This window comes from Diabrotica virgifera, chromosome 6 (genome assembly GCF_917563875.1).
Source record: "Diabrotica virgifera virgifera chromosome 6, PGI_DIABVI_V3a".
NCBI classification, from domain to species: Eukaryota; Metazoa; Arthropoda; class Insecta; order Coleoptera; family Chrysomelidae; genus Diabrotica; species Diabrotica virgifera.
In genome coordinates, this window is record NC_065448.1 from 202844816 (window position 1) to 203318187 (window position 473372).

At 33.5% G+C, this 473372-nt stretch overlaps 2 protein-coding genes and 1 long non-coding RNA gene across 3 annotated transcripts; 1 reads left to right on the plus strand and 2 right to left on the minus strand.

Moving 5' to 3' along the window:
* Window positions 1-870: 870 nt before the first annotated feature.
* LOC114332224 (uncharacterized) lies at window positions 871-1856 on the minus strand. The gene is made up of 2 exons (XR_003652762.2): window positions 1685-1856; window positions 871-1193 (listed from the first exon to the last, which is right to left on the minus strand). It is a non-coding gene; the product is annotated as an uncharacterized LOC114332224 (long non-coding RNA).
* Window positions 1857-15779: 13923 nt separating this feature from the next.
* Window positions 15780-48956, minus strand: LOC114332222 (uncharacterized). The gene is made up of 5 exons (XM_050653149.1): window positions 48798-48956; window positions 33825-34763; window positions 30690-30896; window positions 25169-25352; window positions 15780-15998 (listed from the first exon to the last, which is right to left on the minus strand). The coding sequence occupies exons 1-5, from the start codon at window positions 48954-48956 to the stop codon at window positions 15844-15846; spliced, it is 1644 nt and encodes a 547-aa protein (XP_050509106.1). The 3' UTR covers window positions 15780-15843.
* A 157931-nt stretch (window positions 48957-206887) lies between these two features.
* On the plus strand, window positions 206888-473039 carry LOC114332221 (frizzled-4-like). Its single transcript, XM_028281981.2, has 5 exons — window positions 206888-207527; window positions 243263-243531; window positions 407789-407955; window positions 462188-462551; window positions 466461-473039. Exons 1-5 carry the CDS (start codon window positions 206970-206972, stop codon window positions 466684-466686), a joined length of 1584 nt encoding a protein of 527 aa, XP_028137782.2. The 5' UTR covers window positions 206888-206969; the 3' UTR covers window positions 466687-473039.
* The last annotated feature ends 333 nt before the right edge of the window (window positions 473040-473372 follow it).

Consider the following 473372-nt stretch of genomic DNA (forward strand, 5'->3'; position numbering starts at 1 on the left):
TTGAATCGTAAGAACAATAAAGAATTGACTGAGTATAGCATATTGAATATAGAGTAAATAAGGTAAGTTACATTATAATATTTGGTATATTATGTATATTTTTTATTTGACTATGTTTTTTGTTTTATTTTGATTTAATACTATTTTTCTTTTAATATTTTCATTTTGTGAAAGTTTGGTTCCTTTAGGTAACCAATGGCGCCCAATATTTTATCTTTTTTATTTCTATTTTACATCCTTATTTCGATTTTTCTATCTTTTTAAATTTTTCTAAGCTAATAAGAGTATATCATAACACCTAAGAATCCACCCCTTTTCAAAGCTCTGAGACACTAGCGACCGCGGCCATGTTCTTCATTATGTAACATCCCCCTATATGACATATTAACATCTTGTCAAATTTCAAAAATTACACCCTCTTTTTGGGGCACCTTTCATAAAATGCCGCCCACCATGATTGGGGAATATTCAATGTTACAACATGAGACTACCAAATGGTTATAGTACGCTTGCTACGTACAAATAAAGTAAAACCCGAAAAATATGACTAATATAAATAAATAGGCAAAAGCCTGAATAAGAGAATATACAATAGTGAATTAAGCAAAGTTAAATATACAAATGAATGAAATAGATTGAAGTTACGATAAAATCTAAACAAACGTCTTGAATTGATCGAACAAACGAAGTAAAGCAAATAGACAACAAAATATCTGGGAAACAAGCAAATAATACAACCTAAATTTACATAATGACATGAAATCGACCTAAATTAACAATAAAATATAAAAACCTAATACCTTTTTGGCAAATACGTCGAGCTCAACGTAATTAACTTTTGTGTATGTAAAAAAACAAATAAATGCAAGCTAAATCTGAAAAAAATAATTATTAACATAATACATCAAACAAATGTCTGCAATATAAACCACAATAGTTACTCATAGTCACAAAACTGATTGTTCCCAAACAAACCCAACTGACTTCTGAAAAGGTTGCTGCCGCATACCGGAAAATGAGCACCGTGGTGGTGCAAAACTGTACCTCCTGTAGGTCCAGGTGTACAGGAAATCAGGAGCTGGAACCTCCCATAAGCTTGTTCCCAAATGACTTGACTGTAGCCGTGGCTGGAATCGTGTCCTTCCAGGTGGTCGAAGGGTCTACATGGTACGGTTTAATATTTTCCCAAATGGCTAAAAACAAACATTTCCCAGTCTTAGTTTCAATTTCCAATCGAACATGTGTGAGAAAAAAAAACAAAAGAAGAAGTAATGAGGAAAAGGTTTTTAGAATGAACAGCAATAAAAAACATCCGTTAGCAAGGCTTATCAAATGTAAAAAGGTATGAGTTTGACCTTGAGGCAGAATTTGGATACAGAATATGATATTTAGAATAAAATATTACAGAATAATTATATTGCCAGTGTGATATGAGCATAGCATTTGATTTTTTATTCACAATTTATCAGATATTGAGTGTGGATAGACTTCAAACTTTATTAACCAAAAATTAATACTATTAGAACTTTCTCCGAACAAATATTGAACACGGTGTAATGATTAAGAAACTAAATTCGATAATTAACAAATTTACTGGGAAAATTGAACTGGAAAGAATATTTTAAATAATAAAAAAATAATGTAAGATCCAACCTAACCTTTATATGCAAAAAAAAATATTTACCGGATCTTTCAGATTTTCATTACTGTTGTCCCTCTAGAAACACTGGATGGATTCTGGGAAAACCACGGGATACCATTTTCACTTCAGTGAAACTGTATTTTCCAAATAAACTGACTTAATAAATGAAACCTTCCGCCATTATGGAACCAAAAGTCATGCCGACCTACTTCCAGCGCACTTCACAGCCAAGTAAAGCACGAGCACGACCGCCTTGTCAAATTTTCAGAACACGTAGTAATATTAACCGGTACCAACCCACGAAACTAACAGGTAGTTTTTAGTGTGTTGAGGTATATCGTCATATTACAAATCAAACAGTGATACCACACATAATTAGATGTGGCATCGTTACGAGAAATTTTTAACTGTAAAAGATAACAATTAGAAATAGTTAATTACGCGAAAATTAGAGAAATTAATTAATAGATCAAGAGAAAATAATTATAAAAATATTTAAAGAATTCAAAAGTGATTCCGTAACGTCTTAGACCGTTACAACTACAGGAAGAAATAAAACGTAGATATAATCAAGAAAAAGTCGCCATAGAAAATATGGCCAAAATATGGAAGAATTGCCAAATTTCAAACTAAAAATGAGGTTGATCAATATTCCCACTACTACAATCGGAAAGAAGAAAGATGTACGCCACTGAAATGTCGTGTTGGAGAAGAATATTACGAATTTCGTGAACGAGCACAGGACAAATAATTCAATTTTAACTGAGCCAAAGGTCAGCAAAACGGTTCTCCAGCAAAATCCATCTTCAATTAAAATATTTTGGACAGGTTATGAGAGCAGACACAAAAAACATGAAAATGTAAGGAATTGTAGAAGGCCGAAGACCACGAGGAAGATCCCAACAAAATGGATCGCCCAAATTCCAGGGATATGAAAAAGACCTATGAATATCAGTGGAGGCTCGTGGCCTTAGATATATAGGTATACCATCTAATTAAAAGGCTTAAATCATCATAGGAGATTTTTTTGTTTTTTTTTTTGTTTGGTTTACTTGACATTCTCTCTTGTTTCGTGGTGTTTCGACAATACGTTTTGATCCTTTGAGAGAAGAGAAATCCCATTCATTTGAGGCAGAAGTTGGTGGTAATAAGAGAATTGATGAACAGTTTGTTGTAACGAATTGCAGTATTTACTATAAATTATACATATTTTGTAACTTATCCCACTTTCCGAAAATATTTTGATCAGCATAATTTTTAAGTAATAACTTGTAATAATAAATATCATGGTACATCACGGCAGCGCCGTCATAAGTTTGCCCCAGTTTGCCCTACCAATTTATTTTTGATATTAAAAAATTTTAATCTGTTATTTAAAACACTAAACATATATTCTGCCTTATTGTTTTACTCACGTCTGTAAAACCTAAAAACCTCTCATAAATATTACCACGTAAAGCGTATCGAACAACAATTGATAGTTCTGAATGACATGATAATCAGAAGTTTCATCTACTTCTAGCGAAAAGCAAATGGTTTTCTGAATCTCAGATTAAATAACGTTATTCAAAATGTAACTAATTGATTATATTAGTTCATTCTGTACTGTTTTAGACACGCCGCTAAATATCTTCGGATCAGAAAGTAAAATAGAAAATTCCAAATCGTATTTCTTAAACAATTTTATTAGTTCTCTATAATTACTTTGATTTAACGAATGATCCGAATCATCGTGTCCCCTGAATGATAATTCCCAGCAATTTAGAAAAATTACAATATCAAATAAACGATGTAAAACGGCGTGATTATTTTTTACACTTTCTGCATGAAACATCTACAGATTTAAATTTGCCGTACCTGCCGGTTAATGCCTACGGCCTACGGAGAGAAATGTATGTTTAGTTGCTCCTCGACTTGTATTTCGTTGAGTTTTACGTGTAAATTGTCAAGCTAGGGATGAGCTGGGGTCGGCTAGCCGAAAACAGTCAGATGAATGGCTCGGTCTGAGCCGCTCGGATCATAACGCTCGGATTGGTCGAATCCTTTTAAAAACCTGAATGAACATTGAATAAAATTTAGACTGTATCATCTGCCAGACTTTTTTTATTGCGCAGATACAAATGACGCCAACTCTGATTAAATTAAATATTAATAAAAATCTATAATATCTATAAATGTGTGGGTCGGCACTGCCGACTGAAGACAGATATTTTAAATATTTTCCATTTTCTGCTTCATTTTTTGTAAATTTTAAAACGTTGTGAATTATGACTTCCGTTTGATGATTTAAAACTTTTTGTTTTCGCATATTTTCTATATTATTATGGTAGGGGAGCAAAGTATGCTAAATTTGCAGTCACTCGAGCGTTATGGGGACCTATTGAGTTGTGATTATTAGGTCCTAAAACCAAAAAAAAGTTAAGTAAAATTTTCCATTTTAGTGAGGACTTTCCATTTTTTAATTTAATTTTCCATTTCCAACAATCGTTTTTTGTCTCGATGTCTCGAATAAAAGTTGCTTATGTTAACGTAAAGAATCCAAATCTGCAATAAAAATTTGGAGGTCCCATTTAAGATTTTAAAGTAACCCCCCATCCCACCTCCGTGGGGGGTCGTGTTTGGTACCATTCGATAGATTTTTCAAAAACATTTTGAAAGTGTATTTTGCAGTTCCTCAATCTGATGTTCATTTTGCGAAATATAGCGGTGTTCGTATTTAAAATTTTAAATTTACCCCCCACCCCTTTCCGTGGGGTGTTATGTTTAGTACCATTCGATAGATTTTTGAAAAATATTGAATACGTAATTTTTAGTTTTTCGATCTGACGTTGACGTTCATTTCGCAAAATATTCGCTTTTTTTGTGAAATTTTTGACTCGCAAATTTTCCTTACGCCCCGCTCAAATCGTCAGATTTTTGAAATATACACTTTTTGCATATACTTAACCTACCTATTTCACCGAATGATTGCCGGTATAAGCAATCCCCCACTTATTGGCCAACGGCTTCGGGCGGATGAGTTGGTGATTGGTAGGGCACTCTGTTGTCCTGAGACCGAGAAATTGGTCTCAAGGCGGAGGAACCAGGAAATGGTCAACGGCATCAGGATGTAGAAGGCCAGGAGAAACCACTACATTAAAGATCCTTGTGGATATCTCTATAGTACAGCTTCCCATGACAGATAAGGAAACTATACATACATTTAATGATCATGGACTTCGGAATCCAAGATCCGGCAGGGGAGGAAGATCTCAACCAGACCACGGGGCCTCTCAGGTCGTCAACACACGAAAACCCCGTGTCGTGGAAATCCACAAGATAGCTACGTGGAACGTAACAACTATGTTTGAAGGTGCGAAATTACAAAATATTCAGCTAGAAATGGCCAGACTAGACATTCCTATCCTAGGTACATGCGAGACGAAATGGCTAGGGTCGAACATATTTGAGAGTAATTGATACATTGTATACCACTAGGGAAAGGCAGAAGGACCCAGACGTAACGGAGTCGCAATCATTGTCAAAGAAGAAATTCGTAATTGTATCCGAAATTTCGTCCCCTTCAATGATCGTATCATGATGATTCAGCTGCAAAATAAACTACTGAATATTAATATAATACAAGTCTATGCACCAACAGCTGACAAACCAGATGAAGAAATTGAGCAATTCTACAGCCAAATTAAGCAAATTCTCCGGAGCACAAAAAAACATGAAGCTACAATCATTATGGGAGACTTCAACTCAAAAGTTGGTGCCGACATCACACAAGATATAACCGGAAAGTATGGACTTGGAGAAAGGAACGAAAGAGGGCAAAGACTAATACAGTTCTGCCAAGAAGAGAAATGCATTATAGCAAATACTTTGTTTCAGCAACCTAAAAGACGACTATATACCTGGAAATCTCCAGCTGATCAAGAAGGAAAGATAGTCAGAAATCAAATTGACTACATTATCATAAATAGAAGGTTTAGAAACAATATTACATCTGCAAAAACATACTCAAGTGCAGACGCAGCAACTAACCATAATCTGCTCTGTGCTGGATTCAAACTAAAACTAAAAAGAATAAAAGCCCCCACAACGCAGAAGAAACCTAATACTCGACTCCTAAGAAATGCGGTAATAGCAGATGAGTTCGGAAATTAGATAAATCATGAGACTAAAAAACAGTTAGAAAGATCTGAACAAGAAAATATCGGTCAAAATCTAGATATCATGAATTCCGCCATGGTCACCATAGCAAACGAAGTTTTGAAACCAGAAAAAGACCCAATAAAGAAAAAGGATGACCGATAAAATACTAGACCTTATTCAACAAAGAAGAAATTGGAAAAACAAAGACGAGATTCGGTATAGAGAGATATATCGACAAATAAGATACGAGGTTAAGCGAGCAAAAGAGGAAAAGAGCTCTTCCTGGATACGAGGCCACCACTTAACACCACAAAGTATACGAATACTGGTCCTAGTATTTTAAAAGCGGAAATAGAGAAAGCCATCAAACAGAGCAAAAATGGGAAATCTCCAGGCCCTGACCAAATACCATCAGACTGGCTCAAACTTCTGGATGACGACAATGTCTCACAACTAACAAACATTTATAACCATATATACGAGACTGGAATGATGCCACAGATATGGTTAGAGTCTACATTTATTCCACTCCCAAAAAAACCTAATACATCATGACGTAAAGACTTTAGACTAATTAGTCTCATGAGCCACTCGCTCAAGCTACTTCTTAAGATAATTCTTAATAGAATCAAGCAGAAATGTGAAGAGACAATGGGTAACAAACAATTCGGTTTCAGAGAAGGATTGGGAACAAGGGAAGCTTTGTTCTCAATGTTAACATTACTTCAACGATCATGGGAAGTACAGAAACCAATTTACGTCTGCTTTATGGATTTTGAGAAGGCGTTTGATAGAGTTCAACATGATAGGTTGTTTGAATATCTAGAAATGATTGGAATATATGATAAAGATCTGAGACTTTTACAAGATCTATATTGGAATGAAGAAGCTTCTATTCTGGTAGACGGCAAAGAAACAGACAAAATTTGCATTGAAAGAGGTGTCAGACAGGGTTGTGTGTTATCCCCAACTTTGTTTAACGTATTCTCAGGAATAATTTTTAATGAAGCCTTAGAAGGACAATGTGGAGTTCGAATCGGGGGAGAAACTATTAACAACATCAGATATGCAGACGACACCGCGATCATGGCTGAAAATATCGAAGATCTTCAATTCCTTATAGATCGAGTCACTAGAGAATGCTCCAATAACGGACTTAACATAAATTCAACAAAGACAAAGTTACTTGTGGTTAGTAAACAAGACGTCGCCGTATGCAACTAATTGTCAGTGATGAATCAATAACAAAAGTTAACTATAGTATTTTTACTACAAAAACGTTATTACGTAGGTCAAAATTTTTGACGTAAGAGAACTGTCAAAACATTAGAATGTGACTTTTCATTATTGCTATGTTGGATATTGAACTTAAATAATTGGTTTAGAAAATTTATATTATTGATAACAATAAATGTTTTTGGTTATTTAATTAATATAATTATAAAATTCTCAATGCAATCGCGATTACGTTTTTCTTATTAAAATACCATGTGGACGCTTATACAAGATCGGGCAGTTCCGTGTTGGTGTCGTATTTTAGCTGTGCTAGAGAAATTCAATTCTAGAGTTGATGTTATGGAATATCATTATGTATTTTCGTTAACATTAACAAATATTTTGGGATATGAATAATATATTTCCGCAATTGATGAAATCCGATTGACATCATTAATTAGAATAAAGAACTAGAGATATTATTTGTACAGTAAACAAAAACAAATAAAAATAGTCACATTCTAATGTTTTGACAGTTCTCTTACGTCAAAAATTTTGACCTACGTAATAACGTTTTTGTAGTAAAAATACTATATTTTAAATACCTAGAATGTTGGATAAACGAGACACTAAATCGGAATGAAGAAATTAAAACTCGTATAGAAATTGCAAGAGGAGCATTTATGAAACTTAGATCTATTCTGAGCAACTCTCAGCTGAACTTACAACTAAGAATCAAGTTCCTAAAATGTTATGTGTATCCTGTATTACTATATGGATGTGAAACCTGGATCATGAAGGTTAACATGATGAACAAATTAGAAGCCTTTGAGATGTGGTCGTATCGTAGAATGCTCAGAATATCTTGGGTTCAACGCATTTCAAACAGAGAATTCTTAAACAGAGTAGATCGGGGCTTCCCAAACTGTGCATCGCGACGCCTTGGGGCGTCGCGGCGTTGTCCCAGGGGCGTCGCTCGTCAGCGCGGACTTTTAATATAGAAAATATATTTATGTCTGGACAGTATGGAGGACTACGAGCTCTCATCAAAACAAATGCTCCAAGTGCAAATTTTGTCATACATAGAGAGACCTTAGCAGCAAAGAAAATTACACCTGAACTAAGTGTTGTGATGAATAGTATTATTAAAGTAGTGAACTACATTAAGACGTGACTCGTGAAATCAAGTCTTTTCGATAAACTTTGTGAAGAAATGGAGGCCGAGCACACCTCTTTAATTTATTATTGTAACTCTCGTTGGCTGTCCAAAGGCAACGTACTCGCACGTGTATATGAATTAAGAAATGAATTTTACAAGTATCTACATACAGAATCACGTAATGATGCCCAAAATTTTATTAATTCAGAGTTTATAATAAAATTAGCATACCTCTGTGACATATTTAACAAATTAACTGATCTTAATAAGTCTTTGAAGGGAATCAATACTCTATCCTGCAATTGGCAGATAAAACTACTGGATTTTAGAAGTTGCTCTTATGGAAGAGAAAATTAGAAGATCAAGAAATTGACTGTTTTGCTGCTTTACAAGTTATTAAGAAAAATCGATAGAAATCCTCGATCCCTCTTTAAAAAATATGTTTACACTTCTTCTTCTTCTTGTGCCACTCCTATCGGAGATTGGAAATCATCAAGGCTACCCTGACTTTGTTTACAGCTGACCTAAAAAGTTCATTAGTGTTGCAGCCAAACCACTCTCTCAAATTCCGCATCCACGACATTCTTCTACGGCCTGGATTCCGTTTTCCTTCTATTTTTCCTTGCATTATATTTTGAAGTAATGCGTATTTATGACCTCTCATCAGGTGACCCAAATACTCGAGTTTTCTTCGTTTTATCGTTAACAAAATTTCTGGGTCTCTTCCTATCCTTCGTATTACTTCAAGATTTGTGATTCTTTCAACCCAACTTATCTTTAGCATTCGACGGTAGCACCACATCTCCAAACTTTCAATATTTTTTTATGTTGTTCTGTTTGAGAGTCCAGGCCTCTACACCGTATAATAGCGTGTTAAATACGTAGCCTCTTAGCATTCTTAATCGTAGAGGGATACTTATATCTCTGTGGAAGAAGAATTTTCTCATATTTATGAAGGTGGCCCTGGCAATTTCGATACGTCTTTTTATGTCATTGCTTTAGTCTCCAGTTTCGTTTATTAAAGTTCCCAAGTATTTATAACTTGATACTTTTTTAATTTGAATGCCGTTTATACTAATATGTGCTGGTTGTGTCATGATTTTACTGAAGACCATATACTTGGTTTTTTTTGATATTAATGTTTATGCCATAATTGTTGCAAGCAATATTTATGTTTGTAAGTAATCGTTGTAATGTGTTTACACAACACATGTTATCATTAAGCGAACACTTTGAGAAATATTTTTCCGAAGATCTGGAACAATATGATCTAGGTCAGACAGAAACCCTTTCCAGTTATCCACACCATCGACACTTTCAAAAGAGGAAGAAGAACAACTCACAGAATTGTCCTGTGATTCCATCGTAAAGTTTCGACACGACAAGGACAAACTGTTTGAATTTTGGAGCTCAGTTTCTCATGAATATTATACCATCAGCACTGCTGCATTAAAGGTTTTATTACAATTTGCGACACCGTACTCGTGCGAAAGGGCTTATCTGCAGTTTCAGTAACAATTAAAGGTAAAACATAAACTTAGAAAAAGAAATGAGTGTGGCAATTTCCAAAGTGGAGCCCCGGTTTCATAAGCTGTGCTCAAAAAGCAAGCACACCCCTCACCTTAAATAGCCAGTTACCTAAATAAATTAATATCCCCTTTTATTTTTGTGCCAATGTTTTGATTTCGTTCTTAATTTCTAATAAAAATTGGAAATGTTCAAATAGTGTTTTTGTTATAACTATAACCTGTTACTAGGCTAGTACTAAAATTGGTAAGTGCTATTTTGGGGGTTGGGTTGAGGGGCGTCGCAAAAAATAGCAAAATCACAAGGGCGTCACAGTACGAAAAAGTTTGGGAAGCCCTGGAGTAGATCAAGGCGAAGGTGACTTAATGAAGATGATAAAAAAGAGAAAACTTGAATATCTGGGGCATATAATGAGGGGTAGCAGATACACGATGCTGCAGTTAATACTCAATGGAAAGATCGACGGAAAAAGAGGAATTGGTCGAAAGAAATATTCATGGCTCCGAAACCTTCGTCAATGGACTGGCTTATCAGCAGATCAATTGTTACATGCCGCACAAGATCGAGAACGATATCCGCAAATTGTTATGGAAGCTACCCACGTCTAAAAATTTGGGCACGGTACTTAAAGAAGAAGAACCTACCTTATAAACTTCACATTCATATAAATGCTACATGTAGCATTTCATACTCCGGATTTCTCATCACTTCGGCAAAGAACTCCAGTTTTTTTGGTTTTATGATATTCTGTACTTTTCTTTCTTTTAACAAATTGAAGAGTCTCAGATGCAGAATCCACCAATTTAATAAAATTTAAAATGGTAAATAGTGATTTAAATCTGAGACTTTTCGCGTTGAAAGTTCTTACATCCTTAATCTGCGACTTTTTCAATTAATAATACAGCAGACGACGAATACAGAAAACGAAAGGGAAACGATCACATTCCGCCTTCATTCGTCTAGGAAAAGGACAGCAGAGGAACTTTCAGTACTCAAACCGAGTAAAGGAAATAAAATAATAAATGATGGTTTTGCTTGTTTTCGATTCAGAGGGTTGCACACCCGCTAGACAGGCTGTTTCTACCATTTCAGGCGTCCTTAGTAGCTTTTGTTAGCGTGCACACCTCTGAATCGAAAAATAGCTCCACCATCATTTTAAAGGGAATCTGAAAAATAATTCAAATTTCCCATTAGACGCGATACAGCGACATCTCATAACAAATTGAAGAGTCTTAGATGCAGAATCCACCAATTTAATAAAAATTAAAATGGTAAATAGTGATTTAAACCTGAGACTTTTCGCGTTGAAAGTTGTTACTGGTACATCCTTAATCTGCGACTTTTCAATTAATTTCTTATTTTTCTTAGTTTTCTGTATTCGTCGTCTACTGTCTTATTAATTGAGATGTCGCTGTATCGCGTCTAATGGGAAATTTGAATTATTTTTCAGATTCCCTTTAAAATGATGGTGGAGCTATTTTTCGATTCAGAGGTGTGCACGCTAACAAAAGCTACTGAGGACGCCTGAAATGGTAGAAACAGCCTGTCTAGCGGGTGTGCAACCCTCTGAATCGAAAACAAGCAAAACCATCATTTATTATTTTCTTTCTTTGTTTAGCCGCTGCAGGACCGCTTGATTTGTTACTCTGTTCATACACGATGTCCTCAACATTCTGCGGTAAGCACACATTTCAAACGCCGTAATCCTCTTGTACATTGTTTCCGTGAGGGTCCATACGTCCATTCTATCCATGGAATGGAAGCACCGATCCTCACTTTTCAGTCTACCAAACCGAAGTGCGGTTTGGTTATGATTGATGACGTATTTCGTTCCAGCTAATTTCTAGACGAACACGAAAAACGCAGAACTAGCGATTTTTTTAAATAGTTGTTTACTGATTTCTGTTTACGATGTATTATGTATTTACTACATATTCTTAATTATATCTGGTATCGTCTGTGAGTGTACTTACTATAATATAAATTATAGTTCACTCTACTAATATAATGGTCTCCCGTTTTATACCGCTTACACGGCTTTGGGATTATAGCAGGGTAGTCTGCTATATGTCTGGGGCTACGGTATACAAAAAAATCAACATGGCCAGTGCTACGCTTCAACGCCTATTATTACCTCTGATACTCATTTTATTCAGGCTTAGTCGACCTGGGGCCAACAGACATTTCTAAAACTGTCTAGCTGTTCTCGCCGGCGCGGGGCTGGGATATGAACCGGGGACTACCTGCAGTCCTACATGACTACCTGCAGTCCTGCAGGACTGCCGCCTGCCTAAGACTTAAAATACTCCAGGTGAACATCGGGAGGGCCAAAATGGCACACCATATGATTTATACTAAAGCCCTCGAAATTGGAGCTGGTTTACTGGTTGTCCCCGAGCCAAATAAAACCATGACTAAGAACCAAGGCTGGATTGCCGACCTGAAAGTTGATGTGGCCATATACCCCGTAAACAAAAACGTGTGCATCAGCAAAATCATAAAAAAGGAGGGTCATGTAATGATCAAAATAGATAACTTGGCTATCATCGCCTGTTATATCTCCCCTAACATAACTAGGGAGCGCTACCAACAACATGTCGAAAGCATCATACAAACGTCTCAACAATACAGAGACTTTATTGTGGCTGGCGATATAAACGCCAAATCGATCATATGGGGGTCTCCTAAAAACGACAACAGAGGGAGATGTGGAAGGATTGGATACTTTCAGAAGACCTAGTAGTGCTCAATAATGGCAAACCGACATTTGTTAGAGGCGAAACACGAAGTCATATTGATGTTACCCTTGCAAGTAGAAATTATGCCAGGAAGTTGATGGGTTGGGATGTGTTGGAGGACAACCTCTACACGCATCATAGATACATCGTCTTCGAAACTGGAACTAAGGTCATGAAGATAGGAAGGAAAAGAATTACCTTCAACATAGAACGCTTTAAGACCGAAATAAGCAATCTACAAGAGGATGATACTACTGACTTTCAAAGTCTCCGACGGACCATTGACAACGCACATACTCTTAGTAGAACGCGTGAGAATATTACGTACACAGTCCCATACTGGTGAAACTACGAGATTCAGTCTAAAAGAGCCGAATGTTTTAGGTGTAGACGAACAGCACAGAGGTATAGGACCCAGCAAAATATCGACGATTACAAGCGTTCTAAGAAAGAACTGGGCAGAGAAATCAAAAGGGCTAAGCGTAATTGTTGGCAAAAGCTATGCACTGCGCTAGAAAATGATGTATGGGGAGAAGCATACAGAATCACAATAAAAACTTTGAGGTCAGAAACCCCGTACAGCCTCTGTTCACAAAAAAGGAATGAAATAGCGAACATACTATTTCCCACAAAGCCCCGTCAAACATTCGCCCAAGTCAACGTTACTGTTCAACCCGACGACTTCTCGGCGGAGGAAATAGCAGTAGCAGCAAATAATATAAAAGTAGGTAAAGCAGCTGGTCCAGATGGTGTACCTCCAGAAGCGATTAAGATCATCATAGAAAAATATCCTGAAATAATCAGGAGGATTTTCAACAATCTTCTCCATAGGCAAGAGTTCACCGACCAGATTAAACAGGCCAGATTATCGCTTATTTTGAAACCTGGGAAAGACCCCGATATAGCCAACTCATACAAGCCAATATGCCTGTTGGATTGCTTGGGAAAATTCTATGAATATCTAATAAAGAATCGTCTGGAAGAGGATCTGCAAAGAAACAGAAGTATCTCGGATAGACACTACGGATTTAGAAGATCCAGATCCACAATAGATGCGGTAAAGGCAATAACTGACACGGTCAAAGAGACGAGGAAAAGATGGGCCGTTCTCGTGATGTTCAATGTGAAAAATGCATTTAATTCTGCCAATTGGGGTCACATCGTCAAAGCTCTGGAAAAGTCAAGAGTGTCAGAATATTTAGTAAATATAATTAAGAACTACCTTAATGAAAGGTATGTCCAGGTGGCGAAGCCTAAAGACCTGCAAACCACAGCAGGAGTACCGCAAGGATCCGTACTGGGACCAACATTATGGAATGTTCTGTATAACGGGGTTCTGGAAATTACCTATGGAAGTAAAGTCATTGCGTATGCAGATGATCTAGCGCTACTGATTCAGACTGAAACGAACTGGGACTTAGAAGACATAGTGAATAAAAGTTGTAGGAAAGTATATGACTGGATGAGGGAACAAGATCTCGAATTGGCTACACATAAAACAGAAATTGTCATTTTAAAAGGCCCAAGAAAATGACCCAATCTAACTTTCATGGTAGGTAGTACAAGAATAGAGCCGACAAATTGTACTATATACTTGGGCATACACCTGGATACAGGTCTTAGATATACCAAACATCTTAGTAAAATAGTCCAGAAAGCAGAAGAAAGGACCACTGCATTATCAAAGATCATGCCAAACATCGGCGGACCGAGCAGTCATAAGAGAAGAATGTACCTTCAGGTAGTGCATTCTACTCTTCTGTATGGTACCCCCATATGGTACGAAGTTTTGAGAATGACAAAGTATAAAAACATGCTGGAAAAATCACAAAGAAAACCCCTCTTGAGACTAACAAGTGCGTACCGGACTACCTCGACAATTGCCCTTCAGGCCATATCAGGTACGCTCCCCATTCACCTCCTAGCCAAAGAAAGAATGCTATTATATGCAAATGATTACGGCCACTTACCCCACATAAAGTCTGAGGTAAGAAGACAGATGTACCAAGAATGGCAAGGTGAATGGGAGGCACAAATCGAAAAGGCTCAATGGACCAAAAGGCTCATTCCAGATGTGGTGGCCTGGTCTGCAGGTAAGTATACCTTCTTCTTCTTGTAGTGCCTATCCCTTTCGGATGTTGGCGACCATCATGACAATCTGTACTTTGCACACTGCTGCTCTGAAATAGTATGTAAGTATATAAGATTAAATTACTATTTTACACAGTTCCTCACCGGCCATGGTTCCTTTAGATCGTATACGTATGTTATCAAGAAGACAGTAGATGACCAATGTTCAGAATGCAACGTCAGAGACGACGCTCAACACTGCATATTTGTCTGAAGGCTCTTTGAAAGAGAGAGATGATTCTAGAAACAAGGTTAGGAGAAATCTCCATTGATAACGTTATGGAAAAATCTTTGCAAAGCAAAGATAACTTTAATTTGGTGGTCGATCTGATAACCGGAATTATGAAGAAAAAGGAGACGCTTGAGAGAGCGAGAGAGGATCAAGGTGGATAGACTTGTACTGGATCGATGGGACTAAACGACGGACGAAGTATATATGTGTATATGTGTTTGTGTGTACCATGTATGTTTGAATGTCTGTATGTGTAAATATGTGTATATTTTAAGCATGCCATCATATAGATAATTATTTGCCTGTTGCATACATTGTTTCCTTTTCTTTTTTCTTTTATCCTTTTGGAAAAGTTATCTGAGACGTATTAGGCATGACAGACTGTCCCGCTGCACTCGAAGTTACATCCGCCAAGGAATTTGTACCGTGTGCACCGGGGGAGAACGGGGTGGACTTTAGTTGGTAGGCAGTTAGCCAGAGGGTGCCCGTAGGCAGGACTTCTTAGGGGGAAATGCATGGGGGTAAACTCTTCCTCTCTGAATCCAACACACGCTTAGCCATCCTTAAGTGGACACGGCTAGGTACGGTATTTAGAATATTTACCACCTCAAAAAAAAAAAGAAAAAAGAAAAGGACTACCGCCTGAGCTACCCTTTCACTATATTATAATAATATATTATAGTATAGCTCCCCGTGCGTGACAAGCTTTATTTTTGTAATTTTGCTACTGCGGACCCAGACCCCACGTATCTTTATTATCCTATTGCACCTGATAACAAAGGTCGCATCTTTTCAAGTTCTTCCTCCTCTGAATTATTATTCTTCATCTGCTACATTAAGTATTTTTAAAACTTACGGTCGTTTTTTCGCATTTCTTAAACAGGGTTCTTTATACTTCATAAATATCGGTATATCGTAATTTCTTTAAAAATTATAAATAAACATATGTAAATGGTAAGAAATAAGTAAAGGATTATTCAATTTAATATTATGTTATGTTATAAATATATTGAATAGATATATAATATAAAAATATATATTTTCATTTTCGTAATGTAAATCATAACCTAAAAACCTCTTTTTGTAAAGACAGAATATTTTCGAAGACATTTTGGAGGATTTCTTGACAGTCTCTTCTGGAAGAAATTAAAGATTTATCAATAGATAATCCTAACTGAAATCGATCATCATAGGTTAAAATTGTAAATCCCAAACCTAAAAATTAAAAAGCGCACTACTTAATTCAGAACTAATCTTCCACGCAAACTGGAACAGAAGCAAATCTACGCATGCCGGAGCTGCATAATGTAAATACGATATGCAGCAAAATAAACAGTACTGGAATTCGTATGCCTCAAATTTGTATGTGTCATGCGCCGAAACTTATTAGTAGGGGAGACCAGGGCAAAACGAGGCTCGGGGCAGAACGAGAAATGCATCGTGGTGCATAACTTATAATCGTCATAATATTGGTAATAGCGCCATTCGAACGAACGTGGGTTGACTCACTTCAGTCATCAGAAAGAAACTTCTAGTCACGTAGTATGCTTCTTTGCAGACATAAAAACCGTTTTCTTTTGTTTTGTTAAAAATTTTGGTGATATTTATAGAAGTGCTATAAAGTGAGTAAGCAAGTTTTATCACGTTTTTCATTCAAATATGATATATGTATATGTTACTGAATTTTAATATTGCGTGCTGTGAACCGTTTTATATCTTTTACGTTAGAAATTACTAATTTTATTTGAAATGAAAATGAAATGATTTTATTTGAAAACTGGCACTAATAAAAAAATCAAAGAAAACTAAAAAAGAAAACGAGATGGACACTGACTCATCAAAAGATGATGAAGATTGTGGTTGCATCTGCTGTGGATACTTATATTTGCAGTCAACTGAAGGATGGGTAGTGTGTAGTGTCTGCCATGATGGGCTCATAATTCCTGCATAGATGTTGAGGAAGAAAACGAAGGTGCTCATATTTGTGAACTCTGCCAGCCTGACTAAATTACATTCCCAACTTGCCCCGTAGCATTTCCCATTTTGCCCCGTAACCGGGGCAAAATGGGAATTTCGGACTGATAAGTTAAGTTCGTTATAACCAAATAACTAAGCAATTTGGATTATAAATAAAGTAAGTTATATGAAGTTTAATAACAAGTGATCCTGTCTGACTATGTTATTTTTTAATACACAGTTTAGTTTTCTTTCTATGATTTTTTCTTTCTTAAGTATCCCGTTCTGCCCCGGTCTCCCCTACTAAGTGATTTCCGAAGCGTCGCTATAACGTATGTGAATGAGTGTTAATGTTAGGTGCTTCAGGAGGGTTCTAAGTTTTGCAAAAAGAAATTTATCGTGGAGTACTATTTTCGGTCATACAGAAAAGATCGCGAAAACGGTCCAAGCTTAAAATCAACAATGGTTTCAGCAGGACGGGGCAACCTGTCACACGGCCAGGGAGTCTCTTCGAATACTGCGTGATCATTGATCATTTTGGGAGATCGCCACTCACCAGATCTAACGCGACCTGATGCAGTGGCGTACTGAGCATGGTTCCGCGGGTTCCGCAAAACCAGGACCCAGGCCCCGCAGGGGCCCGCCCTAACGCGCTCTTAGCTGTTTTTTCTAATTTGATGGGGACATTTTGCACTACACAAGTACACAATAGGAAATGTAACTTCTTAATCAATTTTTATTTTTGTGCAGGTACTTATATGTAAATAAAAACGAAGAATACCTATTTGTCAAAAAATTTGAAAACAACATTTATTAATAGACACATTGAAAACTTTTGTATCTGTACTTGTTTTACTAGCTACCTGCTAAAACCAAAGCCCCATGTAAAGAATTACCGCCTGTAAATACCTTCTAACTCAAAAACTTATATTTATATCAGCACGTTTCATGGATTAGTTGTAAACTAGCAAGTTGTAAAAATTTTAAAATTGACTGTTATAAAAATAATCCCAAGACAATAAACTCACTACCGACGTTATACGGTAACCACTTTGGATTTGAATACCTTGAAAGTAAAATTATAATACCAATATTTATTTAAACTCTACTCTGATCATTGATATAATGTTCAATGTTTTAGACGTTTGCTTCTGACCAGAGATATTATTTATAGCATTCCACATTTTTTTGTGTGTGCACCAGCTTCATGGATTTTATTTTGAGATATAAGTCGTTTTTGTTTTTTTTTTTTTTTAACAAACTAATAAGCTTATTTCTATAGTTTTTGTAATCAACATTAAGAGCGTAGGCGCAAGAAGGCGCAAATATTTTAGGAATATCCCTACTTTTTCTTTCTTTACACAGCAAATTACGTGTAGTAAAATTCTCGCTGGTATGGAGACGTAATCATTGGCTGACAATGACATTGTCATGATTAACTTAGAGATGGCCTTTGAATGTTTTTGGATAACCGTTACTTGTATCCCTTGTATTACTGCTGAAATATTAATTCAGTTAATTAATATCATAATTTTTTCACTAACTAAGTATTCAGTGGTTCATCATCATCATCAACCCGTACGCGTCCACTGCTGGATATAGGTCTCCCTCAGCTCTTTCCATTTTTCTCTGTTTTGTGCGGCTTGCATCCAGTTGCCGACAATACGTTTCAGATCGTCAGCCCATCTGGTTGGTGGTCGTCCTCTGCTCCGTAGTGCTTCTTCTCGTGGCCTCCACTCGACAATACGTTTTGTCCATCGGTTGTCTGACAATTTGGCGACGTGTCCTGCCCAATTCCACTTAAGCGACGCGATTCTTTCGACGGCGTCCGCTGTTTTTGTTCTACGACGTATTTCTTCCTTTGGGATTCGGTCCCTCAGGGAGACACCCAACATCTGGCGCTCCATAGCCCTTTGAGTTATGCGAATCTTGTTCACTACCTTTTTTGTGAGTGTTAATGTTTCCGCTCCATAAGTGAGTACAGGCAATACACACTGGTCAAAGATTTTCCTTTTCAGGCATATGGGCAAGTCCGATTTAAATGCATAGCTCAGTTTACCAAACGCTGCCGAGGCTAATCCTATGCGACGTGGGAGTTCGCACGTCTGGTTATCTCTTCCCAATCGAATTTCATGTCCCAAGTACTTATAAGATGCAGTCTGCTCAATATTCATTCCATCAAGAACAATATTACGATTTAGCACCAGATTAGTCATTATTTGCGTCTTGTTGATGTTAATCTTTAGTCCTACCTCTAAGGAAGCGTGATATAACTTGTTCAACATTATTATTGCATCATCCATACGATCGGCTATAAGGACGATGTCATCTGCGAATCTCAAATGACTGAGCTTCTCTCCATTTATGTTGATACCATATTCGTTCAGATCTGCCTTCTTAAAACAGTGTTCCAAAAGGGTTGTGAACATCTTTGGTGAGATGGTGTCTCCTTGCCGTACTCCTCGCTGTATACAGAATTTATTTGTTTGTTGATCAGATAGTCTTACGCTAGCCGTTGCGTTGTGGTAGATATATTTTATCATGTTAGTATAGCGATAATCTATTCGGCATTCTGTCAATGCTTTTAACATTTTCTGCTGGTTTATGGTATCGAACGCTTTCTCGTAGTCCACGAATATCAGTGCCAATGGTTTGTTGTATTCGGCAGACTTCTCGATCAAGTTTTTTATTACCAGTAAGTGGTCGTTAGTGCTGTATCCGGATCTGAAGCCAGCTTGTTCTCTAGGCTGATAGAAGTCTAACTTAGCCTCCAGTCTCTTTTTGATAATTTTTGTGAAAAGTTTATATATGTGTGATGGCAGACTGATAGGACGGTAGTTTTTTAGATCTGTTATGTCACCTTTCTTGTGCAATAAAACAATGACTGCATTGTTCCATTGAGAAGGCGTTTTTCCTTGGTAAATGCATTCGGTGAAAAGTTTGGCCAAAACCTGGATAATTTTATTTCCACCTTGTTTGATTGCCTCGATCACTACTCCGTCATCGCCAGGGGATTTATTATTTTTCATTTCTGAAAGTGTCTTTTTAACTTCGTATGGTGTTACTTCTGGCATTAATTCTAATCCCTGGTTTGTGATTTTGGACAGGAGCTGATCTTGCCTTGCGTTGGTGCTCTCATACATTTCGCGATAAAACGATTCGACAACTTTAAGGATTTCGGTTCTATCCGTAGCAATGCTGTTGTCTTTATTTCTTATTCTGTACATATTTTTGTTGCCAATGTTATTCGTATTTCGCCGCAAAACTTTTAAACTTTTGTTTTCTTGAATTATTTGAGTTATTTCTCTTGTATTGTTTTCTCTTATGTCTTTTCGGATTGACCGGTGGATATCTTTATTTAATTTCTTCAGTGTTGTGTAGTTCGAGTCGTATTTTTCCGTCAGTTGTCTTCTTTTACTTATTAACTCTTTGGTATTTTGGCTTAATTTTTCTTTATGGGTCACGACCGTCGGGCAGCACTCGCTTTCGGTTTCTTTAAGTGCCTTCGTTATGAGATTATTTGCTAGTTCGATGTCTTCTATTTCGTTTTCTAAGTCTTGTATACGTCTGGTTAGTATATCTTCATAGAGATCGTTGTTTTCTGGGGGAATCCATTTCTTCTTTCGTGTTTTGAAGATCATCTTTGTTCTTTCCAAGTTGACATTTAATTGTGTCCTTGCTCGGATTAATCTGTGGTCGCTTCCTATCGAAAATTTGTTAAGTACTTCAATATCTTTAATTATTTCTTTTCTGTTCGTTACGATAAAATCTATCTCATTTTTGACACTGCCATCTGGGCTTATCCATGTCCATTTACGCTGAGGCTTTTTATCGAAAAAAGAGTTCATCACGGATAAATTTTCCTGGTGTAATTCAGTGGTTACAATAATTTATATACTATACTATAAAAACTAATAATCGGAAAAAGAGTAAAAGTGATTTTTTTAATAATATATTGTTACTATGAAACGCTTAGATAAATTTTGAACATCTTTGACAACAAAATACTTGGATCACAGAATATATCCTGGTGTATTCTCTGATTAGATCTTCCATAAATAATAAACAATAAATAACTTTTTATTAATTTCACGTCTTAAATCAATTATGTATCAAATACACTATCAATATTGTTTAATAAACAACTCAAAATAGTCCTAAAGCCGTATCAGTGTCAATAGTAACCTTGTTTGTGACTATTTTGTCACCACATTCTGTTTAACTGAGTGCGTTATATGACAAAGATAGCGAATGTTCGATTTGGAAAATATCACCACAGACATGGTGTCCATTTATTTAGAATCCTGAAAAAACTAATAAATGTTTATAAAAAATTTAAACGCAGAATGAAAGACTATATTATTACCGAGGACCGAAAGTCCCTTAGAATAAATAAAAATTTTCTTTTGAATGAGATATTTGAAATTAAAAATCACACTAAATTTTCTCTTTTCACCCCTGTAACTTTTTAAAATAAACATTATAGAAGTTTTCAGGGCTTTCGGCCCTCGGAAATAACGTAATCTTTCATTCTGCGTTTAAATTTTTTAAAAATACTTATTAGTTTTCTCAGGATTCGAAAAAAAAAATGAATGCCTTTAAAATGCATTGGAGCCCAAATTTGCGCCTATCCATTTAAGTGTTGGCAAAAGTTGCTTTATTATTTTTTGTTTTAAGAAAATCTCGTCGTTTGATTAGATATAAACCCCACAGTTATCCAAGGTTTTATTTTTGCTATTTTTTTATTTAAGCATTTTATCTCCCTAGAGATGTATGTAATAATTTAACTTATTTATTATAAATATATGCAATGTAAATATATGCAATTTGAGAATATATTTTGGAGATGTAATTTGCATTCTAATATTCATTTTTTAAAAGCTGTTTTAGTTTTTCAATATTAAGGTTTATAATTATGATTGGAGATTTAGATGTAGAAAATTTTTGATTTTCATTATTTATAAAAACGGCTGGAGTATAGTGATCAATTAGTCAGTATGAAAAACGATAGGATTAATATAAATTTAGTGTTTTAAATTAGCTTGAGTTTTTATAAATATATGATGATTTATATTTAATGTTTATTAATAGTTATTTATGATATAAGTGTTAAAAGTACACGTTTAAGGCACGCATGTGAAAATTTGCAGAATGAGCGATAGCGAGTTCTGCAATTCACATGAGTGCCTTAAAAATGTACTTTTTAACACGCATATCATACAATATTTTTTCTACAAACGTAATTACAGAACAATATCTACAAAAACTTTTACTTGAACTTGACTGACATTCCATTTTTATATTTTTTTGACATTACATCAAAATTGTCTATACGGTCAATACGAACTGCAGTGCCTTAAAAATATTTTTTGCACGATTGATCATTTTTGACTGTTTACCGTGACAGATTTTATAGTCCTGTCGCCAGGGGGGGTACAACGGCCTCCTTAATTCAGATGGACTTACCCAAGTTTATTTTATGTATTTTGAGCCGTAGAATACGAATTTTTTGGGTAACAGTCGATCCGGATGTCGATAAGATTGTTATAAACCAAGAACTTGAGGAATTGTATAACAGCGATTTTTCGCAAAACAAAACATTTCTTTGTATTCTTTGGGTGATTCTCAGCAAAAAATAGTCTTACAAGTTTTTTCGTAGGATGCATACTTTTCCAGATAAACGCGATTGAACTTTAAAAAAATCGAAAAAGTGCAATTTTTGAACCCGAATAACTTTTGATTTAAAAATAAAATAGCAATTATGCTTACAGCATTTGAAAATTCAATTTAAATTCTATCGGTTTTGATTATTTGCATTGCTTTAAATTAAGTTTTTATTTGTTAAACAAAGCCATAAACGCGTAGTGTTTCCCGTGCCCAATGCATGCGTTTTAATGTACTTAATCTACGTAGAAATTGTGTGTATGCGCGCCTACTCGTTAGATTTAAAATGAGAAATGCATTGAAAACATCAATCAATCACTATGTGTTTATAGCTTTATTTAACAATAAAAAAATTAATTTTTAGCAATTAAAGTAATCAAAACAGATAGAATTTAACTTGAACTTTCAAATGCGGTAAGCAGAATTGCTATTTTATTTTTCAATCAAAAGTTATTCGAGTTCAAAAATTGCAATTTTATATAATTCTTCTCTTCTACAGGCACCAGATATTCCCAATATCATTGCGACCTACAAATTATGAAAAAATCTTCATTAGAGTATTTCTTTTACCTAAACTAGCTTTACCTAAACTAGCTTGTGGACTAGAAATTCATCATCCGGTGCTTCCATCAGAAATTTTTCAAATTGCTCCCGTGTAAAAATGCTCGCTTTCTTAGGCATATAGCCAACATTTTTTCTCTTCAAATACGCGTTCAAAGTTGAAAACTTGGAAATATCAATGCCATCATAAAGAAAAACGGTGGATTTAATCATTGAATATTCTGCCCAGAGGCTTCCAGGAGCTTTCAACTGCATATGTTTTTGAACGAAATATGCCAATAGAGTCTTTTCTTCGATTCTTAAATTCTTGCCTTCGCACCATTTTTTAAAACTTTGGTAGGTATTTTGATAACGGATTTTGGATTTTCGGGAATAATTGCGGAACACCCTTCTTCCCAAGCCCGTTCAATTTCTTCAAATTCACTTTCGCTCATATTTTAATTTATAATAATCAAAATTGTACTTAAAATTATTAGTCCTGTCGCCAGGGGGGGTACAACGGCCTCGTTAATTCAGATGGACTTACTCAAGTTTTTTTATGTATTTTGACCCGTAGAACACGAATTTTTTGGGTAACAGTTGATCCGGATGTCGATAAGATTGTTATAGACCAAGAACTTGAGGAATCAAATAACAGCGATTTTTGGCAAAACAAAACAATATTTTGTATTTTTTGGGCCATTTTAAGTAAAAAATATTTCTACAAGTTTTTTCGTAGGATGCACAGTTTTCGAGATAAACGCGGTTGAACTTTAAAAAAATCGAAAAATTGCAATTTTTGAACCCGAATAACTTTTGATTAAAAAATAAAATAGCAAGTCTGCTTACCGCATTTGAAAGTTTAAGTCAAATTATATCGGTTTTGATTATTTGCGTTGGTAAAAATTTATTTTTTTATTGTTTAACAAAGCTATAAACACGTAGGGTTTCCCGTGCTTTTACATGCGTTTTAACGCATGTAACGTAGAAATAGTCTTGATTGCACTAGTACCTATTCTACCTACTCGTTCGATTTTAAATGAGAAATCATAGAAACATCACTCACGCACTAGTTGTTTGTAGCTTTGTTTAACAATAACACAATAAATTTTTAGCAATGCAAATAATCAAAACCGACATAATTTGACTTGAACTTTCAAAGGCGCTAAGCAGAATTGCTATTTTATTTTTTAATCAAAAGTTATTCGGGTTTAAAAATTGCAGTTTTTCGATTTTTTGAAAGTTCAACCGCGTTTATCTCGAAAACTGTGCATCCTACTAAAAAACTTGTAGAAATATTTTTTGCTTAAAATGACCCAAAAAATACAAAATATTGTTTTGTTTTGCCAAAAATCGCTGTTATTTGATTCCTCAAGTTCTTGGTCTATAACAATCTTATCGACATCCGGATCAACTGTTACCCAAAAAATTCGGGTTCTACGGGTCAAAATACATAAAAAAAACTTGGGTAAGTCCATCTGAATTAACGAGGCCGTTGTACCCCCCCTGGCGACAGGACTATATTGACAACTAAATAAAAACTCAATTCTCCATTGTTGTTATGCACCCTAGTTACTACCTAACAACCAAAGTATCTATCTTGATAAAATTAATGAAACTAGTCAATATGACGAAAATGTTTAATTTTATAATTTATAATGGTATCAATCGTGCAAAAAACGTTATAAGCATGTCGAACGTTAAGGGTAACCAATCTCAGACAATAATTGGAGTCGTCGCGCCGCTCCTCCTCCAAACAATTGTCTTCGATCGGTACAAAACCCTTACCGTTCTCCATACTTAATATACATTAAAGCACTAGTGCCTTAAAGTAGCATTTTTAACGCTCGTATGGAGTGCTAAAAATTGCATTTTTAACACGGTTGTAGAAAAAAACTTTTAATATACAATGTGTGTTTTTATAGGGCGGGGGCCCGCATCCCAACTGGAACAAAGGCCCGCGGATCTATCAGTACGCTACTGACCTAATGCTTACATATATGGGGATTGCTATAGGAGGCAGACCGATCCATCGTCTGACATTCCGAAATTGCGGACTAGAATTATAGATTTTTTTCGTGCCAGGGGGCATCTTTAACATCTGTTTTATACTAACTATATAAAGAATCATACACATTTCAATATTCATTTCAGTACTGTTTATTTTGCCGCATACTGTATATTCATATCAACATTCTGCATAATATTTGATATCAATAGCTTACCACCTGTTCCTCGTTGGGGTGTAAAAAAAACCACGTCTGATATTTCGTTTCCTTCCAAAATTGTTACTTTTGATATACCTGGCACATTACTTAAAGTCATCGTAAAGGTATCCATGTTAAGTAAATGATTTAATAAACTACTTGGTATAATAGAACAAACACTGGACAATAATAACGAATTCACCTATAAGAGAAAAACCAAAATTATAACTAGGTAGGTATAAGAAACTTTGAGTTAAATTATAAATATTATATTAGTTTATTCTGTCAGTGCTAATACATTCTTCTGGAGTGCTTTCTACGTAGAAGTTGGCAAAATAATGACAATTTTTATTTTTGACATCACTGTAATCGGTGTGGTTGGTTGTGAATAAACATCCAAGTCATACGTATACGAGTATGTCCTAGTTATAGTCTGTTCGCTAAACTCAGACGCAACTTTCTAGATATTTTATTCGGTAATTTTGCCAATTTTAGCAAAATTGGCAAAATATAATTTTTAAATAGTTAATAATCACTAAATATTTAGTAATTTTGCCAATTTTTGCAAAATTGGCAAAAAACAAAAAAAATATCGAATAAAATATCCAGCCAGTTGCGTCTGAGTTTAGCGAACCGACTATACTCCAATTTATATTTTTACTTACTTAGGATTAGTTTTTCCCATTTGAACTAATTCAAACCTTCATTTTTTGGAAATTTACTAATACTTTTATTTATTCTAGTCATATAAATATATCTTTTTCAATGTGGTCTCTCTTTTCCATTGCTGTTTTTATTTGTCCTTCTTCTTCAGGTGCCATCTCCGCTACGGAGGTTGGCAATCATCATAGCTACTTTAATTTTTGAGACAGTAGCTCTAAATAGTTGTTTTGAGCTGCATCCAAACCATTCTCTCAGGTTCTTCAGCCATGAAATTCGTCTTCTTCCGATGCTTCTTCTGCCTTTATTTGTCTGATGCTTTATTTGTCCGTTGCATTGTAATCTAGGACGTCCTCTTTTCTTCCTTCTATTTGGTTTTCAGTTCCAATATTAATGCTTTAACCTTAAGTTCTCAATATTTTTTACCACTTTACCAATAATTTGCTACAGGGTAGAATACATTTTACCCCAACCTATTGAGGTTTGCTACTGTTAGATATATTTTTAGCATACTTAATTATGCATAGATTTGGCTACATTCACATTACGACACACACATATCAATCTGATTACTTGCTATCTGACATCCAATTGGATCCCAGACAAGTAATTATTTACTTGGGAGTTTACGTTGCCATAAAGTGAATCTGCTTAAATTTTAATATCTTATAAAATTAGTGGTAAAATGGGAAATTTTCAGGCCCTGACCAAATACCATCAGACTGGTTCAAATTTCTAGATGACGACAATGTCTCAGAACTAACAAACATTTATAAAATAAAAATGTATATAATTTTTATTCAGTTGCAATACGAAGACAAAACAATCTTATTTTTCACTTAGAACAGGGAGCGCAGTCCAGCACTCTGGATCGACGATTTTCGACTCTTATTGGAGTCATCATCGGAGAGGCGTAGGCCTGCTGCTCTCTGCTCGAAGTGACCAAACCATGAAAGTTTATCCCCGCATTGCAACTGACGTGTATGGAGTGGGTGACTAGCGTCATCTGGCAACTGAAAAGTAAAGTTTTCAATCCTAATAGCAACATTAATAATATTGAAAAATATTAAAAATATTACTAAAAGATTTGGTGAATTGCAAAAGAATTGTAAAAGGAGCATTTATGAAACTTAGATCTATACTGAGCAATTCTCAGCTAAACTTATAACTGAGGATCAAGAATCAAGTTCCTAAAATCTTTTGTGAGTCCTGTATTGCTTGCTATGTGTATGTGAAACCTGGATTATGAAGGTTATTGTGATGAACAAATTAGAAGCCTTCGAGATGTGGTCATATCCATAGATAAATAATATAGTATTACCGGATCATACCGTGGTCATATCGTAGAATGCTCAATATCATGAGTTCAACGCATTTCAAAAATAGAAGTCTTAGATCAAGGTGAAGGCGACTTGATGAAGATAATAAAAAAGAGAAAACTTGAATATCTGGGGCATATAACGAGAGGCAGCAGATACTGGATACTCCAGTTAATACTCAACGAAGATCAACGGAAAAAGAGGAATTGATATGAAGAAACATTCATGGCTCCGAAACCTTCGTCAATCGACTGGCTTATCAGCAGCAGATGAATTATTACATGCCGCGCAAGATCGAGAACAATAATATCGGTAGATAAATTGTTATGAAAGCTACCCACGCCTAAAATTTGGGCACGGTATTCAAAGAAGAAGATAAAGTTAGTAGCAATCATGTAATCTAATATCAATTTAATAACATTTAAATGGTTTTTAGCTGTGTATTTAGTCTTAGTGGCTTTCAACATAATACCTTTGTACGTATTAAACCAGATTTGCTTTTACCTTGATCAAAATTTAATTTTTCACGTTTTTTTTATTTAAAGGGGTTATACTTATTTTAGGTAGCAGCACTGAAGATGGAATTCTTTTTCTTGTAGTTCCTTCTCCTATCGGAGGTTGGCTATCATCACAGCTATCTGACTGAAAAGATCTACTGGGCTGCAACTATACCACTCTCTTAGGCATGTTCGATGCCCATCTTGAACAAACGCTACTTGACTGGTACCACGTACCTAATTAAATGGTACATTTAGTAATACATTTAGCATTACTAATACATCAAAAATACCAAAATCACATCAAAGAGTGTCAATAAATATCGGAAAGAATTGTCACAGCAAAAATTAGAATGCAAAAGAAAGACCTGAACATCATCGGAGTATACGGCCCAGAAAATAACAAGCCTCAAACAACAAGGGAAATCTTGTGTGACGAATTACAACAAGTAGTAGATCAAGTTAGAGGGAAGATGATAATACTGGGAGATTTTAACGCTCGAATAGGTAGCCAAGTAATACCCGGAATTAAGCAAAAACACAATGAAAATGTTAAAAACGAAAATGGAGAACTGATGATAAACTTCTGCACGAATAACGAACTTAGAATAAACAACAAATTTTTTGACCACAAAGACCAACACAAATGTACATTCAATAACAAGGACAAAGATCTATGATAGATTATGTTGTAACCAACAGAGATATACATCCATCAAAAATAATCGACGTAAGATGTCTCAACTCAGCAGATGTAGGTAGCGACCATAGCTTAGTATTATGTAAAATAGGAATCATTATGAAATATTTCACACCTAAGAGGGCAGCCCCAACACAAACAAAAATCAAAGTCGAAGGACTGCATACGGAATCCACGGAATACTTCTACAGGAAAATAATATCAGAGAAGATTGCTGAGAATGGAATATTAGAAAACGATAACATCGATGAAAGCTGGCAAAAACTCAAAGATAACATAATCAACGCTGCAACAGAATCACTTGGAGAGAGAAAAGTAACGAATACTCACATATTAAAGAAGAAAACCCGTGGTTTAGAGAGGAAGTTAAAATAAGATGTGAAGAAAATAAGAAAGCCTTTTTACAATACGGAACGAAACAAACACAACAGGCATACAACCACTACAAACGAATCAGAAACGAAACGAATAATTTAGTAAGGCAAATAAAAAGGGAGCAATGGCAGAGTTTCTCAAAACAGTTGGACACGACTTCTACGGAACACAAAAAGAAGTATGGAGAATGATCAGAGGGCAAAGAAAGGAGATGAACGAATTAATAAAAGCGAAACACATTCAGAAGGAAACATGGGCAGACTAATTCCGATCTCTATTTGCTAAAGGCGACGATAATGAACCACCAACACCTGAAGTTACAACAAACGAAGAAATAAACATCAAGGAGGGAGAGCTAAAGGAAGCATTAAGAAAATTAAAAAATAGAAAATCTCCAGCAGAAGACAGAATATCGAACGAACTCCTAAAGTGCGGAGGACAAGATCTAACTAAACAACTATTAAAACTAATACAAAAAATAATAGAACAAAAGAGAATACCACAAGAATGGAGATCAAGCATCCTAATACCTCTCTTCAAAAAAGGAGACAAATCGGACCCGGAGAATTACAGAGGAATTAACTTATTAATCACAACATTAAAATTAACACCCAAAGTGATAACAAACAAATTGAATGAAATTATAACATTAGCAGAAGAACAACAAGGTTTTAGGTCGGGAAGGTCATGCACTGACGCTATATTTTTAATGAGGCAAGTTCAAGAGAAATCGTTGGAATACAACAAACCGGCATATTTATGTTTCGTGGACCTTAAGAAAGCTTTTGACATGGTCACATTAAAGGACGTTATCCATTTGTTATACTCGAGAGAGGTACCTCTAGGAATAATTAAAACGATCGAAAACATCTACCAGAACAACACAATAAAAGTAAAAGTGGAAGATGAACTAACTGACCCAACAAACCGGCATATTTATGTTTCGTGAACCTTAAGAAATCTTTTGACATGGTCACATTAAAGGACGTTATCCATTTGTTATACTCGAGAGAGGTACCTCTAAGAATAATTAAAACGATCGAAAACATCTACCAGAACAACACAATGAAAGTAAAAGTGGAAGAGGAACTAACTGACCCAAGTGAAGCCGGAAATGGGATAAGACAGGGAGATTCCTTGAGTCCTATATTGTTCAACCGGATCATGGACGAAATAATATAAAAAGTAAGAACTAAAAAAGGATACCAAATGGGAGAAAAACAACTTAAAATAATCTGCTATGCAGACGATGCAATACTGATCTCTCAGAAAATTTAACATGTTAATTTCCTCAAAAAAGACAAAATGCATGGTTTTAACAGCAGATCCAATAAGATTTAAATTGGAGCTGGAAGGTCAGATAACTGACCTTTTTCACATCTGAACAAGTGATGGAGTTTAAATACCTAGGCATCACACTATCTAGCTACGGAAGGCTCGAAACAGAAGTGGAAGATCAAGTGAATAGAGCAAACAGAGCCGCAGGTTGCCTGAATGACACAATATGGAGAAATAAAAATATCGGAAAAGAAATGAAAGGCAGAATTTACAAAACAGTCATCAAACAAACAGACAAAAAGATTGCTCGAAACAGTGGAGATGAAAACCCGTCGAAAAATCGATGGTAAGACTCTATGGGACAGTGGGCACTAAACGAGTTAGGTTTCTCAGCTAGGAAATTCTTCGTGTTCCTATGGATCTATTACCCGTAATTTTACTTTGCATTATGAGCCTTAATATCTCATATTTCGCACATCTGGTACTGGTAATGTGGCCTAAATATTCTAGCTTTTTTGTTTTGATGTTCTTTATCACCTCGCAATCCTTTTGTACGCTTCTTAACACTTCTTCATTTGTAATTTATTGGAATGGATGGAATAGATATTTCTAAAACGTTCTGTGATGTAGCCCGAAAGACTTTTTAAATCTACTAAATATTTTAATCTACTAATAAATAAAGTAACAGAACATGCAATTATTTTACTTACCTGATAATCCAATGACTTTTTTAGAATTTTCACTTCTCCTTTTACAGCATTTAATCTAACAAGCAACGAATCTGGTTTTGTCAATATCGGCAGGTTGAGAATAGCTACAGATACTTGGTTTGTAAGTGTTGGCATATTATAATTCGATAACCCAACTGGAGAAATTGGAATTACAGTACTTATATTAATTGGAATTATAGCACCCTTCTACAAGAAAAAGTTTGTTAATAAAATAATATTTTTATTAGATTCAAAATTCCAGAAGGAGGGTTAATGGCTAGAAATTAGGTCTTGGTAACAGGATTCATTTGGGACGGATGGAGAGTATCCACCGCCTTAAATCGAGCCCCTTGGCTAATGAATATTAATTCCTATTGAAGAGTCCCTGGCGCCCCAGATTGAAAGTTATGCAGAAGCAGAAGGCTAACAAAGTGCTCATGTTAAAAGAGAACTGATACGAAAGTTTAACAAAAATATATCGGACGGATTTCCAAGATGACTTACGCAAAACGACAAGGATGACAATGAATTACAATGTGAATTGCACACCAAACTTACTGGAATGCATTGGACGATGTTACAGTATTTCATTCCAATTCGAGCTACTGCAAGTCTTCCTGATTAGAGGTGAAATTTCGAAACACCTATTAATAAGAATGATAGAGATCAGTGAAAGGAAGAAGGAAAGGGAAAAGTCAAAGAATCCTCCCTTATCCTACACGACGAAGAAAATTGTGTAGCAAACTCATTAGCAGAATATAGCAGGTTTTGGTTGCCAATACTAAAAGAATAAGTCAACAACAAGAATATGGCAATTAGCGAAGTAATAGGAAGTCGAATAAAAAATAATCTACAATCTTAAACACAATACATATGGAACACACAATACACAAACAGAAATCTATGTTATATAATGTTGTTCTGAAACTTTGGGCTTCGAAACGTTAATAAAATCATTTTTTTGGTAAAATTGTGGCTTATTCCCATTAAAAATAGTTGATTATGTTATATAACTTAGACAATCACAATTTCGATACAAATTCACAGAGATACAACACAAACTAACACACAAACCAGACAAAATTTGATATTCCTAGGGTGAATACACCACCTTCAGATATTTTTTTCATCCATACGCATCCTATGGTCTACAATACCGAGGCCAAGTATGTCAATTTTGAAAAGACTTATCCTAATAATAACTTTGTATATAATATAAACATCCTGTGGGAATTTTTTAAACCGACAGAGATACTCTCTGAGTTTTCGTAGCTCCAATACCCAGAACGCAGCTTGCTGCTTGGGGATCGCCAGGGAAGCTCTGGAACCAGCGCTGGACGTGACAGTCCAGCGCTGGCTCTAAAGAGAGTCATTCCGAAGAACCTCATCGTAAACATCAAAAAGCTGGGTCTAAATGAACATATTTTTAAGACTATGCAGAAAGCTGTGCTACTCTCGACGTCCTAGAATAATCAGGCCTAGAAAATTAGGGTTTTATACTTTATTATTGGTTTGATTTATTTTTGTAATATTACTTGCTTGTTTCCCAAATATTTTATTATTTATTCGCTTTAATTCATTTGTTCGGTTAATTCGTCGTTTCAGTATTTATCTTAACTTCATTTCTATATATTTTATTCATTAATTTTGCTTAATTCATCATTGTATTTTCTCTTCGTCAGGCTTGTGCCTATTTATTTATATTAGTCATATTTTTCGGGTTTTAATTTAGTTGTACGTAGCGAGCGTACTATAACCATTTGGTAGTCTCATGTGTTACAGTACCCTTTGCACAAGTAGTATTTTTATTATTTTTTTATCTATATTTGGGTGTCATATGCAGCAGCTTAACTTTTTAACTTTTTAACTTTTAAACCTTTTTTATTAATTATTAGGTAGACTATGGATTTGCAATTTATTTAAATTTTTGCAATTGATTATTTCTGTTTTAACTTCGATTTATTTATTTATTTTATTTAACTTATTGACGATTTATGTAATTTTAGTAAATTGGATTGTTACTGTTTTGTTTTTTTTTTACTATTTATAAGCTTTGTCGATAAAATTGTAAAATTTTTCATGGCAATAAAGCATATTTCTATTCTATTATATGTGAGTTGTACCCTATATGTAAGTGAGAGGTATGTAATTTTGTAACAGGTAACCTTATTGTAGTTATCTCAAATATAACTTTTGTATAACTTATGTCATTTTAGAATCACATGATATGCACCTTGTGTAACTCAGAGATTGTCAAAAATCTAGTAGTTATTTTTAATAAATATTTACTTATTTTGTATATCATTTATTTTTATTATTCCTTTATGTTCATTAGTACTGATTTAATATGTATATTTAATATTTGACATTAGTGTAAGATACCTGGGAGAGTGATCGAAGATCATTTTCTTGGCGCCCATGATTTGTTAGTTTTATTTAATTGGTTCTTCTTTAGCACTTATTCATCTTTATACATTTTCAGTACATTATTTTTATCTTTTTCTCTTACAATTTACCTTTTCTAGTCATCATCATCATCTACTTTGAGCTACTGTTCTTCGACGGGCATGCAAACGAGCCGTATCCATCCTTGAGTGTCAAGTTGTTCCCTTGCATCTCTTGCTAGCCAACTCTATTCAGTTTGCCTCTGTCGCTTCATACTTCTACTTCTATGCTTTTTAATTCCCAATTCCCCTTTCCTCAACTTCATCATCTTATCATTAATCCCCCATACAAGTACTAATGAAAAGTAGTATTTTCTATCCATCCTCAGTATTTTAGTTACTTCGGCTTCTCAACGTTGAAGCTATTTATTTATGTCCCATTAGACACATTAGTTGTCTTCATTTTCCTTACTTCTGTTGGAGTTTAGTATCCTCTTTGCTTTCACTCCAACAGAAGTTCTTCTTCTTTTTGTTACAATTGGCATATGAACATTTCTGGGAGATACTCCAGCATGTCAAGTCACCTAGGGCTCGATAACATGGAAAGAGTCCCACCAGAGCTCAATCCTTTTGATACCTTAGGTATCTGAGATTAATGAACTTTCCCCTTAGAGGGAGAGAGAGACGTATGGCTAAATCTGGATATAAACATAATGTTTAAATATAATAATAATAATTACAAAATGCTCACCTTTTTAAAATAGTTGCTCAGACTTGCAGAAAAAGCAGTTAATAATATTTCCATAAAAGTAGTAGAAGGTATTTTTCTTTTGATCCTTTTAACACAATTTATGAGATTTGCCTTCTTTTCAACAACTCCAACAAATAATCTTTCCCCGGACAATTTTTCCCGGTGTAAAATATTCACGTCTTTTTCCTTAATTAAGTTCTGATAAAGTTGAATGGCTGGAGCTTTAATTATTGTTTCAATTTTTTCTGTTAAGGTATTTAAAGCACTTTTCTGCAGTGGTGGCTGAATCGACAAAGAAGTTGTAACTGGTTGGTCTAGAATAGTATTAACGAAGAAATTTATCAATGAGGCGCCATCACCAATTATATGGCTCAATCTTAAAACCATGTAGAGTTGATTATAGTAAACTCCCGATTTTGTTAGAATAAAAAAAATTTCCCAAGGAATTTTATTGTTTTTGGGCAAACCTATTTTACTTCTTGTTGTTAAATAGGTTTGTATATAGTCAACATCAATAATATCTTCTGCAAAATATTCGATATGTACACAACTATTCACAGAAAATTTTCCTTTCAAATAAAAACTGTATCCCAAGAAATTTTCTACCGTACTGGTTAATTTCGGATATTCCGTTGGATCAGATAACCATCTTGTTTGTAATCTATGTTTAAATTCTTCTATGAACAAGTCTGGTGCTCTCTTGCATTTGACAGTTACAATAACATCTATAACACTTTTGGAAAGATCTTCTGTTGTCCAAACTGCATCTTGACTGTTAAGCAATCCCAAATATTGGGATCCATATTTTATTTGTAGAAATACGCTCACAGCCGTCTTGTATAGAAATAACAAACAGGCTATAATTATAACAATTGGTAACAAAGTGTAGATGAGTAAATAATAATGTGCATATAAATTCAGTCTCTGCTTCGCTGCTTTCTGAAATAAAAATGAAATCAGTACAAATTATTGCATATGCAGATTATGTATTCTTTTTCTCATAGGCATCGTTCAGTGCGTCACAGTTTTTCGATTTCTTTCTAACGCATTAAATTGTATGTGACAGAAAAAAAGGCACGTTCGTGATTACAGACATTTATAACATTTATTCTAGTTGTCGATAGATGGCGCTATAATCGAAAAAAAATATTTACGAATTATATAATATATCTACGAATATAATCTGTACAATTTATAAGACTATACAAATCAAAGAAAATACCATTTTATAAATGCAATAAACACAATCGATTTGTTTTTATGCCAAATTGCAAATAAAATTTGACAACTGTCAGATTTAACTAAAATGTCATGTTAGAATAAATGTTACAAACGTGTATTTTCTATTCTCATACTATAATATATCAATTATGATGTCACTACCTGTATCATAATGAACTTCATTATTACATAATGAACTTCATTATATGATACAGGGCCCAGAGCACGCCAAATAGAATTCTATTTTGCTGACGTCACAAAATAGAATTTCATAATGGGAGAATCGACGGTTGCTAGGCAACGTGACGTCACTAAAATAGAATTTTATTTTGCGTGCTCCCACTGCAGATTTTCATTAAGATGCAGATTTTTAACCAATAGAATCGCGATATGGCATTCGCGATAAAGGTGGTACACGCGCAGTGACCAATGGCGAGTCAAATACATACGCTTTGACAGTTCTCAATATGTAAACAAACTGTCAAACTGACAAACTACTTAATTTGTTTGCGTTACAAAATTAATAAATTTGAATATATTTTTGTTGTGAATGATCATAGAAAAAATAGTGTATACAACTTGCATTTATTTATCATTATGAAGCTCGTACTCTATAAGAAACTCGCCGCATACGGCTCGTTTATCCCTCATACTCGCTTCATAATGACCATAATTAAATGCTCGTTGCATAATATACTATTATCACGGACTTACCTTTTTTTCTATCATTTGTGACGCACTGCCTATGAAAAGGACCATTCTATTAAGCTAGAATGACCATTTCATAAGGCAGCCATGAGACACACCCCATATTTTTTTGCTATTTTATTGCTAATTTATTACGCAAATTAAAAATTTATTGCTTCATCCCCTTCAGAGAAACAGGTGGCCATTCCAGCTTAATATTAAGCTAGAATAGCCAACATTCATATATCCGGAACGAAAGTAGATAGAGAGTTGCTTCCGGTGGCCTATTTTATTGCTAATTAATTGCTAATTTATTACGCAAAACAAAAATTTATTGCTTCATCCCCTTCAGAGAAACAGGTGGCCATTCCAGCTTAATATTAAGCTAGAATGGCCAACATTCATATATCCGGAACGAAAGTAGATAGCGAGTTGCTTCCGGTGGCCTATTTTATTGCTAATTTATTACGCAAAACAAAAATTTATTGCTTCAACCCATTCAGAGCAACAGGGGGCCATTCCAGCTTAATATTAAGCTAGAATAGCCAACATTCATATTTCCGGAACGAAAGTAGATATAGGGTAGCTTGCGGCGGCATATTTTATTGCTAATTAATTGCTGAAAGATTAAGTATTCAAGAATTTACAAACTCACCCCCTTCAACCCCTACCGTTATCATCATACCCCGGAATCCACAAAAAGTGAAAATAACCAGTTTAAAGACCTAAAACCAAGAACGTATTTTTTGCTTATTAGTTGCTACAGGTCTAAGCCAAAAATGAATGTTTTGCTTCCTCCCCTACCGATCCACAATGGCTACTGCGGTTTAATACTTAAGGCTACAATACTCAACACTCCTATTTCAGGAAAGAAAGCAGATAGAGGGTCGTTTCTGGCGGCATATTTTATTTCTAATTAATTGCTGAAAGATGGGATATACCAGAATTTACAAACTCACCCCCTCCAACCCCTACCGTTAACATCGTTCCCCGGATTTCACAAATTGTGAAAATCACCAGTTTAAAGACTTAAAACCAAGTGAATAATTTTTCTAATTAACTTTTGCAGGTCTACGCCAAAAACGAATTTTTTGCTTCGTCCCCTAACGAGAAACAATGGCTACTGCGGTTTAATACGTAAGCTACAATACCCTACACCTATTTCAAGGACGAAAGCAGATAGAGGGTCGTTTACAGTGGTATAATTTATTGCTAATTAATTTCTGAAAGACATGGTATACAATAATTTACAAACTTACCCCCTCCAACCCCCACCGTTGTCATAATTCCCCGGATTTCACAGAAAGTCAAAATTACTAGTTTAAAAACCTATGACCAAGTGGGTATTTTTTCCTAAGTAACTGCTGCAGGTCTACGCCAAAATCGATTGTATTGCTTCATCCCCTAACGAGCAACAATGGCTACTGCGGTTGAATACTTAAACTACCTTACTCACTTCTCCTGTTTCAGTAACGAAAGCAGATAGAGGGTGGCTTCCGGCGGCGTATTTTATTGTTAATTAATTGCTTATTTATTACGCAAATTACAAATTTATAGCTTCAACCACTTCAGAGAAACAGGTGGCTACTCCAGCTTAATATTAAGCTAGAAGAGCCAACATTCATATTTCTGAAACGAAAGTAGATAGAGAGTAGCTTCCTGCGGTATATTTTATTTCTAATTAATTGCTGAAAGATTGAGTATACCAGAATTTACAAACTCACCTCCTCCAACCCCTACCATTATCATCGCTCAACGGATTCCACAGAAAGTGAAAATTACCAGTTTAAAAACCTAAGACCAAGTGGGTATTTTTTTCCTAAGTAACTGCTGCAGGTCTACGCCAAAAACGATTATTTTGCTTCATCCCCTGAAGAGCAGCAATTGCTACTGCGGTTGAATACTTAACTACAACACTCAATTCTCCTGTTTCAGTAACGAAAGCAGATAGAGGGTCGCTTCCGGCGGCCTATTTTATTGTTAATTAATTGCTTATTTATTACGCAAATTACAAATTTATGGCTTCAACCCCTTCAGAGAAACAGGTGTCAGTAGCCATTGTTTCTCGTTAGGGGATGAAGCAAAAATTGGTTTTTGGCGTAGACCTGCAGCAGTTAATTATAAAAAAATACCCACTTGGTTTTAAGTTTTTAAACTGACTATTTTCACTCTTTGTGAAATCCGTGTAACGATGATAACGGTAGGGGTTGGAGGGGGTGAGCTTGTAAATTCTTGTATACTCAATATTTTAGCAATTAATTAGCAATAAAATATGCCGTCGGAAGCTACCCTATATCTACTTTCGTTCCGGAAATATGAATGTTGGCTATTCTAGCTTAATATTAAGCTGGAATGGCCACCTGTTTCTCTGAAGGGGTTAAAGCAATAAATTTTTGTTTTGCGTAATAAATTAGCAATAAAATAGGCCACCGGAAGCAACTCTCTATCTACTTTCGTTCCGGATATATGAATGTTGGCCATTCTTGCTTAATAATAAGCTGGAATGGCCACCTGTTTCTCTGAAGGTAATGAAGCAATAAATTTTTGTTTTGCGTAATAAATTAGCAATAAAATAGGCCACCGGAAGCAACTCTCTATCTACTTTCGTTCCGGATATATGAATGTTGGCCATTCTAGCTTAATATTAAGCTGGAATGGCCACCTGTTTTCCTGAAGGGGATGAATCAATAAATTTTTGTTTTGCGTAATAAATTAGCAATTAATTAGCAATAAAATAGGCCATCGGAAGCAACTCTCTATCTACTTTCGTTCCGGATATATGAATGTTGGCCATTCTAGCTTAATATTAAGCTGGAATGGCCACCTGTTTCTCTGAAGGGGATGAAGCAATAAATTTTTGTTTTACGTAATAAATTAGCAATTAATTAGCAATAAAATAGGCCACCGTAAGCAACTCTCTATCTACTTTCGTTCAGGATATATGAATGTTGGCCATTCTAGCTTAATATTAAGCTGGAATGGCCACATGTTTCTCTGAAGGGGATGAAGCAATAAATTTTTAATTTGCGTAATAAATTAGCAATAAAATAGCAAAAAAATATGGGGTGTGTCTCATGGCTCTCTTATGAAATGGTCATTCTAGCTTAATAGACATACCATAGCTATCATTAGTAGGAGCAAGCAACAACTAATGGAAGCGTTCAAGGAAATTGATCCAGAGCACGAAAAAGAGGAGTTAAAATAAGCGACACAAAAACCAAATAACATGACCGTCAAAAGAACATATGACAATAAAAACAATATCGCAATAGGACTTTTCATTCTCGGTCATTTGTTTCGAGTTTCTGTCATATGTTGTATAATCCGTGTATATTAATATTATACAAGGCTTATACGACATTTGACAGAAGCTCGAAACAAATGACAATCGTTGAAAAGCCCTATAGATAACTATGCAATCGAACACGTGGATGCCATCACATACAGTTGAGGCCAGGATTCTTTACCCGTGCGTCATCATTTAAAAATTTAAAACATACGAAATAAGTAGGAAATATACTAAACACAGCAGCAAGTAACAAAAAGTGGGTATTACTCCGATCGCGGGTTATATGGGTTATATGTAGTATAAAATTTGACGTTATCAAAGAAATATAATGTCAAATTTAAGTTTTGCTTTAAAATTTTGCTGCATAATTACAGCTGCATTTTAAGTAGCTTAATAAACTCTTTTAATACCATTGATTAATAAATAAATAAACAATTTATAAAAAAATTCAATAACATATTTTCTTTTTGTTATTAATATTCAATTTGCCGGAACATTAAACACAAGCATTCCTTAACTGTATTAATGAGGTTAGCTTTGTACGTTGTCAAAATTAATCGTAAAATAACATAAACTTACCATAAAATTTCAAACTTCAATATAAAATTAGTTGTGAAAACAACACTGTTTGTATAGGTAGGTTCTATAAAAAACTTCAAAATGCAAAAATTCGACAAAATAACAGCAAAAAATTTAACAAACTGACAGCCACAAAAGTAAACAAACCAAAACGTGAGAAATTGTACTTAAAATGTGAAAACATCCCCAATCGTCTTTTTTATACCTATCTCTTTTCAATGTACTGAGTCTAGATCGTTCATAAAAATAACATGTGTTTTTACTTAATAACAGGCTTTGTTATTAGTTTCATCCGTGGAAGAGAATGATGGTAGATAAAAAGTATGTGTTTTATCTCGTCAGGTATTAATGACGCACGGGTAAAGACTCATGGACTCAAGTGTATCTGGGTTAATAAAAGATTGATGACATCGAAATTATTCGACAAAAGAACAAAACTGGCTATCTACAGAACATTAATTAGACCCATAGTAACCTATGGTTGGGAGGTGTTATGAATTGGGATGACAAAAAAAGAGGAAGAGCAAATCAGAACATTCGAGAGAAAGATACTGAGAATAGTATACATCCCGATGTAAGAGAAAGACGCTACATGGAGGATCAGGAGAAACCACGAGATTAATGAATTTAATGAAGCGCGGGATATTGTAAGATTTGTTAACAGTCAGAGACATCATGGCTAGGATATGTCCAGAGAAAAGAAGTTACAAAATTAATAACGAAAATATTACAATGGAAGCCAATAGGATGACGAAAAAACGGAAGACTTAGAACGAGATGGATATGTTACGTGGAAGACGACCTGAAAACTATAAACGTAACACAATGGAGGAGAAGGGCACAGTAAAAAGTCTGAATTGAAGGACAGCCAGACAGGCAAACACCCATCCAGGGTTATTAGATATACCAAAAGAAACTTTTTAGCATATCCACAAACCCACAAACATCCTGATTACTATATTTAAAATAACTGAATATCTCAGTGATCTACATGTGCTTCTTCGTCCCCGTTTCCCTTTTATTTTTCCCTGAATAATTATATGTAGTAATTCATATTAAGGATTTCTTATCACGTGGGCAAAGTACTCCAATTGTATCCTTTTTACGGTATTCAGAACCTGTTTTTCTTTGTTTAGATATTCCCAACATTGGGCGGTACACCCACATCGTTTCAGTGAGAGTCCATGTTTTTCATTCCTTATAGTGGAATGCTAAAGATATTACAACGTAATAACCGCATTTTAATGTTATTCTTAGCGTTCTGTAGGTTAATACCCTTTCCGTCTTTGATAATGATGAGATTCTGGCTTGCTCTATTCTGAATTTGATTTCCTGAGATATTTGTATAATTGTACTCTCTTTACTATTTCTTCCATCTATTCTAATATTTTTTTTTTTTTTATTTAATGGCATAGACATTAGTGATACAGCCAGTTGCAATAAACAAAATACAATCCTAATCCTAATACAAAATTAAACAGAAACAATATAGTAACACAATAAATAATACAATACAATAATAATACAATAAAAACAATAATGGAACTCTGATAAAGTGATAAAATATTTATGACAAAAAAAGAAGATGCAAACCTGAACTTAAATCATAAAAAATCTCATGCCCGCGTACAAATCTTATAGGACCGTGCGTGTATCTGACAAGAAATCTATAATGATATTGTATATTTGTTGTGAGACTGTAGCCAGCAAAGACTGTATATTGAATGGTGCATGCATATCAAGTTTAATTAAATTTTTATAGAGAGAGTTTGAATGCTGTTGAAACTTAGTACATTCAAAAAAGATATGATCAAGATCACCCTGCTTTCCGCAATGTTTGCAATTATTGTCTTCAATCACATTTATTTTATATAAATGACTTGGATAGCAAGCATGCCCAAAACGTAATCGATTTATAGTTGTTATATATTTACGTGGAGCTTTAAAACTCTTAAACCATGTACTTTGTGGAATCACTGGTTGTAAAGTGGTGTATCTTGTGGGGTTTGTTAAGCAGTAAAGATTCCATTGATCTTTCCATATCGATAGTTGGTTTCTTTTAAAAATAGTAATAACATCTGATACACATAAAGAATATGACAATAAAGTGCCTGATGTTATACTGGATTTGGCTAAGTAGTCTACATACTCATTATCTTTGAGTCCAATATGTGCCTTAACCCAAATAAATTTTATATTGAAGCCAGAGTCTTCTAACTGCTTTAACATATCCTTTATTAAAAATATGTAAGGATTACTAAATGTTTTGGGCAAAAAAGTATTTTTGATATTCTGTAAAACTGATAGACAGTCTGAAAGAATTAACGTTTTTTTAGTATAAGAGTTTTTAATATATTTCAACGCTTCGAGTATGGCCAATGATTCCGCAGAGAAAATTGAAAACTCATTGGGAAGTTTGTACTTGAATTCAAAACCTCCTGAGGGTAAAAAATACGCACAGCCAGACCCTTCTCCTGATTTAGATGCATCTGTGTATATAACTGTTGCATCACTGTAGCAGTTCAAAATAGATTTCAGGATATTGTTGCTGATTATGTTGTTTTCGTTGTATGTGGGTATTATTACATCAGTTTTATGGAAGAGAGCAAAGTAGTCTAAGTTTTTGTCTACTGTGTTTAATTCCTTTGAAAAAATAGGATTGTTCTGTAATGCAGTACATAAAGGCGGAGATGGTTTTTTAATCCAATACTTGTGAGTAAGATCTGATTCGTTAAGATGACATATACTGGAAAATAATTCGAAATTTGTAGTGTGTGCTTTAAGTACCCATTTTTCGCTTAGTAAATTTCTTCTAATCTGTAAAGGAGGCTCAGAAGCTTCAACATGTATTGGTTGTATAGGAGTAGATCTCATAGCACCTAAACAGATTCTCAAGGCAGAGTTTTGGAAAAAGTCAATTTTTCTTAAAAGGTTTTTGGAAGCAGAACCGTAGAGGGTAGCACCATAATCTATAATGGATCGTATATAAGCTCTATAAAACAATAAAGATGTTTCAACATCGCAGCCCCACCACACTCTAGTTGTCATTCTAAGGAAATTAATACCTTTGCTACATCTATCCAGCATATATTGTATGTGTGGTTTCCAAGTTAGTTTTTTGTCCAGAATGAGTCCCAGATATTTGACATTATTTTTAAATGTAAAAGATTGATCACTAAGTAATACATCTTGGTTTATAGGAAGATTGTGTCTTGTAAAGACAGATACTGCTGATTTTTTAATTGATAAATTTAAGCCGTTCTCTAAGAACCATGGAAAGAGGGAACTACAAACTGTACTTAGGTTTTGCATACCGTTTTCATATTTCTTGCTTTCCATATAGACACAAAAATCGTCTGCATATTGTATGATTTTGAATGGGATGTTGTTTATTTGCATCTTATGTATGTCAGAGGTGTACAGATTAAATAAAATTGGTGATAATACTGAGCCTTGTGGTATACCGTAATAATTATGTCGAGGTCCTATTAGTTTATTATTATGATCTCTGATGTAAATTACCCTATCTGTATAGAAACCGATTATTGTGTTAACGAAAGCAATTGGCATATGAAAAAAATTTACCATTTTATGTTTTAAGGTTGATAAACAAACTGAGTCATATGCTCCTTCAATATCTAAGAATAGTGCTGCTAAGTAGTTATTTTTAGTTAAGTTATTCTGTACATCTACAACAAGTGTTGTTAAAGCGTCTAGAGTTCCAAAACCTCTTTTGTAACCAAACTGGTTTACTGGAAGTAAATTCTCTTTTTGTAACCACCAATCTAATCTAAATTTTATAAGCCTTTCTAAAGTTTTAAAAATACAAGACAGTAAGGATATTGGTCTATATGAACTTACGATGTTTGGGTCTTTTCCGGGTTTAAGGATAGGAACAACTAAGATGTCTTTGAAAGAATCGATAACTATATTTTTTTGGATGATATCATTGAAGACATTTAAAAGAAGTTTTTTAGCAACATCTGGTAGGTTGGTTAACATGGGGTATTTTATATGATCGATACCAGGAGAAGTATTTATGCGGTTTTTAAGGGCAAAATCTAATTCAGTTTCAGTAAATGGTTTTAACAGGAAGTGATTATTTGAATGATGACTTTGTGTAGATCGTGTAGGTGAATTTTGAGCAAAAGGAGGACATACTTTATTAAAAAAGTCGTCTAATAGATTATCATTGAAGGGTTTTATACTAATAGATGCTTTTCGATTCATTTTGTTGGCCTGTGACCATATCTCCTTAGAGGAGGTATTTTTGCTTAAATTAGAACACCATTTAATCCAACTAGCTTTGGCTTTTTGTTTCAACTGCTTTTTAGTATGAGCAGTAACTTTCTGACAATTTAGATAATTATCAAGGCTTGGTGAACGTTTATACAATGCTAATGCTTCTTTTCTGTCATTGATTATCAGATCGCATTCTGGGTCCCACCATGGTGGAGGCGATCGATTTTTAGATTTAAAAATTTTGTATTGAGGAATAGATCTAATTGCAGCATCATTAATGCAATCTAATAGAAAACTATAATTTTGATAAGTATTGAAAGAGCTATTGTAGTTGGAAAACATGTTTTCAATTAAGGATGTATACAGGGACCAATTGGCTTTCTTGATATTCCATTTGCTTTTTGGATAAATTATTTCTTGTGAGGTGTTGGTTATTGAAAAATTCATAGATATAGCAAAATGATTCGAGCCTAAGGTGTCAGATAAAACTGACCAAGTAAATTTACTGGCTATATTAGCTGTGCAGAGTGAAATGTCAATCATAGATTTTTGAGTACCATATCTAGGAAGATATGTAGGTTCTCCATTATTCAAAATTACAAGATCTAGGTCTTCGATACTGCTAACAATTTGGTTACCAACTGGATCATTACGCAGTGAGCCCCATAGTGAGTGATGAGCATTCATATCTCCGCCAATTAAAAAAGGTGATTTGATTTGTGAGAAGATATTTATCCAATCGTTTTTGGATGTACTAATATTTGGAGGTCTATATATAGATAAAAAACTTAATTCTATTGTGTTACATTTAACGATAGCACCGCAAACTAAAATTCCCTCATTAAAATTGTTTCTAATATTTATTTCACGAAATGGCATAGTTGTTTTAATTAAAATTGCAACACCTGCATACCCGTCATATCTCTCTTGGCGAATTACACTATAACATTTAAATGTATAATTTTGATTTGGTTTGAACCAGGTTTCACTTAATAATACAATATCAATATTTTCAGTTATTAAAAAATGAATTAAACTATTTTTATTCGAAACAACGGATCTACCTTTCCATTGCAAAATTTTTAATGATTTAAGTTCTGGGAACATGTTATTTATGAGTGATATCCTCTAAAATCGTTTTTATACCATGGTAAATACTATCTTGACTCATAGTTTTTATATCATCTACAGTTTGAATATTTGTAATCAAATTAAAAATATAATTGGAAATGAGAGTTTCCAATACTCGTTGATCTGATTTGTTTTGACAAATTGGGGGTTTTAAATTAGCAGGAAGGGGTTTGGAGGGCCCAAAATTAAAAGGGAACATGGGTGAATTGTTTTGTGTTTGGTTTGGTGATATTTTTCGTTTTTTAGCTATATTATAGTGGCTTGAGGAGGGTTGGGATTGGGATGTATTATTTGAAATGTTTTGATTTTTATGTGTGGTAGTAGAAGGGGATGCTTTTTTTGAAGATGTTGGGAGGGGAGGGAAACTGTCTTCGATATTGTCTAGTGTGGAATATCTATTCTGAATAAACAATTCCGAGAAGGACGATTCACAGTAATTTTTTGCCTCGATAAAGGAAATTTTTTGCTCAATCATCACGTTCTTTATCTTCTTTTGATGTTCGTATTTTGGACACTTCTTGGATATGGAAACATGATCTTTACTATCACAATGTATGCATTGAACATCATTATCTTGACATGTATGATCTTCATTTTTGATTTTTCCACATTTTATGCAATGTGCTTGTGGACTGCGACACTGCTTGGAAATATGTCCAAATCTTAAGCAATTGTAACACTGTGTTACTTTGCCAATGTAGGTTTCAACAGGAAAAAATACACTATTTATTGAAATGTAGCTAGGAAGAATATTTCCTTCGAAGGTGACTATCATTGTTCTTTTGGGTACATAGTTAGTTTTTCCATCGGTGTCAACTTTTCTGTAAGTTCTTTTAAAGGCTATTATGGGGGAGGGAGATTTACTATTATCTAACAAATACTTTTCATCGTATTGAGTATCAATATCTCTTATTAGGCCTCTTATTTCTAGTAAATGGTTAGGGACATATGCTACTAAGTTTTGGTCTTTTAATTTTATATTTTTAACTAAATTATTTGCATCTACGATTGACCTTAACAAAACTTTAATTCTGTTTTTTCCAATGGCTTTTATTTCAATAATATTAGGAATGTTCAATTTTTTATGCAAAATGTCCGCAACAGTAAGTGGATGTAAACGGCCAATATCCTGATTGTTTGATTTTTCTATATATACATAAACATTATCAAAATTGTACTTATCTGATGCAACGTTGAACAATTTTTTCTCTACAACTTTTTGCGGAGGTGGAATTTGTTGTGTCGGCACTTTAATAACATCTCTGGTTTTAGTTGTAATTTTCGCAGTAGAATCATCCAAATTTTCTATTAAACTTGATTCAATAATATCCATTTCACTATTCTCACTAGCACCTGAAAAGTTTTCACCTAATGGTGTCCCTGGGGAAAAAGCTTCCCCCATTGGGGGTCGCTTATAGCACTGTTTATCACACTCAATCAATATCAGGTTTTAAATCACACCAAGTGTCCTTTTTTCTACTAATTAACTCGCTAAATAGTTAATTTTATTAAGAGCAGATTTTAATGGGCACTGTCAGCTTGACGTTTTTGATTGATCTATTCTAATATCAGTTAAATTGTTAGCTATATTTTTTTTTTGTTTTTGATGATGACTATTCATTAGATTTTTTTTGTTTACTATAGTCTGATACCGCTTGGAGAATTATGTGTAAATCATATTTTTCCGTTGCTTGCAAAATTGTGTCATCAGTTAATCTTAAGTTATTGATAACTACTCCGTTGGCAGTTACACTTCCTGTTCTATCTTCCACAGTTTCTCTCATAATCTTTTCTGCATTTAAATGAAAGAAAAGAGAATTAAAACTCCTCTCATAATAGGATTTTCTTCGGGCGACTGACTTTCTCTTCTAATTAGCTTCAGCTGTCTGATTCCAGTATAAACCGGATATTTAAATGCCCAGTTCATTCTGATCTATGTTAATCAAAATCCCAATTAACTTCTCGTGTTTAACAATAGAAAAGGGAATACTTATAAATGGAGATCGACTGAATAACATAAGATACGCTGATAGCACTGTCTTTTTGCAGTCTGGAAGGTCTACAGACTCTCAAAGGTAGCAGAACTAAGTAGCTGATTTGGGGCTTGACTTAAACATAAAAAAAAACAAAATACATGGTTATAAGCAAAAATAGGATAACACCGGACCTAACAACTTTTGATTTTTGGGTGCGAATTTTAACAAGCAATGAGAAAAATATTAGTCCCATTATTAGAAGAGTGAAAAACATACCTAAATAGTCCATTCAGTCACGTTAAAATATTGCAAAATCTCCAAATTTTAAAGAATTGCTTGGACTGACATATACATAGCTAATTTGTCAAAGAAAAAAGTGATATTGTGCCGGTGCGGTGTGCGCTTTTGCCCTGGGGTTACTTTCACCCCTTTGCGAGGATGAACAAACATAACTTCGAGATAAGTCCGGAAATGTATAACCTGACTAATTCTAAGCAACTTTTGTTCTATAGACCCAGCAGAAGCAGAGCTGCAACTAATGAAAAGTAGGTTTTTATTCCTCATATTCCAAATCGAATATTTCAACGTGAAATAACCAAAAAATCGAACATTTTATAGAGAAAACTTACTACAACTTTTTTAAAGTGTTTAAAAAAGCTTTATTTTTGTTTTTGAAAACGCTATTGGTTAAAGGGCTTGAACGAATCACTAATCACGAACGTACGCAATGTTTGAACAGCCATATCTTAACTAATTTTTGTCTTACAGGAAAACAAAAAATCCAAAATATTCAAAGAAGCAAAACCTACATTTTTTTACTCTTTGGGATTTTGGGTATCACTAAACTAATAATTTGTAAATTATTTTTAAAAACATTAATTTTTTTTACTTTAAAACTAAATTTTTTCAAAAAGGAGCACTTTGAACTGATGAAACATACAGATCATATAAACAATACATATAAGTAAAATAACTCGTGAATCGGTCATGATTAATTTCACTTGGTATGCTAATTAGTGGGAGATTTTTACGATTTTTTTTTACCAAAAAAAAAGGGATCAACTTTATTTTGAGAGTAACTTATTTACTTTTAATGTTAGAAACTTGAAAAAAACAACAATAAAGCTTTTTTAAGCACTTTAAAAACGTTGTGATGAATTTTTCCCGAAAAGTGCTTCATTTTTTGGTTATTTCACGTTGAAATATTCGATTTGGAGTTTGACGAATAAAACCCTACTTTTCATTAACGACAACTGTGCTTGTGCTGGGTCAACAGACTTCATACACCATTTTTTTCACGTTTTAATAAGCTATATTTTTACTAAAAACATTTTTTTCGGCAAAATACTGACATTTTCAATTATTTGCGAAAAGCCGTCAAAAACATGGTTTTTTTTTTGTTGAAAATGAATATGTTCACTCGCGAATAACTCGAAAAGTATTGATTTAATAAAAAACTCTATAGAACAAAAGTTGCTTAGAATTAGTCAGTTTATCCAATTCCGGACTTACTGTGAACGTATATTTTTTTCACCGCTGAGAATGGGTGAAACTCACCCCCCAGGGGAAAAGCACACATTAGCACAATATCACTTTTTTCTTTGACATGTAAGCTATGAGTATGCCAAATTTCATAGGAATTCAAAGGAATAGAGTAAATAATCAAAATACCAAAAACTACTTAACAAAAGGATAAGTAAACTAGAGAATCCATTAAAAAGGAAAGAAAAATAATATACCTACCTAACTACCTTCAATACATGTTAAGAATGAAAAGAGTTATAATATGTAGATAGGCATTATAAAATATCATCACTTATTTCCCACATTTACGGATTTTGTACTTACCAAAGGTATGCAACAAATTATCAAATATAAAGAATTTATAATAACAAAACGACTACATTCTGCTACCAAATTGTTAGATTCACTTAATGCTGGAGTTTCATTCGTCGAATTTGTAACATTATACAAAGAAATACACAGTTCTTGGCATCTAAACGACATATTGCAGAGTGTAGTAGAATATTTTCTGTAAAATATTACCAAATCCTGTTATTAGTAATTGGATTTAAGAAAATCAACTCCCTGTCAAGTAGCTAATAATAGTAAAGCCAATATATTTTTTATTATTATCTATATTTCGAATTATATTTTACCTTGTGTCAAGGATGAAGATTACTAATGTCGAAATGGCTAATGAACTCTTAATTTTAGAATGAATTACTCAAACATCAAAATAAGTTGCAAGCAGTCCTAGATATAAAATTAATAAAATGAGTATTTCATCTCTGAAACTCATTGCACTAAACAATATTATACCAAGTTTAGAAGAAACAGCGTGTATTATATTACATGTAGATACAGTTGAGTCCGCGAGTCTTTACCCGTGCGTCATCATTTAAAGCATACGAAATAAGTCGGAAATCTATTTCACGCAACAACAACTGACAGAAAGTGGCTACTGTTCCGATTACGGGTTTTATTATAAAATTTGACGTTATCAAATATATAGAATGTCAAATGTAAGTTTTGCTTCAAAATTTTTGTGCAGAATTACAGCTACATTTGAAGTAGCTTAATAAATTATTTTATTATTATTGATTAATAAATAAATAAACAATTTATAAAAAAATTCAATAACATAAATTTTATTTTTGTTATTTTATTCACTTTGACGGAAATCTAAACACAGTCATTTCTTTACCGTGTGAATGACGTTAGCTTTGTATGTTTTAAATATTAATTGCCAAAATATAATTATTTACCTTAAAATTTCAAAGCCCAATATAAAATTAGTTGTGAAAACAACTGTTTGTGTAATATAAAGAAACTTCAAAACGCAAAAATTCGACCAAAACCGCAAAAAATTCAACTGACTGACAGCCACAAAATTAAACACAGCAGAAACGTCAAACAAATTGTGCTTAAAATATGAAAACATACCGAATCGTCTTTTTTGTACCTATCTCTTTTCAATGCACTGACTATAGATGGTTCATAAAAATAACATGTGTTTTTACTTATAGTATTTTTACTACAAAAGCGATATTACGTAGGTCAAAATTTTTGACGTAAGAGAACTGTCAAAACATTAGAATGTGACTTTTCATTATTGCCATGGCATGTTTATAATAAACATGGCAATAATGAAAAGTCACATTTTCATGTTTTGACAGTTCTCTTACGTCAAAAATTTTGACCTACGTAATATCGCTTTTGTAGTAAAAATACTATAATAACAAACGTCAGCACGTCATATCATGAGTTTCATGCGTGGAAGAGAATGATGCTAGATAAAAAGTATGTGTTTTATCTCGCCAGGTGTTAATGACGCACGGGTAAAGACTGGCGGACTCAACTGTATATGCTGTGACTACAGTGTGTACTGATCTGTCAGGATCAAACACCTATTTAGACAAATGGTCGAAAAATACGGCCAAAACGCGTTCTGGTCACCAGCATATCGCCAATGTCCAAAATATCGCTTTTCACCTATAGTCCTGTCGCCAGTGGGGGTACAACGGCCTCCTTAATTCAGATGGACTTACCTAAGTTTTTTTATGTATTTTGACCCATAGAACACGAATTTTTTGGGTAACAGTCGATCCGGATGTCGATAACATTGTTATAAACAAAGAACTTGAGGAATCACATAACAGCGATTTTTCGCAAAACAAAACATTTTTTTGTATTTCTTGGGTCATTCTAAGCAAAAAATGTTTTTACAAGTTTTTTCGTAGAATGCATAGTTTTCGACATAAACGCGGTTAAACTTTCAAAAAATCGAAAAATTGCAATTTTTGAACCCGAATATCTTTTGATTGAAAAATAAAATAGCAACTCTGCTTACCGCATTTGAACGTTCAAGTCAAATTCTATCGGTTTTGATTATTTTCATTGCTAAAAATAATTTTTTTATTATTAAACAAAGCTATAAACACATAGTGGTTAAATGATGTTTTCAATGCATTTCTCATTTGAAGTCGAAAGAGTAGGCGCGCATACGACAATTTCTACGTAGATTACGTACATTAAAACGCATGCATTGGGCACGGGAAACACTATGTGTTTATAGCTTTGTTTAACAATAAAAAAATTAACTTTCAGCAATGCAAATAATCAAAACAGATAGAAGTTGACTTGAACTTTCAAATGCAGTAAGCAGAATTGCTAGTTTATTTTTTAATCAAAAGTTATTCGGGTTTTAAAATTCCACTTTTTCGATTTCTTGAAAGTTCAACCGCGTTTATGTCGAAAACTATGCATCCTACGAAAAAACTTGTAAAAACATTTTTTGCTTAGAATGACCCAAAAAGTACAAAACAATGTTTTGATTTACGAAAATTCGTTGTTATGTGATTCCTTAAGTTCTTTGTTTATAACAATCTTATCGACATCCGGATCGACTGTTACCCAAAAAATTCGTGTTCTACGGGACAAAATACATAAAAAAACTTGGGTAAGTCAATCTGAATTAAGGAGGCCGTTGTACCCCCCCCCCCCCCCCCCCCCTGGCGACAGGACTAGAACACGTCTAGACCTGCTTGTATTGTCAGAATGCTACTGACTTTCCCAAGTCAGCGGCGAGGCAACGAAGCATTAAACCTAGGAATTTTGTGCAGTAAGATGAATCGTCATGCAACTTTTTGCATTCGATTCGAGAGAGTGTCAGGCAATTTTGTGAACTAAATTGATCTCCAGCAAAAATGTTTGTGCATGTGAAAATGCATTTTCAAGTGGATCTCGAAGAGATGGAAAATGAAAAATTTAGAACTTAGGAAATATTGACGGAAATGAGTTCAATTTTTATACTTGGGAATTTTGGAGGTCACTGAATACGAATTTCATGACGGAAATGGCCTCCGAGGTACCTGGTGCCCAGGGTGGAACTCGTCGCTTGGGATGATCGAATAATTCGGGGGACGATCGAATAATTCTCGAAATAAAGGATTATATCGAAAAACTGAAAAATACGTGTTCGATAGTTTTCAAGAATCTATCGAATGACACTAAACACGACCCCCTACTCCACCTCCTGGAGGTGGGTGGGGGTAACTTTAAAATCTTAAATGGAAACCCCCATTTGTTATTGTAGATTTGGATTGCCTACGTAAAAATAGGCAACTTTTATTCGAGACATTTTTTCGAATTGTGTATAGATGACGCTATAATCGGAAAAAACGATTTATTGTGATAGCATAGGTAAATTATAGAAACGGTCTAATATCTCGAGAAATATACTTTCAAATAAAAAACCAAAAAATACGTATTTAATATTTTTCAAGAACCTATCGAACAACATCAAACATGACCCTTCACTCCACCCCCTGGATGTGGGGTGAGAGGTATCAAATAGGAATCCTTATGTTTTATTGCGTATTTGGATTCCTTATGAAAAAATAAGTAACATTTTTTAGAATTGTTGATAGATGGCACTAATAAATAGTATTTTTCCGATTATAGCGCCATATATCCATAATTCGAAAAATTTGCTCCAATAAAAGTTACGTATTTTTACGTAAGAAATCCAAATCTGCAATAAAAAATGGAGGCTCATATTTAAGATTTTAAAGTTACCCCCCACCCCACCTCCAGGGGGTGGAGTGGAGATTCGTGTTTGATGATATTCGATAGGTTCCTGAAAAATATTAAACATTTATTTTTTGATTTTTTATTTGGAAAAGTGTATTTGTCGAGATATTAGTCCGTTTCTATAATTTACCTATAGTATCACGATAAATGTTTTTTCCGATTACAGCGGCATCTATCCACAAATCAAAAGCAATCCAAATCTGCAATAACAAATGAGGGTTTCTATTTAAGATTTTAAAGTTACCATATCCCACCTTCAGGGGGTCGAGTGGGGGGACGTGTTTAGTGTCATTCGATAGATTTTTGAAAAATATTGAACACGTATTTTTCAGTTTTTCGCTCCAATCTTCATTTAACGAAGTATTCGTTCGTCCCGCGAATTATTAGTTCTACCCTGGGCACCAAGTACCTCGGAGACGATTTCCGTCATAAAAGTCGTGTTCAGTGACCTCCAAAAGCCCCAATTATAAAAATTGAACTCATTTCCGTCAATATTTCCTGAGTTCTAAATTTTTCATTTTCCATTTCTTCGAGATGCACTTTGAAAATGCATTTTCTTATGCATTACAATTTTTGCCGGAGATCCATTTAGTTCACAAAATTTCCTGACACTTTCTAGAATCAAATGCATGACGATTCATCTTACTGCACAAAATTCCTAGGTTTTGGGCTTTTTAGTGCTTCGTTGCTTCGTCTATTAAAAGCATTCTGTCACTAATCTCCACATTGCCATAACGCGTCGAGCATAGAAACAAAACGTCCAACCAAAGGCCAATGACATATAGATTGTTTATGTAATATTTATTGTTTATGTAAGTACTTATAAAATTCAACTATTAAAAAAATCATCAGTACTAAAAGAGACGGAAAACATTGCGATATGCAACAAAAACATTTACATGAACCTATGCCTTAAGGGCATCGACATAATTACTTCTAGCTATGTTTACATGAAAAGTTGTGACTACTGTCTTGACTCTACCTACACGCGCATTTTTGTCCCGCTATATCGTTTGCAATACACTGTATCCTTATCATTCTCTTTGCCTTATCCCAGTGTTCCCAACCTTTTATGTCTGTCGACCCACCTTCTGATGCTTTTTCATATTCGCGACCCATCCCTCACTCATAATGATAGAAAAAAATAAGGAACACGGTCACTGTACGCTACACAGCTACTGTAAGGCCCGGCGCAAATTGAGCCTAAGCGAGACACAACCTGCACCGGGTAACTGCTTAGACAGTTTTGCGCATCCTACTACATATCAGTACAGTACATTCGTTGGTAGGTCTCGCTTGGGAACGTTTGTCATCGGCGTACAGTTTTCTTGGGCCGTGGGACGCGTGACACAGCCAGATGTTTATTTTTACTTGTTTTTGTTTGAAAGATGGACTTATCTGACATGAATACGGATGGTACCTAAGTACAATTTAGCATAAAAAATATTAGATTGTGTAAATGATTGTGATCCGAGCAGTAAATTGAGGAATATGAGTTATAACCGAGCAGTAGGGGAGATATTATTTTAAAGATGTAGGTATTATGTGCAGAAATAAAATACTCTGTGTAAGATATCTTTTTATGCACCCGTTTATGATCAAATTCGATGTTTTCGAAAGTCATACCGCTACGACTACTAGGGACGTGTAAGATATTTTTGAAACGTTATTAGTTCAATAATTATGTCATTAAAAGATCACTTTTGTTAGGTCAGTATAATTTAAGATTTGATAATTATCATATTGAAAGGTTCAATACAAGTGCCATGGAAAAAACTCTGTTTGTTGAAGGACTAAGAATATATAACAGTCTACCATCTAGCATAAAAGATTCACCAAATGTTAAAGTCTTCAAAAGTAGGTTAAAAAAATTGTATTTTAAGAATTAGTTGATTTTTCGATTTTAAGTTATAGTTATTTAAATATATGTAAATGTTTATTTGTAATGTAATAGCTAAAAAAAGCTAAATAAATCCTATTATTATTATCATTAGTTACAAGTACGGAAATACCGATTTTAAGTTGCCTACTTAATTCAGTACAAGGATCAGATACATCAGTATTTTCTAATCAGTATTTGTACTCAGTACCACTGAGAACCGGTATCAAAAGTAACCGTTACATGTCCGCACTGATTTTGTCCGTCTCTATTCGCCACGGTTTGGGATTGGGTTATGTTCAATATGCGGCACGCTAGAAAAATAAATGCACGGGTCACCCGTCCCACCGGCGCAGGTTGTGACTCGCTTAGGCTCAATATGCGCCGGGGCTTGGGCTTAGGCCCGGCGCAAATTGAACCTAAGCGAGACACAACCTGCGCCGGCGAGACGGGTGACCTGTGCATTTATTTTTCTAGCGTGCCGCATATTGAACACAAGCTAACCCGACCGTCGGCTGTCGCCGTAACGAATAGAGACGGGCAAAATAAGTGCAAACGTGTAACGGTTACTATTGATACCGGTTCTCAGTGGTAGGTACTGAGTACAAATACTGATTACAAAATACTGATGTATCTGATCCTTATACTGAATTTAGTAGGCAACTAAAAAACGGTAGTTCCGTACATGTAACTAGTAACGTTTTAAAAATATCTTACACGTCCCTAGTAGTCGTAGCGGTATGACTTTCGAAAACATCGAATTTGATCATAAGCGGGTGCATAAAAAGATATCTTACACTGAGTATTCTATTTCGACATACCTTTATAATAACAAGCATAAGTTAAACACTGCACTGATTGTGATTGCAAAAACGGTTCGCATGTTTTAAATAAGATTTTTGCTGATTATGTTTTTGCTAAAATATTAAATAACACAAAAAATACAATTCACAACCATTATTTAATTTTTAACGATAAACAAAAGTCTAATAAATATATGATGACAAGTTTAAAATTGATCGACTTTGTCGATAACAGTGTCATTAATAGATATTTTTTACCATTAATCATTTTCCAATGATTGTGTGGATTTAGAAATACATACTAAACAATTTTTTGATCTGTATAAAGGAGATTATAATTATGACACATTATGGTACTCCTTATTTTTCAAATAATATGCTCTTGTAAACGCATAAATTTGATTGATTGGCTAAAGCCACACTAGATACTTCACAAGAAATTAAAAATAATTAACATGTAAAAAATTCACTGTTTTAATCAGATATATTATATTCCCTACTATTGCAATAAAATATTAAAACGAATAAACCAAAACTTGTAGAGTAGTGCTGATTGATACAACAGAGCAATAAAATGTTATTCATTAAAGATAGTGTAAAATATATCGCCGCTTATTCATTTCAGATAGTTCCATCTCTCAAACAAAAACACGTAAAAATATACATCTGGCGGTGAGTCACCCGTTCCAAGGCCCAGAAAACTGTACGTTGACGACAGGCCTTCCCAAGCTCGACCTGCGAACGCATGAACTGATAGTAGGATGCGCAGAACGGTCTACGCAGTCTGCCGACGCAGGTTGTGTCTGGTTTAGGATCAATTTGCGCCGGGGCTAAGAGCCACGCCGCGACCCACCTAAAATCCTCCCGCGACCCACTAGTGGGTCGCGACCCACCGGTTGGGAAACGCTGCCTTATCCCTATGCGGGATCGGCTTCCCTAATTGCATTTCTCCACACAATTATATCTTGGGTCATATCAATGTGAATCCCCTTTACCAACATGTCCTACCTTATCGTCTCCCCCAGGTCTTCTTTGGTCTTCCTCTCCTACTCCTTCCAGGAATCTGCACTTCAGCTATTCTTCGTATTGGGTGATTAACGTCTCGACGTTGAACATGACCAAACCATCTTAACCTATGCTCTCTCATTTTGGCATCAATTTGTGCCGCACCTAGGCTTCCCCTAATATACTCATTTTTAATTTTATCCTTCTTTGTCACTCCACTCATCCATCTAAGCATTCTCATTTCCGCCACATGCATTCATCGTTCCTCTTTTTTTTTCACTGCCCAACATTCAGTTCTGTACATCATAACCGGTCTTATGGCTGTTTTATAAAATTTTCCCTTCAGCTTCATTGGAATTTCTCTGTCACACAACACACCACTCGCTTCTTTCCACTTCATCCATCCAGCCCTAATTCTACTGCATGCATCTCCATCTATTTCTCCATTACTCTGTAATACCGATCCTAAGTACTTAAAACTATTGTTTTTCACAATCAATTCACCATAAAAAGATACCATTTTATTTGTAGTAACTCCATCTTTAAATGAACATTCCAAATACTCTGTTTTTGTCCTACTAAGTTTTAAACCTTTTTCCTCCAGAGCTTGTCTCCACTGTTCCAGTTTTCGTTTTAAGTCTCTTTCACTATTTCCTATTAACACTACATCATCAGCATACATTAGGCACCATGGAATGCTACCCTGTAGTTTCGCTGTTATCTGGTCCAAAACTAATGAGAATAAATAAGGACTAAGCACCGAGCCTTGGTGCAATCCTACTTTCACCTGAAATTTATCAGTCTCTCCCACACCTGTCCTAACACTAGTCGTTACTCCCTCATACATATCTCGCACAATCTTTACCTATTCGCCAGGGACTCCTTTCTTAGTGAGTGCCCACCACTGATTATCGGATATTTCGGTTTCTTCACGTATCCGTCTATCAATTACTCTCCCCCATATTTTCATGGTGTGGCTAAGTAGTTTTATAGCCCTGTAGTTTGTACATTGTTGTATGTCTCCTTTGTTTTTGTAGACAGGTACTAATATACTGCTTCTCCATTCGTCTGGCATTTGTCCAACTTCCATAATTCTATTAAATAGACCTGCTAGCCAACTTATTCATGTCTCTCCCAATGCTCCCCATACTTTCCCAGGAATATCATCTGGCCCGACTGCTTTTCCTTTCTTTATTTTTGAAGCGCTTGATCCACTTCCTCATTTGTTATTCTGGTAACCATTGCTGTTACTGTCTCCGTTAACTCCACAGGCTGTCTGTCAAATTCTTCATTTAATAAACTGTCAAAATACTTTCTCCATCTCTTTTTGACATCCTTTTCGTGAATTAGTATTTTATTATTTTCATCTCGGATACATCTAACTTGATTAAAATCTCTTGCTTTATTTGCTATCTGTTTGGCTATTTTATATATCTTTGCTTCGCCTTCCCTGGTAACAAGTTGATCGTACAGGTTTGAATACGCTTCTGCTTTAGCTTTTGCTACTGCTACTTTCGCTTCCTTTTTGGTGACCATATGGTTTTAAAGATATATGTCCGATCTGGTTTCTTGCCATTTTTTATATAATTTTCCCTTCTCTTTTATTTTTCCGTGTACTTCATTTGACCACCACCAAGTCTCTTTATCCTCAAACTTCTTTCCTGACGTTTTCCCAAATATTTCAATAGCCGTTTCTCTAATAATATTGGCCATTTTTCTCCAAATTGTGTTAGGGCTTCCTTTCATGTTCCAACATATTTTTTCTACTATTCTTTCCCTGAATAGACCTTCTTTCTCATCTTTTAGCATCCACCACTTAATTTTTTGTGGTCCTCTCCGATATTTTTGTTTAGTTTCGCTTTTTACTTCGATGTCGAGAACAAGCAGCTTATGTTGTTGGCTGTCTCACTAACTATTACCTTGCAGTCCTTGCATTCACGTATGTCTTCTTTCCTTATCATAAAGTAGTCTATTTGGGATTGATGTTATCCACTTTTGTAGGTAATAAGTTGAGTTTCTCTCTTTTTAAAGAATGTGTTAACATGAATGTGTTAACTGTATGTAAAACCCTATTTCGATCCAGATCCTAAACCAGAAGTAGTCCGGGGGGACACAGACGTTGACGGAACTGAAGAAATATCAATAAAGTCGAGGTCGGCTAATTTCAACTCTTATTCTTCTTTTTCTTCTTTTATATAGGCGGTACTGGCTGTTTTTCTTCAATGGTGTCGACATCTTTTCCTTGGGCGTCCTATAATTATTTTGCCTAACGGTGACTTGTCCCTGGCAATTCTTACTATCCTTGATTCAGACATCCTGCTATGTTGATTTCACTCTTCTTTTCTGTTCTTTACCCAGGTATTTATATTGTCTACCTATGCGTCTGATTGCCTCACGTCTTACCCTGTTCTGTAGTACTTCTCAAGCAATCCTGCTTAAGATTTCCCTTTCGTTGGCCTCTAGATGTCTTTATGTTTTGTTTGTGTCTGGTCTTGTTTCGGCCGTGTAAGTGATTTATAATTTATATTTATTCGGCCTAATAACTGACTTATATATTCGGGCCTTTGTTTCCACTCTGAGGTGATTGTTTTTCCAAATTATGTCGTTTAGGCATCAGGCAGTTCCACTGGCTTTAATTATTTGGTCTTTTATCTCTTCTTCGATATTGTTGTCCTGCTGATAGATTAGTTCCCAGGTATTTGAAAGTCATTACTTGTTGTTTAATATGATTGTCAACTCCAATTTACATCTTATTGGTTCTTTGGCTATTACTAAGCTTTTTGTTTTTGGGTTGATATTTTCTTACTAATTTCTTTTGCGTTAATGTTGAATTCGTATTCGTGCAGTAATATTTGTAAGTCGTATTCGCACTCTGCTACTAACACGGTGTCATCAGCGTAACAGAGTATTTTTATCTGTCTGTCGCCCATTTTGTACCCTCTTTTTTCTTCATTTGTTTTATTATTGCATCCAGTGCTCAAATGTAAACTCATTACGATAATATAGCGACTCCAAAGTTTCCATCATTTATTTCCGAAAATGATTGAATCTGCGACCAGAGTCATTAATACTAAATACAACATCTAACACATTTTTCGGGGCGTCTACCTCTGTCAACATAAGGTACCTACATACTTGTAAAATTCACCAACAGTTCTTTCTATATCCACTTTTTAACGTTTAATTCGAAAGGACAATCATTTTCTTGGCTTACTTTTCCACTCCAAATAAAATTCCACAACTGGAATGTAAGGGAACTATTGTACTTACTTACTTGTTGGACTATTGTACTTAACTGTAAGGGCACTAATGTCGGCAGATATAGGAAGTGAAGTGATCATAAACTAGTGTTATGCAAAATTCGACTGAAAACATGTATACTCGTGTATCATAAAAATAAAATTGCAAAATACACCAAAAGATCAAAATTAAAAATGTGCAGAACGACCCAACAAGGTGTCCATACCAAAAGAAGAAAATAGAAGAAACATAAATATAATGGTGTGCGATGAGAAAGTCTGGGCAAAAATTAAAGGAAGCATCTTGAACTCAGCTAAAGAAGCTCTGGACAAAACAAAGATAAATAAAAGCAAGTCTCTCCCAAAGCGAAAAACTCTGTGGTTCTTTACAGAGATGAAGGAAAAAATGCAACGAAAAAACTTACCTTAAGTACGTGTCAGAGAAGACACAACAAATGTAAGAGGATGAAAAGAGAATAAGAAATTGAACACATGCGCTTGTAAGAAGAATTCAAAACGAGCAGTAAAGTACAGGGCAAAAGATCAGTAGGAAGACGATAGAACTAGTGGCTACGTGGCTGAAGGATCTGAGAAGATGGTTTGACTGCTCATCCACAGAAATTTTCCGTGCAGCAGTTTCCAAAGCTACAATTGTAATTTGGATCGCCAACCTTCGAAAGGAGAGGACGCAATAAAAAGAAGTGAGAATGCTTCTCAAAATAAGTGGAGCATGACTTTTATGGTTTACAAAAAGAAATGTGACAATAAAAGAAATCAAAGAGTGGAGGTGAAGGAATTAGTAGACCCAAACACACATCGAAACTGATGCATGGATTGACCATCATCATCGTAATTGACTCGACAGTCCTTTGTGGATCTTGGCCTGCTCGGAGAGAAGACTGGACTTCCGTCGATTCCTAGCAACTTCCCTCCAGCTTCTGACCCTTAGAATCGTAAAGTCTTCTTCCACATCATCAATCCATCTTCTATGCGGTCGTCCTCTACTTCTTCTGTCCTCTGGATTTGAGAATATCAATCTCTTTGTGGAGTGATTATGTGACACCCTAGCAACATGTTCAGCTAGTCTCTGCACCTTAATAAATTTCACAATATCTAGATATGTGTATAGTTGGTATTATCCAAAGTTATATATTCCCAATAGATAGTCCCAAAAATCTTGAGAAGTATTTCCCTTTTAAAAATACCAAAAAGTTTCTCGTCGTTTTGGATTGACTATCTAAAGTTAGATACAGAGGAACAACAATTAACATAGGAACCACAAACATCAGAAATTATCATAAATGAAGAAGTTCACCTAAGCAAGCAAGAACTACTCTTGAAAATTAAAGAACAGAAAAAGGACAGGTAAAGATGGAATACTAAATGTTGAAATATGGTGGATTATAAAATTATGTTAATTATATTATTATTTTGTCTTAAAATAGTAGCATTAGTTTTCATCCTTCTGTGTTATGGCTAATTAGTGTTTCAAAATCCGCAAGGCAAAAAATTTCCTGTTGTCGGCTGTATACCATTAATCACAAAAATTGAATTAAAATCAAATTGAAAAGTCTCAGATGCAGAATCCACCAATTTAATAAAATTAAAATGGTAAATAGTCATTTAAACCTGAGACTTTTCGCGTTGAAAGTTCTTACTGGTATATCCTTTTTCTGCGACTTTTTCAATTAATAAGACAGCAGACGACGAATATAGAAAACGAAAGGGAAACGATCACATTCCGCCTTCATTCGTCTAGGAAAAAGACAGCAGAGGAACTTTCAGTACTCAAACCGAGTAAAGGAAATAAAATAATAAATGATGGTTTTGCTTGTTTTTGATTCATAGGGTTGCACACCCGCTAGACAGGCTGTTTCTACCATTTCAGGCGTCATCAGTAGCTAGTAGTCAGCCAGCTAGTAGTGACCAGTAGCCATCAGTCTTAGAGGTGTGCACGCTTACAAAAGCTACTGATGACGCCTGAAATGGTAGAAACAGCCTGTCTAGCGGGTGTGCAACCCTCTGAATCGAAAACAAGCAAAACCATCATTTATTATTGAATTAAAATCCTTTATAAAAGGTATATTTATATTATAAAGACCAGTTCGGGCTACATCACAGAGTGTTTTCGAAATCAAAATTTCATCATCAATGTTGCTTACAGGTGTACAGGATTATTCACTATATTTTGACCCCTCCTGTAACTGCTGTATTTACAGAATTAGATTTTTAAATTATGATTTTTTGACATATATATCGTACTAGTGACGTCATCCACCTGGGCGTGATGACATAATCGAATATTTTGTTTAAATGAGAATAGGGGTCGTGTGCTAGCTCATTTGAAAGGTTATTGAATTCCCTATTCAGTAATATAAACATTAAGATAATTTGGCTTTCACCTTTCTCTTTGTGAAGACAGAGAAATCGACTCAACCACCCACTTGCTCGTGGAATAGTCATATGATGCTTTGAGGTATCTTTCTAAACATCCATCGCCAGGATTTAATATACAACACGTCAATGTAAGACTTTTAGTCAACATTTTAAGGGTTTTAACCCATGTATTTTTGGTGGCTTAGCATGTAGAGTGTAGAACTTGCTTAGAACACTGATTATGCTCTCTTTAGAGCGAAAACGTTTTGTTTTTTAATATAGCCCTTCATTGGAGTTTTCAAATAAATATAAGTACCTTTTACACAGAAGATTTTTTTTCTTCAATTTTTGTAATTAATGGTATACAGCCAGCTACAGGAAATTTTTTCCTTATGGATATTAAGATAAATATTTATACAGGGTGTCCAAAAAAAATTTTAATTAAATTAATTGACAAAAAAAGAAGAATGTATGTAATTTAGTTAATTCAAAATATCTTCTACTGCTGTCAGAAAATAGAAATAAATGTTTATTGAACAAATAAACATTAATTTACACTTAAATTCAATGTTCAAGCTGCCACCCATCTGCCTCTTGGCAGTTTGAATTTAAGCATAAATCAATGTTTTTTTTTCAAATTATTTTTTTTCTGTTTTCTAACATCAGTAGAAGACATTTTAAATTAAATAAATTACATACATTCTTCTTTTTGTCAATTAATTTAATTAAAAAAAAATTTTTGGACACCCTATATAATTAATTATCTTAATGTTTATATTACTGAATAGAAAATTCAATAACCTTTCAAATGAGGTAGCACACGACTCCTACTCTCATTTAAAAAAAATAGTCGATTACGTCATCACTCCCAGATGGATGACGTCACTAGTATGATAGTTATGTCAAAAAATCATAATTTAAAAATTGAATAATTACTTTTGTATTTTACAATTTTTTCTAATTCTGTAAATAAAGCAGTTTATAGGGGGTGAAAATATAGTGAATAATCCTGTACATGCTTGAGCCACCAAAATATATGGGTGAAAACCCTTTAAATTTAAACTTATTTTAAAGTAAAATTGTGGATTATTAATCAGAAAACTAGTCAGTTAAACCCTGTCATATTGAAATCTCTAACGAATTTTTAGATATGTTTAAATATGTTCTAAAAATTAAAGTTCAGATTTACACCTCGCCTTAAACAGATAGACTACGTTTTATGACCGGAAAAGCTTACCAAGCGTTGCCAAGACTACACTACAAGTTAGCGAAATATTCAGATTTGGTTGAGAAATTAAATATACAAACAAAATTGCATAGAAAAAGCGATTCCATGATTTATATTATGTGTCTTCGAATCTTTACCCGTGCGTCATCATTTAAAGTATACGAAATAAGTCGATGATAAGTCGGAAATTGAAAACTAAACGCAACAGCAAGTGACAGTAAGTGACTTGCTGTTGCGTTTAATAAATTTCAATTTCCGACTTATCATCGACTTATTTCGTATGCTTTAAATGGTGAGTGTTAGGACAATGAAATTTTTCAGTGAGGCTAGATAAGGAATCGGTAACGGCTATGCTAGAAACTATTTTAGAATCAAATCAATGCTCCAAACAACGATTGTCATGATCCAAATCTTCTTGTAGTTCAGTGGATCAGTTTCGGAGGTTGGCGACCATCATGCCAATCTGTACTTTGCACACTGCTGCTCTGAAAATATTTGTGGTAGTTGTGTTAAACCACGTAGGGGAAAGTCTCCTATGATGGAATACCTAATTTTAACTCAATTTTTTTTAAGTGTATTTAAAAATTTCTAAGCATTTTTGTGGTGCCAAGTGATTCGAACTTAAGCTATATTTTAAGTCTTGTACAATATAATATTGTTTTTGAACGTTTTTTGCGCGCTTTTAATTTTTTTTTAATTAGCAGGTATGCCATCATAGGTGACACACGTTTCCTATGATGGCACACCATTCATTTTAAAACAAAAGAACTTAATTTTTTATAAACTAAAAGGGAAGTTCCCTAGGTTGGCTGTATACCATATAGTTAAAAAACTCTAACAAGAAGTAAAACCACTTCTATGGTATATTTATTAAAACTTAAAAATCCCAATGGATTGAATAAAATATGTCCAATTCAGAACGTTTTCAGACCTATCGGTCCATCATCAGTGAATCTACAATAAAATAAGTAATCCCACCATTAGAATTGAAAGATGGTTGAAATTTTTTTAAAAAGCTAAAAATGTGGTTAGATTACTTACGTGCATACTTGCTAAATAGCCCCAGAACCAAACAATGGTTGAATTTAAAATTCGATTTACATTATTTAAAAATAATATTCAACAGGCTAAACGCCGATGTTACAGGATATTGCCTATGGGAACATGGTGAAACCCTACCAAAACCTCAATCAACCATCTTAGGCCAACTTTGACTATAAAGTGACACTAGTGTGTATGGAACTGTTTGAAGTGACATTGACAGTAGAGAAAAAGGTAGTCGATTTTACAGTTAATTAACCAATAGGTCATGACCCACAACAAATGATAAAAATTTTAATATCTGAAAATGTCTAACTTTTAAATCTATTGGTTATTGAAAAGAACTTGTGATATTCAAAATTAATTTAGAAAATAAGATTATTTATATTGACTGTATACCATAACATTAGATTGATCAAATAGATAGAAAGAAAGTTGAGCTGCTGTCAATAATGATAAAAAGATAAAAATAGATGAAGGTGAGAAAAAGAAAGAATCAGTATTAGTTGGAATGTTATTGTGGTTATTGTACAAAATGAATAAATTGGTAGGCAATTTAATCTAGTCTATATTGTATTGGTGGTTGTATATGTAAAAGGAAAATATTGTTATTTAAAAAATAAATGTAAATTTTTGTAAATAATGGATTTGAGTTAGGATACAGTCAAATAATTAAAAGTGTGTAATATGTGAATGAAAAAGAATTGTAATTATTATGAGATGTTTTATTTTTTAATTTTATTTCAAAAGTTTTGAGAGAATTCTTGTGACAAAGTGAGGGTATGTGAAGTTAGAGATAAAGAAAAGTAGGATTATAGCTGTTAAGTCCAGTTGATACACGAATGAAATTAAAATGAAAATAATATTGAAAGTGTACTGAATAAAATAAAACCAAAGTAAGAAAAAGAATATTGATATAATTTAATTGTAATGATAATGGATCTGAATGTGAGAACTGAAATTAAGTGATGTGATGTTAGTTGGAGAGGTAAAAATTTTTTTTTTGGAAAAGTCAAAGACAAAAAGTAGAGGGCTGTGGTGTAGGGTATAAAGACAAGAATTTTAAGGGAAAGAGAGGGATAAAGAAAAGATAAGGTGTGGAATTAAACTGAACGAAGTAATGAAATGAAAAAGAAGTAAAAAGATAGTAGGGTGAATTAATGAGGTGATGGTTAATAGGGTTCAGTAGTTAATAATGTTAGTCGGGTAAAGGAGTTTGAAACAGTGAAGGATAGAGGAAATTTTGAAAAAGAAGGGAGAGAAAGTTGAGAGAGAAAGAATAGGATAAAAAGAGGAAGTTGAAAAATATTAATTATGAGAATAATTGGCGGTGAATGGGGACAAAGTTGCGGTTAAGGGATGTTTGTCTATTGACACAGTTGGGACTCTTCTTCATGTCCTTGCCAATCTCCAAATCTTCGTATAAGTCTAAACGGAGTGTATTGTTTTGTTGAATATTGTGTATCAACTGGACACCTTCAGGAATCTTAAGTTCATGTTTATTGACTTTTAAATGGTGTGAAAAGGCAGAAGTGGTATCTCTCTTGCTGTGTTCAGCAGATCGGGTAGAAAGGGATCTGTAAGTTCTGCCGATGTAGGTGGCATCACAATCTGAACAAGAGAGTCTGTATACCCCACTCCGGTTCATATAATGGATAGGATCTTTGGTATTAGTTAAACTTTTGCTGAGAGTGTTATTAACTTTGAAAGATATTTTTATGTTGTCACAAGAATTGGAAATGATATGTTTGACTCTTTCAGATAATTTGGAGTTATTGAATGGTAAGGAGGCATAGATGGGAGTAGTTGTGGATGATGTAGAGAAAGCGGATTGTTGTAGTAATTTGAGTTCTATTTTTTGTTGAAGTTTAGTGATGATGTCTGGGTCATAACCATTGTTGACTGCAATCTGTTTGATAATATTCAACTCATTGTTGAATTCAGTTACGGATAAAGGGATAGAGTTTAATCTATGTATAAAACTGCGAAAAGCTGAGAGTTTATATGATAAAGGGTGATTAGAAGTAGAATGGATAACATGATCTGTCTGTGTTGGTTTACGGTAGATACCAAAGTTGAAGTGGTCATGTAGTCTGGTAATAGATAAATCCAGAAAGTTAATGGAGTTAGAAGATTCTAGTTCCATGCTAAAGGTGATATTAGGATGGATTTGATTAATTTTGTGAAGTAAGTTGTGAGCTGAATCAGAGTTACCAGAAATGAGGACTAAAATGTCATCAACATAACGTAATAAAAAATTATTACGTAATAAAAATTATTCCAATTTTCGATTCCACCCAAGAATCAAAAATCTCTCAAATGTCCAATTTTCTGATGACGAATTAAAACTCTTAAACCTCGGCCTCAAACACTCCATTCCTAGCAATTTATCTATCAAAGATCTTGAGAGTCTTTCCATAGAGACCGACATGGTTATTCAGAATCTTTCCATTTCACTCACACAAAAAACTTCAATCAGAAATTCTTGCATCCAAACTATCAACAAATTCAAAACGAAACTTCTTTCCAACAATAACTCTTCTCTTACCAACATCAGTTCCCCTTCTACTTCTACACAAACTTCTTCATTTCTTTCTTTTCCCAATTTCTCATATAATAAGTCTAAATCCCTTCTCTCCACACTCAAATCTATCAAAAATAAGATCCAAAACCACCACCTCATCTTCAGCAAAGCAGATAAGGGTAACTGCCTTGTTATTTTAGACCAACAATTATACATTGACAAAGTCACCTCTTTCCTAGACAACAATAACTTTACTTCTCTTCCCGTTGATCCCTCTAAATCTTTTGTTTCGAAGATGAAAACCAACTTAAAGCAATTTACTGAATTCTTTTCTGAATTTGAAGCACCATATACTAAAATTCCATCAAATCCACTCACCCCCAGGTTATACGGTTTACCAAAGATACACAAAGTTGACATTCCTATTCGTCCCGTTGTCAGCTTCATTAACACTCCAGTTTCTATTTTATCTAAATTCATTCTTAACACCATTAAAAATTTTATCAACTTTACCCCACAGTTTACTGTTTTGAATTCTCGCCAATTAGTTGAAAAACTTCAACTTGTCAATCTTAATCCAAATATTGTTATGCTTTCTTTTGATGTTAGCAATTTATTTACTTCAGTACCAAAAAATGAATCGATTTGTCTGGTTAATTCACTCCTCTTAAATAATTCTGTCACTTCCACCACCACTTCGTCTATTATAAACATTCTCAAAATTTGTCTATCTCAAGATTACTTTGTTTTTAATAACAACTTTTATCAACAACCTGACGGTTTAGCAATGGGTAGTTGCTTATCCCCTTTCTTAGCTGATGTTTTTATGGATCACTTAGAATCCAACTATATCATAAAAAATCCAGAGATCTTACACTGGTTCCGTTATGTTGATGACATTTTAGTCCTCATTTCTGGTAACTCTGATTCAGCTCACAACTTACTTCACAAAATTAATCAAATCCATCCTAATATCACCTTTAGCATGGAACTAGAATCTTCTAACTCCATTAACTTTCTGGATTTATCTATTACCAGACTACATGACCACTTCAACTTTGGTATCTACCGTAAACCAACACAGACAGATCATGTTATCCATTCTACTTCTAATCACCCTTTATCATATAAACTCTCAGCTTTTCGCAGTTTTATACATAGATTAAACTCTATCCCTTTATCCGTAACTGAATTCAACAATGAGTTGAATATTATCAAACAGATTGCAGTCAACAATGGTTATGACCCAGACATCATCACTAAACTTCAACAAAAAAGAGAACTCAAATTACTACAACAATCCGCTTTCTCTACATCATCCACAACTACTCCCATCTATGCCTCCTTACCATTCAATAACTCCAAATTATCTGAAAGAGTCAAACATATCATTTCCAATTCTTGTGACAACATAAAAATATCTTTCAAAGTTAATAACACTCTCAGCAAAAGTTTAACTAATACCAAAGATCCTATCCATTATATGAACCGGAGTGGGGTATACAGACTCTCTTGTTCAGATTGTGATGCCACCTACATCGGCAGAACTTACAGATCCCTTTCTACCCGATCTGCTGAACACAGCAAGAGAGATACCACTTCTGCCTTTTCACACCATTTAAAAGTCAATAAACATGAACTTAAGATTCCTGAAGGTGTCCAGTTGATACACAATATTCAACAAAACAATACACTCCGTTTAGACTTATACGAAGATTTGGAGATTGGCAAGGACATGAAGAAGGGTCCCAACTGTGTCAATAGACAAACATCCCTTAACCGCAACTTTGTCCCCATTCACCGCCAATTATTCTCATAATTCCTATTTTTCAACTTCCTCTTTTTATCCTATTCTTTCTCTCTCAACTTTCTCTCCCTTCTTTTTCAAAATTTCCTCTATCCTTCACTGTTTCAAACTCCTTTACCCGACTAACATTATTAACTACTGAACCCTATTAACCATCACCTCATTAATTCACCCTACTATCTTTTTACTTCTTTTTCATTTCATTACTTCGTTCAGTTTAATTCCACACCTTACCTTTTCTTTATCCCTCTCTTTCCCTTAAAATTCTTGTCTTTATACCCTACACCACAGCCCTCTACTTTTTGTCTTTGACTTTTCCAAAAAAAAAATTTTTACCTCTCCAACTAACATCACATTACTTAATTTCAGTTCTCACATTCAGATCCATTATCATTACAATTAAATTATATCAATATTCTTTTTCTTACTTTGGTTTTATTTTATTCAGTACACTTTCAATACTATTTTCATTTTAATTTCATTCGTGTATCAACTGGACTTAACAGATATAATCTTATTTTTCTTTATCTCTAACTTCACATACCCTCACTTTGTCACAAGAATTCTCTCAAAACTTTTGAAATAAAATTAAAAAATAAAACATCTCATAATAATTACAATTCTTTTTCATTCACATATTACACACTTTTAATTATTTGACTGTATCCTAACTCAAATCCATTATTTACAAAAATTTACATTTATTTTTTAAATAACAATATTTTCCTTTTACATATACAACCACCAATACAATATAGACTAGATTAAATTGCCTACCAATTTATTCATTTTGTACAATAACATTCCAACTAATACTGATTCTTTCTTTTTCTCACCTTCATCTATTTTTATCTTTTTATCATTATTGACAGCAGCTCAACTTTCTTTCTATCTATTTGATCAATCTAATGTTATGGTATACAGTCAATATAAATAATCTTATTTTCTAAATTAATTTTGAATATCACAAGTTCTTTTCAATAACCAATAGATTTAAAAGTTAGACATTTTCAGATATTAAAATTTTTATCATTTGTTGTGGGTCATGACCTATTGGTTAATTAACTGTAAAATCGACTACCTTTTTCTCTACTGTCAATGTCACTTCAAACAGTTCCATACACACTAGTGTCACTTTATAGTCAAAGTTGGCCTAAGATGGTTGATTGAGGTTTTGGTAGGGTTTCACCATGTTCCCATAGGCAATATCCTGTAACATCGGCGTTTAGCCTGTTGAATATTATTTTTAAATAATGTAAATCGAATTTTAAATTCAACCATTGTTTGGTTCTGGGGCTATTTAGCAAGTATGCACGTAAGTAATCTAACCACATTTTTAGCTTTTTAAAAAAAAATTCAACCATCTTTCAATTCTAATGGTGGGATTACTTATTTTATTGTAGATTCACTGATGATGGACCGATAGGTCTGAAAACGTTCTGAATTGGACATATTTTATTCAATCCATTGGGATTTTTAAGTTTTAATAAATATACCAATTTACATAGAAGTGGTTTTACTTCTTGTTAGAGTTTTTTAATTTTTTATGTTTTATTACGAAAAATAACAACAAAAATTAAAAAATAAATTCGTAATATTCTACTAACTTAACTAAAAGGTTATTGAGCAAATAATATTATTTATAAACACAATTCCCATAATATAAACTGTTTTACTCTTTTTCCACATCCGCACATTATGCATGACACCATGAATGGCATGTCTGACACCGAATCCATATTTCTTTTGATTTAGATAAGATAGGGAGTACAGTTCATTACAATACAAACAATCGACATCAGGGTTGTCGTCTTTAAGATCATTCCAGAATTCCGCTTGTTCTTCTTCTTCTTAATTGCTATTTTTTTCCACGAAAACTTTCTTCGTGACCCTTCTTGGCAGTTTTTTTCATTATTAAATTGCTTTTTCTTCTTACTTCTGTCTGAGCTCAAATCAGGTTTGGAGTAGAATTGAGCATACCATTCTTCCCAGGTTTTCGCTTTTTTTCATTTTCTGGTTTACAAGAGGTTTACAATTTTACAATACTGGTCCTTATTTTTTGTACAAATAAAGGTCCACGCACCTTAGCCTTTGGCATTTTAATTTCAGATTTCGAAGATATTTCATGATTAGTATTTTTTGAGTGAATAATGGATGCTTATAAACGCTTTTCTTCTGGACTTTCTATGATGGCATACCTATGCCATCATTGGATACCCTGAAGTGTGTCATCACATTCAAAAATCGGCATTTTATTAAAAGAAGAGAAAAAATCTTAAATCGAAAGATAACTTCAAAATATCGCACACAACAAACATAGTATGTCTAACAAATATATTCAAGGCGTTATTTAAGCTTTACTTCTATTTACTGTACTGGATTCTCAATTTTAATTTTGTGTAATATTATAAGAGGACCATAGCACCATAAACTTTATATGAAACTACAAACCGACTGTCTAGCATATACTAATACATTAGTTTTCAGAATAAGTGGACTGCGTTCCAAAATACACTCACTATGCCATCATAGGCGACTTTCCCCTACCTACGTCGATTTTTCAGCCAGGAAATCCTTCGCCTTTATGTTTTAGATTTTAGAGCTTTGGAATAATTTCAGTGATATACCTCTACTTATACGTCCATGACCTCTACCAAACAAATCAGCAATCCGAATTTTAAATGTACCTTCTAGCTCTGCTGGTTTAGATTGGTTTAGAGAAGTAGAGGTAGATTAGAGAGGTACAGGCTGATTGTTGTAGAGGTAGAGCGACTTGCCAGGTTAATATCCGATCATTTGGGAAAATTATTATTTTTAAATACCAATTACGATGTGCTTTATAGTGCAGCCGATATGTGAAACAATTGTGCATTTAATGATAGAAGCATATAATTTGGACCACATATACTACACATATAAAGGTTCAAATTCAGATATGAGGCCATCTCAGATTTTGCTTTTGCAAAAATGGCGGGCATTCAAAATGGCGACTATACATATGTGACTAATAGCACGATAACTATTGAACGAGACGTCAGATTTCAACCAAATTTGGTATATAGGTTTTTTTATGTATAAGATCAAGGTCTTGAACCGGAAGAATCGGTTTACTAGAAGTTGTGTTTTCCCTGGTTTTTATGTAAAAATATGTTGTTTGTTTTTTCAATTATTTCACCCTGTATGTACTCATTGTTCAACATGTTAATACCGCAATTGAAAAGAGCGTAAAAATATTTTTTAGGAAATATTTTAAACTTTTTAGTTATGTTAATTACCATTTAATAAATGCATAACGAATCTTCACATGTACCTATGTGCGGTAGATTCGTGCAAATATTATAAGAATTATTGTGGATTTAATGGTAGAAGCATATAATTTGGAAGACATATACTACACATATATAGGTTTAAATTTAGATATGAGGCCATCTCAGTTTTCTTTCCTTTTACAAAAATGGCGGGGATTCAAAATGGCGACTATACATATGCAACTAATCGCACGATAATTTTTGAAGGAGACGTCAGATTTCAACCAAATTTGGTATATAGATTCTTTTTTTGATGAATAAGATCGAGGTCTTGAACCGGAAGAATCGGTTTACCAGAAGTTGTGTTTTACTGTTCTTTTATGTAAAAATATGTTGTTTCTTTTTCAATTCTGTCGCCCTGTACATATAAATTTTTCAAAAAGGTAATACCGCCATTGAAAAGATTGTAAAAATATTTTTAGGAACTATTTTGAACTTTTTAGTTATGTCCATTACCATTTAATAAATGCATAACGTATGTTCACATCATGTACATATGGGCGGCAGATTCATTTCGAATGCCCGCCATTTTTGTAAAAGACAAAATCTGAGAGGGCTTCATATCCAAATGTAAATCTTTATCTTTGTATGTGTAGTATGTGTGGTCAAAATTATATGATTCTACCATTAAATGCACAATAATTCTTATATTATTATTTGCACGAATCTGTCGCACATAGGTACCTACATGTGAAGATACGTTATGCATTTATTAAATGGTAATTGATATAAGTACAGAGTTCAAAATACCTCCTAAAAAATATTTTTACGCTCTTTTCAATGACGGTATTCTCTTTTTAAAAAATTAATATATACAGGGTGAAAGAATTAAGAAAATAAACAACATATTTTTACCAAAAAATCAGGAAAAATACAACTTCTGGTAAACCGATTCTTCCGGTTTAAGAGCTCAATCTTATACATCAAAAAAGAACCTATATACCAAATTTGGTTGAAATCGGACTTTTCGTTCAAAAGTTATCGTGCTATTAGTCAAATATGTATAGTCGCAATTTTGAATGCCCGCCTTTTTTGTAAAAGGCAAAATCTGAGATGGTCTCATATCTAAATTTGAACCTTTGTATGTGTAGTATATGTGGTTCAGGTTCAGATTATATGCTTCTACCATTAAATGCACAATAATTCTTATAATATTTGCACGAATCTGCCGCACATAGGTACATGTGAAGATAAGTTATGCATTTATTACATGGTAATTAACATAACTAAAAAATTCAAAATATTATTCCTAAAAAATATTTTTACGCTATTTTCAATGCCGGTATTAACCTTTTAAAAAATTAATATACAGCGTGTCTACTTGAGTTGGAAACATATGGGAAACTTTTTTATTATTAATTTTACGAAAAAAAGTTATTCTTTATAAAAAGTTCTGCATGCCCCAAAACCTAAGATTCAATCATCAGATATCAAATTTTCTGAATATTATACGAGGTATGTCAAAAAATATGAACTTCGTTCAAGAGTAAAGTACCTTTATTTCTCTCAATATCGAAAATGCTTATTCTGAAAAGTTGTTTGGAAATAAAAACTAAGCTCAAATATGCAATTACATGCTTCTAATTGGAAAAAAATATTTTCCAAATTTTTCTCAAATTTATTGATACTAACTTCGTTTTGATTCATTACACATACGATAACTCTTTTATTATTACTTTTACGAAAAAAAGGTATTCTTTATAAAAAGCTCTGTAGGTCATAAGGCCGAAGATGCAACCAACAGATATCACATTTTATTAATTTTATACGAGTTATGTCAAAAAATATGAATTTCACTCAAGAGTAAAGTACCTTTATTTTTCACAATATTGAAAACAGTTATTAAAAAAGTTGTTTAGAACTAAAAACTATGTGTCAATATGCAATTACATCCTTCTAATTGAAATACTGTGAAATATAAAGGTGCTATAATATTGAGCGAATTTCATATTTTTTGACACACCTCGTATAAAATTAATAAAAGTTGATATATCATGGTTGTGTCTTAGATTTTAGACCATGCAAAGCTTTTTACGAAGAATAACTTTTTTTCGTAAAATGAATAATAAACGAGTTATCATATTTGTAATAATTAAAAACAATGTTGGGTATCCTTAAATTTGAGAAAAAAATTTTTGAAGTTATACTTCTTTACGATCGAGAGTGAAATTTTGTGCTAATGCCGGGAGCATGCGCACACAGACAGTTTGTATTTCGTTGCTAATATTTCAAGATATGTATGTATCATCGCTGTCAGCGCAAATAAGTCATATTATATCATATAAAAGGATATAGGTATTAGTGTTATTAGTAAATGTATTATTTATTATAATTTTTAAACAAATGAAATAGAGAATGTGGAAAAATCCCCTTACGAATAACTCGCACATCCACTATTTCTGGCTGGGAAAAATCTTTCGAATAGAATCAAAAATCCAAACACCAGTTCTTAGAAATGTGTTTCGCCCTCTTCAACCTCCGTGGGCTCATCGGTAAAGATGAGAGGTTGAATATCTTTAGACACATTCCATCAAAAAACAACATCCGAGACATAGACATAACAGGAGCGTAAATCTACGCCCAACCTGAAAATGACAGTCTCAAGTTTTAATTCCCTAATTACTTTAGAGTAAGTAAGATAATGTTTATGAAAAAACAAAAGATGTAGATCTTTGAAACACACTCAGTGATCAAAAGATCCACAGGTACTGGTTTAACGACCACTCGTACGAAATCAAACAAATGAAATAGAGAATGTGGAAAAATCCCCTTACGAATAACTCGCACATCCACTATTTCTGGCTGGATCTTTTGATCACTGAGTGTGTTTCAAAGATCTACATCTTTTGTTTTTTCATAAACATTATAATTTTTGTGTCTTTGGATTTGTCTTCCTAGGGAATAATATATTTTATAATATTAGTAAGTATATTTAAAGTATTTTTGTATACTTCACTTTTGGTCTATTAAATTTGTCAGTATGTATGAGAAATCTTGAACCTGTCAAAGTAAAAGGGATATAGCTCAGTGGTAGAGCGTGTGACCGGAGATTCATATTCTTTTTTTTATATTTTTGGTATCGTTTTAATAATTTGTTTTTAAAGTGGTAGGTAAAGAAAGTTAGTTTAATATTTAAATAAAATACAAATAACCTGTTAAGTATATTAATTTCGTTGAAATTATAATAATAGAAGTATAACTTCTTACGTGCGTACAAAGTACACACACATTTTTTTTTCAATAAGAAGCATGTAATTGCATATTTGATCTTAGTTTTTAATTCCAAACAACTTTTTATCATAAGAATTTTCGATATTGAGAGAAATAAAGGTACTTTACCCTTGACCGAAATTCATATTTTTTGACATACCTCGTATAATATTCAGAAAATTTGATATCTGATGATTGAATCTTAGGTTTTGGGGCATGCAGAACTTTTTATAAAGAATAACTTTTTTTCGTAAAATTAATAATAAAAAAGTTTCCCATATGTTTCCAACTCAAGTAGACACGCTGTATACAGGATGAAACAATTGAAAAAAAAACAACATATTTTTACATAAAAAATCAGGAAAAACACAACTTTTCGTAAACCGATTCTTCCGGTTTAGGAGCTCGATCTTATACATAAAAAAAGAACGCATATACCAAATTTGGTTGAAGTCGGACATTTCGTTTAAAAGTTATCGTGCTATTAGTCACATATGTATCGTCGCCATTTTGAATGTCCGCCATTTTTGTAAAAGGTAAAATCTGAGATGGACTCATATCTAAATTTAAACCTTTATGTGGAGTATATGTGGTCCAAATTATATGCTTCTATCATTAAATGCACAATTCTTATAATATTTGCACGAATCTGCCGCACTATTAGTAGTTTGTAGTTTTACTGCAATTTTTTTAATAGATTTCAATTTCTAGCATTTTTATGCTATGCTAGATATGCTATTTTAGGCTATTTTTATGCATACCTACCTAAATATCGTTCCAAATGGAAAAAACGCTCCGAGGTACCTACGCCGATTTTTATGTTTACATTACATGAAATTTGCATAAAATTGCATTAAATTTGGAATTATGTATTCATTCAAGATTAATCTATCTATAAATTCAACCATAAAGTAAATAATATTTTTCACTTTTCCGCCAGTGACTCAATCTAAAAAATGATGGCGACACGTTTGAAGTACGATTCACACTTTTATCACAAACCATACATACTCATAGACGTTTCACGTAAATTGTCAAGGTCAAGACAGCAAATTAGTTACCATTCCAATCCAGAGATGTCGCTGTCAGTCAATTTTCTTGTCATATTTAACAACTGACAGTTGACAATTAAATTCATTTGTTATTTACTTTTTATTTTACAGTTTGTGGTTTAATTATTTTATTATAGTGGTGTTATTTAATTAGATTTAATCACAATATTAATCAATTGTATTAACCATCCGTTTTTATGAGTAGAATTTTTAGTTTACATTGATCATCCCGTGTTGTGTTTCTCCACATTTAAAAAAACAATATAATAGATCCTGAAACAGTTTATTCCAATAGACAAGTGTGTCATCAACATTTCTGGCCTATATATTTTTGGAAGTTTGTAAAAGATTATAAGGTAATATTTATCTAAACAATCATCCTACAAGATTTTTTCAAAAATTTTCATTCAACTCAATATTACACATCAGTGCTTTCACGTGACACATGGCAGTAGTGTTAAGCATTTTGAAAACAAATTTGAATATTTGAAGTTTTCAGTAAAATATTGAATAAAACATTGAATTGTCTTTCTGTTGTTTTAATTTCCTGCGAAAGTTCATCAAAAATCCCGCAAAATTTATAAGTTGAAATTCCCACGTAACTAAAATTTGTCAATTTAGTTCCCATTCCAATCAAGAGATGGCGTTAATTCGATCCGACAGATTAACATGGTCGTGAAACGTCTATAAGTATATATGGTCTGTGACTTTTATGTAAGCAGATATCGACAGTCAAATGTTAAATGTTCGACTTGGTTCGACTACTTACATATAGAGGACGCTCCAATCAGTAAAATAGAAAATAAAATTTTAACATAAAATTGTACATATTATAAGTACAATACGATATTGGGCCAATAGGGTACTGTAACCAGTTTTGGGCACGGCACCAGTGATGAACATTCAATTAATCAAATCTTTTACCGTTGTAATTAATAGTAACTCGAGATATTGTATATTTATCGATCAACGCTTTTACTCTAATGGCCTCCAAAAACACGGGAAACTTTCAATAGAAATCTGTAATCTTTCTTCTGTGTGAAACTGCTTCCTACAGATGCCGCTAGTTGTATTAAAGTGAACATGGTTTACTTCTTGCCAGTTTTGGGGCCATCCTGGAATATTGGCCGAACCTGGGCCTAGATTCCGTGCACTGTAGATATCTACAGTCGCTTTCTGTCGATGGCAATTGTCATGAAAATATTTGAATTTTTAGTTTTAATTCAAATATTTTCTTGTTTTACTAAGTGTCACTTCAGCATCAATTAGAGTATAACCTAGCAAAACTAGAAAATAATTCAATTAAAGCTAAAAATTCAAATATTTTCATGACACGTGACATCGATAGAAGGCGACTGTAGATATCTACAGTGCACGGAATCCAGGCCCTGGCCAGCCAACAAGACAATAATTATTGTAAAAAAAGAAAAGAAAATAATCGTTTTCGTTTTGATTCAATTCGAGTCTCTTGCCATCCTCTGACACCGTGTTTCGGGGTCTCTACCCCTTATCAAAGAGGCTATGCAAGTAGACAGCGAAAACGATTATTTTCTTTTCTTTTTCATACCTTACTCGGTTTAGAGTACAAAATGACCACGTTTCGTTAAAGTATTCTGAGACGCATTGTACCGCTTGAGGCGCCGCTTGGTACTATCGTATCTCGGTTAACAGAATCCTGACTCGTGGTCGAAATTTATTTTTATTCATTTTAATAATTATTGTATTGTTTACTTTGATTGTAAAGTGAATCAGTTTCTTAACTTATACAAAATTAAACATTGGCGTTTTTTAAGTTTACTTAAGTGAATCAACAGTACCTAAAGGTATGTAGTTTAATGAAGTTTAATCCAATACTGGATCTACAATTAAACACGTATGTTCGTTAAATGTACGGGGTTCGGTCCCCGATCACACGTTTTTATTTGAAATTACTGGTAAATACATAGAAATAAAAAATGCTATAAACAGGAAGTCTATATGTTGAGGGGATTCAGTATTGGACATGTCCATTAAATGAGTGTCCAATAATCAATAATGGATAATAAAATGTCCATTACTGGTGTCAAGAAATAATTTGATTTCTTTATTTTACAGCTGGTCATTTATGTTGAATAGAAAGGGGCATAAGAATTATAGGTACCACTGCTCAAATGCCAGAAGCTTTATCAGCACCTAAAATAGTATGCCGGTTGAAACTGCAAGTGAAAGATTTGGTGTACCTCGTATTACCTACATTGCGCAATAAGCTGAAAGAAATAAGTCCTAAGGTATGCAACATGGGCCCTCCAACAGGTCTTACTGCAGATGACGAAGATCGCATTGTTAGGTGCATTATCGACATTGCAAGAGCTGGGTTTCCTGTAACGAAACAATGTTTAGTCGACACAGTCACCAAGTTAATAAAGGAATTAAATAGAAAAACTCTGTTTACCGAAGTTATCCCTGGTCAAAAGTGGGTTAAGTTGTTACTGAACAGACATCCCAATATGTATATCTTGGAAGAAGTCAGAGAAACTTACCGGCTCTCGTGGCCAAAATCGATATACGCAATTGATTTCAAGAAGTTTCAAATTATTTTGAAGACAATGACTACTGTGAAATTTTAGATGATGCACATCGCCTTTTTGAATGCTGATGAAACATTGTGCCCTAAAACTGGGAAAATTTTGGCACCTAAATGAGTTAAAAATATCTATAGTGTATCAAAAACGTCAGAAAAAGAGAATCTCACTGTTTTACTTGCTGTATCAGCATCTGGAAAAATTTGTCCTCCTATGCTAGTATGTATATCCATATAAGAGGGTACCTTCAGATATTGTTAACTTTCCCTAATCTTGGGGACTGTGCAAATCGGCTAATGGGTGGATGACGGGAGAGGATTTTTTGACGCAGAGAGGACGCAGAAGGCGTCCTAGAGAAGAAGAGTGGGAAACGAATGTAGCATTGGATAGCCGGAAGTGTTTACTCTTCCAGTACGAAAACACGTTTTTGTCGCTGTAGTAGTATTTTTTCTGTAGAGATTAGAAAAGAACGTGTTTTTTTCTCGTGCCGATAATAATGTGTGACGAAAAACATGAGCAACGGATCAATGTGAAATTTCTCGTTAAATTAAAAAAACTCCTACTGAGTGCTAAAATTTGTTGAAAGAGGCCTATGGTGAGAATTCTCTATCTCTGCGCGTGTTTTCGAATGGTATAAACGGTTTTATGAAGGCCGAGAGAGCGCCGAAGATGGCCAACGTCCAGGTCGACCTGTCTCTGTTTCAACTCTGCAAACAGTGACCAAAATAAATGAAATTGTGCGCGGAGATCGTCGTATGAGCATTCGGATGATTGCTGAGACTGTAAACGTCGATAAAGAAACTGTCAGAAAAATTTTACATGACGAATTGAACATGAAGAAAGTCTGTACGAAGTTGGTCCCAAAAAATTTGACCCCTGACCAAAAGCTCGTCCGTCAACAGATCGCTGTCTGTGAAGCGTTATTTAGCCGCTAGAGGCATTTCAGTGCTCGAACACCCCCGTACTCGCCTGATGTAGCACCCTGTGACTTTTTCCTGTTTCCGAAGATCAAGTCTGCCTTAAAAGGAATCCGGTTCCAGTCGATGGAAGAAGTGAAGCGAAAAACGGCGGAGCTCCTAAAAGCTCTAACAAAAGAAGACTTCCAGCATTAATTTGACCAATGGAAAAAACGAATGGAACGGTGTGTGGCGAAGGAAGGGGAATATATTGAAGGAGAGCATTCGATTGTAGAATAATTTTTAAAATAAAACTCTTTTTCATAAGCAGTCTCGTTATTTAATGCAGCCTCTATCGTATGGTAATGCAACCTCTGGATATTTCTGTTTTTACCCAATGGAAATCGCATGTCAGAAAATGATTGACCGAAAACGATAACCACCAGTTGTTAATGAGACACAGGGCCGCGCCGTCCATAAGGGCGGAGAGGGACGGTGCCCCCGGCGCCGGCAGGTACCGAAAAAAAAATTGACAATACCGAAATTACCAAAAATATTAGTAATATTTTATTATCTTGTAAAGTTGAAAATTTACCAATCGTCGGTAGATATAAAAATAGCAGTTATTATTACTTTTATCCCCTAAAACGTTATTTCTCTCATTAAACTGAACTATTACTCCATTCACTCACGGTAAAACATTGCAATACCTCTGATTTTACAGAACAGCTTGGATTAACATGAAATTTGGCATACACAGAAAATGCTATTGTGTCGACGTCTGCTTTTGCCCTAGGGGAGTACCACCCCTTCACGGGGTGAAAAGTATACTTTCAAAATTTGTCCGGAAGTAGATAAACTGACGAATTGTAAGTAACTATAAAGTTAAGTTGTTCTATTCTACATAGTTTTTATATTACTAAGTCAATATCTACTTTTCTAATTATTTACGAGTGAATAGGTTCATTTTTCAACAACAAAAAACACGTTTTTAGACGGTTTTTCTCAAATAACTCAAAAAGTAAGTATTTTATCGAAAATATATTCTTGGGAAAAATTTTGAAAAAAAGGCATTTCCTTCAAAATTTCAAATTATTATTACTTACCATTTTTTTTTCAAAAATAAGCACATTGAAATGGTAAAACTTCCAGGTCATATAAATATACATAAGTGAAGTAAATTGTAAAGCTGTAATGATTAATTTCATTTGGGGTGCTAATTAAGCGGATATTTTTACGATATTTTTTACGAGAAAATAAGGGACCAACTTTATTTTCAGCGTTACAATTTTTTGGTTATTTCACGTCGAAATTTTCGATTTGGAATTTGACGAATAAAAACCCACTTTTCTCGAGCTACAACTCTTCCTCTACTAGATCTACCGACTAAAAACCGACTTCATGCGTGCGCAATTTTTTTTTAAATTTTTTTATAAGCTATATTCTTGCTAAAAACATCAATAAAATACACACTTTTTGTGTTATTTGCAAAAACCGTCTAAAACGGTGGTTTTATGTTGAAAAATGAACATTCACTCGCAAATAACTCGAAATAATTACACTTCTATAAAACAGAACTTTTTATAATGAAACGTTTTCATTATTTATAGGACCCAATATAAAATTATAAACTATTTTGTTGTTTCAATTTCTATGTCAGAAAAGAATTTTGTAATCGACTTTTTTAGAGGAATATTTTCTCTAAGGTATTTAAAGTCATATAATTCAAAGAAAATATTTAAAATAGTACATATAATATTTATATAATATATATATATATATATATATATATATATATACATATACATATATATATATATATATATATATATATATATATATATATATATATATATTAAATTATTATAATATAATAATTAACTTATAAAATATGAATGTTAAGTATAGTAACTTTTAATTATTTATTAAAAAAATTTAAAAAATATACGTAACAGTCGGGTTTCGAACTCGGGACCTCTCGATCTGCAGTTTAACGCTCTACCATTAAGTCACCACCTATCGATTTATTAAGGTACTTTAAAATGGAATTTAAATGCCATTGCATTAGTCACTTTTTTAAAATAGTTTGAAATTAAAAAAATCGATTTATCCATATAATAGCAGTTAAATATTGCATTGTTGGCTAGTTCTGAGCTATTCTGAAAATTTCAGGTGCCTAGATAGCATAGAACTATTTTTAAAATGGATTACAAAATTTGCAGACATAGTGACATAGTTACAAAGACCAAGCCAAATATTTAAAAACGTTTTAAAATATTGACTTAGTGAAAGAAACTGTATATGGAACAAAAGTGGTTCCGGACTTAATTTTATCGTATATTTTTTCATCCCCGACGACGCAATATCAATTTTTTTCTTTGTTATAAATTAGCTATGCGTATGCCAAATTTCATGTCAATCCAAGCGGTTCTTTAAAATACGGAGCAAAAACTGTGAGAAATTGACTATAATAGGTTTGTTCTAGCAAACAGTCAAACTAGTCAGAAACCGTCAGAAAAACAGTTGGTCAGTGAGAGAACATAATACAGTCACCAGTGCTATCCCTTCTACTCGCGCTGGTCCGCTATTCGCTGATGGTTTCAAACCGTTTGAAACTTATGCCAGAACAAACCTATTAATAATTACATATTTATTTGTTCTCTGATATTAGGTTTGTTCTAGCAAACAGTCAAACTAGTCAAAAACCGTCAGCAAACAGTTGGTGAGTGAGAAAACATAATACAGTTACCAGTGCTATCCCCTCTACTCGCGCTGGTCCACTATTCGCTGATGATTTCAAACCGTTTGAAACTGATGCTAGAACAAACCTAATGGTAATCGTTGTTTTTTGTAAATATTTATAGTATTCCTACTAACTTATCAGTTTATTACTTTCCTGCTGCTGAAAATGTAAGAGCAGAAAATAAGGGTTACCCAGAGGACCATGCTAGGAATCACAAGGAGACAGAATACCAAATAATATCAGGCAAAGAACAAAAATCAAAGACATAGTAGAACATGTAGCAAAAAATAAATGGAGATGTGCAGGTCATGTGGCAAGAACACCGAACAATAGCTAGAGTAGAAGATTATTGGAATAGCGATCGCGGGCGGACAATCGGATATACGAAGCAGAAATCGACCACCAACGCGCTGGAGTGACGATGTAAAGAAAACTACCGGGAACTGGATAGCTGGTAGCTCAAGATAGGAAGACATGGAGAAACTTAGAGGAGCCTATGTTCAGCAGTAGACGATAACGGTTAGGTTATGATGAGGATGATAATACTTTCCTAACACATAAAAAATAGTTTGTAGGTATACCGTATAACGATTCACTAAGCTACAAAAAACTACTTACAAAGGGAGGAGGAAAGGGGTGCCTAAAATATCTTGCCCCGGGGCGCTTGAAAGCCTTGGCGCGGCCCTGATGAGACATCACGTTGCTCCACTCTTAAAAAATATTCTGGATGAATCTGTTTCTCCAGATCTTATTAAAAATTTCGCGTTTCTGGCCTCTTTCCTGTTAATCCCAATAACGTGGATTATTCAAAAGTAATTTGTAGAATGAGGGTTAATAAAGAGGAAAATCTTCCTGATTATTTCATTCATAGGAGATTCTGACCAATAGAAAGCTACAGAAATAAAAATTAAAGTGATAATTTTTGATAATATCCCGTCGTCAAGCATTACGTCAGATGCCTTTCGTTACCATAGATGTAAATACATAGAGTGACCCTACCCTCCGCGCTTCCTGACGACAAGATCTCTTGGACTGGTTTGCGGTATCTCTTTCTAGCACATTGTCTCAGGTTTACTATGCGTAAGAGGGAAACCTCACTAAGCCAAATAAAAAAGACGGTGTCGTCACTTCGCTCTAAATGACACTCTGTCTATGATAAATGATAATATAAGTCTATGTTCGTTACTATGCAAAAATGAATATTCAGTGACATTAATAACAATTAAAGTTTTACAACTTGTCACAGAGAACACCAAGAAACACGTTTAGCAAATATTCAGGTGAAGATATCAATAAAATATTAGTTAAAATTATTTAAAAAGACAGTTTTATTCATGAAATAATCTCAGCGAATTACCCTTGATCTATAAAATTGTTATCGACTTGTTGCCCTCGTGCCACTTTGACATAATTTCACTCCTCTTGTGGTCGTGAAATTAAAACTGTCAAAGTGTCACTCGGGAAACAAATCGATAATTTTAGGGCTCTCGTACAATTACTATTGAAAATAATCAAATTTCAGCTCTTCTTCTTCTTTAAGTGCCATCTCCGCGGCGGAGGTCGGCAATCATCATAGCTATTCGTATTTTAGAGATGGCTGCTCTGAAAAGTTCATTTGATGTACATCCGTACCACTCTCTCAGGTTGCGTAGCCACGATATTCTGCGTCGCCCTATGCTTCTCTTTCCTTGAATCTTTTCCTGCATAATCAATTGGAGCAAGCTATATCTCTCTCCACGTGAAATATGTCCGAGATATTCCAATTTTCTTGTTTTGATGGTATTTAGGATTTCCATTTCTTTATTCATCCTTCTCAGAACCTCTTTGTTTGTAACGTGTTCTGTCCACGATATTTTCAGAATTCTTCTGTACACCCACAGCTCGAATGATTCTAGTTTCTTCATTGATGCAGCATTCAAGGTCCAAGCTTCCATTCCATAAAACAGAGTCGAGAAAACGTAGCACCTAGCCAACCTAACTCTTAGCTCCAACTTCAAATCTCTTGTGCAGAGCACTTTCCTCATTTTGTTAAAATTTGCTCTAGCCTTTTCTATCCTGATTTTGATTTCCTGTAAGTAATCTCCTGTGGAGTTGATCATTGTTCCAAGGTATGCATATTGATCGACTCGTTCGATATTGGATCCGTTGATGACGAGATTTTCGTTATTTCTTTGAGTTTTCGATATTCTCATAAAGTTTGTCTTCTTGACATTCATTGTTAGCCCATATTCTTCTCCAAACTCTGCTATTCTGGTCACCAGCCTCTGAAGATCCCCAATATTTTCAGCTAAGATGACAGTGTCATCCGCATATCTAATGTTGTTAATGGGAACTCCATTTACCTTTATTCCAGCTGTTTCACCATCCAGAGCTTTTTCAAGATCTCTTCCGAGTAGGCATTAAAAAGAACCGGCGACAACACGCATCCCTGTCTCACTCCACGTCTGATTTCAATTTCCTCCGACAGCTGATCGTTAACACGTACTTTTGCTCGTTGCTTATAGTATAAATTCGATATAATCCTGAGGTCATTGTAGTCCAGCTTCCTTGATTCCAGAACATGCATTAATTGTTCATGTCGTACTTTGTCAAATGCTTTATAATAGTCAATAAAACACGCATATATATATCTTGATTGACGTCCAGGCACCTTTGTATAAGTATGTTAAGTGAAAAAAGAGCTTCACGAGTTCCCAGGCCTTTGCGAAACCCAAATTGCGTATCATTAATGTCTATGTCTAGTTTATGATATATTCGGTTATGGATGACTTTCAGTAGCAACTTTAGCACATGGGACATCAAACTAATGGTGCGGTAGTCGAAGCATTCTCGTGCGTTTTTCTTTTTAGGGAGGCAAATAAAGATCGACGTCAACCATTCTTTGGGTAATGTGCCTGAGCTATAAATTTTGTTCAAGAGTACCACTAAAATATCAATATGCTGCTCATCTATAATTTTTAAAAGGTCGATAGGAAGCATGTCAGGTCCTGGGCTTTTTCTGTTCTTCATTGTTTTTAACGCATGTATTATTTCTTCCGTTGTAATATATGGACCTATTTCTCCTGAAGTAAGTTCTATGTGTTCCAGGTACCCTCTTTCATCATCGAACAGTTCAGCGATGTATTCTGCCCAACGTTGTACTTTCTCATCGGTCTCTGTTATAGCGACCCCGTGTCTATCCAGAAGTGCACCAGTTAGATTTTGCTTTCTTAGTCCAGCCATTTCTTTGACTTTCTTATGTAGGTTAAATAGATCGTATGTTTTTTGGAGATCCTCGATCTCTTTGCATTTCTCTTCAAAGTGTTTTTCTTTTGCCTGCTTTATCATCTTCCTTATCTCGTGGTTAATCTCCCTGTATTTATTGTCATTTTTGTTCTTATATTGTCTCCGTTGTTCCATCATATTCAGTATCTCGTCATTCATCCATTCCTCTTTTCTCCTTGTGGAAGTCTTTAGTATATCTTTACAAGGTTCTAGTATGCAATGTTTTAGTTGCTCCCAGTGCTCGTCAATGTCATTGGTGTCTATGTTCAGATCTCTACAGTTCTTATGCAGTTCGTGTTGAAGACATTCTTTTACGTTGGGTTCTTTAAGCTTGCTTATGTCTATTGTAGCTGTTCTCTGATTTCTTTTAATATTTCAGTTAATGATGTAAAAAATAAATTTCAGCTAATGATGTAAAAATATGTTTAAACATTTTAGAAAGTGGGCAGTTATAGTGGGAAGAAGTATGAGAGACGTGGTGCAGTGTTTTACAAGGCTTGCAGACGCGGCAAGTGAATTAGGACTTGTGGTAAACGAGGAAAAACCAAATATATGTTGGTTTCTAAAAACTCCCGAAATATCTAACAGAGAATTCAAATTAACAATTATACATTTGAACAAGTCAAGGAATTCACATATCTTGAATCGCTAGTCAACACAACAAACACGACAAGCGACGAAATAAACAGACGCATAACAATAGCAAACAGAACTGTTCACGGTCTCCACAAACATTTAAAAAATAAAAATACAAAACGTGCAATAAAGCTCAATATATACAAGACCTTAATAAGGCCGGTTTTGATATATGGGGCTGAAACGTGGACCTTATCTTAAAGTGATGAAAGACTTCTTGGTATTTTTAGAGAAAAATTCTTAGAAAGATTTTTGGGGCAGTAAATGAAAATGGGATATGGCGTCAAATATACAACTTTGAACTGTATCAGTTATACACCGATCCAGATATTGTGAAATTCGTTAAAGTGCAGAGACTTAGATGGGCTGGACACATTGCTAGGATGTCAGATCACGAATACCTACACTAAGAAATTAACATTTTCAAAGCCAGAGGGCACAAGAAGTAGAGGACTATCACGAAGATGATGGATTGATAATATGGAAGAAGACCTAAAGATTCTAGGGGTCAGAAGATGGAGGGAAGTTGCCAGGAAGCGACAGGAGTGGCGACTTCTTTGTGAGCAGTCCAAGATCCACAACGGATTGTAGAGCCAGTTATGATGATTTTAGAAAGTAACATTAGTCCTGAAATAATGAATACTATGAGAGCACAAAAGTCTAAAGACCCATGGAATGGGCAAGAGCCAACATTGGATTTATACAATGTTTGGAAAAAGATACGGGACATGGTTTCAATTCCTGAGCCAAGTTAAAACGAGAATCTGCCACTAGAGAATTTAAATGAAAATAATAAAACACCGCAAGATGAAAACGATATTTCAGAAATTCTTCTAACCAACCATAAACATGAAATTCAGGAAGTTGCTGAAAGATCAAATACTGAGGGTTTTGACAACAACGCAGCGATAATTCAACAGACTCCAGATATGACTCAAGATATCATCAAAAGCTAGTGGTTCAGATGAAATAAGTATGTACTATCAATCACCTCATCAAGATGGGGATAATCAAAAGTTTAAAGAGATATTTGTTAAAACAAATAGTCCAAGTGGTGATTCCCCATTGAAAAAATATCTGTTTTGGCCTAAAGACGAAGTAAAATCACAGCGAAAATTTTATATCAGACTACCAGTTAAATAAGCAAAAAACCTGCGGAAAGAAAAATAACAACTATAAGAAAGCAGAAAGCAAGCTCGAGAAGAAAAACAAAGGCAAAAAACTGAAAAAGAAAAGATTTGTAATTAAAAAATTATCCTGTAATTAAAAAAGGTCAAAAAAATAGTTGGAAGTGCTTCAAATGTAATATAGCCTGGAAGGACCAACATTTCTTGGAAAAAAAAGGCAAAGTGGCCTAGTTGTGCGCATTGTGAAAATAAGGTACACAAAAGTTGTGTCCCTTCCAAGTACATTGAGAGTTTAGGAGTTACTTTAGACACCGAAGATGAAGATGAGTTTGTCTGTGAAAACTGTAAAATTACCTTGGATAGTAGTAGTGATATGAGACATGTGAGAGTTCAGAAGGAGAAGAGGACTAATTAATTAAACTTTTTATTTAGATTCAGTTAGTTATTTTTATATTAGACAAGTTTAAATAAAATTGCAGTTAATTTTTGGAGACAATTAATCAATTATTTTATTTCTTTAAGTTTTCTCCGTTTATGTTTATTCCTTTATCAGTCAGCTTTGCCCTTTTACATATATATTCCAAAAGTATAGTGAACGGTTTCGGTAATATCTAGCTGTTGCCTTTTGGTACATGTATTTAATTATAATATGTATGTATTTATATACCTATAGTAAATTCGCATTCTATCAAGGCTTCCAACATTTTTTGTTGATTGTGTCAAAGGCCTTTTAATAATCCTCGATAAAATTAAAATTTATTTTCTAATCGTTTCTTAATTATTTTTGTAAATAGTGTATAAATATAGGAAAGTAGACTTATGGACCTGTAGTTTTTGAAGTCGGTAGCATCACCTATTTTTATGAAGTAAGAAAATTTCTGCATTGTCACTAAGTTGGTGTTACTGCTTCCTGCAGACATCTAGTGAATAGTTTGGTAAGGACCTGGCATAATATTTTTCCAGCCACTTTCAAGGCATCTGCCACTATTTCATCGCCTCCGGAGGCTTATTGTTTTTCATTTATTGCACTAACCTTCGTACTTCATTGGGTGTTACGTCCGGTAAAATTTCAGATCCCTGATTGATTATCTTTGGCAATTATCCACTACGGATACATTGCTGTTCTTTGTACAGTTGTCTATAATAACTCTCTAGAGTTTTCATAATTTGATCTGGATCCTCAATGATTTTCCCCTGACAATTTTTGTGGATGTTTTTTTATTCCAATGGACATGTTCTGTATGATACTTTCAAGCTTTTGTTTTCTTCTATTACTCTAGTTCCATCGTATTGTATCGTCTCAGATCCTTTCTAACTTTATTTTTAATTTTTTTATTTAAGATTCTTCGTTCATTTTTGTTATGATCCTGATTTTCTCTAGGTGTTCTTCTTTGCTCTAGAAGATGTTTGGTGCTGTGGCTTAATTTTTTGTTTTTAGCACGAGGATTTCTTTTTAACTTCTTTCAATGTTTGAATAATATTATTGTTTATTTCATGGCGTATATGACGTACAATGCATATATTAGACCAGTAACACCAAAACACTAATGGAAACAACAGGAATGAAGATACTTCGTAAAATAGATGGAAAAAGAAGCTAACATACATAAGACATACATTATGAATCGCACAAAAGCAAGGTTGATACATTAATAGTCGAGTACCTATGAAAAAAGAAAAAGTGGAAAATGAAATCACTAGTAGAATATCATACTTTGAAACGTTTCAGAAAGAGGTGGTGCAAATTTTCCTAAAATTAGGAAGGAACAAAAAGTTCTGGTTAAGCTGAACACGTTGGCTATATATGGGTGTAACAAAAATACAGGTCATAAATTTAATCGCGTATTCTGGGACCAAAAATAGTTCGATTGAACCTAACTTACCTTAGTACAAATGTGCACGGAAAAAAAGTTACAGCCCTTTGAAGTTACAAAATGAAAATCGATTTTTTCCAATATATCGAAAACTATTAGAGATTTTTTTGAAATTATAATGAAATTTGGACACCCCATAAAAAATTTATGAGGGTTTGTTTCCTTTAAACCCCCCAAACTTTTGTTAACGTTTCAATTTAATTATTATTGTAGCACCATTAGTTAAACACAAGTTTTTAAAAACTTTCTTGTCTCTTAGTACTTTTTCCAAAAGTCAGTTTTTATCGAGATATTTGAATATTTGTCAAATCCACCACATATTTGTATATGGTAAAGTACGATTATGGAGACTTGGTAATAATATGAAAATTTATTTATGATTTACATTTTTAGGTATATTTTGAACCATATTAAAAAAGAAGCCACATCTCGATAAAAGATGCTTTATAAAAAATGGCCAGACTAGACATTCCTATCCTAGGTATATGCGAGACGAAATGGCTAGGGTCAAACATATTTGAGAGTAATGGATACATTGTATACCACTCGGGAAAGGCAGAAGGACCCAGACGTAACGGAGTCTCAATCATTGTCAAAGAAGAAATTCGTAACTGTATCCGAAATTTCGTCCCTTTTAATGATCGTATCATGATGATTCAGCTGCAAAATAAACTACTGAATATTAATATAATACAAGTCTATGCGCCAACAGCTGACAAACCAGATGAAGAAATTGAGCAATTCTACAGCCAAATTAAGCAAATTCTCCGGAGCACAAAAAAACATTAAGCTACAATTATTATGGGAGACTTCAACTCAAAAGTTGGTGCCGAAATCACACAAGATATAACCGGAAAGTATGGACTTGGAGAAAGGAACGAAAGAGGGCAAAGACTAATACAGTTCTGCCAAGAAGAGAAATGCATTATAGCAAATACTTTGTTTCAGCAACCTAAAAGACGACTATATACCTCGAAATCTCCAGCTGATCGAGAGGGAAAGATAGTCAGAAATCAAATTGACTACATTATCATTAATAGAAGGTTTAGAAACAGTATTACATCTGCAAAAACATACCCAAGTGCAGACGCAGCAACTAACCATAATCTGCTCTGTGCTGGATTCAAACTAAAACTAAAAAGAATAAAAGCCCCCACAACGCAGAAGAAACCTAATACTCGACTCCTAAGAAATGCCGTAATATCAGATGAGTTCGGAAATAAGATAAATCGTGAGATTAAAAAACAGTTAGAAAGATCTGGACAAGAAAATATCGGTCAAAATCTAGATATCATGAATTCCGCCATGGTCACCATAGCAAACGAAGTTTTGAAACCAGAAAAAGACCCAATAAAGAAAAAGGATTGGATGACCGATAAAATACTAGACCTTATTCAACAAAGAAGAAATTGGAAAAACAAAGACGAGATTCGGTATAGAGAGATATATCGACAAATAAGATATTAGGTTAAGCGAGCAAAAGAGGACTGGATGGAACAAAGATGTCGTGAAATGGAAGAACTACAAAGAAAACATGACGAGTTTAATATACATAAAAAGCTTAAAGAAATTACCTACACTCAGAGAAAAAGAACTCCTCACTTTATGAGAAACTCCAAAGGTAAAATAATTCTCGACTTGGATGAAAAAAAGGAAGAATGGACTAACTATATAAAAGAGCTCTTCCTGGATACGAGACCACCACTTAACACCACAAAGTATGCGAATACTGGTCCTAGTATTTTAAAAGCGGAAGTAGAGAAAGCCATCAAACAGAGCAAAAATGGGAAATCTCCAGGCCCTGACCAAATACCATCAGACTGGCTCAAACTTCTGGATGACGACAATGTCTCACAACTAACAAACATTTATAACCATATATACGAGACTGGCATGATGCCACAGATATGGTTAGAGTCTACATTTATTCCACTCCCAAAAAAGCCTAATACATCATCATGTAAAGACTTTAGACTAATTAGTCTCATGAGCCACTCTCTCAAGCTACTTCTTAAGATAATTCTTAATAGAATCAAGCAGAAATGTGAAGAGACAATGGGAAACAAACAATTCGGTTTCAGAGAAGGATTGGGAACAAGGGAAGCTTTGTTCTCAATGTTAACATTACTTCAACGATCATGGGAAGTACAGAAACCAATTTACGTCTGCTTTATAGATTTTGAGAAGGCGTTTGATAGAGTTCAACATAATAGGTTGTTTGAATATCTAGAAATGATTGGAATAGACGATAAAGATCTGAGACTTTTACAACATCTATATTGGTATCAAGAAGCTTCTATTCTGGTAGACGGCAAAGAAACAGACAAAATTTGCATTCAAAGAGGTGTCAGACAGGGGTGTGTGTTATCCCCAACTTTGTTTAACGTATACTCAGAAATAATTTTTAATGAAGCCTTGGAAGGACAATGTGGAGTTCGAATCGGGGGAGAAACTATTAACAACATCAGATATGCAGACGACACCGCGATCATGGCTGAAAATATCGAAGATCTTCAATTCCTTATAGATCGAGTCACTAGGGAATGCTCCAATAACGGACTTAACATAAATGCAACAAAGACAAAGTTACTTGTGGTTAGTAAACAAGACGTCGGCCCTATGCAACTAATTGTCAATGATGAATCAATAACAAAAGTTAACCATTTTAAATACCTAGGATGTTGGATAAACGAGACACTAAATCCGGATGAAGAAATTAAAACTCGTATACAAATTGCAAGAGGAGCATTTATGAAACTTAGATCTATTCTGAGCAACTCTCAGCTGAACTTACAACTAAGAATCAAGTTCTTAAAATGTTATGTGTATCCTGTATTACTATATGGATGTGAAACCTGGATCATGAAGGTTAACGTGATGAACAAATTAGAAGCCTTTGAGATGTGGTCGTATCGTAGAATGCTCAGAATATCTTGGGTTCAACGCATTTCAAACAGAGAAGTCTTAAACAGAGTAGGTCAAGGCGAAGGTGACTTAATGAAGATGATAAAAAAGAGAAAACTTGAATATCTAGGGCATATAATGAGAGGTAGCAGATACAGGATGCTGCAGTTAATACTCAATGGAAAGATCGACGGAAAAAGAGGAATTGGTCGAAAGAAATATTCATGGCTCCGAAACCTTCGTCAATGGACTGGCTTATCAGCAGATCAATTGTTACATGCCGCACAAGATCGAGAACGATATCGGCAAATTGTTATGGAAGCTACCCACGCCTAAAAATTTGGGCACGGTACTTAAAGAAGAAGAAGATCAAAAAAATACAAAGAGGCAAAAAAGTTTTAAAAACACTATGTTTAACTAATGGTACCACAGTAATAGTTTAATTGGAACGTATACAAACATTTGGGGGGTTTAAAGGAACAAAACCCTCATAAAATTTTTATGTAAACATATTAAAAAAGAAGCCGCAACTCGATAAAAACTGCCTTATCGAAAAAATACAAAGAGGCAAAAAAGTTTTAAAAAGATATAATTTAACTAATGGCACCAGAATAATAATTTATTTGAAACGGACACAAAAGTTTGGGGGGTTTATGGGAACAAAACCCCCATAAAATTTTTATGGGGTGCACAAATTTCACTATAATTTTTCTTTAAGATATTCTTGCCATAAGAATGCCACATGTCCATTTTCAACAAAAAATCTCTAATAGTTTTCGACATAGTCGAAAAAATCGATTTTCATTTTGTAACTTCAAAGGGCTGTAACTTTTTTTGTGTGCATATTTGTACTAAGGTAAGTTAGGTTCATTCGAACTATTTTTGGTCCCAGAATATGTGGTTTAATTTATTACCTGTATTTTTGTTACACCCTGTAATGCTACAACTAATTACGCATGTATACTTATTATATTTGCATAATTTGTTATTGCTTTAGCCCAAGCTTATATTTCTTTACAGCGGAATACTCTAATAATCCAGTTTGGTGTCACTCTGCCTAAACTCACAACGTTTGGTTGTATAAAACAGACTCTATTAGTCTCCAAAATATAGGTACCCTATAGGTAGAGGTAATAACATTTACTTCTTAAAACATTAGAAAAACTTGTGATTTCTGAAATTGAATAGAAGAAATAAGAAAGTGACTCGCGATATCCTATGGTTTACTAAACAAGATATTAAATGAAATGTAGTTGAAGCTTTATGGGTTTCCCGTCTTCAATTAAAACCAATTTCCTATTTATAACTTTCTTATTCTTCTGGTGCCGTACGCTATCCAGCGTGAAGGCAATCATGCTGGTTGGATTATACGTAAGATCCTTCTTCTGCTCTCCTTATCGATATCAGATATGTCAAACCTGGTTTGCTATCTGGTTCTCTCCCACCTTCAATTTTACCCATTAAAATTATATTTAAATGATATTTGTCGCCTCTTAAAAGATGGCCTAGATATGAGACCTCTCGCTGCTTAACGATATTTTGAAGCATGCTTGGGGTATTAGTTCTTCATAAGACTTGTTGCCATACTGTCACTATGTGAACAAGTCCAACCATAGCTCAGATGTTACCTGGGGCGTTTTAACGAAATATTTCTAACATCCATGCTTAAGTTAGCATTTTTAACCGATGATGTTTCCTTGACGGATCACTTGTAAATTGCTATGACCCACATATTTTTGTAAAAATATATCTTGGTGGTTAGCATGTAAATTTCACGTAAGCACTGATGATGATTGGTCAACCAATCGAAAACTAGCTCTGTGATGTACTCCTTTTTAGGGATTTTAAATATATACCTTTCATAAAGGATTTTATTGTTTTTTTTTTTAATTACTGAAATATTGTGATATTTCTAAAACTGTGATTTTATGGACATCGTGGACATTTGAATTTGCTCTTCTGAAAAATATCGAAAGTGGACATATCAGCTTTTGGCAAAGGGACACTCAAATATATCTAGGTATTACATAATATTTGCGGGAAGTGAATTATACAACAAAACAACTTAATATACAATGTAAATAAATAAAAACTTTATAAATAGAAAAGAAGTATTAAGCTATAATCTTACGTTAAATGTTAAATTAAATAATAAAAACAATAAATATAATAAAACAAATACTTTTTTTTCTCTGATTCTGGCCTTGGTTTAGAACTAGAATCTTTAGCCAAGTAATTGTATAACTTATCACTAACTCAGGTGTAATGTGTAGTGTGTGTGTTGAGTAAGTGTCTTGTTACTTTGCAAAGTCGACGTCATTGTCTTTGCAAATCAGTCCCGGCGCTAGGGTATGAGACGCCCGCCTGCAAAACTAGTTTAGGCGCCCTTAGGATTTTTTAAATTAGTATTTTGTATAACACCAGCACAAAAAAAGCTCATTTTGGCGCCCACCAAAAAGGGGCCCGCCTGCAGTGAATCTCTTGCAGGCCCGTTATCGCCGGCCCTGTTGCAAAGAGATGCTAATTATATCCGAACGTCTGCGGTCCCTCCGGTGAGTACCGATCAAAACAAATACTGATAGTAAAGAATAAAAACAAATATGAAGTGTTATCACCGCAAGCATAGCACTAGAGCTGCAAATTCAATAAATTTTTATGTTAGAACAACCAACAAGTCCAGTTCAATGAAAAGCTTGTTTCATAAAGGAATTGTACAGTTCAATAATATACCTTATCTCATTAAAAATAGCCATAATGCAACTATCTTTAAGAGATTATTAGTCCATTATATTAAAACTAAGACCTAGAAACCAATTGGCAATGTTTGTTGTACTTCCAGTGTTTTTATTTTTATTTTATTTTTTCTTTTTTTATTTATATATTGAATGTTTCTGATTAATTTAATTTGACAATGCTTATTTCTTTATTTGTTTAGTCTCATGTTTTTAATTTTTGTAAAAATTTTTGTAATACTTTATGATAATTATACAGCGCTCCTTGCCTTGACAATTCTTATGTAATTTGTACAGGTGTGGAGTGCAATGTTTCTGTTTTGTGTATTATCTATTATGATAAATAAATAAATATCTAACTGTCAAATAAATGTTATCAATTTATGCCAAAATATCACCTGCGTTCGATTACAGTTACAGTGTGTTCCGAACAAATGTGCTTCATAAAAACACTTTATAATCCATTTATACAAATTAAACGAAACATATTAGGTATTGTGTATTTCTTTAAGTTAACATTAATATAAATCTTCAAATATTATTTCTACCCGTATATAATAAAATATGTCTAGGGCTGTAATTCCAGTGTACTCGGCAAAATAATTCTAAAAAAGAACACACCTACCTAAATATTTCGTGTTGGTATCATGTGACGTCGCGGGCTATGACGCGGATGACGTGCAACGGTAAGTATATTAGACGGAGTATATTAACACTGAGATGAAGTCAAGAATTTATAAAGCCAGTGTATCAGTGTAATACCAATAATGACATATGCATCAGAAACAAGACCTAATACAGCCACAACACAAATACTACACCCATACCTCGCTTTACGGCCTAGATACGTTCCACGAAACTTGGCCGTAAAGCGAAAAGCCGTATAAGGAATCAAGTATTCTAATACAAACTCATACAAATTCAATGGGATCGGTTCCAAATTTTTTAAATATGTAGGTAACATAGTTAGCTCGGTTTTAGCTTAAAATTACCCGTGGCATTTGCATTAAGTAGCAATGTTAATCGTTCGGTTTTCGGTTTATGAAATGTACGTGCGATCAGACATTCGCTTTCAATAAAGCCCTGTTTCGTCTATGTTAAACACTTCTTCAGGTTTATAACCACCTCTTTCAATAATTCCCTTTAAAATGTTGGGATATTCCTTGCGGTCTCATCAGCGCTAGCTGTTTCCTCTTTCATTTTCATATGATGCAAATTAAACCATTTTTTTATCTTCAAACCATCCTCGGCTTGCTTGAAATGTGACATCTTCAGCAGATTCATCGGTATTTCCATCCCATTCCAAATTTTCGAAAATACTAAAAGGTTTTTCATGGATAGTCATTCTACTTAATGACATTCTCTGTTTGTTATTGTCCTCAATCCATATAATCAATAGTTTTTTCCATTTTTTCTATAATAGAGTGAAATATAATTTTCCATAAGATGTATCGACATCGAAAAAAAGTTTGTTGGCCGTTATACGAAACATTTGACGAGACTTTTAGGCCGTAAATCGAAAACGTGCCTTAATTGAAGAGTGCCGTTATAGCGAAATGCCGTATAAAGAGCGGCCGTATAGCGAGGTATGGTTTTACTTGAAACAGTGGAGATGAGAGTACTGAGAAGACGTACAGGAAATAAGCTGAGAGATCGAAAGAGGAGTGAAGACTCTAGAAGAAAATGTAACGTACAGTGTAGAAAAAAACAATAGAATAACCACTAACCACATAAGCAGAATGGGGGAGACCAGTGTGGTCAATATATCAAGAGATAAATTACCAATCGGAAGAAGTATCGGTCGACCGTGCAAAAGATGGAGTGACAATTTTCCATAGTGGTATCAATGAACAAGCAGAATTACTCATAAAAAGGAAATAAACGAAGATGAATGCAAGTAACACTTGATAGAGAGAAATAGAGAAAACAAACTACGCCTCTGAAGTAGCCATCGTTGCAGTTATAAAAAATAGCACAACGTTAACTTATTTATAAGATGCACACCCTAAGTATATCTTTCAACTGTTGTTTTTTTACTTAAATTAGATTGGCGTGACTTGATATAAATCTTCAAATAAATTTTCAAATTGGCTGGTTACGGAGCAATTAAACAGTGTTCTCATGGATCGAGTGCTGTAATTAACTTCTTGTTAAATCAAGTTTACTTGTTTAATATTTATTAATTTGATTAAAACTAGCGGTAATGGATAATTGTTAATTACAGATTTGAGATAGACTGGACTCATATTTTTAAAATGAACGTGATGGTAGTTTTAATGGATATTAGTATACTTTTAATTAGTTTCAATTTAGTGTTTTTTAAAACTAGTCAAGATATGCGTACCCATATACAATTATGAAAAAAAAGCGATTATTAAATGTGAATAATCAGATCATAACAAAACTAAATTAAATTATACGGAAACGGTATAAATCGGATTAATGAAATTATTTGACCGGTATTTGATCTCTCCTCTCTGATCCTAATGGAAGATAAAAGTTCTTCACGAGTAGTGCCTCTACTCTACTGGGAAGCAAAGCAGTAAAAATACTATGTTACGCAGACGAGGCAATATTGATAGCTCAAGATGAAGATAGTCTGCAAAGAGTAGTATGTACACAATTTTAACATAAGAGCAAAAAAATATGATAAGATCATCTAATGAGATATGTAATGAATAAGTACAGTGGAACCTCGTTAACTCGGATTAATCGGGACCGCGGCCGATCCGGGTTATTGAAAATCCGGGTTGGCCGGAGAAAATGGTAAAAATTAATAAAATACGGTATACTTACAGATAAACTGCGTTATAATTGAAATAACATGAAATATATATGCACAGTACACATCTAACTTACGTATCAATTACGCCTTTATCAATTCTACCTATTGCTTCTAGTTTCTTTTCCATTGTCACTACACCATTTTTACAAAAAAACACGCAAACACAAAATCTGAATAGATTTACGAAAGATTAAAGAACGGAAGCAAACAATACGACTGAACTACATACAATACGGTCTCAATCGCAACGATGTTATGTTATTTCATAACAGTGAAGACTAAGACCATTGTTTAAAAAATAATTTTTTAGTAGTCTTTTAGTCTTTTTTAAACAATGCTAAGACAGTTAAGTGACAGTGAAATAAATAAAGGATACTACAGGTGCCTATTGTTTCCGATAACACGACAATGAACGTCGTGTGCCATGAGTCATTTTTACTATCGTATATGTAGTTCAAATTACACAAATACCCATTATCTCTCAAATATTATATTACATACATTTTTATTGTTGAAATGTTTGTCTGATAAAAATAGGTTCGGGTTAGCCGGACTTCCGGGTTATCGGGGGCCGACTTATCGGGGTGCCACTGTAATGAAAATAAAATACCATACAATTACACTGTCCAGCTATGGAGATCTGGATAAAGAAGTGAGAGATCAAGTTCAAAAAGCAAATAGATTAGCAAGCAGAATGCCTTAATAACACTATAATATGGTGAAACCGACATGTTAACACTGAGATGAAGTCAAGAATTAGTCCAAGTAATGAAGCTTAAAATAGGACAAAACTTCGCAATTTTTACAGAATGGATCGATTTGCTTGAAAAATTGAGAATAAGTAGTGGATAGTCCAAGGATCAAAATCTATATCATGCTGAAAGACGCTTTTACCATGGTGGTGGTTTCCACCCCATCTCAGGGGTGGAAATTTTTTATTATATTTTAATCACAAAAATTGGTAAAAACGTTCATTCTTAGCAAAAAACGTTCTATACATTTTTTTAATAAAATTGATAGTTTTCGATTTATTCGCTATCAAAAGTGTTGGTTTTCTATCGAAAAAATCAATGTTTTTAATAAGTTTTCTGCTAATAACTCCAAAAGTTTTCGTTTTATCAAAAGAACTTTACCTAACAAAAATGTACCTTTTGAAAAAATAAACAAAAACGTGTTTTTAGATTTTCTTTAAGACCAAAGTAGTAATCGAGCTATACTTTATTATATGTTGGCTCTTCTTCGTCAAATGCTAAATATTGTAGTTTCAAAGTCAAAAGACGAGAAAACTATGCATTTTTCGAGGACAACTTGTTCAAACTAATTTAAAGTATTAAAAATATCTATCACCAGAAATAAAAAAGTCTCTAGCTCAAAAATTAAGTAACTTGTAATGTATGAAAAGTATGTCCGTCCCTATTTTTTTCAGCGAAAAAGTGATTGGAAGCAACCCCCTAATCACCACCCTGATCAAAATTAGTCAATGACCTTATTTGGCCTTTTTTATTTATGTATTATTAATAGGTTCTAGAAGTTTGACCGGCTTAGAATGAACAGTTTTAAAAAAAAATGGAGTTAAAAGCAAATAACGAATTTTTGAAGTTTGGAAAAAATTGCTTTTTCTTCAGAATAGCAAGATTAGCATCAGAGATACGAAAAAATGTTTAAATATGAAATTGTAGCCGATTTAATTTCCAAAAGCCTGGTTTGCAAAAATTTTTTCTACGGCAAAACTTGAGTGAGCTATCGACAATTAAAACTTGTAATGACATGCCAAAACCATCTTTACCAACCCTTTCAAAGTCACCTCTTTTTGCGACTGAGGATTTTAACAATAATTAATATTAATAGCCTTATAGACCTTATAAAAACCTACAAAATTATTTTTTACCAAACTTCTAGGATCAAAATTAAAAATGTTAGGGTTAAAAAATCAATATATTTTTTTGAAAAAAAAGGAGAAATCCAATTGGAAGCATAATAATGTAAGTTAGCGGTGTTTTTAGTCATTGGCCTTATTCATTCTTATTTATTTATGTATTATTAATAGATTCTAGATGTTTGACTGGCTTAGAATTATTAGTTTTTAAAAACAGGAGTTAAAAGCGAATAACGAATTTTTGTAGCTTGGAAAAAATGCCATTTTCTTCAGAATGGAAAGATTAGCATCAGAGAAACGAAAAAATGTTTCAATATAAAATTGTAGGTTATTCAATTCTCAAGAACTTGGTTTGAAAAAATTTTTTCTACGGCAAAAATTGAGTGAATCGTAAATGAGTATACCTATCAAAACATTGATTTTTTCGATATAAAACTAACATTTTCGATGGCAAATAAATCGAAAACTGTTAATTTTATCAAAAAAATGTATAGAACATTTTTTGCTTAGAATGAATGTTTTTATCAACTTTTGCGGTCAAAATATAATAAAAAATTTCCACCCCCCGTGATGGGGTGACAACCACCCCCATGGTAAAATCGCCTGTCGGCATCATATAGATTTTGATCCTTGGTCTATCTACTTCTTATTTTCAAATTTTCAAGCAAATCTATCCATTCTGTAAAAATTGCGATGTGAAAAGCTTCGGTTCCTGGCCTAAATTTATAAAGCCAGTGTAAGACCAATAATGACATATGCATTAGAAGCAAGACCCGACACAGCAACAACACAAAGACTACTAGAAACGGCAGAGATGAGAGTACTGAGAAGATCTACAGGACATACGCTGAGACATCGAAAGAGCAGTGAAGACTTTAGAAAAAAATGCAACATACAGTGTATAAACAAATGGATACAAAAGAGAAAAAAGAATGGAATAACCACATAAGCTGAATGGGGAAGGCCCGTATCGTCAAAATAGTAAGAGATAAATCACCAATCAGCAGAAGAAGTATCAGACAACCACGCAAAAGATGGAGTAACAACCTTCCATAGAGGTATGAATCCGCCAATGAACAAGCAGAATTGGTTATAAAGAGAAAGAAGAAGAAGAAGTCAAGTCAATGTTACGCTGAGTAAGCTAGAGAATGATTTGAATAATCCAAATGTGTCCGTAAAATTGGCAATGTATGGGAGTTTATCTAGGTAAAAGACCTGACATTTCCTAGTGTTGGGGATATATGTAGAACAAACCCAGTAGCTAGCGTAGAGCATGGACACCGCTCCTTGTAGCAGTTTGTCCTCTACTGGGAACGTAGTAGAGTGCTACTCGTTACCCTCAACCATACCATAAAATACCGTAGTATTTATTCCACGTTAATATATAATCTTTATCATGACAGCAATACATAGCAGAAACACATATATGTAGTTTTTCAAAAATAATACATCTACTCTTTTACGAGATAATAAAAACCTGTAGAGTCATAATCCTATCGGTTGTAAAAATCTAGACCCACGAGTAAACTTCAACATAAGATGAACAAAAGTCTGATAAAAAGATTACTGTTAAACTTTCTCTTCTTTTCTTAACCTTCTCTCGTCCATTTTTGAACAGAGGCCTCTTCCAATTTCTTCCATCGATCTCTATCCTGAGCAATATACTTCCAATTTGCTCCGGCTATTCTTTATGAATCATCTACCTATCTCATCTGTGGTCTTCTCAGGACCGTAACTACCATTGGGGCAAACGGGGCTGTGTCCCGGGGTCCCCGGCCAAGGGGGGCCCGCAGGTGCCCCTTTTTTGACCGTGCATAGAGTTTAACGAGGAAAATAAAAATATGTATTTTAAAAGCCAATCCCAACGAAATATTTTCAAATGACACAATTTTAAAAAGACCTTACAGGGGCACCCTAGAACTGAACATAAAGTTTTAATTTTTCACTGGAGAAATTAGTATTTTCGACTAAAATGCAATTGGAACAGAACCCTTAGAAGGGGCCCCTGCTGAGGCCTGAGATGAGCTGTGGCTCCCGAGACCTTAACATAAAAATTTAAATTAATGCTTAGAAATTAGTTATTTCGACGTAATAAAACCTAAAATGCTATTGGAGGAGGGGCCCGGGCTAAGCTGGGGCTCCCGAGACCTTTCGTAAAGATATAAATTGTTACTGAGTAGATTAGTTATTTTGGTGAAATAAAAACTAAAAGGCAACCGGAATAGCGGCCCCGGGTCCCAGCTACTTTGTCTTAACCAATTTACCCAGACCACTTCTTGGTACGTGAACGGAACCATATGGTACCACATATTGAAAAAAAAGGTAAGGGTAAAATGGAATGAGCACACTGGAATCAGCCCTACCAGTACCACAGCATAATAAATCTAACAGCAGTGACGGTATTCGCCTTCGAGAATGTCACTGCTGAAGGTATCGGATATCGTTTTCTAATATCCTCGTCAAATAGGATTCTGCTCTCATTTTCCATTCGGTTTTGAAGTTTCAAGGAATTTTCTTTTTATTGTTTCATTATATTATCTCATTTTGTTTTACTATCTGTTCATTTTGTTGTTTTTCTTTTAAATTTTTTAAAGCGAATAAAAAATAAGGTGATTTCAAAATTTTTTGTGTTGGTCAACTAAAATAGCAATAGGTAGGTTCAAGAAACTTCAGTCATTAAATATCAAACATTTTTCCGGACCCCGCCTTCCGCTGGGGGGTAAACCCCCAGACGCCCCGGAAGGGGGCCCCAGATCACCTTTGCCCCGGGGCCCCTAACATCGTAGTTACAGACCTGGGTCTTCCTCTTGATCGTTTACCTTTGTAAGGTAATCACTATTGTATTGTGGCGTTCTATCGTTGGTCTTTTGGTCTAGTAGAGTGGCCTGCCAAGCTCCATTTGAGTTTGGAAATTTTTGTTGTGATATCCTCGATTTTTGTTTTTGATCTTACCCAGTCGTTCCTCTTTGTATCTGACAGTTGTATACCTAACCTTGCTCTCTCCGTTGCCCTTTCTGTTGTGACTAGTTTATTCATATTTATCTTGGTTAGGGACCAGGTTTGAGATCCATATATCCTGATGGAAATGATGCACTGGTTGAACACTTTGCTGCTTCTCAAGTATTTGGATATTTTGCGGTTCGTAAGTATCCAATTAAGTTTTCCAAATCCTGCCCACGCCAGTCTTGCTCTTCTAGTGATTTCCGCGTTTTGGTTTTCTTTGTCAAGTATCAGAATTTGGCCTAGGTAGATATATTCATAGACCTGTTTTATCACACTGCCATTACCAGAGCACGGCAGTTCTCGCCAGTGGCGCACACCCACAACCCCCTACTACTCCAGGGAAATAAGGCAAAAATATACCATGTTCGGGACACTTGAGCAGCCAGGTTGCAAATGGATTTTTTGGGTACTATATACCTAATACATTATACATACAAAAATGCTCGTCACAGTTCGGACGAGAAATTTAGTTATTAACAAATAAGTGTCAAAAATGGCAGTTTTTTCGTTTAAATCGCTACGGGTAAAAATGGGGTAGTTAAATATCTTATTTATACTGTTCTTCTCGTAGTAGATGAGCCAAGATTTAAAATGGCAGTTTTTGAATTTCGGTTCGATCATTTGTTGCTTCAGAAATCGCAAAATAAGACTAAAATTTCGAAAATAAAAAAATTGCTATAACTTTTATGAAAATTACCTTAAGACTTTCATATTGCACGAAAAGTTGAGACAAACAGTTCATATAATGCATAAAAATTTTTAAGACGATTTGTCAATTAGTTTAAATTTTATTCAATTTGTTTATCCCAATGAGCTTTTTTCGCAATAATATTGTTCAGAAAATAGTAATGTAATAGCAATTCTGTGACAACCACATGAAAGAAGAAAAGTCATGATTTCAAAGTATTTAAAAAAAATTATTAAAAAGTCATTTTTATCATTCCGAAAACATTTTACTAAAGTAGGGTCATTTTTAGTTCATAAACAATTTGGATAACTTTGTTAATATTGACTGTATATTAAAACTACTTTGGGATTTGAAAAGCTGGTATTTTTATACGAATTTTCAAAAAAAAACACTTTTTGCCTAGGTTAATTACAGTCAAAGTTAGCCACTTTTTTTATTTAGCTGACAGCTACTTTGTTTATAAGAATTAAGCAACCCAACTAGCGCCATTTCGAAGGTGAAGGTATATAGTTTATGTGTAAAAGTTTGAGTAAACTTTAAACTTCAACAGAGTTGTTAATAAAGCTTTAAAAATAACGTTCTAACGAAATCGATTTGTGGTCGCTCGGTGGAAATGAATTATTAAAATCCGTGCACTCAAAAAATGAAACTGATTCTTCAAACATATTATGCTGCGATTACTATCTCCAGAGCTTGTTGATGGATTTTGATCATAATTTTTTTAAATTGTATGTACTCGTAGTCAGATAAAAAGAGGAACGACTGGGTAAGATCAAAAACAAAAGTGGAGGACATAACAACAAAAGTTGCCAAACTTAAATGGAGCTTTGCAGGCCACACTGTTAGACAAAAAGACCAACGTTGGAGTGCCACGATACAACATTGGAGACCTTACCAAAGTAAACGACCGAGAGGAAGACCACAGATGAGATGGGTTGATGATATTAAAAGAGTAGCCGGAACGAATTGGAAATATGTTGTTCAGGATAGAGACCGATGGAAGGAGTTGGGAGAGGCCTATGTCCAAACGTGGACGATAGAAGGCTAAGAAGAAGAAGAAGAAGTACTCGTAGTCTTGTAGAGTACGTTATGTACGTAAATCCCCACCTAACATTTCAAAATGTTAGGGGGAGTTCCCCTTATCACTCAGGGATATGAAAAATAGATTACGACCGATTCTAAGACCTACCGAATATACATATATAATTTCATAAAAATCGGTCAGGCGGTCTCGGAGGAGTATGACAACTAACACTGTGACAGGAGAATTTTATAGATGTAAATATATAGATGGGTATTAACAAATAGGGGTTGGTGATGGAAAAGTGTAAATTAAGGGTTGTATGTATTTTTTAATCCTACACCATATAAAATTAAGATAGACAATTTTGTCCAAAAAAATAAAAAAAAATGTCAGGGGGGCAACACTCCTTATAACTTATGGATATGAAAAATAGATTAAAACCTATTCTCAGGCCCATAGGATATACTTGTAAAATTTCATAAAAATCGGCCAAGCCGTTTCGGAGTAGTATGGTAACTAACACTGTTACAGGAGAATTTTATGTATATTGAAGTAACTGTGAATTAAATAATAAAAGTGGTTAACTTTGACCGTAATTAACATAGACGAAAAGTTTTTTTTCTGAAAATTTGTGTAAAAATACCAGCTTTTGAAATTCCAAGGTAAATTTACTCTACAGTCAATATTAACAAAGCTATTCAAAATTTTTTCAAGCCAAAAATGACTCTACTTTAGTAAAATGTTTTCGTAGTGACAAAAATTACTTTTTGATGATTTTCTTCAATAATTTGAAAACAAGTCTATTGTTCTTTCATGTGGTTTTCACAGAATTTCTATATAATTATTATTTTCTGAACAATAACATTACAAAAAAAGCTCTTTGGGATAAACAAATTGAATAAAATTTAAACTAATTGACGAATCGTCTTATAATTTTTTGTGCAGTATATGGACTCTTTGACTCAACTTTTTGTGAAATATAAAAGTCGTAAGGTCACTTTTGTGAAAGTTATAGCAAATTTTTTATTTTCGAAATTTTAGTTTTATTTTGCAATTTTCGAAGCAACAAATGATCGGACCAAAATTTAAAAACTGCCGTTTTAAACATTGGCTCATCTACTAAAAGAAAAATACTATAAATAAGATATTTACTTATCCTATTTTTACCTGTAGCGATTTAAACGAAAAAACTGCCATTTTTGACTCTTATTTGTTAATAACTAAAATTCTCGTCCGAACTGTGACGGACATTTTTGTATGTATAATGTATTAGGTATATAGTACCCAAAAAACCCATTTGCAACCTGGCTGCTCAAGTGTCCCGACAAAAACCTTATTTCCCTGGAGTATACACGCGACACTATATATACACGAAATTTTCGATTTTCTAAATCTGACAGAATTGACAATTGTACCAACTCCCATCTTAAAGTTCAGGAATAACTCACCCATTCATATATCAACCATCCATTTTGGTCCAAGGGTGTGGATTTTACGGCCCTTCCTATTTAGGGCCTGTTTTTCGTTCTCGTCCCCAAAACTCTCAAAAACTTCGAAAATTGAAGTCCGACCTTTGCGCCTTCTAATAGTACTGATCATTACCTTTACAACGCATGTCATATTTGAAAATCGGTTATACGATTCAAAAGTTACCGAGCTCAGAAATATGACTAAATTTCTATTTAATAAAGGGAAAATTTTTGTGGATATGTATGTATGTGACTGGAAAAGTTAAACCGATCTGAATTTTTTTCTGTGTTTGAAGGGGGGGTCAGGACCGATTCAGAATCGGTGTAGTTTGTGACTTTTGACCACCCATAAGCCAGCTATAGGACTTGGTAGATATAAAACGGCATATTTTTTAGGGGTATATATCTTCGGTTCAAGAAGAGATAGGAGAACCGCAAATACACCAAATCAATAGTGTTGAGTTAAGCTTTCAAATGGTGTTTAATCTGTCAGGATAAGACATACACACGGCTCAGTATCGCCGAAAAACTGAAAGACTAAACTTTGAAAATTTTGGTTTTTCGACAATTATTACTGAAAATTTCAACCTACAAATTGCGCCAATAACTAAGCGTTTGTAGAAGGACTCTAGACGAATCTGACGGTGTATACCTCATATCCGGGAAAATTCGAATTTTTAAGTTATAGGCTTCATAAGTATGATCAAATCTATTTCCTATTATATGGGAAAAACGGTTTTTCAAGCTCAATAATTCCTGTAAAAGCTTCAGTTATCATATCTGACCTTAGATGCATCAGATACTAATTGTCAATACGTTTCAAACTCATGTTAAGTGATCAAAATCGGTTAAGTCGTTTAGAAGTTATTAAGCTACAAAAGTATAATAAAATTAACGATTATTCCCGAAATGGTTTATGTAGTTGTAGTGGTTACGACGCTAAATTTGATCTGGCAACGGGCAATCCGAGTTCATTAACCGGCCATCCCAATAATTTTTTTCAATCTATTTCGAATAGAAAGAAAAAAGAATGTGTGTGTACTTTGTACGCACGGAAGAAGTTACACTTCTATTATATGATTTCAACGAAATAAAATACTTTAAGTAGTTTATTTTTATTTTATTTAAATATTAAACTAATTGTAATACTACCACTTTCCAAAAATTAAAAAAAAATTCGATCCGTAGTCGAATTCTTTACCAATACACTACAACGGTATTGTTTTTACGGTTTCTCGGACATTATACAATTCACGGTAACAAATAGACGAAGTACCTAAAGTATGAAATATAAAAATGTTTTAATAATACGTATTATCTTACTCCCGAGAAAGACAAATCCAAAAACACAAGAATAATTATAATAAATATATTTACTAAACACACTAATAGGTATATTCTTTCCACATCTTTTTTGGACTGATGCATTCATAACTTACAAGATTTAGCAACGAAGTCCATACTGTCTGTGTGCGCATGCGCGCAGAATAATAAAAATCCAAAAATCTAGTGTACATTCGATGGACACTAGATCATTTGGGAGATAATGCGACAAAGGCGACCATTTTTAAAGCTTAACGTGTAATCTAGAAAAATTGCATTCAACTTCATACATTTAATTTATAAAAAAAACTTTGAAAAACTCCTGATACAAGAATAAAAAACCGCTAAACGCCGTAAAAATGAGTGGCGCATTCAATATTCCAGCTACAAAAGATCTGATATGAATATTACGTGGCGCGAAAATGTATTTTCATTTTGATGCAAAATAAAATTTTAGTTTTATTTTAAAAGATTTTTCCATGATATTTGCTAAGTTTGAAGTAAACGCGCCACAAAAGAGTTTCAAAATTCAAACTGTATCAAAGTTACTCTTTTGTGGCGCGTTTTGATTCAAATTTAGCAAATATTATGGAAAAATATTTTAAAATAAAACTAAAATTTTATTTTGCATCAAAATGAAATCATTTTTACGGCGTTTAGCGGTTTTTTATTCTTGTTATAGTTAAACACCTAGGGTCATCTGTGTTTTTCATTGTTTTTGTTTTTGTCGTATTCGTTTTTAGGCCGAATCATTGAGAGTTGTCTGGGAGTTCCTCCATCATAATATGAAGTTTCTCGAATGGGCTCGAATGTGCCCACTATAATCACGTTGTAATTAACGTTAATAGCATAATATATGTTTCCCAATTTCTAGTTTTGAAGACATCTTCTAACACTAGACTCCTAAGGCTAGGTTACAAATCGTTGACGACAATATTACGTCTTCTTGTCTAACTTCTCTTTTAATGGGGATGGGATTTATATTTTCGTCTGATTGTACTATTAGACGAAGCAACGAAGCACTAAAAAGCCCAAAACCTACGAATTTTCTCCAGTAAGATGAATCGTCATTCAACTTTTTGCATTCAATTCGAGAGAGTGTCAGGCAATTTTATGAACTAAATTGATCTCCGGCAAAAAATTTTGTGCATGAGAAAATGCATTTTCAAAGTGCATCTCGAAGAGATTTACCACGTCCACTGCGACCTTAGACGGTATTGGACTTGAATATTATTGTATGTAAGGTGTAAAATGGTGACCAAAGTACAAGCTGTCAGAAATCTACCATGTGTCTCATATGATCTTTTATGGTAATGTTGTTGGTATCGGAACCAAAAGAATGAGAAGAAAGAAGAAAAAGTTCTAAAAGAAACAATAATTTTATACAATCTGTCGTTACAACCGTGGCTCTAACAGTTTTATGGTAGAATAAATCTGAAGATACATACATACATACATAATACATTTATTATCCACAATAACATAGTACATGCTTACAATAAATTACATACATTGAGTTAGTGGATAAAAGGCTACAACTGGTTCAGTCGTGGACCAGTTACCCAGTCCACTTCTGTTCTTCCACCGGTGCCTACCATATTAAAACACGTATTTAGTGAAACGAGAGCATAGCTAACAATAAATATAATAATTATTAAAACGATAATTAAAAAGATCTACTGACACTAAAGACGACCCCCTACTCCATCCCCTGGAGGTGCAGTGGGGGTAACTTTAAAATCTTAAACGGAAACGCCCATTTGTTATTACAGAAATGGATTGCTTACGTAAAAATAAGCAACTTTTATTCGAGAAATTTTTTCGAATTGTAGATAGATGGCGCTATAATCGAAAAAAACGATTTATCGTGATACCGTAGGTAAATTATAGAAACGGTCTAATATCTCGAGAAATGCACTTCCAAATAAAATACCAAAAAATACGTATTTAATATTTTTCAAGAACCTATGGAATAACATCAAACACGATTCTCTACTTCACCCCCTGAAGGTAGAGTGGGGGTTAACTTTAAAATCTTAAATGGGAATCCCCATGTTTCATTGCAGATTTGGATTCCTCATGAAAAAATAAGTCACTTATTTTTACGTAAGGAATCCAAATCTGCAATAAAAAATGAGGACTCCCATTTAAGATTTTAAAATTACACCTCACCCCACCCCACATCCAGGGAGTGGAGTTGAGGGTCGTGTTTTATGTTATTCGATAGGTTCTTAAAAAATATAAAAGACGTATTTTTTGGTTTTTTATTTGGAAGTGTATTTCTCTAGATATTAGACCGTTTCTATAATTAAACGCTTTTCTTTACTTCAATAGTTTGCATCAAATCTTTAGACGTTAATTTGACTGACTTTTCTTCAATGCAAATGAATGAAAATTTGCAAACATATGCATTCGCGGGAACAATACACGAATAGTCAATAAAAACATTTTTATGTTTATTAATTGTTTAAATAAAAAAACGATTTTAATGGAAAAAGCTTAAATTATCTTGTTTTTTACAATGTAGAAACTTGAATATGAACTCTACATAATTTTACTTTTTATTACATTATACTTCATAAATAAACAATAAAGTTTCAAATTTTAAATGCTCATATATTTGTTTATATATAAATCGGCGTTTATTCGTGTCAAATTTCAATACGATACGAAACACAACTTCAACCAAAACTCGAATTAAAAAAATTCGTGTTTTTATCGTAGTCTTAGAAAAACCACCGGTAGAGACGTTTTGTGCTACAATTAACATTAGAATTCGTTTTGTCCTATTCATTAATTAAACGCTTTTCTTTAGTTCAATCGTTTGGGTCAAATCTGTGGACGTTAATTTGACTGCTTTTTCTTCAATGCAAATGACTAAAAATTTGCAGACATATGCATTCGCGGGAACAATACACGAATAGTCAATAAACATCTTTTTGTTTATTAATTGTTTAAATAAAAAAACACGATTTTAACGGAAAATGCTTAAATTCTCTTGTTTTTTAAAATGAAGAAACTTGAAACTTTTACAGATTGTAGTTAATTATATGAACTATACATAATTTCACTTTTTACGTTAATTGTTTACGTGATACTTCATAAATAATAAAGTTTCAAATTTTTGCTGATTCCGACTACTTTTCATATTTGTACATTAATATGTTTTATACATATTTTAATAAACATGACGATATATTTTAATATTTGAAAAGTGTAAGACTAAAAAGTAAAAAATAAAACATTTGAAAAAAATATTTTTAAGAAACGCTTTTCTTTAGTTACGAGTGACTAAAACATATTATAAAAAAAATCAACTAAAAAGCAAAAAAATAAAAAATATTAACGTTAAAGAAAAGCGTGGTGCGAAAACCGTTTATTCGATGAAGACGCGCCACGCTTTTCTTTGACGACTGTGTTAGATTTTTTTATTTTTTTTTTATTTTTTACTTTTTAGTTGATTTTTTTATATGTTTAATTTTAGTCATTTGTAACTAAAAAAAAGCGTTTCTTAAAAAAAAATTTTTCAAATTTTTTTGTATACCTATGGTATCACTAAAAAATCGTTTTTTCCGATTATAGCGCCATCCGCCATCCATGTCTCGAATAAGACTTTTACGTAAGCAATAACAAATGGGGTTTCTATTTAAGATTTTAAAGTTACCCCCACCCCACCTCCAGGGGGTGGAGTGGGGTGGTCGTGTTTAGTGTCATTCGATAGATTTTTGAAAAATATTGAAGACGTATTTTTCAATTTTTCGATCCAATCTTCATTTCGCGAATTATTCGACCGTCCCGCGAATTATTCGATCGTCCTAGGCGATGAGTTCCACCCTGTGCACTAGGTACCTCGGAGACCATCGCTGTCATGAAATTCGTGTTCAGTGGCCTCCAAAACCCCAAAGTATAAAAATTGAACTCATTTCCGTCAATATTTCCCGAGTCCTAAATTTTTTATTTTCTATCTCTTCGAGATGCACATTAAAGATGCTTTTTCTCATGCACAAAAATTTTTGCCGGAGATCAATTTAGTTCACAAAATTTCCTGACACTCTCACGAATCGAATGCAAAAAGTTGCATGACGATTCATCTTACTGCACAAAATTCCTAGGTTTAATGCTTCGTTGCTTCGTCTATATAAATATATCATAGTTGCTTTTTCATATTATGTACTAGTTGTCTATATCTCGAATCTATTCTACAATAATTATTAATAGCTTGTTCTATGGCCCACATCTCAATGCTATTAAAATTTTAGTTTTAGATACATTTCAGATATTTCTGTTGCTATATGGTTAAGATCATGTAAGACCATTTGTTCTTATGTTGAAGGCTTCTATCCGCGTTGTTTTTTAAGATGCTTTTTCTCTTTTATTTCATGTTAATATTTATTTTCGCTCTAACTATACAATGATTAGTACCTGTTGTTACATTGTTTATTGTTGTGACGTCTTCAAATATTCATTTGTTATTTCAGAGGACATAGTCTATTTCATTTTTGGTAGTTCCGTTAGGTGCGATCCATGTTAACTTTCTATTAGGTTTTTTCTTGTAGAAGGTATTCATAATCAACATGTTTTCTTTTCTTTATATTTCTAGTTAGAAATGTACAGGTTTATGTACAAGATTATTGCTACAATGTATTGATCACTGATTCAGGTATATTACATTAAAACAATGATTGCTTTACATCAAACAAGTGTATCGAGTTATTAATCAAAGTCGAAAACATTGATTTAATGTTACCGTTTATTATTTTTACCTATTATGGCTCTAACAATGATCTCGCTTCATTAAAATGATGTACTTTTACATCAGTTCGGTTTACATTAACAGCATTATATTTTATCTTAAACATTAAATCAAGAAATGCGTTCATTGATTCAATAAACGAGGTGGTAATTTGAAGAACACTGTACATTAGTGCAACGTTTTATATTCATTAATTTAACCGCATAATCCTGATGTGTAGTTTCATATATATGTTATAGTCAAAGCCCGAATTTCAGGCACTCCTAGGTTTGACTAGGCAATCCTCAGGTCTGACTGACGGTCTCAGTCAAAGCCCGAAATAAATTACAGTTTCGGCCTTTGACTAGTCAAACCTAGGAGAGACTAAGTTGGTCAGGCAAAGGTCGAAGTTTAATTTTATGAAATCGGGGTTTGACTAGTCAGCTAGATCAGCTATTAAAATGTAATTATTTGTTAGATTGGGTTTAATAAAACCCGATAGAATTGGGTTTTAATTGTGGAACAAGTTAAAAATTTGGAACGTCAGACTACGAAAACGTTCCATGTATTTTGTCGGACAGAATTTCCAATTGATTTGTTATTATTTCCTTAAACTCTCATGCAAAAATCAGACTGGTGTTTATCACCAACTGGGCATTTTAATGAGTGGAACACGAAGAAGATGTCAAATGACAGAAATCGTGTTTGTTAGTAATAGCAGTCTGTTTTTTCATGAAAGTTTAATGAAAGGGTATAAAATCAATTGGATGTTCTGTCCGACAAAATACATGGGACGTTTTCGTAATCTGACGTTCCAAATTTTTAAACTGTTTGACAATTAAAACTTCCCCTGTTCCAGTATGAGCATAAATTTGTCATGGATTGCTTATCATTTATATGCGTCTAGCAACCGATAAACATAGAAAAGTGTTTATTTGATGTTTTCAGCAATAATAAGAAATTTGCCAAAAGCCTTTGCCTAAAAATTTCATATTGTTCGTTTTCATAATAATTAGTGTTCAAGTGTTTTTTTTTTTATTTATTAAACACCAATAAGATGCTTAAGAACATTACAATCTGATCAAATAATGTGATCAATGAGCAACTTATTTCTAACCTTAATTACTACTAAAAACTTAAGACTAAGGACAAACTCAATAGTACCCATTAGGCTCTGTTAATATATTGCACAAATGTTAACTTGTACCATCACTTGCACCGTGCACTATTTTTCACTTAATTAACTCGAAGGGTTTCTTCCTCTTGAGTCTTCTAGCTAGATCCGTGTTGTCGAGGAGCTGGATGGCCTCAACATTGACGTGTTGAAGAAGTCGTTGTTCGTGACTCTTGGCAAATTTTTCTACGGTCTTGTTAACGGTATCCATGTCTAGGTCCCTAGGGAGGTCACTGTTACTATAGTATTATCATGGAGCGTTGACAATGTTGCTTAGCACTTTGTTTTGGAATCGTTGAATGATGTTTAAATTAGTATCACTAGCGCAGCCCCATAGCTGGATACCATATGTCCATATAGGTTTTATAATCTGTTTATACAAAAGTATTTTATTGTAGATCGAGAGAGTGGATTGTCTTCCCAGTAGCAAATACACTTTTTTATACTTCATGTTAAGCTGTTCTCGTTTCTTTTTAACATGGGCCCTCCAGCGTAGCCTAGCGTCGAGTGTAATACCCAAATATTTTGCGGTATCGGCGTATGGTATCTGAGTATTATTTACGTTAACAGGAATGTATTGGTTTTTCTTGTTTGTAAAATTGATATGCACTGACTTTATTTCGTTTAATTTAATTCGCCAGCGTTTAGTCTACTTGTTAAGTCTTTTAACAGAGATTTGTAGTTTTCTTGCTGCTTCTCCATGGTCTTCACCTACGGCTAAGACGGCAGTGTCATCAGCAAAGGTAGCTATTGTGTTATGATTTACTTCAGGGATGTCACTAGTGTATAACAGGTATAGGACCGGTCCTATCACACTACCTTGTGGTACACCTGCATTGATTTCCTTTAGCTCCGAGTAGGCTTCTTCTTGCTTAACCCTAAAAACTCTCTCTGATATATAAGATTACAATAATTCTAAATATAGTTTCTGCAAAATCCTGCTTAATTTGTATTTAAGTCCTTGGACTTGGTCCAAGGATACAGTCCTTGTATTTATTCTATGGACTTGGTCGATAGTTGAATGACTTTCTCTAATAGTGTTCAAGTGTGTGTAAGTTTAATGGATACTACACCACAGAAAGCTGCCCAAGCTATAGTATTAATAGAAAATGGACCTAGTCCGCGAGCTCTTGCTGTACAACTGGATATGACACGCGCAGCGGTTCGAAGAGTGTTCGAACGTTATGGGGATAGACTGAATCCTCTCATAGATGACCTGGAACAGGTAGAAAGCGATTTACAACTCCTCGTGATAATCGCTTTATTGTGTCAACAATATTAAGAAATCGTCACCTTATTGCCGTTCACATTACATAGCATTTACAGTGCATAAAATTCACCAAAAGTACATAAAAATGTCAGAATCAGTAAATTAAGTTCATATTTTGTTACTCGGCGCTATTTGGGGTTGCTGAACATGAATACGCCATCATAAAGGACCCTCGGAGCATCTGGTGCCCAGGGTTACTGCTAGGGCACGTCCTCTGGAGTTTCGAGGGTTTTCGGCACTAAATTGATGCAATCGGATTACGCGGGAGGTTTTGAGATCGTTAAACACGAATACGTCATTAGAACCACCCCGGGGCACTTCGTATCCAGGGTCACTGCTGAGGCACGTCATTTTCTGGAGTTTCGAGGGTTTTCAGCACTAAATTGAGGTAAACAGAGTACTCGAGGGAATAAAAATAGCAAAACCCGCCCGAGTAAGCTGTTTGTATCAATCTAGTGCCGAAAACACTCGAAACTTCAGAAGATGACCTTGGGCACCAGGTGCTTGGGGTGATCCATTTTAATGGCGTATTCGCATGTTCAGCGACCCCAAAAACCCACGAGTAACAAAATCTGGTCGTTAATATACTGATTTTGACATGTTTATGCACTATTGGAAGCATTTTATGCACTCCATTTCCACTCCATGTATCCATTTCCACCCATTTTTCTATTGTAGACTTTTTCCTGACGTCATCCTGAACAAAATTCCTGTTATGTATTTTTGTTGTAAATGTCCTGGTCTAATTTCTAAATGATATCTTTTAATATTTAATTGAGTTAGCAACTATTATTCAGTGGTTAAAAAAAATGCCAAGAAATCGAAATTCTGCAAAGTAAATACGACGACTTCAACGCCCATAAGAAGGCAAGAGAAATTACAGGCAAATGTAAAAACAGAAGAATAAGTATATATATATATATATATATATATATATATATATATATATATATATATATATCCCGTTCACAGCGTAATACGCCTTTGGGTTCCCGTTCGCCAAGCCTGTCTATTCTGCCAGTCTTCTTCAGATAGATTTCTTGCTGACATTGCTTTTGAGATCCCTTGGATCCATGTTGTTGGTGGTCGTCCTCGTTTTCTTTTCTCTGGTGGTACCCATTCTAATATCTTTTTGAATAGTCTTTCTTCCCCCATACGTCTAACATGTCCGTACCATATTAGTTGTTGTTTTTCGATGTCTTCTATAATTGATCTTTGTACTTTCATTTGTCTCCTGATGTCCTCATTTTTCACATGTTCTAATCTAGACTTTCCCGCTGCTCTGCTCTCCTCCAAAAATCCATTTTAACTGCCAATAGGTTACCTTTAAGTTTTTGTGATAACTGCCACACTTCTGAGCCATAGACGATTACTGGTTTTAATATGGTATTATATATTCGTTTTTTCGTTTCCGGTCTTATATTTTTTTGCCATAATACTGAATTCAACGCACCTATAACTTGTTTTCCTTTGGTTATTCTGTCTTTTATGGCTTCATCACTTCTTCCTGTCTTTGTCAGTTTTACCCCCAAATATGTACATTGGTCACATTTCTTAATAGTTTCATCTTCTAAGTCGAGGTCATCTGGAGTATTTTCTCCTCCTACGCAAAGATATTGTGTTTTTTGGACATTTACTTCGAGGCCCCATTTTTTGTACTCTTCCATTAGTTTTCTAGCCATATACTCCAGGTCTTCTTTGTCTTGGGCAATAACTACCTGGTTATCTGCATAGTGCAACGTATATAACGTTTCATCCCCAATAGATAGCTCCATCACTTTACACTTCTTCTTCCAGTACCTGAGTGCTTCATCGATATATATGTTGAACAGTATGGGAGATAAACAACAACCTTGCTTCAGTCCTTTTGTTACCTGAAAACCATTAGACACCTCTTTTCCTATTTTAACTTTTGCTATTGTGTTCTTATAAAGCTCTTTAATAGCATCGATTAGTGTAACGCTGATACTGGTTTTCTCCAATACTTTCCACAACTTCGCAACAGGCACGGTGTCATATGCTTTTGTTAAATCGACTAAGAGTAAATGCACTTCTCGAGATCTCAGTGTTCTTTTCTCAAGTATTTGGGATAAGCAGAGAATACTATCTATTGTGGACCGTCCTGCTCTGAATCCGTTTTGTTCTGACTCAAAAGGGCGGTATTCTTAGCATATGCGTTCTTTTATAATTCTTCCATATAATCTGCTAAGCGTACTCGTAACAGTTATACCCCGATAGTTATTTCAATCTTCCTTATTTCCTTTCTTATGGATAGATGTAATCCATCCTTCTTTCCAACTTTGTGGCACTGGTTCTCCATGCAAGTGCCTATTGAAAACTTCTGTTAGAATCTCGAATAGTTTGTTGGTTCCATTTTTTATTAACTCTGCATATATCCCCTTTGGACCAGGAGCACGTCCATTTTTCAGCAGTGATACAGCTTTTTTAGTGTCTTCTACGTTGATTGTTAATGGCTCCCCTTGAATCAGGACTTCATGTTGTTTTATGTTTTTGTATTCCGGTCTTTCTTCTACTAACAGTGTTTTATAGTGTTTTTCCCATTTTTCAGGTTCTATGGAGTGTATGGCTATTTGTTCTGTTTTGTTGGATCTGATGTTTTTTATAAACCTCCAGGATTCTCTTGATTTGCGGCCGCCGATGTACGTACAGTAGGAAAAATGAAAGAGTACCCATGAACGAACATATAAAACACGCTGTATTTTCCTGTCACCGTGTCACACAAAAAATTGGTCAGCGCAAGTACATGTAATAATTATTGTTACATGTACTTGCACTGGACAATTTTCTTTGCGACACGGTGACAGGAAAATACAGCGTGTTTTATATGTTCGTTCATGGGTATTCTTTCATTTTTCCGACTGTATCTAATTTCTGACATTTTCTTTCCCAGCTTTGATTTTTTGACTCTATTATCGTTGATTTAAATTTATTTACCATTTCTCTATATTCTCTTTTATGTTCTTGATCTTTTGTTCCCAGCCATCTGTGATATAATTTTTGCTTTTGTTCTTTCATTTCCTGTAGTTCATCATTCCACCAATTATTTGTCTTTCTGGGTTTATTTTCTCTTATACCTAAGGCTTCCTTGGCGGCTTGATGTATTCCTTTTTTTATTATTCTATGTAGCTCTTCTGTTGTTTTATGTTTGAATTCCTGTGGTAGTTGTTGCTCTAATATTTTTTATACAATTCTCTAGTACTATCGTTGTCTAAACTTGTTAGATTGTACTGCAGTTGTTTAACTTCTACTGAGTAATTTTCGTTTATGTTTTGATTTTGTTGGTGTTTACAATTTCCGCTTAGAGGTAGTATCATTTTGGCTTTTACTAAGTAGTGGTCACTTCCACATTCGGCTCCTCGAAACACTCTTACGTCATGCACTTTTATTTTAGATTTTTGTTTCATTATTAGGTAATCAATTACTGATCTCAAGTTTCTTGTAGGCTGAGTCCATGTATATGTATGTATTGCCTTATGTTTGAAATACCCATTCATGATCCTTAGTGAATTGTGTCTACACATTTCTATTAAGTTATTGCCATTGTCGTTTGTAGTGTTTTCTCCATATGGTCCTATTATTTCATCGTTTATTCTTCTACCAGTTCTTGCATTTAGGTCACCTAGTATAATAGTTTACCTTGTTTGACCTATTTGAGGAATAGTTTCATCTAAGACTTCATAATATTTTCTTTTTTCTTCTACGCGTGCATCATCATTCGGGCCGTATGTGCCTATTATTGTCATTTTTGATCCTTTCAGGTTGAGGTTGACCTTTATGATTCTTTCATTTATTGCTTGCCAGTTCGATATGTTCTTTTTGTATTTCTTCAATATAAGTATTGATACTCCTCTTTTGGCATGTTCTTCCTTATTAACTCCCGTATGTATATGTATATATCTATCCAGATTTTGAGTTCCTTGTCCTTTTTTCTTTGTTTCAGAGAGTACAGCAAAGTCCATTTTGTGTTTCTGCATTTCTTCGATAACATCTTCGATTTTATTTCTAATTCCCTGTGTATTCCAAGTACCACAAATCAGTGTCCGTTTTCGTTGCCATTGTCGTCGTCCTTTAGTTCCATCCGTATTCCGAGGCTTGGTTTCGGTATTATTAGCGTAAAAATATTTTTCCAAGAATGAGTTGCTGGCCCATTGCTAAACCCCCTTGCTAGAAGGACCAGAATTTTCTGTCGGGGTTTATTCCCTTAGCCGATAAATAACTCGCCGCGCTGGCACGACGGTTTGGCAAGTGAGGGGGGATATAGGAAAGGAATTTGGGGTTTGGGTAGGATAATACTAGGGTTTGGGCCTGGTTTCACCTAAGTCGGGAGTGGAGGAAAAACCAGGAGCTCGCGTGGGCAGGGACGCTACCTCCCTGAAGTAAGTCTACCCTCAATCGGGACCATAGAGGGGTACCTACCCGCTACCGCTCAGAAGAATAAGTAAACTTGTTAATGACAATGGAGAGGTAATCGTGGACAAAGAGAGTATCAATAAAACCTGGAAAAATTCCATACGAAATTTATTTTTTGATGAGAGGGAGAACCAGTCCCCAATACCTACGGAAACAGGACCACCTGTACTAGTGGCAGAAATAAGAGCAGCCATAATATCACTAAAAGAAGGTAGAGATCCAGGACCAGACGGAGTACAATCTGAATTTCTTAAACTTCTTGATGATGAATCTTTACGAATACTATGTAAAATCTTCAATAATATCTATGACACAGGCAATATCCCAAAAGATTGGCTAGTTTCAGAATTTATTACCTTACCAAAGAAACAGGGAGCAAAAAAGTGCGGAGAATATAGGTCTAATCAGCCATAAATTAAAACTTTTTCTTAAAATTATACATCGTAGAATATACAAGCTATGCAAAGAGAGAATACAAGACACACAGTTTGGATTCATGAAAGGCGTAGGTACAAGAGATGCACTGTTTAGTCTACAGGTTTTATTTCAAAGATGCAGAGATATGACTTGTGATATTTACACCTGCTTTGTGGACTACCAAAAAGCATTTGATACAGTTCAATGCCGAAAAATGATGGATGTTCTAACAAAAGCCCAAATGGATGATAAAGACCGACGTATATAATACAAAATTTATACTGGAACCAATCAGCCACAATAAGAACGAATTTTGGAGGTGAACCAACGGAAGTTATCCAGATTCTACGAGGTGTTAGACAAGGTTGTATACTTTCACCTACATTATTTAACCTATATTCAGAGGAAATATTTAGTGAAGCCTTGGAAAATTGCGAACATGGAATACTTCTAAATAAAGAACACCTAAACAACATCCGCTATGCAGACGACACCGTTATTTTTGCAGACAGTTTGAACAGTTTACGGCAACTAATAAACAAAGTAAATGAAGTAAGTGAAAGATTTTGACTTCAAGTACATATATCAAAAACTAAATTTATGATCATCAGCAAAAATAAAATTAGAGACGCCCAACTACTTATCAATAATACTTCAGTGGACCGAGTAAAACAGTATAACTATATTGGAACAATAGTAAACGAACAATGGGATCACTCACAAGAAATAAAATGTAGAATAGAGAAGGCTAGGAGTGCATTCAATAACATGGACAAACTCTTTAAAAGCCACAACCTTAATCTGGAGATAAAAATAAAGCTCCTACGATGTTATATCTTCTCACTATTGTATTACGGAGTTGAATCCTGGACACTCATTGAAGCAATGGAGAAAAAACTTGAAGCCTTCGAGATGTGGCTATACAGGCGAATCCTAAGGATATCATGGACGGACAAGATAACCAACGAGACCGTATTACGAAGAGTGGGCAAAGAAAGAGAGGTGATGTATACCATTAAAAGGACAAAGTTAGAATATCTCGGACACACATAATGAGAAACGGCACTAAATACATATTACTGAAGGTAATCCTTCAAGGTAAATTATTTGGAAAGCGAGGAATTGGGAGAAGAACAATATCATGGTTAAAGAACCTGAGGAAATGGTTCTCCACAATAACAACTAATCTATTTAAAGCATCAGTTAATAAAATAATTATAGCCAGATGATCGCCAATATTCTAAACAAATAGGCACTAAAAGAAGAAGAATCAGTGGTATTTCTTACCATATTTGATTTTTCTTCAATCGTGTAAAACATTTTTTCACTTGGTATATATTTTTATCTATTGATTAATGTGAAGTTGAAGAAAATTATTGTTTTATTAATTATGTTCTTTTCAGATCAACGCTGTTGAAAGACCACGACACTGCATTCACTCTTCAATTTTATTCTTCAGCCTGTTAAAGTTAACGATGGTAAAAATTATTGTGTGGTCTCGCTAGTTTCGCTGTTCGTGCTGGTACCTCAGCGAGAAGATGCCTCCTCGGGCTACAATGGGAGTGTCTGGGCCCTGTAACATATAATTTGTATGTCAACAAAGAATAATAACAGCAGACTTAACGAGTTTTCATGTTATCTCCTTATTTATTTGTATACACACTGCTCCGGGTTCATGCACTGAGATAGGGACGGATTGAGGTTCTCCGAGAGCTCCTGTTAATCCTTAAAAAATCTTTCAAACTAAGAGCAAATATCGTAAACTAATACCTCAGATATCGTTTATACCAAAGACAGAGTTGTTGGCTGAAATTTACTTCTACGTATCAAATGACTGATAAATACACAAAATGGTTGTGTAGGTACCGACTAAAAATATTTATAAATAATATTTCCACCAATACAAAACTTTTGCACAAATACAAAATAATAATTTGTGCAAAATTTGTACAGATCTGATCTGCGTCTTGTAAACTAAATAGTTCCCCAAATATATTTTATAATAGAGACATTCAGCCAGATCCTTTGATCTTTGATCCTTAGAATAACCTGGTCGGACCTAAACACTATACTAAGGCCCGGTCTTTTCACCTCCGGATAACTAGTTATCTGGAGGTGCAAAGCCGGGCCTAAGACAACTAAACAGCAAATAGACTAAAAGTGCAAATATATATAATATAATGCGAATAAATAATAGGATATTTCAGGGAAATTTTTCGAAGAGAAGATATTATTCAGAAGCTGGTTATACATTAGCGCAGTCCGCCAGTGAAGGTGGAATATGAGCTATTACCTCCGATTTCAGTGAACATTCATAGATTTTCATAAAAATTGGTAAGTGGTTATACCTCAAGGAACAAAAGTGACATGGTGTTAACTTGTTCTTTTATCATGGGTGTGGATGCCACCCCTTCTCGGAGGTAAAAATTATTTTATTAAAAATAACCCCTGAAATCGATAGAGGGGCAAATTTGTTATATAAAGTTATTAAAATAAATTCTGTACTTTTTGAGTTATTAAAGCTCAAAGATTTTAATTTTTCGCGAAAAAAATGATTGTTTTAATGCGGTATTTCATAAATAACTCAAAAACTACAAAAAAGTTATTAAAAAATCTTTTTGAAAAACCTTTTATACAGGGTGTTCAGAAACTCTACCGACAAACGCAGACAGGAGATTCCTCAGATAATTTTAAGATAAATTAACCCAATTCACCTAGTCCAAAAATGCTTCCTAAGGGAGCTAGACCTCTTTAAAAATGGCGTCATGTAATTACTTTCTGTTAAATACCTCCAGAACGCTTCTATTTAGAAAAACGAAAATTGGTATGCATATTTACTTTCCAGAGATAAATCTATTGCATCTATTGCTAATTTATGGTACCGGTCATAGGCGTCCGTTTTGGGCAGGGCAACAGTTATTTTATCACATAACTTCTTTGTCTTTAAGTTTTAGGCATTTTTGACACTGGATTAATAAATTGTTAGGTATTCTAGTACCAAAAGGTACTCTTGCTTCAAGTCGCTAGGACACACCGTTTTCTAGAAAAATCAATTTGAAAGTTTTTCGTTTCTGGAATTTGAAAAAAAAATTTAAAAAAATTAAAAAAAAAAATTTTTACCAATTTACAGCAAGAGTAGCTTTAAGTACTCGAATACCTCATAATTTAATAATCTAGTGTCAAAAATGCTTGAAAATTAAAGACAAAAATGTTATGCTATAAAATAACTGTTGACCTACCCAAAACGGACGCCTATGACCGGTGCTAGAAATTCTCAATTAATGAAATCGATTTATCTCTGGAATATAAATAAATGTACCAGTTCTTGTCTTTCTAAATAGTTTTTTTTTGAAAATTTTTTTTGAAATCCAAACAACGAAAAATTTTCAAATCGATTTTTCTAGAAAACGGTGTATCCTATCAACTTAAATCAAGAGTACCTTTTAGTACTAGAATACCTCAAAATTATTTACAATTTAATTAGGAGTCAAAAATGCTTAAAAATTAAATACAAAAAAGTTATGCGATAAAATAACCGTTGCCCTACCCGAAACGGACGCCTATGATAGGTGCTAGAAATTTGCAATAGGTGGAGTAGATCTATATTTGGAAGATAAATACGCGTACCAATTTTTGTTTGTCTAAATAGAAGAGTTTTGGAGGTATTTGAGAAAAACTAATTACAAGAAGCCATCTTCAAAGAGCTCTAGCTCCCTTAGGAAGCATTTTCGGACTAGGTGAATTGGGTTAAATTTTCTTAAAATTATTTAAGGAATCTCCTGTCTTCGTTTGTCGGTAGAGTTTCTGGACACCCTGTATAGTATGAATTTAAAGTATACGTAATTGAATGTATTTTGTATACAGGGTGAGGCAGATAAAGGGCCTATTAGAAATATCTCGAGAACTCAAGGTAATAAAATTATGAAAATCGGAATACAGGGGTTTTGAGGTGTGAACTATTTAATGAAAATATTTTGGTCCCTTTGCTGCTTCCGGTTATACCGGAAGTTGGTTGTAACTTCGTTTTCTTAAATGGGACACCCTGTATATTTTTACATTTTTATTCTCCTTGATTTCTTCTTTCTTAAAGTATAAGTTTTTGTAATATCATACAGGGTAGGTTAAAAGATAATTACGTTTTTTATTAATTTCTTAGCAAAATTCATACCCTGTAGAATTGTAGTAGTTTGACATAATAAACTCTGTTTATATTCAAATGATTTTTAATATAGTCTACTATGTTAAGAATTATTGGTATAGTTAAATTTTTCCTTTTTTGTATACAGGGTTGGTCGAAACTCAGAATGAGTATTTTCTGAGTTTTCTTAAATGGAACACCCTGTATTTTAGTATTGTAATGAAATGTTATTTTAGGATACTTTTTAATTTCTTAAGCAATCCCTATACCTAACTGCTTCAATTTGTGAGTTATTGGTGATTCAAACCAAACATTAATTGCAACACAAAATACCTGAAATTTTATTAGGTTGGCCGTAAAAATATTCAATCACAAATAATTTTTCGGAAATAAATACATACTAATCGAGCCTGATACTTAAAATTGCCAATAATGGTTGAGCTATCAAAATATCTACGTAGTTAAGATTGTTAGTGCGATTAACAATTAAGCACAAATTAAAGCAGTTGGGTATAGGGAATGCTTAAGAAATTAAAAAGTACCATAAAATACCATTTCATTACAATACTAAAATATAGTGTGTTCCATTTAAGAAAACTCAGAAAATACATAACAATAGTAGACCATATTAAAAATCATTTTAACATATAAAGGGATTTTGATGTAAAACTGCTACAATTCTACAGGGTGTGAATTTTGCTACGAAATTAATAAAAAAACGTCATTATCTTTTAATCTACCCTTTATAAGATTACAAAACCTTATATTTTAAGAAATAAGAAATCGAGAAGAATCCAAAAACGTAAAAATATATAGGGTGTCCTATTTAAAAAAACAAAGTTACAATCAACTTCGGGTATAACCGGAAGTAGCAAAGAGACCAAAATATTTTCATTAAATAGTTCACACCTCAAAATCCCTATATTCCAATTTTCATAATTTTCTTTACTTTAGTTCTCGAGATATTTCTAATAGGCCCTTCATCTGCCTCACCCTATATATCTTTTTTTCACAACTACTCAAATCTAAATTATTATTCATGTTTAAACAACGGGAAACAATGTATTTTATCTACTCTATGTCATATTATGTATAAGTTTTTAGTTTGTGAAAACTGTCATTATAGATAGCAGTGCATGAAGTGTTATAAGTGTGCGTGAAGCAACAATGTATTTTAAAAGGGACTTACTTTTTCGCACTGTTTTTGACACACTTTCATATAATCAAATATCCTTAACTTTCGCGTTGTCATGGTGATGACATAATGAGCAATAAATTACGACAAAAGTTTTGACAGTTTTGTGGTTTGAAAGAAGTTAGAATTTTTAAATGGCAAAGTTCTAAACATTGTAGAATAGAAATGAATTCTAGTGACGAAGAGTTACAGTTTTTTTTATTTGTTTATGGTAGAGTAGATAAAATATTGTATGAAACTGTGCATGAAGTACTTTTTGCGAACTTACGCGATGTATCGCGTGCGTTCGCAAAAAGCATACTTCACGAACTGTTTCATAAATAACTATTATAACATATACTTAGTTACTTACGAAACACTTTTTAAAGTACTAAGATTTACCTATCAAATGAGCTCCAGAAGAAGTTAGTAGCATCAAAATTTATGTTCCAAAAGTTTTTCAAAATTTATGCTCCAAAATTTTTTCCAAAAAAATGTTTTTTTTAGAATAACTCCGTTAATTTGTATGATATCAGGTTCATCCAAAAACCATTTCAAAGGTAATTTTAAGAGCTATTTGTACAATTAACATTTTTATCCTTTAAAGCCCTTTCCAGTCATATGATCCCATTTGGGATCATGGCAATGTTGCATTTATTTATTTGACAGTTCTGTCATTGACTTATTTGACACTTCATTTGAGATTTATTTGACGCTGTATAGGGCTTTTCATCGATTGTCATTTGTTTCGAGATTCTGTCATATGTTGTATAATCTGTGTATAATATTAATATTTACGGATTATACGACATATGACAGAAGCTCGAAACAAATGACTGAATAAAAAGCCCTATTGATTTATTTGACGATGTATTAATTTATTTGACAGTTCTATCAGTAAGCGCTAGTCAGAAATAAATATGAATCTTAGAAACCCAAAAATAATTTGGGCTGGAAAGGGTTTTAAATTTCTTATTTTTTTCAATATAGAAGGATAATGGTAGGGGAAGGACGTCGAAGATGACACACCTAAGCAAAATACATTTTATTTAAGGGTAAAAAATATTTAAGCTAACTTTGAATGCTACGAGCCTGTAATTTGGACATTTCTATAACCAATTTCTAGGATTATTTTTAAATTCAATAAAAGGAAGTATTTTTTATGCGGCTTTAAAAAAAAACGCTTTTGCGCCATCTTACCTTCCACCGAGGGAAAGATGACGCACAGTGATGGTGAAGATGGCGCATGTAGGTATCTATATTAAAAGCGCAAGTGATATGAAAAGAAAATTTATTTTTTAATACTGAAAGTAAGAAAATGTAAACAAAGCTTTTTTAACATATTAACAAAAGTCACAAATGTAGTTTTCGGGACTTTTGGCTCCACTGCATTGTTTATGCACCCATTGTCCACAACTTGTGCATCTGAACCATGTTTCCGTCTTTTTGCCGAAGTCTCCACATAATATGCAGATATCAGTTTCACCTCCCTCGTTGATTATGTCATCCAACTCATCGTCATTGCAAAGACCTTCTTCATCAAAATCGCTTTCTTCAGTATCGCTATCCTCCAAGATTTTTTTGTTTATTTTTTGTTTGATTATTTTTTGTACTTTGGCTTTCCCTTTATTTTTATTTAGTTTTAATCCTGCATCATTAACCAATACTTGTCTGGTTACTTTTTTCTTTCCTTCTTCCGACTTCGCCAGTTTTTCTTTTTTTTTATTCTCTTTTTCTTCTAAGAATTCTTTTAAAGGGGTGCTTGTTAGAATTTCAGAATGTTGCTTTTGTCGTCCATATTTTCTTTTAATTTTTTTATTGGGCAAAGGAACTGGAGAAATAAGTGAAAGAGAAATATGTGGACGTTTGGTTATTTCATTTTGTTTTGTGGGGGTTGTGTGACGACTTTCAGGAGACTGTCGGCTGGTTGATGGACGTGGTAATTCTGGTTCTCTTATAGATGGTGTTGTTATTAGTGGAGGTGTTCCCTGAGGTGCAGGTTCAGGAGAAACATCTCTATCCAAGCTATCATTGTTTAAATTATCAGCAGGAAAAAAGTCATCTTCTGTGAACTTATCAGAGTTTAACGGAAAAATTCCGCACGTTCCGAAACCAGAAACGGCCTTATCAATATTTGTTACCTGATCATATGCTAACTTAAAAATCTCGGCGACATCATATGGAGTAATTTTATCTTCAAACTCTGAGTTGCTGATCTTAGATTTTAGAAAGGAATTGCAATGGCGACCATACGCATATTTTAATGCAGAAAAAATGACACATCAAGAGGTTGTAATTTGTGGGATGTGTGGGGTGGAATACTAACCATTATAATCCCATTCTCTTTGCAGTAATTATAAATATCCAGTGAAATATGGCTCGAGTGATTATCTAATACTAACAGCACGGGATTATCTGGACTAGACAGGACTTTTTTTTGGAAATGCTTCAGCCATAATAAAAACATAGACGTATTACTCCATCCATTATCCGTGCAGTTGTAAATCGCACCGCTTGGTCCATTTTTCTGAAGCTGTGGGCTCATCCTCTTCCTGGGAAATATAAATAATGGAGGTATGTAGTTACCGGAGGCACTGAACGCCATTATTACCGTGATATTCTTCCCTCGTTCCCACGAAGAAATGATTCCAAACTGCTTTACTCCTTTGGGTCCAAGTCTTTTACATGATTCTTTAGGAACCGTAGATATACCGGTTTCATCAACATTGTAAATGCGATCTGGCAGAAATTTATATTTTTCTTGCACTGTTTCCAAATTTTTAAAAAAGCGGTCTACTTCTATTTTATTGAAGGCTGTTATTCTATTAATGCTTGTAGCTTCTGGCTTTCTCAAGGAAATTTGAGGATTTCGTTTTATAAATCCTAGATACCAGTCTTTTCCAGCCATTTGTTTATTCTTATTAAAATTGTGTTTAATTTCATTGCGTTCTGCATAAGCAAATGCCATGGTTCTCAGCTCCATGCAAGTGATACCAAAAAATAAATTGGCCAGCTTGAGAACATGATCTAGTATCTCCTTTTCATGATGTGCCGAAAGCAATGGGGCTCTACCAAGAGACTCTGATTTGACTTCCTTTAATAAATTTTTAACCTTAAGTTTTCTCCTCAATGTAGCTTCTGGTATTGAAAATGCCCTTGCCACTTCCCGAATTTTACGACCATCTCTACAAATTGCATTCAATGCTGCATTAAGAGCTGCTGCAGAAAATGATCCACTCTGTGTTTTTCGTATATATTTTCCCATTTCTAAAAAAGAAAAAGATGCCTCAAAATGCAAAATAGACACTAAATAATAAATATTCTATACTCCATTGTTATTTAAGGTAATGAACTGAAAAGGCAAAGATGACGCACTATAACAGCAAAGATGACGCAGTCTGCGTCAACTTAGCCTGTTCAGCATAACCTACAAAAAATGGTTATCAAAATTATCCATCATCAAATATTTAACAGATAAATCCTCGCTAACTGAAAATAAATATCACCTACTCCCATGAATATGAAGAAAATCCAATGGAACCATTTTTAAACAACTTACCATTAATATTCGCAGTGTCAAAAATAACAAGAAATCAACGTGTATCGCGTTACTCTGCCTCACAGATACTAAACAGTACGAAAGCTGACCGATGAAGTTTTAAAGTAATAGGAGTTTCTAAAGGAGGGCGCCACGGGTATAAAAACTGAATTTAGTGAAGTACTTGATAAAATACAGAGGTGCGTCATCTTAGACGCTGCGTCATCTTCCCCGTCCTTCCCCTACCCTGTTACATGGTTGTCGCAGTAAAATTTGGGCACTAAACGTTTCTATCTTGGTTATTCCTTGTCCTACAAGAATAATAAACGAAGTAAAATCTTTCTTAAAAAAGCTAAATTTTAAATTAAATTAAAATTTACGAAAATTTTACAAATTTTGATTTTCTTAAACCATACTTTTTTTTAAATATGCATTGTAAACCAGTAAAAATTTTTGAGGCCATTAATAATGCTAAAATAAAGAAACTCTTATATAGGGATTATTTATAGAGGCGAGAACTTTATTTTTCTTTAATAATAAAAGGGAAAATCCCACTGGTTGGCCCTATACCATAGTCTAAAACAATGAATTAAAATTTTCCAACAGAATTAAAAATTTTAGAACGTTTTCGGTCTTATCAAACCATCATCACTAAAAAAATCTTAAAAATAATTGAAAATAGAAATAGAAATTTGAAACTAAAACTAAGGTCTAATAAACCTTAGATTACATATTTAAAATCATTAAATTTTAAATGCAATATTTATGAAAATTGCGTGAAAAAAATTTGGGAAATTTTTTATTTTTTTTTTGGAGCATGTTTTAATATCTCTTCGGTTACCACATGGAATTCAGGCACTTTTCTAGGATTAATATTTCCATTTACCTTCTTTTGAACTTATTTACGCTTACCTTCTTTTGGACACAATACTAATAGCAGAAACTATTACAGATCTACAAAGAATTTTAGATAAGGTTGTTGCAACTAGTGAAGAATTTGGTCTGTCACTAAACATAAAGAAAACGAAATTCATGAATATATCAAAGAAAAATATTAGAAACATAAATCTACACGTAAATAATAGATAGATAGATAGATAGATAGATACATTTATTTCCTTTTAAAATTTTACAATTTTATGGAAAGGGTGAGAACAAATATTTCGTTCCTTTTTTTTTCTTTTTTCCCTTTTTCATCCCAAGAAACACACAATATGTTTATTTTAGGGATAAACAAAAGAAAGAAATAAATAAAAAAAAAAAAAAAAAAAAAAACAACGAGTTATATAAGAATTAATTAAAGATACAAAGTATAATTTACGTATTTAACTATTCATTTATGATGAAAGACCTAAGTTTTAGAACATTCCAGATATAGCCAGCTATTATTTTAGCTGAATACACTGTAATGTTATTTAAGGTATGAGTTACAGTATCAATATCGGCTATATAATTAATGGATGATTGTTTCATACAAGAATATATTGGACAATCAAAAAGTATATGTTCAATTGTTTCAATTGCTATATATGTCAATAAGACGATAGAACGAGTTCAGAATTATAACTATTTAGGGACAAACATTAGTGAAACAAACGATTATACCAAAGAAATTCGAATTAGAATAGAAAAGGCTAGAAGTGCATTCACTAATATGAAACAAATATTATGTAGTAGAGACCTCAGCCTAAATCTTAGAAAGCGAGTACTAAAATGTTATGTATTTTCTGTTCTTTTGTATGGTGTGGAGACATGGACTCTCAATAAACAATGCCTCAATGCATTAGAAGCATTTGAGATGTGGACGTATCGAAGAATGCTGAGAATCTCCTGGACAGACAAAATAACCAATGAGGAAGTACTAAGGATAATACAGAACAGCAGGGAGATACTGGATTCCATCAAAATAAGAAAACTTCAATACTTGGGTCATATAACACGTAGTGACAGATATGAACTCCTAAAATTAATTATGCAGGGAAAGATTCAAGGAAGGCGCAGCATAGGTAGAAGAAAAATGTCCTGGCTGAGAAATCTCAGAGATTGGTTTGGATGCAGCTCAACTGAAATTTTTCGGGCTGTAGTGTCAAAAGTGAGAATAGCAATGATGATTGCCAACCTTCGTCACGGAGATGGCACGTAGAGAAGAAGAAGACTTATTTAGAAGTAACAAATTTAATTTCCATTTCGTCTTGGTAAATATCAGTCAGATCTTCAAGGTCATCTCCCTCGTTTGATTAGAATCTGTTTTTGTTGTTTTGTAATTGTTCTGCAAAACGTTTAGCTTTTTGTTCATTGCTTCTGGCCAGTTTCTTAGTAGCCTTCCATAAAAAATAGTCAGTACTTTTGTCATACGTCAATTCGCTAAGGTGAAGTCCAATTGATTCATTTGTAGTTTTTGGTTCTCTCTTCTGAGTTTTTATTGTTTAGTTCTGTTTGTGTGAACAAATTAATTTTTGTTTTTCTTGTTATTTCATTCTTATTTATGAATTTATTGTTCATTGCATGGTATAGGTTCATCGTTTTTTTTTAATTCTATTATTAATATCTGCCGCCTATCTTCCATTGTCTTCTAATTATACTCCTAAGAGTTGGGAGGTTCGTGCTTGTTCTATATTTACTTTTTCTATTTTTGTTTGTGTTTTCTACTTCTTCATTTTCTCCTATCATAAATATATATTTCTTTGTAGTTCTTTCTCATTTTGACCAATATGATGACCTCGTCGGCGAATGCTCCTCCTTCTTCTTCTTCTTCTTCTTCTTCTTCTTCTTCTTCTTCCTTCTTGTATGTAGGCTTTAAAGCCTGTTTCTTCTTCAAGATTAACCTCCTAAATTGTTTAAATTATCGCATCATCTTTTTCTTGGTCTGTCAATACCTCTTCGTCCATTTGGTGACTTATCTCGTGCTATTCGTACTATCTTATCCTCTGCCATTCTACTAATGTGTTCGTTCCACTCCTGTTTCCGTTTTGTCAGCCATCCATTTATATCTTCTACATCTTCTTATGCTATCGCTTCTCTCCCTATCCAACAGACTTTTCCCTGATATTCGTCGAAGTATTTTCATCTCTGTTGTTTCTAGTAGTTGTCTCGTTGTAGATGTGTCAGGTCTTGTCTCCGCCGTGTATGTTAATATAGGTATAATTGCTGCTTTATAGATTCTTGCTTTTGTGTCTTGTCTTAGATGTTTGTTCTTCCAGATTGTGTCATTAAGAGATCCCGCCGATTTACTTGCTTTTAAGCTTTGTTGTCGTACTTTCTCTTCATCTCCGTAACTGGTTATATCTATTCCCAGATATCTAAACATTGCTTTCTGATTTATTATTTTCCCATAAATTTCGATTCTACATGGTAGTGGGTATTTAGATATTGTCATACATTTGGTTTTTTCTGCTGATATTATCATATTGTATTTCTTAGCTGTTGTATTGAATATGTGTGTTAATCTTTGGAGATCGTCTTCTGTCTTGGCGATTAATACGGTGTCGTCTGCATAACATAAGATTTGGATTTCTTTGTTCCCCATTCTGTAACCATGACCTTTACGTACTGCATCTATTATTTCGTCCATTACGTTGGACTTAATCATCCTCCTTGTCCTAGACCCTCATTTGTAGTAAATCGTTTTGATGTTCTTTTTTGGCGGTTGACATAATTTATATTATTGCTGTTATAAATGTTCTTAACTACCCTTACCATTTTGTTATTAATACTTCTCTTCTCTAATATTTCCCATAATTTTTGGCTTGATACCATGTCAAAACCCTTTTCAAGATCATGGGTGTTTCTGTCTTTTCTGAATCCGCTTTGTGATTCATCAGGTGTGCTGTCAACTTTTACGGTTATTGTTTTGTTCAATATTTTTTCGTATATTTTCATAGCAGTTCCTACTTAAGAGTGTTATTCCTCTGTAGTTATTGCAATTTATTCTACGGTATAAATCGGTACTCTCTGAGCCTTCTGCCAGTCAATTTTATTGGTTTCTGTTCTATATTGTTTCCATATGACATTAAAAACATCTTTAGTAATAACTCTGTTGCATTTTAACCTATTTTTTTCATATCACCTGTTATCCTGTCATACCCTAGTAATTTCCCGTTTTTCATTTCTGCAATAATTTCTTGCAGCTCATGTATGGTTATAGGACCTGCATTAACATCTACTATTCTTTGGTTCAACAGGTTGTTTTCTTCTCGATAGAAGTGAATTTGATAGAAGTGAATGAAGCATCTCTTGGAAATATTCTATTCGCCTTTTCATTATTTCATTTTCTTCTGTGAGAATTTCGCCAGTTTTTTTCTTCATGTTTATGTCTTGAATTTTTTCTTTTCTCATTGATTTTAAAACTCCATAAAACAATTTCTGATTTTCTTTACCATTTGTTTCCATCATTCCTTCAAATTCAATATATTTGTCCATTTTGCTTTTACAACAAGTTAATTTGCCATTTACTAATCTTCTGCATTTTTTATGTTCTTCATAGTTTTCTGGTATTTTATTTGATAAGTATCGTTTCCAAGTAATTTTCTTTGAACCTCTTTGAAGTAGTTCCGTGGTTGTTCTACGTTTCGACTGTTTATCGTTTATGTATTTAGTATTTCCTAGCTTTTGGTTTATAGCCATCTGGTACTTCTCAGTATTTTCTTTATTTCTAAATTTATATGACCTAATAGTTTCATATCCCTGTTTCTTTCCTTGCCGTTTGTTAATGTTGTTATTATCTGACTTATCTTGTCTTATTTTCATTACTACTAAATAGTGGTCACTTCACTTCATATTTCTGGACCCCCTCTAACTTTTGTGTCTATTACGTTTCTTTTGTTATTTTTTTTTCTAACAACATGTAATCAACTATCGATTTTTCTTTTCTACTATTTTAACTTCTCTTGTGCACTTATGGATATTTTCGTTTTCAAAACTGGTATTAGTTATTACTAAATTGTGCATCATACAGAAGTCTAGCATTCTTATGCTATTAAAGTTTCGTGCTGTTTCTCCATATTTTCTTAATACCTTTTTATATTCCTGGTTATTTGCATCTATTCTGCTATTAAAGTCACCTACTAAATTGACCAATGCTAATTCTTCCTAGAACTTATACAATTATTATTACTTTTTAAATTCTTGCTTTGTCGTTCATCTCAACCGACAGTAGATATTTTCTCTGACCGGGCTTCCCAATTTCCTGCAGAAAAAACTTACACTTAAATATATTATTAGATATATTAAATTGTGGCAGGACCTCACAAAGTTTGACAGCAGACATGAGAAATGATGTTTGTTTGTTTTAATGAAATGATAATGATTGTTTGATCCAGTGTGATAAATATGTGCTGTTATAACTATTCCTATAAAGATAACTGGATTTTTTTGAATGTTTCTTTTGTAGATTCGTCCACATTCACACTTCATAGTTCACACTCATAATATTCTATCATTGCTGGATATGATACCATTACCGAACTCTCGCCAATACATCAGTTAAATCAATTTTGAGTGATGTTAAACCAACGCAGCGATCAACCTGTATTGGGTTTTATAACGCCCAGAGGACAATCCTAAAGGACCTACCAAGCTAGTGTACTAGATAAGCAAATTATTTTAATTGTTTTCACTTCACAATATGTATGTATATATTTGGTTCTTGTTTACATTTACAATTATTATTGTAAACCGTTTTATGCGCATATAAACAGGTAAACTGTATAGTTTTTGTAATTAATAAGGGGGTGCGGTAAAATAAAATAGGATTTCAATAGGATTTAAAGTAGGTAATGGTCAATATTAGTTTATAAATAAATCATTTATTTAAATTAATAAGGGAGAAATCATTATATACCTAATATAAATAATATTCATAAAACAGGTTTTCAATAATATTTATAAAAGTCTCTGATCCGATTCCTTTTTGATATATCTACATATATCTCCCAGCATCTATATGTAAGTATAGCACTTACATATAGTTCTGGTATTTTCATTTACAAGGACTCTCGTGAGTCGCACTGGTGAGTACCTCACCAAATGTCACTTCTGCTAGGTAAGGTATTCATTTTGTTGTAGCCTTAGTTGTTCTACTTACTTTAACTTAATGCCTTATCTAGTCTAGGTCTATTTAGTTAAAATACTAACCCTAGTATATAAAACATTAGCATTTCCCCGGTTCTGATCGATATTCACTTGTAGGAACCTTTTGCTCATTGCAGTAGTGGTGGTAGTTTATTTGTTCGTGACTTTTTGGTTCTCGTCTTACCTTGTCCCACCGCAAGTTGAAACATTGTTAACTATACGTAACCACTTAGTATTGAATATATTTATCAATATTATCATTTGCTTTTTATTCAGTTTCTACTAAACCCAGTGCATTGTATAGAAATCTTCTTCTTCTTCATGTGCCTTGTCCGTTGCGGATGTTGGCTATCATCATAGTAATTTTAATTTAGTTTGCGGCGTTTCTGAATAACTCGATCGATGTTAGTCCAAACCATTGGCGTAAATTTTGAAGCCATGAGTGTCTTCTTCTTCCGGGTCCATGTTTGCTCTCTATTTACCCTGTACTAGCAGTTGGAGTATACGATATTTTATCATGTCTCATAATATGACAGAGGTATTCAAGTTTCCGTTTCTTAATTGTGAAAGAGATTTCTTTTTGTTTTCCCATTCCTCGCAATACCTCTACGTGGGCAGAGGCTATTTTACTTCAAATCAGGCCCGAGTCACTACACAATTTTCGGGCCCCTAAATATAATTTAATAATAATAATAACTTTTTTAAATGTATTAATTATTTTTAAGACATATAGTTGTACAAGAAAATAAAATTTTTATTGACAATAAATAAAATTTATATTTAAATTTTTAAACATTGTTTAAGGGGATAGGCGCAAACTTTCGGCTTCAATGCTATTTAAATGCATTCGTTATTTTCGAAGCCTGAGAAAACTAATAAGTATTTTTAAAAAATTTAAACGCAGAATGAAAGATTACATTACTACCGAGGGCCGAAAGTCCGTTAAATCTTCGATAATGTTTATTTTAATAAGTTACAGGGGTGAAAAAAAAAGAGAAAATTAAGTGTGATTTTTAATTTTAAATACATATCTTATTCAAAAGAAACTTTTTATTTATTCTAAGGGACATTTATTGACCCTCGGTAATAATGTAATCGTTCATTGTGCGTCTAAATTTTTTTAAAATATTTATTAGTTTTTTGAGGATTCGAAAAAATGAATGCATTTAAAGAGCATTGAAGCCGAAAGTTTGCGCCTATCCACTTAATTATAACTCTTATGGTTATCATTTATCATTGCCTGTTCGTAAAATGAAAGAATTTTGAAAATTTGTTTTGTTATTGTAATAAACATGTTTTGTTTGGTGATCTTTCCGGACCCCATTCAAATAGGGGCCCGAGGCAGGTGCCTCACGGGCCTAGTGGTAAAATAGGCCCTGTACGTGGGCGGTGCGTGTCTTCCAGGATATTTTGAGGATACTTCGGTACACCCACATTTTGGATGCCTCCAGCTTCCTCATCTATGTTTCCGTTATTGTCCAGGCCTCTGCGCCATACAGCAAGACTGGAAATACATAGCATTTTAGCAGCCGTATTTTTGGTAGGAGAGATATGTCACAATGGGTGAATAGATTTCTCATGTTGTTAAATGTCGCTCTGGCCTTTTCAATTCTAGATCGTATTTCGTTTGTTTGATCGCATTTCGAGTTCCAAGGTATATAATAGGAATATAGGATAAATACTAATTTTTAAAGCCATTCAAGGATACTGTATAAATAATTATTTTTTTCTTGTTATTTGCCATTTCTAAATTCTCAAGCTAGTCTTGAGTGACGTTCATATTCAGTATCTTAGGCAACTCCGTATACGTACTTATATGTAGTAGGTACAATTATATTCCAAGTTGTCCTAACTAATTTTATTCGGATTAGTTTTGTGTTAAAAGGTCTCATTTTTCATTCCATAGATAGTTTTTACTAGATATTTGTCGTTTTGTATTTCAAAGCCAAGCCTCAGTGTGGAAAAGCCAGCCCGAATCCTCACTTTTGAGATTTTGTGTCTCTTTGGCCATCTAAATTTGTTCCTCTGAGTCAATCTCTATCATTATATTAAGTAACTTCACTCCTAATTCTCCTTTAATATTAAATTCTGTACTCTGTACTTCGTTTAAATCACAAAACCCCCACAATATTGTGGCAACTGATATGTTATTGAATTTTTGTTAACATAGTACGGTCCTGAGAGAGGCAGTCCAGTCATATTAACGCCCAAGATGTATGCAAATTGTCCTCTATATTTGTTTTATAAATCATGATTAAAATGTTTTACTAATTTCTATGTTGATGTGGTAGTTAGACGAAGCTAAAGTAAAAAATTATTCGGCCGGATCCCGCATTTTCGTTTTGTTTATTTTTTATGGATTTAATAACAAGGGATGCACTATGTCTAAGAAGCCGGTGTGCGGCTGTACCTTGGTTGGGAGGTACAAAGATTCTTCAACAGGATTTATGAGGCTGATAAGTCAGAATTATAATCGTAGGCAGTCTTATGTAAATACAAGTTCCATGAAATATTATGAAACCGTTGGGCTTATCTCATGTGTACAAGACTATATGAAATGTATCCGACAATCATGATTAAATTTTTTAACTTATTTTGTGTTCGGTACCTCACAATTAAATAACTGGTTAAACCCACTAATAAATAAATACTCGGTAAGTTATTAACAAACGACACAGGTGTACAGATAAACAAAGAAAGTTAGAACAAAACGTTTTATGAAAGAATAATGACGGTTCGAGCAATAATGTAATGGGTGTAATAGATTAAGGCCAATAAACCTTTGTTTTTTTCGTCTTTTATGAGGGGTGGTCAAAATGTTCGAAACAAACCTCGGTGCTAGAACGTGGACAGAACCGCCTTCCAGCCTCAGTTATGCAGGATTCCTCCAGCTTGGCTACGATGATATCCGAGACCGCACGCAGGGGTTGTTCGGTCACCATCGCCGCCGATGGCAGACATTGCCAGAGACCTACCTGCCAAAAAAACCCTCCTCAACCATGAATTACCGGCCTGACCGCCCTGATTGGGACGCAACGTCGATACGGCATTCACCCGATCTCTAATTCACACGCAATTCTCACGCATTCTCGAACTTTCTCACTACGACTGCTGAATCTTTATCTCCCTCTGTTCGTCCCTGTTCATGTTCAATTTCAACACCTCTCATTCTACCTTACCTTCTTCATCTTGCTTGCTCTCCCAAGTCTTCGACAAGGTATGGCATAAAGGTCTAATATCAAAACTTAAAAGACAACTGCCTCATCCAATCTGCATACTCCTACAATCATACCTCACCAGCAGATCGTATCAGATAAAACTAGGAGATTTATTCATTTAGTATTATTTCATGTGATTATAGTACAGAATAGTTTGTCAGTTGTACTCAGCAGTTAAACAATCTAGCCCTGCATTCAATTAATATAAACTTACATTTGTTAAGTACCCAGTACTATTATTAAATTCCGGTTTCACATTACTGCAGAAGCATAGTCTTGAGGTTTTCACGGTTTGTATTATTTTTATTTAGTTAAATAAAAATGGATTCAAAAAAATATATGAGGCACAAATCGAAAAAGAAAAGCCGAAAAAGAAGAAGTGACAAAAAAAAAACAATCTAATTCTCTTAGCCAATTTCTTAAGAAAGTTAAAGTGACGTTGTTTTGTCAGATGATGGGTCAAATAAAACTGTATCCGAACTTCGAAGTTTATTTACCGAGGACATTTTCGGATAGCGGGACAGCGAAATCGGTGCCTCGCTGCTCGGAACACACATTTTTTGGACGAAGTCCAAAATCAAGTCATTAATTCGGAGAAAAGCTATTGTAGCTACCCTAAAATCAGGAGGTTTAACCACATAAAGTAATACAGAGGATGTCCCATTACCCAGGGCATCCAAGGTAACGTTCAGTAGAAAGCCTCCTCATTTGTTATGTTGGTACCTACTGCGATGAGGAGGTGTGGTGGTATAGCTTGGGGATCAGATAGATACCGCTCCAGGTTATGGGCGGTCAGGTAGGTACCACGTACCACTCCAGGTTATGCAGTGTGACCGGTTTGATCTTCGGACATGAGGGTCCCGCTGTTCCATTAAAACAGACATTGTCCCCGAGGCTGGGGTTGTACGAGTATCTGTGTGTGTGTGTGTGTGTGTGTTTGGCGGGGGGGCGCCTGTGCTAGTTTTGCAGGCGGGCACCGTATACCCTAGCGCCGGCACTGAGGAGATCATACCAACAGTTTATAAAATGTATTTTGAAAGTCTTCCGACATCAAGAAAAACAAAAGATCTTGTACCTTGGCGGACCCCTGAACATGAAGAAGATGATTCTGAAAAAAATATATTACTTTTGTGTTTTACTGTTTTGTACCCACTTTTTGTTTTAACAAATAAAGCATAAAATAAAGAGAACTTTAACAAACTCATTATTTTACTAATCTAGGTTACACATGTATGTCTAAACAGTAAGAACCCTTATGTTGTATGTCCATAAAAATTTTCAAATACCTAATAATACAAAATATTTTAAAAAATATCTACATTAAGCTAATAATGATACCCGAACTTATTACCCAAACATTATGATATATCGGTATATCACCAGTACCAAACAAAAAGTAACGCGAAAACTTCAAAACGTTCTCGTCAACAATTAAGATATTTGGACATACTATATCTGCGCTCTTAACCATCGATATGGTTTAAACTGTGGAGAGTCAAAGTTAATAGCTCCAAGTCAACGCACATTACGTTTACACTAAGGAAAGGGATCAATCCAGCTGTAACCTTTAACACCACACCACTGCGAATAAGAAGTGACGTCAAATACTTGGGGATTTACCTAGACAGTCACCTCACATGGCAAAAGCATATTTGGAACAAACGACTGCAACTGGGACTCGTATATAGAAAGATGTACTGGTTCATGAATAAAAAATCACGCCTAAGTCTAGACAATAAACTGCTGATCTACAAATGTGTACTGAAACCCATCTGAACGTATGGCACCCAAATCTGGGGAACTGCCAGTGAAACAAATTTACTCAAGATACAGCGCTTTCAATCAAAAGTTCTAAGGCAACTGTGCCAAGCTCCTTAGTACATTTCCAATGATAATATACATAGGGATCTCTAAGTCCAAACCGTCAAAGAAGAAATTATTTCTCTGTGCTCCAAGTATCTCAATAGACTACAGGTTCACACAAACATATTGGTCACCAATCTCCTGACACCCCTACAGAACAGAAGACTAAAAAGAACAGACAAATTCAATTATTATTGTCCTCTTTTAAGTATTCACCACTGGGTGAATATTGACTGTGTCACTTTCTTAACACTCATATGTATTGTTTATTATTTTGTTTAAAATATATTGCAATAAAATGGATGTCAAAAAAAAATCTTGCTTGCTCCTGGGCACCCTGCCTACCTTCGTGTCACCTTTCTTCCTGTTATTTTCTCTCCAACGTTCTTTTCACTTATCTCTGAACTGCTCTCCACCGACCTTCGGAGCTAAGCATCTCCTCCACCAGCTCTGTGACTGATTGCACCCTTCTCCCTAGCTCTCTCTCAAGCAGGCTTCTCTTGGCTATCCATATATCTTATACCAACAGAGTGTGTATAGAGACAGTATCCGATATTTCACTGTACAAGCATTTGTCACTTTCTGTCTTTCCAAATCTGTAAAGGTATGCCCTGAAACAACCATGTCCTGTGTGTGAGCATCTGCGTCAGGAAGTAATCCAAACGCCGATGCCCGCAGTCTATCCATCTTCTCAGATTAGGAATCAGCGACTTCGTCCACTGCGCCACCCTCCTGGGTTCGTCGGCAAACGTTGGCAATCAACACGGCTATTCTGACTTTATTTACGGCAGATCTGAATAGTTCAGCAGATGACAATCCGAACCATTGTCGCAAGTTTTGGTGCCACGAGTGTCTCCTTCTCCCTGGACCCCTTCTGCTGTTTATTTTCTCTTTCATGATCAGCTGTAATACTCTATATTTATTGTGCCTCATAACGTGATCCAAGTATTCCAACCTTTTTTTCTTTATAGTTATTCCTACCTCTCTCTCTTTACATATCTGGCGTAGTACCTCCTCGTTGGTCACGTGCTTGATCCAGGATACTTAAGGCTGATTCTCACTATCATGCAAAGCAACCGCTCGGCATGGGCAAGGCATCGGCTCGGCAAGATACATTTTACATAAAATCTTATGAACTTCACGGGATTTAATTCACACTATGCGTGCCAGGCACCGGCAAGCGACGGGCTTTGCATGCGACGTTCTTTTCGAAACAATATTTGCCTAGCATGTGCCGTGAAGGTCACGACGCGACAGTGTGAATACCTTACCGGCAAGCAATCTGCAATCTTGGTTGTTTAAAAGCAGTTTTATAAAGACGATAGAGGAAAGAAGTATTTTGTTTTTGAAGAGGTCCCTCAGTATACGCCAATTTTTCTTCTTCTTTTGGCATCATAACTCTGGATGGGTCTTTGCCTGTCTGGCTATGTCCTTCCATTCGGATTTCTCTTGTATACTTTTTCTCCATTGTCTTATGTTCATGGTTTTCATGTCGTCTTCCACGTCATCCATCCCTCTCGTTCTGGCCTTTCTTTTTTTTTCGCCTTCCTATCGGCTTCCATTGTAATATTTTCTTTGTTGTTTATTGATTGTCTTTTCTCTGCACATGTCCCAGCCATGACAGTCTTTGACTTTTCACAAATTGTACAATATCGTAACCTTCATTCAATTCATTAATCTCGTTGTTTCTACTGATTCTCCATGTGCCGTCTTCCTCTTGCACCTGGCCATATACTTTTCTCAGTATTTTTCTCTCGAATGTACTGAGTTGGGCTTCATCCCTTTTCGTCATTGCTCAGGTTTCACAACCATACGGGTCTAATCAATGTTCTGTAGATAGTCATTTTGGTTCTTTTGTCTAATAATTTCGATGTCATCAATCTTTTAATAGCATAGTGTGTACGATTCCCCTCTGGAAATACGTGCATTAATTTCGATCCTTACGGAATTCTTCTGATTTCTGTGCCCAGATATGTGAAGGCATCCACACGTTCAAGAGTATAGTTGTCTATTGTGATATAATTTTCATTGTCAGGTGTTCTTTTGAAGGTCATGTAATTCGTTTTTGCTTCGTTTATTTAAAGCTCCCTTTTTCGTGCTTCAGGATCGATGTTTTTGAACGCTTCAGTTAGTCGTGTTAAAGTGTAGAACTACATCGTCTGCATAAGCAGTAATTTGTACTGTCTTGGTGTTTCATTGGTTTTTCTGATGAGTGACTCAAGAACTAGGTTCAATATTATGGTTCAATATGCATCAATAAGTTATTAAATTCATCCACTGTCATTCGGTTATATTTAAAAATTTTTGTCTGATCGTCTAAAAGTTCGGAGCGTAAGGTTGCAAATTCTCCTTCTTTTGTGCGTTTCTTTAACATTTTAAGCAACCAACAACGTCTTTTTCTATTTCTGCAATATTTGTTTCCATTTTCTGTTTCTTCGTCTAATATTAGAGCAATTTTTATTAACGTTCAATTTCAACATTGTTCACTACACAAAGCAACCAACCCGCGGCAAGCCTTTCGCAGTATGAATTGGCTCCGAAAACCTTCCCCGTGCCTTGCCGTTGCTGGTCCGGTTCCTTGAACGTCTAATGAGAATTAGGCTTTATACGTAATATACGTCGGTAAGACCACATTTCAAAGGCCTCTACTTTTTTCATCAATGTTGCGGTCATTGTCCACGCCTACATTCCATATAACAAATCCGGGAATACATAACATTTCAGAAGTCGGATTTTGAGAGGTAGGGTGAGGCTATTAGAGGTGAAAAGATCGCCCACTTCCGGTTAACCCTCACCCCGCGCACTCCAGAAGAACTTCCGTCACTACATCTATGAAATAAGATCAAAAACCTAAAAAGGTTGGAAATAAAGAAACAGAAATCTGTTATTTTATTTTTTAAATCAAAGTCAGAATCTGCATTCTTCATTTCTATTGAAGAGCTATGAATCGTCCAGCTATGGCCCTAGAAATCAATTCGAATCCTCCAGCTTTGAAAGTAGAAATGAAGCTGGAGACGATATGCTGAATTAGCAACAACATTAAATATGGCGACTGTTAATACATTCTTTCAAAATAGAGAAACTCAAGGTATTACATACAAAAGTGGACAAATCACTCCCAAATAGATTACTTCATGATAAGAAAAGAAGATATACATGAATGTAAGGACTGCAACGTAATAGTTAATGAGACAGTAAGTCAACAACTTCGAAGATCGAAGTAAAATAGCGAAACTAAACCAAAATATCGGAGTAGGCCACAAAAAAGCAAGTGTTGGATGTTAAAAGATGAGAAAGAAGGTCTATTCAAGACAAGAATAGTAAAAAATGTATTGGAAGATGAAATAAAGCCCTAATAAAATTTGAAGGAAGATCGTCAGTATCATTAGAGATACCGCTATTAAAATAGGTACTTGAAAAGACGTCAGGAAAGAAGTTTGAGAATAAAGAGATTTGGTGGCGGTCAAACGAAGTACAAGAAAAAAACAAAAGATAAGAAAAAAATATATAAAAATTGGCAAGAAATTAGATCGGACACAGGCCTTCAAAACTATACGGTCCCAAAAAGGAAACGAAAGTAGCAGGAGCAAAAGTGCTATAAAAATATATATGATCAACTTGATGCCAGAGAAGGCGAAAAAAAAATAAGCAAATAAGACAAAAGATTGCACGAAAAGGATATCAAAAAGAAATGAAGGAGAATTAACAGCTGATATTACCAAAATGTCAAATGAGTAATTGGTAAAAACTTCGACAAACAAAGAAAGGAAAAGCAGTTGGACTAGATGATATTCCTGGGGAAGTATGGAGCGCATTAGAAGAGACAGAAACAAGTTGGCTAACAGGTTTATTTAATAGAATTATGAAAGTTAGACAAATGCCAGATGAATGAAGAAGTAGTATATTAGTAACCGTTTACAAAAACAAGGGAGATACACGGCTATATACAAACTACAGGGCCATAAAATTACTTAGTCACACAATGAAAATATGGGAGAAAGTAATTGATAGACCGATACGTAAGGAAACCGAAATAACCAATAATCAGTTTAGTTTTATGCAGGGCCGATCAACAACAGATACAATTTTCATTATAAGGCAGTTGATGGAATAATAAAGAATCAAACGCTCACCATGGTATTCGTTGATCTTGGAAGGCAATGATAGATAGAGTTCCTCGACAGTTTCTTTCCAATAAGAAATCAGTCCCCGATGACCGAAAGATTGTGAGAGATATGTATGAGAGTATGAGGGAGTAACAACGAGTGTTAGGACAGGTGTGGGAACGACTGACAAATTTCATGTGAAAGTAGGATTGCACAAGGCTCTGTGCTTATTTATTCTCATTTGTTTTGGATCAGATAACAGCGAAACTAGAGGGTAACATTCTCTGGTGCTTAATGTATGCTGGTGATATAGTGTTAGTAGGAAATAGTGAAAGCGAAAATAAAGTAGAGACAAGCTCTTCAGGAAAAAGTTTTAAAACTTAGTAGGGCAAAAGAGAGTATTTGGAATGTTCATTAAAGATGAAGGCAACAGCAAAAACCTGTGCTGACTCTAGAACCATTAGTTTGTTAAGCCATTTATTAAAAAATTTTCTGAAGGCCGTATCTATAATAAATGCGAGGAATACCTAAGTGACACAGTTTGGTTTCCGTAACGGGTTTGGAACGAAAGAGGCATTGTTTTGGATGAACGTACTTGCTCAAAGATGTCGTGATATGTCTGTAAACATGTACTGTTGTTTTATTAACTTCCAAAAGACGTGATCGTGTTAAGCACTCTATATTGACCGAAGTTCTAAGAGACATTGGCTTGGACGGCAGAGACTTTCGCATAATTGCTAATTTGTATTGGAATCAAACAACATCAGTTTTAGTTAGTAGATGGTTTGGAATCAGAGGCTCTTAATATTAAAAGAGGAGTACGGCAGGGATGCCTTTTGTCGCCCCTGCTTTTCATCGTTTACTCCGAAAGAATTTTCAGAGATGCACTTTCTGAAAAACAGAGAAGGAATAATTGTGAACGATGAAGTCATCAATAATTGGCGATAAGGGGACGACATAGTACTCCTAGCTTCTACTCAAGAAGATCTGCAAACATTACTTTATAATGTCGTTGAGAGCTGTAAGGAAACAGGTCTGGATCTGAACAGACAGAAAACCAAAATATGTACTCGTAATAAACAAACAACAAAATATAAAACCGTCTATATTATGTAAATAATACCAAACTTGAGCAATTCGATCAAATTGTTTAACGTAGATATAAGGTAAGAGAGTCACGGTGAAATTAGATCCGGGATAGACCAGGCTAGATCCGTTTTTAGAAGGATGTCCTAGCTATTATTTAACGGTGACCTAAAATTGGCATTGAGGATCCGCTTACTGTGCTGCTACGTGTTCTCGGTCTTACTTTATGGTGTCGAGTCTTGGACTGTGAATAAAGTCGATTTAAATCGTCTCGAGGCTTTCGAAATGTGGTGCTCTAGAGTCGGTCAGAGAGAAATATGGGACGTAGGAGGATTTCCTGGTTGCGAAATTTAAGGGAGTGGTATGGGTGCAGTTCAATACAGTTGTTCAGAGCTGCAGCCAACTAAGTTAAGATTGCTGTGATAATAGCCAACCTCCGATAGGAGATGGTACTGCAAGAAGAAGAAGAGTCGCTCTCACAGAGTAATGGGGAAATAGATGAAGATGAATGCAGTAGAGTTAAAACTGGATGGATGAAGTGGAAGGGACCGAGTGGTATGTTGTGTATCAGAAAAATTCCAATGAAGGCGAAGGGAAAATTCTATAAAACAGCCATGATGTATGGAATAATGTTGGGCAGTTAAAAAGAGAGAGAACGAATGCATGTGGCGGAAATGAGAATGCTTAGATGGATGAGTGGTGACAAAAAATGTTAAAATTAAAAAGTGTATTAGGGAAGTCTAGGGGTGGCACCAATTGATGCTAAAATGAGAGAAAATATGTTAAGATGGTTTGGTCATGTTCAATGTCGAGATGTTAATCACCCAATACGATGAATTGCAGAACAGCACGTTCCTGGAAGGAGTAGAGGAAGACCAAAGAAAGTAAGTAGGGAAGCCGACCCCGCATATGGATAAGGGTAAAAAGTATGATAATAAAACTAAAGTTACTAAATGACATGTTAGCCAAAAAAATTAACGCACAGTACAGAAGGGAGCAATAGTAAGGCGCGTAAACAAAAAAAAAAAATAGTGAAATCTCTAAAGTCACTATATAACCAACGAACATACATTCATTCAGTCATTAAGCATTACAAACCCTAGGGATTATAGCTAACGCCATGCTTTCAAAATCCTATTCTTGGGTGAGGTATATTACTCTTCTGTCATTTATAGCTTGCTGTGTGTCTGTGCCGCTGTCGTTACTATTTTCCATTTCTTCCTGTCCTTACACTGAACTTTCCAGTCTTTAACATTCATTCCTTTCATATCTTCTTCTCAATCATCCAACCATCTTCTTCTTGGTCTTCCTCTACAACTTTGCCATAGTGGTGTCCAGTTAGTTATCCTTTTCAACATATCTGAGTGTGGGCGCCTCTGTATATGTCCTATCCATTCAAAGTGAAGGGACTTTATGTATCTGATTATATATTCTCTCTTTAATTCTTCTTCAATTTCGGCATTTGTTTTCATTCTTATTTCTCCCTCTCTTGTTACATTGTGGCACATTATCGTTCTCATTTTTTTTCTTGCAAATTTCAGAAGGCTATCTTCCTCTTTCCTTTTAATCGTCGTTGTTTCCATCCCATATGTAACAACAGGTCTTATTAAGGTCTTATTTAAGTTTATCTTTGTTCTCTTACTTAGAGTCTTGCTTCTCAGCAGATTTCTACTCATTCTGTGTTTTTTTTTGCCTTTCAGAATTCTTTCCTCTTTTCCGGTTTTCCCTATTGTTACTCCCAAGTAGCTAAAGGTGGATACAGTTTCAAATTTATGGTTCTGTGTTATTAGATATTTCTAAGTTGTATCCTTATTCCCTATCGTCATGTATTTTGTTTTGTGCTTTTCAACTGCTTTTATAAGTATCATGTTCGTCTTCGCTATGATGACTAGATCATCGGCATATGCTACTATTCTCCATTTCAAACATTAGAATCAGTATGGTTGTATATTGCAAGCGGGATTGCCATTCTGTGAATTATTATAAATAAATCCTCCTTTAGTATTTCACAGCAGTTAACAGCGATAATCATCTATAAGTACCTGCCTAATACTACCTTTCACAGCCGCTGCCGTTGAGAGCGGCAACGTTGTCAACAAATTTCTCATTTAATTTGCAGTGGCCCTATTCTCCGTACAATGAATTGCATGTCTGATATGCGGTAAAGTTGAAGTTGATCTGTTCTAATGCTTTGTTTGCAAAATTTGTCCTCCTTAAATAGTGTCGGGGAGATACAGTCACCTTGTTTCGCGCATTTTTTTACATTGATCTTCTTAGAAGTTGTTCCGTTGAAACTGATCTTTGTTGTGGTGTTCTTTAGGCTCAATGTTAGCATATTATATCTTAATTTTTCTGAGATTCCAAGGTTCTCTAGCTCCTCCATCATTTTCGTCCGATTAATGGTATCAAGATATCAGATATCAACGCAAAGAAAACAAAATGAATGGTGGTCGGAAAAATTAATATCGAAGACTTAGTACTAAAATTAGATAACAAAATCCTGGAAAGGGTGGAACACTTTAGATATCTGGCTAGCTGGATTGACTGCAGAGTAGAAAGTGATGGGGAAATTTCGACCAGAATAGAACTTGCACGAAAAAGCTTTATTAGCTGGCGATCTGTTTCTGTATTGTGCAGTATGGGCCATTCCACGAACATACGCCTGTTTTGGATTACTTCGACAACGAATATTTTACTGTGCAACATAAGAAGTACGAAAGTAAATGGCGCTAATATAATTATTCGAATAAACAACAATGTAATTTGCAATTTACTTTCGTTCTTCTTATTTTGCACAGTAAAATATTCGTTGTCGAAGTAATCCAAAACAGGCGTATGTTCGTGGAATAGGGATTAGAAGTCTGTCATTTACGACACGTCTAAGAGTATTGAAGTGCTAAGCAGTGGCGGCTGGTCAGAGGAGGCAAGGGAGGCTTAGCCACCCCATACATTTTTTACACGTGCTACACTGTTTTGTTTACTTTGCTATTTTGCTTCGCGTTAGAGATATCGGAAAAAGTTATTTGAACAAGTTATTCCAAATAATATTCCAACACCGCATACCAAATTTCATCACAAAATTCGCACTTTTAGTTTTTTCATTATATGTAGTCAAAATCCTAAAATCGCAGAGGAGGCTGCTGGCCGGAAAATCTCCCTTGCTAATTTTCCGCGCAGCCCAGCAGCGTTTAAGCATGGTAGTTTAAGTAGACCCGGTGTTTTAGAGTTGCATTATCGCTTGACGCACACGCTGCCCGGAGATTCTTCAAGGGCGGCTAATCGGCCAGCAGCCTCCTCTGCGATTTTAGGATCCTGACTATAAATAATGAAAAAACTAAAAGTGCGAATTTTGTGATGAAATTTGGAATGTAGGATTAGAATAATATTTGGAACAACTTGTTTAAATAACTTTTTCTGATATATGTAATGCAAAGCAAAATATCGGTAATTTACCATGTTTATGGATTCGCAGTAGGCCGCTTTTAGAATTAAAAAAATTCAGTTGAGTATCTTAAAAAATGTGAACCTTCAACCTGAATTGACTGCAAAACTTCAAATTAATCTGTATTTATTTTGATATGCATACCTACTTACAGAGATAGAAATGTTAACAAATAAATGACACAAACTTTGGTAATACACTTTTACAATTAGACTTACGATTTTTAAAATGATATGATATTATGAAATTGTGAATTATGATGATATTATAGAATGTAAATAAAAAATGGTCAAAAAAATGGGGACTTAAATTAGATTTTTTTGGTGGATTTTTTTGCTAGTGCAAATTTGTCTAGATATTTTACAATTAGGTATAGCCTCCCCTATTGTAAAAATCACGAGCCGCCACTGGTGCTAAGACTAGTCCGTTTTGTTCTATGGATGTGAAACTTGGACAACAAAAGTGAAGCATCTCAACAAATTAGAAGCGTTCAAGTTGTGGTGTCACCTTCGCATGCTTATAATCCCGTGGACAGCACACATATCCAACAAACGTGTGCTGGAAACCATGCACAAAGAGCTAGAATTGATCAACGTCATAAAAATGAGAAAGGATCAAATGTTCGGTTATATAATGAGAGGACCTAAATATCGCTTACTCCGGTTGATCATTAAGGGCAAAATCGAAGGAAAACGCTGGGTTGGAAAAAAACATCTGTCCTGGCTGCGTAACATTACACAATAGGTCGAACGGTCGAGGAATTGTTTCATATAGCTGCCGACCAAGGAACATTTCATCATCTTGTTAATAAGACGATAGCCAACGCTTGAAAACAAGCATGGCAAAGAAATAAAATGTATGGGCATAAGTACGGTGTGGGCGGAAATTGAGCCTTACATGAATTTTGTTTAAAAATTATTTAAAAATATGTAACTAATACAATTTTTCTCATAAAATTCTCAATTTTGCACAAATTACCTTTCAAGCATCTTACTCAATGATGTTTCATTCAAAAAAAATCTCAAAAATTTAATTCGAATGATATGACGTCTCAAAAAATGTAATTTTTTAAATCTTCGTAGTTTTATAGAATTACCACCACTTTAAGACGGTATTACTCAAGTTTGAACAGATCTGTTATAGTTTTATAAGTGCTTTTGAAAGCTTAGAATGTAATCTTTAAAATACACTAAATTATTTTACTTTAGAAATGAAATAAACTATTTCTTTTTAAGAAAATTAAGAAAGATAACAAAAATGTAAACTTACTTATTCTGTAAAACTTACCTAAAATACATTTAATAATAAGCTTCAACAATAATAAATGTTCAGCAAAAAAAAATTGTTTAGCTCTTATACAGTATGTCTGCGTAACTACGAACCTATTGATAACTTTTTTATTATCAGTTTTACGAGAAAAAGGTATTCTTCATAAAATACTCTGCATCGTATATAATCTAAGACGCAATCATCAAATATCAAATTTAATTAATGTTATACGAGGTATGTCAAAAAATATGAATTTCACTCAAGAGTAAAGTACCTTTACATTTCACAATATCGAAAATTGTTATTAAGAAAAGTTGTTGAAAATAAAGGCACTTAACTCTTGAGAAAATTCATATTTTTTACATACCTCCTATAAAATTAAAAAAATTTGATATCTGATGATTTTATCTTAGATTTTAGACCAGGGAGAGCATTTTATGAAGAATAACTTTTTTCGGAAAAGTGATAATAAAATAGTTATCATAATTGTAATAAAATGATGATGAGTATCCGTAATTTGAGAAAAAATTGCATTTTTTTTCGATTAGAATGGTGTAATTGTATATTTAGACATAGTTTCTAATTTCAAACAACTTTTCATAATAGCATTTTTTGATATTCGGGAATATAAAGGTAGGTACTTTACTCTTTAACGAAATTCATATTTTTGACATAACTCGTATAAAATTGATAAAATTTGATATCTGATGGTTGAGTTTTAGATTTTTGACTATCCAGAGCATTTTATGAAGAATAACTTTTTTTCGTAAAATTGATAATAAAAAAGTTTTCCATGTGGTTCCTAGCTACGCAGACATACTGTATAAGAGCTTCTGTATAAGAATTTTCAAATGGCAATGCCATATTCGGATTCAGTGATTCAGCATAATCAAAAACAAAATAGAAACATATTTGATCAAAGTAAAATGATGAATTTAACGATATTGTTAAAATTATTTATACAAAACAATTGTTATTGTTTAAACAATTAATAAACAATTAGCGGCCAAATCTGCGAGTAGAACTTTTTACTTTAACATGTCTGTAAACTAACAAAAAAAGTTTTAGAAAAATATAAGCTTGTTTGAATTTTTCCCAAACAATGCATGTTTTCGTTCTAATTGCACTCCCCTAATACAGTGATGAGCGCGCTAATAACCGGCAAAATAACGCAAAAGGTGGAAAACATATTAAATTGTTAGATAAAAAGAAATTAAACTAGTAGAGTTGGGAAATTTAGGGATAAAACGTACAAATTTACATTAAATTTATTGTTTCCTACCTTCAGACGTATCAGAGGAGTATGTCAACTAAAACTGTCACTGTCACAGTGACAGTTGCCAAACTCGTCCGATACGTCTAAAGGTGGGAAACAATATAGAATGTAAATTGATAGGTTTTTATCGCTAAATTTCTCACCTCTACTAGTTTCATTTGTTTTTATCTCACAACTTAATATATTTTTCATCTTTTGCGTTATTTTGTCAATTATTAGAGCTCTCATCACTGTATAATATTTATGTGAGTATAGTATTAAGCAAGTGAACAACACTACGCCCCTGGTAAATAAATATAAAGGCCTAAAATATCATCGTACAAAACCGCCTTTGAACTCCTACTTTTCGGTAGGTGATCAAATTATTTTCCCAATATTTACTCGACACAGAGGCTTCTAGCTTCTGTTATCCAACGCAATGCGACGCACTGTCTTCACTTAACCTGTTTTATTTTATTAAGGTACCGTAAGCGCTGTTACACCTTAGATAATTATTTCTTTTGAAAACTTTACCGAATCAAATAAGAAATTTAATCCTATGAGATGGTGGAATTGTGAAATTACTCAACAATGCACCTTTCGGAAAGTAAAATAAACATCGGGGCGCTTTGATTGTTCACTCTGGATTTTATTAAACATCTTCAAAGGAGCCGATTTTTATTAGAAAGCTCCCGAGCTTTGTTGTACTTAGATATACATCCCCGTGATTATAAATTTTTTAAATAAACGCTTTAAGTAATATCGGATGCAGAGAAAACCTTTATCATGCGTCGTGCATTACAAAACATAAAATAAAACAAGTAACACATTGAATACAAAATGCAAAAGCTAGTATGTACCTATGTGAAATTTGTCAGTATGCGAAAAATTACTGAAAAAATATATTCTTCTTCTTTCTAGCATAATCGAAATCTTCCCCAGACGATGAGGTCCAGCATTCTCGCCAGATCGTTTTGGTGGTCTACCAGTCTACCCTGTGGTCTTTTACCTACTGGGTTATTCGTTTTTTGCGCTTTTAATGAGTCTGCTATCCTCCATTATCTTTATATCTTTGTTCCAATATCCTCGTCTTTGTCTGACTCACCTTTCTATGTCCTGTATTCCACAGTTTTTTCTAATGTCTTCACTTCTTATTCTGTCACGTAGAGTTTTGCCTTTAGTGTTCTCATTGCAACTGTTCTGATCATTTTTGTAACGTTCTATTTGTATCTGGTCTTGTTTCTGCCACATATGTTATAATAGGTCTTATTGTTGTTTTATATATTTTGACTTCGATTCAGAATTTAGATATTTGTTCTTCGATACGATTTTTTTCAGGCATCCCAAGATTCTAGCTGCTTTCATTGTTTGTTCTCTGACCCCCTTGGAGAGATTTCCATAGCTTATTATATCCGCTCAAAGATAGTTGAATTGATTCGCCTGTTCCACAGTTTTGGAGTCAATTTCCAATTTGCATCTTATTGGTTCTTTGGAAATTACTAGGCACTTATCGGTGTTGATGAGCATATTTAGTTCTTTAGCTTTAGTATTAAATACCTACAGTAGCCTTTAGAGATAGTTTTCAGAATCGGCGATAAGGACAGCATCGTCAGCGTAGCAAACGACTTTAAAGAATGTGTTACCCATCTTAAACCCTGCTGTTTTGGGAAGGTTTTCTATTATTTTGTCATTTTTAAATTAAATATGAAAGGGCTCAGTGAATCGCCTTGACAGATTCCTGTGTTTATAACTATGTAGGTCCTCTGTTGTCAAATGTCATACACTTATTTTTGTTTTACATTGTTTGTTAATATCGTGTACTAGGTTAATTATCCTGTGGTTTAGCCCTTTTTTTAACACGTTCTTTATGCGCACTCTGTCAAAAGTCTTGATCATATCGACGAAACACATATATGCAGATTTATTAAATTCTATGGATTCTTCCGGTATCTGTCTGATAACAAATATTGCATCAATGGTAGATCTATTTTTCCGGAAACTTTTTGTTCTTTCTGTATGGTTATAGTTTTGACGATTTCTTCCAGTATAGTTTCTGTGAATGCTTTGAGAGTGCTGTTATATTCCCCTATAGTTTTCTGGATGTGTTTTCTCGCCCTTTTTGAAAATGGGTATTGTTAGGCTGCTTTTCCATTCGCTCGGTATTCTCTGTTCTTCTATAATATTTTTAAATAAGGTTAGGAATTCGTTCTGCAATTTTTTCCCTCCGTGTTTAAGCATCTCATTGGTGATATCGTCTGGTCCAGGACTTTTTTGTTCTTAAGGGACTATATGATGGTTTCTATCTTATCGTTTGTTATCTCAATGTCATTGTCCTCTTCATATCCATTTTGTATCTGTTCTGGTTCTTCACTTTCGTTATATAGATTTTTAAAGTATGTTTCCCATTGCTGTGTCATAATTTTATTTGTTTGTACGGTGTCCTTGACTCTAAGCTTATTTTTTCTTAACATTCACCATACTTTCTTCTTACTCCCGCCATGCAAGTCTCTTTCCATTTCTTTTGTAAATTTCTCCCAATGGTTTTTTTTTATTTCTTTTGTCCTTGCGTTTACCTCGTTTCGTTCTGTTCTGTAGTTGTTCCAATTTTCTGGTGTGTTATTTCGTATATATTGAATGTATGCATTCTTCTTTTGTTAGATGGAAAAAGATGGATAATTGAAATATATTACAAAACGAATGTCAACTTAAAATGGAATAAATGAAACACTACTTTCTCCATTTTTAAGAACCATTCCAAATTAGAACAATAAGGGACGTATTCTGTTTACGTGAATTAATAAAGTTGCTATATGATGCAACAGTGCAAAGAATGGGAGATATATGTCAGTGACCTTTTTGACGATGTTTCTCGAGAAAATGCTCCACATACTACCTGTGGCAACCAGTTAGACAGAGGTCCCAGTATACTGAAATCGGAAGTCAGAAAATCAATACAGCAAGACAAATACAATAAAGCACCGGCACCAGATCAAATCCCCGCTGAGCTACTTAAACTTTTGGGCGAGGAAAACATTACTTACTTAACCACTTTCTTTAATAGAATTTACAACGAAGCAAAAATGTCAGATGATTGGTTGGAGTCTCTGTTAATAACATTACCAATGAAAAGCAGGCCCACCAAATGCAGCAATTTTAGTATTCCTTCTGTGCGAAAGTAGAATAATGGGTAATAATCAATTTGGATTTAAAGATGGTGTAGGAACTAGAGAGGCACTATTTTGTGTGCGCGTTCTCTTAAAAAAAAGTTGTGAGTTCCAAAAGAACGTTTGTGTTTGTTTCATCGACTTCGATAAGGCATTCAACCGATTACAACACGTTACACTTTTCGATTGCCTGCGGGCAGCAGAACTTAACCATTACTATATAAGACTGATAAAATACTTATATTACAGCCAAGTATCCTTTATCCAAGTTGGATGGAAACACTTAACATAAAAATATTAGGACTAAGTGAGACCAGATGGCCCAATTCAGGTGACATATTAGTAGCCCAAACAAAGTACTCTGGTAATGACAATGACCCAAATCACTGAAACGGAGGTGCGATATTAGTTTATAAATCTACCCAGCAGAAATTTGTAACTGGCTTCTTACCCATCTCGGATTATTCTGGGCTGATTATATCGGAGAATAGGCCATTTATGGGAAAAGTTATTTACCAGCAATTTTATTGCTGGAATCGAATTATAAGATCCTATATATTAATAATATAGGTATGCAAAGTCCTCAGATAGTGTGCTACTTTTTTTATAAACAAAATGGCGCACGAAAATCGTGTTTTTTTCAATTATTGCTCTATAACTCCGAAGATTTTAACTTTGCAACAAAAACACTCAAATAAAAATTCACCATGATTAAATTCTGCATAGAGACGTGTTTTTCCCGATCTGCTCCGACGAAAATGTTCCTCGGAATATGCGGGTTTTCCCAACAAAATCTTTAATTTTCAAATAAAGTTTTAGATAAGTAATTATCTACCAATAATTAAATAATTTGGTGACTTAAAAGCCTTCTTGGTATAGATTATAGTTTCAGAAGCTGGTGAAAATTAAGCGAATATTTTAGCCACAATTCAATTGTTAATTAATAATTTATGGTCGCAATAATAACCAAAATAATTATGATACACTGATTAAACTTTGAAATCTTTTAAAGATGAGATGCATATTTAACATTTTGTCGACAAAATATAATTTTTTTATTTTTTTGCATAATCTTTAAATGTTTAAAAAAAAACAGTTATAAACAAATTAACGTTTCTCAGAAAGTTTTTATTATATTATAATTTTAAAAAATAGCTAAAAAGCGCATTTCAAATATCTTGAAAATGAATGCTTTAAAACTTTTTTGCAACCATTTACAAAAAAGTTATGAAACAGCAAAGTAAACATACGATTATTACGGTGTTTATAATTTTTTTAATTCTTTCAAAGCGTAGAAGTGAGTTTAAAGTACAAGCTAATTATTTACAAAAAAATATCGATTATAAGTTTAATGGTTATATTTTAATTAAAGATTATAAATATATTTTTTTGTAATTTACACGCGCGAAAGTAGAATAATACAGTACTGTAGCTAAAATTTTCACTCTTTCACTTTCACGTACACTTTTAATAAATAATGTATGCTGCGTGTCAGTCGCTTCGAGTGAACATTTTAGCTCCGACTCTGTATCAGGACTACTTTTGCGCTAAAAATTACAAAAAAAATATCTTTGATTAAAATATAACCATTGCACTAATTTTTGACATTCTTTGTGAGTAATTAGACTGTACCATAGACTCACTTTTAAGCTTTGAAACAATTAAAACAAATTATAAACAACGAAGAAATCGTATATTTACTTTGCTGTTTCATAACTTTTTTGCAAATGGTTGGAAAATTTTTTTAAAGCATTAATTTTCAAGACATATGAAATACGCATTTTAAGTATTTTTAAAATTAGAATATAATAAACAATTTCTGAGAAATGTTAATTTATTTATAACAATTTTTTTTAAACATTTAAAGATTATGCAAAAAAATGAAAAATTTATATTTTGTCGACAAAATATTAAATAGGCATCACACCTTTTTAATCGTTCTAAGTTTGATCAATGTCTCATGATTATTTTGGTTGTTATTGCGACTATAAATTGTTAATTAACAATTGAATTGTTGCTAAAATATTCGTTTCATTTTCACCGGCTTCTGAATTTATAATCTATACCAAGAAAGCTTTTATTTCACCAAGCTATATAATTATTGATAAATAATTACTGGCCCAAAGAAATTATTTGAAAATTCGAGATTTTGTTGGGAAAACCCACATTTTCCGAGGAAAATTTTCGTAGGAGCAAATCGGGAAAAACATGCCTCTGTGTAGAATTAAATTGGGGTGAATTTTCATTTGAGTGTTTTTGGTGTAAAGTTAAAATCTTCGGAGTTATAGAGCAATAATTGAAAAAAATACGATTTGTCGGCGCCATTTTGATTATAAAAAAGTAGCACACTATCTGCGGACTTTGCATACCTATATTAATAATATAATATATAGGATCTTATAATTCGATTCCAGCAATAAAATTGCTGGTAAATAACCTTTCTTTGTACTTTACTAATTAGACCAGAATAATATAACTATTCTTTTTTCAAAATTTAAAGAATATGCAAAAAAAAAGAAAAATTTATATTTTGTCGATAAAATATTAAATAAGCATCTCATCTTTATAATCTTTATAAGTTGGATCAATGTATCATGATTATTTTGGTTATTATTGCGATCATAAATTGTTAATTAACAACTGAATTGTTGCTAAAATATTTGTTTAATTTTCACCGGCTTCTGGAATTACAATCTATACCAAGAAAGCTTTGATGTCACTAAGTTATTTAATTATTGATTAATAATTACTTACCTAAAACTTTATTTGAAAATTAGAGTTTTTGTTAGGAAAACCCGCATTTTCCGAGGAAAATTTTCGTCGGAGCAAATCGTGAAAAACATATCTCTATGCAGAATTTAATTGCGGTGAATTTTTATTTGGGTGTTTTTGTTGTAAAGTTAAAAGCTTCGGAGTTATAGAGCAATAATTGAAAAAAATACGATTTGTCGGCGCCATTTTGTTTATAAAAAAAGTAGCACACTATCTGCGGACTTTGCATACTTATATTATTAATATATAGGATCTTATAATTCGATTCCAGCAATAAAATTGCTGGTAAATAACTTTTCCATGAATTTTGCTAATTAGCCCAGAGTAGATAGAGTTATGATGGTAGCACTCAAAAGAGCCCAGTCTATGTATTGTCAATATAATTCTAGTATGCTCCCGCAGCAGATAAGTCGGATGAAGAACTCGAACAGTTTTATAATGAATTACAACAAGCTTTAGAAGTAACCAAGTCTAGAGACCTTACAATATGCAGTAATGGGAGATCTAAATGCAAAAATCGGTAAAGGAAGTCAATGCGATTTTATGGGAAACTTTGGACTGGGCACTTTTTACGAGAGAGGAGATAAATTCTGCCAAGATAACGATTTTATTGTTGTGAATACTTTTTATGATCTGCCTAGCAGGAGACTCTATACATGAAAATCTCCAGCATACACATACAAACAACATAACGTCATCAGAAACCAAATTGACTATCTTCTCATCGGCAAACGATACCTAAATTCCATAAAATCAGTAAAATCATACTCTGGAGCTGATCTGAGATCAGATCACAATCCAGTCGTAGGAAGATTTAAAATCAATCTAAAGAAGCTTGTGGCTAAAACCAAAGTAGACAGTATACAAGTATCTCGTTTGAGGGATCCGTCAACAAAAGAGCAAGTCACATAAAAAATGAAAGAAGAGCTCACCAAAATAGAAATTATTCCTACGGAATGATGAGAACAGGAAATGGCACATGTTAAAAGATGCCCTTATACGCACATGTGAAACAACACTAGCACCTAAGCCAATTAAGAATAAAAATGAATGGATGACCGAGGAGATTCAGGATCCAGTGCCTATTTTACCACTAGGCCCGTGAGGCACCTGCCTCGGGCCCGCATTTTAATGGGTCTCGGAAAGATCACCAAAAAAATTTTTATTACAATAACAAAATAAATTTTCAAAATTCTTTCATTTTACGAACAGGAAATGATGAATGATAACGATAAAAGTTACAATAAAAGAACAATAATTATTCATAAATAAGGAACCGTTCTTATCAATTTTTTTAAAAGGACGTGAAAATTTTAAAATAAATACATAGCGATGGCTTAGTGTGAAAACCTCGTACCTATCTCATTTTTTTTCGAAAATGACATTTTGGTGGTTTTAGTTTGAAAACCTTGTATCTCACGATTTACAACTGTTAGAAAAAATCCAAATACACTAGACTATTTTCTACCGCCGAAAAAAGAAACCACGTATATCAATTGTTCTCTTGATTTAGTGTGAATACCACGTATATTTATATCCAAGATTTTGGTACTTAATTTGGAGTACTTGTTTGAGAGATTCGACTTGGAGAAATGTTTTTTGTGAACAGCAAAAGGTAGTCCTGCATACAGAAACATTTTATGAACCTTAAATCAAAAGATTTGTACTGTATCAACCCAGTATTTGGAGGTGTGCAATAAGCTATGAAAAATGAAAACCTCGTAAATAATAATAAACACAACCTCATTTAAGATGAAAAACACGTATATCAAGAAATACGAGGTTATCATGGTTACTTGGGCAAAGGCTCTATATACTGCAAGGATATTTAAGTGTTTTTCATAGTTAATATTTGTATTTCCAATTTAATAGCAACATTTAACACTTTTAGCCCTAGGCCAATATTAGGTATTTGTCTCAATGTGCTCGAATTAAAAATATGTAGCGGTAATTTTTGTTTTTAGGTTATATTATGCAGAAAATCAGTTTTTTGCCTCTCCTGTAAAATTGTAATTTAATGAGATACGAGGTTTTCACACTAAGCCATCGATAGGTAGTTTTTTACCTATTTGTGATACTTTAAATGCGCAACTATATTATATACGAAGAGATGTAATTCTGTAAACGATGTTTTTAACATTTATTGTTCACAGACAATAATGAAACAGCAGACTTGAAAACTATAACCGAATATGAGAGGATATCGATGTTGATGATTAAGTGGAAGAAGTAGCACATTTATAGTACTTTACAACACATTAAGGGTACGAACATGCTGAAGATACATGGATGAGCGCGGTGTAGGTCGCGATCGCGGTCGAGGTTTACATCGATGACGGGCAGAACATACCGAAGATATCTTCTTTTCAGTGTTATTTGCGGTTTCCGTATAATCAAACTTGTCGCAACCTGATTACAACCAGAAATGAATAAATACACCAGCCGTATCTCCGGCGAATGTCACGTGGTTTAAAAAGTATTAATAAACTTTAATTTACCACGCGATCAGCAGCTCGATCACGATGTAAACCAAACTATTTTGTAAAATGTATAAACATTTTCAATTTCTTTGCAACACGAAAATGCAGCAGCTGCATAATACTCTGGTTAAATCGGAGAGTGCAGCAAGAGTCTATACCAGTTTCGGAGGTTTTTTCCTCCTCATCAGTAGTCCCATATCCTCTTCTCTCCGATTTCTCCAGGCATCATTTTTTGGCCCTTTCCGAATTGCAAAGAACGAAATGTCACGGATGTACTAGAGCCATCTACCAAAAAACAAAGTAAGTCATCAATCGAAGTAGCACAGAAAACGACAATAAATATCGTTCCCATACCACCAGATTGATAACAGGTAAAATACTTTCTTTGGTTACAACCTCCCGAGATTTTCAAAAATTATAAATCATACAGGATGCCCAGGAAATTAAGATGAGAGAATTTTAAATAATTCACAACCCATCTGCTCAGCGTGGTAAAAGTTCCGACAAGAAAGATTCCTTAGTACTCAACAAAAGAATAAATGAATTAAAATGTATAAACATTTTCAATTTCTTTGCAACAGGAAAATGCAGCAGCTGCATAATACTCTGGTTAAATCGGAGAGTGCAGGAAGATTCTATACCGGTTTCGGAGGTTTTCTGCTCGTCATCAGTAGTCCCATATCCTCTTCTCTCCGATTTCCCCAGGCATCATACTTTGGCCCTTTCCGAATTGCAGAGAACGAAATGTCACGGATGTACTAGAGCCATCTACCGAAAAACAAAGTGTCATCAATCGAAGTAGCACAGAAAACGACAATGAATATCGTTCCCATATCACCAGATTGACAACAGGTGGAATACTTTCTTTGGTTACAACCTCCCGAGATTTGAAAAATTATAAATCATACAGGATGCCGAGGAAATTAAGATAAGAGAATTTTAAATAATTCACAACCCATCTGCTCAGAGTGGTAAAAGTTCCGACAAGAAAGATTCCTTAGTACGCAACAAGAGAGTAAATGAATTAAAATGTATAAACATTTTCAATTTCTTTGCAACACGAGAATGCAGAAGCTGCATAATAGTCTGGTTAAATCGGAGAGTGCACTAAGAGTCTATACCGGTTTCGGAGGTCTTTTCCCCCTCATCAGTAGTCCCATATCCTCTTCTCTCCGATTTCCCCAGGCATCACACTTTGGGACTTTCCGTATTGCAAAGAAAGAAATGTCACGGATGAACTAGGGCCATCTACCGAAAAACAAAGTAAGTTATCATTCGAAGTAGCACAGAAAACGACAATAAATATCGTTCCCATACCACCAGATTGACAACAGGTGGAATACTTTCTTTGGTTGCAACCTCCCGACATTTTCAAAAATTATAAATCATACAGGATGCCGAGGAAATTAAGATGAGAGAATTTTAAATAATTCACAACCCATCTGCTCAGCGTGGTAAAAGTTCCAACAAGAAAGATTCCTTAATACTCAACAAAAGAATAAATGAATTAAAATGTATAAACATTTTCAATTTCTTTGCAACAGGAAAATGCAGCAGCTGCATAACCTCCTCAGCCCATACGTCCAGCCAGCTGGACAATGTTTACTAATTTATTACACGGTGACTATTCGGGTTGGGCATCGCTGCGTCCTATATTGCAGCATATTGGACTTCCTATTCATCAGTCAAATTTACTCATTTGAAAAATTCGACAACAGCGCATACCTTAGTAGTTTGTTGTTACATGTGGTGAAACTTTTTAAGTTATGATGGTGGCTCCACAAAAATACAGTAAGTTGTAGTGTTTTTCTGTACTTTAAAGTATTGATTGTTTTTAATGTATGTTACTTGAGGTTTGGACGTATTTGTGGTAAATATATATTTGAAAATAATTACAAATGGACACGTCAGGGGTCCTGTAAACTTTTTGTCCAGCATTTTGGACATTGGGACTTAGTTAGCAAAATATGTTACCATACTCACGTTTTTAAAGTTTAGTTGCAGATAGCAAAAGGATATTAATAGAACGTGCATTGGAGGCTATTTTGGCAGACAACGATTTTTTCGTCAGTGAAGATAGCGATAATGAATCAAAGGAAATGGATTTACAGGAATTTAAGCTGTATGTTGGAAGGTCACTAGCTCTAGGTGGTAAGCCTATAAACTGGAGACATGCTAGTGCGTCTATTACAAGAGAACCGGAGACATCTGAAGATGAAGCCCATATGACCATAATCCCTGTAAAACGATCTACCGTTGCCCAGTTACCGCCTATAGATGTAAGAAAAACCAGTAATGTCCATTTTCCAATATGCTCTGTCAGCAATAGAAATTCTTACCGCGTTGAAAAAACCTCTTGGATGCACTAAGAAGACGAGATTCTTTTGTACATGATGCAAAATGTACCTGTGTATTTCTCCTGAACGAGAATGTTTTTTCAGTTTCATACTTAAATTATATGAAAGCTAAGTCCTGATGTCCATTATGCTGTCATATTATGTCTGTCAAATATTTTTTTATAGTTTATAGATTTTCGTTTATTGTTTTCACAAATGAGGAGAGAAAATAAAAAATATTGTTAAAATAATAAAAACTCTTTTCTTGGGACTGAAGAGGATAACACTCTGGTTAAATCGGAGAGTGCAGGAAGAATCTATATCAGTAGTCCCATATCCTCTTCTCTCCAATTTTTCGAGAAGAGGATATGGGACTACTGATGAGTTGCAAATGAATTGAAAATGTTTTTACATTTTAATTCATTTACTCTTTTGTTGAGTACTAAGGAATCTTTCTTGTTGGAACTTTTACCACGCCGAGCAGATGGGTTGTGAATTATTTAAAATTCTCTCATCTTAATTGCCTCGGCATCCTGTATGATTTATAATTTTTGAAAATCTCGGGAGGTTGTAACCAAAGAAAGTATTCCACCTGTTGTCAATCTGGTGGTATGGGAACGATATTTATTGTCGTTTTCTGTGCTACTTCGATTGATAACTTTGTTGTTCGGTAGATGGCTCTAGTACATCCGTGACATTTCGTTCTTTGCAATTCGGACATTTGTCCGAACACAATTTGTTATTCAGCTATCCATTCTGTAAAAGTACCTTCAACTTTTCTAATTGATCTTTAGGTTGCTTCACCTACCCAATTCGGTATTATCTGCATAATATAATATGTTTCTTTATTTAGAAGTAATATTATTTATTTCTCGGCATGTTTATTATTTGAATATACCACTAATCCCTTTTACAGTCAACATGTAGGTGTTATAAATTGCTCACACAATATTCGTTCCTTAAACAAACCTTATGTAACTTCTATGATTAATAAATTAAACGGTAAACCAGATATGCCTTTAAATTTCTTAAAGTTACCGTCTCCGAATCTTATTTTCTAATCAAACAAAATATAATCCACGGCTGCAGCAAACACAAGTGAAATTTCCCAACAATGGCTCGTACGTGAGCCAAAATAAACATCGGATCTCTTTGCTTTCTCGCATTTTATTCAATTAAACAAAATCAAAAAGACCGAACTTTACAGCAGAACCCTCCAAAGCCAATACCGCCCCTGTTAAGTAACGTTCACATTAGATTACAGTGTGGGAGATTATTGCTAATAAAATACAAGAATAAAAAACTAAACGCTAAACGCGGTAAAATGAGTGGCGCACACAGTATTTCAGCTACAAAAGAGCTGATATGAATATTACGTGGCGCAAAAATGTATGTTCATTTTGATGGAAAATAAAATTATAGTTTTATTTTGAAAGATTTTCCATAATATTTAAAGAGTATCTTTAATAAAGTTTGCAGTTTGAAGCTATATTCTGGCGTTTTAGCACTTTACCAAATATTAAAAGCTCTTTCAAAATAAGACTATGTATTGTATTATTTTGTATCAAAATAAAAATAAATTTTTGCGCCACGTAATATTCATATCAGCTCTTTTGTAGCAGGAATATTGTGTGCCCCACTCATTTTACCGCATTTAGCGGTTTTTTTTATTCTTGAATCAGGAGTTTTTTTAAAGTTTTTTAAAAATTAAATGTATGAACTTAAATGTAATGTTTATCGATTACACGGTAAGTATTATAAACCACTCATAGGCTATTGATTATGTTCAGAATAAGAGATTAATAATTTTATTATCTCATATGGTCAATGGACCTCTAAATTTGAAAAACCCGGGGAGTGCTACCATTTAAATGGGTGCATTTTTGAGAAAGGGGTGAATTAGTCCCTAGGCACAGGATGAATTAGGGTGAGTTCTATGCACTTTTAGTACAAACACGTCTACAGGAAAATTGTTCCAGGTTAAATTTACTATCAAAATATCACATTTTAAAGTCAAAAATATTTTTTTTGTAAAAATATACTCAAAAGAATAACAAGAAAAAACACAAAAGAAAGCAATTTTGTTTTTTGCCCCATAACTTTTTTCCACAGGGATATAGGTATAGGCATTGCTTCAGCGAAAAATAACTACCATCCTTCCTCGTTAAAATGAGGTTTAGAAGAGGTCTCTATGATTTATAGTTTCCGAAATAGGATTTTTCAAAGTTCGCCGTTTACAGCATTTTTGGGCCATTTTCCCCATAATTTCGCAAACATTGTTCTGTAACTTTTTTCTACGCATTTATAGGTATGTGCAATGGTACACTTATTAGAAAGAGAAGTCAATTACCTTTAAAATGGTCTATTGTATAAGGTTGTACGACTATTTTTAAGCAAGTTATGCTTTTTCAAGATTTTATACTTTTATGATTTTTAATATTTTTTGATTATTTTTAGAATTTTTCATTATGACTTTTTTTCTTGTACATTTAGGTATATACATTGTGAAATAAAAAAAGCATATTTTCTCTACTTTAAAATGGTGTATTACAAAAAATTCTATGACTATTTTTAAACAAGATATCCGTAATATATCCAAGGGTATTCGTAATTTGAGAAAAATGTTAAAATTTTAATTTTTTTAAATTAGAAGAATATAATGGCATATTATAACATAATTTTTAATTCCAAATACCTTTTCTTAATAACACTTTTCGATATTTTGAAATATAAAGCTACTTTACTCTTGAGCGATATTCATATTTTTTAACATAACTCGTACACTATTGACAAAATTTTATATCTGATGATTGCATCTTAGGTTTTAGACTATTTATAAAGAATATAAGCATTTTATGTTAATAATAAAAAAGGTTTCCATATGGTTGCAGCTTAGTGGGACATATTGCATGTGTATGTGACATTTTAAAAAAGCATATCTTGTTTAAAAAGGGTCCTAGAGTTTTTACCAATACACAGTTTTAACGTAAATAAAATAAGTTTTCTATTTTATTGCACAATGTATATACCTAAATATACAACATCTATTTCGAATAGAAAAAAATCTAGTGTTTATTCGATGGACACTAGATCATTTGGGAGATAATGCGACAAAGCCGACCATTTATAAAGCTTAACGTGTAATCGAGAAACATTGCATTCAACTTTATATAGTTAATTTATAAATAACTTAGAAAAACTCCTGATACAAGAATAAAAAACCTCTAAACGCCGTAAAAATGAGTGGCGCATACAATATTCCAGCTACAAAAGATCTGATATGAATATTACGTGGCGCGAAAATGTGTTTTAATTTTGATGCAAAACAAAATTCTAGTTTTATTTTAAAAGATTTTTTCATAATATTTGCTAAATTTGAAGTAAACGCGCCACAAAAGAGTTTCAAAATTCAAACTGTATCAAAGTTACTCTTTTGTGGCGCGTTTTACTTCAAATTGGGCAAATATTATGGAAAAATCTTTTAAAATAAAACTAGAATTTTGTTTTGCATCAAAATGAAAATACATTTTCGCGCCACGTAATATTCATATCAGATCTTTTGTAGCTGGAATATTGTATGCGCCACTCATTTTTACGGCGTTTAGCGGTTTTTATTCTTGTAAATATATACGCTAAGTTTTCGATTCTGTCAACCTGACTGAATTGAAAAATGAGCAAAAGCCCATCTTAAAGTTTAGAGAAAACCAAAAGTATGGATTTTAAGCCCCTAACTGGGGTCTGTTTTTCGGGCTCGTCCCCAAGACTCACACAAATTTCTAAAAATTAATTCTGATAGTATTTCTGATAGTATTGGTCAATACTTTTCTAACTCAGGTTTAGGTAATTTTGAAAATCGGCTATACCATTCAAAAGTTAGCGGGCTCAGAAATTTGACTCAATTTCTATTTAAAAGGGGGGAAATGTTTGTGGCTATGTGGGTGTGTGTTGAAAAATTGCACCGTTCTGAATTTTCTTGTTCTGAATGTTTCAAGAGGGCGTTAGGTCCGATTCAGAACCGATGTAGTTTGTAACATTTGACCAGCTATGGGACATAAGTAGTTAAACAATAATAGGACTGGATAGGTACAACATGGCATATTTTTTGGGTGAATATATCTCAAAAACTTCAAATACACCAAATCGGTAGCACTTGAGTTTAACTTTCAAACGATGCATAAGTGCTAAAAAATGGAACTTTGAAAATTTTGGGTTTTCGACAATTTCGACTCAAAAGGTCCATCTACGAATTGCGCCAATAAGTAAGCGTTATAGGAGGTCTCCAGACGCATCTAACGGTGTATACCTTAAATATGGGAAAATTCGAATTTAGAAGTTATAGGCCTCACAAATGTGATAAAATCAAGCTTCCTACGGTTTTTCAAGCTCATTCAATCCTATAATACCTTCAGATATCATATTTGACCTTAGGTACATCAAAAACTACCTGTCAATGCCTTTCAAACGCGTGTTTAGCGATCAAAATCTTACAAGTTATCGAACTCCAAAATTATAATCCACTTAACCATTATCGCCGAAATGGTCTAGGCTGTGATATGAACTTGGATTGCCGGATCACAAGTTAGTGTTGTATCCACTCGACCATTTCGGCGATAATGGTTTAGTGCTTTGTAACATTTAACGTGTAATCGAAAACCATTTGTTTAAGTTCATACATTTAATTTATTAAAAATATTCCTGATACAAGAATCAAAAATCGCTAAACTCGGTAAAAATGAGTGGCACATACAATATTCCAGCTACAAAAGATCTGATATGAATATTAGGTACGTGGCGCAAAAATGTATTTTCATTTTGATCGAAAATAAAATTATAGTTTTATTTTGAAAGATTTTTCCATAATAACTGCTAAAGAAGTAAAACGCGCAATAAAAGAGCCCCAAACTTCAAACTGTATCAAAGGTACTTTTTTGTGGCGCGTTTCAAAGTCACTTCTCTTTGAAACTGAGAGTTTTTAAAGGATTTAATATCCTTAAAGCCTTATAGCTCTTGTAGTCCTGTCGCCAGGGGGGGTACAACGGCCTCGTTAATTCAGATGGACTTACTCAAGTTTTTTTTATGTATTTTGACCCGTAGAACACGAATTTTTTGGGTAACAGTTGATCCGGATGTCGATAAGATTGTTATAGACCAAGAACTTGAGGAATCAAATAACAGCGATTTTTGGCAAAACAAAACAATATTTTGTATTTTTTGGGCCATTTTAAGTAAAAAATATTTCTACAAGTTTTTTCGTAGGATGCACAGTTTTCGAGATAAACGCGGTTGAACTTTAAAAAAATCGAAAAATTGCAATTTTTGAACCCGAATAACTTTTGATTAAAAAATAAAATAGCAAGTCTGCTTACCGCATTTGAAAGTTTAAGTCAAATTATATCGGTTTTGATTATTTGCATTGGTAAAAATTTATTTTTTTATTGTTTAACAAAGCTATAAACACGTAGGGTTTCCCGTGCTTTTACATGCGTTTTAACGCATGTAACGTAGAAATAGTCTTGATTGCACTAGTACCTATTCTACCTACTCGTTCGATTTTAAATGAGAAATCATAGAAACATCACTCACGCACTAGTGGTTTGTAGCTTTGTTTAACAATAACACAATAAATTTTTAGCAATGCAAATAATCAAAACCGACATAATTTGACTTGAACTTTCAAAGGCGCTAAGCAGAATTGCTATTTTATTTTTTAATCAAAAGTTATTCGGGTTTAAAAATTGCAGTTTTTCGATTTTTTGAAAGTTCAACCGCGTTTATCTCGAAAACTGTGCATCCTACTAAAAAACTTGTAGAAATATTTTTTGCTTAAAATGACCCAAAAAATACAAAATATTGTTTTGTTTTGCCAAAAATCGCTGTTATTTGATTCCTCAAGTTCTTGGTCTATAACAATCTTATCGACATCCGGATCAACTGTTACCCAAAAAATTCGTGTTCTACGGGTCAAAATACATAAAAAAACTTGGGTAAGTCCATCTGAATTAACGAGGCCGTTGTACCCCCCCCCTGGCGACAGGACTATTGTAAAAACCTACAAAATTCTTTTTTACAGAACCTTTTAAGGTAAAAAATTAGAAAGTTACGGTTAAAAACCAACACTTATAATTAAAGTCACCTTTCACCAAAGGGGTCACTTTCAAAGTCTCCCCTTTTTGAAACTGAGGGTTTTAAAAGGATTTAATATTAACAGCCTTATAGGTTATTGATTATGTATTTTAGAAAGAAACTACAACGTTAACGGAGTTTTATTGTTTTATCTAGTTAATAGACCTCTAAATATGAAAAACCCGCGGGATGCTACCATTTAAAGGGGTGCGTTTTTGAGAAAGGGGTGAATTAGTCCCTAGGCGCAGGGCGAATTAGGGTGAGTTCTATGCACTTTTGGTACAAATATGTCTACAGAAAAATTGTTTCAGGTTAAATTTACTATCGAAAAATGAAATTTTAAAGTCAAAAATATATTTTTTACAAAAATATATTCAAAGGAAAAACAAGAACAAAACCCGACTGGTAGCAATTTTGTTTTTTGCCCCCTAACTTTTTTCCACGGGGATAAAGGTATAGACATTGCTTTACAGAAAATAAAGCACCATCCTTTCTCTTTAAAATGGTGTTTAGTAGAAGTCTCTATGATGCACAATTTTCAAAATATGATTTTTCAAAGCTCGCCACTCACAGCGATTTTGGCCCATTTTGCTTGTTACTTCTCAAACATTGTTCTGTAACTATTTTCTACGTAGCTTTAGGTATATGAAATGTTACATTGAATAGAAAGAAAAGTCAATTACCTTTAAAATGGTCTATTGTAGAAGACTGGATGACTATTTTTAAACAAGATATGGTTGTTCAAATTTTATACTTTTAACGATATTTGATATATTTTATGATTATTTTTAAATTTCTCATTTTAACTTTTTTTATTGTATATTTAGGTATATACACTGTACAATAAAAAAGAAAGCTTATTTTCTTTACTTTAAAATGGTCTATTGTAAAAAAATCTAGGACTATTATTAAACAAGATATGCTTTTGTGACATATACAAAATGTGACATATACACATACAATAGGTCCAACTAAGTTGGAACTTTTTTATTAACTTTATAACAAAAAAATTTTCTTAATAAAATGTTCTGCATAGTTTATAAGCTAAGATGCAATCATCAGATATAAAAATTTATCAATAGTGTACGAGGTATGTTAAAAAATATGAATTTCGCTCAAGAGTAAAGTACCATTAGATATATTCCGCAATATTAAAAATTGTTATTAAAAAAAGTTATTTGGAATTAAAAAGTATGTTATAATATGCAATTATATTCTTCTAATTGAAAAAAATTTAAAATTTTTCTCAAATTACGGATACACTTGGATATCCTACGGATATCTTCTTTAAAAATAGTCCTAGAATTATTTGCAGTACACCATTTTAAAGTAAAGAAAATAAGCTTTTTTATTTCATAATATATATACCTAAATGTGCAAGAAAAAAGTCATAATGAATAATTTTAAAAATAATCATTAAAAATATCAAAAATCATTAAAGTATAGAACCTTGAAAAAACATAACTTGCTTAAAAAGAGCCGTATAACCTTATACGATAGACCATTTTAAAGGTAATTGACGTCTTTCTATTAAGCTTACCATTCGGTATACCTAGAAATGCGTAGAAAAAAGTTACAGCACAATGTTTTGCGAAATAATAGGGAAAATGGGCCAAAAATGCTGTGAGCGGCAAACTTTGAAAAATTCTATTTCGGAAACTGTACGTCACAGAGACTTCTACCAAACACCATTTTAAAGAGGAAGGATGAAAGTTTATTTTTTGTAAAGCAATATCTATACCTATATCCCTGTGGAAAAAAGTTATGGGTCAAAAAAAAATTGCTATCATTCGTGGTTTTTTCTTGCTTTTCTTTTGAGTGTATATACGTATAATATCATATAATGTATAATAAAAAAACAATACCTATTTTTTTAAATCTTGCTTAAGCTGCTCTACTATACAGTCTGGTAACTATTGTGCATACTGCAGCAACCTACCGGGTATATTTTAACATCGGGTTTAGTTTCAGTACAATACTATCTGATTTTTTCGCAAAATGTATGGCAGCGCATTGTGTGTGCGGTTAGTAAAACAATGCGAATACCTGCCGCTTTGCGGGCGAGTAGATTTCAATCTCTGTAATATATTGGGCTTTAGGTAGAAGTAGGTATACTATATAAGAGACATGCATGCAAATGCACATGGGTGGAGGAAAAAGTTGTAACAAAAGTTAGATATTAGCTTTTAAATCAAAACTATAATGGCATGGTAAGCTTATTTGCCTAAGATAGGGAATTCAGCTTTTCATTACTAGAATCAAGTTGTTTTCTGTCGACTAGAACAAAAGACAACTTTAATGACTGAATTCTTTATTTTTACTTGTTGCTTAATTAAGTTTTACAGTAGTGGTGACATCAGTTTATATGTATTCTTTAAGCCTCATGTAGGTAGGTATGTGTAATCTACAATATCAGCACTGAAACCTTAGATAATAGACCTGGCTAAAAGTCCTAAATCAGCCTTTATACTTAATAACTTTATACCCTTAATATGCTCATTCTTAATTTTGTCCTTTTTTGTCACTCCACTCAGTCATCTTATTCATTCTCATTTCCGCCACATGCATTCGTTGTTTCTCTTTCTTTTTAAATGACTAACGTTCAGTTTCATCACCGTAGCTGTTCTTCTATCTAATCAGCCCTAAACATCCATCCTTGGATATAGGCCTCCTCTTCCTTATTCCATGTCTCTCTATCAGGCAATTTGCATCCATTTTGACCCAGTGTGTTTCTTCAGGTCATCTGACCATCGCATCTGTGGCCTTCCCCTTTTTCGTTTGTGGTTCCATGGTTTCCAATGTATTACCATCTTAGTCCATCTTTCATCCTTCTGTCGTAGGGTGTGTCCGGCGAACTTCCATTTAAGCTTTGCTACTTGGGTAGAGACGTCTTTCACTTTTGTTTTCTTACGGATCCATTCGTTTCTTTTCCTGTCTGATAATTTAATGTTCAGCATTTGTCTTTCCATGGCTCTTTCTGTCTGCTATTTTTTCCATATTCTCTTTTGTAAACGTCCATGTCTGAGAGCCATATATTAAAACAGGGAGTATACATTGATTGAAGACTTTTGTTTTTAGGTATTGCGGGTATTTTCTGTTCTTTAGAATATAAGACAGTTTTCCGAATGATGCCCAGGCCAACCTTATTCTTCTCTTTATTTTTTCGGTCTGATTTTCTCTATTTAATCTAGTTAATCTAGTTAATCTTTTTAATCTAATCTAATCTAATCTATTTGTTCTTATTTTATAGAATTTTCCTTTCGGCTTTATTGGAATTTTTCTGCCACACAATACACCACTTGCTTCCTACCACTTCATTCATCCAACCCTAATTCTACTGCATGCATCTCCATCTTATACTGTAAATACCTATTGGATACCTGTTATAGATACTTAAAACTATTACTTTTTACAATCATTTCACTATCAAAAGATATAGTCGGTTCACTAAACTCAGACACAACTGGCTAGTGATTTTAGTAAATAATTTTGCCAATTTTATAAAATTGGCAAAAAAATAATTACTAAATAGTTAATAATTACTAAATAGTTAGTAATTTTGCCAAACAAAAAAATTACCGACTAAAATCACTAGCCAGTTGTGTCTGAGTTGAGCGAACCGACTATATCATTTATTTGTAGTAACTTCATCTTTAAATGAACATTCCAAATGTACTCTGTTTTTATTCTAGTACATGTTCAATCTTTTTTGTCAAGAGTTGGTCTCCACTGTTCCAGTTTTTATGTAACGTTCCTGTTTTCTTTGAGAAAAATTTCTCACTTGTGTTCAAATTTTTTCTGATGGGTGAGAGGAGTGTGTAACGTTGCAAACGTAACATCTTTCATATTTTATTTTTAAATAATTATTTTACTTTATTTTCTTTAATATTTCATTAATAATTATCTTCTGTGTTCGTTTTGGCTTGCTTTTTCGTTAAAACTTGTTTGGCGCCCGTTCTATAGGCAGCTCTCCTTTCATCTACATCTAAATCATCAACTGAACATACTGAACGTACCCCGTATATCCTTGCTCTCTAGATATCTGTCTTTCAATATGGAACTGTTTAAAATTAATGTATCCACATATACTAGGATATTTTAATAATTGGATAAGCTTTATAATCATTTATTGAAACCCAAATACAAACTTATATTTTAACAGATAATATTTTAATGGTTGACATTAACCTTGACAGTTGACATCCCGTCTGTCTCACGGGTATGTTCGGTTTAGTAATACATAGTTAAACAGGAACATGCCTGCTACTTCATTCTCTTGGGGTAAGAATATTACATATCATATTTTAATTACATTTCTACATCTAACAGCTTTTTATAATCATTTTTACGTATCTAACCTAACCTCCAATGTGAAAGCATGTGTTCTGATATTTTAGTTTTAAACATATCTTTTTAACTTACATATTATATGCATGTGAGTAATCAAATTATTTAACTCTTCCGTCAGTATTAATTTTATTTTATTCCTTTGCCAATTACTACTTTTTACGATTATTTGGCAAAGGGTCGTTTTGGTTTTTCTTCTTGATGTTTGACTTATACACGTTTTATCTTATAGTTTTTGAGAATTAATCAACCTTTCTCCCTTCGGGAACCTCAAGCCGTCAACATCACCGGTGATGCTACTTATAAGGCGTAGACAACATGACATCTAGATAGATTGCAACGACTACCATCTCCAGCTGCAGGGCCCTAGGGCCGAACATCTGCCCAGGCCTACAAGAAGTCTACAGCATTACCATTCGACACCAAGAAGTTACCATCGAACCGGATACCAAAAGTCATAAGTATAATCCAGAATTGTTAGTTTTTGGTAAGAATTTGAATATACAGTGCGTCCATAAAGTAACGCATAAATTCATTATTTCGTAAACCGGCGAGTTTAAGAAAAAATCCCGAAACAGGTCGATTTTTATTTTTAATTTCCGATTTTCTGGTATATATATCATACTAGTGATGTCATCCATCTGGGCGTGATGACGTAATCGATGATTTTTTTAAATGAGAATAGTGGTCATGTGATAGCTCATTTAGAAGGATATTTAATTCTCTATTCAATAATATAAACATTAGCATAATTATTTATACAGGGTGTTAAAAAAAACATTTTTTTAATTAAAATAATTGAGACAAGAAGAAGAATGTATGTAATGTATTTAGTTCAAAATGCGTTTTACTACTGTCAGAAAACAGAAAAAAAATTATTTGACAAATAAACATTGATTTTCGCTTAAACGAAATGTTCAAATTGGCAAGAGGCAGGTGTGCGGCAGCTTTAACATTGAATTTAAGCGAAAAACAATATTTATTTGTCAAATAAACATTTTTTTCCTGTTTTCTGACAACATTAAAACGTATTTTGAATTAAATAAATTACATACATTCTTCTTTTTGTATCAATTATTTTAATTAAAAATGTTTTTTTGAACACCTTGTATATCTAAATATTTATGTTAATGTTTATATTAGGGAATAGAGAATTGAATACCCTTTCAAATGAGCTATCACATGACCCCTATTCTCATTTAAAAAATCATCGATTACGTCATCACGCCCAGATGGATGACGTCACTAGTTTGACATATATGCCAAACAATCGGTAATTAAAAATAAAAATCGATTTGTTTCGGAATTTTTCTTTAAAGTTGCCGGTTTACGAATAAATGAATTTATGCGTTACTTTATGGACGCACTGTATTTGTTAATGCATTTAATAAGTCACATTTTTATTATATCTTTATTGAACAATAAACATGATTGGTTAAAAATATTGTTTTGTTCGCTTCCATTCTAAATTTTCAGTAAGAGTTCATATCTAAAATTAGGACAAGACAAACACACACCCTGAGAGACTGAGCTAAGCTAGGGTGAACGATAACTATCTTGGTTGATTGAAATATTATTTTCGAATGGTATTTCAATTAGCTAGGATAGTCTATTGTCGTTTTCGTTTCACTAAACTCTTTGGTGTAGATCTCTGTCTTATTTGGCTGATCGGTACAGTTTTCTCGAAGAAAACAGGAACGTTACATTTGTTTTAAATCGCTTTCAATATTTCTATCATTTAATTAATTCATTATTTCCCACTAAAGGTCGCAGCATATTATCATGCAGGTAGCGATTCCAGCACGTAGCGTTTAGTTTCCGAAAAATATTGATTTTAATGGTTATAAATATGAACAATTCACACTGTCTGGAACGTATCGTATCAGATAGTGGAGTCACTGAAGGTTTTCACCTCCTATTTCGTTGAACCTTCATCGATTTTCATGAAAATTGGTTAGTAGTTAGAAGATACTTCAAGGAACAAAGGTGACATGATGCCAACTTGCGCTTTTACCCTGGGGGTGGATGCCACCCCTTCTCGGGGGTGAAATTTTTTTTATTATAAATAATACCAGAAATCGATAGGGGGGCAACTTCTAAGCAAAATTGATTATATAAAGATATTAACATAGATCAATACTTTTTGAGTTATTAAATATCAAAGATTTTATTTTTCTTTAAAAATGCATGTTTTAAAGCTGTTTTTCATGTATTACTCAAAAAATAGAAGCTTCTTTAAAAAAGCTATTATTACCAAAATTAAATATAATAAAAAATTTAATACACTCCCCACTTAAAGAACTAAACTAATGTTATTTCAAAGTGAGTTATGGGTAATTGAATGTATATTTTTTTCGCCGAGTACTCAAATCTAAGTATTCAAGCTTACATAACGGGAAAACGATGCATTTTATAGAATATAATTGTTAAACACTTGTCAAAGTACTTCGGAATACCTATCAAGTGAGCTCAAGTAGAAGTTAATAGCATCAAAATTAAGCAAGTTATGATGAAAATAAGAGAACCCTTTCGATTTTTTAGGAAAAAGTGAAAAATAAAACATACGCCATTTCCACAAAAATTAAAATTTGTAGTAATTCTCACAAGAACTTCTTTAAGTTAACATAGTTAATGATTTCAACAATTTTGACCGGTTTAAAATGTATATTTTTGAAAAAAAAAAAATTTTTAAAAATCAGAATTTTTAAAATTATCGTACTTTTCATTTTCTTTTGATAATAAGTCCAAAAATACTTAATATACGTAAAAAATGATACATAACTAAATTTTAGTTTTTTCTGTTACAAATACTTTACCGATTTTGCTATTTCCGTAGAGTAAAAAATAACCGAGATAGAAACGTTTAAAATTTCAATTTTGCTGCGAGAACCATGTAACCGGGGCCATTTAACCTTTTATTTTTAAAAAACTAAGAGGTTTAAAAGAATAATATCTCTTGGAATCAACTTTTAATTAGTTTTTAGGTGAACCTGATATCTTAAAAATTAACGGAGTTATTTACAAAAAAGCAATAACATTTTTTGGAAAAATTTTTAAAGGATACATTTTGAAACATTTTTGGTGCATAAATTTTAATGCTATTAACTTGTTCGAGGACTTATTTGATAGATATTTTTCTATGAACTTTGACAAATGTTTAATAAGTTTATGTTATAAAATGCATCATTTCCCGGTATTTAAGCTTGAATGCTTAGATTTGGGTACTCGACGAAAGAAATATACATTCAATTACCTATAACTCACTTTTAGTTAACATTGAAAGGTTTTTTCTAGTAAGGAGTTTATTTGATTTTTATTAGCCTCAATTTTGATAATAGTAACTTTTTTGTAAAAACTTATAGTTTTTGAGTTATTTATGAAAAATCGGTTAAAAACATGCGTTTTTCTCACGAAAAATTAAAATCTTTGATCTTTAAAAACTCAAAAAGTTTTGATTTATTTTAATAACTTTATATAACAAATTTTGCTTATAATTTGTCCCTCTATCGAATTGTGGGGTTATTTTTAATAAAATAATTTTCACCCCCGAGGAGGGGTGGCATCCACCCCCAGCGTAAAAGCGCAAGTTGGCACCATGTCACCTTTGTTCCTTGAGATATCTTCTAACCACTCACCAATTTTCATGCAAATCGATGGAGGTTCAACGAAATCGGAGGTAATATCTCATATCCACCTTCAGTGACTGCACTAAGACACCTCTTAGTAAAATCAGGTTTTTCGGAGACTATGCTACGTGCTGGAAAAGCTACGTGAATGCATGATAATAGGGAGTTTTTGTGCACACAAATACGTAAACGTAACCCATCTTTTTGACATATACGCTTGCGCATTAATGGTTAAACTCCCGTATCTCGATGCGTATTACCTAAAGTAGCGCTCTGATACGTACGTGAGAACGCATCCCTATCGAGACGAAAGTCACCGAATGCACACGAGGATCTTGCCCGATTGGCGATTACCTACCAATGGCTACCAAATGAACATGAACATTTCATCAGCGTACTACCCGTTTATAAATATTTAAGGTTATATTGGTAATTGGTTTAGTCTAATTGAGTAAAATTATTCTGTGTTTGTAATTGGAAATTGGAACTTCATAATAGATTTAAAATTTTATTGTTTTCAAGTTGTCTATTAATAAAGCAAAACAAACAAATCTTGTATTAATTTAAGAAATACTGTGATCACCACAATTAATAACTTGATAAATAAATGACCTAATTTCTGTAAAATTTTCAAATAAATATGAACAAACTATTTACATTATACTGGAATTCTGATGTAGGTACAATAATTTACAACTAAAAAGTAGGTATAAACAAAAATAAAAAAATTTTAACCTAAGGAAAAATAATATTTTTATATTTAAATAAAAGCAATAAAAACCATACAATTTCATCATTCATTTATCTTTTTTTACATTTGTATATTAATTGTATATTGTGTGAACATTGTTTTATTTTTTTAATGTCAACGGAATTTAAAAATTACTTTACGATTTGCTTTACGTTACGTTAAGGCAGTCACAAAAACTACCTATTTTAACGTTCATCCTCTACGACACGTTAGTGGCTTTACGTATACGGAGATGCGTACGTTACGTAGCAACAAAAACTCCCTAATATTTATAGGGAGTTTTTGTGCACACAAATACGTAAACGTAACGCATCTTTTTGACATATACGCTTGCGCATTAATGGTTGAACTCCCGTATCGCGATACGTATTACCTAAGGTTACGGGCTGGTACGTTAGGTTCATACGCATCCCTATCGAGCCGAAAGTCACCGAATGCACACGAGGATCTTGCCCGATTACCTACCAAATGAACATTTCATCAGCGTACTACCCGTTTATAAACATTTTAAGGTTATATTGGTTATTGGTTTAGTCTATTTGAGTAAAATTCAGGGGCGTGCAGTCCATGGAAGCAAGGGAAGCATTGCTTCCCTTGGTTTCCGTAGTAATGCCGTACCATCTGAGTAACTGAGATAATTTTAAAAAAATTGAACAAACACATAATAAGCAGGATTTTAAGTTGCGTACGAGAATATTTAATTATTAGTACAAGCAGCAAGTACCTACCTAATAAGAAAAGACAAACGTATTTTACTCTATTTTTGTCATACAGTAAATAACTAAGCAATGAAATAGGTACCCATACTAGTATAAGCAGCGCTGTATGCTGCATCCTTCCGTACTCGGACCATGATCGTATTTCTACGGTGGTATTCGGAGTTATATCGGCATAATAATCTGATTTTTAAGTTGCTTCTCTCCAGCGACTACGGCTACGGCTACGGCTACGGCTCCACGGGCGAGAAATTGACGCTAGCAGTAGCAGTAAAATGAACTTAAGGTTCCGCGGAACGAAATGGGAATAGCCGAACTGTACCGACTACAGGACTTGTGCGTAGTCGGTTCAGTTCGGCTATTCCCATTCCGTTCCGCGGAACCTTAAGTTCATTTTACTGCTACTGCTAGCGTCAATTTCTCGCCCGTGGAGCCGTAGGCTCAAGCCTATGTAAAAATCATCGGGGTTAGATGGTTAGCGGTGAGTTCAAATTTGGGGCATATCTTTAGCTTATAAGCAGTTTTGTCAATTGCATACGAAGATGTTTTTGGTGAATTTAAATGGGATTTACCAGCATTTGACAATGACGGGCTTCGTTGACTGATTTTTTGAAAGTATGAAGATGGATTTTATTGAAGTATTTATATAAATAAGTACATAGAATTATTTATATTATAAATACTAAATATAAATATTATTTATATAAATATATTATAAAATATGTATTAGTGTTTTGGAAAATGGTGAAAATGTGAAATGTGGGATACAGAAACCATAAATAGCTCGAGAGGATTTTTGGATAGTTTAAAAGATTATTTGAATTTTACTTTATAACTTAGCTTTTTTCAGAAATATTTCCATTCTCAGATAATTTATTTAATGTATTGCAATGCAAGATAAACGAGATTGGTTTCTGTGTAAAAAAATTATCGTATTTAAAGATATTATTAACAAAAAGAGAGAGAGATGACTTTGAAAAATGCTCGAATAATATGATGGCAAGAAGTTAAGTTAAGCCTAAAAGGAAACGAATAGGTACGCACTGATAATGTTGGAGATGTCGAATCGTGCTACCGCCAAATATACAATTTACCAGATTTTCGATCAAATATGTCAACGAATGGAAAATAGGTTTTAAGAATTTTGATGACCGAGACTTTCTTTAGCTGTGCAATTTTAATACATTAAAAAAACACATTTTCCTGAAAAACAAACAAAATCTTTGATGCGTCTTTATGGACAGTATTTTGACTTGATTTCATTAAGTTCAGAACTAACAGCTTTATATGAGACTGAGGATATTGAGTCTTGACACAAAAAATATTGCCAGTGAGTTACTAATATTTTTTCCACCTACCTCTACCGAAACTATACATTTCCTGACCTGATTGTAGGGAGGAAAGGCGTACCTACTTTTCGTCCCTAGGGAGACAAGGTACTTTTACTCCCTAGGGAGTATACCTAGTAGTATGTATACGTTTTATAAAGGATTTTACTTGTTTTCTTTTCCAATTGAATATAATCTGATTAAAGAAATGTCACAATATCCACGTTTGTACAAGGAAGTTATAGACAAGTTTTCGAAAAATGGTAGAAGAACTGAAATTAGATTATAAATAGGTGTTTTTACAATTTTTTTTATAAATTGCTTCCCCTGTTTCAAATTTCACCGCACGCCCCTGGTAAAATTATTCTGTTTGTAATTGGAAATTGGAACTTCATAATAGATTTAAAATTTTATTGTTTTTAAGTTGTCTATTAATAAAGCAAAACAAACAAATCTTGTATTAATTTAAGAAATACAGTGATCACCACAATTAATAACTAGATAAACAAATGACCTAGTTTCAGTAAAATTTTCAAATAAATATTACCACACTATTTACATTATACCTACTGGAATTCTGATGTAGGTATACAATAATTTACAACTAAAAAGTAGGTATAAACAAAAATAAAAAAATTTTAACATAAGGAAAAATAATATTTTTATATTTAAATAGAAGCAATTTAAACCATACAATTTCATCATTCATTTATCTTTTTTTACATTTGTATATTAATTGTATATTGTGTGAACATTGTTTTATTTTTTTGAATGTCAACGGAATTTAAAAGTGACTTTACGATTTGCTTTACGTTACGTTAAGGCAGTTACAAAAACTACCTATTTTAACATTCATCTTCTACGACACGTTAGTTGCTTTACGTATACGAAGATGCGTACGTTACGTAGCAACAAAAACTCCCTAATATGCCGCGACCTTAACACTAAACAATCTACAAATAAGAATTTATTTATTTATTTATCGTATGGCATAGATACAATAAAAACACATACAAATAAGAATAAAGAGGACTAAGCAACAAGACTTGGGTCAATCCTACATTCACATAAAATTTATTAGTCACTCCTATACCTGTCTTAAAACTACACACCTGGTCAAAAAAATCCGGACACCTTAAAAATGGGTCATTTTTGATGTCTCAAGTTTCCTAAACCTGTTGTCCGATTTAAGTGATTTTTTAATATGTTATAACCTTATTATTATTTAACAATATCGCTTTAATAATATTGTTGCTAGACAGGTAAATTGTCATTGTATACCGGGTGTACCAAATTAACTGTTTTTTCTCAAAGTTCGCCACATACTGTGGATTTTTTTTTATAGCCTTTTTTCTATTCGAAATGTCGAATAAAGGCCTCTCCCATTTCTCGCCATTCATCTCTGTTGTGTGTGAGGCGTTTCCACATTGGTTCTGCGACTCTTCTGACGTCATCGCTCCAGCGCATTTGAGGTCTTCCTCTTGGTCTCTTCGCTTCGTACGGTCGCCAGTTTCCAACTTCCTTGCTCCATCTACCATTTTCGAGACGTTCGTTGTGTCCAGCCCATTTCCATTTTAATTTAGCCGCTTGTTCCACGGCATCCCTTACTTTTGTTTTGTTTCGGGTTGCTTCGTTTGTTTGCCGATCTATTAGTGAGATACCAAGCATCTGTCGTTCCATGGCTCTTTGAGTTTTTCTAATCTTGTCCATGTTCATTTTTGTGAATGTCCAGGTTTGAGCTCCGTAAGTGAGAACGGGAAGGATACAAGAATCGAACACTTCGGTTCGAAGGTATTGTGGTATCTTTTTGTCTTTTAGTTATGAGAGTTTTCCGAATGCAGCCCATCCCATTCTTACTCGTCTGCTTATTTCGGTAGTTTGATTTTCTTTGTTTACCTTGATATTCTGACCTAGATATATATATTCTTTTACATGTTCCACTTTTGTTCCTTGGATGGTTATCGTTGGTTGATCATCTTTGTTCGACATTAGCTTAGTTTTGCTCAAGTTCATTTTTAGTCCTTTTTTTAAGGATTCTCTATGAAGCTCATCGATCATCACCTTCAGTTCTTTCCAGCTGTCGGCTATTAGTACCACGTCATCTGCATATCTTAGGTGGTTTAAATACTTTCCATTTATCGAGAGTCCCTTTGTTTCCCAATTTAATGATTTAAAGATGTCTTCAAGTGCGGCAGTAAATAGTTTTGGAAATATGGTGTCTCCCTGTCTTACTCCTCGGTTGATTTTGATTGGCCTAGTTTTCATGTCGTTATCCATCGTGACTACCATTTCAGCATGTTTGTATATATTATGTATTAATATCCTATATCTAGAATCGATTCTGCTATTGACCAGTGCTTCCTCAATAGCCCATAATTCTATGCTGTCAAAAGCTTTTTCGTAATCTATAAATGCTAAGCAGATTGGTAAGTTGTACTCGTTAACTTTTTCCATTAGGATCTTTAGTGTGTGAAGATGGTCGCATGTACTGAAGCCTTTTCTAAAACCGGCTTGTTCTGCTGGTTGATATACATCGAACTTTGTTGTCAATCTATTTGTAATTATTTTTGTGAATGTTTTATAAAGTTGTGATAGTAGTGATATTGGACGATAATTTTTCAGATCTGTATTGTCACCTTTTTTGTGTATTAAGATTGTGTTAGCAGTATTCCATTCCTTTGGTATGTTTCCTTCAAATAGGCATTTATTGAAAAGTATTTTTAGGTACCTATCTGATAACTTCTTCACCGCCGTCTTTCAGCATTTCTGCCAGAATTCCATCGTTACCCGGTGCTTTATTTCTTTTCATTTCTTTAAGTGCATTTTCTATTTCTGCTTCGCTTATTTCGGGCATTAATTCAGAGTTTACGTTTGTTATTTGCCTTTTCAGATTTTGCTTTGAACAGTCGGGGGGATCGTTTTTTGAATGGTATAATTCAGTATAGAAGTTTTCAATTATCTTCGATACTGTGGAATATTCTACCATTTATAAAATACTGAAATTAAAACCCAACTATAGCCTCTTATGTAGGATAATAAAAAAGTTAGGTACTTTAACAACTAGCCATGTTTTTCATCAATACAGGGTGTTTTTAAATAAGTATGACAAACTTTAAGGGGTAATTCTGCATGAAAAAATTATGACAGTTTGCTTTATAAATGTATGGTTGCAAATGCTTCGTTTCCAAGATACGATGTGTTGAAATTTTTCTTACAAACTTACGATTTATGTATTGCTATAAAACCGGTAGAGATACGCAAATGAAATTTTATGGGATTTAAGAGGTGATTATTGCGCATTTTTTGACATATAATTAAGAATTTTATATTCACCATTGGCGCGCATATTCACCAATGGCGATATGTAAGAAGTTGAGATTCTCTCTTTTGATAGCATGTGTAAATAACCACATATCTAATGTTGTTGCAAATCCAAGCATATTATCTCCAGCTTCATATATATTTACAAACCCTAATCCTCTTTCCCATGGTCATTAAAACTACTTTCTATTATGAATTTCTCCTCTAATGGAATATCACTCAGTATTTCTCATATATCTAATTGATCATAGAAAGATTTTTTTAATTCTCAACTGGACCGGTTTGAGGAGCATACACACTCACACAGCACGCAATACTTCTTTATCAAGTATAAAGTTAACTGACATTATTCTATCACTCGTTCTAACAACTTCTACTACGTTGTCTTTCATTTCACTATTAGTAATTATACCAACTCCATTTCTAACGTTACTTTTCCCTACATACTACAATTTCTATCTTTAGTTCTTGCGCCCTTTGTCATTTCCACCTAGTCATTTGGAATGCAAGCAATTTGTACTGTCCTTCTTTTAAGCGTATCTCCTAACTCCCCACTCTTACCTGTAAGACTTCCAAGATTCTAAGACCCTATTACCCTATTCTAATTTTTCTAATCTGTTTCTACTGAAATAGTCCTGATTCATAAATCCGAACGGAGGCTCTTTTTGCTTCTGGAATACTTTACTTCAACTTTACTTTTACACAAGCGAAATCCCTATGGAATGGTAGATATCATACCTCAGTACTCTGTCTACATAAAAAGGGTGATAAAAATAATTATGAAAATTACCGAGGAATAGCTGTAACCAGATCTATGAGTCGAATATATGGAAATGTTTTAAAGAATCGAATCGAGAGAGAATACTTAGATTCTGAAGCAAAAGAACAAGCAGGAATTCGTACGAGTCGATCCACTATTGACCACATTTTCTCCTTAACCTAGATAATAGAAAACCAAACGGCACGGAATCAAGAAATTCATGTGTTGTTGGTCGACCTACGGAAAGCCTACGACAGCGTTCCAGTGAAGAAGCTGTGACAATCAATGGTAAGCACGAATATTAATATAGAATTAATAAAAACCGTCAAAGTGCTATACAATCAACCAATAACAAAAATAAAAACAGGGAGACAAATAACAACAGGAGTTATAACATCAAAAGGATTAAAGCAAGGATGTTGACGGTACCCCATTTTATTTAAAATATACCTCGAAAGTGCTTTAAAAAGATGGAAACAAAAATGTAGAATGGCTCAAGATTATGACAATTTAGACTATGTGGCACGAAAATTAATTAAAGACTATGATATATGGGGTCTAGAAGTAAATAAAACGAAAACCGAATACTTGTGCATTGGAGGAGAACAAAAAGATCTCATATTAGACGATAATACCACGATAAAGCATTGATGCACTGATAATTACCACGCTGTGATTACAAGTATCTAGGTATCACTATTTCGCACGATGGAACATTAGACAAAGTCATAAGAGAGAGAAATGCGTCAGGGAGAAAAGCCATCACAATATTAAACAGTTATGTGACCAAAAGATGAAGTAGTTTTCAATCCTAATAGCAACATTAATAATATTTAAAAATATTAAAATATTACTAAAAGATTTTTAAATTGAAAACTTATTGGTCCATTTTCTTGGTAACACCTCCAAGGCTTCTAAAATTTGCAAGCCAGATGGATGCTGAAGCGAAGAAGACAAAAGGGAATTCAAAAACTTGCAATTCACGACCCCGTCTGTTCAGCTGGTAAATTCCAACAGAAAATGGACCTAGTTACTCAAAGAAGTAACTACCAATATAAAAATAAAATAAAAATTCCATTTTTATTCAGTTGCAATGCGAAGGCAAAACAATCTTATTTTTCAATTAGAATACGGAGCGCAGTCCAGCCCTCTGAATCGACGATTTTCGACTCTTTTGGAGTCTCATCGGAGAGAACGTAGGCCTGCTACTCCATACTCCAATTGACCAACACCGAGAGTTTATCCCCCACACCGCAACTAACGTAAATGGACTAGGTGACTAGCGTCATCTGGAAATTGAAAGAGTAAGTAGTTTTCAATCCTAATAGCAACATTAATAATATTTAACAATATTAAAATATTACTAAAAGATTTTTAAATTGAAAACTTATTTGTCCATTTTCTTGGTAACACCTCCAAGGCTTCTAAAATTTGCAAGCCAGATGGATGCTGAAGCGAAGAAGACAAGAGGAAATTCAAAAACTTCAATTTCCAGATGACGCTAGTCACCTAGTCCATTTACGTCAGTTGCGGTGTGGGGGATAAACTCTCGGTGGTGGTCAATTGGAGTATGGAGTAGCAGGCCTACGTTCTCTCCGATGAGACTCCAAAAGAGTCGAAAATCGTCGATTCACAGGGCTGGACTGCGCTCCGTATTCTAATTGAAAAATAAGATTGTTTTGCCTTCGCATTGCAACTGAATAAAAATGGAATTTTTATTTTTTTTTTATATTGGTCGTTACTTCTTTGAGTAGCTAGGTCCATTTTCTGTTGGAATTTACCAGCTGAACAGACGGGGTCGTGAATTGTAAGTTTTTGAATTCCCTCTTGTCTTCTTCGCTTCAGCATCCATCTGGCTTGCAAATTTTAGAAGCCTTGGAGGTGTTACCAAGAAAATGGACCAATAAGTTTTCAAGTTAAAAATCTTTTAGTAATATTTTAATATTTTTAAATATTATTAATGTTGCTATTAGGATTGAAAACTACTTCATCTTTCAATTGCCAGATGACGCTAGTCACCTAGTCCATTTACGTCAGTTGCGGTGTGGGGGATAAACTCTCGGTGTTGGTCAATTGGACTATGGAGTAGCAGGCCTACGTTCTCTCCGATGAGACTCCAAAAAGAGTCGAAAATCGTCGATTCAGAGGGCTGGACTGCGTATTCTAATTGAAAAATAAGATTGTTTTGCCTTCGCATTGCAACTGAATAAAAATGGAATTTTTATTTTATTTTTAGTTATGTGACCAATTTATCAGCAAAGAAAATAAAAAGGGGATATATGAGACTATAGTGAAAAGTATCACTCTGTACAGCTGTGAGATATGGCCACTGAAAGAAAGAACATTGGCAACGCTGAGAGCAACGAAAATGGATTTTTGGAGAAGAGCCGCAGGAAGATTTAGAAAAGAAAGGAACCAACAAACGCATTAGCGAAATAATGGGAATTAAACGAACAATCACGGATGACCTAACAACAAAACAACTTATCTGGTTCTGACATATACAAAGAATGAATGAACAACGAATATCAAAGGAAATACTAAAATTACAACCAGAAGGAAAGAGAAAACGAGGTAGACCGAGAAAAAGTTGTAGCGAAGGAATAAATAAAGAGCTGAGAGAAAGAGACATAGAAGAGGACCTATGGAACAATCGGACGAAGTGGCGATTGGAAGTCGGAAAACGATGAAGAACGTTATAAACCGACATGTAGTAGTAGTATACTTTACCTGAGCTCCTGAGAAAATGCCATCATATCATTTCAGTATCTTCATTCATTATTATGGCCTGAAAATATTTCCGGATGTTTGTAAATACCTAAATGAGAACGTCTAGAGAGGGCATATAGATTTTCACTTCGGAAAAAATCAAACAAGATAGAACTTTTTGTAATTTCCTGTAAAAAGTTTATGTAAAAAAACCTTATATAAAGAATTTTCTAAAATTTAATCTGTATCTTCTATAATTTTTTCTTTATAACGCTAAAGTCACCCTTCTCACAAACATTAGCACATTGTAAACTAGCGTACGGCGAAATGCACGGTTGAGTTATTTTAATGTTATTCTTTAACTAATGGATCAAATGAAATTTTATAAATTGAACATAAAAGAAGAATAATTAAGCTATCTTATGGTTATAATAGAAAGAAATAAAATGTATGGGCATAAGTACGGTGTGGGCGGAAAGTGAGCCTTACATGAATTTTGTTTAAAAATTATTTAAAAATGTGTAACTAATACAATTTTTCTTATAAAACTCTCAATTTTGCACAGCTTACCTTTCAGTCATCTTGCTAAATGATGTTCCATTCAAAAAAAATCTCAAATATTTAATTAAAATGATATGACGTCTCAAAAAATGTAACTTTTGAAATCTTCGTAGTTTTATAGAATTACCACCACTTTAAGACGGTATTACTCAAGTTTGAACAGATCTATTACAGTTTTATAAGCGCTTTTTTAAGCTTAGGATGTAGTCTTTAAAATGCACTAAATTATTTTACTTTAGAAATAAAATAAACTATTTCTTTTTGAGAAAATTAAGAAAGATAACAAAAATGTAATACAAAAACCGAAAATTACCAGCTAAAGAAATGTTTATACAAAGTGATCAAAACATTTTTTCTGTAAAACTTACCTAAAATACATTTAATAATAAGCTTCAACAATAATAAATGTTCAGCAAAAAAATTTTTTTTAGCTCTTATACAAACAGTATGTCTGCGTAACTTGGAACCTATTGATAACTTTTTATTATCAGTTTTACGAAAAAAAGTTATTCTTTATAAAATACTTTGCATCGTATACAATCTAAGATGCAATCATCAAATATCAAATTTAATTAATTTTATACGAGGTATGTCAAAAAATATAAATTTCACTCAAGAGTAAAGTACCTTTACATTTCACAATATCGAAAATTGTTATTAAGAAAAGTTGTTTGGAATTAAAAAATTTCTTTTAGTGTTCAATTACATCCTTCTAATTAAAATATCGTGAATAATAAAGGCACTTAACTCTTAAGAAAAATTCATATTTTTTACATACCTCGTATAAAATTAAAAAAGTTTGATATCTGATGGTTGTGTCTTAGATTTTAGACCAGGGAGAGCATTTTATTAAAAATAACTTTTTTCCGTAAAAGTGATAATAAAATAGTTATCATGATTGTAAGAAAATGATGATAAGTATCCGTAATTTGAGAAAAAATTTATTTTTTTTTTCGATTAGAATGATGTAATTGTATATTTAAACATAGTTTTTAATTTCAAACAACTTTTCATAATATCATTTTTTGATATTCTGGAATATAAAGGTACTTTACTCTTTAACGAAATTCATATTTTTGACATAACTCGTATAAAATTGATAAAATTTGATATCTGACGGTTGAGTTTTAGATTTTTGACTATCCAGAGCATTTTATGAAGAATAACTTTTTTTCGTAAAATTTATAATAAAAAAGTTTTATATGTGGTTCCTAGCTACGCAGACATACTGTATAAGAGCTTCTGTAAAAGAATTTTCAAATTGCAATGCCATATTCGGATTCAGCATAATCAAAAAACAAAATAGAAACATATTTGATCAAAGTAAAATGATGAATTTAACGATATTTTTAAAATTATTTATACAAAACAATTCTTATTGTTTAAACAATTAATAAACAATTAGCGGCCAAATCTGCGTGTAGAACTTTTTACTTTAACAAGTATATAAACTAACAAAAAAAGTTTTAGAAAAATATAAGCTTGTTTGAATTTTTCCGAAACAATCCATGTTTTCGTTCTAATTGCACTCCCCTAGTACCCATGTAAAGGAGAAATAGGCTACAAAAATTATTAATGAATGAAGCATTTGGAAATATAGCAATATTTGAGATTGGTTGGTTTTATTTGTCGGTCAGTTTATTTTTTCTTTAATTATTCATTTTGTAAATACTTAAAAGTTGTTTTTACTAAAATATTTCTTCAATAATTTTCCTTTGTATTTTGATCATAAATCCTGCTCATTAAACTTCGTTGTAGTATTAAGCATTTCAATATCAAAGGATTCGAAAAACAAGAAATCTTTTGAAGTACGAATTATGGTGGTTTATTGACGATGTGTCAACGGAATTATAGCATCCCATTAGTGGATAACTAATTGCAATTTGTCTTGTACAAAGTATAATTTAAATATTTACAATAAAAATGTAAAACCAGTTGCCCAAAAGTATGTACAACATGTCAGTTTTAAGCATCTGTTATATCCGGCGTAAGGCAAACACTAACGTGGAAAATTTGTTTTTTGGATGTAGGACTGTTATTAAAATAAACAACTTGTTGTTAAAAGCAGACTCGGTGTTTTATGCGGTAAAGCCAGAAATTACATTAATTAGATAATATGTTCACTTGTAATTAAACAAGAGCTCTAAAATTACCGATTTGTATCCCGAGTGACAATCTGACAGTTTTAATTTCCACTAAAAATTTCCACTGTTGAAATTATGTCTAAATGTCACGAGGGCAATACAAATCAGTAATTTTAAAAGCTCGAGTGTAATTCGGTAAGATTATTTCATGAATAAAACTGTATTTTTAAATCATTTTAACTAATATTTTATTGATATTTTCATCTGAACATTTGCTACACCTGTTCTTGGTGTTCACTTTGAAAAAAGTATTGTACAAACAGTTGTAAAAAATATGAATAGGGTTATTCAACGCTTCTCATTTGTTTCGGGCACTTTTCATATGTCATAATATAATATCTACTTCATACGTCTTTGGCATGATACCAATAACGTATGACGTAGATATATTAATATTATATGACAAGTGAGAAACGCCCGAAACAAATGAGAAGCGTTGAATAGCCTAGCCCTATTGTGATTAATGTCACTGAATGTTTATTCAATTTTTTTGCCTAACAACGAAGGGCATCTGACGTGCTGTCAAAGAAAAACGATATTATCAAAAAAAATTATCACTATCAAACGAGAAATTATCAAAAAAAATATCGCTGTAATTTTTATTTCTGTAGCTTAAATGTTTCATCTGTCCGGTGTTGACATTTGACAGCTGACATTACAAATGAAAATTCTTGAAAAAACTTTTTACAAAGATAATTACTGAAAAGTTGATATAAGGAAAATCTACCTTAGATGTCTGTACTAATACAATACTAATCTAATTGTCTAAAAGTATCTTTTAATCTGAAGACTGAAGCAGCTTAAGACATACATACACTGTGTCATGACAAAAAGAAGAAGAACGTTTTACAAGAGCTATGAATAAAAATTAAATTTGTTAAATTGTGAATTGTGAAGAAATTTTTTATGGAATGTCCATCAGTACTACAGGAAGATTTGCTTTTGATACTATTAATTGTTTGGATCAGTTCAGATTTATCAACTGGTCTTATAAAGAATGAACTCGAGACCTTTCTTGACTTAGGGAGAAAGGAAATGGGATCTTGCTGTGGCAGAATAGTTGATATTATATTTTTACTCACATTGACAAAGTATTCATTTAGATTTTCAGGGTCAGGAAGGGAAAAAGATTGAGCTGTGTGAGTTTTATTTTGAAGATCGTTTATTATTGACCAAGTTTCTTTTGCAACACTTTTAAAGCTTCCCAGACGATTTTGTTAGTAGGCCTTTTTAGCTGATTTGATAAGTTTTAGATAGGTTGCCCTGTACTTGGCGATATATTCAGTGACATAGGCGTTGGTGGTAAACTTCTTGATGTAGAGTAGAGAACGCATATTCTTGGCTGATATACGGATACCTTTGGTGGTCCAGGGTTTGCGATGTTTTGGCTTAATTGCAACCAAAAGAAATGTTTTACTGAAGATACAGCTTATTCAAAAAATCACTGAAATTATAGTCCACATCCATAGAAGGAAAGTGCCACTCAGAGGTTAAGCATAAATTTTGGCATTTACGAAAGTTCCGAGTGAAAAAAATCCTGCCTTAACGTCGGGTTTTCGAGCAGGGTTTGCCGAAAATGTTAAACCGATCAGATAGTCCCGTATTAATAATAATTGTAGAACGGACATCAAGGGGTGAGAAATCTGAGACAATATAATAAATTATGGTAGATACAGTTTTTGTAATCTTTGGAGGAGAATCAACGTGCATTGTTAGACCATACACCATACGATTCAAATATGTTGACCAAGGATATTTGTGTAGCACAAACAGCAGCATAATTAACGTTTAAGTCCCCGCATAAAATTTTTCTGCTTTTATGGGGCAGGTCATCTAACAAATTAAACAGGTTCTGAAAAAATAGTTCCACGGAAGAGTCAGGTGATCCATAAATGCAAATAATGTAAAGATTCAGATTCTTATTGTAGACTAAGGAAAACTCAAAGAAGGCTTCACTTAACAGAAAGTCATATTTTCTTACCAGAGAAAAATCATTGTTTGTAGAAAGAATTAGGGTGCCCCCATGAGCTGAACTTGGACGATCATACCTAGCAATAGTGGTATATTTTTCTACAAAAAAAGGGCTCGTTGACTTCAAGCCAGTACTCTGTAACCGCAATTATCGGGGGAAATCCTAATTCCTCTAGAAACAGAAATAATTTATCAGTTTTATATCTTATAGAACGAATATTAATCAGAACCATGCTAAAGTTGTTATCACTAAAATAATTTCTAGTCCCTCAGAGGATTCTAGTCCCTCAGAACATCTCGTGATGTTTAAAAATTTCGTTTTGGAGAGACAGCGGAATGGTAATTTCGGTGACATTCCCTTGATTTTTGCAGATGAATAATTCTTTCCGATGTGAGAAAGGACCTAAAAGCAGCACGATCAGCTTCCACCTCATCTGGACCAATTCCATAGGCATCGTTAAATTCTAGAAGAATTTTTCGTAGATCTTCAGTCTTGGTAGGAAGCCCTTCGGAAGCCAAAAACAGTTTAATAATCCAGAAACCAAAGTGTTTAACCTCGCAATTTTTACAGAATGGATCGATTTTCTTGAAAATTTGTGATAGTAGTGAAGTAGTGGATAGTCCAAGGATCAAAATCTATATAATGCTGAAAGGAGCTTTTACCATGGAGGTGGTTGCCACCCCATCTCGGGGGCCGAAATTTTTTATTATATTTTCACCGCAAAAATTGGTAAAGAGATTAATTCTAAGCAAAAAATGTTCTACAAATTTTTTTAATAAAATAAATAGTTTTAGAGTTATTCGCTATCGAAAGTGTCAGTATTATATCGAAAAAATGAATGTTTTTAATCAGTTTTCTGCTAATAACTCAAAAATTATTCGTTTTATCAGAACAACTGTCATCATTTCATCATTCTCTTTGCCTTATCCCTATGCAGGGTCGGCTTCCCTAATTGCATTTCTCCACACAATTCTATCTTGGGTCATATCAATGTTAATCCCCTTTACCAACATGTCCTGCCTTATCGTCTCCCCCAGGTCTTCTTTGGTCTTCCTCTCCTACTCCTTCCAAGAATCTGCACTTCAGCTATTCTTCGTATTGGGTGATTAACGTCTCGACGTTGAACATGACCAAACCATCTTAGCATTATGACCTAGAATAGCATTATGTTGTTTTATATGCCATTAGAGTGAAAACTTAGTCTTTTTGCTAGCAGTTGCCGCTAGGGCATCTATGCCATTTCGTTCGTTGCAATTCGGGACGCACGCTGGGGTTTGTTTTGGTTGGATCAGGGAGAGCAGCATATGTGCCTCCTGATGAGAGACTAATAAGTTTAGAAACCGGTAGAGGTGCTTGCAGCACTCTCTGATTGGACTAGAATATGGTTCGGCTGTATTTTCGTTTTGCAACGAAATTGAAAATGGTTATTCATTTTTGATTTACATTTACTCTGTGTGGAGTATGAAGGGAACCATTCTCGTTGGAACTTTACCGCGCTGAGCAGATAGGACGTGAATTGTAAATTGTAGAATTCCCTCATCTTCCTTAGTCTCAGCATCCGTATGGCTTGCAAATTGTAGAAGCCTCGGAGGTGTAACCAGAGAAGGTTCCCATTGTTTTCATTTTGGTGGGATGTAGAATAGCATTATGTTGTTTTATATGCCATTAGAGTGAAAACTTAGTCTTTTTATAATTTTATACATTTCAATGGGGTGTAACGCTAGTTCGCGTCCGCAGGTAAATACTGCACGTGCAACGTGCACCCTGGGTAAATAGTCCAGGGCGCATCTGTTTTGAGATGGACGTTGAGAGGTGACTCATATTTTTTTGCAGAAATTTCTTGGAATTAACTCCTATAATAATAATTGGGTTATCCTCCCACTCAAAAATGTCCGGAACATTGTTTAAATAATCAAAATGTCAAAAAATGAGGGAAACATTCGATTATTTTCTTCGTTTTTTGATTATAACTTTCAAAGTATTCACTTTTAGTACATTCTTTCACGGTCTTTGCTGTAAATTTTAAAGAACCGTTTGGATTGACATAAAATTTGGCACACGGATAGCTAACATGTCAAAGAAAAAAAGTGATATGTGCCGATGTGCGCTTTTGCCATGGAGTGAAAATATATGTCCAAAATAAGTCCGGAAATGGATAAAATGACTAATTCTAAGCAACTTTTATTCTATAGAGTTTTTTCACCAAGTCAATACTTTTCGAGTTATTTGCGAGTGAATATGTTCATTATTCAAAAAATAACCACGTTTTTAGATGGTTTTCCACAAATAACTCAAAAAGTAAGTATTTTCTAGAAAAAAACATTCTTAGCAAAAATATAGCCTGTAAAAAATGAAAAAAATGGTGTATATGTTAGGGCTCTATACCTAACAGAAGCAGGGTTATAGCTAATGAAAAATAGGTTCATATTCGTCAAATTCCAAATCGAATATTTTATCGTGAAATATCCAAAAATTGAAGCACTTTTTGGGGAAAACTCATTACAACTTTTTTAAAGTGTTAAAAAATATTTATTTTTATTTTATAAAAAAATTTCTAGCATCCAAAGTAATAAAAGTTACGCCCAAAATAAAGTTGGTCCTTTTTGTTTTGGCAAAAAAAATCGGGAAGATCACTCCCTAATTAGCAACTTAAATGAAATTAATCGTTACCGCTTCACAACTTACTTTACTTATATTGTATTTATATGATCTGTAAGTTTCATTAATTCAAAGTGCTTATTTTTGAAAAAATTTGGTTTTAAATTATGATTTAAAAAAATTTTAATTTTGAAAAACATGCTTTGTTTCATAATAACTTAAAAATTGTCAGAGGTACCAAAAATCTTAAGGAACAAAAAAAAGTATATGCTTTTCTGAATATTTTGTATTTTTTTGTTTTTCTGTAAGACAAAAACTGGTTAAGATTTCGTGTTTCTAAATTTGTATACACTCGTGATTAGTGACTCGTTCAAATACTTTTAACTGCAGCCCTTTCAAAAATAAAAACTTTGAACCGATGAGACCTACAGATCATATAAACAATACATATACGAGTAAAAAAACTTGTGAAGTGGTAACGATTAAGTTCATTAGATATGCTAATTAGGGGGTAATTTTCCCTTTTTTTTTAACAAAACAAAAGGCACCAACTTTATTTTGAGCGTAGCTTGTTTACTTTTGATGCTAGAAAGGCAGAAATAAAGCATTTTTAAACACTTTAAAAAAGTTGAAATGAGTTTTCCTCAAAAAGTGCTTAATTTTTTGATTATTTCTCATTGAAATATACGATTTCGAATTTGACGAATATGAACCTATTTTTGATTAGCTGTAACTCTGCTTCTGCTAGGTATATACGCTGTGAGCTCGTACGTAGAGGGGATATTTACAAATTCGCGAACGCCAGTAGTGACAAGTTTGTAAACGTTTACCGGAAATTTGACATAAATGTCAAAGTGATTAATTTAAAATTAAAATTAAAAACATTAATTATAAACGATATTAGTTGGTCAAAGCTGTGGTTTATATTTTTACCTTAAATATACTTACGTTTTAAATACTGAATTTAAGTTTTTTTAATGTTCCGTAATATCTAATTATAAATAATCTATTATAATCTTAGCGCCATCTACACGATTATTGTCAAAGTATCCGAAGTAAGAAATTGATATTTTATCAATAGAACGTCAAAATGATTAGAAAAATCTTAAAAAAATCGATTACAATTTAATTACTTTTTTGCGTTGTAAATATTAAGCGATAACAATTAAATAATAAAGTTAAAAATTACCGGTAAAAGTTAAATTAGTAACCGCTAGGAACGACACCAGCGAAGCTCAGAGCGTATAGCCCTAACGTATACCCCATTTTTTCAATTTTTTACAGGCTATATTTTTAATAAGAATGTTTTTTTCTAGAAAACACTTACTTTTTGAGTTTATTTGCGATAAACCGTCTAAAAACGTGGTTATTTTGTTGAAAAATGAACATATTCACTCGCAAATAACTCGAATAGTATTGACTTGGCGAAAAAACTCTATGGAACAAAAGTTGCTTATAATTAGTCATTTTATTCATTTGCGGACTCATTTTGGACATGAATTTTTTCATCCCCAAGAGGGGGTGAAACTCACCCCCAGAGTAAAAGCACACATCGGCACAATATCACTTTTTTTCTCTGACGTGTTAGCTATGTGTATGCCAAATTTCATGTCAATCCAAGCGGTTGTTTATAATTTAGAGGTTTTGCAATATTTTACCGTTAAAGAACGTACTATTTCGAGAAAAGTTGTACTGATATAAAAGTTGCGTAATTAAATTTCCTACAATATAGGATTGGTTACAAATTTTAAAAATTGTCATCCTTGTTGCAAAATAGCAATAATTGCGAAAAACCATAAAAAAACAAGTATTTGCATTTTACGTCTTTCAACCATTTGTGCTAAACTTTGGACGTTCATATTTTAAGCAGAAAAACTATATAATATAGTTAAACAATTCTGTAAATTTCATTAATATCGGTGTAATAGATTTTGCAAAATAAATTTTGCAATCCAGCTTTCGCAAAAAAAATTAATTTTTTCAAAATGTTTCAGGACTGAAAATAAAGCAGATAGCAAGTTGAAATAACAGTTTTTTTACGTATAGAAGAATACTGTACCTTTCATTTGCATTTTCTTAAATTAAAATCCATTAACTACCACGGCGTCAGGAATTTTTTCGATTCACACAAGTTGATTTCCACCAAAATTTCTTCCGATCTTTATCTAATATATTATTTTCTTACACTATATTTTGTTGTATTTTAATGTTTGAATTCCACAAAAATCAAACTAATTTGATTATTGTTTGTGAAATATTGTTTAAGCAGTTGCATATGTTTAAAAATAATTAACTTTTATTCTCTAACTTAAAATATATGAACAAAGAAAGTTTTTGTCAAAAAAAGTGTTGTTTCAAAGGACAGAGCATGTGTTTTTATTTTGCAATAAACAAATTTATTTATTTATATCGAAATGTATTAAAAATTAAAATTTATCAATCATTATCAAAGGTCATTGGAATGCCCAATCAGACCAAACTATCCGCTGTCCTGCGCGTAGCACCAAAAAAAAATGTGTATTTAAAAAAATTCCTGACGCCGTAGTGGTTGACCGATTTTAATTTTGCAAATTGCAAATGAAAGGTACGGTATTCTCCTATATGTAAAAAAATTAAACTTGCTGTCTGCTTTATATTCAGTCCTGCAAGATTTTAAAAAAATTTATTTTTTTTGTGAAAGCTGGATTGCAAAATTTACGAGTATTTTGCACAATCTATTCAACCGATCTTAATGAAATTCACAGTATTATTTTCTTATATCATAAAGTTTTTGTTGCTAAAATATGAAGGTCCTAAGTGTAGCATAAATGGTTGAAAAACGTAAAATGCGAATACATTTTAACTTTACACCAAAAACACCTTAATAGAAATTCACCGAAATTAAATTCTGCATAAAGACATGTTTTTCCCGATCTGCTCCGACGATAATTTTCCTCGGAAAATGCGAGTTTTCCCAACAAAATCTTTAAATTTCAAATAAAGTTTTAGATAAGTAATTATCTACCAATAATTAAATAACTCGGTGACATAAAAGCTTTCTTGGTTTAGATTATAGTTCCAGAAGCCGGTGAAAATTAAACGAATATTTTAGCAACAATTCAATTGTTAGTTAATAATTTACGGTCGCAATAATAAGCAAAATAATAATTATGATACACTGATAGACTGATACAGTACAGTAACTAAAATTTTCACTCGAAGCGACGACCGCCGCGCGACGTACAGTAGTTAATAAATAAAATTATGTATTATTATTATAACCTGTCCACATACACAACTCGCGCGAGTTTAAAGCGTGTCAGTCGCTTCGAGTGAACATTTTAGCTCCGGCTCTGTATCAAGCCTACTTTCGCGCTAAAAATAACAAAAAAAAACAATTTTAATCTTCGATTAAAATATAACCATTGAACTAATGTTTGATATTTTTTGAGAGTAATTAGTTTGTACCATAAACTCACTTTTAAGCTTTGAAACAATTAAAACAAATTATAAACAACGGAGTTATCGTATGTTTACTTTGCTGTTTCATAACTTTTTTCAAATGGTTGGAAAACATTTTTAAAGCATTCATGTTCAAGACCTTTGAAATACGCATTTTAAGTATTTTTTAAAATTATAATATAATTATCAATTTCTGGGAAATATTAATTTGTTTATAACTATTTTTTTTAAACATTTAAAGATTATGCAAAAAAATTAAAAATTAATATTTTGTCGACAAAATATTAAATAGGCATCACATCTTTATAATCTTTCTAAGTTTGATCAATGTCTCATGATTATTTTGGTTGTTATTGCGACTGTAAATTGTTAATTAACAATTGAATTGTTGCTAAAATAATTGCTTAATTTTCACCGGCTTCTGCAGTTCTAATCTATACCAAGAAAGCTTTTATTTCACCAAGTTATTTAATTATTGACAAATAATTATTTGCCCAAAAATTTATTTCAAATTCGAGATTTTGTTTGGAAACCCACATTTTCCGAGGAAAATTTTCGTCGGAGCAGATCGGAAAAAACATGCCTCTATGTAGAATTAAATTGGGGTGAATTTTTATTTGAGTGTTTTTGGTGTAAAATTAAAATATTCGGAGTTATAGACCAATGATTAAAAAAACACGATTTGGGGGCGTCATTTTGTTAATAAAAAAAGTAGCACACTATCTGGGGACTTTGCATACCTATATTATTAATATATAGGATCATAATATTCGATTCCAGCAATAAAATTGCTGATAAATAACCTTTCTTTGTACTTTACTAATTAGACCAGCGTATTATAACTATTTTTTTTCTCAAAATTTAAAGATTATGCAAAAAAACGAAAAATTTATATTTTGTCGATAAAATATTAAATAATCATCTCATCTTTATAATCTTTATAAGTTTGATCAATGTATCATGATTATTTTGGTTATTATTGCGATCGTAAATTGTTAATTAACAATTGAATTGTTGCTAAAATATTCGTTTAATTTTCACCGGCTTCTGGAATTATAATCTATACCAAGAAAGCTTTAATGTCACTAAGTTATTTAATTATTGATTAATAATTACTTACCTAAAACTTTATTTGAAAATTAGACATTTTGTTGGGAAAACCCGCATTTTCCGAGGAAAATTTTCGTCGGAGCAAATCGGGAAAACATATCTCTATGCAGAATTTAATTGCGGTAAATTTGTATTTGGGTGTTTTTGTTGTAAAGTTAAAATCTTCGGAGTTATAGAGCAATAATTAAAAAAAATACGATTTGTCGGCGCCGTTTTGTTTATAAAAAAAGTAGCACACTATCTGCGGACTTTGCATACCTATATTATTAATATATAGGATCTTATAATTCGATTCCAGCAATGAAATTGCTGGTAAATAACTTTTCCATGAATTTTGCCAATTAGCCCAGAGTATCTAGGTACGTAAAAAAATTCCCACTGTAATTTTGTACAGTAGAAAATTACCACTGTAATAATAATCTAATTGGACAGAATTAAACACGTGATGAAAAATCTTACTACACGATTGGAAGTTAAAATCATTAAGAAATAACCCATTTAATTTGCGATACATGCATACATTTATGCTACAGTTTAATAATTTATTGGGGGATAATTTGTTATTATAAACAATATTTACAATAAATATAGCTCAGGAAAATAAGATTTTTCTTGACACTGTGGCAAATTTAGGTATCCGAATTTTTTTTTAGAGATTTATTTATCTAAATTATTTTATATAAATTAAAATAGTAATTTTTTTACTTTATTAAAAATTATACAATTTTTAGATTTGTTTGGCTTACCACTAAAAAGCATATCTATTTGAGGTGAAATTACAAAACTGTACCTAAATATCTTTTAAAACATAAAAAGCTTTAAAACGGGAATTGCCAAAAGTTGAAAAATGAATTTGTTCCGTGATGTGAACTATTGTACAAAATCAACCTACTCTAAATTCACAATCAAGATGCAGTAAAAATAAACAAACCAAGACACGTTAAATGTTACTTAACTAGGAGCACTCCCAAATCATAATTTACATTGTACATTTTTAATCTCAAATTATAATTTACAAAGTTTATACATTGTAAATTATGATTCGGGAGTGCTCCTTGTAACATTTAACGTGTCCTGGTTTGTTTATTTCTACTGCATCTTGATTGTGAATTTAGTTTAGATATTCGTTGTTGAACCCAAAGTCGTGTATTGTGGTCCTTTGTGGACAAACCCGCAAAATTTCCGATCGAACCAAAAATTTGGCTTATAAGAGTTTAATTAAAGGGTAACAAATCAATTGGAAGTTCTGTCGGACAAAATACATGTGACGGTTTCGTGGTCTGACCGTTCCAAATTTTTAACCTGTTCCACAATTAAAACTTCTCCTGTTCCAGTGTTCCTATATATCAAAGTTTGTCCGACTAAACACCCTTAAGCTATTAACAAATTTTTAGCTTGATATTAATTAACTTTTTTTTCATACGCGGGATCCAGACCTAATGCGTGTATCCGTAAATATTCGGCGGGGCGAAAGTAGAAACATCTTCTGATATTCGTGTTTAGCGACCCCAAAAACTCACGAGTAATCCATTTGCATCAATTTTATGTAGAAACCCTCAAAACTCCAGAAGATGGCGTCCCTTACAGTGACCCTGGGCACCAAGAGCCCCTTGGGTGGATTCTGGTAGCATATTCGTGTTTAGCCACCCGAAATACCCTCGAGTAATCCATTTGCACCAATTTACCCTGGGCACCAGTTGCTCTGGAGGTCGGTTCTGATGTCCTATTCGTGTTCGCTGACGCCAAAAACCTACCGAATAACAAAGTTCGGCCCTTAGTATACTGATTTTGACATGTTTATGCACTTTTGGATGCATTTTATGCAGTTTAAAGTGCAACTATGCATTTCACCCATTTTTGTATAGTAGACTTTTTTCCTGGCGTCATTATGAACATATGTAATGCAAAAAGTTGCAAGTCTCTAGGTGCTATATAGGGTGAGGCAGATAACCGGAGTATTAGAAATATCTCGAGAACTAAAGGCAACAGAATTATGAAAATTGGACTGAAGGGGTTTTGAAGGATGATCTATTAAATGAAAATATTTTTATCTCTTTGCAACTTCCGGTTATACCGGATAATTATAACCGGATTAATTATAATTTCGTTTCGACACACTGTATATTTTTACATTTTTGGATTCTCCTCAATATCTTCTTTCTTAAAATATAAGGTTTTGTAATATTATACAGGGTATTTTAAAATATATTTACGTTTTTTTATTAATTTCGTAGAAATATTCACACCCTGTAGAATTGTAATAGTTTGACATTAAAAACTCTGCTTACGTTCAAGTGATTTTTAATATAGTCTACTATTGTTAAGAATCATTAGAGTAGCTAATTTTGAAATTTTAGTATACAGTGTTAGTCGAAACTCGGAATGAATATTTTCTGAGTTTTCTTAAATGGAACACCCTGTATTTTAGTATTGTAATGAAATTATATTTCATGGTACTTTTTTATTTTATAAGTATTCCCTATACCTAATTGCTTTAATTTGTGAGTTATTGGTGATTCAAACTAAACATTAAATGCAACAAAAATATGTAAAATTTTATTAGGTTGGCCGTGAAAAAATTCAATCACAAATAATTTTTCACAAATAAATACATATTAATCCAGACTGATCCTTAAAATTACCAATAATGGTTTAGCTATCAAAATACCTACGTAGTTAAGATTGTTGGTGCGATTAACAATTAAGCACAAATTAAAGCAGTTAGGTATGGGGAATGCTTAAGAAATAAAAAAAGTACCATAAAATATCATTTTATTACAATACTAAAATACAGGGTGTTCCATTTAAGAAAACTCAGAAAATACTCATTCCGAGTTTCGACCAACCCTGTATACTAAAATTAAAAATTTAGCTATAATAATGATTCTTAACAATAGTAGACTATATTAAAAATCATTTGAACGTAAGTAGAGTTTTAGATGTCAAACTAGTACAATTCTACAGGGTGTGAATGTTGCTACGAAATTAATAAGAAAACGTAATTATCTTTTAAAATACCCTGTATAATATTACAAAACCTCATATTTTAAGAAAGAAGACATCGAAGAGAATTGAAAAATGTAAAAATATACAGGGTGTCCCATTTAAAAAAACGAAGTTATAAGCAACTTCCGGTATAACCGGAAGTATCAAATAGATGAAAATATTTTCAATAAATAGATGACTCTTCAAAACCCCTTAATTCAAATTTTCATGATTCTGTTGCCTTTAGTTCTCGAGATATTTCTAATAGACCCTTTATTTGCCTCACCCTGTATTTAAAAATCGATTTATTCGGGTGTTTAAGTGTTAATGCCCTGGTCTACTATACTAACAGAGATATTTAAGAGCGTAGGCGTAAAATTTTGTACCAATGTTTTTTAAATGCATTCATTTTTTTTAATCCTGAGAAAACTTATAAATATTTTTGAAAAATTATCTTTGAATATTATTTTTGAATAATTAATCACACTACATTGTCTCTTTTCTTTCACCCCTGTAATATTAAAATAACCATTATAGAAGTTTTCAGGGACTTTCGCCTTCGGTAATCAAGTAATCTTTGACTCTGCGTTTAAATTTTTCAAAAATACTTATTAGTTTTCTCAGGATTCAAAAAAAATGAATGCATTTAAAAAGTATTGGCTCGAAATTTTGCGCCTATGCTTTTAATAAATGTCTCAATAATAGCAAAATCCCCAAAGACTGAAACAAGAGTTTAATAGTACTCTTACACAAAAAAGGGGACAAATGTGACCTACAGAATTATAGACCTATATCGTTTACAAGTATACAAACTGTTTACGAGAATAAAATTATTATAGTCTAAGAGCTAGAGCCGAAAAATCATCGTCATAAGTAATATGGAGTTTGGCATGTGAAATGTGTCTATTGTATATTGATAATTATGACCCCTTTCAGGCTGACACCTCAGTGGATACAGGAAGTAGCAATAAGGGATAAAAGGGGAAAGATAGTGTAGTCTTTAAAGGTTTTCACCTCCTATTTTGTTAAACCTCCATCGATTTCCATGAAAATTGGTGACTAGTTAGAACATGGTGACAGTTAGGAAATATGGGCAAGATATGCACACAAATTCAAAAAATGCGCGTTTTGAAAACCGCATATTTTCTGTAGTTCTGTCTTAACGTGTTGTGTGACCAAAAATTTTCGCTGAAATGGTATCTACGAAAATAACACATACTTTTTTAAATTGTTGAAATCTTAAATGCTGAGTAAGCAGCTAAATATTATTTATTAAAGAAAAAAGAGGAAGAAAGCAATCTTAAAACTCACTTTTTTACTACATGTTTTACAGAATAATTTTCCGTTGATGTAAAGAAGCTTGGGATAGGTTTTGATCCAGGAATAAACCAGGCTACAGTCTTTCGGCATATTTCACTATAAATAGAAGTACTTTTACACAAAAACTAAACATTCGCATTGACGCCATTGGCCGAGTTAAGATGACTAATTTTACTGATTTACGGGATCTGATTTAAATCATATTTAAATTTCCGTTAGAGAATCGTAAAACGATGGTTAGAGGTGTAAAATAGGGTTTTTAAAAAAATCACCAAAATTATACCTACTTAATGCAATAAAATTAAATAAAATAAAATCCGGATTTCCGGTAAAACATCCTTAAGTCATTTTAACTTCCTACAATCATTTTATGACGGCGTACTATACGCACTTTATGGGTACAGATCTGGTGTTTTCTAAAAAAAAAACGGAAAATGCAGTGAATGTGCCGAATTTAGGTATTTTGTGTCAAATTAAAGAATTTTAGAATTTTTTGTTTGGACAAAAATGTTTTTAAATAGACACATAACATGCATGTTTCTTTAAAAATATGCAAAAGTTGGTAAAGTGCTCAAATATGCGAAATATGCAAGCAATATGCGTTTAGCATAAAATCCGCTCCCTAATTATTTCGATATTATAAATTTAGCAAAGGTGTATTCGAATATGTCAAATGTACCCATTATTGGACACCCCCACTTTCTAGACATAATCAGTTTATAATGAAAAAAAAATTAATTAAATATCGAAATAATATAAAAATATTATTTTACTTCTTCTTCTTCTTCAGGTGCCGTCCTCGTTCCGAAGTTTGGCTATCATCAAGGCTATGCGTATTTTTGATACCGTAGATCTAAATAATTGGCAGCTGCTGCACTTGTACCAATCTCTTAAATTCTTCAACCATGAATGTTTTCTTCTGCCAATGGATCTTTTACCTATTATTTTTCCCTGAATAATTAATTGTAGTAGCTGGTACTTTTGTCCCCTCATTATATGTCCCAAGTATTGCAGTTTGCGCTTTTTAATAGTAAGCGCAAGTTCTTTTTCTTTCTGCATCCTTCGCAACACTTCCATGTTTGTCACTCTCTCTGTCCACGATATTCTCAGTATCCTGCGGTACATCCATACATTTTACTAACATACAATTAATTAACATGTTCTTTTTATCATCCGTAACTTCATGCATATGCTCTTAAATAAACAAATCTTTGATCTTTAATAACTCAAAAAGTATTGATTTATTTTAATAACATGATATAACGAGTTTTACTTAAAATTTGTCCCTCTATCGATTTGTGGGGTTATTTTTAATAAAATAGTTTTCACCCGCGGGAAGGGGTGGTATTCACCACCAGGGTAAAAGTGCAAGTGGCACCAAATCAGTTTTGTTTCATGAGGTATGCTCTAACTAGTCACCAATATTCTTGCAAATCGATGGAGGTTTAACAAAATAGGAGGTGAAAACCTTTAATGACTGCACTAACTTTTCCCTTTCATCCCTTATTGTTACTTCCTGTATCCACTGAGGTGTCAGCCTGAAAGGGGTCATAATTGTCAATATTCAATGGACACATTTCGCAGGAAAAACTCCATATTACTTATGACGGTGATTTTTCGGCTCTAGCTCTCCGTCTATTAACAATCAGTTGACGTACGAAGTGAATATTTACCACCAAAATAGGAAATAGTTGAATGCTCGAATATATGAATTTTAGGGAAATTAAAGGCAGATATCGAGCACTGAATTTATTAAATCTTACCCAGTGTACTTTCGCTCTTAGAGCATCATCAGAAGCATCTGAAATAAGCCAAAAAAACGCTAGTGTAAAGAGAGAAACAAAGTTAGAAAAACTTTGACAAAAACTCAAAAAAAATGTATAATAAAAAATACAATAATGTTGTAGACTTACTTCGCCATATTAGGAAAATATCCTGAATGAAAGTTCCTTATTTGACGGAAATGTTCAAGTGATAAATGACAAATGACATCTGATATGACTTTGACTAAAATTATGTAGGTACAGTCACTACAGCGTGAACTGCATATTCACAGAATCTATGGTAGACTGAAGACCGACCTCAAGTACAACAGACAAGTAGTATAATGTAGGCCAGGAAGTGAAATTAGAAGTAATTAAAAATGTTAATTGTTGGTAGTTAAAATGTGTAATCCACTTCACAGACTCAAACCTGTCAGAAAAAAACTGAGTTGTTAGTTGGCAAATTTTTGGTTCGATCGGAAATTTTGCGGGTTTGTCCACAAAGGACCACAATACACGACTTTGGGTTCAACAACGAATATCTAAACTAAATTCACAATCAAGATGCAGTAGAAATAAACAAACCAGGACACGTTAAATGTTACAAGAAGCACTCCCGAATCATAATTTACAGTGTATAAACTTGGGATTAAAAATGTACAATGTAAATTATGATTTGGGAGTGCTCCTAGTAACATTTAACGTGTCTTGGTTTGTTTATTTTTACTGCATCTTGTTTGTGAATTTAGAGTAGGTTGATTTTGTACTATAGTTCACGGAACAAATTCATTTTTCAACTTTTGGCAATTCCCGTTTTAAAGCTTTTTTATGTTTTAAAAGATATTTACAGTTTTGTAATTTCACCTCAAATATGCTTTTTAGTGGTAAGCCAAACAAATCTAAAAATTGTATAATTTTTAATAAAGTAAAAAATTACTATTTTAATTTATATAAAATAATTTAGATAAATAAATCTCTAAAAAAAAATTCGGATACCTAAATTTGCCACAGTGTCAAGAAAAATCTTATTTTCCTGAGCTATATTTATTGTAAATATTGTTTATAATAACAAATTATCCCCCAATAAATTATTAAACTGTAGCATAAATGTATGCATGTATCGCAAATTAAATGGGTTATTTCTTAATGATTTTAACTTCCAATCGTGTAGTAAGATTTTTCATCACGTGTTTAATTCTGTCCAATTAGATTATTATTACAGTGGTAATTTTCTACTGTACAAAATTACAGTGGGAATTTTTTTACGTACCTAGATACTCTGAGCTAATTAGCAAAATTCATGGAAAAATTTATTTACCAGCAATTTCATTGCTGGAATCGAATTATAAGATCCTATATATTAATAATATATGTATGCAAAGTCCGCAGATAGTGTGCTACTTTTTTTATAAACAAAACGGCGCCGACAAATCGTATTTTTTTTAATTATTGCTCTATAACTCCGAAGATTTTAACTTTACAACAAAAACACCCAAATAAAAATTTACCGCAATTAAATTCTGCATAGAGATATGTTTTCCCGATTTGCTCCGACGAAAATTTTCCTCGGAAAATGCGGGTTTTCCCAACAAAATCTCTAATTTTCAAATAAAGTTTTAGGTAAGTAATTATTAATTAATAATTAAATAACTTAGTGACATTAAAGCTTTCTTGGTATAGATTATAATTCCAGAAGCCGGTGAAAATTAAACGAATATTTTAGCAACAATTCAATTGTTAATTAACAATTTACGATCGCAATAATAACCAAAATAATCATGATACATTGATCAAACTTATAAAGATTATAAAGATGAGATGATTATTTAATATTTTATCGACAAAATATAAATTTTTCGTTTTTTTTTGCATAATCTTTAAATTTTGAAAAAAAAATAGTTATAATACGCTGGTCTAATTAGTAAAGTACAAAGAAAGGTTATTTATCAGCAATTTTATTGCTGGAATCGAATATTATGATCCTATATATTAATAATATAGGTATGCAAAGTCCCCAGATCGTGTGCTACTTTTTTTATTAACAAAATGACGCCCCCAAATCGTGTTTTTTTAATTATTGGTCTATAACTCCGAATATTTTAATTTTACACCAAAAACACTCAAATAAAAATTCACCCCAATTTAATTCTACATAGAGGCATGTTTTTCCCGATCTGCTCCGACGAAAATTTTCCTCGGAAAATGTGGGTTTCCAAACAAAATCTCGAATTTGAAATAAATTTTTTGGGTAAATAATTATTTGTCAATAATTAAATAACTTGGTGAAATAAAAGCTTTCTTGGTATAGATTATAACTGCAGAAGCCGGTGAAAATTAAACAATTATTTTAGCAACAATTCAATTGTTAATTAACAATTTACAGTCGCAATAACAACCAAAATAATCATGAGACATTGATCAAACTTAGAAAGATTATAAAGATGTGATGCCTATTTAATATTTTGTCGACAAAATATTAATTTTTAATTTTTTTGCATAATCTTTAAATGTTTAAAAAAAATAGTTATAAACAAATTAATATTTCCCAGAAATTGATAATTATATTATAATTTTAAAAAATACTTAAAATGCGTATTTCAAAGGTCTTGAACATGAATGCTTTAAAAATGTTTTCCAACCATTTGAAAAAAGTTATGAAACAGCAAAGTAAACATACGATAACTCCGTTGTTTATAATTTGTTTTAATTGTTTCAAAGCTTAAAAGTGAGTTTATGGTACAAACTAATTACTCTCAAAAAATATCAAACATTAGTTCAATGGTTATATTTTAATCGAAGATTAAAATTGTTTTTTTTTTGTTATTTTTAGCGCGAAAGTAGGCTTGATACAGAGCCGGAGCTAAAATGTTCACTCGAAGCGACTGACACGCTTTAAACTCGCGCGAGTTGTGTATGTGGACAGGTTATAATAATAATACATAATTTTATTTATTAACTACTGTACGTCGCGCGGCGGTCGTCGCTTCGAGTGAAAATTTTAGTTACTGTACTGTATCAGTCTATCAGTGTATCATAATTATTATTTTGCTTATTATTGCGACCGTAAATTATTAACTAACAATTGAATTGTTGCTAAAATATTCGTTTAATTTACACCGGCTTCTGGAACTATAATCTAAACCAAGAAAGCTTTTATGTCACCGAGTTATTTAATTATTGGTAGATAATTACTTATCTAAAACTTTATTTGAAATTTAAAGATTTTGTTGGGAAAACTCGCATTTTCCGAGGAAAATTATCGTCGGAGCAGATCGGGAAAAACATGTCTTTATGCAGAATTTAATTTCGGTGAATTTCTATTAAGGTGTTTTTGGTGTTAAGTTAAAATGTTCGGAGTTATGGAGCAATAATTTAAAAAAACACGATTTGGGGGCGCCATTTTGTTAATAAAAAAAGTAGCACACTATCTGCGGACTTTGCATACCTATATTATTAATATATATAATCATAAGTTTCGATTCCAGCAATAAAATTGCTGGTAAATAACTTTTCCCAAAAATGGCCTATTCTTCGATAATCAGCCCAGACTAAGATTGTTTCTGTTTAATTGCAACCAGTTTCCTAGTTTTGACAACTGTCACATTTAAGAAAATATCCATAATAAACTTTTAATCCTGCATCTAATTTCAAATTGTCACGAGGAGAACGCAAATCGGCAAATTTAAGCCTTGAGTTTACTTCGGTAAGATTATTTCATGAATAAAACTGTATTTATAAATAATTTTAAGTAATATTTTATTACTATCTTCGTCTAAATAGTTGCTAAACTGTACTGTTCACTTTGACAACTTGAAAAATGTGTGTCACATTAATTGGGATCCATGTCACTAAAGACTTGAATTTTATATTTAAGAATTAAAAAATATCCTTACGAATATCACACGACAGTAAGAATAAATAAGCAAATAATGCTCCACTTTTCCTCAACTTTTTGTCATTGGGCAATAGCCACTCGAGCCCTGAGGACTCTCGTGTCTATGTCTATTGCCAGACAACAAGTTTTCGAAAAATTGTCGCATTATCGTTAATTTATTCTCACTCTCTTGTGATATTAATGCCGATAAAAATTGAAATTAAAAAAGTATTAAATATTCAATAAAAATTAAATGCAAACACAACAGGTAGCTTAATCTTCAGTTATTCTTTTATTTCTCAATCACAATTTATTACTAAATTGTATTCTGTCAAGTAAGGCAATTTCTCCTCATACAATTAATCATATTGACAAAACACATCCCCTTAAACCCCCCGCGAACGCGCTCACACCACTAACTAACCTGCCTAAAATAGCTTGTTTGGTTTTTTGAACAATCAGGTCCATCCGAGCTTGTAAAGCTTAATTTGAATAATCGCTTCAACTCGGCGGTTTTCGTTAAGCTCTCGGATGAACAACATTCCAAAGCGCGTTCGTCTACCTAACTGCAACTCGTGAAGAACTGAAAAATAAAATTTATTCCGTCGGAGATCGGTGTGGAAGTAGGTTGTTATCACGCGCTGTTCGAACCTAACCTCAAAACAATGTTTTTATTGTTATTATTCGGTTTCTTCTGGGGAGTCTCTCTTTCTGAGCCCCTCATGCGCAACTGTGAACCTATTCGCGTAGAAATGTGTATGATGTGGTATAATTCAACTAGTATGCCCAATTTGGGAGGTAATGACATTCAACAAGAAGCTGATTTACAACTTCAGTCGTTTTCACCTCTCATTCAGTACGGCTGCAGTCAAAATTTAAAACTCTTTTTGTGCTCGGTTTACGTGCCAATGTGTACTGAAAAAGTTACTAATCCCATCGGACCCTGTCGTGGACTTTGTGAGGGTGTGAGATCCCGGTGTTACCCTGTTCTCCAAGGGTTCGGTTTCCCGTGGCCGGACGCTTTGAATTGTTCCAGATTTCCTGAAATTAATAACCATGAACACATGTGCATCGAGGGGCCTAAAGATGAAATTGATATTAGGGCTCCTGTTGATCCAGCTGTGCAGAAATTTGACTGTGAGCTAAGAAAAAACGGAGAGGGATGTCAACCGGGCTGTAATTCAAACAATATGTTCGAAGAATCCGAAAAGAAATTTGCAGAGGTAAGTTATGGTTATAATAATAATACTACACTGCGATGCAAAAAAATCGATCCACTAAAAATTTGGTCATTTTTGAAGTTTCGACCTGTTGTTCGATTTAAGCGATTTTTTTACCACGTTATAGCCTTACTCATTGACAATATCGCTGTAATAATATTGTTGCTAGACAGTCAAACTGTCATTGTATACTGAGTGTACGAATCAAAATGTGTTTTTTCTCCAAAGTTCGCATCACCTTGTGGACTATTCTAGCACTTATAAAATACTGAAAATAAAACCTAACTACTTATAGCCTCAGGTTTTCTTAACATTTTGTCTTTCGATTCATTCGCTTATAAAAAAGTTAGGCACTTTAACAACTGGCCATGTTCGTCATTAGTACAGGGTTTTTTTGAAATAAGTGCGGCAAACTTTAAGGGGTAATTTTACACATGAAAATAATGACAGTTTGCTTAATAATCATATGTCCGCAAACGCTTCGTTTCCGGGATGTTCAATATTTTTTTACAAACTGACAATATATTTATTGCTTTAAAACCAGTTGAGATATGCAAATCAAATTTGGTGGGTTTTAAGACGTAGTTATTGCACATTTTTGACATACAATTAAGAATTTTATATTCACCATTGGCGTGCGTACGGGTAATATTATAGGTCATAATACCCGTTTGCGCGCCAATGGTGAAGATAAAATTCTTAATTGTATGTCAAAAAATGTGAAATAACTACGTCTTAAAACCCACCAAATTTGATTTGCAGATCTCAACTGGTTTTAAAGCGTTTGCGGACATTATGATTATAAAGCAAATTGTTTTCTCATGTAAAATTACACCCTAAAGTTTGTTACACTTATTTAGAAACACTGTACTGATGACGAACATGGTCAGTTGTTAAAGTACCTAACATTTCATTATCCAATATAAGCGAAAGAATCGAAAGACAAAATGCTAAGAAAACCTGGGGCTATAGTTAGGTTTTAATTTCAGTATTTTATAGATATGCTAGAATAGTCCACAGGGTGATGCGAACTTTGAGAAAAAGGCACAGTTTGATTCGTACACCCGGTATACAATGACAGTTTGACTGTCTAGCAACAATATTATTACAGCGATATTGTCAATGAATACGGCTATAACGTGGTAAAAAAATCACTGTAATCCAACAACAGGTTTAGGAAATTAGAAACTTCAAAAATGACCAAATTTTTAGTGGATCGATTTTTTGCACCGCAGTGTATTTATAGTTTGACATGATATTAAAAAGGTTAATTAAATATTTTGTTTACTCTATGTTACAAAGTTTGTAGGTAAATACCTATATCTTCTAGTAAATCCATGCTTTGTAAAATGTTTAATTGTCCCTGTTATTGTGCAAAATGAATTTTTTTTTAATATTTAAATTATTAAGTATATTTTTAAGTTTTCGATTAGTTTAATAATTTCTACCCATATTCAAAGTCAATACATTTAATTCTACTCGACAGTAACTCATTGGTTTCAAAAATAATTAATACTTCCCATTAATTAAAAGAAGAATTCTATATTATTCTTCAATAACTAATAAAATAAGATACTTTAAAATTATGAAGACAATGTGCTCTATGTGAAGCTGTTTGTTTCTAGACATGATAATGCAATAAACTCACCACCTGTTGCTTGTTAACATAGGAATAGAAACTGATAAACTTTCATAAACTTCCACAAAGACCTTGAAATTGAACATTGGCATTTAAAGAAGAACGACGCAAGAATTGGCCATCATCATCATCTGCTATCCCATTTATCTGTGTCCAATAATTTTTGTTCGTCGTGTTTTGCATCGATTCGTGACCAGCCATTCGGTTGATGTCATCAGACCATCAAATCTGTGGTTAAGTTCTGCCTCTACTTCTCTTATTTGGCCTTGGTCTCCATTGTCTTAGTACACTTTTGATCGTCTTCTTCTTATATTTGTTTATTTGAGTTACGATCGCTGAGATTCATGTTGACCATTCTCCGTTCCACAACTTTCTGAGTTACTTTGAGTTTGTGGACCAATGTTGTTAAAAACCAATGTTTTAGTTCCATAATGTCAGAACCGGCAATGCCTAGGTACTTACTGATTGAAAATGGAAAATGTTTGCCTTTAAAGTATTTTTTGTTAAGTTTGAATTAAATACTGTTTGTAATCTTCCAAATGCTGTCCACGCTAAGGAACTATTTAAGTCAGCCTTCAGGTTAAGCTTTGAAAGTTCGTTTTTTGTTCTAAGGATATAAGACTCAACATTTTCCGGAGGTAGGTATATCTACAGATTTGTTTGTTAGACATTTGGAAGATATTTAGTTTGTTAGAGTTTGTCATAGTTATACAAAAATTATGTAACTCCTTCCATCCACGATTTCTTTGGTCTTCCTCGTTTCCTGTGTTCCGGTGGTATCCTAAATTAAGACTATATACCTATCAGAAAGTCATATCACTAATTAGACCGAACATAAAAACTAATAAAATACAATTTGAAAGTGGAATAAAACGGATACAATTTCAACTAAATTCCCTGCTTTAGAAGAAATAATATTTAAGGATTTCGATTCTTTTGGCTGGCAAGGGAATTGAAATAGTCATCATGATAATATAGTCATCAGCGCAAACAATAACGAAGATCTAAAACAAGTGATAATGGACAAGAACAGCAGTATATGAAGACTGTGAAGACGAAACTGAGGAAGATGAAGAATAAGCGCCAAACATTGCTGACTTACGTACAGTTATAATTATAATATAATAAAATTACGCAGTATTTCCAGTAAAATTAAAGGAAGTGAGATATTGAAGAGTAAGTTTCACTTGCTTGTGAAGCAGCTGATGTGCCATCAAATTTGAATCCCATACTCGACTGTCCAACCCAACGAGATGAAATTCCACACATGATATGACTGGATTTGGTTTAAAAATGAGAACTGACACTAACATATTGTGCACATTAATCTGTCACCGAATTGAATGCTTTTAGGAATGGCAAATACTCGAAAAAATACATAAGTTTCTAATAAACTTTAGTTAGTTAGAACATAGGCACGTATCACTTAGATCGTGAGTTCAAACCCCACCCTACCCGGTGTCAGTTGTTTAAGATATTTATTAATTTGACTGGTCTTTACTATGGCTATGATATTCAAGCTTAAAATGTACCCCTTTGTTATATTGTTCTAAGATATGCAATAGGCTAATGGGCAACTGCGAGACTTGCAAGACTCTTGCTGCAAGACCAAGACCGGAAGCGCAATACCAAGACCAAAACCAGGTGTACTACTGGCGCAAGACCAAGACTGTCCGAGTCTCGTCTTGGTCTTGCATCTGGGCAACACTAGGTATGATAGAGTAAAAAACTGCGAGTAAAATTGGTTAAAGGAAGGCCGTGATAGGAACAAGTGAGAGTCATTGTCATTACCTATGTCATTAATGAGGCCTATGTTCAATATGGATGTAAGACGGCTAAGAGGGAAGAGTAATATGTCGACATAGACAGGTAATATAAAATTCACAAGGAAAAACTTCCTGTAGTATATACCATTAATTACAAGTGAAATTTAATAAAAAACTTTCTTCTTGGTAAAAGGTATATTAGTTTAAAAAGCCCTAAAGGGCTACAAACATATGAACAAAACGTTTTCGCTCTGTAACAAGAGCATCATCAGTGTTACAAGAACATGGTGAGCCAACCAAAAAAATACAAAGGTCAAAGCCTTTCAAAAAACAGACAAAAGTCTTATATTATAAAAGATAACATCGTAAAATCCAAAGGATGGATAAAATTCCTAAGGATATAGCCGTATGGCAACATATGACTCCCACACGTTGTAAGTGGGTCAAAAGGTAACTAGGTCATTCTGTTATAAAAGGTGGCAGACAACTAATAGATGAGACTTCAGGAGGATGAGGAAGTCTCATCTATTAGTTGCCTGCCACCTCTTATAACAGAATGACCTAGTTACCTTTTGACCCACTTACAACGTGTGGGAGTCATATGTTGCCATAGGGCTATATCTTTAGGAATTTTATCCATCCTTTGGATTTTACGATGTTATCTTTTATAATATAAGACTTTTGTCTGTTTTTTGAAAGGCTTTGACCTTTGTATTTTTTGGTTGGCTCACCATGTTCTTGTAACACTGATGATGCTCTTGTTACAGAGCGAAAACGTTTTGTTCATATGTTTGTAGCCCTTTAGGGCTTTTTAAACTAATATACCTTTTACCAAGAAGAAAGTTTTTTATTAAATTTCACTAATATAAAATGTTTTTAATCAAAACAATTTTTTGATTTATGTGTCTCCTCTTTCATTGATTCCATATCATTATCGCTATTTCAAATATTACTGTCCATTGTTTGAACATCACTGATGTGGTCGAACGTATAGCCATAAACTAAAATGGAAAATTGGGCAGGTCACATAGCGAGATTAAGATACTCAAGATGGACCAGAAAACTAATTGACTGGCGCCCAAGAGAAGACAAACGCAGCAGAGGACGACCACCAACACGCTGGATGGACGACATTAACCGAATATCCAAGAAATGGCAACAAGAAGCACAGAACCGTGAGGAGTGGCGAAGAATGGGAGAGACCAATGTCCAGCAGTGGACAAAAGAGGTTGCATGATGATTATCTGAACAGCTAGTTTGTAGTGCAATCAAAAGATTATTTCAAATCACACATCACACAATTGAATATATTGTAAGGGCGTAAGCGCAAAGTTTTGCGCCAATGTGTTTTAAATGCATTCATTTTTTTTCGAATATTGAGAAAACTAATAATTATTTTTGAAAAATTTAAACGCAGAATGAACGATAACAGTATTACCGCGGGCCGAAAGTCCCTTAGAATAAATAAAAAAATTATTTTGAATGGGATACTTGAAATTCAAAATCACACTCAACTTTCTCTTTTTTTGTCACCAATGTAACCTATTCAAACAAACGCTATAGAAGTTTTCAGGGACTTTCGACAATCGGTAATAATGCAATCTTTCATTCTGCGTTTAAATTTTTCAAAAGTACTTATTAGTTTTCTCAAGATTCGAAAAAGATGAATGCATTTAAAACACGTTGGCGCGAAATTTTGCACCTACTCCCTTTGGGATACACCTAGATTTTCAGTCTACATGTGCCAAAGTTCTGCACTATTTTCAATAGACATACAAACACAAACTTCCGTTTGACTCTGTTCCAGCGGCGGATCCAGAGGGGTGGTCACGGGGTCATGACCCCCCAAACTAAAATAAAATAAATATCAATTCCCTAATCCTAAAAAAACAAAAACCGAGAGCTGTCAAACAAAAACAAAATTTAGGCCCATCCAAAAAATAATTGAAACCCCACTTATCCTAGGGGTGATAAGACTAAGGGCCGGTTGTTCGAACGCTAATCAACAATGATCACTATCAAATATTTCATTACTGTCACCAAAACTGTCAATGTCAACTTTTATTGGGTTGCTGAAAACATAATTGATTAAAATTATGAGATTAGTTAATCAATTAACATAACAATTATTAACATAATTGATTAAGTAATTTCATATTATGTTTTCAGCAACCCAAACAAAGTTGACATTGACAGTTGGTAACAGTAATTAAATATTTGATAATGATCATTGTTGATTAGCTTTCGAACAACCGGCCCTTAATTGAATAAGTGACCTTGCATCAGAGAAAAGTAATTAAATCACCCTCAAGATTATTTTTGGATCCCCCACTGCTCTGTTCCGAAATTCTTGCGTTTATACAATGTCAAATTAATGATTTTTTTTTCTTTGTGTGTCATGTCAGAACTATCCGACATTGGCGATCAGCGATCACTATAACCCCACGGACTTGTTTCTGGATGAAAAAATTGTTTTGCGTATTTATATCGAAGTTTAAAGAAATACCTAGTTGAAAAGAAATTTTTACCTAAAATATGTTTTCTATCTACACCGCGTTTAATAGTCTTTTCGTACTTCCGGGCCTAAAGTGACAACTTCACTCCCTTGTGACAGGTACTAAAGTGTCACATTTAATCCCTCCGGGATTAAATATTGACGAAACTCCCGGAACGATTAAATCACAAACAAACGAATTTAAGGGATATTTTATTGAAAAATATAATTAATTAGAATGGTAATTAACGTTAATATTCAAATTAATATTGTGACAGTTCGTCATATTGACCAGTCTTTCCTGGGTTAATGCAGCAGGTAACTGACGAGTAACAGATAGGTCCTTTTCATATTGAACTGGTGTTTGTTTCGAAGATCCTGCGGAAACAGGAAGCGAGAATGAGGACTGTGGCATAACTATAGTGGACGAATCGGCGACTTGACCAAATATTTTATCTGAAATTTTTTGTTTATTTTTAATAGACGATTCAATATATCCCTCGGCCACGTTGGAGGATTTCCATCCTCCATGTCTCTTCAGCACGTCTATTGTTGCTCCCGAATCAGCTAACAAAGACGCAGATGTGCGTCTAAAACAATGTCCCGTATAAGACGTCGCATTTTCTAATTTCAAGAAAGCTGCTATTTGCCGTGGAATTGTACCAAACATGTTTTTTCCTACTACTCGCGTAGTACATTCTTTGTTGATGTATTGAACAAAAAATTTTGAATGAGTTGTCCCTGTCTTTCGCAATGCCACATATTTCCGAAATATCGCCACAAAACTGATGGCACTGTTTTCTGAATTTTTGATCACAAAATTTCGGTCAATTTTATTTTTGGTGTTTCTAATCGCAATTAGGAAGGAATCGCCCAAATCTCTCACATCGTCGATTTCTAAATCAACCAACTCTTTTCCACGACAAGCTCCCGCAACGCTCAAAATAAGTGCAACCTACAAAAAAATTGATTTCTTAAAATTTCTGAATATAAACAAATTTCCAAATTTACCTTAAGCATTAAATATTTATCATCCGGAGCCTCCCGTAAGAACTGATCTACCTGCTCAGACGTGAGAATTCTTGACTTCTTTGGCTTAAATCCCTCATTTCTTCTCTTCAAAAAAGCTAATAATTTTGGAAATTTACTTATATCAATATCTTCTCTAATGTTAATAACCGATTTCAGCATTGAGTAATGTGCCCAGAGAGTTGAGGCACAAACCGCTTTTGATTTATCATCGAAGTAGACTAACAGCGCATTTTCAGTAGGTTGTCTCACATTTTTTAAGCGGCACCACTTTTTAAAAGCATCGTACTGCTGCTCGTATAGTTTTCTAGATTTCGTTGGTAACAATTCTTCACCTACTTCGGCTGCTCTTTTATCAATATCAGATACACCTTCTTCACTCATGATACCAATAATTATCAATAACAATGTTTCTTTACAATGACACTAGTAATGACAATGTTTCTAAATTATAACTGTCACAACGCAATGTTACTATGGTAACTTATTTTAAAGACAGTTTATTAAATGAGTTGAAGAGAGAAAAAACTGATTGAAATTATTGAAATAATTAATAAAATCATACCGGAAGTACGAAAAGTATCGTATATACCTTGCGACTGAAGTACATTTAATCCTTCAGGTAAATTATGGCCCTCCCTGCGGTCGGGCCATAAACTTTACCTTCAGGATTAAATGTACTACTTCAGTCCCGCGGTATATAATGTACTATTTCGTACTTCCGGGCCTAAAGTGACAACTTCACTCCCTTGTGACAGGTACTAAAGTGTCACATTTAATCCCTCCGGGATTAAATATTGACGAAACTCCCGGAACGATTAAATCACAAACAAACGAATTTAAGGGATATTTTTTTGGAAATTTACTTATATCAATATCTTCTCTAATGTTAATAACCGATTTCAGCATTGAGTAATGTGCCCAGAGAGTTGAGGCACAAACCGCTTTTGATTTATCATCGAAGTAGACTAACAGCGTATTTTCAGTAGGTTGTCTCACATTTTTTAAGCGGCACCACTTTTTAAAAGCATCGTACTGCTGCTCGTATAGTTTTCTAGATTTCGGTGGTAACAATTCTTCACCTACTTCGGCTGCTCTTTTATCAATATCAGATACACCTTCTTCACTCATGATACCAATAATTATCAATAACAATGTTTCTTTACAATGACACTAGTAATGACAATGTTTCTAAATTATAACTGTCACAACGCAATGTTACTATGGTAACTTATTTTAAAGACAGTTTATTAAATGAGTTGAAGAGAGAAAAAACTGATTGAAATTATTGAAATAATTAATAAAATCATACCGGAAGTACGAAAAGTATCGTATATACCTTGCGACTGAAGTACATTTAATCCTTCAGGTAAATTATGGCCCTCCCTGCGGTCGGGCCATAAACTTTACCTTCAGGATTAAATGTACTACTTCAGTCCCGCGGTATATAATGTACTATTTCCCCTTATTGACTATCTCCTGTAATTCTTCGCTAGTCATTTGTGCTGTAGAAGGTATCATATGCTTTTGTAACTAATTCATTGTATGTATAAATAAATTATTTATTTATATTAGTTTTACTCCTATCTTAGTATGCGGGAACATTTTTGCGTTGGAATTTTACCGCGCTGGACAGACGAGAAGTAAGATGCAACTTTTATGGCGCGTCCGCATTGGTACATTTTTCGTGCGTACCAGCTGTCCGTTGCAAATATTTGTGTGCTCCATCTGTTATTGTTTTCGAGCACACGCTCCATCTGTTATTGTTTTCGAGCGAAGATCAAAATGATCTGAGCACCGCGTTCTCACTGGTAAAAATTTGCGACGAACCGTTAGTTCAATACGCACGAAAAATTTGCCAATGCGGACGCGCCATTAGATCTCCCTCAGCCTTCTTAGCTCCGGCAATTTGTTGGTTTGCAAATTTTAGAAACACCAAAGGTGTTACCATAAAATTGGTCCCAATAAAGTTTTATTGTTGATATTATTTTAAGTTTATAAAAAATAAAACTTTCGCTTAATTCATTATAATTTTTATTAGTAGTTATTCCCTGTAATTCTTACCGAATTTGTATTATATTGCCACGCGTTCGTTTATTCTTGTTAATGGTTTTGCTTGTAGTCTTTCGGTGACGTGTGTGTAATAACATTCAAAGTTAGATGTTGTCATCTCTTCTGTTTCCTTCTTATTCTAATTTCCAAAATCTTACTATAGCGTTGGGCTGAACAAGTAAATAGAAACTTCTTAAATATATATAGACCAGGGCGCATCTGTAAAAATATTAGTACATTTGGACGTTGAGAGGTGACTCAAATTTTTTTGCAGAAATTGCTTGAAAATAACTCAAGTAATAATATTTGAGTTATCCTCCCTCTAAAAGAGGTTCGGAACATTGTTTAAATATTCAAAATGTCAAAAAATGAAGGAAAAATTCGATTTTTTTCTTCGTTTTTGATTATAACTTTAAAAGTAGTCATATCCGAGAAAAGTTGTACTGACATAAAAGTTGCGTAATTAAATTTCCTACAATATAGAATTGGTTAAAAGTTTAAAAAATAGTCACCCTTGTTGTAAAATAGCAATAATTGCGAAAAAAACGTACAAAAACAAGTATTCGCATTTTACGTTTTTCAACCATTTATGCTACACTTAGGACCTTCATGTTTCACCTAACAAAACTTTATGATACAGTAAAACAATATTGTAAATTTCATTAAGATCGCTTCAATAGATTTTGCAAAATAAATTTTGCAATCCAGCTTTCGCAAAAAATTCATTTTTTCAAAATGTTACAGGACTGAAAATAAAGCAGTTAGCAAGTTGAAATTGTTTATAGAAGTGTACTGTACCTTTCATTTGCAATTGTCAAAACTAAAATCGATTAACTACCACAGCGTCAAGAATTTTTTTAAATAAACAATAATTATTGGTGCTACGCGCAGGACAGCGGATAGTTTGCTCTGATTGGGCATTCCAATGACCTTCGATAATGATTGATAAATTTTAATTTTTAGTACATTTCGAAATAAATAAATAAATTTGTTTATTGCAAAATAAAAACACATATTCTCTGACCTTTCAAATAACACTTTTTTAGCAAAGACTTTCTTTGTTCATATATTTTAACTTAGAAAATAAAAGTGTATTATTTTTAAACATATGCAGTTGTTTAAACAATTTTTCACAAACAATAATCGAATTAGTTTGATTTTTGTGGAATTAAAATATTAAAATACAACAAAATATAGAGTAAGAAAATAATATATTAGATACAGATTGGAAGAAATTTTGGTGGAAATCAACTTGTGTGAATCGAACACCGCTGTCCTGCGCGTAGCACCAAAAATTAATGTTTATTTAAAAAATTTCCTGACGCCGTGGTAATTAATCGATTTTAATTTTGCAAATTGCAAATGAAAGGCACAGTACACTTCTATAAGCAAAAAAAAATTCAACTTGCTATCTGCTTTATCTTTAGTCCTGCAACATTAAAAAAAAATGAATTTTTTTGCGAAAGCTGGATTGCAAAATTTATTTTGCAAAATCTATTAAACCGATCTTAATGAAATTTACAGTGTTGTTTTACTATATCAATAAAGTTTTTCTGGGTAAAATTAAGGTCCTAAGTTTAGCATAAATGGTTGAAAAACGTAAAATGCGAATAGTTGTTTTCGTATGGTTTTTTTTTCGCAGTTATTGCTATTTTACAACAAGGGTGACTATTTTTTAAATCTTTAACCAATTCTATATTGTAGGAAATTTAATTACGCAACTTTTATGTCAGTACAACTTTTCTCAGAAATGAATAGTTTTAAAGTTATAATCAAAAAACCAATAAAAAAATCTAATTTTTCCTTCATATTTTGACATTTTGATTATTTAAACAATGTTCCGGACCAATTTGAGTGGGAGGATAACTCAAATATTATTATTTGAGTTATTTTCAAGCAATTTCTGCAAAAAAATTTAAGTCACTTCTCAACGTCCATCTCAAAACAGATGCGCCCTGGACTAATCGGTTCCAGGTTTTATTCTTGATCTTTGTAAATAATTTCTCACTTTTAATGATTCAAGCTTTTATAAAGCTTCGCCTAGAATCAATTTTGATTTTTGTCTATATGGCACAATGGCACTCTAATCAAAAGATATCGAATTTTTACCTTCAAGTTGATTAAAAAATTTATTACGGGTGAGTAACTGACATTCAAAATCGCCGGTTGCTTTAAGCATTGTTTCTGAGAGAACGGTTTTTCTAATGAAACATTTTTGTTCAAAATTATATTTCTTCATATTTTGTTTGTAACATTTTTTCTACGGCGTACAGATTCATGCTAAATCCATGTTTTCCGTTCCCTCTTACGAGGTGGTTTTAGGGGGAAGCGCTGGGATAGAAATAAAAAACTTTTTTGCGGTCCCACAATTGACATTCTTAGCAAAATTCAGCTTTTCTTTGTCTCGGTTTTAGAGATCAAATCACTGGCGACTGGACTATTATTAGAACTTGTGTTTCTAACCGTTTTTTTAAGGCTTCATCAAAATGATCTTCAATCATTATTAGAAAACAATTCTTATCTATTTTTGATCTTTACATGGTCGTTTCATCAAAATAACTTCCCTTTAATTATATTCTCCTGTACGTACGCTTATCTAAAAGAAATTGAAGTACTTTGCGAAGCTGTCGATAAAAATTTAATGAGTATGATTATCGTGATCATAAACTACTTATACCTCGCGATGTTCAGCACTATTATAATCATAAGATCGTTTATTATAATTATCAGATGTTTGACTTGACCATCGGAAATTTATTATTTTTACCTAATTATTACTTTTTTCGTTTCATACACCTGCAGCTTTGTTTTTATAAAAACAAATATTACAAAAAATAATAATCATCTTCCAGACTGAGTTTGTTTTTAAAAAAAGAATGTGATATTTTAAATCCACTTACGATACTCGTAATGGATATTCATTCATTTTCCAACAAAACTTGTATTGGATGTATTATTTCTCCATTACTCTTTAATGAATATAGTGAAGCCATTTTTGAAAAAGCATTACTATCTCAAAGTGAAGGAATAATAATTAACGGAAGATCTATTAACAACATAAGATATGTAGATGACACCGTGATTATGGCAAGCTCTGCTGTACAACTCCAATTACTACTCGGTCAAGAATATGGACTAAAAATGAATATAAAAAGACCAAATACATAATAATAACTAAAAAAAAAACATACAACCAAACACACATTTGGGAAATGCACTGATAGAAAAGGTTGATAAATATAAATACCTAGGAACCTGGATTTCAGAGAAAAATGATCAAACAACAGAAATAAGGACCAGGGTAGAAATAGCAAGAAATGCGTTTGTAAAAATGAAAATACTTCTATGCAACAAAGATCTTAGATTAGAACTGAGAGTAAGAGCTTTGAGAAGCTATGTGTTCTCGGTACTGCAATATGGACTTGGAAGCTGGACATTGAAGCAAGAACACATAAATAAGCTACAGTCATTTGAAATGTGGTGTTACAGAACTAATAGCATGGACACAGAAGAAAACGAACACGGAAGTATTGCGAGAAATGGGCAAAGAATGCGAAATAATAAAACACAATAAAAATTAAAAAGTTACAATATCTGGCACACGTAATGATAATCTATTAAACATCGATTTGATAGAATCATTGTTTTAGTCCGTATACATTTGAAGGATCTTTTTGTCTTTGCTGACAGAAAGATCCATGGAAAGACAAATGATGAGCACTAATAGACAGGAAAAGAAACGAATAGATCCGTAACAAAAAAAAAGTGAGACATGTCTCAATTAAATGGAAGCTCGCCGGACATACCTTAAGGCAGAATGATGAAAGATATCTAAGATGATTATACATTGGAGACCGTGGAACAACAAACGAAAAAGGCGAAAGTCACAAATGCAATGCTCAGATGACCTGAAGAAATACACCGGGTCAAAATGCCCAAGATAGAGAGGCATGGGAGAAGGAAGAGGAGGCCTATGTCCAAGGATGGATGTTTAGGGCTGATTAGACATTTGAAGCAATCAAGTGATATACCTGATCTCAGCTTTCCTTGAGTCTCTAAAGGTGTGTTAAATGAAAAAGTGGTAAAGGTTAAATGAAAATTGTTACATCTACACAATGAAGATATTCAAAAATAGCGAGTTCCAAATCTGTAATTATTTGCACTGTTAAACAATACCATCAGGTGGGAGAGTATAAGAGACAAAAAGTCGTAAAAAATGACTTCAGTGTGATGCATCAAATTTATTGGTAGCAGTATCCTAACTGATCTTCAGTATTACGCCTAGTGACTTTTAACCAGTAAGTCATAGTACGAAGACTTTCTGCGGCTATAATAGCATCGTATTTTACCTGCATGTCACAGGTCCTTTACTTGCCACATGAATCAAGTACCGAGATTCACTTTTGATTTATCACATTTAAATTGTAAATATGATGCCTGGATCAAAATACTGCTCACGTACAAGTTTGGTTACGTTCTGAACTCGTACAGAGAGCTTCATATCCTAAAACAGTGGATCTCTGGCGCCGTTCTAGTACATAACGGACATCTTGGAACATATTGTGATGCCTATTGTCCCATAAATTTGAGATAACTTTCTTTTAATCATTCATTGCATCTACTATTTCAAGATGCCTTAAGCAAGTCAAAATCAAGGTTTTAAACTGATCAAGATGTTCAAACCTAAACATGTTTGAGATAAACTGAGGAGACAAGAGAATAAAAGAAATTTAACACCAGCTAACTTATCAGATATCAAACATGCTTTGAAAGAAGGATAAGAACAAAGTTTTATTAACGTAATACCTAAAAAGTATGCCCAGACGAATGCAGATACGAGATGGTAACACTAAATACGGAGAAAGTCACTTAAAACAAACAGCCACTTGAGCAGTCCTTAATTTGTATTTATCTTCCTCTTCTTTTTAAGCAATTCTGCTGGTCATTGGTGGATTGATACCTCTATGGAAGGTTGTCACTCCATCTTCCGGTCAACCGATACTTCTTCTACCAATTGGTGATTTATCTCTTGCTATTTTGACCACACTAGTCTCCTCTATTCTGCGTATGTGGTTATTCCGTTCTTTTTTTCTATTTAGTGTCTATTCGTTTATACACTGTACCTACGTTACATTGTCTTCAAATGTCTTCACTCCTCTTTCGATCTCTCTGTCAGCGTATTTCCTGTGATAATTCTTCTCAGTACTTTCATCTCTGCTGTTTCCAGTTATGTCATTATTGGTCTAATTTCTATTATGACTTATGACGCAAAGAAAATTCTCAAAAATATTGTATTTACTACATATTTTTTCACTAATTTGGATTTTGTTTTTGTTAATTATTAATATATTATATAATTAATCATCAATATCAATGTTTATAACGCAGAATGAACATAAATACTGTGAACTTAATTTCTCTAGTCTTATTTTTAATTCATTAATGTACTTGTCTAAGACAGTTAATAATTTTTCGCTGCTATCTGTCGTATCATACCACTGCCGATATTGACTTGAAGACGCCAAGAAATGCTTTTAATTAACTAAATGTTGCGTGCCAGCCACATATGTTTTCAATAATTTGCGAGAGCATTTTATTTGGATTTCAAATAAAGAAATGAAAATAAACCCTACAAAGGAAGCAGTGTGTGTTTATAAACATTGGGAACATTGTCGTGCTTTGGCATTGAATAAACACAGCATTCAAGCTGTCAAAATATTGTTGGATTGGCGGCGTGTACAGCTTCTGTACATTATAATGGAATACGTGAGGTGTGAAATCTTTTTATATTCATGTAAATTTATAAGGTTATTACTCTTATTATGATTACTGCTACTTCTACCATAGGTTGTTAATTTTGAGGATGGAGGAATTACCATAAAAATGTATTCATGGTAAGATTTTTATGAATCTCGTATTTCCACACATATAAAACACTTCTTTGTTTGTACAGTGGAACCTCGAGAAGTCGGATTAATCGGGACCGCGGCCGCTCATGATTATCGAAAAAAATCATAAAACATGAAATGTAAAATCGAGGGCCGTAGATAATTGGAAGGAAGAAAATGGCAAAGCTCAAGAAATTTCGCGATTAGACAGGAAAACGCAGTGCTGAACAACTCTATCGAAATAGAAAGAAAGAAGAATGGTAATAAAAACGACAAATCTGTTTTTACCCTATCTAACCGAAATAAGGTTTCTGAAATCAAGACAAGAAAATTTACATCTTCTCAAAAACAAGCAATGTATGTATGTATTTGTCGTGTCTTGACTATTATAATTTAAGTAAAAGCTAATTGGAACGTCCCAGAAGAGTTAAAAAGTAGAACTTTTATTGCAAAACTATTATCGAAGCCGATATTATCCCTACTTTCATTAAAATTCTTTACATCTAGGCAAAACCATTACCATAAGATTAATGAACTTAGTGATTGATTTCTTACGCCATGTTTGTGTATTTTTAGAAATACAAGATTGTAGAAAAAGCATCCATGAATGCTAATAATGTTAAATGATAAATATTCATCAAGCACTACGTATTGTCAAAATTATCTGGACATTTAGTGTCATTATAGTTGCAGACAATGCATACGAAGAAACCAACAGCATTTTTAAACATTAAACATGTAGATATAATACATGAACAACATTCAAAGTGGCGTCAAACAGGGATGCATTCTATCTCCGCTGTTATTTAATATCTACTGGGATATAATTTCCAAATAGGCTATGCAAGATAAAGACTTTGGAGTGAAAAGTCAATGGTGAACTGGTTAATTATCTTACGATACGCTAACGACACTGTTGTCTTATGTGAGATTCTCCAAGAGCTATTGGATTGTGCAAACACTACAGAGAATTTCTAAGGAAGAGAAATGGGTCTAAAAATGAATAATTTATGATATTTAGTTGCCAACCTCACAACAATGCATCACTACAGGTAGATCAACAAAATATTGAGAGTTACTCACTTTAAATATCTGGGATGCTGCATTACAGACCAACTAAAGTAGAAATAGGGCAATGTATTTCTTACCGGAGAACGGCCGACCATGTTGCCGGTTTGCCCCGAGCGGTGCACTAGGACCGGATTTAACCCTGGAAGATCACACCTATTTTTTTAAATAAACCGCATACATAAGTATCAGATACCCAATGATTTTTTGTGAAGAAATAAAAAAAAGTAAATATTTTATGATTTTCAGAGACCATTGGCGAAGCGTCCATGTAACCACTGTTAAAAATCTTGCAAATAAATATTTTATGACGATGAATAATTCCATTTACCAATATTTTTACCAATAGAAATATTATTACATTATGTGTTATTAGTACCTAATTCAGTAAATAGCCAACTACTCGTAGACACACGAAAATATTGGCGAGTTTATGTGACTCAGTTGCACTTTATTATACTCTGTTATAGTACCCTCGGAGATCCGTGGAAAAAATTTACACCCAAAATAACAAAATTCAGTTTGGCAACACTGTGCGAATGTTGATAGTAACATATCCTTTTTAAGATAAGCACAACTGTAATTTAGTCCAAACAAATTAATATATTTTTTTGCCAACCAAAAAGGGGTTTTTCAACCAAATAATGTTTCAAATATGATGTGCAAAATAATTTTTAATTGGGTTCTGCTAATGGGCTTGCTTTTTTGTCATTAAATTAAAAAAAAACTAAATTTTACTCATTAAATCAATGTTGTCCGGTTATCGTCTTAATTATTTTAACTGTACTAATATCCGTTGAGTATTTATGAATGATTAATAGGTCGTTAAAACATTTTATCTCTAGCGGCTTCTGGAATATCGTAAAAATATCGAATTTCATTGATAAAATGCGCATATTCCACCGATCTTCGCTTCGACAATACCAGTTTCATTTGTGGTTACATTGGTTATATCCTCTCTGTCGCTCGGGACCGGCTAGTGTCTGAAAATTTTGAAGGAGCGACGGCGCGTAAGCGCGCTGTGTATATCAGTAGCCCTGTTATCAGATTTAAATTTGGTTACAGTACCTATAAAAAGTGTGCGTGCAGTTAACCATGAATGAGTGTCGCTGCGTAATCGATCAACTAGGTACTTAAAAAGTAATTCTCCTTGTATAATTTTGAAAAAAAAAATGAGATTATTGTAAATGAAAGACCTATTTTAAACAATTTAAAAAAGGAATAAAAAAAGTAGTTCGATATTTTAAATTTAGTTGGTACAGTGAAAATCCTTGATTATATGGTTGCAAGAAAAATATACTGTATTGTTGGTCATGTCTTCTGGTTTCTACAGAAAAATGGGTGGACCAGGTTCACAATTTAAATAGTTTTAGAGTTTTAAAAAGGAGACATGAAATTTCTCCATTACCTACATGTAAGATGTATACCCAATTTGATTCAGTTTGACAAAACAAGAATCGATAGTTCTCTTAACCAAGCTTTTAAAGCAAATATTGCTAAACATAATGAGTTTGTTAAAAAAATAGATAGGTATATCCTTAGAACACTTATAATAGATATCGTATGTTTTTTCGCCAAATAAGAATTAGCGTTTCGTGGTCATTTTGAGGGCGACGACTCTGACAATCGAGTCAATTACAGGAAATTGTTAACATTAATTGCCAAAAAAGATCAAAAATTTTGCCAACATCTAGAAACATCAACTGTTTTTTCGAGAGTTTCAACTGATATACAAAATGATATTATTGAAACTATAATATACATTTAGCCATACCTTCAGTTTTTTTAAATAAGATTTTTTGCATCTGGTTTTGGTAACACTTTAGAAAAAGTCACGTGTCGCCACTGCCAGAGACTCTCTAATCACTATTGAATACATAAGAATAATTAAATCAATCATTTTATTTTCTCTCTCTTAATTGTAGTAACACAAAAGAAAAATATATTAAAGATAATGAAAAATCATTTTCTAAAAAACCGGAAACATAATTCAAAATATTTTAATTTAATTTAACAACAAAATGGTATTTCTAACTACTACTATCATTGTTTGATTTGCGTGTATAGATATAATGCTATGTGGAAATGCGATCAATGATTGTCCCCGTTTAGGATTTTGTCATCTTCAGGGTTTGTAGTGAATGTATAATGTTGGCGGCAAAAGCAAACAGTCCGAAAAACACACTGGGGCAAGCGCCGTATCCTGGTGTTTTTTGGATCCTAAGTTATGCCGGACGGTGGTGTCCAGAAGGCTAAGAAGTCAACAGAGAAGAAAGTTAGATGGATTGTTGTTGGTTCCATAGACATTTACGTGTACTGTCCGTGCTTTGCTCTAGACCAATCTCCCTAGAAACCATTGTACAACGACAGGCGAACCTGCGTCCCTCGTCGGCGGTCAGGAGGTGGCTTTGAGCGCGGCGTGGACAGTGTGCATTCGAGTGGAGAAAATAGTTGCGGCTATTTTCTTGAGACGAACAGGTATAATTGTGCAATGAAGTTGGGAAACCGCAAAAAACCAACTTCTCCCTGTTCGGTATAACTAACTAAAATATAACACCTTTTGTAGGGGAGTGCAATTAGAACGAAAACATGCATTGTTTCGGAAAAATTCAAACAAGCTTATATTTTTCTAAGACTTTTTTGTTAGTTTATATACATGTTAAAGTAAAAAGTTCTACTCGCAGATTTGGCCCCTAATTGTTTATTAATTGTTAATTGTAAACTTAAGTAATGCCGTCTTAAAGTGGTGGTAATTCTGTAAAACTACGAAGTTTTCAAAAATTACATTTATTGAGACGTCGTATCATTTGAATAAAATTTTTGAGAGTTTTTTTTGAACGAAACATCGTTTAGTAAGATGTTTGAAATGTAAGTTGTGCAAAATTGAGAGTTTTATAAGAAGAATTGTATTAGTTACACATTTTTAAATCATTTTTAAACAAAATTCATGTAAGTCTTAATTTCCGCCCACACCGTACTTATGCCCATATATTTTATTTCTTTTTACTATAACCATAAGATAGCTTAATTATTATTATTTCATGTCCAATCTGTAAAATTTCATTTGATCCATTAGTTGAAGAATTACATTAAAATAACTCAATTGTGCACTTCTCCGAACGCTAGTTTACAGTGCGCCAATGTTTGTGAGAAGGGTGACTTTAGCGTTATAAATAAAAAATTATAGAAGCTACAGATTTAATTTTCGAAAAATCTTTATATAAGGTTTTTTTTTAAGTTTTCTTAATTTTTCATTGGTTAAGTCAGTTTTTTTCTAAAGCTTATGTTTTCGGAGTTATTTAAAAAAACATCTAATTTCGCAGTTCACTTGTTTAATAAAAAATGAAGCACCCACTTCTCGAGTAGAACTTTTTGATATGTTGTTTATTAAACATTTCTTAATGAAATTACAAAAAGTTCTATCTTGTTTGATTTTTTCCGAAGTGAAAATCTACATGCACTCCCCTATTGATTGTAGAACTCATATTCATTCTTAGCCAGGTATTTCAGTTTCACTCATTTTAGTGACTACATTCATAAGACAGTGTGGCTCTATGCTCCATGCATTATGCTTTATAGCAAGCCGAGCATGCACGCTTTGCTTTTTCATCTTTGTATTTGCAGAAGTAACACCTAGTTTGCTTTACTAAATTTGTAGTATGTTGTGTTGTTAGGTCATTAACTTGATCGCAAACCTCACACATGGGTGCTACATACCCTAGCCTGTATTCAATAAATTTTCGTGATTGGAAATATTGCTCAAATGAGACCGCAACTACACACCCGTCCTTCGCATACTAGAGACTGAATTTACATAAAGCAGCATTACCATTGAAATGCAGCTGCGCAAGCTACATGCAGTTAAGTGTCGCGATGGGTATCTCACACCCAAGTGTGAGCTTCCAGGGGAATCATGGCACTGGAATATACGCGCGCACAACAATTGCCTACGGTTGTATCCACGCAGCTACCACTGTGCCGACATGAGCGGCAGCGCTGCGCGCCTAAGACTAACACTGCATTCTAACTCTGTCTTCTACTATAGACCCAAGTACTTATAGAAATCAACCGCCCAACATTTAAAAATGAAATCATTCTTCTGTAACAACGAATCTAAAATTACGTCAAAGAATGATAAAATGTTACATTTTTAGTCAGTAGTGTTGTTACGTGGCGCCGACACCTGGACTCTGAAAGCTGATACGATCAATCGCCTAAGCCTAAATGCATTTAGGTTCCACAGAAGAGTGCTACGAATACCCTGGAGAGCGATGCAGATAAACGAACCCGTGTTAAATAGAGCAAATGCCGTGATAAGCAAAGATAAAATCGAGGGCCACAGTGGAATTGTAAGGAAGCAGATATCTTCTAGGCTGCATAATGAGAGGGGAGAAATACTCGCTGCTAAGCCTCATAATTTAGCCTCAAAATCTCGGGAAAGAGAAATGTGGGACGTAGGAGGTTTTCCTGGTTGCGAAATTTAAGGGAGTGGTACGGGCGCAGTTCACTACAATTGTTCAGAGCTTCAGCCAACAAAGTTAAGATTGCTGTGATGGTAGCCAACCTCCGATAGGAGACGGTACTGCAAGAAAATATCATGGCTAAAAAACATTCGCGATGAGGCAGGAATGCCCAGTGCCGAACAACTATTCGTATTAGCTGAAGATCGTGAACAACTCGCCAGTGTAATTATTACCAACGTAAAGCCGAGTCCTCACTGGTAAACATTTGCGACGACCAGCTGTTCGTCGCAAATATTTGCGTGCTCGAGGTAAATTGTGCTAATGGGGACCTGTTCGTCGCATAAATCGGACGCAAGAATTTTTGAAGTACACAACACACACGGTCCATCGGTTGTCGGTTTTTGAGCGAAGATCAAAGGATTTGCGTCGCATGCGGTTTGCAGTGTGGACGCTGCGTTATTTACTCCACACAACCTGAGCAGACGTGCACAATGAACGTTAAACAAATTTTCGGTGGTCGAGCAAATTCTTGCAACAAACCATTAGTTCAATTAGTGTTGCCCAAATGCAAGACCAAGACGAGACTTAGAGAGTCTTGGTCTTGCGAAAGTACACCTTGTCTTGGTCTTGGTATTGCGCTCCAGGTCTTGGTCTTGCAGCAAGAGTCTTGCAAGTCTCGGAGTTGCCCATTAGCCTATTACATATCTTAGAACAACATAACAGAGTAGGTCAATTTTAAGCTTTAACATCACAGCCATAGTAAAGGCCAACCAAATTAATAAATATCTAAACAACTGATACCGGGTGGGGTTTGAACCTACAATCTAAGCGATCCGTGTCTATGTTCCAACTAACCAAAGTTTATTAGAAATTTACGTATTTTTTCGAGTATTTGCCATTGACAATGTGTGATTTGAAAAGCATTCAATTCGGTGACAGATGTGCACAATATGAAGGGTCAGAGGGAAAAAGGATGAATGTCAATTTTTGGTCATTTCTCATTTCGAGATTTTTGTGCAATCTGTTAGTTTAGAAAAAGTACTATCAACCTGTGAATGGACAAGAGGAAATAAATATGATAATCGTCTTAAAATCACGTCACAAGATTGGACGCAAGGGGTAAAAACAATGAATATGTAACTTTGTTTCTCATTTTACCCAAAATGCTTGCAAATAGACATTCATCGTTCTTTCCCCTGGCCCTTCATATGTTATGCCAGTTCTCATTTTGGTACCGAATACCAAACCGAGAATTATTATACACTTCTCCAAGAAATTAAGGCACCTCCTTAAAAATGGGTCATTTTGATGTCTCGAATTTCTTAAATTTGTTGTCTGATTTAAGTGATTTTTTAATATTATATAGCCTTATTCGTTAACAATATCGCTAGATATTGCTAGAATCGCTAGAAGTTAAATTGTCGTTGTATAGGTACCGGATACCTTTTCGGTACTAATGAGTGTACCTAACTTTTTATTATCCAACATAAGCGAATGAATCAAAAACAAAATGTTAAGAAAATATGAGGCTATAGTTGGGTTTTAATTTCAATATTTTATAAATGCTAGAATATTCCACAGGGTGATGCGAACTTTGAGAAAAAAAATACAGTTTGATTGGTACACCCGGTATACAATGACAATTTACCTGTCTAGAAACAATATTATTACAGCGATATTTATACAGAATAAGGCTATATTATTAAAATCAAACAAATAAAAAATTAAATTATCAACCACTTAAATCGAACAAGTTTAGGAAATTCGAGACACCAAAAATGACCCGTTTTTGAGGTGGTGCGTTAATTTCTTGGAGTAGTGTATATCAACCAAAAAGTAACAAAAGAACAGTCGATTGATAAAACAAACGACCAATTTAATTTAACTACCTACAGAAAAAACTGCTATAAATGTCCTTTTGTTTTCCATGTAAATATTTCTTTGTTGAATGCCTCGTAGACAATATATCGTTACTAAATATTTGGGTATTTGGTTACACGGTATAGCCGGCACGGCATTATCTGTTATTAATCTGTCTCGTTATCGTAATCACACTCAGCAGAAAAATATACATAATAGTCTTATTATTCTATAATATCCATATAATTTGTGGTGTTTAAATTCCTAGAAAACTAATTAAGGAAAAAGTGAACTACTTATTAGGTATATTGTTTATCAGCATATGACATATTTTTAAACAGTTTCGATACATTAATTTATGAATAGAGGGCGGCTATTCTTAAAAACTGGACAATTAATTTCAGAGCGAAGAATGTATGTTTGTTTATGGTATTGTTCGTAAGGCACATAAGTCCAATTTTACAATTTTTTTTTCTTCTCATAGAGTACCTAATACCTAAGAATATACCCGAACTATTATACTTCATAAAACGACCCTAAGTTCTAACTGCAAGACGCAAGAGTCTTGCAGGCTTAGTCTTGTTCTTGCTCAAATCTTGCACGGTAAGTCTTGGTCTTGCTCAAATTAGGCGGTCTTGCTCTTGGTCTTGGTCTTGCGAAAACGCAAGAACAAGACCAAGACTGCAAGACCAACACTGATTTTGGGCAACACTAAGTTCAATACGCACGTAAAAATTTACCAATGAGGACGCGGCTTTAGGGGGACCTAATGTGGCACCAAAAGAAGATAATACATACATAAAATAGGCAAATTAGATGGCTGCGAGAACTTTAGAAAGCTTATAGTGAAGTAAAAAACTTCTTCTTCTTCTTTTTGTATAGACATGACTCTGTCGGTTTTTTCAATGTGCCTCTAGTAAGTTGTCGTTCCATCGTTTTCGTGGTCTTCCCACTGATCGTCTTCCTATTGGGGAACAGTCTCTCGCTGTCCTGACTACCCTATTTGTTGTCATTCGCCTTATGTGGTCATTCCATTCTATTCTTCTGTTTCTTACCCAGTTATTAATGTTATCCACCTTGCATCTCCGTCGTATATCTGTACTTCTAGCTCTGTCCCATCGCCTTACCATCGATTTGGCTCCCATGCCAAAAGCCTTACCATCGATTTTTGGAAGCGTTTTCATCTCCGCTGTTTCGAGCAATCTTTTTGTCCTCTCTGTGTCGGGTCGTGTTTCTGCCGCGTATGTCATTATTGGTCTGATGACTGTTTTGTAAATTCTGCCTTTCATTTCTTTTCCGATATTTTTATTTCTCCATATTGTGTCATTCAGGCAACCTGCGGCTCTCTTTGCTCTATTCACTTGATCTTCCACTTCTGTTTCGAGCCTTCCGTAGCTAGATAGTGTGATGCCTAGATATTTAAACTCCATCACTTCTTGTTCTATTATCTGACCTTCCAGCTCAAATTTACATCTTATTGGATCTGCTGTTATAACCAACCAAGTAAAAAACTTTTAGGGGTAAAATGAATTTTAAATATTTTGCAGATTATTCGTTTATCATTTCACGAGTACCTACCTACCTATATACATTGTTTTAGTGTATGCGCAGTATATTATTACTATACTAAAATTATAAAATCACGGAGGTAAATCGTATTTTATGTCACAGCATAAAACAATCAAACCGTTAAATGCTTAATGAAAGTACAATGTGACTCACAGAAGATAAAAGATTCAACGTACCTGGTTACCACCTGTTAGCATTCTCAAGTGCTCACCGAGAAAACTGCCTCTTTGTTTTATTTGAAACTGGAAATTTTAAAATGGCCTGACAACTATTTGTCTTAGATATTAGCACATAGCTATATATAGACCAGTTTCCACTTTAAGTTATCAAAGGTAATAAAAGAGTGAAACAACGGATCGTTATTTATCAAACTGTCGACTACTTGAGCTGTGCACTTATATCCAGTAGGGAAATTAATGATAATATTGAACTGTTTGTTTTTACTCGAGCTCTATTATGTCCCTTCTTACGACCATCAAGAATATATTAAACTTATGACGGTAGTTACTTAATTAAAAAATGATCAGGTCTATGTTTACTTCATATTGACATGTTGGACTAATTTGTAATTATGAAGCCTATACACATACAGGGTAGCGAAAAAGTCTGGCAACACGGTAATTTCTCGGAAACCACTGGAACGATTTTTATAGATTTTGGTGGATAAAGGTATTCTAATACGACCAATATTATACTGGTAATTACATTGTTGTCAAATCTTCCGTTTTTCTGGAAATCTAATGAACTTTCTTATTTTAAATGGAACACCCTGTATATTTTTTGCGTTTTTAAGTCCTTAAGAAATACTGATTATTTTTCATGTTATATTTACTATACCTAAATGCCATAATTTCGGAGATATTGCTACATAAAAAAAATTTTAAACAAATTATAAAAATCAATTTTTTTCCGCCCGTGTAGGCATTATTTTAGGTTCTTTGGATCATTGGGAACAAAAAAGATATTTTTTAATTTTTCTCTAAAGTTAGTCGTTTCCGAGTTATAAGCAATTTAAACCTGAAAAAATAACGAAAAATGACCATTTTCAAGGTTCAAAAACACAAGTATAAAAATATTTTTTGAAATTACGAAGTACCTAAATTCAAACTCATACCTTCTTTTGAATCGGAATCCAAATCTGCAATAAAAATGGGGACTCCTATTAAAGATTTTAAAGTAACCCCGCACTCCACCTCCGTGGGGGATCGTGTTTGGTGTCAATCGATAGATTTTTCAAAAATACCGAATACGTGTATTTTTCAGTTTTTAGACCTGTTGTTCATTTCGCGAAATATCGCGGGGTTCCTATTAAAATTTTAAATTTACCCCCCATCCCGCTCCGTGATGGTCGTGTTTGGTATCATTCGATAGATTTTTAAAAAATATTGAACAATTACTCTGCCGTTCATTTCGCGAAATATTCGCTTTTTTGTGAAACTTTGGTGAGCACCCATTCCCTTATGCCCCGCTCAAATCGTCAGATTTTTGAAATATACACTGTTCTGCATGTACTTAACTTACCTTATCTTAATCTGTCGATTTCAAGGATAGATTTTTTTTGGGACCCTCCTTAACGAACTCCCCTGTATTAAGATCCAATATATGGTAGGGGTACATTTACAGGGTACAAGGTTTCTCCCCATGTGATTTTCTGACGTGCTCGAGTAACTGCAAAAATCCCCGCTTGGGCTCCCCTACCACAAATGTTAGTTTATTAATAAGCCAGTCAAGAAATGAAAAAATGAATGAGTGTGTACTTTGTACGCACCTAAGAAGTTATACTTCTATTATATATGATTTCAGCGAAATAAGATACTTTTAACAGTTTATTTTTACTTTATTAAATATTAAACTGATTTTAATAGTTACTTACCACTTTCCAAATATCCAAAAATTAAAAAAAGCAGCAATTGTCCGCATTTGAACCCGGGACCTCTCGATCCGTAGTCGAATGCTGTACCAACGAGGCTACGAAGGCATTGCTTTGACGGTTTCGCGGACATTATGACAATCCACGGTAACAAATAATCGAAGTGAAGTATTTAAAAAGAAATGTTTTAATGATACGTATTACCTTACTCCCGAGGAAGACAAATCCAAAGACACAAAAATTATAATAAATATATTTACTAAAAACACTAATATATTTTTTCCACACCTTTTTTGGACGGATACATGTAACTTAAAAGATTTATCAACGAACAACATACTGTCTCTGTGCGCATGCGCACAGAATAATAAAAATTCACTCCCTATCGCGCCTAGAGAAGTATAACTTCAAAAATGATCGATTTCACGGGAAAATTTATTACAGATATTAAATCATAGGGAGGACATCAACATCAGTGGTGCTACAGTCCTAGTTGAGCTTTGAGCCTCGATTTCCCAGTTTATTTCACCAATCGCTTCTGTTTATTGCCAACCATTGCCAGTTTGCTGCGTCCATCTTCCTCGCGTCCTTGTCTACACCGTCTCTACATTTCAGTCTTCATCTATTTGCATTACTATTTCCTACGGACATGTAGGAACTCTTCATTTTTTAGCATCGCATAAAATTATTAGACCCTCCGAAATATAACAAACTGATCACCAGCCATCTTTGGAGACCCGTAAATTCAACAACAAAGGGCCTAGCCGGGTAAGATGATGAAAACTGCCCCCAACTCGATTCGAATTCCATATAGGTCACCGTTTAGCATATATAGTTAAACTCACTTTCTGAAATTTTTAGCCCTCTAGGTGGTCATGTGACCCACCTAGAGCCTAATTGAGGAGCTTTTTTGCAAAACTGCATAAATCCACTTTTCAAAAACTTTCAGGAGACGTAAAAACGTGCTGCAGCTGCTGTACTAATACTTTCGAAATTTCTGAGACCGTAATCAATTGAGGATAGTTAGAGAAATAAAACGTTAATTATCATTATTTTTATTGATTTGCGTTAACAAAATATAGCCATGTGTCTGTTGGAGATATCGCGTTTTGTAAAAAATATGGGCACAGCGTGGCATGGCGTGGCTACGCTACACACTGTCAGTGCGACCACTGAATAGTTTTAGAACTAACGAATATTATATTTTGTTTCACAAATCAACATCTAATTCTAGAGGATACTTTTAAAACCAAACAAAAATAGTAGACGGATAGTTCTGCAGACCGGAGGATTTATGCAGTTTTGTAACACAAAAACTAATTTTAATGGTTAGCTAAAGAAGGAGATGTTAAGTTTTGCATAAAAAAAGAGTGGACATGGGGTAAAGGTTTTTGAGTGGATTAATTAAGTTTTGTGGAAGAAACGTGATTGTTAGGTTCATTTTAAATGGAAAATATTAACTTTTAACACATGAGACTTATACACAAGATCTAGGGCAGGCCAAACTCTCGAAATTCAACAAAATATGTATTTTAGCCGGAAATGGATTTATGCAGTTTTGTAAAAAAGCTCCTCAATTAGGGTTTTTATGTTTTTATTTTTTATTCCAGCCGCATCGAGAACTAGCGAAAAACTTTAAATAAAAAAGTTGTAAGATTTAAAAGGTTCTGTCCGAAATTTTTTTTTTAATTTTTGGCGGGAAATTTAAATTGTAGAACAATTTTAAAATTTCAAATGAGTATAAAAAAATAACTAAGACATTCGTTTTCACGAAAAAAATATATAACGTGTATTTTTGCATAATGTTTCACCCTGAATTTTTTCAAATTTTTAAAATTGGTGAAACGCACCTAATAAAAAACCGCATTTTTTCGGTTTGTTTTTCGTTTTTTGATACAATTTTATACATATTTTTCAAAAAGTTAACACCGTTACTATGTAGAATAGGTAAAAAACTGAAAAATAATTGGGGTTTGCTTAATAAAAATTTTTTGTAATGCCATCCATTTTCAAGATACAGGGTGTTGAAGAAAACAAAATTTTACACATTTTTTACGATTTTGCCGAAACTGCTGGCATCATTGTAATAAAATTTGGCGGGTTTTAAAAGGTGAGTTATTGTTCATGTTGTGACATACAATTAAGGATTTGATATTCATTACAGCCAAAAATAAAAAAAAATTCGGACAGAACTTTTTAAAGCTTACAACTTTTTTATTTACAGTTTTTCGCTAGTTTTCGATGCGGCTGAGATAAAAAATAAAAACGTAAAAACCCTAATTAGGCTCTAGGTGGGTCACATGACCACTTAGGGGGCTACAATTTTAGAAAGTGAGTTTCACTATATATGCTAAACGGTGACCTATATGGAATTCAAATCGAATTTCCCTTTCTTTAAAATTTAACTGATATATTTACATAAATATATTGGGTGTCTCACGGTGAGTGGTCTATTAGACGTCTGCCAATCTAAACGGATTTGAGATCTGAAAATTCAGCTACATAGTGAGCTTTTTAATTAAAATATTATTGTGAGCATGTGGTATTTCGTTATTTAATTTCTTCTTCTTTTAATAGGACTATGTCCTGTTTCTTCTGTTACAGTCTCTGCTGAGATCCGGAGCTCCAACTCTCGTACCATCGTTTTTTGGGTCTTTCCCATACGTTCAGGGTTCATCCGATCTACGTGGTCTCTCCACATGCGTCGTCGTGCTCTTGTCCATCTCACTACGTCTTGAACGCCTAGCTCTCCCAATGTATCTTCGTTTCGTATTCTTTCTCCGAGTGTGATACCTCTTAAGGATCTTAGGGTTTTCATCTCTGTTGTTCTCATTATTTGTTTGGTCTTTGTTGTCTCGGCCCTTGTCTCAGCTGCTTATGTCAGTCCGGGTCTAACACATGTCTTATTATTATTATTGTTATTTAATTTGCATTTCCCAATATCTCATTACATTCTAGGAATACTTTGTTGAGCATACATTCGATGTATACAAGTGTTATCGTTTTAGCGTTATTTTACTTTTTTGAAAATAATAGACGATTTTGGTAAATAGGGCACATTTTTTTTATTACATAATAATGTTCAGTTTTGTTTAAAAATTAGATTTCCAAAATTTCACGCTTCAAAAACTCATAATAACTTAGAAGTACAAATTTAAAATCTTCTGTGTATTTAAACCATTTCAAACGACCCGTGACGTCACATCATTATATTTTATTTATGTTTATGGTTATATTTATATTTTAATGACATTTATCGTATGTCTTTATAATAATATATACCAGTTTATAGAGATTGGAGTTTGATACAGTTTTTGAAGGAAAGGAGAGTATAGGAGAGAATAGGATAACAATATAATATTGCCACTATACTTAATATAAAGTATGTACTAAGTTTATGTTAAATACTTATTGTGAGAATAATATTCAGAATAAAATTATTAGTAAGTATAATAGGAGTATAATATACATATTATGTACTTACTTTTATCTGTTTTAACTTTCCGAACTTCTGCAACGGAAAAATTTTCACCCTTTTGAAAATATATGTGGCTACCATACACATATTTACTATAGGTAAGTTATTAGAATGGCCTTTAGAAAAATCCTCTTCGGTCATTTTAAAAAAATTGTTTTAAGTAATAAAAACACTCAACTATTAATTAAAAATTGTCTTAACAAAAACACTTAAATATTAGTTCGAAATTGTCTTAACAAAAACACTCAAATATTAGTCAGAAATAGCAACTATCAAAATATTTATAAAACGGATTGTGAAAACGAATGCCAAACGAATGGGTTAATGGCAAGGACAACCAATACTACAATACAGTGGCGGTTCTAGCCTGGGGCAGGGGGCAGCCGCCCTCCCCTCAGTTTTAACAGGACTTTTGTACTATAATCTTCGTTAAAAAGGCACTTTATCTTGTTTATTCACCGGTTGTGCTCCCTTGCCCCCCAGTTTTTTTGGTCTAGAACCTCCACTGCTGCAATGATATGACGTCACGAAAATTGAGGCCGCGTTTTGGGCTGGCTGGTATAATTTGAATTTTTAATCGTCTTTAGGGGCCAAAAGAAAGACAAAAAAAATTTTTTCTTTGATATAATATGTTTTAAATTATGTTCTGTTGTGATTTATAGGATTTTTTTCGAAATTAAAATTTTATGCAAGTTCCCTATTCTGTAACACATAGAAAACTAAAAGCTTGAGTATGATGATACCACTGCATAGAAGACGAAGGAAAGTTAATTTTCTACACGCGCAAAGCTCTGTTTCCTGGCTTAGAAACGCTGAAAATCTACTTGATGAAACACCGTCATGTTAAAACAACAAAAAATTAAAAGATCTTAAAAACTTAAAACTGAATTGTAAAATTTTTCGCTATATGAAAGTGTATAATAAAAGTATATTTTTTATGATCTTTACCTTCCACTGACTGCATGTAGACTAGGGATCAGTTTGCAAATATATCCTGGTCTATTTTAAAATCCTGGTTTTATTGCGTGTCCTATTTACGAGTGCATTATAAGATTTATGCCTTAGATTAGATTAACGAAACGGGATTTATGCTAATTGGGGATGAGTTTACGTGTATCAATTTCCTTTATATTAGTACCTATATCCAATCCTTTAAAACGATTAAGAGATTAAAGAAATATAAATTTTCTATTTATATTTTTTATGTTTTACGTACTGTTAATCATCAACATCGGCCGCATAAGAATGTCTTTTCTATTATTCATATCATACCTACATTATATTTTGTAGTCTGATGTACCTAGTATTTAACACGTTGATGGACAGAACGTCTATAGACGTTAAATTCCATTGATGTAATGTGGCACAACGTCTATAGACGACATTTTTAAAATAACGAACTCTGACACAAAATCGATGTCAAAAAGTGTCACATTACATCTATAGATGCATTATGAAATGTAACACGACGTCCATGGTCGTCGTCCACATGTTTAGAAAAAAATATTAAAAAAATGTGTTTCCATAAACGATAAGCGCTAAAAGAAATTCAGCAATTACCCTATTCTATTTTGCAAAACACAATAGTGCCACAACACTTGCGTATGCATACATTTGCCGTCAACGTGTTAAAAAGTTACTTTTTTCATTCCCTCTATGTGTATCACCATAATTATGACATTCTTTTATAACCGGTGTTCGTAATTTATTCTAATAATCTATCATACATTTATCCTTTATCGACGCTTATCTAAAATAAATTCATAAACAGCCTTAGGCCAATAAATACTGGCTTTAAAGCTAACAAAAGAAAAAAAAATCATCAGGTTACCTGTTTCTCAAATGAAATTATAGCTTTCAAATAGGGCGAATTCACTTTCAAGGCAAATGATTATTATGTGTCTAGCATTTTTAGAAAATAGATTCTCCTTTGTGGGTGGTACAACTCGTTATGAAATTATCCAGGTCTTTAACACTGAGAGTTCTATAGAGAAAGGAGAAAGTATTTTTATATTTAAATACTATTTATATGGGTGCTCTACCTAAATATTGCTGAATAGGAATATTAAATTAAAGGAAAAATAAATATATGGAAATCAGCATTAAATCGTGTATGGTCAGACTGTATGGAACGACAATAAAGGAAAAATTAGAAATGGATATAAAGGAGAAAATCGAAGAAGACCAGGCAGTGTTCACAGCGGGGAAAAGCATGCTTAGATCACATTTACACGGTCGAACAATAGAAAAATAGAAAAAATAAGAATGGCCAAAAATAGATCCGTCCACCTGGATTTTGTAGATGTTAAGAAGGTCTATGACTAGATACCTAGAACCAAGTTATGAGGAGCAATGGAAGACATCGAAGCTCTACGAATATTAATAAAAGCAGTAAAAGCACACTACAAGAACAACAAAGTAGCTATCAAAACGGGCAATAGAATATGCAGTCCATTTAAGACGACAAAGGGACTACTACAGAGCTGGTCCACATCCTCTACCCTGTTCAAAATAATCGTGTGGAGAAAACCCTGAAATTATTGAAAATAAAGTGCGAAGGGATGGTTATGTGAAAGGAGAAAAAAAGGGCAACAGAGATGGAACTCCTTAGGTGCAGCTAGCTGCAGAGTAATAAGAAGAGATAGACTAAATAACATATGAGATTAAGAAAAGAATGGGAATGAACTCAGATAGAATAGACTGCATAGAACATAGATATTAACCTGGAAAGGAGAAATCTACAAGAGGGTACTGGCAAAACAGAAAGAACTGGAGAGAACGGTTGAGTGAAGTAATACAGTGAAAACTGTGGAAATGTTTATACTAAAATCACAATAAAGATGCACTACAAATAAACAAACCAAGACACGTTGAATTTTACAAGGAGCACTCCCAAATCATAATTTACAATGTAGGTATATACATTTACAATGTACTTGTATACATTGTAAATCCCAAATCATGATTTACAAAGTTTATACATTGTAAATCGTGATTCGGGAGTGCTCTTCGTTTCGCGTGGTTTGTTTATTTCTAGTGCGTCTTTATTTGATTTTAGTATCTTCTTTAAGTGTCATCTCCGCAACGGAGGTCGGCAATCATCATAGTTATTCGAATTTTAGAGACGGCTGCTCTGAAAAGTTAATTTGATGTACATCCGTACCATATTTCAAACCTGTATGATCAACTTGATACCAGGGAAGGCGAAACGAAGATATATAAAATAGCCAAACAGAGAGCAAGGAAAGCAAAAGATTTTAATCAGATTAGATGTATCCGAGATGAAAATAATAAAATACTAGTTCACGAAAGGGAAGTCAAAAAGAGATGGAGAAAGTACTTTGACAGCTTATTAAATGAAGAATTTGACAGACAGCCTGTAGAGTCAACGGAGACAGTAGCAGCAATGGTCACCAAAATAACCAACGAGGAAGTGGCTCAAGCGCTTCAAAAAATAAAGAAAGGAAAAGCGGTAGGACCAGATGATATTCCTGGGGAAGTATGGAGAGCATTGGGAGAGACAGGAACAAGGTGGCTAGCAGGTCTATTTAATAGAATTATGGAAGTCGGACAAATGCCAGACGAATGGAGAAGCAGTATACTGGTACCTGTTTACAAAAACAAGGGAGATATACAACAATGTACAAACTACAGGGCTATAAAACTGCTTAGCCACACCATGAAAATATGGGAAAGAGTAATTGACAGACGGATACGTGAAGAGACCGAAATATCCGAGAATCAATTTGGCTTTATGCAGGGTAGATCAACAACAGATGCAATTTTCATTATAAGGCAGTTGATGGAAAAATACAGGAGTAAAGAAACAAACGCTCATATGGTATTCATTGATCTTGAGAAAGCATATGATAGAGTTCCTCGAGAGATCCTGTGGTGGGCACTCAATAAGAAAGGAGTCCCTGGTGAATATGTAAAGATTGTGAGGGATATGTATGAGGGAGTAACGACTAGTGTTAGGACAGGTGTGGGAGAGACTGATAAATTTCATGTGAAAGTAGGATTGCACCAAGGCTCTGTGCTTAGTCCGTATTTATTCTCATTAGTTTTGGACCAGATAACAGCGAAACTACAGGGTAACATTCCATGGTGCTTAATGTATGCTGATGATGTCGTGTTAGTAGGAAATAGTGAAAGAGACTTAGAACAAAAACTGGAACAGTGGAGACAAGCTCTGGAGGAAAAAGGTTTAAAACTTAGTAGGACAAAAACAGAGTATTTGGAATGTTCATTTAAAGATGGAGCTACTACAAATAAAATGGTATCTTTGGATGGTGAAATGATTGTGAAAAGCAATAGTTTTAAGTACCTAGGATCGGTATTACAGAGTAATGGAGAAATAGATGGAGATGCATGCAGTAGAATTAGGGCTGGATGGATGAAGTGGAAAGAAGCGAGTGGTGTGTTGTGTGACAGAAAAATTCCAATGAAGCTGAAGGGAAAATTCTATAAAACAGCCATAAGACCGGCTATGATGTACGGAACTGAATGTTGGGCAGTGAAAAAGAAAGAGGAACAACGAATGCATGTGGCGGAAATGAGAATGCTTAGATGGATGAGTGGAGTGACAAAGAAGGATAAAATTAGAAATGAGTATATTAGGGGAAGTCTAGGTGTGGCACCAATTGATGCCAAAATGAGAGAGTATAGGTTAAGATGGTTCGGTCATGTTCAACGTCGAGACGTTAATCACCCAATACGAAGAATAGCTGAAGTGCAGATTCCTGGAAGGAGTAGGAGAGGAAGACCAAAGAAGACCTGGGGGGAGGCGATAAGGCAGGACATGTTGGTAAAGGGGATTAGCATTGATATGACCCAAGACAGAATTGTGTGGAGAAATGCAATTAGGGAAGCCGACCCCGCATAGGGATAAGGCAAAGAGAATGATGATCCGTACCATTCTCTCAGGTTGTGCATCCACGATATTCTGCGTCTCCGTATGCTTCTTTTTCCTTAAATATTTCCCTGCATAATCAAATGGAGTAGGTTGTATCTCTCTCCACGTGTAATAATATGTTCGAGATATTCCAATTTTCTTGTTTTGATGGTATTCAAGATTTCCATTTCTTTATTCATCTTTCTCAGAACCTCTTTGTTTGTGACGTGTTTTGCCCACGATATTTTCAGAATTCTTACTGTACACCCACAGCTCGAATAATTCTAGTTCTTTCTAGTTTTGAAATTTCACTTGAATAGATAGGCTGGCTCGTTTTCGCTTCAGAGGTGTGCACGCTAGCTTTGCTGAGGATACTGAGGAAGCCTGTAAGGCAGAAACAGCTGTCCAGGGATTGTGCATCCCTCTGAATCGAAAGCAAGCAAAAACCGTCTTTTACTTTTCTATCTTTACTCAGATTTGAGTATGTACAGTAAAACCTCCGTTAACCGAAATACTTGGGGAAAGGCCGTTTCGGATAACAAGAATTTCGGTTAAAAATAACATTCTTTTTGGATTTTTCTTGTATCAAATTACATAGTATTCTTGGTCAAAGTCGGTACTAAAAAATACTATGAGGTGATTTCGTAACGTGTTGTATATTTAATTGCGTTCTTTAATTGTATGAAAGCAATATTGACGATGTTGACAAATTAACATCGATTTTGCGATAAAAATTTACTTTTTATTGGCGAAATCAGCTGTTTCGATTAAACGATGTTTCAGTTAAAAAGGTTTCGGTTAACAGAGGTTTTACTGTATTAGGAAGTTTCTTTCTGTCCTTTTCCTAGGTCCTAGACGAATGAAAACGGAATGTGACTGCTATAGTAGAGTCCTTTTTGTTTTCTATATTCGTCTGCTGGTGTCTTATAAATTGTAAAAGCCGCAGATTAAGGATGTACCAGAAAGAATTTCCAACAAGAAAAGTTTCAGATTTAAATAACTATTTACCATTTTAATTTTTATTATAATGGTGGATTATGTATCTGAGACTTTTCAATTCATCTAGTTTTTCATTGATGCAGCATTCAAGGTCCAAGCTTCCATTCCATAAAACAAAGTCGAGAAAACGTAGCACCTAGCCAACCTAACTTTTAGCTCCAACTTCAAATCTCTTGAGCAGAGCACTTTTCTCATCTTGTTAAAATTTACTCTAGCCTTTTCTATTCTGATTTTGGCTTCCTGTAAGTAATCCCCTGTGGAGTTGATCATTGTTCCAAGGTATGCATATTGGTCGACTCGTTCGATATTGGATCCGTTTAGGAAGAGATTTTCGTTATTTTTTTGAGTTTTCGATATTCTCATAAACTTTGTCTTCTTGACGTTCATTGTTAGCCGGTGTTCTTGTCCAAACTCCGCTATTCTGGTCACCAGCCTTTGAAGATCCCAATATTTTCAGCTAAGACGACAGTGTCATCCGCATATCTAATGTTGTTAATGGGAACTCCATTTACCTTTATTCCAGCTGTTTCACGCTCAAGAGCTTTTAGTATAGTTTTATTTAGTATAGCAGTAGATTTTAGTATAGTATATAGTATATAATATAGGAAAAAATTTATGAAGATGGAAGCTTTGCCTTTATTTAAATTAATTCAAATATTTTCGTTTCAGGTGTGGGTGACTGTATGGGGTTTCATTTGCCTTATAATAAGCTTGGGAGCAGCAATGACTTTAACCATTGGTGGCGGTCGGGTAAAGGCAAGACCCCTTCTTAGCTTAGCTCTCTGCTACGTTTTGCTAAGCACAGGCTGGGCTCTAAGAATGTTTTCTGGAAGAATAACGATGTCTTGTCCAAAATCGCCTGAAGATGGTTTGTCGAACATTAATTGCGCTTTCATCTTCCTGCTTTTGTACTACTTCGGAATGGCAGCAAATGCTTGGTGAGTAAATATTATTTTATTTAAGAAAATCTGTAGGTACTTCTATTTTTTACTACCGTTATGCAATACCAATTTCGTTAACTATAGATTCGATTTCGATATACAAAGATGTGAGACTTTAAGCGCCGGACTCCACTTGCGATTTGGTAGTCGCGCGATTGTTTTGTCGCGAAGATTGAATACATTGTTTCAAATACAAGTCAATCCACGATTATTTAGTCGCAAATGGATTGACTTGGATTTGAAACAATGTGTTCAATTATTGCGACAAAACAATCGCGCGACTACAAATCGCAAGTGGAGTCCGGCGCTAAGTTATGAGTTCCTGTCAACTAAATTTCCAGTCAGGTTGAGAGATATACAAAAAGGTGTATCGATATTATCATGAAAATGAAAACAAAATATACGCATAAACATCTTTTTATTTGTTACGTGGCGCAAAATTTTGGACCAATGCTTTTTAAGTGCATTCATTTTTTCCTAATCCTGAGAAAACTAATAAATATTTTTGAAAAATTTAAACGCAGAATGTAAGATTACATTATTATCGAGGGCAAAAAGCCTCTTAGAATAAACAAAAGGTTTTTTTGAATGAAATTTTCCAAATTTTCTCTTTTTTTACCCCTTAAACCTTTCAGAGATAACGTGGCATGATGGTACATAAAGTGTAACGTGCGGACTCACAGTCCGCACATCCAGAAAAGGTCCAAAAAACAAATATTTTCGGAAAAACGGTCTGAGAGCTTGTCAATTGTTTAAATATAAAGACAAAAAAAACATTTGCAAATAAATTTATTATAACTTGCACTTAAACTCATACTTCAAAAATAAAAGTGAACGGATATATCCTTTTCATATTTTGAGTCCTATAAATCACAAAAACAATACAAAACAATTATTTATAAGAAACTAAACAATGACTAAATAAAAAACAAATGTTTGAGCTGTGCAAAGTAGATACATGAATGAACGGAAATAAGTCAATATTCGCTGCTGTCTTCGGAGATTATAAGATTCTCTCCTCAATGTCTTCTTCCATGTCGGTATCGTGGTCCTGTACTTCTTCATAATCTCCTTAAAAACTAGCATCATCATCGTCAGGTTCAGCTTCTGGCTCAGAATCAGAGAGAAATTCCGCATGCAGCTTTTCAAGATATGCTAGTTGCTTTTCGAAACTCATCTTAAAAAATCTGTAACAAAAATAAGTTTATATCAATCAAATATACAGAAAACGTAATCAGTAGATCACTCCCAATTATAAATTACATAAATATTTTTATATTTACCCTAACAACAAAATATTTTAAAATTGAATCTTACGTGAAGATTTGTGACAACTTGTATAACGTGCGGACTCACGTTCTGCAAGTCAATATAGCAGAAGAACTAAACGCACTAAGATAATTCTCACAACAGTACTAAATAGAGTATCCCCTCACTTGAAGCTGGCGATCACGCCACGACCGAGATCGTAATTAATCGTCAGAAATCGACAAATATTTAGACAAGCGGAATCATAGTCCGTACGTTAACTCTGAAAGGTTAAAATAAACATTATAGAAGTTTTCAGGGAGTTTCTGTCCTCGGTAATAATGTAACCTTTCGTTCTGCGTTTAAATTTTTCAAAAATACTTATTAGTTTTCTCATGATTCGAAAAAAATGAATCTATTTAAAAAGCATTGGATCGAAATTTTGCGCCGACTCTCTTAATCAAAAATAAACATTCTTCTTATGATATAAATTCTTCAAACTTCAATTTTTATTAGTATCTACCATCCATCAGTGTTGCTGTTCATTGAACACGGTGATGTTTTTAAGGAATACAAAATATTCTAGCTCTGTTGGACAGTTCACCTTGTTGGACACTCCAGTTTGTTGTTATTTTAGTTATATTTCCCCTTAACTCAGTATTATGTGTTTATATCTGTGAAGTTTGCAGTTTATAAATCGGATTTTATGCAGTTGGATATTTACATATTGTTACCAACACAGTATTTGTTGGTGTACGACCCACTTTCACCCATTTCTTTTACGTTTTTGTAGTACTTACTATATTCAAAACTTTTGTCGAAATGCAAGCAAGTAAGCAATAGAATCTTAGACGCCCAATCTGTGAGACGTGCACACCCCTTAGAAAATGACATGTAGGTGTTACAATTCATCGGGGGAAGGTGGATTGATCCGAGTAGATCAGGAACCACTTCAGCTTGCCTCAATGTTCCAGACAATCCTCCACCCCTTATAGCACGCTGATGCTCTATGTATAGAGACTACTTGTTCTTCTAGTGAAGACTCCATTAATGAAGGTAGGCTATAACCATTGCAAATTCGTCTCTATCTAGTACTTTTCTTAAAAGCGTCTGTGTATTTAACCCGATCCAGTCGCTAATGTTTTTCAGTCAGAATATTTGTCGTCTACTTTGACCCCTTTTCCTTCGATTTTACCCTTCATAATAATGAGGTGCCCCAAATATGATGTCTGACTCCTTTTTTGAATGATGAATTCAGAGCGCCTGCTCATAAATATCATAAAGAGGAGAAAAACATAATACTTCGGCCATATAATTAGAGGGCCTAAATACCATCTACTTCGCCTTATAATACAAGGAAAAGTGGAGGAAAAGAGATGGATTGGTCGAAAGAAACTTTCATGGTTGCGTAATATTAGACAATGGTGTGGTTCCACGGTAGAAGAATTATTTCGCGCAGCAGCCGATAGAGAGAGGTTTCAGGAACTTGTAAACATTATGACGGCCAACGTCTGAATACGGACACGGCACCTGAAGAAGAAGACTCCTTTTTTAATGGTGGTCAAAAGTTCTGGGTCTCTTCCCATTCTGTGCAACACCTTTTCGTTCATAATATGATCGGTCAATTGTATTTTCAAAATTATACTAAACAAACACATCTCAAAAGCTTCCAGCTTTTTCATTAAGTCAACAACATAGAGGCTACAAATCGGCAAAATTCTTGTTGCATGGGAGTCCTGAGTAACAAACTATGTGGTTATTTTGTCATCTTATTATTTTTTTAAGCATTTAGCAATAGTCCTGTCGCCATGGGGGCTACAACGGCCTGCTTTATTCAGATGGACTTACCCAAGTTTTTTTTTATGTATTTTGACCCGTAGAACACGAATTTTTTGGGTAACAGTTGATCCGGATGTCGATAAGTTTGTTATAATCAAATAACTTGAGGAATTACATAATAGCGATTTTTCGTAAAACAAAACATTTTTTTGTATTTATTGGGTCATTCTAAGAAAAAAATGTTCTTACAAGTTTTTTCGTAGGATGCATAGTTTTCGAGATAAACGCGGTTGAACTTTAAAAAAATCGAAAAATGGCAATTTTTGAACCCGAATAACATTTGATTAAAAATAAAATAGCAATTCTGCTTACCGCATTTGAAAGTTCAAGTCAAATTATATCGCTTTTGGTTATTTGCATTGCTAAAAATTTATTTATTTTTTTTTTTATTGTAAAACAAAGCTATAAACACATAGTGTTTCCCGTCCCAATACATCCGTTTTAACAAATCCTACGTTGACTCGCTTGCATTTGTAGTTACTCTACCTACTCGTTCGATTTTAAATGAGAGATCATTGAAAACAACACTCAAGCACTATGTGTTTATAGCTTTGTTTAACAATAAAAAAATTAATTTTTAGCAATGCAAATAATCAAAACCGATATAATTTGACTTAAACTTTAAAGTGAGGTAATAGGGCAGTCAATGAGGGTATTTGGCTCCGATTTCTATCCTACTACATCGATTTACTTGATATTTTCACAGTAAGTAGGGAATAGCTCAAGAAACAAAGTCTACCGTATGCCAATCTGCGCTTTTATGTTGGGGGTGGTTCTCATCCCTTCTCGGGGGTGAAAAATTTTTTTGGTTAAAATAGCCACGGGAGATGCTAGGGAACCTAATTTTAAGTAAAAACGGTTCCATAATTATTTTTTAAAAACTCAATACTTTTTGAGTTATTCGTGGTTGAAAATTGGCCATTTTCATTGAAAAAATGACACCTTTTCGGACGGATTTTTGCGAATACCTTAAAAACTATGCATCTAACAAAAAAACTATATAAAATATTTCTGTAGGTTATAAAAAAACAAAGTAATTCGTTCCTTCATAAATCTTCTAGTTAAAATACAAAGAGGGATATGGTAGGTAAGAAGAGTTTGTTTTTTGCTGCATGCTCAAATCGGTGTATTCAACTCGAAATAACAGAGAAACTGTCGATTTTAGGTGTATAATGATACTAATAACTTTTGTAGTGCCTGAAAAGACCTCTAAAATGAGCAATACTAAATGTCGATTAATTCAAACTAAGCGAGATATTCTGCAAAAAAGTTGATGACGTTTATTTAACCCCTCATCCATCAGAATTTAAATACATCATTTTCCTTCTACAATACTTTTTACTATAGTGTTATTTCTATGTTTAAAAAGTTGGACTGGATTAAAATGAATGGCTTTTGAAAAAAAAATAAGATCAAATTATAGAGCGCATTTTTAATTTTTTTTTTAAAATCTTCCTTTTCCTCCATGTCACTCGAAAAAGATAAGAGATACGAAAGATACCACACAAAAATGTAGGGCTTTTTCAGATAAAAATTTATCTTTTATTTTTCATTACTGCATCTCTTGTCATTTTCAAGTTACATGGCGAAAACGAAGATTTTTAAGGAAATTTAAAAATGCGCTCTATAATTTGATCTTTTTTTTTTTCAAAAACCATTCATTTTAAACCCGTCCAACTTGTTGAACATAGAAATAATACTATAATAAAAGGTATTGTGGAAGGAAAACGATGCAGTTACATTTTGGTTATTTTGGTGGATGGGGGTGAAAATTACTTCTCATTTTTTCTTATAATACATTAGTTATCAAATTTGTTTGCAGCATATCTCGCTTAATTTTAATGTAGTGGACCTTTAATATAGCTCATTTTAAAGTTCTTTTCAAGCACTACAAAAGGTATTAGTAGCATTATATATCTAAAATCGACCGTTTCTCTGTTATTTCAAGTTGAATACACCAATTTGAGAATGTACCAAAAAACAAACTATTTTCACCTCCCATATCTCTTTTTGTATTATAACTAGAATATTTATGAAGGCAGGTATCTCTTTGTTGTTTAAAACCTACAAAAATGTTTAATATAGTTTTTTTAGTTAGATGCATAGTTTTTTTCGCAAAAAACCTTTCGAAAACGTTTATGTTTAAATGAAAATGGCCAATTTTCAAACACGAATATCTCAAAAAGTATTGGGTTTTCAATAAAAAATTATAGAACAGTTTTTGCTTAGAATTAGGTTCTCTAGCAAATTCCGTAGTAATTTTAACCAAAAAATTTTCCACCCCTAAGATGGGGGGGGACCACCCCCAAGATAAAGCACACATCGCCATAGGGTCGACTTTGAATTAGGAGATAAGTAGAGGCTAGGCCCAAAATTTCATTAAAATCCATGCAGTAGGATAAAATTCGGAGGTAATATCCTATTCTTGCTCCCATTCACTGGCTATAAGCAGAATTGCAATTTTATTATTTAATCAAAAGTTATTCGGGTTTAAAAATTGCAATTTTTCGATTTTTTGAAAGTTCAACCGCGTTTATCTCGAAAACTATGCATCCTACGAAAAAACTTGGTAGAACATTTTTTATTTAGAATGACCCAACAAATACAAAAAAATGTTTTGTTTTGCGAGAAATCGCTGTTATGTAATTCCTCAAGTTCTTTGTTTTTAACAATCTTATCGACATCCCGATCAACTGTTACCCAAAAAATTCGTGTTCTACGGGTCAAAATCCATAAAAAAACTTGGGTAAGCTCATCTGAATAAATGAGGCCGTTGTAACCCCTGGTGACAGGACTAGCAACCTATTGATTCTCGCAGGATCTGGTTTGGATGATTTTCAAGCACAGCAAATTTTTTCGTGGCTTTTTCTTCCGTTATCTGTAGTACTCAAACTTGCTTGATTTCTCTGTACAGATAGCGTTCAGCTACGTTTCTGGGCACTTTCGCAATTTCTCTCAAACATTAATATTCAGTGAAATTAAATAATTTTGTTATCGACATTTTGTAGTAGTGTATTTTGTTTATGTTTTTTTAAGTTTATTGTGTAGCATTGTGTAAAGAATTAAAATGAACAAAAATTTAATTAGAAATCGAAATTTTGATGATGATGATGATGCCCATTCTGTGAATATTTGACCATACTATTTTCACTCATTTTTACATAGCATGCTTCAATGTCTCGTTTATTATCAGCATAAAAGATTATTCCTAAGTTTGTTTTATTCTAAAATATTTTGAAACACCTCAACCTTCTAGTGCTAGTGCTTTATCGTCTAATCTAAAAAGGAATACATCAAAAGGGCCACAGGTTTTTAACGGGGCTATAAAATTTTCCGGATATTGAAAACGATAAGGGGCTTGCAGGTGTTAGAGAGGTAAAGGTGTTAAGTGTATATCGGTCTCATTATCATCTCGAAATTACGAATTACAAATAAGAGGTAGGCACAGGCTGCTAGCAACTCGACTGATTAATTATGGTTTTTATATTTAACACACCCTGTAGATTTAAATTAAAGCAAATATGTACCTGCCTATTAGCTTTTTTTATAAACCAAACGCAGATGCGGAATATAATGAATGTTTAGAAAAAAGTGCTGAGTTGATATTAGAAATTTGTTTTGTCTTAAAATTAAATCTGGTAAAGAAAAAAAATAAATTTACTAGAAATACGCTATAATTTCCATTAATATATAAAACGTTTTTTGCAAGCAATTTAAAACTTTTTAGTTTAAGGAAGGTTCGGACACCACAAAAAACTTTACAAAGAAAACTAAGTGTTCATTAAAATAGCAATGAATTATAGGAAGCTGCAGTACAGCAAAGGGTCTCTTGCAAGAATGTTTTACACCTGCAGCACTATTTACATTATATTTGGAAAAACTAAAAACAAGGAAGAAAAAACGCAAAGAATGGAGACACCTTTGAGGAACGAATACCTACATACATACAGCTTTGAAGATAATCAAGTAGTGATTGCATACGATACAGAAGATCTGAGTTAGATGATGAAGCTCCAAGAAAAATAAGCTATAGGGTGCCTATAGATTAACGTTTTGTTTTGAAAGGAATTATAAAAGAGGTTAGCGACTAGTGTTACGTAATACTAACAGAGAAAGCTAAATACAAGTACCTGGAGTTTAGAATAGCAAAAAACCGTCAACAGAGGAGATTAAACAAAGGCTAGGAAAAACAAAGTCTGAAATTAAATAACTAATCACATTTGGTGAAATAGAATATGAAATAAAACATTAGTGCAAAGTACTTTGACATACAGCATAGAAAATTGGATATTGAATAAAATATGAACACAATAAGAAATGAAGAAATGAAAGAAAGAATATCGCTAGGCAAACGAACGTTAACATTTCTAGAACAGAAAACATTGAAGTGATACGAACATATAATAAGGGTCAGTAAAAAACAGAATGGAGCTCCATAGGAAGACAGTAGAGAGATTCAACGAGAAGATCCTGGAAAAACAAAGTAGACGAAGCCATGTTAAATAGGGAATGATACATGGAGAATGGACCAAGGAAAGGCACTGAAAACTGTAATAACTTTGTTGTTGATATTTTTAAGAAATTCGACAATTTTATTTTCGTAGAAATGGCTCAGATGTTTCACATAGAAACATCATGATACCAAGAGAATGGACCATTCTCAATGGACCAAACAACAAACAATACAGGTTGTAACAAAAATACAGGTCATAAATTTAATCACATATTCTGGGACCAAAAATAATTCGATTGAACCTAATTTACCTTAGTACAAATGTGCACAGAAAAAAAAGTTACAGCCCTTTGAAATTACAAAATGAAAATCGATTTTTTTCAATATATCGAAAACTTCAATATATTAGAGATCTTTTATTGAAAATAGGCATATGGTATTCTTATGGTAGTGGTATCTTAATAAATAAATATAGTGAAATTTGGACATCCCATAAAAATTTTATGGGGGTTTTGTTCCTTTAGACCCCCCAAACTTTTGTGTACGTTCCAAGTTAATTATTATTGTAGTACCATTAGTTAAACACAATGTTTTAAACACTTTTTTGCCTCTTAGTACTTTTTTTAAAAGTCAGCTTTTATCGAGATATTTTGAATATTTGTCAAGGAGACTTGGTAATAATATGAAAATTTATTTATGATTTATATTTTTAGGTATATTTTGAACCATATTAAAAAAGAAACCACTTCTCGATAAAAGGTGCCTTATCGAAAAAATACAATGAGGCAAAAAAATTTTAAAAACAATGTGTTTAACGAATGGTACCGCAGTAATAGTTTAATTGGAACGTACACAAACATTTGGGGGGTTAAAGGAACAAAACCCCCATAAAATTTTTATGTTAACATATTAAAAAAGAAGCCTTAACTCGATAAAAACTGCCTTATCGAAAAAATACTAAGAGGCAAATTTTTTTTAAAAATATTGAATTTAACTAATGGTACCACAATAATAATTTAATTGGAACGTACACAAAAGTTTGGGGGGGGGGGTTTAAGGGAACAAAACCCCTATACAATTTTTATAGGGTGCACAAATTTCACTATAATTCTTTTTTAAGATGTTCCTGCCATAAGAATGCCACATGTCCATTTTCAATAAAAAATCTCTAATAGTTTTCGATATATTCAAACAAATCGATTTTCATTTTATAACTTCAAAGGGCTGTAACTTTTTTTATGTGCATATTTGTACTAAGGTAAGTTAGGTTCATTCGAACTGTATTTGGTCCCATAATATGTGATTTAATTTATGACCTGTATTTTAGTTACACCCTGTATATTTTACAGTATCTATTAATACCTATCTAAGCTTGTAATAATAGGCGGTGATCGCTCATTAGCTGGGTGCTGACTTTAGTCGTTAACACTAAACACCTGAGCCAGAAGGTTACATGAATGGAATATGTACAATACTTCCTTTACTCAATCGTGTCCGGATATGTCATTCCACATGAGAGATCTGCAAAGCCCGCTGATTTATATAGATTTGAGAGTGGCGTCGATTGCATGCATCCCGTTACTATCCTGCATATCTCCTTAAGCGCAGTATCAAGTTGTTTGGTGTGGGTAAATCTGTTCCACACGGAGCACGCATATTCAGCAGTTGAAAAATACAGTGCCTGTGCCGTTGTTCTTAAGACGCCAGGACATGCACCCAGGCACGGATCTAGAAATTCATAATAGGGGGGTCCAGACTTACTTACTTATCGTGTGAAAATAAGAGTTGGCAGAAAAAATAATAAAAAATGCTTGTAGACTAAACACAATAGGGGGGGTCCATGGCCCCGTTGACCCCCCTGTATATCCGCGCCTGCATGCACCCCATTTGCTTCCCGTTAGCTTCCTGAATATGCTCTTCCTAGTTGTTACTTTCCATCTCGTTTTTATGCAGTGTTTTCTGTAGTAGGTGAGGGATCGGTCCAGAGTTACTCCAGATATTTGTGTTGGTCTGTATTCTAATTTCAAGTAATTCCACGCAATTTGAAGTTTTCGTTTAGCTTCCTTTACGGGAAGGTGGAAGTCATAGACTTGGGTTTAAGAAGGATTGGGTCTCAGGGAATTCTGCAGGTAGTACGCAGTCATTGTTTTGAAAGGCAGTTTCTAGTTTCTCTTCTATTTCTTTAAAACTTTTTTCTTGAGTACATATTAAGAGATCGTCAGCAAAGAGGAAGTGCTTGACGAAAGCAGCCCCTGGTAAGTTTTTCTTCAACGTTCAAGTATGGGTCAAAAATCTTCAAAAATTGCGTTACGTAATAGTTAAACGCCCATTACAGTGCGTTAGGGGTGGAGGGGGGTCAAAAATCGCGTTACGTAATACTTGAACGCTCCCTAAGCTAACTTCAATGTGTTCTGTTAGTGCGAGGAATTGACATGTGCAAGATTTGACGGGTCTGAATCCTCCTTTTTGTAGAATGAAGTTATTGTCGACATTTTTTCTTATTTTCTGGTCAGGATAAGTCTCTCGTAGGTCTGTAGCTACCGTAATTTATTTTCTGGACACTTCCTAGTTTTAATAAGGCTCTTATTTTAGATTAAGATGTTCCTACAATGGCTACAATAAACAAATTGTCTGCAGTACGAACGGTTATACCAACCAAAGCCTTTCGAAAAAAAAAGCTTTTAATTACCGGAAATAAATTCGAACATACAAAAATATATTAAGAAAAGAGTAATCCACACTGAAGTGTTTTGATATTAAATTCTTTCTGTAAGTAACACTTATAAAAATCACTTATTATTAAAGATAAAACACATTGGTTTAATTAAATGTTCACTTAACTAGACTGCCTTTTCATTAATCCACTTTATTTCATTTTTATTGTCCTTTTATCAGATGCATGTCTCCTCATATCACTTGTATAGACCCATAAATTACTAATTTACTAACACCAGTCGTAAAACAAGTATTTAAAATTGGAATATTTATCAACACTTTCTCTAATAACGTTATAGTGAAGAGTTATGATTGGGCCATATACACGTTACTTATCTCTTTTATGGCAATATGTAATATTGAATCTATCTACAGTAAATTGATATGTTAATTTCGAAACAATTATGAAAGAGAATAAAGAAGGTACACGTAAAAAGGTAAAAACCTGTAGCCAAGTATATATTTATACCTTTCTGAAAGTTGTTTTTACAGAGAGAATAATTTAATCAGTGATGCACAGGGTTACAAAAAATGAACATCCAAATATAACTCTTGCAATCCCACAAAATGTTCGTCTCCCTAATGCCTCCTCTACATATCAGCAGACGCGTCTGCGGATGCATCTGCCGATGTATCTGATGCCTCCTCTACATACCAGCAGACGCGTCCGCGGATGACATCCCCCTATGCATCCGCAGATGTGTAGATGGGGTAATTTGGTCGTCTGTTGTTTATTTTTCGCGTCGGCAGATGCAAAAAATAAACAACAGACGACCAAATTACCCCATCTACGCATCTGCGGATGCATACGGGGATGTCATCCGCGGACGCGTCTGCTGATATGTAGAGGAGGCATCACATATATCGGCAGATGCGTCCGCAGACGCGTCTGCTGATATGTAGAGGAGGCATTACGCAGTTTATAGTGCAAGACCTAAATTAAATGTAGATAAGAATTTTGAATTGGCTAATTACATAATTACTTTGAACATCCACATACTTAAATAGCCTCTAACCAAATTGGAGATAGTCGTTCTAAAAAACTACCCATCAAACTGGAGTACGACAAGGTTGTGTTTTGTCACTCAGTCTTTTTAATCTATACTCTGAAGAAATCTTTAGGAAGGGTTTGGATGACTGACTAGAGAAAGTAAAACTAGGCAGATATGTAGTAAACAATATTCGATACGCTGACGATACAGCCATTCTTGCAGAATCATGATTTCATCCATGATTAAATTGAAGAGCATAGGACTTAATTAGTCTCCTTGCCTTATTCCTTATTCCAATGCCTGTCTATAGATTCTGTAAGTTATCCATCTATTCAGACTTCCATTTTGTTGTTTTGGTAGATGTTTTCAATAGTTTTTATGATATCTAGGGGATTTCTCTATTATACAGAAGATTGATTACGTCTTTAAGTTTTACTCTGTCAAATGCTTTCTTCAAGTCAATCAGACACACAAATGTTGGTCTATTATACTCTAGTGATTTTTCAGTAATTTGCTTTATGATGAATATTGCATCTGTACACGATCTTCCAGTACAAAAACCTTGTTCATCTTCTACACTTTATCCTCTGATTCATTAGTTCTTGTAGAATTTTAGTTCTAAGTTTCAGGGTAGTATTTAACAAGTTGATACCTCTGTAGTTTTCTCAGTGGCGTGCTGGTCATATGAATGAAACGGTGCAGTCGCCGAGAGGACGCGGCCTCTTGAGGCCGGTCAAATAAAATTCACAAAAATTTTTAGATGTAACAATTTTTTTTTAATTTCTAATCGAATGATATTCAAAACATTTCAAAAACAATTTAAATCTTTTTAATTGTAAAATATAGTTTAAGACTTTAGAATAAGACTCTATATACATAAATGATTGATACAGATATTGATACAGATAATATTTATTTTCATACATACAAGTATATTTATGGTTTTTGCAATTTCCTTCAAACATCTAATAAATATTCCAGAATATAAAAACGCAAAAACTTTTTGCACGTTTTCCACAAATATGAGAAACTTATTCAAATTACTAAAAATATCGAAAAACGATTTGATCAAGACAAATCGTTATCTACATCCGGCACTCTACATCCTAGAAATTTTGATACAGTAAAAAATGGTATACTTTAACGGCATTTAAATCATTCACTGAAAAGTTTAGACACCTTTATACTGCCATATCAGCTACCCTTTTTTTCTGATAAATGGATTGTATTAAAAAATAGGATTTTACAAAATATTGAAATTATAGAAGATCGAGTTAATGACGAATAGTTCAGTCTACAAAAAATATGAGGGATGATATTATTAATCTAAGTGATAATGAACATGAAGTAACAAATGACAATGTTGTTGATACCGTGAAAGCTTCACCTCCGTGTGGTACTAAAAAGTGCAAAGATTGATTAGGTTGGCTGTTACGCTCTTTTGCATAACCACACCTTATAGTCCTGTCGCCAGGGGGGGTACAACGGCCTCCTGTATTCAGATGGACTTACCCAAGTTTTTTTTATGTATTTTGACCTGTAGAACACGAATTTTTTGGGTAACAGTTGATCCGCATGTCGATAAGATTGCTATAAACCAAGAAGTTGAGGAATCACATAACAACGATTTCTCGCAAAACAAAACATATTTTTTTGTATTTTTTGGGCCATTCTAACCAAAAAATGTTTCTACAAATTTTTTCGTAGGATGCATAGTTTTCGAGATAAACGCGGTTGAACTTTCAAAAAATCGAAAAATTGCAATTTTTGAACCCGAATAACTTTTGATTAAAAAATAAAATAGCAATTCTGCTTACCGCATTTGAAAGTTAAAGTCAAATTATATCGGTTTTAATTATTTGTATTGCTAAAAATGTATTATTTTATTGTTAAAAAAAGCTATAAACACCTAGTGCTTGAGTGATGTTTTCAATGATTTCTCATTTAAAATCGAACGAGTAGGTAGAAGAGGTAAAAGTGCAAGCGGGGCTATTTCTACGTAGCATGCATTAAAACGCATGTATTAGGCACGGGAAACACTATGTGTTTATAGCTTTTTTTTAACAATCAAAAAATAAATTTTTAGCAATGCAAATATTCAAAACAGATATAATTTGACTCAAACTTTTAAAGGCGGTAAGCAGAATTGCTATTTTATTTTTTATTCAAAGGTTATTCGGGTTCAAAAATAGCAATTTTTCGATTTTTTGAAAGTTCAACCGCGTTTATCTCGAAAACTATGCATCCTACGAAAAAACTTGTATTAATATTTTTTGGTTAGAATGACCCAAAAAATACAAAAAAATGTTTTGTTTTGCGAGAAATCGCTGTTATGTAATTCCTCAACTTCTTTGTTTATAACAATCTTATCGACATCCGGATCAACTGTTACCCAAAAAATTCGTGTTCTACTAGCCAAAATACATAAAAAAACTTGGATAAGTCCATCTGAATTAAGAAGGCCGTTGTAACCCCCTGGCGACAGGACTATTATATCAGTATGCTTATTCCTTATTCAAATTTAAATATAATAGTATATTATAAGCATTTATTAACTCTTTCAGTGACACAAGTATTTTGTGAAAAAAGCTTTTCAACATTGAAATACATAAAAAAATCGGTTAAGAAGTACTTAACACAAAATCACTTGGGGACATTTAAGCTAATGGCTATAGAAAAAGACTCTTTGTATGAGCTTAAAAATTATGAAATATTCGACGAATTTTTTTAAAAATCTACTGCTCAAAAAAATAATTTTTAGATTATTGCGATGTATTAACATTTAAATACAGTCGGAAAAATGAAAGAATACCCATGAAAGATCACATCAATCACTTATTTTCTATTTGCTGTCTTTTTCTATAAATAACAAACGTTTGTTATAGAAAAAGACAGCAAATACAAAATAAGTGATTGATGTGATCGTTCATGTGTATTCTTTCATTTTTTGGACTGTATGTATTGTTAAATTAAAGCATTTGTACTGTACTTGCATTTGTACTCTCTTGTATAATTGATTTACTAAAATTCAACTGAATACATACCTAATAATAATTGAAAAATTCTCAAAATTTTATTTTACTGTTATCTGTTATCTGAATTACAAAAAATTCATATTTAGGTATTTATTCAGGAAATTATGATTTCTGCCTTACTGCAAACAATATTGTCATACATGTGATAATATTTATTATTTTTAAGATTTAAGATAATTAATTCAATTTTAGTTAATAAATTTAAGAATAAATTAATAATTTATTCTTAAATAAAAAAACAACAAATTTAAAAAAATTCATTGAATTCAAAGTTTTATGTTTGATTTAAAAATAATTTATATTTTTGTATTTTTGTTTCTGTTTTATAAATAACTAGTAAAAAATCCTGATAATGTAAGGTAAAATGAAGATGGGAGGCCGCTTTTCTATAAAATCACCGGGCGATTTTATAGAAAAGCGGCCTTCCATCTTCATTTTACCTTACATTATCAGGATTTTTTACTCGTTATTTATAAAACAGAAACAAAAATACAAAAATATAAATTATTTTTAAATCAAACATAAAACTTTGAATTCAATGAATTTTTTTAAATTTGCTGTTTTTTTATTTAAGAATAAATTAATAATTTATTCTTAAATTTAAATGAAAAAGTTCCAGCACGCCACTGAGTTTTCTGGCTTTTTATCCTTGTTTGAATATTAAAATCACAGTTCGCTCGTTTTCCATTCCTCCGGTACTATATTGTGTTTTATAATTTTGTTAATTAATATTGTTAATTGTTCTGTCATTGCTGCTCCACAATATTTTAGTAATTCGTTTGGTATTCCGTCCTTACTTGCAGCTTTTCTGTTCTTCAGCTTTTTAAGTGTTTTTCTAACTTCCTGTGTACGTATATTAACATCTTCATTTGTGGTAATTTCTGGTGTTTCCGGTTCTAGCGTCACTTGTTCTTCCTCTACATAGAGTTTTTTTATATAGTCAATCCCTGTATCCTTTTCTGTGTTTTGGTTCTATTAGTTCCTTTACCTCCGTTCTTTGACCTCTTATAGTTCCTTATGTTCCAGTTCTTTCGAAAACGTTACCAGTGATCACTTTCTATTCTTACGAATGAATTTTTGAGCGTAGATAAACAACCTGTTGTGACACCTCGTTATAGCTAAAATAAAATTAATTAATAACTTGATTGTGATGAGATGTGATTTGCTTAATTATTCGTCGTTTAAGCTCACCGTGGTAACTGTAAAGCCATTCGTGAAGAACCGGTACCTTCGCCTCTAGACAGAATTACTCAAAATCTTAAATTATTCGTCGATAGAAACACTTATCAGGAGTTTCTCGATTTGTTGCGCCTCTGGCTGTGAGAAATCCATTTGGAAGATAATAAAACTTTAGCAACGAGAATTTTTATAGCAGCGCTTAAACACTTTTATTTTTTCTGGTCCTGTGCAACTCGCAAACTGTTAATTACAAGTTGTCTTGTATTCTGCCTCAACTTTCAGGGCCGAATCTGTAACAGTTGAATTAGTATATATTATGTATCAGCTGCTGAATGTAGTCTTAGATTTTTAAAAGTACAATAACTTCGGCATTAAAAAAGCAAAGGTTCTATTAAAAAAAGTTTTCATGGAGAGAAGTATAGAATAGCTTAAAAACCTAATAATGAAGTTTGTGGAACTATAGGTATAATGTAAATTAGTGGATTCTTCCTCCTTTCTGGTCTGGTAAGTTCCTTAACTGAGATGGGCGGTGTCACCACATGGTTATAATTCTCAAGTTTAATACTTTTTAATATTACAGTGTAGATCAGTCCTTTGTTTTTGATCCTGTATTTTATGCTGATGATGGGTCGTGATGAGCCGAAACGCGTCCTTGTATGACCTTTTATTATAAAAATTTTGTGGTACTTCTTCGAGTTTTTTGTACTTCATTACCTCGAGACCACATTTGAGAAATATGGATACTTTTTCATGTTTTTGATGTCAGAAAGACTAATAGTATCCAAAGATACAGAAAGGAGTCAATTAGAAGAAAACATATTCTCCTTAAGATATGGTTTTTGTCAAGTTGTAGAAAGAATCGAGTAGCACCTAAATATATTTCTTTGTTTACAAAAATGAACACCAGAGCTTCATCTTAACACCATTAAGAAAGCCAAGGACATCTGGTTAAGGGAGGCAATTAAATCTTTATATTCAACTTTAAACACTTGTAACATTAATTTAAAGTTTCTTTATTTTCGTTTAAATGAAGTTTCCACACACTTTGAATTTGTTATCTTGGATAGTGACATTAGAGATGAAGTGGAGGATTTTGGTCAGTCCTTTGTCTTTGTTCCTGTATTTTAAGTTAATGATGGCTCCTGATGAGCCGAAACGCGTCCTTGTATGACGTTTTAATATAAACATTTTGTGGTACTTCTTTGAGTTTTTTGTACTTCGTAAAAAAAAGTTGTTGAAATGACAAAAATAATGAGAATGTCCCTAGACTTTTCCGATACGTGTATTATTTCTTTATCTTCTAATTAAAATTTGGGAATGAATATAACAGAACATAAGAACATTCTTTATTTCCTTTTTTCCAGAATGGTCCAAAAACCTAAAAAAAGTTTGTCCGGGCCAAAAATATTGATTTTTGCAATTTGATTTAAAAAAATTGTTAAAAAAAATTTGGACCACTTTTCGCGTGGGCGACTTCTTGGACCTTATTCTGGGGTGTATCACGAATGTGATTATGCAAAAAAATCTCATGGGAATATTTTTCCCAACGAACCCGCCGTTTTCGCCTTGTCTAGTAAGTGATATTGGAAAATATGAAAACACTATAATAGGTATATCAATGAGTCAACGCGATTTAGCAATGTACAAGAAAGTGTTGGTAAACTCGGAAAGTATAGCAGTTGAGATATCCAATAAAGTCAAGAATATCATGAAATCTCCTTTACCCTTAAAAATAATAACTTACATTTGAATAATATTTATAATTCCTAACCTTGAAGCACTAAGAGAATATTACATTTGAGTCCACTCCTGCAGTCTCGTTAAAAAGCGAAGTAAAATTTAACGAGAAGGCTTAAATCACTGAAATAAATACGCGAATGAGATTCGTTAAAGAGTGAAGTCTCCTTTTCTTCTTGCAATATCGAAAATGAAAGAACTGTCATCATGCTAACAGATGTATGCATTTTTCACTTCTCATTTAAATAATCAACCTGGCATTATTGAAGAAATGTTACGAAAACTGGATGAAATTCCAGTTGCAATTTTAGAGTAAAGTGAAATAACCAGTACTTGGAAACTAGTTTAGAGATAAATTTCAGGCAAGCATTATATTATGAAGCCACAGGATCCAATAACCAAAAATACAAAATATATACTACAGTAGTCTCTCTCTATAACGATATGCAAGGACCGGGAATTTTCATCGTTATAAGGAGAGATCGTTATATAGAGAGAGACAAAATTCGTTATTGTAATAATAATAATACTGTACTAAATAACCTATATTAATTTAAGATAGGTTAACTTTTATTAATACGTAAAGTACTTCAACCGAGAGTACTTTACGCTTTTTCGAAAACATGTTGACTGTTCACAGACTGAGATACAACCAAAACTGGAAGTGAGAAGTCGTCAATAGATGACAATATCTGTGTGAAAACAACAAAGGCTCAAACGATAAAAGCGTGTTACTCCACTTTCTGCACACCGGATTGAAATTTAAACCAACAAATATTGGTGAATGTTGTACGGTGGTCCACAAAATGAATCACCTACTAATCTATTTGTATCAAGTTACACTTTTTTCTTTTTCTTAAGGTGCCGAGACCGTTTGTCGATCGTTGGCTCTCATGTTGCCCAGCATATTAACAATCATTGTCTTATTTACAGCCGCACGAAATAGTTCAGTGCTAGTTTTCCCAAACCATTGGCGTAGGTTTTTAAGCCAAGAAGTTGTACGGCGGCCCACACTTCTTTTTCCCATTATTTTACCTTGCATGACAAGGTCAAGTATGTCATATTTTCTGGGTGATGCATTATATGACCAAAGTATTCCAATTTGCGCCTTTTAACCGTGTTCACTACTTCGCAACTTTTATTCAAACGTTGCAAAACCCTTTCGTTTGTGACTCTTTCTACCCAACTGATCTTCAGAATACGGCGGTAGACCCACATCTCAAAAATGCATCTAGGTTTTTTAAAAGCGATTCTGTCAGGGTCCATGCTTCAACCCTGTAAAGTAGTACTGGGAATATATAACATCGAACCATTCTTATGCGAAGTTCCAAATTTAGATCATGACTGCACATGATTTTCTTAAATTTCATAAAACTTGTTCTTGCTTTGGCAATTCTACTTTTTATTTCTGTACTAGGGTTCCAGCTTTCATTAATATGAGTACCCAGATATACAATATTACTTACTCGTTCAATTGAGTCATTACCGATTGTTAAGTTATAGTTATTATTATTTACGGCTGCCTGTTTACTAATAACCACAAACTTTGTTTTTCTTGCGTTGAGTTTGAGTCCATTATATCGCGCAGAATGCCACCATTCGGTTCAATAACGCTTGAAGATGTCCAATTGATCCTGTCAGTAACAAGGTGTCATCTGCGTATCTGATATTGTTCATAAGCATACCATTAATGAGTATTCCCTCTTTTGCGTTTTCCAACACTTCATTTAACCCTTAACTACAGACATCCCAATATTATCACGTAACTACAGACTCCCGGTATTTTTTACCGGTCGTTATAAAATAGAGTCAAAATATAAAGTTAATAATAAAAAACAAAAACTTTTTGCATTATGTGTTTTTATGGAGTCTCTAGATATGGGAAAAATGGTAAAATGAGTGATTTTAATAATATAATGACAAGATTTTTGAAGAATAATCTATTAAACCAGAATTTTGGTAACATTTTTGGTCTATTGAAACAAACGGCCATAAATGCTATGGACAAAAATTTAAACTTTTTTTTAACAAATAAACGTAATATAGAATCACAAAGGAAATATAAAATAGCATCCACGAAAATTTTTACATCCATGAAAAAAAATCTGCAAGGGGTAAAATTGTAATAAAATTAAATGGCAATTCCATTTTTGCAAAGTGCCTCAAAATTTTTATCTTCAAATTTAACCTTCATTGAAGGTCCAGGATGTCTTCCACAGTCCATTTCTTTACTTTTTCCCCAAAAACACAAAAAAATAATGTAAACATTTCAGATTTACAAATATAGTACTCATATAAAAATACTCCCTTAACACAGACATCCGGTAATTTTTACCGGTTAAGATTTTTGATGTGTACCAGAAAAGAAAATATTGACAATACACAATACACGCTTTGACTAGCATTGTTATACAAACTGCCCGAGAGGTACAGAGACACATGAACTTGTAAGTTGTGAGGTTACCACGAAATCCACATTTTGGGAATGCCCGCCGGTAAAAAATACCGGATGTCTGTAGTTAAGGGTTAAGATTGCAAGTCTAATGCTAACTTCTTTAGCAAGTCTAAATCTATCTCTCTAATACTGTAAATTGTTTTTCCTAAACTTGGTTAATGGGTTTTTTTATCTTTGTTGCCATTTTACAATTTACTTTGTTTTAGGATGAGTGTTCCCTTTTTTCATTTAGAATAATTGTACCTTTTCTGATTTGGTTCTCTTTGAATAGGTTGCTACGACCACAGTAGTTATTAAAATTGTTTCAGGTTCACTGATAAAGGACCTCTTTTTTATTTGTTCGGACGTTTTAGTATATTTTTTCATTGATTTTCTAAACATAAAAGATTTTTTTAACATAATTGATCTCCCTATGCTGTGTATGTACACGAAGAACCCGAAGTTAAGCCACTGCTCAATTCAGCATCCACGGTACCAGGTGAACGTCGATGCTAGAATGGAACCCGTAGACAAAGAGCGAGGCGAAGAAAAGCGAGATGGTAAAATACCTGGCCTTCCATTGTGACAGGTCCGCTTCTCTCGTTTAATTTATATAACCGAAAGACTGGATGGACCCTTGTTACCTAAAAAAGAAATATTAATATTTCTCCGATAATTTATACCTTCCAGCCCGCATGTTTATTTACACAGCGAAGGCTAATTGCCTGTTATACGAAATTAAATATTTAATGGACACTTTAATTTTATACTGAATGTTGGACGAACATTTGAAGGAGGTTTACTTAGGCTGTGTCGTCCTCTTTCTCGAGTATTTACATTGGAAGTGTTCTTTTCTCACTTCTGTCAAACCGGGTCACCTAGCATTTTTATGATCCTCAGAACCAGTAATTAGATGCTGGCTGGCTATAAGTATGAAGATAAAATTAATAAAATTAACATGGGTACCTCATTATTTGAAGATGTAGGTGTGTAATTTACCAAAGGAAATATAATTTAAAACAAAAGTGAAAGATTTACATAACGAAAAAGACAAACTATTAAAAAACTTTAACATCCAAGTAAAACACTTCTAAAAAATGAATAACCATTTTCAATTTCGTTGCAACACGAAACTACAGCCGCATTATATTCTATGTAATTCAATCAGAGAGTGCAGCAAGCACCTCTACCGGTTTCGAAACTTATTAGTCTCTCATCAGGAGGCACATATGTTGCTCTCTCTGATCCAACCAGGACAAACCTCGGCGTGCAGTTACGGATTGCAACGAACGAAATGGCAGGGATGCCCTAGCGGCAACTGCTAGCAACTAACAACTGCTAGAAACATAAAACAACATCAAAAATATTACTATACATCCCACCAGATTGAAAACAATGGGAACCTTCTCTGTTTACACCTCCGAGGCTTCTAAAATTTGCAAGCCATAACGGATGCTGAGACTAAAGAAGATGAGGGAATTTTACAATTTATAATTTACGTCCCATCTGCTCAGCGCGGTAAAGTTTCTGCTGAGCAGATGGGACGTGAATTATAAATTGTAAAATCCCCTCATCTTCTTTAGTCTCAGCATCCGTTATGGCTTGCAAATTTTAGAAGCCTCGGAGGTGTAAACAGAGAAGGTTCCCATTGTTTTCAATCTGGTGGGATGTAGTAATATTTTTGATGTTGTTTTATGTGCTATTAGATTGGAAACTTAGTCTTTTGCTAGCAGTTGCCGCTAGGGCATCCCTGCCATTTCGTTCGTTGCAATCCGTAACTGCACGCCGAGGTTTGTCCTGGTTGGGTCAGAGAGAGCAACATATGTGCCTCCTGATGAGAGACTAATAAGTTTCGAAACCGGTAGAGGTGCTTGCTGCACTCTCTGATTGAACTACAATATAATACGGCTGTAGTTTCGTGTTGCAACGAAATTGAAAATGGTTATTCATTTTTTATTTACATGTTTACTCTGGTTGGAGTACGAAGGGAAAGGGAACCATTCTCATTGGAACTTTACCTCGCTGAGCAGATGGGACGTGAATTATAAATTGTAAAATTCCCTCATCTGCTTTAGTCTCAGTATCCGTTATGGCTTGCAAATTTTAGAAGCCTCGGAGGTGTAACCAGAGAAGGTTCCCATTGTTTTCAATCTGGTGGGATGTAGAGTAATATTTTTGATGTTGTTTTATGTGCTATTAGATTGAAAACTTAGTCTTTTAAAAAACTTGTGTTGTAATTGGTGTAAGTATTTAATTAAAAATCTAAATGGATTACAATAGTTGTTCAGAACGTTTTTGGGCTTATCAGTCCATCTTCTGTGAATTATGAAGTACTGGCGCCAATAATCGCAAAACCAAACAGTGGTTAAATTTAAATTGTTGTTTACCTAATTAAAAGTATTAAATTATAGCTAACTATAAGTCGGTGAAAATATAGATAACTATCCAGGAACTGCATGCCTAGGAACGTTAAAGTTTTTTAACTAAACGGTACACAGCGCCAATTCCATATTTATTCGTGCATATTCAGATGTCATCACCATGTCATAACACCATCAAAAACTAGAAAATCTTGGCCATGTTATGAAGAATGAACAGATACAGAGGGCAGAATGAACAGATACAACTCATTCTTCAGGGCACGGTATTTGGAAAGGGCGGACCAGAGAGAAGAAAAATATCTTGGCTTCAAAACCTGAGAAAAGTGGTTCAATACACCGACAACCGGACAATTCCGACTAGCATCAAGCAAAGTTAGGATAGCCATGCTGATCACCAACCTTCGGAACGGATAAGCACCGTAAGAAGAAGAATCCATGCATTCCCCAGAATGAGGACTTCGGCTGTGTTATCCCTACTACCGGGTTTCTCTCAAGTACATTCATTGTGATTCCTTCTTCTTCTTCTTCTTTTTGTATAGACATGACTCTGTCTGTTTTTTCAATGTGCCTCTATTAAGTTGTCGTTCCATCGTTTTCGTGGTCTTCCCACTGATTGTCTTCCTATTGGGGAACCGTCTCTCGCTGTTCTGACTACCCTATTTGTTGTCATTCGGCTTATGTGGTCATTCCATTCTATTCTTCTGTTTCTTACCCAGTTATTAATGTCGTCTATTTTGATCGACTAATTATTGTGTCATATACTTTATTGTTTATCTTACACTCAAAAAAATTTAGTTCGTAATATTGATTAACAGTGATTACTGAATAGTATTTCGTTGTCACAACAATTTAATTTGTTGTTTCAACGTACTTTTAGACATTGACGAATGTATTTGGTTATTGTCACAATGATTGAATAATAATTGTGAGAATAACTAGAGTACATTAATCAATAACACTCAATTTATTCAGCCAATAACTTAGTTTCGTATATTTAATAAATACTGTTAATTCTGGCAGCAACTCACGTTCTTGATTTCGTAGATGACAAGCAATTACCTTGGTTTATCGTGACAACGTACAGATTTCATTAAAACAATGTACAAATGGTGTTAATATAGAGTAATATATGATTGTTGAACAGATGTAAATTGATTGTTGTGACAACGAATGCATTAATCAATCTACTACTGCATTTAATACCCACAATCAATGAGTTCATTGTGACAATAATCGTAGTTGTTGAGACAATAAATGTTTTGCTTGACCATTTGAAAGTTAACGGCTTTTCCTTATCGTGATACCCCTAGCTTCTCTGTGTTACCGAAGTGCCGAATAATAATTGCATTTCGGTTTCAAGTGTAGTCCGTAGTAGAAGGAAGTTTTTGTGTGTCTATTATCGTGAAATTTCGGTCGAATTCTTTTTAAATGTATTAATTTTTTTCGAATCCTGAGAAAACTAATTATTATTTTTGAAAATTTAAATGCAAAATAAAATATTACAGTATTATCAAGGGTCTGAAGTCCCTGAGAACCTCTATAATGATTATTTTAATAAGTCACAGGGGTGAAAAAAAGAAAATTTAGTATGGTTTTTAATTTCAAATAGGCATACCATCCAACAGAAACTTTTTGTTTATTCTAAGGGACTTTCTGCCCTCGGTAATAATGTAATATTTTATTCTGCGTTTAAATTTTTCAAAAATACTTATTATATAGTTTTCTCAGAATTCCAAAAAAAATTAATGCGTTTAAAAAGAATTCGATCGAAATTTTGCACCTGCGCTCTCAAAAAGGATTAAAGTGTTATACATTTTTGGAATCACTATTTCAAACGCTTTTAAATAAGCTGTCACATGACGTACTTTCCCATTAAAATAAATCCAAGTTACGCCGCGCCTGTCACCTGAAGAGGGATCGTGTAAAGTTCGAAACATTGATGTCATAGTATACTTTGATTATTTTAAAAATCGACCTGTCCGAACGTTTTGCTTATGTGCTAAAAATAAATAAGTTAATAAGGGGGTGGGGGGAGTGTAACACTTATTCCAGTACACTGTATAAGTGAAATCATATGAAAAATCACACAGTGTAAAGTCCTTTAGGTTAAGGACAAAAAAAGGGGGATTAAAAAAATTATTATTAATCAATTAATATCATACATTGGGCAATTGCATTCAGTAATTATTAATATAAAATACGTTCATAGTAGGAATGAACGAAACTGATTGTAAGAATGAATAGAATTGCTTGTAAGAAAAACCGTATTTATTGTGGGAATGAACGGAATTAATTGTAACAATAAACGGAAATAATTGTAGAAATAAACGAAATACGTTAGGAGAAATAACACTGTTATTGACACAACAAATAGTCTTCGTCGGTCAATTAACGACTGTAATGGATCTGGAAGGATTTGCAACACTAAAACACTTCGACGAATTTTTACTGTTTGTTTATTACTGACTTTACATTTCTACTTTGGAGAGAGAAGGTGCTATGAAACTCGTTACGATCCGATATGGTCTAGTGGCGGAAATGATCTAGTGCACTTGACTATCTATCAAGAACTGAGAGCGAATAATCCCCCTTTCTTGGATTAAACGTATTTCATATTATTTGTTCGATCATTAGCGTTACTACCAAAATTCATATTTCTATTATTTAGATGAGCAAAGTTCAGAAAGATTCAGAAAGAGTCCAAAAGTTTATTTACTTTTCTTATTAAAGTTTAAACAATAAATTAGAGAAATTAGTTGCAATTAAACAATGTAGTTAAACAAAAATATTTTGACCGTAATTTTCTGATGAAATCTAAAATGATTATATTTCCTGAACAGAGGAAATTGGTTATTGTTTATTCTTTAATATTAGTAATGTTTAATTTAAATGATGTTGGGAAAAGTTGCATTATTATTTTTGTAATGATTAGTAAAATAAAGACATTGGCGTAACCGAAATAGGGTCGTTTCATTACACGACGTTGTTGTTTCAATAAATAGTGTTCGTTGACTCAGTGAACAGAGTTCGTAATATCAATAAAGTGATATTATGGTATACATAATGAATGTTCATCCATTCAATAAACGTAATACATTGGCTCAACGAACGAAAATAATGAATTGATGAACATCGTTTTGTTGTCCCAATAAAACCAAGAATTGGACAAATTTTAAGTATTTCGTTTGTTGTCTGAATTAACATTTTTATTGATATTACGTACCTTTTTCGTTGAGTGTACTCTTATTACTTCTACTAAATCCTTAATTTTCTCAAATAGTGGAGTCAATGAAGGTGGATATGAGTTATTACCTCAGATTTCGTTGAACCTCCATCGATTTTCATAAAAATTGGTGAGTGGTTAAAGGATACCTCAAGGAATAAAGGTGACATAGTGCCAACTTGCGCTTTTTGCATTTTAAGGGTGAAATACACCTCTTTTTTAAAAATTATTTTTTAGATTTCTGAAAGTGCAGTCACTGTAAGTTTTCACTTCCTATTTCGTTGAACCTTCATCGATTTTCATGAAAATCGGTAAGTAGTTAGAGGATACCTCAACAAATAAAAGTTATATAGCATCAACTTGCGCTTTTGCCTTTTAGGGGTGCAATACACCCCTACTTTTTAAATTGTAAAAAATGCAGATTTCCGCATTATGGCGCAAGTAATCTCGTTTAATTAAGAAAAATAAATATATTTTTTTTATATTTATGTGCATGAATTACATTTTTTTTTATTTTTCAAACCTTATAGCAACCAAAAATCCGAAAATTAACAAGTCGAAAATCACGAAAACCTTATTCTTCTATATTTCTGAAAGTGTAGTCACTGAATGTTTTCACCCATGATTTCTTTGAACCTTCATCGATTTTCATGAAAATTGTTGAGTAGTTAGAGGACACCTCAAAAAACAAAAGTGATATGGCACCAAGTTGCGCTTTCTGCATTTTAGGGGTGAAATCCACCTTTTTTTTTTAATGATAAAAATGCAGATTTCAGCATTCTGGCTCAAGCAATCTCGTTTAATGAAATAAAATAAATATTTTTTAACATTTATGTGTATGATTTATAATTTTTATTAATTTTTCAAACCTTATAGCAACCAAAAATCAGAAAATTAGCAAATTGACAATCACGAAAAAAATTATTCTTTTATATTTCCAAAAAGGCAGTCACTGAAGGTTTTCACCCCTGATTTCGTTGAACCTCCATCAATTTTCATGAAAATGGGTAAGTAGTCAGAGCATACCTCAAGAAACAAAAGTGATGTGGTACCAACTTGCGCTTTTATCCTGGGGGTGGATGTTACCCCTTCTCATGGGTGAACACTATTTTATTAAAAATAACCCCATAATTAGATAGAGGAGTAAATTCTAAGCAAACTTTCTTTTATCAAGTTTATAAATTTTTTATTTAAATAATGTTTCATAATTTAATAAAATATTATTGGTACAGTAAAACCTGTCAATAACGGCCACTAAAAATAAAAAACAATTGGCCGTTATAGAAATGTGGCCACTAATGCTAGGTTTCCTTTTCCACAAATACATAAAATATAATTGAAAATTTATTTATTTTAGTAATTAAAGCAAATCTAATTAAATATAATTCTACAAACAAACGGAACATACCTTTCATTAGATATCGCAGATCACTTTGGCTGATTTTGTCTGCATATATATTATGTTTGAGGAATCCTTTTTTGTGAGACTGGATATAGGACATTTCTCAAGTATGAATTCACATTCATGGTATATCGCTGCTATACAGGGATAATAATCTGTGCAATGTTATGGTACAGGCTACGTTAAATATGAAGTAAATGTGGAAGATATACACTGGTTATTCATTTCAATTTAATTTGATTGTTTTTTAATCGTTTACAATATTTAAAATAATTAAAGATATAAAGTTAGGAATTTCAAAAATAAATTCAGTTCTCACTGGAAGGGTGGGACATAATAAAGTACCATACAATACCGTTTCATTACAATGCTCATTACAGGCATTACAGGCTGCTCCGTTTGAGAAAACTCATACTCTCAAACTTTGAGAAAACACTCATTCAGTTTCGACCAACCCTGTATTACCTAAAATTAAACGTTTTGCTAGATTAATAATTTTTAACAATAATAGACTATTAAAAATCACTTGAACATAAATTGATTTTCTGATGTCAAATCACTACAATTATACAGGGGGTGAATATTGCTATGAAATTTGAAAAAAAAAAACGTAATTATCTTTTAAACTACTTCGTATAACATCACAAAACCTGATATTTTAAGAAATAAAACATAGAGGAGAATCCAAAAATGTAAAAATATACAGGCTGTTCCATTAAACAAAAGATAATTTTGTTTGACCCTGTCAATATGGGTGGCCCTGTGCCCTGTATATTTGGAAATGTATTTAAATTCTGATATTATCTATGCCCCAATCTCACCTAAATAAACTTTTTTCATATCTCCTACAACAAACGACTAATTGGACTTCCCACAACCTGTATACATACAAAATCTCCGCTATAAAATTTTTTAAAAGAAAATGTTATTGGTTTTTTTTTTAAATAACTCCGTTAATTTTTGAAATATGAGAATTATCCAAAAACCATTACAAAGCTAAGTAAAAGATCTGTAACACTGTATTAAACATAACTTTGTAAATCCTTTATTTTTTTTAATACAAGGTGAAAGGGCCCCGGTTACATGGTTCTCGCAGTAAAATTTCCGTTTTAAATGTTTCTCGGTTATTTTTTGTCGTAAAAAAATATTAAAAAAAGAGAAAGGTTAAATAAAGTTAAAACTAAAATTTTGTTCTCTACCATTTTTTAAGTATATCGAGTATTTTTGGAGTTATTATCAAAAGAAAATGAACTTCACGAAAATTTGAAAAATTCTAATTTTTTTAATCGTATTTTTTTTCAAAAATATGCATTCTAAACCGGTCAAAATTGTTGAAGTTATTACTCATGTTAAAATAAATAAAGTTTTAAATGGGTTACTATAAATTTTAATTTTTGTGGAAATGACGTAGGTTTCATTTTCCATTCTCCCCTATAAAATTTAAAAGGGTCCTCTTATTTCCATCATAACTTGCTTAATTTTGATGCTATCGACTTCTTATATAGCTTTTTGATAGTTACCTTTAAGTACTTTATTAAAATGTTTAGTATCTCTATTTAACAAAGTGCATCGTTTTCCTGTTATTTAAGCTTGAATACTAAGATTTGAGTACTCGCGGAAAAAAAATCTACATTCAATTGCATATGTAATAAAGGATTTTGTATATGTAATAAAGGATTTTTCGAATAAGGAGCTTATTTATTTTTATATTATCTTCGATTTTGGTAACAACAACTTTTTTGAAGAAACTTATGGTTTTTGAGTTATTTATGAAAAACTGCTTTAAAACATGGATTTTTTTCAGGAAAAATCAAAACTTTTGATCTTTAATAACTCAAAAACTATTGATTTATTGAAATAACTTTATATAACAAATTTTACTTATAATTTATCGCTCTATCGATTAGTGGTATTATTTTTAATAAAATAATTTCCACCCCCGAGAAGGGGTGGCATCCACCCCCAGGGCAAAAGCGCAAGTTGGCACCATGTCACCTTTGTTTCTTGAGGTATCCTCTACATACGTACCAATTTTCATGAAAATCGATGGAGGTTCAACGAAATCGGAGGTGAAAACCTTCATTGACTCCACTAAAACCTGTTTTTTAAACTCACATATAAAAAGGTTACTATTGTATTGATATCGTAGTGATCGTGAAGATTTTGTAGCCGTTTTGACGATATAACCGTTTTTTACTTAAAGTTAACATTTTTTATTTTTAATAACCAATTATGGCTAATTTTAATATTTGTCGTTTCGTGTTCATTCGCTGCTATAACCTTTATAAAATGGTATCTTCTCTTTCTCTTTTGGTTCTGATCTATTTTATCTTTTTCCTGTACATACTGAGAATTTTTAAAGTTTTCCCTTTTTGAAACAGGCAATTACATTCTGTTAATCTAGTTTTATTCCTGTTCAAGAATCTATTCTTCAGAGTGGACTTTGGTACTGCAACATCTTTTTGCCGTGTGGTAAAAAAAATCTGCTTCTATTCTTCATCTTCCTCAAACTTCATAACAATCTCACCACTCCATACACTGCCATACAGTATAAATACATTTTATAAAAATATATTATGACAAGTAATAGGTACCAATAATCTTAGTATGTAGTTCCTTAGTTTATTCGATTTGTATTACAAGAATTCAAAGTTTCAGGTTCGTTAAAGATTTTTTTACAAAATCCGTCAACGTCCATCATATCGTTATCTTTTTTCTTAGGTGTTCACCTATAAGCTGCTTTACCTAATCCTCCCTTTACAGTATATTGTAAAGGGCAGTTTTAAATGAAAGTGTTAAATGTAAAGAGATGGGGCAGGTATTATAAACCGAGATGCGGAGATATTTTTGCAGAAAAATCCGACATCAATAGAAAAAGGGACAGTGTGTCTGATGCCAATTGTGAGATAGGAAGTTGGCGAACTTTTAAAAAGTCCTTTCAACATAGTTTAGGTCCGTGAAAACAAATTTTATGGTTCATGGAATTTGATTCGCAACCTCAAATGGCATTGTTTACCAGATAATTTAAAAAAAAAAAGAACAACAAACATTTTAAATCCAATATATCCTTATTTCGACTATATACATAATTCTAAAAGGTAATTTTGTTTGTTACGCGAAGATATTAACAGCAAAAGCAAAACCAGTCGATGATGTGTAAAAACATCAATAAAGATCGATATATTATTATGTAAAGTATAATGAAGCAATGAAGTTGTGCAGATCCTAAACAAAATTTTATTTGAAGAGAATTAATTTGGTCCAATCATACCACTGGCGAGCTTTGAATGTATTACAAGAAGTAAAACCGAAGTAGAAATAAGTTGGCATATGATTGTGATTAGAGAAAAGCAGCCTATGCATTCTCTGAAGAGCCTCTAACAAGAGGTGAAATCGTCGATAAGAGTGCTGGTTGCGCTCTCTAATCTAAGTGAAAATTAAGACATTTTTGGCCTCGCATTGCAACTGAATAAAAATGGTATACATTTTTATTTTATAATAGTATTACTCCGTAGAGTAACTAGGTGCATTTTCAGTTAGAACTTTACCAAGCTGCAGACGGGGGTTGTGAATTGCATAGTGTAGAATTCCTTCCCTTTTGTCTTCACTGCAGCATCCATTTGGCTTGCAAATTGTAGAAGCCTTGAGGGTGTCACCAGGCAAATGTACCAATAAGTTTTCAATTTAAAAATGTTTTAGTAATATTTTTAATATTTTTCAATATTTTTAATGTTGCTATTAGGATTGAAAAACTTTATCTTTCAATTGCCAGATGACGCTAGTCACCTAATCCATTCACCTCAGTTGCAGTGTGGGACTAATATATGTCGAAAAATTTACTGGATTAGAGAAAAGCAACCTATGCATTCTCTGAAGAGTCTCTAACAAGAAGTGAAATCGTCGATAAGAGTGCTGGTTGCGCTCTCTAATCTAAGTGAAAATTAAGACATTTTTGGCCTCGCATTGCAACTGAATAAAAATGGTATACATTTTTATTTTATAGTAGTATTACTCCGTAGAGTAACTAGGAGCATTTTCCGTTGGAACTTTACCAAGCTGCAGACGGGGGTTGTGAATTGCATAGTGTAGAATTCCTTCCCTTTTGTCTTCACTGCAGCATCCATTTGGCTTGCAAATTGTAGAAACCTTGGAGGTGTCACCAGGGAAATGTAAGTTTTCAATTTAAAAATCTTTTAGTAATATTTTTAATATTTTTCAATATTATTAATGTTTCTATTAGGATTGAAAAACTTTATCTTTTTGATTCAATATAATTTCAACCGGACTATTTCGAATAGCAGCACGCAAACTTAGGAAAGCCATGCTGATCGCCAACATCGGGAATGAATAAGCACCTTAAGAAGAAGAAAGCTTAAACAACCAGTACGCTAGGAGAAAATTACACATGAAAGTGTTACAACCGGTGTGCAAGGAGACCTGCTCAGAACACAGAATACTTGGAGGTAAAATTATGAGGAAAGCTAATCTCAGTCAAGTGTACTACTAACTTTAGTCCTAACTTTCTGTTTCTCCGCACCATAGTACCTACTCAGCTTCGATTTGTGTACTCTATGTCCAACTCTCTACGTTGATCATGTTATAAACGAGACTACATGTGGGTGTTTGAAATATGATCCAGGTCACAAGATATACCCTATAATAAGGATTGCTTCTCGCAAAATCAGAAGAAAAGTGGTTCCTGCCTGAAATTAAAAAGAAGAAACGAAACAAGAGAATAACCCACATCATCCCATCAAGATTAATCATCCCAATATTTAATGCATCCATCAAGATTAAACTCTTGTAAAATTTTCAAGTGTTCCAAAACTCTAGTTTAAAATCACTGCTAAACGACGTCCTTTTTAGCTTTGATGAAGGGAAACTTTATCTACTAGTGTCGAAGTTACTGGCATGGACTTAAAACAAGAACACTGCTTTACCTAAAATGTCAATGCCATTCAAGTGGCGAAATATTCTTCATCATCAATGGTGCTACAGCCCGATGAAAATTACGCCAGTCAGTCCTATCCATTGCCAACCGTTGCCAGTTTGCTGGGCCTCTACACTCTATTTTTCTCCCATCCTCATCTACACCATCCTTCCATCTAAGTTTTGGCCTACCACTATTTCTACTTACCACAGGTTGTGACATAAGCATTCTTCTAGGAGGGTTTTTATGCTGTGATCTGGCTAGGTGTCCTGCCCATCTTAGTCTTCCTATTCTTATAAGAGATACTACGTCTTTACCACCAAATATATGTTTATATTTGTGGTATACCTCGTAGTTGTACCTCCTCCTCCAAATACCATTTTCACAGATGTCACCGAATATTGCTCTCAGGATCCTTCGTTCAAATATAAGCATATATAGGTTTTCATCTGCCTTGGAGACGGTCCATGTCTCCGATTAATATGTCAACACTGGTTGTGTAAGGGTTTTGTATATGGTTATTTTTGTTTTTTGGGTTAAGTTTCTGCTTCTCATATGTCTACTCAGTCCAAAATAGCATTTGTTCGCTAGGATTATCCTTCGCTTGATTTCTTCCGTCATGACGTTCTCCTTGGTGATCAGGGAGCCTAAGTATGTGAATTTGTCCACCACTTCAAAGGTAGAGTTATCAACAGTGAATTGGTGTCCGATGTTTCTGGCTCTATTGTTGGGTGTTGATGCCATCATCTTAGTTTTCTCCTCGTTTACTTTCAGGCCCATATTGTTTGAGGCGGTTGAGAAGGTAGTATACATTTCGTCTAGTTTGCGTGTTGTGCGGGCAACTAGGTCCACGTCATCTGCATATGCCAAAATTTGGGATGATTTATTAAAAATATTTCCTCTGTTGTCTATTCGGGCATCTCTGACCTCCTTTTCCAGAGCTATGTTGAAGAGGAGACACGCCAGCGCATCTCCCTGTTGCAGCCCAACATGCAAAATATTGGCAATATAAATATGATTTGGGGGAGTAATCCGGGATACCTAAGTACTCTTTCAGACTAAGACACTGGTGTCCGACATCGGTGTCCGCCACCGGTGTTCAATTGCAGTAGAGCATTGTCGAGTCACTAAAATCAGCCAGACACTCAAAGTGACTCGTCTGTAGTAGTCGTTCATTTAAAACAATGCTTTGCTTCAATTGACACCGGTGTCAGACACCAGTGTCTTAGTCCGAAAGGGTACTAAGTAAATAAGTACTATTAGTATGGTATAACTAGATCCAAACCCAGACATCCAAAGTGAAAGTTATCCTCCAACACCAAATTGTTCTATATGGTCCACATAATGTTCAGAAAAAAGTCACACCATTTTGAGCGTCGGGTTTGGGGAGGAGAGGGGGGAGAAATCGGTAAATATAAAAAGTATCGAAACCCTCCACTTTACACCCTCCGTAACTCTGGAACCGTTGATTTTATAATAATTATGTATAAACCTTTTTTGTTTTAAATTTTATGTAGAACCATTTTGATCGGGTTTGGGGGGGGGGTGATAGGGGAGAAATCGGTAAATTCGTAGTTTTTAAGTTTTTCGTCAATATTTCTAAAACTATGCGGTTTAACATGAACAACCTTCTATACAAAAATATTCTACATTAAATTTGAAACAAAAAAGGCCCTATGTATAATCCTTCTAAAATGAACGGTTCCAAAGTTACGGAGGTAGTATAGTATAATTGGTCCAAAAAAGGCCTAACCCAGACATTAAAAGTAAAAGTTTTCCTCCAACACCAAATTGTTCTATATGGTCCAGATATTGTTCAGTAAAAAGTTACACCATTTTGAGCGTCCGGTTTGGGGGGAAGATGGAGGAGAAATCGGTAAATTAGTAGTTTTTTTAAGTTTTTCGTCAATATTTCTAAAAATATGCTTTAGCGTAAACAATGTTCTATACAAAAATGTTCTACATCAAATTTAAAACAACAAAGGCCCTATAAATAATTGTTATAAAATCAACGATTCCAGAGTTACGAAGGGTGAAAAGTGGAGGTTTTCGTTACTTTTTATATTTTTTGGGCAATTTATAATATTTTTACTGATTGAAAGAAATTTTCTTTAACAGGATTTGCTATTTCAGTGGCCGATGGTATGTTAGTGATAAGCCCTTGAAGAAACGTCAACCTCACCACCCAAAATCATCATTAATTGCCCAAAAAATATAAAAAGTATCTAAAACCTCCACATTTCACCCTCCTTAACTCTGGAACCGTTGATTTTATAACAATTATGGATAGGACCATTTTTGTTTTAAATTTCATGTAGAACGTTTTTGTATAGAACATTGTTTACGCTTAAACATAGTTTTAGACATATTGACGAAAAACTTAAAACAAACTACTAATTTACCGACTTCTCCCCCACCCCCCCATCCCCCCACCCAAACCGGACGCTCAAAATAGTGTAACTTTTTACTAAACAATATGTGGACCATATAGAACAATTTGGTGTTGGAGGAAAACTTTTACTTTGGATGTCTGGGTTAGGCCTTTTTTTGTAACAATTATACTATACTACCTCCGTAACTTTGGAACCGTTCATTTTAGAAGGATTATGTATAGGACCTTTTTTATTTCAAATTTATTGTAGAACATTTTTGTATATAACATTGTTTACGCTAAAGCATAGTTTTAGAAATATTGACGAAAAACGTAAAAAAACTACTAATTTACCGGTTTCTCTCCCATCTCCCTCCCAAACCGGACGCTCAAAATGGTGTAACTTTTTACTGAACAATATGTGGACCATATAGAACAATTTGGTGTTGGAGGATAATTTTCACTTTGGATGTCTGGGTTACGTCATTTTTTGAATCAATTCTATCATACTATATATTCATCAATTTGTTTATTAATCTTTCATTGTCGGCTGTTTTACTCTGTAGAAATTTAACTGTCCCGTGGAGATAGAGTAACAAAAGGTAGTTAAGCTACTTTCTGCGTTGATGTCAAAAACTAGTGATGTCAAACAGAATTTTATTGGTGCCTTCCGAAGCTCAAGACGTGCCTTTATGTCATGCAGTAGTTTTCTGAGTAACATATTACTTATCCTCTCATAATTTTTAAATTCACTTCGATTGTATTATAAAAAATGGAGCAGCAAACATTGAATATGATTAAGGTCTTCTTTTTCAGTTAATAAATATTCACATATTTTATTGGAACAAATAGGTAGCAGCAAAGTTGTATTTTAAACTCAATGTAACAACCTTCAGGATTGGTAATATTGATCAATTTCAATTAATCAATGCTGGGCGTCAATAGGATATTCCGGATTTAAAAAGCTATAATTTTCGCTTAAAATACCTACTTCTTTCTAAAAATAGATCAAAACATAAATATGAGATATTACCAAGCAATTTTTATTGATGTATTTAGAAATAAACAGCTATATTTATAAATAAAAGTTTATAACGGATATTTATAAGTGACACAGAGTTTAGCCACAAGTCAATTTTTATTTACTGCTTAAAGGCTGATTCACATTATAGCTCAAGTCACGCTCCGCTCACGGTCAGCTCAAGCCACGATCAAAATATTCTCTCGGAGAAACCACGCGGTCCAAAAAAAGGGACGGAACTTGACCGTCGTGTTTAGTGCGGATAGCATGATTAAAATGCGTGTAAGAATAGTTGACCGAACCTTGAGCTGAGCGTGAGCGTACCGTGACCTGAGCTATAATGTGAATCAGCCTTAAAGGCTGATTCACATTATAGCTCAGGTCACGGTACGCTCACGCTCAGCTCAAGGTTCGGTCAACTATTCTTACACGCATTTTAATCATGCTATCCGCACTAAACACGACGGTCAAGTTCCGTCCCTTTTTTTGGACCGCGTGGTTTCTCCGAGAGAATATTTTGATCGTGGCTTGAGCTGACCGTGAGCGGAGCGTGACTTGAGCTATAATGTGAATCAGCCTTAAGCAGTAAATAAAAATTGACTTGTGGCTAAACTCTGTGTCACTTATAAATATCCGTTATAAACTTTTATTTATAACCACAATAAAATTAACAATATTGACTTTCAACTAATTCTCAAATGATTTATTACACGGCAGTAAAGCAGTTTCAAAATCAATTCATTTTTGAGGTTCGAAATGGTCAAGCATTTCGAACCTGCTGTGCATACCCTCTTCTAGGTAAAAATCCCGGACAGGGTTTTTCGAGACGACCATATTTTATCAGATGACGTATCTGATACACGAAAATACATCTGCATTCATTTATACAAGTTGTCAGAGATAGATTGGTTTACAGAATATTTTTGAAGGTAAAATATTATGGGTCGATTTTTGGTAAGTTTTCGTCTAAAAAAATGCTGGAGATGATCTGATTTTGCTTCCTTCCAGCAATTAATTTAATTAAGTTTTTTTTTGAAGAATTATTAGAAACAGCTGATAGTTCTTATACCAAATAATGTATACCTACTTCATCTTTTCCTTCTCTGCCTATTTTTCCATGTATTTTACGCATAATGCACTTTTGCATTTCAAGAAAAGAAAAAAAAAACACCATTTTCTGAATTGCTATTAGTAATTTTCTTGAAGATGTAGGTATGCCTTGCATTGAGTCATAAATCTCATATTTCTACATTTTTTGCGTTTTTCATCTCATAGCACATAGGTCCTAGTAGCATTTAACGTGTCTTGGTTTGTTTATTTCTACTGCATCTTGATTGTAGTATAGTAATGTACAAATACAATATTAGATGTTTTTGCTTATATGTTTCGTAATGGTATCTTTCGTATTTATTTGTCATCCTGTTAAGATATTCTTTAGGGGATGTCTAGTCCTTTCCTGTACTAATTAATTTCTTTGGTAGTAAATCAATGCCAAAATGATCTAAAAGCGCTTAGATCATTCTACAGTGAGACTTACAAACGAAGAATATTTATAGATGATAGTAAAATTGTGCTAATGGACCAAGAGCTAGCAAAGTCGGAAAAAAAAGTATTTTAAGACAACTGCTTCTTTAATGTATTATTTCCTATGCTTCCTCGAACACCGTACCGGCCATCTGGCTACTGATACAGGTTGCGTTCATTACTGCGCAGCACACCTGTACAGGTCAATAGGTATATCAAATTTAAAATTATTTTAAGACGAAATTTTTTTTTTCATTACTTTTTAAACATTTAGAAATATGAATTATAGTTGTTAGATATTTCTGTAATTAAAAAAGTAATGACAAAAAAATTTTTCGGCTTAAAATAATTTTAAATTCAAAATACAGTATGATTGATTAGTGTGATAGAGCTCAGTAGATCCGCTATAGTAATAGATAGCAATAAAAGTTAATAACAAAAATTGTAGCCAACTTTGAGCTTTACATTACAAAACTAGTTATGTTACAGGGTGTTCGATAACATAGTGGCAGACCAAACTTTTGTTTTTTTTTTAATGGAACACCCTATATTTTATTTTATATTTGAAATCCTCTTAACAAATCACAAAAATATAAAGGTTTGTTATGTTATAAAATGTTATATGGGGCTTTTACAAAGTTATAACCAATTTTCTTTGAAAATCGTAACAAGTTCAGCTCCCTGTATAAATAAAAATAAGGCCAACAGCAATGGTTTTTATTGGTGCCATATTTCTTTGTTGATTGTGAAATTTTTTAAGAATTGTTGATATTAGAATACAGGTTAAGAATACAGGGTGAGTCAAAACGCAAGTATATTATTTTCTCAGTAATTTTAAATGGAAACTCTGTATTTTATATCACCATCGAAAAGTATCATTACCATACTTTAATTTTTGTATAATATTCCCTATGTCTAAATTTGTTAGTTTTCGAGATACTTTCATTTTTCAGAGCAAGTTATTAATTAGGGTGTTCTATTTAAAATTACTGAGAAAATAATGTACTTGCATTTTGACTCACCCTGTATTCGATATAAAGAAAATTAGTAATATCAACCATTTTGATAAATTTTGACAATCAACAAAAAAATATGGCACCAATAAACAATTGCTGTTGTACTTATTTTTATTTATACAGAGAGCTGAACTTATTACGATTTTCTTAAAACAATGGTTATAACTTTGTAAATACCCTGTATAACATAACAAACCTTTATATTTTTGTGATGAGGAAGTTAAGAAGATTTCGAATATAAAATAAAATATAGGATGTTCTAATGATGAAAGGGTTGCCAATGTTGTTAAAGGTTGTTTGATCGATCAACTATCCTTATGGGAGCTGGTGACTGCATGTACATCTTTAGCTGTGGAACAGTTTCAATGGCTGTTATGTAAGTACATACCAATTACTAATAACTTTATATTATGTCTTTTGATCGCATACTATCTTGTCAGAACTCCATCATCCCTTAACTAGTTGAGGAATGATGGTAGTATATATATTAAAATTATATACCAAGCAATTTTCATCAGATTGGTCGCTCCCAATGACAATAAGTCTCATCTTTACATACTATGGAAGGTTGAGTTCAATACTACACAGTTGCTTGGCTTCATGGTGTGTGATTAAAACCAAGACAAAGTTGTTTTTATGTTTTGTATATATGTGTACATGTCTCTCGTTTTGTGTTTTTTAGCTTGTAGTTTGTATTGAGAAGACTTTTTTGTACTGGGCCTGATGATGAGTCATATATTGTAAGACTCGAAACCGGTTGCCCCACGATTATGTAACAACTAATAAAAATACAAACTAAAGATTGCGAGTATTGACTCAATTACCATATCCAATAGGATGTTCTATTTAAAAAAACAAAAATTTATTCTGCCACTATGTTATCGAACACCCTGTAACATTCTAACTAATTTTGTAATGTGAAGCTCAAAGCTGGCTACAATTTTTGTTATTAACTTTTATTGCTATCTATTACTATAGACTAAGCTTTATCACACTAATCAATCACCCTGATTTTGTATTTACCTGTACAGGTGTGCTGCGCAGTAATGAACTCAACCTGTATCAGCAGCCAGATGGCCGGTACGGTGTTCGAGGAAGCATAGGGAACAATATATTAAAGAATCAGCTGTCTTAAAATACTTTCTCGAAAACGTTGCTAGCTCTTAGACCATAACGGATGTAACCAATGTCTATTTAATGAGAATATCAAGAATCTCAATTTCACTATAACGAGGAAGTAAATCTGGGAATAATGACGAGTAAAAAAGTGATACTGATTTTATAGATGGTATATTAAAACAAGCACTACAAACAAGTGTTATTAACAAACAAAAATAGATTTGTTGACGATAAAACAGATCAAATATGTTTAAAAACTAGATGATACATAACACTTAACCATTAACTTAATCATCATCAAATCAATCTGATTTTATTGATCATAAACAGTAACTTCGGCAACCAAAATACATTATATATGTTACAGTTCAAGTTGATTCTCAGTTAGAGTCGACTCCAACTAGTTGGAGTCAACTCCAACTGAAACGAGCAGTAAAAGTTGATTTTAAAAATTTAAATCAACTTGTACTAGTTGGAGTTGACTCTTCCTGGATCGATTCAGTAAATGTTGATTATACGAGAATCTCAAGTGCATTTTTGATGAGTGTGCGTTTCTTTGTCTTGACCGTTTTAACTACTTATTAGTAGAGTCTGTAAGGTCGTCCCCGTTAGGTTAATTATTCTGATTCGATTTTTTGCACAAACTTACTCAAAGAAATACATCCTTATAACAAATACACAGGGTGTCACGCGGTACCGCGGTCGAAAAATTGTTTAACCAATTTTTGTTAAATTCAAAAAAATAATTTTTATCTACTTTATCTCATATTATGTAAGTAAAGGTTTTATTGTGTGAAAATTGTAAATATAGATAGCAGTACATGAAGGGCTTAAAGTGTGTCTGAAGTAACAATGTATTTTAAATGGCTTTTAATTTTTCGCACTGTTTTTTAGCACACTTTCATATAATTAAACATCCTTAACTTTCGCCTTCGGGAGGAAATCAGACTCGCCCTTGCAACGGCAACTGAAATGCTCACAAAACAGCGACCACGGAAGCAAAGATGGATAACAGGGGAAATATTGGATTTAATGGATAAAAGAAGAAAATTCAAACAGCACAAAGCAATGTACAAAGCATTAAATAGAACCATTAAACAAAAAATAAAAATTGCAAAAGAAAAATGGATAACAGAACAATGTGAAGAAATCGAAAACTTATATAAAAAAACATGATGACTTCCATCTGTATAAGAAACTCAGGAATTCACAAGCACGACATATTCACAAGGACTAAATAATCGAATCAACGCAGAAGGCAAACTGATTTCAAGCCCTGAAGAACAAATAAACATGTGGGAAGACTAACGACGAAGCTCTTCCAATACTGAAGTTCGAACTGGAATATGCTCTACGTCAACTAAAAAACAACAAATCTGTAGGAAAAGATGAAAAACCAGCTGAGCTGTTGAAGTTAATCAACGAGAAAACTTAGACCTTCTTCTTGGACTATTTAATAATGTTTACAATACAGGGACTATCCCTAAAATATGGCTTGAACCAGTCTTCATACCACTACCTAAAAAGAAGAATGCCAAATTATGCCAGGACTTCCGCCTTATAAGTCTATTAAATAACATTCTAAAGCTTTTCTTGCGTATCATACAGAATAGAATATACAATAGAGTCTCGGTTATCCGCCCTTCATTTATCCGCCGTTCGGTTTTATCCGCCGCTCCATTTAAGTAATAATTTTTTTTTTCAAATTTTTATAACTTTGAACATATTAAAGAATGAGTAAAAATTTTTTAAGATGATATAAAATAAGCCGAGCATTCCGAGCAACAAGAAGAAAGAGCTGTCGATATTATGATGCTACAAGATGGCAAGTATTGGCAGCAACAAAACGAGATACATCAGCAAGGCAGATGAAAATCGCTAGTTTTTTTCGTTCATCCTAAATCATTCTATCTACAATGTCCAATGTCAGTCAAAATTAAACTGATTCTCTTCTTCTTCTTCTTGTGCCACTCCTATCGGAGACTGAAAATCATCAAGGGCTCAACTTGTGTTTCATTTAACGCTCCCTATTATCCGCAATTTTTGCTTATTCGCCCTTCCGTCGGCCTGTTTATGGCGGATAACCGAGATTCTACTGTATTATAAAAAATGTGATGAGGTCACCGGTCAAGAACAATTTGGCTTCAGGAAAGGTATGGGGACACGAGAAGCAATATTCTGTATTCAAACTCTGACACAAAGATAAGCAAGCAGACCTTTTTATCTGTTTCATAGATTTTGAAAAAGCGTTCGATAGGATGACGCACAAGACCTTGATAGAAAGATTGAACAACATCGGAGTCGACAAAAGAGATTCTAAAATTATAGAGGCTATTTATTGGAATCAGGCAGCAATCGTAAAGACCAATGGTAATACGTCAAGGCCAATTGAAATACAACGAGGTGTTAGACAGGGTTGTGTGCTATCACCCATACTTTTAACGTCTACTCTTAGGTAATATTTGAGAACTCTTTATCGCACTCTTCAGAAAGAATCAGGATAAACGGTCAGAGAGTAAATAACATCCGCTATGCAGATGACACAGTATTAATGACTGATTCGGACCATAGTCTGCAGATACTGTTGGATAAGGATACTGAGAGTTGTGAAAAAATGGGGATGAAGATCAATACTGCGAAAACCAAAGTTATAAAAATATCAAGGAACAAAAATTTACCTCTTCCAATAAATATGTGAAACACCAACAGCTTGAATACGTAAGCCAGTACAAATATCTTGATTGCTGGTTCAACAATCAACTTGATTATAAACAAGAAGTCAAGAGCGAAAATACAGGTAGCCCGACAGGGGTTTATCAAAATGAAAAGCTTATTTTGTAACAGTAGCATTAATATCAGCCTTAGATGTCGTTTTCTGCATTACTATGTGTGGTCAATACTTTTGTATGGAACGGAGGCCTTAAACACAACACAATACTGATGAACAAGTTGGACGCCTTTAAACTCTGGCTTTATAGAAGTGACTTAAAATACCTTGGACAACCCACACCACCAACGAATATGTTCTGAGGAGAATAGGTACAGGTAGGGAACTGCTAAAAATCATTAAAGTCAGAAAAGTTAGCTACCTGGGACACATAATGAGAAACGAAAAGTACCGCCTCACGCGACTGATCATCCAGGGTAAAATTGAAGGAAAACGGGGTCCCGGTAGGCGCCAGATTTCATGGCTTAGAAATATCAGAGACTGGACCGGCCTTGATTCAACATCTTTGTTTAGAGCCGCATTGTGCTGCAGTGTACTCGCTAACCTCCACTAAAGGAGAAAGCACCACAAGAAGAAGAACTTTCGCCTTGTCATGGTGATGAGATGTGAGCAATAAATTACAAAAAAAGTGTTTTTGTGGTTTGACAGAAGTTTGAATTTTTAAATGTCAAAATGGTGCAATGGTGCATCTCACTCGCACTCACATTGGTAGCTGCGTCAATATGCTCCTAGCGCTCATTGTTAATCATTAAAAATAACCGCTTAGTTTAGTAATAAAATAATAACAAAAATTTCTTCAGTATCTTGTAGGGGGGTCGTTAAAATTTTATTTGGTGACTTTCGGACTTTCTCGTGACTTTCGGTGACTTTCTCGTCACTTTCGGTGACTAATATAATTTTTAACTGAGTTATTAAGCCTTGAAAATGGTCATTTTCGTATTTTGAAATAAATATAACAATAAACAAGTATGAACAATAAATTTTACAGAAAAATCACAAAAGACCTCTTTTGACCTTGCTCCGAATGACCCAAATGATGTAAAGAAAATTGTCCTAAATGAATTTTTTTTGTGAGTTTGTTTAAAAAAGTTGTTTAAACAATTTTTCGACCACAGTACCATCTGACACCCTGTGGATTTGTTATAAGGACCTCTTTTTGAGTAAGTTTGTGCAAAAAAATCGAACTGGAATAATTTACCTATCGGAGGCGACGATACAGCCTAGAATATAAATATCACAATTTGAACATAATTATTTCCAGTAACATTTAATTTCTAGAATGATGACGTCATCTACGCTTTTTTAAATGAGAATAGGGGTCATGTGATAGCTCATTTGAAAGGTAATTCAATTTTCTATTCAGTAATATAAACATTAACATTATTATTTATACAGGGTGTCCAAAAAATATTTTTTTTGAATTAAATTTTTTGACAAAAAGAAGAATGTGTGTAATTTATTTAACTCATAATACATTTTACTCCTATCAGAAAATAGGAAATAATGTGTATTTGACAAATAAAAATATTGTTTTTTGCTTAAATTCAGTATTAAAGCAGCCACCCACCTTCCTCTTGACAGTTTGAACATTTAATTTAAGCTAAAAGCAATGATTATTTTTCAAATAAACATTTTATTCTGTTTTATGAGAGCAGTAAAATGTATTTTGAATTAAATAAATTACTTGCATTCTTCTTTTTATGTCAGTAAATTTAATCAAAAAAATAAAAAAATTTGGGCACCCTGTATAAAAAATTATGTTATTAGTTATATTATTGAATAGAGAATTGAATTACCTTTCAAATGAGCTATCACAAGACCCCTATTCCCATTTAAAAAAATCATCGATGACGTCATCACGCCCAGATGGGTGACGTCACTACTATGGTATATATGCCAAAAAGTCGTAATTTAAAAATAAAAATTGACTTGTTTCGGGATTTCTTTCTAAAATCGTCCATTCTCGAGAAAATGAATTTATTCCAACCTTTACGTGCTCACTGTATATTATGAAAGTCAGAAACTAAAAAAAATCAAAGATTAAAGCTACCTCTATAAGATCCTGAAGAAATTTTTGTCATTATTTCATTAATAAGATATTATTTCTAATTATCAACAATGAGCGCTAAGCGCGTATTGAGGCGGTCGTCAATGTGAGTGCGAGTGAGATTCACCATTGGACGGCCCAAATGGTGCATCTCTTTAGCACTCACCATTGACGGCCGCCTAATACGCACTTAGCGCTCATTGTTAATAATTAAAGATAAAGCTTAGTAATAAAATAGTGACAAAAATTTCTGCTGGATCTTGTACAGGGGACTATAAACTTTGATTTGGTCACTTTCTGACTTTCATAATAATGGATTTTAACCGAGTTATTAAGCCTTGAAAATGGCTATTTTTGCATTTTTCAAATTTTAAATCGCGTATAACTCGACAACAATCAATTTTGGAGAAAAATCACAAAATACCTTTTTTTGCTCAGAATAACTCAAATGATCTAAAAAAAATTGTTCGAAGTGAAAAAATTATTTTTGTGAATTTGTCTAAAAAAAAATTGTTTAAACAATTTATCGATCAAGGTACTGCCTGGCACCCAGTAGATTTGTTGTAAGGACCTCTTTTTGAGTAATTTTGTGCAAAAAATTCGAATCGGAGCAATTTCACTAACGGGGACGACGATACAGCCTAGACTAATTTGAACATATTCAGTAACATTAATTTAATTTCTAGAATCGGCTGTTTGTGTGAATCAGAATCAACTTTTACTAAATGGCATTGGGAAGAGTATACTTTTCCTAGTTGGAGTCTACTTTTACTAGTAAATGTTGAATATAAATCTTCATTTTATATTTATAATCAACTTTTACTGAAACCAGCCGTTAGAGTCGACTCCAACTAGTTGGATTCAACTCCAACTGGATAATCAACTTGAACTGTAACATATACACAAACACAAAATATCGCCATAAAATGAAACGATTAAGAGTTGCTTATATTATTAGTTTTGCCGTATTCTGCTATGATACGTAAATTATTTTTAGTATTTTAAAATAAATAAATATTATTTTTATAATAATCCCTAACCCCTCAATTCCTAAAAACAAGAGTCTTCAACCAATGTAATAGGTATAGATACTGCCTGTCCTCTATGTGGCTCTCAGACCTGGATATTTACAAAGAAAAATATGGAAAAATAGCAAAGACAGAAAGATCCATGTAAAGACAAATGCTCAACATTAAACTAACAGACAGGAAAAGAAACGAATGGATCCGTAACAAAACAAAACTGAGAAATGTCTTTAACCCAATTAGTACATCTTAAATATAATATTGCCGGACATACCCTAAGGTAGAAGGATGAAATATGTACTACGATGATTATACATTGGAGACCGTGGAATCACAAACGAAAAAGTGGAAAGGCCACAAATGTGATGGTCAGATGACCTGGAAAAACGCGCCGGGTTAAAATAAATGCAAAATGCCCAAGATAGAGAGCCATGGAAGATGGAAAACGAGACCTATGTCCAAGGATGGATGTTTAGGGCTAATTAGATAGATAGAACCACCAAAAAATATACTACGTTAAAAATAGATACGTAGGTACCATACTCGTTGTTTTTTTTTTCAGTGTATTCCATTGTATTGATTGATTTATGTATACCCAAATATTCTTTAAGTGTGTCATTTCTAATTCTCTCTTATCTTGATTTTTTAGTCGCTCGTTTTATGGTGTCCATTTGTTCTTGTCATATTCTGTTTTCATCTCCAAGCTTTTAGCTCCATAAGCAAGCTTTATGAAAGTGTCGCATATTTCTATTTTTCTGGCTACAATATTTTATTATTCTACCCAGATATTGACCTCTACACATGACTTGAACTAAAACTCGCACACACGATCCGTAACTTTAAGGAAATATTTGCTGGACTCCCAAATGCAACACATACTATGAGTTTAATGATCAATATAATCAAAACTTACGGCTCATGGCATCAGGGACAGACTACAGAATCTGAAAAAACTGAAAAATAACACTTGCAAACAGAAATTAATATTGGCTTATCAAACACCTTAAAAGCCACTAAGCCACACAGTACCCAGCCTTAAAGTCCCGATGTATGGATCTGAGAATGGGTGCTTTCTGATACAGTGGAGAACAGACTGTTACAGATACGAATACCCAGGAAAATAAAAGTTCGATAAATTATAATTATGATTTCGAGTTAATGCAACGAAGTAGCCGAAGTCAAGGATGCAGTTACTGCAGCAAAAATTTGAATGCCTACAGTGGGCAGGATATCTTTCTACAAGTAGATCAAGGTTAGAACAATAGGTGTAGCAACTGGCACCAAACTACAAAGAATATGAACTAATAGAGAAATAGTCTTAGGAAGATCGAGGCTCAACTTGGGCCGTAGCACCAATGATGATGATAACTTAATCTACTTTAATAATCCATAATGCTACTAATTTATGTCGTTTTGCTTTTTCAAATATAAAATTTACAGGATACATATCTGCTTTTTATCTACCCGAGTTTGTAATTATGTACCATGTATATTGTATAAACTGCAATAGGAAAGGAAATACTAGAGGAATATTAAATACTAAATAGAATCCTACATTATAGATAATAATACTAAATAAGGAAGGAATACTTAATAAAAAATACAAAAGGAAAGGAAAATCTAGTCAGAATATAATATAAAGTCCAATAGAATAAGATGGGCAGAACATGTGATACGCAGTAACGACAAACGTCTTTTAAACAATGTGTTTTGGGAAAGGCTAGATGGGAGACTAGGGAGATGGATAATAAAATGGGAGTGAGACAATAGCTTTGATCGCGCAGTACGTCCTGGGTATACCCAGAGGGAGAACGCCTGCGCATTACAAAATTGGGCGTTCGCGGAGTCCAAATCTTTCCCTCTGAACACCCTCCGGATTTTTAATTCGGTGTTCGCGCAGTACAGAAAAAAGATCCTGAACATGCCCGGGGTACGCTCTCGACGTTCGAGGATTTTGTTTCGGATTTTAAGTTCGCACAGGCGCACAAAATATTTGGGAAGAATTTCTTGACATTCTGGTCTTACTCCTTCCAATTCTTAACCTAAAATATTGTTTTGTTAAACAACTTGTAGATGTAGATTCTGGTTTTTAAAGTTTTGAAATTATGTAAAGTGTTGTGTCATTTAAATATTCTTCAAACAAATTTTAATATTTTTTATATTAAAGCTTTTTTAGTTGTTTTTGTCAATGTTTTCCATTTCGTATGTTTATAAATAAGTAGGTACCTTTTCAAGTATTATTTTCATTCGATATTCGATCATTATCTATTACGGTAGTATGTATTCCAATAAATTGTACTCTGGTTTTACTTAATTTCTTCTATCTAAATGAGCTTATAAGTACCTACATATTCTTGTGGTTTATTTATCAGTTTAATTTATGAGTTAAATTAGTCTCTTATTGAATATAATGAAACATAAACAATACATCAAACTTATTCTGAAACTATTTCTTGTGTCTTGTTATATTTCATTATTTTTGTGGTATAATAAACCACAACACAATGCCACAACCCATTAAATTCAATACATAGATATTAAAATTGGAAATGATTGTTTTACTAAATTATTCCTTCCTTCAGATAATGTTCAACCATTCAACCCTCATGAAGTTAAAGGTAATTTTTATATCTACATATCAACAATCTTTTACTCTCTACAAAAATGTAAGCTGGATTTCAGAGTGGAAATAACCACATTATATTGTGGAAATAATAAAGAAAGACTCTAATCAAATTTCTACCTTCTAAGAAAGGCATTGAATTATTGAATAGAAAGTTAATCCTTTGCCTGTTGCCTTTATTCTCTTTTCTTTTTCTCTTTGTTGACATACAAATTTGTTGCATTTGCATTTTTTTTGACATTTATTTCGAAATAAAGAGACAACAAAAAGCTTCCTTCTCTAACCTTAATGTATGCAACCCGTCATTACATTGCGAATCCGAAAATTGTTCGCGGAGCGAAAAATCCTGAGCATGTCCAGGATAAGTTTACGTTGACGCCTGCGCATTGGAAACTAATCCCGAACTTACTCTGGGTATGCTCGATTTGTACTGCGCGAACACTACTAATGAGAAATAGTGGCACATGACCGACAAACATGGAAAGCAATAGAAAACGTGGCAAAAACTCACGAAGTGTTGGTACGCCATTGATGATGGTGATGATATTGTATAAACAAGATTTCTATAATGCATCCTTGTGCCACACTTCTGTTACTATTACTATTAATTAGCATCTATTTGTTCTATTTTATAATGTTAATTAGTAATAGGCTATTGATTATGTATTTTAGAAAGGAACTACAACGTTAATGAGGTTTTATTGTTTCATATAGTCGATGGACCTCTAAATATTAAAAAAACGCGGAGTGCTCTACCATTTAAAGGGATGCGTTTTTGAGAAAGGGGTGAATTAGTCCCTAGGCACAGGGCGAATTAGGGTGAGTTCTATGCACTTTTGGTACAAACACGTCTGCAGAAAAATTGTTTCAGGTTAAATTTACTATTGAAATATCACATCTTAAAGTCAAAAATATTTTTTTTTTACAAAAATATATTCAAATGAAATGCCAGAAAAAACACGAAAGATAGCAATTTTGTTTTTTGTCCCATAGCTTTCTTTCACGGGGATATAGGTATAGGCATTGCTTCACAGGAAACAAACTTCCATCCTTCCTATTATAATATAACGTTTAGTAGAAGTCTCTGTGATTTATAGCTTCCACAATATGATTTTTCAAAATTTGCCACTCACGGCGATTTTGGGCCATTTTCCTTGTTAATTCGCAAACATTGTTCTGTAACTTTTTTCTACGCAGCATTAGGTATATGCAATGTTAGCAAAATAGGAAGAAAAGTCAATTACCTTTAAAATGGTCTATTGTAGAAGGCTGTTTCGACTATTTTTAAGCAAGATATCGTTTTTCAAAATTTTATATTTAATGATTTTTTATATCATCATCTCATTGTTTGATTTGCTTGTCTAGAAAAATGCTTTAGAAGAAATGCGTACAATTTGCTTCCCTGTTTAGGATTTTGTCCTCTTCAGGGTTTGAGGTGAATGTTTAGTGTTGGCAGCAAAAGCAAACAGTCCGAAAAACACACTGGGGCAAGCGCCGTGTCCTGGTGTTCTTGGGTCCTGGGTTATGCCGGACGGTGGTGTCCAGAAGGCTAAGAAGTCAACAGAGAAGAAAGTTTGATGGATTGTTGTTGGTTCCATAGACATTTACGTGTACTGTCCGTGCTTTTCTCTCGACCAGTCTCCCTAGAAACCATTGTACAACGACAGGCGAACCTGCGTCCCTCGTCGGCGGTCAGGAGGTGGCTTTGAGCGCAGCGTGGACAGTGTGCGTTCGAGTGGAGAAAATAGTTGCGGCTATTTTCTTGGGACGAACAGCTATAATTGTGCAATGAAGTTGGGAAACCGCAAAAAACGAACTTCTCCCTGTTCGGGGTAGGGAAGAGGAAATATTAGAGGTGGGTACGGTAGGCTAACGGGGTAGCCTCAAGGATGTTTTCGTACTCCACCGGGAGTTCGTCAATGCATGTTTGCATTAGAGCGGACGGTACATGAATCTTTTTGCGTTTGGGCTTTCGGTGGAGTACGTGGCCGGAAGATGAACAGGAACATTTGAGAGATTCTTGTGTGTCGGAAGGGGGGCCGTTGATTACTTTGATTGTGAAGTTCCTGTTCAGAGAGTTTATTCTCTCGGTGATTTTGGGGGTGTTCGAGATGTTATGGATTTCGTTTGAGGGATATCGCCAGTGCTCATAGTTACATCTACGCAAGACTCTACGCTCTGTCCTCAACAACCTCTCTTGTTTTTGTCTTGAGCAAAGAGAGTAGATACATGATTTGTACTCCATGACGGGTCGAATAAAGGTCTTGTAAGTGTGAATGAGAGTCTTCGTGTGTGTCTTAATTTTTTTTTTTTTTTTTATATATTTTACGATTATTTTTAAATTTCTTAATATAACTTTTTTATTGTATAATTAGGTATATACATTGTGCAATAAAAAAGAAAGCTTATTTTCTTTACTTTAAAATGGTGTAATGTAAAAAATACTGGGACTATTTTTAAACAAGATATGCTTTTTCAAAGTGTGACATACACATGCAATAGGTCTCATTAAGTTGGAACCATATGGAACTGTTTTATTGTTAACTTTATAAAAAAAAAAAAATTATTTTTTATAAAATGCTCTCCATAGTCTAAATCTGCAATCATCAGATATAAAATTTTATCAATAGTGTACGAGGTATGTTAAAAAATATGAATTTCGCTCAAGAGTAAAGTACCTTTATATTTCACAATATCGAAAAGTGTTATTAAGAAAAGTTATTTGGAATTAAAAAGTATGTTGTAATATGCAATTATGTCCTAATTAAAAAAATAAAAAATTTTAAAATTTTTCTCAAATTTCGGATACTCTTGGATATCCTACGGATATCTTGTTTAAAAAGAGTCCTAGAATTGTTTGCCATACACCAATTTAAAGTAAAGAAAATAAGCTTTTTTTATTCCACAATGTATAGAACTAAATGTACAAGAAAAAAAGTCATAATGAGAAAGTTAAAAAATAATCATAAAAAATATCAAAAATCATTAAAAGTATAAAATCTTGAAAAAGCATAACTTGCTTAATAATAGTCGTACAACCTTATAAAATAGACCAATTTAAAGGCAATTGACTTCTCTTTTTACTAAATGTACCATTGTCTATACCTAGAGATTCGTATAAAAAAGTTACAGAACAATGTTTGCGAAATAATGGGGAAAATGTCCCAAAAATGCTATGAGCGGCGAAATTTGAAAAATACTATTTCGGAAACTATAAATCCTAGAGACTTCTACCTAACGGCATTTTAAAGAGAAAGGATGGGAGTTATTTTTCACTGAAGCAATGCCTATTACCTATATCCCTTTGGAAAAAAGTTATGGGGCAAAAAACAAAATTGCTATCTTTCGTGACTTTTTCTTGCTTTTATTTTGAATATATTTTTGTAAAATAAATTATTCTTGACTTTAGAATGTGATATTTCGATAGCAAATTTAACCTGGAACAACTTTCCTGTAGACGTGTTTGTACCAAAAGTGCATAGACCTCACCCTAATTCGCCCTGTACCTAGGGACTAATTCACCCCTTTCTCAAAAACGCACCCATTTAAATGGTAGCACTCCGCGGTTTTTTCAAATTTAGATGTCCATTGACCACATGCGACAATAAAATCTCGTTAACGTTGTAGTTCCTTTTAGCTCTCTTATTTTGAACACAATCAATAGCCTATAAAATAATGTCACATTTTCAATATTGAATATTCCATTTTTAAATGTTTGTATTCTTCCTAAAAACTTAAACCAAAAATGCATTTCATATTTTAAATGTCCTTAAGGATACAATTTTACATATTAGTAGCGAATTACATGAGTTTATCGAGCTTGCATCTTATGTGTAGCAAGAAATAACGCGGGTATTGACTTACCAATATAAATATTGAAGCATAAGTTAGCAGCCGTACTGCTAAATTACGGAAGGTCGTGTGAAGTAGGAGTTTTCTTTGAATTCTTGACATTAGTAGTTTAGATGAAAATCTAAGAAGGCGTATTCAGTGAAATGTTTACAAGAATCTACAAGGTGAATAAAGTTCTTATAAAATATAAAACAAAAAATTAGTTTTTAAATTCGGTCCAGTAGTTTTATTGATTTATTAGAAAAACAAATAAACTTTTGGTTTTTTCGAAATGTCTTAGGCATTTGTTGACATTTCGTTGACCTTATATCTTCTAAAGATACGGGTGGTGTCCTATAATAGGCCTTACTCTTTAGACGTCCCCACAAAAAATTCCAGAGCAGACAAATATGGTAACCGAGGAGCGTATTAGATACCAACTCTTTTCCAAATCCAATGTAGTCGATTAACGATACTTTTCTTCCTTTTCTTCGCCTTTATAAGCAATTCTGCTTGTTCATTGTCGGATTGATATTTCTATGAAAGGTTGTCATTCCATCTTTTGACACTTTTGCGCGGTCGGCCGATACTTTTTCTACCGCTTGGTGATTTACCTCTTGCTATTTTGACTACACTCGTCTCCCCCATTCTGCTAGTGTCCATTCGTTTATACATTGTACGTTACATTTTATTCTAATGTCTGCATTCCTCTTTCGATCTCTCAGCGTATTCCCTGTAATTCTTCTCAGTACTCTCATCTCTGCTCTTTCTTATTTCTTGATTGAAAATTTTGAGGACCTCGTTTCAATGTAATTCATTTGACCTGGATAGACCAGTGCCATCAAAAGTAGGAATGGCTCTATTGTTGGGCAACCTTGAGCAGATGAAATATAATTGAAGAAGTACAAGATCGAAATCAATAAATTAAGAAATTTAAACATAGTATTAATGACCAAAATCAATTTTGAAACATGTCACATGGGAAAGATGCTTTGACAACAAAATACTATGGTGAATTTATTAATTAATATTTTTATAAGGAATTAAAGAAACAGTAAGCATTTTCAGTAGACAGCGAAATTTTAAGCATAAGTGGGTATATTTTTTTCCTACCTACATTTGCTCTATATATAAATGAAAGTAAAACAAAATATATGGAGTGCACCATATATTTTGGATATGAGAACCTGAATATCTACGAATATGTCTTCACTTTTCCCTACTTAGGCTCAATAATAAAGAGCAACGACAACGTCAGTCAAGAAATACAAGCACGGATTCTTAACGGTAATAAGTGCGTTTATGCATACAAAGACTTGATGAAAATCATGTTTCTGAATCTTGAATCTAAGCTTAGAATCTACAAAACAGTAATTAGACCAGTGGTCACATATTATGGATGTGAAACGTGGACCCTCTCAACCACTGATAAAAGTCAACTGAGAATATTTGAGCGCAAAATACTAAGGAAGATATTTGGACCCACCAATTGCAGCGATGGTTCGTGGAGAAGGAGAATTAAAATGAACTACGAGCTGGATAAACTAATGCAGAGCGCAGATATTGTTAGATTTGTAGACTGGCTTGGTCGCTTAGAAAGAATGCCAGATAATCGAGCTGTAAAAGTAATTCAGACATGAATAGAACAAGAGGAAGCCTTCGTAAAAGATGGATAGACAACGTAGAGGAAGATCTTAAAACCATGAACACCAGGCATTGGCGAAGGAAAGTATCCGAGCGGGCAGAATGGAAGAACATTGTTAAGCAGGCCGAGACTCGCAAAGGGTTGTAGCGCCATTAGAAGAAGAAGATTATTATTTTCTTACCATCAAATGACAAAAAATATACAAAAGTGAAACAAACACAAGGTACATAGAAACAAAAAACAAGCAAAGAATTAAATTAACCACTGAAAATACATATTTGGAAAGTGTTTCTTTACAAAAATCTAAAAAGAACAAATAAAGAAAATTGTTGAAATATGTAATAGCTATTTCATCTAATCAATGATTAGCATTCAGCTAATCATTCAAGGGAGGAAAAGGCACTTTACTCCCATGTTATACATATGATTTTTCCACCTTCGTCAAATGACGTCATTTTTTCATTTTTAAATAATTGATTTATGTAACGAACTGACCTTTATTCGAGAACTAAAACCTAAAACTAACAAGTAGGTACAGTTAAACTGTCAACTGTCAAATTTAAGTCAAATTAGTTTCAAACGGTTTGAAACCATCAGCGAATAGTGGACCAGCGCGGGTAGAGGGGATAGCACTGGTGACTGTATTATGTTCTCTCACTGACCAACTGTTTGCTGACGGTTTCTGACTAGTTTGACTGTTTGCTAGAACAAACCTAATATGTAAGTCATATTAATATGTAAACATTGTTAAATCAAAATAACAATTTACTGTTTTTCCATTCCGTAAAATACAGGGTGTTCTATAAATAACCGTTAAAATAAATAGATATTTACGTAATAGAAAATAGAATATTGTATCGGACGTGAATAAGTTATTTCCTCAATGACATACCATGACGTCACTTTTACTCCCTAGCGGGAGTAAAAGTACTTTGTCTCCCTAGGGAGGAAAAGTACGACTTTGCTCCCTACAATCAGCTCAGGAAATATACAGAGAGGATCTAAATTATGGAATAAATTCATTTTCTCTAAAATGGACGACTTTGGAGAAAAATTCTGTAACACGTCGATTTTTATTTTTAAATTACAATTGTTTGGCATATATTTCATACTAGTGACGTCATCCATCTGAGCGTGATGACGTAATCAATGATTTTTTTAAATAGGAATAGGGGTCGTGTGGCACCTTATTTGAAAGGGTGTTCAATTCTCTATTCAGTAATATAAACGATAATATCATTATTCATACAGGGTGACCAAAAAATAATTTTTGAACTAAATTAATTGACGCAAAAAGAAGAATGTATGTAATTTATTTAACTCAAAATACATTGTACGGCTGTCAGTAAATAGAAAAAATGTTTATTTCACCAATAAACATTTCTTTTCGCTTAAATTAAATCACAAACAGCCTCCCACCTACCTCTTGGCAGTTTGAACATTTAAGCGAAAAGCAATGTTTATTTGCCAAATAAACATTTTTTTTCTATTTTCTGACGGCGATAGAATGTACTTTGAGTTAAATAAATTGCATACATTCTTCTTTTTTCGTCAATTAATTTAATTCAAAAATTATTATTTTGGCCACTCTGTATAAATAATGATATTAATGTTTATGTTACTGTATAGAGAATTGAATGAGGTGTCACACGACCCCTATTCCCATTTAAAGAAATCATCGATTACGTCACCACGCTCAGATGGATGACGTCACTAGTATGAAATATATGCCAAAAAATTGTAATTTGAAAATAAAAATCGACCTGTTTCGGGATTTTTCTCTAAAGTCGTCCATTTTAGAGAAAATGAATTTATTCCATAATTTAGACCCTCTCTGTATACTTCGGGTAGAGGTAGGTGGAAAAATGGTTTCATTAACCGTTTTATACAGTGCTAGTCAAAAGTCCGTACCCCCCTCGTATCTTTTAAACGGTTATACCTATAATAGTGAAATTTGGAGGAAGAAAATAAACGGACGTAAGCTTCTTAACTAGTCATGACAGGTGACGTAATAGTGACAGATGACGTTACAATGCCACTGTGACCGATAATTTTAAATGGGACCTTATGGCAAGTGATACCTCGTTTGAAAGGTATTGAAAATACCTATTCAGTTATACTAATTTTGTTTGAGTTAAAGCTAATTTTGATGAACAAATGAAATAAATATAAGATTGTAGTTTCGCATTTAATTAATAAAAATTCAAAATTCCGCCTATGATTACTTGTCAAACAAGTTGACGTTGACGTAAAAGCTACTAGAGAATTAAAAAACGTCAACTTTTTTGCCAAAAAATTCATAGGCGGACATTTGAATTTTTATTAATTAAATTCGAAACTACAATATTATATTTATTTAATTTATTCATCAAAATCAAAATCAACCTAAACTCAAAAAAATTAGTATGACTGAATAGGTATTCTAAATACCTTTCAAACGAGGTATCACTTACCATAAGGTCCTATTTAAAATTATCGGTCACAGTGCTCTGTAACGTCATCTGTCACTATTACGTCACCTGTCATAACTAGTTAAGAAGCTTACGTCCGTTTATTTCCTTCCTCCAAATTTCACTATTATAGGTATAACTATAACCGTTCAAAAGATACGAGGGGGGGTACGGACTTTTGACTAGCACTGTATATAAAAACATTGTTATACCCATAGCACGTTATAACGTACTTCTTCTTTCGTTCTGGCTTCACAATTGCGTGAACAATAAAAATATCTTGTGCTTGTGCTATTAATAATTATTTTATAATTGCGTAAATATCATCTGGTTGCTTTTATTCTGTCATAAACCGTAGAATGTCTGTTATTTTTTGAAAAACTATAAACAGGAGAGTGAAGTTTTATTATAAACAAGCCACCAACGGTGTTTCTCAACGATTTGGTTAAGTATAGTTTAAAATTCATGGAAAAGCTGAAAATGAGGTCGTTTAACAAGCAAAAAACGTTTGTTAATTTGATATATTTAACTATATTATTATTTACTATCTATAAAGTTATTATAAAAGTTTGCCATTTTTTTTATTATATGAAAGTGTTCCTAATTATGGACTATTTCTTACATGGAATAGGTAAATTTGCCCTAACTACAGGCTCTAGAGTGTCTAGAACCAAATCGATATAATGTACATGATATGTACATGCGAGCTGTTAAAGTTGATTGGATGAAAATTAAAGGAGTTTTTTACCGATCATAATAAGAGAAGTCTGAAGGGTGTCTTGTTGCACAATGGTAATATTTATGCATCAGTGTCTGTTCCTCATTCCGTGCATCTCAAAGAAACATATATGAGAATCTTGAGCTGTTGCTAAATAAAATAAAGTACATATTTATAACGAATACTGTTGGCAACTCTGAGGTGATTTCAAAATAATATCCATGCTTTTGGGTCAGCAGTCTGGATTCACAAAATATCCGTGTTTTTTGTGTGAGTGGGACAGTCTAGCACGAAATTTACATTACGTTAAGAAAGAATGGCCACTTAGCGAAAGACTTCTACCGGGACAAAAAATGTGCAGCGTGATACACTAGTTGACCCAAAATTAGTTATTTTGCCTTATCTCCAGAATATGACACTTCCACATATCTGTGAACAGATCTGGCAGTTTCCGTTCTTGCTAGTTTTCCTCGCCATACTCGTATAAGGACACGTCGGTCATCTCATTTTAAAAAATCCTGGTTTCGTCTGCGAATTTAGGCGATAATCTTGTGCTGCCTGGATAACTTGAGTACTCGTAACTGTTTTCTGTTGTATAGTCCTTGGTCACGAACTCCTCTTCTTATCGTTTTATGTAAAACACTTACGCCTGTTGCTTCCAAAAGCTACCTTTGGAGCTCCAGGTGAGGTATCATCTAACGCTTGTAGGATGTTTCATTTTTACAAAATGGTAATGTGTTAGGTACCCGTGATTGTAATCAATGCTCATAGTATATTTCCCACCATATTTCCAAATAGGACTGGTTAAGAACCTGAACAAACGCAGTAAGTACTATGTAGTGTGTAAATACTTGATTTTGTGTAAGGACATTTATAAAATTAAAAGCAATATGATTGATATGGCTAACAAGGATTGTCTCTTTAGAAAAAATGTGCATATGATTGTTAAAACAAAATAAAATTAAAAATGATTACACAAATCACGTGTATAATCAATTGACAGACGTCAAACTTTTGCTTTGTTTGGAAACCTTTTTGACATTTTGACGTCACACTATCACGGTCAATTGTGCATTGATTTTCTTTAGATATTTCGTGTGGTAACGCTGCCGAGATATTTTATGTTTTATACTTATTTTTTAAAACTCAAAAATCATTAAAACTAAAAAACATCGACAGTCTTACCTCAAGAAACTCAAAAGTTAATAAAATTTTTTTGAACTTTTTTGTTTCACATGATCCATTAATGAGTTCTGATGTTCACATAACAGCAAAATCCATTTTTTTTAAGTGTCTACAAATTTGCCACCGTTGCTTGGCTTATTTTTTTATATTTTGGCTTGAAATTTTATTTTGAATATTATTTGAATTGTACTGAATATGTTTACTTAATTTAAAATGTGCTTGAAATATTGAATTCAACCCATACCCCCCTTAATATCTACATGGATACATGTATAATACATAATATATTATATTTACATATTTTTGTAAGCCACCACTGTTTTTAGGTTCACATCAAAACTATCTCGGAATAAAGCTAGACATCCATTTCTTTGGACATAATAACTCTGTGGCTTTCATTGTACATAAATCACAGAAAATGTCACTATAAAAAGACAGTTAAACGTTTAATGTTAAATTTTAGATACGTTGCTGTGATATACATAGACAGTTTGAATTGTACATTAACAAGTGAATTTATAGCAGGCCGTACAATGGAGACTACATTCTAGCCAGCGGCTCATTATTCAGTACGAGACACGGTGTTAAAATCATTGGCGTTCCGTATTCTCGTGTTATTGTATTGCAATTAAGTAATTAAAACCTGTTGAACAAATTAATATCATTAGGAAACAGCGACAGGTGATGGATTCACTTTAAATTGGATTATACTACCATCTTGTACGTTCACACGATTCATGCACGAGATTTTTTTTTGTATATTATGCAGTAATATGTAGTAGGTATATTGTGAAGAATGCTGTTAATAATGTGCAATTTATAATAAGAAAATCTCTGAAAAGAAAAAACTGATTAATTTTCAACTAAGAGGGAAAACGTGAAGATCAGCTTTGATATCTACCATGTGGTAGACGGTAGATAAAGTTTTAGACTTAAATTGTCTATTTGATATTTCCACATTGTTTTTATTGTTTTTTTTTTCACTTAATGTCGCCTTCCTGGTCTTTTGTGGCTTGCATCTATACGAATATTTATATAAGGCGTGTAGAAGCCAAGCCAAGGGATATAAGTGCATGTTTGGTAGTTTTAAGAAAATCAAGATTGAAGTTTAACACCTTTCCTAAATTCTACCGCTTGTTGTTCAAAATAGTTAGTGATTGGCTGGTCCTTTTAACTTCAAAAACTTTTATATAATAGTATCAGATTTAGAAAAATTTAGCATTTTATAAGACAGTTTAGAACAAAAAAAAACAGCACTTATACCCATTGTCTTCCAATTAAATATTTGGACTGTATTTGTATCTTTATTCTTTTAAATAAAATATTGTAACGAAAGAGTTTCGAATCGGCGCAATAAACAGTCCCCGGCTTGGGAGAATTCCAACCGTCGGAATAACAGTAGCCGTGACGTCACAGAAGCGACGGCGCTGTGAGTGAAGATCTCCAGAATATTCATTAGGCCGAGGGATATGTAGACATTTCGAGAACAGGACCTATTGGCTATTTAAGCGGAGCGCGCTGTTATTAGAGTTTAGTCTTAAGCTAAAGTTTGTAAAGTAAACTTGTATAAATAAAAAATAAAGTCGTATATAAATTACGAACCGCTAGTTTTATTGTAATTAAAAGTAATTACACTAATCACGCTACAGTTGGTGTCAGGTGTGGGGTTAACTTAGTGCGATATAAATAAGTGAATTACAGAGAGACTTTAAAAGACTTTTGAACTTTATTCGTCGGGAATAACCGGAGTGCGTTAATTGTTCGGTATTCGGAAAGACTTTAAAATACTTTTGGACTTTATTCGTCGGGAATAGTTAAAGTGCGTTGATTGTTCGGTATTCGGAAAGACTGTTAAAAGACATTTTGGAAAGTACGTGTGTGCCGACCAAAGATGTTGCTACAAGAACTTACAGTAAAACAGCTCCGTGAACAGCTCGAGGAACGGGATCTGGACAGCAGTGGGCTCAAGATAGTCCTACAAGCACGACTCGAGGATGTCCTCACGAAGAACGGAGAAGACCCAAAGACGTTCCACTTCCAGTCAGCAGAACAAGCAATCTTATCGAAATTAAAAACTGTTTCTGAAACGATCGATGATACTTCTAAGATAAATAATGAGAAATTCGAAACCATTTCTCAAAAGATCGACGAGACTTCTCAAGTAATTAAAGAAGTTTGTAGACAGAGCAACGAGAAATTTGAAAGTGTTTCTCAAGTAATTAAAGACGTTTGTAGACAGAACGACGAGAAATTTGAAGAGGTTTCTAGAACATTCGATAAGATACAGAAAAGCGTAGACGACAGTAAAGAAATGTTAGAAGAGAAGATCAAACAACTAGAGAGCAGGATAACCGATACAAAAGTACAACCATCAGTTAATGCAGCAACGTTAGATCCTTTAGTGAAAGATGAACTACCGAGAGACGAAACGTCGCATAATATGAGATTCAAATTACCACCATTTGATGGAAAGTCCTCTTGGTCCATATATCTTAGACAGTTTGAAGCTATTGCGACCGCCAATCATTGGACCGAACAAGAAAAGGCTGTTTCCTTGACTGCTGCTTTACGAGGTGATGCTGCAGATATATTAAGGTCAATTCCCAAGGGTCAAGAAAATTGTTACCAGACCTTGTTCACTCGTCTAGAAAAACGCTATGGAGATGCCCATCTACAACAAGTATACAAAGCACAACTGCGAAGTAGAAGTCAACGAGCAAGTGAGAATCTGCAAGAATTTGAAGCAGATGTGGCTCGTGTGGTGCGGTTGGCTTATCCAGAGGTGCCAGACAGCGTTTTAGAAGAAATTGCAGTAGATACCTTCGTCAATGGGCTGAAAGATAATGAACTACAGAAAGCTTTACGACTAGCAAGACCGAAAGTTTTAGATGAAGCACTTGCTATTGCATTGGAACACGAAACGGCTAGTCAAACTTCACGAGGCCATAGAGTAAGAACCATTGAAGAAAGTGACGAACACAACGATGAACGTCTGGAGGAAATGATACGGAGAGTATTAAGTAATCAGATGCCAAAGAGACGCGAGCCTAGATGTTGGAATTGTGGAGACGTAGGCCACATTCGTCGTAATTGTAAGAAGATCGTACAGCCGTCGGAAAACTAGAGCGGGTCGACACCAAGGGGCAACTGCCGACCTCGAGAACTAGAGCCCCCATAGTAACTGTCAACCTTACGTCCTCCGGTGGAATCCACAACTTATACATCGAAGGTCGTATCAGTAATAGATGTAGATCATTTTTGGTGGATACAGGTGCAACGAGAACTATCGCACGTCCAGATGTAGTACGAGACCATAATAAATTATCACCTGCAACAGTAAAGCTTAGAACAGCGACTGGTGAGCTAATTAATACATATGGCGAGGCTAATATGTCAGTATCCATTGGCCAGACCACAGTTGAACATCAAGTATTAATTGCCGAGATCTCCGACGAATTCATATTGGGGATGGACGTACTAAGGAAAGTGGGGGCAATATTGGATGTTCAAAATGGAGTTCTCAGGATCAATGGTGAAGAGTTGCCCTTTCACGACGACAAAGAAGATGCCATCCGCTTACTAACTAGATGCGACGTAACCATACCCGGTAATAGTGAGAAAATTCTGATGACCATGCTTGATGGACACTGCCGAGAGGGAAGTTTAAGGATGGTCGAAGATGTGGAAAATGTCGAGTTCCTAACGGCGAAAACTTTGATAAGAGTTCGAGATGTCATCCCTGTAAGAGTTATGAACTTAAGAGAAACTGCTATCAAGTTGAGTAGAGGAGCTTTGATCGGACAGTGTGTTCCCGTGGCTTCAATTTGCTCTATGAATACCAATGAGAAATCATCGAAGTCAAAGTATCCAAAAGACCTTGTCGAGATGATCATTGAAAGATGCCAAGATCTTGATCATGAACGAACGAAAAAAGTGAGGTCTATGCTGATAGAGTATCAAGATGTTTTTGCTATTGATAAGAAGGATAAGGGCAAAACAAGCATAGTAACGCATAAAATAAATACCGGAGACGCTCAGCCAATCAGACAACGGCCTAGACGACTTCCATTTGCGAAAAGAGATGAAGCCGAAGAGATTATCAAGGATATGGACAAACAAGGGGTAATTGAACCATCGAACAGTCCATGGACATCACCAGTAGTTCTGGTAAAGAAGAAAGATGGTTCGACGCGTTTTTGTATCGACTACCGCCAGCTCAATGCGGTAACAAAAAAAGATAGTTATCCTTTGCCCCGAATAGACGATACATTGGATACTCTCTCCGGTTCTCGATGGTTTTCCACACTCGATTTAAAAAGTGGATATTGGCAAGTAGACATGGAGCCAGTCGATCGGGAGAAAACCGCATTTTCGATAGGATCAGGGCTTTGGCAGTTTACGGCTATGCCGTTTGGTTTATGTAATGCCCCTGCCACATTTGAAAGATTAATGGAGGCAGTTTTAAGAGGTCTAACATGGAAAACATGCCTGGTTTACTTGGATGATGTAATTGTGGTTGGAAGGTCATTTGATGAACACGCCAAGAATTTAATAGAAGTCTTTCAACGATTGAGGGCAGCGAACTTGAAGTTAAGTCCGAAGAAATGTCACATGTTTCGACGAGAAGTTAAGTATTTGGGACATATTGTATCGAGTAATGGTGTAACAGCTGATCCTGAAAAGATTGAAGCAATTAAAGATTGGCCAGTACCAAAAGATAAACATGAAATTAGAAGTTTCCTTGGCCTATGTACATATTACCGACGATTTGTCAAAGGATTTGCCAATATCTCCAAGCCCCTAACAAAGTTGACGGAGGAGGGCAAAGAATATACATGGAGTGAGGAGTGTCAAAAAGCTTTCGAACAACTACAAAGGGCTCTGATCAGTGCACCGATATTAAGCTACCCGGGACAGGCAGGAAAATTTGTTTTGGATACCGATGCTAGCAACAGTGCCATAGGAGCTGTTCTCTCACAAATCCAGGATGGACAGGAAAAAGTCATCGCTTATTTCAGCAAAGTCCTGTCGAAACCAGAAAGAAACTATTGCGTTACCAGAAGAGAACTGCTGGGTGTAGTGAAGGCTTGCGAACATTTCCATAAATACTTGTACGGCAGAAAGTTCCTTCTTCGAACAGATCACGCTGCTCTAAAATGGCTCATACAATTCCGTAATCCAGAGGGCCAGATGGCAAGATGGTTAGAACGACTTCAAGAATATGATTATGAGATAGAACACAGGGCCGGAAGAGTTCATTCAAATGCTGATGCCCTTTCGAGACGACCATGCAGTGCAAATTGTAATCACTGTGCCAAATTAGAGGAACGATTTTGCCCCGTGAGACGAACCACCGTCGTTAATGAGCAATGGCAGCCACAACAGTTACAAGAAGCCCAAGAAGACGATCCATGTATAAAAAGAGTATTGGATTGGATGCGTCGAGGTGAGAGACCTAGTTGGCAAAACATTGGTGCATGTAGTCCGAAAGTCAAGGCCTACTGGAGCCAATGGAATTGCCTGATACTAAAAGATGATCTTCTGTACAGAACCTTTGAGAACGATGATGGTACAGAATCTAAGCTTCAGTTGATTGTACCTAAAAGTAAAGTGTCAGAAGTATTGCGTCAGTTGCATGACGGTACATCAGGTGGACACTTTGGTATTACGAAGACTCTGCAAAAGGTTCGAGAACGGTTCTATTGGGTGAACTGTAAAGATGATGTAAGAAGATGGTGCCGGAAATGTGAACTGTGTGCATCCGGTAATGGTCCAGTTGGTAAAAAGAGAGCACCCATGAGACAGTACAATGTTGGAAGTCCTATGGAAAGAGTAGCAATCGACATTGCAGGTCCATTTCCAGAAACCGATGCTGGAAATAAATACATTCTGGTAGCCATGGACTATTTTACGAAATGGACCGAGGCCTATGCATTACCGAATCAAGAAGCTGCTACCGTTGCAGAGGTACTTGTTAAAGAATTCTTCAGCCGATTTGGTGTTCCCTTGGAGATCCACTCCGACCAAGGGCGAAACTTTGAGTCAGCTCTTTTCCAAAACGTTTGTAAATTGATTGGTGCCGATAAGACCAGAACAACACCCCTGCATCCTCAATCAGATGGAATGGTCGAGAGGATGAACCGAACGATGGGTAAACACTTGTCCAAAGTTGTATCTGAACATCAGCGAGATGGGGACCAACACATTCATTTATTCCTGATGGCCTACCGCTCGGCCGTGAATGAAACTACAGGTCAAACACCAACCTGCCTGATGTTGGGTCGTGAAGTTCGTTTGCCCTGCGACCTAGAGTTTGGCTGCAGACCTTCCGAGGAATATGTTGCAGGCGAAGAATACGTAGACCGCCTGAAGTTACGAATGAACAACATTCATGAACTTGCCCGACAACACATCCAGATAGCCAGTGACAGAATGAAAGATCAATATGATTCTCGCTGCAAGAATGAAAGCTTCGAAGTAGGTGATCTTGTCTGGCTTTATAATCCACAACGTCGTCGAGGCCTGTGTCCTAAACTGCAAAGACAATGGGAAGGTCCGTATGAAGTTAAGAAGAAAATAAATGACGTAATATACAGAATTAAGAAGTTGCCAAACGGTAAACCAAAAGTTATTCACATAAATCGTCTTGCACCATATGATGGCTCAAATGAAACAGAAGAAGCCCGAGTCCTCCAACAGGAGATGAAAGACGCCGCACAGCCAAGTTTTAATCAATTTATGTCAAATTACGCAGCGATAAAGAGTGCTAGATTCGGCGTGACCACAGAAGTTCAGCAAGATCTGTTTGGTGTTCCAGAAAACGTCTCTCTAGCCCACTGTGTTGCCCAAGACCTCGAGATGACCAAAGGAATCTCGTCCGTATTCAATAGAAAGTTCGGCCGCCTGGACGAGTTAAGAAATCAACAACCTACAATTGGAAGAGTACTGCGATTGGAAGATGGTCCTCGATCTTTGCTGTATATGGTGACCAGGAAGTCTTATACGGACACGCCAAGCTACGAGAACATATGGCGTGCTCTAACTAATTTGAAGAAAATCGTGTGTAATTATGACATCAAAGATTTGGCTTTACCAAAAATAGGCCATGCAGTAGAAAATCTGGATTGGAAGATTGTGAGAAGCATGCTTGAGGTGGTCTTCAGAGAAACTGGCGTACGAATTACTGTGTGTTGCATGAACCCGAAGATGTCGGATCCTTCAAAGACAGTAGACTGTTATTTCTTCTTGAAGGGTGTATGCAAAGCTGGAGAGTCGTGTAGATTCCGCCATCCTGAGCCTTCATCTAGAGTTGCTGATCGGGACGCTCAGATCTTAAGAGGGGAGCAGTGTAACGAAAGAGTTTCGAATCGGCGCAATAAACAGTCCCCGGCTTGGGAGAATTCCAACCGTCGGAATAACAGTAGCCGTGACGTCACAGAAGCGACGGCGCTGTGAGTGAAGATCTCCAGAATATTCATTAGGCCGAGGGATATGTAGACATTTCGAGAACAGGACCTATTGGCTATTTAAGCGGAGCGCGCTGTTATTAGAGTTTAGTCTTAAGCTAAAGTTTGTAAAGTAAACTTGTATAAATAAAAAATAAAGTCGTATATAAATTACGAACCGCTAGTTTTATTGTAATTAAAAGTAATTACACTAATCACGCTACAATATGATTAACACAACAAAGAAATTTTGTAAAAAATTAAAAAATTGGCATATAAAATGCAAAAAGTAGGAAGCACACTAAAAGTAAACTTAACTAGTCATCATCGCTTTCGAAGCAGTTGTCTGGTTAGTCGAAATCTTCCTGAATATTATCCACAATGCGTTGATCTCTGATTTGTTATCCTTCCCGTTGTTGGTAAGGCAAATTTCTGTAAAAGTTGTGATAGATGGGAAGCACAGACAGCATCTACTTTGCTACTTTGATCGTGTCATTCGTGTCACCTATTCGTCCAAGTACACTTGTATTAACAGGTTCTATACAAGTTAATTAGGACGCTGGCCAACTTCCTTGGATCCAAGTAGTGATGGCGTCATTGTCGGAAAATCGAAAACGAGATGTAAGTACGAAAAGAAAATGGTCTGAAAAGACGAGCGTTAGATTCATGGAGTTATACGATGCTGAGGAAGCATTAGTGATTATGGAACATTATGGATTATGATTATGATTATAAAATCCAATTACACTTGGATCGTGCTACCGGTTTAACTAAAATGAGATGCAATGAATTTTGAACACATTGTACCACTAATCTAACAAGTATTGACGATTTGGCTGCCAAATGAGATAACTAACACGTGTTTGGTTGTTTGGGGTCCAAGGGATATAAGCGTACTCATATCCAATGGCTGCCAAATGATAAACAAACTATTTTCAGGAGTTAAGAGAAATAATCACAGATGCCACTATTGGTTTTAAATTCACTAATATCCTTTGGCGACCTTTGGCCACAACAATAAAATGGGTATTGACTATCTGTTACCGTACTTATCTCCAACTCGACCAAAATTGCACTTATACCCCTTGGCTTTTAGACGCCTCATATTATTTGTCATTCATCTCAATCGCCGTACCTACTGTACTATTAAACTGTATTAAAATGATTCGTATCATTTCTATCGTCTCTTGCGATATGAGTTTTCAAAAGACTTTATTATAAGCTTGTTCAATTGAAACATATCTTTGGTCAGGTTAGCCTTGAAAACAATTGTAATCACTCAACTGAAATTCTGAAATGTTAGTTATATTTTACACGTCAGACTGATCAGTTCCTATCATTTGTATTTGACTACTAAGTATTTTAAATATAGTGACTTCAAAATGGCGTTTGTTGTTGTTAACAATCCGTCCAAATATAATCAGCAGCGTGCGGCCATACCAATTTTAACCTTATGCGGGCAAGGTCATGTTAACATATTTTTTCAACCATGATGGACCCTTGCTCATGGAGTTTTCGAAACCTAGAGTGCATATTAACGAAAACCTGTATAGGGAAACTTTAAACAAGATCTATCAAGCATTATGACCAAAACGTCCAGAAAAGCTTGTCATTCTTCTGGACGACAATGCTCGGCTTTATGTCGCCGAAGAAATGAAAAATCTACAACGAAAGAAATAGAGGATATTAGAGTATCCTAGGGTGACCAAACATCTCGTAAAAACGGGATTGTGCCCTTTTTTAACAATCGTACCCGGGCGCCGAAAAGGTCTTCCGGGACGTCTAAATGTCCCGTTTTTACATTGGGTTGATGATACACTACTTTGATGATATACCAAACATTTTGTTAACATCTGCGGCATACCTATGGTTTGTCGATAGCCAATTCAATATTTTTCAGCAAGGAATTAAAAAGATTGAAGGTACCTGAGAAGCAGCTATTTCCCGACGTGGGGCCCACGCCCCGCAGGTGGGCAATTTGATTATTAAGGGGGGCAATTCGAAAATGTACTCAACACGAGTTAAATCCTTTCGCTACTGGCTATTTAAATGCAATGCTAGGTTTTGGTACCAGAAACGAAAAAAGCAAATTCTTAAATAATTGCGGTAAATAATTATTAGGTATAATTTGGCTATAAGTACCAAAATTTCAACTGGATCCTTGGTGCCTCAAGTAAACTAAAAATTTTGAAAAGAGAACAACATTAAAGTCTCTATTTACTACTCATACTTCAACTAATCATCGTGTTCTTGAGGATAGTTATCAAATTTATTTATTATTCGCTTAAACAGGAAAAAATCATACTATCGGAGAAAATTTAATAACACATCAATGGCAGCATTTCTTAATGGTTCTTAAAAAAGATGACAAATATCTAAAAGCTGTGCAACTCAGTAACAATACTGTTAGCAGAAAAGTAGACGAAATGAGTGAAGATATTAAAAAACAACTTGTTGAAAAGCTGAAAACAAGAAATTTGTGAGTGAAAATGGCATGGATCAACTTAAGAGACAGTGAGGCAGTATTGGTAACTTACGTAAGATATACTGATAAATAAAGGGCAGTTTGTTGAAAAATTGTTGTTCTGTAAAAAACTAGAAAGCACCACTAATTTCAAAGATATATTATTATAATAAGCTAAAAAAACTGCTTGATGTCAATGATATACCAATAAAAATATAACATCTTGTACTGCAGATGCAGATGGTGCTCCTAATATGATGGGCAAGAAAAATGGTTGCTTAAAATTGATGAAAGATGCGAATCCAGAAATGATTATTGTGCCATGTGTCACCTATACGGAAAACTTGGTAGGTAGCTAAAAACATTTCGACATAATTTTAAACATGGATGATGCAGCCAATGTTCGAGGATTTGCCTGATATGTATATCAAATGTGCAGTATCAAGAAAACTCGCAGAATTGTAAAATAATGAGTCAGGTAAAAGTGTATTAAACAAAAAAGCGAGGAAACAGAAATAAATATCCAAATTCACCAAAATGTTCAAGAAAGCTACTGCTACCATTTCCACCTTCATATTTAGCTGAATAGTGGTGTAAATGATTTTCTGGTAAAAAAAGAAATCGGCTGGATATAACACAACATCAAGACTTGAGACTGAAGCTAACCAAATTGAAACCTAATATGAAATCTCTGTGCAGCAAGCATCAAGTACAAGAATCTCACTAAATTAAAATAATAAATTTATATAGAATAAGCTATGAACAATTAATTTTTTCAATATAAAATATTATATTATGTTACATATGGGGGGCGAGGGTGCATAAGAATTTTAGAAAGGCTAACGGGGGGCATGACCCAAAAAGGTTGAGAAACATTGAATAGTGACATTAATTTATAATAAATTTTGTGGAAGTATGTATTGAGAATTTTCAGTGTTTTATTGTTGGATTAAACATGTTGACTTGACTGATGCAGAGTCGGTCTGAAGCTATTCTCTTGTTTCATTTATTATTTTAGTTGGAAATAAGCCATAATTTTAAGTTGAAGTTAAGTTTATTTGACGATTCGATTTTCACTTCGGAATATTATAATGTATCAATATCACTTTTCTCAGTCGCCAAATTTCACCGTCTAGGAACAAATAGAACCAGATCTATTTATTATAAGAAGTTTCATTGAAAATGGTAATTCGCCCAATAATAGTGTGAAAATTAATTCATTATTTTATTAATCTCAGACTGTTATTTAAAATCAAGATATTTAAATAAAATTGTATCAATATTTTATATTATCCAATAACTAATTATTCATTTTTGTTTCAGGTATGTAATTTAATGATTTACTAAAATTGGTAAGTTGGTTACAGCATATTTTGTAAGCACTCCGAACATAATTATAAATTATATACAAGTATGTCCCTACTTAAAAACCAAAAGGAATAAATTAATTATTTCGTGAATGAACGATTTTGGAAATAAATCCCGAAACCGGTCGATTTTTATTTTTAAATTATGATTTTTTGGCATATATATCACACTAATAGTTACGTCATCCATCTGGGCGTGATGACGTAATGAATAATTTTTTTTTAATAAAAATAGAGGTCACGTGCTAGCTCATTTGAAAAGTTATTCAAAATTGTCTATTCAGTAATATAAACATTGACATTATTATTTATACAGGGTGTCCGAAAAAATTTTTTTGAATTTAATTGGCACAAAAAGGAGAATGTATGTAATTTATTTAATTCAAAATACATTTTACTGCTTCTCCTAAAATAGAAAAAAATGTTTATTTGATAAACGAACATTGCTTTTCGCTTAAATTTTCGCTGCCACCCATCTGACTGCTCTTGGCAGTTTGAACATTTAATTTGAGCGAGAAGCAATGTTTATTATTTATCATTTTTTTCTGTTTTCTAACAGCAGTAAAATGTATTTTGACTTAAATAAATTTAATTTAAATGGTACACCCTATTCTTAATTCATACATACAAAGTTTGGTAGAAAAATTTGTTATAACGACAAATAAGTCACTTTACAGTTAAAGAATGGGTAAATTTATTTAGTAAGACCAATGAAAATAGTAGATTATACCACGAGTCAATAATGATGGCTATTATTCCCGAGGAATATTTACGAACCGAGCCGCGTTAGCGGCGAGGGAGTAACATTCCGAGGGAATGAGAGCCATTATTGCGAGTAGTATACTCTACTTTATCTACGACAAATGAATTAATTTAAGATTTTTAATGAACAACTTTATTTGTTAAAAACATTAAAATTAGTAATAGTACAATTAATAAACTGAATTGGTTGAGAATCATCATTAACTTTAGTAGAGTTTTTAATTATATTATATTATACGTTTTACTATAAATGGATTTCGATGTTTCAGGTATTAAGGTAGATGCTGTTGCTGTAGCTAGTTCTACAATTTCTATAATAATAATAATAATAATAATAATAATAACCCCACCACCCCAATAATAACTCCACCCGCCGAAGGTGCTGCGCTGGATCATCAGCCGGCGCTCACTCAAGCGGGACGACCGAGGCAGCGCATGAAATGGACTGTGTCCATTAATGAAAACATTTTGCGCTTCTACTTCAAGGTGACAAACCTCGGTCAAGAAACAATCGGCTACCGACAACAGTTGTATGCCGAATTTTGCAGGACATACCCAGATATTCAAGTATCGGAGCAACGAGTATCAGACCAATACCGGGTAATTATAAGAAACAACCTTATCCCAGAGGCTAGACGCAATACCATCAGAAGCGAAGTCGAACGGGAGATTCAGAACGATGTTGTAATTGAAGATCAAGTCCCTGTTGAAGTTCATGAGCAGATTCCTGAGCTTGCCATACAAGAAACTCAACCTGACAATACAGAGCAGGAAAACAACGAGTTACGTGATAACCTAGTAAGCGAAATGGCACGTGCGGTACAGGAGTTTAATGGAACAAACCCACTTAGCAGACCACCGCTACCACGAATAAACTCTTGTAAGAAACTAGGTGCGCTGTTACAAATTGTGAACAATGAAGTCCTACCCAATTATGTCGCAGAAGCCCACACATTAGAATATTTGCACATGCTAATCTACTGTGCAGCAACAGCAATTGCTAATGTAATGGGCGTTAAGATCAGAACACGACGGGGTACTAATAACGAAAGAACTGGTAACAGAATTGCACCTTGGGAAAAAAGACTGCTCGGAAAGATTGAATTACTACGTAAGGATATTGGTATAATCACAGAACACATACGAGGTGTAACAAGTAGAAAAGTTATCAGGAGAGCTGAAGAAATAATGCTGAGTACCGCAAGACACTCAAGATATGATCCAGAAAACAACACAGCCCATCAGTGTCTGGATACATTAAAACAAAAACTATCCGTTTATTCAGGGCGACTAAGGAGGTACAAAGTTAGTAACAAACGCAAAAGCGACAATGCTCTTTTTGAGAGTTCTGAGAAGGCGTTCTATCGAAAACTCAATTCCACTGTAGAACGTGTCGATAAGACTTACCCAAGCCAAGAAGAAATTCATGAGTTTTGGGGAAATCAACTTTCCACACCAGCTGCTCTTAACAACAATGCTGGATGGATAGAAGATACGACACAGAACTGCCAACACTACATTACTACCCTTTACGAACCCTTCACTACTGAAGAGGTCTCAAATATCATCAAAGAGCTTCATAACTGGAAATCTCCTGGACCAGATGGAGTTCAAAACTTTTGGCTCAAGAAGTTTTGGAGTGTTCATGAATTCTTATCAACATTAATTAATCATGTTATTTCTAATCCGCAAGATATACCAGCATTCCTAACTCAGGGTACCACTTATTTAGTACCGAAGGATCAAAATAACACCCAAGATCCAGCCAAATATCGCCCAATTACTTGTCTTCCAACTTTGTATAAATTGGTCACATCCTGTGTAGCCCGGCGTATCTACCAACACTGTGCTCTGAACAATATCATAGAACCTCAACAGAAAGGATGCGCTAAGGGTTCCATGGGATGCAAAGAACAACTCATCATCGACTCAGTCATTTCTAACCAGGCATATTCCAAAAAGAGGAATCTTTTTACTGCCTTCATTGATTACAAGAAGGCCTTTGATTCAGTGCCGCATGAATGGCTTATTGATATATTGAGAATATATAAAGTCGATGATAATATAGTGACCTTTTTAGAGCATATAATGACAGAGTGGAAAACTAGAATTCACCTTCAAATACCTGGTGAAATTAACATCGAAACTGAAAATATCGCAATCAGCCGGGGCCTGTTTCAAGGAGATTCGTTGAGTCCTCTGTGGTTCTGTCTAGCTATGAACCCACTATCTCAGCTATTGAACTCCACAGACGCAGGTTTTAGCATCAAAAATAACAACAATGTGGTAGCGAAGCTTAATCATTTATTGTACATGGATGATTTGAAATTAATGGCTTCCACTCGAAACCAACTCGATGAGATGCTAAAAACTGTAGAAACTTTTTCTAATGATATTAGTATGCACTTCGGACTAGACAAGTGCCGTATTTTAAATATAGTCAGAGGAAAAGTACAGCCCGGAGGATTCGATATGCAAAATGGCCAGAACATCGAGGCCATGGGTGAAAACGATATGTATAAATATCTTGGAGTAAAGCAATCGCGGAAAATTGACCATAAACAAATGAAAACAGAGATAACTACAGAGTTTATACGAAGGGTAAAACAGCTGCTTCGCTCACAACTTAACAGTAGAAATTTGTTTAAGGCACTAAACACCTACGCATGTTCCGCGCTTAGCTATTCGTTTGGCATTGTTAAGTGGACAAAAACGGACATAGAGAATCTTCAGCGAAAAGTAAGAACACACCTCACAAAGGCACAAAAACACCATCCTAAAAGTGCAGTAGAAAGAACAACATTACCACGGAATCTAGGAGGAAGAGGATTTATGGATATAGGTGAGCAATTAGATAAACAAATTGCTAATTTAAGAAATTATTTTCAGTTGCAAGCTGAGACATCTACTTTACATCGCGCTATTTGCGCAGTAGATGACACAACACCGATCAAACTGAGGGAACCAGAAATGCGCATAAACCACCTCACTAAAGACGAAAAAATGCGCACCTGGATGGGTAAACCTCTGCACGGGCGACATCCCAATGAGGTCAGCCAAGACTATGTCGACAATACAGCGTCGAACTACTGGTTGACATCAGGAAAGATGTTCCCTGAAACGGAGGGTTCATTACTGGCCATCCAGGATCAGGTTATACCAACCAGAAATTACCTGAAATATATCGTCAAAGACCCTCAGGTTCAAAACGACAGATGCCGATATGGATGTCAAGCCCAAGAAACCATCCAACATATTACAGGGGGCTGCCAGGCATTTGCTGCAACTGAATACAAGGAACGGCATGACGCAGTGGGAAAAATCCTTCATCAGGAGATAGCTTTCAAGCTGGGACTTCTCCAAACGGACCATCTCCCGTATTATCAATACGTCCCTGAGAGTATGCTTGAGGATGGCAACTACAAGCTATACTGGGACCGCACTGTGCTCACAGACCAAACAGTGGCACATAATAGACCAGATCTTGTACTAGTTAATAAATTAACAAAACAAACAACACTAATTGATGTGGCGATACCTAACAACAATAATCTACGTAGTAAATTTACTGAAAAGATCGCCAAGTACAGAGATCTGGAAATTCAAATACGAAGGCAATGGAGAATGCAAAGTACCCAGACGATACCTATTGTTATGTCTACTACTGGAGTCATTCCGAAGAACCTCCTCGAAAGCATAAAAAGGCTGGGTCTAAATGAACATCTTTACAAGACCATGCAGAAAGCTGTACTGCTCGCAACGGCCAGATGTGTACGAAAATTTTTGGGAGATACACCTGCATACCAAGTCACCTAGGGCTCGATAACACGGAAAGAGTCCCACCAGAGCTCAATCCTTTTGATACCGTAGGTATCTGGGATGACTCAATTTTCCCCTTAGAGGGAGTGTGAGCCGTATGGCTAAATCTGGATAATAATAATAATAACGTTTATTCACTTGAAAAATATACACATATAAAAAAATATATAATTATTATGATGCAATATAATATCTATGTGTTTTAGATATGTTGTTATGTATTCAACGCAAACAAACCATAGAACCCATTAAAACAATTAAGTTGTGCATGGGCCATTTTAGTATAGTTGTGTTTCTGGTGGTGTACAATTAAAAGATTCTTCATTTTCGTCCATCTCAACACAAACTGTCAAATATACTATTCGTTTGACAGTGACACTTTTTGAGGTTGATTATTTTGTTTCCGTGGTGAATTTTGTGATTGTTGTGCCAGAGGGATTAATAGCTATTAATCCCGCATTATTAATCCCTAAGGGATTATTATATGGCATTATATTGCAAACACCACAAGTATAATACATATATTATGTATCAATCGTAGATAAAAATTTTTAAAAAATAATTAAATAAATAAATTAAAAAAAAATCACTTCAAATATTCAAAATGCTCGCCACTCACCTCCTGACAATGTGCAATTCTATTATTAAAGTGAGTCACTCTTTCCAAGACTTCCCCATGTATTAGTTCACATTCATCAATAATTCTTTGTTTCAAATCCTGCAAACATGTTGATCGTATAATGTAAACACGTGACTTTAGGTGACCCCAAAGAAAACAATCTAACGGATTAAGATCCGGAGAACGAGCATGTCGAATCTTTTACGTCCAATCCATCGGTTTGGAAAATTCGCATTCACCAGTCAAGTGTCCGTCTGTTTTTAAGTGTATTTTGAACAATTTCCATCTAAACATGTAACAAATAAACCATTTTCATTCTACAACATATTACTGTAAATTGGTTTGCCAGCAATTACCTACTAGATAGTAGGTACTCGTACTCGTGTTTATTCCTTACTACATTGTTTTAGTACAAATCAACATAAGACACAAATTCTACTCTTATTAGGCTATTAAATAAATATTAATAGGATTACACATGCGAAGATGTGAACTGAATCAAGAGCATTTTGAACATATAAAGTGATTTTTTTAAATTAGTATTCACATCGGTCTTAGAAAATAAATTTACCTATTCTTTAACTGTAAACTGATTTATTTCTCGTTTTAACAATTTTACCAAACTTGGTATGCATGCATTAGGAATAACAATTTCTTTTAAAACACTGCAAAAATATACAGGGTGTCCCAATTAAATTAATTAAGTCGAGGGTATTTCTTGTGATTTCGAAGAAATGGAGGAAGAACTTTCAAAAGTGAATTGGGATATTGTGGGTATCAGCGAAGTTAGAAAAAAAGGAGAGAATCTTATCTCACTCCCATCAGGCCATCTGTGGTACTACAAAGGAGAAGAGGAATCGACAGTCGGAGGAGTCGGCTTCTTTGTTCACAAAAGAATTGCGAACAGAATTGTGTCAATAAACCAAATATCAACAAGGGTGGTCTACTTAAACATCAAAATGAGCACCAGATATATCCTAAAGTTCATTCAAGTATACGCACCTACTACAGGCCATTCAGATGAAGAAGTCCAAATATTCTACGACCAAATATCCTGTGCAATCAAGGAAAATCCTGGCCACTTCTTAATAATAGGCGGTGATTTCAACGCCAAAATAGGTACCAAGGAAGACCCCTCTGAAATAATATTGGGAAATTTTGGAAGCGAAGGCAGAAATGATAGAGGCAAACAACTGTTAACTTTTCTTTTGGAAAACAATCTCTATCAAATGAACAGCTTCTTTAAAAAGAAAAAACACAGAAGATGGACCTGGGAAAGTCCAGATGGAAAAACAAGGAACGAAATCGACTATTTCTTAACAAATAAAAAAGAATTATTTAAAGACGTAAATGTGTTAAACCAGTTCAGCACAAGCAGTGATCACAGGTTAGTAAGAGCTAAAATAACGATATCGATCGAAAAGGAAAGACTCAAAATGATAAATAAGAAACACACAAAGAAATGGGTAAAACCAACTAATATTCAGGAGTTCGAAAAATATATTAATGATACATTGAAAGATACAACAACAGACATTAATATACTGAACAAGCAAATAATCACCACAATACAACAGGCTCAAACTAAATACTGTCCAACAAACCAAAAAGATGAAAAACTAAGTCAACCTACTAAAACCCTTATAGAACTAAGACGACAGATGAAAGGAGATACAAGTTCCAGCAAAGAAGCGCTAAATCAAATAAATAAGACTATCACAAAGTCAATAAGAAAAGACATAAGAAACTACAATGTAGAAAAAACAAAACAAGCAATAGAGCAAAATAAGAACATGAAAGTTTTGAAGAACGTAAGCGTACAAAAAGGAAAAATAGAAATCAACAAACTAAGAAACAGAACTGGAAAAGAAACTACAAACAGAGATGAAATATTAACAATAGTCGAAGAGTTCTACACAGAGTTATACAAATCAAGAAAAAAAGATGACAATGCGCAACCTCCAATTACAGTAAAAACTGGGGTATTAAATCAAGGATCGGATTTAATGCCCGATATAACAAAATCAGAAATCAAAGAGGCTCTGAAGAAAATGAAAAATAATCGAACCCCAGGTGAAGATGGAATAGTATCAGAAGCACTAAAAATTGGAGGAAATATACTACTTGAAAAAATTAAACAACTTTTCAATATCTGCCTTCACAACGCCATTATTCCAACAGACTGGAACAACGCTACTATGATTCTATTACACAAAGCAGGAGACAAAGCCAATTTAGAGAATTACAGACCGATTAGTCTCCTCAGCCATTTATATAAGTTATTTACGCGAATAATAGTTAAGAGAATGGATAGAAAGTTAGAGACTTATCAACCAAGAGAACAGGCAGGATTCCGAAAAAATTACGGAACAAATGACCATCTACAAAGTATAAAAACCCTGATAGAGAAAGTAGTGGAATACAATAAACCCCTAGTTCTACTTTTTATCGATTTTCATAAAGCCTTTGACACAGTGGAACTTAGCAAAATATTACAGGCGCTTAAAGAATGCAGGCTAGATTATAGGTATACAAAATTATTACACAAAATATACTTACAGGCAACAACCACTGTCAAATTACATACTAACAGTAATCGCATAAAAATAGAACGGGGGGTTAGACAAGGAGACCCAATGTCACCTAAACTTTTTAATACGGTCTTAGAACATGCTTTCAAGAGTTTGGATTGGATGACAAAGGGAATAAAAATAGATGGAGAATACCTAAACAACTTACGTTTCGCCGATGATATAGTCATAGTAGCTGAGGATCTAGGTATGGTAAGAGAGATGGTACAAGAACTCGTTGTAGCTACAGAAAATGTAGGTTTAAATATAAACATCTCGAAAACAAAAATAATGACAAATTTGGTACCCAACCAGAACATCAGTATTGGTGGGAAGGAAATAGAACTCGTAGATAGATATAAATACCTGGGACATGAAATTACGATTGGCAGGGATAACCAGACTCATGAGCTGAAGAGAAGAATCGGTCTTGGGTGGGCAGCATTTGGAAAACTGAGAGAAACTTTTAAAAGTGAGTTACCCACATGTCTAAAGAGAAAGGTATTCGATCAGTGCGTCCTCCCAGTCTTGACGTACGGATCAGAAACACTTACCTTAACTAAAGCCTCGGCTACCAAACTAAGAGTCACGCAGAGAAGAATGGAGCGGTCAATGTTAGGAATAACTCTGCAAGACAAAATCAGAAACGAAGAAATCAGGAGAAGAACAAAGGTGACTGACGTCATCGAGAGGATAGCCAGGTTGAAGTGGAGATGGGCAGGACACGTAGCCAGAATGACAGATGGGCGATGGACGAAGAGGTTATTGGAATGGAGGCCAAGAGAAGACAAGAGAAGCGTCGGTCGACCGCCTACAAGATGGACTGACGACTTAAGAAAGGTAAATAAAAACTGGATGAGGGCGGCGCAGGATAGATGGGGTTGGAAACGAGGGGAGGAGGCCTATGTTCAGCAGTGGACTTTTGAGGCTGGATGATGATTTCTTGTGAAACCGGAAGTAGAGTAGTAACAAATAATACGGCGTAAGATGCGTTATGTGTCATTGTGCTTGTCAAGTTAATGTTCTTGGTATAAGGGTAGTTAGTTAGAGCTCTAAGCCTACCATAAATATCAACCTTGTAGTATAAAATCCAAAATTTGGCATGTCATAATTTTAGGTCCTGTCTTAATGTGTTTTATTTTTGGTTTTCTTAAGGTCTGACGTATCAATTTTTATTTTTTTTTTCTTATGATTGTTCAATAAATTCTTCCCCTGTAAGTATCCTCCTAATCTGGTTTGGTCAGAAAATGTTGGATATGTCTCAGTCATTTGTTAATAGACGTCTATACTTTCTTCGCGAGCATTTTATCTGTCTTTCAATAATAATTGTAGAAGGCCTTTATTATATTGATATAATTGTTAAATAGTCCGTATAGAAAAAAAATAGGCCACACTCTGTCTCTTTCCACAGAATCAAATACATTGTAAACTCTATGAGACTCATATTATGTTCTATCTCATTTCTGCAGCCTGGATTGTTCTCAGTGTGAAATTATTGTCGAAGTCCGATCTTCCCAGATCTGATTTCCTGACCAAAATCCAAAATCAGGCAGATCTTGTCTTATTCCCCTTTGTTTGTGTTTTGAAACGACCATGTATTTTGTTTTGTCTTCATTTAATGTTAGACAACTTCTAATTGAATTCTAGTTGATTGTGCTTACTGCATCTACGTCATGGGCAAAAGCGAGAACGATATTTGCTTCTCAAGCAGCTGTCTGGTGTGATTTTCCGATAAATTTTTCGCATGACTTGTTCTAACGCCAGGTTAAACAATGTCTGCCTGTCTCAGTTCAAAATTTACGCAAAAAGCACTTGATGTTTTCCTTCCTATTTTAACTTGTACAAAGATAAATACTGACACATGTTTGCGTTACTGCAGCTAGTTTCTTAGGTATGATCAGCTAGTCCTGTCACCAGTGGGGTACAACGGCCTCCTTAATTCAGATGGACTTACCCAAGTTTTTTTTATGTATTTTGACCCGTAGAACACGATTTTTTTGGTTAACAGTTGATCCGGATGTCGATAAGATTGTTAGAAACAAAGAAGTTGAGGAATTACATAACAGCGATTTTTCGCAAAACAAAACATGTTTTTGTATTTTTTGGGTGATTCTCAGCAAAAAATGGTCTTACAAGTTTTTTCGTAAGATGCGTAGTCTTCGAGATAAACACGGTTGAACTTTGAAAAAATCGAAAATCTGCAATTTTTGAACCCGAATAACTTTTGAATAAAAAATAAAATAGCAATTCCGCTTACTGCATTTGAAAGTTCAAGTCAAATTATATCGGTTTTGATTATTTGCATTGCTAAAAATTAATTTTCTTATTGTCAAACAAAGCTATAAACACATAGTGTTTCCCGTGCCCAATGCATGCGTTTTAATGTACGTAATCTACGTAGAAATTGTCTGTATGCGCGCCTACTCGTTCGATTTCAAATGAGAAATGCATTGAAAACATCATTCAAGCACTATGTGTTTATAGCTTTGTTTAACAATAAAAAAATTAATTTTTTGCAATGAAAATAATCAAAACCTATAGAATTTAACTTGAACTTTCAAATGCGGTAAGTAGAATTGCTATTTTATTTTTCAACAAAAAGTTATTCGCGTTCAAAAATTGCAATTTTTCGATTTTTTGAAAGTTCAAACCGCGTTTATGTCGAAAACTATGTAAAAACTTGTAAAAATATTTTTTGCTTAGAATGACCCAAGAAATACAAAAAAATGTTTTGTTCTGCGAAAAGTCCCTGTTATGTGATTCCTCAAGTTCTTTGTTTATAACAATCTTATCGACATCCGTATCAACTGTTACCCAAAAAATTCGTGTTCTACAGGTCAAAATACATAAAAAAAACTTGGGTATGTCCATCTGAATTAAGGAGGCCGTTGTACCCCCACTAGCGACAGGACTAAGCTCAACCATTGCATATCATAGTCTTAGACGATTAATTGAATCCATAATTAAAGACATCAACCTCTTTGGAATGTAGGAAGATCTGATGTATGTCTTGGATTATGCTCCTAGTACTTTGCAAGCATTATTCGAAGCTATAAGTTGTTTATTCAAAGAAAAGGGGTAGAAACAGCTAATTTCTATATATATTTTAAATAATTGTTCTAAAAAACGTTTATTTCTATTTGCAAATCAAAACACCCCGTACACAGTTAAGTATGTACCAATTAAACGGTGTAAATCAATAAAATAACCGCACGTATGCATACAAAAAACTCACAAGCCCGTAAGTCAACCGCTACCTCCTTCGTCAAATATTTGTACTGACAGCCCACCTGCCTTGTTGACATAATTGTCAAGTATGTATTTTCTTATCGAGAAATGGCCCATTACACAAAAGAGCCTGGCAGTCAAGTCACTTGACCGATCATTTCTTGTTTGTATGCATCTTTGAGAACGATATTTCTCACCATTATGTTGTTTATTCGTTTAGTTACTTTTTGGTACCATCTGAAGTGTATTCCAAACAAATGTTATTAGGTCTAATGGATTGTGCGAGAAGTCTTAACGTTAATATATTTGCGGTGATGAATAAATATTTGGTCTTGATCATTTAACTTGCTTTAGTATTAATACTACAAGTGCTACAAGTAACTTGTACTTACCACCATAATGTTTACTTATTTTAAATGCATTATCTTCACGAGTATGTATTGATTTCAATTGTGAACATGACAAACAGGCATGAATATGCTGGGAGAACTATCGTAATTGAAGGGTTCTTTAGTTACATTCTTAGTTAAAATCTTTAATAATTAATTTTCAATTACCAAAATATAAATATCCTAGGTGTTATAAGATTCTAATATTTTTTGTATTAAACAAACATCAGCTGCTGGCTACGTCTTTACAGACTTTCCTCATTATCTTACTATGGTTCCATCGGAAGGAGATGTTCAGGTATATATCTACCTTTAGGTAATTCGAACATCATATTTGTTACGACTAATTCTTCGTTTTGACAGAATGCGACTAATCTGTCGCATTATTTCTTTCTCCTTTGCCATAATTTCCAACATTAAGATAGTCTTATCATAATGTTGGTATAGATATCTAGATATTTTGGACAAGAAGAATACTTCTTCTTGTCCAAAATAGTAATAACAGTTGTAAAATGGATCTATAACCTTGATGTCTTATATTCTTAAAAATGTGGTTAAAACTTCAGGGCTATTCATCAATTAGTTTAAAAGATACTCAATGTTAACGATGCCCTCTGACACGAAAAAATCTTTAATTCTAATCCGCAATTCCAAAATAGACGGTGGATCCGTCTGCCTCCTTCAGCATTCTCCATAAATATGTAAGCATCAGGTGGCGTTAGGTATGGTGTATGATCACGCAGTATTCGAAGAGACTCCCTGGTCTTGTCACAGGTTGCCTCGTCCTGCTGAAACCATTGTTGATTTTAAGCTTGGATCGTTTTGCGACCTTTTCCGTATAACCCAAAATAACACTCCACGATAAAAATTTTTGTGCAAAACTGAGAACCATCCTGAAGCACACGGACAGAGAAGACGTAGAATCACAGAATTCTTACTTTTATATCAAGAGAGAGGTTGTGGCTCTTGAAGAAAGCCCATATCTGGTTGAAGGTGGATCTAGTTTTTCCGATGCATGCTCTTATCTCTTGGTTGTTGTACATTTTTTATTTATTTACATTTATTCATATTTTATTTACATTTTTACCAAGTACCGAGGTAGTTAAGGGCCGGTTGTTCGAACGCTAATCAACAATGATCATTATTAAATATTTAATTACTGTCACCAAAACTGTCAATGTCAACTTTGTTTGGGTTGCTGAAAACATAATTAATTACAATTATGAGATTTATTATTAATTATGTTAATAATTATTGTTATATTAATTGATTATAGTTTCAGAATTGTAATTAATTATGTTTTAACAATTGACATTGACAGTAATTAATTATTTGATAATGATCATTGTTGATTAGCGTTCGAACAACCGGCCCTTAGTGTTTCACTCTTTCTACAGAGATTTGATTGACGTGTGTACGTTTGGTTTTCTGTTAATGTCATTGAACTTTTATACATTATTATTTAATTCGAAGGCGGTGCGAAGTTCGCCGGGTTAGCTAGTTATATATATTAACAGGAGTACAGGCCTTAGAGGCCCTTGGCTTCGATAGTCTTGACTGATTTCTTCCACTTTTTGCGGTCCTCTACTTGTACCCATTTCTTCTAGATCAGTCCGGACGGCATCAAACCACTTCCTTCGTGATCTCCCTCTTCTTTTCTTCCCGTGTTCTCCTGCTGATAAAACTCTTAGGACGTTTCTTTCTTGTGGCATTCGTAAAACATGACCTAACCATCTAACTCTCTGTGCCTTGATTTTCTGAGTTATTTTAGTTTTCTTATACATCTCCATTAGCTCCTGGTTTGTTCTTCTGCGCCATTACCCGTTAGCCTCCTTTATACCACCAAAAATTTTTCTCAGTATTTTTCTCTCCCAAATCTCTAGCTTTTTTTCTTCTTTCTGGTTCATTGTCCAAGTTTCACATGCATACAACACTGTTGGTCTCACTATTGTTTCATACGCTCGGATCTTGACTGCCCTGGACACGTTTTTTGCCTTCAACAGTGCGTTTAATGAACAACCTACTGCTTTGCTACCTTTCAACAACCGTTTATCTATCTCTCTCTCTTCGTCTCCTCTATTTGTAACTGTTACTCCAAGGTACTCAAATTCAGTTACCTTCTCAAATTTATAATCTTTGTCATTTGCCCTTAGAGTAATCCACTTATTTTCTTCAGCATTTTCTCCTCTCATTTCCATATACTTGGTTTTTCCTTGGTTTATAGTCAGGCCATATTTTTTGCTTCTTCAAATTCTTCTTCACGTGCCATCTCCGCGACGGAGGTTGGCAATCATCATGGCTATTCTGATCTTAGATGCTGCTGCTCTGAATAGTTCGGTTGATGTGCATCCGTACCATTCCCTCAAGTTACGCAACCACGAGATTCGTCTCCTTCCTACACTTCTCTTGCCCTGGATTTTCCCCTGTATAATCAACTGCATAACATTACATCAAAACAACTGAATTACATTATAATCAACTGAATCTCATTACGCATAACATGCCCCAGGTACTGCAGCTTTCGTGTCTTGATGGTTTCCAATATTTCTGAACTATATTTCAAATTGCTTGAACATTTTTTGAAGTTCTACTCTTGAACGTGTCAGAAACACCAGGTCATCTGCAAAACCTACACACTGTTGTCTTCTGTTAAGAATCGTGCCTCTTGTCTGGATATTGGCTCCTCTAATTATCTTTTTTAGTACTAGATTGAATAAGTCTGTTGACAGGGGGTCCCCTTGTTTTAATCCTCTGTTGACGTTAAACTGATTTGAAAAACTGCCTTCTATCATGACTTCATTGACTGTGTTGGTTAACGTCATTTTAACTAATCGTATCAGTTTCTCTGATATTCCTAGTGCTCTCATTGCTTCGTATAGCCCGTTTCGTGAGATGGAGTCTTAAGCAGTTTATAATCGATAAAGAGCATACGCAAGCCTAGATTTTGTTCATAACTATTGTTTTGTAATAATTTTAGCAAAAAGAAATTGATCGGTTGTTCCTCTTCCCTGTCTGAAACCAGCCTGGTATTTTCCTATTATCTCTGATTCATAAGTTTTTAATCTAGTTCTTAGTTCTTATAATTTTAGTTAGCTAGTTACAGTATAAAATAAGAAATATGTAAAGCTTGAATTAGTGACACCAACAACATATTTAATTGTTCTTTTATGAACAAAATTTAAAGCATTTTATCAGATCTTCATCCAACAATATAGAAAAGAATGTTATACAAAATGAGATCATTTACTAGCAGTTAATTGAATCAATTTCTCATCTATCATAAGATTCTGAAACGTCCTTCGGACAATTACGAAAAACAGCCTTCAATAACACACCGCCATCAATTGCTTGGTCGTCAACCCAAACTTTCCTATCTCTCTCACTAACCTGTCCAAACGAAGAATCTTCGTGATTCAACATTATAACAAGTGTAAAATATTCGTATTAAATTTTTTGTCTTCGGTCTTAACGAGGCGTTAAGCAGTCGATGTTACGATCTCCACGGGTCGTTCACGGCATCCCATGCCCATGATTTGTTGTTGGACGGCCGAGTGATGTTTATCTCTTTCAATGGATGACGGCGGATCCCAACATCGCATCATTGTTAGACCAGTGAAGCGAAACGTTTCAATGTTTAATAGGAAATAGGACTAGCTGTCAGATAAGAAGTGTCTAGTTGAGAAAATTGCTTTGCTTCCACCAAGTTTATTCAACTTAAAAACAGAAAATATGATTACGTTTATTACATATTATGATTTATAATCAAATTAAAGTAACATTTTTGATAACTTGTAAGTGATTTAATACTACATGATTCATATGATCATAAAAGCGAAACTAAACAAAAATATCGGAGAGGACCACAAAAAATCAAGTGGTGGCTGCTAAAAGATGAGAAAGAAGGTATATTCAGGAGAAGAATAGTAGAGAAAATATGTTGGAACATGAAAGGAAGCCCTAATACAATTTGGAAAAAAATGGCCAGTAGTATTAGAGAGACTGCTATTGAAATACTTGGGAAAACGTCAGGGAAAAAGTTTGAGGATAAAGAGCTTTGGTGTTGGTCAAAGGAAGTAAAAGGAAAAATAAAAGAGAAGAGAAAATTATATAAAAAGTGGCAAGAAACCAGATCCGACACAGATCTTCAAAACTATATGGTGGCGAAAAAGGAAGCGAAAGTAGCAGTAGCAAAAGCCAAAGCAGAAGCGTAGTCAAACCTATACGATCAACTTGATAACAGGGAAGGCGAAACGAAGATATATAAAATAGCCAAACAGAGAGCAAAGAAAGCAAAAGATTTTAATCAGATTAGATGTATCCGAGATGAAAATAATAAAATACTAGTTCACGAAAGGGATTTCAAAAAGAGAGATGGAGAAAGTACTTTGACAGCTTATTAAATGAAGAATTTAACAGACAGCCTGTAGAGTCAACGGAGACAGTAGCAGCAATGGTCACCAAAATAACAAACGAGGAAGTGGCTCAAGCGCTTCAAAAAATAAAGAAAGGAAAAGCGGTAGGACCAGATGATATTCCTGGGGAAGTGTGGAGAGCATTGGGAGAGACAGGAACAAGGTGGCTAGCAGGTCTATTTAATAGAATTATGGAAGCTGGACAAATGCCAGACGAATGGAGAAACAGTATACTGGTACCTGTTTACAAAAACAAGGGAGATATACAACAATGTACAAACTACAGGGCTATAAAACTGCTCAGCCACACCATGAAAATATGGGAGAGAGTAATTGATAGACGGATACGTGAAGAGACCGAAATATCCGAGAATCAATTTGGCTTTATGCAGGGCAGATCAACAACAGATGCAATTTTCATTCTAAGGCAGTTGATGGAAAAATACAGGAGTAAAGAAACAAACGCTCATATGGTATTCATTGATCTTGAGAAAGCATATGCTAGAGTTCCTCGAGAGATTCTGTGGTGGGCACTCAATAAGAAAGGAGTCCCTGGTGAATATGTAAAGATTGTGAGGGATATGTATGGGCGAGTAACGACTAGTGTTAGGACAGGTGTGGGAGAGACTGATAAATTTCATGTGAAAGTAAGATTGCACCAAGGCTCTGTGCTTACCGTATTTATTCTCATTAGTTTTGTACCAGATAACAGCGAAACTACAGGGTAACATTCCATGATGCTTAATATAATGCTGATGATGTCGTGTTGGTAGGAAATAGTTAAAGAGACTTAGAACAAAAACTGAAACAGTGGAGGCAAGCTCTGGAGGAAAAATGTTTAAAACTTAGTAGGACAAAAACAGTATTTGGAATGTCTATTTAAAGATGGAGTTACTACAAATAAAATGGTATCTTTGGATGGTGAACTGGTGGTAAAAAGCAATAGTTTTAAGTGCCTAGGATCGGTATTACAGAGTAGTGAAGAAATAGATGGAGATGCATGCAGTAGAATTATGGCTGGATGGATGAAGTGGAAAGAAGCGAGTGGTGTGTTGTGTGACAGAAAAATTCCAATGAAGCTGAAGGGAGAATTTTATAAAACAGCCATAAGACCGGCTAATGTACGGAACTGAATGTTGGGCAGTGAAGAAGAAAGGATGGATGAGTAGAGTGACAAAGAAGGATAAAATTAGAAATGAGTATATTAGGGGAAGTCTAGATGTGGCACCAATTGATGCCAAAATGAGAGAGCATATGTTAAGATGGTTTGGTCATGTTCAACGTCGAGACGTTAATCACCCAATACGAAGAATAGCTGAAGTGCAGATTCCTGGAAGGAGTAGGAGAGGAAGACCAAAGAAGACCTGGAGGGAGACGATAAGGCAGGACATGTTGGTAAAGGGGATTGACATTGATATGACCCAAGATAGAATTGTGTGGAGAAATGCAATTAGGGAAGCCGACCCCGCATAGGGATAAGGCAAAGAGAATGATGATGATGATGATTCATATGATCTTTGTAGCACTTTAAAACAACTGAGTATTTTATTCTCTCTACAGCGAAAATATTTTAGCATTTTGTTCAAAGCAATATTGACTACTGATATGTACTCCTCCTTCTTATCCCTTGAGCCCATGTCAGGCCGCCGTGACACTCTAAACGTTGTTAGCTTGCTGTCTCCGTTTGGTCCACCTATCGTGTTAAAGATCTTGCTCTTGATCTTCGGCCTTCTGCCTTTTCTGCTACTACCAAGAGTTTCATGGTCCCCGTTCTTCTGGCTATGTGGCAGAAATAATTTGGATATGCCCGGTTTAATTTTTTAATAGCCTGTCTTTTATATAAAGCTCTTCCAAAATTGACAAGTTGGTCCTGTGTTCTGTTCAGGACATGCTTAGAATTCTCCTCTAGATCCACATTTCGAAGAGTTCGATCTTACTTCGATGGATTTTTTTGAGAGTCCATGTTTAAGTTGCGTATGGAAAAAATAAGGGCATTGACCAACTTGAGCTTAGTATTCCTTGTTATTTTTTGGCCTTTCGATATTTTAATTAATATAGCTGTTCCGGTTCGGGCCATTGCTAATCTACTCTTGATTTTTGAGGAGCAATCGCCATTTTTGGTTATCTTGGAACCCAAACCCAAGTATACAAATCTGTCTACTACTCCGAAATTTGCCACTTGGTGTATGGGTGGTGAATTATCATTTGCCTTGTCTACAATCATTATTTTTGTTTTTCCGGTTTTGATCTGACGATCGAATTTTTTGTATAATTCGAATACTGTAATAGGAATGTCGACTTGTTATATAAGAGAAATCCGACCTGGATTCGGGGCGCGAAGATCCTGCATTGACCACATCTGTACGATGAGAACGATTGTAGAGCAATTATTAGAGTAGCAGAATAAGCTATATGTGAACATTATAGTCTTTGAGAAAGCCTTTGATCGTGTAGATTGCAAAGCCTTATGGAAATTAATAGAATGCCTCCCAAGTAGATCAGAATTATAAAACTGTTCTACGAAGGGTCCACAGCACGCATAGTCCACGAAGGGAAGTTAACAGAACAAATAGATATTGGTACAGGAGTAAGGCAAGGCTGTGTGCTCTCTCCGATCTTATTCCTGATAGTAATCGACTGGATCATGTCCAAGGCTACTAGTAATAAGACTGGAAGAAGATGGAATGTTTTTTACCAACTTAAGGACTCGGAATTTGCAGATGATATATGCCTTTTAACAGAAAAAGACAGCATGCTTTGCAGTTCAAAATACTACTATGATTATTCAACAGCAACGTGAAGACTGCTACTATATGGAGCAGAAACTTGGAAAGTGTCAATAAAATGTATCGGAGAGATGTAGGTGTTCATAAATAAATGCCTAAGGAATATTCTTAACATTTACTGGCCAAACCGCATATCAAACCAAGAGGAAGGACAGGAACTAACCAGGAATCTATATCTAAGACAATATGCAAAAGGAAATGTAGTTGGATGGGCACACACTAAGGAGACTTGACACAGACATAACGAGGCAAAACCTAGAATACACACCACATGGAAAGAGAAGACCAGGTAGACCCGTAGAAACGTGGAAAAGAAGTGTCGAGAAAGAAAAGTTTGTCATCTGCGTCTTGCAAGTTACTGATTTTTCTGCCTTCTAATATAGTGATTCCTCCATCCCAGTCGTACAGTACTTCGCCCATTAAAAATATTCAGAATGTTCGGTTAACATCATCATCAAGGCCATAAAGTCACAAATATAGACGTAGGGTTAACATCATCATCATTTTTGTGTATTGTCAAAGTTTCTTGTGTGACTTGACTTTCGTTAAAATTTTCTTCCAGTCAGTTCGATATGTGCATAGTTCCCACTTTCAGGATTTTGATATATATCATGACCTGGTCCTTTCATTTCCCTTCGACTTTCATTTTCGGGCTTCCAATCTACCTCCCCTAATGGTCTTTTATTTTGTGGTGTTTGATCTTCGCTGTATGTGATCTTGCATTTATTTTCGTAATAGTAGGATTTTAACTGTTAATGTCAATAATAATTCTTTTCGTGTTCCATAGATATTATTTTATTCCATTGACCATTTTAAACCCAACTTTTCCATTGTTTTATTATTCTACTTTTTTTAATTAATGACTGCCTTATTATTTATACAGGGTGAGTCATGAGGAACTGTACATATTCCTACCTCGTATAGAGGCTCCTAGAATAACAAATGACCGTTAAAAAGTGTCTGCTCCCCTTGTTTAATAATATATAGGGCAAGTTTCGCATTTTGACAGAAATTTATATTCGTCATAATTTTTGAACGGTCAGATCGATGTATCTCTTATTTTTGTCAATCGTTACACTATTACTTACCACCTAATCAACTGATTTATTCAAACTAGAAAAAAATCAGGTTCGGCTTTACAAAAATTAGTTCGTTTGGGTCTTAGAAAAAATTTCACCATGTATACGCTTTTTGAAAACTCTAATATGAATTTTACAAATTAGACAAATAGGCAATTAAAATGGCATATTTATTTTTTTCCCCACACGATTACTTAATTTTTTATAAAAAAATCAAATTTGACTATGAATTAAAAGTTTGGTAAAGTAAACCATAGATTTAAAAAAATTAACTTTTATTACAAACATTATTTTTAACAAATATTTGATTTATGTTACCACCCAATCAACTGATTTATTCAAACTAGAAAAAATCAGGTCCGGCTTTAAAAAATTAGTTCGTTTGGGTCTTAGAAAAAAATTTCACCCTCTATACGCTTTTTGAAAACTCTAATATGAATTTTACAAATTAGAAAAATAGGCAATTAAAATGGTATATTTATTTTTTCCCCACATGATTACTTAATTTTTTATAAAAAAGTCAACTTTGACTATGAATAATAATTAAAAGTTTGGTAAAGTGAACCATAGATTTAAAAAAATTTACTTTTATTGCAAAAATTAACTTTTTTTGAACAAATATTTAATTTATGTTACCACCCAATCAACTGATTTATTCAAACTAGAAAAAAATCAGGCCCGGATTTAAAAAATTTTCGTTTTGGTCTTAGAAAAAATTTCACCCTGTATACGCTTTTTGAAAACTCTAATATGAATTTTACAAATTAGAGAAATAGGCAATTCAAATGGCATATTTATTTTTCCCCACACGATTACTTAATTTTTTATTAAAAAATCAAATTTGTCAAAATCGGAATTTTAACCTAAAAATAAAAAAAAAAGATGAAATCACGGTTTAACTCGCTACAACGTTCCATTTTAAATTTTTTTCTGAAATTTTTACAGCACATATCTCTTACCATTGTGAAGACTATGACAATTGTTGTAGACTTTCAGTCTTCTTCTCGTAAAAGTTATGAATTTTTAGTTAAATCGCAAAAATTAAGTGAAAAAATTTTAAATTTATCTATTTGATCACGTCTATGTTAAACTATAGAGTCCAAAGAGAAGTGTTATGGGGAGTTTTAGATCTAGACGTGTTATAGAAAAAAAAATGGTGAAACTTTTAATTTTAAGAAAAACGTTGTTTAATTTTTTTTATTTTTATGGTAAAATTGCGATTTTGACAAATTTGATTTTTTAATAAAAAATTAAGTAATCGTGTGGGGAAAAAATAAATATGCCATTTTAATTGCTTATTTGTCTAATTTGTAAAATTCATATTAGAGTTTTCAAAAAGCGTATACAGAGTGAAATTTTTTCTAAGACCCAAACGAACTAATTTTTTTAAGTCGGGCCTGATTTTTTTCTAGTTTGAATAAATCAGTTGATTGGGTGGTAACATAAGTCAAATATTTGTTTAAAAAAATTAATTTTGGTAATAAAAGTTAATTTTTTTTAAATATATGGTTCACTTTACCAAATTTTTTATTCATAGTCAAATTTGATTTGTTTATAAAAAATTAAGTAATCGTGTGGGGAAAAAAATAAATGTTATTTTAATTGCCTATTTGTTTAATTTGTAAAATTAATATTAGAGTTTTCAAAAAGCGTATACAGGGTGAAATTTTTTCTAAGACCCAAACGAACTAATTTTTTAAAGCCGGACCTGATTTTTTTCTAGTTTGAATAAATCAGTTGATTAGGTGGCACATCGATCTGACCGTTCAAAAATTATGACGAATATAAATTTCTGTCAAAATGCGAAACTCGCCCTGTATATTATTAAACAATGGGAGCAGACACTTTTTAATGGTCATTTGTTATTCCCCATAGGGGCCTCTATACGAGGTAGGAGTATGTACAGTTCCTCATGACTCACCCTGTATGCAGCTGGACAGTCTTGCTATGATTGTTTTAGTTGCTTTTCCATTCTGAGTTCTCCATCAGACGTTACAAATATTCCGCTTAGTTTCGAATACATAACCATGAATTTTATAAACCTATTTTTATAAAAAGAAAACTTTCGTGTTTATAGTTACCGAAATTGTAATATTTTTTGTTTCACCGTGTTGTTCGGACTCCTGGTCTATAAAAGAGTTTTATAGGCCTTCAGACCTTTAATTCAGAAATATTGGACTCAAATACTTGAATAGTCCTGTTGCCTACAGTTTATGTTTTCTGTCGTTGTCTCTCTCAGTATTATATCTATAGCTGGTTTCGCTCTTTAATACCAAGCATGTGAACCATGTCGATGCCATTGCCCATGCTCATTCCAACTTTTTTGTTCCGATGGGAAGTGATCCTTATGTCATTTCAAGTGTGCTAATTGTCGATTTTGATACTCTCTTCCTCGCCATGATCGACGTATCCATTGTTTGGTTGAATCGAGGGGTTTATAGAGAGATTAAAGGTATGTATTATTGTTTTATTGGAAAACAACTTATGTTGTTTTGAATACTTAAACGATAAGGGTTCTTTTCAAATTGCAATCTGCCCAAGGTTTTAATAGTAAATGTATTTTCACTTGTTTTTTGTTTGTAGGTTTTCTCTTATTCTTTTTAAGGGGTTACTTCGACATATCCTTTTATTAGACTATTAATTTTAACATATTTTAAATACAATTCGACTCTTTATTATTTTTCATACATTTTAATGTACAATAGTCGTGTTTTGTACTGCTTTTTGGATTTTTGTTCACCCGAAATATTTTCTAATACTTCACAAATAACTAGACCGTAAAAATAAATGAAAACTTTACAGACCATTATTTGTAAACATTAAAGAGCTACTTAAATACAACCAGACTTTATTAGCAAAAGATGTTAAGAATGAAGAACATTGTTAAATTTATTATGCATCTAGTAATATGTGTTGCGGTTATAGGAGCAGCATTTATAACTAGGAAATACTTAAAACTATGCGTGATAAATAAATTTCTAAAAGAGAGTAAATATAAATTTTATACAGGGTGTTTCAAAAAGGTATGTCATAAATTAAATCACGCATTCCGGGGACAAAAAGAAATTGATTGAATCCAACTTACCTTAGTACAAAAGTGTACACAAAAAAAGTTACAGCCCTTTGAAGTTACAAAATGAAAATCGATTTTTTTTCATATATCGAAATCTCTTAGAGATTTTTTATTGAAAATGGACATGTGGCATTCTTATGGCAGTAACATCTAAAAAAAAATTAAAGTGAAATTTGTGCACCCCATAAACATTTTATGGGGGTTTTGCTTAAACTCCCCCAAACTTTTGTGTACGTTTCAATTTAATTATTATTGTGGCACCATTAGTTAAACACAATGTTTTTAAAACTTTTTTGCCTCCTAGTACTTTTTCGATAAGCCAGTGTTTATGGAGATATTTTGAATATTTGTCGAATCCATCACATATTTGTATATGGTTAAGTACCTATGATATACCTGTTAATAATCTGAAAATTTATTTATAATTTACATTTTTAGGTATATTTTGAAGAAGAAGCCACATCTCGATAAAAGGTGACTTATCAAAAAAAGACTAAGAGGCAAAAAAGTTTTAAAAACACTGTGTTTACCCAATGGTACCACGATAATAATTAATTGGAACGTACACGAACATTTGGGGGGTTTAAAGGAACAAAACCTCCATAGAATTTTTATGTAAACATATTAAAAAAGAAGTCGCATCTCGATAAAAATTGGCTTATCGAAAAAATACTAAGAGGCAAAAAAGTTTTAAAAACGTTGTGTTGAACTAATGGTACCACAATAATGAATTAATTGGAACGTACACAAAAGTTTGGGGGGTTTGAGGGAACAAAACCCCCATAAAATTTTTATGGGGTGGACAAATTTCACTATAATTTTGTTTTAAGATGTTCCTGCCATAAGAATCATACATGTCCATTTTCATCCATTGCCAACCGTTGCCAGTTTGCTGCGCCTATTTTTCTCCCATCCTCATCCACACCATCCTTCATCTCAGTTTTGGCCTACCCCTATTTCTACTTCCCACACGTTTTGACATAAGGATTTTTCTAGGAGGGTTGTTTTGCTGTGATCTTGCTAGATGTCCTGCCCATCTTAGTCTTCCTATTCTTATAAGAGATACTACGTCTTTACCTCCAAATTTTTGTTTATATCTCTTTGGTATACCTCGTAGTTGTACCTCCTCCTCCAGACACCATTTTCACAGGTGCCCCCGAATATTCCTCTCAGGATCCTTCGTTCAAATATAAGCAGAAGGTTTTCATCTGCCTTGGAAATAGTCCATGCCTCTGATCCATATGTCATAACTGGTTGTATAAGGGTTTTGTATATGGTTATTTTTGTTTTTTGGCTTAAGTTTCTGCTTCTCATATGTCTACTCAGTCCAAAATAGCATTTGTTTGCTAGGATTATCCTTCGCTTGATTTCTTCCGTCATGACGTTCTCCTTGGTGATCAGGGATCCTAAGTATGTGAATTTGTCCACCGCTTCAAAGGTAGAGTTATCAACCGTGAATTGGTGACCGATGTCTCTGGCTCTATTGTTGGGTGTTGATGCTATCATCTTAGTTTTCTCCTCGTTTACTTGCAGGCCCATATTTTTTGAGGCATTTGAGAAGGTGGTATTCATTTTTTCTAGCTTGCGTGTTGTGCGGGAAACTAGGTCCACGTCATCTGCATATGCCAAAATTTGGGATGATTTATTAAAAATATTTCCTCTGTTGTCTATTCGGGCATCTCTGACCGCCTTTTCCAGAGCTATGTTGAAGAGAAAACACGCCAGCGCATCTCCCTGTCGCAACCCAACATGCGTTTCAAACGCCTGTGATTATTCGCCCTGTATTTCGACTTTGCAAACAACTTTACGCATTCCTTAACCAATCTTATCAGTTTATCAGGGATGTGGAATTCATCCATGGCTTCATACAATTTATTTCTTAGAACACTATCGTAGGCCGATTTAAAATCTACGAAAAGATGGTATGTGTCGATATTGAATTCATTGGTATTTTTCCAGTATTTACCTTAGCACAAAGATCTGCAGGTCTGTTGTTGATCGACCAGGAATAAAACCACTTTGATATTCTCCAAGAAGCTCCTCTGAATGTGCTCTTAGGCGACTATATAAGATACTCGAAAATATTTTGTAGGCTGTATTAAGGAGGGTTATTCCCCTATAGTTTCTACATTCCAATTGATCACCCTTTTTGTGTAACGGGCAAACGATTCCAATACACCACTCTTCCGGGATTTGTTCCTCATTCCAGGCTCTCAGTATTATTTTATAAAATATTTGATAAGCCAGAGTAGCACCTCCATATTTAATAAATTCCGAGGGTATACCATCACTTCCTGGAGATTTATTATTTTTCAGGTGTTTTATTGCATCCCGTACTTCTTGAATTGATGGAGGTTCTAATGGTGTATTGTTGCTTGCTCCTGGGGGAAATATCCAATATCCAAAAAAATCTCCAATAGTTTTCGATATATTGAAAAAAATCCATTTTCATTTTGTAACTTCAAAGGGCTGTAACTTTTTTTGTGTACACTTTTGTACTAAGGTAAGTTGGATTCAATCAATTTATTTTTGTCCCCGGATGCGTGATTTCATTTATGACATACCTTTTTAAAACACCCTGTATAAGTAGAAACATCTTAAGTGTACGTCTAAATGATCTTAGTACGTCTATCCGTTCCGAATGTTGGCGATTGTCAATTTATTGAATAATTCATTTAGTAAGATGAAAATGATAGTTACATCTTTGATTTTTCTCTTTTTATTGTCTGTATTGTCTGTTTCTTTCATGACTATTGATGCATCTTTTCATTGTACTCTGTGCTTATTGTCCCAGGCATGTTCGCCTGTCTGGGTTCTGCCAAAATATCTGTTTTTGGTGTGTGATTCATGCTGATTTATCCTAACACTTGGTGGTCTTGAATTTTGTCTCACATAAAAATTGTTGCATTCACAACGTATTTTATAAATGCTGTTCTTTGGTATCTCCTGTATTTTGTTTGCTTTAGTTTTGGACAGAATAGATCCCAGTGTGTTGGTTGTTTTCAATGTTGTTGTGATGTTGCATTTATTTCCTATCCATTTTATTTTTCTGATTATTTCATTCATAGAGACTCTCGCCAATAGAAACATACAAAAATATAAATGTAGTAATGAAACACAGACTTACTCACAATCATTTAATTATACTTTGACGACCGGTTTCGATCTCTACATTATACAGATCATCTTCAGGTCGGCGTTACAAGTAGGTAAATGCTACAATTAAAGAAAACCAGAATTAGAACATTATCTGGTTGCACAAATATTAATAGAAAGCCAAATTCGAAAAAATTTTTGAAATAAAGGTTTGCAACTGTTGACATTTCAGAATATTGATACATACAAATGCACACCTATGAGTTAAAATGCTCATAAGCATATATGAGCAAATGGGTGCATGCAGTTTGTGAATATTTGTTGAAATTTAAATTTTTAATATTAAAAAACAAATTAAAACATTAAGCAACCTTAAATATGCATCCCAACTCAAAATAATAATAATAAATAGATAGTAATATTGTTCAAACCTACTCACATGCCGTTACAAGGGATGCGTTGCCACTTAGTTGTTATCATATTAATTCGTCCAACTTATGCCAATTGGTTTGCTGGGAGAGTTATACGGTAAACAGACATGTTACGCAGGTCAAAACAAAGTAAATTTTATATTAAAATCGGTAATTTTAGAGCTATTGTGTAATTGCAAGTGATAAGCTCTTTACGTATAGTATTATTGTTATCTTAAGTCCCTTAGGATTGTAATATATTTCTGCTGTTTTTGGAGAAAATGCTGTGGATTCTTCAAGTCGAACCCATATTGCTGCAAATTGGTCTGAGGGGTACGTTTTCTTTGTGTGTTTTTGGGACTCCGTACAGGTGCGGTGTCCTGCTATGGTGGGGTGTTAGTGTTTACATCCGATAGTGTGTCAAGGAATAAATAATAGTGTTTTGTATATTTTATTCTCCAATCATTTTGTTGGGTCGTTTTGTAGTTTTGTATATGGTCTATTTGTGACAATCTTGGATGTTCTGGTAGGTATTGAATCTTGTCCATGACTACAGTTGCATTACCATTGTGAACTGATTAAGTTTCATTTGGATTATGAACTTATATTCTTTTAGAGCTTTGAGTTGTTTTTTGCTTATATTTGCTTTCGATTTTGTGCTGTTATAAAAAAATACACAGTAATCTATGTACTTCTTTTTCATGTGTTGTTGGTTGTGGTTGTGAACAGACTTTCTAAATTGCAAACATTTTATCTATTTTATGCACTGATGAACAAGTTACAGCAAATTTTATACTATTTTTGGGAGCATCAGGTTCTCTGTTACTTTCAACTATTTTTTTTTGATACACTGACAACTCTTGTATTGTTTTTACCTGTCAGCTTTTTGACAGATTCGCCTGTCAAATTAGCTGAAACAAAACGCCAATTAATAAACAACTACAGGTTAAAATAACTCCTTGTTTTATAATAATTTTTTTGAAAACAATTTCCGATTGGGAGGTCGAAAATTTAACTTATTTTTCAAATGATAACTACTCTTATAAACTGATTCGATGAGACATTGCATGTAATTCAAAATAAATCTTCATTGTTAAATCACGAGTAAACGAGTCATCATAATTAAAAAACAAATTAAAACATTAAGCAACCTTAAATATGCATCCCAACTCAAAATAATAATAATAAATAGATAGTAATATTGTTCAAACCTACTCACATGCCGTTACAAGGGATGCGTTGCCACTTAGTTGTTATCATATTAATTCGTCCAACTTATGCCAATTGGTTTGCTGGGAGAGTTATACGGTAAACAGACATGTTACGCAGGTCAAAACAAAGTAAATTTTATATTAAAATCGGTAATTTTAGAGCTATTGTGTAATTGCAAGTGATAAGCTCTTTACGTATAGTATTATTGTTATCTTAAGTCCCTTAGGATTGTAATATATTTCTGCTGTTTTTGGAGAAAATGCTGTGGATTCTTCAAGTCGAACCCATATTGCTGCAAATTGGTCTGAGGGGTACGTTTTCTTTGTGTGTTTTTGGGACTCCGTACAGGTGCGGTGTCCTGCTATGGTGGGGTGTTAGTGTTTACATCCGATAGTGTGTCAAGGAATAAATAATAGTGTTTTGTATATTTTATTCTCCAATCATTTTGTTGGGTCGTTTTGTAGTTTTGTATATGGTCTATTTGTGACAATCTTGGATGTTCTGGTAGGTATTGAATCTTGTCCATGACTACAGTTGCATTACCATTGTGAACTGATTAAGTTTCATTTGGATTATGAACTTATATTCTTTTAGAGCTTTGAGTTGTTTTTTGCTTATATTTGCTTTCGATTTTGTGCTGTTATAAAAAAATACACAGTAATCTATGTACTTCTTTTTCATGTGTTGTTGGTTGTGGTTGTGAACAGACTTTCTAAATTGCAAACATTTTATCTATTTTATGCACTGATGAACAAGTTACAGCAAATTTTATACTATTTTTGGGAGCATCAGGTTCTCTGTTACTTTCAACTATTTTTTTTTGATACACTGACAACTCTTGTATTGTTTTTACCTGTCAGCTTTTTGACAGATTCGCCTGTCAAATTAGCTGAAACAAAACGCCAATTAATAAACAACTACAGGTTAAAATAACTCCTTGTTTTATAATAATTTTTTTGAAAACAATTTCCGATTGGGAGGTCGAAAATTTAACTTATTTTTCAAATGATAACTACTCTTATAAACTGATTCGATGAGACATTGCATGTAATTCAAAATAAATCTTCATTGTTAAATCACGAGTAAACGAGTCATCATAATTACTCCTCTGGTAACACTGTTAACATAACAGATATTCCATTCCTCGATATGGCTAATCGATGGGCCCTCGGTAGAGAAATAAATCTGAAAAACACTTTGTAATTAACAAGCTCGAAAGGCATTCAGTATATTTTATTGGATTCTTTGGTGCGACTCTTGCAAACTAGTTGCAGTTGCAGACCTGATTGCGAGCAGCGTGTAGGCGTATTTCAAGTATCCGTAGCTTGTTACAGAGCATTGCTCCATGGGTGTGCGCTAAAATTATTGTGGGAGAGATGGTCATACATGGTCTCCGATGCCATTCTCCAACGGAATACCATAAGCGCACTTATAAAATTCTAATATTTGGGTAATGCTTTAGGTATGCTTATATGTATTTAGTAATGTTTCAGTTTTTTATCTTTTTGTTAGTGGATCAGCGAAAAAGATGGCATATTTCGGTGAAGCTCACACGTACAAACATTTTAGTTGCTCATGCCATTAATAAAAAGTATATTATCGTCTGTAGATGACATTTCAAAGTAACTCTTTTTCTTCAGGTCTTTCTTCCTATTTTCTCTTTTAGTTTTCATTTAGTTACATGAGTCTTATTTTAAAAATTCGGTCCAATGTTTTATTTTATTTATTTAATAAGACTTTTAAACTATAAATATTTGTATTTACCTGCTTAATTAGTTGTTTTAGTACGCCAGTACGTAACTGCTATGATATAAACACATACATAATATGAAATTAAAGGATTCTCTTGTGAATATCAGCTGTAAGCATTAATTTGTAGTCTTTGAAAATTGATTACCATGGTTTCTTCCATTCCGGAAAGGGCAGATAGTGTTTCATTGCATTTTATGAACAATAAACGTGCCAAGATGACAGCTCAGCAATTTAATGAATGACATCAAGATAAATGAAATTATAACACTTGCAGAAGAATAACAAGGTTGTAGGTCGGGAAGATCATATACCGACGCTATATGACTGCTATAATGAGGCAGGTTCAAGAGAAGTCATTAGAATATAAAATAACCGGCATAAATGTTTCGTGGATCTTAAGAAGGCATTTAACAGGGTCAAATAAAGGATGTTATCCACTTATTGTACGCAAGAGAAATACCTCAAGGAATAATCAAAGCGATGAAAAATATCTACCAGAACAACACAACAAACGTAAAACTAGAAGAAGCTCTAACTGATCCAATTGAAGCTGGCAATGGGATAAGACTGAGTCGTATCTTGTTCAATCTGATCATGGATGAAATAATAGGATGAAATAATTTCTCAATAGGAAGACGATCAGTGGGAAAACCAAGAAACTACTATGGAGCGATAACTTAGTGGATACATATTGAAAAACAGACAGTTATGTCTACACAAATACACAAAAAGAAGAACAAGAAGACATCAAGATAAATATGACAGTAGGAAGTAAAAACAATACCCGTGTTGAGCTGGCCCCCCCCACTTGAAAAAATGAAAAAACAAATAGCCCTGATTTATGAGCTATTTATGAGCTCTCATATTCCGCAAACTAAAAATTTTGAGCTCGTTCCACTGAGCAGGAATTTAATACCCTAGTGGGGGGGGGGGCTGAGTCAGCCCCCCCACTACTTAAAAATAGGAATATTGAATCGGTTTTTGCGGCAGAATTACGAGCTATTTATGAGCTCTTGAAATTATATAGTTTCGATTTTTGAGCTCATCCCCTTCACCCCCAAACAACCCTTTAATTGATTTAACTTAAGAGAAAGATGCTAAAAAAACTTAAAATATATTGTATTGCGGATATAATTCCTATAGCTTATATACTCTAAGAATAAACTATTAAATCAAGGGCATTTCGATTATTGAGCTACAACCCCTTCGCAAGAAAACCACCCTATCTTCCCGGCTTAAGAGAAAGTTGTACTTAAAATGCGTTAAACTAATTATTTGGGACTACATATCATTTAATAATTTATAAGCTTCCAAATTACGCGCATTTAGATCAGTAAATTGCAATTTATTTTATATAGTGCAGTCACTGAAGGTAAAAATCAACGATTACCTTCAAGTTCGGTGAACCTTCATCGATTTTCACAAAAATTGGTCAGTGGTTAGAGGATACGTCAAGAAACAAAGGTGACATGGTACCACCTTGCGCCTTTACCCTGAGGGTGGATACCGCTCCTTCTCGGGGGTGAAAATTATTTTATAAAAAATAACTGCACAAATCAATAAAAGAACAAATTAAAAGCAAAATTTATTATATAAAGTTAATAAAATAAGTCAATACTTTTTAAGTTATTAAAGATCAAAGATTTTAATTATTTGTGAAAAAATCCCTTTTTTTTAAAAGTTTTTTTGTAAATCACTGAAAAACTGTAAGTTTTTACAAAAAAGTTAATAGTAGTTTAATTCGTATAGCTTATATTCTAAGAATAAACTCTAAAATCACGCGCCTTTCGATTATTGAACTACAACCCCTTCGCAAGAAAACCATCCCATATTCCCGGCTTAAGAGAGGGTTGTACTTAAAATAATTTAAATTAATTATTTGTCGACTATATATTGTTTAATAATTTATGAGCTCGCAAAATATACACATCTCAATTATTGAATTGCCATTTTCTTTCTATAGTGCAGTCACTGAAGGTAAAACTCAACTATGACCTTCGATTTCGGTAAATCTCCATTCATTTTCACGAAAATTGGTGAGCGGATTTTGATACTATCAACTTTTTCTGGATCTTATTTTTGATGGGTATTTCTAAGTACTTTTACAAGTATTTAGTACCTAAGTGTTATAAAATGCATCTTTTTCCCGTTATTTAAGATTGAACCCTTACATTTAAACAGTTACAATAATTATTTTAAATTAACATTAAAGGTTTTTCAAGTAAGCAATTTATTATATTTTTTATTAGCTTCAATTTTAGTGATGAAAACTTTTTTGTAAAAACTTACAGTTTTTGAGTCATTTATGAAAAATCGCTCTAAAGCATGCATTTTCTTTCCAAAAATTAAAATATTTGATCTTTAATAACTCAAAAAGTATTGATTTATTTTAATCACATTATATAACAAATTTTGCTTACAATTTGTCCCTCTCTCGATTTGTGGGGTTATTTTTAATAAAGTAATTTTCACTCCCGAGAAGGGGTGACATATACCCCAGGCTAAAACCCCAAGTTGTTATTGTCAATTCGTGAAAATAAATGGACATTTACCGAAATCGAAGGTAATAGTTGATTTTTACCTTCAGTGACTGCACTATAGAAAGAAAATGGCAATTCAATAATTGAGATGCGTATATTTTGCAAGCTAATAAATTATTAAACGATATGTAGTCGCCAAATATTCAATTTAAATTATTTTAAGAACAACTCTCTCTTAAGCCGGGAAAATGGGGTCGTTTTCTTGCGAAGGGGTTGTAGCTATATAATCGAAAGGTGCGTGATTTAAGAGTTTATTCTTAGAATATAAGCTATACGAATTAAACTACTATTAACTTTTTTGTAAAAACTTACAGTTTTTCAGTGATTTACAAAATACCTCTTCAAAACATGCATTTTTTTCACAAATAATTAAAATCTTTGATCTTTAATAACTTAAAAAGTATTGACTTATTTTATTAACTTTATATAATAAATTTTACTTTTAATTTGTTCTTTTATTGATTTGTGCAGTTATTTTTTATAAAATAATTTTCACCCCCGAGAAGGGGCGGTATCCACCCTCAGGGTAAAGGCGCAAGGTGGTACCATGTCACCTTTGTTTCTTGACGTATCCTCTAACCACTGACCAATTTTCGTGAAAATCGATGAAGGTTCACCGAACTTGAAGGTAATCGTTGATTTTTACCTTCAGTGACTGCACTATACAAAATAAATTGCAATTTACTGATCTAAATGCGCGTAATTTGGAAGCTTATAAATTATTAAATGATATGTAGTCCCAAATAATTAGTTTAACGCATTTTAAGTACAACTTTCTCTTAAGCCGGGAAGATAGGGTGGTTTTCTTGCGAAGGGGTTGTAGCTCAATAATCGAAATGCCCTTGATTTAATAGTTTATTCTTAGAGTATATAAGCTATAGGAATTATATCCGCAATACGATATATTTTAAGCATCTTTCTCTTAAGTTAAATCAATTAAAGGGTTGTTTGGGGGTGAAGGGGATGAGCTCAAAAATCGAAACTATATAATTTCAAGAGCTCATAAATAGCTCGTAATTCTGCCGCAAAAACCGATTCAATATTCCTATTTTTAAGTAGTGGGGGGGGCTGACTCAGCCCCCCCCCCCCCCCCCCACTAGGGTATTAAATTCCTGCTCAGTGGAACGAGCTCAAAATTTTTAGTTTGCGGAATATGAGAGCTCATAAATAGCTCATAAATCAGGGCTATTTGTTTTTTAATTTTTGCAAGTGGGGGGGGGGCAGCTCAACACGGGTAAAAACAATTCAGGAAGCTGGGAATGTAGGTAATAAAAAAAGAATTTAGGTTTTTGATGTTTATTATACTCACATATCTTGCTCATCACTCTCTGAAGGTCCTGAGGACTGATCTCCAATATAGCAGTATTCTCCGCCTAGCTAATGTCGTTCTATCGATATTCCATTGAGCTTTATTCCAACGGTTTCATCCAGGGCTCCTTTTACGTTTTCATCAGAATATGCATTGAATAGAAGTGGCAACAAACACATAACCATGTGGCACCCCTCTTTTAATTTCTATTTGTTCTGATGTGTTCTCATTAATGCGTATTTTTGCTCGCTGCTTATTATATAGCTTTCCAGAGTTTATTTGTTATATTTTCAGGAACACACATTAGCTATTCGCGGCGGATTTTATAGAAAGCCTTGTTGTAATCTTTGGTTTGACCTGGTTAACATCCAAGCATCTCTGAAAGAGAGTTTTTCATGTAGCTACGCCTCTATGTAATCCAAATTGGATTTCTTCCATGACCACGTCAATGTTTCGATATATGCGTATGTGAATGATCTTTAGAACCATTTTCAGTGTGTGAGATATCAGAGTACTGGTGCGGTGATCGCTATTTTCTCTAACATTTTTCTTCTTTGAGGGACAAATTAATGTCAAGGTCAGCCAAACGTTGGGTATGTCACCCGATTGATAAATTTCGTAAAAGATCTTTACCGGGGTTTGTCCATCATATTCAGTGCATATTTTATCGTTGATCCAATTATATTTCGTACTTATCTGTCTCCCATTATTTACTGATTTCATTGGTGTTAGTGTCTAATTTGTCAAGGTTTTCAGATATTTTGTGTTGGAGTTTCTCTTTTACACCAACTTCCTTCAGTGTTCATACTTCTAACTTTGAGGTTCTTTGATGTTTTCTTATACGTTTATTACTCTGTGGCTAGGTGTGACATATGACATCAAGGTTTGTAACTGCTTGAGAGGGAATGGAAAGGTTTTCCTTGGAAAATTTAAGGTCTTGTGTGTAAAAATCGTAGAATGGTTGGCAGTCCTCATATTTTGCATTCTCAACTACCTTTGGCTTCTCTCAAGTATTAGGCTTAATTACTAAAGGCACACTGATTGAAAGTCCTTGTTAGAAAGTAATTGTACAGGTTAATGTATACTAGTAAGACAACTAGGCAAGGAGCCGCAGTTCTACGGCACAATAGGAAAACACTCACTGCACAATGAAACAAGCGAGAATGGGGAGTTTTTGATAAATTTTGCCACCAGTGAAAACATGGTTATAAGTTCAACATTCCACATGCTTTCCACATAAAGACATACATAAAATGACATGGATTTCACCAGATGGAACCACAACAAATCAAATTGACCATGTGCTGATAGACAAAGGGACAGCCAGTAGTATCTCCGATGTGAGAACATGACGAGGAGCATGCTGTGGATCAGACCATCTTTTACTACAAACCAAATTTAGATGCAGAGTTAACAGGGAAAGAAACGAAAGACAACAAAAGACAAACAAACTGGACCTCGAAAAACTGAAGATCCAGGAATGTAAAGACAAGTTCGAACAAGAAGTCGCAAATGAGTTAAGGACGCTAGAACTGCACTCCATAGAAGGCAAATGGAGTAATATCAAAACAGCAGTACTGACAGCAGCAGCGTCCACCCTGGGAAACAAGAAAAGGGAGAGAAGAGGAGCATGGTTTGATGACGAGTGCAGACAAGCAATAGAGGAAAGAAATGAAGCACACAAAATGTACATAAAAAGAAGAACACGGGAAATACGAACATTATTTGAAGTCGCAAGACGGAAAGCAGACAAGATATGTAGAAAAAAAAAGAGAGCCTATGGAAATAGACAAATAGAAAAAATGGAAGAAAATATCAAAAACAACGAAATTAGAGGGGCTTACGAATACCTAAAAAAGATAAGAAGTGGGTATAAACCTTAAACAAGTATATGTAAAGATGAAAGTGGACAAATAATCAGTGACTAACAGAAAGTCACAGAAACCTGGAAGCATTATTTTTAGACCCTACTTGGAACACAAGTAGACATGGAAGATGAAATGGGTATGAACTACGTAGAAGAGAATGAAGTAGGTAATGGAGTAGAAGCTCCAACTATAGAAGAAGTTCTCGAAGCTATTAAGGCCCAGAAAAACAGTAAAGCTCCGGGAGTTGACGAAATACCAGCAGAACTGTATAAGGTAGATGACGACCACCTAGCAAGTCACATCCACGCGCTCATCAAAGACATATGGCACGAAGAGAAAATACCCGACGACTGGAAGAAAAGTATAGTATGCCCGATCTATAAAAAAGAAACAAACTTTAGTGCAAAAACTACCGTGGAATCTCTCTACTATGTACAGCATATAAAGTCCTCACGTATATTATAAACCAGCGGCTCCAACCACTAGCAGAAAATATTATTGGAGAGTATCAGGCGGGCTTCCGACGGGGAAGGTCGACACTGGATCAAATATTTACATTCAAACATATCTTGAGCAAATCATGGGAACACGATGTTGATGTTCACAACGTGTTTGTAGACTTCAAACAGGCATACGACTCAGTCAAAAGGAACAAACTTTACTATATATTGGCTGAATTGGCAATACCACACAAACTAATAAGACTCATTAAAGCCACAATGGATGAAACTCAGGCATGTGTACGAATAGAAAACCACCGGACAGACTTTTTCAAAATTTCGCAGGGATTGAAGCAGGGAGGTGGGCTGGCCTTAACATTGTTTAACCTGGCACTGGAATATGCAGTTAGGCAAATGCAAACTGGACGAGGAAACCTAGCGACATCTATTTAAATAACAGAGAGAAGAGAAAATTCTCTTTTAGGTCCAAATACAGAATCCTTGGGGACAAGCTATAATCTGAGCTTTTCAAAATGTATAAAGCAAACAGATCGATAAATAGCGGACATGGGAGAATACACAATTTGCATTCATCGCCTGTCCGCTTATGTGTCCAGCAGCAAATTGTTTATTATTTGGTTAGTAGACAGCCAGATTGAGTTCGCTTCAGGATACACCACAGGCAGTTCTGATGACGCTAAAAAGAAGAAACATACGTCAACTGATGGTGGTGGCCCCTGAAGCGAATTAAATCTAAACCCAAGTAGCACAATAAAAACATTTTAGACTAATTAATCTTGATAGTTAATTTGTCTTATTGTAGTTTTAAAATGGTTTATTCTCGGTTCACTTTCAAACTAATCAGTTTTATGAAGAACTTCCGGACTCTTTGGTTTTATTAGATTCTAGTTAGTAACCTTTTAGTTTTATTGTAGTTTTAAAGATTCTCCTAATATGACTAATAAAACCTATTATTAAAACTACTTGATCTCAAGACTATTATGTCATTAAAACATATCGCCGCCGCCTACGAAAAGTATAACTCCGAAAAATGCCGTTAAGAGTAGAACTTCCAATGAACGCCGCGAAAAATATTATTTTCGATTATATGATTGTGAAAATTATAATCCCTAATAACGTGTTAGCGAAAAAATTTATTTTTTGAGGAGTATCGGCAAAAAACATTATTTCTGTTTGTGGGTCCACGAAAATTATAATTAGTAAAAAGTTCTCAGAAATAATTGTTTTCGTCGGCAGAAACAGAAAGGGAAATATGTAATTGTTTTCGTCGGCATCTATTATGAACTAAATCTTTTCATTATAAATATTTTGGGAGTTGTAATCTTCGTGGACACGCATATAAAAAAATTGTAATCGCCAATACTTATCAAAGAGTTATTATTTTCACTGGAAATGTATTAGGAATCGCATTAATCATAGCTACTAGTGATCTGTCTCCAATTATTTACTGATTTCATTGGTGTTAGTGTCTAATTTGTCAAAGTTTTCAGATATTTTGTGTTGGAATTTCTCTTTTACACCAACTTTCTTCATACTTCTTTCTTCATACATATCAGTGTTCATACTTCTAACTTTGAGGTTCTTTGATGTTTTCTTATACGTTTATTACTGTGTGGCTAGGTGCGACATATGACATCAAGGTTTGTAACTGCTTGAGAAGGGATGGAAAGGTTTTCCTCGAAATTTAAGGTCTTGTGTGTAAAAATCGTAGAATGGTTGGCAGTCCTCATATTTTGCATTCTCAACTACCTTTGGCTTCTCTCAAGTATTAGGCTTAATTAATTACTAAAGGCATACTGATTGAAAGCCCTTGTTAGAAAGTAATTGTACAGGTTAATGTATACTAGTAAGACAACTTGCAACTATTTGTTTGTTAAAACAAAAGAGAAAATTCGTCCGAAAATAGTTCGGAATGCAAAACCCTTGGTGACAATCTATAATCTGAGATTTTTAAAATATATAAAGCAAACAGACCGATAAATAGCTGACATGGAGAATCTACAATTTGCATTTATCATCTGTCTGCTTATCTAGATAAAAATCCAATAGAATTCTGCTTCATTAGTACTCAAATATAAGTAAAATAAAATAAGGAAAGACAACTTTAGATTTAATTCGATTCAGGGACCACCATCATCAGTTGACATATGTTTCTTCTTTTTAGAGTCATCAGAACTGCCTGTGGTGTACCCTGAAGCGAACTAAATCTGGATGTCTGTTAAGCAAAATAATAAACAATTATTTGCTGCTTGACGCATTAGCGACATCTATGTAAACAAAAGAGAAAAGAAAAACTTCTCTTTTAGGTTCGAATACAGAATCCTTGGGGGCAATCTATAATCTGAGTAGTGTTGCCCAAAATCGGTCTTGGTCTTGTTCTTGCGTTTTCGCAAGACCAAGACCGGCTAATTTTAGCAAGACCAAGACTTACCGTGCAAGACTTGAGCAAGAACAAGACTAAGCCTGCGAGACTCTTGCGTCTTGCAGTTAGAACTGAAGGTCATTTTTGAGAGTATATTAGTTCGGCGATATTCTTAGATACTCTATGAGAAACAAAAAAGTTTGTAACAAAAATTTGGAAAATTGGACTTATGCACATTGCGAAAAATAGCATAAACATACATAGCGAATCAAAATATCCATTAAAAGAACACTTGACACGTACTTAGAGGTCATTATTACAATGTAAAAATAAAATATTTTGTACACGCTTTTCCAGCAGACGACTTCTTCGCTCTGAAATTAATTGTCCAGGTTTTGAGAATAGTCGCCCTCTAATCATAAAATAACATTCTTGCGTTGCGAAGCAAACAGTAATGTCGTATCGAAACTTTTTAAAAATATGTCACAGCTGATAAAAAATATATCTAATAAGTAATTCATTTTTTTCGTTATTGGTTTTCTAGGAATCTAAATACCACAAATCTTATCGGTATATTATAGTAAGACTATTATGTATGTTGTTTCTGCTGACAAATTAGATTGTTAAAACAGTGTGCAATGAGATCACTGGGTTAAACAAAATTTGCCGAAATAGCGCGGCTAATATTTAAAAGTATTCGAGACAAAATACCAGATAATGCCGCCTACCGTGTAAACAAAACACGGAAATATTATTTAATAACGATATACACTTCTCCAAGAAATTAACGCACCACCTTAAAAATGGATCATTTTTGATGTCCCGAATTTCATACCTAAACATGTGGCCGATTTAGTGATTTTTTAATATGTTGCCTTATTCTTATTCTTTATAAATATCGCTGTAATAATATTTTTTTCTCACGTGTGTTCTCAAGTGTTTTTTCTCAGAGTTAGCATCACTATTCTAGCATTTATAAAATACTGCTATCAAATCTGAATCCCATACTAGACTATCCAACCCAACGAGATGGAATTCCACACGACATGATATGATTGGATTTGGTTTAAAAATGAGAACTGACATTAACGTATTGTGCACATCTGTCACCGAATTGAATGCTTTTCAAATCACATACAGTCAGAAAAATGAAAGAATACCCATGAACGATCACATCAATCACTTATTTTGTATTTGCTGTCTTTTTCTATAACAAACTTTTGTTATTTATAGAAAAAGACAGCAAATACAAAATAAGTGATTGATGTGATCGTGTATTCTTTCATTTTTCCGACTGTATAGTGAATGGTAAATACTCGAAAAAATACATAAGTTTCTAATAAACTTTATTTAGTTAGAACATAGGCACGGATTACTTAGATCGTGGATTCAAACCCCACCCGGTGTCAGTCGTTTAGATATTTATTAATTTGGCTGATCTTTACTATGGCTATGATATTCAAGTTAATTGACCTACTCTGTTACTCTTGTTGTAAGAAATGCAATAGGCTAATGGGCAACTGCAAGACTTGCAAGACTCTTGCTGCAAGACCAAGACCGTGAGCGCAATACCAAGACCAAGACCAGGTGTACTGGCGCAAGACCAAGACTGTCTAAGTCTCGTCTTGGTCTTGCGTCAAAGCAAACAGATCGATAAATAGCGGATATGGGAGAATACACAATTTGCATTCATCGCCTGTCTAGTCCATTCTTTCACGGTTTTTGCTCTAAATTTTAAAGAACCGCTTGGATTGACATGAAATTTGGCATACGCATAGCTTACTTGTCAAAGAAAAAAGTGATATTGTGCCGACGTGTGCTTTTGCCCTGGGGGTGACTTTCACCCCCTCTTGGGGGTGAAAAAATATATGTCCAAAACAACTCCGGAAATGGGTAAACTGACTAATTTTAAGTAACTTTTGTTCTATAGAGCTTTTTCGCCAAGTCAACACTTTTCGAGTTATTTGCGAGTGAATATGTTCATTTTTCAACAAAATAACCACATTTTTAGACGGTTTTTCGCAAATAACTCAAAAAGTAAGTATTTTGTCGAAATAGTATAGTTTAAAAGGGATCATATTGTGCTATCCCGTGGGCACTTTGTTGCTAAAATGTAAAACCCATATTTTTTGGTTTCTAATATATTTGTAATGCAAAATCACTTGGTCGTCCAAAAATCGTTGCGGGAGGGGACCGGTGGGGAGCCTTACAAAAAAAAACTGCAATTTTTTTTTCGTCGTTTTTCGGATGTGCAATATCCGAAAATTCATTCCTCAAATTTGCATACCCATCCGGACATTAGAAATATTTATTTTTAATTTATAAAAATACGTCAAACCATTGTTGTATATGGAGCGCCTTCATATAAAATCACTTGCCCTAAAAACCCATATTTTTAAACTCTATCTCGAAAAATATTGGGTCTAGCAAAAAATGGCTTTCTATAAACGTTATAGACCAAACATCAGAGAGCATGTTAGTGTTTTTGGAATTTTGATTGGATAATTAGTTTAAGAAAAAATTAAATAAATCGAACGGCATGTCACGACGGACAGTGCTGAACGCAGAGATGCGAGGAAGGGCGAGATTCTATGCGAGAGTCAATCCCTAATCGACTCTACTGACCGGGATGTTGTTAGGGTCGTTTTTTCATTGTGAAGCCGATTTTAGTGGTGATGAATACTGCTAGCGTACTAAATAGAGACTTTTTTGGCTCGTTTTGTTGTCATATTAACACTTTTGGAATATTGTACGTGTTAAGTGATAGTAGTAGTTATATTATCATAATATTAATAATAGGTATTGTTGTATATATTTAAGGTACTGTTGTATACTTATTATTATTATTATTATGTTTATCCAGATTTAGCCATACGACTCACACTCCCTCAAAGGGGAAAATTCACTTATCCCAGATACTTACGATATCAAAAGGATTGAGATCTGGTAGGACTCGTTCCGTGTTATCGAGCCCTAGATGACTTAGTACGTCGAGGTATCCCCAAAAATGTTCTTACAGTCTTACAGATTCAATTGTTTTATCATTATAAACCTTATTAAGGACGTCGTAAAATGGTTAAAGTTCAAAAGCTTGGTATGTACATATTATCTAAAATGGCATCGGTTTTCCCTGGAATTAATTTCGGAATCAAGAACAAAGGATAGTAATACAAACAATTACATTGTACGTACCTATTTCTTAATTACTATATATACAAAAGGACCAGCACAGCCTAAAAGCCAATTCTTATACAGAGTTATTAATAATCATGACACAGCTTCGCTTGATGTCAACTTATGGGCTCGTATAGCTTTATTGTACTTTTTAACAGATAAAATACCATCAATTGTGGACTGAGCATATAGACCACTGTCCAACCATATATCAGCAAGTCCAGAATCTGTCATAAACTGACCAATTATTTTGAGGAAGTTCATAACAATGTAGAAGCCACCTAGACGAATAACTACATTCCATGTGTCTTCTGGCTTGGACCATTGGAGCTCTTTAGCTTTATAATAGATCGCTTGGTCAAATGTCAGTATGGTGTATCTGTTATTTAGCTTCTTAGCAATTTCACTGCACTTTCTGATAACAGTCCAAACGGTATCATATTCTGACGACACATGAGGTAGAAAAGGTAAGTAGCCATAGGTCGTTACATGTGATTTATCCTCCAAAGTCAGTTTATGAAATCCTGACCACTGTGGGATAACGGTTTCATTCCTAACAGAGTCCCTCATTCTGCAAATGCTCCATGCCATGTTACGACATCGTATGTTATTATTAAGATTCTGGCTCTTTATGCTCAGTTTATTTTCTTCTGATTGTACTTTTCTTTTTGATTTCTCAAAATAACTTTTATGAAGGGGATGAAAATCATTAGGTATTGTCAGCTTCTGATTATATGGCCAAAATTTAAATTGTCCAGGTATATCTTCATTCAATGGTCCTCTCTGGAAGGCAGCAATTTGGGTTCCGTGAAAAGTAAGTGATTTGTCCAAGGTCTCTTCCAAAATGTCAATGTTGTCAGCGGCAAATTGGACAAATCTGTCGGGTACCAATTGTCTCTGTATGGTCACATGATAATTCTCCAAGTAAAGTTGAATTTCTTCTTGGGAGATGCTGTTACGCACTCGTAAGAGTATTGATGTATGAAATTGAATGACCGCAGGCGTGCTTTGCTTCAATGAGTTTTTTTGATCTTTTTTAGTGATGAACTAAAAGTCCTAGCCCAATACGCTTTGGAGTTTTTATTTTTCCCTTTGAGCAGGCAAAAATAATGTCTTGGCCAATGGTTAGGGTTTCAGTCTCCTTTTCATTATCGCTTTCATTTCGGACTATAAGGTTAACAAGAGAATACAAGCTTTCAGGAATAGACTTTTGGTAGTCTCTAACATTCATTTTTTTAAGTCGGGCTCAGTTGACATCTTGTTTATCTCACTTCGGATAGTTTGGCAGATATTGACTAGAATGTGTTGCTCCGATGCACCGAAACTGAAACTGAGAGTGTCAGATTCGTCGTGGTTGTGCACGATTGTCTCAATTGCCTGTTCTTTCGAGAACTTCCTTAAAAATATTGTGGGCTCGTTTTGTCTAGGAGACCTTACTGATTCAACAGCATCCCCAAAATGGTTTTTCTTTTTTTTTAATTCTTTGTTTCTCGCTCATGTCGTCAATGCCACTAATTTCACGATACCTTTTGCCAATCGATTTTGTATTGTATCCTTTACCTTTCTCAAAACCCTTTCTCCATTTCTTCCAAAAGTTTCCCAAATGCTTCATTTTCTGTTTTGTTAATATCAGTATTTCCAACAGATTTTTTATTTAGATTGTGTAATTCAGTTGAAACGCAAACGGCATGATATTTTGTTTCCGAGGCAATTAAGTCGTCTCCAGTTCTCGCAAAGAACACAGGGTTGCTTCGTGATATAGCTCTTATTTTTTCTTGTATATTATTAGTCATAACTTGGCATAGTTTTTGTTTCGGTGAGCGGTGCAAAAGATGCACTTTTGTGAATTAAAAGGTGATCGCAAGGGCCGTTTTTGAAAAATATCTTCTCTACGAAATGTCAGTTTAGTATTTTTTGACTTGTACGAGGCAATGTTCTTTGAGCTCGTATAGGATTTGTAACAATTTTTGTGCCATTTAAAAAAATCTTGATTTTGTAGATCATCAAATTTTGAGAATATATGCCGCATATATTTATCATTATCGTCATGACAATTTTTCATAGGTTCACTCGTGCATTGAATAAATTTTTTTTAGATCTTTCTTGTGAATTAACCAACCTTCCTCGTTCCAAACAAATAAGACACACATTTTGAATAAAAACGTCTTATCCGACATCAGATTTTCGGAAAGAAACATGCCTTAATCTGATTTTTGACTCAAGTTAGCTGTCAGAGCTGCTGCTGTTTGTTAAATCCATTTCTAGATGGATACAAAAAATTTTTAGCTGTAATACTAATAAGTAGGTACAATATTGTTAACTTACCAATAGGTTTAATTAATCACTTTTAATAATATAATTAACACAGAAGAACTTTATTATGTCTCACTTAAAATCTCAGTGGATTTCGCGCTAAAACTAAAGCTTATAATAGTAAAGAATTTAAAGAAAGAACAGCATCTCAAGGCAAAAACGACCCTAACAACATCCCGGTCAGTAGAGTCGATTAGGGGTTGACTCCCGCATAGAATCTCGCCCTTCCTCGCATCTCTGCGTTCACCACTGTCCGTCGTGACATGCCGTTCGATTTATTTAATTTCTTCTTAAACTAATTGTCCAATCACAATTCCAAAAACACTCACATGTTCTCTGATGTTTGGTCTATAACGTTTATACAAAGTCATTTTTTGCTAGACCCAATATTTTTCGAGATAGAGCGATGTAAACGATTTTAAAAATATGGGTTGTCAGGGCAAGTGATTTTATATGAAGGCGCTCCATATACAACAATGGTTTGACGTATTTTTATAAATTAAAAATAAATATTTCTAATGTCCGGTTGGGTATGCAACTTTGAGGAATGAATTTTCGGATATTGCACATCCGAAAAACGACGAAAAAAAAATTGCAGTTTTTTTTTTGTAAGGCTCCCCACCGGTCCCCTCCCGCAACGATTTTTGGACGACCAAGTGATTTTGCATAACAAATATATTAGAAACTAAAAAATATGGGTTTTACATTTTAGCAACAAAGTGCCCACGAAAATCTTTTCTAGAAGCCTTTTGCCAGTCCATTTACTCTACTAAAAAAACCGTTCTTAGCAAAAATATAGCCTATAAAAAAGTAAAAAAAAATGGTGTACGCGTTAGGTCTCTGGATCTCGTAGAACCAGAGTTATAGCCAATGAAATATAGATTCATATTCACCAAATTTCAAATAGAATATTTCGACGTGAAATATCCAAAAAATTAAGCACTTTTTGGGGAAAACCCATTTTAACTTTTTTAAAGTGTTTAAAAGAAGCTTTATTTCTGTTTTTACGAAAAGTTTCTAGCATTAAATTTAAGCAAGTTACGCTCAAAATAAAGTTGGTCCCTTTTGTTTTTGCAAAAAAAAAATCGGGAAGACCACCCCCTAATTAGCAACTTAAATGAAATTAATCGTTGCCGCTCCATAAATTATTTTACTTATATTGTGTTTATATGATCTGTAAGTTTCATCGATTCAAAGTGTTTATTTTTGAAAAAATTTGGTTTCAAAGTAAAATTTTTAAAAATTTAAATTTTGAAAAATATGTTTTTTTTCAAAATAACCTAAAAATTGTTAGAGATACCAAAAGTCTCGAAATACAAAAAAAGTCAGATTTGCTTTTCTGAATATCATGTATTTTTTTGTTTTTCTGTTAGACAAAAATTGATCAAGATTTGGTGTTTCTAAATTTGCATACATTCGTGATCAGTGACTCGTTCAACCCCTTTTAACTACAGCCGTTTCAATAATAAGGACTTTGAACCGATGAAACTTACAGATCATATAAACAATATATACACGAGTCAAGAAACTTGTGAAGTCGTTACGATTGAGTTCATTTAAGATACTAATTAGGAGGTGATTTTCTCGATTTTTTACCAAAACCAAAAGGGACTAACTTTATTTTGAGCGTAACTTGTTTAATTTTGATGCTAGAAATTTTTTTTATAAAACAAAAATGAAGCTTTTTTTAAACACTTTAAATAAGTTTAAATGAGTTTTCCCCGAAATGTGCTTCATTTTTGGTTATTTCACGTTAAAGTATTCCACTTGGAATTAGACGAATATGAACCTATATTTCATTAGCTATAACTCTGCTTCTACTAAATAAAAAAACGTGATATATTCACTATTTTTTTAAATTTTTTATAGGCTATATTTTTGCTAAGAATGCTTTATCGACAAAATACTTACAATTTGAGTTTTGCGAAAAACCGTCTAAAAGCGTGGTTATTTTGTTGAAAAAATGAACATATTCACTGCCAAATAACTCGAAAAGTATTGACTTAGTGAAAAAACTCTATAGAACAAAAGTTACTTTAAATTAGCCAGTTTACCCATTTCCTGACTTTGTTTGGACGAATATTTTTTAACCCCCAAGAGGGGGTGAAAACCACCCCCAGGGCAAAAGCACATATCGGCACAATATCACTTTTTTTCTTTGACTTGTTAGCTGTGTGTATGCCAAATTTCATGTCAATCCAAGCGGTTCTTTAAAATTTAAAGGTTTTGCAATATTTTACCGTTAATGAATGGACTAGTCCGCTTATGTAGATGCGTCCAGCAGCAAATAATTGTTTATTATTTGGTTAGTAGACAGCCAGATCTAGTTCGCATATTTGAGTACTAAGGAAGCAGAATTCTGTTGGATTTTTATCTAGATAAGCACTTGCCTGCCAAGGTAAAACAGTATATGTGAAAAAAATCGATTTTTGAATTTGCCGCCAAAACTGGGTAATTTTTTCCGTTCTTTCTTATGCAATTTGTAGTTTATTTCTATCTCATTTAGTTTTCAAAATGTGACACTGGTAAAACAGTATATGAGTACGTGTACTTGCGTCTCTGCTATGGTAAAACAGTATATTCGACAAACTCTGCAAAGGCAGAATAGTATACATCATCATACACTGCTTATCCCTGGTATTATGTTATATCTATTTGTTGAAACTCTACTGGCAAAACAGGATATAATATGTGGTATATGCGGTAACATATTTTATAAAAACGGTGTCCCAATTACAATGGTAAAATAGTATAAACATTTCATATACTCTTTTACAATAGTATGACCAATGGGAACTTTTATCTCCCCCGACGGTATATACGTATAAAGACTTTTATATACTCTTTGGGTATACTAAAAGAATGGTAAAACAGTATATGTCATTTTACAAGCACGTTTGAAAAAACTATACATACTTGCTGTTATAATAATTATTATAATAACATGCTTTTTTTATATTCCAAATTTCACTTGTCTAACTTTATAAATGACAAAACGGCACAACAAAAGAACAAAAAGTCATTTATCTCAAAACTCACTTTTTTCACATATACTGTTTTACCTTTGCAGGCAAGAGCAGCAGACAGATGATAAATGTAAATTGTAGATTCTCCATGTCCGCTATTTATCGGTCTGTTTGCTTTATACATTTTAAAAAGCTCAGATTATAGATTGTCACCAAGGATTCTGCATTGTGACCTAAAGAGAATTTTCTCTTTCCTCTTTTGTTTAAATAGATGTCGCTAATGCGTTCAGCAGCAAATTGTTTATTGTTAGTAGACATCCAGATTTAGTTCGCGTGACGGTACACCACAGGCGAAGCTAGGACAAATAATCCCCGGACAAAAAATCCCCACAAATTATCCCTGGACAAATAATCCCTGGACAAAAATAATCCCCGGACAAAAAATCCTCACAAAAAATCCGGGACAAATAATCACCACAAATTTTTTTGGGTAAAATATCCCCACAAACAATCCCGGACAAAATATCCCCAAGAAATATTTGCTGCCGAACAAGTCTCTAAAAGTTTTTCCGTAAATGCAATCGACGCAAATGTTTTTCAGCCTCAATGCATGGGAGTTATAGATAGCAATCGCCATGAAACCGCTTTTCGGTACGAAAATATTGAATAGCAATTAAGATTAAACATGATTTGTAATTTTGATTACCAAATTTCGAATTCCAATTCCATGTCGAAAACTTCAAATTTTACATGACAAAAGAGTGTGAGTTTTTTCAAAAATCGTAGAAGATATGGGGAATGAGCTAAGGCTGTGGGAATCGTGTTGTAATTATTCGCTAAAATCTTTTTCTCACTCTGCTTTAAACAACTATGTATGTTCAAAACATTGCGTATTCATGATGATAACTGCTGGTCTTGAAGACGATAATCTTGATTGTAATGCAAAAAAACCTGCTCCTTTTCCACTGGCATTGAAAATGATAATCTTGATTGTAATGCAAAAAACCTGTCCCTTTTTGTAAATTTAACGTCAAAAATATTTAGTCATCATCATCATCATCAATGTCGTTATGCCTCGAGATTCTTTGCCGCGTTTAGTATTCCGTTGCATGTTTGTCGGTCATGTGCCACTATTTCCCATTGTCTAACTCCCATTTTCTTTAGATCTTCTCTGACTGAATCTTTCCACCTTTTTCTAGGCCGTCCTACAAACATTCTCCCATCTGGCCTCTCCCCGAGCAGCTATGAAAGATTTTTTGAAAAAACTCACACTTTTTTGTCATGTAAAATTTGAAGTTTTCGGAATATAATTGGAATTCGAAATTTGGTAAAAGTTCGGAAAAACTTTAATGCCCGGTTGCACCAACAGATCTTAAGCTTAAGTCGAGAATATCATAAGAAGAAGTAAAACCACTTCTATGTAAATTGGTATGTTTATTAAAACTTAAAAATCCCAATGGATTGAGTAAAATATGTCCAATTCAGAACGTTTTCGGACCTATCGATCCATCATCAGTGAATCTACAATAAAATAAGTAATCCCACTATTAGAATTGAAAGATGGTTGAAATTTTTTTAAAAAAGTTAAAAAAGTGTGGTTAGATTACTTACGTGCATACTTGCTAAATAGCCCCAGAACCAAACAATGGTTAAATTTAAAATTCGATTTACATTATTTAAAAATAATATTAAACAGGCTAAAAGCCAATGTTAACGGATATAACCTACGGGAACATGGTGAAACCCTACCAAAAACTCACTCAACCATCTTAGGCCAACTTTGACTATAAAGTGTCAAAAGTGTGTAAGGAAATGTTTGAAGTGACATTGACAGTAGAGAAAAAGGTAGTCGATTTTCAATGTTTATTAACCAAAAGGTCATGACCCACAACAAATGATAAAGATTTTAATATCTGAAAATATCTAACATTTTTAAATCTATTGGTTTTTGAAAAGAAAATTGTGATATACAAAATTAATTTAGAATATAAGATTATTTATGTTGACTGTATACTATAACATTAGATTGATCAAATTGATAGAAAGAAAGTTAAGCTGCTGTCAATAATGATAAAAAGATAAAACAGATGATGGTGAGAGAAGAGAAAGAATAAGTATTAGTTGGAATGTTATTGTAATAAATTGGTTGGCAAGTTAATCAAATCTATATTGTATTGTTGGTTGTATATGTAAAAGGAAAATATTGTTATTTCAAAAATAAATGTAAATTTTTGTAAATAATGGATTTGAGTTAGGATACAGTCAAATATCTAACAATAAAACACTGAAAACGTTTGTTTTCTATACCTCCACAAAATTTATTATAACTAAGTGACTACAGCTGTTTCGGCAGAGTGCCTTTCTCAAGTGATATAGTTTACAATGTGTTTGCCTTTTTAAGTCTTCAACTGAAGAGGTTGAGGAGTGGGGAGCTGTTTGTCTCGAGTTGGTCATTCAGAATTATATCTGTATTTTTCAGTTTATTAATTTCCATAGATTCTAAAAAAGATAGCTTAAGGCCTTTATTTTGAATATGCAGAATTTGAAACTCTTCATTGAAAGAATGATTATGATCTAGAAGGTGAAGTGCGTATGTAGAAGTGTCTGTTTTTCTATTGTTGAATGCCCTTTTGTGTTCTGCTATCCGTTTGTCAAAAGTTCTGCCAGTTTGACCGATGTACGTTTTCGGACAGTCACCACAAGTTAGTTTGTACACACCACTCTGTAGTTGCTTTCTCTTTCGGCTTTTATTGTTCTTAATATATTTGCTTAAGTTGTTGTTAGTTCTGAAAGCTGGTGTTATTCCTTTCTTTTTTATGTATCTGGCTATTTTTGTTGTTATCTTGCCAGTATATGTGAGAGAGCAGAAGGTACTGGGTTCTTTCTGTGGTGGTGGATACACTAATTTCAGGGCTTTCTTGTGGAGTTTTTGGTTTAAAATTTTGTTAACCGTTTGTTCGTTATAGCCGTTGTTTACTGCTATTTGTTTAATGATGTTTAGTTCTATCTCGAAGTTATTTTTTGTCATGGGAATTTCTGACAGTCTATGTATCATGCTATGGTAGGCTGCTAATTTGTGTTGTGTAGGGTGGGATGATGAATTGTGTATAGTTGTGTCAGTATGGGTAGGTTTATGATATACGGAGAACTCATGTTTGTTGTGTAGTCTGGAAATCGTTACATCTAGAAAGTTTATGGAGTTATTCTGTTCTGTTTCCATTGTAAACTCAATATTATTATGAAGTGAATTAATATATGATAGAAATTGGTCAAGTTGTCTGTTAGTTCCTGTAAAGCATACTAGTATATCATCCACGTATCTCCACCAATATAAGAACTGTTTAAATACGGGATGTTTAGAAATTGTTGTTTCAAGTTGGTTCATTAATATATCTGATAGCAATGGGCTTAGAGGATTACCCATATGAACCAACTTGAAACAACAATTTCTAAACATCCCGTATTTAAACAGTTCTTATATTGGTGGAGATACGTGGATGATATACTAGTATGCTTTACAGGAACTAACAGACAACTTGACCAATTTCTATCATATATTAATTCACTTCATAATAATATTGAGTTTACAATAGAAACAGAACAGAATAACTCCATAAACTTTCTAGATGTAACGATTTCCAGACTACACAACAAACATGAGTTCTCCGTATATCATAAAACTACCCATACTGACACAACTATACACAATTCATCATCCCACCCTACACAACACAAATTAGCAGCCTACCATAGCATGATACATAGACTGACGGAAATTCCCATGAAAAAAAATAACTTCGAGATAGAACTAAACATCATTAAACAAATAGCAGTAAACAACGGCTATAACGAACAAACAGTTAACAAAATTTTAAACCAAAAACTCCATAAGAAAGCCCTGAAATTAGTGTATCCATCACCACAGAAAGAACCCAGTACCTTCTGCTCTCTCACATATACTGGCAAGATAACAACAAAAATAGCCAGATACATAAAAAAGAAAGGAATAACACCAGCTTTCAGAACTAACAACAACTTAAGCAAATATATTAAGAACAATAAAAGCCGAAAGAGAAAGCAACTACAGAGTGGTGTGTACAAACTAACTTGTGGTGACTGTCCGAAAACGTACATCGGTCAAACTGGCAGAACTTTTGACAAACGGATAGCAGAACACAAAAGGGCATTCAACAATAGAAAAACAGACACTTCTACATACGCACTTCACCTTCTAGATCATAATCATTCTTTCAATGAAGAGTTTCAAATTCTGCATATTCAAAATAAAGGCATTAAACTATCTTTTTTTAGAATCTATGGAAATTAATAACCTGAAAAATACAGATATAATTCTGAATGACCAACTCGAGACAAACAGATCCCCACTCCTCAACCTCTTCAGTTGAAGACTTAAAAAGGCAAACACATTGTAAACTATATCACTTGAGAAAGGCACTCTGCCGAAACAGCTGTAGTCACTTAGTTATAATAAATTTTGTGGAGTTATAGAAAACAAACGTTTTCAGTGTTTTATTGTTAGATAAAATGAACTTCCATCAAGTAACGGTCGAATCCATCAATTATTTACAGTCAAATACTTAAATTATCATAAGATTTAATATAATATAATTATAATATATTACAATAAGAATACCATAATATAATAAATATAATTGATAATAAGGTAAGAATCTAAAATTATGGTGCAACGTAAGTGATACTCAAGGAGGCCCTATCTATAAGTAGAGCTTAGCTAAGCTGGAGCTTAAGATCTGTTGGTGCAACTAGGCATTAGAGAACTATACGGCAGCCAATATTTCTTGCTGATTTTTTGTCCGGGATTTTTTGTGGGGATATTTCGTCCAAAAAAGTTTGTGGGGATTATTTGTCCGGGATTTTTTGTGGGAATTTTTTGTCCGGGATTATTTGTCCGGACCCCCCACAGGCAATTCTGATGATTCTAAAAAAATGAAACATGTTAACTGATGATAGTGGATCCTGAATCGAGTTAAATCTATAGCTGTATTTCTTTCTTTGTTCGTTATTACATGTTTGGTTTTTGAATATATCAGTTTTTATTATTTGCTTTGTATAACTCTCTTCCATGGATCATCCAAAGTTAGCTAAGTATTTCAGAATTAGTAGTGCCATCTTCAAATATACATTCTAGGTATTTTTAAAGGTTTTTTTTAATGTGTTCCTTCAAAAGTTTACTTTCAGTATTGCCTACAGTTGTCACATCCGTAACCCACACTAATCATGCATATTCTGTAACTCATTTCGATGATAGAAGTAAGGAAAATCGAATAGAAGTGGCCAAGTCGAATAGAAATAGGCAAAATCGGTATTCCATAACTCCCTCGGAATCTCTACAATCGGAATAGTGAATAGAAATGACTTCGACAACATTTATCCAGTCAAAATTAGATTTAGATATCGGAATTGTGTTTGACGCAAGCGCATTGTATTTTGTTTTGACGTTTATATTTTATATCTACTAAAAATAGTTTATTACTACTTATTTATATTGTAATTATTATTTATAGTATTTTTACCTTTTGTATCTGCTTAATTCTTTAGTCTGTGGTGTTATTTACTTAGGGAATTAATTTAATTTAGTCATGTTGTACGAGTATGCATTGAACCTAACCTCATTTTATCTGACATCTGAATGCACGAATGCAGAATGTTTGCCAGTCACAGTGTTGCCATACCTTTTTTGTTTATTTCTTGTACAATTTCAATCAATGACATAATGTACAAGAATAGATTGTAAATACAAGAACGTTTAAAATAAAAAGATAGTTATAGCGTTGATTGATAAATATATTATACCAGTTTACTTGTATTTTTATCAATCAACGCTTATAAAAAAAAAATAATTATAGAAAAGACTCCATTTTTGGGAAAAGTTTTTATCAGTTATTTTAGCTGGAATCAAATCTAAATCAAATCTTAGATTGTATATTATTATAGTTCATTTTTTAACCAAGAATAGTAAACTAAAAAGACAGATTCACACCCAAGAAAGTTACTAGAAAAGTCACCAAATTCATCTTCTTTTTTCGTTGATCATATCAGGTTTCGATGATAATCCATACATATTATATTATACTAACACATCGCTAAAGAGTTCTAAAAACAACTATTTTTATATATTTTTTCAGACTAAAAATCTAAAAATTAAAGGAATAATGCAGAAAACACAAAAAATCGCCGATATACTTAATTAACCTATAAAATGACAGAAGTGCCAAAATTTCATAAATGTCATTAGTGTCAAAATTTAATAACAGTGGAGTAAACTTGCCTGCGGTTGGACCAATTAGAAACAAGCATTACGACGCGGTAAATTTGAATCACTCCTCTTGGTTAAAAAACAAACAATAGTAATATCTTACATCATACATCTTATATTCACTTATCTTTTTTATTTATCCGTTTAACTTCTTTCTTATAACAATTTTAATTAACTTTGATTTAAAACCATTTATCATCTTTTGAGCTTTTTGTGTCCAATATTTACACATATTTTATTGTTTACTTTCCAAAACTTTTCTTTTTTGTTATTTGAAAACTATTTTTTAAATGCAACTGTATGTAATGTGATAGTATGAAAAATTGAAGATATGGCAACGGTGTCGTATTTCAGATTTAGAACCAGTAGCAAGCAGGTCACAGAACACTAATTTCGCTTAACAGTGCGGGGTTGCCACCCCCTCCTGACTGCGTGAAATAGAAATTGCCGGTTTCGATTTACCCTGATTACGATGTGAGTTACAGAATGCCAATCCAAACACGAAAATGACGCGATAGATATCAAACATTCCGATTTCAGGTAATTACGATTCGACTTGGTCATTTCTATTCGATTTGTTAGAAGTTACAGAATAGGGCTGATTATCACCTTAAAATTCCCCAAAAACTTAGTCTTGTTGAAGTTGTTGGTGATTATAATTTTTCACTTTTTGTAGTTGCATATTACAATAATTTTTAGGCTTATTGAATTATTGACTGAAACGTCAACTGCACATTTATATGAGTAAGTTTTAGTTTTATTTATTATGAGGTCATCCCGCTAAAGATATTCTTGTTAACCTTCTCAACTTATTATTATCTTTGTCTTGGCATAATCCCATTATTAAGTCAGAACGAAAAGATAAAGCACAAGAGCACGCTAGTCCATTACTCAATTATCACAACGCGTTTAAGACCAATTATTATCGGCATTGCTTCAAGCGAAATTGTACGTTACGATAAAACAACTCTTTTGGCTTAGATTGAGTTTTATTACACAAAAACGATGCCGACAATCTTAATAAAATTCTCTTTTTTAAACTTACGAACATTTAGTAATTGTAGATAATTAGTATTAAATGTGGGTGCCTACATTGGATCCGTTTTTCTCCGATCAGATCAGATCCGATATCGGCCGACGTCGGGAGTAGCTTCTCCTATTCTCATCGAGAAGTGTTTGGTTTCATTCCGATTGGTTGCAAGTTGGTTGCAAGTTGGTTGCAAGTTGGTTTCAAGTTGGTTGCAAGTTGGTTGCAAGTTGGTTGTAAGATGGTTGCAAGTTGGTTGCAAGTTGGTTGCAAGTTGGGGGTTGCGAGCTAACATGTTTAAATATATTCAATGTCATCATCTCATTTTCATTTTCCACGGTAAACATCAATAAGTTTGATATTTCCTTCCGACCACTCCATTACTAACAAATATTCAACTCAGGCGCCCCAAAACCAACAAACCACTCGCAAACCCGTCCAAATATGTATTGCGAACCATCAAAGCATTTGTTGAAAAGCCGACAGAAGTTAGATCGTGGTGCGCCGTGTGCGAGCCGTTTGTGTGCCACTTGAAAACACGTACTAATCTAACAAATATGCTGCGCGCGAGCGGCTCGCACACCGAGCAGAGCGCATATGTATACCCGCCTTTACCTACTTACTTCTTTAACAAGATTTACAACGAAGGAAAAATACCAAATGATTGGTTGGAGTCATTGTTTATAACATTACCAAAGAAAAGAAGGCCCACAAAGTGCAGTGATTTTAGACTAATCAGTTTGATGAGTCATACACTTACAAGATACTTTAGGAATTATAAAAAACCGAGTATTTCTTCTGTGAAAAAAGTAGAATGGATAATAAACAATTTAGATTTAATAATGGTCTAGAAACTAGAGAAGCACTATCTTGTAAACGCGCTCTTTTGCAAAAAAGTTGTGAGTCCCGAAAGAATGTTTCTGTTTGTTTCATCGACTTCGAGGAGGCATTCGACCGATTACAACACGATCCACTTCTCGATTGCCTACGGCAGCAGGACTTGACCAATACGATATGAGACTTCTATAAAGTAGCATCTATCCAAATTGGAGATGGTCGTACTGAAAAACTACCCATCAAACGTGTAGTACGACGCAGGCATGTGTTTTGTCACCCAATCTTTTAAATCTATACTATGAAGAAATCTTTAATTACAAACAAGAGGGAGTAAGACTAAGAAGAGAAATCAACAATATCAGACATGCTGACGATACAGCCATTCTTGCATAAAATTTACAATATCTCGACATTAAAAAATCTAGTCTACCGATGCTGTGAAGAGCGGCAACGTTTTCAAGAAAATTATCATTTAGTTTGAATTGTCCCTATCCTTCGTACACTGAATCGCATGTCTGAAATACTCTGTAGAGGCCATACGATCAAACTGGGCCAGACAATCCGAGTGATTTGACTGATGATGACCACCTAGTCTGAAATACGTACATATATGCGGTTGCACTCTATCTTATATATCTACCAGTGGCGGCTAGTCAGAGGAGGCAAGGGAGGCTTAGCCTCCCCATAAATTTTCTACACGTGCTACACTGTTTGGTTACTTTGCTATTTTGCTTCGCGTTAGAGATATCGAAAAAAGTTATTTGAACAAGTTATTCCAAATAATATTCTAACCCCACATACCAAATTGCATCGCAAAATTCGCACTTTTAGTTTTTTCATTATTTGTAGTCAGGATCCTAAAATCGCAGAGGAGGCTGCTGGCCGGAAAATCTTACTTGCTAATGCTCCGCGCAGCCCAGCAGCGTTTAAGCATGGTAGTTTAAGGAGACCCGGTCTCCTTAAGCGCGTGATAAGTGGGTGATAAAGCGCGTGATACACACGCAATCTTTAAGTACGCGGGTTTAAAGATCGCGGACTTACTCGGCTCGCCGTCGGTGATACACGGCAGACTTAAAGTACGCGGTTTTAAAGATCGCGGTCGCCGTCGGTAGCAAAAAATTTAGAAACTGTCCTCGTGGTTAAATTTTTTATTTTCTGTGTACCTAATTTTGCTGAAATCTTATGTATTTTAGTAGAGTTTGATTATTTTTTTGATCAGGTTTTGTTAAATAGAAGAATAATTTGATTTTTTATAAGTGTGGTAAGCTGTCAAAATCATGATGTGAAGTATACGCCGTGAGCTCGTACGTAGAGGGGATATTTACAAATTCGCGAGCGCTAGTAGTGGCAAGTCTGTAAACGTTTACCGGAAATTTGACATATATGTCAAAGTGATTAATTTAAAATTAAAATTAAAAACATTAATTATAAAAACTATTAGTTGGTCAAAGCTGTGGTATATATTTTTACCTTAAATATATTTACGTTTTAAATACTGAATTTAAGTTTTTGTAATGTTCCGTAATATGTTATTATAAATTAATCTTAGCGCCATCTACACGGTAATTGTGAAAGTATCCGAAGTAAGAAATTCATATTTTATCAATAGAACGTCAAAATGATTAGCAAAATCTTAAAAAAATCGATTACAATTTAATTACTTTTTTGCGTTGTAAATATTAAGCAATAACAATAAAATAATAAATTTAACAATTACCAGTAAAAGTTGAATTAGTAGTCGCTAGGAGCGACACCAGCGAAGCTCAGAGCGTATAGCACTCGTTTTTGAACTATTTTAATTTAATACAAGGTAGGCATAAACAAACAAAATATCATAGATAAGATGGTAATATTTTCATCAGGAGGATAAAACAGCCTATAAATAATTAGGTTTACTCAAAAACAAATAATCAAAATAATTTAGTACAGCTTAAAATAGTGTTTTACGGTTTTCTCAAAACTTATAAAATGTAACTTGTCTCCTTTCAGCAATAAATGATTGAGTTATTTCTAGGCAATTTGCTTAATTAGTGAAAATATAAGTGTAACTTTAAACGCAATAACATGATGGCTCGAGGCTCGTGGCTCGTGGCAGTGATACACGTACGGGTTACGAGTAAGATTTCAAACTTGTTGGATCGACGGCGTACTTACTCGGCGGACTTAAAGTACGCGTACTTGCGGTGATACACGCGCGAAAAAGGTCGCGAGCCATAAGTTCGCGTACTTACTCGCGTGTGTATCACCCCTTTTAGAGCTGCATTATCGCTTAACGCACACGCTGCCCAGAGATTGGGCAAGGGCGGCTAATCGGCCAGCAGCCTCCTCTGCGATTTTAGGATCCTGACTACAAATAATGAAAAAACTAAAAGTGCGAATTTTTTGATGAAATTTGGTATGTGGGATTAGAATAATATTTGGAACTACTTGTTCAAATAACTTTTTCCGATATCTGTAATGCAAAGCAAAATATCGGTAATTTACCGTGTTTTTGGATTCGCAGTAGGCCGCTTTTAGAATTAAAAAAATTCACTTGAGTATCTTAAAAATGTGAACCTTCAATCTGAATGGACTGCAAAACTTCAAATCTGTATTTATTTTGATATGCATATCTACTTACAGAGATAGAATGGTTAACAAATAAACGACACAAACTTTGGTAATACACTTTTACAATTAGACTAACTATTTTTAAAATGATATATTATGAAATTGTGAATTATGATGATATTATAAAATGTAAATAAAAAATGGTCAAAAAAATGGGGCCCTTAAATTAGATTTTTTGGCGGATTTTTTTTGCTAGTGCAAATTTGTCTAGATATTTTACAGTTAGGTATAGCCTCCCCTATTGTAAAAATCACGAGCCGCCACTGATACCTACCCTCGTTTTTTTTCCTTTTTGCGAGATATACCAATATCTTTTACATCGTTTACTATTCACTCGCATTAGCCTTTACTTATATTATTCTTGTTTAATCCTAACAAATCGGTTACTAATAGTCTTTCATAAATCAACGTTTAGAATACTTAAGTTCAATTTGATAAGTAACACCAGAACTTTAAACCGGAAGATACTTAGGAATCGTTTTCCTGATTATATTTCTTGATGGTTTCCATCTGAGGGGCGTGTGTTTGTACAGGATGAAGTGTTTGCATGTAAGGGATGCATTTATTTACAGTTTATCTCACACCACATTTAACTTTTTATTCTCGAATATTAGAGCCACAAAGGTTATACAAATGTTTTTGATAAAGATCAAAATGAACTTGTTTAACTATATGGAAAACTACATTATTAATCAACAGGTCTTAAAACTAAAGATCAGAAAATAGCCTTTATGTAACAAATAATAAACTTTATAAAGTAATTTTTCACGCTTAAATGGTTTTGAACGTTTCAAACGGTAGCTTACCGGCTACATCTGATGTTCAGGACAGTTCTGTGTTTTTTAACATTGTCCAAAATCAGGTCCAAAAAATTAACTTACTGCAGCCGTCAGAGACGAAAATGCTACTGAACAGGGCCGGCGATAACGGGCCTGCAAGGGATGCACTGCAGGCGGGCGCCCCTGTTTTCTTCTTCTTTAAGTGCCATCTCCGCGACGAAGGTTGGCAATCATCATGGCTATTTTGACCTTCCAGGCAGCTGCTCTGAACAGTTGCCTTGAGCTCAGCATTCTCTCAGGTTCTTCAACCAGGAAACGCATCTCCTTCCTACGCTTCTCGTACCTTCTATTTTTCCTTGAATTATGAGTCTCAAGATGTTATATCTTTCGCCTCTCATCACATGTCCGAGATATTGAAATGTCCTTTCTTTTATCGTGTTTTCAATTTCCCTCTCTCTGCCAATTCTCCTTAACACTTCTATATTCGTGATTCTACCCACGAAACCCTTATAGACAAGGCGGAAACGGCGGGTTCGTTGGGAAAAATATTCCCATGAGATATTTTTGCATAATCACATTCGTGAGACATCCCAGAATAAGATTCAAGAAGTCGCCCACGAGAAAAGTGGGCCAATTTTTTTTAACAATTTTTTTTTAATCAAATTGCAAAGATCAATATTTTTGGCCCGGACTAATTTTTTTTAGATTTTTTGGACTATTCTGGACAAAAAAGGTCTCTTATAAATTTTCTCTAAAGTTGATCTTTTTCGAGTTATAAGCAAGTTAAAATTTGAAAAACGCGAAAATGGCCATTTTTAAGAATAACTCGGTCAAAAATTATTATTTTGAAAGTCAGAAAGTGACTAAATCAAAGTTTAAAGTCGCCGCTACATGATGCTGAAGAAATCTGTGTCATTCATTTACTACTAAGCTGTTATTTTTAATTAATAACAATGATTGGTTAGATCGTATTTACGCTGCTGTAAATGTGAGTGCGAGTAAGATGCGCAATTGGACTGCTGGAATGGCTTCTCTCTCGCACTCAGCATTTACAGCCCCGCACACGTGCATGGCGCTTATTATTATTACTTAAAAATAACAGCTTAGTAATAAAATAATGACAAAAATTTCTTCAGGATCTTGTAGGGGGGGCTTTAAACTTTGATTTAGTCATATATTGACTTTCATACTAATAACTTTTAACCGAGTTATTAAGCCTTGAAAATCGCCATTTTTCGTTTTTTTTTCAATTTTAAATTGCTTATAAGTCGAAAACGATCAACTTTAGAGAAAAATTATAAGAGACCTTTTTTGTCCAGAATGGTCCAAAAAATTAAAGAAAAAATTGATCAGGCCAAAAATATTGATTCTTGCAATTTGATTAAAAAAAAATTGTTAAAAAAAATTGGCCCATTTTTCACATGGGCGACTTCTTGAACCTTATTCTGGGATGTCTCACGAATGTGATTATGCAAAAAAATCTCATGGGAATATTTTTCCCTTCGAACCCGCCGTTTTCGCCTTGTCTATTAACACTCTTCTAAATGTCCACATTTCAAATTCGATTTATTGCATTTTGATTTAATGTTCATGATTCTGCTCCGTAGTAAAGCACACTGTGTACATAACATTTAATTAGTCTTAGTCTGAGGGCCAATGTCAAATCTTTGCTGCATAAAATCGTTTTCATTTTCACGAAGTTGGCACGTGCTTTTTCAATTCTCACTCTTATTTCTGCAATATAGTCGTTATTTTCTGTGATTACCGTTCCCAAGTAAGTATATTTTTTACTCTCTCAATCTGCTGGCTGTCTACCGTTAATATTTCGTTTGTATTGTTGTTCTTGCTAATTTTCATAAATTTGGTTTTTTTGATGTTAAGAGAGTATTTTCCACTATATCTTAATATTTTGTTCATTACTCTTTCTAAGTCTTCCAAGTTGTCGGCTATTATGACTGTATTGTCGGCATGCCTAATGTTATTAATTAAACTTCCATTCAATGTTATGCCGACTGTCTCGTTTACCAAAGCTTCTTGTATGATTTCTTCAAAATAAGCATTAAACAATAACGGCGACAGTATGTTACCTTGCCTGACCCCTCTCCTTATCTCCATTTCTTCTGAGACTTCTCTTCCAATTTTTACATTTGATCGTTGGCTGTAATATAAATTTGATATCAATGTTACATCAATGTTGATATCAATGTTACAAGCAGTTTTATTAATCTCATCTTAATTTCTTGTTTGAAACATTTATTTCTACGACGAACCGATTCTTGGTAGATTAATGTTTTCTGTTTTTCAACCCCTACGAGGGGAAGTTTTATGAGGAAACCCGAGGATACGATTGGCAAACTTTTTTGAATTTTTTTTGGATCCCAAAATTGGGATTCTCTCAAAACGATTTTGAGAGGTAAAATATCTGGCAAGTGGACTACTCATTCTTCAACCACACATCTCTTTTTGATGTTAAAATAGGTTTTCGATGTATAAACAACATTTGCTGATACCAGCGTTTTATGATCCGTGGAATCATCTGAAAATTTTTCCAAACAAGGGAGAAAACACATTGTTAATTAAACATGGTGCTGCACAAATTCAAAAATAATAATAATAATAATACACATATTACCGGTTGCATTGACTGTCTTGTTCGAGCATCCGTTCTAAAATTTCCAGAGTCCATTTAGAGAGGTTTCCCAGCAACAGCAACCCCCATAGTTGGGAGTACCTACTGCGTTGCCATGTAAAAGTTCAAACGTCACATAATATTAACTATAACAATGTAATAAGTAACATTATAATAATTTTACTCAATTTAAAGGTTTTTCGCCAAGATATTTTTACTGGTTCAACCGTAAGTATTAACCGCATGTTGCTTCAACCTTAATCAAAATTAATATTTATATTTGTTTTAATTAAAGTGGTTATATGTACTTAATTAAGGTAAACAGCACTGATGATATAATTGTCATTCCGAAAACGTTTTGTGATGTAGCCCGAAAGGGTCTACTATACCTTTTATAGAGGAGTTTTAATCTTTTTTTAATTCAAAAATATGTTTATTCAAAAAAATAAAGCATGGCAAAACCCTTGAGCAAAATCCAATTAGAAACGTCAGTCAAAAATTAAAATGAAGGCCAACGACCGTTTCGATAAAAATAATTTATTATATGTAGGTAAGGATTATTGATGACTTTCTATTTTTAACAGGTAATGGACGTCTTCGAAATAAATCCAGATAAAACATTGAGGCAATTAACATTCAATAAGATAAGTAAAACCATTTCCAACACTGATCAAGTTCATGTTTATTTATAAGCAATACGCCGCCGCCTCAAAAACGCTGCGTAACGGCTAATTGATTTCTCCAAAAGAAAATTGCCCTAAAACTAACAGTGACGTAGCTACTGCTACATACATTTTCTGTTATTTGCTGTCCCATACTTAATCAATATATTATACCTTTTGTTAAATGTACGTGTATCTGCTGTGCCTTCTTCCCCCTCTTCATTAGCAATTGTTCTTGGTCATTCCTCTATGGAAGGATGTCACTTCATCTTTTGCGCAGTTGTCCAATACTTCTGCTGATTGGTAATTTATCTTTTGCTATTTTGGCTACATGAGCCTCCCCGATTCTGCTTATGTGGTTATTCCATTATTTTTTCCTATTCAGTGTCCATTCGTTTATATTTACATTTTCTTCTAATGTCATCACTCCTCTTTCGATAGCTCAGCATATTTCCTGTAATTCTTCTCAGTACTCTCATCTCTGATGCCGTTTTTTAGTAGTCTTTGAGTTTTGACTGTGTCAGGTGTTATTTCTGATGCATATGCCATTATTGGTCTTACACTGGCTTTAAAAATTCTTGACTTCATCTCAGTGTTACTATGTCGGTTTCTCCATTTAGTGTTATTCAGGCATAGTGCCATACTTGTTCAATACTGATGCCATCAATTTCTATTTTACATCTGATTGGTTCTTTGCTCTTGCTGATTACTATTGCTTTAGTTGTCTGAGACGAGATTATCATATTAAATTATTTTGCTCGTATGTTAAATCTGTGGACTAGTCTTTGCAAACTATCTTCATCTTGGGCTATCAATATTGCGTTGTTTACGTAACAGAGTATTTTTACTTCTTTATTGCCAATCTTCTATATGATCTTTTCAAATCAAAGTTCTGAAGCCAGAAATACTAGTTTATTACTAATAGAGCTACTGCTTTTATTTTTATTTCAACGAATACCTTGAATTCTTAAGAACATGGGTAAACAGCAATCATAAAATGGAAAATAAGTAAATAATGGTAATTTGATGCTTGAGCTCTAAAATATATTATTAGTCTAATTAACCATCTACGGATTTAAACTTATCTTATACATATATTCGCAGCAACGTCAACAGCCAGTGAGAGCATTATTTGATAAAAGTAAGCAGCTTATAGCAAATCTGTATTTTTATTAGACTTTTTTAGCATAATTAGAAACAATCATCTTCAAAGGTTAGCCAAGTGGGCTAGTCGTGCGTAGCGCATTACCTTCCCTGTGGGTCTAGTAGGTGCTGTTTTGGATCCTGAAAACAAAAAAGGATCAGTAATTTAGTACATAGTATAAAATTCAAATTGATCTTAGTACGACGAGAGGGTAAGGGGGAAGGGGGGTGCGGCTCGGTGTTACTGATTAAATTAATCACTACCGGTAAAGTATCGAAACATCAGTATTAAAAACCATTGGTTGGTCCAACCCTTAATAGTAATTTCTCCTCCTGGCTCTGTCCCATTCCTTTAGAAAAATTCTTGAATAATATAAACGAAAAATATCTCTACTCTAATGCCTCCTATCGAAGTGAACAAACGGTAATCTCTCTCTCCGATTCTCAAAGGGAACACACGTGTTGATCTCCTCTGTTCGTGATAACCACTGGTTCCACGTGGCGAAAAGTACCGCCTCTCGTATTGAATAGATGCCTTTTCGCTCTCTCTTCTCTACTCGACCCCGTCCATCTGACTTCCATAATTGGACCCTTGTTTCTTCTGGGAAAAGAACTCTTCTCCATTGATGTTCGTTTCATTCAGTTAACGTTGGGTTTTGTGCGGTGGGAAAAGTCGTGGAACTGCAGTATCTTGTCTCTAGTGATCAGTAGTTCATTTTTGAGATTGGGACCTATAAGTGTGCGATTTCGCAAAGATTCAAGTCTCAAATATTGGTCACCTCTTAGCATTGTACATCTTTTTCGTTCTTGACCATGTCGCCCTTTGTATTCTCCAGTATCATTGTACGTCGCGTCGGTACGTCGTACAGTAAAGCGGACATCGCTTTACTGTAAGAGAAACACCCGATTAAACGGTATGCAGTCTCTGCGCAATATCTTCTTGTATATAACTCTGATTGGCCAAAGTAACAATTTTAATATACACTAGCTCACTTAAATAATGCGGCATATCAGCAACAAAACTGCCGAATAAAAAAATAAAACTCTCCAACTGGCATTGTCCAACTGACATGTGAATACCAAGAAACAAAACAAGAATCATTGTAAATCGGCAAAACACACTTTGCAATATTTGTTAGTTTGTAAAATTATTGCTTCTTCGGCTATAAAGTCATTTCTCCATTCTAAGTTACAGTTACAGGGGGAGGGAAGTCACGGTCCTGTATACCTTTGGAAGTACATTTTTCGGTTATTATTGATGTGTCTTTGGTTCTTTAGCGTTGCCATATCTTAGTTATATGTCATGCTCATAGAACTTTTTGATTGACAGCATTACTATGCACATCGCGTCAAATGTTGAACTCATCGCTCTAAATTCTTATTGGCAATCTATTCTAGGCTCTGTAGAATTACTTTAAATAAAACAAATCATCCGGAACAATATTGGTTGTTATACTAAGTAGGACGTACTGATCTGATTGAAACTTGTTTTTTTAAATATAAAAATTATTCCTTGACTAAGGCACGCCCAGAGCAAGCCACGGCAGAATATCGTTGAAGAAGAATGATTTAACCGATATCTAGTCATAGCCAAGTCATGTCTTGTCATTTATCATATAGATAACTATCAATATATGGTTAAGTTGAACTTTTTAAAAAGCCGTATTAATAATTGAGAAATTATTTTTTACTTTTAAAGTTGTGTCAAACTCAATAGGTTGTTTAAAAGTTGTTTTAATAGGTTGTAATAGGTTGTTGTTTTGATAAAAGCAGATTTTAAAAGTCAAAAATAATAATTTCATTTTTATCTGATCAACCTTAATCTTTAAAATATTAGGACATAAATATACAAAGAAAGATACTCAAACTTTACGCAAACCAAAATTTTACAACTCTCTAAAATTATTTTCCAAAGATTTTCAAAATTAACTAAAATACATAGACAATCGACCGAGATAATTGAAAAACACCCTTTTTGTAGTAATTTGTAATTTGTTTATAATTATTATCTACTTATACAGGGTGTCCCGGAAAATAGTGCGTTCCTTCAAGGTATAGGTAGAAGGCACCATGTAGAACAAAAAACTCTTATAACATTTTTTTCTAAATGCAACCGTTTGACCAAAAAATTAAAATGTATTTTGGTAGGCAAATTTAAATCTGACAACTATGTGCGGTACGCAAATTTAAGCATAGACAGTCCCATGTAAATAAATAGATAGAAGATGATAGTAAACAGATAGTTTTAAAGAATCCTGTTTAGTGTCAATGCCGAAAATGTTTTCGAATAGTGAGTGTATTACCTATTATGTTATTACCTATCAATGGTGTTTGTGAAAGGTTACTTGAAACATCTATTCGGTATAATAATTATTTTCAAGTAAGTACAACTTAGTTATTTCAGTTCACAAGTAAACAAATTACTGAGACATTATCTGGTGTATTTAAGTTCCACTGTAAACTATTAAAACTATGTAATTCAGTTAAAGCCCTCAGCAATACTCAGCATTCAACCCATTTAAACCTTACTAAATACATAATACTAGTTCAGTTAAAAGATGTGTTTTTATGTTAAAAGATGTGTAATTCGTTTAAAATTATGCAATAGGTATTTCAATACATTTCAAAAGAAAATAATTTTAGTAAACAAATAGTAAATACAATATAGTATTACCTACTATTAGGTTGGATTATTTTAAATACTGTTAATCACAATCACAAACGAGTTCTTATTATGTTATTATTCCGTAGTGCGTACGATGTTGCCAGTTTATTAAAATTTCCAAACATTAAAATACAGGTATATGGAAAACAATGTTAACTTTTTTTTGGAAACGGTTAACTTTAGAAAAAAAATGGTATAGGACTTTGTTGTTCCAAATTGTGTATTCTCTCCATACCTTAAAGGAACGCACTATTTTCCGGGACACCCTGTATTCATATTACATATTAAATATGTTCATTTCCGTGTTACGTAAATTGGATAAGAGTGGACGAATTTGGCTTCTATCTCTATAAGACATAGATACCTTAATGACTACATGCGATTTCAGCAAGTAGATTTAAGAAAAAAAAGGACAGCACATCTGACCACAACTGAATATAGACCAAGAAGACTGGAAAATTAAACTGGTAGTTTGAGTTTGGAAAAACTAGGAAATTTAAGAGACCGAATAAAATTTGTTCCCGAAGAGTATAGATGGTTTTATGAAAACGCGATAGAGGAAAATAAAGAAAATTCCAAAAAGAAAAGAAGAACCTACTAAAAAATATGTTTTTATTAATTTGACAGTTCGTATTGCAATTTTTTTAGACAATAAATGCCCATTTTTGATACTTAACTCTTTTATCCACTTAACCATAACATTTTTTAATTATTTTTACTATGTGGATAAAGGTAATATGTCCACAAAATTTAAAATATTTGGCTTAAAGTAACTTTTTTTAAATTCAATTTAAAGTGTGAAAAAAGTACCTTCAAATACCTGTTTAAAAAAGTGTAGCAATGAAAATTTATAAAGTAAATAACTAACTTGGAACAAAAGACACTAAAATGCTCATTACTAAAAAACATTATTTTGTGACATATGACCTTTATCCACTTATGTCTTCATTTGTTACGAAATAATGTTAAAATTCAATAACTTTTTTATAGAAAAAATTAATTTATTTGTTTTTCGTGGATTTTTTAGGAGGTGAAAGTAGCCCCTTTCTTATTATTTTCTCGGGCTAACCCAGATAAACAAAATTAACATTCTGTGCGCCATAGAAGGCAAGATATTGCAAATTTTTCAAGCGCGCTTTAATTTGAAGTTCCATTTTAAAAAAACGGAGCTCGGAATCTAGGATGTTCACTTTTTTGTTCAACTTTTAACTTTAAATATTAATAAAAGATGGAGATATGATTTTTAAGAAAGAAACGCAGTCTTGGTTCCTATTGATTTTTTTTAAGATTGTATTTTACACCATCTTTTCAGTGAGCCTATTTACAAGCGCGTGACATAAAAAATATTACTTTATATGAATGTTTATAACCTAAAAAGTCAGCCCTTTTTTAAATAATAACAATTCTGATAAAATCTTGAAATTTTTTAAATAGATCTTAAAAGCTGAAGCCTCAAAGAATCAATTGCGACCTGCTAAATACCTTTAGCTAGAGTCAATGTCTGGGCAAGTACTAAGTATAGTTTTAAATAATCATTCTCCGGAATAGACAAATTGAATTGAACTTACAAACTATTTGATCGGTCTGGCTGAGATTTAGCACACTTCAATAACTCATTAATAGGGATTTTCATCGATTGTCATTTGTTTCAAGCTTCTGTCATGTGCCACATATTAATATATCTACGTTATACGTCTTTGGTTTGTATCATTGGTATATACCAATAACGATATTAATATTATGTGACACATGACAGAAGCTCGAAACAAATGACTGTGAATGAAATGCCCTATTGCCATAATTTTAAGTAGTTATATTCAAAATCATTATTCAAAAAACGAAGTTATTAACATTTAAAGTTCGAAAATTTGTTAAGATTTCCAACTTTTATTTGAACCATTTTCTCTTCAGTGTATGACAAAAAATGATTTTTTTCACTTACGTCTTCAATGATTTGTCTAAGCTATCCCTCATCTAGAACCTTAAAAAAACCTGTAGTTTGTTGCGACGGGTAGTTACATTTGGGTTGTATCAATTTTGGTTTGTTTTTTATTGAATTAAAGCCGAAAAAAGACTTTAGGTTGTATCACTAATCTTCTCCTTCTTTAAATGCAAATCCACTAATGGATGTTAGCGATCACATTTTCCATTAACTCTCTGTTTCTTGCAATGTGTATTAGAGATTGTATGTCGTTAATCCCTGTCCATTGCCTTATGTTTCGGAGCCAGGACATTTTCTTGGTCCTATTCCTCTCTTGCCTTCAATTTTACCCTGGATTATAAGTTGAAGGAACTGGTATTTTTCGTTTCGCTAATCATTAATTAATTAATATTATCACTAATCACTATTCTCAAAAATATAAATATTGTTTCATTAAATATGTTATTGGATTCTAAATCCGACTAAAATCAGTTTAATCACTCAATTCTGTAAGATAGAATTAGATGGTAGCAATGTCTACAAAAATCAGTAAATACACCGCTTGCAGCAGGCTTCATGTTTAATAGAAATGGGATAGACGGCTGTGAAAATAAATATTTAGAACAAGATAAAACAAATTAATCACACCATCAGCACTGACGTACCAGTGCTTTTGGACCTTCGTTGGAATTTGAACACATGGCCGTACATAAGAAATTTAATGGGATGCTTACTCACTCGCATTTAAATAAATAGATTCTAAATGTTCAACCCTTTGCAGTCGATTTTGTTGGACCTTATTATAATAATTATTTCTATATTTTTCCTCTCATTTTCTTTTTCCAACTGGGCCAATTTTTTATCTTATAAATTTTTTGTTCTCTTGTTCATAAGCTTAATAAAATCGGTTATTACGACAATTTGCAAAAGTCTGCCTCTCGCAAAGGCCTTGACTTAAAAAACATTTTTAATGATTAAATATAATTTTTTATTTTAAGAAAATTGAATGACGTCTTTAGTGAATGACGTCGAAATAATTTCTTAATTGTTATAATATAAGCAAAGTCGCTACGACTAAAAAACAAAAAAAATATCTCTGCTTCGGTTGTCCATAAAAAACTTTTATTATTGTTTTGTTTTATTTTATTAAGTTTTTGTTTTGTCTTCAGTCATAATAATCTGAAAGTTGTTTGCTGTCTGTTTGCTGCAAGTCTGTTTAATATAGACTTAATCTTTATAAAGAAATTTGACCCCTTTTTTCCAAATCCAAATTAAAGAGTTATAAAATGATTTACGCATTTATTTACTTCAAAATATAAGTCTTTATGAAGAGAATGGATCTAGGATTAACTTTCTACGATTTTTTTAAGTTATAGCCTTCAACTTCTCGGGATAAATAATTTGTAATATCTAAGCAACAAATTAACCGATCGGGCTTTAAAATTTTTCTTATGTTTGGAATTGAGGCTATCAGAGCAACAGTGGCCTAAACCCAAAAACGAAGTTTTGAGATAAATGCAATCTTTGCATTCGTATTTCCAGTATGTTTATGGATGGCGCTACAAATTATGTAACCCTATCTAGCCAAATATAGAAGTAGGTCGTGTAGGCCCCTGTTAATCCGAAGATTTAATGTTCCTGCTTTTATTGATATATTAATCTAAAAATGCTCAAATGTTCCTCTTTGGGCCTCAATTCAAAGATCTTCATTTTAAATCTTTAAACAATAAAAAAAAGTTATTTTTACAATAATTAATGCAATTGCAAAAACGGCCATTTTGGAACTTTCGTGGGCTGTTTTGCAATAGCAAATTAACGAAATTAAACTTGCCAGAGTTCAAGTTGTAGGTTTTTTTAATTTACTACAACTTTCTATTTAAAGTTGTTCTCTATAATTAATATCCTAAGCTGCAGAATTAAAAATCTTTAACAATTGCAAATTTTACAAATTAAAAACGTTATAAATATGTAATAATAAGTAGGCGTCCAGGACATCGCACACATCTTATGGAAAATATAATGTCACTCAAATTCAATAAAATTTATACGAATAGATGCGTTTTAAATTAACGGTCAAATCTTATCATTGCGCCAACTCTTAATTATGATTAATTGCGGCGCAAATTGCAATTAAAGTTAATCGAAATCACATTTTTTGAGTCAGTAAAAGTGTCAGTTACAATTACTATTGCTCTGGGTGCTATTCACAAGAGCTTAAACCCCGCTGGGTCTAAGCGGATTAGTGAAACTAATCCGCTGATTTATGGAGTACCGACAATTTGGGTATTTTAAAATATTTTTTCTCTCTATAACTTATGTACGTACCCATTTGATTTCAGATTTATTTATATCAATTTCTGCTCTTATTATTGAAAATATCGAGTTGGCGCAATGATAAGATTTGACCGTTAATTTAAAACGCATATATTCGTATAAATTTTATTGAATATGAGTGACATTATATTTTCCATAAGATGTGTGCGATGTCCTTTAGGTGTTACATTTTAGTAGAAGTTATTACATCTGACATCGTCCTTTACAGCACCTGATAGGTTTCAAAAATTCCTGAATAATTCAGGAATTTTTGTGAGTCAAAAAATCAAGTACTCAGCAAATTGGTGTCTTGGTGGAAACTGTGTACACACGAACGTATTTGTGGAGTTTGTTTTTATTTGGATAAAGGAATATAATATATTCATTTATCCGAGCAAAAAACAAATTCCATAGAAATCTTCGTATGCACGGAGTTTCTAGTAAATAGGGAACTTGCACATTTTTTTTATTTACATAATAATGTTCAGTTTTGTATAAAAATGAGATTTCCAAAATTTTACGCTTCAAAAACTCATAATAACTTAGAAGTACAAATTTAAAGTCTTCTGTATTTTTAAATAGTTCAAACTACCCGTGACGTCACACAGTTTAACTATATGGTTCCGCTTATGGTTATAATTAAGTATATTCTTCTTTTTCTTTAGTTTATTGGCCTCCACCTACTTGGGTGTACCTCGTCGCAGAATAAAGGAAAAATATTTATATTCTATTAACATTTATCGTATGTCATTGTAATAATATATACCAGTTTGTTGAGATTGGAGTTTGATATAGTTATTGAAGGAAAGGAAAGAAGGTTTTTTTTATGGCATAGACTTGGGTGTCATTTAGACAGTCACGACTTTTTTTGTTTTCTGTTCATACATAAGGAAGGCAATGAGGTCCTTAGAGTTCCATAGCAAACTCTTCTACAGCTCTCTACTCAGTTCAAAAGCTGGCCGCTATGGACTGTCCAAGATGTTCACCACATTTTCCATTATGTATCTTCTTCTTCTTCTTCTTTTTTCATATGTACATAATATACCAAATTATCAGGATTAATAAGTTTAGAGGTTAATTTTAGTTTCACAGATACATTTCATTAAACAATCATTAAAGGTTTATTACAGGTGTTTTCATTAAACAATCAGGAAAGAAGGTTTACTACGGAAATTAAAACCATTTTGTAAAAGTACAAGTTTTCTATGAATAGTTCAAACGATCAAACACACTTGTGACTTCACATAACTGTATTTTCTACTGACGCTTATAACGTCTAATTTAAAATTCTCTTTACTTTGTTGGAAGAATGTAAACATATAAACGGATGACGTCACGACGCGTTTGGGCCTGGCTGGAATAATTTAAATTTTTAATCGTCTTTAGGGGCCAAACGAAAGCCAAACAAAACTTTTTTTATCTTTGATACATGTTTTAAATTATGTTCTGTTGTGATTTATAACATTTTTTTCGAATTTAAAATTTTATGCAAGTTCCCTATTGCTGGTTTGCTGTGAACTTGATTTTTTGACTTACACCACTTTTGCTCTCAGCCGCTCAATTATGTATATCCTGAAATCGACATGTTTTTCACCCAGAGCTTGGACTACAAGTAAAATTTTGAAATTTGAAAAAAAATGGGCGTTAATGGGTTCTTACAGTTTCTGTATATTCTTGTTAATCACTGTCTATCCCTGTTTCTACTCCACTGGTAAATCGTGGAAGTCGCATGGCAACTGAGATATGTTAAACAAGGAGAGAGACTCCTCGGTTGCTGTAATAAGTTATGCGGGTAACATCTAGTTTGAATTTAGTCAGGTAAAGGTGTGGGCGTAGCTCAACTGCACGGGAATTTGTTTAAGGATTAATATCAATATTTTGACATTAATTACTATTTTTATCTGAAAAGTTTTTTATGTATCCATTTTTTACTTCATTATGAGTTAGGTAAAGTTTTTTCGAATATTATATGCTAAATAAGAGACAATGAATCATTGATATTTATACAGGCGTGCAGGAAAGGCTTATGGCGTAGGCTCTATAATTTTGAGCTTTACCTACAGTGAACCTAATATTGGATGTAACCGTCGAAACAGATTTACAATCAAAGACCGGATGGAGTGAGAAGAGACATTCCCAGAGCACTATTTAAGAACCAGGTGAAAGATGACTTATTAGTGTTAAAAGTACGAAATTGGAAAACCAAGGAAAGATACGAAGGAATGGAATCTGAGCCTAGAACAGACCAAGACCCAAGATGGGTTGTAGAGCTAATAATGATGATGACCCATTGATAACATGTAGATCCGTATCAAATTTATGGAATTTCCTTTACTTTTACCATTGTACTTTTGTACTTTTAATGCGTTTGCCATTGTTATACGTCTTATGCTAAGGAACTTTTATTTTTTGATATGGTTCAGTTTCGATTAATTTTATGTTACTCATTTCTCTATTTTCTATTGGATCTGTTTCTCTATTTTATCGTTTTTTATTTCTCTTACAAAGATGGCGAATTGTCCATCGAAAAAAATGAAAAAATAATAACTGTGATAGATGTTTTTCAACATATAATAATAAATAATATTATTTTGTCTAGAAATTGTCAGTGGATTAGGCCTATTGGGGATATCACACAAAAAACGCCTCTCCAGACTCTACCTCCTAGGTGGCGGGAAAAATAGTCAAAAATAGCTTAATAATAGCATATAGACAAGGCGAAAACGGCGGGTTCGTTGGGAAAAATATTCCCATGAGATTTTTTTGCATAATTACATTCGTGAGACATCCCAGAATAAGGTTCAAGAAGTCGCCCACGTGAAAAGTGGGCCAAATTTTTTTTAACAATTTTTTTTAATCAAATTGCAAAAATCAATATTTTTGGCCCGGACAATTTTTTTTGTAGGTTTTTCGGATATTCTGGATAAAAAAGGTCTCATAATGTTTCTCTAAAGTTGATCGTTTTCGAGTTATAAGCAATTTAAAATTGAAAAAAACGAAAAATGGCGATTTTCAAGGCTTAATAACTCGGTTAAAAGTTATTATTATGAAAGTCAGAAAGTGACTAAATCAAATAATGCCTCCCTACAAGATCCTGAAGAAATTTTTGTCATTATTTTATTACTAAGCTGTTATTTTGAAGTAATAATATTTAGCGCCAGGCACGTGGTAGCCGGCCGTAAATGCTGAGTGCGAGAGAGATGCCACTCCGGCAGTCCAATTGTGCATCTTACTTGCACTCACATTTATGGCCGCCTACCTCGTGCATGGCGCTCATTATTATTACTTAAAAATAACAGCTTAGTAATAAAATAATGACAAAAAATTCTTCAGGATCTTGTAGGGGGGATTAAACTTTGATTTAGTCACTTTCTGACTTTCATAATAATAACTTTTAACTGAGTTATTAAGCCTTGAAAATCGCCATTTTTGGTTTTTTTCAATTTTAAATTGCTTATAACTCGAAAACGATCAACTTTAGAGAAAAATTATAAGAGACCTTTGGTCTCTAGATTATTATTATCTAGATTATCTGGATATTCTAGATATTATCTAGATTATTATGGACCAGAATGGTCCAAAAAACCTACAAAAAATATGTCCGAGCCAAAAATATTAATTTTTAAAATTTGGTTAAAAAAATTGTTACAAAAAATTTGGCCCACTTTTCACGTGGGCGACCTCTTGAACCTTATTCTGGGATGTCTCACGACTGTAATTATGCAACAAAATCTCATGGGAATATTTTTCCCAACGAACCCGCCATTTTCGCCTTGTCTAATAGGAATGTTAAAATCATAATAAATAAATATATAGATAGAAAAGTAAGCCTAAGGTTTTGTTTTTATTGTATTCCTATGAGAATTCGAGAATCTGGTCAAGTTTGGAGCGCTGTAAAACCTAGATAAATAAATAAAATTAAACAACTTTTAGTGGAAAATGGTTCGTTGAAAAATCCTCTACAAAATCGCTATGACGTTATTTTATTATGAACTGAACGGAACAAAAGTTATAACCTCCAGAAGGAATAAAATTTTTTCTTATTTTTGTTTATAACTTTTTTGTTGGTCACTTGACGATAAAAAGTAATCGATATAAAATTGTAGAAATTGCTACATTTTATGTGTAATTTTCTGTAGGGCTGCTAGTTTAGGAGATACAGCGCGTAAGCCCTTTGCACCCGTTTTTCCAAGATGGCGGCCGGGGGACAAGGGTGGGACCCCAAAAACTTGAACTTAATCCTCTACTGAACCCCTCTACACATTAAAAGAATAAAATTGACTCCTCTAAGAAATTCAACCCTAAATGTAACATTTCAATGGACTACTTTACAATTTTTTTATGTTTGGAATTGAAACGTCTTCATTTTAAAGGCATAAAGAATAAGAGAAAGTTATTTTCACAATAAATAATGCAATTGCAAAAAATGGCCATTTTAAACATTTCGCAGGCTGTTTTGCAATAACTAATTAACGAAAATAAACTTGCCATAGCTCAAATTGTAGGTTTTTTCATTTACTATAACTTTCTATTTAAAAGTTTTTCGCTAAAATGAATATACTAAGCTGCAAAATGAAAAATCCTTAAAAATTGCAAATTTAACAAATGAAAAACGTCATAAATAAAAAACCTCCTAAAATTTTTAGTTACATTTTAGTAGAAGTTACTGCTGGCATCGTCCTTTACAACACCTGATAGGTTTCAAAAATTCCTGAATTATATCCTGAAATCGACCTATTTTTCACCCACAGCTTCGACTAAATAGTATTCTGATTTTTAACACTCTTTCGATATAACTGTGGATTGTATGATTTACTTGTATGATTGCAAGATTGTATGATTGCAAGATTGACTTGAAATAGAAGACTTTATTATTATAGATTTAGGCCTTGAATACTTTTTAGAAAAGAAATAGTGCAATTGCTGCAGGCGTGAGTGAATTTTTATTTTGTAGTACTCAACTGCCACACCACAATATTTAAAATTCCATATTGGACATTTCTATAAAAAACGGCTTCTAAAATTGGGACAGAAGTAAAATTTGGAACATATAATACTGGAAAAAAGACTCCTTTACTATTAGTTGTTTATTATGTATGTTACAACTTCGGTGTACTACATTTGTAATTAGAGAAAAATATGCGTATCCTGTTCCAATGTTTCCATTGAAGGCGTCAATTTAAATCATTAGGCTCTGACACCAGTTCAAGTAATAAACAAGGATTAAAATATTTTGGCTTATCTGTGAATTTACTTTTTGTATTTTTCTTAATTTATAACATACTGTTGGATTTTTATCCGTGATCTCTCGACTCATTTACATGGTAATAGCCGTTTCTCTCTCATCCAGCTACTTGCTTCGACCATTTTTGTCGACACTATAAATTTCTTCTCCATATTCAAACACAATGGTCCATTGTAATCTTACTATCGCTTTATAATATCATTTTGTGAGTTACTGGTGCAATTTTTCCGAACCGTAACCGGTAAAAGAACATAACCTGTTCGAAGATAGGAACAATAGAGCATCTTATTAACTCGACAAGATCGTTTATTTCGTTAGTGTTTTGTTCTTATTTCCTATGCCAACTTTGAATATCTTTGGCCGGCGGGTAAACATATCATAAATCTTCGTACAATTTAAATACGCTTTGTTTTCTAATATTCTCGGAATTGTTTTGCATTTTGCATTCTATTTAGATTTTTAGATGGCATTGGTACAGAACAGCCTTAATTGGATGTTTTAATATTTATCTCACTGAAACCATCTCCTTCGATATAACAAAAAAAAATTAAGTGTAAAATAAAATAATTAAAATAGTACCAATAATTAAAACAAAATAACCTTTGCTTTGCTCTTTTTATCATGGATACCACGCGGTTGAAAAACAACACATATGCGGAAACTATAACTATTGACCAAAAATTGGGGAAAATTCAACATGCTCCTTGTCAGTGCAAAAATAAATCCACAAACCACTTGGAGAAAAAAGAAAACCAAGAGAAATTCTTGAACCCATGGTCCATGGAAGAACAAAGACAACATAAAGCAAAATACCTGAATAAATACAAAGCAAATCGGAGAAATATCAGAAAGAGAATTCGAGGGAAAAGAGAGGTGGCTCTCCCACAGATGCAACGATATAATAGATTTAGATAAAAAGTATGATAGCTTTAATTTGTACAAAAAAATCAAAGAAATGACAGGTTCTAAAAAAAGTACAAGAACGAATATCCTTAAAAATGAAAAAGGGTATATTATTACTGATGTGGAGGAGAGATTGTGTCACTGGACCAATTATATCCAACAACTATTTAATGATGAAAAATGAAAGAGAACAACTGAATTAGAAATCATAGAGAATACCGGACCACACATATTACTAGAACAAGTCATCTATGCCATCAAAAACACAATAGAGGGCAAAGCTACGGGGCCAGATGGAGTCCTCATCGAATTATTAAAACTCATTGATGAAGATGTTATTGATGTAATGTTTGAACTCTTTAATGTAATATATCCACAGACAATGGCTGCAATCGACCTTTGTAGCAATTCCCAAAAAGCCCAAGTGCAAAAGCTTGTCAATTTGGTGACACACAATTTGACTTTAAATGGTATGGACACAGCTTTATTCGACTTCAATGTGCTGTTTAAATATTTTGTAGACTTTGAAAAGGCATTTGATAAGGTTCAATATAAAAATCTTGTAGATATACATATTAAAAATCAAAAATATAAAACTACCAAGACAAGAGTTGACAACCAGAGTACCCGAGATATCAAAATACAGAGAGAAGTTCGCGCCAGGGTTGCGTACTGCCCCCACTACTCTTCAGTGTCCTCAGTGAAGCTGTATAAAGAAGCGCTTTCAGATTCAATAGAAGGTATATCTATCAATGGAGAAGTCTTGAATATATACAGACGATACAATAATATTGAAAGATAACAACAATGATTTACAGAACGTAATGCAACGCCTTAATGAATACTGTCATGAATATGGTCTGAAGATGAATTTGAAGAAAACTTAATGCATGATCATGACTTAATCATGCATCAGCAGATGCAAATATCCAATTGAATATTGAAAATACTGTAATTAAGAATGTGGATACCAATAAATACTTACGAACATGGATAATATCAAATGTAGACCAAACCAAAGAAATTGGTGACACATATTGAAATAGCACGTGTATCATTCATTAAACTAAAAAGTTTATTTGTTGTCGAGATATAACTACGTCTAAGGTTGATTCGACGTTACGTGTTCGATGCTCTTCTTTATGGCTTGAAAGCTTCGACACTAAAGTACGTGCATCTGAATAAGTTGGCTGCCTATCAATTTTGGTGTTACAGAAGAATATTACCAATATAATGGATTCAAAGAATGTCAAACGTAGAATCCTAGCAAGATAGGAAATGAAGCGGAAATAATATTAACTATCAATAGACGAAAACTTTGGGCGAACTTAGGACGAAAAATGATACGAGGGCAAAAGTACTCATTTTTACAACTTATTATGCAAGGGAAAATTCGAGGAAACTCAAATGTAGGAAGACGAAGAATATCATGGCTTACGAACTTGAGGGAATGGTTTGAATGCAGTAGTGTATTTTTACAAGGTCCGCATATAGCCAACTCGAAAAAGAAGAAGCTCTTTTTATGATAAACTAGTATAAAGCATAAAGCAACAAAATGTGTATATGTTACAGTTCAAGTTGATTATCCAGTTGGAGTTGACTTTTCCTAGTTCGAGTCGACTCAAACGGCTGGTTTTAGTAAAAGTTGATTATAAATATAAAATGAAGATTTTTATTCAACATTTACTAGTAAAAGTAGACTCCAACTAGATAAAGTATACTCTTCCCAATGCCATTTAGTAAAAGTTGATTCACACAAACAACCGATTCTAGAAATTAAATGTTACTGTATATTATGTTCAAATTGTGATATTTATAGTCCAGGCTGTATCGTCGCCCCCGTTAGGTAAATTATTCCAGTTCGATTTTTTTGCACAAACTTACTCAAAAAGAGGTCCTTATAACGAATCCACAGGGTGTCAGGTGGTACCGTAATCGATAAATTGTTTAAAAAATTTTTTTTAAACAAATTTACAAAAAAAATTCACTTCGGACATTTTTTACGTCATTAATTTGGGTCATTCGGAGCAAAAGAGGTCTTTTGTGATTTTTCTGTAAAATTTATTGTTCTCGAGTTATAAGCGATTTAAAATTTGAAAAATGGCTTCATAACTCAGTTAAAAATTATTATTATGAAAGTCAGAAAGTCACCAAATCAAATTTTAACGACCCCCTTACACGGTACTGAAGAAATATTTGTCATTATTGTATTACTAAGCTGTTATTTTTAATTATTAACAATGAGCGCTAGGAGCGTATTGAGGCGGCTGTCAATGTGAGTGCGACTGAGATGCACCATTGGACGGTCGAAATAGAGGTACTCGTACTCACGTTGACGGCCGCCTCAATACGCTTTTAGCGCTCATTGATGATAATTAAAAATAACAGCTTAGTAATAAAATAATGACAAAAATTTCTTCAGGATCTTGTAGGGGGGCTTTAAACCTTGATTAGGTGACTTTCTGACTTTCATATTAATAGTTTTTAATCTAGTTATTAAGCCTTAAAAATGGTCATTTCGCATTTTTCAAATTTTAAATCGCGTATAACTCGAAAACTATCAATTTTAGAGAAAAATCACAAGAGACCTTTTTGCTCCGAATGACCAAAATAATCTAAAAAATTTGTCCGGAATGAAATACTTAGTTATTTATAAAACAGTTCGTGAAGTATGTTTTTGGCGCACGCACGCGATATATGTATAGAGCACTAGCGGGCCGAGTGCTATACATCGCCTAAGTGCGCAAAAAGTACTTCACGCACAGTTTCATACAATATTTTATCTGCCAAAAAACAAATAAAAAAACTGCAACTCTTTGTCACTGGAATACATTCCTATTTTACAATTTTTTAGAACTTTGACATTTAAAAATTCAAACTTCTGTCAAGCTACAAAACTGTCAAAACTTTTTTTGTAATTTATTGCTCACGCATGTCATCACCATGACAAGGCGAAAGTTATAGTACATTGTTTACCGGGTAGGAAAAGCTTAACATTCCTGGACGACTGTGAAGATTGCTAAGTCGAGGCGCAAGCCGAGACTTAGCAACACAGAGTCCAGGAATGTGGCTTTTCCTACGAGGTAAACATACTATTTTTCCGCAAATCGTTTAAAATTCGACAGATATTGATTGATTTAAAAAAAACGCGATAATTTTATTCCCAAATAAATGGTGCTTTGAAATTCCTAATAAAATTACTTGGGTTACTATGGAAACGTATTGAGGTTGAATTGTCAAACTTGACGCTTATAAATAGAACACTAACAACTGTACGGAAATATCATTTCCTTACAGTAAGGAAATGACATTTCCTTACAGTAAGGAAGTCCTGACTTTTTCTTCAAGAAATTTTGACAGGAATGTCAAAATTTCCTGGCGATTTGCGGAAAAGGATATTTGATTATATGAAAGTGTGCTAAAAAACAGTGCGAAAAAGTAAATCCCATTTAAAATACTTTATTACTTCAGGCACACTTTAAACCCTTCATGTACTGCTATCTATATTTACAATTTTCACACAATAAAAACTTATACATAATATGAGGTAGAGTAGATAAGAATTATTTTTTTGAATTTGGTTAACAAAAATTGGTTAAACAATTTTTCGACCGCGGTACCGCCTGACACTGTGTATTTGTTATAAGGATGTATTTGTTTGAGTAAGTTTGTGCAAAAAAATCGAATCAGAATAATTTACCTAACGGGGGCAACGGTACAGCTGGACTAATAAGTAATTGAAACGGTCAAAACAAAGAGACGCACACTCATCAAAAATGCACGTGAGATTCAACTAGTACTAGTCAACTTCAACTAGTAAAAGTTGATTTAAATTTTTCAAATCAACTTTTACTGCTCGTTTCAGTTGGAGTTGACTCGAACTAGAAAAAGTCAACTCTAACTGAGAATCAACTTGAACTGTAACATATACAGATACATTTTTGCCTCCATTTCTGTTTCGGAATAGTGTCTCTCTTGAATATCAATTATAAATAAAGTAGGGGATAGGTAACATCCTTGTTTAAGACCCTTTGTTACTCGAAATGATTCTAAAAAAGAATTTTTCATTTTTACAACATTGTTTTTTCATGTTGTGTAGAACTCGCATATACCTACGTTTTCTTTGGGTCTGTTCTTGTAAAATCTTGAAATACATAGATATCTCTAGCAACGCGTTTCTCTATTACTTGTAGAGTAAAAATATTGTCCATGCAGTACGTTCATGAGTTTGTTTATAGTAAAATATAAATGCTGCAATTAAGACTATTGCAGATTTAAAACTCCTCATGAGGTGAAAACAAACTAATGGGATCTAGAAAATTCAAATAGTAACGAAGAAGTTTTAGAAAGAGTTTTGTAGAAGAAATAGCTATTTGATCTGAAATAGAAATAGAAATTTGATAAAACTGAACTGACTGACATCAATTAACTATACATTAAGTACCAAAATCAAGTACTAAATCAAAAAAAGTAGAAAAATATTGCCAAAAAAATATCGTAGGTAAAACTGCCTTAAAAATGATAGTTTCAGGTACAGGTACTGACTTATCTTGAAACCATTATCTTACATTTATTGTTATAAACGTAAAACACAACACGTTGGTTCACACACTAATTCATTAAACAGACAAAATTATGCGTTGGGGAAAAATTCAAGTACCTCTTTATACTCACTAATGGATCCGCATATAAGTACACAATGTACGCAAAGCGCGGCGCTTTTGATATCAAGAGGGTCTGATAAGAAGAGACCTAGATGGAGGTAGATAACCAAATAATAAACAAAATAATAACCACGTAACTGTGGTATAACAAACATTCTATTTGTATCCGAAGATGGTTTATCTACCGTTAAGTAAACGTATAGAATTGTTGACTTTATTCTTCTAATATCTATTTGACCATAAATATATTTTATATAAAAAACACATTTAAAACTACCTTGTTTGACAAGAAGATGCAGTAGTAGACATTTATCATATGTATATAAATATGTATTTAGAGAAAAATATGACACAGAAAAAAACTTTTATACTTAAATCAAAGATACATTGTAGCTTCATGTTTTTAAATTATTTTCTCTAATAAGTACAATATAATGACGTCAACTAGAGCTAGACCGAAGTAGGTACGAAGTGCGTGTATGTATAGTCTAAGAGCTAGTGAACCCTCCGACTAACGGTCGTCCTGTAAGGCTAGAAATTTTTCTAGTGATAATTCATAGCACACCAAGGCTAAAAACCATGACCTGGCAGGCCTCAGCGGTGCACGTGTATCTACCAGGTGAATCGAAAAGTGCAAATTTAGGGGGTAAAAACTTTCTCCTGTAAGGTTTAAATTTAAGTATGTGTTTGAGTAAGTCATTTAGAAGAAATGTGTACAATGACAGGCGATTCTGAAGAGCATAAGACCTTGCCAGGCGAGGGGAAAGATTAGGGGTGTTTCCTAAAATTATTCTTTTTGCATCGAACAATTTTTTTTTAGGTTTTTTGATACATTCCAAACAGAAAACGTCTTCAGTGATTTTTCTCTTAAGTTAATAGTTTTTGTTATATAAGCGATTGAAAATTTTGAAAATTGCGAAATCGGCCATTTTAACCCTAAATCGGACATTTATCTAAAAATTTCAATGTTGCCAAGGTACGTAGATATTCTTTAAACATTGATTGATGAAATCCCGAAGAGTTATTTGCAATAAAATATCGAAAACCCCTTTGTTTTTTTAATTGCTAATCAAGCGGGCGCGTCACTGTAGTATAAGTGATGACGTTTGAGTTTGCATAAATTCATTATCTCGAGAATGGGCAAATTTCAAGAGAAATCCTCAGACAGGTCGATTTTTATTTTTAAATTAGGACTTTTTGGCATATATATATAATACTAGTGACGTCATCCATCTGGGCGTGATGACGTAATCGATGATTTTTTTAAATAAGAGTAGGGGTTGTGTGATAGCTCATTTGAAAGGTTATTTAATTCTCTATTCAGTAATATAAACATTAACATAATTATTTATACAGGGTGTACAAAAAAAACTTTCTTCTATTTGTCAAATTTAATCAAATTTAATTAATTAAAAAAATTTTTTTGTACACCCTGTATAAATAATTATGTTAATGTTTATATTAGTGCATAGAGAATTAAATAAACTTTCAAATGAGCTATCACACAACCCCTATTCTCATTTAAAAAAATTATCGATTACGTCATCACGCTCAGATGGATGACGTCACTAGTATTACATATATGCCAAAAAGTCTTAATTTAAAAATAAAAATCGACCTGCCTGAGGATTTCTCTTGAAATTTGCCCATTCTCGAGATAATGAATTTATGCCAACTCAAACGTCCTCACTTATACTACAGTGACGCGCCCGCTTGATTAGCAATTAAAAAAACAAAGGGGTTTTCGATATTTTATTGCAAATAACTCTTCGGGATTTCATCAATCAATGTTTAAAGAATATCTACCTACCTTGGCAACTTTGAAATTTTTAGATAAATGTCCGATTTAGGGTTAAAAATGGCCGATTTCGCAATTTTCAAAATTTTCAATCGCTTATATAACAAAAACTATTAACTTAAGAGAAAAATCACTAAAGACCTTTTCTGTTTGGAATTATTCAAAAAACCTAAGAAAAATTTGTTCGATGCAAAAAGAATAATTTTAGGAAAAACCCCTAATCTTTCCCCTCGCCTGGCAAGGTCTTATGCTCTTCAGAATCGCCTGTCATTGTACAAATTTCTTCTAAATGACTTACTCAAACACATACTTAAATTTAAACCTTACAGGAGAAAGTTTATTTTACCCCCTAAATTTCTACTTTTCGATTCACCTGGTAGATACACGTGCACCGCTGAGGCCTGACAGGTCATGGTTTTTAGCCTTGATGTGCTATGAATTATCAGTAGAAAAATTTCTAGCCTTTCAGGACGACCGTTAGTCGGAGGGTTCACTAGCTCTTAGACTAGTACGTAAGGCCAATACACTAAAGAAGAAAAAGACGAGCTAGACCGAATTACTCATTTATAGATCAGTATTTACGAATAGAAAGTTTTTAATCAAAATTCAATTAACGAAGTCTGCAACAGTAACGGAATGGGAATAGCAGAACTGAACCGACTACGCACAAGTCCTGTAGTCGGTACAGTTCGGCTATTCCCATTCCGTTCCGCGGAACCTTAAGTTCATTTTACTGCTACTGCTAGCGTCAATTTCTCGCCCGTGGAGCCGTAGCCTAATTTGACGCTATGAGATGCAAAGTGGCCTAACCCACAACCACAATTTTACAAATGCAGAGTGGTTCAAGGTTCAAGCAACCCATGCTTGAGCCATATTATCTGAAGATACTTAAATAAGGGATAACTTTTATGTAATAAAAGCGTTTTGGTAAAATTGTGGGTTGTGGGTTAGGCCACTTTGCATCTCATAGCGTCATTTTATTTCAGCTATATTAGTAAGGTGTAGCAGAAATTTTTTATGTTTCCTACAATGATTCTGTCAAATTGTTCGCAACCAACTATAACTAATGCTTTTATGAAAGACCTTTTTTAGTTTTCAATAGTGCTATAGTTATTTTTGTTTTCAATAACAAGAAACTAAATAATGTTAATTATATTTATATAATCCATATCATAAAATTGGCACGAGTTTATCACAAAAGATTTTCAGATCGCTCACCGACAAAAGAAAGTTCGATGCCGTTATTAGAAACTTATATTATGGAATCATCTGATATTTCTTATTATTTCGTGCGAATTTAAAAAAACGAACACACGAAGTCAAACATAATTTATTTTTTCTACAACCGTGTTAAAAATGCAATTTATCTACTCTATGTCATATTATATGTATAAGTTTTTAGCTTGTGAAAACTGTCATTATAGATAGCAGTGCGTGAAGGGTTTAAAGTGTGCGTGAAGTAACAATGTATTTTAAATGGGATTTACTTTTTCGCACACTTTCAATGGGTTTTTTGGCACACTTTTTTATAATCAAATATCCTTAACTTCAGCGTTGTCATGGTGATGACAATATGAACAATGACTTACAACAAAATTTTTGACAGTTTTGTGGTTTGAAAGTAGTTAGGATTTTTAAATGAAAAAAGTTCTAATAATTATATAATAGAAATGAATTCCAGTGACGAAGAGTTACAGTTTTTTTATTTGTTTATCGTAGATAAAATATTGTATGAAAGTGTGCGTGAAGTACTTTTTGCTAACTTACGCGATGTATAGCACTCGCTCCGTTGTCGCTCGTACTCTAAAAATCGCGTGCATTCGCAAAAAGCATACTTCACGAACTGTTTCATAAATAACTATTTTAGCACTCCATACGAGCGTTAAAAATGCTACTTTAAGGCACTAGTGCTTTAAAAATTTTATGGCACTGCAGTTCGTATTGACCGTATAGGCAATTTTGATGTAATGTCAAAAAAATATAAAAATGGAATGTCAGTCAAGTTCAAGTAAAAGTTTTTGTAGATATTGTCCTGTAATTACGTTTGTAGAGTATGATATGCGTGTTAAAAAGTACATTTTGAATTATTGTATGATATGCGTGTTAAAAGAATTGCAGAACTCGCTTTGCTCATTCTGCAAACTTTCACATGCGTGCCTTAAACGTATACTTTTAACACTTATATCATAAATAACTATTAAAGCCATTTAATAACAAATACGTAACAATTAAATAAAACAGTAAAGTATTTAACAAACAAATTAAAACTAGTTGTTTTAAAGTCAATAGAATAAAAAATTTCAATGTAAAACTAATAATGTTTAAATTGTTTTTATTTATTTTTTTATTTTTTTTTTTGGTAGTCAGTGTGGTCTCCTCTAGTCCTTATGCAGTTTGTCCTTATACAGTCTTTCAGTTTGCGTGGGCATGCTCCTAATCAAACTATAAACGTTTTGTTGTGGTAGGTTGCTTTATTATTCAAGAGCAGCTTTTACTAGCCGTGCGGTGTCTTGTGGAATATCCCGGCGAACTCTAATTTTTATTTTAAGCATATCGCACAAATACTCTATAGGGTGAGCAAGCAGACCACTCGAAACAAGGGATACCTTGTGCTTCAATGATGTCTCTAGTTACTCTAATGGTATGTGGAGGTCCATTATCATGCCTGAAAATTAAATTTTCTCCTGTTGCACCTCTCCAGAGTCTAACTACTGTGGAAAAATGTTATGTGGAATGTATTTCAAAAATTAAGCGGGAGTTAGAGGGCAATTTTTTGTATATTATCGTGGATGAAACGACTGATGTATGCGTCAGGTATATAGCTAATTTAATGATTGGAATTTTGAACGAAAACTTTGCGAGAAAACCTTATTTAGTTGCCATTAAAGAATTGGAAAAAACAAACAATTTAACAATAAGTCGATTTATACAAGATAGTTTAACAAACCTCTTTTTACCCAACCCTATACCTGTGAATAAAATAGTTTTAATGCTTTCAGATGCTGCGGCATATATGTTAAAATCTGCTGTTAATTTAAAAATTTTTTATCCTAATTTAATTCATTGCACTTGTGTAGCCCACGGGGTAAATAGAATTGCTGAAGAAATAAGAAATCTGTTTCCGTTGGTAATCAATTTTATAAATTTTATGAAAAAAGTTTTTGTAAAGGCTCCGTTGAGGGTGCAAATATATAAAGAAATACTTCCCGGTGTCCCTTTGCCACCTAAACCAGTAATTACAAGGTGGGGAACCTGGCTCGAAGCAGTTTTTTTTTACTTTGAACACTGCAATGAAATAGAATTAGTTATGTTAGAATTTGATGATATTTCCGAAGCCATTCGAGAAGCAAAAAAAATATTAAAAAATCCCAAATTGAAACAGGAACTCGCTTATATCAATGACAATTATAAATTAATAGTTACCACAATTACCTTATTGGAAAAACAAGAGATAAATTTATGTGAGTCAGTAAAATTAATAGATAATTTAAAGACGAAAATTAAATCGGCACCTGGAAGTAACGGTCAATTAATTTAAAAAAAAAATGAAATATGTTTTCGACAAGAATGAAGGTTTTTCGTTTTTATCTAATGTTGCTAAAGTTTTGAATGGGACATTTTCCGAGGAATTACAAATTATGCCAGATTTATTATCCGCTCCGAAATATGCTCCAATTACATCTGTCGATGTCGAACGTTCGTTTTCAATGTACAAATTAATTTTAAGTGATCGAAGACATAGTTTTAAGACCGAAAATATTGAAAAACATTTAGTTGTTTCTATTAATGATAAAATTTTAAGTGGTTACAATGTTTAATTATTAATTAACAGTTATTTAGTTACTAGTTTATTTATACTAATGTTATGATTATGATGTGTAAATATACCTGCCTTAAGTTAATATTACGTTAATTCACTTTGTACAATAAATAATAAGTTATATTCCTTTATTGCCTATATTTTGCCTAAATGTTAATATTCCTGCCTTTTTTAATAAAAATCTTTGCCTATATAGGCGCCTTTTTCTTCAATTTTTGTTGCCTATAAATCCGAGCTTTAGTTATCAACATATTCTCCATGTCATAGGCATCTTTCAGTGCTTCACAGTTTTTCGATTTTTTTCTAACGCATTAAGTTGGAAGTGACAGAAAAAAGGTACGTCCGTGATTAGAATCATTTATAGCATTTATTGTAGTTGTTGATAGATGGCGCTATAACTGAACAAAAAATTATTTATGTATTAAGTATCTATACGACTATAATCTGTACAATTTATAAAACTATACAAATCAAAGAACATACCTTTTTATAAATCAAATAAACACAATTGATTGGTTTTTTTACCAAATTACGATTACGATTCTGACAACTGTCAGTTTTAATTAAAATGTCATGCTATGATAATATGATTCTCTACATTATTAAAATCATATATTACATCATTAATGACACACTGAAAGACTGAGAAGAACTTTAAATTATAGTTGTATAGATATGTAATAGGTAAATAATCAGTAAATCGGTAAACCTAAATCATTTCTTTTCCGATTATAGCGCCATCTATCAACAACTGGAATAAATGTTATAGATGTGTATGTATCACGGACGTGCCTTTTTTTCTGTCACTTGCGTCACACTGAAAAAAGCCTTTGAGAAGAACTTTACCTGTGAGCAGTTAAAGTTGATTGGATGAAAATTAAGGTTTTTTTATGGATCACAATTCCTCTCCAGAACATTACACTTCCCCTTTTATATTTGTGAACAGATCTGACAGTTTTCGTACTTACTTGTCTTCCTCGACCTCTAAGTACGCGATTTCGTTGTTCATCTGATTTTACACAAAACCTGACTTTCTGAAAATAGCACATTTTGTCAATTCCCAATGTTCCAATTTTGGTGGTAAAGACACCAATTTAGGCGATTAATCTTGTGCTGCCTGCATAACTCGGTAACCCATAACTGTCTCCTGCTGTATACTTCTTGGCACGAAGTCTTCTTCTTGTCGTTTCAACTGAAACAGTTACACCTGTAGCTTCCAAAAGCTACCTTTGGAGCTGCAGGTGAGAAATGGTTGGGTGTCTTCCAGCTGATTGGACAATTAAACGATCTTGGCGAGCCGTTATTACTTTTTGGCGACTTTTCCTTGCCTTATTTTTGAGCTTTCCTAGTTCCTCTTACCTAGCACAGGTTTTGGACAAAACGCTGTGTTACGCCCAGCTCTGCAGCAATGTCCCTTTGAGAATATTACTTGCTCCACAAGACCAATAATCTTTCCCCGTTGTAAGTTCTATAACCCCACATGAGGCATATTTTCGTTTTTGGACGCAAAAGATAGTTTATTTATTTTCATTCAATTTGCAACTCAAGCAAATACCGATGTACTATCTGATTGTCTTATCGATTTGTTTATTTTCAATAAAAGCCTTTATTCTTCACAACAATAACAAGTTTTTTCAAAAGAAATAAATATTGTTTTGAAATACATGGTGATTCCATATAAGTTTGGTTGTGTGTATTGTGGCTTATGGGAGAAAGGGAGAAAAAAAGTATTGCTGCTGCAGAAAGTACATAAAAGTATAAAATCGATATGTTTTTAGTAGCTGCAGAAGATCCAGTTTCAAGTATACAGAGTACAAAAAATACTTTCAAAAATATAACACATATCTTATTTCATTCAGTTATACCAAATATTATATGAATATGATGACGATTAACTTAGGATTAACGGTAAAAAACAACTTGTAGCCAATGGGTCATCATCATCATCATCGGTGACCGCTGACAGCCCATGGAGGGCCATGGTCGCCCGTTGGGGTTTCTAGGCTCTAAAGTTTTACATGGTGTGGAGGCCAGCCACACGCATAACTCCTCAAAAGTTCTAAACGATATTTATCTAAAATATTACTTTCTTGTTTCTTTTTTTGAGGAGGTGTAGCCAATGGGTACAAAGAAAAATTTATAAAAAAGATACTTTTTTGATAATATCGTATTTGGAGGGTAGAGGCGACAAAAATCCTTTTGCTCTTGTGATTGTTTCTCAAACAAGAGGGCCGCTGAATGTATTAGCGGTATTGTTGCAGATTATGTAGTTGAACCATAGTTTTTTTAGGAGAAAACAGGGAATTAGTGGTTAACTAGACTAGACGATAAGTTCTAGACGATAAGACTGAGGCGATGGATAGAGAGAAATATATCAGATCTATGGCCAGCTAGATCCCTTGATCTAACTAAACCTGCCTTTTTTCTTAGAGGTATAAAACTTTTTTCTCTGCCTCTCCTGATAACGCTGAAGTCAAACTCCGTCGTAAGTTAATCATTCTGTATATAAATCAACATGCGAAGTATGAAATGAAAAGAGATACATACATTTGTACTCATAAGTCAGTACATACATTTGTACTCATAAGTCAGTAAATACTATTTCCAGTGTTTGGGCAATCCTACATTGATAGAATACTAGATGATTCAATAACGCGAAATTAGAGACTATAAACATGTCTAGACTACCTGAGAGACCAACAAGCGATAAGAGAAAAAAATAACAACAACGAAATGATTCAGAGAGAGCACATAATTTTTGTTAGAGCATAAATATTTGATCACATGTAATGAACGGTACATGTAAAGCAAATCCTATCAGGCTTCTAATTTATATTGGTCAGTAACTATGATAATAAACAATACCAATTTTATTAATGCAGCATGATTAATGAACTAAAACCTCATCTCCTATGGTAAAGAATAATTAAAGTTTATAATCTCATTTGTTACTTTGTTGTTAATACGAATGAATGAACAAAGAGTTCATTCACTTGCATCAGTAACACACCTTCCATTGATAGTCGCGAACACAAGTGTTCAAATTGATGCTGGTTTATAGCGCATAAAATGTATTGAGTTTAAATTGCAACATCTGTAAAATAAAAAAGGTAATTCACCATAGAGACCAGACCAGACAGGAAATGAAAGCGAAAATCAATAGAAATAAACATAATATGTAGATGATAGATAATAATTATTAGAATTCATTCAGGTTTCAAACTGACGACTAGAAGTAAGATCAACAACGGAAAAATCTCTGAATAAAAAGTAAATGAAGGTTCGAAGTTTAAATTAAAAAAATGGATATAAAATGAAAAGAATTATCCGCTCCTATACATATCTTTAAAAATAGTAAACGAGAATATTTCAGGCTATTTCAATTCAATAAATACTATATGTATAAAGTAAAAGACTAATTGAAAATTGTTATTCATTTTTGATATGTATAAACTATTGGATCGAGTATTAGTCCAGAAAGCCACTGCGCATCCGCTAGGAAAAATATTCTAATTCGGATTTTTTGCACAATCTTACTCAAAAAGGACTCCTTTTAACAAATTTCCATGTTGCCAGGACCAAAAAGTGGTCAAAAAATTTTTAAACGTTTTTTTTTTTGTTTTTTTCCTAAAATTATTTTTATTGCATGGAAAAAAGTTTTTTTAGGTTTTTTGGATCATTCCAAACAGAAAAGGTCTTTAGTGACTTTTTTCTAAAAATGATAGTTTTTGACATATAAGCGATTAAAAATTGAAAAATTGCGAATTCGGCCATTTTTAACCCTCAAAGACTATGTGAAAAACTGAAAATTTGAATGTTGCCAAGGTAGGTAGATATTCTTTAAACATCGATTGATGAAATTCCGGAGAGTTCTTTGCAATACAATATTTAAAACTCCTTTGTTTTTTAATTGCTAATCAAGCGTGCACGACACTATTTTCCACCGACAGTATGGTGCAAATGAAAGGAATAAATTCGTTATTTCGTAACCCGGCGACTTTAAGGAAAAATCCCGAAACAGGTCGATTTTTATTTTTAAGTTATGATATTGTGGCATATATGGTATACTAGTGACGTCATCCGTCTGCGAGATGACGTAATCGATGATTTTTTTAAATGATAATAGGGGTCGTGTGGTAGCTGGTTTGAAAGGTTCTTCAATTCTCTATCAAGTAATATAAACACTTACATAATTTTTTATACAGGGTGCCCTTCTACTTATTTTTTTGTCAAATAATTTAATTTAATAAAAATTTTTTGGACACCCTGTATAAATAATTATGTAAATGTTTATATTACTGAATAGAGAATTGAAGAACCTTTCAAATGAGTTAGCACACGACCCCTATTCTCATTTAAAAAAATCATCGATTACGTCATCACGTCCAGATGGATGACGTCACTAGTATACCATATATGCCACAATATCATAACTTAAAAATAAAAATCGACCTGTTTCGGGATTTTTCCTTAAAGTCGCCGGGTTACGAAATAACGAATTTATTCCTTTCATTTGCACCATACTGTCGGTGGAAAATAGTGTCGTGCACGCTTGATTAGCAATTAAAAAACAAAGGAGTTTTAAATATTGTATTGCAAAGAACTCTCCGGAATTTCATCAATCGATGTTTAAAGAATATCTACCTACCTTGGCAACATTCAAATTTTCAGCTTTTCACATAGTTTTTGAGGGATAAAAATGGCCGATTTCGCAATTTTTCAATTTTTAATCGCTTATATGTCAAAAACTATCATTTTTAGAGAAAAGTCACTAAAGACCTTTTCTCTTTGGAATGATCCAAAAAACATAAAAAAACTTTTTTCCGTGCAAAAAAAATAATTTTAGGAAACAAACAAAAAAAAAACGTTTAAAAAATTTTTGACCACTTTTTGGTCCTGGCAACATGCAAATTTGTTAAAAGGAGTCCTTTTTGAGTAAGATTGTGCAAAGAATCCGAATTAGAATATTTTTCCTAGCGGATGCGCAGTGGCTTTCTGGACTATATAGGCTTTGGTTTTTTAATGTTACATTATTTAGTCCCAGCAATGAAGCTTAAAATAGGACAAGACCTCGCAATTTTTACAGAATGGATCGATTTGCTTGAAAATTTAAGCAAGGATCAAAATCTATATGATGCTGAAAGGCACTTTTATTATGGGGGTGGTTGCCACCCCATCTCAGGATGGAAATTTTTTATTATATTTTAACCACAAAAGTTGACAAAAACATTCATTCTAAGCAAAAAACTTTCTATACATTTTTTTGATAAAATTAATAGTTTTAGATTTATTCGCTATCGAGAGTGTTAGTTTTATATCGACAAAATCAATGTTTTAATCAGTTTTCTGCTAATAACTCCAAAAGTTGTCGTTTTATCAAAACAACTTTACTTAACAAAAGTGTACCTTTTAAAAAAATAAACAAAACCGTTTTTTTTATTTTCTTTAAGACCAATAGTAATCGAGATATACTTTATTATATTAGCTCTTCTTCGTCAAATGCTAAATATTATTCTTTGAAAGTCAAAAGTCGGGAAAACTATGCATTTTTTCGAGGATAACTTAGTTACTTTCACTAAGTGACTTATAATGAAAATAATGTCAGTCCCTATTTTTTTTCAGCGAATAAGTGATCGGAAGCAACCTCCTAATCACCACCCTAATTAAAATTAGTCATTGACCTTATTTGGTCTTTTTTATTTATTCATTATTAATAGGATCTAGCAGTTTGACTGCCTTAGAATGATTAGTTTAAAAAAAATGGAGTGAAAAACTAATAACGAATTTTTGTAGTTTGGAAAAAATGGCTTTTTCTTCAGAATAGAAAGATAAGCATCAGTGATACGAAAAAATGTTTAAATATGAAATTATAGCTTATTTAATTCCCAAGAACCTGATTTGCAAACATTTTTTCTACGGTAAAAATTGAGTGAGCTATTGACAATTAAAACTTGTAATAACATGCAAAAACCACCTTTACCCACCCTTTCAAAGTCACCTCTTTTTGCGACTGAGGAATTTAAAAAGATTTAATATTATTAGGCTTATAAATATTGTAAAAACCTACAAAATTCTTTTTTACCAAACTTTCTAAAATAAAAAATAAAAAAGTTACGGTTAAAATATCAACGTATTTTTTTGAAAAAATAAGGAGAAATCCAATTGGAAGCATATCTAATAATGTAAGTTAGCGGTGTTTTTAGTCATTGGCCTTATTCATTCTTCTTTATTTATGTATTTTAAGTAGATTCTAGAAGTTTGACTGGCTTAGAAGGATTAGTTTTTAAAAAACTGGAGCTAAAAGCGAATTACGAATTTTTGTAGTTTGGTAAAAAATGTCATTTTCTTCAGAATATAAAGATTAGCATCAGAGATACGAAAAAATGTTTAAATATGAAATTGTGGGTAATTTAATTCCAAAGAACTTGATTTGAAAAAATTTTTACTACGGCAAAAATTGAGTGAATCGTAAATGAGTATTATCGAAAAACATTGATTTTTCGATATAAAACTAACACTTCAGATAGCGAATAAATCGAAAACTATTAATTTGATCAAAAAAAATGTATAGAACATTTTTTGCTTAGAATGAACGTTTTTATCAACTTTTGCAGTCAAAATATAATAAAAAATGTCAACCCCCCAGATGGGATGGCAACCACCCCCATGGTAAAAGCGACTTTCGTCATCATATAGATTTTGATCCTTGGATTATCCACTACTTATTCTCAAATTTTCAAGCAAATCGATCAATTCTGTAAATATTACGAGGTGAAAAGCTTCGGTTCCTAGACTAATTGTTTTCAGGGTTTACTTGGGGCGTTTTGAAATATTTTCCTCCGGCCGTTGTTAAAAAATATTAGTTAATAAATTCTCCTTGTATATCATATTTGAGAAATTAATATGTAAATCATTTTCAAATTGCTGTACAGGTGCTTTGTCAATATGTACTTAAAAGAGTTTTTTGGTTTCATTCTCTTCGCAAGAGAAGTAAATTTTCATGGTTTAAAAAAGTCTGTTAATGTAAGAGCGTAGACGCAAAATTTCGGGCCAATGCTATTTAAATACATTAATTTTTTTCAAATCCTGAGAAACCGAATAAATATTTTTGAGAAATTTAAACGCATAATGAAAGATTACATTATTGCCGAGGGCCGAAAGGCCCTTAAAACTCTATAATGTTTATTTTAATAAGTTACGGGGGTGAAAAAAAAAGAGAAAATTGAGTGTGATTTTTAATTTCAAATATCTCATTCAAAAGAAGTTTTTGTTTATTCTAAGGGACCTTCGGCCCTCGGTAATAATGTAACCTTTCATCCTGCGATAAAATTTTTTAAAATTACTTATTAGTTTTTTCAGGATTTGAAAAAATGAATGTATTTAAATATCATTGACCCGAAATTTCGCGCCTACGCTCTTAAATTGTTTAATCGGTGTTGGGCATGCCGATTGTAGGATTGTTTAAAATTGTTTAAAAATTAGATTTTTGAATAACTGACTGACTTTCTAATTATATTGCCTTATGGAGGGTTCAAAGATTATATTTTATCTTCTTGGGCTGGGAAGATTATCTTTTATTTAAAATGCTTACAGTAGAACGTCCATAATCCGGACGTCAAAAATCCGGACCGTCAATAATCCGGATTTGTATCTAGCAAAAATATCTGATTCTTTTAAAATAAATTAAGAACTTCGCTGCGAAAACGAACCTCTACCGCAGTTCAAAAATATTTTACACATTTTTTTAAAAGCCCAAATAGTGTCTGATGTTTTTACTGTACACATGGTGCTATTATAAATTAATTACAATACAGTGTTTAAACATAAAAAATTGTTTTGATTAATTTCACCTCTAGACACTTTACTGTACAAGAGAAAACATAAAATCCTTTATAAAAGGTATATTTGTTAAAATCTCTATACAGGGCTACATTATAAATTGCTATTATAAATTAATTACAATACAGTGTTTAAACATAAAAAAATGTTTTGATTAATTTCACCTCTAGACACTTTACTGTACAAGAGAAAACATAAAATCCTTTATAAAAGGTATATTTGTTACTACATCAAAGACATAACTAGTTTTCAATCGGTTGACCGATCATCATCAGTGTATTCCTAAAATGTGTATAACCAGATAAAATGATGCAAAGTATTTAAAATTTTGACTAAGGTTATAAAAAGTTATAGGTTATACTCACTCAGAATCTAACATGCTAACCATCAAAGTAAAAAATATTTGGGTATAAACCCTTTATAATTAATCCGTCATAGAAACATATGAAAATGATGTGGTTTTGAACATGGATGTATAAAGTATCCAATGTTTCACGCTCGAGGTACCATGGAGCTCAATTTGACTAGTTCACATCATGACTGTAGGGAAGCAAGTGACTTTGATAACGGAAAATCTGAATGATGCCATGACAGGAATGACAGTTCCACAGGAAGTTATAATTTCACTGTTGGTTTTGTGATATTTATTACTTAGTATTAAGTATTATTTAGTACTTCCACATACTACTTCCACATACTACAACAACTTCCAATCATTCTAATAAAACTGATAACTTTAAATAAACATAAAATTGCTTTTCTGAGCCCTAGATATTCACATATAAAGGGCTTGATAACGTTTATTAAATTTTCGGTCTTACGTGTAATGTGGTTTGCCTATTTCTTTCATTACAATATTCTAACATTCACATCAAGTCTATTTTCATTTTAATAGACTATTTACCACAGTGGGAACGACTGTTTTTATTGTTAATAATTTAACAAACTTTACAATAAATATCACAAAACCAACAGTGAAATTATAACTTCCTGTGGAACTGTCATTCCTGTCATGTCCTCATTCAGAATTTCCGCTATCAAAGTCACTTGCTTCCATACAGTCATGATGTGAACTAGTCAAATTGAGCTCCATGGTACCTCGAGCGTGAAACATTGGATATTTTATACATCCATGTTCAAAACCACATCATTTTCATATGGTCCTATGACGGATTAATTATAAAGGGTTTATACCCAAATATTTTTTTCTTTGGTGGTTAGCATGTTAGATTCTGAGTGAGTATAACCTATAACTTTTTTTAACCTTAGTCAAAATTTTAAATACTTTGCATAATTTTATCTGGTTATACACATTTTGTCAACCGATGATTGGTCAACCGATTTAGACAAGACGGAAACGGCGGGTTCGTTGGGAAAAATATTCCCATGAGATATTTTTGCATAATCACATTCGTGAGACATCCCAGAATAAGGTTCAAGAAGTCGCCCACGTGAAAAGTGGGCCAATTTTTTTTTAATCAAATTGTAAAAATCAACGTTTTTGGCCCGGACTAATTTTTTTTAGGTTTTTTGGACCATTCTGGACAAAAAAGGTCTATAATTTTTCTCTAAAGTTGATCTTTTGCGAGTTATAAGCAATTTAAAATTTGAAAAACGCGAAAATGGCCATTTTTAAGACTTGATAACTCGGTTAAAAATTATTATTATGAAAGTCAGAAAGTGACTAAATCAAAGTTTAAAGTCGCCGCTACATGATCCTGAAGAAATATGTGTCATTAATTTACTACTAAGCTGTTATTTTTAATTAATAACAATGAGCGGTTAGATCGTATTGACGCGGTTGTAAAGGTGAGTGCGAGTAAGATGCACAATTGGCCTGCTGGAATGGCTTCTCTCTCACACTCAGCATTTACAGCTGCCGCACACGTGCATGGCGCTTATTATTATTACTTAAAAATAACAGCTTAGTAATAAAATAATGACAAAAATTTCTTCAGGATCTTGTAGGGGGGGCTTTAAACTTTGATTTAGTCATATATTGACTTTCATAGTAATAACTTTTAACTGAGTTATTAAGCCTTAAAAATCGCCATTTTTCGTTTTTTTTTTCAATTTTAAATTGCTTATAAGTCGAAAACGATCCACTTTAGAGAAAAATTATAAGAAGAGACCTTTTTTGTCCAGAATGCTCCAAAAAATTAAAGAAAAAATTGTTCGGGCCAAAAATATTGATTCTTGCAATTTGATTAAATAAGAATTGTTAAAAAAAAATTGGCCCACTTTTCACGTGGGTGACTTCTTGAACCTTATTCTGGGATGTCTCACGAATGTGATTATGCAAAAAAATCTCATGGGAATATTTTTCCCAACGAACCCGCCGTTTCCGCCTTGTCTAATTGAAAACTATAATGTCTTTGATGTAGCTCTGTATCGGGATTTTAACAAATATACCTTTTATAAAAGATTTTATGTTTTTGTAATGGTATACAGCCAACTACAGGAAATGTTTTTCCTCGTGGATTTTTATAAAATTTTAAAACGTTTGTTGTACTTTAATGTGTATACTGGCCTTTTTTTGAGGTAATTTCGATAATCCGGATAATTTGATAATCCGGATGGGGTCCGGTCCCAATTAATCCGGATTATTGACGTTCTACTAAGCTTCATGCTTTTGACTTCTTTAAGATAAGGTATTTAGAGAGTAGTGAATAGATGTTTTGTCTCTATAATCTTAATATCCATATTTAGTTTCCTATTAGGAGTTGTTAATAATATAAGTTTTTTTAATTACAGGTGGGTTTGTCTCTGTGCATGGTGGGTAGCCCGAGTGGGACTTTCATGGCCCCCAGAAAAAATGAGAAGTTTGAGTTCAGTTCTCCATGTATGTGCATGGTCACTACCTGCAGCTCAAACTGTTGCTGCGCTAGTAAGAAGGGACGTGGACTCCGATGATTTAACAGGTAAATTTACAAAAATTGTAAATTGTTTTATCTATTAGTGGAAAGTAATAATATTTTTATCGTAATACGTATCGTGGTTTATACCTCAAGTTGTGGAAATTGTTTGGAAGATCCTGCATTTAACCCTTAAACGCCCAAGGGTGGGTAAAAAATGTCCACCTAATGCGTATTCCCTTGTAACATATTTATTACGTGTTTAAAAATTTTACAAAAATTATTTATTTTTAAAAAGACAGCCCTTCGTCGAATGTTAATTTGGTCCTACTGATATTTTTGAAAATAAAAGTAATATCTTGAGTTAAATATGGGAGGGCATAAAAAGTACACCCTTGGTAAAACTTGTTACCAAAGGTTTCTATATAATTTCTCGTTGGTAGGAACATAATCCATATAATTATCGACGTATAATTACATAATCGAGAAAATTATCCACCAATGAGGAGGCTGAAAGGAAGAATGTGGAGAAAATCGACAAATCTAAATTACTGGCTTTTAATGGTATGTTTATTTTGATGTACATTGGAATTTTGTTGTAAGGTTTTTAAATTTTTTATATTAATGTTTTAGAAGGTGCTGTGTTTGTTAAATATAAGATTCTTAAGTATCAATTTCTAACAACTCTCAATAAATATATTAGCTTTTTTCGAGGTGGACATTTTTTACCCACCCTTGGGCGTACATGGAACCTAAAAAAGGTTGGGCGTTTAAGGGTTAAGTATAGGAACTCACGTTTCAATTCGAAAGTTATTTCTATTCACAACTCATCCTGTATATAGGATTATTAAACAACGGGAGTAGACACTTTTTAATGGCCAATTGTTATTATCCATAGAGGCTTCTTTGCGAGGGAGGAGTATTTAGAGTTCCTCATGACATGGCTTCCCTGTATATTCATATAAAATAATTTTTATGGCTGAAATTAATAATAATCCGATTTCTTAAGATATAGTAGCACGATAATTTGCTTATGGAGCTCTATATGAATATTTTGAGGTTTAATATCACACGCCCTTCTTAGATCGACAAACAGCTCGTATGATCCTTGTCCATTTTTTTTTTCTTAATTCACTGAGATAAAATGAATAGGTGGTCTGTAGTTGATCTTCTCACCATGAAATTAGCAGGTACATCGACTTCTACGAGCATATAGCTGTATATTCTTAACCAATTATTTCATTCAATATTTTACAATGTAAGTAATTTTGAAATTTAAAAGAACACTACGATAACATTATGTGTATGTAGTTTCTTTTATTTATTTTACTTTTTGTCGATCTTATGTGGCTATAATGATGTAAATATAATGCGTAATTTTCCAATAATTATTGTCTCCTTTTTTTTGTCCATAGCAGTCTGCAATTTGCAACACATGCTCTTTGTATATCATCTTAACATGTCTCTTATTATTCTTGGCCTTGGCACATTTCCCAACCAGCCAATTCTTTTCGTTAAAACGCCTTGCTTACTTACTTCTAGCTTCCTATATAACCGCTTAAAAAGCTAAGAAACTACCTTAAAAGCATTATCGGAAAGCAGAATAGGCTATAACTATGCGACAATTATTCGAAATATACAGGAAAATGCAACAATATCTGCAAACCTTCATTGCATGACTGAGAAGATAAAAACTGGCAGAGAGGTGCGGCAGGGAGGTATTTTGTCACCATTTATAACAATCATGGAGTACGCATTTAACCAATTATAGTGAAGTGGGTATTAACATCGTTGTATATGCCGATGACATTGTTGTCAAAAAAGGAGCCAGAGTTATGCTACAACAACTACAGCAAATAACACGGAGAGTTGGTTTAAAGATAAACTATGGGAAAATAAAAATGATGACAAATCTCGCCCCCCCAATGATCTAATATAAATGAAGAAATGGCCCATAGAAGTTAAGGAAAGATTATCGGACGTACTACGTACCAGATAAAAATGGGGATAGGAGAGGCATGTTGGTGAATATAAAATTCTTAATTGTATTAAAAAAAATGCGCAATAACTACCTCTTAAAACGTACCAAATTTCATTTGCATATCTTAACCGGTTTTAGAGCAATAAATAAATCGTCAGCTGTATTATATTTGGTTGTTCAAACACGAGTACAAAGTGATCATAAATAATTTAATATTCACGAAGCAAACTCAAGTTTCCAATTAGACTCTTGTCGCATTAAGCGAGAGTCCTTTTAAAGTCACGAACGAATAAAACATTTATATTTCTTCTTTTTCAAAAAGTTATATAGTAAAAGTCACAGAACGACATGAATACGAGTAAATGCGTATATTACGTGGAGTTGAGATAAATGTGGTACCGCCTCTTGTTTCTGAAAAATACAAGTATAACTGGAATGAGAACAATTTAAAGAGTTTTTTCAAAGAAATGGAGATAAATAGAATAAATTTTATTGGATCGGATCCAATAAAATGAAAATGATCATACTTAAATGTTTCACTTCTCGTATAATATACAGGGTGTTAGTAAATAAGTATGAAAAATTTTAAGGAGTAATTTTTAACATGAAAAAATAATGGCAGTTTGCTCGATAAACGTATGTCCGCAAATGCTTCGTTTCCGAGATACGGGGTGTTGCAATTTTTATTTCAAGCTGCCAATTTTTTATTGCTCTAAGACCGTTTGAGCTATGGAAAATGAGATTTGGTTAGACCATTACCCGTACACGCGCCAATGGTGAATATAAAATTACTCTGTAACTTTTAAAGGAGGTAATTTTGAACATTTGTTGTAGCTTTGCATCTAGTTAGTTTTTTTTATTAATATTTACTGTTATTGTTCTAGTTTGGTATTATTATATTGGAGAGTTCTTGATAATGTATTAAGAAATGAAAAATAGAAATACGCGCGAAGATGTTTTATTTTTTTGCATAAAAACGATGCACCATATGAAAAAACACAAGAAAGGTTCTTTATCATAAATTAAACGTGGAATACAAAGAAATATCTCAGTGGCATACTATTTTTTTCTTTAAAAAAATTCAGACCATTACCTGTAGGTGCGCCAATGATGAATACAAACATTGTAATTTGTATGTCAAAATATGTGCAATAACTACCTCTTACAACCCACCAAATTTAATTTTCATAGCTCAAACGGTCTTAGAGCAATAAAAAAATTGGCAGTTTGAGATAAAAATTTCAACACCCCGTATCTCGGAAACGAAGCATTTGCGGACATACATTTATAGAGCAACTGTCATTATTTTTTCATGTAGAATTACCCCTTAAAGTTTGTCATACTTATTTACTAACACCTTATATACACACCGGCAATTTTAAAAAGAACACAGATATATATTTTAATTTTTTATACTTTTAGCTAATTTAGAAACAATTTTTTACCAGATAACGTTAAAAGTAACTTGCACTTGTATATTCCGAAATATTTTTAAAATTGAATAACGAAGCAAAATTGCAATGATCATTTTTTTCAAAAACCCAGATTTATATGATCGGTCATATTACCGGTATGCACGCCAATAATAATAGTGAATATAAAATTCTTAATTGAAAGTCAAAAAATTCGCAATAACTATCTCTTAAAACCTACCAAATTTCATTTGCATATCTCAACCGGTTTTAAAGCAATAAATAAATCGTCAATTTGTAAGAAAAAATTCAACATCCCGTATCTCGGAAACGACGCATTTGCGGACATACGATTATCAAGGAAACTGTCGTTATTTTTTAATGCAGAATTACTTGTTTGGAAACACCCTGTACTGAAAACGAACATTGCTAGTTGTTCAAGTACATAACTTTTGTATTATCCAACATAAGCGAATGACAAAAAACAGAATGTTAAGAAAACCTGAGGCTATAGTTGGGTTTTAATTTCAATATTTTATAAATGCTAGAATATTCCACAGGGTGTTGCGAACTTTGAGAAAAAAACACAGTTTGATTCGTACACCCGGTATATAATGAAAATTTACCTGTTTAGCAAAAATATTATTACAGGGATGTTGACAAAGAATAAGGCTATAACATATTCAAAAAATCACTTAAATCGGACAACAGGTTTAGGAGATACGCGACATCAAAATTGACCCATTTTTTAGGGTGCCCGTTTTTTATGACGCGCAGTGTACATCGTTTTTTTTTTGAAAAATTGTTTCAATTATTTTTTAAAATCCCAAAACGATAAACTTTAAAACGGTGATTTTTCTAGAAAACGGTGTGTCCTACCGACTTAAAGCAAGAGTACCCTTTAGTAGTAGAATACCTCACAATGGACCGTGATAGTGTGACGTCAAAACGTCAAATTTTTTCCAAACACGTTGTGTCTAGGTATACGCTAACGTGTACGCAAATAAAAAAGTTAGGTAGAATTAAACGTCATAACAAATATTTTTCTATCAAACAAACACTAAACATATCAAAATAGCGTGTATCAAAATATACAGTCACTGCCCACGCTAAATAGTCACTAGCTTGATGAAATTTAACTTTTTTATTTGCGTACATTTTAGCGTGTACCTAGACATAACGTGTTTGGAAAACTTTTTTTGACGTTTTGACGTCACGACTATCATTTTTTTTTTTATTTATTAATGGCTTTGACATAGCCAATTAGCCAGACTATTTGTTTTTTTTTTGTATGGTATTACAATAACAATTTTAAGTTAATATCTAAGCCTACTTATTATCTAAATTTACAGGGTGTTATAATATATTAATGAATACATTTTTCAATTTTGTGTGATATTTTTACAATTTTTAATTTTATTATCTAAGCCTATTTAAAATTTAAATTTACAGGACGTTACATATTCGTAAAGACATTTTAACGTCTGCTTATTTTTTGGAAAAAGAATTTCGTTTAAATTGACAGGTAAAGGACAATTTAGATCAATTAACTTTTCATACATCACTTTAATATTTTGTCTGTACTGTCCACACTCCAATATTAGGTGCTGTAGATCTCCCATTCCACCACAGGCGCAATATGGGTTATCACTGATACCTATGCTGTGTTTGTATGCTGGGGTTAGTGCGTGATTTGACCTCATTCTGTTTATTGTTTTTATAAATAGCCTATTTGATTCTTGTTTAAACCATCTCTCATTGGGAATTAGTGGTTGGCAATTTCTAAAATTTATTCCCGTTGTACTTTGGTTATATACACGTTGCCAATTTTGTTTGCAATGGTTTTTACTGATATTATCTATATCGGTTACTGGTAGAAGTATGTTGTTTATGTTTCGTTTGGTTAAAGCTGCGGATTTAGCTAATTTGTCGACTTCTTCATTTCCAAATATTCCAGAATGTCCTTTAACCCAACAAATAATAATTGAACTGCCCAAGGAAGTAATATCATAATATAGACTCTTAATTTCTATCTCAATGTGGTTTAGACTTTTTGTCGATTGGATAGAAGTGAGTTTGTCCACAATACTTCTACAATCGGTGAAAATGATATAATTGTCCATACCAACAGAGGCTATATATTTTAGCGCAAGTAATAAAGCTGATAATTCGGCAGTATATATTGAAGCTTCATTAGGCAATCGGCATGATTCTTTGTATTCAGAATTCCAGTGATATATTGCACTTCCGGTTCTATTTTGAATTTTGGAGCCGTCAGTAAAAATATATTGAAACATAGGCCACTTGTCTTTAATTATTTTGTTGATAATACTGCCTGGAAGGTTTGAATCCATGTAATTTGTTTGTATTATCTTGGAAAAGAGAGTTTCAGGAGGTTTAGTGTAAATTGGAGGTATTTTATTTTTGTATATTTGGTGTTCATACATTGTCAATTTCCTATAGCTTTCAACGTATATGGGGGTTTTTTTAGTACACCAATATTTGTGGCTTAAATCTAATATATTCAAGTTACGAATAGTCCTTAAGTAGCTGACGTTTTTTGAAATAGCTCTAGCTACAAACTTATCTGTACAAATCTGTCTACGTAGAGTAAGTGGTGGTTCCTTAGCTTCAATCTCAATAATAGTAATAGGAGTAGATTTTAAGTAACCGAGACAGAGTCTCAAACATTTATTCCTTTGGATTTCAACTTTATTAAGATATCCTGTTGACGCAGACCCATATAAATGAAAACTATAGTCGAAAATTGGTCGAATCATTGAGCGATAGAATAGCAATGCAATATTCGGGTCAGCTCCCCAACCGATTCTACAAAAAGCTCTAAGGATATTCATAGAATTTTCTGATTTCTTTATAATATAATGAATTTGATCCTTCCATAACAATTTACGATCCAAATACGTCCCAAGATATTTAACACAATTTTTTATCGGAAATTCTATTCTACCTAATTTGAAGGTGCCTTGAGGAATTTGGCGTTTTTTGGAGAAAAAACAAATTTCGGTCTTTGTCGTTGATATGGATAAACCTAGAGAATGGTAATCATTTTTTACACAATCTAATGTAAATTCAAGTTGACGTCTACAAATGTCTAGAGAAGAATGGGAGGTGTACAACACAACATCATCTGCAAATTGTAAAATATTAGATTGTGGAGGTACTATGTGTTCTAAATCTATATTGTACAATGAAAAAAGAAGTGGACTTAAAATACTACCCTGTGGTATACCTATACTCGTTAACCTTGGTGGTAAAAGGTTCTCGTTTATTTTTAAGTAAGTCCATCTATTCTTGTACAAGGATACAATGAAATTTGAAATTTTAACTGGCATTCCAAGATCTACTAATTTTTTATAAAGAATGTCTAAATTGATGTTATCAAACGCTGAAGTTACATCTATAAATGCTGCAGCTGTCGACGCCTGATTTGTAAAATTGACCTGTAAAGAAGAGACTAGGGAAGTGAGAGCATCTTGTGTAGATCTGGATTTTCGAAAGCCGTACTGAGATTTGGGAAGGATATCTTCGGACTCAAGCCAGTATTCAAGCCGATTTTTGATTAATCTCTCTAGAGTTTTTAGTATACAGGAACTTAAAGATATAGGTCTGTAAGATTCAACTTTGTTATCTGGCTTTCCTGGTTTTTTTATAGGTAATACAATATAGTCCTTCCATGCTTTGGGAATTAAATTTTTGTTTTGCCATATAGTGTTAAAAATTTGTAGTAATGATAGTTTGTATTCTGTAGGTAGAAAATATAGCATAGAATATGATATACAGTCCATCCCTGGAGATGAACTATTATTTTGCTTGAGTCCATGATTTAATTCCCATAATTCAAATGGTTTCTCTAGATTGAAGTTTTCTCTGGGTACGGTAACTGTAGCTTCATTTATTTGACTTGGAACCCAAGGAGGTGAAATCTTGAAATGGAAATCTTCTATCCATGCAGCTTCGGTGTTTATCGGAAGTTGATTGGACTGCTTTCGGTTTTTGTAGCGATTTACTTTCTTCCAGACGTCGCTGATTGGAGTGTTGGAGTTTAAGCTTTCGCAGTAATTTATCCAAGTTTGTTTTTTTCTAATTTTAAAAGTTTTCTTTGCTAAGGCATCTAATAATCAGTGAGAACTGAAAGTCCGTGGTGTACAGACGTGTTTACAATTGCTCTCTAAAATATATAGTTTCGTGCCATTGATTGTTTTTAATTAATCAAACAGTAAGTCTTTTTTGGATCTACTACATACATTAGTTTAATTAACAACTTCAAAAAAACATAAACCTGCACCTCATTAGAAGAATGTCTTCAAAATCTCTGTGCTTATATTGCAATAATTTGTTAATGGAGATCGATAGCCAGGTCTCTTGTCTAAGTTGCAACAAATTATGCCATAAAAGATGTGCTCGATCAGAATTAAATGGTTGCAATGAAACATCCGTATCATTTGAGAACTGGCATTGTAATACCTGTAGACCCTCTCCGAATAACATTACTCTTCAGAATGAACCATCTATGTCTTCAGCCTCGCTACTCAGCAACCATCAGTTTGATTTACTTATGGACAAATTATCCATTCTCACAAATTCTGTGACAGAATTAAATAACAAGTTTTCTACACAATCACAAATGCTTGAAAACTGCATGAAGGATGTATCCGCTCTTCGTGATGAAAATAATCTTCTTCGTGAAAAAGTTAGTTCCTTGGAAAAACTAGTGAACTCTCCAACTCCGTCACAAGATGATATATATTACGAAACTACTCAGCGTTTGAAGCGGGAAAAGAACGTCCTACTCCTGGGAGTTCCTGAAAGATCACCCGAAGATGACGCTCGCATAATTAAAGAAGTAATTACGCACTTATCTCCGAATTCTGCGAATTGTATCCAGTCCGGCTATCGTCTTGGAAAAAATACTAATAATAACAAACCTCGTCTTTATCGTGTTATTTTTGGGACTCCTAAGGCTGCATTGGACGTTTTGAGAAACAAGAAGAATATTTCTCGTAATTTATATCCTTCAGTTAAGATAACCTCTGATATGACACCTAAACAGCGTCAACATCTAAATGATTTACGTGCAGAACTAGAGTTACGATTAAAAACTGAAACAAATCTCACTATTAAATATGTTTATGGAGTTCCGCAAATCGTTCAAATACTATCCAACAAAAGAGTTCGCGAGGAAGAGTCTTCACCTAACCGAGAGTCTGGCCTAAAAGTTGTAAAACCTGCCTCCTCGAAATCTGAATAGCAATCAGTACACATTGTTTTTTGGAACTCACAAGGAATTAATAGTGTTAATGACTTTTTAAGTGATTTCAATGATATACCCATTCTTTGTTTATCGGAAACATGGGTTATTACCGAAAATATAAAATTTTCAAATTATTTATCTACTTACTCATGTGCCAGTTTAGTTGCCATAAAAGAAAAATCCTTGGGTAGGGCTAGCGGTGGTCTATCAATTTTTTGTAATCCCAACCTTTCTTCTGTTTGTATTGATAAATCACCTTGGTGGATCTTTTGTTTAATATCTAGCAATAATTATAAATTTGTAGTCTGTAACGTTTATTTTAAACCTAGTCTAAGTATTGAATATTTATTGTCACTATTTCAGGAGGTGTTATCTAATATTTTAGAGAAATTTAATGATACACCTATAATTATTGGAGGAGACTTTAACTCCCGTGTTTCAGACAATGACGTATCCCCTCCTGAAATATTTGAAAACACAAATTTTTTTTGACGAGAGACAAAGTTTAGATACTGTAATTAATGCAAAAGGTAGATGCCTTCTTGATTTCATGAATTTTAACGGGTTCTGTCTGTTAAATGGTAGGTGTATTTCTGATCGGCCTGCAAAATTTACTTTCGTCGGCCCTATGGGCAAGAGTACAATAGATTTAGTTTGGGTAAATAACTCACATTTGCACTTTGTTAATGATGTTTACGTAAATACAACGTGTACTTTATCAGACCACTTTCCTGTTTCATGCTTTATAACTCAAACGTATCTCTCACCTATGAAAGAAACTATAATAAAAAATAAAACTATTTTTAAGTTAAATGAATCTTTAGTTTTGTCTTATAAACTAAACATGCAAAATTCGGCGGGGGTGCACATAATTCATGATGTCGAAATGGCAAACAAAAACCTGTTGGATAATATTTATAAAACAGCTGATAATCTTGGGCTGTCAAAAAGTATAATCGCTCCTAACAGACCTAATAAACACAAACCGTGGTATGATTGTCAATGTAGAGATCTAAAGAAATCAGTTAAAAGTAAACTCAAAATTTGTCAACAAAACAATTTCTCAAATCAAACTAAAAACGAATACTTAATTATTAAAGCAGAGTATAAAAAATTATTAAAAGTAAAAAAAACTGAATTTCAACAAAATATTATTGGTAATATTTCCAACTCTACTGATTCAAAAACTTTTTGGTTTCATATTAAAAGAGCTCGAAATATTTCAAATAGTTACATATCTTTACCTGCTGCAACATGGGAAACATTCTACTCTGAAATTATGGGAGCCGGGATAGTGGACACAACCCTCTATTTCGATGCGAGGAATCCGTATTTTGATAATCCTATTACCACCAATGAAATTTACTTAGCTTTAAATTCCTGTCAAAACAACAAAGCTCCAGGATCTGATAATATTCCCTATGAGTTTTACAAATACTTACCAAATAACTGGATCTTATACCTTAACTCATTTTTCAATACTATCTTCAACACTTCCACTTTTCCTAATAGTTGGTCGAAAATTACTCTAAAAATGCTCCACAAAAAAGGTCCCTCTAACGATCCTTCCAATTACAGGGGAATTGCTTTAGTAAACTGCATTACTAAAGTATTCATGCAAATTATTTTGAACCGTTTAGTCAATTGGGTAGAATCGTTTAATATACTTCCCGAATCCCAATCTGGTTTTCGTAAAGAACGTGGTTGTTACGATAATGTCTATACTCTTACATCCATCATTCAATTTCGTCTCCGATTTAAAAAGCGCAAGCTATTTGTATTGTTTGTTGACTTTAAGCGGGCTTTTGATTGCATTAACCACGCGTTGCTCTGGTCTAAACTTTTTGCTTTGGGTATTAGCTCTAAAATTGTACTTCTACTTAAATCTTTCTATTCTAATGCTACCTTTAGGGTTAATGCTGACGAGCAATATACTAAATCGTTTAACATTTGTGAGGGCGTGTTACAGGGAGAAGTCCTCAGTCCCTTGTTATTTGCGTTATTTCTTGCAGACATCGAAGATTTTTTTAAAAGCCGCGGAGCAGAAGGCATCAATGTTAATAACGTAAATGAAACTCTTATGCTTTTATACGCTGACGATTTGGTAATATTAGGTCACTCGGAGATCGATATATCAAAAAAATTAAAAATGTTGGAGGATTACTGCAAACAAAACAAACTTACTGTCAATACTGCTAAAACTAAAATTATGTGTTTCTCTAGGGGTCCTTATAACTTAAAAAATAATATTAAATTCACTTTCAATCAATATCCCATTCTATTAACTAACACCTATAATTACCTTGGAGTGACTTTTGCCTCTTCGTCTCTATTCCGTGAAATGGCAGATGTGAGTAATGCGAAAGCTAAACAAGCAACTGGAGCACTTATACCTGTTCTAGCTAAACTTAAAATTGACTGCATGCAAACGAGGCTACAACTTTTTGATGCATTAGTAACAAGTACAATCTCCAATTGTATTTCTGTATGGGCACTCCGTTATGTAGATGTTCTCGAACAAGTTCAAGTACAATTCCTAAAACGAATTCTTATGCTTCCCATATCCACACCCGGTTGCATAGTCAGAGTGGAATGCGGCAGAGTCAAACTCTTGTATAATATATTCAAGTGGACACTAAACTGGTTAAAGAAAATTTATATGATGGACGATTCCCGTTACCCCAAAATGTGCTTTTTTCGTCAACTACAACTGATGGAGACCGATAGCAGGTATAACTGGGCAGCGCAGGTAAAATCACTTTTTACTTTTATTGATGCTGAACCTATTTGGAATAATCTCTCCCTTCATTCCCTACAACTGAATAGAAAAGCCTTGTTAATCAAATTTAAAAATAAGCTCTCAGAATTAGATATTTCTCTTTGTCAGCAATCCAATTTTCTCCCCTTATATAAACACCTAGCTCTTTCCGAATTAAGTCAAAAATACTTATGCCTAAAAATGCCCATCCAGATTACAAGAACTATTGCACAGCTTCGATTATGTAATTCATTCTGCTTAACGTTCACTTATAAGGATTCTACATATAAAATTAATCCTAATGAAATCTGTACTATTTGTAACAATAAGGAGTTAGAAACAATTGAACATATACTTTTTGATTGTCCAATATATTCTTGTATGAAACAATCATCCATTAATTATATAGCCGATATTGATACTGTAACTCATACCTTAAATAACATTACAGTGTATTCAGCTAAAATAATAGCTGGCTATATCTGGAATGTTCTAAAACTTAGGTCTTTCATCATAAATGAATAGTTAAATACGTAAATTATACTTTGTATCTTTAATTAATTCTTATATAACTCGTTGTTTTTTTTTTTTTTTTTTTTTTTTTTTTTTTTTTATTTATTTCTTTCTTTTGTTTATCCCTAAAATAAACATATTGTGTGTTTCTTGGGATGAAAAGGGAAAAAAAAAAAAGGAACGAAATATTTGTTCTCACCCTTTCCATAAAATTGTAAAATTTTAAAAGGAAATAAATGTATCTATCTATCTATCTATCTACATTGTCAATTTCCTATAGCTTTCAACGTATATGGGGGTTTTTTTAGTACACCAATATTTGTGGCTTAAATCTAATATATTCAAGTTACGAATAGTCCTTAAGTAGCTGACGTTTTTTGAAATAGCTCTAGCTACAAACTTATCTGTACAAATCTGTCTACGTAGAGTAAGTGGTGGTTCCTTAGCTTCAATCTCAATAATAGTAATAGGAGTAGATTTTAAGTAACCGAGACAGAGTCTCAAACATTTATTCCTTTGGATTTCAACTTTATTAAGATATCCTGTTGACGCAGACCCATATAAATGAAAACTATAGTCGAAAATTGGTCGAATCATTGAGCGATAGAATAGCAATGCAATATTCGGGTCAGCTCCCCAACCGATTCTACAAAAAGCTCTAAGGATATTCATAGAATTTTCTGATTTCTTTATAATATAATGAATTTGATCCTTCCATAACAATTTACGATCCAAATACGTCCCAAGATATTTAACACAATTTTTTATCGGAAATTCTATTCTACCTAATTTGAAGGTGCCTTGAGGAATTTGGCGTTTTTTGGAGAAAAAACAAATTTCGGTCTTTGTCGTTGATATGGATAAACCTAGAGAATGGTAATCATTTTTTACACAATCTAATGTAAATTCAAGTTGACGTCTACAAATGTCTAGAGAAGAATGGGAGGTGTACAACACAACATCATCTGCAAATTGTAAAATATTAGATTGTGGAGGTACTATGTGTTCTAAATCTATATTGTACAATGAAAAAAGAAGTGGACTTAAAATACTACCCTGTGGTATACCTATACTCGTTAACCTTGGTGGTAAAAGGTTCTCGTTTATTTTTAAGTAAGTCCATCTATTCTTGTACAAGGATACAATGAAATTTGAAATTTTAACTGGCATTCCAAGATCTACTAATTTTTTATAAAGAATGTCTAAATTGATGTTATCAAACGCTGAAGTTACATCTATAAATGCTGCAGCTGTCGACGCCTGATTTGTAAAATTGACCTGTAAAGAAGAGACTAGGGAAGTGAGAGCATCTTGTGTAGATCTGGATTTTCGAAAGCCGTACTGAGATTTGGGAAGGATATCTTCGGACTCAAGCCAGTATTCAAGCCGATTTTTGATTAATCTCTCTAGAGTTTTTAGTATACAGGAACTTAAAGATATAGGTCTGTAAGATTCAACTTTGTTATCTGGCTTTCCTGGTTTTTTTATAGGTAATACAATATAGTCCTTCCATGCTTTGGGAATTAAATTTTTGTTTTGCCATATAGTGTTAAAAATTTGTAGTAATGATAGTTTGTATTCTGTAGGTAGAAAATATAGCATAGAATATGATATACAGTCCATCCCTGGAGATGAACTATTATTTTGCTTGAGTCCATGATTTAATTCCCATAATTCAAATGGTTTCTCTAGATTGAAGTTTTCTCTGGGTACGGTAACTGTAGCTTCATTTATTTGACTTGGAACCCAAGGAGGTGAAATCTTGAAATGGAAATCTTCTATCCATGCAGCTTCGGTGTTTATCGGAAGTTGATTGGACTGCTTTCGGTTTTTGTAGCGATTTACTTTCTTCCAGACGTCGCTGATTGGAGTGTTGGAGTTTAAGCTTTCGCAGTAATTTATCCAAGTTTGTTTTTTTCTAATTTTAAAAGTTTTCTTTGCTAAGGCATCTAATTTTTTGTATTCAATTAGATTGTGAAGATTAGGATTTGTTTTATAACGTCTATATGCTGTTTTGCGGTTATTTGCAGCTGATTCGCAGTTATTATCCCACCATGGTTTTGGTAGCTTGTTTGTAGGATATTTGTTATTGTTGTATGATTTTGGAATTGAAATGGTTGCGCATCGGTTTATTTCGGCAACTAATTCTTCATAAGTTTGTGGTTGTTTTCCCGAATAAAAGTTCGATGAATACAAATTCCAATCTGCTTTATGCAAATTCCATCTTTTGTGTGTATTGTCACCAGGTTGTATTGATTGTTCCGAGTTTTCCAAGGCGATGATCAAGGGTAGATGATCAGAACCATGTGGATCTTGAATAACAGACCAAGTTAATTTAGATACAATGTCCTGGGTACATATTGTTATATCGATTGCTGATGGGCTGGAAGTTAGTGCAAGAGTTGGAGAACCATCATTTAAGTATAATAGATTACATTGTTCTATCGCCTCTAATAAAACTTTACCGTGAGTATCATTATTTTCGCAACCCCATGCCATGTTGTGAGCGTTGAAGTCTCCACCAATGATGAATGGAGAAGGAATGTGTTGAAAAAAATTGACCCATTCTTCAACCGTTACTCTAATACCTGGTTCTTTATATACGGATATTATATGTATAGGTTTCTTGATACACGTAAGTTTAACAGCTATGCAATTATAAGTAAAATTATAATTATCCAATAAATTTACCTCTTCTGTAATTATTTTATTTTTAATTAAAATTGCTGTGCCTCCGTACCCATCAGGGCGATCAGATCTAAAACAATTATATCCTGAGAAGTTATAAAATTTTTCTGGTTTAAACCATGTTTCTGATAACATGGCCACATATACATTTTTTTGAATAAGTAAGGCTTCTAAATTTGGTTTATTAGAAACTGCTGAGCGACAGTTCCATTGTAAAAAGTTTATAGGGTTAGTTGTGTCTGACATGATGTTTGAAATAGTAAGTCTTCTTGTGAGATCGCTGCCGTACTTAAGTATTTATTAATATGTTGTGTAATCTCTGTTTTTGATTTGTCTAAATTTTCAGTGAGTTTTAATGAACTAATTATATTAAGAACCAATTCTAAAATTACATTATTTAATTGTGATGGTACTCCTTGTGTTTGCAAGTTTGTTGTATTTGTATGCTCTGTATATTTAGACGTATTATAAATACCACCTTTTTGTCTAGGAATATTTTCTTGAGAAAGTATTTCTTTTCTAGCTGATTCCAAAGGATTGGGAGAACTTGGCCGGTGTCGCTTAAAATTTATTTTTTCTGGGTTATTACTGCTGAAGAACATTTGTGAGGAGAATTTCTTTGATGATGAAGCTGATTGATTTGGAATTACTTGATAAGATTGCTCATTCTGATTAGAATTGATTGGTAAGGAAGAACTGCTATTTCTGGCAGCAATGTTGGCATATGAACCTTTCGGAATTTGTTTACATGCATCAAAGAAATTTAGATTTAATGATGACATCGTATTCTTAATTTGTTTCTGTCTAGAAAATTCAGCACATGAACTTAGGTGTGTAGTCAAATGATTACCTTGACAGCTGAAACAAGTTGGAGTATATTCATTTACTGTACAATCTTTTGTATTATGGAAATCATGACATTTGTTGCACCTGGGACGTGCTTTACAATTAAATCCAAGGTGTCCAAAACGGAGACAAGAGAAACATAATAGAACTTTTTGAACATAGGGTTCAACGTCTTTGATCACTTTATTAATTGTGATATATTTAGGAAGAGTTTGTGCTTTAAAATTAACAATACATGATTTTGTTGGAACTTTGTCTATTATTGTTTTATCTTCGATATGTTTCTCTACCTTTCTATTTATTCTTCTAACCGAAACTACTTCGAACTTACAGTGCATATCATATTGTTTAATTTTATTTTTGATATATTCTTCTGAAAATTCTATATCTATGTCCCTAATTATACCCTGTCTATGGAGTATAAACTTCGGAACGTAAACATCTAAATTGTTGTTTGTAAACAATGAGCAAGCTTTTTGATTGATTAAAAAATTGGCTGATTGGTAATCTTTAAATTTAATTCTAATTCTATTCTTGCCTATTGAATCAATACTAGTAATTTTGTTATCTAAATTCGAAAAATTAGAGAGTATAATGTCGCCAATTTTGATAGCATTAAGCTGACCTTTAAAGTTCGGAGTATTATTTTCTATATATGCATGGAAAGGTCCTACGTCACTGCTCTGATATAGGAAATGTTCTCTTATATTGTCTGTAGAATTATCAGATTTATTACATACAGTTTCTCCTTTATTTTTTGATTTACCGTTCCATGTGTTATTTATATTGATGTCACTTTTCTCTATATTATCATCTTGATCCATCCTGTTAATATCTGGAGGTTTATCTGGAGGTCTCCCTGCATAGTCCATATTAAATTTTAAAGTTTTTAATAATTGAACACTTTGTCGCTTCTAATTGACGTCTCCAAACGGAAACCCCAAATGGGGTAAAATAGATTCAAATACAATTAACTTCTAGGTTTTTCTTGGTCACTGGCAATAAAAAACTATTAAGGATGTAATAGATCGAGTTTTACAAGCCCAAAATATATTATTTCGCTATTTAAATAGTAATTTTCAGGAGCTGTTTTTTAGATGACTGTATTTGACGTCTACGCATTTGAAAGTTGATTTTTATAGTTGTCGACTATCATGGTCCATTTAATAATCCAGTATCAAAAATGCTTAAAAGTTAAAAGACAAAAAAGTTATGCGATAAAATAACCGTTGCCCTACCCAAAACGGACGCCTATGACCGGTACTAGAAATTCGCAATGGATGGAATCGATTCATTTCTGGAAAGTAAATATACGTACTAATTTTTGTTTTTGTAAATAGAAGCGTTCTGGAGGTATTTAAGAAAAACTAATTACATAAGGTCATCTTCCAAGAGCTCTATCTCCCTTAGGAAGCATTTTCGGACTAGGTGAATTGGGTTAAATTGTCTTAAAATTATCTGAGGAATCTCGTTTCTTCGTTTGTCGGTAGAGTTTCTGGACACCCTGTATTTACTATAGATATTTTGTTCTAGCTCTGTATTTTGTGACCGTTCTGTTATTTTCAATTTTTTTTTGTTTTTTCATCTATAAACTGATTAATAGCAAAATTCAAAAAGTACCTACTTATTAATCATTTGAATCATTATTGAAACTTATTAATCATTCACATTGATATTTTTACTTATACAATAATCACAATGGAGTTTTATAATTAAATACTATTAACAATTCCGAATGACTGACTACACGGTACAGATCAGAACAAAACAAAAACGAAATCACACGGGAACCCGTTTTTTTCGAACCGGTTGACATAACAGGCATGGAGAAATTTTAGATGCTTGACGAGGCTGTCTCGTTGAGGAGATGAAGCTATTAAACAGGTGAAAATCGCGTGGAATGTCGAATGCGACGATCTGACGCGTGTTTAGAGAGTTTCTGCACTGTTTTTCTTGTAATTTGCCCTGTCTTGATAATAATTTTAATTTTATTTGGCGTGTCTTGCAATTATGTTGCCAACGCTTGTTAATTTCATTCGATATCACTATTCGGTGAATGGACAACTAAATAAATTACATAGATATACAAACTTTTTATCGTATTGAAATGGAAATTTTGTTTCTACCAGTTGCCAGATAAATTTAGCTGTTTTCTCAAGATTGGCGTAACATGAAACTTAAGAAGTGATTGTACTAAGCTGACACAGAATTTTCTACTTCATTGGGACCTATTGGATTGTGAAAATTATGTCCTAAAACCAAATAAATTTAAGTTTTCCATTTTAGTGGGGATTTTCTATTTTTTAATTTAATTTTAAATTTCCAAAAAATCGTTTTTTTTTTATTATTGCGCCATCTATCTATAATTCGAAAAAATGTCTCGAATAAAAGTTACTTATGTTTACGTAATGAATCCAAATCTTCAATAAACAATGAGATACCTATTTAAAATTTTAAAATAACGTAATTTTGATTTGATGCAAAATAAGCGATTTTTTTGTGAAACTTTGTGACTCGCCCTATTCTCTTACCCACCGCTCAAATCGTCAGATTGCGAAATATACAGTGGAACCTCGATTATCCGTCTCTCTATTAAACGTCACCTCTGTTAACCGTCAGGATCCATATATAAGTTATATTGTACAGTGGTACCTCGACATACGAGGGTAATTCGTTCCGTAACCTTGCTCGTATGTCAAATTGCTCGTATGTCAAAGCAATTTTCCCCATTGAAATTAACCGAAATGTCATTAATCCGTTCCATTCCCAAAAAACCACCTTAGTTGTTTTTGTTAAGTGTTTTTAAATAAGAAAAATGTTTTTACAAGAAGAAACATTTATTTATAAGTAACAAAAAATACATACATATTCTGTAAAAACAAAAGAAAAAGTGAGGTGCTTACGGAAGCGCTTAATTTTCGTCAGTGGTCTTCGCTTTCTTCGTCACACTTTGCTCATTTTCATCTGCAGCTCGTTTAAAAAAACTGTCCAAAGAGGTTTGTTTCTTCCTCCCTTTCATAAATCGCTCGTGCCTTCTCACATATGATGCTTTGTGTCAAGGTTCCTCCTTGAAGCTGCTTCTCTGTCACCCATACCATCAGTAGTTTCTCCATCTTTTCATGGAGAGAAGTCCGGAGCTTGGAAATTATTGTAACGCCCTTAGCTGGTTATCACCTCCTTCAAGTTAGAAGTAGGTAGTCAAAAAGAGGCATGAATTTTAATAAAAAGCGGTTCCTCGTATCTCAAATTTTGCTCTCATCTCAAAGCAAAACATCGCTCGCTCGGCGGCTCGTATCTCAAAACACTCCTATATTGGGGCGCTCGTATATCGAGGTACCACTGTATACATAAGTAAAAATTTAGTCATCAATTCATTTTGTTTTGAGCACTGCGATATGCCAAACGAAATTCGTTGAAATGTACATGTACAGTTATGCCACCACCGCATTTTTTTATGTAAATAATTTTTGTTCTTATCCAGGGCTCTGGATTAAATTGCAATTTAAATAGGTAAGGATAAATGATACCGTGCTTTTAGAGTTCTATTTTTTGAATCGCAAGCCGAAAATGAAAAACGCACAGCACAATAATTATAAGCATTAATTAGTCGATATCTGTATGTCACCATAATTCAGTGTGTCACCATAATACTATGAATTTTTTTAATGTTCTGTTAACCGTCTTTTCGATTATCCGTCATACCCTTGGTCCTGTGCCCTGACGGATAATCGAGGTTCCACTGTACACTGTTCTTCATGTATTTAAACTTATCTTGTCTTAACCTAACGTTTCCGAGTTTTTCTAAAGATAGATTTTTTAACGGACTGCCCCCAACGCACGCCGAGTCCATATATGATAGGGGTACATTTAGAGGGTACAAGGTTTCTCCCCTACCATTTGGCTGATGTGATATTTTCTTATACTGAATAATATATGTATCGGTTTTAGAACGTCTTTCGACGTTGTCCGATGCCTAACTTCCACGTCCTTCTATCATCCCATTGGCCATCTCTAAGATCCCTTGCACTCATTGCTTTGGTTACCCCTTCTTTCCATGTCTTTTTGGGTCTTCCTCGTTTTTTGCGATTTGGTGGTACCCACTGCATAATCTTTTTGGGCAATCTTGTGTCTTCCATTCTTTGAACATGACCATACCAAATCAACTGTTTCCTTTCAATGTCTGTTGTTAAGTAGCCATCTATTCCAATTCGTCGTCTTACTTCCTCATTTCGAACTCTTTCTCTATACTGAATAATACTGAAACAAAAGTAACATAAAAATAGGACACGCCCAAATGGCCCAAAGGTTACTAGAGCTGAGAAAATATGTGTAATGAACGTTTTAATAACTTATTATTAATTGTTTATCCAAATAATAGTGTTAATAAAACAATTAATGGGCATTGTATTGTATGTATGGGAAGTATGTAAAAGAAAGTACGAAGGAGCTATATAAATCATACACTAAAACCGGTTCTTTCCGAAGCCAACAAAGCAATTATTAATTAAAAGCACACGAAACTGATTTATCCGATAATGAAAACAATTTTTCGCGGTGCAAAAACTGTACTTAATCTTTTGAAGGCGCTTGTTATGCCATAATAGCTTTCGACACGGTCATCTTCCTTAAAATATGTAAATGTTGTTCGGCCTTAATTGCCATTATTTCTCACTGAATACTATATCATTTACGTTCTTATTGTTGCGTTGCAGAAATATGTGGTATTTAATTGGCACTACTAGTTTTTATTAGTTCACATGGAATGAAACATTTTCTTTTCTTAACCCGTCACCTGCCACGTGGCTTTGCAAGGCGCCAACTGCCACGTGGGGTGCTCACAGCATCCCTTAAAAATTTTCTGTAATCTACTTGTTTAAAAAACAAAATAATGCGTTGAATAACACAAGAATATAAAAAAACATGTTTTATTAACTTGTTAGCCACTAATATGTTATAAAAGTTAAAAAATAAAATGAAAAAGATGTTATAAGCAAATTAGCAAGTACCAAGCCATAATAAATGAAGTCAAGTAAAATGTCTAAAAAAATTAAGATTTAGTGAGTATAGAGTCTATATTAATAATTTAAATCAGTTATATCAATAAAAAATGTAAATTTGACCTGTTTATCAAAAATACAAAAAAATAAAACTTAAAGTGCCAGATGATGACACCCCAATTCGACTTTAGAGCTATAAGTTCAGAGTGACACTAAATAACCACTTCAAACACTAACACATCTTACTTACTTACTTAGTCCTAAGCCTTTCTACCTTTAGGTGTAAGGCTGGTGGAGTTGAGTTTGGCATTGTAGTCTCCATGCTTTCCGATCTTGCGCTAGGTTTCTTGCACTTTCCAATGTCAATCCCTTCTTCTCGACTTCTTTCCTGATTTCATCTACCCACATAACTCTTGGTCTCCCTCTTTTGTTTTTCCCCTGCACTCTCGTTTCGAACACTCGTTTTGTTAGCCTCTCGTTCGACATTCTACACACGTGCCCGAACCATCTAAGTTGTCCTTCTACTATTTTTTCATTGATTGGTTCTAGTTTTAGGTTTTGTCTAATTGTTTCGTTTCGTATTTTGTCTGTCCTTTTTCTGTTTGCTATTTTCCTCAGGAACCTCATTTCCATAGCATTGACTCTGGATTTTTGTCTCCCCGTCAATGTCCATGTCTCGCTGCTATACATGATTGTTGGTCTAACTACTGATTTAACGACTGCCGTTTTTACTTTTTCCGGTATCCCTTTTTTCCCAAAAAATGTTGTTTTCATAGTGTTAAATAAGCTTCCTGTTCGTCCCATTCTCTCGTTTATTTCCATGTCTTGTTTACCATTTGATTCGATTATTACTCCTAGGTATTTAAAATATTCCACTTGCTCTAGTTGTTTCCCGTCTAATTCTATTGCGTGTGTCTTCCTCGTATTTGAAATTATCATTGTTTTTGTTTTCTCTGTATTAATTTTCATATTTATGTTTGATAGTTCTTCTTCTAGGATTTCAAGATTGTTCTGTAAGTCTTCTCTGTTTTCTGCTATCAATACCATGTCGTCTGCAAATAGTAGCTCCGATAGTTGAGTCTGTTTCATTTGCCAGTATCCTAATGTTAGTTTTCTCATTCTTCTCTTGGCTTTCTTTATCGCTTCATCCAGTACCACTGAGAATAGCAGTGGACTCAGCACGCATCCCTGTTTGACGCCTTGACTTGTAGAAAATTCTCTGGATTCCTCGTTATTGGTTCTTACTGTATTTGTATTATTTTTGTACATATCCTTTATTACTTCTATTATGTGTCTGTCGACTCCCCTTTCTGTTAGTGTCTTCCAAACGTCCTTTCTTCGGATTCTGTCAAACGCCTTTTCCAGGTCAATGAAGCACATATGTATCTCTCTATTTTTCTTGATTACCTTCTCACTTACTTGTCTTAATGTGAATATTAGGTCTTGCGTGCTTCTGTCCTTCCTGAATCCACACTGTGTGTCTTCCATAGTTGTTTCTATTTGTGTTTTTATTCTTGTCTCTAGTATTCTTGCTAATACCTTCCCAGGGATACTTGATATGGTGATACCTCGGTAATTATTACAGTTTCTCTTGTCTCCCTTTTTGTGTATTGGTAATATAATGTCTTTCTTCCAGTCCTTTGGTAATTCTGCTCTATTTATGATATCATTCATTAGTTCTTTCATGCTATCCATTCCCTCTGTCCCCATGAATTTTATCATTTCCGGGGTGATATGATCCTTGCCTGGTGCTTTGCCCAGTTTTACTCTTTCTATTGCTTTCTCTAATTCCTCTCTTGTTATGGATTCCACTTGTTGTTCTTCATTCCTTTCTTGTATCTCCCCTATGTTGTCCTTGTCTACATGAGTTAGCTCTTTGAAATGTTCTCTCCATCTTTCCATTATTTGTTTTTCTTCTGTTAGTACGTTTCCATTCTTGTCTTTTATATTCGGCATCGTGTGCTCTTTCTTTTGTCTGAGTTGTTTTAATGCGCCGTAGAAGAGTTTTTGGTTTTCCCTATAATTTTTTGTCATTTTTTGTCCAAATATCTCCCATGACCTTTCCTTTCCTGCTTTCACCGCTATTTTAACCTCTTTCCTTTTTTCTTTATATGCTTCGTAATCTTCCGGGTGTTTTGTGCTTAGGTATCTTTTCCATTTGTCTTTTTTGTTCTTTATTTTCTCTCGTATTTCTTCCGTCCACCATTCTGTTCTCCTCATGTTAGTGTTTGCTATTTTTGCTTTCCCGCAAGTTTCCTCAGCTGCTTTGATTATGCTGGTTTTTAGATATTCCCATTTTTTTTCTATATTTGTATTTTTTGCCCTACCTTTCAAAGTATTATCTAATTTTTCTTGGAATTTCTTCTTATATATTTCCTCTTTTAATTTGTAACTTTTTATTTTTTCATTTACTACCTTTCTTCTCTTTTCTTCTTTTTCCTCTGTTGTTCTCATTCTCATTATTACTAGATGGTGGTCACTGCCAATCTCCGAGCCTCTTTTCACTTTCGTATCCTGTACTCTTTTCCATTTGTTGCTGCTTACCAAAAAGTAATCTATGATTGATTTTTCGTTTCTGCTGTCTTGTACTCTCGTGTATTTGTGTACTTCTTTATGTTTAAATTTTGTATTTGTTATAACTAGTTTATTCTCCATACATATTTCTATTATTCTTTCACCATTTCTGTTTAGCATTTCTTCTCCTTCTTTTCCCATGCACTCCTCTATTCCGCTGTTGTTGTTTCCGACTCTACCGTTTAGATCTCCCATTACAATTATGTTTTCTTCCCCATTATCAATTTGCATTTGGAGCTCCTCGAAAAATTTATCTTTCTCTTCCTTTCTTGCATCTTCATTTACTCCGTAGGCTGTTATTATTGTCCATATTTCTTCGTCCATCAGTTTAATTTTCACCGATAATATTCTCTGGTTAACATATGTTTCTTCTATAACGTGTTGTAGTCTATTCGGTGCAATTATTATCCCGACTCCTTCTTTTGCTCTCTCTTTTGTATCCGCTCCTACCCAAAGTAACCAATATCCTTTGTGTATTTTCTTAAGACCTTTTCCTTTCATCTTCGTTTCTGTTATTCCTAGTATTTCTATTTTTTGTCTTATCATATCTTCTACCAGTTCTTCCTCTTTTCCATTGATGCTTCTCACATTCCATGTTCCCATTTTTATCTCTCCTTTTTTCTGCAATCTAGCTTTCCCCTTTTTCCTATTTTCATCCTTGTTTACCTTTGCATCATCTTTTTCCCTATCGCTTTTCCCATTCATTGCCTTGGTTGTCATTGTTGTGGGTCCGGTCTCATTATTTTCTTTTAGTTTTTTGAAGTCCCTTCCCCGATATTTCTGTGAGTTAGTATAAGTTTCTCTTTATTATGGTCCCATTTCCACTCCTTTCCATTAATCTCCAGTTTCATATATCCTATCTTCGTAGTATTACCTTTGTCTTTTTCTTCTTTTGCCATTTTCCTAATTTTTGCTTGTATTTCCCTTTCCTTTCTTGTTAAATCTGATTCTATATACACCTTTTGTCCCTGTAGATTTTTCAGTTTTCCTTTGTTTTTTAGTACACTCATCTTATCCGTTAGGTTTTCCATTTCTGCTACAAAGATTTGGTCGCCGATCTTCACCGCTCCTCTCAGTCTGACCTCTAATTTCAGATTTCTTCCTATGAAGTGTTCTACTGACTCCTTTACAGGCTTTCCGTCGGTAGCATCTAGTGTTAGGCCTTTTAATACTATATTATTTCTCCGTCTATCTTTTTCCAATTGTTCTATTCTATTGTTTGCCATTTTTAAACCTTCTTCCAATTTTTCGTTTTTTTCTTTCAGCTCCTTAATATATTCCATCGTTTCTTTTTGGTCTTTCCGTATGGTTCTTATTTCTGCCATCATTTCATCATTTTTCCACATAACTTCCCGCATCATTTTTATCATCTCTTCATTTGTGTCGTTGCTTTTATTCGGTGTTCGTCTCGTCAGGTTACTCTTTTCAAAATATAATTTATCTTCTTTATATTTTTTCTTCTTAGATTCTTCGTCGCCACTATCAGATAGTTCTTCATTCTTTCTATAGGTTTCCTTTCGGATTGTTCCTGTTCCGCCACTGGCCATTTTAAATTAAATGTTAACCTCAGCACTAATATAAATATTATTATTATACACTTAGAAGTTTATTTTTATTTCGCACAAGAACGCTTTTTAAGTTTAACGATTATCGATAACGATAGGTCTTTTAAAAAACCGGTGTTTTTATTGTGATAGGTTTCGAATTCGAAATTACCTTATCGCCAATACACCTGCCACACGACCTCTCGCCTCGCTTGCCAAACTCGAACTCACTAACACATCTATGCTATATAATATTATAGAAAGCTACTATGACGCACAGCTCGGTTACCAAACTTGAAATACCAAATATTTGATAAAAATGTGTTATGGGATGCTGGTAGCACCCCACGTGGCATGTGCCGGGTTAAAGAAAATTTTTTAATAATTTATAGTAAATAATATTTCAGAAGAAAATCCTAAAACAGTTCAAAATTAAATATTATAGTCCAGATTGTGAGGCCGTCTCCATAGGAAAAAATGTTTCTGATTCGGTTTCTTTGCGGATTCCTATTCAAAAATGTCCCCTTTAGACAAACCTGAAGGGTGCCGGGCGAAATTTTTTGGCAGAAATTATTGAAATAATAGTAGGATTCAATGCTAAATTTGCAGTAACTAAAGCGTCATGGGGACCTATTGGGTGGTGAAGATTAGATCCCAAAACCAAAAAAAGTTAGGTTTTTCATTCTACTGGGGATTTTCCATTTTTTAATTTAATTTTCCATTTCCAAAAATCCTTTTTTCCGATCATAGCGCCATCTATCCATAATTCGAAAAATGTCTCGAATAAAAGTTACTTATTTTTACGTAAGGAATCCAAATCTGAAATAAAAAATGGTGGTTCCTATTTAAGATTTTAAAGTTACCCCCACCCCCTCCGCGGGCGTCGTGTTTAGTGTCATTCGATAGATTTTTGAAAAATATTGAACACGTATTTTTCATTTTTTCGATCTGATGTTAATTTCGCGACATATTTGCTTTTTTTGTGAAACCTTGTGACTCACCAATTTCTATCGCCCCGCTTAAATCGTCAGATTGAAACAAGTAATTGTACTTCGTAAGTCCTAGGTTTTCACCCAGAGTAATCGAAAGTATAACCGGAAGTCGATATTTGAACCCTTCGTGTAACTTTGCGTCGATTGATATACTATTTCACTAATTATTTTTACTTAACTTTCGGCCGTAATTGTTTAAACGGAAATGACTTCAAACCCGGAACTAAAGATTCAAGCTCGACTTTTCAATACACTTCGATTAATATGTCACATCTACTATTTCTGCGAATATAATATGGCACTTCCTGTTAGAACTTTTTAACCGGAAATTGTATTTAAACCAAAATTATACACTTGCTCTCATCTTGTCAAGGCACGTCGAGTAATATATCGCTTATACTTTTTCGGTGACTTTAAAACGATACTTCCGGTTTCAACTCTAAAACCGAAAGTCCACGGTCAAATTTCTCATCTTTAATACCATCCTTGAGTTATAACCTTTTATTCGACACCTCATTTGTCATTCTATCTGTATTAATAACGGAGGAGTTATATTCGCGGACAGACAGTCATGAAATCGGAAGTGTATATTTGTTATCGTCTTGCTAAGGCGCGTCGAATAATATATCGCTTGTATTATTCCGGTGACTTTGAAACAGTACTTCTGGTTGCATTTCTAAAACCGGAAGTCCGAGATCAAATTTCTCATCTTTAATACCATCCTTGAGTTATAAGTTATAAGCTTTCATTCGACACCTCATTTGTCATCCTATCTGTATTAATATCGGAGGAGTTATATTCGCGAACGGACGGACAGACAGTCATGAAACCGGAAGTGTATATTTGTTCTCGTCTTGCGAAGGCGCGTCGAATAATATATCACTTGTATACCCTATTCCACGAACATACGCCTGTTTTGGATTACTTCGACATTTCGAATATTTTACTGTGCAAAATAAGAAGAACGAAAGTAAATTGCAAATTACATTGTTGTTTATTGGAATAATTATTAGCGCCATTTACTTTCGTACTTCTTATGTTGCACAGTAAAATATTCGTTGTCGAAGTAATCCAAAACAGGCGTATGTTCGTGGAATGGCCCATACTATTCCGGTGACTATAAAACAGTACTTCCGGTTGTATTTCTGAGACCGAAAGTCCTATGCCAAATTTCTCACCTTTAGTACCATCCTTGGATTATAAGCTTTCATTTGACACCTCATTTGTCATTCTACCTGATATAATGACGGGGGAGTTGTGTTCACGGACAGACAGACAGACAGACGGACGGACGGACGGACGTGGATAATTCAAAGTTTTCACATTTTTTCAAAATTGGGTGAAAACAATAGGCAATCATCACAATATAATAAGCGTATTGGTATTTTTTCTTACTGTGATCGATACAAAATACTTATCTGATCAGTACTCACCGGGGGGACCGCAGACGTTCGGATACAATTAGCATCTCTTTGTAAAGACAATTAAATCGACTTTACTAAGTAACAAGACATTTAATCAGCACACACAACACATTACACTAACTGATTGCGAAATCAACAGTACCATGCCAATGGGCATTAGTTGTCGAGGCACTAAGCTAAATAAGACAAAATTTATATCAATTGTAAATAAAACCATAGTTTACAATTTAGTAAAATTAATTTTAAATTTCGCGATGTTTAAATTTATAAATAATATACCTACAATCGCAAAAATGCAAGTTTTTACTTGTTTATCAATTGCGCGCTCAATTTTGTTTTGCAAAGGCCATGGGTACATAATTCGCAAATATTTTACATGTATCCCTACTTTTTCTGTCTTTACACGGCAAATTACGTGTAGTGAAATTCACACTGGTATGGATATGTAAACATCACTAGAATGTCATTCTACTTGACAATGTCATCATTAACTTTAAAGAGATGGCTTTTGAATGTTCTTGGATAACTGTTATTTGTATAATTGCAAATTATTAATTCAGTTAATAAATGTGATTATTTCATTCATAGGAGATTCTGACCAATAGAAAGCTACAGAAATCTAAATTAAACTGATAATTTTTGATAATTTCCCGTCGTCAAGTATATTACGTCAGATGCCCTTCGTTGCTATGAAAAAATACATTCAGTGACAATTAATCTTTTAAAAATTATAAAAGTGATGACTTTCAACCGTAAAATATTTATAACAACTGTGTGTTTAATTGTACTAATTTGTACTTACATAAATAAATTACAATAAAATTTTGGTTTTGAACAGTTTTATTCATGAAATAATCGCAACAAATTGCACTCGATCTCTAAAATTAATATAGAATTTTAGAGCTCTTGTGCAATTACTACTGATAATTTTTTCACTAACTCTGTATTCAGTGATTGTAATAATTTATATGTACAACAAAAACTAATACTCAATCGAGAAAAAAGGAAAAGTGTTAAAGTGATTTTTTAATATATTATATTGTTACTATGGAACGCTTACAATTTTGAACATCTTTAACAACAAAATACTTGGATCACAGAATATATTATCCTGATGTCCTGATGTATTCTCTGCTTGGATCTTCCACAAATAATACACAATAAATAACTTTTTATTAAGTTCACGTCTTAAATCAATAATTATTTATCAAATACACTATATTTATATCAATATTATTGAATCAACAACTCAAAATATTACCGATGCCATGTCAAATATTTAAAATTGTCACTGTCTGACAATATGCTGACAATATTCTATTCGACTGAGTGCGGTGTAAGACAAAAATAGATTTGGAAAATATTACCACGGACATGGTGTCCATTTTTTCGAATCCTGAAAAAACTAATACTTTTAAAAAATTTAAACGCAGAATGAAAGACTAAATTATTACCGAGGGCCGAAAGTCCCTTAGAACAGATAAAAAGTTTATTTTGAATGAGATATTTGAAATTAAAAATCACACTAAATTTTCTCTTAGTTTTTCACTTCTGTAATTTATTAAAATAAACATTATAGAAGTTCTCAGGGACTTTCGGCCCTCACTAATAACGTATAGTATTTTTACTACAAAAACGTTATTACGTAGGTCAAAATTTTTGACGTAAGAGAACTGTCAAAACATTAGAATGTGACTTTTCATTATTGCTATGTTTATTATAAACACGGCAATAATGAAAAGTCACATTCTAATGTTTTGACAGTTCTCTTACGTCAAAAATTTTGACCTACGTAATAACGTTTTTGTAGTAAAAATACTATAATCTTTCATTCTGCGTTTAAATTTTTAAAAAATACTTATTAGTTTTCTCAGGATTCGAAAAAAAAATGAATCCCCATTTGAATAGCATTTCAGCCGAAAATACGTACCCATCCCCTTAAAAGAAAATAAGAATTGAATCATTAAAAAAAAAGAGAATGACAATAGCTTATTATATTGTGATGATTGGCGTATTTAATTAATTAGCACATTGGTAATAATTATTAATTTAATATATATAAATAAATTTAAAAAAAATGTGTTAAACTACAAAATTTTTGTTAAAAACTGTTAATAAAAAACTAGTCTGAATTGAAATAAGTCCCGATTATTGTTCAGAATCTTGAAATTGAATGTTTAAACTTCAATTTAGATATTCTTTTTCTCATAGGCATCTTTCAGTGCATCACAGTTTTTCGATTTCTTTCTAAAGCATTAAATTATATGTGACAAAAAAAGGCACGTCGGTGATTACAGACATTTATAATATTTATTCTAGTTGTCGATAGATGGCGATATAATCGAAAAAAAAATTATTTACGAATTATATAATATATCTACAAATATAATCTGTACAATTTATAAGACTATGCAAATCAAAGAAAATACCATTTTATAAATGCAATAAACACAATTGATTTGTTTTTATGCCAAATTGCAAATAAAATGTGACAACTGTCGGATTTAACTAAAATGTCATGTTAGAATAAATGTTATAAATGTCTATTATGACGGACTTACTTTTTTATATCATTTGTGGCGCACTGAAAAATGCTCATGAAAAGGACCATAACCCCAAAAATAATAATTTACCAACGAGTTATTAATTTAAGCCTCGAAAATGCGTATTTTCGCATTTTTCAGATTTTAAATCGCTTATAACTCGAAAAACAATAAACTTTAGAGAAAAATGACAAGAGACCTTGTTTGTTTAAAATTACCCAAAAATTCTAAAAAAATGATTTCCGGGGCAAAAAGTGCGATTTTGGAAAATGTTTAAAAAATTGTGTAAAAACAATTATTTGTCTAAAAATTTTGCTCGGTTCCCTTCAGATTTATTTCAAAGGGACATTTTTGAACATGAATCCGTAAAGAAACCGAAACAGAAACATTTTGCATACTCGAGAGGCCTTACAACCTGGGCTATTGTGGATGTATCATAGGGCAATTTATTTTGTCTACAAAAAAGATCTTAATAAAACATGACGGCATAAGTCGGCAGGAAAGTGACCAGAGAAACTAAGAACGGATATGGATATATAGCCCGATGGCAAAACGTAAATGAGATATATTACTTCTTATGTTCCCATAAGTTGAATGTGCTATTACAAAAAATAATAACCAGGAAAATAAAAAATCTCGTAGCTGAAATGCTTAAAGAAGGAAACCAATTATAAGTAGAATCCAACATTTCGCTAAAATTATAACTAATATACCATCCAACGAAATTATAACGAAAGAGAATAGACCTGGATCCCGCGTACCAAAAAACAGTTGATTAATAGCAAGCTGAAAATTTATTAATAGCTTAACGGTGTCTAGTCGGACAAACTTTGATGTATGGGAAGACTGGAACAGGGGAAGTTTTAATTGTGGAACAGGTTAAAAATTTGGAACGTCAGACTACGAAAACGTTCCATGTATTTTGTCGGACAGAACTTCCAATTGATTTTTTACCATTTCATTAAACTCTCATGCAAAAATCAGACTGGTGTTATCACTAACTGTGCATTTTAATGAGTGGAACACGAAGAACATGTCAAATGACAGGAATCATGTTGGTTAGTAATAGCAGTCTGATTTTTGCATGAGAGTTTAATGAAGGGGTAACAAATCAATTGGATGTTCTGTCCGACAAAATACATACCTACATGGGACGTTTTCGTAACCTGACGTTACAAATTTTTATACTGTTCCACAATTAAAACTTCCCCTATTCCAGTGTTCCCATACATCAAAGTGTGTCCGACTAGACAATTTCACATATCGAGTTCAACTCCAGTTTAACCTGAACTTTTAGTGAACGTCAGTTTAAAGTCAAAATCGTCTTTCTCAATTCACGTTCACCCGATGGCAGTTTAAACTTGAACGATGCTTGAACGCTGGAATTCGGCCGTTCAAAGATTTCAGAACCCAGTTCAGATGATTTCATGGATTACGCATGCGTTGTATTAACACGAAACGCTGTTTTATTATATTAAGCCTAACGATAAACGATAACATTATTTTTGTTTTTATTACATTTATTTATAATTATTAAAATGACCGGCGGGTGGACGGCGTAGCTAAGCGGTAGTGTGCTTGGCTCGCGTGCCGGTGGTCCGGAGTTCAAATCCTGCGCGCCGGTAAGAACAACTCGACATTTTTAAAAATGTTTATAGGCCCCATATGAGGTCGACTCAGCTTGAATAAAATGAGTACCTTGGGTAAAACCAGGGGTAATAATAGGCGGTTGAAGCGTAGCACTGGTCCTGTTACCTTCCTTGTATACCGTAGGCCCTAGATATAGCAGAATACCCTGCTATACTGCCAAAGCCACGTAAGCGGCATACAACGGGAGACTATTATTATTATTAAAATGACTATTTGACTATAAATACTTAAATTTAACTTTATTCAAAAACAGCATAAAATAGGTCGTACAAAATGGCGATAGTTGTTTACCTTTTGCCATCTATTGGCATTTCTCGAAAGCTGTAGAACGTGCACTCACAATGAGAAACTCATTCCAATTCCAAACAAAACCGAAGTTTACCGGTGAACCCCGTTCAACTGAACCATAGATTAACGCAGGTATGAGAAATCGGCCCTTAAGCTGTTAACAGATTTTCAGCTTGCTATTAATCAACTTTTTTTGGTTACGCGGGATTCAGGTCTAGAAACATAGCACAACAAATGATTCCATAACAATGAATTTTCTGATGGAAAGTGGGTAAAGTTTTTTAATTTACTAGCTGAGCGCTTTCGGCTAACAAAGCCATCTTCAGAGCTATGGTCAAAGGTTTTAAAGTACCATTAAAAAGAAAGAGAGAGATCCCATTTGAGTTGCAAAAAATTCCTTATGTAGTTTCTTTAGACTTTTCCTTAGTTTATTCCTTAAAACTTTGGTCGGATGTTGAATATTTTAATATATGTATATTATGTAGGCAATAATAATTGTAAAACATGTCGAGATAATAATTGTAGAAAAAATCCAAAAAACATCCAGGGCAGCAGCACGATCAAAAATTATTTTAACGTGTTTATTATTTATCGTAATTTAGTCGTTATCGTCTACTGCTAAATATAGGCCTCCCCTAAGTTTCTCCATGTCTCCCTGTCTTGAGCTACCATAATCCAGTTCTCGGGAATTCTCTTTACATCGTCACTCCAGCGCGTTGGTGGTTGACCTCTGCTTCGTTTGTCAGTCCGCGGTAGCCATTTCAATAATCTTCTAGTCCACCTGTCGTTCGGTGTTCTTGTCATATGGCCTGCCCATCTCCATTTCTTTTTAGCTACATGTTCTACATACTCTTATCTACTAGTAGAACATGTTTTACAATTATTATTGCCTACATATATATTAAAATATTCAACCTCTGGCCAAAGTTTTTTATAAAAAAAGACTACGAAAGGTATTTTTTGCAATTCAGATGGGATCCATCTCTCTTTTTAGTGGTACTTTAAAACCTTTGACAATAGCTCTGAAGATGGCTTTAGACTTTAGCCGATAGCGTTCAGCTAGGAAATTAAAAAACTTTACACACTTTAAAGATATTTTTCTTTTCCCATTCTTTCACAAAATTTTTAGATTGTAGAGTTAGGCTAACAGGGCTTCCCAAACTGAGCGTCGCGACGCCCTGGGGCGTCGCGACGTTGTCCCAGGGGCATCGCGTGTTAGCGCGGACTTATACAGAAAATATATTTATTTGATTTTAAATGAGTATAAAATATATGTATTGAATTACCGAAATTATTCAAAAAATTGTTGAATCCGAAAATTATCCGATGGTCCACGAAATTATCCAAAAATCGGATAATTATCTGGACAGTGGCAACACTGGAGTCGAGCGCATTCCGTATTCTGTTATGAGTGATCCTAATAAATTACTGGGTTTCAGAAGCAGTTGCTCTTATGGAAGAGAAAATTCGAAGATCAAGAAATTGACTGTTTCCCTGCTTTACAAGGTATTCTACAAGAAAGAACGATAGAGATCCTCGATCCCTTTTTAAAAAGTATGTTTACACAACACATGTTATCATTGAGCTTGAGCGAACACTTCGAGAAATATTTTCCCGAAGATCTGGATCAATGTGACTAGGTCAGAAACCCTTTCCAGTTATCCACACCATCGGCAATTTCAATAGAGGAAGAAGAACAACTGACAGAATTGTCCTGTGATTGCACTCTAAAGCTTCAATACGACAAGGACAAACTGTTTAAATTTTCTAGCTCAGTTTCTCATGAATATCAAGCCATCAGCAGTGCTGCATTAAAGGTTTTATTAACATTTGCGACTTCGTACTTGTGCGCACAGGCTTTTCTGCAGTTGCAGTGCTTAAAAACAAGTACAGGTCAAACATAAACTTACAAAAAAGATGAGAGTGGCAATTTCCAAACTGGAACCCCGGTTTCATAAGCTGTGCTCAAAAAAGCAATCACATCCCTCACATTAACCAGCCAGTTACATAAATAAATATCCCTTTTTATTTTTGTGCTTATGTTTTGATTTCGTTCTTAGTTTTTCATAAAAATTATAAATTATGTTAAAATAGTGTTTTTTGTTATAACTATAACCTGTTACTAGCTAGTACTAAAATTGGTAAGTAATATTGGGGGTTGGTTTGAGAGGCGTCGCAAAAATAGCAAAGTCCCAAGGGTGTCACAGTACGAATAAGTTTGGGAAGCCCTGGGCTAGGATGATGTGTACCTATTACCGGTGTTTAACATGTAACCAAGAACAGTTTGGAACAATTAACTGAAACATAGAGAACATGAAAAAATAGATATTATAAATATTTGATTTTAATTTCAATTTAGTTGAGCAGTAAATAAACTGGCATGTAATGAGAATTCGCAAATATACAGTTGAGTCCAGGGTTCTTTACCCGTGCGTCATCATTTAAAGCATACTAAATAAGTCGATGATAAGTCGGAGATTGAAATTTACTAAACGCAACAGCAAGTGACAGTAAATAGCTACTGCTCCTATCACGGGTTAAAATTTGAGTTATCAAATAATGTGTTTAAAATAGTTATTTATGAAACAGTTCGTGAAGTATGCTTTTTGCGAACGCACGCGATTTTTAGAGCACGAGCGACAACGGAGCCAGTGCTATACATCGCGTAAGTTCGCAAAAAGTACTTCACGCACAGTTTCATACAATATTTTATCTACGATAAACAAATAAAAAAACTAACTCTTCGTCACTGGAATTCATTTCTATTCTACAATTTTTAGAACTTTGACATTTAAAAATCCTAACTACTTTCAAACCACAAAACTGTCAAAAATTTTGTTGTATGTCATTGCTCATATTGTCATCACCATGACAACGCGAAAGTTAAGGATATTTGATTATATGAAAGTGTGTCAAAAAACCCATTGAAAGTGTGCGAAAAAGTAAATCCCATTTTAAAATACATTGTTACTTCACGCACACTTTAAACCCTTCACGCGCTGCTATCTATAATGACAGTTTTCACAAACTAAAAACTTATACATAATATGACATAGAGTAGATAATAGTTATTTATGAAACAGTTCGTGAAGTATGCTTTTTGCGAACGCACGCGATTTTTAGAGCACGAGTGACAACGGAGCGAGTGCTATACATCGCGTAAGTTCGCAAAAAGTACTTCTTTTTCTACAATTCTTAGAACTTTGACATTTAAAAATCCTAACTACTACTTTCAAACCACAAAACTGTCAAAAATTTTGTTGTAAGTCATTGCTCATATTGTCATCACCATGACAACGCGAAAGTTAAGGATATTTGATTATATGAAAGTGTGCCAAAAAACCCATTGAAAGTGTGCGAAAAAGTAAATCCCATTTAAAATACATTGTTACTTCACGCACACTTTAAACCCTTCACGCACTGCTATCTATAATGACAGTTTTCACAAACTAAAAACTTATACATAATATGACATAGAGTAGATAAAAAAGGTTTTCAATCTAATAGCACATAAAACAACATCCAAAAATGTTACTTTACATCCTACCAGATTGAAAACAATGGGACACTTTCTCTGGTAACGCCTCCGAGGCTTCTACAATTTGCAAGCCATAACGGATGCTGAGAATAAGGAAGATAAGGAAATTTTACAATTTATAATTCACGTCCCATCTGCTGAGCGCGGTAAAGTTCCAACGAGAAGGGTTCCCTTCGTACTACAATCAGAGTAAACATGTAAATCAGAGAAAGTTTCCCATTGTTTTCAATCTGGTAGGATGTAGAGTAACATTTTTGGATGTTGTTTTATGTGCTATTAGATTGAAAACTTAGTTTTTGTTAGCAGTTGCCGCTAGGGCATCCCTGCCATTTCGTTCGTTGCAGTCTGTGACTGCACGCTGGGGTTTGTCCTAGTTGGGTCAGAGAGAGCAGCATATGTGCCTCCTGATGAGAGACTAATAAGTTTCGAAACCGGTAGGGGTGCTTGCTGCACTCTCTGATTGAACTGAAATAATGATGCGGCTGTAGTTTCGTGTTGCAACGAAATTGAAAATGGTTATTCATTTTTGATTTAATATATGTCTTATCTCGCCAGGTATTAATGACGCACGGGTAAAAATCCCTGGACTCAAGTGTAGGTTGCTACAAAATATTATGCAAGGGAAAATAGCAGGTAAACGCAGTCCAGGACGAAGAAGAACTTCATGGTTGAAGAACTTGCGAAAGATTGGTATGGTGTTGATACAAGCAGGCTATTTTATGGTGGCAGTGAATAAAATTAAGATAGCTATGATGGGAACCAACGTCCTGAAAGGACATGGTACATAAAGAAGAAGTAAATAAACATAAATCACGTTCCCGTTTATACAGTGCGTCCATAAAGTAACGCATAAATTCATTATTTCGTAAACCGGCGACATTAAGGAAAAATCCCGAAACAGGTCGATTTTTATTTTTAAATTTCGATTTTTTGGCATATATATCATACTAGTGACGTCATCCACCTGGGCGTGATGACGTAATCGATGATTTTTTTAAATGATAATAGGGGCCATGTGATAGATCATTTAAAAGGGTATTCAATTCTCTATTCACTAATATAAACATTAACATAACATAATACAAGGTGTTTTTTTTAATTAAAATAATTGAGACAAAAAGAAGAATGTATGTAATTTACTTAATACAAAATACGTTTTTCTGTTGTCAGAAAACAGGAAAAAAATATTTATTTGACAAATAAACATTGGTTTTCGCTTAAATTCAATGTTAAAGCTGCCACCTGTCTCTTGGCAGTTTGAACATTTCGTTTAAGCGAAAATCAATGTTTATTTGTCAAATAATTTTTTTCCTGTTTGCTGACAGTAGTAAAATGTGTTTTGAATTCAATAAATTACATGTATTCTTCTTTTTGTCTCACTTATTTTAATTAAAAAAATGTTTTTTGAACACCCTGTATAAATAATTATGTTATTGTTTATATTATTGGATAGAGAATTGAATACCCTTTCAAATGAGCTATCACATGACCCGTATTCTCATTTAAAAAAATCATCGATTACGTCATCACGCCCAGATGGATGACGTCACTAGTATGATATACATGCCAAAAAATCGTAATTTAAAAGTGAAAATCGACCTGTTTCGGTATTTTTCTTTAAAGTGACCGGTTTACGAAATAACGAATTTATGCGTTACTTTATGGACGCACTGTATATAGTTGAATTTATAATTCCAGGAAAATCTAGACACTTACCTATATAGTAGTCCAGGGCGCATCTGTTTTGAGATGGACGTTGATAGGTGACTAAAACTTTTTTGCAGAAATTGCTTGAAAATAACTCAAATAATAATATTTGAGTTATCCTCCCACTCAAAATGGTCCGGAACATTGTTTAAATAATCAAAATGTCAAAATATGAAAGAAAAATTCGATTTTTTTTATTGGTTTTTTGATTATAACTATAAAACTATTCATTTCTGAGAAAAGTTGTACTGACATAAAAGTTGCGTAATTAAATTTTTTACAATATAGAATTGGTTATAAATTTAAAAAATAGTCACCCTTGTTGCAAAATAGCAATAATTGCGAAAAAAAAACATACAAAAACAAGTATTCGCATTTTACGTTTTTCAACCATTTATGCTACACTTAGGACCTTCATAATATTTTACCCAGAAAAACTTTATGATATAGTAAAACAACACTGTAAATTTCATTAAGATCGGTCTAATAGATTTTGCAAAATAAATTTTGCAATCCAGCTTTCTCAAAAAAAATTCATTTTTTTTTTAATGTTGCAGGACTGAAAATAAAGCAGATAGCAAGTTGAATTTTTTTTTGCTTATAGAAGTGTACTGTACCTTTCATTTGCAATTTGCAAAATTAAAATCGCTTAATTACCACGGCGTCAGGAATTTTTTTAAATAAACATTAATTTTTGGTGCTACTCGCAGGACAGCGGTGTTCTATTCACACAAGTTGATTTCCACCAAAATCTCTTCTAATCTTTATCTAATATATTATTTTCTTACTCTATATTTTGTTGTATTTTAATATTTTAATTCCACAAAAATCAAACTAATTTTATTATTGTTTGTGAAATATTGTTTAAACAATTGCATATGTTTAAAAATAATAAACTTTTATTCTCTAAGTTAAAATATATCAACAAAGAAAGTTTTTGCTAAAAATAGTGTTATTTTATAGGATAAAGTATGTGTTTTTATTTTGCAATAAACAAATTTATTTATTTATATCGAAATATACAGTAAAATTCTATACACAAAAAAAAATTCAACTTGCTATCTGCTTTATTTTCAGTCCTGTAACATTTTGAAAAAATGAATTTTTTTTGCGAAAGCTGGATTGCAAAATTTATTTTGCAAAATCTGTTAAACCGATCTTAATGAAATTTACAGTATTGTTTTACTGTATCATAATGTTTTTCTGGGTGAAATATGAAGGTCCTAAGTGTAGCATAAATGGTTGAAAAACGTAAAATGCGAATACTTGTTTTTGTATGGTTTTTTCGCAATTATTGCTATTTTGCCATAAGGGTGACTATTTTTTAAATTTTTAACCAATTCTATATTGTAGGAAATTTAATTACGCAACTTTTATGTCGGTACAACTTTTCTTGGAAATGAATACTTTTAAAGTTATAATCAAAAAACGAAGAAAAAAATCGAATTTCTCCTTCATTTTTTGACATTTTGAATATTTAAACTATGTTCCGGACCTTATTGAGAGGGAGGATAACTCAAATATTATTATTTGAGTTATTTTCAAGCAATTTCTGAAAAAAAATTTGAGTCACCTCTCAACGTCCAAATGTACTAATATTTTTACAGATGCGCCCTGGTCTATAGCTCCTTCTGCTTAAATAAGGAAAGAAAAAGAAAGGAGAAAGAAATTGTGTACTGACTTATAGATGGCGCAAGTAAAAACATTTTTCTCTATTAAACAACTTACATGGTCTATTCTGTTTGATATTTTCCTTAATTCCTTCATAACTTGGAAATGTTATTAAATGTCGGATGGACTGGGTACGATAAGACAAGGGGTTGCCGTCCAATTTTTGTGTCAAAAGGGGTTCCCGATCTAAGAAAGTTAGAGAAATATTCTTCTTCTTGTAGTGCCTGTCCGGTTAGGATGTGGGCCACCATAGATTTTTCAGTCAAGAAATCCTTCGCCTTCGTGGTTTCCGTTTTCCTTTTACTTTTCCCTGTAAAATTAATTGCAGCAGTCGCTGTTCCTGATGATGTCACTGAGCTATTCGATTTTCGCTATTTTGATTGTGGTTAACAACTCTTTTCTTTTTGTATTCTTAATAAAACATCCTGATTAGTAACGTGGTCGGTAAAAGATATCTTAAGGATTCTACGATAAAGCCACATTTCGAAAGCTTCAATTTTCTTGCAAGTGGCGTCTGTAAGAGTCCACGACTCAACTCCGTACAACAGTGTAAGGAAGATATTATAACATCGTAGTGACCGGATTTTTATGGTTATTTATAAATCATGACATTTGAATTAACCATTTTTTGAAATGCAGATCTTGCTTTCTCTATCTTACATTTGATTTCTAGAGAATGGTCCCAACTTTCCTTTACGTTCGTACCAAGGTAGGTGTATGTGTATTTTACTCTTTCTATTTGTTGACCGTTCACACTGAATCGTCCAAATTGCTGATCTTTCTTAAGATCATCATTCATTTTGTTTTCTGAATGTACTTCTGTGATTCTATTCATTATCTCTTGGAGGGTTTCAGAATTGTCAGCAAATACCATCGTGTCGTCTGCGTATCTTCTGTTATTGATACATTCTCCGTTAATTCGAATTCCGGTTTCAACATCATCTGCTTCTTGAAAGATTTTCTCAGAGTATAATCAAAGAATATATACTCTCCTAGAAGAAGAGTTTGAACAGATGGACACGTTTATTTGTCCCTTGAAAATACCGTAGTCATTGTCAGGCCACATGCACCTACTCAGTATTAACACAAAATCCTATGCTGAAACGTTACAGGGCAGTACCCTTCTATTAACGTCAATATTCTTTGGTATAATGTTGAACAGTAGTGGTGATAGTATACATCCCTGTCGGATTCTCGTGTCCGGATCGACATAGACGATGTTTTGATTCTAGTATTCTAAGATTTTTAATGATTCTTAAATCACAGGTATTTATTCAAATATTGGTTAATATCTCCAACAGCTTGTCGTGCTTTACTGTATCGAATGGTAATCAATAAAGGGAAACATTGATATAAGTAAAACAAACGTATAATTTACAATACCGGGTTGATAGTAGTAACATTTAATATAGTGACATATGTAAAGACAGTAATGGACACCAACGAATACACAAAAAATGAAGGTTCTAGTTTACAGTTCTTTCTAAAAGAAGTATATCAATTATTAATTGGCGTACCTATACCTACTTGTTTAGTCAGAGAATAGAGAAAATCGGATGCTCAAATGAGGTATTTATTAGGGGTAACTGTTATGAGTGAAAAATCCAGAACGATCTGAAGAAAATTTTTAGACGAAAACCCGATATGGATAAATAGTTTCAAATATTTTTTAGTATTGAAACTTTTGCCTCTTGGGGCTTCCATGCCCCTTCCAACCTGCCTCACTGGTTTTCTCTGATTAACTATTGTAAAATTCGATACTCCGTTATTATATCTACAGAGATCCCTCGTCTCATGATTACAAAACGTCCTCAATTACATACCTATTATATATTTTTTTAACGTCAAGATCAGAACCGCTCTAAAACAAATACTTAAACGTTTTTCGTTTGGGAATGGTGATTAACTGCCTGAAAGTATACGGTTGCTTTTTTCTTCTCTTTAAACAAACAGGATATATGATCTGTTTGATTAGTGTGTAGTTAGTGCTCATCTACATAAACGAGAGAAAATTTACCAACATGAAATCTGCACCAGTTCACCAACCGGTTTTAAATCATTTTATCGAAAGAAATAACATACAATTACTTGTTTCAGTAACTAACTTCGAGCTACATCTGACAACAATCAGTCGTGTGATGGATGACCGAAGTTAAGTTTAACGTTTGAGTTAAAGTTAAGATAACTCTCAGGAATAACGTGCTCATAACTTATAGGTAAAATTTGGTGTGATGTATCGCTCCCAGTTATGAAATAGTTTGAGGAACAAATTTTGAAGTAACAAAGAGAAGCTTATGTACAAATAGTACAAGTTGGAGTGAGCGCGAGAGAATGGGTGCGTTCGGACGACCATAGCGGCTGGCTGGCAGCAGAAATCGGCTGAGTGGTTGCATCCAGCCGTGATAGGGAAAGCTTAGTAAATCTCTCAGCGGCTGGCTTCCAGCGGTGACGTCTGACAGCTACTGCTGGCTCAGCTATCCAGCCGCTGTGGTCGTCCGAACGCACCCATTGTTCCGAACATATCCGTCGTCGGCTACTGACGATGACCGAACAGCAAACAGCTGTTTGGGTTCCTTGGTGTTTCTAAGTTGCTTTCAAACGGTAGATAGAAACAGGGTTGCCAGATTGGTGTATTTTCCCAAAATTTTGGGTTAATTTGAAAGCGTCTATTGAAATTTTTCTAAGCAGAAATTGTAGTCGGATTTTTTGGGGGCGGAAAATTATAGTCATTTGACTAATAATTTATTAAAATGCGGCAACAATTTAAATTTGGGGACTTTGGGGTATTTGAGCTTCAATTTCAGGGAATTTCAGTTTCTAAGTGGGGGATTTATAAAATATCATCTGGCAACTCTGGATAGAAAGCTCAGTAGGTACTTAAAATAAAATTTCAACTTATATCGCTCGATTTGATTTTGTATAATTTTTAAAATTGTATTACCCTTCTATTCTTAATTATTAAATTACTAGCTTCTAAATTCACTTGATCTCTGTCTAAAATCAAGTCAAAAGATGAACCTAACCTTGCATTACTACAGAGTTATCTCATAACTTGAGGTTTAACGTCGCGTTATAAAGTGACCAGATAACTCAAGAACTGTCAAGAAATAACGCAAATAGTTAAGTTAAGTATGATACATCACACCAATTCGATGGTTATAACTTTTTTTTTATTTATTTATTTATTTATTTATTATTTATACATATGACCTGGCCTCTAGTGACTAATCCAGGTCGTTTTTTCCTGATGGGATTACAGATATTTTTTTTTATATTTTTACATTTTTTACTCAACTATTAAATCTATTTTTACAATAACAATTTGCCATAATCTCTTAATTACGTATAACAAACAAATTTAAATAAACAATTTAAAATATTTTTGGTACTATCAACTCCCTTCTAAGTTATAAAGACAGTCCCTCTATTTTCAGAAGAGAGTTGGTAGTTTTTTTTTTTTTTATTTTTTTTTTATTTTTATGAATTATGTATTGAATTATTATTTTTATTTATTTATTTTATATTGAATTATTATTATTATAATTGTAAATATCTATTTTTGAATTTATATTTTATTTTATTTATTTTAACTTTATCTTACTCAACTTCATCAGGGTTGGATTATTGGTTGTCTTCTTCTATTATTATAGATTTCTTGTTGTTTTTTAGATATTATTTGTGCGAGATTGTTTAATATTTCAAAATATTCTTCATTTTGTAATATATCTCTTATTTCAATTCTTTCTAATCTTCTTCTCATTTCTCTGTGTTCTTCATTTTCTATAGTATTTTCACAATGTAACACTATATGTTCTGGTGTACCTAGTTCTCCACATTCACAATATGCATCATCTTTTAAGTTAAATCTTTCCAAATATGTTGGGTACGGTCCATGTCCTGTTAAAAAGTGTATTAAACCTTGTTTTGGATTAAAATAATTTGGAATGTTTTCTAATATTGGTATAAAATTGTATAAACGTCTAGATTTTGTTGAATTTTCCCATTCATTTTGTCTTTTTCTATTTATTATTTCTTTTAATTCTCTTTTATTTCTTATATCTAATCCTATTATTTGTATTATTTTTTCATGTTTTTCGTTTTTTAGCCAATAATTACATGCTCTTTTTTGTGTTTCTAAATGCATTGGCATTACTCCAGTTAAAACTGTGAGTGCCTGTGTTGCAGTTGTTCCAAATGCTCCCGTCATTCTTACAAGAAATCCTCTCTGAGCTCTATTTAATTTTTCTGCGTTTTTTTTATTTATTAATCTATGTGCCCATACACTTGAACCGTACCCTACAATTGATGCAAGTATTGTACTTAGGTATATTCTCATCTGTCGGAACGAAATTCTATATTCCTTCTGTGCTAGACTAGCAATGCTATGCATGATCTTTGTTGCCTTTTCACAGACACAATCAGTGGCGTAGCTAGCATGGATGACACCCGGGGCGGTAATGGATGGTGTCACCCCAAATACTAAAAATAAAGATTGTTAAAATTAACGAAAATCCGATAAACGTATGTTTTGAGTAATGAAAAAATTAAGAATTATAGTTAATGAAATTGTAGTAAATAGTACCTATATAACTATACAGTGCTAGTCAAAAGTCCGTACCCCCCTCGTATCTTTTGAACGGTTATACTTATAATAGTGGAATTTGGAGGGAGGAAATAAACGGATATAGGCTTCTTAACTAGTCATGACAGGTGACGTAATAGTGACAGATGACGTTACAGCGCCACTATGACAGATAATTTTAAAAGGGACCTTATGGCAAGTGATGCCTCGTTTGAAAGGTATTGAAAATACCTATCCAGTCATACTATTTTTTTGGGTTTAAGTTGATTTTGGTGAATAAATTAAATAAAAATAACATTGTAGTTTCGTATTTAACTAATAAAAATTCAAATGTCCGCCTATGGTTTTTTTGTCAAAAAAGTTGACGTTTTTCAGTTCTCTAGTAGTTTTTACGTCAACGTCAACCTTTTCGACAAGTAACCATAGGCGGAGGTTTGAATTTTTATTAATTAAATGCGAAACTACAATTTTATATTATTTCATTTATTCATCAAAATGAGCTTAAACTCAAACAAAATTAGTATGACTGAATAGGTATTTTCAATACCTTTCAAACGAGGTATCACTTGCCATAAGGTCCCATTTAAAATTATCTGTCATAGTGGCGCTGTAACGTCATCTGTCACTATTACGTCACCTGTCATGATTGGTTAAGAAGCCTACATCCGTTTATTTCCTCCCTCCTAATTTCACTATTATAAGTATAACCGTTCAAAAGATACGAGGGGGGGTACGGACTTTTGACTAGCACTGTATACTGAATATGATTATTCAAATTACTGAAAATGATTAAAATATTTTTTTCTAGTTTTACTAGCGGCAAAATTTGAAATCACATATTCTATAATTTATGTTTTATGTTGCTTCATGTTCGATAGTTAATAAACCGAGGTTATTTAGCCTTGTTTGCGCCATTGTTGTTCGAAAATAATTCTTGATTAATTTTAGCTTACTAAAACTTCTCTCACTTGAAGCAACCGATACACAAATAGTCTTCTTCTTCTTCTTCATCTTTTGTATAGACATGACTCTGTCTGCTTTTTCAATGTGCCTCTAGTAAGTTGTCGTTCCATCGTTTTCGTGGCCTTCCCACTGATCGTCTTCCTATTGGGGAACCGTCTCTCGCCGTCCTTACTACTCTGTTTGTTGTCATTCAGCTTATGTGGTCGTTCCATTTTACTCTTCTGTTTTTCACCCAGTTATTAATGTTGTCCATCTTGCATCTCTGTCGTATATCTGCACTTCTAGCTCTATCCCATAGTGTCTTACCATCGATTTTTCGAAGTGTTTTCATCTCCGCTGTTTCTAGCATTCTTTTTGTCCTCTGTATCAGGTCGTGTTTCTGCCGCGTATGTCATTATTGGTCTGATGACTGTTTTGTAAATTCTGCCTTTCATTTCTTTTCCGATATTTTTATTTCTCCATATTGTGTCATTCAGGCAGCCTGCAGCTCTGTTTGCTTTATTCACCTGATCTTCCACTTGGGTTTCGAGCTTTCCGTAGCTATATAGTGTGATGCCTAGATATTTAAACTCCATGACTTGTTCTATTATCTGAGATCATCCAGCTCTAATTTACACTTTATTAGATTTGTTGTTATAACCATGCATTTAGTCTTTTTTGGGGAAATTGACATGTTAAATTTTCCAGCGGGTATATTAAATTGGTTCAGCATACGTTGTAAATCATCTTCACTTTGAGAGATTAGTATTGCGTTGTCTGCATAGCAGAGTATTTTAAGTTGTTTTTCTTTCATTTGGCATCTTTTTTTTGTTCTTACTTTTTTTATTATTTCATCCATGATCAGGCTGAAGAATAGAGGACTGAGGGAGTCTCCCTGTCTTATCCCATTGTCAGTTTCAATTGGGTCAGTTAGTTCTTCATCTACTTTTACTCTTATTTTGTTGTTCTGGTAGATATTTTCGATCGTTTTAATTATTCCTAGAGGTACCTCTCTTGCAAATGGCCATAAACAATTTTAAAGCGACCATTAAGTTTGAGAGGGATTCCATGAAATCCCATTCCACAATGAATTTTATAAAGTCTACAGTCAACCATTTACAGGCTGTAATGTTGGCCGCTTGTCTTCTGAGCCTTGGTATTTCTAGAAGGAGGTCTGCTTCTGATACTTCTTCATGGTAAAAGTCACAAAACGTTGAAACAGCTAATTTCAACTGTTCACTGTTCGTCAAAAGCAAAGCAAGACACAAGATCAAAGTCCATGAATGGACATTGATCTGGTTTCGAGTTCAGCATTGAATAGGTCAAAACATTCTAACAATTCTTTTTGAAGTTCGGCTCGAAATGTGAGTCCTGTATCGGTAGCTAACTCACCATCCATTCCTTATTTACGTCGAATTCGTTTTTCGATGGGAATGTCGTCGTCCTCATATTTTTTCGCGGCAAATTCTATTGCTTCATCTAGATTATGACCACGTTTTTCTTCAGTATAAATACAAAGCGCCCCTATTCTGGTCGCTGATTGATCAAAGGTTATGCTTTACTTTACAATTCAATCTGACAAAAAATTATTTCTCTTAGTACATCATTCCAAAAGAAATGATGACATAAATCCTCATTTGAAGCAACAACAATCAAAATGTTCTGTCAATACTTTAACTGCAGCATAGTGAGCACTCCAGCGCGTTGTGGAAAGTTGTTTAATCGATTCTTTGCTTTGTTTCATAAGCACTTCCAAGGAGCTAGTGGAAGCAGAAAAAAAATTGCCTCTACGGTTCCGAAAAATGTTACACAAGATGAATTTTGTGCAAAAGAGTGCTGGCAACATAAACTAATTAAATGATCAATACATCCAACGAAAATGGCCTTTTTGTTTTTTGCTCTTATAATACCAACCCGGTTCAAGACCCCGAAAAGACCATCTAAAAGATGGAGGGATAGTTGGTCTCTTGGGTGTCACCCCCGAAAGGGTGACACCCGGGGCGGACCGCCCCCTCCGCCCCACCCTAGCTACGCCACTGGACACAATTCATGTGTTTTGTAAATAATTTTTGTTCGTCTATTATAATACCTAAATATCTTGTTTCCATTTTTCTTTTTATTGTTTTCCCTCTAATTTTTATAATTGGATCTCTTTCTAAATTTCCTTTTATTAAACTATATGTTGTTTTTGAATCTGATATTGTTAATTTTACTTTATTCATCCAATCATTTACTCTTATTAATACTTCATTTGATTTATTTTCTAATTCTCTTCTTGAGTTTGCATCTATGATCAACAACAAATCATCTGCATATGCTATGCTTCCAAGCACTTCAGGATCTATAGTCAATTGTTCCAGCAGTTCCTCTAGCATTACATCCCAGAACATAGGTCCACAAACTGATCCTTGTGGACATCCTTTTGTGATATGTTTTGTCTTTTTTCCTGTTGGACAGCTTAGGCTTGCATATCGGTCTTGACAGTAGTTTCTGAGACTTCCGTACAGATTCTTTGGACATCTCATTCTTCGAAGTCTTTCAAAGAATGACGGCCACCAAAGATTGTCAAAAGCCCCAGACACGTCTATAAAGATCATTAAAACATACTTTTTTATGCTTTCGTTTACTATTTCAAATACTTTATTTATTGCATCTTCTGTTGATCTACCTTTCGATGGTTATAACTATGGAGACCTGTAAAGAAGGAGTGGAAACGCAATGCATCGTTTGTGGGCTAACTTTTCAACCTCTAATTCAACTTTCAGCAATCGCCGCTAGAGGCGCAAGTGTTCGAATAGGTGCTACAAATACATTAGCTCTTATGGACTTATTTAATATTTAACTCATTTTATTTTTGTTTTTAGCGTAATTAGATATTCATTTATTGGTGGATTGTAGCTGAATATGTTTTATGCCAAAAACAAATTATTTTAACCTTATAACATATCGACGTGTGGTAAAAAGTGTATTCTTTTTATACCATTGTAGATGGAGATGTGACATCAAATTTAAATTTGTCATTACTTTAATATGTAGGACAGCTTATTTTGAAGCGGAAATATTTTGTCACATTATCTAACTGCCACATTTTTATACCAATGGTATTTCAACTGCAAATTAATTTTTTAATATCTTTGTAACTGATATCAAAAAGTTTGTTAGTTGAAAAAATTGACTTAACTGTACGTAATTGTTTTTAAAAAGTTTAAAAAGTTATTTAAATAATTTGAAGTTTATTGATCAATTTTTCTTTAATTATTCTTTTTATCAATATTTAAACTGCTTTTTCTTTTGAATACTATCATTTATCTATATTCTGAAAGCTTACCTATCAGATGTTTAAATTTAGTTAATAAAAATATATGTCTATAAACTACGCAGACGATAGTCTGACTTTTATAAAATTAATGTTAATTTTTGTGAAATATTTTGTCTCAAAAAAATGCATTGTTTCGACAGAAAAACTTTCCAAGATCCTCCTACTATTATCACTATAATTTTCAGGTTAAAATAAAAACCAATAATAGGGACAAATTTTATTTACACCGAAGGAAATAACATACAAACGAATAGGTATAATCCATGAACGTTATAAATAACATAAAGACAAATATTTATAAAAAGTCTTTATTAACTTCATTAAGTTTCCTTTTAAATTTTTTATCGGAACGATAACTCAATATAAATCCCGGTACGAAGCAAGTTCTTTTAGTGTAAGCTTTCTTGGCACTCATATTTAAATAATATTAACCACCAAAACCAATAATCTTATATTAACTACGAATAATTAATTATTTTCGAAATTTTCACATTCACTCCAATGCAAAAGTAGCATCTATCTCTACGCCACCGCCGCCCTAGCGAGAAACCAAGCAAACAGGCAAAATCGTGTACAAAAATTTCAAGGTCGTCCTATCTCGATTCCTCTCCTCTGTGTAGGTCTCCATAGTTATAACATAACTACAGGATAACTTTACGTTAACGATAACTTCGGTCATCCATCACAGGGCAGAATTACGAGCTACATCTGACAACTTCGTGAACTCGAGTTGTGTACTGTTGAAACACATTATCAACGGTTTCCCGAGGCCGAGGAAGACATGGATGGACCAGATCCAAGATATAGGTGAAAGGAGACACATCAGTATGAGGGATACGAAGAACCTGGCCACCAATAGAAGCAATTGGAAGAAGTAAATAAAAGGCGGAACCCGACATCCGACGCCCTGAAGGGCACTAAGGATTATGAGAAAGAAGAAGTATTAATTACGAAAATTATTGTGGTTTTATAACACTGGAAAAAAATCAGATGTTAGCCTGTTAGCAGAAACTGGCCAACTCGCTGAAAATAAAATCGGTGTATTTCAACCAATATCAACTTAAAAATTGGAAGTAAAATGAATACACGTTGAAAAGCTTCATAGATCCCACAAAGCCACTTGTTTAAAAACGAGAAATTAAATAGAAGTAACCACACTTGCGTTGGCCTACAAGGTCTAGTCCAAATATGTCATTTTTTGAAAAAAACTTATATAATCTAATAAAACCAGTTTATAAAATCTTTCCAGAATGTTTAGAATAATCTTCTGAGAACGATTTCCGGAGTGGAAATGGAAACGTCAAACATTAGTGAATTTAAAATGTAATTTTCGTTATACCAATAATTAAGGCTCAATCCCATATAAACATGATATTTGAAAAAAAATTTCTGCAAATGATTTTGTAATTTCAGTTTTTCATTCATCTAAATCTAATAGCATGTTGAGCAAGAAATAAAACCTAGTTTATTTAAGATTTTTTTCATAAAGTCTATTATAAATAAATTATTAACAAAGTTTATTGGAGAAGTATGCCTACATTAATCATAAATATTTATGATTTACAATAAAAATTACATCAAATATTACCTACCTACTAAAAAAATAAAAAATTATTTAAACAAATTAGATGATTTATTGAACAATTTATTTATTTAAATAATTCATATTCGTAATGTACGCAAAAAGTACATATACCCTATTCCACGAACATACGTCTGTTGTGGATTATCTCGATAACGAATATTTTACTGTGAAAATTATGAAGAACGAAAGTAAATTGTAAAATACATTGTTGTTTATTGGAACAATTATTAGAACCATTTACTTTCGCACTTCTTATGTTTCACACTAAAATATGCGTTGTCGCGATAATCCAAGACAGTCGTATATTCGTGGAATAGCCCATACCAATTAAAAAAGAAACTTCGAAACCCATAAACAAGAACCAGAGATACAGTTAACAGCTCCAATTTAAAGTTGCTCTTTCATTTTTTGATCGGCTGGATTTCCGAGTTTCAAAGCTGGCTGATTTTGAGAACCACATTTTAAAGCTTTGTGGACGATTCCTTTTTCAAATTTTCCACATTAAATCTTTAAAGTATGTTCTTTTAAATGACACTAATTAGATATTTTAATTGTTATAGACACAGCTTCTGAGAATTAAAAAAGGTACTAACTTCGTCCTAAATTACCCTAGCCTAGGAGAATTTTTTTAAAACTTGTGAAAAAAGCAACCTTTCCAAATATGACAAAAAAATTTCCGGCTTGCAATGGTTAAAAAGTTTTTGCAAAATAATTTTGCAATATCAAAATTTTTTTCATTTTTTTTTAAATAATATTGATAGAATAAAATTTCTTTCATAAGCTACCTAGGCTATTGATTAAGCACTTTAGAAAGGAACTACAACGTTGACGGGGTTTTATTGTTTCATATGGTCAATGGACCTCTAAGTATGAAAAAACCGCAGAGTGCTACCATTTAAAGGAGTGCGTTTTTGAGAAAGGGGTAAATTAGTCCATAGGCACAGGGTGAGTTCCGACAAAAAAATGTTTATTTGAAAAATAAATATTGTTTTTCGCTTAATTAAATGTTCAAACTGCCAAGAGGCAGGTGGGTGGCAGCTTTAACTTGAGTTTAAGCGAAAAACAATACTTTTGTCAAAAAAAACTTTTTTTTTCTGATTTCTGACAGAGTAAAATGTATTTTGAATTAAATAAATTACATACATTCTTCTTTTTTGTATCAATTAATTTAATTCAAAAAATTCTTTTTAGACACCCTATAAATAATTATGTTAATGTTTATATTACTGAATAGAGAATAAAATAACCTTTCAAATGTGCTATCACACGACCCCTATTCTCATTTAAAAAAATCATCGACGCGCTCAGGTGGATGACGTCACTAGTATGATACATATGCCAAGAAATCCTAATTTAAAAATAAAAACCGACCTGTTTCGGGATTTTTCTCCAAAATCGCCCATTCTCTAGAAAATGATTTATTCCAACCTAATCGTCCTCACTGTATAGGTTCTTGTTATTGAGGTTCATCTAAACCAGAGGTTCCCAAGTGTGCCCAAACCAGTGTGCCCTGAAGTCCCTGTAGGTGTGCCGCGAAATTCACATTATAATTATACTCATTACTCATATTTACACACAAGTGTGCCGTGGCTGAACGAGTTTTTAAGTTAGTGTGCCTCAAGATAAAAAAAGGTTAGGAACCGCTGATCTATTGCCTGGCAATGTTGTTTTAATAAGTAAAAATTTAGTTATAAGCTTTAACTTATTACTCAGATATTTTATCATGACATACATTACTTTCAAAAAAGAAAATAAATTGAAAAATTTTATACGTGCTTTATCCGATACCATCGAAGCATGTCATGCTAAAACGCCTCGATAGTCTCGTGTTTTCCATAAATGCATCTCTGCTGCCAACTCGACTGTCACTTTACAAAAGCAGACGACGACCGAAAACAAGCGAAACTCGAACCCATATGCAAAACAGCTGCCTATACGTGCATCGTGCATCGCGGATCCCCGATCCAGTAGACTTTGTCTGAACCGCGCTACATTACTCACGACCAGTGACATTTCAAAAATAAAAAATAAAATTTCGTTTTGGTGTGTATCTCGATGGCGAAAATGTCGTGCCGCAGTCCAATGTCCTATTCAGACGTCTATTTGGCAATTTTTAGAGGCACTGTTTTATCAGATAACAGGTACTAAATGTAAGGTGTGACATTCATTAAAAATAAATAATGACTGGAGATTTTTATACAGCTTGAAGATCAAAAATGCCACCAGATGTGGTTGTGGTTGTTACGTTGATTTATAATTTTGATAACGACATATGTCTGCTAAAATTAAATCAGCTATGCACTTGGAAAACTTGTACCAAAGAGTCTTTAAAAAATCGTTTTCAAAATTGTAAAATCTACTAATAGGCTATTATGTCCAAAAAATAGGGTTAAAGGAACTATAGCGTTAAAGGGATTTTATTCTTTCATATGTTCAATAGACCCCCAAAGGTGAAAAAACCGCGGAGTGGTTTGAAGGAGTGCGTTTTTGAAAAAGAGGTGAATTAGTGGCCATGCACTATAGCCCAGTAAATAAACGGGAAATTCGGCGATACCGTGTAATTTTCAGGGGCAACTCCAAATTGCAGGAAAATTTGGATTTAGGTTCTACTTAGCCTCCACTTCAAAGTTGAAATTGTGCAGTTGGTTGCTTTTACTTGGGAGGTGACAGTCACCCCTTCTCGGGGGTGAAAAAACATACGTTCAAGATAAGACCGGAAATGGATAAATTGACTGATTTTAAGCAACTTTTGTTCTATAGAGTTTTTTACGTAAGTCAATACTTTTCGACTTATTTGCCATTGAAAATGTTGATTTTTTGACAAAAAGACTACGTTTTCAGACGGTTTTTCGCAAATAACTCAAAAAGTAAATATTTTATCGAAAAAAATATCCTTAGCAAAAGTGTAGCTTATAAAAAACCCCAAAAAATGGTATATCAGTAAAGTCTACCAATCAAATAAAAACAAAGTTGTAGCTCATGAAAAATACGTTCCTATTCGTCTAATTCCAAATCGAATATTTCAAGGTGAAATCACCGAAAAATAAGCACTTTTCGGGAAAAACCCATTTAAAATTTTATAAAGTGTTTATAAAAAGCTTTGTTTTGATTGTTAACAAAAGTTTTAGCATTAAAAATAAGCGAGTTACGCTCAAAATAAAGTTGGCCCTCTTTTTTTTTTGTAAAAAATCATGAAAATCTCGCCGTGTTTAGCTCCCCAAATGAAATTAATCGCTACCGCTTTACAAACAATTTACTTACCTATCTATTTTTTATATGATCTGTCGGTCTCACCGGTTTAAAGTGTTTATTTTTGAAAGGGTTATAATTGAGAAAGCTTGAATGGGTCACTAATCACGAGTGTATGCAAATTTTGAACAGCCATATCTTAACAAATTTTTGTCTTACGGAGAAACAAAATGAAACTAGCATATTTATAATAGCAAAACCTACATTTTTTTACTCTTTAAGATTTTTCTAATCACTAATACTTTTTAAGTTATTTTGAAAAAATGAAATTTTTCAAAAATTTTTAGAAATTTCTTTTACTATAAAACCAAATGTTTTCAATAATAGGCACTTCAAACCAATCAAACTTACAGATCATATAAACAATACACTTACAGTTAAAATAGATGGTAAATCCAAACGATTAATTTCATTTAGGTGCTAAATAGAGGGAGGTTTTCACGATTTTTTTTTTTACCAAAAAAGGGGCCAACTGTTTTTTTCGGTGTAACTCATTTATTTTTGATGCTGTAAACTTTTGTAAAAAACAAATAATAAGCTTTTTTTCGATACTTTAAAAATGTTAATAAGGTTTTCCCGAAAAACGCTTCTTTCTTCGGTGATTTCGCGTTGAATTATTCGATTTGGAATTAGACGAATAAGAACGTATTTTTCATGAGCTACAACTTTGCTTCTACTCAATTTGTAGACTTTACTGGTACACCATTTTTTCCTTTTTTAATGGCTACACTTTTGCTAAAAATATTTTTTTCGATAAAATATTTACTTTTTAAGTTATTTGGGAAAAACGGTCTGAAAACGTAGTTTTTTTGTCGAAAAATCAACATTTTAAATCGTGAATAACTCGAAAAGTATTGCCTTACGTAAAAAACTTTATAGAACAAAAGGTGCTTAATATAAGTCAATTTATCCATTTCCGGCCTTATTTTAAACACGCGTTTTTCACCCCCCGAGAAGGGGTAAATGTCACCCCCCAAGCAAAAGCAACCAACGGCACAAATTCAACTTTGCAGTGGAGGGTAAGTAGAACCTAAATCCAAATTTTCATGCAATTCGGAGTTGCCCCTGGAAATTACACTCCAAAACGGTCATTTATTGGGCTACTAGGGTGAAAAGCACCACAATTTGACGAACCATATCTTAGTTACCGTTAGTCATACAATATTTTACAATAGACCATTCTAAAGTACAGAAACTTGAAAAAACGGGACACATCCAAGGAAGGTTTGGAAGTTGGAAGAGATACCTTCCAGCTAGAGGGGGTCCCGAAGGGCCTCCACCGTGACGTAAACATGTTAATCCATTTTTCGTGATACTGAGGTGGTTTTTTTTTATCTTAATCAGTCCATTCTTTAATTTTTTCACTCAACGAGATCCACTAACGGTGCATGGTGCATGATCAAATAGCAAAGTATCATTTATGGCAATGCTTTTGTCTTTGAAGTAACAAATAGTTTCATCAATTTGTTCCCAACTGGGATATTATTCAAAAGCATCTATTTAAACTTTGAGAAAGTAGAGAAACGGTACACTTTTCAAGATACTGTAGGCAGGTTTCGTGTTCTTTCTCGAAACTCCTTGCCCATCAGGGGCGTCAGGTTTCATAAAAGTTATTATCTACAGTTCTGAAGTTAATTTCGTCTTGTTGTGTAATACTACTATGCTTAAGAATGCATTTTATGTTAAATGATAAGAAATGTTCCCCTTTTCTTCTGGTTAAAGCTGTGAGAGTAGATTAGAATACCATTATTAACTTCCATAACAGTTTTTGTACTTCCTTCAATCTGTTTAATTCCTTGCTGAAAACGGAAAATATTCAATTTGGCTATGGACAAACCATAGGTATGCCGCAGCTAAACGATGATAAAAAATGTTAACAAACTAGAGCTTTTCTGTATCATCAACAATGTAAATACAGGACATTTAGACGTCCCGGGAGACTTTTTCGGGAGACTTTTTCGGGACCCCGGGTACAATTGTTGAAAACGGGACAATCCCGTTTTTATGAAACGTTTGGTCACCTTATTGTAGAGCGAATGATGATGATGACAATTAATTTATCTTTTTAAAAAGACACTTTTTTGACCAATTTTTCGCAACACCCCTTTAAATATAGTAAATTATACAAACAAGCGGGCTTTATTAACAAAGACTATGCAAACTATGTTAAAATTATATTTAATAAATTGTTTTTGATGTTACTTAAGATTTTTTTCTTTTTAGGAACGTGCTACATTGGCAACAGAAATTCCACAACCCTACTTTCTCTGGTACTTATTCCCTACTTCTTCTACTTTACTACTGGTACCGTACTTCTGTTCTTGGGTTGTAGCTACGTGATGAGAAAGCCGAGGTCTCTGGCTGCTGCGCCGCTGACCAATGCCGCTCCAAGAAAGGAAAGTGATTTCTTAGGGGCGATTTGTACATTATATGCAATTCCTACATTCTGTGTAATGGCCAGTATCTACTATGAGTATAACAACAGAGATAGATGGCTTGCTGGAGAGAGAAAACCTGCCTTATGGGCGTTCTTGTTAAAATACTTCATGAGTTTGTTCATTGGAGTAAGCAGCGTATTCTGGATTTGGTAAGTTGTATTAATATTTTACTTACTTCTTACTATTTATTATGCTTATCTTATTATTTAGCATACTGAAAATTAAAAAAAAATTATATATCTTTGTGTGAAAGTCCAGAACTGCTAATAATTTTAAAACAAAATGGGAAAACTGGAAACTTGAAACAAAAAATTATACTGAAACTGTTTTCTTGTGTCATTTTCTTCTTGAATCTACATCTTGTATCTAATTTAATCATTAAGTTATATATAAATATGTACGTATTTATGCCAAGTCCGTTATTGGAGCATTCTCTAGTGACTCTATCTAAAAGAAAATGAATGCCATGATCGCATATCTCATGTTGTTAATATTTTCTCCCCCAATTCGAACTCCACATTGCCCTTCCAATGCTATTATTTCGGAGTAGACGTTAAACAAAGTTGGGGCTAACACACTACCCTGTTTAACATCTCTTTGAATTGAGATTTTGTCTGTTTCTTTGCCGTCTACCAGAATAGAAGTTTCTTGCTTCCAATATAAATATTGTAAAAGTCTCAAGCCAACCATGTTAGGCCCCATCAAATGCCTTTTCAAAATCTCTAAAGCAGACGTGGTTTCTGTACTTCCCATGATCTTTGAAGTAATGTCAATCCCCAAATGTCAATGCCCAATCCTTATCTGAAACCCAATGTATTATTTTTTCGGGAGTGGGATAAACGTAGACTCAAACCATATTTTGTGGTATTATTTCAGTTTCGTATATGTTGTTATAGATGTTTGTTAGTTCTGAGACATTATCGTCATCTAGAAGTTTGAGCCAGCCTGATGGTATTTGGTCAGGGTCTGGATATTTCCCATTTTCTCATTGTTTGGTGTCTTTCTCTACTTCCGTTTTTAAAATACTATGACCAGTATTCGTATACTTTGCGGTGTTAAGTGGTGTCCTCATGTAATTAGTCAAGTTGCGAATTATAAATATTTATGTGTAATTATTCATTGTAATGTTACAAAGTTAATAGTGTGGTCTGATTTCTACAAATAGATCTGATATATTTAAGGGGAAAGGCGGAAAATGTCGCTTGTTAACATTTTTAATGTGTTTTAAATGTATTATTTTTTTTTTCGAATACTGAGAAAACTAATAAGTATTTTTGAAAAATTTAAACGCAGAATGAAAGATTATTTTATTACCGAGGGCCGAAAGTCCCTTAGAATAAATAAAAAGTTTCTTTCGAATAAAATATTTGCAATTAAAAATCACACTAAATTTTCTCTTTTATTTTGACCCCCGTAACTTAGTAAAATAAACATTATAGAAGTTTTCAGGGACTTTCGGTCCTCAGTAATAATGTAATCTGCGTTTAAATGTTTCAAAAATATTAATTAGTTTTCTCAGGATTCCAAAAAAAAATTAATACATTGAACATTTTGACAGGCGACATTTTGCGCCTATACCCTTAAGTAAAATTTATTTTAATTCAATTATCGGATCCAGTCTATTGATGCATATACTGTTATGCTATTTCATATCCATACATTTTTAATTGTTATTTCTGATATAAACTTAAAATCTGTTATATATTTGTTCATACATATTTAATCAATATCTACACATTTCTCAGCAACTCATCTCTTGGTTTGTAACCTCTGACCAAAAATGTATATGTATATCCATTATACTCTTCTTTGCCTGTTCATACTGCTTAGTTTCTGGCAACACAATAATATCTATGTAAGTTATATTCGATTATTTCATTCATAGGAGATTCTGACCAATAGAAAGCTACAGAAATAAAAATTAAACTGAAAATTCCACACCTGTAATTTTGAACCAATCAAAATACGTTATTTTGACAGATCACCATGGCAACGGAGGTATTTTATCGGAAATTTTTTGCTCGTGGGGTACCCAACAGCGAATTATAGTGGAAATTTTTTGACGTTTACAATAACAGAACATTTTTGACAGACTGGTTTTTATTTGTTTACATAATTTAGTTTTGATTCATTTTCTATCACTTGTAGTTACTCAAGACTTATGTAAAATTGAAGAATATACTATTTTCTATCTTGAAATGGTATTCCCATGCAACTACAATAGAAATTACGAATTTGAAAGCCTAAATAATTGCTGACAAAGCTATGGCGCGCTATTAATCTGTTAATGCAGCTTTGGATTTTCAAATGCAAATTTGGTGTGGAATTTTCTTACCGAATACCACGCGAAGTCAAATTAATATCCGGAAATTTTTTTTGATCATGAATATTTTTAGAAAATTTCCGGAAATAATTTGACCTCTAGTGGTATTACTAGTGATTATTTTTTAATGATTTTAACTTCCAATCGTATAGTAAGATATTTGTTCACGTGTTTAATTCTGTCTAATCAGATTAATATTATACTGAGAATTATCTGCTGTAGAAAATTACCGATAGAATTTTTTTAAGTATGTAGATTGTTTTCTGTTCAATGGCAACCAGTTTCCTAGTTTTGACAACTGTCACATTTAAGAAAATATCCATAATATACGTATTAAAAAATAATCTTACGAATATCACACGACAGTAAGAATAAATAAGAAAATAATGCTTCATTTTTACTCAAATTTGTTGTCATTGGGCAATATACAACAAATTTTCGAAAAACTGTCGCATTATTTTCAATTTATTCTCACTCTCTTGTGATATTATACCCGATTATTTTTTGATGATTTTAACTTCCAATATAGTAAGATATTTGATCACGTGTTTAATTCTGTCCAATCAGATTAAAATTATACTGAGAATTATCTACTGTAGAAAATTACCGATAGAATTTTTTTAAGTAGATTGTTTCTGTTTAATGGCAACCAGTTTCCTAGTTTTGACAACTGTCACATTTAAGAAAATATGCATAATATACGTATTAAAAAATAATCTTACGAATATCACACGACAGTAAGAATAAATAAGAAAATAATGCTTCATTTTTACTCAAATTTGTTGTCATTGGGCAATAGCCACTCGAGTCCTGCGGGCTCTCGTGTCTATTGCCAGACAACAAATTTTCGAAAAACTGTCGCATTATTTTCAATTTATTGTCACTCTCTTGTGATATTATACCCGATAATTTTTGATAATTTCTCGTCGTTAAGTATATTACGTCAGATGCCCTTCGTTGCTATGAAAAAATACATTCAGTGACATTAATGACAATTAATGTTTTAAAAATTATAAAAGTGATGACTTTCAACCGTCAAATATTTATAACAACTGTGTGTTTAATTGTACTAATTTGTACTTACATAAATAAATTACAATAAAATTTAGGTTTTGAACAGTTTTATTCATGAAATAATCGCAACAAATTGCACTTGATCTCTAAAATTAATATAGAATTTTAGAGCTCTTGTGCAATTACTACTGATAATTTCTGATGCAATTTCTGTTTTTTATTTGAAATTCCACATAATGCTCCGTTGGTCCGAATCTCACGTTTTTCTAGCCAGTGGTCGTAGATTTTATCCATGCGTGTTCCTATTCCGAGGCCAAATTGCTGGTATTTTTAGTGGCTACGTTTTTTAAGATGGCAAATTGCTGATTGACCGCTCTAGCCACTAAGGTTTGAGGACTAGGCTTTTCTTTCTATTAGCTTTTCCTTTAGTAGGCGGGCGTTTCTGATTTAAGCGGCGGAAATTCGCCTTTCATGTTTTCCCTTAGCCACGGTATATCATTACTGGAGTCAGAGGTACAGGACTGGGTGAAAATATGGAAATGAAATAAGACTTGTTACCTATTGATTCTCGATACTTATTCGACATTCTTACTACCTATTGAACCATATTAGCTATGTAATGCAGTACATAAATACAATAATAATATAGAAAAGGGTAGCTTCAAATTTATAGTTTTGCATTGTAATTAACTTGAATAACATTTAATTACTTTATTTGCAGGTCGATGAAAAGTGTAATGGCCTGGCGATCAATTCTAAGACGCCTTGGACCAAGAAAGCAGCTACCTTTGAAAGTGCAAACGATGCCCCAGGTGATGCGATATATGCCTGCCCAGACATTAAGTACGAGTCTGAGCACGACTTCCAAACATTCTACTAGAACACATCCACATAGGAAACCCAGAGTTCATCACCACATGCGATCAGGAAGTGAAACGGTCATCTGATGGCCTTTTCTGTATATTTTAAATATTTCCCAAATCAAATGACTAAGGTTGATAAACCGTTGTATGCCAAAAGTTGTCTCTAAAGGCATGTATTCACTATGTTCGCAAACTTCTCGCGCTTCGCGCTCCTACAACTGCTCCAACGGATACGGTATACGCTCCTCTACTGGCCGGTTTCACCAACGACAAATCGTAGTTTATTCTATGAATAAAGTTATTCGACCAATAAACTCACATTTCTGCATTTTACTAACGTCAAATAAGACTTATTTTATTTATTTATTAAATAAATATTGACTCTTCGAATAAATTGACAAGTTAATTTCGCTGTAAATATCTATAAGAAAGTAAATTCGTCAGTTTAAGTTTAAATTATCAAAATTATATTGAAACAAAATAAAAATATAAACGTCTAATAAATTTTATTCGACGAATAGCTTATTCGTTGATTTATTTGTTGTTGGTGAAACCGGACCTACGTCATATAAACCGTCACCGATTGGGGCGCTGATGGAATGGATACATGCCTTTATATTTTGGGGATAAAGGTAAAACAAAAATTATTTAAACACCACGAAACAAAGTGGTAGTATTAGTTGTAATTAAAGAGGCATTACGTATTTTTTACATAATAATTTTATCCAAGTGACAGCTTTATTTAAAATATTGTTAACGAGTGTTGATGTAGAAAAAAACAATACAATTATTATTTAGTTATTAAACCGGGTGTCAAAAGACGCGGGACGGGCGAATATTTCGCAAAATTTGCATCGGATCGAAAAATTGGAAAACACGTTTTTAAACTTTTTAAAAAGTCTATCGAGTGACATCAAGCATGATCCCTTTTACACCCACCCTCTAGGTGTGAGGCGGGGAGAGCACAACTTTGACATATTAAATAAGAACCCCGTTTTTATTTCAAATTTGGATTTCTTATGCAAAAATAAGTAACTTACCTATGTTCGAAACATTTTTTCGAATTGTTGGCAGATTGCGCTATAATCGTAAAAATTCGATTTATCCTGATACCATAGAAAAATTATGGAAACGGTCTAATATCTCGAGAATGGCACTGTTAAATAAAAAAAAAACCTTTATTTTTGTCTAATGTTTTTAATATTTTCAAGAATCTCATCCTCTTCACCTTTACACCCTGGGGTGGGGCGGGGATAACTTTGAAACCTTCAATAGAAACCATATCACCTTTTATTGTAGATTCAAATTCTACGTAAAAAACTGTATTCAGTACCACAAAAATAATTTTGCAGACTTCTGATTTTCTGTGATTACAGCGCCATCTATCGCGAATGAAGAAAAGAAAAGAGCAGACAGAACTTGTTTACTTTTTTACGTAGAATCCGGATCTGTAATAAAAAATAGCATGTTCCGTTTAAGGGGACCGGTACAAAGTTTCGGCTCCGATGTTATTTAAATGGGATTAATTTTTTTCGAATCCTGAGAAAACTAATATAAGTATTTTTGAAAAAATTAAAAGCAGAATGAAAGATTACGTTCTTGCCGAGGGCCGAAAGTCCCTGAAAACTTCTATAATGTTTATTTTAATAAGTTACAGGAGTGAAAAACTAAGAGAAAATGTAGCATGATTTTTAATTTCAAATATCTCATTGAAAAGAAAGTTTTTATTTATTCTAAGGGAGCGTTCAAATATTACGTAACGCGATTTTTGAAGATTTTTGACCCCCCCTCCCCCTACGTAACGCACTGTAATGGGCGTTTAACTATTACGTAACGCAATTTTTGAAGATTTTTGACACCCCCCCCCCAACGTAATTTATTGTTTATTATTTATGGAAGATCCAAGCAGAGAATACACCAGGATAATATATTCTGTGATCCAAGTACTTTGTTGTTAAAGATGTTCAAAATTGTAAGCGTTCCATTAACAATATGTTATTAAAAATCACTTTTATCACTTTTCTCGATTGACTATTAGTTTTTGTCGTACAGTATATAGATTATTACAATCACTAAATACATAATTAGTGAAAAAATTATATTAATTAACTGAATTACTAATTAAGGCAATTATCAATTGCCTTAACCAGTTAAGCTAAAGTTGTTAAGAACATTCAAAAGCCATCTCTTTAAAGTTAATGATGACATTGTCAAGTAATGTTTGGATATCCATACCAGTGAGAATTTTACTACACGTAGTTTGCCGTGTAAAGCCAGAAAAAGTAGGGATATCCGTAAAATATTTGCGCCTACACTCTTAAGATTTCAAAGTTGACCTCCGCCCCACCCGCAAGTGGTAAAGGTGAAGGGTCGTGATTTTTCATTTAGAAGTGTATTTCTCACAGTTCTCTCAACGAGCATATTAGACCGTTTCCATTATTTTCCTAGGGTATGGCATGGAAAAGCTGCACAGATTTGTTGAACCAGGTTCTGTGGTTAACCAGGATATTTTTCCTTGTAGGTTGTAGGAGAGCATATCTGGATTCATTTTGCATAATGTCTTTGATGTACTGTAGCTTTCGAGATTTGATACTGGTCAGTACCTCTCGGTTCTTCTTCATTCTTCTGAGGACCGTTTGATTTGTGACTCTGTCCATCTAATGGATCTTAAATATTCTCGGATATAGCTACATCTCAAATGCTTCCAACCTTTTGCACATATCTTCGTTCAAGGTCCACGATTTAACACCACAAAAAAGGGCAGAGAAGACGTAGCATTGCAGCATTCGTACTTTTATACCTGGAGAGTTGTTGTTGCTCTTGAATAAGGCCCTCATCAGGTTGAAGATGGATCTTGCTTTTCCGATGCGCGCTCTTATCTCCTGGTTGTTGATCCATTCTTCATGTATTATGATTATGGTACCGAGGTGGTGGTAGTGCGCCATTCTCTGTACTGGGGTTTGGTTAACGTAAAGTTGGCCTTCTGTTTATCTTTTTCTTGTTAATTATCGTGAGCGTTGTCTTCTACGCTTTTATATTGGTTCATATTGTTGACTGTACTACACGATTTTGTTCATAAAAACTTTTAAGTCTTCACTCATTCTCTGTTGTATATCAATATCGTCTGTTGTAGAGTATCATACACGTACCCGTGCCTTTTGCCTCGGGTATATCTATATAATTATTAAGTTTCTTTTGCTTATTTTTTATGTATTGACTATATCCAGTGGCGTGCGCACTGTGGGTGCCGCGACACCCACAATTGTGACCGAAGGGCGCTAAAATTCAATACTAAATTAGAAAAAAAAAAAGATTTATTGTGTATGCCTCGCCAATGTGGATAAGTGAAAAGTAAGATGATTCCATAAAATTTGCCCTCGTAACAATCGTTGAAATACACTCAGGTGCAAAAAATCGATCCACTGAAAATTTGGTCATTTTGATGTCTCGAATTTCCTAAACCTGTTGTCCGATTTAAGTGATTTTTTTACCATGTTATAGCCTTATTCATTAACAATGTCATTGTAATAATATTGTTGTTAGACAGATAAACTGTCATTGTATACCGGGTGTACGAAAAACTGTGTTTCTTTCTCAAAGTTCGCAAAATACTGAAATTAAAACCCAACTATAGCTTCAGGTTTTCTCAACATTCTGTTTTTAGATTCATTCGCTTATGTTGGATAATAAAAAAGTTAGGTAATTTAACAATTGGCCATGTTGGTCATCAGTACAGGGTCTTTCTAAATAAGTGCGACAAACTTTAAGGGGTAATTTTAATTTTACATGAGAAAATAATGACAGTTTGCTTTATAATCATATGTCCGCAAACGCTTCGTTTCCGAGATACGGGATGTTCAATTTTTGTTTACAAAATGACGATTTATTTATTGCTTTAAAACCAGTTAAAATATGCAGATAAAATTTGGTGGGTTTTAAGACGTAGTTATTGCAAATTTTTTTACATACAATTAAGAATTTTATATTCACCATTGGCGTGCATACGGGTAATATGATCGGTCATAATACCCGTTTGCGCGCCAATGGTGAATATTAAATTCTTAATTGTATGTCAAAAAATGTGCAATAACTATGTCTTAAAACCCACCAAATTTTATTTGCATATATTCACTGGTTTTAAAGCAATAAATAAATCGTCATTTTGTAAACAAAAATTGAACATCCCGTATCGGGGAAACGAAGCGTTTGCGGACATATGATTATAAAGCAAACTGTCATTATTTTCTCATGTAAAATTATCCCCAAGTTTGTCGCACTTATTTAGAAACACCCTGTACTGATGACGAACATGGCCAGTTGTTAAAGTACCTAACTTTTTTATTATCCAACATAAGCGAATTAATCAAATAACAGAATGTTGAGAAAACCTGAGGCTATAGTTGGGTTTTAATTTCAGTATTTTATAAATGCTAGGATAGTCCACAGGGTGGTGCGAGCTTTGAGAAAAAAACACAGTTTGGTTCGTACACCCAGTATACAATGACAGTTTACGTGTCTAGCAACAATATTATTACAGCGATATTGTTAATGAATAAGGCTATAACATGGTAAAAAAATCACTTAAATCGGACAACAGGTTTAGGAAATTCGAGACATCAAATATGACCAAATTTTCAGTGGATCAATTTTTTTGCACCCGAGTGTATAATAAAAAAAAAATAAAATATATATCATCAATAATGTAATTAATTATATTTAATTAACTTTTTGATATCAGTGTAACTACTAAAAGAAAAATACATTTAAGAAACATATTTTTTTTATTTTACATTATCCAGAATTTTATATATGAGGCAAAAACTTGTTAACTTTATCGTTAACAATTAGTAAGTAAGAGATACAAAGAATTGAAATTTTTTTTTATTTTTTAGTTTGCTCCTTTAACATTTTTTAATATTTTAGAAAATAAAGTTTATTATAAAGTTAGGAGAGTTAGGGGCAGTAAAATTAGTCTCGGCACCCATATTAGAAATATGCTGCGCACGCCTGTGACTATATCTTATGTATTTCTCTGTAACCGAGAACTCTATTTTTATAGAGTAACTCGTTGCGACTATAAGCAATAGGATTAATAATATACAATACGAATAACACTTGTTTTGTTTGATTTCTACATATTTTTTGTGTAATGTATATCCCAATTTAAAGGTAAAATTTGTTAAAAGTTAAATTAAAGCAAAAACTTATCCTGTACAGAGTTCAAAACTGTAAAAATTATTATTGTACATATTACATAATAGACAAAAGTATATTCTTCCATTAGAAATATTTATTTGCATTATGGGAAGGGTCGAGTAAAGAACAGAAATGCGCTTAGAACTTCTTCTTGTATTTTGTAATGTTGTAAATAGTCTGTGATTATTTGTATACACAATATTTATTTTTTATATTAACTATTATTCATGGCCATTATCTTTAAAACAATGTATATTAAAAGAGAATATGTTCTACTATTTATATTACTGAAAAAAAAAGAGATTATCCATCTATATAAAATCAGTATTTAAAAAATATTTAAAAATCCTTTATAAACGGTATATTTTTATAAAAAAAACCCTCAAAGGACCACATCTAAATCACAGAACGTTTTCGATCTACATAGATCATCATCAGTGCAATAATGATACAGGCAAAACATATGCTGAGCCTGAGCCACCAAAAATACATGAGTAAAAACTCTTTAAACGTTAACACAATATGTTACGAGTTACAATATTATTAAAGAATCCAAGTGATGGATAAAAATCCGTATTAATACGTCCTGGGCAACCCACGTACCTTGTGGAGAGTCATAAGATGCCAAAGGCTATATCCATATTGATTTTTATCCATCACTTCGACTTTTTAATAATAATGGAACAACTCTTACTTGTGTTACGATTTAAAGGGTTTTTACCCAAGTATTTTTGGTGGCTCTGCATGTGATTGGCCTGTATCAGCACTGATGATGATCTATGTAGATCAAAAATGTTCTGTGATTTATATGTGGTTCTTTGACGGCTTTTTCATAATTATACCTTTTATAAAGGATGTATGCTTCACATAATATAAATAGTACACCTATATTCTTTTTTAAAATGTCTTACAAACATCAACTATTTTTTCATTTTCTATCATTTTTAAATCAATGTCAGTTTTATGGCAGCTTGTATTTCATGTTTCATAGGAGAGGGTGTTAGACTTAACTCTAAATAAATATCCTCAATCAATAATAGCACGATTTTTTTTCTAGTGTACACATTTTCGTTTTTGAATATTGTAAATATTAGCGTGCCATTTTATATTATTCCTACGATGTCTTAATTATAAGACCTAGTTTTTATAAGATTTTTATACATATTTTTTTTATAAATCTATGTACTTACAAACTATTTATTTAGTTATTTAGGTTTGTGTAAAGTGTCTTGTGATATGTGTTTAGATATAATTAAATAAAAAGTTTATATTTAACTAAGTCTTTTAATCCCCCTTTATTCCAATATAAACTGTAAGACAGTAAAATAGTGAGTGAGCGACAGTGGCGGCGCCTGGTGTAAAGAATTGGGGGTGCACACATAATATCTTATATATAAAAATCAATTGCTGTTCGTTAGTCTCGCTAAAACTCAGGAATGGCTGGACCGATTTGGCTAATTTTGGTGTTGAAGTATTTGTGAAAGTTCAGGGAAGGTTAATACGGTTTTATATAGTCATTTTACTAGCCACCAAAATATTTACAGCTATATGTATAAAATGCTCTGGTCGCAGTG

Bases quoted from the DNA above. Each gene is read 5' to 3' on its own strand.
- LOC114332221 (XM_028281981.2), top strand. From the start codon at position 206,970: ATGTTTTTATTGTTATTATTCGGTTTCTTCTGGGGAGTCTCTCTTTCT. The intron at 207,528-243,262 runs GTAAGTTATGGT...TTTTCGTTTCAG, and splicing joins CCGAAAAGAAATTTGCAGAG to GTGTGGGTGACTGTATGGGG. The intron at 462,552-466,460 runs GTAAGTTGTATT...CTTTATTTGCAG, and splicing joins AGCAGCGTATTCTGGATTTG to GTCGATGAAAAGTGTAATGG.
- LOC114332222 (XM_050653149.1), bottom strand. From the start codon at position 48,956: ATGTCGTTTAGATGCCAAGAACTGTGTATTTCTTTGTATAATGTTACA. The intron at 34,764-48,797 runs GTAAGTACAAAA...TTTTTATTTCAG, and splicing joins TAATTTGTTGCATACCTTTG to AAAGCAGCGAAGCAGAGACT. The intron at 15,999-25,168 runs GTAAGCTATTGA...TTTAATTTTTAG, and splicing joins ACCCCAACGAGGAACAGGTG to GTTTGGGATTTACAATTTTA.